Here is a 576,716-nt window from a genome sequence, read left to right as displayed (position 1 = left end):
GATTTTACAGAAAAACTCCAGAATGCATATAAATCCTATAGAAGATATAGAGTCATAGCTCGAGCAGTATAAAAACAATAGATTTTATTAAACACAAAATATAGCACAATTACACAGAGAGAGGCAGTACAATCAAAGGTGAAGACTCAAATATGAGCGTGCCAAATCCCAAAGACATTATGGACAGGTATTATGCTAGACATGAAGTGAATACTAGTCAAGTTGTATAATAAAGAGTTCACCACATACACTTGTGGGGAATACTACAAATAGACTATCATAGAAGTATATAACAGCCAAGAAGCTTATGCATTAATCCCTGTCTCTGGATGCGCACCAACAACCCAGACTCACGTTTCACGTGGGCTTCCTCAGAGGATGGTGCAGCACTGTGTGCCATCTGATCTTTATATAATCACTCTGTGCAGTGACATGAATGGAGGAAACAAATCAATATTAGCGCAAGTGATTGCGTGATAGATCTTGGCATGATGAAAGTTTTCCTCCATCTTTTACATTGCAGGGTATTAGGTCAGTGAATCACACAAAGGCAGGAGGCGTGTCAGGTCCTGATCAAGGCAGGACTTTGCAGGCCATGGTTCCCTTGAATGACCCTGCTGCCATTATTTGGGAACCACTGAGACCATCTGCGATCACCTTGTATTAATTAGAGGAGAGAGGGAGCCCCCTCCCTCTGGTAAGTAGATTCATGTTGCTGTCATTATTGATAGCGGCATCAGGGTGTTTAAATGCCCGTGACCCATGCTAGCACCAATCATGGGCGTTACTGCAAGGTGTCAACTATGTTACATAGCTGAGGCCTGCTGATGATTTCCCATTTCACCCGCTCTCCTCCCAGCAGCACCATACTTATAAGGCAGATGTCATGAACGGTTTAAACATACAGTTTGCTTTACTTGCAGCACAACTAAGTACCCCATTTGTTCACTTTCTCTACCCTGTCCAGCATCACCAACATCAGTTTCACTCTGCCAACCACATCCCCATCTTATATCTAGAATATTTCAATGTCATTTTCAGGATCATCCTGCTGCTCCTCATCCCCCTCTTCCTTCACTTTGAGGGTCCCTAACAGTCCCAGTGCAACAATAAATAAGCTGGTGAGCTTCATCCATCCTTTTGAGTGTTTTTCCAAGATAATTGTTAGGGGAATAACATTGTTGATGCTACAATTCTTCCCACTGACAAATTTAGTAGCCTCCCCAAAAGCTTCAGTAAGCGACACATGTCTCTCATCTGCTAACAATGGAGGATTTCAAAGCATGTTACTCTAAGATATTTTGCTCGATTGAGTAGTGGACATGTGCCATGTAGACAGTGTAAGGTACAATGCTTAAATTTAAGGCAGAGAAAATGTGGGCAGTGTTGTGTACGACAATGCTCATTAGTTGCTGGAGTGACATTTATTGTAGGATTTGCTGCTTGATGAATGCCAGCAACTCATCCATTGCATGGGTTTTGCTGTCCATGTTCTGACGTGTCTTGCCTTGAATAAATGAAAAGAATGAGGGCGCTGTTGAAAGCAATGCTGTGGTCTTGCTATTGGAGATTGGGTCATGTTATCACCTGTCAGTGTTAGGCCCGTTTCACACGTCAGTGAAAAACACTAACGTTTTTCACTGGCGTGTAAAACACACACACGTCCCTCCGTGTGCCGTGAATCACGGCACACGTAGGTTGTCTAAGTGCAATACGGGCTCCGTTCTCCGTGGCCGGTGATTGCACTTAGAGATTAACTCACCTGTGCGCGCTCCCGCTCTCCATGGTGCTGAACGCTCCCGCGGGGCAGCATCCGGCCGGCGCTGACCCCCGTAGCAGCTGCTTCCGGGACGGCTGTGTCGTGCATCATGAATATGCATGACAGTAATGAGCCGGCTCAGAAGCAGCAGGGAGGACGGGCTGCAGAGGACATCGCTGGAGCCGGGTGAGTAAAAAGGATTTTTATTTTAAAAGCACTTTTTTTTCTGGCACGTGTTTCACGGACCACTCCACTGCGTGGTCCGTGGGACATCAGTGATGCCAGAAAAAAAATGGACATGTCTCCGTGCGGCAATCACGGACACGCGGGTACGCCGCACGGAGACATGTGCAGTGAAAAATCACTGATGTGTGAGCAGACCCATTCATTATAATGGGTCTGCGTATGTCAGTGATTCTGGTACGTTTAAAAAAAAGCACAAACGTACCAGAATCACTGACGTGTGAAAGGGGCCTTAGCAGAAATAGCTCACAGCTGTGGAGCCTTTACCATCTGTTTTGGTTTTCATGGTACATTGCTGCTCTTCAAAACATTCAACCAGTGGCTTTAAAAGACAGGTACTGTCCCTGGCCATAGTTTCTGCTCCAGGTCTCTATAGAGCAGTGTACTTTGAAGCTCAAAGAACTTTCACACCCAAGATGTTTGCATTTAAGAATTGCCACCACCACGACCACTGCTAGACCTTTCAGGTGTGGTTGAGCCTCCTCCACCAACACCACGTGCAGCATTGCCTGCTCCAGAACTTATCGTAGAAGAAGCAAAGCTTGCCTTGGCAAATCATTTGGTTGCAAAATGCCTCTGATGTTTTTTTAATAGCCAGACATCCTCATCCTCTGATATCACCTGTTTGGCACCTCAACTTAGTTCTCAGATCTTGTCCATCACAGAATAATCATCATAATTGTCATCATCATCACTGACTTGATTGACAGTTACTCCTACTTTGACTAAGAGTACCACTGCCAGTGCACCTGTGTCGCCCTGGGCAAGCCAGGGGACACAGGTCACAACTAGAGTTGAGCGCGGTTCGCGGTTCGAGGTTCTCCAGTTCTAAGCTCGAGTGATTTTTGGGGCTGTTCGAGATCGAACTAGAACTCGAGCTTTTTGCAAAAGCTCGATAGTTCTAGATACGTTCGAGAACGGTTCTAGCAGCAAAAAGCAGGGCTTTTTACAGCTGCAGTGTGCAGGAGCCATCGCTGGCAGCCTGCCACAAGCTGGTAACCAAGATAAACATCGGGTATCCAAGCAAAGCGCTTTGGTTAGTAACCCGATGTTTATCTTAGTTACGTGCAGGAAGCCCACACTTCCCGCTCAGCTCGCTCCGCCCCCTCCTGCCCGCGGCATGTATACATACATATACACACACGCACACACACACACACACTCTCACACACACACACACACACTCTCACACACACACCCCCCCCGCTCGGCTTACCTGCGGTGATGAAGTCCCGCCATCCCGACCTCAGCGCTGTCACTTTCCTCCATGGCCGCCGCTTGTCACATCACCTATCGCTTCCGACCCGAGACTGACACTGGCGGTGACGTCACCTCTCGCGATACTTGATGTGAAGGCGCCGGTCATTGACCTCAGTGACAGGGGCTGTCGGCAGTGCTGGAGATCAGCGCAGGTAATGTACCTCGCTGACAGCAGCACTTGTCACCCCCCTGCAGTGACCTGGGCTGACCCATTGATGTTAGCTCAGGTCACTGCATTGCTCTCCCAGCCAATGGGGAACATCCTGCTCTTCATTGACTGGGACAGTGTGGATCGTCATGGCAACCCCTTGGATTACACCAGACCTGGATTTGTTTTTCAATCTAATAAATTGGTTAAAGAGGGAATGTTTTGGGGAGTGTTTTTTCAAATAAAAATGTGTTTGTCGTCTATTTTTTTTTTATTACTGACTGGGTTGGTGATGTCGGGTATCTGATAGACGCCTGACCTCACCAACCCCAGGGCTTGATGCCAGGTGACATTACACATCTGGTATTAACCCCATATATTACCCCGTTTGCCACCGCACCAGGGCGCGGGATGAGCTGGGGCGAAGCACCAGGATTGGCGCATCTAATGGATGCGCCACTTCTGGGGCGGCTGCGGCCTGCTCTTTTTAGGCTGGGGAGATTCCAATAACCATGGACCTCCCTAGTCTGAGAATATCAGGCCCCAGCTGTCTGCTTTACCTTGGCTGGTGATCCAATTTTGGGGGACCCCTACGTGTTTTTTTTTTTAAATTATTTATTTAATTTAAAATAACAGCGTGGGGTGCCCTCAGTTTTGGATTACCAGCCAAGGTGAGGTTGCCAGCTGTGGTCTGCAGGCTGCAGCCGTCTGCTTTACCCTAGCTGGCTACAAAACTAGGGGGAACCCTACGTCATTTTTTTTTCATTTTTTTGGCTAAATACAAAGCTAAGCACCCCTTAGTGCCACATGAAAGGTACCAAGGGGTGCTCCACTTTTTCTCCATTTTTTTCTCCACTTTTTCTCCACTTTTTTCTCCACTTTTTTCTCCACTTTTTTCTCCTCTTATGCTCCACTTTTTCTCCTCTTAATCTCCACTTTTTCTCCACTTTTTCTCCACTTTTTCTCCACTTTTTTCTCCACTTTTTCTCCTCTTATGCTCCACTTTTTCTCCTCTTTTTCTCCACTTTTTCTCCACTTTTTCTCCTCTTATGCTCCACTTTTTCTCCACTTTTTCTCCTCTTAATCTCCACTTTTTCTCCTCTTATGCTCCACTTTTTCTCCACTTTTTCTCCACTTTTTCTCCTCTTATGCTGCACTTTTTCTCCACTTTTTCTCCACTTTTTCTCCACTTTTTCTCCTCTTATGCTCCACTTTTTCTCCACTTTTTCTCCTCTTATGCTCCACTTTTTCTCCACTTTTTCTCCACTTTTTCTCCTCTTATGCTCCACTTTTTCTCCACTTTTTTCTCCACTTTTTCTCCTCTTATGCTCCACTTTTTCTCCACTTTTTCTCCACTTTTTCTCCTCTTATGCTCCACTTTTTCTCCACTTTTTCTCCTCTTAATCTCCACTTTTTCTCCACTTTTTCTCCACTTTTTCTCCACTTTTTCTCCACTTTTTCTCCATTTTTTTCTCCACTTTTTCTCCACTTTTTCTCCACTTTTTCTCCACTTTTTCTCCACTTTTTTCTCCACTTTTTTCTCCACTTTTTCTCCTCTTATGCTCCACTTTTTCTCCACTTTTTCTCCACTTTTTCTCCACTTTTTTCTCCACTTTTTCTCCTCTTATGCTCCACTTTTTCTCCACTTTTTCTCCACTTTTTCTCCTCTTATGCTCCACTTTTTCTCCACTTTTTCTCCACTTTTTTCTCCACTTTTTCTCCTCTTATGCTCCACTTTTTCTCCACTTTTTCTCCACTTTTTCTCCTCTTATGCTCCACTTTTTCTCCACTTTTTCTCCTCTTAATCTCCACTTTTTCTCCACTTTTTCTCCACTTTTTTTCCACTTTTTCTCCACTTTTTCTCCACTTTTTTCTCCACTTTTTCTCCACTTTTTTCTCCACTTTTTCTCCTCTTATGCTCCACTTTTTCTCCACTTTTTCTCCACTTTTTCTCCTCTTATGCTCCACTTTTTCTCCACTTTTTTCTCCACTTTTTCTCCTCTTATGCTCCACTTTTTCTCCACTTTTTCTCCACTTTTTCTCCTCTTATGCTCCACTTTTTCTCCACTTTTTCTCCTCTTAATCTCCACTTTTTCTCCACTTTTTCTCCACTTTTTCTCCACTTTTTTCTCCACTTTTTCTTCTCTTATGCTCCACTTTTTCTCCACTTTTTCTCCACTTTTTCTCCATTTTTTCTCCTCTTATGCTCCACTTTTTCTCCACTTTTTCTCCTCTTAATCTCCACTTTTTCTCCACTTTTTCTCCTCTTATGCTCCACTTTTTCTCCACTTTTTCTCCACTTTTTCTCCTCTTATGGTCCACTTTTTCTCCACTTTTTCTCCTCTTATGCTCCACTTTTTCTCAACTTTTTTTACACTTTTTCTCCACTTTGTCTCCACTTTTTTCTCCACTTTTTCTCCACTTTTTTCTCCACTTTTTCTCCTCTTATGCTCCACTTTTTCTCCACTTTTTCTCCACTTTTTCTCCTCTTATGCTCCACTTTTTCTCCACTTTTTCTCCTCTTAATCTCCACTTTTACTCCACTTTTTCTCCACTTTTTCTCCACTTTTTCTCCACTTTTTTCTCCACTTTTTCTTCTCTTATGCTCCACTTTTTCTCCACTTTTTCTCCACTTTTTCTCCATTTTTTCTCCTCTTATGCTCCACTTTTTCTCCACTTTTTCTCCTCTTAATCTCCACTTTTTCTCCTCTTATGCTCCACTTTTTCTCCACTTTTTCTCCTCTTAATCTCCACTTTTTCTCCTCTTATGCTCCACTTTTTCTCCACTGTTTCTCCACTTTTTCTCCTCTTATGCTCCACTTTTTCTCCACTTTTTCTCCTCTTATGCTCCACTTTTTCTCCACTTTTTCTCCTCTTATGCTCCACTTTTTCTCCACTTTTTCTCCACTTTTTCTCCTCTTATGCTCCACTTTTTCTCCACTTTTTTCTCCACTTTTTCTCCTCTTATGCTCCACTTTTTCTCCACTTTTTCTCCACTTTTTCTCCTCTTATGCTCCACTTTTTCTCCACTTTTTCTCCACTTTTTCTCCACTTTTTTCTCCACTTTTTCTCCACTTTTTTCTCCACTTTTTCTCCTCTTATGCTCCACTTTTTCTCCACTTTTTCTCCACTTTTTCTCCTCTTATGCTCCACTTTTTCTCCACTTTTTCTCCTCTTAATCTCCACTTTTTCTCCACTTTTTCTCCACTTTTTCTCCACTTTTTTCTCCACTTTTTCTCCTCTTATGCTCCACTTTTTCTCCACTTTTTCTCCACTTTTTCTCCTCTTATGCTCCACTTTTTCTCCACTTTTTCTCCACTTTTTTCTCCACTTTTTCTCCACTTTTTTCTCTACTTTTTCTCCTCTTATGCTCCACTTTTTCTCCACTTTTTCTCCTCTTATGCTCCACTTTTTCTCCACTTTTTCTCCTCTTAATCTCCACTTTTTCTCCACTTTTTCTCCACTTTTTCTCCACTTTTTTCTCCACTTTTTCTTCTCTTATGCTCCACTTTTTCTCCACTTTTTCTCCACTTTTTCTCCACTTTTTCTCCTCTTATGCTCCACTTTTTCTCCACTTTTTCTCATCTTAATCTCCACTTTTTCTCCTCTTATGCTCCACTTTTTCTCCACTTTTTCTCCTCTTAATCTCCACTTTTTCTCCTCTTATGCTCCACTTTTTCTCCACTTTTTCTCCACTTTTTCTCCTCTTATGCTCCACTTTTTCTCCACTTTTTCTCCGTTCTTTTTCTATGGTCGGTCTACCCATTAGCTCTGCCATGCATACTGTAGCTCTACACCTACTGCACATGTTACTTTATGATTGACATCTCTTTCGTACCAGAGCTGTCTAAGTCTACTCTGACCCCATATTTGTCATTACTATATTGTCCTTGTACTGTATTATGACATTTGTATCATGTGTTTCATTTCTTGCTGTGTTGCAATTTTTTTGCTGCATCCCAATTGTACCTCTACATTGTTCGAGTTTATGTTATTGTTCTCTCACTCTTATGTGATACTGATTATTGTCATTTTTCATGATTACATGCAGATAAGTCCAATCTGACGAAGGCTCAGGCCGAAACGTCATTTGTAACTTGTTTTGGACAAAAACATATATGCTTATGAAAAAAAAAATTTTCTTAATATGGACCAATAAAGAGTGATTTTGCATTACTATCCATTGTGACTTACTGACTTAGTCTGGGAGATTTAGAGTGCCGAGGTTACTCACTAATTTTATCTATTATTACCTCTGAGCACCTATATACCAGTGAGCAGAGTTTCCTCTACAGTAGTTCTCCTGATTAGGCATGCCCTTACCTCATGAGCAGGGCATTGCAGCTTTGGTAGCAACCATTACGACATGGACTCTGCTGCTGTGGACCCGGGGAGAGTGAGTGCAGATTCATTGCACCCACACTCCTCACATGAAGGGTCCGCACTCCTAGAAAATGGGGGATACGTTCCCTGAGTGTCTCCCCCCCATATTCTAGACGGTCCAGAGTCGTCGTGGGACCCCTTTATTTTTTTTCTTACAATAAATTGGTGAAAGAGGAAATGTTTTGGGGACTGTTTTTTCAAATAAATTTCTTTTGTCGATTTTTTGTTTTTGTTAGTACTGACAGTTTATGATGTTGGGTATCTAATAGACGCCATGACATCACAAACTGCTGGGCTTGATCTCAGGTGACTTTACAGCTAGTATCAACCCGATTTATTACCCCGTTTGCCACTGCACCAGGGCACGGGATGAGCTGGGGTGAAGCGCCAGGATTGGTGCATCTAGTGGATGCGCCACGTCTGGGGTGCCTGCGGCCTGCTATTTTTAGGCTGTGAAGGCCCAATAACTATGGACCTTCCCACCCTGAGAATACCAGACCACAGCTGTCCGCTTTACCTTGGCTGGTGATCCAATTTGGGGGGGACCCTACTTTTATTGTGTAATTATTAATATTTATAAAATAATTATAAAAAAGAGCCTGAGGGGACCTCCACATTGGATCCCCAACCACGGTAAAGCTGCCAGCTGTGGTTTTCAGGCTACAGCCGTCTGCTTTACCCTAGCTGGCTATCAAAAATGGGGGGACCCAACGTCATTTTTTTTTTTTAACTATTTTTTAAATAGAAAAAATTAATGGGCTTCCCTGTATTTTGATTGCCAACCAAGGTAACGGCAGGCAGATAGGGGTGGCAACCCATAGCTGTCTGCTTTATCTGCGCTGAGAATCAAAAATACCGCGGAGCGCTACGTCATTTTTTTAAAGATTTATTTTTACAGCACTGTGATGTCCAGCAATCAAAATACAGGGAAGCCCATTTTATTTTTAGTTATTTAAATAAATAATTAAAAAAAATATATATGGGCTCCCGCTGCATTTTTTGTATTGCTAGCTAAGGGTAATCCAAGCAGCTACTGGCTGCTAACCCCCACTGCTTGGTGTTACCTTCACTGGCAATGGAAAATCCAGGGAAGCATTTTTTATTTTTTTTGCCAAAAAACTACAAAAAAAGGACGTGAGCTTCGCCATATTTTTGTATGCTAGCCAGGTATAGCAGGCAGGTGCTGGAAGAGTTGGATACAGCGCCAGAAGATAGCGCTTCTATGAAAATGCCATTTTCTGAGGTGGCTGCAGACTGCAATTCGCAGCAGTGGGGCCCAGAAAGCTCAGGCCAACCTGTGGTGCGGATTCCAATCCCCAGCTGCCTAGTTGTACCTGGCTGGACACAAAAATGGGGCAAAGCCTACGTCATTTGTTTTCTAATTATTTCATGAAATTCATGAAATAATAAAAAAAGGGCTTCCCTTTATTTTTGGTTCCCAGCCGGGTACAAATAGGCAACTGTGGGTTGGGGGCAGCCGTACCTGCCTGCTGTACCTGGCTAGCATACAAAAATATGGCGAAGCCCACATAATTTTTTCAGGGGGCAAAAAACTTCTGCATACAGTCCTGGATGGAGTATGCTGAGCCTTGTAGTTCTGCAGCTGCTGTCTGTCTGTATGGAGAAGAGCAGACAGCAGCTGCAGAACTACAAGGCTCAGCATACTCCATCCAGGACTGTATGCAGAAGTTTTTTGCCCACCAAAAAAATGACGTGGGCTTCGCCATATTTTTGTATGCTAGCCAGGTACAGCTGGCAGCCACGGGCTGCCTCCAACCCCCAGTTGCCTATTTGTACCCGGCTGGGAACCAAAAATATAGGGAAGCCCGTTTTTTTTTAATTATTTCACTTATTTCATGAAATAATTAAAAAACAAATGACGTGGGCTTCGCCCCATTTTTGTGTCCAGCCGGGTACAACTAGGCAGCTGGGGATTGGAATCCACAGCACAGGTTAGCCCGAGGTTTGTGGGTGCCTCTGCTGCGGATTTCAGTCCGCAGCCGTCCCAGAAAATGGCGCTCTCATAGAAGCGCCATCATCTGGCGCTGTATCCAACTCTTCCAACAGCCCTGGAGCCGGGTGGCTTGTTGGGTAATCATGAGTTAATACTGGCTTTGTTTTACCAGCCAGTATTAAGCCAGAGATTCTTAATGTCAGGCACGTTTGACCCGGCCATTAAGAATCTCCAATAAAGGGTTAAAAAAAAGACACCACACAGAGAAAAAATACTTTAATAGAAATAAATACACAGACACATTAGAGACTCCATCTTTATTACCCCCTGTCAGCCCTCCACGATCCTGCTCTTCTGTCTTCTTTCTTTCTAGTGTAGTAGTAGTGACGATTGTAGTGAGGAAGGATGAGATTCACCAGCTCATCACTTGGGGCTGGGGAACCTCCATCCTCACTACAATGCTCACTACAATCGTGCAGCAGCGTGCAGCCTTCACTCCGTGAGTGATCACTGCTGGCTGCTAGCGGTAACGCTGACAGACGCGTTACCATAGCAACGGTGCTCTCGGAGCCGCGGTTAGCGGTGACGTCACCGCTAACTGCGTTGCTATGGCAACGGTGATCTCCGTTAATGACCGGCTGTGTCAGCCGGTCCCTAACGGAACGGGGAGTCGACCGTGTGCTAGAGCATGTCGCCGGTACACGGCGATACACATATGTGCACCGTGTACCGGAGAGATGCACTCGCAGGTCCTACATGACGTGTCATAGTCATGTGACCAGTCTGTAGCCAATGAGATAATAGCCACATGACTGGTCACATGGCTATTTTGACGTCACGATAGGTCCTGCATCTCTGCTGGCAGTGCAGGTCACCGGGAGGATTCAGCGATCATCGGATGGAATAGCGGCAGGAGACAGAGTGCAGAAGGGATCGCGAGGACCGGTAAGTGTTATGGCAATGTTTATTAACTGTTTGTGTACATTTATCATGCATTTTTATGTGTTTGTGATTGCCTCCCATTCTAGCCTATACGTTCTAGTTCGGTTCGTCGAACGTTCGACGAACCGAACTCGAACGGGACCCCCGTTCGGCGAACCGGCCTCGAGCCGAACCGGGACCAGTTCGCTCATCTCTAGTCACAACACCACCACACCCCACACTCCAGGTAGGCACATCACAGCTAACCTACAAATCCTTGTTGCCTTCCTCCAGGAGTCTGATGATGCACACCAGGGTGTGGGCCAGGCGGTTGGCTCCGCCCACCGAGGAGCTCACAACTCTGGAGGCGGGAAAAACCAGGCAGATTAGCCCAGGCAGGGCTTGAGTGCAGATAGCTCAGGGACGAGCTTGAGTAAACAACAGAGTCAGCTCAGGGAGGAGCAGGAGTGAGGAGCTAAGCAGAGGAGTTAAGAAAGTGAAAGTGAAAGTAGAAAAGTGGAGAAAGGAGGAAAGCAAGTGAAGTGACAGAAGAGAAAGAAAGCCTGAAGGGTCCAGCTTTGTGTACGGCCAGATCAGCAAGGTCAGCGACGGCGGTGACTGTCTGGAGGGGGACCGTTTGGAAGTTCCTGGAAGGACCCCGTTGGCTGTGTGCCCGGTGGTCTGGAGCAGTGGACCAAAGGACAGTCAGCACCAGGGCAGGGGCCTCTCGGACCCCGGCAAGGCTAGGAGTCGCCAGATTTGCCAAATCCGTCAGTGAGGGGGACGTAGATCCCCCAACAACCAAGTCCCGATTGAAGGCAACAGCCCAACCTGAATCGGAGAGACACCGCCACCGCCACGGCACCAGTTTCTCAGGGCCAGCGCCTGCGGGCAAAGTGTAGAGCTCCTCCGGCCCAGATTGCAGCCGGGGAGCGGGTAACCGGAGGGAATCCACCGCTACCACAAGTCAACCATAGGTGCAAGGAAGAGGGACATCACCGTCACCTACCGGGAGTGCAGGTGCAGCCGTCTGTGGGACCGTCCTACCAGCCGTTTGGTTTACCGTACAAACTGTGTCCACGTCTCAGGCTGAGTGAGTACCACAGTGCCGCAAGGCACAGCGCTGCCCCCGCGTCCCTGCGCCCACCAGGCCCTACACCTTACATCTCATCACCGGGCCCCGGGATCACCAACCCCTACCCACGGAGGGGCAACACAACACCTGGCTGCTCCGCATCACCATCCCCGGGACCCCCATACTGAGCAGCGGTGGTGCAATCACCACAACCGTGGGTGGCGTCACGAACAATAACAATCCCCACACCCAATCACAAACCCCTTTTCACTCACGGGCGAGGAGTGTCGCTCGAGAAACCCCGGGATCCGGCCCACAGCTCGAGCCACCACTGAGCAGCTGCCGGACCCGAGCAGAAGGGGTGAGCGTAGTGTGCCGACACCCTCCTCCCCGCCCGCGACAACTTGGCGTCACGAACAGGATCTTACCGCTCTGCCGTGTGGTAGAGGTGCGCCTTGTTACCGCCGGAGGTATCCGGCAGAAAAATTTCAGAAGCCGCCATCTTTGGCGCGAAAAGTTCCTGCTCGAGCGTCTTCTTGAGCAGTAGAGGCGTGAAGGCCAAAACCCCGCCCCGAGAGAGGAGGGGCCGGAAAGAGCTAAGGGGGACGCGATGGCGGCTGGCGGCATGTAGTCGCGGCTATAAAAGCAGGGACGCCAGGACCTTGCAAGAATACCGTTCCTGGAAGCAAACAGAGAAGCCACCATGTGGATGCCGTCCCGCGACACCGTAGCCCCCGCGCCTGGAACCGCAGCGTGGGTGGAGGTCCGAACCGCGCAGCTCTATAAAAGGCTGCAGGTCAGGATGCAGCTCCTCATGGAGGAGTGGGAGGCCGACATGGCGGACGTTGTAGCCACCGTGCGGAGACGCGAGGAGGAGGCGGAGAAAGGGAGGGTGAGTGACCCACGTCCCGATGCCCTTGAAGGGCCGGTCATCGCGGCTGTGGGGCCCGGTCCAAGCCCTCTCCCCCCGTTGCCTCCCTCGCCACCCGTCCCGGCGGCCGTGACCCCGCCACTAGGCCTGCTACCACCGCAACCGGTAGCAGTACCCAGCGTCCCCGCCCAGGCGGGCCGACCTGTAGCCGGAGCCTGCGGCACACCGGAGGTGTTACCGTGGAAGACGCCGAAAGTAGAACCGGAGGCATCCCTTGAAAAACCCCCCGAGCCGGAGCCGATGACTCGTTCCGAGCCGAAGGCCCGGCAGCGGAAAGCCCCTATGCCCATCCCCCACACGTCGGCTGAGGTGGCGCCGGGTTGTTGCTGCAAGGCAGCGCCCAAGGCCATGACACCGCGGGATACGCCGCCCACCTTCCTGACAGTGGGTAACGTTCTGGATGTCCTGCGGGGCCCGACCCGTGCGCCGGCGCTGGCGGCAGCGCCGTACTGGGATAGGGAGCCGGTACCGCTGGGCCTGGAGATCGAGGAGAGGGAGCGGAAAAAGGCCGAACTGGTGGCCAGAGCGATCCGGGAGAAGGAGCACCTCCGGCGGGCGACCTCCCGTGCCCGAGGACCGTTGTACGTGGGGCAGGTGAGGCGGTTTGATGTCCGCCGGGGCTACAGGTTCATCTACGAGCCGGGCCTGGAGGCCGAAGTTTTTGTAGCCCGGCGGGATGTGAATGCCCACCTGCCCGAGGAGCATCCTGGCCGTAATCTGATGCTGGGTGATATCGTCCAGTACACTCGGTTCTTTGGGGAGCGAGGGTGGTTTGCGCTGGACGCTAGATTGAAGGGCAGCCCAGAGGCCCTAGCAAGCGCCGCGCCCCTCCCTTGGAAGGAGCACTGGAGCCTGGAGGACCAGAGTAGGGCAGCGGATGCCCGTTGCACCGTCCCCGTTGGGACCACCACTGAGTTAAGTTTGTTTAAAAGTTTTGAAAAGAATGATAAGGAAAATGATACCGAACAGTTACCTGATTTGCATGTGATTGAACCAGCTGTAGCCGGCACCGTTGTCCCCATGGGGACCGTTTAAAGTTTAATTTGGCATGGGAACTATCCATGGACAAGCCCGTGAACTTGCAGGGCACCACAAACGTTAAGTGGCTTGTAAATATGTTGGGTACCGTTACCGTTTCCGCAATGCCGCCTCCGGAGAGGCAGGTTGGAGGGAGGGCCCTGAGCAGAGCAGGCCAGGGCCCAGCCACCAAAGGAACCGGTGGCCACCCTCTGGAGGGGAAGGACAGATCCCGCTCGGGTAACTGGTGCTGGACTGTGGGTCAAGGGGTGCTGCCTGGGTTTTAGGGGCAGCATCAGGGCCAGGTTGCTTGGGTGGGAGAGAGCGGAAACCGTGACCGTATACCGTTGCAACGTTTAAGTAAATGTGCCTCCCGTCTTGGGAAGAGTTATGATTAAAAATGTTATTTATGTTTTCTTAACCCTGTTACCCCTTTTACAGAAAAATAAAACCGGTGTAGGACAGCAGCCCGCGGACGGTCTGCATTTTGCTAAGGGGGAATGTGTCGCCCTGGGCAAGCCAGGGGACACAGGTCACAACACCACCACACCCCACACTCCAGGTAGGCACATCACAGCTAACCTACAAATCCTTGTTGCCTTCCTCCAGGAGTCGGATGATGCACACCAGGGGGTGGGCCAGGCGGTTGGCTCCGCCCACCGAGGAGCTCACAACTCTGGAGATGGGAAAAACCAGGCAGATTAGCCCAGGCAGGGCTTGAGTGCAGATAGCTCAGGGACGAGCTTGAGTAAACAACAGAGTCAGCTCAGGGAGGAGCAGGAGTGAGGAGCTAAGCAGAGGAGTTAAGAAAGTGAAAGTGAAAGTAGAAAAGTGGAGAAAGGAGGAAAGCAAGTAAAGTGACAGAAGAGAAAGAAAGTCTGAAGGGTCCAGCTTTGTGTAGGGCCAGATCAGCAAGGTCAGCGACGGCGGTGACTGTCTGGAGGGGGACCGTTTGGAAGTTCCTGGAAGGACCCCGTTGGCTGTGTGCCCGGTGGTCTGGAGCAGTGGACCGAAGGACAGTCAGCACCAGGGCAGGGGCCTCTCGGACCCCGGCAAGGCTAGGAGTCGCCAGATTTGCCAAATCCGTCAGTGAAGGGGACGTAGATCCCCCAACAACCAAGTCCCGATTGAAGGCAACAGCCCAACCTGAATCGGAGAGACACCGCCACCGCCACGGCACCAGTTTCTCAGGGCCAGCGCCTGCGGGCAAAGTGTAGAGCTCCTCCGGCCCAGATTGCAGCCGGGGAGCGGGTAACCGGAGGGAATCCACCGCTACCACAAGTCAACCATAGGTGCAAGGAAGAGGGACATCACCGTCACCTACCGGGAGTGCAGGTGCAGCCGTCTGTGGGACCGTCCTACCAGCCGTTTGGTTTACCGTACAAACTGTGTCCACGTCTCAGGCTGAGTGAGTACCACAGTGCCGCAAGGCACAGCGCTGCCCCCGCGTCCCTGCGCCCACCAGGCCCTACACCTTACATGTCATCACCGGGCCCCGGGATCACCAACCCCTACCCACGGAGGGGCAACACAACACCTGGCTACTCCGCATCACCATCCCCGGGACCCCCATACTGAGCAGCGGTGGTGCAATCACCACAACCGTGGGTGGCGTCACAAACAATAACAATCCCCACACCCAATCACAAACCCCTTTTCACTCACGGGCGAGGAGTGTCGCTCGAGAAACCCCGGGATCCGGCCCACAGCTCGAGCCACCACTGAGCAGCTGCCGGACCCGCGCAGAAGGGGTGAGCGTAGTGTGCCGACACCCTCCTCCCCGCCCGCGACACACCTACTTCACAAGCTGAGAGTCGTCAACACAGCTAGGCAGTGAAGCATGGGCTTATCCAATAAATGAACTAGAAGAAGTTGAAGTGCTGGGGCTTAAAGGACTTGCTGAAGCTGATTGTGTCACTGTCAGAGGTAATTTCATGCTTCTGTGACTAAGATGAGTGATGTATGATATATTCTACTACACCCTTTGCTTATTCCCAACTAATAGACTTGCGGGGCAAGAACGACTGTCCCTGCATTATGTGGTTCTAATGATGAGATGACTGGCAGTAGTATGTTGTTTTTTTCCTGTCACTCTACTCCCCCATTACTTTACTTTTTCTAATATCAAACATTTTGTACATAGGTATAATATTTCCGAAAATTTTCAACCACAGGCAAATTTGTAGATTTAGTTTAATTTTTTTTCTATTGTTTAACAAAAGAAAATCTCTTTGCCCAAAAATGCCTAAAAAAGACAGGTAGGTACATGCTCTCAGTACTGTCATGGCACATATATTGTCTTGTCAAATTGGACTGGTTGAACTGGTATGGCAAAAGTTAAACATCTATTATTTATTTATTTATTACGTTTTCAAATACTGTTACACCCTTTGTGGCCATAACTAAAAATGATATGTTGGCACAGAGAAAAAAAATCGGCAATATCCTGCAGTCATATTATGGCACGTACGGTTGTCAAACTGGACTAGTAAAATGGGTTGTTTTTTTGTTACATTTTCTATTTCTTTTTAAAACACTATTTCCCCCCGCTCTTGACAAACATGACACAATTAAACAAGCTAGCTACACACCCAGAAAGCAAAATGTGGCCACAGCCCACAGTATTGTTGTGGTGTGAATGGTTGTCATACTGGGGTAGTCAACCAGGTATGCAAAAGTTAAATGTGTAGATTGGTGTGACATATACAGATGTAATATTTGACTAATCAAATAGGTTAAAAAAATTAGTTTGTGACATGCACAATTTGTGAGGTAGACCGTTGCACTTAAATTTCTGGATTTTTAGGAATTGCTGTTTTTTGGGGTTTTTTTAAACAATGCCTTCTCCACCCACTTCTCAAACACGATTGCACAACAAATGCAAAAACTTAGTATAGTCACTTGACAAGCGGATTAGTATTAATATATTTTTTTAGTTTTTTGTAAAAACAAATATTGAGCTGAGTGGCTATCCTGCTTCTTTCTAGAACATGAAAAATTATAAAAAAAATTGTGCAATTCAAATGCAGTAGGTCAGATTATATCATATCACTCATCAATCACACAGAGTTTGGTGCTGCTACTGTCAACTCTCCTATTTCTTCACAATTGAGTCACACTTGCGTATGACTCGCACAAGTGCAATGTGAGAAAATCTTGCATTGCACTCAGCCACATGTAAGACAATGCTGCAGCTCAGATCTGTGAGTTTTTCCTCAGCCCTATATGGACTAAGGAAAAAAAATGCAGCATGCTAGTATCGTGTCACTCGCACCCATACAAGTCTATGGGAGCGAGAAAAACATTGGACTGCACTCGGATGTCATTCAAGTGCAGTGCAATATACACACAGGCTGACAATGGAAGAGATAGGAACATTAACCCCTCCCTCTCCTCCGCAGCGCCCGCTCTCTCATCCGCAACTGTGACATGATTGCAAGATCGGGTCACAGTCGCATGACACTCGGACCACACTCGCGGCAGAGCCTGAGCCGAGGGTCATTAGCATATCACATCCATTGCTCTCGCAGTATATTTATAGGGGATTAGAATAATGTTCACATGTGACGCCATTTGCGGTGTTGCGGCTATGTAGATGGAGCCGCCGCTGCACAATGTTCACTACTGTGGCTGGTGTTAATGACAGCCTGGATGTTAGGCCCACCGCAAGCAGGGCCGGGCCCCAGAGGGTAGGTGATGTGACGGGTGTCGGAAGAAGGTAGTCCACACAAGGGGTTCAGTGCAACTGGTTCTTTTACTCACTTTCTGGTGGTAACTGATCACCCGAGGCTGGCTGGTTTCACCTTCAGGTCCCCTTAGTCACAGTGCCAGTTTAACAACCTGGTGGCTTCCTCCCCTGCACCTGTCTTTTGATTGGTGGGTCGAAGTGGCATAGAGCAGCTGGGGGTCCCCTCCTGGTGGTATTCTACTGCAGTCCGTATGACGGTAGCGTGACCCCTGTCGGGTTGGAGTCTCTGGTCCTATCCTCGGTTCTCCCTTTGCTACTGAGTCCCGAACTTCAAGGTCAGTGAGGTCCGTGATGGTCCCCTCACTGTGCAGGTGTTTTCAGGTCTGCCTGGAGCTTTTGCCTGACATAGGGACCTGTACCCCGTTGGTGCGTAGTTCCGGGAGTACTCCAAGGCACTCCACCGGCAACTAACCGCCTGGGCACTCAGGTCACTGTTCCCTCCTATCAGCACGTCTGCTCACTTTCACAGTCAAACCATTTCTCTCCACTGTCTGACTCTCCACTGTCTGCCCCTCCCACCAACTTGTCTAGTGAACTGGAGTGGCTCTACCTCTAGGCAGCCATCCATTGGTCCAACCCTAGCCTTGTACCATTCTATGGGGGATTGTTGGGGAAAACTGGGATTTTCTGTAGTGTTTGTGTGTTACCAGCACTGGTCTTCTGGGTCCCTAGGGGGTAGGCACTGCATCCTGGTGGGGATGCAGTACCTTGTAACTTCCTGATGGCTTCAGCGGCGCTACAAGTGCAATGTGAAGAGAAAAAAAAGGTATTGCACTTGGACCAATGTTATTCAATGAGACAGTGCAGATCTGCGATTTTTCTCCTAACCCATATTTGGCCTGAGGAAAAATATGGAACGTCATTAAATCAGATGAGACTCACTTATTAAAGTCTAGTAAAGTGAGAGAAAAAACAGATGCCACACGGACCATTCTACTGGCATCCATTTTTAATGGATACATTATCATTTTGCGACACAGAACACTGTAAATGGTCCTGTAGATGATTGCTGAATAGTAGCTGATGAGGAAAAGCATGCATTGTATATGGATGGCATATACATGTCATACAGACGCTAGGTGAGAAAAAAAATCAAACACTCGCATAGCACTCGCATTACATATGGAATACCAAATTACTTTTCTGGATGAGAATTGGACTGATTTTTTTTACTCCAATATGAGCAAGCTCTAAATCACAGACAACTACATTCATAATTTTAGTGTTGGAGTTGTACAACAGTCTGTCTGAAGTATTTGTACAATACATTAGGTTAATTTTGAGCTCTGAGGTCCTCTCTTCAGGCTGTAAAACCGCAAAATAGCTGCTGCATTCCCTGCCTCGGCTTTTATACTGTTTCTGATAGTCCCTCTTAACAGAAAGCACAAGAGAGAGGTGTTCACAGATTGGATGTTATTTCTATTTCTGGTGGTCCTGATGAAGGGGGCAGATGCTCCAGAAACGCGTCGACCGGAATGACAATAAAGTGACACTGATCTGAACATCTTCTGAAGTGATCTATTGGCGCGGCATTGAACACCTCTCTCTTGTGCTTTCTGTTATCTACCGTTTTGGTGGCTGCAGCCCTGGATCTTTGATATATGTGATTATAGTAGTTGTGGCTTCTCACAACTACAATTGGTGAGTAGATTTACTCCCCCTCCCCACCCCTTACATATTGGGGTAAGACCCTATTGCGCTTGTTTTTCCACAGCTGTTTTCTCTGTGATAGTCCCTCTTGAAAGGTTCCTCTATATCATGTGAGAGTTTGTACATCATTAAGGGAAAGCGTGTGCAACCGCACCTGAGACATGCGAGCCTTCTATGGCTAATTCTGTCTTCTGAAGTGCAATCACTAAGTGTTTGAATTTGCTGGGACCTGCAAACTTTATAAAATTCAGCATACATTTTATTTGCACTGAATCTCTCATCGCTAATATATAGAATTGCTTAATCTGTGCTTTCTGTATAGTATTGGTCACTTCACTGTTTTAACAAATAATTTTGTTTTTTCTCCTTCTAGATAGTTGAAAAAAATGCAGATCCCGAAATTAAATTGCTTTCCTACTTAAGGAAAAATTGTATCCTTTTTTGTAATGTGATGTTAATTTGATGTAGTTGTAAAAGTATAAAAACATATCAAATGACTTTTGCACTCCTGAAACAAACAGCTGGTGAAGGGGGTGTTTATGACTCTCTTCAATGAATCCCAGAGCCATACTCAGAAATTCTTATCGCAGACTTTGAGGAAACTAAATAGCAAAGATGTCTTACAACTGGAGCAAAGCGAAAATTAACTTAAATTAAACTTCTAGGGCCCGATTCATTAGGATGTTTACACCAAAATTCTGTTTGTAAAATGTCCTAATAATTCACAATATTTGAATTGAATTACAATTTTGAAATTGTGCAAAAATATCGAGACATTTGGCATTTAAATGCCAGTGTCTGCCAGCTATGCAAACTTAGGAGTACAGTAGTATGGGCAAATTCCTGAAGAATAAAGCTATGTGCGCACATTGCTTTTTTAGACGCTGCGTTTTTGTGCGTCTTTTGCCACGTTTTGGTACATTTTTGGCTGCGTTTTGCTGTGTTTTTTATCACTGCATTTTGCTGCATTTTTCCAATGTATTGCATGGGTGGAAAACGCAGTAAAACGCAGAAAAGAATTGACATGACCATTTTTTTTTTCAGCTCAAAAACGCAGCTAAAAAAAAATCTGTGTGCGGACAGCAAAGATGAAAACTCATAGACTTTGCTGGCGAAGCAAAGTCATGCAGTATTAAGCCCAAAAATGCACAAAAACGCACCCAAAAAACGTGCAGAAACGCCACGAAAAACGCACTGTGCACACATAGCCTTACACCACTTTAGCGCTGGTCGTCTAGAAATATACTGACAACACAGAGGGTCGATGCCCAAGCCTGAATGTGACACTCAGAAGCAGCAGAGAAAACATAGTGTTCGAATTTTCCAGAGGCTTAGGCTCTGTTCACACTAGAAAAATGATTTTTGTCAAGAAGTTTCTTGAGAGTCTGAAAGATTAGCGCACTTGCGTTAATCTTAATGCACCAATAACGCACCGAAAACCGCATGCGTTTTTACCACGTTTTGTGCGTTTTTGATGTGTTTTTTCCGCAGGTTGGTCCCTGCATTTTTTTACCATTATCTATGGCAAAAAACGCAGGTACCTGCAGAAAAGAAGTAACATGCTCATTCTTTTTCTCAAGAAATTCTGCAGAAAGAATGTTCTTGAGAAAAAACCGCAGTGTGAGCACAGCTATTTTTTTTCCATAGGTTTTGCTGGGGAATGTCTTGCAGAAAGGTTACAACCATTTTCTCAAAAAATTTCTGCAGCAAAACCGCAAAAAAAACGCGGGTAAAAACTCAGTGTGTGAACAAGACCTTAGAGTCTGTAGTCTGAAGAGTAGAGTTGAGCGCGGTTCGCGGTTCGAGGTTCTCCAGTTCGCGGTTCGAGTGATTTTTGGGGGTGTTCTAGATAGAACTAGAACTCGAGCTTTTTGCTAAAGCTCGATAGTTCTAGATACGTTCGAGAACGGTTCTAGCAGCAAAAAGCAGGGCTTTTTACAGCTACAGTGTGCAGGAGCCATCGCTGGCAGCCTGCCAGAAGCTGGTAACCAAGATAAACATCGGGTATCCAAGCAAAGCGCTTTGGTTAGTAACCCGATGTTTATCCTAGTTACGTGCAGGAAGCCCACACTTCCCCGCTCAGCTCGCTCTGCCCCCTCCTGCACGCGGCATGTACACATACATACACACACACACACACACACGTCCCCAGCCATGCAGTCCACGACACTGACGTCCTCCTGTCACTCTGCACAAATGGACCTTACCTGCGGTGATGAAGTCCCGACCTCAGCGCTGTCACTGTCCTCCATGGCCGCCGCTTGTCACATCACCTTCTCTCGCTTCCGACTCGAGACTGACTAGCGGTGACGTCACGGGCCTCTCGCGATACTTGGCTGTGAAGGCGGCGGTCATTGAACTCAGTGACAGGTGCTGTCGGCAGTGCAGGAGATCAGCGCAGGTAATGTACCTCGCTGACAGCAGCACTTGTCATGCCCCGCAGTGACCTGGGCTGACCCATTGATGTTAGCTCAGGTCACTGCACTGCTCTCCCAGCCAATGGGCAACATCCTGCTCTTCATTGACTGGGACAGTGTGGATCGTCATGGCAACCCCTTGGATTACACCAGACCTGGATTTGTTTTTCTTTCTAATAAATTGGTTAAAGAGGGAATGTATTGGGGAGTGTTTTTTCAAATAAAAATGTGTTTGTCGTCTATTTTTTTTTATTACTGACTGGGTTGGTGATTAGAGTTGAGCGCGGTTCGTGGTTCGTGGTTCTCCAGTTCTAGGCTCGAGTGATTTTGGGGCGTGTTCTAGATCGAACTAGAACTCGAGCTTTTTTGCAAAAGCTCGATAGTTCTAGAAACGTTCGAGAACGGTTCTAGCAGCAAAAAACCAGCTAAATCCTAGCTTGGTTTCTGCTGTAATAGTGTAAGTCACTCTGTGAATCACACTATTATGACATTTCAGTGTATACTGTGCGGGAACAGCGCCTTCAGATCACTGCTGTTTGTATAATGGCGATCGCCATTTTTTTTTTTTTTTCTTGTCTTCCTTCCCTAAGCGCGCGCGTCTTGTGGGGCGGGCCAGCATGTCAGCCAATCCCAGACACACACACAGCTAAGTGGACTTTTAGCCAGAGAAGCAATGGCATGTGTGATAGGATGTCCATGTCACATGTCCCTGCATTATAAAAACGGACATTTTCGTCCAGGACGCCATTATCTCTTCTGCGTCTTTGGTGTCAGACATCACTGTCGCAGCTCCGTCCTCCTGAGTCCTATCGCCGATACAGCTGTATGCGCTCCATACACAGCGCTGGACAGCATAGGGATAGCACTTTCTAGCAGTCCTTTTAAGGGCTCAAACCGGCAGGGTCAGAGTTAAGGTGACAGGTCCTGAAAACAGCGCCAGCGTCTGTGTAGCCAAGGTCAGGGATTTCCTCCCTGCATTTCCCTATTAGGAGGGATAGAAAGGCAGGCTTCCATTCCTCTACCCAGAGCCCCAAAATCCTGGCACTGTACCCTCGTGTCCTCTGCATACTCCAACTCATTATAACTAAGCCATTATACTAGCAAACACTCAGTGTACCTAGTGGCATCCTATACGTGGCTATTGGACTTTGCTATAGTCCCACTAGTGCAAAGACATTTGCAGAGCGCGTCTGCCTGCATTGCACACTCCAACTCATGATAACTAAGCCATTATACTAGCAAACACTCAGTGTACCTAGTGGCATCCTATACGTGGCTATTGGACTTTGCTATAGTCCCACTAGTGCAAAGACATTTGCAGAGCGCGTCTGCCTGCATTGCACACTCCAACTCATTATAACTAAGCCATTATACTAGCAAACACTCAGTGTACCTAGTGGCATCCTATACGTGGCTATTGGACTTTGCTATAGTCCCACTAGTGCAAAGACATTTGCAGAGCGCGTCTGCCTGCATTGCACACTCCAACTCATGATAACTAAGCCATTATACTAGCAAACACTCAGTGTACCTAGTGGCATCCTATACGTGGCTATTGGACTTTGCTATAGTCCCACTAGTGCAAAGACATTTGCAGAGCGCGTCTGCCTGCATTGCACACTCCAACTCATTATAACTAAGCCATTATACTAGCAAACACTCAGTGTACCTAGTGGCATCCTATCTGTGGCTATTGGACTTTGCTATAGTCCCACTAGTGCAAAGACATTTGCAGAGCGCGTCTGCCTGCATTGCACACTCCAACTCATTATAACTAAGCCATTATACTAGCAAACACTCAGTGTACCTAGTGGCATCCTATACGTGGCTATTGGACTTTGCTATAGTCCCACTAGTGCAAAGACATTTGCAGAGCGCGTCTGCCTGCATTGCACACTCCAACTCATGATAACTAAGCCATTATACTAGCAAACACTCAGCGTACCTAGTGGCATCCTATACGTGGCTATTGGACTTTGCTATAGTCTCACTAGTGCAAAGACATTTGCAGAGCGCGTCTGCCTGCATTGCACACTCCAACTCATTATAACTAAGCCATTATACTAGCAAACACTCAGTGTACCTAGTGGCATCCTATCTGTGGCTATTGGACTTTGCTATAGTCCCACTAGTGCAAAGACATTTGCAGAGCGCGTCTGCCTGCATTGCACACTCCAACTCATTATAACTAAGCCATTATACTAGCAAACACTCAGTGTACCTAGTGGCATCCTATACGTGGCTATTGGACTTTGCTATAGTCCCACTAGTGCAAAGACATTTGCAGAGCGCGTCTGCCTGCATTGCACACTCCAACTCATTATAACTAAGCTATTATACTAGCAAACACTCAGTGTACCTAGTGGCATCCTATACGTGGCTATTGGACTTTGCTATAGTCCCACTAGTGCAAAGACATTTGCAGAGCGCGTCTGCCTGCATTGCACACTCCAACTCATTATAACTAAGCCATTATACTAGCAAACACTCAGTGTACCTAGTGGCATCCTATCTGTGGCTATTGGACTTTGCTATAGTCCCACTAGTGCAAAGACATTTGCAGAGCGCGTCTGCCTGCATTGCACACTCCAACTCATTATAACTAAGCCATTATACTAGCAATTTTTGCTGCCAGTTTAAGGGCCGTAGTTGCATTGTCAGGGATATTTATTCTTTATTATTCTGCTGTTAATAAAGCTAGACCACCACTGCAATCTTCACCACCTCTCAATTTTTACTACCACATTTTCAGTCCACAATCTTGTCGCAATCAACATGAGTGGCAAAATGACAGATGCTGGTGGAAAGGGGAAGAGGCGTGGTGGAAAAGGCAAAAAAGGTTTTGTCTGTGGGGAAGGTGGCAAAGCTCCATTATCATCTGCTGAAGATAGACCATCTACCAGCAAAAGTAAGATGTCTACTACTTACCGTGGACAATCCGATGTGCTCCCTTTTTTACGGACACGAACAACAGGAAGAAAGGTAGATGATGGGCAAAAAAGGAAAATGCTTGAATGGATCTCAAGTGGTCCAACAAGTGCCCTCTCAGCCACTTCAAGTACCGCATCCAAAAAACACCAGTCCTCTGAGTTGTCATCCCAATCACACTTGATTTCTCCCAGCTCTGAAGTCTCCATCAGCCCTGCACAGTATGGTGGAACTGAGATGGCTGAGTCTGCAGAGCTGTTCAGTCACACTATAGCCTGGGAATCAGAGGTCTGCTCCCAAGCTACAGTGAGTACAGAACAGGACATGGTCTGCAGTGATGCCCAGAACCTTTGTGAGTCTGATTCAGGCCGTGAGGACCAAGTTTCTGAGCATAATGTTGACCCTTTGTCACAAACTGTAACACCTGTGGTTATAGACAATGAGGAACATACTGATGAAGATGAGACGCAGATACCCGATTGGGATGACAACTTAAATATTCGGTCAGGGCAAGAAGAGGCTCGGTCTGAGGGGGAGGGGAGTGCAAACACAACAATTGATGATGAAGTTCTAGATCCCACCTACTGTCAACCCCCAGTCAGGCACTCGAGAAGGTCAACAGAGGCGGTGGAGGAGGATGCAACCGACGACGAAGTTACCTTGCGCCTTCCTGGACAGAGTCGGAGCACTGGTAGCACGTCTACAACTGCATCCTCAGCCACCACTCTGCCTATGAGCATTATTCGGGGTGGATCAACAGGTCGCATGGCCTCTAAGCCTTGCCTAGCCTGGTCCTTTTTTGACATAGAAAAAGATCGCCCAAATTATGTGATCTGTAAACTTTGTCATGATTCTCTTAGTAGAGGTCAAAACCTCAGCAGTTTGACAACTTCTTCCATGAATCGTCACATGAATAAATATCATAGGTCCCGGTGGGAAGCTCACCGTGCTGCAATGCGGCCTAGCGGAGCGAACCATCCACCGCCTGCCCCTTCCAGTGCATCCGCGCGCTCTTCATCTTCTAGGACTGTGGGGACAGCTGTCACACCTGTTTTTCCACGCACAACTTCCACCACTGTAACCGCAACAGGCAGTTTGCTTGGTAGGTCGTCAGTTGGTTTGGAAGGGGAAACAAGTGAGTGTGTACAGCTCTCTCAGACATCGATAGCACCAACGTTGGATGAAGGCAACATCATGTCTCCGCCTGCACTTTCCTCACAAACCTGCATTTTTCCAGGGACACCCTACTCAACACCGTCTACACACAGCAGCCAGATCTCTGTCCCTCAGATGTGGTCAAATAAAAGGCCACTTCCTGCGACCCATGACAAAGCTAAGAGGTTGACTCTATCCCTCTGTAAGCTGTTGGCTACCGAAATGCTGCCTTTCCGCCTAGTGGACACACAGGATTTTAGAGACCTTATGTCTGTCGCTGTGCCCCAGTACCAGATGCCTAGTCGCCACTACTTCTCTAAGAAAGGTGTGCCCGCGCTACACCAGCATGTCGCACACAACATCACCGCTTCCTTGAGAAACTCTGTGTGTGAACGGGTGCATTTCACCACCGATACTTGGACCAGTAAGCATGGACAGGGACGTTACATGTCGCTGACTGGGCACTGGGTAACTATGGTGATAGATTGTGAAGGGTCTGCTGCACAAGTCTTGCCGTCCCCACGACTTGTGTGTCAATCCTCTGTCTGTCCAAGTTCCGCCACTGCTTCTGCATCCTCCACCTCATCTGGGTCCTCCACCTCCGCCCCAAGCCTGCCTGGTCAGGCCACCAGCGTTCTCACTGCGCAGAAGGAATCACGCACCCCTCATTACTATGCTGGCAGCAGAGCGCAACGGCATCAGGCGGTCTTTAGCTTGACATGTCTTGGGAATAAGAGTCACACAGCTGAGGAGTTGTGGTCAGCTCTGCGGTCCGAGTTTAATAAATGGTTGTCTCCACTCAACCTGCAGCCTGGTAAGGCCGTGTGCGACAATGCTGCAAACCTGGGTGCGGCCCTTCGCCTGGGCAAGGTGACACACGTACCTTGTATGGCTCACGTGTTGAACCTTGTCGTGCAGCAATTTTTAACACACTATCCCGGCCTAGATGGCCTTCTGAACAGGGCACGAAAACTGTCTGCTCACTTCCGCCGTTCAAGCGCCGCAGCTGAGCGACTTGCATCGCTCCAGAAGTCTTTCGGCCTGCCGGTTCATCGCCTGAAATGCGATGTGGCGACACGCTGGAATTCAACTCTCCACCGGAGGATCGTAGTAGGGAGCGGCAGGACGGTGAGGTAGGTAGCTGGGTGACAGTTAGAAAGGGGGGTAAAGGGAAAAGTACTAGGAAGGCTAGTCCTGAACTGACACACCCCAATAGGTTTGCAAACTTGGCAGATGAGGGGGATGTCATTACAGGGGTAGCATTGCTGCAACAAGGCATGACCTCTGAACGCCAGAGGAGTGTCTGCTCCAGTAAGGGGGGGAAAGGGAGTGCAGGGCAGGCAAGACAGGTACTGGTAGTGGGGGACTCAATTATTAGGGGGACAGATAGGGCAATCTGTCACAAAGACAGGGATCGCCGAACAGTGTGTTGTCTTCCTGGCGCTCGAGTTCGGCACATCGCTGATCGGGTTGACAGATTACTGGGAGGGGCTGGGGAGGACTCAGCGGTCATTGTACACATTGGCACAAATGACAAAGTTAGAGGTAGGTGGAAGGTCCTTAAAGATGATTTCAGGGAATTAGGTTGTAAGCTTAAAGCATGGACCTCAAAGGTGGTATTTTCGGAAATACTACCTGTGCCACGAGCCACACCAGAGAGGCAAAGAGAGATCAGGGAGGTTAACAGGTGGCTCAGGAATTGGTGTAGGAAAGAGGGTTTTGGGTTCCTGGAGAATTGGGCCGACTTTTCAGTTGGCTACAGATTCTATGCTAGGGATGGGCTGCATCTTAATGGGGAAGGTGCAGCTCTGCTGGGGCAGAAAATGGCTAGAAGGTTGGAGGAGTGTTTAAACTAGGAATGGGGGGCGAGGGTATTCACTTTATAGAAGGGGAATGTAGTGCAGATAGTGACCAGGGCACAAGTAATGAAATTGGGGGTGGTACGGGGGGAAGGGTTAGGACAGGTAATACAGTAAGCAGGAATACAGGTACATACGTAACGTGCATGTACACTAATGCCCGAAGCCTCACAAATAAGGTGGAGGAATTAGAATTAATATTGTTGGAAGAAAATTATGATATAGTGGGGATATCAGAGACATGGCTGGATGAGAGCTATGACTGGGCTGTTAATTTACAGGGTTATAGCCTATTCAGGAATGACCGTACAAATAAGCGAGGGGGAGGTGTGTGTCTATATGTAAAATCATCCTTAAAACCCATCCTGCGTGACAACATATGTGAGGGTACTGAGAATGTAGAGTCCCTATGGGTGGAGATAAGGGGGGGGAGAATGAATAATAAAATACTGATAGGGGTGTGTTATAAGACGCCGAATATTATGGAAGAGGTAGAGAATCTCCTCATAAAGCAAATTAATAAAGCAGCGAGTCTCGGAGAGGTAATTATTATGGGGGACTTTAACTATCCTGATATAAATTGGGGAACAGAAACTTGCAGTTCCAGCAAAGGAAATAGATTTTTGATAACAATGAAAGATAATTACCTTTCACAAATGGTACAGGACCCCACAAGAGGGGGAGCACTACTAGACCTTGTACTAACCAATAGGCCAGACCGCATATCAAATATACAAGTTGGGGGTTACTTGGGGAATAGTGATCACAAAATAATAAGTTTTCATGTATTCTTTAGTAAGATGTATAGTAGAGGGGCTACAAGAACACTAAACTTCAGGAAAGCAAATTTTAAACGGTTGAGAGATGATCTTAGTGCAATAAACTGGGATGATGTACTAAGTAATAAAAGTACACAAAGCAAATGGGAGACTTTTATGAGCATCCTGAATAGGGCTTGTGCAGAAAATATACCCTATGGGAACAAACATGCTAGAAATAGGAGGAAACCCCTATGGCTAAATAGAGCTGTAAGGGAAGCAATAAAAGAAAAACAGAAAGCCTTAAAAGAATTAAAGAGGGTAGGTAGTGATGAGGCATTATATAATTATAGAAAATTAAATAAAATATGTAAAAAGCAAATTAAGTTAGCTAAGTTTGAGACAGAGAGACTCATTGCGAGAGAAAGTAAAAATAATCCTAAAATATTCTTTAACTACATAAACAGTAAAAAACTGAAAAGCGATAGTGTTGGCCCCCTTAAAAATAGTCTTGGTGAAATGGTGGAAGGAGATGAGGGTAAAGCCAACCTGCTGAATGACTTTTTTTCTACGGTTTTTATACAAGAAAATGCCATGGCAGATGACATGACCAGTGATATCATAAATTCACCCTTGAATATTACCTGCTTAACCCAGCAGGAAGTACGCCGCCGCCTCGAAATCACTAAGGTTGACAAATCTCCGGGCCCGGATGGCATACACCCCAGAGTACTACAGGAATTGAGTTCTGTGATAGATAGACCATTATTTTTAATCTTCTCAGATTCCTTAATAACAGGGTCGGTACCGCAGGACTGGCGCATAGCAAATGTGGTGCCAATATTCAAAAAGGGGACAAAAACTGAGCCGGGAAATTATAGGCCGGTAAGTTTAACCTCTACGGTTGGTAAAATCCTTGAGGGTTTCTTGAGAGATGCTATACTGGAGTATCTCAAGAAAAATAACCTTATGACAGAGTATCAACATGGGTTTATGAGGGATCGATCCTGTCAAACTAATTTGATCAGCTTCTATGAAGAGGTAAGTTCAAGTCTGGACCAGGGAAATGCAGTGGATGTTGTGTATATGGACTTTTCAAAAGCTTTTGATACGGTGCCACACAAAAGGTTGGTACATAAAATGAGAATAATGGGGATAGGGGAAAATATGTGTAACTGGGTTAAAAACTGGCTCAGTGATAGGAAACAAAGGGTGGTTATTAACCCTTTCACGACCGGCCGATTTTTCGCTTTCCGTTTTTTTTTTTCGCCATTCTTTTTCTGAGAGACGTAACTTTTTTATTTTTCAGTCAATATGGTCATGTGAGGGCTCATTTTTTGCGGAACGAGCTGTACTTTTAAATGAAACCATCAGTTTTACCATATTGTGTACTAGAAAATGGCAAAAAAATTCCAAATGCTGAAAAATTGCAAAAAAAGTGCGATAGCACTATGGTTTTTGAGATATTTTATTCACTGTGTTCACTATATGGTAAAACTGATGTGTGGGTGTGATGCCTCAGGTCAGTGCGAGTTCGTAGACACCAAACATGTATAGGTTTACTTTTATATAAGGGGTTAAAAAAAAATCGGAAGTTTGTCCGAAAAAAGTGGCGCACGTTTTACGCCATATTCCGTGACCCGTAGCGTTCTCATTTTTCGGGATCTTAGGCTCAATGACGGCTTATTTTTTGCGTCTCGAGCTGACGTTTTTAACGGTACCATTTTTGCGCAGATGCTACGTTTTGATCGCCTCTTATTGCATTTTGCGCAAAAGTTGTGGCGACAAAAAAACGTCGTTTTGGCGTTTGGAATTTTTTTGCCGCTACGCCGTTTACTGATCAGATTAATTGATTTTATATTTTGATAGATCGGGCGTTTCTGAACGCGGCGATACCAAATGTGTGTATATTTTTTATTTTTTTAACCCTTTAATTTTCAATGGGGCGAATGGGGGGTGATTTGAACTTTTAGGTTTTTTTGTTTTTTTTTAATTTTTTAAAACTTATTTTTTTACTTTTTTTTTTTATTTTACTAGTCCCCCTAGGGGGCTATTGCGATCAGCATTCCGATCGCTCTGCAGTATCTGCTGATCACAGCTGGAAGGCTGTAAACAGCAGATACGCTGTCTTTCTCTTTTGCTGTGCCCCGGGCACAGCGAAAGTGAAACCAATTCATGTGTAGTACAGGAGTCATCACATGACCCTGTACTACCATGACAACTATCGGGAGTCACGTGATCGCGTCACGTGACTTCCGGTTTCGGCGGTAAGTAAAACTTTACCGCGATTGCGCTTATAATGGCGCTGTCATGTATTGACAGCGCCATATAAGGGGTTAATCGGCACGAGCAGATAACGATTCTGCTCGTGCCTAGCAGGCACACATCTCAGCTGTGAAAATCAGCTGAGATGTGCGCCGATCGCGGCATGCTGCCGCCGGAGGACCGCGGGCAGTAAGATTATGTCATTTAGGACGTAATTTTACGGCCCGCGGTCGTTAAGGGGTTAATGGTACGTACTCGGACTGGGTCTCAGTTCATAGTGGGGTACCACAGGGGTCAGTATTGGGCCCGCTTCTTTTCAACATATTTATAAATGACCTTGTTGGGGGCATGCAGAGTAGAATTTCAATATTTGCAGATGATACTAAACTCTGCAGGGTAATCAATATAGAGGAGGATAATTTTATATTACAGGGAGATTTATGTAAATTGGAGGATTGGGCTGAGAAGTGGCAATTGAAGTTTAATGTAGATAAATGTAAGGTCATGCACTTGGGTAGAGGAAATAACATTTATGATTATGTACTTAATTGTAGAACACTGGGTAAAACAGACACAGAAAAAGACTTGGGTGTATGGGTGGATGGTAAACTTCACTTTAGTGGACAGTGTCAGGCAGCTGCTGCCAGGGCTAATAAAATAATGGGATGTATTAAAAGAGGTATAAGTGTTCATGAAAAAAATATAGTTCTACCTCTGTACAAGTCACTAGTGCGACCACACTTAGAATACTGTGTACAATTCTGGTCACCGATATATAAGAAGGACATAGCTGAACTGGAGAGGGTGCAGAGAAGAGCGACCAAGATTATTAGAGGAATGGGTGGGCTGCAATACCAAGACAGGTTATTAAACTTGGGGTTATTTAGTTTGGAAAAACGAAGGCTTAGGGGGGATCTAATCACAATGTATAAATATATGAGGGGACAGTACAGAGACCTTTCCAAAGATCTTTTTACACCTAGGCCTGCGACTGGAACACGGGGGCATCCGCTACGTCTTGAGGAAAGAAGGTTTAATCATAATCACAGACGAGGATTATTTACTGTACGAGCAGTGAGACTATGGAACTCTCTGCCGCATGATGTTGTAATGAGTGATTCACTACTAACATTTAAGCAGAGCCTGGATGCCTTTCTTGAAAAATTTAATATTACCAGTTATGTATATTAGATTTTATGACAGGGTATTGATCCAGGGAACTAGTCTGATTGCCGGATGTGGAGTCAGGAAGGAAATTTTTTCCCCATTGGAACTTGTTTGCCACATTGGGGTTTTTTTTGCCTTCCTCTGGATCAACATGTTAGGCTACAGGTTGAACTAGATGGACTTAGAGTCTCCCTTCAACCTTAAAAACTATGATACTATGATACTATGATACATGTTACAGCGACTGTGGCAGCACCGCCGTGCCCTGGTGCAATATGTCATGACGTATAGCCTGGGCCAACGAGATGCAGAGGTAGGGCAGATCACCCTGATGGAGTGGTCTCAGATCAAGGACCTATGCACCCTTCTGCACAGTTTCGACATGGCGACGAATATGTTTAGCTCTGACAATGCCATTATCAGCATGACGATTCCAGTCATTTACATGCTGGAGCACACGCTAAACACTATTCGGAGTCAGGGGGTGGGACAACATGAAGGGGAGGAACTACAGGAGGATTCATATGCGCAAGGGACAACAACATCACCAAGGTCCAGACGTTCATCATCACCAACGCAGCAGGCATGGGACCATGGGGGACAGGGATCGACAAGGGCGCATAGTAGCAGGCGAAATGTTGAGCAAGGTGCAGGAGAACATGAAGAAATGGAGGACGAACTGTCCATGGACATGGAAGACTCAGCGGATGAGGGAGACCTTGGTCAAATTTCAGTTGAAAGAGGTTGGGGGGAGATGTCAGAGGAAGAAAGAACGGGTAGCACCTCTATGCCACAAACACAGCGTGGACTTGGTCCGCATGGCTGCGCAAGACACATGAGTGCCTTTTTGTTGCACTACCTCCAACATGACAGTCGTATTGTCAAAATTAGAAGTGATGATGACTACTGGATTGCCACACTATTAGATCCCCGGTACAAGTCCAAATTTTGTGACATAATTCCAGCCATAGAAAGGGACGCACGTATGCAGGAGTATCAGCAGAAGCTGTTACTCGATCTTAGCTCGGCTTTTCCACCAAACAACCGTGCAGGTGCAGGGAGGGAATCTCCCAGTTGTAACTTGACAAACATGGGACGGTCTCGTCATCTTCAACAGTCTACCCGTACCAGTAGGACCGTATCTGGTGCTGGTAACAGCAATTTTATGGAATCTTTTCATAATTTTTTTAGACCCTCTTTTGCAAGGCCACCAGAGACAACAAGTCTGACACATAGTCAACGGCTGGAGAGGATGATACAGGAGTATCTCCAAATGAACATCGATGCCATGACTTTGCAAATGGAGCCTTGCTCCTTTTGGGCTTCAAATCTAGAAAAATGGCCAGAGCTCTCCAGTTACGCCTTGGAGATTTTGTCGTGTCCAGCTGCCAGCGTTGTCTCTGAACGTGTCTTCAGTGCTGCTGGGTGTGTGCTCACAGATAAGCGCACGCGTCTGTCCAGTGACAATGTGGACAGACTGACGTTCATCAAAATGAACAAGTCATGGATCCACAAGGAATTTACTACCCCTGTGTCATCCTGGGGAGAGTAAATGCTTGTGGATTTGGAATGTGCTTGATGCAAATCAAAACATCCTGTTTGCAACTAGGGCCCAAGTGCTGCCACTGATGGGGTGGGTGTCTGTGTGGCCCAATTTTTGGAAAAAAGGGAGACTCCGCTTGGAGTAACCCTTGCTTGCTGTGTTTTTAAAAGAAGCCAAGATGAACAGAGCTGGGATCAGGAAAGACTTTGCTACCTACCCCGGTGTCATCCTGGGGACGGATAAGAATGGCGTATTTTTGAATGTGCTTGATGCAAATCTAGCTGTGAAGTGTACAACTGGGGCACAACTGCTGCCACTGAAGGGGTGAGTGTCAGTGTGGCCCAATTTTTGGAAAAAAGGGAGACTCCGCTTGGAGTAACCCTTGCTTACATTGTTTTTAAAAGAAGCCAAGATGAACAAGTCATGGGTCAGCAAAGACTTTATCTACCTACCCCGGTGTCATGCTGGGGACGGTTAATTATGGCGTATTTTTGAATGTGCTTGATGCAAATCTAGCTGTGAATTGTACAACTGGGGCACAACTGCTGCCACTGAAGGGGTGGGTGTGTGTGGGGCCCAATTTTTGGAAAAAAGGGAGACTCCGCTTGGAGTAACCCTTGCTTGCTGTGTTTTTAAAAGAAGCCAAGATGAACAGAGCTGGGATCAGGAAAGACTTTGCTACCTACCCCGGTGTCATCCTGGGGACGGATAAGAATGGCGTATTTTTGAATGTGCTTGATGCAAATCAAAACATCCTGTTTTCAACTAGGGCCCAAGTGCTGCCACTGATGGGGTGGGTGTCTGTGTGGCCCAATTTTTGGAAAAAAGGGAGACTCCGCTTGGAGTAACCCTTGCTTGCTGTGTTTTTAAAAGAAGCCAAGATGAACAGAGCTGGGATCAGGAAAGACTTTGCTACCTACCCCGGTGTCATCCTGGGGACGGATAAGAATGGCGTATTTTTGAATGTGCTTGATGCAAATCAAAACATCCTGTTTTCAACTAGGGCCCAAGTGCTGCCACTGATGGGGTGGGTGTCTGTGTGGCCCAATTTTTGGAAAAAAGGGAGACTCCGCTTGGAGTAACCCTTGCTTGCTGTGTTTTTAAAAGAAGCCAAGATGAACAGAGCTGGGATCAGGAAAGACTTTGCTACCTACCCCGGTGTCATCCTGGGGACGGATAAGAATGGCGTATTTTTGAATGTGCTTGATGCAAATCTAGCTGTGAAGTGTACAACTGGGGCACAACTGCTGCCACTGAAGGGGTGGGTGTGTGTGGGGCCCAATTTTTGGAAAAAAGGGAGACTCCGCTTGGAGTCACCTTGCGGTGTTTTACATGACTTTAGAAGGGCGTGCCATGCCTATATCTGTGTGTCCTCCTCTTTTTCCTTGTCCAGCTGTTTTGTTTTCGCATGAGTATATGTCCTTGTCACTTTCCCATGTGTTTGAGTTGTTTGTCACCTTTTGGACACCTTTGAGGGTGTTTTCTAGGTGTTTTTCTGTGTTTGTGATTGCCTGCCATTGTTTCCTATGCAGTTCGAGTTTGGTTCGTCGAACGTTCGACGAGCCGAACTCAAACGGGACCCCCGTTCGGCGAACCGGCCTCGAGCCGAACCGGGACCGGTTCGCTCATCTCTATTGGTGATGTCGGGTATCTGATAGACGCCTGACCTCACCAACCCCAGGGCTTGATGCCAGGTGACATTACACATCTGGTATTAACCCCATATATTACCCCGTTTGCCACCGCACCAGGGCGCGGGATGAGCTGGGGCGAAGCACCAGGATTGGCACATCTAATGGATGCGCCACTTCTGAGGCAGCTGCGGCCTGCTATTTTTAGGCTGGGGAGAGTCCAATAACCATGGACCTCCCTAGTCTGAGAATATCAGACCACAGCTGTCTGCTTTACCTTGGCTGGTGATCCAATTTTGGAGGGACCCCTACGTGAATTTTTTTTAAATTATTTATTTAATTTAAAATAACAGTGTGGTGTGCCCTCAGTTTTGGATTACCAGCCAAGGTGAGGTTGCCAGCTGTGGTCTGCAGGCTGCAGCCGTCTGCTTTACCCTAGCTGGCTACAAAAATAGGGGGAACCCTACGTCATTTTTTTTTTCATTTTTTTGGCAAAGGGTGCAAAATTACAAAATGCAGGAGAGTGGGACATTATGTGTCTTTCTTCCATTATAATGACAGAAAAGACTGATATGAAGTGCACAAGCACAAGAAAATCACCAGAGCGCTCTACGCTGTGAAAAGCAGTAGGAAATGGCACTGGAGTGAACATGTGACCGCCTCATGTAGGATGAAGCTATGGATCCTGGGTAAATTTATGCATTTACCCTCCTTCAGTTTTTTTGCAGTACACAAAAAAAAAACGGAAGGCACACGGATGACAAACAGATGACATACGGACCGTCTACGGAACGGAAACAGATGCCACACGGATGCACCCGTGAAAAAAAACGGACTGTTTTTTGCAGACCGCAAAAATGGATCGGTCGTGTTAATGTAGCCTTATTCTGATCTGCCGTTTATAAACAGCAGGCAGAAATAAGTGAATAACGCCCCTCGGCGTCAGAAAATCTCCGGGGTTTCAGGGGTAGCTGAGACCCTGGAGATCATGATTCAGGATGGTTTTTCCGGTCCCCGCTCACGTGATCACTGGTATACACCGTACACCGATGATCACGTTACAGTAAATGACAGCGCCGGTAAAAAATTATTTATCTCCCATCTGGCATGAACAAACATTATAAATCTCCTCCCCGGTCCCCCGGTGTCGCCAAAGTGCCCCCCCTGATGCCCTCCCAGAAATCCAAGATGGCCGCGCGCACAGCAGCGCGCCGGCCGCATTCACCCTACTCCTCTGATTTCTGTCGCATGTGCCATGACACATGTGACAGAAAACTCCTCCCCAGGCCCTGCCAGGTCACCCCCTATCCCCGGTGTCCCACGGTACCTGTGCAGCGTTGATCCCCCCACGGCCCTCTCCTTCAGAATAGACGCTGCCGCATGCACAGAGCGGCTGTCAGCTCAGCTTCCTGTATTCAGACACAGTGAGTGGTGGTTATGCATCTGTAAGTTAAATGGGCGGCACGGTGGCTCAGTGGTTAGCACTGCAGTCTTGCAGCGCTGAGGTCCTGAGTTCAATTCTCACCAAGGACACCATCTACAAGGAGTTTGTATGTGCTCCCCGTGTTTGGATGGGTTTCCTCCGGGTACTCCGGCTTCCTCCCACACTCCAAAGACATACAGCGCTATGGAATTAATAACGCTATATAAATGAATAAATTATTATTATTACTGCAATGCCCTGCTCATGAGGTAAGGAACATAATTGATCAGGAGAGCTATATACTACATTTCCAAATGGAGGGATTTGCTTTTATAGTTTCCCTGCTGAACGACTACCAAACATGAGAGTCCATTATACGCCACAAGAAAACACATCTAAGGCTGTGTGCACACGTTGCGTTTTTTACCGCGGAAACGCTGCTTTTAGAACCGCAGCGTTTCAGTGGCAAATTGCATGCTTTCAGCTTTCCCAGCAAAGTGTATGAGAAAGCCGAAAAATCAGTGCACACGCTGCGTTTCTAAACGCAGCCTTTTGGATGGCAAAAATCGGTGCGGAAAGAAAAGCAGCATGTCACTTCTTTTGTGCGGTGTGGCTGCGTTCTCTCCCCCATTGAATCAATGATGTGGGGTCAGAACGCAGCTACACCGCAGTGAGCTGCTTTTTTGTTGCGGTCCGCGGCCTTTGTCGGCACGCCAGAACGCAGGCATTTACCTGGAAGTGAGGTCAAGAGGTTTCCTGTTGACCTCACTTCCTGGCAAAGTCCAGGAAAGCCCCCGGTGTCTCCAAAGTGCCCGCCCCGACCCCCGCCCCCTCCCGAAAATCCAACATGGCCGCGCGCACAGTAACGCACCGGCCGCCCTGCTCCTATGATTTCTGTCGCATGTGCAATAACACATGCGACAGAAAAATGCCCCCCAGGCCCTGCCCGGTCACCCCCTATTCCCCCGGTATTCCCCCTTAACTGTCCGGTCGCAGCGCTGATCCCCCGCGGTCCCCTCCTCCTTCACAGTGCACGCTGGCCGGTCACATGTGCCGAGCAGCTGACAGCCAGCACTGTGTTCAGTGTGAGCTGTGCTGGCTGCACGGCACTCTGCAGCTGTGACCCGGAGAGAGTGGGTGCAGATTTTTGGCACCCACTCTCCTCAAATGGAGGGTCTGCCCTCCTAGAAAATGGGGGATACGTTCCCTGAACGTGCCCCCATTTTCTAGAAGGTCCAGAGCCGACGTGGAACGTCCATATGGATTTCTGCGGACCCATTTTTTTCAAATTTTTTGATTAAATTGGAGAACAAGGGAATGATTTGGGGAGTGTTTTTTCTAATAAAATTTTTTTTGTCATTTTTTTTTGCTTTTGTTTACTGTCAATTAGTTATGTCGGGTATCTAATAGACGCCGTGACATCACTAATTGCTGGGCTTGATGCCAGGTGACATTACACATCTGGTATCAACCCCATTTATTACCCCGTTTGCCAACGCACCAGGGCGCGGGATGAGTTGGGGCGAAGCGCCAGGATTGGCGCATCTAATGGATGCGCCACTTCTGGGGCGGCTGCAGCCTGCTATTTTTAGGCTGGGAAGAGTCCAATAACCATGGCTCTTCCCACCCTGAGAATACCAGACCCCAGCTGTCAGCTTCACCTTGGCTGGTGATCTAATTTGGGGGGACCCCACGTTATTTTTTTTTTAATTCTTTATTTATAAATAAAAAAAAAAAGCCTGGGGAGCCCTCCAAATTGATCACCAGCCAAGATGAAGCTGCCAGCTGTGGTTTGCAGGCTACAGCTGTCTGCTTTACCCTGACTGGCTATCAAAAATAGGGGGGACCCCACGCCATTTTTTTCATTTCAGCTGCGTTCTCCCGTGGACAACACTCACATCTCTGCAGGAAGGCTGACACTGTGTACTAGACGCCGTGTCGCTGGATCATGGCCACATAGCCTTAGGCCTCTTTCACACGTCAGTGATTCTGGTACGTTTGTGCTTTTTTTTAAACGTACCAGGATCACTGACATACGCAGACCCATTATAATGAATGGGTCTGCTCACACGTCAGTGATTTTTCACTGCACGTGTCTCCGTGCGGCGTACCCGCGTGTGCGTGATTGCCGCACGGAGACATGTCCATTTTTTTCTGGCATCACTGATGTTCCACGGACCACGCAGTGGTGTGGTCCGTGAAACACGTGCCAGAAAAAAATGTGCTTTTAAAAAAAAAATCATTTTAACTCACCCGGCGTCCAGCGATGTCCTCTGCAGCCCGTTCTTCCTGCTGCTTCTGAGCAGGCTCATTATTGTCGCGCATATTCATGATGTGCGACACAGCCGACCCGGAAGCAGCTGCTGCGGGGGTCAGCGCCAGCCGGATGCTGCACCGCGGGAGCGATCAGCACCATGGAGAGCGGGAGCGTGCACAGGTGAGTTAATCTCTAAGTGCAATCACGGGCCACGGAGAACGGAGCCCGGATTGCACTTAGACAACCCATGTGTGCCGTGATTCACGGCACACGGAGGGACATGTTCGTGTTTTACACGCCAGTGAAAAACGTCAGTGTTTTTCACTGACGTGTGAAACGGGCCTAAAAGTGAGAATATTGTTGCTACAGCAACATTTTGGGTGAAGTAGCTGTGGATTCAAAATGCTTAATATACTCCTGAATAAAATCCTTGAGGGGTGCAGATTCTAAAATGGGGTCACTTGTGGGGGTTTTCTGACGTATAGGTACCCAAGGGGCTCTGCTAATGTGACATGGTGCGCGAAATTTATTTCAACTTTTCCAAAATTCAAATGGTGCTCCTTCCATTCCAAGCCCTCCCATTTATCCAAACAGAATGTGGAGAAGGAAATGACATCACAGGTTTTTTTTTCCAAAGGTCTGTGTTCAACCAACTTTATTAACACTGACAAGTCTTAAAAAACGCACCTAAAAAAACGCATGAAAAACGCATGAAAACCGCATGAAAAACGCATGAAAAACGCATGCGTTTTCGATGCCCTTTTCTCAAAAAGCACTGTTTACAATTCTCCCCTCTGCCAGAGGGTGCGTTTTTTTCCGCGCTGAAAAAAAAGCAACGTGTGCACATAGCCTAAATAGCGAGCTCTGTTGTTAAGTATTCATTCAGCTGGATAACTGGACTTAAAGGGGTATTCCATCTCCAAGATCCTATCCCCAATATATAGTAGGTGGAATAGCAATAATATCAGCAAATACCAATATTTGGAAATGTAGAATAGTTCTCCTGATTAGGTGAAGTGACTAGCCAGGGAGGCCTCTGGCTGTGTAGTCGTGGCAGCTCTGTATTCAAGGCACATCCCTGGCTTCATCACTTCTTCAATGCTGGGACAGTGTGTGTCAGTATCTTCATCGGCCGATGCACAAAGAGTCTTCAGGCAAAAGTTGAGATGCATAAAAACTGACATTTATTCACACATAAAAACACTCCGGTCAGCAGATTCCGGCAATATTGGTGGAGCTGGGGACAACCTGCCCAAACGCGCCCTCTGGTGGGGATATGCCCTAGATACTCCTCTTCTCTGAGCTCCCACTCTCCGGTCAAGCACTCACTGGACCCACACCAGCGGAATAGACCCTGAGGTTGCGTCCACCTCCTTATCTCCGGTGTCCCCTGGTGTTCCGCTCACACTCTCACACTTGCCGCTGCAGGTGTTCCCTGTCTGCTGTCCCGGATCCTTCTTTCCACACACACACAATCTCTCCCTAGATATCCGGCCGACTCCTCCTCCCCGGTGGCAACAGCCGTCCCACCCGACCACTAGGGGGTGCCCTAATACACAAAATGACATACAGTAATAAAATTCAACATTTTTAATAATAACAGTGCCGGGTAACTATGCTGAACTAGTAGGGGGTAGGCCCACCCACTACATGCCTCCCCTCTTAAAATCCGAGCCTCCCGGCAAGGCTCTTAACTATAAACATATTAAGACCATAAAACCTTTTAGGTCAGTCCACAACAACGACTCCAGTTCAGCGGCGCTCCCGGTCTGTAGGGGCGCTTAGTGGAGCAGCAGCGCTCCCGGTCTCTACGTAGCGCCCGGAGGCTCAACAGCGCTCCCGGTCTTAGATGGGCGCCCGGAGGCTCAGCAGCGCTCCCGGTCTTTGCTGGAGGGCAACAGGCCCGTAAAACTTTTAACAGAACTTTTGCCGGTTAACAGCACCGGACTTAAACATCAGATGAGCAGTAGGCACTTACTCTTGGGGCCAGGCTCTCTTCCACTCCTCCGCTTGTGCCTGGATGTAGGCCCCCAAAGATTGTCCCGGCTGGCGGCGGATTCTTCTAAAGGACACAGGGGCGAAAGGCGGCTCCACGGCCTCAGCTGCTGCAGCTCCTCGCGGGGGTGATGGCGTCTCTGCCCGAGACGGTGGTGGCGCGGATGGCGACGCGTCTAGCATGATGACCGGCCTGTTGGTAACATTTTGTGTTACCGCTACCACGGATGGAATCCTCTCCGGGTCAAGGGTCGGTTCAGTCGCTGTTTCCGGGGCAGCAGCAACCGTGATGCGCCGGTGGTGAGAGGGGTCGGACGGGACCGGCCTGGCATGGCTCCGGCGCCGCTCTTGTTGTTCCTCCCAGTCAATCTCCTGTTGCCACTGCTCCGCTTCCCGGGTGGTTGGCATGCGAGAGACACAAACGGCAAACAGGCCGCGGCTACCTGCGTCCGGCAGGAACTGAACCCTCTCGCCCGGCCACAGGGTATGGAGTCGCTTGGGCAGCCCTTCCACGTCCAGATGAACTCTGTTGTAAAAATAGTCATCCCCGGTCTCTGCTTCTCGGATGAATCCATACCCCTCCTGCTGGTTGAACTTAACAACCACTCCGGTAACAAACTGCTGGGCCAGTTCTTCACCGCCAGGACCGGACAGCATCTCCCGGACAAGGGTCTCGGCCAGGAGACGTTCCTGAACAGGGTCAGGCTTCGGGGACGGAGCTCTGGGATACGGTACCGTGGGCGAAACAACGACAGGGTCCCACACAAAGCCCCGGTGATCTTTCTCCAGTATCGGGGCAGCCACTTCACTCGGCTCCGGTACATGACTAGGCGACGGGGCGGCGACATCAAGCTGTGGAACCTCCCACGGGAAGACTGCAACTCCCGGACGGCTTGGCATTGGTGGCGTGGCATAAGTCGCCTTCACTTCCGTGATGGTTCTCCCGGTCAGTGCGTCCCAGGAGGTCTTCCAGGAGACTTTATCCGGGCGTGTAGAACCTCCCGGTCCGATAGGAAGGTCCACCAACGCTGCCTCACCGGCAGGAGCGAACCTGGGTCGGCCCCGGCCTAGGCTGATTAAAGCCATCGTGGTAGCCAACTCCTCTGGTTGTCCAAAGGTTTCCATCGCTGTCTCTGACAATCTCACTTGTAACGGCGGTGATGTCAATGCTGAGACTGGGAAGAGTGGAGGCGGGCCTTCGTTTCCCGCTCTTAAACGGACTCCACCCCCAGCCTCACGCATCATCTTGACTCCTCCGCTGAGGTACTTCTTTTTCTTCTTCTTCAATGCCCTGGAGCTGGCGCCTCCCCTCTTTGGGCGGAGTACTCTGTACTTTTTCTTCGGCGCCGGCCAGCCCCAGGCTCTTCTTTTGGCGCCAACTTTTCGCGCCTTTTCTTCTTCCTTACAGATAACGGCCTCCTTGCCGCCATCTTGTACCCGGTCCAACGCTACGGGCACTGTGTTCACTTCCCACCATGGGACTGGAAATCTGGCATCATGGTCCGGATCCTGTGCTCCGGGCACAACCTGATCTCCCGCTTCTTGGGTCCCCGGCAGGGGACTCGGATCCTGCCGACTACGCCACATGAAGTGACTAGCCAGGGAGGCCTCTGGCTGTGTAGTCGTGGCAGCTCTGTATTCAAGGCACATCCCTGGCTTCATCACTTCTTCAATGCTGGGACAGTGTGTGTCAGTATCTTCATCGGCCGATGCACAAAGAGTCTTCAGGCAAAAGTTGAGATGCATAAAAACTGACATTTATTCACACATAAAAACACTCCGGTCAGCAGATTCCGGCAATATTGGTGGAGCTGGGGACAACCTGCCCAAACGCGCCCTCTGGTGGGGATATGCCCTAGATACTCCTCTTCTCTGAGCTCCCACTCTCCGGTCAAGCACTCACTGGACCCACACCAGCGGAATAGACCCTGAGGTTGCGTCCACCTCCTTATCTCCGGTGTCCCCTGGTGTTCCGCTCACACTCTCACACTTGCCGCTGCAGGTGTTCCCTGTCTGCTGTCCCGGATCCTTCTTTCCACACACACACAATCTCTCCCTAGATATCCGGCCGACTCCTCCTCCCCGGTGGCAACAGCCGTCCCACCCGACCACTAGGGGGTGCCCTAATACACAAAATGACATACAGTAATAAAATTCAACATTTTTAATAATAACAGTGCCGGGTAACTATGCTGAACTAGTAGGGGGTAGGCCCACCCACTACATAGGCATGCCCTTACCTCATGAGCAGGGCATTGCAGCTTTGGTAGCAACCATTACGACATGGACTCTGCTGCTGTGGACCCGGGGAGAGTGAGTGCAGATTCATTGCACCCACACTCCTCACATGAAGGGTCTGCACTCCTAGAAAATGGGGGATACATTCCCTGAGTGTCTCCCCCCCATATTCTAGACGGTCCAGAGTCGTCGTGGGACCCCTTTATTTTTTTTCTTACAAATAATTGGTGAAAGAGGAAATGTTTTGGGGACTGTTTTTTCAAATAAATTTCTTTTGTCGATTTTTTTTTTTTTGTTAGTACTGACAGTTTATGATGTTGGGTATCTAATAGACGCCATGACATCACAAACTGCTGGGCTTAATCTCAGGTGACTTTACAGCTAGTATCAACCCGATTTATTACCCCGTTTGCCACTGCACCAGGGCACGGGATGAGCTGGGGTGAAGCGCCAGGATTGGCGCATCTAGTGGATGCGCCACGTCTGCAGTGCCTGCGGCCTGCTATTTTTAGGCTGTGAAGGCCCAATAACTATGGACCTTCCCACCCTGAGAATACCAGACTACAGCTGTCCGCTTTACCTTGGCTGGTGATCCAATTTGGGGGGGACCCTACTTTTATTGTGTAATTATTAATATTTATAAAATAATTATAAAAAAAGAGCCTGAGGGGACCTCCACATTGGATCCCCAACCACGGTAAAGCTGCCAGCTGTGGTTTTCAGGCTACAGCCGTCTGCTTTACCCTAGCTGGCTATCAAAAATGGGGGGACCCAACGTCATTTTTTTTTTTAACTATTTTTTAAAAAAAAAAAATTAATGGGCTTCCCTGTATTTTGATAAATAAATAATTAAAAAAAATATATATGGGCTCCCGCTGCATTTTTTGTATTGCTAACTAAGGGTAATCCAAGCAGCTACTGGCTGCTAACCCCCACTGCTTGGTGTTACCTTCACTGGCAATGTAAAATCCAGGGAAGCATTTTTTATTTTTTTTACCAAAAAACTACAAAAAAAGGACGTGAGCTTCGCCATATTTTTGTATGCTAGCCAGGTATAGCAGGCAGGTGCTGGAAGAGTTGGATACAGCGCCAGAAGATGGCGCTTCTATGAAAATGCCATTTTCTGAGGCGGCTGCAGACTGCAATTCGCAGCAGTGGGGCCCAGAAAGCTCAGGCCAACCTGTGCTGCGGATTCCAATCCCCAGCTGCCTAGTTGTACCTGGCTGGACACAAAAATGGGGCGAAACCTACGTCATTTGTTTTCTAATTATTTCATGAAATTCATGAAATAATAAAAAAAGGGCTTCCCTTTATTTTTGGTTCCCAGCCGGGTACAAATAGGCAACTGGGGGTTGGGGGCAGCTGTACCTGCCTGCTCTACCTGGCTAGCATACAAAAATATGGCGAAGCCCACATAATTTTTTCAGGGGGCAAAAAACTTCTGCATACAGTCCTGGATGGAGTATGCTGAGCCTTGTAGTTCTGCAGCTGCTGTCTGTCTGTATGGAGAAGAGCAGACAGCAGCTGCAGAACTACAAGGCTCAGCATACTCCATCCAGGACTGTATGCAGAAGTTTTTTGCCCACCAAAAAAATGACGTGGGCTTCGCCATATTTTTGTATGCTAGCCAGGTACAGCAGGCAGCCACGGGCTGCCTCCAACCCCCAGTTGCCTATTTGTACCCGGCTGGGAACCAAAAATATAGGGAAGCCCGTTTTTTTTAATTATTTCACTTATTTCATGAAATAATTAAAAAACAAATGACGTGGGCTTCGCCCCATTTTTGTGTCCAGCCAGGTACAACTAGGCAGCTGAGGATTGGAATCCACAGCAAAGGTTAGCCCGAGGTTTCTGGGCGCCTCTGCTGCGAATTTCAGTCCGCAGCCGTCCCAGAAAATGGATCTCTCATAGAAGCGCCATCATCTGGCGCTGTATCCAACTCTTCCAACAGCCCCGGAGCCGGGTGGCTTGTTGGGTAATCATGAGTTAATACTGGCTTTGTTTTACTAGCCAGTATTAAGCCAGAGATTCTTAATGTCAGGCACGTTTGACCCGGCCATTAAGAATCTCCAATAAAGGGTTAAGAAAAAGACACCACACAGAGAAAAAATACTTTAATAGAAATAAATACACAGACACATTAGAGACTCCATCTTTATAACCCCCTGTGAGCCCTCCACGATCCATGGTCTTCTGTCTTTCTCGTTCAACAAATGCAACTCTGCTACATCACTGCTGCATGGGGGAAGACGCTGCTTCCCGTGGAGCCTTCACTCCGTGAAGGCTCCACGGGAAGCAGCGTGCAGCCTTCACTCCGTGAGAGATCAGTGCTGCTAGCGGTAACAGCGGTAACGCTGACAGACGCGTTACCATAGCAACGGTGCTCCCGGAGCCGCGGATAGCGGTGACGTCACCGCTAGCTGCGTTGCTATGGCAACGGTGATCTCCGTTAATGACCGGCTGTGTCAGCCGGTCCCTAACGGAACGGGGAGTCGACTGTGTGCTAGAGCATGTCGCCGGTACACGGCGATACACAAATGTGCACCGTGTACCGGAGAGATGCACTCGCAGGTCCTACATGACGCGTCATAGTCATGTGACCAGTCTGTAGCCAATGAGATTATAGCCACGTGACTGGTCACATGGCTATTTTGACGTCACGATAGGTCCTGCATCACTCCTGGCAGTGCTGGTCACTGGGAGGATTCAGCGATCATCGGATGGAATAGCGGCAGGAGACAGAGTGCAGGAGGGATCGCGGGGACCGGTAAGTGTTATGGCAATGTTTATTAACTGTATGTGTACATTTATAATGCATTTTTATGTGTTTGTGATTGCCTCCCATTATATCCTATAGGTTCGAGTTTGGTTCGTCGAACGCTCGACGAACCGAACTCGAACGGGACCTCCGTTCGACGAACCGAACTCGAGCCGAACCACGGCCGGTTCGCTCATCTCTACTGAAGAGCATCTGATGCCGCCATGACACTCAGTGAGTTAGGAGCAATACACCATGTGACACTGTGTCACTGCAGGCAATGGAGCAATCAGTTAAGCAGGAAGAAGTGGCATTAAGTGCAGAATAGAGCTAGAGTGACAGAAGCTTCAGATCTACAGTCTCATTTACATATCATTTAAATGCTGATTTATCAGTAGTGGAGGCGCAGACTGGCCATGTAAGGCCTAAGCCACACGGCATGAAAATCGGTGTGAGTGGAATGCGATAAAACATCGCATTCCACTCGGACCAATATTAGCCCACGTGTCAGCACCCACGAGCGATTATTTTCTCGGCTCCAATCGGACCGAGAAAACAATCGCAGCATGCTGCGATTGTAATGCGAGACTCTTTCTTTCGCACCCATTTAAGTCTCTGGGGTGAGAGAAATATCGCACTGCACTCGCAGTAAACCAGTATCTTTCCCTCTCCTCCTTCATGCCGGCCTGCCCCTCCTCAGCACTGGCCCGCCCGTCTCCAGAGCCGGCCTGCCCCATGCAGCGGAGGTTTGATCGCATGATCGGACCTCAGTCGCAGTGACACTCGCATGACACTCGCTTCCCGCTGTGCTGCCAGCGTGAGCCGAGTGTCATGCGAGGATTGCATTAGTCCTCGTGTGGCCCCAGCCTAAAGGTATTGTTGGACCTCTGTCTGAAGGAACTACATGCGCATGCAAATAGTTTAGGTTGCAAATAGTTTGGGTTGTTAAATCCTTTTGACAGATTCCGTTTTAAGGCTATGTGTAGAGTTGAGCGCGGTTCGTGGTTCGTGGTTCTCCAGTTCGCGGCTCGAGTGATTTTGGGGCATGTTCTAGATCGAACTAGAACTCGAGCTTTTTGCAAAAGCTCGGTAGTTCTAGAAACGTTCGAGAACGGTTCTAGCAGCCAAAAAACAGCTAAATCATAGCTTGGTTTCTGCTGTAATAGTGTAAGTCACTCTGTGAATCAAACTATTATCACATTTCAGTGTATAGTGTGCGTGAACAGCGCCTTCAGATCACTGCTGTTTCTATAATGGCGATCGCCATTTTTTTTTTTTTTTTTTCTTGTCTTCCTTCCCTAAGCGCGCGCGTCTTGTGGGGCGGGCCAGCATGTCAGCCAATCCCAGACACACACACAGCTAAGTGGACTTTGAGCCAGAGAAGCAACGGCATGTGTGATAGGATCTGCATGTCACATGTCCCTGCATTATAAAACCGGACATTTTCTTCACGGACGCCATTATCTGCCTTCTGCGTCTTTGGTGTCAGACATCACTGTCGCAGCTCCGTCTTCCTGAGTCCTATAGCCGATACAGCTGTATGCGCTGCATACACAGCGTTAGACAGCTTAGGGAGAGCACTTTATAGCAGTCCTTTTAAGGGCTCCAACCGGCAGGGTCAGAGAGCCATAGGTGACAGGTCCTGCAAACAGCAACAGCGTCTGTGTAGCCCAGGTCAGGGATTTCCTACCTGCATTTCACCATTAGGAGGGAATAGAAAGGCAGGCTTCCATTCCTCTACCCAGAGCACCACAATCCTGCCACTGTACCCTCTTGTCCTCTGCACACTCCAACTGATAACTAAGCCATTATACTAGCAAACACTCAGTGTACCTAGTGGCATCCTATACGTGGCTATTGGACTTTGCTATAGTCCCACTAGTGCAAAGACATTTGCAGAGCGCGTCTGCCTGCATTGCACACTACAACTCATTCTAACCAAGCCATTATACTAGCAAACACTCAGTGTACCTAGTGGCATCCTATACGTGGCTATTGGACTTTGCTATAGTCCCACTAGTGCAAAGACATTTGCAGAGCGCGTCTGCCTGCATTGCACACTCCAACTCATTAAAACCAAGCCATTATACTAGCAAACACTCAGTGTACCTAGTGGCATCCTATACGTGGCTATTGGACTTTGCTATAGTCCCACTAGTGCAAAGACATTTGCATAGCGCGTCTGCCTGCATTGCACACTCAAACTCATTTTAACTAAGCCATTATACTAGCAAACACTCAGTGTACCTAGTGGCATCCTATACGTGGCTATTGGACTTTGCTATAGTCCCACTAGTGCAAAGATATTAGCAGAGCACATCTGCCTGCATTGCACACTCCAACTTTTTTAAACTAAGCAATTTTACTAGCAAACACTCAGTGTACCTAGTGGCATCCTAAACGTGGCTATTGGACTTTGCTATAGTCCCACTAGTGCAAAGACATTTGCAGAGCACGTCTGCCTGCATTGCACACTACAACTCATTGTTACTAAGCCATTATACTAGCAAACACTCAGTGTACCTAGTTGTATCCTAAACGTGGCTATTGTACTTTTGTCTATTCACAGTATTGGAACGATATTTGCAGCACGTCTGCCTGCATTGCACACTCTAACTTTTTTAAACTCAGCCATTATACTAGCAAACACTCAGTGTACCTAGTTGTATCCTAAACGTGGCTATTGTACTTTTGTCAATTCACAGTATTGGAACGTTATTTGCAGCACGTCTGCCTGCATTGCACACTCAAACTTTTTTAAACTCAGCCATTTATAGTAGCAAACACTCAGTGTACCTAGTTGTATCCTAAACGTGGCTATTGTACTTTTGTCTATTCACAGTATTGGAACGTTATTTGCAGCACGTCTGCCTGCATTGCACACTCTAACTTTTTTAAACTCAGCCATTATACTAGCAAACACTCAGTGTACCTAGTTGTATCCTAAACGTGGCTATTTTACTTTTGTCTATTCACAGTATTGGAACGATATTTGCAGCACGTCTGCCTGCATTGCACACTCTAACTTTTTTAAACTCAGCCATTATACTAGCAAACACTCACTGTACCTAGTTGTATCCTAAACGTGGCTATTGTACTTTTGTCAATTCACAGTATTGGAACGTTATTTGCAGCACGTCTGCCTGCATTGCACACTCAAACTTTTTTAAACTCAGCCATTTATAGTAGCAAACACTCAGTGTACCTAGTTGTATCCTAAACGTGGCTATTGTACTTTTGTCAATTCACAGTATTGGAACGTTATTTGCAGCACGTCTGCCTGCATTGCACACTCAAACTTTTTTAAACTCAGCCATTTATAGTAGCAAACACTCAGTGTACCTAGTTGTATCCTAAACGTGGCTATTGTACTTTTGTCAATTCACAGTATTGGAACGTTATTTGCAGCACGTCTGCCTGCATTGCACACTCTAACTTTTTTAAACTCAGCCATTATACTAGCAAACACTCACTGTACCTAGTTGTATCCTAAACGTGGCTATTGTACTTTTGTCAATTCACAGTATTGGAACGTTATTTGCAGCACGTCTGCCTGCATTGCACACTCTAACTTTTTTAAACTCAGCCATTATACTAGCAAACACTCACTGTACCTAGTTGTATCCTAAACGTGGCTATTGTACTTTTGTCAATTCACAGTATTGGAACGTTATTTGCAGCACGTCTGCCTGCATTGCACACTCAAACTTTTTTAAACTCAGCCATTATACTAGCAAACACTCACTGTACCTAGTTGTATCCTAAACGTGGCTATTGTACTTTTGTCAATTCACAGTATTGGAACGTTATTTGCAGCACGTCTGCCTGCATTGCACACTCAAACTTTTTTAAACTCAGCCATTTATAGTAGCAAACACTCAGTGTACCTAGTTGTATCCTAAACGTGGCTATTGTACTTTTGTCTATTCACAGTATTGGAACGTTATTTGCAGCACGTCTGCCTGCATTGCACACTCAAACTTTTTTAAACTCAGCCATTATACTAGCAAACACTCACTGTACCTAGTTGTATCCTAAACGTGGCTATTGTACTTTTGTCAATTCACAGTATTGGAACGATATTTGCAGGACATCTGCCTGCATTGCACACTCAAACTTTTTTAAACTCAGCCATTATACTAGCAAACACTCACTGTACCTAGTTGTATCCTAAACGTGGCTATTGTACTTTTGTCTATTCACACTACTGCAAATCTATGTGCAGCACCTCTGCATGACAACCTCGTGCTCTGTTTTTAATAAGCTATAATGATAGCACAAAATACTGCCATTTTGTGGCATCATAGAACTGGCTGTTGTATTCCATTAGTGCCCCACTGGTGACAAGCTATTTCTAGCACCTCTACATCACACCCTCATGCACATTTAGCTACGCTAATGTTATAGCAAACTCATGGAATTCATTGCTGCATTTCATAATTCGGAGGGATAGAAAGTCAGGCTTCCTTTAGCTTTTCCTTCTGTTCATAGACAGCATCTCCAAGACAAATTTCCCCTCCACGTCTAAGTGTGGAGAGGCAGCTAGTGCGCATGCGTGTGCCGATGTACCCCAGCTGCAGCATAATTACAGTGTTTCGCCTAGTGAGTATGCTCAGCCTGACTGTGCCATTCCTGACGCTAAGTCTTCATTTCGGGATACAGCGCATGCTCCCACACTAAGTGTGAAAAGCCTCTTTGCACAGGTGCTTGCATTCTGTGCCGGGTCTAAGTCCTGTTTTGTGCCTAGACACCATGCTAAAGCTGATAGTCTTTTTTCAGAGACTGTATTTCATGCTACTGAGCATGCTCAGGCACTTCCTGCATCAGAGACTAGGTCCGGTAATGAACTCTTTGGCCCTGGCCCTGATGTGGGGGTCCCATATAGACCACAGGGCATCAGGTGTCCTCCCAAATGGCTTGCAGAGGCCCACACCTATGACTTGTCACCGCATTATTGATGGTCAGACGATGACTGGTGAGGTGTTTGGGTCATGGCAGCCATGAGGTCATCATTGAAGTTGCGTTTCCAAATAGGACGCTAGTTATGCCACTCATGACGTGTCACTCTGCTTTTGTCTCCAGGAGGTGCATTGTGGTTCACCCTGGTTTGGGGCGGACCCAGGTTATAAAAGGGGCTGGAGCCAACAAGGAGGTGCGCAGTCTTCTATTATGCTCCGAAAGAGCACACCTCCATGTGTTGAACCCATTGCGGCTTTAGGCCAGAGGTAGGCAGGGATAGGGTGGTGGATGCAGGCCACCACCACAGTTGGTAACGCAGAACGGTTAAGACCAGCTCCTGTCCTAACAGTCCTGCTTGTGCAGCCCAGTGGCATTAACAGGCCTGCTGCTGCTGATGCGCCTGCTGTCCACAGGTGTGGCCCCTACGCACACGGTCAGCGTACTCAATGGCCCCTGTGTTGTTAACAGGGAGTTCCTGGGCTGGGTGGGCATGTGGACCCTGTGACGCTAACAGGGCTCACAGTCTCCAGATCCGAATGGCGTCTAACTCGGTTCAGGCTACTATTAGTTTCATAGCCACACAGCTCTGTATCCTCCACCAAACCTTCAAGTTGCCAACCTCTCCTTTTCCAACTGGGAGCACGGTGGACACTGACTGCTGAAGGTGATATATACCTTTCTCTTTCTTTTCTTATTAATTTTTGTTATATAGCGGTCACAGATTATATACCACTTTATCCAAATCTGCCAGTCCTACCGTAACAGATGTTGTTTCTTCAGCAAATGTTACAGTTGTTTAACCACCAAATCCACGGACCAAAATTTTTTTCCCCTTTCCAACACACCTGTTCCCCTTTCCAACAGCATCTGTCCTTTTTCAACTCATTTTGGGATATGACCAAAAGTGCAACTGTGCAGGGACACCGTACTCAACGCCATCTCAGCACAGCAGCCATCCCTCGGTCCCTCCGATGTGGACAAGTAAAAGACCATTTCCTCCTATCCATGACAAAGTGTTGAGATTCACTCTGTGCAGCACTGGTGTTTAGTGGAAAAGTAGATCTAAGATTGCGTACCACATTCTGCAGATACTCCTGTATACGTGCGTCTATTTCTATGGCAGGAATTAGTTCGCCAAATTTTGTCTTGTACCGGGGATCTAACAGTGTGGCAACCCAGTATTCAGGATTACTTCAAATTCATACAATCCGAGGGTCATGTAGGTAGTGCAGCAAGAAGGCGCTCATGTGTCTTGTGCATCCAGGAGGACCAAGTCCTTGGTGTGTTGGTGGCAGAGAGGTGAGAATCGTGCATCCTTCCTCTGCCCTCTACCCACAACCTCGCACAACCGAAATGTGAGCAAGCTCTCACTCATCTGCTGAGTCTTCCATGCCCATCGCCAGTTCGTCCTCCATTTCTTCATGGGCTCCTGCACTTTCATCAACACTTTTTGCTGATACTATGCGCCCTTGTTAATCCCTCTCCCTCACCATGACTGCCGCATAGGTGCCGCTGACCATCTGGACCTCGTAGATCTTGTTATCCCTTCCGCATATGACTCCTCCTGTACTTCCTCCCCTTCCTCTTGTCCCAACACCTGACTCCGAATAATAATTACAGTGTGCTCCATCATGTAGATGACCAGAATTGTCACGCTGAGAATGACATTGCCAGTGCTAAACATCTTCGTCGACATTTCAAAACTGTGTAGCAGGGTGCATAGGTCCTTGATCTGACACCACTCCAGCAGCGTGATCTGCACCACCTCTGGATCAACTTATCCCAGGCTATATGTCTTACCGTATTTCAGCAGGGCTCTGCGGTGCTGCCACACACGCTGCAACATGTGCAGATTCCAATTCCTGCGTGTCGGAACATCGCATTTCCGGCGTTTAACTGCCAGACCCTAAGACTTCCGGAGTGATGAAAGTTGTTGAGCTGCTGTGTGCGCACGATGGAAGTGAGCACATAGCGAGCGTGCCCGCTGCACAAGGCCATGTAGGCCGTGATGGTGTTTTAAAAATTGCTGGAGAATTCGGATCAACACGTGAGCCATAAAAGGCACGTGTGTCACATTGCCCTGAGGATGGCCCGCAGCCAGGTTTGCATCATTGCCGCACACGGCTGTTAAGTCACCAACGGAGTCCGCTCCGTCAATTTGTACTCCGGTCGCCAGGTGACAACGTGTTCCTTTCATGAATAGTGCTGATGATGGGAGAGTAGTCGATGCCAGCGGCGCAGGTGGACGCAGGTTATGCTCACCCACTGGGCTGCATTACCTTGACAGATGCAGAATCTCTGGCTGAATGTAGCTGGTGGGTATCTCACAGATGAAATACCATCATTCAGCTACAACCAATGGGAAGACACCACACCCTTTTTTATGCCCATCCTGTCTGCAGACCACTGCCAGACATAGCTATGAACCTCTGGTTAATTTTACCCCCAGTTCAGTTTTATGATTTTGTGTGCTTGTTACCTGACTACTTTTCCTGCTTGCTGTTTATGTACCTTGTTGGCCGATACGCATTTCACCTCTGCTTGTTTTCTGATTAAGTCCTGGCCGTCCCATTCTGTTCCTGTTCCTCAATTAATGTTTTGACCCTGCCTGACTACTATTCTCTGTAATAGCGGTGTGACTCACATTTCCCATACATTTCAAAGTAAAACTTTGACCGCCTGATGGCATTGAGCTCTGCTGCCAGCATAGTAAGGAGGTGTGTGGTAGTCCTTGTGCGCAGTTGCAAGGAAGGGTGGCCTGACCACACAGGGTTTGCGCAAAGGTAGAGGACCCACACGAGGTTGAAGAGGCAGAAGCAGTGTATTAACTTCTACATACAGAACAAGGATTGAAACAACTCGTGGGGACGGCAAGACTTGTACAGCAGACCCTTCTCCATCTCTCACCATAGTTTGCCAGTGCCCAGTCAGTGACATGTAATGACCCTGTCTATGCTTACTGGTCCAAGTATCTGTGTTGAAATGCACCCTGTCGCACACAGATTTTCTCAAGGAAGTGGTGATGTTGTGTGCGACATGCCGGTGTAGCGCGGGCATGCTTTTCTTGGAGAAGCAGTGGTGATTGGGCATCTGGTACTGGGGCACAGCGACAGACATAAGGTCTGTAAAATCCTGTGTGTCCACTACGCGTAAAGGCAGCATTTCGGTAGCCAACAGCTTACAGAGGGATAGAGTCAACCACTTAGCTTTGTCATGGGTCGCAGTAAGTGGCCTTTTATTTGACCACATCTGAGGGACAGAGATCTGGCTGCTGTCTGTAGACGGTGTTGAGTAGGGTGTCCCTGGAAAAATGCAGGTTTGTGAGAAAAGTGCAGGCGGAGACATGATGTTGGCTTCATCTTGCCTTCAGATCTGTTCATCTTGTATCATTTTTAAAAAACACAGCAAGCAAGGGTTACTCCAAGCGGAGTCTCCCTTTTTTTCCAAAAATTGGGCCCCACACAGACACCTTATCAGTGGCAGCACTTGTGCCCTAGTTGCAAACAGGATGTTTTGATTTGCATCAAGCACATTCCAAATCCACAAGCATTTACTCTCCCCAGGATGACACAGGGGTAGTAAATTCCTTCTGGATCCATGACTTGTTCATTTTGATGAACGTCAGTCTGTCCACATTGTCACTGGACAGACGCGTGCGCTTATCTGTCAGCACACACCCAGCAGCACTGAAGACACGTTCAGAGACAACGCTGGCAGCTGGACACGACAAAATCTTCGAGGCGTAACTGGAGAGCTCTTGACATTTTTCTAGATTTGAAGCACAAAAGGAGCAAGGCTCCATTTGCAAAGTCATTGCATCGATGTTCATTTGGAGATACTCCTGTATCATCCTCTCCATCCGTTGACTATGTGTCAGACTTGTTGTCTCTGGTGGCCTTGCAAAGGAGGGTCTAAAAAAATTATGAAAAGATTCCATAAAATTGCTGTTACCAGCACCAGATACGGTCCTACTGGTACGGGTAGACTGTTGAAGATGACGAGGCCGTCCCATGTTTGTCAAGTTACAACTGGGAGAATCACTCCCTTCACCTGCACGGTTGTTTGGTGGAAAAGCCGAGCTAAGATCGAGTAACAGCTTCTGCTGATACTCCTGCATACGTGCGTCCCTTTCTATGGGTGGAATTATGTCACAAAATTTGGACTTGTCCCGGGGATCTAATAGTGTGGCAAGCCAGTAGTCATCATCACTTCTAATTTTGACAATACGAGGGTCATGTTGGAGGTAGTGCAACAAGAAGGCACTCATGTGTCTTGCGCAGCCATGCGCACCAAGTCCACGCTGTGTTTGTGGCATAGAGGTGCTAACCGTTCTTTCTTCCTCTGTCATCTCCCCCCAACCTCTTTCAACTGAAATTTGACCAAGGTCCCCCTCATCTGCTGAGTCTTCCATGTCCATGGACAGTTCGTCCTCCATATCTTCATGTCCTCCTGCACCTTCCTCAACATCTCACCTGCTACCATGCGCCCTTGTTGATCCCTGTCCCCCATGGTCCCATGCCTGCCGCGTTGGTGATGATGAACGTCTGGACCTTGGTGATGTTGTTGTGTCTTGCGCATATGAATCCTCCTGTAGTTCCTCCCCTTCCTGTTGTCCCACCCCCTGACTACGAATAGTGTTTAGCGTGTGCTCCAGCATGTAAATGACTGTAATCGTCATGCTGATAATGGCATTGTCAGCGCTAAACATATTCGTCGCCATGTCGAAACTGTGCAGAAGGGTGCATAGGTCCTTGATCTGAGATCACTCCATCAGGGTGATCTGCCCCACTTCTGCATCTCGTTGGCCCAGGCTATACATCATGACGTATTGCACCAGGGCTCGCCGGTGCTGCCACAGTCGCTGTAACATGTGGAGAGTTGAATTCCAGCGTGTCGCCACATCGCATTTCAGGCGATGAACCGGCAGGCCGAAAGACTTCTGGAGCGATGCAAGTCGCTCAGGTGCGGCGGTTGAACGGCGGAAGTGAGCACTGCAGACAGTTTCCGTGCCCTGGTCAGAAGGCCATCTAGGCCGGGATAGTGTGTTAAAAATTGCTGGACAACAAGGTTAAACACGTGAGCCATACAAGGCACGTGTGTCACCTTGCCCAGGCGAAGGGCCGCACCCAGGTTTGCAGCATTGTCGCACACGGCCTTACCAGGCTGCAGGTTGAGTGGAGACAACCATTTATCAAAATCAGTCTCCAGAGCTGCCCACAACTCAGTCGCTGTGTGACTCCTATTTCAAAGACATGTCAAGCTAAAGACCGCCTGATGCCGTTGCGCTCTGCTACCAGCATAGTAATGAGGGGTGCGTGATTCCTTCTGCGCAGTGAGAACGCTGGTGGCCTGACCAGGCAGGCTTGGGGCGGAGGTGGAGGACCCAGATGAGGTGGAGGATGCAGAAGCAGTGGCGGAACTTGGACAGACAGAGGATTGACACACAAGTCGTGGGGACGGCAAGACTTGTGCAGCAGACCCTTCACCATCTATCACCATAGTTACCCAGTGGCCAGTCAGCGACATGTAACGTCCCTGTCCATGCTTACTGGTCCAAGTATCGGTGGTGAAATGCACCCGTTCACACACAGAGTTTCTCAAGGAAGCGGTGATGTTGTGTGCGACATGCTGGTGTAGCGCGGGCACACCTTTCTTAGAGAAGTAGTGGCGACTAGGCATCTGGTACTGGGGCACAGCGACAGACATAAGGTCTCTAAAATCCTGTGTGTCCACTAGGCGGAAAGGCAGCATTTCTGTAGTCAACAGCTTACAGAGGGATAGAGTCAACCTCTTCGCTTTGTCATGGGTCGCAGGAAGTGGCCTTTTATTTGACCACATCTGAGGGACAGAGATCTGGCTGCTGTGTGTAGACGGTGTTGAGTCGGGTGTCCCTGGAAAAATGCAGCTTTGTGAGGAAAGTGCAGGCGGAGACATGATGTTGCCTTCATCCAAAGTTGGTGCTATCGATGTCTGAGAGAGCTGTACACACTCACTTGTTTCCCCTTCCAAACCAACTGACGACCTACCAAGCAAACTGCCTGTTGCGGTTACAGTGGTGGAAGTTGTGGGTGGAAAAACAGGTGTGACAGCTGTCCCCACAGTCCTAGAAGATGACGAGCGCGCGGATGCACTGGAAGGGGCAGGCGGTGGATGGTTCGCTCCGCTAGGCCGCATTGCAGCACGGTGAGCTTCCCATCGGGCCATATGATATTTATTCATGTGACGATTCATGGAAGAAGTTGTCAAACTGCTGAGGTTTTGACCTCTACTAAGAGAACCATGACAAATTTTACAGATCACATAATTTGGGCGATCTTTTTCTATGTCAAAAAAGGACCTGGCTAGGCAAGGCTTAGAGGCCATGCGACCTGTTGATCCACCCCGAATAATGCTCAGAGGCAGAGTGGTGGCTGAGGATGCAGTTGTAGACGTGCTACCAGTGCTCCGACTGTGTCCAGGAAGGCGCCAGGTTACTTCGACGTCGGTTGCATCCTCCTCCACCGCCTCTGTTGACCTCCTCGAGTGTCTGACTGTGGGTTGACAGTAGGTGTGATCTAGAACTTAATCATCAATTGTTGTGTTTGCACTCCCCTACCCCTCAGACCGAGTTTCTTCTTGCCCTGACCGAATATTTAAGTTGTCATCCCAATCGGGTATCTGCGTCTCATCTTCATCAGTATGTTCCTCATTGCCTATAACCACAGTTGTTGGAAAGGCAGCATTTTGGTAGCCAACAGTTTGCATATGATGAAAGTCAACCTCCAAGCCATTTCATGCCCTTCTAAAAGCATGTAAAACACAGCGAGGGGACTCCAACCACAGTCTCCCTCGTTGCCACTAACTGGGCCACACACACCCCACTTGACTGGCATCGGTTGAGCCCCCTTTTGAAAAAGAAAAAGATGCTTTGCATGAAGCACTCTCAAAAATACGCGTGCCTTTCCCGTCCCCTGGCTGACCCAGGGGAAGAAAAGTCCTCTGAGAGCCATGACTTGTTCATCTTGGTTCTTTTAGAGACACAGCGAGGGGACTCCAACCACAGTCTCCCTCGTTGCCACTAACTGGGCCACACACACCCCACTTGACTGGCATCGGTTGACCCCCCCTTTTGACAAAGAAAAAGATGCTTTTCATGAAGCACTCTCAAAAATACGCGTGCCTTTCCCGTCCCCTGGCTGACCCAGGGGAAGAAAAGTCCTCTGAGAGCCATGACTTGTTCATCTTGGTTCTTTTAGAGACACAGCGAGGGGACTCCAACCACAGTCTCCCTCGTTGCCACTAACTGGGCCACACACACCCCACTTGACTGGCATCGGTTGAGCCCCCTTTTGAAAAAGAAAAAGATGCTTTGCATGAAGCACTCTCAAAAATACGCGTGCCTTTCCCGTCCCCTGGCTGACCCAGGGGAAGAAAAGTCCTCTGAGAGCCATGACTTGTTCATCTTGGTTCTTTTAGAGACACAGCGAGGGGACTCCAACCACAGTCTCCCTCGTTGCCACTAACTGGGCCACACACACCCCACTTGACTGGCATCGGTTGACCCCCCCTTTTGACAAAGAAAAAGATGCTTTTCATGAAGCACTCTCAAAAATACGCGTGCCTTTCCCGTCCCCTGGCTGACCCAGGGGAAGAAAAGTCCTCTGAGAGCCATGACTTGTTCATCTTGGTTCTTTTAGAGACACAGCGAGGCGACTCCAACCACAGTCTCCCTCGTTGCCACTAACTGGGCCACACACACCCCACTTGACTGGCATCGGTTGACCCCCCCTTTTGACAAAGAAAAAGATGCTTTGCATGAAGCACTCTCAAAAATACGCGTGCCTTTCCCGTCCCCTGGCTGACCCAGGGGAAGAAAAGTCCTCTGAGAGCCATGACTTGTTCATCTTGGTTCTTTTAGAGACACAGCGAGGGGACTCCAACCACAGTCTCCCTCGTTGCCACTAACTGGGCCACACACACCCCACTTGACTGGCATCGGTTGAGCCCCCTTTTGAAAAAGAAAAAGATGCTTTGCATGAAGCACTCTCAAAAATACGCGTGCCTTTCCCGTCCCCTGGCTGACCCAGGGGAAGAAAAGTCCTCTGAGAGCCATGACTTGTTCATCTTGGTTCTTTTAGAGACACAGCGAGGGGACTCCAACCACAGTCTCCCTCGTTGCCACTAACTGGGCCACACACACCCCACTTGACTGGCATCGGTTGAGCCCCCCTTTTGACAAAGAAAAAGATGCTTTGCATGAAGCACTCTCAAAAATACGCGTGCCTTTCCCGTCCCCTGGCTGACCCAGGGGAAGAAAAGTCCTCTGAGAGCCATGACTTGTTCATCTTGGTTCTTTTAGAGACACAGCGAGGGGACTCCAACCACAGTCTCCCTCGTTGCCACTAACTGGGCCACACACACCCCACTTGACTGGCATCGGTTGACCCCCCCTTTTGACAAAGAAAAAGATGCTTTTCATGAAGCACTCTCAAAAATACGCGTGCCTTTCCCGTCCCCTGGCTGACCCAGGGGAAGAAAAGTCCTCTGAGAGCCATGACTTGTTCATCTTGGTTCTTTTAGAGACACAGCGAGGGGACTCCAACCACAGTCTCCCTCGTTGCCACTAACTGGGCCACACACACCCCACTTGACTGGCATCGGTTGAGCCCCCTTTTGAAAAAGAAAAAGATGCTTTGCATGAAGCACTCTCAAAAATACGCGTGCCTTTCCCGTCCCCTGGCTGACCCAGGGGAAGAAAAGTCCTCTGAGAGCCATGACTTGTTCATCTTGGTTCTTTTAGAGACACAGCGAGGGGACTCCAACCACAGTCTCCCTCGTTGCCACTAACTGGGCCACACACACCCCACTTGACTGGCATCGGTTGACCCCCCCTTTTGACAAAGAAAAAGATGCTTTGCATGAAGCACTCTCAAAAATACGCGTGCCTTTCCCGTCCCCTGGCTGACCCAGGGGAAGAAAAGTCCTCTGAGAGCCATGACTTGTTCATCTTGGTTCTTTTAGAGACACAGCGAGGGGACTCCAACCACAGTCTCCCTCGTTGCCACTAACTGGGCCACACACACCCCACTTGACTGGCATCGGTTGACCCCCCCTTTTGACAAAGAAAAAGATGCTTTGCATGAAGCACTCTCAAAAATACGCGTGCCTTTCGCCTCCCCTGGCTGACCCAGGGGAAGAAAAGTCCTCTGAGAGCCAGGTCCACATTGTCAGTGGACAGACACGTGTGCTTATCTGCCAGCAGACCCCCAGCAGCACTGAAGACAGGTTCCGAGAGAACGCTGGCTGCAGGACACGACAAGATCCTCAAGGCGTACGTGGCGAGCTCAGGCAATTTATCCAGATTGGAAGCCTAAAATGAGCAGGGCTCAAGTTGCACAATAATGGAATCGATGTTTCTTTGCATATACTCATATATCTGTGTGTCTCCCTCTTTTTCCTTGTCCAGCTGTTTTGTTTTCACATGAGTATATGTCCTTGTCACTTTCCCATGTGTTTGTGTTATGTTGTGAGTTGTTTGTCACCTTTTGGACACCTTTCAGGGTGTTTTCTAGGTGTTTTACTGTGTTTGTGATTGCCTGCCATTGTTTCCTATGGGCTCGAGTTCGGTTCGTCGAACGTTCGACGAGCCGAACTCGAGCCAGACCCCCCGTTCGGCGAACCGCCTCGAGCCGAACCGGGACCGGTTCGCTCATCTCTAGCTATGTGTCCACGTTGCTTTTTACCTGCTTTTTTGCTGCTTATTCAACTGTAACATTTAATGCCAAAATGGATGTGTTCTGCTTTTCAAGCATAGTCTATGGGAATTTGGGTTTCTTGTCCGCACTATGCTGTTCAAAAAGGTGCCTTTTTGTGGCAGAAACTTGGGCAAAAACTCTGCTTTTCAGTTCAAAACGCAAATGGCAAAAACAATTGACATGTTGCTTCTTTGAAAAGCAGAGTTTTTGCCCACATTTCTGCCACAAAAAGGCACCTTTTTGAACTGCATAGTGTGCACAAGAAACCCAAATTCCCATAGACTATGCTTGAAAAGCAGAACACATCCATTTTGGCATTAAACTTTGCAGTTGAAAAAGCAGCAAAAAAGCAGGTAAAAAGCAACGTGGACACATAGCCTAAATGGGTGTGACGTGTTTTAGAGGCAATTTTAAGGTTATTTTGTTAAATTGTTTTTCCAACTATTTTAGTAAAGACAAATTCCTGAAATATGTTATATCTTCGGTATAGTACATTTTAATAAAAGCACAACTGAGCAGAAAATAGGCAGTACTAGAATACTACATATCAAAACACTATATATACTGTATATATATATATATATATATATATATACATATACATACATACATACATACATACATATATATATATATATATATATATATATATACATTGTTACATATTTTGCTACAAATTTCAATAATCCAGATACACTGGTTAAGGCAAAAAACGTCACTACACACCATGCAAATGCCACACAATGTTCTGTTAGGCCCCTTTCACATTCCGTTTTACCTTCCGCTCAGAGGTCCCGTCGGAGCATCCGTCCGAACCACCCCTCCCCCACTCTGCCAAGCATGTTCCAGTAGTCTACGTTCGGGTGTCCGTCTGCAGAAACGTATATGTGCACAAAATGGCACAAAACAGAGCACACGCTAACGCAGTGCGCTCCATAACAGTGAATGGCCCTGTCGGGCGCATGCGTCTGGAACACGCTTGGCAGAGTGGGGGAGGGGTGGTTCGGATGGATGCTCCGACGGGACCTCTGAGCGGAAGGTAAAACGGAATGTGAAAGGGGCCTTAATCTTTCCATGTTGTATTATGAAAATAATTAGCAGGAAGCTTGGGAACTAATTATGCAACTTGTTTATTTATTGTCATAAGAGGATTATTGAATCTCACTTACAAAACAGGTTCTTACATGGGTTGTCCAAAAAAAAGCCTAATCTAATCATTCTATAATAAAAGTTTAGCAATTTTCTAATTTGTGAAAACTCTCATTAATCTGTACAACTTTCACATAGTTGCAGTTTGTTGCAATATATCAGATTAGATCCGGGCAAGAGTCTGTCCACAGTTTCAGGCTGTCTGAACTATAAACAGCATGAAATCCAGACTGAAGTCCCTCATTACAAGCATTTCAAGGGAATACTTCAGTAGGATTTGGTGTTTAACAGGGAGAACTGCAAAGTCCTACATGTGAGTGAAAGAAATGTAAAAAGCATATACAGTATGGTAAGAATAGCACTAGGTAATAGCACTGGAAAAGGACTTGGGCATAATAGTAGATCACAAATTAAACATGAGCCCACAGTGTGGTGCTGCAGCTAAAAATGGAGAACAAAGCACAGTGGAACCTTGGTTTACGAGTAACTTGGTGTTACGAGCAAAGCTTGCTGTAAATTTGTAACTTGGTTTACGAGCAATGCTTTGCTGTACGAGCAAATACTCACTGCATACACTTTCGGTTCTGTACTTTCACCACATTCTGACCCGCTTTTACAGTCCGCACAAAAAGGTACACACACACATATTTTGCTCACCTACCTTCTGTTCCCTCAGCGGCCTCATTCCTGTTTTTTGTAGTCTGTAGGTATGTGGATCCGGTAACCATCACGACCGATGCAGGGGCTGCCGCTGTCAGTGATTCCCAAAGGCAGCACGTTGACCAATCAGAGGCAAGCGGCTCATGCCTTTGACGTCAGCACACTAGTCAATGAGAGGTAAGTGGCTCACGCTTTTGACGTCAACTGCTGAAGCGCTGACAGCGGCAGGTCCTGCATCGGTCGTAATGGTTACTGGATACACATACCTGCGGACTAGAAGAACCAGGGAAGAGGTCAGTGAGGGAACGGAGGATAGGTGAGAATAATATGTGTGTGTGTGTGTGTGTGTGTGTTTGTGTGTGTGTGTGTTTGTGTGTGTTTGTGCATGTGTGAAATGGCACCATAGGGGACCAGGATGGGACATTGCTACAAGTTGTGGAACGAATTGTCTGAGTTTCCATTATTTCCTATGGGAAATTTTGCTTTGCTAGACGAGTAACTTGGTTTATGAGCACACTCCCAGAACGGATTGTTCTCGTAAACCAAGGTCCCACTGTACAGGAATGTATCAAAACAAGCATTGAATCTAGATCAAGAGAGGTAATTATTCCCCTATACTCTGCCCTGGTCAGGTTCCACCTAGAATACTGTGCACAGTTCTCCTCCAATTCAAGAAAGATATTGATATATTGGAGCCAGTCCAGAGAAGAGCAACCAATAAGGTAGAAGGTCTGCAAGCCATGTCCTATGAATACTAACTAAAATAACTAGGTATATTTAGTTTCCAAAATAAAAGGCTGATAGGAGAAGTAATAGCGATCTAAAAATATTTGAAAGGTAGTCACAAGGAAGTAGTTGGGATGAAACTAAAAGGAACAAGATACAGATTAGACATTAGGAAAAGCTTTCTGACAGTGAGGGCAGTCAGAGAGTCAGAGAGGGGAACAGGCTGCCACAGGAGGTAGTAATTCTCCATCAAAGGAAATCTGCAAGCGGAAACTGGATAAACTGGATAAACATATAGCTGGGATGATTTAAGAAAATTTGCACTCGCAGGGGGTTGGACCCGCTGGCCCTTAAAGTCCCTTCGAACTCTACCACTCTATGATTCTAAAAATAGTTATGGGTAGCAGAGTCCACCGAGTGGTTTCCTCCACCTTTAGCCAGGCTTTACACGCTGCGATCTCGCTAGCGAGATCGCAAGCGATCGTACCCGCCCCCGTCGGTTGTGCGACACGGGCAAATTGCTGTCCGCCGCGCACAACCTCGCTTACCCCCGTCACATGGACTTACCTGTTCTGCGACATCGCTCTGGCCGGCGATCTGCCTCCTTTCTAAGAGAGCGGGTCGTGCGGCGTCATAGCGACGTCACACGGCAGCCATCCAATAGAAGCAGAGGGGCGGAGATGAGTGGGACGTAAACATTCCGCCCACCTCCCTCCTTCCTCATTGCCGGTGGACGCAGGTAAGTCGATGTTCGTCGCTCCTGCGGTGTCACACACAACGATGTGTGCTGCCGCAGGAACGAGGAACAACATCGCTAATTAGAAGAAAATGATTTTTTGTTTTAGGACGACACCGCCGCGGTAAACGATTTTTGCCACTTTTGCGATCGTTTTAGGTCGCACATAAGTGTCACACACTGCGATATCGTTAATGACGCCGGATGTGCATCACAAACAACGTGACCCCGACAATAATTCATTAACAATATCGTAGCGTGTAAAGCCCGCTTAACTCTGCCAGATTCAGTGTCTCTCACTGCGTATAAAAAGAAATTGGTTATATATAGGGAGTAATTTAGGGAACCCTTCTTCCCACACTCAGGTCATTTTGTAACCTGTTTTCTCTGAAACACCTCGCTCTATGAAAAAACTTGTCACTAGTGATGCGTGGATCTGGACTGTAAAAATCCGGATCCACACGGTTTCAAAGGTACCCAGGTACTGGGCCCGGGCCCAGGATTCTGGGAGTTTGATCCAGATCCAGCACTTGATAAATTAAAAAATAAAAAAGGAAAAATAAAGATTATAATAATGAAGCAAGCGCTTCATACTTACGGAGGCTCTCTCATGGTGGCACACTGCTTTCAGGTTGCGTATTCACTTGGCACGCATTAGGCTCATTGCATTTGCACTGCTCTCCCTGCTTTCCCAGCCCTGCGCTTATCTTGGCTGTGTAGCAAAATAAGAGGAACGATTCACAGCTCAGTCTCTGTCTGCAGTCACAGCAGGCAGTCATGCTCTATGGCTGCTCATTGTGACTTACATGTAGCAGAGCTGAATTGTCGTGGGACCTCGTGTGGATTACGTCGGACCTGCAGGGGTGTTTTAGGGTTAATAACGTTGTAAAAGAGGGGTTTTTTTGTTATTTATTCCAAGTAAAGGATTTTTTGGGTGTTTGTGTTCATTTACTTTCACTTACAGATTAGTGATGGTGGTGTCTCATAGACGCCTGCCATTACTAATCTAGAACTTATTGGCTGCTGTGGGCTGCCATTAACTTCCTCATTACCCCTATTGCCACCGCACCAGGGCAATCGGGAAGAGCCGGGCAAAGCGCTGGGCTTGTCGCATCTAATAGATGCGACAATATTAGGTGGCTGCAGGTGGCTACTTTTAGGCTGGGTGGCAGTCCTATAAGCATGGACCTCCCCAGTCTGAGAATACCAGCCCCCAGCTATCAAACATTTTCTTGGCTGGGTATCAAAATGGGGGGGGGGGGGGGGACCGCACATCATTTTTTAAATTTTTTTTTAAATCATTTAAATAAACACACGCGGTTCCTCTTATTTTTATACACCATCAAGATAAGCGCAGAGCTAGAGCCTGCAGCCTGTAGCCATGGACTTTATCTGTTCTGGGTATCATGTGACACCCTGGCAAAACCAGGTAGTCACACAGTAGGCCCCTGCATAACACCATCCCTCACCTAGGAAACATACAGCCGACCTGAAACCCTAGTCACCCCCCTCAGGGCAAGACAGGCACACCGGTGGGCGGGACCAGGTGTTTAGGGAATGCCCACCTAGGGGTCTAGACAGTCCGGGGCGGGAAAACAAGCAGTTAAGTTGATCAAGTTTGGAGTTCAAGTTGAGAGGAGTGGAGGCTGGGGCTAGGCATAGCTCCAGCAGAGGAGAAGCTCAAGTTGAACGGTGCCAGGGTCGGAGCCCTGGTGCCTTGGCTAGGTGGCAGACGGTGGTATCCGTCAGAAGGAGACGGGAAGACGGCTCGGCAGATCCGAGGTGGACCGGGACAGGGTTGGAGCCCGCCGGTACCGACACCGGAGACCCGACCGGAAACCGTGCACAGAGGGGGTACTCTGACCCTGAAGCCAGGATTGGAACGAACAGCCTAGCTAATGAACCGATTGAGGGCAGGATTTTAGGTCCTGTCCCAACCTAAGTCCCGAAAAGTAGACAACCACCCACAGAGAGGGATAGGGCCACCGCTAGGGCCTGTAGATCCCACGGGTCAGCGTCAGACGGCCACGGCTCCTTAGGTACACAAAAGGCCAGGAGCGGACTCCCGTGTTCCATACCGGGAAGTCCAAACAAACAACAACAATAGTGCAAGGAAAAGACGATGACCACCAGCCCGGGTGGGGGACCAGAGTACAACCGGCCACGGCGGCCGGCCACCAGCACCTTGGTTTACCAAAAGACTCATGTGATTCATTTAATTGTGAGTAACCAAACACCCCCTGGTACATACCCTGCACAGAGACACTGGGTCCCGGGGCAACCATCTCTACCCACGGAGGGGTTAACATTTAGCTGCCCCTACATCTCCCCTGGGTGTCCCACAACAGCAGCGGTGGTGTCCCACTTCACCACACACCGTGGGTGGCGTCACAAACCGAATACGGCCAAGCCCGTACAACTACGTCCCCCTTTTTATTTGGCTTGTCCACGTGACCCCCGGGTCCGGAGGATTCCTCAAGCCACACAGCGGGTCCGGATCCGAGCAGCCCGGCTGCTACAGGCGTGGCGGCAGCACAACAATATAGGGGCATCCTATGTGAATTGTTTTATTTGTTTATTTTTATACAACGATACTGACCCACAGACAGCGCCTGTGAGTGGTTACAGTCATACGCTGTCACACAGGCTGGAGGTGTGTCTGACTGCAACCAATCACAGAAGCCAGGACGGCCGATGGGTGGGGAAAGTAGGGAAAACAGTGCATATGCGATGAGCCTAATGTGTGGCACCGGAAGTGAATGGGCAACCTGGAAGCAGTGTGCCGCAATGAGGGATCCTCTGTGATACAGCACATGCAATCCTGTCCCCCATCCCTTCTACCAAAATTTTTACTCTCTGGATTCTAGTCTCCATAGACTTATATGGGGACCAGATTCCGGACCGGAACCGGATTTAAAAAAATGATAACAGGGACCCGCCGATCCAGGTTATCAGAGAATTGGCTCATCTCTGCTTGTCACTATTTAAAGAAAGAGCACCACCATTTAGTTTACAAGTCCCAAGCGAATGATATTTCTTAAATCCAGTCCAAAGGAAAAAAAAGTTCCAGGGCGGCACTCAGGGATGAACGGTGCTCAGGTCTATGGAAGGCATCCACAATCAAAATTGAAGAAAAAGACCGGCACTCTTCTTTATGAATGTAGATTATTTTTATTGTACAATTCCATGTACAGGCATCAAATATTATAACGCGTTTCGGCGAAAGCCTTTCTCAAACAAAAGATGATTACTGCATCACAATTCCCACTCTAAATAATAAAGGTTCATGGATCTGGTAGGAGTAAACACCCTATTCATTTGCATAGTCAATCAATTAACTCAAATCCCAAGATCCAATTCAAGTTAACAAAAAAAAAAAACACCAAGAAAAAAAGAGATATACTTTTATAACTGCAGAGCATATGAGGGAAAAAGGGGGAAACATCAATAATAATTAATGTGAACCATCAAAAATAAAATAAACTCTTGTTCATATAAATTACTGCAAAAAAAAATTTTGCCATTTTTTTACTATTATAATTTTTTATAATTTTTATTCTTAAGGATTCACATAGCATCATGAAATTTAAACTAGAGAAACATAGGTTATATTATAGCAACCAAACAAATAAGCTTCCAAAAGCATTTGTTTACAAAATTACATGATGGGGTTACATTTATATCACAGAAAAATACACAGAGAATTTAATCAGCGAGTCATTCATTACAAGAAACCACTAATATCATAGTCTCTATTCAGACCAAGCGGCTGCAGAGATTGCAGCCTGAATATCCAATAGGTCTCTCTCCTCTTTAACATTGTGGTGCGATCCCCCCCCTCGTCTGGAGCTGGACCTGCTCCAAGATCTGGAAACGTAGTTGGGAGACATTATGCCTAAATTCAGCAAAATGCTGGGATACAGGTAAGGTTAGATTTTTTTGCCTTATTGTATACTTGTGATTAGATAGTCTCTCTTTTAATTTTTCAGTGGTTTCACCTACATAAATTAAACCACAAGGGCATTTCAACATATACACCACAAAGCTACTATCACAGGTATAATATCCATTTATTCTAAAAGATTCCCCTGTACGAGGATGCTGAAATGTGGATCCCTTAATCACACCTGAGCAGTGGACACAGTTCAGACACGGGAATGTGCCTGTCACAGGTTTAGAAAGAAATCTCTGAACTAGTTTACTTTCACTGCCCAGGTCCGCTCTCACTACTTTATCCTTAATATTCAGGGACCTACGATGAGACATAAGGGGAGGTCAGTGAAAATCTTTAATACTGAGGTAGGAGTTAGATAAAACATTCCAATGTTTCCTCAAGACTTTATGGATGAATACAGACCATGGGTGATATGTGTTTGAAAAAAAAATAAACAACAATAAAAAGAATCTACATTCATAAAGAAGAGTGCTGGTCTTTTTCTTCAATTTTAAATCCAGTCCAGTAATCTGCAGAAGGTGTTTGGACAGTGCCAAGCCTAATTCCTACCAAACTGGGCAAGCGTATTAGAAACTTTTCTTTTTACAATAAGCAGTCTTTGCATAAGACTTTTTAATCCTATTTGTGTTTGGAAAATAATGCCAAGTCTCAATTTACGGAGGACATTTTCTAAGGGCATATTTGGTATTTTATGCAGTAGCTTGTTTTGGCTTCAGTATGCCTCATCACATATTTAATTAGTTTTAACATGTACAATTTTAATGATTAAACTTTCCTTTGCAAATAGACATTTAGGAAACAAACAACCTCCTCTAGTCTCAAATATTCCATCACTGCCACATATATTTGCTGCTGTGTGTCCTGAATTACTGTTTTTCACTTGATTAAAAGGCATTGGTTCTAGGGAGAGTGTCTATTAGCTTTCACATATTTGGGGTAAAGCTGAAATCCCCCAAAATTTCTGTAAAACTCCTATTTTGGATAAGAGGCCAGGACAGTAAGTAAATAATCAGAATGATGTAATGTGAACAAAATACAATAACTGTGGAGAACTTTATCTATCTATCTATCTATCTATCTATCCATCTATCTATCCATCTATCTATCTCTCTAGCTATCTATGATTCTATCTATCTATCTATCTCTCTAGCTATCTATGATTCTATCTATCTATCTATCTCTCTATCTATCTATGATTCTATCTATCTATCTATCTATCTATCCAGGGGACAACTTGTGCTCGGGCCCACGAGGTAATGGAGCCCACTATCACCTCCAAAGCAGGTTGAATTGTGCTTTATGATGATTTATTGGACTGCAGAGGGCCCATATTCTTCTTTGTACAGGGGCCTCTTCTTTCTGTATCCGCTTCTGTATCCATCTTTTATTAAGTTTTTGATGTATAATCCAGAATCCATCATTACAGAGCATTTAAGGTGTGTGTGTGTGTGTGTGTGCGTGCGTGCGTGCGTGCGTGTGTGTGTGTGTGTGTCTGTGTATATATAGTGTACTGTAAATATAATATGTATATTTATTATAAAGAGAGCTATTTTATATACTCATTAATTTATAAGCTTTTTCAAATTTGCCTTAACTGTATCTAAATCAGTGCGTCTTACTGGCACAAAATATGGCTGTGGGGGAGGAGGCTGCGGTGCCTGTACAGTGATGGTGTCAACCATGCATCCTGTAACTGGAAAAATCCTGTATCCTTTTACAACGTCTTAAGCGAAGACCATCAATCAAGTTGATTTTGTTCTTAGTTTTTGTTTTCTGAAACAACAATTGGGCTTTTTCCACACTAAACTCAAAATGCAAATGCAGTTTGTCTTCTGTTAGATGTTAATACTAGAAATACAGTAAGTGGATCATTTGAAATTCAAATGCACCAGCTTTACTGAATTTTCACCCCCAAAAATTTGATACACTGCGAATAAATTTGAGCTGATCTCAATATTGGAAAGGAGAGATGCTTTTTGTACAGTCCTGCGCTCGGCTGTGTTCCACTGGGAACCGCTGATCTCCGATGACCCAGTGACTGGCCATTACTGTACAAGCTATGATAATCTACTTAATAAACTGGGATGTGATGTCATAGCTGCTGGGCATTATGGTGAAGCCTGCTCTCTGATGCTTCAGCAGGTTTTGTTTTTGCAAATTGATTCTCAAAATATTCATATTCGTATGCAACTGTGAATTTTGAGAAATTCAACCCTCCACGGATCAAATCGCTCATCGCTAGTTAATACTTTATTTCTGGAAATGTTCTTTATACACAGATTTTATCAAAATGAATTGGTTCTAACACTGAACTAAGCTTATATAAGAGCTCAAAGATCTTTTCCAGGGGTATAGAAATTTTTAAAGGAGGAAAAAAAATTATTAATCGGAACCTGTCACCGGTTTTTGACAATATGAACAAATGCCAACACCTTTAGTTGCTCCTTTGCTGTCTTCCACAAACTTGATTGTGCCTGACTTCCCCTGTATGCCCCCGAAAATACCATTTGATATGCTCCTGAGCTGTATATATATGAGTTAGGACTGGTCCAATGAGCATCCTCACTGCGCTGTCTGTCCCTCCTCTCTGCTCCTAGTCATGTCCACCTACTTTGATTGACGTGGACGACACGTTCTGTGTCAGCCACATAGTGAACCAAGATCTTGCGCTTGCGCAGTAGCATCACAGAACCATGCAAGTGCACTCTACTTTGCCTTACTGCAAGCAGAAGATAGAACATCACTGTGCAAGCACCGAAATCAGGATGACATCGCAATTACATCATTCGACGCTGGCACAGTGATCTATAATCTGCCCACCATAGGGCACAGCAGAGTGCGCCTGTGAGGCTACTGCTACGTGAATGAAACAGTATGTGTTATCCATATTAGTCAAAGAAAGGGGACTCAATTAGGAGCAGAGAGGATAGACATAAGCCGCAGCGAGCACGCCCATCAGACCGGTCCACCCTAATCTACATACAATGCGGGATCATATCAAATGGTGAGCTGTGAGGGTGACCATAACTAAATTTACATATTACTCCCTTTTTTTTAATTCTCTGGACAACCTTCTTAAAGGTGTCGTCTCAAGTTCATAAACTGATAAATTGCAAAGTTTTTGTAAAAATATGCAACTTTACAATTTACTTATTAAAAATCCTCTTTGTTCTCAATAATGGAGATATTTTAATCTTATAGTGTAAGGCTTGTTGCCCTGGTTACCAGCAACACTGTAGGTGAGGAACACATAACATGATCTCTCACCACTCTCAAGTTGGATGGTCACCAGAATCCGACCAGCCTCATTCTACCTCTGCTTTTTCGATCCTGAAGAGGCCAGGAGCCAGGAATGATACACTTCTGAGGTTGCATCTTGAGATCAGCCCTTTAACACCGATGCTGGCCATACAAATGAGATAACTGACTCTGCCATACATATGAGCACTAGGTTGGCCTGAGCATTTATGTATTTTCAAACGTGTGAACAATATACCCGCGATCTTATCAGCCTCCGTACACAACAGATGGTTTTGCTGAAATCGGTGTCTTCGGCTGACTTTCATCTAATGTATATGGGAGCCTTACGAATGGAATTATTTATATACCTCAACATCTATAAATGCCTTGATTCTTACTGGACAGACCTTGATTTCCTGGTTTATTGCATGGCAATAGTTTTGGAAGTGATATGAAAACTATAAAGTGTTTTGTATAATGTGTTGTGGATGTCACTTGTAAATGACTTATTGATGGAGGGGCTGAAGTGAATCAACACCAGTGCTATACACTGGGGATAGTGAATCATTTTGCCTGGGCTGGAAGCCTTTATTTCTAAATATAAAACTGTGTCGTGTTACACTATAGAATGGATGCTAATCACATGGCATGGACTAAACTGCCTCATTGTGGTCAGCTACAGTAGGTGCACACATGAATATCAGAACTTTTAATGGAGAATAATGACAGCCTAAGCTCTATATATTCCTATTACACACATTACTGTCAAACAAGAGTTTTTTAATATCCTTTATCTCAGAAATGATTTACTCTTATAACATGTCTTCCGTCTTCTTTACCAGCGCCCCGAGCAATTACCTTTCAATTAGCTTCTTTCTTTTAATACACTGCTGACGCTGATCCGCAGCATTCCTTTATATTGGCTGTGTGCCCTTACATCGCATACAGAACATTTTTAAGTCAAGGATAAAATGTAACATATGGGGAAGGGCATAGAAGGACACAATTGTATATGAAAAATCACCATGCTCTTTGCAGTTCACAAGACGTTTCATTATTCAAATAATTTCATTAAAAAAATATTTGGAATATTTCTGCACAAGTTTTGTGTTTTATAATTAATTCAAGTCATTATTTATATATTATTTACACACACAGCGGGTGAAATGACTATTGAAAACGTCACCAGTTTTCTAAGTAAAATATATTTCTAAAGTGGCTATGGATAACAATTTCTCACCAGATGTCAGTAACAACCCATCCAATCCACACAGGCAAAGAAATCAAGCCATAGATGTCTATAAATTTAATGATGTATAATAATGTGAGGTGGATTCATAAAGCCGCAGGTCAGGGTGGACATACAAAACCAGGCCGTTGTCACTGCAGGCTGAAAGGCACGTGGAACAGTACAGACCTGGACTACAGGCTATAGTGAACAGAAAACATGCAAACGAGGCAAGACACGCCACAGGCCACAAAATCAGGTGGGCAGTTAAAGTGCAAAATGGCAGGACTTAGGGTATGTGCGCACGTTGCTTTTTACCTGCTTTTTACCTGCTTTTTTGCTGCTTTTTCTTCTGCGCTGTTTAATGCCAAAATGGATGTGTTCTTCTATTCAAGCAAAGTCTATGGGAATTTGGGTTTCTTGTTCACACTATGTTGTTCAAAATGCTGCCTTTTTGTGGCAGAACTTTGGTCAAAAACTCAGCTTTTCAAAGAAGCAACATGTCAATTGTTTTTGCCATTTGGGTTTTGCACTGCAAAGCTGAGTTTTTGACCAAAGTTCTGCCACAAAAAGGCAGCATTTTGAACAACATAGTGTGCACAAGAAACCCAAATTCCCATAGACTTTGCTTGAATAGAAGAACACATCCATTTTGGCATTAAACAGCGCAGAAGAAAAAGCAGCAAAAAAGCAGGTAAAAAGCAGGTAAAAAGCAACGTGCGCACATACCCTAAAGCAGCACACAAATGTTGGCAGCAGAATTCAAAGCAGATTGCAGTGTAATGTGAAGTCAAAAGGTTTTCAGCTCACCCAGTAAGAACGACTGTCCCAGGACTTTGGCTGGAGTGCTTGCGGTCCATTGGACAGGCCAGTCCAGAAATAGAACTTGAGGCAAATAGGAAGGGAAGGACCCCGCACCAATTCACTTAAAAAAAAAATCCAAGACTTTATTAGATCATCTTAAAAACAGTAATCATCCAAGAGGCTCCATAATATACGCCCAAGCATAAGAACTTAACGCGTTTCGGACTGAAAAGTACTTTTTAGTCCAAAAGGCGTCAAGTTCTTATGCTTGGGCGTATATTATGGAGCCTCCTGGATGATTATTGTTTTTAAGATGACCTAATAAAGCCTTGGATTTTATTTTTAAGTGAATTGGTGTTGGATCCTTCCCTTCCTATTTGCTTGACTGCAGTGTAATGTGAACAGACTCCAATACCGTAACAGTTTGAGATGCTGAAAGCAAACGATGGAAAACCAGCAAGTAGCAGGTCTGAGAGTTTGAGAAATTACAGAAGTTATATCTATATGAATTTATAATAGTGAATAGTCTCTAAACATCAGTGCATAATGCTTTCTGCTAATGATGAGTTATCCAACAGGTCTGAGAAACAGAAGGTGTTAATTGCAGAAATCAGAGGAGTCTGAGGAGATAATATCACAGAAGACAATGATTGGTGGCAATCACCAAACAAATAAAAACTGAACACATACAGTCTAAGGCCTGTGCCACACATCCGTGCCTCCGGCACGTGTTTGTCATTTTTTACACGTACCGGCGGCACGGAGACATGTACAGCAATGCTACCCTATGGTAGCAGGCACACACACGTAAAACCACACGGAACGTGTGTCCGTGTGCGTTTGTACGTGTGTGCGATTTTCAAAGCGCTGACATGTCAGTGTTTTCTCCGGCAGCACGGGTGTTACACGGCCCGCACCCGTACCACACGGGTGTAGTGTGGATGCGGTCCCGTGTGACACGCGCCGGAGTAAACACACATGTCAGGGAAAAAAATAAAAAACATTAACTCACCTTCTCCAGCCCTCCTGTCTCTGCCGCTGCTGCCTCTTGCTGCCGACCGCCGCTCATTAATCTCATAGAATATTCACTTCACTGCCTGGCAGCAGCAGCAGCGGGGAGACGGGAGGGCTGGAGCCCAAGGATCAGCACCACGGACAGCAGCGCGGACATCAGGAAGGACCAGGTGAGTATAATAATTACTGATTCTACGTGTGCTATCGCGGATAGCGCACGTAGAACACACGTGTCCCGCACGTACCAGAGACACGTACTTACCTGCACACAACACGCAGGGAAAATACGTGTCTCTCGGCACGTGCGTGAAATTCACGTGAGTGTGGCAGAGGCCTAAAGCTGGTGTCACACTAAGCGACAGCGACAACGACGTCGCTGTTACGTCACCATTTTCGGTGACGTAACAGCGACCTTGTAAGTCGCTGTTATGATCGCTGCTTAGCTGTCAAACAGCAGAAGCAGCGATCATAACGTCGCTGTGCTACATGTGCAGAGAGCAGGGAGCCGCGCTTAGCGCTGGCTCCTTGCTCTCCTAGGTACAGTACACATCGGGTTAATTAACCCGATGTGTGCTGCAGCTACATGTCACAGTGCAGAGAGCAAGGAGCCGCGCGCACTGCTTAGCGCTGGCTCCTTGCTCTCCTTGCTACAGTATACATCGGGTTAATTACCCGATGCATACTGCAGCCACATGTCACAGTGCAGGAGCCGGCACTGGCAGCAAGAGCGGAGGCTGGTAACCAGCGTAAACATCGGGTAACTAGGGAAAGGTCTTCCCTTGGTTACCCGATGTTTACGCTGGTTACAGCTTACCGCAGCTGCCAGTGCCGGCTCCTGATCGCTTCATTTTGTCGCTCTCTCGCTGTCACACACAGCGATGTGTGTGTCACAGCGGGAGAGTGACGACCAAAAAATGAAGCTGGACATTCAGCAACGACCGGCGACCTCACAGCAGGGGCCAGGTCGTTGCTGGATGTCACACACAGCGGCAGTGATGGGAAGTCGCTGCAACGTCACAGAAAATGGTGATGTAGCAGCGACGTCGTTGTCGTTGTCGCTGTGTGTGACACCAGCTTAAGGCCTCTTTCACACATACGTGTATGGTCCGTTTCCTCACGTACCGGAGACACGTACACACGTAGACCTATGACTTCCTATGGTGTCAGACACACGTATATATTTTCGCACGGAACGTGTGTCCGTTTCATACATACGTGTGTCCGTTTGTTTCTCATGCCGACATGTCCGTTTTATCTCCGGCATCACAGGTGTCACACGGAATGCAATCGGGTCATACGTAACACACACAGACCACACGGATGTGTTCCGTGTGACACTCACCGGAGAAAAGACATGTGTCTGCTAGAAAAAACCCCCAAACATTACTCACCTTCTCCTGCCCTCCTGTCTCTGCCGCTGCTCTCACTTGCTGCCGACCGCCGCTCATTATGCTCATTGAATATTCACTTCACTGCAGCCGGAAGCAGCAGCAGCGGGGAGTCGGCAGGACCGGAGACCGAAGATCATCACCACGGACAGCGACGCCAGGGACAGGTGAGCAGAAAGTTCCCGTTCTCCATGTGTTATCACAGATAACACACGGAGAACACACGTAGGCCATGCACACAGCACACCGAGGGCAAAACGCACCTTTGACACGTCCGTAAAACAGGTGCGTGATTTTCACGGACGTGTAAAAGAGGCCTTAATATGCAGAGACAGAGGTGTCTCCAAGTGAAGCTTAAAAGACCTTTTATAATGATGTAACTGAGAAATGCCAGTCCACTTGTAAGCCTTGACGCGGAGTACAAAAAATGGCAGAAGCAATAGGGGAAAGTAGCAGAGCTTGGTTCTGAAGATAAGACAGGTTTGTAACTACTATACAGATATTGTCATCACTTTTTCAATCACAATCACAATGTTTTTATATGTAAAAAGTGCACTATTGACAATTATTTGAGGCTAATTTATTCAGCAGAATGTATTTGGAGGGAAACCATTCAGCCACAACACTCTATATTTTTTAAACTACAGACAATACTAGAAAAACAATGTGTACATGCAGAATTATAACAAACCAAATGGCATGAAATATCTCAAATAAAACAATTGAACTATATGCAGCAAAGGCAAAGTAAAATAATCACACTACTTTAAGGCTATGCCCGCACTTTGCGTCGCCCTACATGCAGTTTAGAACGCACGTTTTGTCATTAATTGTTTTTGCCAAAGTTGTCTTTTCTTGAATTTTAACGCTAAAAACGCATGCGTATTTACCGCGTTTTTGATGCGTTTTATGCGCATTTTGCATGCGTTTTGAACTGCATGAATCCATATGCGTTTTCCAACTATACGCAAAGCTAAATAAAGTTTTGCTATTCAAATACAAAGATGTATGTCCTTTGAAAAAAAAGAAGTAGAGTTCTACTGATGTAATTTCCTCATGAGATGATAACATCAATGTCATTAACCCAAAATTAAAAATTTTCTAATTTAAAACAAAATAAAATCATGGAAAGTTGCATAATGTTTTCAAAAGCTCTTTTTATGTTTGTACATGTTGAATTACAGTCTTTAAACATTTTTAACAAAAATAATGATACATTTTTAACAAAATACACAATGTCAAATTTAATGTTAATAATGCACAAAAAATATTAACCCCTTCAGCCCCCAGCCTGTTTTCACCTTAAAGACCTGGCCATTTTTTACATTTCTGACCAGTGTCACTTTGACAGGTTATAACTCTGGAACGCTTCAACGGATCCTGGCAATTCTGAGATTGTTTTTTCATGACATATTGTACTTCATGTCAATGGTAAATTTAGGCCGATATTTTTTGCGTTTATTTGTGAAAATTTTGGAAATTTGGCGAAAATTTTGCAATTTTCAAAATTTGAAATTTTATGCCCATAAATCTGTGAGATATGTCACACAAAATAGTTACTATATAACATTTCCCACTTGTCTACTTTACACCAGCGCAATTTTCGAAACAAATTTTTTTTCCGTTAGGAAGTTAGAGGGGTTCAAAGTTCATCAGCAATTTTTCATTTTTCCAACAAAATTTACAAAAAAAATTTTTTAGGTACCACATCACATTTGGAGTGACTTTGAGAGACCTAGGTGACAGAAAATACCCAAAAGTGACCCCATTCTAAAATCTGCACCCCTCACACTGCTCAAAACTACATCCAAAAAGTTTATTAACCCTTTAGGAGCTTTACAGCAACCAAAGCAATGTGGAAGGAAAAAAATGAAAATTTTACTTTTTTACACAAAAATGTTACTTTAGCCATAAAATTTAGCATTCTCACAAGGGTATCAGGAAAAATGCACCATAAAATTAATTGTGCAATTTCTCCTGAGTACACCGATATCTCATATGTGGGGGAAATCAATTGTTTGGGCGCACGGCAAGGCTCGGAAGAGAAGGAGCATCATTTGAATTTTTGAAAGCAAAATTGTCTGGAATAATTAGCAGATGCGATGTTGCGTTTGGAGACCCCCTGAGGTGCCTAAACAATAGAGCTCCCCCACAAGTGACCCCATTTTGGAAACTAGACCCCCTCATGGAATTTATCTAGATGTTTATTGAGCACTTTGAACCTCTGGGGGCTTCACAAAAGTTAATAACTTTGAGCCGTGAAAATAAAAAAATTACCACGAAATTGTTACTTCAACCAGGTAGCTTTTTTTTCCACAAGCGTATCAGGAAAAATTGCAACATAAAATGTATTGTGCATTTTCTCCTGAGTACACAGATACCTCATATGTGGTGGAAATCAAATGTTTGGGCGCACAGCAGGGCTCGGAAGGCAAGGAGCGACATTTGACTTTTCAAACGCAAAATTGTCTGGAATCGTTAGTGGATGCCATGTTGTGTTTGGAGACCCCCTGAGGTGCTTAAACATTAAAGCTCCCCCACAAGTGGCCTCATTTTGGAAACTAGACCCCTCATTGAATTTATCTAGATGTTTACTGAACACTTTGAACCCCTGGAGGCTTCACAAAAGTTTAGAATGTTCAGCCGTGAAAACATATATATATTTTTTTTACCATGAAATTGTTATTTCAACCAGGTAGCTTTTTTTTCCACAAGGGTATCAGAAAAAATGCACCATAAAATGTATTGTGCAATTTCTCCTGAGTACACAGATACCTCATATGTGGTGGAAAGTAATTGTCTGGGCGCACAGCAGGGCTTGGAAGGCAAGGAGCGCCATTTCACATCAAAATTGGTTGGAATTATTAGCGTACGCCATGTTGCGTATGGAGACCCGCTGAGGTGCCTAAACAATGGAGCTCCCCTACAAGTGACCTCATTTTGGAAACTAGACCCCCATGGCATAAATCTACATGGGTAATGAGCACTTTGAACCCTCACGTGCTTCATACATTGAGGCATAAAAACAAAAAAGTATTTTTTCTTTCCACAAAAATGTTATTTTAGGCTCAATTTTTTAATTTTTACAGGGGTATCAGGATAAAATGGACCACAAAATTTGTTGGGCAATTTGTTCTGAGTACGCTGATACCTCATATGTGGCAGAAAACCACTGTTTGGGCGCACGGCAGAGCTCCAGAGGGAAGGAGCGTCATTTGACTTTTTAAATGGAAAATTAGCTGGAATTGTTAGCCGCACCGTGTTGCGTTTGGAGATCCCCCTGATGTGCCCAAACAGTGGAGCTCCCCCACATGTGACCCCCATGTTGGAAACTAGACCCCCCCCATACAAAGAAATATTAGTTTGGCAAAATAAAAAATACAGACGTCAGTAAAAAAAAAAAAAAAAATATATATATATATATATATATATATATATATATATATATATATATAATGAGCGCCTGCAACTGACACTAAAGCAAGTGCCACACGTGAGAGCAATGCACAAATCTCGCATCGCATCACCCGACACAGCCGCACACTCCTGTCTGGAAGAGAGCGACCGTGCCGGATGATGCGGAGTGAGGCTTGTGCATCGCTCTCACATGTGGCACTGGGCTGACCCTTACAATATTCAGTAAAAAATACTGTAGTTGACGATTTCTACAGTATAATTTTACTTGCCCTACACTAAGTTTATTTGTATTTCTTTCTTAGTTTACATAAAAAAAATTAGGATGAATGCACGGATGTGCTGCAAAAAGGGGGGGGACTAGGTGGGATGGAAAAAAGATGGATGGAGGATAGAAGAGGGCGCAACGGATGCAGGAGCAGCGGAGGATGGGATAGGGGGCGCAGCGGAGGATGGGAGAGGGCGCGGCGGAGGATGGGAGAGGGGGCGGCGGAAGATGGGAGAGGGGGCGCGGTGGAGGATGGGAGAGGGCACGGCGGATGGAGGAGCGGCAGAGGAAGGGGGGGCGAGGGGAAGGGTGGAATGGGAGTGGGAGGTGAGATTGGGGATAGCTACCTTACAGAATGGATCTAGGCAGCAGGATTGCAGCAGATCCGGGAGGGGGGAGAGGGGGCACAGGATTAAGGGGATGGCAGAGAGCAGGCAGCAGATCAGGGAGGGGGCAGAGGCTGATGGGGGAGTGAGGTGGCAGATGCAGGGGCGACGAGGCTGATGGGGGAGTGAGGTGTCAGATGCAGGGGCGCAGAGGCTGATGGGGGAGTGAGGTGGCAGATGCAGGGGCGACAAGGCTGATGGGGGAGTGAGGTGTCAGATGCAGGGGCGCAGAGGCTGATGGGGGAGTGAGGTGGCAGATGCAGGGGCGAAGCGGCAGATGCAGGGGCGCAGCGGCAGATGGGGAGAGTGCGGCGGCTGATGCAGGGGCGGTGGAGCGCCTGATGGGGAGAGTGCAGTGGCTGATGGGGAGAGTACATTGGCAGATGCAGGGGCGGTGGAGCGGCTGATGGGGAGGGTGCAGCGGCAGATGCAGGGGCGGTGGAGCGGCTGATGGGGAGAGTGCGGCGGCTGATGGGGAGAGTGCGGCGGCGCGGCTGATGGGGAGAGTGCAGCGGCTGATGGGGAGAGTGCAGCGGCTGATGGGGAGAGTGCGGCGACTGATGGGGAGAGTGCGGCGGCTGATGGGGAGAGTGCGGCGGCTGATGGGGAGAGTGCGGCGGCTGATGGGGAGAGTGCGGCGACTGATGGGGAGAGTGCAGTGGCTAATGGGGAGAGTGCAGCGGCAGATGCAGGGGCGGTGGAGCGGCTGATGGGGAGAGTGCAGTGGCTGATGGGGAGAGTGCAGTGGCTGATGGGGAGAGTGCAGTGGCTGATGGGGAGAGTGCAGCGGCAGATGCAGGGGCGGTGGAGCGACTGATGGAGAGAGTGCAGTAGCTGATGGGGACAGTGCAGCGGCAGATGCAGGGGCGGTGGAGCGGCAGATGCAGGGCAGTGGAGCAGCAGATACAAGCAGGCAGCAGAAAGAAAGCAGTGGCGTCAGATGCAGGGGGGGGCGCAGCGTGAGAGCAGTGGCGTCAGATGCCTCCATGCATCTGACGCCGCTGCGCCCCCCTGCATCTGACGCCACTGCTTTCTTACTGCTGAGTAGCGGCGTAACATGCAGGGGCGCAGCCGGAAAGTAGCGGCGTCACATGCAGGGGGACAGTAGCGGCGTCAGATGCAGGGGCGCAGCGGGAGAGCAGGGGCGAAGCACATGGAGCAGGGCAGCGGTGGATCGGGGGCTGTGACTCACAGATGGGCGCCCGCAGGGATCGCTCTCCTCAGATTCCACGGAGGGAGAAGCTAAGGAGAGCGATCTCCTACAGCGAGCTCACCCGGTCCCAGATGCACGGTACTGCTTGGAGAGATGGGTCACAAGGCCGATCTCTCCAATCAGAGCTGGGGGCGGGTGCAGTAAAGCACACTGAGCTCCAGCCAATGGCCAGTCCTGCAGCTGCACTGACATAGCTGGATTTCAATGCTTCAGCCATTTTCAATGGCTGAAACATAACACTGGCTGTGATTGGCTGAGCGGCGTTCGTCAGCCAATCACAGCTTCCATAGGTCCGGGAAGGAGACACCACCCCTCCTGAGGTCAGGTACAAGTCCTCTCCTTCCCGAATCTACAGTTTTTTAAAACCGATGGCGGTGCCCGGTGCTCTGGTGCCGCGATTCCGCCATGACAGATGTATCCGTCATGGGTCTTTAAGTACCAGGGCACCATGATGGCTAGATCCGTCAAAGGTCGTGAAGGGGTTAAACATTTAACTTAACAAAGAAAATGTACATTATTAATGTTCAGAATAAAGCTGTTGAGTAAAATAACCCTGACTTTGGTCATTTTGCCTCAAATGAACATTTGGATTAGTGGCTAAATTTAATTGGGGATGTTGGACATACTCATTTTGATTTGGTTTAGTGTAATATTTGTGTTGGAAAGGGGGTATATATTGATTTGGGAAATCAGTATAGTGTGCTGGTCTAGATATATTTTGACTTTTTGTTGGTTGTTCTTGAATTTCTTTGTGTGGGGTTTTTTTCTCAGAAAATTTTAACTCTAAAAAATGTAATATTTCACCACCAGATGGGAAAGGACCCTCCTCCTCATAGCAATTCAATAAGTCACATATGGCAGTCATACATGTATTTTTTTTTTTTTTGAATCATTAATTTTTCTGAGACGACCAGCTATACTCTGTCAGTTGTCAAATTCATCATCCTCTGTAGCCGATTTCAGAATATTTAAAGTTTGATGTGTTAATTGGTCTTCTTCTAGATTTTTGTATTTTGTATTTTTTTTTGTTTTTTGGTTTATTGTAAGTAGGTCTCACAGAGGACTGATGAGCCGATGAAGAAGCACTGGTTTCTCCAGTAACAGAAGCCTCACCACCCTCCTCAATTTCAAATAATTGTTGTAGGCTGGTGGGTCTTTCTTCATCATTATCTTGGACACTTTGTATTTCTGTTTCTTGACTTTCTGCAGGTGGTTCTTCTTGAGAAGGAATATTTCCAGAAGTTCTAAAATGGAAAAAACATAAAAAGGAATTTCGTTTTATTTAGATTATCCAAAATATGGAACATCATGGTTAGTGTTCTAAGAATTGTTAAGGCAACAAGTTTATAATTTTAAAATTCAATTAGACGATTTTTATGTTTAGATGTTATAGATATTCAAAAACTTACTGACGTAAGGCACGGCTCGTACAAAGAAACTTCAGATCCTCATAATAAATAAAATTTGTTTTTTTAGGTGAGGAACCACTTTTAGAACCCTCCAATCTAATTTTATTGAACCGATCTTTCACCGACCGCCATCGTTTCCGTACATCTTGTTCTTTAATTTTAGAAATGAAAATTTTTATAAATTCTTTTTTTTAGAAAATGTACAAAATAAAATTTCTAAAAAAAAAAACCTTATTACATACCAATTTTATGTTGCAACGCCTGATCAGCCTCATGCCATTGAGGAAATAATTCAGTGCATATGGTAACCCAACAGTCAGCACGCTTCAATTTCTGCATGTATTCAAGTGACGTTGCGTCCTCCAAACATGGCAAAGTTTCCACCTAACTGAACATGATACATTACATTAATGTAATGTATTTGATTTGTTCCACAATAAAACTAAATATCATGTTTTATTAAAATATTTACGCATACCTAAATATTTTTAAAATAAAATTTTTAAATTATAAATCAAAGATGTGTTTAAAAAAACCCCAAAAAAACCAAATAATTATCCAAATTAAAAAACACTATAACAAATACTAAAGGTTTTCATTGAATAAAAACATTAATATAGAAATTTTTTATCATAAATTTTAAAAATTTAAAAATTAAAAAAAATATGATTCCAAACTGCAGTTAAACATTTAAAAATAATATATTAAAAATAAATGTTTATTTTCAAAAATAGATATTAATTTTTTTTATAGTTAGCAGAATCATTTAATAAGCTACATTAATTATGTTTTTAACAAATTTAAGTTTATAAAAATATTTATATCTTAACTTAAATATTTAAAAATATTAAAACTTACCATATTTATCAATTTTGAGACATCAATTTTCAGTCGCTTATACCAAGCCATTGAAGAAAGCTTAGTTTGGCCACAATTATATTCGTTTTTGCAAAGAATTTTGAGGCCAAATAGAGCTTGCACTTGTCTCCTTTTATTTCTAAACGGATGTGATGTAGGTGATGATGTTTGAGATTTCATTCCCTTCCTCCTAAACCTGCGTTTTTGACGTGCAAAACGCAGTTAAAAAGCAGGTAAAAAGCACTTTAAACGCATATTTTGCAAAATAACATTTGTTTTGACATTTCACATAGGATCTAATGTTGTCAAAACGCTGCAGAAATGGCAAAAACAATTGACATGCTGCTTCTTTGGTTTTTGCCACAAATTATGCAAATTAAACGCAGCGTTTTAAAACGCAAAGTGCGGACAGGAATTCAACATTTTCCATAGACTATCATGGAAAACCAAAACGCATGCCTTTTGGCATGAAAACGCTGCAGCTCAAAACGCTGCGGAAACGCAGGTAAAAACGCAAAGTGCGGACATAGCCTAACACTTAAATTCTAATGAAATCTTGAAAAAGTACAAACTATAGTTAATGGCATTATAAAAAAATGTCTTGTTAGTGAATACTATTTGCTAATTTAATCATCATTTTTTATAGCTAGAATTGTGTTTTTATGATACAGAAGTCCACATTCCCTATATTGATGTAGTGATAACAAATAACACAATCAACACTACTAAAGAAGACAATCAGCACAGACTGAGTAGGTAATATTGTTATTGATGTACTGTCTATACTATTATTGTCCATTGTCTACAAATAACCAAAAATTTACAAAAAATAAAAACATCATCAAAGTGAAAAGTATATAGGAAAAGTTATCCATTGAATCATGTGACTTACTCCAATTTCTTATTTAATTATTCATCCGAAGTTGGCCTAAATTATTTTTAAGGTCCCCTAAGATGTACTATGAAGTTGGAACAAAATGTTCTATGCTATTCTTTTTTTCCTCCTCCATACAAATCTTGATAATAAATTGATTCCACTGGACAGACCATCAGCAGATTTGGCTTCCAGTACCATCTCTATGCTGATGACACACAACTATACACCTCATCCCCTGAGCTCACCCCCGCTGTACTACAGAACACCAGGGACTGCCTGACTGCAGTTTGCAACACCATGTCTGCTCTCTATCTGAAACTTAACCTTTCCAAAACTGAACTTCTGCTTTTCCCTCCATCTCCCAACCTTCCTAAACCTGACATCTCCCTCTCTGTGTGTGGCACAACGATAAGTCCTAGGCAGCAAGCCCGCTGCCTGGGGGTTATACTTGACACTGATCTCTCCTTCACCTCCCACATACAATCTCTTGCCCGCACCTGCCGCTTGCACCTCAAGAACATCGCTAGAATCCGCCCCTTTCTCACAATGGAAACGACAAAAACCCTCACCGTGGCCCTGATCCACTCTCGCCTTGACTACTGTAACTCTCTATTAATTGGTCTCCCCCTAACTAGACTCTCCCCTCTACAGTCCATCCTTAATGCAGCAGCCAGGGTCACCTATCTGGCCAACCGCTACTCGGATGCCTCTGCTCTGTGCCAGTCATTGCACTGGCTGCCCATATATCACAGGATCCAATTCAAACTGCTTGTTCTCACCCACAAAGCTCTCCACAGTGCAGCACCCTCCTACATCTCCACCCTCCTCTCTGTCTATCATCCCACCCGTTCTCTACGCTCTGCAAATGACTTTCGACTAACATCCACACTAATTCGAACCTCCCACTCCCGAATCCAAGACTTCTTCCGAGCTGCACCAAACCTCTGGAACGCTCTACCCCAAGAAGTTAGGACAAATCACAACTTACTCAGCTTCAGACGCTCCCTAAAAACGCATCTTTTTAGGGTGGCCTATCACACTCCCTAGCCAAACTAATTTCACCTAATCCCTCTACAACTTCTCAGAACATAACCCCACGTCAAACTCCATGGCACCCAAATGCATCTCAAGGCTCTGGCTAACTGGTCCAGGAAGCCATCATCTATCCCCCATGAGCTGGCTGGATTGTCATTTTAAATAAACACTTGTACCTTGCCCCTCCCCCCATCTCATTGTAGATTGTAAGCTCTCCCGAGCAGGGTTGCCATTTTTCCTTTTAAATATTGTATCCTCTATAATTGTTACTTGTCTGTATATGTTTATGTATATGATATGTATATGTTCCTCCTGAATTGTAAAGCGCTGCGGAATATGTTGGCGCTATAGAAATAAAGATTATTATTATTATTATTATTATTAAGAGACTTTTACTCGCTTGCGTCTCTTTATTGGTAATCGCATCGCATCCCACTGATCACCCCCATAGAATGTTTCAACTGTGCTATTAATTCCAGGAGAGGGGGGGTAGCAGATTCCAGACAGCAAGGCCTTGTGCCCACATGGTGTTTTTTTTGCATTTTTTTTCTTGCGTTTTTCTTTGTTTTTTAAATCAATAAAAATCTTTCCAGCAAAGTCTATGAGAATCGTGTGCCCACGTTGCTTCTTTTTCCATTGCTTTTTTTGGTTGCTGAAAAAGAAGCAACATGTTAATTGTTTCTACATTTTTTCCTGCTTTTTTTCCACAATTGACTTCAATGGAGTCAATGAAAAATGCAGGAAAAAACACATGTGTAATGCCCACGTTACTTTCTTTTGTGCTTTTTTATGGGCTTTTTTGACATCACTGGGTTTCCCTGCAATAGAGATGAGCGATCCTGGCCGGATCGGACATCTCATCATTTACCACAAAAGATCTTTCCAAGTATTGGTAAATGATCGGATGGCAAAAACCATCCTCTCAATGCCCATCACAGCCATGTCAGGTATTGGTATGGCTAAGATTGGCCACTGTTAAATAAAAAAAAAAAAAAGAAAAGAAAAAAGGAAGAAAAAGGGTTAAAGAAGTACATACTTACAGAGTCCCTGCAACTGCAGTGTTCCTTCTGGGCCCGACAGCTGTTTTTAATGAATATTCACTGCTTTCGCCACCCACTGGCATGTCTGATTGGCTGCAGTCAGACCCCGCTGCCAGACAGTGTGTCGCCCCAGGGATGTCGCTCCAGCTTCAGGGACGCCACAAGGTTTCTTCAATCTGGCAACAGGTACTGTTAGTTTTTGTAAATGTGTCGTGACGCCACTCACGGCTTGCGGTCAGGGATATGGATGACTGCCACTGCAGATTTTATGAGCGTCTGGGGCTGATGGGGTCTGCAGTCAGATGTTGTGGCCTCCCGTGAGTGAGGCAGGCACCAGGGTCTCAGGTGTGTAAGGTAGCAGGTCTCGGATTAACACAGGCAGAGTCCAAGAGTCTTTTACCTGTTTTTTACTCACTCAGATGTTGCTCTGAGCTGACCCGGGCGTTGCTGTGATGAACCAGGTAGGACCAGGGGCTCCTTCGGGCCAGTGTGAGGGTGACCTGTTAGTTCGCCTACCTAGCACTTAGTGTTCGGATAACCCCCTGACTTGAAGTACCATGGGGGTCTATCCAGGGAGTCGCAACTGCCTTTTCTCCCCTGTTTTTGGACCGTTTGCCGGCAGCGTGGACCAGGTGAGATGGCTTCAGGCTCTGTCTCCTTATGGGTCCCTGCGTTGCTGCTGAGGCTCGGACTCTGTGGTTGGTGAGGTACTTGTAGTTCCCCTCACCGGCAGGTTTAGCAGATAGTTAAACTGGAGTCTGCTCTAGGGACCTGTACCCCGTACGTGCCTAGTCACCAGGAGCACCTCTTCTTCTGACTGCTCAGTGACCGTTCTCCCCCGCCAACTGTCACTACACAGCAAAGGGTCTGACTAGTGTGAGCGCGCAGATCCGCCTCGCGACCGCCGCGTTCCACTACCAGACTGGCTCTCCTTCCTTTCCTTACAACCTCTGCACTTTAGCTCTCAGCTACTCCGCTGCACCCATTAATAAGATTTGAAGGCTAGCCCCCCCCCTCTGGAGACTACCCAAGGGTCCCATCTAATGGTGTGGGAGAACTGGTTGCTATGTGTCTGTGCGTACACACCTCATTCTGGCCTTTAGGATTACCTGGAAGTACTGTCCCAGCATGCGTGCAGTACTCAGTGGTGCCTGACCAGGTCAGAGGCGCCACAACAGCGTCTGATGAGTGGTTGAAATCACAGTTGCTGCTTCAGGGTCTATATTATGGTATTAAAGTAAATAAATAAAACAATTGGCGTAGGGTCCCCCTGTATTGATACCAGCACAGATAAAGCTGGCTGCAGCCCCCAGCCGTGTACTTGTCTTGGCTGTGTATCAAAATAAGAGGATAATTTAAAAAAAAAAAAACAGCGTGCGATCCCCCTAATTTTGATACCCAGCCATGATAAAGCCTGACAGCTGAGGGCTGGTATTCTCAGCCTGGGGAGTCCCCAGCCCCCCCAGGCTAAGAGTAGCAACCTGCAGCCACCCGGGATTGTCCCATCCATTAGATGGGACAAGCCTGGAATTTTACCTGGCTCTTCCCGATTGCCTTGGTGCGGTGGCAATTGGATGTCATCCGAGTGTAGTCCGATTTATGCCGGCACAGACAAAGGTGAAGATATAGAAATTAAATTCTTCATCTTATCCTCACCTGTGCTCTGATTATCGCATGCAAGAGAATCGGATCACAGTAAACTGACACTCATGTCAAACTCAATGTTTAAGCTGAGTGTCATTAGCATAATTGGCCCAATTCTCCTACATGACAGAATCTATGGCTATGTGACCCAAACCTTAAGTTCATCCTAACTAGAGAGACACCAATGAGGAGCGAAAGAGCATTGTCTCTGTCAAACAGGTTCTACAGTGACTATTATTGTGGAATTCCAGCTGTATTGTACAGCTGACACCTGGTAGAGATAGCACAAGGAAAGCTTCTATGCCCACATCATCACTGTGATCATAGGGTAATTCAGCATTCACATTTATGGTGTTGCGTAAAAGGACTCTCACTAATAACATAATGATGGGTTGTGTAACAGTTTATAGTAGGCTGATAGGCTTCTCTGCCGGCTGCCGAAGAAAGAGAGACAGCAGACACCAAAATTATAATATTTCTACTCTAATGCAAAATTGCATAGATATTATTATTATTTATTATTATAGTACCATTAATTCCATGGAGCTTTACATGTGAAAAGGGGTATACATAATAGGGACAAGTACAATAATCAGGAACAATACAAGGCACAAACAGGTACAGGAGGAGAGAGGATCCTGCCCATAAGGACTCACAGTCTACAAGGGATGGATGAGGTCACAGTAGGTGAGGGTAGAGCTGGTCATGCATTGGTATAGTGGACTGAAGGTTACTGGAGGTTGTAGGCTTGTCGGGAGAAATGGGTCTTCAGGTTCCTTTTGAAGCTTTCAAAGGTAGGTGAGAGTCTGATCTATTGAGGCAGAGAGTTCCAGAGTATGGGGGATGCGCGGGAGAAATCTTGTATGCGACTGTGGGACTACGAGATAAGATGGGAGTAAAGAAGGAGATCTTGTGAGGATCAGAGGTTACATGCAGGTAATTACCAGGAGACTATATCTTATATGATCAAAATTGGTTTGCTGTGATTATGTGACGCCCCTGACTCTATCAGGGTTACATAGTTACATAGTTACTTAGGTTGAAAAAAGACCTAGGTCCATCTAGTTCAACCTTCCTCCACCAGTTCTAAGGGACAGGGAACTGCACCCCTGTCTCATGGTGCGGAACCCACCCTCCATGGTTCTGGGTTCCTACACACTGGTATTGCTTACATCAGCACTCAAATCCTAACCACACCTCACACCACACCCTGTCAGGCACACCAGTGGGTGGTCTAGCTGGAACAGGGCAACCCGCCTAGGGGTCAGGCAGACTGGTGGGAGTGACATAGTGACAGTAGTAGCCCTCAAAGAGTGAGGTGCTGAGGGAGTTGTAGCTCCCTGTGTGACCTTGGTTAGGTCGCAGAATGTGGTCTGGTACCAGAGGAGTCGGAGACCCGGTCGCAGGGTATTGGAAAAGGGTGTACTGACTTAGTTTTGGAGAACGGTTGGCACCAGAAAATCCAGTATCTGGACCGAGCACGGCGGGGTACCGAACCCTAGATCAGGGAGTAGCTTCACACAACCTGATAATTCACCTGTGGAGGATAGTCTCTTTATGAACTTTCCCCAAGAGCTCAGAGATCGAAGGCATCAACACAATGAGGGGGATAGGGCTTTCCAGCTTATGCAGCCCACTGAATTCCCAAGTGTCAGCCATCGAGAGCACAGCTCCACTATTTCAATATAGGGAGCGGGACCCTGACAGCTTCAGGTCGATGGGACACTTAGGAACTTCTACACTTGTGCAAGGAGGCAGGCTCTGAACCACTAAGCAATACCAGTGGGTTTGGACACTCGGACTGGCTCCCCAGAGTGGCAGCGGCACCCAGATACTTGGTTTACTCCTGTGTCAGAGTCTGCTTAATGATTGTACCAATGTGCCGCCCCCGGCCAGCAGCCAGCGCTGCTCGGATCCGGGCCTGCTGGGGTGGTGGCTCGAGGGTCTCCGGACCCAGGGGTCTTGCGGGCATGCCGAATAAATGGGGGGACGTAGATGTACGGGCTAGGCCGTGTTAAGTTCGTGACACTACCCACGGTGTGTGGTGAGTTGGGACACCACCGCTGCTGTTATGGGGCACCCGGGGGAGATGAGGTGGCAGCTGGATGTTAACCCCTCCGTGGGTAGGGATGGTTGCCCCTGGACCCAGTGTCTGATGCAGGGTATAGCGACGGCAAGGGGATGCTTGATAACTCACAGTCAGTAAATCACACGAGTTTCTGGTAAACCAAGGTGCTGGTGGCCGGTGCGGCGGCCGGTTGCATTTGGATCCCCCACCCGGGCTGGTGGTCTCTATCCTTTTCCTCTGCACTGACATTGTGTAAGGGGGACTTCCTAGTCTGGAACTCAGGAGTCCGCTCCTGGCTGGATGTGGCCTAAGGAGCCGTGCCTGCAGACGCTGGCCCGTGGGATCTATGGGCCCTGGCAGTGACCTCTTATTCCTATCGGTGGGCTGTTGTCTTCTATGAGGGACTTTGGGTGGGACAGAACCTCTAGTCCTGGCCTCAATCGGTTAATTAACCAGGCCGCTTGTTTCCGGTCCTGGTTTCAGGGTCCGAGTACCCCCCTTTGTGCTCCGGTTTCCGGATCGGTTCCCCGTGTCGGTACCGGCGGGCTACAACCCTATCCCGGTCCACCTCGGTTCTGCTGAGACGTCTTCCCGTCTCCTGCTGACGGAGACCACCATCTGCCTCCTAGCCAAGGTACCAGGGCTCCTACCCTGGCACTGTTCAACTTGAACTTTCTCTGCTGGAGCTACACTTAGCTCCAGCCCACACTCCTCTCAACTTGAACTCTAGATTAGACTAGCTACTGTTTTCCCGCCCTGGGCTGTCTAGACCCCTGGGTGGGTGTGACCAACCGCCTGGTCACGCACACTGGTGTGTCTATCTTTCCCTAAGGGGGGGTGACTAGGGTTTCAGGTCGGCTGTGTGTTTCCTAAGTGGGGGAAGGTGTTGTGTAGGGGCCTATCTGTGACTACCTGGTTTTGCCAGGGCATCACATTCCCCCTTGGTTTAATACAGACCATCCGCGGGCTGTCCGACCACCAACATTTATTGAACTGGAAAAGATGAAAGGGGTAAAACAGATTACAAGTATACTAACATATTTACATTCAAGCATATTTGGTTTATTGCCTTACCGGAGACATTTTTCTTAAACGTTTCACATATACAAACCGGGACGGGACGGACTGGATCCTTCTCACCTCACCCACGCAAAACAACCTAGCCATGATGCCACCTCTAAAACACAGTTTGGCACCCCTTGCCAAAGTCCATGGTAGGTCCGGGTGTTGCCCAAACGGGCCGGGTAAAAAGTTCCTTACCCGGCAGTCCTTTTTCAAGGGCCCCACATCTAGGGGACCCCTGACCCGGAGGGTAGTCACCGGTTTTGCTGGTGACAGGGCCTCGGCCGACTCTACCGCAGGCCCTTCCTCCAATCAGCCTCTCCAGAGACTGCGGCAGGTGATAAGGTTGGTCAGGGACTATTTACAAGGCCCAATAGTTTATGGGTTGGCCTGCAAGTTCACGGCCATTGTCTTTTTTTAACTGCCAACGGGAACTGTAAAAGCACAGACGGTCCCAACGGGGACTTTAAACTGGAGGTAGCTGGGAACCACTACCTAACATTCTAATTTAGTGACGACCTCAGTTGATTGGCATTCATTCATATTCATATTTACACAACGAACAGACACCACTCACTAGATTGCAGTCTCCCTGTACCTGAGCGGTGGCTGACCCAAGTTAGGGCGTGTGGACCTTCTGAGCCCTCTAGGATGGGACAGGTGGGGGAGAGGGCAGTACAGACCCCTCTTCCCCAATGTCAGGTATGGCTGGCAGAGACCTACGGGGGTGGGGTGTAGGTGCATCCCTGGGCGCTGGTGTTGGTGTATTGCTGATAGGCTCTTCTGGCTCTCTATCTTCCACGGGTTGTGGGAACATGATAACGGGAACAATCACCGCTCCATTCTGCATAGGCCAATCAGCCGGAAAATCACCCATTAGAGTGTGGATCACCTCTTTCTTCTGCTCCACGTTTGGCGTAGGAGGGGAGACCTCTTCCACCATCTTCAGGGGCCCTGGGCATTTCTTCAGGTGGTCCCTGGAAACAGTGGCCGTAGTCTTTCCCTGATCACGACTGACAAGGTATGTTTTCTGGTCTTCCCATCCAGTGGGTTGGATAACATAAGGGGTCCTTTCCCACTGGTCGTCTAGTTTATGCGTCCTTCTTTTCCTCTTCAGCACTATATCTTCGGGTCCAAAGAGGGCAGCCCGGGCTCGTTTGTTAAAACGCTGCTCTTGCCTCTCCCTGCTCTGGCACAGGTTCTTTTCTACATATTCCTGGATCTGCCAGTACTGCTTCTGGCACTTGGCGTCCCAATTGGCAGTGGGGGAGATGGTCTCAGGTACCTCAACGTCCAATTCTAGATCCACCGGCAGCTTCCCAGGCCGGGTCCTCATCAGGTACGCAGGCGTGCGTTTAGTGGAGCCGCAGGGGATATTATTGTACATTTTTGTACAGGGTTTTGAGAAGGTTAAGGACCAAGTGATTAATTTTCTCACACATCCAGTTAGTCTGGGCATGGTAGGCCGTGGTCCGGATCTTCTTGCACCCGTACAAGTTGCAGAATTCTTGAAAACCCTCTGCCTCGAAGGCCGGGCCCCGGTCTGTAAGCACCTTCTCAGAGTAACCATGCGACCGGCAGAAGTACGCCTGGAAGACCTTTGCTGCAGTGCGGCCTGTTAAGTCCTTGACGGGGACCACCACCATGAACCTGGAATAGTGGTCTACGATGGTTAAGGCGTACGTATATCCGCTCCGGCTAGGCGTGAGCTTGACATGGTCCAAGGCGACCAGCTCCAACGGCTGGCGGGTGACAATTGGCTGCAGCGGGGCCTTTTGCCTGGTTTCGTCCCGTCTTCTCAGCGTACAGGGACCACACTCTCTGTGCCAGGCCTCTACGGACTCTCTCATCCCGCCCCAGTAGAAGCGCTCCCTCAGCAGCATTTCCATCTTCTTCCAGCCAAAATGTCCGGCCCCGTGGTGATAAGCCTTCAGGACTATGGGTACACATGCCTGTGGCACCACAAGCTGGCGGACTTTCTCGTGCATCTTCGGATTGATTAACCCCCTGTACAGCTTATCCTGTTACAAGTTGAGGTGGTCCCTTTCTTTCCATAACCACTGCGCTTCTGAGGGGGCAGTAGACTCTAACCTGGAAGCCTCTTGGGAAATCATCATTTTGACTAGCCGGACCGCGGGTTCCTGATCTTGAGCTTCTCGCCACCCATGACGTGGTAACGGGTCAAAGTTCGCCTGCTGCTGGCTAACATAATGCTTTTCATCCCTTGGCTGATGGAACGCGGGCAGCTCGATTTCCTCCAGGCCATCTTCATCCACCCCTTCATCGGATAAGTGCGGCATCCGTAACAAGGCATCTGCGTTGGTGTTCTTGCGGCCGACCCTGTACTTAATGGTGAAGTCATAATTGGCTAGCCGGGCTACCCAGCGCTGTTCCAGGGCCCCCAGTTTTGCCGTGTCCAGGTGTGTCAAAGGGTTGTTGTCTGTATAGGTGGTGAACTTTGCCGATGCCAGGTAATGCTTGAACCTTTCCGTTATCGCCCAGGCGAGTGCCAAGAACTCCAACTTGAAAGAGCTGTAATTCTCGGGGTTTCTCTCCGTCAGACGGAGCTTCCTGCTTGCATAGGCAATCACCTTCTCCCTGCCATCTTGCATCTGGGACAGGACAGCACCCAAGCCCACATTTCTGGCGTCCGTGTAGAGAATGAACGGGAGACCGTAGTCAGGATAGGCCAGAATTTCTTCTCCAGTCAGGGCCGACTTCAGTTGCTGGAAGAATTCTTCGTGCTTCTCACCCCAGACAAACGGGGGCCCGGGAGTTCTGTCATTCTTGGTCTGCCCCACGAGGAGGTCCTGCATGGGGCGGCCATATTGGTGTACCCTTTGATGAAGCGACGGTAGTAGCCCACCAGGCCCAGGAACTGCTGCACCTCTTTAACCATGGTAGGCTGCGGCCAACTCTGGATTGCAGTGATTTTCTCAGGATACCGGGCCACACCTTCGGCACTCACCACATGCCCGAGGTACTGCACTCTGGGCTTCAGCAGATGGCACTTAGAGGGCTTCAATTTCATCCTGTATTTGGAGAGGGCTTCAAACACTTCCGCGAGGTATTCTAGATGGGCTTCATAAGTCTTGGAGTAGACGATAACGTCATCCAGGTACAACAGGACCGTCTCAAAGTTGCGATGTCCCAAGCAGCACTCCATGAGCCTCTGGAAGGTTCCTGGGGCGTTACACAACCCAAAATGCTTGCTGTTGAACTTGCAGAGCCCCATCGGGGTGGTGAACGCAGTCTTCTCGCGGTCCTCTTCCGCAACCGACACATGCCAGTAGCCATTAGTGAGGTCAAGGGTAGAGAAATAATTAGCAGTCTTCAGCGCGGCCAATGATTCTTCAATGCGAGATAGAGGATATGCATATTTATGCATTATCTGATTAATCTTCCGGTAATCCACACACATTCTCATGGTGCCATCCTTCTTCTTTACCACCAACGGAGCTGTCCAGGGACTACAACTATCATGGATGACCCCTGCCTCTTTCATGTTCCTCAACATATCTTTGGCACACTGGTAGTGTGCAGGTGGAATCGGCCTATACCTCTCTTTAATAGGTGAATGTGTGCCGGTGGGAATATGGTGCTGAACCCCCTTAATCCTCCCGAAATCTAACGGGTGTTTACTGAATACCTGCTCGTACTCTTGCACTATCCGGTCCACCCCTTCCTTGTGATGTGCGGGTGTGGATTCGGTGCCGACCTGTAGCTCACGGCACCACTCTTCTAACTGTTCGGATGTGGTATCACTGCCTGGCTGTGATGCGGTGATAGTGGAGGTTGCTACGTGGATGGCGTCTGCGTCTACAGTGAATTATTTAGCAATGGTGGCGTAGCGGGGTAACCTAACCTCTTCCTCTCTGCAGTTCACTCTCACGGGCACTCGTCCTTTCTTGACGTCAATCACCCCTCTGGCTGCCATTACTGTGGACCAATGCTCGGAAAGCAGAGGCTCCACCACTGTCGGGTAATCCTGTCCATGGGGACCCACTGCTACTCTGCACCAAATCATCATTTCACTCCGCGGGGGCACCACTAGAGGTGCCACATCCATCACTCACACGCCACCAATCTCTCCACCTGACATGCTCACCTGTTGCCACTGCAGGAGAACCTGGATTTCACGTTGCAGAGCCTCCTCCTGCTGTGACAGACCGTTGTTGCAATAGGTGCAGCACTTCCCCCATGCAGTTTTCAATCACGTTGGTCCCCAGGACCATTTTTGGGTTATGGTCACTGGGGTCATTCTGTACTACAATTAGCCCTTGATGTTTCAGCTCCACCCGCCCCACCTTCAAGGTCACCTCCTTAAACCCCACCTGGGTCAGAGGGAGTCCATTAGCTGCAATGATGGTCAAACTGGAGTCCAGGGGGGTGAGCTCACTGTCAGACCAGTATTGCTTGTACAGTATATAAGGAATAGACGTTACCTGCGAACCGGTGTCAAGAAGGGCGTGCATCGGGATACCGTCCACAGCAAGGGATATGATGGGGCGACCTCCAACGTATCGATTACGCCAGTCAGCTGGGCCTTGAGTATCTATTCCTGGGGATTGGCCCTTGGCCTCAGGGGTTGCTCATTTAAAGGACACCGGTGGGAGTAGTGACCAGTCTTGTTGCACTTGTAGCAGATGGGTGGTCCATACCGGCTGTCGTTGTTCCTCCTCTGCTACATCCACGGGACATCCTCCGGGCTGTCTTCGAGTTGTATCTTCCCTGCTGGCTTAGCTTTCAGCGGCAGCTGCAAGGCGGCGAGGATCCTGGCAACGTCATCACTCAGACGCTGGACTTGCGACGACAGGTCCTTCGGATTCTCGGCCGAGGCAGCGGGAGCCGGCAGGGCCAACAAAGGGGAGGCTACCGAGACGGGAGCGGTGTCAGCCGGCCAAGATGGCGGATTGGGGGCACCAGCATCGTCCAGCTGTAGCGCTTTAATGGCCCGGTCTTTCAGGACTGCAAAGCTCAAGTCCGAGTGCTCTAGAGAAAACAGCCGTAGTTGCTTACAGTCTTTGGCGGACCCCAGCCCCTGCAGGAACTGTTCCACCAGCATTTTGTTGCTCTCAGCCTCATTAATAGGGTCCACCTGCTTCAGTGTGCCTAGGGCCGTTTGCAGCCTTAAGGCGTAATCTCGAATACTGTCCTGCGGGCGCTGTTGGCAGTTATTAAAGTGCATCCGCAGCTCCGCTTTGGTACGGGTGTCAAAAGCAACCTGCAGTATGTCAAAAATGGCGGTTACTGAGACCCGGTCGGCGTCTGCCCAAGTCTCCACCTCCTGCTCGGCGGCGCCGGTCAGCTGCCCGAGTACCATAGATGCACGCTGCTTGCCAGTCATGGCATACAAATCGAGGATGGTACAGATTTTCTTCCTGAACATCTGCAGGGCATCAGGCTTCCCATCATACTGGGGTAGCCAGGCAGCACCGGGCACGTAGGGCAAGGAGATCGGCATTACCTTGGTGACTGCCGGGGCTACAGCTCCTCCCGTTCCTGCGACCGGAGCGGGAGCCGCCACATTTCCGGCATCTGCCACATCTGCGGGCGCCGCCGCTCCAGCGGCCGGCGCCACTCTGCCATCAGGGTTAGGCACATACATCTTCCCACTGCTCCCCCTTGGTCTTTTGGCACTCCTTTATGCGGCCTGTTAGTTTCATTTTACGACCTCGGGGTTCACCTTCCGGCCTTGTTCCCAGGGGGGCGGGGCTTCGGCTTTCACGCCCTTTTCTCGGGGAATAAGACGCTGGGCTGTAGTTTTCGCGCCCAAAGATGGTGGTAAAAATGGCGACTTCTGAAAATTTAGCAACGGATCACAGCTGACTGTCCAATACAAGGCGCACCTCCACAAGGTAAGTGGATGGGTAAGTATCCTGTTCGTGACGCCAAGTTTCGGGGTTTGCCGCCCCGTGCCAGCAGCTGGCGCTGCTCGGATCCGGGCCTGCTGGGGTGGTGGCTCGAGGGTCTCTGGACCTGGGGGTCTCGCGGACACGCCGAATAAATGGGGGGACGTAGATGTACGGACTAGGCCATATTAAGTTTGTGACGCCACCCACGGTGTGTGGTGAGTCGGGACACCACCGCTGCTGTTATGGGGCCCCCGGGGAGATGTAGTGGCAGCTGGATGTTAACCCCTCCGTGGGTAGGGATGGTTGCCCCGGAACCCAGTGTCTGGTGCAGGGTATAGCGACAGCAAGGGGATGCTTGATAACTCACAGTCAATAAATCGCACGAGTCTCTGGTAAACCAAGGTGCTGGTGGCTGGTGCCGTGGCCGGTTGCATTCGGATCCCCCACCCGGGCTGGTGGTCTCTATCCTTTTCCTCTGCACTGACTTTGTGTAAGGTGGACTTCCTAGTCTGGAACTCGGGAATCCCGGCTGGATGTGGACTAAGGAGCTGTGCCCGCAGACGCTGGCCCGTGAGATCTATGGGCCCTGGCGGTGACCTCTTATCCCTATCGGTGGGCTGTGGTCTTCTATGAGGGACTTTGGGTGGGACAAAACCTCTAGTCCTGGCCTCAATCGGTTAATTAACCAGGCCGCTTGTTTCCGGTCCTGGTTTCAGGGTCCGAGTACCCCCTTTTGTGCTCCGTTTTCTGGGTCGGTTCCCCCTGTCGGTACCGGCGGGCTACAACCCTGTCTCACTCCACCTCGGTTCTGCCGAGCTGTCTTCCCGTCTCCTGCTAACGGAGACCACCGTCTGCCTCCTAGCCAAGGTACCAGGGCTCCTACCCTGGCACCGTTCAACTTGAACTTTCTCTGCTGGAGCTACACTTAGCTCCAGCCCACACTCCTCTCAACTTGAACTCTAGATTAGACTAGCTACTGTTTTCCCGCCCTGGGTTGTCTAGACCCCTGGGTGGGTGTGTCCAACCGCCTGGTCACGCCCACTGGTGTGCCTATCTTTCCCTAAGGGGGGGTGACTAGGGTTTCAGGTCGGCTGTGTGTTTCCTAAGTGGGGGAAAGTGTTGTGTAGGGGCCAATCTGTGACTACCTGGTTTTGCCAGGGCGTCACACCAACATCTTCACAGCCTGAGTGAGTACACTGCCCTCCCTGCTTCCTGCCTGCCTGCATAGCCTGCACAACACTATCCGCCACTTACCTCCAGGGTCCCGGGGGCCTCCCCTACCCATGGAGGGATCACCATCTGACTGACCTACTTCATCTCCTCTCGGTGCTCACATCGGCAGCGGCGGTACTCCCCTTACCGTGAACCACAGGTGGCGTCACAAACTCTCCCTTGTAAATTTTTCCCCTTTTTAATTGAGTGGCCTCTGAGCCCCGGGTCCGGGGATCCTCGATCCAAAGCAAACCCCGGATCCGAGCAGTTCGCCTGCTCCACGGGACGGCACGATTACACATTTGCAATGTTTTCTTTTCTACGAATAAATGCATGTGCAGTGGGTGAGCAGACCCCTGCAAAAGGGAACATAGTTAACCCGGAAATGTTATTAATAAAAATGTTTTATTTGTATGTGCATGTGTATTGTGTTAGGGTACCCCTAGTGGCCGGGTGGGACGGCTGTCACCACAGTGGGGAGGAGGAGCCGGCAGAGACAAGGGGAGGAGAGAGCAAGGGTGTGAGGAAAAGATTAGATCAAGGGAGTCGTCGTCTCGGGGACAGGAGCGGAGCAGCAGAGCCGGGGCAGAGTGTGGGAGCTGGAAATCAGGGAAGCCGGTGAGAAAAGGAGCGGGCGGAACCTCATAGTGTGAAGCAGTCCGGTGTGGGTCCGGGCTGTGGGTAGCCAGAAGTGGGAGCCGGGCGAAGTGGAGTAGCCAGGCACATCCCCACTGGAGGGGACGCAAGGACAGGCTTCCCCCAGCTAAGAAAGCGTATCATCACCTTTATTGCTTTGTTTGGGACTTTGTGAAGAATAAAAGAATGTTTGTTCATTGCATTGAACCCTGCCTGAAGAGTGTTTGTGCGCCGGATAACATCTGCATCACCACCACACTCTGCCCCACCAAGTCATCTCCTGTCCCCATAGTGACGGTGGAGCCAGGGGTAAGCCTGATTGCAAGGGCCACGACTACAAGGCCAGAGGCACCCCTGGCACCCCGTTACATGTGGCGTAGTCGGCAGGATCCGAGTCCCCTGCCGGGGACCCAGGAGGCTGGAGATCGGGTCGTGCCTGAAGCACAGGATCCGGACCGTGATACAGGATTTCCAGTCCCGTGGTGGGAAGAGAACCTAGTACCCGTAGCGTTGGACCGGGTACAAGATGGCGGCAAGGAGGCCGTTATCTGTGAGGAAGAAAAGGCGCGGAAAATTGGCGCCGAAAGAAGAGCCTGGGGCTGGCCGGTGCCGAAGAGAAAGCATGGAGTACTCCGCCCAAAGAGGGGAGGCGCCAGCTCCAGGGCATTGAAGAAGAAAAAGAAGTACCTCAGCGGAGGAGTCAAGATGATGCGTGAGGCTGGGGGTGGAGTCCGTTTAAGAGCGGGAAACGAAGACCCGCCTCCACTCTTCCCAGTCTCAGCGTCGACACCACCGCCATCTCGGGCAGAGACGCCATCACCCCCAAGAGGAGCTGCAGCAGCTGTGCCGGTGGAGCCGCCTTTCGCCCCTGTGTCTTTCAGGCGAATCCGCCGCCAGCCGGGACAATCTCTGGGGGCCTATATCCAGGCTCAAGCAGAGGAGGAGAACTGGGCACACTGGTGGCCGTCCAGAGGAGGAGAACTGGGCACACTGGTGGCCGTCCAGAGGAGGAGAGCTGTGCACACTGGTGGCCGTCCAGAGGAGGAGAACTGGGCACACTGGTGGCCGTCCAGGGAATGGAAGAGGGTCTGGCCCCCAGAGTAAGTCACCACTGCTGATCTGTTGTTTAAGTCCGGCGCCGTTTAGCCGGCAGAAGTTCTTTTAAAGTTTTACGGGCCGTTGCCCCATTCTGTGTGTTTGTACGGGCAGTCGCCCCATCTAAGACCGGGAGCGCTGTTGAGCCTCCGGGCGCAAGTTGAAAGAAGGACCGGGAGCGCTGCAGAAACCGCCGGGCGCGGGACTGGTGCCCTCTGTGTGGGTGCTGCGCCTATTGTGGACGGTATTGCAGACTTTACGTGCTTCTGTGTGTTTTAAGTAAGAGCCGTGCCGGGAGGCTCGGGTTTTAAGAGGGGAGGTATGCAGTGGGTGAGCAGACCCCTGCAAAAGGGAACATAGTTAACCCGGAAATGTTATTAATAAAAATGTTTTATTTGTATGTGCATGTGTATTGTGTTAGGGTACCCCTAGTGGCCGGGTGGGACGGCTGTCACCACAGTGGGGAGGAGGAGCCGGCAGAGACAAGGGGAGGAGAGAGCAAGGGTGTGAGGAAAAGATTAGATCAAGGGAGTCGTCGTCTCGGGGACAGGAGCGGAGCAGCAGAGCCGGGGCAGAGTGTGGGAGCTGGAAATCAGGGAAGCCGGTGAGAAAAGGAGCGGGCGGAACCTCATAGTGTGAAGCAGTCCGGTGTGGGTCCGGGCTGTGGGTAGCCAGAAGTGGGAGCCGGGCGAAGTGGAGTAGCCAGGCACATCCCCACTGGAGGGGACGCAAGGACAGGCTTCCCCCAGCTAAGAAAGCGTATCATCACCTTTATTGCTTTGTTTGGGACTTTGTGAAGAATAAAAGAATGTTTGTTCATTGCATTGAACCCTGCCTGAAGAGTGTTTGTGCGCCGGATAACATCTGCATCACCACCACACTCTGCCCCACCAAGTCATCTCCTGTCCCCATAGTGACGGTGGAGCCAGGGGTAAGCCTGATTGCAAGGGCCACGACTACAAGGCCAGAGGCACCCCTGGCACCCCGTTACACATGATAATTTGCCATCTATCTTTATTTATTTAGGGTAAATATTTTTTTATTTCATAATCCTTTACCAACCTGTAGACATTACCCAGCAACAGCGTGCCTGCTTCCCATTTGCTCCTTGCATGGAATGGCAATCACCACAACAGAAGGAATAGGGAATTCATCTACCAGGCTGCACCCAGTTCAGGTAAATGTGATCATTGTTATTGTTGGGTTCATCTGGTTAGGTGAATCCATGAAGGCTCAGATCTGGGTGGGCACAGACAGGCATTGGTGCAGCAAGTCGGAAGACATGGGGGAAGCGAGAACGTGGCACACTGGAGTTTACAGGAGGAGAGATTAATAGTATGGCTTAGTTAATGGTATGAACAAAATCCAATATAGTCTGTGAGGTCATGCAACTGAGGTAATCCAGGAGATGGCTTTCAGTAGGTAGCTGGCAAATCCGAAAATGTGCTGCAACACAGAGGTCTTGCAGGATTAGATCACTGAAAGCACAAGGGTTGACGTACACTAGACACAGGGCTAGGAGTCTTAATCCTAAAGCACAGTTCTGTGTCTTAATGGGCCTTAAGAGACCCAAGGAGACTATGCCATTGAGCCACACTGGGCAACTTGCAAAACTTCGGGGGAGGAAGTAGAGCTTGGGATACCGGGGACAATATCACCAAAAATTCAGATTTGACAGAATCCAAATTATTGGTGACTCAATTCACTTGAATCTAGCAAAATGGTGGCCATCATTTTTCTGGTTTCTTTTTAGGGCCTGTTAGGGGTTAAGAAATAAAAAAGATATACTCACCCCACACTTCACCTCCCCATCTTATTCTCCCTCTGGTCAGGCTTTCTTGTCTCAGTCTTCACTCTTTGATGCCTCTCATGCTTACAAGGTCTCACGTAGCTTCATGACATCAAGCACACATCATGATGTCACGTGAGGTGTAGTCAGTGATTAGGCCTCAAGGCACATCTCAGTGTGGAGAGGAGAAGATCTGTGAGGAGCTGCAATGGCAGGACAGTGCAAGGGTGGAGGTCAGAATATCTTTATTTTTTAAATTCGCAATAAATACATCACATTTTACAATTTAATTATTTATTTACATCCGTCCCAAATATAGTTCACAATCTAATTTCCTACAATTACTATAGGGCCAATTAACCAATATGCTTTTGGGATACAGAACAAAGTTCAAAGAAGCATATGCAGATTTTGTTTTAAGTCAGATGGCTTGTGGACACCAGCGCTGAAAAGTAACAGAACAAGCCACAGAGTCCCGGAGTTACCTAATCTATCTAAGTCTTGCTTATAACTGATGCTATGTTCACCTCATGATTGTGAATTATGTTTGGAGTATGTGCCTGGAAAGTATCCTGCTCAAATTCTGTGCCAAAGGTAATTATGAGGCCAAAATCACGTACTATGTGCCAAATGAGTATCTTTTTTGGCATACTTCAGGCCACTATGTATTGCATCACTATATCTTTTCATTTTATTCTTTTTTTTTTTTTGCTGCTGTATGGAACAGTGTAGCTGACTGACCTTTTCCAATACAGAAGACAATTTTTACCAATTTTTTACATTGTTGACTGGAAAAGCTGAGCCTGTAGGTTTTCTAGCTTTTGAATGCAAGGCTAATCTGATCCTGTGCTTAATTCTGATTATAATAAATATGATTATTAATAGCCCATTACATTGCATGCCAGTGCTGCCACTAATGCTTGGTTTTTATGTCCATTCTTTTAGGAGAGATTAGCTAAAGCTCATGGTTCACAGTGTGGGTTCTGTAGTCCTGGCATGGTGATGTCCATGTACTCTTTACTGAGAAATAACCCAGAGCCCACCATTGAAGAGATCATGACTTACTTATCTGGTAGGTAGTCAGTCATTGCATCTAAAATAACCACTTTCCTAGTATTAAATACCATAGTGTTCATGTAATGTAGCTACAGTGAATGCACATTCAATGGTGAATAAGCATTGTGAAGTCTTGTGATTAGAGATGAGCGAACCCGAGGTTCAGTGTTTGGTGTTTATATGTAACACAGACTTTCCAAAAAAACATGGTTCGGAATTCTTGTGCATTTTGTATGCAAACCACTCGCACGAGTATCGCTGTGCTCGGGTACACTCGGTGCTCAGCCTTGTGCAAGCTGCTTGTGTGCCGCCCCTGCAGCGGACAGAACCGCTCGGATCCCAGGGTGCTGATTACTTATGGCTCGAGGGTCTCCGGACCCAGGGGCTAGGGGCCACACTCAAATATAGAAGGGGGGTTATTTACAGGGGATTGGTGTAGTTCGTGACGCCACCCGTGGTGTACGGTAATTGGGAGTACCGCCGCTGCCGTTGGGAGTACCCAGGGTGATGGAGTGGGGCAGCAAGATGACATTACTCTCCATGGGTAGGGGTAGGCCCCGGGACTCTGGATGGTGATGCGGGGATGCAGTGCAGGGGTCAGTCGGGTACTCACTCAGCAATGAAGCAGACGCTGACAACAGAGTAAACCAAGTTTCTGACTGCCGTTGCCTCTTGAGGGGAGCTCATCCGGGTCCCGTCCCCTGCAGCACTGCCTGGTGGTCCGTAACCTGCATCCTGGCACAAAATGTAGATTGTCCGTTGTGGCCCGGTAGCTTGGAGATTTCCGGGCCCCGCTCCCCACTGTGGCTAAGTGAAGGAGCCTGCTCTCAGGAGCTCACGCTTGGGATTTCAGTAGACCGCTTGCTAGGAAAGCCCTATCCCCCTCGTTGCGCTAGTGCCCCCGATCTCTGAGCTTGGTGGGAACAGTCCATAAAGGCCCTGTCCTCCGCAGGTTGGTCCGTGTACCTCAACCTGTCTTTGGTCCTGGACCGGTGACAGGACCAGGCTGCTAATCGTCCTCCTTGACGGGTTCCAGGCACCTAGCCTCAATCCCCTGCGACTGGGGGTCCGACTCCTCTAGGTCCAGACCACCGTCTGCGACCTAGTTTACTTCTCCCCTGGGAGCTCCAACTCCCAGCTTCCTCAGAGCTTCTCACAGCTCAAGGGCTACCACTGAACTGACTTGACACCTCCCACCTCTCCGTCTGACCCCTAGATGGGCGGCTCTATTCCTTCTTAAGCAGCCCCCTGGTGTGCCCGACAGGTGTGGTGCAAAGTGTATCCAGGATTTGTGAATGCTGATGGAGGCAGCACTGCAGGATAGTGTGGCGCCCCTGAGGCTTCCGTCGCCACAGAGACATTGCACCTCAGCCAGAGGTGTGATGTCCCATCCTGGGTAAGGACGAGAGTAAATGCCGGTTCACAGGCAAATTCACACTACATCCATTGTTAGGCATATTTTGGGACCAGGGATAGTGGCAGCTACCCCCATGCTGCATGCTGGGGGGCCATAAGACCCATCTCTTCTCCCATAGGGTGGGGCCTAGCAACTGGGAAAGTGGGAGGAGCCAACAGCAAGAAAGAGCAGATACAGGAAGTTCAAGTTCAGTTAGTTGAAAGGAGTTAGTCAGTAGAGTGAGTTGAGAGGAGTGAGAAGTGAGGAGTTAGACAGAGAGAGAGGTTAATACCTCAGAAAAGCAACAGAAAGTGAAGCTTCCTGGTGGAGACCCTGGGGCCCAGCTAGGCCCAGGTGACACCACAGACTGAAAAGAAAGGATTACAGGGCGACAGAAGGCTTTCAAGCTCGTGGCTTGTTCCACTAGGACATCGGGTGGAGGGATCAGGCTGCATACAGGGACGGTCCCTAGAAGCCAAGGAAAGAGAGACATTTCCAAAGTAAATACCGAAGGCCCAGGGTGGTTGCAAGCACCCAGGGCCACATCCCACCATAGCTCCCCTGGGAAGAGGGCAAGATTCCATCCAGGCAAGCCTTCTTGTCCAGAATCTACAGTGGAGGCCGAGACAGGTTTATCCAAAGAGGTCACGGCTTGAAGACAGCTGAGGAAAGAGACACAACAACAGGGTGCACCGGCATTTGCTTCCAGAACTACCCGGGATCGGCGGAGATCCCTGACAGGAGATTCCAACACACCAGAGGGCAACCAGTTTGCTGCAGCCTGGAACAGTGAGTAAAACCTTGAAACTGCTCCCCCTGGTGTTGCCTCCTTTATTTCGCCCTGCACTGCACCATCCACAAACGCACCATAGACTTTAATAAGCACCAACGGTTGCCCCGGGATACCGCTCCACCTGTGGGGAGCAGAACCATCCCAGCTGCTAGTCCATCAGCCCCGGAGGTCCCATCCAGCAGCGGCGGCTCCATAGCCACAATCCACAGGTGACGTCACGAATAACCTACAAACTTTATTATGGAGTACCCTCACCACCACTGACATATTAGTTGACCTCGCCAGGGTCATGGAGCCGGACCCTGCCACCACTGACTACCCCCGGACTAGTCCGGCCCGGCACCGGGTGTCCCAAAGCCCTGGGGTGGGTGAGTCAATAGAGATTCAGAACCATGGGGTGTTGAATCCTGCACTAAGAAAAAGAGCGAGCAGAATCCTGTGACGACCCAAATAGTTCAGGGCGTTACACTTGCAGTGTTTGATCGGTTCACACTGCGGGTAACAACAGCATTATCAATCAGATATAGTGTGCACCAAAAAAAAAGTGGAAAACCCCCGCCCACTTGCCTTCGGAAGTGTTTTGTTTATGGCTAGCTGCATGTGAGCGGAGACGCAAACTGCTCATTTAGTGACTTCCATTGGGGTTCAGGTCAAGGCCGGATCCCAAACCGACTTTACCTAAAGTCCGGTTGAACCTGCTAAACCGAACTTCCATGGGTTCTCTCATCTCTACTTGTGATAATGAGGTGTTACATTTCAGAATCTAATATATTTAAAATTAAGTTTTTATATATTGTGAACTTACTATACAGTATTACTTTATGCTACTTTTCTATACTTTTTTTTTACACCTTTTGAATTAATTGATCTCACATGTGAACATTAAAAGATGGCCTGCCATTATTTTTCATACACTAGGAAACCTATGCAGATGCACAGGTTACAGACCCATTTTGGATGGTTTTAAGACATTTGATAAGGTTAGTAAAATCAAGTTATTTTTTTTTTATCTCACCCTATCTCGGCCTAATGACTGTTTAATTACTTTCAGAATTGCTGTTTAAACAAAACCGATGAAATAAATATGCTGCCAGATATAACGGTATAGTATCGAGCTTTATTGGTGGGGGTTGTTGGTTGGCATGCACCATCTTTTGAGTAGATATCTCCAAAATAACGTGCATTTTTTAGATGCATATTATCTTTTTTTTAAAAGGTAACATACAAACAAAAATATATATAAATTAATACTAATTTATATTTAATATTTATCTAAACAGTCACCGAAACTCTTTAATGAAGAAGATTTTTTACCTTTGGACTCAACACAAGAACTTATATTCCCACCTGAGCTGATGGTAAGTCAAAACAATGAAACCTGGCAGATTTGTAGCTTTGTTGTAACTGCAGAAGAAGCAGACAGCACTTTCCTGCTTAGAAACTGTTACAAGTCATAAAAAGAATTCATTGCATATACAGAGTTGGGTTATAGACCCAATGGCATCATGTCTTCTAGTGGGCTGGTAATGGGGGTCATTATGACTCCAAATGGGCATACATCATTATAATGGTTGCTGCACCATTCTTTTGATACAAAGAGCTAAATCTCCTCCATAAGGGTGTGTGCGCACGTTGCTTTTTACCTGCTTTTTACCTGCTTTTTTGCTGCTTTTTCTTCTGCGCTGTTTAATGCCAAAATGGATGTGTTCTTCCATTCAAGCAAAGTCTATGGGAATTTGGGTTTCTTGTTCACACTATGTTGTTCAAAATGCTGCCTTTTTGAGGCAGAACTTTGGTCAAAAACTCAGCTTTTCAAAGAAGCAACATGTCAATTGTTTTTGCCATTTGGGTTTTGCACTGCAAAGCTGAGTTTTTGACCAAAGTTCGGCCACAAAAAGGCAGCATTTTGAACAACATAGTGTGAACAAGAAACCCAAATTCCCATAGACTTTGCTTGAATAGAACAACACATCCATTTTGGCATTAAACAGCGCAGAAGAAAAAGCAGCAAAAAAGCAGGTAAAAAGCAACGTGCGCACATACCCTAAGTTTATTTAGAGGCAAGGTGTCACTATGACTTTAAATTTTAACGTTTTGGTCTCAAGAACCTTCATCAGATGCTCACAAGTTGTGTATCTATAAGAGAAGGGTCACGATGCAGCACACAGATGAGGAAGACGAAGTGCTGACTCAACTCTATTTATTATTATACCAACAGGGGTTGGGAAGAAAAGGCAGGGGAAGGTTATCACAAGGGAAAAATAGTTCAGCTTCTCCTTACACTAGAAATTAACAAAACAGCAGCTCATAAGGACTAAAGGGGGCTTTACACGCTACGACATCGCTAATGCGAAGTCGTTGGGGTCACGGAATTGGTGACGCACATCCGGCCGCATTAGCGATGCCGTTGCATGTGACACCTATGAGCGATTTTGCATCGTCGCAAAAACGTGCAAAATCGCTCATCGGTGACATGGGGGTCTATTCTCAAATATCGTTACTGCAGCAGTAACGAAGTTGTTCCTCGTTCCTACGGCAGCACACATCACTCCGTGTGACACCGCAGGAATGAGGAACCTCTCCTTACCTGCCTCCTGGCCGCTATGCGGAAGGAAGGAGGTGGGCGGGATGTTACGTCCCGCTCATCTCCGCCCCTCTGCTTCTATTGGGCGGCGGTTCAGTGACGCAGCTGTGACGTCGCTGTGACGCTGAACGAACCGCCCCCTTAGAAAGGAGGCGGTTCGCCGGTCACAGCGACGTCGCCGGGCAGGTAACTATGTGTGACATGTCTGGGCGATGTTGTGCGGTACGGCCAGCGATTTGCCCGTGTCGCACAACAGATGGGGGCGAGTACCCACGCTAGCGATATCGGTACCGATATCGCAGCATGTAAAGCATACCTCCCAACCGTCCCGGATTCTGCGGGACTTGCACGATTTATCAGGGCTGTCCCGCACTCCCGCGGCTCACAGCTGATGTCCCGGCTCCTCCCCTCAGTGGAGTGAATAAATTAAATTAAATTATCATCGGCTCTGGATTTTCGGGGCGGCCGGGACTCGAACTCGTGGAGCTGTGAGTCATTGTTTCAAAGGCAGCAGCTTTACCACTGAGCTTCTGCCTCTATTGAAACCAATAGGAAGATTTTGTTATCTTGACCTATATACTGCAGGTCAGACACCAGAAGCAGGTTATTCAGCTGCAAAGATGGATGGAGGGATGAATGGAGGGATAGAGGGAGGGATAGAGGGAGGGATAGAGGGAGGGATAGAGGGAGGGATAGAGGGAGGGATGGATGGATGATAGAGGGATGAATGGAGGGATACAGGGAGGGATGAATGGAGGGATAGAGGCAGGGATGGATGATAGAGGGATGAATGGAGGGATAGAGGGAGGGATGAATGGAGGGATAGAGGCAGGGATAGATGGATGATAGAGGGATGAATGGAGGAATGAATGGAGGGATAGAGGGAGGGATGGATGGATGATAGAGGGATGAATGGAGGGATAGAAGGATGGAGGGATAGAGGGATGAATGGAGGGATAGAGGGATGAATGGAGGGATAGAGGCAGGGATGGATGGATGATAGAGGGATGAATTGAGGGATGAATGGAGGGATAGAGGGAGGGATGGATGGATGATAGAGGGATGAATGGAGGGATGAATGGAGGGATAGAAGGAGGGATGAATGGAGGGATAGAGGGATGAAAGGAGGGATAGAGGGAGGGATGAATGGATGATAGAGGGATGAATGAAGGGATGAATGGAGGGATAGAGGGAGGGATGGATGGATGATAGAGGGATGAATGGAGGGATGAATGGAGGGATAGAAGGAGGGATGAATGGAGGGATAGAGGGATGAATGGAGGGATAGAGGGAGGGATGAATGGAGGGATAGAGGGATGAAAGGAGGGATAGAGGGAGGGATGAATGGATGATAGAGGGATGAATGAAGGGATGAATGGAGGGATAGAGGGAGGGATGGATGGATGATAGAGGGATGAATGGAGGGATGAATGGAGGGATAGAAGGAGGGATGAATGGAGGGATAGAGGGATGAAAGGAGGGATAGAGGGAGGGATGGATGGATGATAGAGGGATGAATGGAGGGATGAATGGAGGGATAGAGGGAGGGATGGATGCATGGATGATAGAGGGATGAATGGAGGGATAGAGGGATGGATGGATGATAGAGGGATGAATGGAGGGATAGAGGGAGGGATAGAGGGAGGGATGGATGGATGATAGAGGGATGAATGGAGGGATAGAGGGAGGGATGAATGGAGGGATAGAGGGAGGGATGGATGGATGATAGAGGGATGAATGGAGGGATGAATGGAGGGATAGAGGGAGGGATGGATGGATGAATGGAGGGATGAATGGAGGGATAGAGGGAGGGATAGAGGGATGAATGGAGGGATGAATGGAGGGATGAATGGAGAGATAGAGGGAGGGATAGAGGGAGGGATGGATGATAGTGGGATGGATGGATGATAGAGGGATGGATGATAGAGGGATATATAGATACACGACAGATAATAGATAGATAGAGATAGAATCATAGATAGATAGAGGGATAGAATCATAGATAGCTAGATAGATAGATAGATAGAGAGATAGAATCATAGATAGATAGAGAGATAGAATCATAGATAGATAGATAGATAGAATCATAGATAGATAGATATAGAGATAGATAGATAGATAGATAGATAGATAGATAGATAGATAGATAGATAGAGGGATAGAGATAGATAGATAGATAGATAAATACTGTATCTCAATGTTGGTGAAAGAGTCAGATTCATTTGTTCCCATAAAACTACTATAAAGAAATGAGGAAAAAAATACAAATACAATTTTTTTTTTTTTTTTTATCTTCACCACCTTGGATTCAAACCAGCAACGTTCAAAACTTGTGTCCAGCAACCTCCTGGCTTTCCTAGCTGCTCTAGCTGTTGAGCCACTATGATTGATGATGTCAGAGGGAGGATTTCACATAAATGAACCTACAATGCAGCCTCTTACACAGCAGATTATACAGGACACAGCTACATTGTACAGAGCAGCATCTCTATCTCCTGTATTCTGGAGGGAGAGGAAAAGAGGATTTTTTTTTCTTCTAATAAAGTTACTAAAAATAATAAAAAAAAATAGAATAATGTAATTTTATTGCACTTTTTTTATAAAATAATAAACATCACAAATCAGCAAATAACATGGACATATTTGGTGTCCCTGTAATCGTAATGACCTGAACAACACAGCGATCAGGTTATTTATGGGGATCGGTAAATGGCGGGAAAAAAAAGGCGCAATTTATTATTTTTCTTTATTAAAACCCATAAAAAATGTAATAAAAATGGATCACTGAGGCCGTGTTCACACATAGCGTAAATGCGGCATTTTTTCTGCAGGTGTCCGCGCCACGAGTGCAATAACAATGTTCTCTGATTATTGCGTGTTTGCGGTATTTTTTATGCATTGTTCCCCTTATTTGATACATGTTTGTTGCTGATGTGAATCCTGAAGCTTATAAAGAAAGAAACACCAAATCCGCACAGTTCAGCGGCGTCTTTCCACGCACCAGGGGCTAAGATTTCAGGACGTCTCATCCACTTTGCTTGGACAATTAGTCCATATTCACATGTAGTGTAAATGCTGCATTTTTTTCTGCTGTTTCTTTGCACATTTATTCTGCTGTGTGTAATTGTCCAAGTAAAGTGGATGTGATTCCATGAAAAGACGCTGCTGAATTCTGCGGTTTTCGGGGGGGGGGGGGGGTGTTTCTCTGGAGGTTTCTATGTGGAGCTTAAAAAATGCAGGAAAAAGCTTCTCTGTACGATAAAAACACTTAAAAACGCAGATTCACATCTGAACCAAAAAAACAGAGAAGATTGTTATTGTGTAGTTTGGTGCAGACAGAAACAAAAAGAAACAGAATTTATGCAACGTGTGAACACGGATTGATAGGCACAAATAAGCAACATGTCATATAGTGACACATAGAAATATAAAACAATTCTGACTGCTATAAATATGAATGAACAGTCCGGGGCATCTGCTGAATGACCCTTACTGCTAAATGGGTGTGGCTAGGGGTGTGGCTAGGGGCGTGGCCAAAATTTGCGCGCGCCGCATACTTTCTCCCTCTTTCCTTTTTTGAAAAGTTGGGAGGTATGTGTAAAGCCCGCTTAAGTCTAACAGAGGCAAGGGACAAACATGTTAATTCTTGTAGGAAAAAGTACAGATATGTCAGGGGCCTCCATCTGTAGTCCCCAGATCCTATACCCTCCTTTTCTATGCGTTACGGTCACTGAATTTCTCAATACACTAAGCCTAAACCACTATTAACACAGTCACCCATAACAAGTACCGCACGGCCGGGCTGGAAGCAACAGCCCGACGGATTTGCGTTAACCACACATGGCTATTTTGAGTGACTACTTCTGCAGCTTGACCACATAGTCCGGTCTGGGAGTCATGAGGGTCTTGAAAGGCAAAGTCACAGTTTTGACAGGTGTAGTGGGGGTCTTGACAGGCGAAGTCAGGGTTTTGACAGGCATAGCATGGGTCTTAGGGGGCTTTACTGGCACAGACAGGGTTTTGACAGGCATAGCGAGGGTCTTGACAGGTGCACTCAGGGTTTTGATGGGTGTAGCGGGGGTCTTGGGGTTCTTGCAGGCCGTCTTCTGGGGCTTGGTGGCCGGTCAGGAACTTGGACCAGGCAGGCTGTCTTCAGGGGCTTGCTGGACAGTGCAGCGGCTCGGGACTTGTTTCAGTCTGCTTCGGAGCTGTCTCTCTGCCGCTTCAATCTCCTGCAGGGGAGGCTTCCTTCTTGCCCCCAGCCTGCCCGTCTTTTTGCTGCTTCTACTTTGCGCCAGAACTCTCCTTCTGCTTGTTTCCTTGGTGTTTCAATCTCCTTCCTTTCTCCTTACCTCTGACTAGGTAACATGTAAATCCCAGTTGACAGAGGGATCTCTGCTGACATCATGTCCATGTGGCCCAGAAGAGGCGGGACCTCTACCAACATAACTGATACCAGGAAGCAACATTATTTTTATAAGTCCATGTAGGCATGGAGTTGATTATAATAGAAGCGGGAGTATGGAGGTAAGACTTCCACATGGGGAGTGCAGGGGGGGCTTAAAGCCCCCTATTGCATGATTATAGTGGACAGGAGGAAACCTCACAACGCCTACCAACGATGCTGGCTAAGCCCACTATCCAAGCCGGCCACGCTCAAGGTCCTTCTAGCCACTGGAATTTAGGCACAACCCCTCTGGCTGACCCGGTCCCCCTCTCAAAAGCCTCCCCCAGGAACAAAAACATTGTTTTTTGCTTCCTAGGTAATTTCTAGTCCTGTGGCCAGCAGAGGGCACTGTCCCCTCACTAATCCTGCAAGGTTGCACAGACTGGGTACAGATTCCTACATATGAACCCTGGTGTGGACTGGAACAGGTCAGTTAGCCTGTGATATAGCATAAGCGAAAAAGGCTCGTGGTAAATGCCTCTGCTGTAGCCTGATGAAATGAGCTAAAGCGTGTGACGCGGCACAGCGGCGCCGTTTACCACAAGCCTTTTTCCTATATGCTATACCACAGGCTAACTGATCTGTACCAGTCCACACCCGGGTTGATATGCAACTTGTGCACATCTGATGAAGGTCTTTGAGACAGAAATGTTAAAATTTAATTTGACACCGACACCTTGTCTATAAATAAACTTTCACGGAATTCATCTTGTTTTGAGCGCCGGATTAATTTTTCACATTGAATTAACGGGGTTGGTCCCTATCTGAGCACAAGTCTATATGATTGAGAGTGCCGAACTTCTATGATAAATGAATCTCCTGCATAGACATGGAGTAAAATGATAATGAAAAAGCAGCAACAGTCCATACGTCTATGCAGGGTATTTTCAATTCTGTTTGAGAAACACAAATCCACCTCTCATTTCCCCACTCAAGGATCAGGCTTAATTTCACCATGACATCTGGAAAAATCTTTTTTTTTTCTCCTCATTTTCATGCCTGCACAATTTATTTGTTTGTATTTGAAATAACTGCATGAGGATTTTTCGTTTTTTAAAAGACCAGATGTACTTTAAATAGAAGCCATTTTTATTGGTACATAAATAATGGAGTTTTATCTATATTCATTTTTCATTTAACATCGGGCTGAGTGCTGTCTGACAAAACATTGCATAGCATGTGTCTGCTACAGTGGGGAAAAAAAGTATTTAGTCAGCCACCAATTGTGCAAGTTCTCCCACTTTAAAAGATGAGCGAGGCCTGTAATTGACATCATAGGTGACCACAACTATGAGAGACAAAATGAGAACACAAATCCAGAAAATCACCTTATCTGATTTGGCAAGATTTGTATTGCAAATTATGATGGAAAATAAGTATTTGGTCAATAACAAAAGTTCATCTCAATAATTTGTTATACATCCTTTGTTGGCAATGACTAAGGTCAAATGTTTTCTGTAAGTCTTCATAAGGTTGGCACCTACTGTTGGTGGTATGTTGGCCCATTCCTCCATGCAGATCTTCTCTAGAGCAGTGATGTTTTGGGCCTGTCGCTGGGCAACATGGACTTTCAACTACCTCCAAAGGTTTTCAATGAGGTTGAGATCTGGAGACTGGCTAGGCCACTCCAGGACCTTCATATGCTTCTTACAAAGCCACTCCTTCATTGCCCTGGTGGTGTGCTTGGGATCATTATCATGCTGAAAGACCTAGCCACGTTTCATCTTCAATGCCCTTGCTGATGGAAATAGGATTGCATTCAAAATCTGACGATACATGGCCCCATTCATTCTTTCATGTACACGGATCAGTCGTCCTGGTCCCTTTGCAGAGAAACAGCCCCAAAGCATGATATTGCCACCCCCATGCTTCACAGACGGTATGGTGTTCTTTGGATGCAACTCAGCATTCTGTCTCCTCCAAACACAAAGAGTTGTGTTTCTATCAAACAGTTCTACTTTGGTTTCATCAGACCATATGACATTCTCCTAATAGTCTTCAAGATAATCCAAATGCTCTCTAGCAAACTTCAGATGGGCCCAGGCATGTACTGGCTTAAGCAGGAGAACATGTCTGGCACTGCAGGATCTGAATCCCTGGCAGCGTAGTGCGTTACTGATGGTAACCTTTGTTACAATGGTCCCAGCTCTATGCAGGTCATTCACTAGGTCTTCCCTTGTTGTTCTGGGATTTTTGTTCACTGTTCTTGTGATTATTTTGACCCCATAAGGTGAGATCTTGCGTGGAGCACCAGATTGACGGAGATTATCAGTGGTCTTGTATATCTTCCATTTTCTTATTATTGCTCCCACAGTTGATTTCATCACACCAAGCTGCTTGCCTATTGCAGATTCAGTCTTCCCAGCCTGTTGCAGGGATACAATTTTATTTCTGGTGTCCTTCGACAGCTCTTTCGTCTTCCCCATAGTGAAGTTTGGAATGTGACTGTTTAAGGTTGTGGACAGGAGTCTTTTATACTGATATTAAGTTCAAACAGGTGCCAGTACTACAGGTAATGAGTGGAGGACAGAGGAGCGTCTTAAAGAAGACGTTACAGGTCTGTGAGAGCCAGAAATCTTGCATGTTTTTAGATGACTAAATACTTATTTTCCACCATAATTTGCAAAAAAATATCTTGCCAAATCAGACAAGGTGATTTTTTGGATTTGTTTTCTTATTTTGTCTCTCATAGTTGTGGTCTACCTATTATGTCAATTACAGGTCTCTCTCATCTTTTTAAGTGGGAGAACTTTTACAATTGGTGGCTGACTAAATAACTTTTTTCCCCACTGTATATACACTCGTGAGCGCAGTCTTAGGATTCTGCACTGCTTGCTGGTTTATTCAGTCGTTATCTGATTGCTCATATTTGCATTGCATACTTGTGGTCATATGTCTACTAATTTTATCTCTTTGTCCTCCTCTCAATTCAGAGAAGCAGGAGAATTAGATAGTCAGCGCATGACCACAAGTATGCAAATCACAAGTGTTCAGGTGATGACTATTCAAACTGGCAAGCAGTCAAATCCTAACATTGTGTGTGTTATGACAATATTGTAAGATACAGCGCCTGATGAAAATTAGTTATGGTCCAGAAAAAATGTTTAAAGGGATTCTGTCACCAGGTTTTTGATATGTAATCTAAAAGTAGTATATGTAGGAGCTGGAACTCTGATTCCGGCAGTGTCACTTACTGGGTGGTGTTTTGCTGTTTAACTACAGTGTTTTATCAGCAGATGATTATCACTACAGGGCAAGCTGCTCTTTTGCCTTCTAGCTCAGCTACACCCCCATCCCTGATTAGCAGCTCACTGTCAATATACAGTGTACACAGAAAGCTGCTAATGAGTGGTGTGGGTAGGGTTATACGGCTTAGGGGTACTTTGCACACTACGACATCGCAGGTGCGATGTCGGTGGGGTCAAATTGAAAATGACGCACTTCCGGCATAGCATGCGACATCGTAGTGTGTAAAGGCTCGATGATACGATTAACGAGCGCAAAAGCGTCGTAATCGTATCATCGGTGCAGCGTCAGCGTAATCCATGATTACGCTGACGCGACAGTCCGTTGTGGTTCCTCGCTCCTGCGGCAGCACACATCGCTGTGTGTGAAGCCGCAGGAGCGAGGAACATCTCCTACCGGCGTCACTGCGGCTTCCGTAGGATATGCGGAAGGAAGGAGATGGGCGGGATGTTTACATCCCACTCATCTCCGCCCCTCCGCTCCGATTGGCCGCCTGGCGTGTGACGTCGCTATGACGCCGCACGACCCGCCCCCTTAACAAGGAGGCGGGTCGCCGGCCAGAGCGACGGTCGCAGGACAGGTGAGTCCATGTGAAGCTGCTGTAGCGATAATGTTCGCTACGGCAGCTATCACAAGGATATCGCCGCTGCGATGGGGCGGGGACTATCGCGCTCGGCTTCGCAGCATCGTCCTGCAATGTCGCAGCGTGCAAAGTGCCCCTTAGGCTAGTTTCACACATCCGGCTTTTTGCCAGTGTGCCGGATTCGGCGCACGCCAGTACAGTGCATACAGTACAGTGGCAGTGCGACAGGCTCCGGTCTCATGCTGTCATGTGACCGGAGCATGTGACCCAGAAGTTACAGCGCTGCCACTGTACTGTATACATTGTACTGGCGTGCGCCGAATACAGCAAACCGGCGAAAAGCCGGATGTGTGAAACTAGCCTTAACAATCAGAGCACTGCTAGAGCAGTAGAGAAAACTGATTTTTATCACAACTACTGCACGTAGTAAACTAAATAACACATCACTCAAATCAGGATCTCTATAGCTATACTTCCTACTGCTCTCAGATTACATAGGAAAAACTTGATTCCAGATTCCCTTTAATGATAATGCATTGGTTTAGTATAAATAAAATTTGAACCCTTAGGGCGGCTTTGCACACTACGACATCGCAGGTGCGATGTCGGTGGGGTCAAATCGAAAGTGACGCACATCTGGCGTCACTTGCGATGTCGTAGTGTGTAAATCCTAGATGATACGATGAACGAGCGCAAAAGCGTCGTTATCGTATCATCGGTGTAGTCTCCGACATTTCCATAATGCCGCTGCAGCGACAGGTACGATGTTGTTCCTCGCTCCTGCGGTAACACACATCGCTGTGTATGAAGCCGCAGGAGCGAGGAACATCTCCTTACCTGCCGCCGGCCACAATGCGGAAGGAAGGAGGTGGGCGGGATGTTTACATCCTGCTCATCTCCACCCCTCCGCCGCTATTGGCCGCCTGCCGTGTGACGTCGCTATGACGCCGCACGACCCGCCCCCTTAGGAAGGAGGCGGGTCGTCGGCCAGAGCGACGGTCGCAGGGCAGGTGAGTGCATGTGAAGCTGGCGTAGCGATAATTTTCGCTACGCCAGCTATCACACGATATCGTACCTGCGACGGAGGCGGGGACTATCGCGTGCGACATCGCAGCATCGGCTTGCGATGCCGCAACGTGCAAAGCCCGCCTAAGGGGCACTTTGCACGCTGCGACATCGCAGGCCGATGCTGCGATGCCAAGCGCGATAGTCCCCGCCCCGTCACAGCGGCGATATCCTTGTGATAGCTGCCGTAGTGAACATTATCGCTACAGCAGCTTCACATGGACTCACCTGTCCTGCGACCGTCGCTCTGGCCGGCGACCCGCCGCCTTGTTAAGGGGGCGGGTCGTGCGGCGTCATAGCGACGTCACACACCAGGCGGCCAATCGGAGCGGAGGGGCGGAGATGAGTGGGATGTAAACATCCCGCCCATCTCCTTCCTTCCGCATATCCTACGGAAGCCGCAGTGACGCCGGTAGGAGATGTTCCTCGCTCCTGCGGCTTCACACACAGCGATGTGTGCTGCCGCAGGAGCGAGGAACAACATCGGACTGTCGCGTCAGCGTAATCATGGATTACGCCGACGCTGCACCGATGATACGATTACGACGCTTTTGCGCTCATTAATCGTATCATCGAGCCTTTACACACTACGATGTCGCATGCGATGCCGGAAGTGTGTCATTTTCAATTTGACCCCACCAACATCGCACCTGCGATGTCGTAGTGTGCAAAGTACCCCTTAGGGTACGTGCCCAAGATCAGTGTTTGCAGCGTTTTGGACGCAGCATGCTTCAACTGCGTACAAATCGCTGCGTTGTACAGTACAAGCACAGTGGACACAATTTCTAAAAATCCCGTGCCCATTGTGCTTCTTTTTTCCACAGCAAACACTGACCTGCAGTGCGTCTTTCCAGACTGCAGCATGTCAATTGTTTGCTGTGGATTTGCATGTGTCCTCCGTAGGGAGAACACAAGTGAGAGAACGCAGTACACTGACCCCTGATCGTGGGTACAAGCAGCTGCAGTCTCCTGCAGAGGAGACTCATGGACCTGCTGCGTTCTGAACGCAGCAAGTCCTCATTGTGGGCACATACCACTAAAATGAAGTCCTCTGGTGGGCCCAATTTTCCCCTGTCTGACTCTAACGGAGTTGCTTTACTTTAATTGACACCTTCAGGGTTACTTCTAGGAGTATAATATTGTATTTGGCTCATATTTCGCTTTCCCGCAAAAATGAATTCAGTGCATACCACACCATTTGTAGAGAAGCTCGCTGGTCTGATTAAACCAGAAATTCTTTAATGTAAACTTTTCATGAGACCTTAACAAGCATTGTGACTGCTGAATAATAAAAGCCTAGATGTATTTTTTCCCCGACATATTTTTTAAATTACTTTATTTGATGAAACATAATCCGAATTCAGAAACACCCAAAACTACACAGAACAGGGAGTGCTTCAATGCTCTGATCTGGTTTGACAACTTTGATAACAAGTCAGGACCAAAAATTGTAACCAAGGATAGAGTGTGGCACCTCAAAGCAAGAAACAAGAAAAAACTCTACAATCTTTACAAGAACCAAAAGTAATTACAAATGAATATACAGTAGTATATTTTTTTTAAATCTAAAATAAAAACTCTATAATAGACACAAGCACATATTGGTTAATGAACGGACAGTTGCACTAATCATAAAATTAAACAAAAATACCAGGAACTATATAAAAATGTGAACAACCAAGGGAAGTGATAAATTGATACCTACATTTTCAGATATACATAGTATGCTGTTTCAATTAAAGTGCCAATAAGATAATAATACCCTGAGAAGAAGATTATAATAGAGTACACCGCTCACACGACGCACGTTTCACAAATGCTTCATCACGGACTTATAAAATAACATTTTCAACAGACACATGTGTTGACAACAACTTGGAAAATTGTATATGGATGTAAATATACAGTATATAAGATTTCTAATACCGAGAATAGTAATAAAACACATTAACATTATTTACCGTGATAGTAAATTTAGATACTTAAAGTACTGTTTAGCAGTGTAGCTGCAGGGGATGCAGAAATAGGAATCACACCCCGGCCTTGGTGTCTGACTGAACCCCTATGCCCCTCTTTACATGAGAAGACAGACAACAGTATTCTAAATGGCTCATGGTATTTGGGGAGCCATGTCATATTTTTTGCAGTGAGTCCCACGAATGTCACTCTAGTTTTCTGATCACAATGCAGAAGTATCACTATTTTATAAGACAAAAAAATCATAGCTACCATAGAATACTAAAAAAAAAACTAATGTAGTAAAAATCATTATCTAAAATGTGTATTTTGTGGAATGCATACCTATAAACAGTAATTTAACATCACAGTCTTGGTGTAACCTCAATGGCTGCTTTATTTTAGTATACAAAGACTGTAGTACTTTTCTTTTACTGGAACAACTTGAATAACTGGAGGCTGCACTACTTTAAGGGAATCTGTCACCAGGTTTTTGCCAAGAAAATCTGAGAACAACATAATGTAGGGGCAGAGATCCTGATTCTAGTGATGTGTCACTTACTGTGCTGCTTAGTGTAGTTTTGATAAAATCACGGATTAATCAGCAGTAGATTATCATTAGAGGACTACTTGGTGTGCTGCAGTTAGTCCAGCATATTCATGAGCTCTGTATAACTGCTAGATCTACAGCAGAGAAAACATTGATTTTATCAAAATGACAGCAAATAGCTCAGTAAGTGACATCGCTGGAATCAGGGTCTCTGTCTCTACTTTATGCTCTCAGAAGAGGGAGCAAAAACCAGGTAGGTCAAAAGTGGCCAGTTTTTATCGTTATTTTCTTCCCATTGCTCTCTTAAGTCTGTTAGTTTTTAGGGGTTTTTTTGTCAAATCTGCCAGTTTTAAAGATATGGGACTTTTTATTTAGTGAAAATTTTTATGGTATTTACAAGGGGGTTTTATTCTACTGTCAGGTGCACGAATGGAGTAACGAGTATAATAGATGTCAATAGGAAACTCAAGCATTTTTCCCAGAAGACCCTCCCAGGAGTTCTGGGGGGCAGGAAAATTGCTGAACAGGATGGTACCAGTGCTCAAATGGAATGGGGAAAGCATGGGGAATATGTCTACATGCATCTCTGACACCCAGGTCACTGCTGGGAACAATGTTGTCAGAGTATTACTTCACTTTTATGGGTTCACAATAAAACAAAACAGAGATAAAATGGATTTTACAGGACAAAAATGTTAGGAAATATTCCTTCCTGTACGATGACTTGTATACAGTATAAGGCAAAATAAAAGACAAAGTGAGGGGCTTGCCCCCCCCCCCCTCCCCCGTGCTCTCAGGGTGAGGACTCCTCTAAGAGTGCTGCTCTAATAGTTGGGGTGCAGCTGTGGGACCCTATTTTCAGAGATGATGTCCTCCACCCAACTTTCTAAAAGCTGTAAGGGTCTTCAGTAGAGAGGGGTAGTCGGGCTGCATTATCAGATGGTCGCCTCTGTAGCTGAAGTGTCATCTTTCCTTTGGTTCCAATGTGTGAACAATAAAAGTGCACGTTTGTGATTACCACATCCGTAAGGACCTAAGGTATATCACTGTACCATAACCCGTACAATGAATGCCATCTAACAAAAATAAAAGAATAAAAAAATGTAAAACAAATATCAAACAGGTGTATTGAAAAAAAATATGGTATCAATGAAAATGTCACTTTGTCCTTCATTTGTTTTCTCTCTCCTTCCCATATACGCAGCAGTTTGATACCCTTGCTTTAGGCTATGTTCACACCTGGCATTCTTTCAAAAACCCATCAGTTTTACATTTTAATACAAACAAGAAATGCCATATTTAAATAGTAAAATGACCAGTGCAAATACCGAATATACAAAACTATAATACCAGGACACAAAAGACTATACACCATCCAAACATAAATACTATTATATTAAGTGAATACAAATGTAAAAATGATGTATATAGACCAAAGTAACTAGTGCTTGTGCAAAAAATACCCAATGTAATAAATAATACCTGCAATAATTATTTCAACCTGTATTCTATATTATGTCCACAAGATGGCAGCAAAGTATAACAAATCAAATGTCAATACCACGATTCCTTATTATTATCAAAGCAAGTAAGCTTCATTACCATGCATGGCACCAAGGCCAAATACATCAAGGAATAAATAAAGACAGCATAAATCTAAGCCAAATAAATACCTCAGTGGTGATAACGAAAAAGCTGAACAGTCCCTCACCCCAACGTGACATCTGTTTTGTTAAAAGGGTTAACAAAACGGACGTCACGGTAAGCTACCGTTCAGCATTTTACTATTTAAATATGGCATTTATATATTATTATACTGGTATATGCTATTATTTTCAATACCTAACAAATTTTTTTGTATCAGGTTATAATTATTCTATTTATGCTGTTTGATCTATGCTTTGCCCGATATACTACAGCTACACAGTCTCCCATATACTGTGTTTTTCCAAACATAAGCCCTCCCCCAAAAATAAGCCCTAGCAGGGATTTTCAGCATTTTCGGAGCAAGGCTTAAATATAAGCCCTCCCCCGAAAATAAACCCTAGCCCCGGATCAAGAATGAAGTGTCCGTGCAGCTAAAAAAGGTTACAAATACTGCAGAACACTTCATTATAGACAGCGGCACCCGGCAATTACACTCACCCGACACTGAGCGGCAGGACCTGCAGTGATCACACACCCGCACACATCAGCTCTCACACACACACACATCAGCTCTCACACACACACACACACACACAATCAGATCTCACTCACACACCAGATCTCACACACAAACATCGGATCGCACACACAGTCAGATCGCACAAATAATCAGATCGCACACACAAACATCTGATCACACGCAAACATCAAATCACACACACACACACAAACATCAGATCGCACACACAAACATCGGATCGCACACACAGTCAGATCGCACAAATAATCAGATCGCACACACAAACATCGGATCACACACAAACATCAAATCACACACACAAACATCGGATCGCACACATAATCAGATCTCACACACAAACATCAAATCACACGCACACATCAAATCACACACAGAAACATCGGATCGCACACACATCGGATCGCACACACACTCACCTCATCCAGCGACACCGATGTCTTCTCACCGGCAGAATCCTGAGAGGCTGTGCAGTGGAGTGCAACGAACAGGACCTGCGGCCGGACACGTGACTTGCTCTCATCATTCCCTGCGGCCGTAAGCGCTGGATGTGATGTGATGCGATGTGTGCGATCGGCTGTGTGATGTGTGCGATCGGCTGTGTGTGTCTGTGATCTGCTGTGTGTATCTGTGATCGGCTGTGTGTCTGTGATCTGCTGTTTGTATCTGTGATCGGCTGTGTGTCTGTGATCTGCTGTGTGTGTCTGGGATCGGCTGTGTGTGTGTCTGCGATCGGCTGTGTTTTTCTGCGATCGGCTGTGTGTGCCCGTGATCGGCTGTGTGTGCCTGCGATTGGCTGTGTGTGTATGCGATCGGCTGTGTGTGTCTGCGATTGACTGTGTGTGTCTGCAATCGGCTGTGTGTGCCTGCGATTGGCTGTGTGTGTCTGCTATCTGCTGTGTGTGTCTGCGATCGGCTGTGTGTGTCTGCGATTGACTGTGTGTGTCTGCAATCGGCTGTGTGTGTATGCGATCGGCTGTGTGTGTCTGCGATTGACTGTGTGTGTCTGCAATCGGCTGTGTGTGCCTGCGATTGGCTGTGTGTGTCTGCTATCTGCTGTGTGTGTCTGCGATCGGCTGTGTGTGTCTGCGATCGGCTGTGTGTGTCTGCGATCGGCTGTGTGTGCCTGCGATCGGCTGTGTGTCGGGCGATCGATGCCTGCGATCGGGCAGCATGGTGGCTCAATGGTTAGCACTGCAGACTTGCAGCACTGGGATCCTAGGTTCAAATCCCACCAAGGACTCCATCTGCAAGGAGTTTGTATGTTCTCCCCATGTTTGTGTGGGTTTCCTCCAGGTACTTCGGTTTCCTCCCACACTTCAAAAGACATACAGATAGGGACTTTAGATTGTGAGCCCCAATGGGGACAGTGTTCCTGATATATGTAAAGCACTGTGGAATATGTTAGCGCTATATAAAAATAAAGATTTGATTTGATTTTGATTTGTGTGTGCCTGCGATCAGCTGTGTGTCTGTGATCGGCTGTGTGTGTGTGATCTGCTGTGTGTGTGTCTGCTATCTGCTGTGTGTGTCTGCGATTGGGCTGTGTGTGTCTGTGTTTTAGCTAGCAGCAGGGGAGAACGGCATGCAGCACCGACCGGAGATCACAGGGAGGACCTGGGAGCCACGCACACGTCCGGGTCTGGTGAGTATGAGTCTCCTGGGAAGTGGGGGGGTCTGCTTTTTTGGGGGGTAAACTTACCCCCAACCGTGTTTCTCCAAGAATAAGACCTCCTCCAAAAATAAGCCCTAGTGCTTTTTTGGGGGGCAAAAAAAATATAAGACAGTGTCTTATTTTTGGAAAAACACGGTATGATTTCTGTACATTCTCTCTTTTTAATGTTATCCTTGCTTTTGCTCCTATATGTGTGTATCTATTTTAATCTACCATTGGTGTTATTATTGAGTTTGGGGAGCTCTGAGGCACAGGGGGGAATTTCTTTCCCCTATATTGATTACATGACCATCTCTTGTTTGTATTAAAATATAAAACTAATGTGTTTTTGAAAGAACGCTAGGTGTCAACATAGCCTAAAGCAGGGGTATCAAACTCTGCTGCGTATATGGGAAGTAGAGAGAAAAAAATTGAAGGACAAAGTGACATTTTCATTAATACCATATTTTTTTTCAATACACTTGTTTGATATTTGTCTTACATTTTTGTTTTTTTATTTTTTTAGATGGCATTCATTGTACGGGTTATGGTACAGTTTTATACCTTAGGTCCTGACAGATGTGGCAATCATAAATGTGCACTAGCTGGCTGTATTGCAATTTTTCCTTGTAATTTTAGCTAGGCCTCACAGAGTGGTTTTCCCAGTTTCCAAGTCCTAATATTTTTAACATTGTAGTAGAATGGAATCGCTTTGAGTGCTCTCCCAGTTTTGCAGTCAGAATGTTTTTAAAATTGTACCAAAATGGAATCACATTTCCCTCTCTACATCTCTTCCAGGGTAAAAAGAGCCAGCACGATCTGAAATTGGCATGCATCATATAAAAAGTGCAAATTCACAGATTTATTCCAACTGTACTACAATAAAAAAATGAGATTTTTAGCAAATAATTGATCAATTCTTTGAGCCACCCCTGCCAACGTCACGGCAAATCTCAATAGCCTCCTAGGTCAAGTTAAAAGCAGAACCATAATGGAGCACACATACCTCCATTATGGTTCTGCTTTTAACTTTATCTAGGAGGCCGCATGGCACATGAAATACATAATATAGTGTAGGACCCCCCTATTGAGATTTGCCGTGATATTGGCAGGGGTGGCTCAAAGCATTGATCAATTATTTGCTAAAAATCTCAATTTATATTATAGCACAGTTGGAATAAATCTGTGAATTTGCACTTTTTATATGACGCATGACATTTTCAGATCGTGCTGGCTACCCTCTTTCTCTTCCAGGGTGTACTGCACTGTCTCTTTCTAATTTTAACTAGCCCTCTCTCCGAGTGCATAGGCTTTCTAGTTTTGTAGTCAGAATGTTTTTATTATTGTACCAGTATTGAATCACAGTTCTCCCTCTATGTCTCTTCCAGGGTGTACTGCAATGCCTCTTTGTAATTTTAGCTAGGCCTCGCACTGAGTGCATAGGTTTTCCCAGTTTCTGAGTCAGGATTTTTTAAAAATTGAACCATAATTGAATCACAGTCCCCCCCCCCTCTACATTTCTTGCTGGCTGGCTGTATTGCAAAGCCTCTTTCTAATTTTAGTTAGGCTTCGCACTAACACTGAGTGCATAGGCTTTCCCAGTTTGGGAGTCAGAATGCTTTTAAAATTGTACCAGAACTGTAATAGAGTCTCTCCTCTACGTGTCTCCCAGAGGTATTCTTTCTAATTTTTGGCATTTGGCAGACCTTCCACTCAGCGCATAGGCTTTATGGATGTAGAGGTCCCGCTACCTAACATTTTTAACAGTCTCCTTTATGTCTCATACATATCTGAGTACCTCTTCCTTCTAAATATTGCAGTATTTGCATTGAACGCATAGGCTTTGTGAGTTTATGAGTCCCTCCTTCATAAATTAAACAGGAGGTGTCTGACCATGTCACACACACCACATGCCCAGATAACGTAGAAAAATGTTAAAATTATATTTACCGGTGAATGTTTTTTTCACCATTTACAGCAATGAGAAAGGGCAAAAATGCAGCAAAATCACTACGTGTGAACATAGCCTAAGGGGTGGAGGAGGTGGTTTTTCTCTCTTTTTAAAATTTCCTTATATACAAGTCATTCTACAGGAAGGAATATTTCCTAAAAAGAATTTCCTGTAAAATCCATGTTATCTTTGGTTTGGTATATTTTATTATTATTCCGCAAAAGTGGCGTAATACTCTGACAACATTGTTGCCAACAGCAACCTGGGAGTCAGAGATGTGTCCAGTCATTTTCCCAATGCTGTTCCCATTCCATTTCAGCATTTTTCCATCCATTTCCCTGATTTTACTGACCCCCAGACCTCCCATTGACTTCCATTATTCTCGTTTCTACAGGTGAGCACCCTAGGAATCGGATTTGCTCAATTCGAGTACCAAGCATCTGAGCATTTTAGTGTTCACTCATCACTATAGGGCATCAATATCAGATTGGAGAGAGTCTGACTGTAATGCTTGATTGGAGCCACAGACGCAGACTGACTGTAAGGGGAGTCTAGAGAAAAGCCACTCACAAAGCAGGACCCCAAGAACTCTGCAACCCTTTAACCCCTATACAGGGATTTGGAATTACACAGAGCCCCAGAGATCACTACCTGTGGTAGGCTGTAGTCCGTGGTCGTCAGGCAGGGTCAAAAACCAGGAGATGCTAAACAGGAACAGAATCGGCAGGCAAAGGCGAAGTGAGGAGACAAAGCAGAGGTCAAATCCGGAACTGGCAGCAAGGTACAAAAACGACAGGCAGGAAGGTAGTCAAACAACAAGCAAAGGTCAGCGCACAGGCATCAACATACAAACAGCACATGAGCCAGGAGTACAGAACTATCTCTGGCAGTGGTCATGTGACAGCAGGGGGAATAAGAAGGGTGGGGTGTCTTCCCATTGGCTGCAGGTGAATGTTGGCAACTTCAGCTGGAAGACACACACGCCACCTACAGTCAGCCAGTGGTACTGCATGTTCCAGGGAAACCCAGCCTAGTGGATGAGCGGAGCCTGTGCTCTGCAGAGCCACGGGCACCGACTCCTCTCCCATCACCAGCACTATCCATGGAGGGAACATGGCGTCGTCTGGCGATCGGAGCAGAAGTCGCAGGAGTGGACTCTGGTGGGGACGTGACAGTGACTCCCTACAACTCCACTGATCAAGTGACTGAAGGGGCTGCAGGACCTCAGAGCGCAAATGGTCTCCTTCATAACTCACTAGGTATTGCTTGGAACTATCATTCCAGCCAGTGATACTGAATGTACCGTGGTGCGTACCCTTTGTCATCTGATTATGGGCTTGCCATAGGATAAGCCATCAATATCAGTCCCAGATAAAGTACTAGAAAAAAAAAACCTTGAAATATGGATAACCATTATCAAAAATGGTCTTAGGTAGTAATACTATGTAATATCTCGGAAGGGCTAGTATGCTTTAGACCTCCAAGGATTTATTCACCATTGAACAGAGTTTTATACCAGCTTCCATTCTTTAATTCAGCAATGCTTAACAATAATCACATTCACATTGATTGAATTCTCTCTTTATTTTAATCAGTTGATGCTCCAAAATCCAAAGAAAATGACAACTTTTCATGGAGAAAGAATAATCTGGTATTCTCCTTCCAATGTTGAAGAACTTCTAGAAGTGAAGAGCAAATTTCCCAAAGCTCCTCTCGTAGTTGGTAACACCAATATTGGTAAGCAGAATGAGTAATGAGTGTAACTGAAGTCTATGTCCACACGGAAAATATCTGCAACAAGAAACATGTGTAATAAAATCAGTGTCCAAAATAGTTTGTTTGCAAAATTTGCTTGTATAAGGGCTCATTCAGAAACAGGTTTTCAAGTACAAGTTCTATCCGATTTTTTTTTCAGGAATATAACTTTCATTTAGTCTACTGGGCTGTTCACAAGTCCATGTTTCCATAATTTTTTGCGGATCATTCAATCTGTGAAAATACCCAAACCATTTTGATAGAAATCTCAGCTCAATCACACCAATGCAAGTCTAAAGGCTGCTTTACATGCAGCGACATTGTTAGCGATGTCGCTCATGAAAGCACCCGCCCCCATTGTTTGTGCATCACAGGCAAAACGCTGCCCGTGGCGCACAATATCGCTAGGATACGTCACACATACTTACCTTCCTATTGACATCGCTGTGGCCGGCGAACAACCTCTTTTTTAAGGGGGAAGTTTCTGCGCCGTCACAGCGTCGTCACACAGCGGCCCACCAATAGAAGTGGGGGGGCGGAGACCAGCCGCATTAACGACACGCCCACCTCGTTGCCGTCAGGACGCAGGTACGTTGTTGTTCGTCGTTCCCGGGGTGTCACAAATAGCGATATGTGCTGCCTTAGGAACGACGAACAACCTGCGTCCTGCACCAACAACGATATTTGGGAAATGAACGACGTGTCAACGACCAACGATGAGGTGAGTATTTTTGATCGTTAGCGGACGCTCGTACGTGTCACACGCAACGACGTCGCTAACGAGGCCGGATGTGCGTCAGGAATTCCGTGACCCCAACGATATCTCATTAGCGATGTTGTTGCGTGTAACGGGGCATTTAGGGTCCATCTATGCACAACCCATATTTCATGCACTGTTTGATATGAGAATGCTGAGAAACTGTCATCAGTTTTTCGGGGGTTTTTTTCATCCGAGAAAAATTGATAAAACTCTAATGGGTGAAAACTGACACATTGACTAAACTCTGATAAAAAAAAACCTTCTGAAACTCAGACCATTTTTTATGTACTCAGTGAATATTTTTCATCCTTTTTTGAAAGTGAAATTCACAGTGCAAAAAAAATATTTCACAAATTAACATCCACAAGATTTACAATCAATTTAGTGGCAAATTCTGTACACAATTTTTCTGCACCATGTGAGTTAGATTTGGTCACCACCAGGATTTTCCCTTATGAGCTGCGGCCACCACCAGTGAGCCCTTATATAGCACATTCTAGAATACTGCATATAAGAGCCCAGGCTGTTCTGTATAATGTAAAAAAACACCTTTATTATATTCACCTAGGGGGTGGTCCGGTCCAATTGGTGTCGATGGTCGCTGGTCACTTCTTTTCTGCTGCGATTGCTGTCCTCCTTCTTCCCAGCCTGTGTGGATGACGCCACCTGCGTCACCCACAGAAGCCGACATTGCGGCCCTGCACAGGCGCACTTCTTTCCGCCCTGCTGAGGCCAGATCAAAGTACTGTAATGGGCATATGCAAGGAAAGGTCAAATACCGCCTGCGCATGCACACATGCTTTCATCTGCCCCCAGCAGGGGAGATCAAAGTGCGCCTGCGCAGGCGTGCAATGCCTGCCTGTGGGGATGACATAAGATGTGTCATCCACATTGTGCTGGGAAAAAGGTGACTGGGATTGCAGCAGAGAGGAGACGCTGGACCTGCGACCAGTGACACCCATCAGATTGGACCGCCCCCTAGGTGAGTATCATAAAGGTCTTTTTTACGTTATACAGCATGGCCTAGCATCTTATATACAGTATTCTAGAATGCATTATACTGTATAAAAGCCCACTGGTGGTGGCTGCATCTCACAAGGGAAAATCAAGGTGACAGGTTCCCTTTAAATGGTAAAATCGCATCCACATTGCTACTACTGGAATATGCTTTGTTTAAATTTTAGTTAATGTGCAAAAACTGCTCCAAACTAATGGAGTAATTTCAATTGTAAAAATTGATGATGATGCCATATCTGTTACAGAATTCATCCAAATTAACTTGATATACTCTAATACTCTGTTTTGTTTTCCAGGCATACAGATGAAGTTAGAGAACATTATTTATCCTGTTATAATCTCACCACTCAGGGTCAAAGAGCTACATATTGTTTCTAATAATGATCAAGGTGATTAAATTAATATTTTAGTTATTGGTATTTAATTATAATTCTAAAACATTCTAGTGTGGGCATTTAAAGTAAAAAATAAAAATCATGTTGGTGTTTGTCATTTTGAGGGCAATGGTAGTAGCATTAAAATTTTACCTCTAAAAGTCAAATGGTGCAAAACAATTTAAATGATCACAATTGCAATACTAATTGGACCCAAAATATATGTATTTAGGTAAAAAAAAAAATACACCCAAAGGGGTTGGTATCTTTTAAGCCCCTTTCCTTACATATGACATACTATTACATCCTAAGTCAGGTCTTTCATCCCAATAGGTGGCAGATGATGGCTGTGTTATTCAGGCATCATCTGCCTCCAACAGCAGCGAGTGAAGCAGAGCTCATTAAATGGTGTTGTCATCTCTGATGGTCCCCATGATGACGGTCGCGGGATGCCGATGGGTTGCCATGACAGTCTGCTGAAGAGTGAAGACCCATGTGTCTCCGTTGACAAACTTCTATGAAAACCAGACTTAGTGCAATACTGTTACAATATTATTGCAGTACATAGTATAAATATTCAGATGATCACAGGTTCACAAAATTAAGCTAGAAAGTAAAAAAGGGTTAAAAAAAAGTTTGAATCATCCACCCCCTTTTCCCTTTCCCTCCAAAAGTGCAATAAGTTATAAAAATGATGTATTTACCCCATAAAAGTATCAATAATAATGGCAGCTCAAGGTGCAAAAAACTAAGCCTCCACAGAGTTCCATCAACTGAAAAATTAAAATGGGTCTCGAAACATAGTGACATAAGCATATATTTTTTTTTTTTTAGGAATTTTCAGGATTTTTTGCATTTAAATTACAATATAATTATATAATTTTGGTATTGGCATAATCCTATTGACCTGCAACATTATATTGCTTAACGCTGTAAAAAGAAAATCCAAAAGCAATTGTACAATTGCAATTTGTTTGCAAAATTTCACTGCACTTGGAACTTTTTTGCTATTTTCCAGTACACTGAATGGTATAGTGATTGGTGGGATTCAAAACTAAAACTCATCCTACCTAATAATAAGGCTTCTTATGACTATGCAGATAGAAGAATAAAACAATTATGGCCCTTGGAAGAAGCTGAGAAAAAACTAAAACAATAAAAAAGTGGCCAGTCAGTAAGGGGTTAAGTAGTTTGTCATGGGATTCATTTAAAAAGAGAAAAAAATGTTTAAAAGAACTGAGAATCCTCAGTGGTTGATACCTTTTCATGGCTAACTGAAAAGATGGTAATACATAGCAAGCTTTCGAGACTACTCAGGTCTCTTCATTATGCTCAGTATCTAATGAAGAGACCTGAGTAGTCTCGACAGCTTGCTACAGTCATATGAAAAAGTTTGGGCACCCTATTAATGTTAACCTTTTTTCTTTATAACAATTTGGGTTTTTGCAGTTTCATATATCTAATAACTGATGGACTCAGTAATATTTCTGGATTGAAATGAGGTTTATTGAACAGAAAATGTGCAATCCGCATTTAAACAAAATTGGACCGGTGCAAAAGTATGGGCACCTCAACATAAAAGTGACATTAATATTTTGTAAATCCTTCTTTTGCAAAAATAACAGCCTCTAGTCGCTTCCTGTAGCTTTTAATGAGTTCCTGGACCCTGGTTGAAGGTATATTTGACCATTCCTGTTTACAAAACAATTCCAGTTCAGTTAAGTTTGATGGTCGCCGAGCATGGACAGCCCGCTTCAAATCATCCCACAGATTTTCAATGATATTCAGGTCTGGGGACTGGGATGGCCATTCCAGAACATTGTAATTGTTCCTCTGCATGAATGCCTGAGTAGATTTGGAGCGATGTTTTGGATCATTGTCTTGCTGAAACATCCATCCCCTGCGTAACTTGAACTTCGTCACTGATTCTTGCACATTATTGTCAAGAATCTGCAGATACTGAGTTGAATCCATGCGACCCTCAACTTTAACAAGATTCCCTGTGCCGGCATTGGCCACACAGCCCCAAAGCATGATGGAACCTCCACCAAATTTTACTGTGGGTAGCAAGTGCTTTTCTTGGAATGCCGTGTTTTTTTGCCTCTATGCATAACGCTTTTTTGTATGACCAAACAACTTAATCTTTGTTTCATCAGTCCACAGGACCTTCTTCCAAAATGTAACTGTCTTGTCCAAATGTGCTTTTGCATACCTCAGGCAACTTTGTTTGTGGCGTGCTTGCAGAAACGGCTTCTTTCACATCACTCTCCCATACAGCTTCTCCTTGTGCAACGTGTGCTGTATTGTTGACTGATGCACATTGACACCATCTGCAGCAAGATGATGCTGCAGGTCTTTGGAGCTGGTCTGTGGATTGTCCTTGACTGTTCTCACCATTCTTCTTCTCTGCCTTTCTGATATTTTTCTTGGCCTGCCACTTCTGGGCTTAACAAGAACTGTACCTGTGTTCTTCCCTTTCCTTACTATGTTCCTCACAGTGGAAACTGACAGTTTAAATCTCTGAGACAACATTTTGTATCCTTCCCCTGAACAACTGTGTTGAATAATCTTTGTTTTCAGATCATTTGAGAGTTGTTTTGAGGGGCCCATAATGCCACTCTTCATAGGAGATTCAAATAGGACAACAACTTGCAAGTGGCCACCTTAAATACCTTTTCTCATGATTGGATACACCTGCCTATGAAGCTCAAAGCTCAATGAGGTTACAAAACCAATTTAGTGCTTTAGTAAGTCAGTAAAAAGTAGTTAGGAGTGTCCAAATCAAGAAATTGATAAGGGTGCCCATACTTTTGCACCGTTCAAATTTTGATAAAATGCGGATTGCACATTTTCTGTTAGTACAATAAACCTCATTTCAATCCAGAAATATTACTGAGTCCATCAGTTATTAGATATATGAAACTGAAATAGCTGTTGCAAAAACCCAACTTGTTATAAAGAAAAAAGGTTAACATTAATAGGGGTGCCCAAACTTTTTCATATGACTGTATATATTACCATCTTTTCAGTTAGGCCGGAGTCACACCTGCGTATGACTCGCACAAGTGCAATGTGAGAAAATCTTGCTTTGCACTTGGCCCCATTTAAGACAACTCTGCAGCTCAGCTCTACAAGTTTTAACTCAGCCCTAAAGGGACTGAGGAAAAAATCGCAGCATGCTCTGATTGTCTGCGAGAGCCATGTCACTCGCACCCATACAAGTCTATGGTGTGAGAAAAACATCGGACTGCACTCGGATGTCATTCAAGTGCAGTATGATACACGCACAGGCTGACAATGGAGGAGATGGGAAGATTAATCCCTCCCTCTCCTCCGCAGCGCTGGCCCTCTCCTCCACAGCTGTGACCCGATCGCAACATCGGGTCACAGTTACATGACACTCGACTCATGCTCCAGCAGAGCCTGAGCTGAGAGACATTAGCATATCGCATCCCTTTCTCTCGCATCAGAAGTGATGACCCCGGCCTTAGCCATTAAAAAGTATCAACTACTGAGGACACTCAGTTCTTTTAAAAAAAAAAATGTATCTCTACTGGCTAACACCGTACAAAGATATGTTTTACCTGTTTAAAAAGTAACATGAATACACATTAATTTCAGGACTCACGATTGGAGCAGCAATTAGCTTGTCTCAAGTTAAACAGATCTTACTGAAGAAAGTTTCTAAGTCACCACAAGATAAAACCAAGATATTTAAAGCATTACTACAACCGCTAAGCACATTGGCTGGAGAGCAGATCAGAAGCATGGCGGTACGTAGAGGAACAAAGCTGTCATAATAGTCATTATTATTATGTTATGGCCCGCTCTACAGCTTCACTAATCCTCCACATGGGGTTGGTTGGAACTATTTAAATAGGATCTGTCACCTGTTCAAAAAAAAATAGCTAAATACCTTGTAAAAATTCCTGAACTCTACTGATTCTGTATTTTTTTTTCCATTTTGTACTTTGTCACTCCATTACCGAGATAATCTACATTTGTTGTTGTTTTTGTGCTCAGTATGTGAAATCTCTGCTTGTAGCTGCGAGTCTTCTTTGAGGACATGCACTTTCACTCCTTCCTCCCAGATGCTGCCAATCACAGTCCAGCAGTGCCTGAAACTGCTAGATTGGCTCCTGAGCTGTGATTGTCAGCATCTGGAAGAGAGGAGTGAAAGGGCATGCCCTCATAGAAGACTCTGATGAAATGTCCACTTGAACTGCAACCAGAGATTTCACATACTGCGCTCCAAAAGCATGTGAATATCTCTTCAATGGAGCGATATTGCGCAAAATGAAAAAGAGCAGCAGAATTGAAGAATACTGAGATTTTATTCCCATTGAACACTATATTAAATCTTTATGTGTTAAACTATGCCTTATTGTAGTTGCAGGCATCTAGAATTTTGTCTCTTAGCTGTGTGTGATGCATGTAACTTACTATGTTTAGAAAAGTTATAAAGAAAAACACAAACCGTATTGCTACACATTAATTGTATTTCTTTAGCTGGAAATAAACATATGTATCTTGACATCAATGCAGGTAGCTAACAAAAATAATGGTCTTGTTTAGTCTCTAGGGGGACATGTCATGTGTAAGGGTGCAACAAGTGACCTAAATCCTGTTCTTGCTGCAGGGGGCGCAACGCTAAACTTAGCATCTAAAGGTAAGTGGTGTGACAATTGGGGATAAAACATCTCTTGCCTTAATTTGCATTTTGTAGTATTTAGAGGTCCTGAGTTATAAACCTGAATGAGGCATTCAGACTTCTTTTTTCTCATACATGAAAATGTCCTGTGGCTTGGTTTGGTTTTTTTTCACAGTGCTGGACCCATTTTTGGTTCATGTCATATATTTTATATATAATCCTTGTTGCATCCATTTTTTTCATATGAAAAAAAGATTTGCAGCTTTTCCTACCCATTTCTTTCACGGGGTTATTGACTTGATGATCTTGATCTGCAGCACGGACAGAAATATGTCATGTCTCCAAGTCTCCAAATGTACATGTGAAAAGGTACATTCAGTAAAATAGAAGGAAAAAATCTGGGCACTGCTTACCATATCCTCCAAAGAATGTCAGCGGCGTCTTCTCAGACCAATCCGTCCCGCATATGGCAGCCGCATGCATTCATTCGGTCCTGCACCAGGAACTTTTTGAATCTTCACCCGAAAAACACAGCTTTAGGAGGGCTGACCGCAACCGAGGTGCTGGCGCCAAAGTAATGAAAGTCTACCAAAAAATAGATCAGCAGCACTCTGCAGTGTGAGGAGTTTAATTTTGTTTCATGCAAACAGGTGAGACAGCAGAGGGGAGGTGAGGGGAAGGAGCACAGAGAACGAGTCGTCCTACGTGCTCCTTCCCCTTACCTCCCCTCTGCTGTCTCACCTGTTTGCATGAAACAAAATTAAACTCCTCACACCGCAGAGTGCTGCTGATCTCTTTTTTGGAAAGGTACATTCAGTGTAAGGCCCCCTTCACACGTCCGTGAAAATCATGCACGTGTTTCACGGACGTGTCAAAGGTGCGTTTTCCCCTCCGTGTGCCGTGTTTATGACACTTCGTGTGTTCTCCGTGTGTTATCCGTGATAACACACGGAGAACGAGAACTTTCAACTCACCTGTCCCTGGCGTCGCTGTCTGTGGTGCTGATCTTCGGTCTCCAGCCCTGCCGACTCCCCGCTGCTGACGCTTCCGCCGCAGTGAAGTGAATATTAAATGAGCATAATGAGCGTCGGTCGGCAGCAAGTGACAGCAGCGGCAGGGACAGGAGGGCTGGAGAAGGTGAGTAAAGTTTTGTTATTTTTTTCTCTGACACGTGAGTTTTCTCCGGCGCGTGTCACACGGGACCGCATCCACACTACATCCGTGTGGTACGTGTGCGGGCCGTGTGACACCCGTGCTGCCAGAGAAAACTGGACATGCATCCGTGTGGAGCACACGGGCTCACGTCTGCTCCACACGGAGGCACGGGCCAATGGCTAAACACGTGGGTGCACATAAACCCATTGATTTTAATGGGTTTACGTGTGCCCGTGTCTCCGGTACATGCGGGCACAGACCTAGCACGTACCGGAGACACGTGCGTGTGAAGGGGGCCTAAAACATAGAAATAATAATCCTGAAAATTAAAGTAAAATTCAAAAGTTAAAAGATTAGGGTTGTGAAAATTAAATGTGCAGAAGTGGGCACAGTGTGTTCAATGGTGCCTTATGCACATTTGATTTTATTACTTTCTCATACACCTAATTTTTCAATTTTTTATTTTACTTTTATTTTCATGATTATTATGTTTTCTATGTATTAAGTACAGTGTTTTATTGCGACCGTGATCGTTACGCCCTGTGTCGGAATGTGTCATAGATTCAATCATATAGTTGCTTCCATTCAGAATATGACATGGGCCAGCTGCTCTGAGATTTGAAATAAGTGTTTTTCATACAAATTTGTAGGGAAAAAATGTCTTTTTTATCTCATTAGAATGTCTGTATTAAACAACATGCGTATGAAAATTCTTTGTAATTCTTTCTAATTTGATACAGTTCCCAAATCGTTACTACTATCAGGGTGCGCTCACACCAGTGTGCAGCCCAATGTTATACCATGGAGCAGCAATTTTTTTCTCATGTTGAAATTGGCAGTATATCTCAGCTTATGCTCACCCATACAAGTCTATTGGTGCGTGTGAAACATTGGACTGCACTCAGATGTCATCCGAATACAGTGTAAGGCTATGTGCGCACTAGGCGTTTTTACCCGCGGTTTTACCCGCGGTTTTGCTACGGAAATTTCTTGAGAAATGTTTGAAATCTTTCTGCAGACATTTCCCAGCAAAACCTATGGGAAAAAAAATAGCTGTGCGCACACTGCGATTTTTTTCTCAAGAAAATTCTTTGTGAAGATTTTCTTGAGAAAATTTCTTGAGAAAATATGCATCTCACTTCTTTTCCGCAGGTACTTGCGGTATACCCCCAGAATTTCACTCCATTCACTGTAATGTAATCGCGAAATACCGAGAGTATACCGCAGGTAGTAAATGCATACCTCCCAACCGTCCAGGATACAGCAGGACTATCACAATTTGCAGAGTTTGTCCCGTTGCCCCGGGCGGGAGGTCTGTATCCCGTGACTCCCCCACCCACTCTCTCCCCGCCTCGCTGCTTTTCCCTCCTACCATCCTAACACGTGACGTGAGCATTACAGAGCAGAGCGCGCTATCCGAAATTAGTCTCTGTTTGTGCTGCTGCTAAGGTAATGAATCTCCCCAGCGCTGATTCCCCTCCCCCCCCCGGCCTGGAGCCTGTGCTCCTCTAGCTGTTTCTCTGACTCCCATGTGTTTGTGTCCTGATCTATCGTGTGTGCAGTGTTTGCTTCTCAATGCTGCAGGCACACGGTAGATCAGGACATTGGGGAGAAGACAGTGTGTACTTACCACTTGTGTCCTCTCCTGCAGGTGCACAGCACTGGCCGGTAATATGCAAAGATAGAAGCATTGCCAATGCTTCTATCAGCTACCGACCACATGATCTCCTGCCTGGCAGAGCTGGTGCATCTTAGTCTACTTTCACAGCTCCGGTTTTGCAGAGCCGGCCAATCCAGCTCTAAAACCTGTGCAACAGATGCGGCGACAAAACTGCATCCCTTGCATACGTTTTTTGCCCATCCGGTTTTTGCCACTTACGGCAGGCTACTGAGCATGCGCAGTGGAAAAAAACGCATGCGGCGTCCATAGGCATGCATTGCAAATCGCGCCACATCGGCCGGATGCGGCGCGATGCGTTTTTTTTTTTGCTAGACAAAAAAACGTGCCAGGCACCGTTCCATCCGGCCGCCACATCGGCTAAATCTGCCGCATGCAGCAAAAACCGGACCGAATGCAAGCCCATGCGGCACAATACGGCACTAATGTAAGTCTATGCAGGAAAAACCGCAACCGGCGGCAAAAAAAAAACGGTTGCGTTTTTCCTGCAGAGCGCCGCATTGTGCCTCACGGCAAAAAACGGATGTGTGAAAGCAGCCTTAGGCTAAGTTCACACATCAGTTTCTTCCAATCAGGCATAATCCGGTTTGTGCCTGATGCAACGGATCCGTCTGAGATTGTGAAAAAAATGATTTGAAAAATTCGTTTTTTGTTTTTTTTTTTGTTTTTTTTTTGTTATGCTGAGAAAGAGAGACTGAGACACCACCATCACTGCACAAACACCGGCACTACCTCACACGCATCATCACCGCACACGCCAGCACTACCCAGCATGCATCATCACCGCACACCCCTGCACTACCTCACACACATCATCACCGCACACGCCAGCACTACCCAGCACGCATCATCACCGCACAGACAGGCACTACCTCACACGCATCATCACCGCACACGCCAGCACTACCGAGCATGCATCATCACCGCACAGGCAGGCACTACCTCACATGCATCATCACCGCACACGCCAGCACTACCCAGCATGTATCATCACCGCACAGGCAGGCACTACCTCACACGCATCATCACCGCACACGCCAGCACTAGCCAGCACGCATCATCACCGCACAGGCAGGCACTACCCCACACGCATCATCACCGCACACGCCAGCACTACCCAGCATGCATCATCACCGCACAGGCAGGCACTACCTCACACGCATCATCACCGCACACGTCAGCACTACTCAGCACACATCATCACCGCACAGGCAGGCACTACCTCACACGCATCATCACCGCACACGCCGACACTACCCAGCACGCATCATCACCGCACACACCGGCACTACCCAGCACGCATCATCACCGCACACGCAGGCACTACCTCACACGCATCATCACCGCACACGCCGGGACTACCCAGCACACATCATCACCGCACACGCAGGCACTACTCCGCACGCATCATCACCGCACACGCAGGCACTACCCTGCACGCATCATCACCGCACACCCCTGCACTACCGCACGCATCATCATCGCACACGCCGGCACTACCCAGCACGCACCATCACCGCACACGCCGGCACTTCTCAGCACGCATCATTACCGCACAGGCAGGCACTACCTCACTCGCATCATCACCGCACACGCCGGCACTACCCCGCATGCATCATCACCGCACACCCCTGCACTACCGCACGCATTATCACCGCACACGCTGGCACTACCCTGCACACATCTTCACCGCACACAACCCAGCATTACCTCAGTGACGTCACCGCTGACAGCGCGACTCCCTTCAGTTGCTGCGTGGAGCTGATAGAGAGAGGCGGTGTTCTACTGCCGTTCCTGTCAACTTCATGTAGTAGAGTGGAGAGCGTCGCGGGACCTCTGTGGATTACGTCGGACCTGGAGGGGTATTTGGGGATTTTAATAAAATGGTGAAAGAGGGTGTTTTTTTGTCTTTTATTCAAAATAAAGGATTTTGTTGGGTGTATGTGTTTATTTACTTTCACTTACAGGTTAATCATTGGGGGTGTCTCATAGACGCCTGCCATAATTAACCCCTTATTACCCCGATTGCCACCGCACCAGGGCAATTCGGGAAGAGCCGGGTAGAGTCCTGGGACTGTCGCATCTAATGGATGCGGCAATTCCGGGCGGCTGCTGGCTGATACTTTTAGGCTGGGGGGCTCCCCATAACGTAGAGCTCCCCATCCTGAGAATACCAGCCTTCAGCCGTGTGGCTTTATCTTGGCTGGTATCAAAATTGGGGGGAAACTGCACGCCGTTTTTCTTTTAATTATTTATTTATTTTACTGCACAATATAGACCCGCCCACCGGCGGCTGTGATTGGTTGCAGTGAGACAGCTGTCACTCAGCGTGGGGGCGTGTCTGACTGCAGCTTATCATAGGCGCCGGTGTGCAGTGAAAGCAGTGAATACGAGATTGAATAATGGGCGGCCGGCATTTTCAAATCAGGAGAAGCCGCCGGAGCAGTGTGACAGCCGTGCAGCCCCGAGCCGGTGATCGGTGAGTGGGTGAGAGTTAGTGAATGAGTCAGTGAGTCAGTGAGTGAGAGAGTTTGAGAGAGAGTGAGTGATTGATTGATTTTCTGACAAGCAATGAATTTATATCACTTCTTGGCATGCTCAGAAGTAAAAACCGGATTTGGTACATGCTTCCGGCGTTTGAAGCATGACACCGTATCCGGCTCGCATAGACTTTCATCATGCACCATGCCGCACAGCACCGCACCCGGCGCTATGCATTTTTTTGCCGCTGGCAAAAAACATTCCTCTCTGCGTCCTGTGCGGCCGCAGGAGTGACGATTTTTGCCGCATCCGGCAAAAACCGGATCAAACGCAAGTACATGCGGCACAATCCGGCGCTAATAAAAGTCTATGGGGAAAAACCGCACCCGGCGGCAAAAAAAACCCAGATGCGTTTTTCCCGCCAAGCGCCGGATTGTGCCGCACAGCGAAAACCTGATGTGTGAACATAGCCTTAGCTGCACACCCTGTTCAGCTCTCCTCCTAGGTCCTAGCTGCCTGCACACCCTGTTCAGCTCTCCTCCTGGGTCCTAGCTGCCTGCACACCCTGTTCAGCTCTTCTCCTGGGTCCTAGCTGCCTGCACACCCTGTTCAGCTCTTCTCCTGGTTCCTAGCTGCCTGCACACCCTGTTTAGCTCTCTTCCTGGGTCCTAGCTGCCTGCACACCCTGTTCATCTCTCCTCCTGGGTCCTAGCTGCCGGCACACCCTGTTCAGCCCTCCTCCTGGGTCCTAGCTGCTTGCACACCCTGTTTAGCTCTCCTCCTGGGCCCTAGCTGCCTGCACACCCTGTTCAGCTCTCCTCCTGGGTCCTGGCTGCCTGCACACCCTGTTCAGCTCTCCTACTGGGTCCTAGCTGCCTGCACACCCTTTCAGCTCTTCTCCTGGGTCCTAGCTGCCTGCACACCCTGTTCAGCCCTCCTCCTGGGTCCTAGCTGCTTGCACACCCTGTTTAGCTCTCCTCCTAGGCCCTAGCTGCCTGCACACCCTGTTCAGCTCTTATCCTGGGTCCTAGCTGCCTGCACACCCTGTTTAGCTCCCCCTCTGGGTCGTAGCTGCCTGCACACCCTGTTCAGCTCTCCTCCTGGGTCTTAGCTTCCTGCACACCCTGTTCAGCTATTCTCCTGGGTCCTAGCCGCCTGCACACCCTGTTCAGCTCTTCTCCTGGGTCCTAGCTGCCTGCACACCCTGTTCAGCTCTCCTCCTGGGTCCTAGCTGCCTGCACACCCTGTTCAGCTCTCCTCCTGGGTCCTAGCCGCCTGCACACCCTGTAGTTAACTCCCTGCCTGCTCTGCACATTGCTGATCTGTGGCGGCTCAGAGCGATCACGGACAGCTTCTGCAGTTTCAGTTTGCTGGATGGGTGTAGATGGGGAGTGGATATGGGTGTGGCCGTTTGTAAAATGGGTCTGGTTAGGGGACGTGGCCTAAAAATTGCCGCGGCGCGCAATGTCCCTCTTTCCCTTCTTTTAAAGTTGGGTGGTATGCAAATGATGTGCGGTATACCCTTGGTATAGCCACGATTTAACTGCGGTAATGTACATCGCTGCCTGCGGTTTTGCAGGAAGTGATGTCATTATGGCAGAAGAGGAAGCGGAGCACAGTAAACACAGATGTCACACTCCATGGACGTCGCACAGAAGCACTTCCATGTGACCTCCAGGTGCCCGTGCAGTCTGTGTCCCGCTCCAGCCCCGCCGCTGCCAGCACTGCTGTGTGTCAGTGTCTGCCCACAGTATCAGCAGCTTGTCACGCTGCAGCGCAGGCAGACACTGAGACACAGCAGTGCGTGCAGCCGCGGGGATGACGGGCGCTGCTGTCAGGAGGTGAGATGAGATCATTACCTGCTGTGACGATCTCCTGCCTCCTGACGTCACTGCTGTCACTGCCGTCTATGCCCGCGGCCCAAGACTGTCACTGGCGGTGACGTCACGGGCTCTCGCGATACTGCTGACAACGCGGCGGGCATAGAAGGCAGTAACAGCACTGATGGCAGGACTGCAGGAGATCATCACACCAGGTAATGATCTCATCTAACCTCCTCATGGCAGCGCTCGGCATCTCCTGCAGTGACCTGGGCTGACCTATTGATGTTAGCTCAGGTCACTGCATTACTCTCCCAGCCAATGGGGAACCTTCTGTTCTTCATTGACTGGGACAGTAACTATGGTATGGATCGTCGTGGGACCCCCCCCCCTTATTGGATTATGCCGGACCCGGATTTGATTGTTCTTGTCAATAAATTGGTGAAAGAGGGAATGTGGGGAGTGTTTTTTCAAACAAAACTTTTTTTGTTGCCTATTTTTTATTTCTTACTGACTGGGTTGGTGAGGTTGGGTATCTGATAACGCGTGACATCACTAACCCCAGGGCTTGATGCCAGGTGACATTACACATCTGGCATCAACCCCATATATTACCCCGTTTGCCACCGCACCAGGGCAACGGAATGAGTTGGGGTGAAGCACCAGGATTGGCACGTCTAATGGATGCGCCACTTCTGGGGCAGCTGCAGCCTGCTATTTTTAGGCTGGGGAGTGTCCAATAACAGTGGACCTCCCTAGTCTGAGAATATCAGACCCCAGCTGTCCGCTTTACCTTGGCTGGTGATCCAATTTGGGGGGGACTCCACGTTTTTTGTTTTAAATTATTTATTTAATGTAAAATAACAGCGTGGGGTGCCTTCTGTTTTGGATTACCAGCCAAGGTGAAGCTGCCAGCTGTGGTCTGCAGGCTGCAGCCGTCTGCTTTACCCTAGCTGGCTACAAAAGATGGGGGGACCTCACGTCATTTTTTTTAAATTATTTATTTATTTTTTGGCTAAATACAAGGCTAGGCACCCTTTAGTGCCACATGAAAGTCACTAAAGGGTGCCAGCTTAGAAAATGCAGGGAGGTAGGACATTATATAGGTATTTCTCATCTGTCTATCTATTCATCTATCCATCTTTCCCTCTATCCATTATCTGTCTATCTATTGATTATCTATCTATTATCTATATTATTTATTGCAGTTCAGCATGAAAAAAACGCAGGGACCAACCTGCGGAAAAACGCATGCGTTTTCCCGCGGTTTTGGTGCGTTTTTTTTACCGCAGGTGCGGTAATCTTCAACTCCCAGAAGTTTCTCAAGAAATTTTAATGAGAAAAATAACTTTTCTAGTGCGCACATAGCCTAATACACAGAGACAGGAAACGGAGAAAATGGAAAGATTAATCTCTTCTTCTCCGCACCTGTGCTCTGATTCTGGCATGCAAAAGAATCTGATCACAGTATAATGACACTCGGTCACGCTCACAGCAGAATTTGAGCCGAGTGTCATTAGTATATCGCATCGGATGCTATACACTAGTTTGATCGCACCCTAATAGTAATTTTCCTTTGTTTCTTGTTATTTTTTACAGGAGGCACAAGGACAATCCCATTGAATGCTGCATTTTTCACAAGTTCATGCGCTTTAAAGCCTGGAGAGGTCTTGCTCTCTGTTTCTATCCCATATTCTACAAAGGTCAGTTATTTTTAATGATGATATTCGAGTTACAGAATAAAGACAAATCCAAGTATATCAAACATATATACTATCCATTATTGCAGGTAAAACTACTGTGGTTCTGAGTGAACAATACAATAATGAACCAACTGTTATATATTAATATATAGTATTGGGTATGTCACTATAACTTTGACAGCAGAGGTCTAGAATAGTCTCCTGCTCTCCTATATGCTCTCTTTACATGCCAGATTTAATAGATTCTAGAAACGCGTGAATCTTGTAATGCTCAAATTCACCTTTTTTTAATTTGATTAGCAGAGAATTGCAATTATTCCAAATATCCAGAAAAGACCTGCATAACACTATGACTAAATCCAGGCTCTTTTAACTAAAATGTGAAAGTGAATTTGTTAAAATATCTTGGCTCTACAAATATCTCCATAACATTTGCCATTAGAGCTTATTTTACATGAAATGGGCATTACCAGTGAGACATGTAATGACTGACAGGCTGTTAGTTGTAATCACACACAACTCTAGTGAGATCAGGATAGCACAGTACTGCAGAGCTGAGCTTTGGCTTATTACAAACACATCAGCAATTCTTTTTAGGATGTTCGGTTACACCTATCCATCGTATATATGATTATTTTCTTAGCAATGTATCACACTTCTTGTTCTTTGTGTTTTTACGTAGGAGCAATTTATTTCAGCATTCAGACAAGCCCAGAGAGAAGAAAATGCTTTTGCTATTGTCAACGCTGGAATGCAAGTGCGATTTAAGAAAGGCACAGATGTAATCAAGCAAATTTCCATTTACTATGGTGGTATTGGCCTTTCCACTGTATCTGCAGAGAAGACATGCCAGGTTCTGATAGGAAGGTAGGACCCAAACACATACACATGCAACTCTGGGGGCCACTGTTTAGTTAAATGTGTAACACAAACACCAAGACTGCAGCACTCAGTAAAGATGACTGTGAGGAAATAGGGGTATATTCTGAGCTATCAAGCCATATTCCTATAGCCGCCATCTTGTCAGGGTACGACCATATCTCTTGTGTGTGACTGGGCCTTAAGGCCTAAGGAGGCTTAAATCATTATGCTAATTAACTTGAGGAAATTGTCTGTGTGACCAAAAGGCAATCTCCTATGATATGGAAATTAAGTGAGCTGTTTAGGCCTTGAGAACACAAAGGGGAAGGAAGACCCCCCTCTGTGACGCTGTAGAAGAAGTCACAGACTGATTACAGGCATCCTGTACTCCTGAGACAGACAGGCACCAGGAATGAATGTTTAATATCTCGTGAGCCGTGCTTCCTATAAACATGTCAAGCAGAAATATCGCATCCCGGCATGCTGACGATCCCAGCACATATTTTATATAGGTGTGTCACCTCTGTAGGTATCCCAAACTGGATATTGGCCAGTGGGGCACCAGCAGTCTAACCATGTGTCCCATCATTGTGAAGGTAAAATCATAACTGTAAAAATGAAAGCATTGGCGTCCGCCTACGATGTTCCCAGGCAAAGTTATGGCCAATAATCACTTTGGGATATTATTTTAGACTCAAGCCAGGGGTGGGGCAGTCCTCCCCTGTGAAGTCACTAGGTAGGAGAGGACATGGATTGGAGCCAGTTTGATAAAGGCAATGTGGCCATGTTTTGGCTTGTCTTTACTCGGGGGCCTTGAGTCTGATACACATGTGAGGAAGTCCATGAAACCCTGATCGAACAGTGCCCCCCCTGTAGCCAGACGGATAAGGTAACTGCTTGATCTTTATGCCTGCTTGTGATCCATAACTTACCTGTAAATGTACTCTGACCTATATATATATATATATTCTGTACATTTCATATTGTATATATTGTAGTTTCTAGTGTGCCTTAGGTCGATTAAAATATATAATTTAATCTTGGGCTGTTCTGTTATCTCGATCCTGAATTCCACGTCTGTGTGCTTGGCGTAATAGTTATAATAGTAGTAATAGTAATAATAATAGTAATCGATTGGTGGCAGCGAGCTTATGCCAAGGATCATTGTGGGGCAACCAGTGAGATCTGAGGGAGGTTTTTAATTATATTCCGTCCGCAGAGGTCGGAATATATACCTTACTCTCACCTGGAGCCCTTCAATCATCGGCATAGTAGAATAGCGGCCTCCTTGCTTATTGTCGGGCAATTGGCCTGACTAGAAGAGGGGCGCTAGAGAGAGCGCGTCACGTGCTCGGTCTGTCGGGTGGTGGAAAGGGGGCTGTAACTTCCACTTCATGACAATGACTCAATAGTAACTTCAAGGGGTTTTTATTAGGGAACAGGGAATGAGAGATGGTTGGGTAAACAACACACAGAGGAGCAACACAAAGCAAATGGAATTAAACATTTGGAACTTTTCATAATTACACTCGACTGATTAAATATGTACTAGCACTGAGGAATATTGCTTCCTTGGCACCATTTTTTTAAATTCCATGTGCTACTTAAGCAGTCGAACTGACACTGTATTGTAACTTGGTGGCACTCCTGATGAAGAAGTGAGCAGCACTTCAAAACACACTGAATAAACCACCTTTATACGGTTTTTACGCATTGGCTACTTCATCATCTACAGCAGCACAGAGGCAACCACATCACCATTCTGGTTCCTTTTGGATTTCTATATAATAATAGCACAGGTGTGGAAAGTTTGGGTTTATGATTTTTTTTTTAAAATCCAATGACTGATTCTGTTGCTTCCTTATTCCCTGATTTAAAAAACACTTCTATTTTTAACCATCACAAATGGATTTTGCACAAATGATCGTGAAATTATGTACAAGCAAGATGAATAAAAAAAATCTTTATTGTAGCCAAAAATGTACACAATATTATATACGGTATATAAATTTATTGAACATTCATTCATTCTGCAACTTTATTGGAAATTAATTCTTGCTCCTTTTCCTTTTCTCTTCAAAGCTCCTCTTGATCTCTTTTCTCTCTAGAAGGTCTGCGGATCTTCTCTGTGAAGCGTCCTGCAGTTGACTCGCTCACCCCAGGGCCTTAGGTGACTCGGTGTCAGGCCGGACTAGTACGGGGTAGTCAGCAGTGGCGGGGCCCGACTCCGTGACCCTGGTGGAGTCAATTAAAATGGCGGTATGGGGAGATGATGATAAAGTTTATATATGATTCGTGACGCCACCTGTGGTAATTTGCAGCTATGGAGCCACAGCTGCTGGAAGGGACTTCCGGGGCTGATGTTATGGCAGCTGAGGTGTTTCATGCTCTCCACAGGTAGAGTGGGTACCCCGGGGCAACCTTTGGTGCTTGGTAAAGTCTGTGGTGTTTGTGGTTGGGGTGCAGAATTAAGCAGACGACACGGGGCTTGCAGTTAAGATGTTTACTCACTGTTAGTCTCACAGTTGCGCGGACCGGTTACTCGCAGTATGTCAGGATCCGCTGTTGTGGGCCTTCACCGATCCCGGATAGGTCAAGGGTCAGTACCGGTGCACCCCTCTATGTGTCCTTTCTCTGACTGTCTCTCAGCAACTGTTTTGGATTGTCTTGCGCCTCCACCACAGGGCCTGTACAAAGGTGGCTGACCTCAGTCGTATCTTGCTCGCCTTTACCCGTGATCTGTGGCGGGTTGTGGCCCTGGGCGCCTGCAACGATCTCCCAAGCCTTCGGTTTTACTTTAAGGAAATGTCTTTCTTCCCTCAGTCTAGGGACCGTCCCTGATTTTGCAGCCGGATCCCTCCACCCGATCTTCTAGTGGAACAGGTCACGGGACAATTGCCCTTCCGTAACACTGGAATCTCTTCTTTCGGTGTCACCTGGGCCTAGCAAGACCCCAGGATCTCCACCAGGAACCTCCTCCTTTCCTTTCCTTCTGTAACTGACTGAGTTGTTCCTCTACTCACTCTCTCTGACTCCGCTCACACTCCCCCTGGCTAGGCTCCACCCACACCGTTGGGACCAATGAATGGGACTTACGGCCCTATGACCAGACCGTCTATGGGGGTTACTGCCACTATCCCTGACCCAGTGTATGCCTACCAATTAGTGTGTGCAAGTTTTGTCTGTGAACCGGTAGATAACCGCATTCTTACCCGGGATGAGATACCACACCTCTGGATGAGGTGCAATATCTCTGTGGCGATGGAAGCCTCAGGGGCTCCACACAGTCACCCCCTATCATGTTCACGTTCCATCTATATTGGTATTGTCACTTTATCTCCTTGATATCTTCATGAAATCTTTCTCCTTACTCTTTGTTAACAGCACCAAGATTTTCAGGAAAGTAGTCTAAATGGCAATGTAAAAAGTAAAAAATGTTACTTCAAATTTATTAAACAACCCAAGGCTTTCAAACTTTTCAGCATGTTCTCTGCACAAAAATTGGGACTCACAAAAATGTCTTCATTTATAGATCAAACAGTCCCTAATAGTTGGTACACAGGTACTTAAAATCCTCTCCTTTGGGTAGAGTATTCACAGACTGTTTCATCAGTCCAAGCGTAATGTGGAGTGATGGCAGGAGAATTTTAGTGGAATCAGCCAAACTTTGCACAACTATGTTCTTCAGACCAGGTTACTAAAGGCCCCGTTACATGCAACGACATCGCTAACGAGATGTCACTGGGGTCACGGAATTCGTGACGCACATACGGCCTCGTTAGCGACATTGTTGCGTGTGACACTTACGAGCGACCGCTAACGATCCCAAATACTCACCAAATCGTTGATTGTTGACACTTCGTTCATTTTTTAAAATATCGTTGCTCGTTCTAGACACAGGTTGTTCGTTGTTCCTGAGGCAGCACACATCGCTACGTGTGACACCCCGGGAATGACGAACAACAGCGTTCCTGCGTCCTCCAGCAACGAGGTGGGAGTGTTGTTCATGCAGCTGCTCTCCACCCCTCCACTTCTATTGGTGGCCTGCTGTGTCACGTCGCTGTGACGCCGCACAAACTGCCCCCTTAAAAAAGAGGTTGTTCGCCGGCCACAGCAACGTCATTAGGAAGGTAAATTTGTGCGACGTTTACCTGCAATATTGTTCACCACGGGCAGCGATTTGCCCATGACGCACAAACGACGGGGGCGGGTGCTATCGTTAGCGACATCGCTAGCAATGTCGCAGCATGTAAAGCGGCCTTAAGATTTTCTCATTGGCCAACTTTTTGGCTGCAGTCCTATCCCAGCTGTCTCATTCACACAAAAAGCTCCAAAAAGTGAGGTGGTGTCCAAAGCATCCATTTGGAAAATATAAATAATTTTGGTTCCTAATTGACCTAAAATTGGAAAGGTTTATTCTTATTTCATGTCAGATAATGAGAAACACATGCATATGTGTCTTTTTAGATAGTGCATGTAAACTTCTGGTTTCAAATGAAATAATTTACTTGTAAATCGCCATGCAATAAATGGTGCTATAATAATAATAATAATAATAATAATAAATAATAATTCTGGCCTACATCTTGTAGTAATGTCCCCATCACTGTCCCCATCTTGTAGTAATGTCCCCATCTTGTAGCATAGTCCCCAACCTGATCACCATCTTATACCAATGCTCGCATATTGGCCCTCATCTTCTAGCAATGTCCCCATATTGGTCCCCATCTTGCACTAATAACTCCCATCCTTGTTCCCTTCTTATGGTAATGTCCCCTATACTGGTACCCATCTTGTAGCAATGTATCATCGTCATCCTCGTAGTAATGTCTTCTATCATGGTCCCAATCTTGTAGTACTGTCCTCCATTGTTTGCCACCTTTGTATTGTTGAGCCCATCTTTCAGCAATGTTCCCTAATCCTGATCACCATCTTGTAGCAATGTCCCCAAATTGGTCCCCATCTTGTAGTAATGTGCCTTATCCCATTCCCCATCTTGCAGTAATGTCTTCCATCCTGGGCTCCATCTTGCAGTACTGTCCTTTATTCTGGTCCCAATCATCTTATAGTAATGTCCAAATCCTGGTCTCCATCTTATAGTAATGTTCCTATACTGGTCTCCATCTGGCACTTTTCACATATGCACAAAAAAAAATCTTCTCATCTGTCCTTTGCTCCCTTGGAAAACAGCGTCCTCTTCTCTTCCATAACCAGGGTGGTGCATAGCAGTGATGTCATACACCGGCACAACAGAGTTGGTCTCTGTGCTGCAATATACAGTATTTTATTTGAATGTGCATACAAGGATGCAAATTCAGATGAAACAAAGCACTGGTGTCGGTGTCTCCTGGATGGAGCCGTGATCATCCCTGGAGCTTTGTTGCATGCGGGCCGCATGACGCAGCCTCAAGGGCCACAAGACAAATGGTTTGCGGGACACAATTTTGAATCACCTGGTATACACTTATCAAAATCATTCACTGCGTTTAAAAAGAAACAATAAAGCTATGTTTCCTTCATGAGTATTTGGTGAGTTTTTGATGTTGCAGACTTTCTGCTTAATTTCTACACCATTCAGCTAAACGCGGCTCCTTGCAATTTTTCATTGTATTTTTAGAGCAATTTTTACATGCGTTCTATTGCATTTTTTTTTTCAATTGCAATTTTATCTCCTTTTGGTATGTCATGTTTTAAATAAAACTGCTTTTTATACTTCCTGTTACTTAGCTTTGATAAAACTTTATTGAGGCAGGCATGTGCGGAAACAAAGTATAAATACATATTCATTTTTTACCTGCAGATTTTCCTCATCTTATGTAAGTCTATGTAGAAAATTCACATATAAAAGACATATTTACTGCTATAGGAATTGACATATTGCAGATTTCAAACACAGATCCCTGGTCAGTTTACATATAAAAAAAAATGTGAATCCCATTCACTTTGCTGGAACAATAATACACAGCATCAAAAACTCACTGTGGGTACTTAACCTCAAAGACAATAATAGCAAGCAAAGTTTATTTTATGGGCTAAAATATAGTAAAGTAATAGTCACCCTTTAATGCATTTTGTATTTTTTTAATCTAAATAAGTTAAAATGTCCTCTTTTGACCAAGTTCCTAAGTTGTAATGTTAACGTTCCAAAGTTTTCTGATACAAATCTCCATATACAGTTAGGTCCAGAAATATTTGGACAGTGACACAATTTTCGCGAGTTGGGCTCTGCATGCCACCACATTGGATTTGAAATGAAACCTCTACAACAGAATTCAAGTGCAGATTGTAACGTTTAATTTGAAGGTTTGAACAAAAATATCTGATAGAAATTGTAGGAATTGTACACATTTCTTTACAAACACTCCACATTTTAGGAGGCCAAAAGTAATTGGACAAATAAACCAAACCCAAACAAAATATTTTTATTTTCAATATTTTGTTGCGAATCCTTTGGAGGCAATCACTGCCTTAAGTCTGGAACCCATGGACATCACCAAACACTGGGTTTCCTCCTTCTTAATGCTTTGCCAGGCCTTTACAGCCGCAGCCTTCAGGTCTTGCTTGTTTGTGGGTCTTTCCGTCTTAGTCTGGATTTGAGCAAGTGAAATGCATGCTCAATTGGGTTAAGATCTGGTGATTGACTTGGCCATTGCAGAATGTTCCACTTTTTTGCACTCATGAACTCCTGGGTAGCTTTGGCTGTATGCTTGGGGTCATTGTCCATCTGTACTATGAAGCGCCGTCCGATCAACTTTGCGGCATTTGGCTGAATCTGGGCTGAAAGTATATCCCTGTACACTTCAGAATTCATCCGGCTACTCTTGTCTGCTGTTATGTCATCAATAAACACAAGTGACCCAGTGCCATTGAAAGCCATGCATGCCCATGCCATCACGTTGCCTCCACCATGTTTTACAGAGGATGTGGTGTGCCTTGGATCATGTGCCATTCCCTTTCTTCTCCAAACTTTTTTCTTCCCATCATTCTGGTACAGGTTGATCTTGGTCTCATCTGTCCATAGAATACTTTTCCAGAACTGAGCTGGCTTCATGAGGTGTTTTTCAGCAAATTTAACTCTGGCCTGTCTATTTTTGGAATTGATGAATGGTTTGCATCTAGATGTGAACCCTTTGTATTTACTTTCATGGAGTCTTCTCTTTACTGTTGACTTATACACCTACTTCACTGAGAGTGTTCTGGACTTCAGTTGATGTTGTGAACGGGTTCTTCTTCACCAAAGAAAGTATGCGGCGATCATCCACCACTGTTGTCATCCGTGGACGCCCAGGCCTTTTTGAGTTCCCAAGCTCACCAGTCAATTCCTTTTTTCTCAGAATGTACCCGACTGTTGATTTTGCTACTCCAAGCATGTCTGCTATCTCTCTGATGGATTTTTTCTTTTTTTTCAGCCTCAGGATGTTCTGTTTCACCTCAATTGAGAGTTCCTTAGACCGCATGTTGTCTGGTCACAGCAACAGCTTCCAAATGCAAAACCACACACCTGTAATCAACCCAAGACCTTTTAACTACTTCATTGATTACAGGTTAACGAGGGAGATGCCTTCAGAGTTAATTGCAGCCCTTAGAGTCCCTTGTCCAATTACTTTTGGTCCCTTGAAAAAGAGGAGGCTATGCATTACAGAGCTATGATTCCTAAACCCTTTCTCCGATTTGGATGTGAAAACTCTCATATTGCAGCTGGGAGTGTGCACTTTCAGCCCATATTATATATATAATTGTATTTCTGAACATGTTTTTGTAAACAGCTAAAATAACAAAACTTGTGTCACTGTCCAAATATTTCTGGACCTAACTGTATATATAAACCTAGGTTTAAGGAGAAACAGTCACTTGACTTATGCAGCACAAACTACGGACAGCATGAATCCGAGTCTGGCTGCACCGCATTTCAGAGAAATGTCCAAAAATGTTCAGAGACCAGACTAATCCGGTTGAACCTCTGGCCGACTTCTCCCCACATCGCTCTAAGGCTATGTGCACACGTTGCTTTTTTTCAGCGCGGAAAAAAACGCACCCTCTGGCAGAGGGGAGAATTGTAAACAATGCTTTTTGAGAAAAACGCATCGAAAACGCATGCGTTTTTCATGCGTTTTTTAGGTGCGTTTTTTTAAGACTTGTCAGTGTTAATAAAGTTGGTTGAACACAGACCTTTGGAAAAAAAAACCTGTGATGTCATTTCCTTCTCCACATTCTGTTTGATAAATGGGAGGGCTTGGAATGGAAGAAGCACCATTTGAATTTTGGAAAAGTTGAAATAAACTTCGCGCACCATGTCACATTAGCAGGGCCCCTTGGGTACCTATACGTCAGAAAACCCCCACAAGTGACCCCATTTTGGAATCTGCACCCCTCAAGGATTTTATTCAGGAGTATATTAAGCATTTTGAATCCACAGCTACTTCCCCCAAAATGTTGCTGTAGCAACAATATTCTCACTTTTAGGCCCGTTTCACACGTCAGTGAAAAACACTGACGTTTTTCACTGGCGTGTAAAACACGCACATGTCCCTCCGTGTGCCGTGAATCACGGCACACGTGGGTTGTCTAAGTGCAATCCGGGCTCCGTTCTCCGTGGCCCATGATTGCACTTAGTAATCATCTCACCTGCGCCCGTTCCCGCTCTCCATGGTGCTGATCGCTCCCGCGGTGCAGCATCCGGCTGGTGCTGACCCCCGCAGCAGCTGCTTCCGGGTCGGCTGTGTCGCGCATCATGAATATGCGCGACAATAATGAGCCGGCTCAGAAGCAGCAAGCTGCACGGGCTGCAGAGGACATCGCTGGACGCCGGGTGAGTTAAAATGATTTTTATTTTAAAAGCACGTTTTTTTCTGGCACGAGTTTCACGGACCACACCACTGCGTGGTCCGTGGAACATCAGTGATGCCAGAAAAAAATGGACATGTCTCCGTGCGGCAATCACGCACACGTGGGTACGCCGCACGGAGACACGTGCAGTGAAAAATTACTGACGTGTGAGCAGACCCATTCATTATAATGGGTCTGCGTATGTCAGTGATTCTGATATGTTTAAAAAAAAGCACAAACGTACCAGAATCACTGACGTGTGAAAGAGGCCTAAGGCTATGTGGCCATGATCCAGCGACACGGCGTCTAGTACACAGTGTCAGCCTTCCTGCAGCTGCCCATGCCCACGATTTGGGTTCAGGCTGCTGTGGAGCTCTATGCTACCTGCAGAGAACACTCTCGTCTCCGCAGCATAAATTGACATGCTGAGGCTCGGGAAGCCACGCCACCGGTCAGTTTATGCTGCGGAGAAAAGAAGCACAGTGGGCATGGTATCTCCAAAAATCCTTCCACTGTGCTTCTACTGCACAACGCAGCGTTATGGACGCAGGGAAAACACTCAGCGCCCATAACGCTGCAAACCCTGATTGTAAGCACACAGCCTAAAAAGCGTCAATGGATGAATGGATGTCAAATATATATAACGTCCCACCCCCACCTGCATATTCTAAGCTGGCACCTTTAGTACCTTTCATGTGGCACTAAAGGGTGCCTAGCTTAGTATTTATCAAAAAAAAAAAACCAATGAAAAAAATGGCGTGGGGTCCCCCCTATTTTTGATAGCCAGTCAGGGTAAAGCAGACAGCTGTAGCCTGCAAACCACAGCTGGCAGCTTCATCTTGGCTGGTGATCAATTTGGAGGGCTCCCCAGGCTTTTTTTTTTTATTTATAAATAAAGAATTAAAAAAAAAATAACATGGGGTCCCCCCAAATTAGATCACCAGCCAAGGTGAAGCTGACAGCTGGGGTCTGGTATTCTCAGGGTGGGAAGAGCCATGGTTATTGGACTCTTCCCAGCCTAAAAATAGCAGGCCGCAGCCGCCCCAGAAGTGGCGCATCCATTAGATGCGCCAATCCTGGCGCTTCGCCCCAACTCATCCCGTGCCCTGGTGCGTTGGCAAACGGGGTAATAAATGGGGTTGATACCAGATGTGTAATGTCACCTGGCATCAAGCCCAGCAATTAGTGATGTCACGGCGTCTATCAGATACCAGACATAACTAATTGGCAGTAAGCAAAAGCAAAAAAAAATGACAAAAAATTTTTTATTAGAAAAAACACTCCCCAAATCATTCCCTTGTTCTCCAATTTAATCAAAAAATTTGAAAAAAATGGGTCCGCAGAAATCCATTTGGACGTCCCACGTCGCCTCTGGACCTTCTAGAATATAGGGGCACGTTCAGGGAACGTATCCCCCATTTTCTAGGAGGGCAGACCCTCCATTTGAGGAGAGTGGGTGCCAAAAATCTGCACCCACTCTCCCCGGGTCACAGCTGCAGAGTGCGAGCAGCCAGCACAGCTCACACTGAACACAGTGCTGGCTGTCAGCTGCTCTGCACATGTGACCGGCCAGCGTGCACTGTGAAGGAGGAGGGGGCCGCGGGGGATCAGCGCTGCGACCGGACAGGTAAGGGGGAATACCGGGGGTGACCTGGCAGGGCCTGGGGGGCATTTTTCTGTCGCATGTCTCAAGGCACATGCGACAGAAATCATAGGAGCAGGGCGGCCGGTGCGCTACTGTGCGCGCGGCCATGTTGGATTTTCGGGAGGGGGGTCGAGGGTCGGGGCGGGCACTTTGGAGACACCGGGGGCTTTCCAGGACTTTGCCAGGAAGTGAGGTCAACAGGAAACCTCTTGACCTCACTTCCAGGTAAATGCCTGCGTTCTGGCATGCCGACAAAGCCCGCGGACCGCAACAAAAAAGCAGCTCACTGCGGTGTAGCTGCGTTCTGACCCCACATCATTGATTTAATGGGGGAGAGAATGCAGCCACAACGCACAAAAGAAGTGACATGCTGCTTTTCTTTCCGCACCGATTTTTGGCATCCAAAACGCTGCGTTTAGAAACGCAGCGTGTGCACTGATTTTTCGGCTTTCTCATACACTTTGCTGAGAAAGCTGAAAGCATGCAATTTGCCACTGAAACACTGCGGTTCTAAACGCAGCGTTTCCGCGGTAAAAAACGCAACGTGTGTACACAGCCTAAGTGATTGACAGGTCTCTGCCATAGTGAGAGTCCGATCAGTCAACTAGAGAACTGCTGGGAAAAGTCGTAATATTTCAGAGACAATATACCTGTGGTTTAGGCAGCATAAATCAAGTGACAGGTTGCCTTTAAAATCCGATATGCTGTCTACCTGCTGCTACCACTAGATTGAACTTACTGACTAATAAATCACTATTGCAGCCATGTCTGTTTCGAAAACACTAACCGGTGTAGTCTGCATAAAAAACTCTGTACTCCAAATACATAGTAATGGGCTACGGATGTAGCACAACAATAAAAAAAAATGCAAGATGGAGGTTACTTTGATTATAATTTTTTTTTAATCTTTAAAATTTGTATTGAAATTTTCAATTTACATACAGAAAGTAAAAAAGTGAAAGTCACAATTCTTGAAACACATGTCACAAAAGGAGATAAATGTCATGTGTAAAGTCGCAATACCTACTGATAGTAGTAGTAGTACTGATGAGTTACCCCAAGCCGTAGGGTGAAGCCTTCTGCGACCTGAGGGACACCTTACTAATGGTAACAATTACCAATGAATGCCAAATTGTATCAACAAACTTCAAAACTAGACAGACAATGACAAGACAAGTAAGAGGGGTTAAGAGGGAAAGGCAAGGTAGCGGAGAGGAAGAGGAGAATTCAAGAGTCCAGACAGTTTCCATAGGGCCCATGGGCCTAAAGGCCCTGTCACACACAGAGATAAATCTTTGGCAGATCTGTGGTTGCAATGAAATCATGGACATATTGTTTCATTTGTACACAGCCACAAACCTGGCACTGATTGTCCACAATTTCACTGCAACCACAAATCTGCCGCAGATTTATCTGTGTGTGTGACAGGGCCTTTAGTCTTACAGATCCTCACACCCCGCAAAGTAGTCCCATGGTGACCACACCGCCTGGAAGTGTTCCACTGTGTCATTCAATAGTGCCGTAAGGTGTTCCATGCGTCTAACATCCAATAATCTATATTTGAGGTTTTGGATTTAGGGGTTCCCTGGCTGCCTCCAATTCCTTGCAATTAGGCACCTGGCCACCATAAGGATGTGGGACATAAGCCTAGAGGCCGATTTTTCCATACCCCCAATGCCGAGGCCCAGAACATAGATCAAGGGATCAAGATCTACCTCTATTTACACAGAATATGTGTAAAATAGTGCCCGTGCTCCCCCTGCATCTCCAGCAACAAGCCGGTATTGAGGGGTCTAAGCCATGAAGGAAGTCTGGAGTGTGGTACCAAAACAACAACATTTTATAGATATTTTCTTTATATAATGTGCATATTGATGTCTTGGCGGCATTACCCCATATTGCTGCCCAATCCTGAGGAAGAACCTGCCTTCCCAATAGAGACTCCCATTTCCGCATATATGGAAATATCCCTTCACTCCCATCCAGGTTCAGAAAGCAATATGTACATTTCAGAAATCAGTCCCTTGATGTCAGTACCCCTTCTACAAATTTTCTCAAAATCTGTGGGAACCGAAACCCCCGCTCTACCAAACAAGAAGCCAGCCAAGTCTCTGATCTGCAGATATTGGAAAAACTCTCGATTAGAGAGGGAAAATTTATCTCTGAGAAACTCAAAGGAATGGATCTGCATTGTACTTCCATCTATAACATCTGTGTATCTGAATAGACCTGCCTTGAGCCAGGGGTGCACCATGTCCGACTCCAGACTACTTGGAAGCAGGGGTTGATATATAAAGGACACCAAAGGGGAGCAGGGGGACGCCAGAGGAAATCTTCTAATACAAAATGCCCAGAAGTCCTTAGTGAACTGCATCGGTCCAAGGAGAGGGGGGAGTGAGTCAACACCTCCCTGGCTACCCTATGGCGTTTATTACACCAAATGAATCTAAGGATAGCTGCTTGAAGGGCCTTTAGTTCCTTCATTGGCACCTTAACCGCAAGGGTTTAAAAAAATATAATAGTTTGGGAAGCAAGCTCATTTTTACCGCCGCAATGCGTCCCATCCATGAAAAGGGTAGGGGCATCCACTTACTCAAAAGGGCCCTCAGGTCTCGGAAAAGGGGGGGAAAGTTAAGGTTATAGAGGGAGTCATAAGAAGATGTCAAGTTGACCCCTAGGTACCTGACCGCATCTATCTTCCATCGGAATTTAAAATTCAAACGCAGATAATCCAGGGCCACCGGGTCAAGGTTCAATGGCATTGCCTCCGTTTTACTAGAATTGATCTTATACCCTGAAAGGCTCCCATCACACCCAAAGTGCGTATTAAATTTGGTAGGGAAACGTGTATGTTATTAAGTGTAATGAGAATGTCGTCGGCAAAAAGCGAGATTTTAAACGATTTACTCCCAACCAGGACCCCCGAGATGTCCGGATTGCTCCTGACCGAGGACACGAGGGGCTCTATGCATAGCGCAAAGAGAAGGGGAGACAGAGGACACCCTTGCCTGGTGCCGTTGGAGATGGTGAAAGGCCTGGAGATGTGGAGGGAGAGTTTAATAGAAGCATGAGGGGCACTATATAGAGATTTTAAAGTACGCATGAAGCCACCCGAGATCCCAAAGACCTCCAATGTCTTGAAGAGAAAAGGCCACGCTAGGCGCTCAAAAGCCTTTTCCGCATCAAGACTCAACACCAGCGTTTGTTATTTCCTCTGATTCGCCACATCCACCAAATCTATGACCTTCCTGGTGTTGTCCCCCCCCTGACGGGAAGGGACAAAACCCACCTGGTCTTTGTGCACGAGTTGGGGCAACAAACGATTGAGCCTGGCTGCCAAAAGCTTGGTGAATATCTTCAGATCGGAGTTCAAAAGGGCTATTGGTCTATAATTAGCACAATCCAAGGGATCCCTAGGTGGCTTGGGCAGGAGGATCAAGTGGGAGTGTAGCATAGATGGTGGGATAGGGTTACCTTGCAGAAAGGAATTAAACAAGGTGGCCATGTGTGGGAGAAGCTCCACCGCAAACACCTTATAATAAATATAAGTTAAGCCATCCGGGCCTGGCGACTTCCCATGGGGCAGGGTCTCCAGAACTTGCTCCAGTTCTTCTATGGTAATCGCCTCATTCAAAGCAGCGGCTGCTCCACTAGGCAATGAAGGGAGCTCAAGGGCAGAAAAATAGTCCCCCAGTGCCCCAGCCCAACGCGAAGCCATGCCCGAGGGGACCAGAAGGTTATAAAGCTTATTATAATAATTGAAAAAAATGTCAGCTATTGAAGCGGGGTGGTAGTGGATAGTGCCCTTTTCGTCGCGCAAAGCCTGGGGACATGAGGACGTAGCCCCCTCAAGTTGCCGAGCAAGTAAGGTGTGAGCCCTGTTACCCCTTTCGTAGTATCTTTGTTTAGAAAAGGTTAGTAATTTTTCTGCTCTGCCAATTGCCAAGTCTCTCAACTTTTCCCTAAGGCTAACGACTCTCCGAAGAACAGTCAGTGAGGGGACAGCCGCCAATTTCCTCTCCTGTAGCTTAAGTTGAGGCGTTATAGAGTCCCGCTCACTTGTGGCTCTCCTCTTGGCCCTGGCTCTCTCCCTGATGCAAAGCCCCCTCATCACCGCCTTGTGGGCCTCCCAGAGCATTGCCAGAGACGAGACCGAGCCCGTGTTCAACTGGAAGAATTCGACCAGCTGCTTATTTAAAGAAGCCTTAATGTCGGGATCATTGAGCAGAGATTCATTAAGGCGCCAGTGGTGGGGCCTAGATCGAGGACCATCCTTCCTAAAATCCACTATGAGAGGGGAATGATCTGACCATGTGATAGAGCCCATTTTCACCCTCTCGAGACGTCCTAGCAGCTGTGAGTCTATGAAAAAATGGTCAATTCTGGTGTGCATCTGATGTGGATATGAATAAAAGGAAAAGGCCCTCTCTCCCGGGTGGTCCACCCTTCAAGCGTCGTACAAAGCCCCTGATCTAAAGAACCTGCTAAAGTCCCGGGACAGATTTCTCAGGGCACCCTATGGGGGATGTCCACCCGCAGAAAGCCTATCGGCTAACTCTGAAAAAGGGATGTTAAAGTCGCCACCCAACACTGTCGAGGCCGGTGCTAATCCACCTATCAGTGCAAGAATTTTCTTAAGAAAGCATGTCTGCCCTTCGTTAGGTGCGTATATATTGGCCAGTAGGCCCTCCAAGATCACATATATACCCTCTGTATCACAAAGAGAACCCGTAACTTGTAAAGGACAGCTAGAGGATATTAATATAGCAACTCCCCCCCTCTTGGTGCCCGAGTGAGCCGAGAAGTGAGTGGGAAAGTGCTGGGACGCAAATTTAAACGTGTTTGATTCTATGAAATGTGTTTCTTGGATAAAGGCTAAGTCCGCACCCGATGTTTTCAGTTCCCGTAACAGCAATTTCCTCTTGCGGGGTGAGTTCAGACCCTTTACGTTAAGAGAAATAATGCGGGCCATATCTGAGACATAGAAGGGAGAGAAAGCTAGTGAAACACCCATACCAGTGAGGGCATGGCCACCCTTGTGTAGCAGGCCAGAGAGGAGGGTCCAAACGGCAAAGGGCCACAGCTCCCAGGGACTCTAGTATAGGCAAGACCTGAAAGAACACATAAGGGAAAAACATCGGGGAGAGGGAAAAACAAGGACAAACATAGAAAAAAAACAACAATTGAGAACATTGACCAAAATATGTGAACCTTAGTCATAGATTCCCGGGGGTTCAACCTGGAAAGGAGAGACCTAGAGGAGAGCTCCTCAACCCGTCAGGGCCAAGAGAGCCACCCACCTCGCTCCCCAGTAGCCCGCCCAGTGGGGGCAGTCCAGTGGACACGGGCCCTTGCCAAAAGGAGAGGAGAAAAAAAAACACAAAAAGGAGAAAAACCTCTACCATTATCTCCAACTAGGGGATCGAACCTCCGCCGACCCCCCTGCCCCACACGGCATTATTGTGATGACCTCCCTCCGCAGACGCAGCCCAAAAGACCCTGAGAACCACAATTGGCAAAATGTATAGTCAGAGGCCTGCAGTAAAGATAGTCACAATGTCACGTATCGTACTCTGCCACTGAATCTGAGGGCAAAAGGCACAGGCACCAACCAGGCTAGAGGATATCCTCAGTGGTGACCCGGGGAGGGGAGCGACCCTCAGCCCCTACCTACTCTCCCCTCTGGAGCCCCCCGACCTCCACCCCCCACCTTGGACCACATGGGGGGGCGGGCCCTCAAACCTTTGCAGCTAGCTTATGGAAATGTCGCACATGCGCACCGCTCATTTCAGCTGTGTCAGTGCACCTTTGAAGCAGTGTATATGCTTTTCAGTTTCATTAGGCACACTACGCATGACCAGAAGTTCAGAAGACGTGAACGTACACCTCTTCTGAACTTACAGTCATGCGCAGTGTGGCGTGATAACATGGAAAGAGGAACGAATAATCCTGGAAAACAATGTCCCTTTGATTAGTCAAGGCATTAATTAGCGTAGAAACAGCGCAGTTTCTAAGTAGTTTTTTTAAGCATTCATATTAGTAACTAGCGTTATACAGGGCTGGTTAGGCAGGGAATTTGGGCATACAGGTATGAATGCCGCTGAGATGGAGGGAACCTGACGTGAAAAAGTGCTATTAACCTGCAGACATTGCATTAATGTGCAGGTTAATAGAAGCTATGAGGTTTCGGCACTGAAAGCCAGTGACTGACAGCCAGCTCAGCACTAAATCAATGTGTAACCAGCAGTCAGTCTGTGCCGGGGCGTGATTACTGAGTGGTGACTAAGGGCGCATTGGCCGCACTTCCATGACTGAAAGCCCGAGACTGACCGGAGACATAAAGTTAATTTCCTCCTAGTAGTCGGTCCTTTATCCATATCTGTAGGTTCATTTCTTCAAAAGACAGGTTCCCTTTAAAGATGTACGTATTCAACTTTAGTGCAATAAAAAAAAATTGGCACAGAGTCCTGCATTTTGTGACTTAATTTACTTTACATTTTCTTGGCATACTTTTAACCAAATATATTAAAAATTTGCTTAATTCAAAGAAAAAATATAGAATAGCCTGTAATAAAATCTTAAAAATACTGTACATCAAAAGTAAGTGAAATATTTTAAGTTTGTTTCTATGGTTGGGTCCAAATGGATTGGATTTAACAGAATATTTCTCCAGCAAATCTTCCAAAATCCGCAGACTAATATGTAACAATAACAAGTTGTACAACTTTAACTACTGTTGTACAGCTTCAAATTAAAAAAAGAAAACCTCACTTTTTGCTTCCTTTGTGATGAAGCTTCCCTAGCCCCCATTGATCTCTGTTCTCCCGGCTCCAGAGACCATCCAGGGGTCTACAGAAGCTTCAATATAGGAGCATCAAAAGATTGGTAAAGTATGTAGATTGATTTTTTTTAAAATTTTTTACACAGATAGCCACATCTGCAGATTTTGCTGTTGCGAATGCGATTAAACTATATACATCACTAGTCAGTTTCGGTGCTTGAAAATATATTTCAATGCAATGTAATATGTTATATAGTTTTAGAAATTATTGTACAATAATAAATTTGTATCAATTATTTTCTACTTGGCAGGCATTGGGATGATGAGATGTTCTCTGAAAGCTCCAGGCAGGTCCTTACTGAGATATCTATTCCACCTTCTGCCCCTGATGGAAGGGTAGAATACAAGAGGTCTCTGACAATGAGTTTTCTTTTTAAATTCTACCTTCAAGTTCTGCAAAACCTGGAGAAACCTGTAAGTTATGTTGTATTTATGGGACTAGAGATTAAACTATTTTAAAAGGATATAAGGCACACAATCACAGATATCTGAATGTAATTATGAAAAGATGGGAATGCCTGCTCCTCAAGATAAAAATACTCTTTCAGCTACGTGGTCGAACTAGTGTCACGCCCTGGCCTATCAGGTTGTCACAAGGTACTGTGCAATCTGCCTTTCTGCACAGTATCCACCTCCTCCTTGGTTACGGGTCCCTGACCTTTGGTGTTGCCAAGAACAAGCTAATCAAAATCCTAGGAACACTCTGCACCACACCCACCAGACACACCAGTGGCTGACCTGAAGGGAATAGGGTCGCCCATTTGAGGGGTTTGTTAAGGGGAAGTCAGGAGTGTTAGGAGCAGAACAGTGTAGTGTTGGAGGTGAAAGTGAGTGGAGGTCAGGAGCTGGGCTCCTTGTTACTACTAGGTGGCAGACGTTGGTCTGGGCCTGGTAGGAGCTGGACCCCGGTCGCAAGGGATCGCGACAAGGGGCACGGACTGTCGAGGAGGATAGCCGGCGGCCTTGTGCCATCACCGGGCAGGGGCCAGGGCATGACGGGGTACGTGGTCCCTATGCCAGAAAGTAGCTTCCGGGGTCCTGGTAATTTACCCAACTATGACGGAGCCTTCAAGATCCGTTCTCCACCCGCTCCAAAATCGGGGTACTAGCGCAACGAGGGGGATAGGACTTTCCCAATACATAGTCCAGAAAATCCCAAGCGTGAACCCTGAGAGCAAGCTCAGCGAGTTAGCCACACTGGTGAGCGGGACCCGACTAGTTTTATGCTAAAGGGACCATTTAGAAGAAAAGGTGACAAGGAAAAGGTCACAGACTAACAGGCAACACCAACGGGCACGGGATCCAGGCGTGCTCCCTCCAAGCGGTAGCGGTGTCAAGAACTTTGGTTTACCACGGTTGTCGGTGTCAGCGTTATTGGACTGAGTGAGTACAAAAGTGACCCTTACCGTCCCAATGGCACCTCACCGTCACCATTACTGAGTCCCGGGGCATTCCCCCTACTCATGGAGGGGTTAAACACCAGGCTGCCCCCACCGTCGCCACCGGGTACTCCACACTGTAGCGGTGGTACTCCACCTTACCACACACCACGGGTGGCGTCACGAACTTTCCACATCCTCTCTTAGAAATATTCCCCTTTTTATTCCGAGTGGCCGCGCAACCCCGGCACCCGGGTCCAGAGACCCCTCGAGCCACCGCGGATCCAGATCCAAGTAGCAGCGGCAGGCTGCTGATGCGGGGGTGGCACACCCTGGAAACTTTGGCGTCACAAACAGGATTCAAGCAGGACCCACTTACCTGGGTGACATGCGCCTAAGAGCTGAAAACCGCGAATCAAAATTCCTTTTCCCGCTAATTCTGCCATTTTCCGTCATCTTTTCGCGCCAAAATGCCATCTTCCCCGTGAGAGCACGCAAAGAAGAAGCCCTGCCCTTCGTCCTGAGTGTGAGGCCGGAACCGGAAGTTCCCAGAGGGGCACAACGCTCGAAAGAGTGCTGAGTGAAAACCGAGGGGGCATGCTGGAATGTAACTACAGCGGAAGAGAAGCAGGGACGCCAGGACTCTGCCATAACGTTCCTGGATGACGCAGAGGAAAGATGGCGGAGCGAGACTGGTCACTGGACCGTGCTGTTCCTGGGACCGCGACTTGGATAGAGGAAGAGACAGAGCAGGTGTGCAGGAGAATGCGAAGCAGTTTCTGTTTATCTTAAACCACTGGAGGTAAGAGATGAGGAGCCTGGCGATGGCGGTGCGAGCCCGTGAGATGGAAGTCCCACGAGAAGAGTGGGTAAACGGTTATCCAGTTCCTACTGATTGCCTAAATATGGACACAGCGGCTGAGGGATCCGGACCACCCCCGCTCGCGGCAAACCCTTCAACATCACCTACCCCGTCCTCGGCGGATGCCGAGCTGCCCACGCCAATCCCGGCAGCGGAACCTTCGGTGCCTTTAAACAAAGCTCCAGCTGCAGAAACCACGGTGCTGTCCCTCATCTCTGTCATGACAGCGGTCATCCAGACCCTGGCCAGACCAGACCCGGCCGCATCCCCGGGCCCGTCCTCAGAAGTGGAGCACCCGGACCCTGCAACCCCGGCTGCGGAGCAGTCGGTCTTTCCATCTGCATATGCGGAAGTGGAACCTAAAGATCCACCGGTTCCACTGCCGCGCGGCATCCCGACGGCTGTTGGGGCCGCAAGAGTCCACATGAAACCAGAGTCAGCTAGGGAGCTGAGGCCGGATGCTGACGCCCCCTACTGGTAACAACATCACCAACAGTTGCAAGCAGAAATAGCAACACGAAACCGGTGACGGTGGGAGCTTGCCACCTGCAACAGAGCAGAAAAAGAGCAGGTGAGGAGCGCTGCTTCACGAGTAAGAGGGCCACGGTGCCGTGGTCTCGTGAATCGGTTTGACCCCGAGCAAGAGTTGAGTTTCATCCGAGAAGCAGGCCTCACAGCTGGGGTGTTTGTGTCCCGTCGGGACGTAGCACCGCACCTTCCCTGGGGGCACCCCGAGCGCAATCTCCAACCCGAAGAATTGGTCACCTACACCTGGCATTGCGGAGAGCGGAGCTGGTATGCCCTGGAGGTGACCAAGCATGCGATGCCCGAAGAGGAGTTTGTGCTGGCGTTGGTAGCACGTAGTCGCAAGGAAGCATGGCTACGGCACCCGGTAATTTGAAAAATGCTAAAAAGTACCAGTAATTAACGATGCCATAGAATTGTTAAGTATCGGTGTTTTTGTTTGTTATTTTCCATAGTTTGTTATTTTCCATATAGAAAACGTTAATAAATAAGTGCTTAATTAACCAGTTTTACTGAACAGAGTGAAGTTACCAGATTTGCTAGAAGATATTAAAAATGGACCACAGTCACAGGACTGGCGTGACCAACACGAACTTGTGTTTTGTATATAGTTGCACCTCCTGTGCCCACCAGAGTCGTCTAAAACAACGCCTAGGACCTTGACCTGGTCACGGACCCACCATGGGTATACAGCGGGTCAGGTTGTTTTGGTGGCGGGTTGATGGGATCCGGGACATTGGGACTGGACTGTCGTTGGGTGGAGGCTGCAGTGGAGCGGGTTGAGTCTCTGCTGCCACTGAAACCGGTAGCGTCCCACCATTGAGGAAATTAACTCTTTAAAGATTTAGTGACGTTTGGGTGACGGGCCTCCCCTGCGTGGGATGAAAATGCAAATTGAAGTGTTAACCTTTTCTTACCTTTTTCTGCAGTTTAAAAAAATAAAAAAATAAACCTCTGATGTCCTGTAGCTCGGGGACAAGCTGCGTTTAGCCAAGAGGGAATGTGATGCCTTGGCCTATCAGGTCGTCACAGGGTACTGTGTAATCTGCCTTTCTGCACAGTATCCACCTCCTCCTTGGTTACGGGTCGCTGACCTTTGGTGTTGCCAAGAACAAGCTAATCAAAATCCTAGGAACACTCTGCACCACACCCACCAGACACACCAGTGGCTGACCTGAAGGGAATAGGGTCGCCCACTTGGGGTGTTTGTTAAGGGGACGTCTGGAGTGTTAGGAGCAGAACAGTGTAGTATTGGAGGCGAAAGTGAGTGGAGGTCAGGAGCTGGGCTCCTTGTTACTACTAGGTAGCAGACGTTGGTCTGGGCCTGGTAGGAGCTGGACCCCGGTCGCAAGGGATCGTGACAAGGGGCACGGATTGTCGAGGAGGACAGCCGGCGGTCTTGTGCCATCACTGTGCAGGGGCCAGGGCACGACGGGGTACGTGGTCCCTAGGCCAGGAAGTAGCTTCCGGGGTCCTGGTAATTTACCCGACAAGGACGGAGCCTTCAAGATCCGTTCTCCACCCGCTCCAAAATCGGGGTACAAGGAAAAGGTCACAGGCTAACAGGCAACACCAACGGGAACGGGATCCAGGCATGCTCCCTCCAAGCGGCAGCGGTATCAAGAACTTTGGTTTACCACGGTTGTCGGTGTCAGCGTTATTGGACTGAGTGAGTACAAAAGTGACCCTTACCATCCCAATGGCACCTCCCCGTCACCATCACTGAGTCCCGGGGCATTCCCCCTACCCGTGGAGGGGTTAAACACTAGGCTGCCCCCACCATCGCAACTGGGTACTCCCAACTGCAGCGGTGGTACTCCACCTTACCACATGGGTGGCGTCACCAACTTTCCACATCCTCCCTTGTAAATATTCCCCTTTTTATTCCAAGTGGCCGCGCTACCACGGCCCCAGGGTCCAGAGACCCCTCGAGCCCCCGCGGATCCGAACAGCAGCGGCAGGCTGCTGACACGGGGGCGGCACACTAGTTTTGTGGTTAGTAGAGATGAACGAACCCAAAGTTCGGTGTTAGGAGCAAACCAGACTTCACAAAGTAAAAAACAGTACAGGTTCGGAGTTAAGGTGCTTTACGAATGCAAACCGAACATTATCGAAAGTCCGGCTGAACCCGCTCCCTGCAGGAGTGGTTGGTGGGCATTGGCCCTTGATAAGTGTATAATACAGAACAGTGCAGCATGGTGAGTTACCACCAGGGAACAATGTGGCTCAGCGACCGCTTTCCTGACACTCATTTATGTAGAAAGGAGTTAACGGCAGGGGGCGGTAGAGAGTTTAAAAAGGGCAGGATATAGGAGGAGAATAGGAGAGTCCCCAGGAAGGAGAAATGAATAGTACCTATGGCTGCAGTAGGCCTAACAAGATAGAAGTCCCCAAACGTTGATTAGAAAAGACCCTAAGGGTTATCCTCAGACACTGGACACACAGACTCTGCTCTCGGGAGGACTGGTGATAACAGCGTCCCTGAAAAAGGGTTGAGTCCAGACGATCGGGGTGGCGTCCGTTTTCCTGAAAGGAATACCCAAGGAATCCTCTTGCAAGACAGAAGGTCAGTGGGCTCTTAAAGGGGAAGAGTAGGTCCTGGCCAGAAGCACGGACGGAGGAGTGTTGTCTGCAGAGGCCCCTTCAATAGCACAAGCTAAATCCCTGTGGGTGGGACGGAGTGGGCTGGAAGGACTTTTTGAATCCAACAGTGAAGTATGACATCAGACAAGAGTATGAGGGGACTAGAAGCAGTCGAAGAAGCTCAGGTGCCAGGAAAACAGTCGGCCAGTAAATTGAATTGTGAATCGAAGTGTAAAGGGAACCCCGTTGGGGTCAGAACCGGCAACTTGAAGATATCTATATGTTGGTTACAAGCAAAGTTCCACTTTTAGAAAGAAACATATCAGTGTCGAATTTATTGTCTCAGTGGATGAATGAACTGTTGCAAAAGCATGTCTGCAATGGAGTGGTGACCGCGACGCAAGGCGTTACAGACCGCCTGCGCTGCGGCCTGGAAGCCAATGCGAACGTGACTATGACTGCCTCCCCTATTCACCCCAACAGCTCCACTCAGCTCTAATGGTTAGTAGTAATACAAAAAATAATACAATAGAAATGATCCACTTGCAAATAAAACAGTAGAAATGTATTTCTATATTCAATCTCTGAGGTGAATTAGAGTTTAGAAAATAAATTCAGTTTCTTCTTGGAAAGGAGCTTTATTACATTACCAAGCCCCCAATCTCATAGGGGAAACTTATGTACCCATTTCTCTCCCCATACCACAGATATATAGAACATGTCACTATTTTGCACCACAACATTATTAAACATTGCAATCTGGCATATAGCTGGAGGCTTACACAAATAATTACACTTTACCTCATGACCTGGGCGATGCCTGCAGCCAGCTTCACAATCACGCCCGCACTTAACTCCAGTTGGACCACATTTATATCTGGCTAATAATTGTATAGGCAGCAATGGAGGAACAAATTATGTGACGCCCTGGACTAGCCAGGTAGTCACAGGTAGAACCCCTGCACAAATACTAGCCCTTAAAAAGGTGTAACCAGCCAACCTAAAAAACCCTGAGTCACCCCTCTCAGGTCTTGACGTTCACACCCGGGGGCAGTGCCAGGCGGTTGGCCACGCCCTCCGAGGAGTTCGGAAAGCCTGAGGCGGGAAGGCGGGAAAAACACTAGTAGATAAAGTTAGGGAGGAGAGGGGAGTAGTAGCAGTGTGTCAACGTCTGTCAGGGATCTGGGTAGGAGCCCAGATTCCCTATGACCAGGAGGCAGACGGTGGTTGCCGCCTGCAGGAGCCGGGAAGATGGCTGGTGGAACCGTAAGGGACCGGGACAGGGTAGTGGCCCGCCGGTACCGAACCGGGGAGCCAACTGGAAACCGGAGCACCAGGAGGGGTACTAAGACCCAGAACGAGGTCCCGAAGCCACTGGACCACGTTGAATTCACTGATTGAGGTCTGGACCTTAGATCCTTTCCCGTCCCAAGACCCGAAAGACAGCAACAGCCCACCAAAGGGGATAGAAGGCCACCGCACAGGTAGAGAGATCCCACGGGCCAGCGCCTGCGGGCAAATGGGTTCCCCGACACGCCTAAAGCCGGGGAGTGGACTACCGTTGCTGAAGCATAGGCAGTCAAGTTCTACCACAGAGGTGCAGGAGAAAGGCGGGAGCCACCAACCTGAGAAAGGGGCAAAGCGCAGCCGGCTGCGGGCACCGACCACCATCATTTTTGGTTTACCAGAGACTCCGGTGTTTCTGTCATAGTGAGTACAACAGTGCCGTTGGGCCACGCACCGCACCGCACCACACTGCCCGCACCTCGCAACCACGGGCCGCGGGACCATCACCCCATGCCCACGGAGGGGTCAACACCAGGCTGTATAACACCGTCCCCAGAAGCCTAGTTAACGGCAGCAGTGGTGTCCATATTCACCACAACCCGTGGGTGGCGTCACAAACTTACACCCCTAAACTCCACGGCTTCGGCCGTGAACCTTCCCCACCAAAATCCCTACACATAGCGCCAGCTTTTCTTCAGAGCGACGTGACCCCCGGGTCCGGGAGGAGCTCGAGCCACACACCTACGAGCACGGATCCGAGCAGCTCGGCAGCCGGCCGAGCCCCGGGGCGGTACAATTACACAGCTAAACCCTGTCCCGCTTTAGATCGGTGCTGTACTGACTGTGTGCCCCTTAACATTACTGTAACTCTGAGTGAAGTCCTGCAATTTATGTCTTACACCACTGAATTCTACCCTCACCCATTCTCTTCAACAGGGTGGATTAAACAAGATGGAATCTAACGCCTCTCTTTTTGGTCACTTGTCTATTATTCACCAGCACATTCCACAAAGGTTTATAGATTTAGTGGTGCCCACAGTCTAAATTCCCCATCAGTACATCCTTGGAATGTGGGATGATAGTGGGTACCCAGAGGAAACCCACACAAACACAGAGAACGCATACAAACTCTAAGCTGAGCTGGGTATTTATATACTGTATCCCTTGGATTATTCCAGCACAGCAAAGCGAAAGCTACAACTGATCCACCATGCTAACCTTTAATATGCTTTTTTTATCCCAAAGTAGCCAGGTCCTTAAGTGTAGGCTGGAGAAACAAGTACAATTCCATCACATAACACATTTTATTTTTGGTGTTCTTTGAATTTCTGTTTCATGTCCTACCCTTTTAATCATATTGATGTAGTCAAAATGCAATGCGGTTTTGGTGTGGTATTAATGTGATTATTTTGCCAGCAGATATAGATTTTTTGCTGGAATTTGGAGTATAAATTCCAACACCAAATCTGCATCTCTTGGCAAAAAACATGGTTTTCTGCCAGAAGATGCAGGTCTGATTGATCTCAGTACAACTGAGGTGAGTTTACCTGTGGTCACAGTTGGGATACCATGGGAAGCGTGACTGCAAATAAACTGACAGTGATGTCACCGCTCACAGCTGCGGCTTAGTTATTGTCTGCGGAAGCCACAGCGTGTGTTATAATAATAATCTTTAGTTCTATAGCGCCAACATATTCCGTAGCGCTTTACAATTCAGGAGGCTCATATACATATACATATCATTTACATAAACATATACAAACAAGTAACAATTATAGAAGATACAATATTTAAAGGGAAAAAAGGCAACCCTGCTCGTGAGAGCTTACAATCTACAATGAGATGGGGGGAGAGGGGCAAGGTACAAGTGCTTATTTACAATAACAATCCAGCCATCTCAAGGAAATGGGGGATAGATAATGGCTTCCTGGACCAGTTGGCCAGATCCGTGAGATGCATTTGGGTGCCATGGAGTTTGACGTGGGGTTATGTTCTGAGAAGTTGTAGAGGGATTAGGTGAAATGAGTTTGGCTAGGGAGTGTGATAGGCCGCCCTAAAAAGATGCGTTTTTAGGGAGCGTCTGAAGCTAAGTTGTGATTTGTCCAAACTTCTTGGGGTAGAGCATTCCAGAGGTTTGGTGCAGCTCGGAAGAAGTCTTGGATTCGGGAGTGGGAGGTTCGAATTAGTGTGGATGTTAGTCGAAAGTCATTTGCAGAGCGTAGAGAATGGGTGGGATGATAGATAGAGAGGAGGGTGGAGATGTATGGGGGTGCCGCACTGTGAAGAGCTTTGTGGGTGAGAACAAGCAGTTTGAATTGGATCCTGTGATATATGGGCAGCCAGTGCAATGACTGGAACAGAGCAGAGGCATCCGAGTAGCGGTTGGCAGATAGGTGACCCTGGCTGCTGCATTAAGGATGGACTGTAGAGGAGAGAGTCTAGATAGGGGTAGACCAATTAATAGAGAGTTACAGTAGTCAAGGCGAGAGTGGATCAGGGCCACGGTGAGGGTTTTTGTCATTTCCATTGTGAGAAAGGGGCGGATTCTAGAGATGTTCTTGAGGTGCATGCGGCAGGAGCGGGCAAGAGATTGTATATGGGAGGTGAAGGAGAGATCAGTGTCAAGTATAACCCCCAGGCAGCGGGCTTGCTGCCTAGGACTTATCGTTGTGCCACACACAGAGAGGGAGATGTCAGGTTTAGGAAGTTTGGGAGATGGAGGGAAAAGCAGAAGTTCAGTTTTGGAAAGGTTAAGTTTCAGATAGAGAGCAGACATTATGTTGCAAACTGCAGTCAGGCAGTCACTTGTGTTCTGTAGTACAGCGGGGGTGAGCTCAGGGGATGAGGTGTATAGCTGGGTGTCGTCAGCATAAAGATGGTACTGGAAGCCAAATCTGCTGATGGTCATTCCAATTGGGGCAGTGTAGAGGGAGAAAAGAAGAGGGCCTAGGACTGAACCTTGAGGGACCCCAACAGTGAGAGGAAGAGGAGATAATGTGGAGCCAGCAAATGATATGCTGAATGAGCGGCCAGAAAGATAGGAAGGGAACCAGGAAAGAACAGTGATCTTTAGGCCTATAGAATGGAGCATAGAGAGAAGGAGATGGTGGTCAACAGTGTCGAAGGCGGCAGAAAGGTCAAGAAGAATAAGCAGAGAGTGGTCACCGTTACGTTTTGCTGTCAATAGGTCATTGGTCACTTTGACAAGGGCAGTTTCTGTTGAGTGTAAAGGGCGGAAGCCAGACTGTAAAGGATCTAGAAGACAGTGAGTGGAAAGGTAGTGGGTGAGACGAGAGTAGACCAGGCGCTCCAAGAGTTTAGAGATGAAGGAGAGATTGGAGACTGGTCTGTAGTTGCTGGTGCGGGATCAAGGGAAGGTTTTTTCAATAATGGAGTAATGGAGTAAAGTAATTTCAATAATGGAGCTACAGGACAATGATAACCGGCTCAGACTGCCAGGAGGCCAAGGTTTAACCCCTTAACAACCACCAAATCCCAAGCGTGAACCCTGAGAGCAAACTCACTCCGTTAGCCATACGGGTGAGCGGGACCCAATTAGTTCCAGACTATAGGGTCCAACAAGTGAGATGGTGCCACGGAAAAGGCCACAAGCTAACAAGCAACGCCAAGGGCACGGATCCAAGCGTGCTCCCTCCTTGCTACAGCGGTGCTCAGAACTTTGGTTTACAAGCTGTCTTTGTCAGTATTCTTGTTCTATTCACAGTATGTGCTCACGTTTTCTAATGTTCCCTTGTTCCGTCCCCGTGTCAGCGGCCGAGCTGCTCGGATCCGGAACCGCGGTGGCTTAAGGGGTTCACACGGTCACTCGAGTTTCAAAAGGGGAGTATATACAGGGGAGTTAGAAGTTCGTGACGCCACCCACGATGCCTGGTAAGATGGAGTACCACCGCTGCTGTTGGTGGGGGGAGCCCGGTGGCGGTGGCATGGCACCAAGGTGTTTAACCCCTCTGTGGGTAGGGGGGTAGTGCCCCGGGGCCCGGTGGTGGTGCAGGGGGTGCCATTGGGAAAAGGAAGGGTCTCTGCGTACTCACTCAGTCCAAGAATACTGACAAAGACAGCTTGTAAACCAAAGTTCTGAGCACCACTGTAGCAAGGAGGGAGCACGCTTGGATCCGTGCCCTTGGCGTTGCTTGTTAGCTTGTGGCCTTTTCCGTGGCACCTTCTCACTTGTTGGACCTTATAGTCTGGAACTAATCAGGCCCCGCTCACCCGTATGGCTAACGGAGTGAGCTTGCTCTCAGGGTTCACGCTTGGGATTTGGTGGTCGTTAAGGGGTTAAACCTTGGCCTCCTGGCAGTCTGAGCTGGTTATCATTGTCCTGTAGCTCACCAGCCTTTTCATCTTGCTTCTGACCACATCTACCCCAGATAAGTGCTTGATTCTTTCTTATGTGGTTTTTGTTCTTTTGTTCTTATCTGGGTTGTCAATTATTGTGGTTATTGTCAGTTTATTTGCATGCAGGAATCTTCCCTCTCTGTGGCTTAGCTGGGAAGCTCCCTTCAGCTATGTTTGGCGTTTTGCTCCTATAAGTCCATGTGTTTGTTGCTTCTTGAATTTGTAATTGTTCCTGTTTTCTGTTCATTGGTTTGACAAGAGCGCCTGATATAGGACAGAGTGCAGATCGTGCGATCTGAGGACCTTTTTGTACTATCAGATATTTGGGATTTTGTAGGGTTTTTCTCTGGCCACCATCAGCCCCTTTCCTATCCTTTCCTATTTAGTCAGTGGGGCCTCACCTTTGCTAATCCTGTCATCCATCTGTGTATTGTATTTTCCTATATCACTGTAGTCTTTAAATGTGGGGGGCTTGCTATACCTTTTGCGGTCTATTTCTGAAGCAGAGAGTTATTCATCTTTCCTTCCTTTAGGATAGCTAGTTCTCCGGCTGGGTTCGCGGTGCGTAGGATGTTAGTTCACCCCTCAGCTACTTCTAGTGTTGATGGTTAGTAAGAGGATGGCGGCCAGATTAGTTACCAATGCTCTTGTCACCTTTTTGCCTATGATCTATTGTGATCTTCCATGGTTCCGGATCATATCAAACCCTGTTACAAGCGAGTCTAAAAAGATGAGATACAGCAGTCTGTTGATTACGGAGTTCAATTCCCTCAATATTCGTGGATGAATGCCATCTGGCCCGGGGGATTTGTCAATGTTTAATTTACCCAAACGTAGGCGTACTTCTTCTTGTGTTAAATTAATCATATCGGGTGGTGAACTTTGAGTTTGACTTGTTGAATACAGTCAGTTTCTTGGTGAACACAGATGAGAAATGCCTATTTAATATCTCAGTCTTTTGTTTGTCCTCTATAACTAACTTGTTATTATATTTTAAGGGACCGATACTATCCTTTCTTTTCCTTTTGGCATTAATGTATTTATAAAAGATTTGGGATTTATTTTAATGTCATTGGCGATTTTTGTTTCAGTGGCTAATTTTGCTTGCTTGATTTGTTTTTTACATTTCCTATTGAAATCTTTATACTTCTGAAATGCTTTTTCTGTATTATCAACCTTCAAGATTTTAAACGCCCTTTGTTTTTGTTTTATTATACTTTGTACAGTCTTATTTATCCATAGTGGTTTCTTTTTATTCCGGGACATTTTATTACCAGAGGGTATAGGTTTTTTACATTACTCTAGTAGTATATCCTTAAACTTACCCCATTTATGTTCGGTATCCCCAGTTACCATGACTTTGTCCCAATCTACACATTTAAAGCCTGCTTTACACGTTGCAATTTCGCATACAATATCGTATGCGATTTGCAACGCCCCCATCGTATGTGCGGCACGTTCAATTTGTTGAATGTGCCGCACAGACGATTCACCCCCGTCACACGTACTTACCTACCATACGACCTCGATGTGGGCGGCGGCGAACGTCCACTTCCTGGAGTGGGAGGGACGTTTGGCGTCACATCGACGTCACGCGGCAGCCGGCCAATAGAAGCAGAGGGACAGAGATGAGCGGGACGTAAACATCCCGCCCACCTACTTCCTTCCGCATTGTCGGCGGAAGCCGCGGACGGAGGTAAGCTGTCGTTCAATGTTCCCGGGTTGTCACACACTGCGATGTGTGCTGCCTCGGGAACATTGCACAACCTCACGTTCATTTTTTGAGGAATGAACGACGTGCATGCAATGAACGGATTTTCGTTCAATCGTAATTGCACGGAGGTTTTACATGCTACAATCATACTTACGATGCCGGATGTGCGTCCCTTACGACGTGACCCCGCCGACACATCGTAAGATTTATTGTAGCGTGTAAAGCGAGCTTAAGATCTGAAATTGTATCCGGTCTATTTGACAGGACCAGATCTAGCAAATTATCTCCCCTCGTCGGTTCATCTACCATCTGAGAGAGGAAATTGTCTTGAATAGTAGATAAGAACTTACAGCTTTTAGCACAACCAGAAGATTCTATGTCCCACTGTATGTCTGGATAGATGAAATCCCCCATAATAAGAAACCGATGTTTATTATTATGAGTTGCCTTTTCAATTTGTTGCAGCATTTCACCCTCTACCTGTTCAGGTATGATAGGAGGCTTATAGCACACTCCAACTAGCATTTTTCCATTATTCCCCTCCCCATGTACATTTACCCATACTGACTCTACATTGTTGCAGTTCCCCCAAATGTCATCATTCAACACAGGTTTTAGGTTAGATTTGATAAATATACACACCCCACCACCTTTTTTTGTCTTTCCTGTCCTTCCTGAATGTAGTATAACCCTGTATGTTTGTCACCCAGTCATGGCTTTCATCCAGCCAGGTTTCCGTAATGCCCAACACATCATAATCCATGGTTGACATAAGAGTCTCCAATTCATTCATTTTGTTTGCAAGACTTTTTTCATTTGCCAGTATACATTTAATACTATTAACACATTTATTACTCCTAGCCTCCCTACGTTCCTTGCATGTCCCATCCCCACCTAATCCTTCATTGACCCCTACCGTCTCACTATCTCTATCTTCTCTATCTATTCCCTTATTTGCTCCACTACCCTCCCTCCCCCCAGATCCTAGTTTAAAAGCTCCTCCATCCGTCTGACCATTTTCTCCCCCAGCACAGCTGCACTCTCCCCATTGATGTGCAGCCCGTGCCTACCGTAGAGCCTGTAGCCCAGCTGTCGGCTTTATCATAGCTATGCATCAAAGCTCGGGGGAAGGCATGCTGTTTTTTTAAAAATGTTTAAACAATTTAAAAAAAAAAAAAAAAAAAAAAAGCTGCATAAAGTCCCTCTTATTTTGATACACAGCCAAGATAAGCGCATGGCTGGGGGCTGCAGTCTGCAGCCATCTGCTTTATCTGTGCTGGATATCACAATATGGATGGGCCATATGCCAATTTATTTATTTTTACATCACTATAGGGATGCAGACCGCGTGTGTGATTCCAACCAATCACATACCCGGTCACACAGGGTGGGGCGTGGTCTGACTGCAAACAATCATAGATACCGGGACTGACGGAGGACTGGGGAAGCAGTGTTACAGTTGCGGGAAAGGTCAATACAGTGAAGGAAATAATTATTTGATCTCTTGCTGATTTTGTAAGTTTGCCTACTGACAAAGACATGGACAGTCTATAATTTTAAGGGTAAGTTAACTTTAACAGTGAGGGAATAGGTAAAAAAAAATCCAGAAAAATCACATTGCCTAAATTTATATAAATTTATTTGCATTTTGCAGCGTGAAAAAAGTATTTGACCCCTCTGGCAAACAAGATTTAATACTTGGTGGTAAAACCCTTAGCAAGCACAGGATTCAGACATTATTTGTAGTTGATGATGAGGTTTGTGCACATGTCAGGAGGAATTTTGGTCCACTCCTCTTTGTAGATCATCTCTAAATCATTAAGATTTTGAGGCTGTCGCTTGGCAACTCGGAGCCTCAGCTCCCTCCAGAGGTTTTCTAATGGATTAAGGTCTGGAGACTGGCTAGGCCACTCCATGACCCTAATGTGCTTCTTTTTGAGCCACTCGTTTGTTACCTTAGCTGTATGTTTTGGGTCATTGTCGTGCTGGAAGACCCAGCCATGACCCATTTTTAATATCCTGGTGGAGAGAAGGAGGTTGTCACTCAGTATTTTACAGTACATAGCTCCATCCATTGTCCCATTGATGGGGTGAAGTAGTCCTGTGCCCTTAGCAGAGCAACAACCCCAAAACATAGTGTTTCCACCTCAATGCTTGACAGTGGGGATGGTGTTCTTTGGGTCATAGGCAGCATTTCTTTTTCTCCAAACACAGTGAGTTAAGGCCAAAGAGCTAAATTTTTGTCTCATTTGACCACAGTACCTTCTCCCAGTCACTCTCAGAAATATCCAGGTGTTTATTGGCAAACTTCAGATGGGCCTGCAGATGTGCCTTCTTGAGCAGTGGAACTTTGTGGGCACTGCAGGATTTTAAACCATTACAGCATAATGTGTTACCAATGGTTTTCTTGGTGACAGTGGTCCCAGCTGCCTTGAGATCATTAATAAGTTCCCCCGTGTAGTTTTAGGCTGATCTCTCACCTTCCTCATGATCCTGCATACTCCACGAGGTGAGATTTTGCATGATGCTCCAGATCAATTTCGATTGACACTCATTTTGTATTTCTTCCATTTTCTTACTATTCCACCAACAGATGTCTCTTTCTCACCTAGCGTCTTATTTATGGTTTTGTAGCCCATTCCAGCCTTCTATAGGTCTATGATCTTGTCCCTGACATCCTTAGAATGTTCTTTGGTCTTGCCCATGTTGTAGAGGTTAGAGTCTGACTGATTAACTGAGCTTGTGGATAGGCATCTTTTATACAGGTGACAATTTAAGACAGCTGTCTTTAATGCAGGCAACAAGTTGATTACAAGTGTCAAAGGGGTACTTTACACACTGCGACATCGCTGCCGATATATCGTCGGGGTCACGTCGTTAGTGACGCACATCAGGCGCCGGTAGCAACATCGCAGTGTGTGACACAAATGAGCGACGATCAACGAGCGCAAAAACGTGCAAAATCGTTGCTCGTTGACACGTCGTTCATTTCCATAATATCGTTGCTGCTGCAGGTACGATGTTGTTTGTCGTTCCTGTGACAGCACACATCGCTGTGTGTGAGGCCGTTGGAAAGACAAACATCCCCTTACCTGCGTCCACCGGAAAAGGAGGAAGGAAGGAGGTGGGCGGCATGTTCCGGCCGCTCATCTCCTCCCCTCCTTTTTTATTGGGCGGCGGTAAAGTGACGCTGCTGTGACGTCGCTGTGACACTGAACTAACTGCCCCCTTAGAAAGGAGGCGGTTCACCGGTCACAGCGACGTCGCAGAGCAGGTATGTGCGTGTGATGCTGCCGTAGCGATATTGTTCGCGATGGGGCGGGTGCTATCGCATGCGACATCACTAGCAATTGCTAGCGATGTCGCAGCGTGTAAAGCCCGCCTTAGTGGTCTGAAGGAGCCAGAACTCTTAATGGTCAGTAAGGGATCAAATACTTATTTCTCTTTGCAAAATGCAAACAAATTTATATAATCTATACAATGTGATTTTCTGGATTTTATTTTGGATATTCTATCTCTCACTGTTAAAATTAACCTACCCATAAAATTATAGACTGTTCATGTCTTTGTCAGTGGGCAAACTTACAAAATCAGTAAGGGATCAAATAATTAATTCATTCATTGTAAGTATAACTGGTCTGCTTTCTTACTTATTTTCTTTCTTTTTCCTTTATTTTTTTTAAATTATCCGGGTGGCCGAACCCAAACAGTAAAGGATATCGCTGAGAAGTTCTTGTTCGGAGTCTGTGCACAGGCATTAGCTATTCGGTACGGCCCCATAACTTTACATCAATATTCCCTACATTTCTTATGACTTCTGTCCATTCAAGCAGCTGTCAGACCTTCGAAACCTGTGTATTCTACCATGGTGGCCTCAGTTAGTGCATGAAAAGGAAAAAAATGTCACTAAGAATTTTATTGTGTTTCTATTGAGTTTTACATAATGGAAAATTTAAGTCTGAGTTTGGTTTGCATGTATAATGTTTATTATCTGTCAGTCACTCCTGATATTTCATTTCTAGATCACATCTTCTATGAAGGCATCAGAATATCTCAGTGCTATCAAATCTTTTGAGACAAAAGTACCACAAACATTACAGATTTTCCAGGTAATATCTTAGAGAATCAGGTTCAGTATTTTATAACAAAATACATAAAGTGAACCTGCCAGGTGAGTTGTGCTGCCTGAATCACAGGCAGATTGAATCACAGACAGGTCCCTAATTGCAGGCCTCTAGGTTTTAAGACCCTATACACATTAGACTAAAGTTGTCTGAACCCCTCAATGTCAAAGGGTTCGCCCGACAGTCTAATGTATTTGTGGGCCCAGGATGGATGATTGTTGGAGTAGATAAAGATCCTATTCGATTAATTAACTAGAAAATCTCTCCTTTTTTCTTGTCATGCTAAATACAGATAAAGCTGTATCAAAGGTGTTGTCTGGGCTAATGAGGATAAGTTATCAATATCAGATCAGTGAGGGTCAGATCAGTGAGGGTCAGATCAGTGAGGGTCAGATCAGTGAAGATCAAATCCATGGGGGTCAGGTCAGAGGGGGTCAGATCAGTGGGGTCAAATCAGTGTGGGTCAGATCAGTGTGGGTCAGATTAGTGCGGGTCAAATCAGTGTGGGTCAGATCAGTAGGGGTCAGATCAGTGGGGGTCAGATCAGTGGGGTCAAATCAGTGTGGGTCAGATCAGTAGGGGTCAGATCAGTGGGGGTCAGATCAGTGGGGTCAAATCAGCGTGGGTCAAATCAGTGGGGGTCAGATCAGTGGGGTCAAATCAGTGTGGGTCAGATCAGTGTGGGTCAGATCAGTGCGGGTCAGATCAGTGGAATCAAATCAGTGTGGGTCAGATCAGTGTGGGTCAGATCAGTGTGGGTCAGATCAGTGTGAGTCAGATCAGTAGCGTCAAATCAGTGGGGGTCAGATAGTGGGGGTCAGATAGTGGGGGTCAGATCAGCTCTGACAGCTGCTCTTGGCAGTGGTGACTACACGATGTAGAAAGCAGTACTGTTCATCTGATTACATCCGCGTGCCAATACAGTTGATAACTGCTAATCTGAGGTGGTGCTGGGTGTCATACCTCCACCGATCTGATATTCATGACTTATTTTAAGCACAGATCATCAAAATCATTAGTCCACAAAAGCCCTTTAAGACTATAAACCCATAATGAGTTTTTGGTTCATTTTTGACAGTGCATATTTTTGATGCATCAAAAACGCAGCATAAGATATTTCTAGCAAAGTGGATGGGACTTATAGAAATGTCACACCAAATTTGCTTTACTCAGCGTAAACTCACATGTTGCGGATTTGAAACACGCACTGCATGTCAATTTCTCTTGCGGTCACACTAAGTACTAAGGCTCACACACAACACTATATAGCACAGACGATTGCTATGCTATCTATTTGCTTACTCAAATGTTATACTATGGGGCAGTGGCCATCAGCGTTTTTTTCTCATGCTGGTTTGGCATGGGGAAAAATTTGCTGCATGCTGCTATTGGCAGCTTATCTCAGATCACGTGCACCCATACAAGTCTATGGGTGTGTGTGAAACATCGGATTGCACTAGGATATCCTAATATACAGTATGCAGAAGACAGGTAATGGAGAAAATGGAGAAATTAATCTCTCCATTTTCTCCACACCTGTGATATGATTCTCGCATGCAAGAGAATCAGAACTCAGCTAATGACACTTGGTCATGCTCGCTGCACAGTGTGAGCCGAGCGTCATTAGCATATCTCATCAGATTAGGCATTTAGCAGGAGGCTTTAATGACATTGGGACCTCTAAATCTCGGATGTGATGTATGATTGCAAGATCCACAGCAAGATGTCATTACACATAAGACCACTATCACGTCATGGACTCCCAGCTTATTTTAAAACATGTCAGATAGAAATTGATGGCTGCAATGAGGGAGCCTGTTCCTGATTCCTTTAAAATAAAATAATACACTTCAATATGGTTACATTTTTATTGCTATATTACCACTATTGTACTTTTCTGTGCATTATATAGGAAGTTAACTCTAACCAACCAGGTAAAGATCCTGTGGGTCGTCCAGTAGTACATCAGTCTGGAATTAAGCAGGCCACTGGAGAAGCAGTTTACGTGGATGACATGCCACCAGTGGATGAAGAACTTTTCATAGCCTTTACTACCAGCACAAAAGCCCATGCAAAAATTGTGTAAGTAAATTATATTTGAAATTCTAAAGCAAGGTAACAGCTAACAAAGTACCTATGGTTTTAGGTCGCTCTGCAATATATGTTGTGGTGTGTATCTGAAGAATAGCTTAATGTTATTATTTTTATTATTAGTATTATTATTAGATACCTAGAATAATATTGTTATATAGCGCCAACATATTTCTCAGCACAAGTCTGCTGTCTCTAATTAAACTATTCCAACAATACCAAACAGGCATACACTAAACCTAGTAGATGTAGAAACTTGGCACTCAAGCTAAATGTGGTCTTTTACTGAGAAGAACTTGTAGGACCAGCACAAGCACAGATGTTTCGGTCAAAGACCTTCATCAGGCCCACAACACACATCCGTACCTCCGGTACATGTTTGGTACGTTTTTGGACGTACCGGAGACACGGAGACCCATGTTATTCTATGGGTGATGGCACACATGCGTAAAATCAAACGGAACATGTGTCCATGTGATAAGTACATGTGTGCGTTTTCCCGCACGGACAACTGTGAAGATGTAATTTACCCTCTCACTGTATATGCTGTGATACTATGTCATGATATGTATATTTCCCTGTCATTTATTTTGTATAATATGTCATGTAACTTTTCCCTGGTTGTATTAGTTGTAATTCATGTATTTCCTTGGGGGAGCTACTGGTCTCAATGTGTCTCTCTCATACAATTGCAGTCTTGGCATCTAATGTGATTATGTAAATAGCCTGTCCTCTTCTATCCAGAGTTGTGTATCTAGTTTGTAATTGCATTGGCCAGTGAAGGAATAGTCATTGTTCTGCACAGCAGGGGATCCCTTCATCTACTGTGGCTGGCAGACATATTGGAGCCCTGTGATGGACCAAACCATTGATGATAGGATGTGTGACCCCTACCCCCTGAACATGGTGGGCTGATCAAGGAGCACAGACAATGCATTTCCCTTTTTGTAACTTCAGAGTGAGCTGAAACTTGGAAGAAGATGGAGCTCCCAGCCTGGGTGGCTGTGGACACGGATGGAGCTAGGCCTGTGTGGCGGCCCGTGGGATTGTGTGGAACTCTTTGGACTACTGTAAGGACGATTGCTTTGTTATCCGGTCCGAGGATTGTCGGGAAGGGCCCCCAAATCTGTTTTACTTGGACTTATCGTGTGCTGTTCCAGTGTTCTTGTGAATAAACCTGTTGGATCGTCCCTCGGCCTCGTCCATCCTTTGCTCTGTTGTACACCCCCGTCACAACAACATGTCCGTTTTTGGCGGTCACCACGCAGGCACGGACCCGCTAAAGTCAATGGGTCCGTGCCTGCACACGGACGGCACACGGAGCATGTCCGTGTTCAGCACGTTTCGTCCGTGTGCGTTTTTAGACGAGCGATCTATTTTTTTTTTTTGTTATTAAAGTCAGTCTACTTACCTTTTTTTCTGCTGTTCTCAGTCATTCTTACATTGGCGCTCGGTCTTTTTCTTCACCTGGCTCATACTTACCAATCCCTGATCACCAGCGCGGCGAGGAAGAGCTGTGACGAAAATACGCGGTTTCAATTCATTTGAAAATGCCGGCCGCTCATTAATCAATCTCGTATTCCCTGCTTCCCCCGCCCACAGTCGCCTATGATTGGTTGCAGTCAAACATGCCCCCACGCTGAGTGACAGCTGTCTCACTGCACCCAATCACAGCAGCCGGTGGGCGGGTCTATACTGGGCAGTGAAATAAATAAATAATTAATTTAAAAAAACGGTGTGCGGTCCCCCCCCAATTTTGATACCAGCCAAGATAAAGCCATACGGCTGAAGGCTGGTATTCTCAGGATGGGGAGCCCCCCAGCCTAACAATATCAGCCAGCAGCCGCCCGGAATTGCCGCATACAATAGATGTGACAGTTCTGGGACTCAACCCGGCTCTTCCCGATATGCCCTGGTGCGTTGGCAATTGGGGTAATAAGGAGTTATTGGCAGCCCACAGCTGCCAATAAGTCCAAGATTAATCATTGCAGGCATCTATGAGACACCCCCAATGATTAACCTGCAAGTTAAAGTAAATAAACACACACAGTGAAAAAATCCTTTATTTGAAATAAAAAACAATAACAAATTCCCTCGTTCTCCAATTTATTATGCCCCAAATACCCATCCATGTCTGGCATAATCCACGGAGGTCCAGCATCGCTTCCAGCTCTGCTACATGAAGGTGACAGGAGCTGCAGAAGAACACCGCCGCTCCTGTCACCTCCACGCAGCAACTGAGGTGAGTAGCGCGATCAGCTGAGCTGTCTCTTAGGTTACTCGCGGCCACCGCTGGATCCTCCAACTGTGACAGCAAGTCGCCCAAGTGACAGCGATGAAGTCACAGGTGAGTTGCGGTCTTGAGTGGAGGATCCAGCTAGCCACGGGTAACCTGAGTGACGGCAGCGCTAAGCGAGCTGCTCACTTCAGTCACTCAGGGGATTAGTGGTCACCGGTGAGTCCTTCACGGGTGACCGCTAATCAGTACGCGACACAGACAGAGCCGCGATATGAGGATGAAGTTGGGTGAAGTTCACCTGAATTTATTCTCATCGCGCAACTCTGTCTGCTGTCAGCCGACATGTATCAAACGACATTTTACCACACACATGGACATTTCACACGGACATTTCACGTACACATATACCGACATTCCACACGCACACACTGATAGCATACGCAATCACACGGATGTCATACGTACCGTAGAAACGCCCAAAAAAAACGGAACACGGACCCGAAAAATGGACCGTGTCCCACGAACGTTTTTTATGCGGAAGTGTGTTTTGGCCTCAGTGTGCGTGCAGGGGATCCTCCGAAGGTGTAGCAACTGGCGTAGTCAGGTATGACGTGGTGTCCACCGCTATCTAAGTGGCAATGTCTGTGCTTGTGCTTTTTCCTATAAGATCTTCTCAATAAAAGACCACTATTCATATTTATCTTGAATGCCAAGTTTCTACATCTACTTGAGAAGGTTTTGGACCCTACTTGAGCACCACCCCAGAAGTGCCGTGTGTATCAACTCATACAGTAAACGTAGACTGGGCTCAAATCAGCACCCAGGGGTGTTACAACCACTGGGCCCAGCAAGGTTAGGTGCCCGGCTCCCCTCTGCAGAGAAACAGCCGTCTCTTGTCAGTGAGAGAGGAGCTGCGCTGTTCCTGCACTTTCAAGAGAAGATGTCGGGAAGCGCTGAGCTCCGCCCCCTCCAGCCTCTGCCTGTGACGTTGGTTTCCCTAGCTCTGCGTGCGGTGCACTGTACAGTATTCTGCTGGCCTTTGCAGAAATCAAATGAGGGCAGCAATGGCAGTCTGACGGGCCCATAGTTTGTGAGGCAGCACTTGTATGCCTTGAGCACAAGCATGGCTGTATATTTACTCTGCCTCCTTCCCTCTCGCTCTGTTCAGTCACCGACAGCGTCTGTTCATTTATTTAGTTATGTGCAATCATGCGACCATGTGGAGAAGGAGTAAGCTGTATTGCAGGAAAGTGCATCTGACCTTTTCTGTGTTACATCTTATCTTAATTCTGCTTTGAACACTTTGGAATCTGGGGGTGGGGAGGACATGAGGAAGACGAGGGACTGAGGCTGATAGATAAGGTGATTGGGGTCGCCAACCCCAGAATCAGTCACAATGTGGGCGGTGGGGGAAGTATTTGGAGCAGTTTGTTGAAGGCTGCCAGGTCCTGTATCTAAAAAAAGTACAGCTAAATTACTGTGCTCTGCTAAGCTAAATACACAGAAGGCCTTGTGCACACGTTGCTTTTTTTTAATCAACAAAAGTAAGGAAAAATCATCCCAGCAAAGTCTGTGAGAATCCTGACTTGCTGTGCACACACTGCTTCTTTTTTTTCTTGCAGTTTTTGTTGCTCAAAAAAAAGCAGCATGTCAATTGTTTGTGTTTTTTCCTGCTTTTTTCACCATTTGACTTCAATGGAGTCATTGAAAAACGCCGGAAAAAAACGCATGTGTAATGCCCATGTTGATTTTTTTGTGCGTTTTTATGTGCTTTTTTGATGTCACTGGGGTTCCCTGCAGCCATTTCCTCATTTTGCGGTCCTTACCGCAGGACCTTGGTGCAGGGAAGTAAGGTGCCATTACATGGTGATTCGAGTTCATGTCGGTGGATGACTGGTGTTTCCTGCAGATCCTCCAACATGAACTCAGCTCATTTTGTGATGTCACCGGGTTCCCTGCATCTTGGCTTTGCGTCCTTACCGCAAGACTTTGCTGCAGGGAACTCCGGTGATGTAGGTGCCCTGGTCTGTGACGCGATCTGTACCTAAGTAACCCAGGGTCGTCATCTTGATAACCCAGATTTACCATGGGAGAGATCGAGTCCCTGTGATTGCATTATAGGAACCCAACCACCAGAGAGAGGTAAGCAATTCCTCTTCCTGCCTCCTGAATACTGCGATCCCACTGATCTCAGCATTTAGAGGGTTAAACTGCCGGGAGCAACATGGGCACTGCACCTGGCAGCAAGAGCCAGGTCTCGGCTATAAGATCAGGCGACTTCAGGGGTGCAGCGCCTAAACTCCCGCAATCGCTGTGACTAAACAACGCACAAAAAGAAGCATGGAAAAAAGCATGTTAAAAAACGTGCAAACGCAATAAAAAATGTGGGTTTTTTCCTGCCAAAGCATGCGTTTTTATGTGCAGATTTTCTGCACATAAAAACGCAATGTGGGCACATAGCCTAACGTAGATGCAGTTTGTCCTGGGAGGGGGTTTTATCTTTAGAATTCATTACCTGACTTGAGCAACCAATAGTTAGTGGATGGGGTGAAGAGAGGAGAGCAGGCAGGGGTGTAATAATCACAGATGCAGAGATCGTTACTGGGTCCGAAGGTACAGGGGACCCCAGCTCCTAGTTCAGCTGGATGTGCGTCCCTGCACTGCGATACATGCTGCATGCCAAATAGTAGCTGGCAGCTGACGACCATACCGTGACTGGGAGCAGCGCATGATAGTGCTGTCATGCACCATGGAACGCACTCCGATGTCAGCTGCAGGAAAATCTGCGCTAGCTAAAGAGGACACTGGGAGATGTGGGAGTGGAGGGAAGATGAGTAGAATTTGCACCAGGATGGGGACCATGTATACCAGGATGGGCCCAGGATGAGGAACATATATAACAGGATGGGAGACGTATTTACTAGGATGGGCCCAGGATTAGCGACATTTTTACCAGGATAGGCCCAGGATTTGTTAAATATATACCAGGATGGGGACCATGTATACCAGGATGGGGGACATATATACCAGAATGGGTGGACATATGTACCAGGATTGGGGAAATTACTGCATAATGAGGGGGGGAAGGGGCAATTAATATGTATTCATAGGATTTGGAGTGCTATAGGTGCCCATACATCTGACCAATGTCCGAAGAGGGGCCCAGGTCCAAATTTTGCATTGGGGCTTATTGAACTCTAGTTACGCCACTGTCAGTACCCAACAAAAAATCCTGGAGGCCAAATCGAAATATATTCAGGCCAATATCGATGAGATGGGAACATTCAGGAGTCATCAACTGTCTATTTTATTCTTCAAACTGAAGGTGTCTCACTACTGCTACTGAGTGTAAATGAAGAAAGCGGGCCATATAGGCATTGATAGTTTGACACAACCTCTCAACCAACTGTGCGTCTCTAGCTCCTTGCCTGATGACCCCCAGAATTGTCTCTGACAAAACAATTTTCATCTCAGAGAAGAAACTAAGAAAGCGATCCAGGTCAGATCACATAAGTGCGAAAAGCAACACCAGCTTTTAGAAGTCGCAAGTGGTTCCCACCACTATGAGTAAAATGATAAGACCGAGGATTGACGACTTCTGTCAAAGACCATTGGAAAGGCCTGTACCCATCTAAAACCTCTGATACCCCTTTCTGAAAATTCCAGTCTGTAGAAGCTTAAGCTGTTGACTCATGGTGGACCATTTGCCCTTTTTGACACCTAAAACACAAAAAATATAAGAATTTTAAGTACATTTCTTTAATACACCATGTACTACGGTGAAGGAAATATAGTTTACATTGAAATACTTTTACTATGAAATTGTAATTATTCTTTTAGGTCTATAGATGTGTCTGATGCTCTGAAAAGTCCTGGTGTGGTTGATGTAATAAGAGCAAAGGATGTCCCTGGACCGAATGACATCTCTGGTCTAGGTCCATTATTTTCAGAGGAGGAGGTAAATAATAGCCCCCAATTAATGTAGATGTGAAAGACATCTGGTGTCTAAAGTGTATTTTCTAAATATTGATCCTTACACTCTATTCATTTTTGCAATAAGCTTTATGACCCGTTACCTTATACTTCTCCCAATCTAGAGAACCCCATATTACTCCGATTGCCATTGCACCACCCGAGTTTTGGGATTGTCACATTTAATTGATGCAACAATCCTGGGTGGCTGCAGGCTGCTATTTTTAGGCTGGGGGGCCAATTACATAGCCCACAACTATCGGCTTTATCATGGCTGGGTATTAAAATTGGGAGGACCACAACCGATTTTTAAAATTATTTATTTAAAAAGTTAAAAAAAATGCCACATGCGGTCCCTCTTATATTAATACACAGTTAAGATAAGCACAGAGCTGGGGGCTGCAGCCTGTAGCCATATGCTTAATCTGTGCTGGGTATCATAATATAGCAGACCCTACGCCAATTTTATATTTATTTATTTTTACATAAATATAGACATGCAAACAGCGTCTGTGATTGGTGGCAGTCAGACATGCTGTCACATAGGGTGGGGGCATTGCCTGATGGCAACCAATCACAAACACCAGAACTGCAAGTGGGCAGAGGAAGCAGTGCATATGTATGAAGGATAATGATTACAGCCACACAGGAGACTGGTAAGTATAACGTGCCTGCTTTTCTCTTTTTTTCCTTTATTTTTCCTTTTACGTTTTGTTTAATTATCTGAATTGCTGGATATGGATAATTACTGAGAACTCCAGGCCCGAGGTCGGTGCATGGGTATTTTTTTTAAACAATAAAGTTTTTAGTAGATTTTTCAATAACAGGGTAAACATTTACATTTAAAACATGACAAGATATCAAGTAATAGCCGCAGTAGTTACACATTTTACACAATCAAGATATCAGGTCATAACAGCAAAATGGGGGAGGAAAAGGTGGAAGAGGGTGAAGGGGCAGAGGGGGAAGAGAGGGAGGGGGAGGGGGGAAGTAGGGGTAATGCCTCTCGGAAACAGCCTTAGGCTCCTTTCACATTGCGTTTTTCTCTACGTCCACAGGTCTCGTCGGAGGATCCGTCCGAACCGCCCCTCCCCCACTCTGCAAAGTGTGTTCCAGACGCATGCGCCCGACAGGGCCTTTCACTGTTATGGAGTGCACTGCGTTAGCGTGTGCTCTGTTTTGTTCCATTTTTTGCACATATACGTTTCTGCAGACGGACACCCGAACGTAGTGGACTATGTTTGGGTGTCCGTCTGCAGAAACGTATATGTGCAAAAAATGGAACAAAACAGAGCACACGCTAACGCAGTGCGCTCCATAACAGTGAATGGCCCTGTCGGGCACATGCGTCTGCAACACGCTTTGCAAAGTGTTGGAGGGGCGGTTCGGACGGATCCTCCGACGGGACCTGTGGACGTAGAGAAAAACGCAATGTGAAAGGAGCCTTAGGGCGGTTTTGCACACTACGACATCGCAGGTGCGATGTTGGTGGGGTCAAATCGAAAGTGACGCACATTCAGCGTCACTTGCGATGTCGTAGTGTGTAAATCCTAGATGATACGATGAACGAGCGCAAAAGCGTTGTTATCGTATCATCAGTGCAGGCTCCGACATTTCCATAATGGCGGTGCCGCGACAGGTACGATGTAGTTCCTCGTTCCTGCGGCAGCACACATCGCTGTGTGTGAAGCCGCAGGAACGAGGAACATCTCTTTACCTGCCGCGAGCGGCTATACGGAAGGAAGGAGGTGGCATGTTTACATCCTACTCATCTTCGCCCCTCCGCCGCCATTGGCCGCCAGCCGTGTGACGTCGCTGTGATGCCGCATGACCCGCCCCCTTAGGAAGGAGGTGGGTCGCCGGCCAGAGCGACGGTCGCAGGGTAGGTGAGTGCATGTGAAGCTGGCGTAGCGATAATTATCACTACGCCAGCTATCACAAGATATTGTACCTGCGACAGTGGCGGGGACTATCGCGTGCGACATCGCAGCATTGGCTTGCGATGTCGCAACGTGCAAAGCCCGCCTTAGGAACCACATAAAGCCTTAAGAAGTGTTACTATCACAGGAGGGGGCCAGATTAAACCTTAGGTTGGAAGCTAGGTCTCAGGGAGGAAGGGAAGCATAGGGTAAAGACAACCACAGAGCCCAGCGCTCCTCCAGAGTGGTACGTCTCTGAGGGTTATAAGAGAGGGTGAATTCATATAACTTTGAAGTGTTAACTCTATCTATGACTTCCCATAGGGATGGGATCGTGGGTTGATTCCACGAAGCAGTAATGCTTTGCCTAAATGCAATAAAAATAAATGAGCAGATCATTCTAATCTCTTTTGGTAGGTCTGAGATTCCAATATTAAGCAACGCCATGGCCGGGTCTGGGGGAAGCTGAACCATCGTACATTTAGTTATAAGGGAGAAAACTTGGTTCTAAAAAGAGGTGATTTTTGGGCAAGTCCACCAGACGTGGAAGAGCGTGCCCATATTCCTACATTTTTTTCCAGCAGAGGGGAGAGTAGGAAGGATAAACATGCAATAGCCTTTTGGGGGAAAGAAACCATCTTAATTGTATTTTCTTATTAAGCTCTAAGTGGTTGACACATAAGGAGCAACCCGAGGACCACACCAAAGCCTTTGACCACTGTTCTAATGGCTAAGACACACCCAAGTCCTGTTCCCATTTCAACATAAATGATAATTTCTCTTGAACCGGCGGGGAGTTAAATATATTATATGCAGTTGACAGGCCTTTAGTTGGGCCTTTTTTACCCGTTATAAATCTTTGAAGTATATGACACGCCCCAGGGCTTGGGGTACTCGTTCCCGGGCGTGTGCGACACTCAGGGGGATAGTCGTAGTCGTGGCCGGTGCCCGGGCCTGGACCCTGGGGGGGTTGCTCAGAAAATAAAAGTGGAATGAAAATAAAAAGGGGATTTGTAGTGACTACACCACTTGCGGTTTGCAGCCAGATTTGGGGGTCGCCGCTGCAGAGTTCTGCTGGTGCTGATGGAATATGCAGCTCTAATGATTTGGGCCCTCCGCAACTAGGGCTTGGCCCTGGCAGGCGATGATGGTGGTAGTAGTGTTTGGAGCTGGTGTTGTGGTGCAGTGTGCCGGAAATTATTCAGTCCCCACAAGTGCTGCGGTTGATGTCACTTTACTCACGGTAAAAGGTGCAGCCGCCTGGTACTGTCTTCTACCAAGGTGGACTCCAGGGAATCCCTTCTTCTCAGACTCCCGTGCCAGTACAGTGTCAGATGAACCCTTCATGCACCTTTAGTTTCACCAGCGGTTAACAGACAGAACCTGGGCTGAGCTCAGTTACGAGCCCCAGGCTACACACAGGTACTCAAGCAGCTTCGGCTCCTGCCAGCTCTGGGGCTGCCGCGCCACCAGACCGACTGGCCTCTCTGGCCCCTCACTGCTCTTGTCCTCTGCTCCTCTCTGCCCGCTCCTCTGGTCCACCCAACACCGGTGGCCAGGCCGGACCCCAGTCCTCACATCGCTCAGACTGCGGGTTCCCCAGAACTCTCCCTTCAACCTCTTGTTCTTCTCACACCTCACTCCAGACTGGCTTTCCTCCTTCCTGTGCTGTGTACTGACACTCCTAGCTCCTCTTGGCTTTTACCAGCACAGAAGTCCTTAGAATCCAGGATGGGTATCACACCTCAAGGAGATGCATTATCCTGTGGCAACCTGGTGTCTCAGGGGCGCCACATATAGTTGGGGACCTATGTGTCTTGGTTGCCAGAAAGGACATCAGGAAGCTCCTGACCTGCAAATATTGATAAAAAACAATGCTTCGGGAGACAAAATCTCTTTTTTAAATTCTCAACTGAACACATAATAGTCCCTTCAAACAAATTGCCCAAGTTCTCAACCCCTGAGAAACTCCACTGCGAAAGAGAAATATCAGGAATCAAGTGTTCGAGACTCTTCAGGGAGATCAAGTCGAGTGGGATGTTGAGGTGATCTCTCCCTATCTCTCTGCACAACATCAGAGAATTATGCATAACAGGAATACTCTTGTCACAGGGAGAGGGTCTGAGGTAATCAGCCTCTAGAAGTCTTCTGGTGGAGTGAGATTTTGTAAACTCCTTCTCTATTATCACCCATCCACGGACTTAGCTTGTGTCCTACCAACACCTAAGAGAATCCACTAAACATGCCTTATAATACATTGAAAGGCTGGGGACTCCCAATCCACCATCCTGACACTTAGGGGTACTTTGCACACTACGACATCGCAGCTGCGATGTCGGTGGGGTCAAATCGAAAGTGACGCACATCCGGCGTTGCTAACGATATCGTAGTGTGTAAATCATTTGTGATACGATTAATGAGCGCAAAAGCGTCGTAATCGTATCACATCGCTGTGTGAGAAGCCGCAGGAGCGAGGAACATCAGCTTACCTGCGTCACCGCGGCTCACGCCGGCTATGCGGAAGGACCTGCTATGCGGTTGCCTCCGCTTCTATTGGCCGCCTGCCGTGTGACAGAGCAACGTCGCAGGGTAGGTGAGTGCATGTGAAGCTGCTGTAGCGATAATGTTCGCTACGGCAGCGATCACAAGATATCGCTGCTGTGACAGGGGCGGGTACTATCGCGCTCGGCATCGCAAGCATCGGCTTGCGATGTCGTAGTGAACAAAGTACCCCTTATAGTGAAGAATGTGCCTGGCAACTCTTGGGGTTTTATTAGTTCATATGAATTTGAATAGCATAGATTGAAGTAAGGATAGCTTAGACTTGGTTATATAAAGATTCTATAAGGACTATTCTATCCATATCAGGTTTAATTGGTGATATGAGGTCTTTAATATTTTCCTCAACTAGGTTAAAGGAGGGAGAGCATAGGCTGATACCTAAATATTTAACTTATTATTAGTCCAAGTAAAAGGTAGAGCGTCTCTCACTCGGGAGATTAGTTGGGAAGGAAGATAGGGTGTTAAGAAGAACCAGGGGGAGGGGAAGGGATCTCTCCGGGTCCACACACGAGATAAGTACGTCATCTGCATAAAGTCCTATAACATGAGAAGTCTCTCCCGCCCTAATGCCTTGGATCTCAGATAATGTAGAAATGGCCTCTGCCAGGGGCTCCATAACAAGAGCAAAGATTCCGGGCAACAGGGGACATCCCTGGCGGGTGCCGTTCGAGATTAAGAATGGAGTCGAGAGATAGACCGCGGCCAGTACTTTGGCACTTGGTTTAGTATATGGGCCATAATTGCCCTCCCCATTGGACCCACAATCCCGAATTTCACCAGAGAAGCCTCCAGGTATTCCCAATGCACTCTGTCGAAAGCTTTCTCAGCATCAAGTGACAGTGACAAGAGCGCACTGGGGACCCCCGACCGCTCAGCAATGTGAAGTAAGTAAATTATTCTCCTAGTTCCGTCTCTGGCCTTTCGACCCGGAACAAATCCCACCTGATCAGGAAAAATCAGAGAAGGGAGAATTGTATTTAGCCTACTAGCAAGAAGTTTAGAGTAAAGTTTAAGATCACAGTTTAAAAGGGTAATAGGACGAACATTTTCTGGCTTGGTGAGGAGTTTACCAGGTTTGGGGATCGTGGAGATGATGGCCTCCAGGAAAGACGGGGCAATTTCCCCTTTATCTTTCCAAAGGAAGAAGAGTCTAAGCAAATAAGGTGCCAGGGAGGGGCCAAAGGACCTATAATATTCATTAGGTAAACCATCGGGGCCTGGAGCAGATTGAGTTTTGTTGGATCTAATTATAGACTGCACTTCTTCAATAGTGAAAGGTAGATTAATAAGGACTTCAAGATCCGAAACTGAGAGAGCAGGAAGATTAACCAAATCTAAAAAGTTTTGGATAGTTTGAGAGGAGGGTTGGGGGACTGTAACTAGAGTTGAGCGTGGTTTGTGGTTCTCCAGTTCGCGGTTCGAGTGATTTTGGGGGCTGTTCTAGATCGAACTAGAACTCGAGCTTTTTGCTTAAGCTCGATAGTTCTAGTTCCGTTTGAGAACGGTTCTAACAGCAAAAAGTCAAGCTAATTACTAGCTGGCTTTCCGCTGTAATAGTGTAAGTCCCTCTGTGACTCACACTATTATGAAATTTCAGCGTATAGTGTGCGGGAACAGCGCGTTCAGATCACTGCTGCTGGGATAATGGCGATCGCCATTTTTTTTTTCTGTTCTTCCTTCCCTCCCTAAGCGCGCGTGTAGTGGGGCGGGCCAGCATGTCAGCCAATCCCAGACACACACACAGCTAAGTGGACTTTTAGCCAGAGAAGCAACGGCATGTGTGATAGGATGTCCATGTCACATGTCCCTGCATTATAAATACGGGCATCTGCCCGTCTGGACGCCATTATCTGCCTTCTGCGTCTGGGTGTCAGTCACCGCAGGTGCAGCTCCTGTCTCCGATACTGCTCTGTGTACGCTCTACACACAGTGCTATACAGAATAGGGATAGAAGTTTCTTTCAGCCCTTCTAAGGGCTAATTACAGCAGGCTCAGAGCCATAGGTGACAGTCAGGTCAGTGGAAAGAGTTTTTAACAGCTACAGATAAGAGCATCTGTGTAGCTAAGGTCAGGGAGTTCCTTGCTGCATTTCACCATTAGGAGGGATAGAAAGTGAGGCTTCCTTTCCTCTACACTGACCGACAACCCGGCCACTGTACCCTCCTGCCCTTTGCACACTCAAGCTCATTGATACTAAGCCATTATACTAGCAAACACTGAGGAAACTTGGTGGCATCCTAAAAGTGGCTGTGGACTTCCATTAGTGTCCCACTAGTGCAAATCTATTTGCAGCACCTCTGCATTGCACACTCAAGCTCATTGTTACAAAGCCATTATAATAACAAACACTGAGGAAACAGTGGCATCCTAAAAGTGTCTGTTGGACTTCATTAGTGTCCCACTAGTGCAAAGATATTTGCAGCACCTCTGCATTGCACACTCAAGCTCATTGTTACAAGGCCATGTAAGGATGCAATGTGGTAGATGGCCGGTATGTGTCACAGAGGGGGAAATCCTCTGTGATCTGAACCTGGAATGTTTCTCTGGGACTTGTAGTTCCATGAGGATTGTTGTACACATTCAGGGCTGGGTTCATGGGATGGTCAGAAGTGATGGGCGGGACTGACCATCCACATACCTCCCATACGTAGGTGTGTCTCATGGGATTTAATGGAGCTGTCGTTTGTCACATGATCTCCGTGTGCTGGTGGGAGCCATCTTGGTTGGAGCACATGAGCAGGAGATCCTGTGCATACAGAGCTAGTGAGGGCTCTGAAATGTCAGGGAGCTGCAGAATCCACTGAGGCTTTGAGGAATTGGATCGTGTCCATGGGCCAGGATGGTGAGCCCAGTGTGAGAGTCTCCCTGGACTGGATGGAGGCAGACTGACAGCCTGCAAACCTACTGGCAGGTAACACCCCAGAAAGGGGACTATACTGGCTGATGCCAGAGAACGAACTGTATGAGCATTCGGCAGTTTAAACAGACAGTGAGACGTGGTCCTGCGGGAGAGTGGCTGTGACCCATTACACTGCGTGGTTTATGAGGATGTGAATAAATCACCGAGATTCTTTAAGTGACAAAGTGCTTGTGTGTGTCTTGATCCCGCTGCCAGACGTGTGCCCCAAGACGTTCAGGGCCCAGGTCGTCACAGCCATTAGAATACCGAACACTGAGGAAACTTAGTGGCATCCTAAAAGTGTCTGTTGGACTTCATTAGTGTCCCACTAGTGCAAAGATATTTGCAGCACCTCTGCATTGCACACTCAAGCTCATTGTTACAAAGCCATTATAATACCAAACACTGAGGAAACTTAGTGGCATCCTAAAAGTGGCTGTTGGACTTCCATTAGTGTCCCACTGGTGCAAATCTATTTGCAGCACCTCTGCATTGCACACTCAAACTCATTTTTACTAAGCTATTATACTAGCAAACTGTGCTGCCATTTTAAGGGCCATAGTTTCATTGTCCGGGATAGTTATTGTTGTTTATTCTGCTGTCAATAAAGGTAGACCACCGCTGCAATCTACACCACCTCTCAATTTTTACTACCACATTTTAAGTGGACATTCTTGTCGCTAGCAAAATGAGTGGCAAAATGACAGATGCTGGTGGAAAGGGGAACAGGCGTGTTGGAAAAGGAAAAAAAGGTTTTGTCCGTGGGGAAGGTGGCAAAGCTCCATTAACATCTGCTGAAGATAGGCCATCTTCCAGCAAAAGTAAGATGTCTACTACTTTCCGTGGACAATCGGATGTGCTCCCTTTTTTACAAACACGAACAACTGGAACAAAGGTAGATGTTGCCCAAAAAAAGAAAATGCTTGAATGGATCTCAAGTGGTCCAACAAGTGCCCTCTCCTCCACCTCAACTACCGCATCCAAAAAACACCAGTCCTCTGAGTTGTCATCCCAATCACACTTGCTTTCTCCCAGCTCTCAAGTCTCCATCCGCCCTGCACAGTATGGTGGAACAGAGATGGCTGAGTCTGCAGAGCTGTTCAGTCACACTATAGCCTGGGAATCAGAGGTCTGCTCCCAAGCTACAGTGAGTACAGACCAGGAAATGGTCTGCAGTGATGCCCAGAACCTTTGTGACTCAGATTCAGGCCGTGATGACCAAGTTTCTGAGCATAATGTTGAACCTTATTCACAAACTGAAACACCTGTTGTAATAGACAATGAGGAACATACTGATGACGATGAGACGCAGATACCAAATTGGGATGACAACTTAAATATTTGTTCGGGGCAGGAAGAGGCTCGGTCTGAGGGTGAGGGGAGTGCAAACACAACGCTTGATGAGGAACTTCTAGATCCCACCTACTGTCAACCCACAGTCAGGCACTCGAGGAGGTCAACAGAGGCGGTGGAACAGGATGCTACTGATGACGAAGTTACCTTGCGCCTTCCTGGACAGAGTCGGAGTACTGGTAGCACGTCTACAACTGCATCCTCAGCCACCACTCTGCCTCTGAGCACTAGTCGGGGTGGCTCAGCAGGTCACATGCCCTCTAAGCCTTGCCTAGCCTGGTCCTTTTTTGACATAGCAAAAGATCGCCCAAATCATGTGATATGTAAAATTTATCGTGATTCTGTTAGTAGAGGGCAAAACCTCCGCAGTTTGACAACTTCTTCCATGAATCGTCACATGAATAAATATCATATGTCCCAGTGGGAAGCTCACCGTGCTGCAATGCGACCATCCACCGCCGGCCCCTTCCAGTGCATCCGCGCGCTCTTCATCTTCTAGGACTGTGGGGACAGCTGTCACACCTGGTTTTCCATGCACAACTTCCACCACTGTAACCGCAACAGGCAGTTTGCTTGGTAGGTCGTCAGTTGGTTTGGAAGGAAAAACAAGTGCGTGTGTACATCTCTCTCAGACATCGATAGCACCAACGTTGGATGAAGGCAACATCATGTCTACGCCTGGACTTTACTCACAAACCTGCTTTTTTCCAGGGACACCCTACTCACCACCGTCTCCACACAGCAGCCAGATCTCTGGCCCTCAGATGTGGACAAATAAAAGGCCATTTCCTGCGACCCATGACAAAGCTAAGAGGTTGACTTTATCCCTCTGTAAGCTCTTGGTTACTGAAATGCTGCCTTTCCGCCTGGTGGACACACAGGATTTTAGAGACTTATGTTTGTCGCTGTGCCCCAGTACCAGATGCACAGTCGCCACTACTTCTCTAAGAAAGGTGTGCCTGCCCTACACCAGCATATCGCACACAACATCACCGCTTCCTTGAGAAACTCTGTGTGAACGGGTGCATTTCACCACAGATACTTGGACCAGTAAGCATGGACAGGGACGTTACATGTCGCTGACTGGGCACTGGGTAACTATGGTGATAGATGGTGAAGGGTCTGCTGCACAAGTCTTGCCGTCCCCACGACTTGTGTGTCAATCCTCTGTCTGTCCAAGTTCCTCCACTGCTTCTGCCTCCTCAACCTCGTCTGGGTCCTCCACCTCCGCCCCAAGCCTGCCTGGTTAGGCCACCAGCTTTGTAACTGCGCAGAAGGAATCACGCACCCCTCATTACTATGCTGGCAGCAGAGCGCAATGGCATCAGGCGGTCTTTGTCTTGAAATGTCTTGGAACTAAGAGTCACACAGGGGCTGAGTTGTGGGCAGCTCTGGAGACTGAGTTTGGTAAATGGTTGTCTCCACTCAACTTGCAGCCTGGTAAGGCCGTGTGCGACAATGCTGCAAACCTGGGTGCGGCCCTTCGCCTGGGCAAGGTGACACACGTGCCTTGTATGGCTCACGTGTTGAACCTTGTTGTCCAGCAATTTTTAACACACTATCCCGGCCTAGATGGCCTTCTGAACAGGGCACGAAAACTGTCTGCTCACTTCCGCCATTCAACCGTCACAGCTGAGCGACTTGCATCGCTCCAGAAGTCTTTCGGCCTGCCCGTTCATCGCCTGAAATGCGATGTGCCGACACGCTGGAATTCGACTCTCCACATATTACAGCGACTGTGGCAGCACCGCCGAGCCCTGGTGCAATACGTCATGACGTATAGCCTGGGCCAACGAGATGCAGAGGTGGGGCAGATCACCCTGATGGAGTGGTCTCAGATCAAGGACCTATGCACCCTTCTGCACAGTTTCGACATGGTGACGAATATGTTTAGCGCTGACAATGCCATTATCAGCATGACAATTCCAGTCATTTACATGCTGGAGCACACGCTAAACACTATTCGGATTCAGGGGGTGGGACAACAGGAAGGGGAGGAACTACAGGAGGATTCATATGCGCAAGAGACAACAACATCACCAAGGTCCAGACGTTCATCATCACCAAGGCGGCAGGCATGGGACCATGGGGGACAGGGATCAACAAGGGCGCATGGTAGCAGGCGAAATGTTGAGGAAGGTGCAGGAGAACATGAAGAAATGGAGGACGAACTGTCCATGGACATGGAAGACTCAGCGGATGAGGGAGACCTTGGTCAAATTTCAGTTGAAAGAGGTTGGGGGGATATGTCAGAGGAAGAAAGAATGGTTAGCACCTCTATGCCACAAACACAGCGTGGACTTGGTCTGCATGGCCGCGCCAGACACATGAGCACCTTCTTGCTGCACTACCTCCAACATGACCCTCGTATTGTTTGTCAAAATTAGAAGTGATGATGAGTACTGGCTTGCCACACTATTAGATCCCCGGTACAAGTCCAAATTTTGTGACATAATTCCAGCCATAGAAAGGGACGCTTGTATGCAGGAGTATCAGCAAAAGCTGTTACTCGATCTTAACTTGGCTTTTCCACAAAACATCCGTTGTGCACGGAGTGAATCTCCCAGTTGTAACTCGACAAACATGGGACGGTCTCGTCAGCTTCAACAGTCTAACCGTACCAGCAGCACCGTATCTGGTGCTGGTAACAGCAATTTTATTGAATCTTTTCATAATTTTTTTAGACCATCCTTTGCAAGGCCACCAGAGACAACAAGTCTGACACATAGTCAATGGCTGGAGAGGATGATACAGGAGTATCTCCAAATGAACATCAATACCATGACTTTGCAACTGGAGCCTTGCTCATTTTGGGCTTCAAATCTTGAAAAATGGCCAGAGCTCTCCACTTACGCCTTGGAGATCTTGTCATGTCCAGCTGCCAGCGTTGTCTCTGAACGTGTCTTCAGTGCTGCTGGGTGTGTGCTGACAGATAAGCGCACGCGTCTGTCCAGTGACAATGTGGACAGACTAACGTTCATCAAAATGAACAAGTCATCCACAAGGAATTTACTACCCCTGTGTCATCCTGGGGAGAGTAAATGCTTGTGTATTTTGAATGTGGTTGATGCAAATCTACCTGTGAAGTGTACAACTGGGGCACAAGTGCTGCCACTGAAGGGGTGGGTCTCTGTGTGGCCCAATTTTTGGAAAAAAGGGAGACTCCGCTTGGAGTAACCCTTGCTTTTTGTGTTTCTAAAAATGATCCAAGATGAACAGATCTGGGATCAGTAAAGACTTTGCTACCTACCCCGGTGCCATCCTGGGGAAGGTTAAGGATGGCGTATTTTTAAATGTGCTTGATGCAAATCTACCTGTGAAGTGTACAACTGGGGCACAAGTGCTGCCACTGAAGGGGTGGGTGTCTGTGTGGCCCAATTTTTGGAAAAAAGGGAGACTCCGCTTGGAGTAACCCTTGCTTGCTGTGTTTCTAAAAATGATCCAAGATGAACAGATCTGGGATCAGTAAAGACTTTGCTACCTACCCTGGTGTCATCCTGGGGACAGTTAAGGATGGCGTATTTTTTAATGTGCTTGATGCAAATCAACCTGTGAAGTGTACAACTGGGGCACAAGTGCTGCCACTGAAGGGGTGGGTGTCTGTGTGGCCCAATTTTTGGAAAAAAGGGAGACTCCGCTTGGAGTAACCCTTGCTTGCTGTGTTTCTAAAAATGATCCAAGATGAACAGATCTGGGATCAGTAAAGACTTTGCTACCTACCCTGGTGCAATCCTGGGGACGGTTAAGGATGGCGTATTTTTGAATGTGCTTGATGCAAATCTACCTGTGAAGTGTACAACTGGGGCACAAGTGCTGCCACTGAAGGGGTGGGTGTCTGTGTTGCCCAATTTTTGGAAAAAAGGGAGACTCCGCTTGGAGTTACCCTTGCTTGCAGTGTTTTTAAAAAAGGAGCCAAGATGAACAAGTCATAGTTCAGCAAAGACTTTGCTACCTACCCCGGTGTCATCCTGGGGACAGTTAAGGATGGCGTATTTTTGAATGTGCTTGATGCAAATCTACCTGTGAAGTGTACAACTGGGGCAAAAGTGCTGCCACTGAAGGGGTGGGTGTCTGTGTGGCCCAATTTTTGGAAAAAAGGGAGACTCTGCTTGGAGTAACCCTTGCTTGCTGTGTTTTTAAAAAGGAGCCAAGATGAACAAGTCATGTTTCAGCAAAAACTTTGCTACCTACCCCGGTGCCATCCTGGGGTCGGTTAAGGATGGTGTATTTTTGAACGTGCTTGATGCAAATCTACCTGTGAAGTGTACGACTGGGGCACAAGTGCTTCCACTGAAGGGGTGGGTGTCTGTGTGGCCCAATTTTTGGAAAAAAAGGGAGACTCTGCTTGGAGTCACCTTGCGGTGTTTTAGATGATTTTAGAAGGGCATGCCATGCCTATATCTGTGTCTCGTCCTCTTTTTCCTCGTAATGCTGTTTTGTTTTCGCATGAGAATTTGTTCATGTCACTTTCCCATGTGTTTGTGTTGTGTTGTGAGTTGTTTGTCACCTTTTGGACACCTTTGTGGGTGTTTTCTAGGTGTTTTTATGTGTTTGTGATTGCCTCCCATTGTTTCCTATGCGGTTCGAGCGGTGCGCCGAACCGAACTCGAACAAGACCTCCGTTCGGCGAACCGAACTCGAGCCGAACCACGACCGGTTCGTTCATCTCTAACTGTGACATCTAAGGAGAGGTTATATAGTTTTGAATAATAAGCTTCATATGCGTTAGCAATTTCAATTGGGTAATTATTTTATGACCAGAGCGGGTCTCTAAGCATTCAATTCTGGATTTCACAGAGGATTTTTTAACCCTGCATGCCAAGAGGGCACTCACTCTATCCCCTAAGGAGTAATATTTAGCTTTACATTTTGAGAGGTTCTTCTCATACGTGTATAGCATGGCGGCTCGAAGGTCATTTCTTAGTTTTTTTAGTTTTAGGGATTGTGATTAGATTTATTAACTCTTTCCAATTGTGATATATTAAGCATAAGATAGTGCATGGGTATTTTTGATCCCGCACGAATCCGAAATTTTACAATCCATGTCTGCCCATAAATAATCATGGAGGTTTTTTTTTTACTGAGGCATCTTTTTATTTTACATCATTGTATGTATGTTAAGAAAAAATAAGACTCAAGATTCAATCAGCACATGCAGCAGATGAACTAGTCTAATTGTTGTTCCAGGAATTTGACCAATTAGTTGGCCCTAGGTCCTATGCAGACTAGGTTGATTGTTGTGTTCTGGCCATTTCTGTGCCTTTAAAATGTTTTTAATCGTGTCTTTGTGGCTTGTAAAAGAAATAAAATATTTTATAGTTATTCCCTTCAGTCTACAAACCTTTTTTTTCTCTCTCCTTTTGTACAGGGGGTAGCACTTGTGTCACTCACTGCTCCTAGCAAGGTCCTCAAACGAATCATGATCAGCCACAGCTTCCTTTGATGTCATATTGGATTTGCTTGCTTTTTTCTCTGCCTACTACTTATGGCCATCTTTGACTGTGCTTGGTCTTGAATATATGTTATGGTAAAAAGTATAGTCAACCCACTCATCTTGTGTGTTACGGACACTATTTATATGTGGCTGTGACGATAACTCCTTTTAGTTCACAAGTGTCATATGTGTCAATGGAATTAGACAAGTGGTGGACAACACCTTTTAAGCTTTTGTTATTTCCTTTAATCTTCTAAATCTGTACCTACAGCTTAATAATCTTTCCCAATTATATTCACACCTTATGCTGTATGCTCCTTTTTAGGTTGTGTGTGTGGGACAAATAATATGTGCAGTAGTCGCGGACACTCCTGAACATGCAAGAAGAGCAGCAAAAAATGTGAAGATATGCTATAAAAATCAGGAACCACTTATTCTCACAATCGAGGTACCGAAATGTATTCATTTTATTAATTTTAGCAAATTGCACAATTGCACATTACATACCACAATGACATTATCTTAAAGGAGTTAGCCACTAGATTTTTTACTCATGGCCTATCCTTAGAATAAGCCATTAATATCAGTGTGCAACACCTGACATCCCCAGCAATCAGCTGTTAATGACGCCAGTGGTGGCCTGAAGTTCTCAGAAGTTTCGGAACACAGAAGCTTTGTCAAAACTACAGTGTCCAGAGCCAGGTACTACAGGTCCACCTCTTATTTCTTATTCACCTATTGATTTAAATAGGGTGTAGTTCTGCAGTACATGGCCGTGTTCACTATAGAAATGATGCAACTGCTGGGTTCTGACAGCATCCAAGAACTTCCATCCATCACAGATAACAGCTGATCAGTGGGGGTCCTGGGTGCCGGGTGTTAGACTCCTATTGATCAGGTATTGATGGTCTATCATAGGGATAGGCCATCAATAAAAAAGTAGTGGCCAACCCCTTTAAAGTTTTTCCTTATAAGGCCCTATGATGAAATGCAAAACTTATAGAGCAATGATATTAGTTATATAGATACTGTGCATGTAATCTATATTTTATAGTCTAATGCTAGCTTTTGCACATCTTTAATTGGAAACTGTATAAAATTTGAACATTATAATAAGAGTAGATATAATGCCCTATTTTATTATATACAATTGCATGTCAATAAATTAGAATATCATCAAAAAGTTAATTTATTTCAGTAAGTCAATGCAAAAAGGCAAATGTATATATTATATAGGGTCATTACAAACAGAGGGATATATTTCAAGTGTTTATTTCTGTTTAATGTTGATGATTATGGCTTACAGTCAATGAACACCCAAACCCAAAAGTCATTATCTCAGAAAATTAGAATAATTACCACAAAACACTTGCAGAGACTTCCTAAACATTTAAAATGTGCCCTTAGTCTGGTTCAGTAGGCTACACAATCATGGGGAAGACTGCTGACTTGACAGATGTCCATAAGGCAGTCACACTCCACAAGGAGGGTAAGCCACAAAAGGTCATTACTAAAGAAGCTGGCTGTTCACAGAGTGCTGCATCCAAGCATATTAATGGAAAGTTGAGTGGAAGGAAAAAGAGTGGTAGAAAAAGGTACACAAGCAACTGGGATACCCGCAGCCTTGATAGGATTGTTAGGAAAAGGCCATTCAAAAATGTTTGGGGAGATTCACAAGGAGTGGACTGCTGCTGGAGTCATTGCTTCAAGAGCCACCACACACGTATCCAGGACATGGGCTACAACTGTTACATTCCTTGTTTCAAGCCACTCATGACCAATAGACACCAGAAGCATATTACCTGGGCCAAGGAGAAAAAGAACTGGACTGTTGTTCAGTGGTCCAAGGTGTTGTTTTCAGATAAAAGTAAATTTTGCATTTCATTTGGAAATCGCAGTCCTAGAGTCTGGAGGAAGAGTGGAGAGGCCACAATCCAAGCTGCTTGATGTCTAGTGTGAAGCTTCCACAATCAGTGATGGTTTGGGGAGCCATGTCATCTGCTGGTGTAGGTCCACTGTGTTTTATCAAGACCAAAGTCAGCGCAGCCGTCTACCAGGAAATTTTAGAGCATTTCATGCTCCCCTCTGCCAACAAGCTTTTTGAAGATGGAAATTTCTTTTTCCAGCAGGACTTGGCACCTGTCCACACTGCCAAAAGTTCCAACACCTGGTTTAATAACCACAGCATCACTCTGCTTGATTGGCCAGTAAACTCGTCTGACCTAAACCCCATAGAGAATCTATGGGGTATTGTCAAGAGGAAGATGAGAGACACCAGACCCAACAATGCAGATGAGCTGAAGGCTGCTATCAAAGTAACATGGGCCTCCACGATACCTCAGTAGTGCCACAGGCTGATCGCCTCCATGCCAGGCCGCGTTGATGCAGTAATTCATGCAAAAGGAGGCTTGACCATATATTGAGGGCATTTACTGTACAGACTTTTCAGTAGGCGTCAACATTTCTGAGTGTAAAATCATTTTTTTCAGCTGGTCTTATATAATATTCTAATTTTCTGAGATAATGACTTTTGGGTTTTCCTTGGCTGTAAGCCATAATCATCAACATCAACAGAAATAAAAACCTGAAATAGATCCCTCTGTAATGACTCTATATAATATATGCATTTCCCTTTTTGTATTGAATTACTGAAATAAATGAACTTTTTGATGATATTCTAATTTATTGAGATGCACTTGTATGTCATCCTTTCTGGAAGAGTTTTGAAGCTACCGTACATGTTATACTTGCACAAAAAAAATGGGGGTATTCTGCAGACTGACCTAGTTCGTGAATCATGAGCTTCTCTAATAGGTTCATATCCAGAAACACAGTAGGCCTCCTAGCTGAGCTCTAAAGGGAAAAGATAGCCCCATGTGAGTTTATAGTAATTACGGAGAAAATCTAGTGCTCCTAAGGTTTATTTCTTGTGCATTGATGTCATATCTTTGTACAATCTTATTGATGTGTGTATAGAAAAGATTCCAATTAAATAAGTGTATTTATTGCTGGAAAGTGGGGCCTCATTATTATTTACATTGCTGGGACTAAGTAATCCGGTCTGGCTCTGCTTGTGCTCAAAAAAATGAAAACACTTGATACTTATGACATAAGTGACCCTGGAAGCTGACTTCTCTACTTGTCACAGTGTAAAATTGTCTATTTATAGGATGCTATCAAGCACAATTCCTTCTTTGAACCATCAAAACAAATTTTGCATGGAAATGTAGAGGAAGCTTTTAAAATGGCTGACCAAATACTCGAAGGTAAGGTGTCTGTATTTACGTATGTCCACAATACAGTAAATACTAAATCTGTCTGCAGCTGACACTAGATGGAGATTAGGAGTTTACTATATAGTGCACAGAGGGTGGTAACATCTGCTTTAGAGGCTCCATCTCTATTTTCGCCACTTATAAGCACTATTATTTTATGGTGATGGGACCAGATCCTTATACACTAAACTGAATATAAACCAGTATTCAGTAAGTCCCTAAGCTACACCTAAAGATGGCTTTGGGCAGACAAAATTGTATTTAAATCAATAGTACACATTGGAAATGTAATGCGCTGTTCTTTATTTCTAGGGGAAATTCATATTGGAGGACAGGAACATTTTTATATGGAAACCAATTCTGTCCTTGTTGTGCCAAAGGGAGAGGATAATGAGTTTGATATATACATCTCTACACAGGATCCAACCACTGCACAGGTAAGTAAACATCTACGTTTTATGTGCCCTACATAAAACAGTTCTTTCTGAAGGTCCAGGCTTATCTAACACAGTAAAAGTTTCTTATTAAAGATAGTTACATAGTTAATTAGGTTGAAAAAAAGACCTGGGTCCATCTAGTTCAACCTTCCTCCACCAATTCTACATTTTGTCCCTAAAGGTGGCTTTACATGCTATGACATCGGTAAAGCGATGTCGCTGGGGTCACGGATTTTGTGACGCACATCCGTTAGCGATGTCGTTGCGTGTGACACCTATTAGCGATTTTGAATTGTTGCAAAAACATTCAAAATCGATAATCAGTGACATCCCCCCCAATCCCAATTATCGTTGCTGCTGCAGTAACGATGTTGTTCCTCGTTTCTGCGGCAGCACACATCGCTATGTGTAACACCGCAGGAACGATGAACCTCACCTTACCTGCGTCCCGCCAGCAAAGAGGAAGGAGGTGGGCGGGATGTTCGTCCCGCTCATCTCCGCCCCTCCGCTTTGACTGGGCAGCCGCTTAGTGACGACGCTGTGACCAGTCACAGCGACGTCGCAGAGCAGGTATGTGCGTGTGACGCTGTCGTAGCAATAATGTTCGCTATGGCAGCGATCACCACATATCGTTACAACGACGGGGGCGGGTGCTAACGCGTTTGACATCGCTAGCAATTGCTAGCGATGTCGTAGTGTGTAAAGCCCGCCTAAGTCATTTATAACCAACAATGTTTTGTGTACTGAGGAAATCATCCAGCCCTTTTTTAAAAGCTGTTATAGTATCTGCCATTACTACCTCTTGTGGTAGGGCATTCCACAGTCTGACTGCTCTAACTGTCAAGAACCCTTTCCTATTTAGCTGCCAGAATCGCTTTTCTTCCACTCGCAGTGAGTGCCCCCTGGTCCTTAGTAATGTCTTTGGAAGAAATAAGTCATGTGCCAGTCCTTTATATTGACCACACATGTATTTATACATAGAAATGAGATCTCCTCTGAGACGTCTTTTTCCTAAGCTAAACATATCTAACTTTTTCAACCTCTCATCATATGGGAGGCCTTCCATTACTTGTAGTAGTCTAGTTGCCGCCTTTGAACTGACTCTAACTTCTGAATATCCTTTTTAAAATGTGGAGCCCAAAACTGGACCCCATATTCCAGATGTGGCCTTACAAGTGATTTAAAGATAACTTTTATCTGTGTTTGGGTTTTTTATGTAAACTAAATTGCAACTGTTCCACCAAGTTTGAAACAGTTTTTCTTTGTATTTTGTGTTCTTCCGTTGCGGTTATGCCCCTGAAAATGAAGAAGAATATTTTCCCTTCAAACAACTGAGCATATTCAGAGAACTTCTCTGTGGGAGTTTTCTTTTTCTTTTCTAATGTCAGCCAAACAAAATACGGCACTGCCCACACAGTTCTGTGGAACACAACAAATCGGTATAACTGTGGAACGAAAGTCTGCAGAAGAAAAAAAACTGTTCTAAAATCATTGGGGTACAACAGCAATTGGAAGAGCTACTCCATTTAAATTTAAAAAAAAAATCTAGTGAAAAGTCATCTTTAATCACTCCACACAGGCTAATTGACATGGATCTTTATATAGGGTGTGAACAGAAGGGACAATGTTATGTATGGCTCCCTTAACAACTATAAATTAGCAATTATCATGACTCCTGGTACTAAGGGAATAGATATCCCATCCTTGTTTAGTAGCATCACTTATTTCAGTATGAACAACTGAAGACCTGTTGAGAGACTCTTTAAAAGGGTATTCTCATGGTGCTAAATTGCTTTAGTAAGTTGGACAATATGAATATAATCAATTTTGCAATTGCCCTTTTTCTATTTACTGTCTTTCTCCTGCTGTGAGAGCTTTTATCTTACATATTGTAGAACTGGATTTCAAGGAGCTTGGCCACCAGAGTATGGTGGCCAAGAGTACACAGTTGTTACATTCCAAGAGAGGATAACTCCTAACATACCAGACAGCTATCTAGCCCATTGATTTCTAATCAGCAGCATAGGCTCATCTCCCTTGCCCTTCTTCTCATCTCCTAATAAGATGCTGTTATAAATCTTGCAAAATCACTATCGGCAGCTTTCAGAACTAGTCTCCTAATTACAGCTCAACAAAGCTGTCTGCTTGTTCTAATGCTCGGTTATCTTTATGTTTAAATATTTAAATATAGTGATAACAGTGTAGACTCCAAAACAAACCACTGATGTGTTACAGTTTAACTTGCACTAAGATTTATAGTTGTACTAATACTACAGCTCTGCTACTCACCAGAACTGTCACTAAAGGAGTAAGGAGACTGCAGAGATCTGAGCTACTCAAGAGATAACTACTTGAACATACCCCTTTTAACTTTTCATCAATGCCAAAAACAAATGAAATAGCTCTGTTTGAATTTTGTGTGTGTGTATATATATATATATATATATATATATATATACATACGTTTTCATTTAAGCAAAAGAGAATGTAATTTGGAGTAAATGTTTTGTCCATAAATTTATTTGCAGCTTTCAGTGGCCTCCATTCTTGATGTTCCGTCTAACAGGATCGTGTCTCATGTAAAAAGAGTTGGTGGAGCATTTGGAGGCAAGATTACCAAGCCTGGCATTTTTGCATGTGCGGCAGCTGTGGCTGCTCAAAAGTAAGTCTTGGTGGAACTAACATGAGCAAACATTTGTCTGTTTACAACTTTCTGTGTGTCTTTATATCTAGCCTACTTGATTAGCTGCGAGTTTACAAGCATCATTACCACACAGATTTCCATGGGTTCAAAGTACCCCACATTATCTGAACAATAATCAGTCACGTCTCCCTTTATCATGCACTCGATTCCTAGGACTGCCTACAGTCACCGGCCATGGTAAACTTGGCCCTTCAATTTTCTCCACAAGTGCATTTGATACCACACATTAATCCGGGATTTTTTTTTTATCTTTGTGCTCTTATTGTTCCACTTTTCCTATCCTAGTATTCGATTAATATATTTACATTTATTTATAATTTGTTTCAGAAACAAAAGACCCATTAGGTGTGTTCTGGAGCGCAATGAAGATATGTTAATGACTGCTGGTCGCCATCCTTTCAAAGGAATATACAAAGTGAGTTATGCCTGATATATGGAACCTAGGAATTTTCCTGCATTATGTCACCTATAAATAATTAGAGTTCATAAGCACCAATGATAAAAAAATAATAAGTCTTTATTCAATCATCATGATAAAATAAAAAGGTAATTGAAAACAAAGCCACAGTAGAAGATTAAATAACAACAGGGAACAATGGAGGAATTTAAAAATATTTTTCCTACAGAAAGTCAATGATTAGTGATGGGCGAACCCGAACTGTAAACCCCAAACAAGGACTTCTCAGGTACGTCAGTGTTATGGTTTTGGTTCAGCCAGCTGGATGAAACAAAAAACAAAATGGGGATTATAGCAGAATAATTATACTTACCAAGTTTCTGCGTGGATGTCACACTGCTTCTCGGTCCACTCATTAAAGCTTATGAATATTCACGTCTTCCCCCGCCCACCCTCTCTGACAGCATCTCAATTGGTTGCCCTCACACCAGCTGTCTGGGTCCTGAAGTGGAGTGTAAAAATAAATAAATAATTTGAAAAAATAACTTAGGGTCCCCATATTTCAATAAATCAAATACAGCAGACAGCTGGAGACTTCAGCTTCCAGCTGTGTGCATTATCTTGGCTGTGTATCAACATATAAAGGACTCCATGTAGCTTTTTAGAAATTATTTAAATAAATGATTTCAAAAACAGCATGGGTTCCCCCCAATTATGATACCCAGCCAAGAAAATGCAGACAGCTGGGGGCTGGTATTCTCAGGCTTTTGAGGCACATGGTTATTGGGCCCTCCACAACCTAAAAATAGCAGCCTGCAGCTGCCTTACAATTGGCGCATTCATTAGACGTGCCAATCCTGGCGCTTTACCTGCTTCATTCAAATTGCCCTGGTGTGGTGGCAATTGGGGTAATATATGGGGTTAATGACAGCCATGATTTCTCAAAAGATCACAGCTGTCATCAAGCCCGACATTAGTAATAAGTAGGTAGCCATGAGACCCCGCCCATTACTAATCAGCTAATAATAAACACAAAACACAGAGATAATCCTTTTTCTAAAAAACTAACAAAAAACATCCTCTTTGTCTAATTTATTAACCCCAAAACACCCTTGCAGGTCTGACGTAATCCAAATCACAACATCCCACAACAATCTCTGTAGCTCTGCTACATATGAGGTCGCAGTGCATGGTTCACATTAGAAAAAGTGACTGATCACTTCAGCCTGCGAGACATACTGAAGAAAGCTGTGAAAGCGGTGATGTCAGTGAGTTGATGAACTCTCAGGTGAACTCCATGAACTCACGGGAGTTGAACTCAATGACCTCAATGCCGGATTACCCGCTTTTGCTATGTGTGCATGTTGAGCATTTTGTTGCAGAAATGTGCATCTCCTGGCAGAAAAAGGCAACAAAAATGTGATACGGTCTTGATGCGTTTTCTGCCAAGATATGCAGATTTGGTGCAGAAATGTTTTGCAGAAATCTGCACCAAATCTGCATCTCCTGGCTGAGAAATGCACCAAAATGTGCAATGAGGTTTTGATGCACTTTTCTGCTAGGAGATGCAGATTTGTTGCAGAAATTTACACCAAATCTGCATCTCCTGGCAGAAAAATGCACAAAAAAGACAATGCGGTTTTGATCCAGTTTTGACCCATTTTTCTGCCAGGAATTTGCTGCAGAAATCTGTTGTAGAAACTTCTGCACCAAATCTGCATCTCCTGGTAGAAGAACGCAGCACAAAAGCGCTGTGGCTTTGACACCTTTTTTTGTCAGGAAATGCAGAAATCTGCACCAAACCTAGATCTTTTGGGAGAAAAACACACCAAAATTGAGATACGGTTTTGATACGTTTGTGGGGGGTGTTTCTGCCAGGAGATACAGATTTGGTGGTGAACTTTCTGCAACCAAATACTCACCATGCACACATAGCCTAAGCTGATAACTTGGCATTAAGTTCACCTCAAGTAAGTTCATAGAGTTCACCTGAGGTGAGTTCAATGAGTTCATTGAGTTCACCTGAGGTGAGCTCACTGAGTTTACCTGAGGTGAGCTCACTGAATTCACCTAAGGAGAGTTTACCTGAGGTTTCAGCTGGGACACTGTGGGAACCAACAGCTGTGACCTCAGGTGAACTCACTGATGTCAGAGTTCTCATAGCTGCAGCTCTATCAGTGTCTTGCAAGCTACAGTGATCGGTTATGTTTTCTAATGACTAATTGCACTGCAACCTCAGATGTAGCAGAGCCAGGATCGTCATGGGACATCATGTCCGTTGATTAAGTCAGACCTGCAGGGGTGTTTTGGGGGTTAATGAATTGGAGTAAGAGAGTGTTTTTTGTTTTTTGTTGTGTTTTGTGTTTATTTCTTTTTTCTTACACAACTAGTAATAGGGGTCTGGTAGACCCCTACTAATTACTATCCTTGGACATGATGACAGCTGTCATTTTTTGACAAATTACAGCTGTCATTAACCCCTTATATTACATTGATTGCCACCGCACCAGGGCAATATGGATGAGCCAGGTAAAGCATCAGGATTGGCATATCTAATGGATGCACCAATTGTGGGGTGGTTCCAGGCTGCTACTTTTAGGCTGAGGAGGGCCCAATAACCATGGGCTTCCCCAGACTGAGAATACCAACCCCCAGCTGTCTGCTTTTTTTGGCTGGGCGTTTTTTTTAAATTATTTAAACATTTTTTAAAAAGCCACATGAGGTCCCTTGTAATTTGATTAACAGCCAAGATAATGTACACAGCTATGTCATTTTTTTCCAATTATTTATTTATTTTTACACTCTACTTTGGGAACCCAGACAGCTAGTGTCAGGGCAACCAATCACAGATGTTGGCAAACTAGCAGTCTGACTGTAACCAATCACAGACACTATTAGAGAGGGTGAGCAGCAGTACCAGAGAATATTCATAAGCTTTAATAAGCGGACCCAGAAGCAGTGTGACAGCCACAGAAACTCAGTAAGCATAACTGTCCTGCTTTAATCCCCATTTTGCTTCCTTTTGCAGCCCCCTAGTCCATATTAACACCATTTTATAACATTTAAGTTTGGATACCTTAGACTTATATGAGGTTTGGAATCTGGGGTCAAGTTTGGGTCAAGTCCGGTCAGGAACTGGACTTTTTTTATGTCTGGCTGAAACCGCCAAACCCAAACACCTGTGGGTTCACCCTTCTCTATAAATGATCAATTTGGAAGATAATAGTGATAAAAAGTATCGAATATGTAAGCATGAAAAGAGGAACCATGGCAGAGTACAATAAGCATAAATAAAAAATGAATAATATTCATGCTGTATTATGACAAGTGTTAGAAAAGGCAAAGTACTTAAATAAATCAATTTGTCATGTAAAAAGTATTAATATGTAAAGCGCACAGTACTAACGTGAAATCACAGGACATAATCCATATCAAATGAGCACTCAACGGCCTCTGTGATAACATCGGCCCCTGATCTTGGCTACCGCCATCAAAGGACCGTGGAGAGTTAATTTGGTATGGATTTCTAATCAGAATCTGGGTTATGTCCTTACACATCAGCACTTTGCACTTTACATGTTAAAATATTTTATATGATAAATAGATTTATTTAAAGGCACATGCATGTTGCCCTTTCTGATACTTATCATATAATACAGCACTATTTATTTATGCATTATTATACATTTTTTTTCCATATTTCTTTTACTGAGCCATAGTGCCTCTTATCATACACCCATATTCAATACTTTTTTTTATCCCTATTATCTTCCAAATTGGCCAATGACATTCTGTAAGAAAAATGTCTTCATGTTCCATCATCGGTCCCTGTTGATGTTTCATCATCCACTGTGACTTTGTTTTTAATTACCATTTTATTATGTGATGATTAAATAAAGACATGACTTTTTTAACCCCTTCATCCCCGGGGCACTTTCCGTTTTTGCGTTTTTGTTTTTTGCTCCCCTTCTTCCGAGAGCCGTAACTTTTTTATTTTTCCGTCATTCTTGCCATATGAGGGCTTGTTTTTTGCGGGACAAGTTGTACTTTTAAATGAAACCATAAGTTTTACCATATGGTGTACTGGAAAGCAGCAAAAAAATTCCAAGTGTGGAAAAATTGCAAAAAAAGTGTGATGGCACAATAGTTTTTGCGATCTTTTATTCACGGTGTTCACTATATGGTAAAACTGATGTATGGGTATGATGCCTGAGGTCGGTGCGAGTTTGTAGACACAAAACATGTATAGGTTTACTTGTATCTAAGGGGTTAAAAAAAATTCACAAGCTTGTCCAATAAAAGTGGCGTACGTTTTGCGCCATTTTCCGAAACCCGTAGAGTTCTCATTTTTTGGGATCTATGGCTCAGTGATGGCTTATTTTTTGCGTCTCGAGCTGATGTTTCTAATGGTAGCATTTTTGCGCAGATGCTACGTTTTGATCGCCTGTTATTGCATTTTGCGTAAAACTTGCGGCGACCAAAAAATGTAATTTTGGCGTTTGGAATTTTTTTGCCACTACGCCGTTTACCAATCAGATTAATTGATTTTATATTTTGATAGATCGGGCATTTCTGAATGCGGCGATACCAAATATGTGTATATTTATTTTTTTTTTTACCCTTTAATTTTCAATGGGGGGAAAGGGGGGTGATTTGAACTTTTAGGTTGCTTTTTTTTAAATTTTTTAAAACTTTTTTTTACTTTTTTTATTTTATTTTACTAGTCTCCCTAGGGGGCTATAGCGATCAGCAATCCGATCGCTGATCGCTTTCTGCTGATCACAGCTATACCGCTGTAAACAGCAGAAATAGTCACTTTCTTTTTTCCTCTGCTCCGTGCCGAGGAAAAAGGAAAGTGAAACTTCGTAGCAGCTGGCATCATCACATGACCCTGTGCTACGATGGCAACCACAGAACGTCACGTGATCACTCACGTGACTTCTGATGGGGGCGGCGATAAGTAGAAAACATGGCTGTGCGCATATAGATCTCGCTGCCAGACTTTGGCAGCGAGATCTAAGGGGTTAATGTTCCGGGTGGAATGCGATTCCACTCGGAACATGTAGGCACACATGTCAGCTGTTGAAAACAGCTGATATGTGTGCCGATCCACGCCACCTGCCCGCGGCAGGGGGTGGGGCTTACCGGGACACGATCCATGACGGAAAGATCCGTCCATGGTCGTGAAGGGGTTAACATTGGTGGTTATGAACGCTAATTATTTATAGATAGTATTTATATACGGTATTTAAGTTAACGGTGCTTTACACGCTGCGACATTGCTAACGATATATCGTCGGGGTCATGTCGTTAGTGATGCACATCCGGTGCCGTTAGCGACATCGCAGCGTGTGACACCAATGAGTGACGATCAACGAGCACAAAAACGTGAAACATCGTTGCTCGTTGACACGTCATTCATTTCCTTAATATCGTTGCTGCTGCAGGTATGATGTTGTTCGTCGTTCCTGCGGCAGCACACATCTCTATGTGTCACACTGCAGGAACGACGAACATCTCCTTACCTGCGTCCACCGGTAATGAGGAAGGAAGGAGGTGGGCGGCATGTTCTGGCCGCTCATCTCCGCCCCTCCTTTGCTATTGGATGACTGCTGTGTGACGTCGCTGTGACGCCGCACAAACCGCCCCCTTAGAAAGGAGGCGGATCACCGGCCACAGCGACATCGCTAGGCAGGTAAGTCCGTGTGACGTGTGTTAGCGATGTTGTGAGCCACAGGCAGCGATTTGCCCGTGTCGCACAACCAACGGGGGCGGGTACGCTCGCTAGCTATATCGGTACCGATATCGCAGCGTGTAAAGTACCCTTTAGTGTATTGTGCTATCCATGTGCAATAATGATGTAATCCTGCTCTTACAACATATTTGTAGTTTTGTGAACATTCTTTGTTCTGTAGTGTAGTTTATTTTTCTGCTATCCAGCAACAAATTTCCGATGGCTATTTTTTGTTGCAGGTTGGATTTATGAATGATGGAAAAATTGTAGGTGCTGATGTCACTTTCTATACCAATGCTGGATGCAGCCCCGATGAATCTATTCTGGTAACCATAGTATATTTATTTTACAATAACTGATGCTTCTGTTTAGACAGTTCTTATTATAAATAAATGTAATGACTCTTCTCCAGCTAGACCCATCTGAATCTGTAATGTACATGGACTATGTTTTACCAAGTCGTATTAATATTGTTGTACTGTTTAGCGTCCCCTGCCGGTATGAGTCACTGTACATAGATGGGTGCAGATTGACTTAAAGGGAATCAGTCAGCAGGTTTTTGCTATTTATTCTGAGAGCAACTTGATCTCAGGGCACAAGTGATGTGTCACTTACTGGGCAGCTTGCTGTAGTTTCAATAAAATAAGTATTTTATTAGGAGTAGGTTATCATTAGAGGACTATTTCTCTCATGCCATTTAGTCCTCCTGCTCTGTGTAACCCCGCCCCCAACATTGATTAGCAGCTTTCTCGCAATCAGTGGTGTCGGCGGGTTATACAGAGCTCTTCAAAAAAGGTCAAAAAGATATTTTAGAAATCCTGCAGATTCATTGATAACTTGTTTTGCAGTCTTCTATGTAAGGGCTCCAAACCACGAACGTGTGATACGGGCCGTTTTTCGGGTCCGTTTTCCGTTTTTTAGGTCCGTTTTTATGGTATGTGTGGCCTGCGTGTGTATCCCGTATGCTAGCCGTATGTGCATGTGGAATGTCTGTGTGTGCGTGAGGGAAATAACTGACATGTGTGTGTGTTGTCCGTGTGAAATGTACGTGTGTGATGCAAAATGTCGTTACTACATGTTGGAAGACAGAGTAGCGGGATGAGAATGAACTCGGGTGAACTTCACCCGACTTCATTGTCATGCCGCGGCTCTGTCTGTGTGCCGTGTACTGATTAGCGGTCACCTGTGAAGGATTCACCGGTGACCGCTAATCCCCCGAGTGACTGAAGTGTACCCCCCTCTCTCATACTCACCGATCCCCGATCACCGGCGCTGCACGGCATTCACACTGCTCCGGCGGCTTTTTCTAATTTGAAAAAGCCGGCCGCTCATTAAACAATCCCGTATTCCCTGCTTTCTCCCCCATGCAGCTAATGAGATGCGGCCACCGCTGGATCCACCGCTAGATCCAGGTAACCTCAGTGACAGCTCAGCTGATCGCGCTACTCACCGCCGCTCCGGTCAGCTCCACGCAGCAACTGAGGTGAGTAGCGTGATCAGCTGAGCTGTCACTGAGGTTACCCGCGGCCACCGCTGGATCCAGCGGTGGCCGCGAGTTACCTGACTGACAGCAGCTGATTGCGCTACTCATCTCATTAGCTGCGTGGAGCTGACAGGAGCGGCGGTGCCTTCTGCTGCTCCTGTCACCTGCATGCAGCAAAGCTGGATGTGACGCTGGAGGTCCGTGGATTACGCCAGACATGGAGGGCTTTGTCGGGGTTAATAAATTGGTAATGAGGGAATTTGTTTGTGTTTTTTATTTCTAATAAATGATTTTTTCAGGTGTGTGTGTGTTTTTTAACTGTCACTTACAGATTAATCATGGAAGGAATCTCGGGGAGACGCCTGACATGATTAATCTAGGACTTATTGGCAGCTATGGGCTGCCAATAACTCCTTATTACCCCAAATTGCCAAAGCACCAGGGCAAATCGGGAAGAGCCGGGTACAGTCCCAGAACTGTCGCATATAATGTATGCGGCAATTCTGGGCGGCTGCTGACTGATATTGTTAGGGTGGGGGGCTCCCCATAACGTGGAGCTCCCCATCCTGAGAATACCAGCCTTCAGCCGTATGGCTTTATCTGGCTGGTATTAAAATGGGGGGGGACCGCACGCCGTTTTTTTTAATTATTTATTTATTTCACTGCACAGTATAGACACGCCCACCGGCTGCTGTGATTGGGTGCAGTGAGACAGCTGTCACTCAGCGTGGTGGGCGTGTCTGACTGCAACCAATCACAAGCGCCGGTGGGCGGGTAAAGCAGGGAATACGAGATTGATTAATGGGCGGCCAGCTTTTTCAAAATAGTAAAAGCCGCCGAAGTTTTTATAACAGCCGTGCAGCGCCGCACAGGAGATCGGGGAACGGTAAGTATGAGAGAGGGGGGGAACTGACCGACAGACAGCGAGAGGGACAGATAAGACAGAGAGATCGACCGACAGACATAGAGACCGACCGACGGACTGAGGCAGAGAACGAAACAGAATAAGAAAAAAGACCGACATCACATGAAAAAAGCACAAAACGTACAGGGAACAAACAGAGATGCGTCCGTGTCACTCGGACGTGCGCACAGACCCATTGACTTTCATTGGGTCCGTGCTGCGTGTTGCGTGCAGAAAACGGACATGCTGCCGTGCAAAACGCACACAGGTACGGATCACGGACACGGACATGCATCAAAAACGCACATGGAGCTTTGATCATACAATAACATTGGTGCACGTTTGGCCGTGTCTCCAGTATACACGGAAACGGACTAAACACGCATGTGTTTCACGGATGTGTGTTTCAGGCCTAATACACAGAGGTTAAACATTTTCAATGACATTCTAATACAATAGATTATTTCTTTTTTTGGGGGGGCCAAAACCGCATACCTTAAAGCTTGCTGGTAATTAAAACAAATAGGACATTAATCGTGGTCTGTAGAGGAAAATCTTCTTTAATTGTGGATAGAAGAACACAGCCACAGTAGTATTTTAACAAAACTCCATGAAATATCATGTGAAGGCAACTGTCTACATCTAAATGCTTACTTGTAGGGTTGCGGTAAATTAGTAATCGACTTTGGTATAGTCGAGTCCCGGTGACCCCCCACACATACCATTTTCACCCGAACCCCTTAACTTAACGGCTAAGAAATAGACACAGACAACCAAGTTGGATTGAAATAGCCACAGCAGCCTATATTTAACATATACAGTATATACATAAGATAAACATTGATAGGGGTGGGGTCCTCGAAGCTCAAAAATCTGGTGATTGAGTAGTAACCTTACTAACATTACCTTCCTCCTGAACCAAACTTACTCCCAGCCACAACCACCACCTCGGGAGCAGCAATGTAAAAGGGGGAGGGGGGAAGAGGTAAATACCAAAACCCAGGATCTAACATTCCATTGCCGGTGGTCCCCCAAAATCACCAGACCGCCAACACAAACCAATAAATTAAAGGGGATCCACATCTCCATGAACCCCCCAATAACAATTTACACCAACTTCGAGGACCTAGCCCAACTGCCAAATGCCACTATGACCCCAAATGCCACTATGCAAATAGGGAGGGAGGGTGGGCCAATTCCCAGGTGATTGCAGGCCAAAGAGATCTCCCCACTCCCAAACTGCCCATATATACTTCAATGGTTCCCTAGTCCCCTACTCCCTCGTATGGGTCACCTCCCCCCTAACAAAAGTCATGCCGGCCTCCACCTACCCCGGGGGAGGTTCCGGCCGTTTACTGTATATTAAGGAAATATAACAACTTGGAAGTTGCATTGCTGGATCGCTGTCTTAATTCTAATTTCAGGTGATAATAGTGGCACTTCTTAAGATGGACAATGCATACAGCTTCCCCAACCTTAACTGCTGTGGAAAGGCTTGTAAGACAAACCTGCCCTCTAATACAGCCTTCCGAGGATTTGGCTTTCCCCAAACTGGTTTTATCACCGAGACCATTATGGATGCAGTGGCTACAAAGTGCGACTTGTCTCCTGACCAGGTAAACTTGGTTTCGACATTCATTGGAGCATCTTATTGATATAACTCTTTATTTTAGAAGTAGAATAGCTCATCTTGAAGTCTTTCATATAGGATTGTCCAGTTTCCAAAACTTGAAGCAATTAAAAAAGTAGCACATACTGAACATGTGAACGGCAATGATTTCTTTTTACATTGCTATGCGCTATTTACATTTTTTGCAGCATTTTTTTTGCACTATTTCAGTCAGATTCCAGGCGGCATCTGCCGGAAAAAGATGTGTGTAAATACCCAAAAATGAATAAATACTAAATAAATTAGGATGTTGGAGTAAAATCAGATTTTCTGAACTAGGGTTCATCAGTGGTTATCAAAGGTGAGGCCCATTAAAAGTCATAAGTTTAATAGGTCAGAAATTCCTTGTTACTTTTACAGTAACTTCAGTTTATGATGTTTTCAGGTCCGTGAGAAGAACATGTATACAGGCATTGCTCGGACACATTATAAGCAGGAGTTTGACTCCACCAATCTGATGCGTTGCTGGAATGAATGCTTGGCGAAATCTTCTTATGCCAAGAGAAGATCCGACATCCAAAAATTCAATAAGGAAAACTACTGGAAGAAGAAAGGCATTGCTATTATACCCCTGAAATTTACAGTCGGATTTGTGGAAAAAATGTATCACCAGGTCAGTGTATACAAGAAATATTAAAAATCATACCCGCTGCTCCTCTTCTGATGCTGCCGGATCCCCTGCCAGTCTCCATGGTTCCTCTTTCTCTTGGGCATGTAACTGCTGCAGCCAGTCACTGAAAGCTGATAATGGATGATTTCGCACTGTATTTGGAAAATATGCTAGTCTTGAAGACAAGGATGTAATGTCATTGAACAGAGTTTCACAACACTTTTATTTCACATGGCCACTAATATATCAGGCTTGCAACACCACTTTGATTCAGGCCAGGTCATCAGTGTACCTATAGCAAATCAGCCAGGGACAGTCCACGTATCACACTGCTTCTCTGCAACAATAAGGCTATGTGCCTATGTTATGTTTTTATGTGCAGAAAATCTGCACCTAAAACGCATGATTTGGCAGGAAAAAACGCAGCTGAAAAAGACAAGCGGTTTTTATTGCGCTTGCACGTTTTTTTCACATGCTTTTTTCCTGCTTTTATGTGCGTTTTTTAATAATGGCAATCGTGGGGGTTCACACACTGTACCCCTACAATCACTGTCGGGTCACCATTTGATCTTACAGCTGGGACTCGGCTCTTTGCTCGGAGTAGTGCCCACTCCGCTCCGCTCCCTGCAGTTAACCCCCTAAATGCTGCGATCAGTGCGATCACAGCATTCAGGAGGCAGGGAGAGGAATACCTTACTTCTCCATGGCTATTTGGTGTGAGGGCCGGGGAGGACTGGTAGGCCCAGGAGGTGGATCCACTGGACCGAGCACCCCACCTGGAAGGCAGGGTACACGGTAGCTAGAGCACTAGCGTGTACCTAGGAGTGTTCAAATCAAGAAATTGATAAGGGTGCCCATACTTTTGCACTGGTCAAATTTTGTTTAAATGCGGATTGCACATTTTCTGTTAGTACAATAAACCTCATTTCAAGCCAGAAATATTACTGACTCCATCAGTTATTAGATATATGAAACTGAAATAGCTGTTGCAAAAACCCAAATTGTTATAAAGAAAAAAGGTTAACATTAATAGGGATGCCCAAACGTTTTCATATGACTGTAAAAATTCTCAAAAAAAAGCAACATGGGCATTACACAGATTCCTGCGTTTTTCCTTGACTCCTTTGAAGTCAATTGGTGAAAAAAGCAGGAAAAAGTGCAGAAACAATTGACATGCTGCTTCTTTTTTCAGCAACAGAAACTGCAAGGAAAAAATAAGCAACATGGGCACAACAAGTCAGGATTCTCATAGAGTTTGTTGGTCTTTTCCTTACTTTAATTGATTAAACGAAGCAAGGAAAAAAATCATGAAAAAAGCAATGTGGGCACAAGGCCTGACCCATAACAAAGCTTGCTTTTAACACTTCCTCCATAACACAAACAAACTTGCAAGTGTGCCAGCATTAACCTACCAGCCTACAATGGTTGTGCATGATATTTACTGGTTTCTTTAGGCTGGTGTCCATCACACCGCTGCCGGTACTCATCATAGACAAAGTAATAAAACATGCAACCCCAGAGTTGACAACTAAACTTGTTCAGTTTATTCTTCACACCATTATGACAAATGTGACATCCTTGGACTATCAGGTCGTCACAGGGTACTGTACGCTCTTTCCCCTTAGTGCAGTATTCAGCTCCCTCATGGTTCTGGGTCCCCATCTTATAGTGCTGCCTCCAACAGCAACTCAAATCCTAGGAACACCCTGCACCATACCCACCAGACACACCAGTGGGCGGCTTAAGCGGAATAGGGTCGCCCACCTAGTGGTCAAGAAGGGGAATGTCAGTAGAGTGTCAGTGAACAGAGTGGAGTAGAGTGGAGTGGAGGAAGCAGGGAGTGGTGGCTCCCAAGAGTAGCTGTCTAGGTTACAGACGGTGGTCTGGACCTAGAGGAGTCAGACTCCTGGTCGCAGGGGATTGAGGCAAGGTGCCTGGACCTGTTAAAGTGAACGGTCGGCAGCCTGGTCCTATCACCAGTCCGGGACAGAAGGCACGGCGGGGTACACAGACCCTTGGTCGGGTGAGAAGCTTCAGGCAACCCGGCAATTAACCTGCGGAGAGCGGAGCCTTTATGGACTGTTCCCACTAGCTCCAAAATCGGGGCACTAGCACAACGAGGGGGATAGTGCCTTCCATATATGCAGCCCACGAAAATCCCAAGCGTGAGCCCTGAGAGCAGGCTCCCACACTAAGCCACAATGGGAAGCAGGGCCCGGCAAGTTCCAGTCTACCGGACCACTACTTTGAATCTAAACTTTGTGCCAGGAGGCAGGTCACGGATCACAAGGCAGCACTGCAGGGGACGGGACCCAGACGAGCTCCCCTTGAGAGGCAGCGGCATCCAGAGACTTGGTTTACCCGGTTGTCAGCGTCTGCTTACTGACAGAGTGAGTACATGAGTGATCTCCCCGTCACGGCACCCAGTATCATCTTCCAGAGCCCCGGGGCATACCCCTACCCGTGGAGGGTAACGATATCTTGCTGCCCCATTCCATCACCCCGGGTACTCCCAACAGCAGCGGCGGTACTCCCAATTACCGCAAACCACGGGTGGCGTCACGAACTATAACTCCCCTGTAAATATCCCCTTTTACTTTAGAGTGTGGCCCCTAAGCCCCCGGGTCCGGAGACGCTCGAGCCACGAACGGACACTGTCCACGGATCCGAGCAGTTTGATCCGCTGCTGGGGTGGCACACAAACATGGCCTCAACCTTTCCTGGTTCTGTTCCTACTATTTCTGAGGTACTCTTTCTCAACCTGTCCCCCCTTATCATGGACCTCATCCTCAAACTGCCAGGTCTGTGTCTCCGCATCCCCTCTTTCTTACACCTGCGTCTGTTTCTGGGCCCTGATGGCTCTCTAGTCTCTCAACTCCCTAAGCTCGCTGGAGTGAGCTGTAGGCTCCGGACCTCTCAAGGTTACCTCAGGGTTCCCTGACTGGTTCTGACACTGTGGCCACATCTTCTCTTACTTGAACCCTATCCAGAACTGGCACCCACGAGGTCCATGTTACTAGCCAACACTCTTGCCACCTGTCACTTCCCCTCTACCTTGATTTAACCCTGTCCTATCTGATATCTAATTTACCACTGATCGAGCCCGACCGCTAGGTGGCAGGTGGTGCCTGCAGGTAAACAACCCTACATCGAGAGTCAACATGTCACTAGCTGCATTTACATGTGAACACACAATTCTAACAATCAACACCATATACAATATGCTTAATATAAACACACTGTTGGCAGCAAACTTAGAGGACATATAGCATAAAACAGTGTAGGAACACGTCCACCTATTACAAATATATAGCCCTTTGCCACCAATGATAACCCCTAGGGTATATGTGGAATTTGTTGAGAAACTACACCAGGTGCAGAATTATTAGGCTATGTGTCCACGGTAGAATGTACCTGCGGACTTTTCTGCCTGAAAATCCGCGACTTTCGCGGCAAATCCGCACCCGCGGATTTGCCGCGGATTTACCGCGGATTTTGATGCGGGTTTTTTTTTTTTTTTTTCCCCATTCAAAACCAAAAATCCGCACCAAATCTGCACCAAACAATTGACATGCTGCAGATTTTTCCGGATCAAAATCCGCGGCAAATCCGCAGCGGAAAAATCCGCAGCATAGGCACAGCATTTCCAAAATGCCATTGAAAGGGCTTGGAAGTGCTGCTGCTGCAGATTTTCGGCAAATCCGCGGTAAATCCGCGGCAAATCCGCGGCAAAATCCGCGGTAAATCCGCAGCGTGAGCACATAGCCTTAGGCAAGTTGTATTTTAGAAGATTTTTTTAATTATTGATCAACAACTATGTTCTCAATCAACCCAAAAGACTCAAATATCAAAGCTGAATATTTTTGGAAGTTGGAGTGGGGTTTTTATTAGATTTGGCTATCTTAGGAGGATATTTTTATTATTATATTGTTTGTGCAGGTAACTATTACTGTGCAGAATTATTAGGCAACCTAATAAAAAACAAATATATTCCCAGCTCACTTGTTTATTTTCACCTGGTAAACCAATATATTGCACAAAATTTAGAAATAAACATTTCTGACATGCAAAAACAAAACCCCAAAAAATTAGTGACCAATATAGCCACCTTTCTTTATTATGACACTCAACAGCCTACCATCCATAGATTCTCAGTAGCTTGATCTGTTTACGATCAACATTGCGTGCTGCAGCCACCACAGCCTCCCAGACACTGTTCCGAGAGGTGTACTGTTTTCCCTCCCTGTAGATCTCACATTTTATGAGGGACCACACGTTTTCTATGGGGTTCAGATCAGGTGAACAAGGGGGCCATGTCATTATTTTTTCATCTTTTAGACCTTTACTGGCCAGCCACGCTGTGGAGTAGTTGGATGCATGTGATGGAGCATTGTCCTGCATGAAAATCATGTTTTTCTTGAACGATACCGACTTCTTCCTGTACCACTGCTTGAAGAAGTTGTCTTCCAGAAACTGGCAGTAGGTCTGGGAGTTGAGCTTCACTTTATCCTCAACCCAAAAAGGTCCCACAAGTTCATCTTTGATGATACCAGCCCATACCAGTACCCCACCTCCACCTTGCTGGCATCGGAGTGGAGCTCTCTGCCCTTTACTGATCCAGCCTCTGGCCCATCCCTGTGGCCCATCAAGCGTCACTCTCATTTCATCAGTCCATAAAACCTTTGAAAAATCAGTCTTAAGATATTTCTTGGCCCAGTCTTGACATTTTATCTTATGTTTCTTGTTCAAAGGTGGTTATTTTTCAGCCTTCCTTACCTTGGCCATGTCCCTGAGTATGGCACACCTTGTGCTTTTTGATAGTCCATTAACATTGCAGCTGCAGTAACATCCAAACTGGTGGCAAATGACATCTTGGCAGCTTCACACTTGATTTTCCTCAATTCATGAGCAGTTATTTTGCGCCTTATTTGCCCAACACGCTTATTGCGACCCTGTTCACTATTTGCCATGAAACGCTTGATTGTTCAGTGATCACGCTTCAAACGTTTGGCAATTTCAAGACTGCTGCATCCCTCTGCAAGACATCTCACAATCTTGAACTTTTCAGAGCCCGTCAAATCTCTCTTCTGACCCATTTTGCCAAAGGAAAGGAAGTTGCCTAATAATTAAGCACACCTTATATAGGGTGTTGATGTCATTACACCACACCCCTCCTCATTACAGAGATGCACATCACCTGATTTACTTAATTGGTAGTTGGTTGTCAGCCTATACAGCTTGGAGAAGGACAACATGTATAAAAAATATCATGTGATCAAAATACTCATTTGCCTAAAAATTCTGCACACAGTGTAATGATAATTAGGCGTTAAAGTAATTTTGCTTTTTTTCCCTTCTTATATTATAATATTATTTGCACAGAGTAAATTGGGAGATATTTATAGGAAAGGAGAATGTGAACTGCTATATTTCTCCAAGATTCCTCTCATTTGTGCCCTAGACCAAGGACTGACTACCAACACTCTTCACTAAAATTAGACAAATGATACATGTCACTCACAATTTAGATACATGATGCACATATACCTCTCCTAAAATAAACATGTCACACATACAATCACACATTAGACACATACATCAATCACACATTAGACAAAAATCAAACACACTTGTCACATGAGACACATGATGCACATGTCACTCACACATTAGATACATGATACGCACATCATTAAACAGGTTGGCAACTACTTTAACATTGATGGCTTATTCTTAGATAGGTCATGAATGTCTGATCTAATCCGCCTCCTATTGATTAGAATGGGAGACGGATATGCAGTACCTGGTCGCGGCCACTATGAGAAGACGGTGCAGCGCTGGAACTGAGCATTTACAGCTGCCTCCTACCGCAGCTGGGACCAACAGCAACTGATAGGCAGGTGTGCGGCGTGTCGGACCCTGGCCGATCAGACATTGATGACCTATCCTATGGATAAGCCATCAATGTCAAAGTAGTGGATAACCTTTTTAACACGTTATATACATCATCCATACAGGGAGTATGGAAAGTATTCAGACCCCTTTAAATTTTTCACTCTTTGTTTCTTTGCAGCCATTTGGTAAATTCAAAAAAGTTCATTTTTTTTCTCATTAATGTACACTCTGCACCCCATCTTAACAGAAAAACACAGAAATGTAGAAATCTTCGCAAATTTATTAAACAAGAAAAACTGAAATATCACTTGGTCATAAGTATTCAGACCTTTGCTGAGACACTCATATTTAAGTCACAAGCTGTCCATTTCCTTGTGATCCTCCTTGAAATAGTTCTACTCCTTCATTGGAGTCCAGTTGTGTTTAATTAAACTGATAGGACTTGATTTGGAAAGGCACAAACCTGTCTATATAAGACCTCACAGCTCACAGTGCATGTCAGACCAAATGAGAATCAAGAGGTCAAAGGAACTGCCCAAGGAGCTCAGAGACTGAATTGTGGCAACGCACAGATCTGGCCAAGGTTCCAAAATAATTTCTGCAGTACTCAAGGTTCCTAAGAGCACAGTGGCCTCCATAATACTTAAATGTAATATGTTTGGGACCACCAGAACTCTTCCTAGACCTGGTTGTCCAGCCAAACTGAGCAATCGTGGGAGAAGAGCCTTGGTGAGAGAGGTAAAGAAGAACCCCAAGATCACTGTGGCTGAGCTTGGGGGGTGCAGGACGGAGATGGGAGAAAGTTCCACAAAGTAAACTATCACTGCAGCCTTCTACGAGTTGGGCCTTTATGGCAGAGTGGCTCAATGGAAGTCTCTCCTGAGTGCAAGTCATATGAAAGCCCACATAGAGTTTGCAAACAAACACATGAAGGACTCTCAGAGTATGAGAAATAAGGTACTGTCTCCTCCCCAAAATACTATAGAATGTAAACCCGCAAGGGCAGGGCCCTCTTCCCTCTGTATTAGTCTGTCTATTGTAATTTGTATATGTATTCTGTAAGTAACCCCTTCTCATGTACAGAACCATGGAATAAATGGTGCCCTATAAATAAATATTATTAATAATAATAATCTCATCTGGTCTGATGAGATGAAGATAGAACTTTTTGGTGATAATTCTTAGCGGTATGTGTGGAGAAAACCAGACACTGCTGAGCACACTAAAGTCTAGTCTACAAAATTCTAATTAATAAGAATTCAACCACAGGTAAATCTAAATAGATAGGTGTTCAACTGACAGTTACCTATAAAAGATCATTAATTAACATGAAATGTGAAGAAGGTTTACTTTGTTGGTAATGCACCATATGGAAGAGAAATGTTGCAAGACCAGCAAAAGAAAATTATTTTTTTAAAGGTGAAGGCTGAAGATCAGCAAAGTTTTGCTTAACAGTCAGAATACTGTAGCAAAAGTGATACGAAATGTTACCAAAGATGGAACTGCAACCATCTCACAGAGACATCCAGGCCGACCATGGAAGTCAACACCTAAACAGAGGCATCTTCTGATGAGAAGGGTTGAAGAATATTGACATGCAAGTTCACTACCGTTAGCTAAAGAAGTAGAAATCCTAACAGGGGTGTGTGTTCCCCAGACGCAATACAGCATACGCTGAAGAGGAATGACATGCATGGATGTCGTTTCGGGTACTTTTACACTTGCGTTCAGCACAGTCCGTCACTATGGAGAATAGCGCAGTTTGTTAACGCAGTGCACTATTCTCCATAGACTTGTATGGACAACGCACTATAACGCAAGTGTCAGTGTTGCATCCGCTGGACGACGCAGCGTCGTTATTTTGGCGCTGCGGAGGGAACGCAGCATGTAATGTTTTTTAGAGCGGCAGAAACTTTTATTTTTCACTGCGCATGTTCTTTTTTTATTTATTTATATCACAGAAACTTTATTTTGTTTTTCGGTGGCCGAACGTTCAGCTGAGCGCCCGCCCGCTGGCATGTGAGAGTGCTCAGCTGAGCGCCCGGCCGCCGGCATGTGAGAGCTCTCAGCTGAGCGCCCGGCCGCCGGCATGTGAGAGTGCTCAGCGGGGCACCCGACCGCCGGCATGTGACAGCTCTCAGCTGAGCGCCCGGCCGCCGGCATGTGAGAGCGCTCAGCTGAGCGCCAGGCCGCCGGCATGTGAGAGCGCTCAGCTGAGCCCCCGGCCGCCGGCATGTGACAACTCTCAGCTGAGCGCCAGGCCGCCGACATGTGACAGCTCTCAGCTGAGCACCCAGCCACCGGCATGTGAGAGCGCTCAGCTGAGCGCCCGGCCGCCGGCTATTGAGAGCAATCAGCTGAGCGCCCGGCCACCGGCTATTGAGAGCGATCAGCTGAGCGCCCGACCGCCGGGTGATCAGCTGATCATTCACAATAGCCTGCTGCCGGTAAAACTGTAAAGAAGAAAAAAAAAATTAAAAAATAAATAAAAAAAAAAAGCTTTCTGTTGTTTTGTACGCATCCGTTGCATCCGTCACACAACGCAATGCAACGGATGCCATTCAAGTGTGAAACTAGCCTTACAGAGGAACTCTCCTAAAGCCAGTGTGCATGGTGTCTACATTGAAACATGGTTCCAGCAGTGTCCTTATTTGGGGCTGCATGAGAGTTGCTGATATCGGGAGCTACATTTATTTAATGGTATCATGAATTCACAGATGTACTGCTCCAAACTGACAGAGAACATGCTGCTATCATTATGTGTCTTTGGAGACATACCAATGATCCAAAATACACATCTAATGCCACTGCTGCATTTCTGAAGAACAGAGTGAAAGTTATTCAGTAGCCAAGAATGTCTCCTGATCTGAACCCATTATAAGGCTATGTGCCCACGTAGCGTATTTGCATGCAGTTATGCTGCGTATTGCACTGCAGCGTAACTGCATGCGTCCTGCGTCCCCAGCACAATCTATGAAGATTGTGCATAATCCATGCTCACGTTGCATTTTAGAACGCAGCGATTTGCATGCTGCCAAATCGCTGCGTTCTAAAATGCAACATGTCACTTATTCCATGCGCTTTGGATGCAGGTCCCGCTGTGTCTATGGTGGGGGCTGCATCCAGAGCGCATGAAATCGGCTTTTCCACTGCATTCATTACGCTGTCTTTCTGCAGCGATTTGAAGCAAACATGTGCTGTTCAAATCACTGCAGAAATTTCTGCAGGGACAGACCGCAACGTGGGCACATAGCCTAACAGCTATGAGGAATTCTGAAGAGACAAGTTGAGCATCACTCTCCATTCAGCACCCAGGCTGTAAGATGTTTTTCTTGAGGAATGGGAAAAGATTATTGTTGCAAAATGTCACCAACTGGTAAATTCCATGCCTTGAAGACTTGGCGCTGTCCTTAAAAGGAACCTGTCAGGTTCAATATGCACCCAGAACCACAAGCAATTCTGGGTGCATATTGCTAATCCCTGCCTAATCATCCCTGTATACACTAGCATAGATACAGAGATTTTTAGAAACAGTATTTCTAACAATCTTTTACCGTATGCTAATGAGCGAGGGCACTAGTCCCATGGGCGTTAGTTCCCCGGCCAGTTGCCCCCTTTAGCATGTTAGCATGCCCACAGGGGCATACTAACATGCTAACATGCTAATAAATACGCAGCGTCACAGGATGATCTCACTCACCTCTCCGCCGCCATTGCGTCCGACGCTGGATTTAGGCTTATGCGCACTACTTCAGTTTGAAGCCAGGACATGTACACCCGGCTTCATAGTGTGCAAGACCCAAACGCCGGGGTCCTGCGCACTGAGCTGAAATCCCGCGTCGGACGCGATAGCGGTGGAGAGGTGAGTGAGATCATCCTGTGACGCTGCATATTCATTTGCATGATAGCACAGCCACAGGGACGTACTAACATGCTAATAGAGGCGACTGGCAAGGGGAACTAACGCCCAGTGGACTAGGCCCCTTGCTCATTGTTATACGGTAAAAGATCTTTAGAAATACAGTTTCTAAAGATGCCTTTATCTATGCTAGTGTAAATGTGACGCCCCTGGACTAGTCCAGGGTGTCACAGGGAACTGCACTATTCTCTATCCTTGGTGCAGGGCCCACCCTCCTTGGTTCCGGGGTCCGCAACAGTGATTCTGTACTAACAGCACAAATCCTAGTCACCCAAACACTACACTTGTCAGGCACACCAGGGGCGTGGTTCCAGCTGGGAAAGGAACCGCCCACCTATGAGTCAGACAGGCTGGTGGGAGGAGTCAGTTAGACAGTTGGTAGTAACTGAAAAAGAGAGAGGACCTGGGGATTAAGAGCTCCCTGAGGAGAGCCTGGCTGGGTCGCAGACAGTGGCCTGTACTTGACGGCTCAGAGATTAGCGGCGTCAGCACAGCGGAGGGATAGGACTTCCCACACAGAGCAGTCACAGAAAATCCCACGTGCCAGCTGCTAAGAGCAGGTCCCAATTAAAAAGAGGGACGGGACCCGAAGGTTTCAAGCCAACGGGGCCAGGGACACACACAGTATACAGTGTATGGAGGAAGGCTCCAGTCCACCACAGAATCACTGAAAGGGACCACCGCACGTGCAGTCACCGAGTGCAGCAGTACCAAGAGACTTTGTTTACCTCAGAGTCTGTGTCCACTGAATGCGTCATCACACCTGAGTGAGTACCCTGGCTCCCCAGCGCCCTGCCGGCCCTATATCAATATAGGCTGTTCCTACCTATTCCCTACCCTGAGTCCCGGGGCCCCTACCTGCGGAGGGAATCACCACCAGGCTGCCCCAACACCATCAGCCCCGGCACTCCCATACAGCAGCGGCGGTATTCCTTATTACCGCACACCGCAGGTGGCGTCACAAATATTCTCCCCCGTAAAAAACCTTTTTGTTTTTCATCAAAGTGTCTGCCGAGCAGTCCGACTGCTGCTAGGGCGTCACATATACAGGGACGGTTAGGCAGGGATTAGCAATATGTACTGGAACTGTTCGTGGTCCTGGGTGCATATTGCACCTGACAGGTTCCCTTTAAAAATCATGCAGGTCACACAAAACACTAGATGTAGCAGTTTTTGATGTGAGGTGTATTCATTTTTGCATCAACTAATTTGAGTAGTTCTATTATTAACCTTACTTTCATGCTATGGATTTAAAAAATGTTCCATTAAACCCAATCTTAAAAAAAAAAAATCCAATTTTTTTTTGTGTTCAATGAGATAATAAAATCTTGCTTTTCAAAAGGGTGTACTTAGTTATGCTGAGCACTGCATACACTGCCCACAATATGTGTTTCTCACCCATTGTTTCCATATCCACAGGCTTCAGCTTTGGTTCATATCTACAGAGATGGAAAAGTCCTTGTAAGTCATGGAGGGGTGGAATTAGGGCAAGGCCTCAACACAAAGATTATGCAGGTATAGTTATAAGTTTCTAAGTATGTTAGTTCTACTTACAATGTGTGTATTATGTACTTGTATAGCATTTAAAGGAATTGTCCACTACTTGGAAAAAATCAAAAAGAACTCCAGCTTCACAAACTTGTGCTCTCCTTTATTTGTTAAAATTCTTGCAATAACAGGATTACCCACGTTTCAGTAGTTAATTATACATGCAGCATCCTTAGCCATGATAACATCTAAAAGTAATGGCAGTCAGTGGATTATTGTACACATCCGGGCTGCAACGTCTCTGTGCTCCAACTGCTTCCTGGTAATACTAATGGTGAGTTGGACTTTTTTCCTTTGCTGTACTGTGGCGCCCTGGCCTAGCCAGGTTGTCACAGATAACACACAAACACCCCCACCCCCATTAGACAGGGACACCAGCCAAACACAAAACCCTTGTTGCCTCCCTCCAGTGTCTGATGTCCACACCAGGTGGGGCGGAGCTAAGCGGTTGGCTCCACCCACCGAGGAGTTCACAGGCCTGTAGGTTGGAAAAGTGACAGATAGAGTTTGGAGTTTAAGGAGTGAGGAGTGAACACTTGGGTGTCTGGGTTTGTGGCCCAGGCACTGACAGCAAGGTTGGCAGACGGTGGTGGCCGTCTGCAGGAGTGGTGGAGCGTCGCGGAACCGTAGGACCGGGGATGGGCGACGGCCCGCCGGTACCGACCGGGGAGCGAAGTGAAGCCAGCACACACAGGCAGGGCCATCGGACCCCGACCGGGCTTGGAGCCGCCGACAATAGTCAGATCCGAATGTGACTGGAACCCCAGGGGTTTCACAACAGCAAAAGTCCCGATTGAAGGCAACAGCCCACACCGTGAGGGTACACAGCTACCGCCTAAGGCTTGAGACCCAAGGGCTAGTGTCTGCGGGCAAACGGGCCCTCCGGTACCCATACACCAGGGAGCGGACTACCGTTGGGAATCCATAGTAGTCAGAAAGAAGAACATCAAGGTGCAGGGAAAGACAGCCGACATCACCTGTCCGGGGAGAGACATTGCAGCCGTCTGCGGGACCCGTCCATCCAGCCGTTTGGTTTACAGAGGACTTTGTACCTTTCTTGCTGAGTGAGTACACCCATGCCATCCGGCACCGCGCTGCACTGTCCCTGCGATCCTGCACCTCACCAACCCTGCCTCCTCGTTACAACATCCCCGGGCCCCGGGACCACTGACCCCTACCCACGGAGGGGGAAAACAACATCTCAGCTGCTCCCTACAATCGCTCCCGGGATCCCCGTCACCAGCAGCGGTGGTGCCCATCTTCACCACGACCCGTGGGTGGCGTCACGGACTAAATTCCCCAAACCAACCACCCCTTTTACTCACGGGCGAGGAGCGCCGCTCGAGTCCCCGGATCCGGCCCACCGCTCGAGCCACCGAGCAGCCGCAGCAGCGCCGGACCCGAGCGTTAGCGAGAGCACAGCAGCGACGGCGTCCTCCCCACCCGCGACAGTACTACTTGACAAACCCCATTTAATTCTCCATGTTCAACCCCCATAAAAATAAAAAAGCTTATACTCACCTCTGCTGCCTGACACGGTTCCAATGGAGTCAAAACTCGCATTCGTAGGGCTCATGTGACATTATGACACCTGAGCCTTGCACCCAATTAGCGCTGTCTTCTCTATCCCTGCCTTCCTACATGCTCAGGTGTCAATGTCATGTGAGCTCCAAGAACGCGAGCTACGACACTGCTGGAACTGTACCGGCAGCAGAAGGGAGTATACATTTTTTATTTTTATGATAACAGACATGGAAAATGAGGAGGAGTTATCCCAGTAGTGGACACCCCCTTTAACATTACTGGTAACGTCTTAGTTTTAGATACAATTTATTATGTTATCTTTAAGCACGCAGAGAACTCATGATTGTTAGCTGAGACCTTTCTAAATAATGCACTGTAAGCTGAATTCCAGATCTTATGATAGTGAGCGATCTATTATTTTTCTTGGAAAACGTTTAGCATTTAAGAAATCATTATACGAAAAAACCTTAGAAGTGATACAACGTCTTTATCACACTGATACTGGGACGTCACATGAAGCATTTGAACCTCCACATGCTCTAAATTTATTGAATCCACTTAACAAACCATGAAAGTGGAGATGCTAAGGTTCAGACTGTGCTATCTGCATGCTCTAATTGAAAGTCATTTGATGTCATTTTTTTTTCTTTCTAATATTTTTCTTAATGTGGTTAGCAAATATTCGAGCTTCTGTATTCCAGTTACTAAAAGACAAATTTATTTGTAATATGTTAAGTTTAGCACCATGACTTCACCATTCCATATCATCTAATAGTATGTTTACCGGTATACCAGATTGCGAGCAGAGAACTTAAGATACCATTGTCGTACATTTACATCTCCGGGACCAGCACAGCGTCTGTTCCAAATTCTATTCCAACTGGCGGCACCATCGGCACAGATATTTACGGCCTGGCTGTTAAGGTAATTGATTTAGAATAAATAAAATGTTTATGTATATGTACAATAATTTATTAACCACATACCCACATTGGACATACTGGTATATCGAATGCTGGCTACCTGTCTATGGATCAGGCTCAAGAGCTGAGCCCGAACCTTACATCGCACATCCTGTCTATGTTTCACTGTTGACCTTTGCCTGTAACAACATCAAACAGAGCTAAACTCCAATTGCTGTTATTCAACCTTTAAGTGCTCTTTTAAAATCTTCTGTTCCATGGATCCATTGGTGAAAACCCCTCCATTCAGTCGATGCAATCATTGTGTGCTAAAGGGTTGCCATTGCAATTGGGGCCTGCTAACGGTTCCCTTGCTTACCATGACAGTACCCCTACTTCGTAAGACACCTGATTTTCACTGCACACTGCAATATTGTGATGTTGCAATATACAGTGTGTCCACCCATATCCTGTCCACCTCATTTAACTTGAGAACGGCGGAAGCTATAGGCATAGAAGTGGCGTCTAGGTATAGTATAGTAGCCATACGCTACGCAATGAAACCACCTATAGCTCCACCTGGTGGATAACAACGGAGTTAGCATTTTTATCTCGAAAACGGAACAAGATAGAGAAACAAAGTGAATTAAAAAATTGTAGGGTATCATCAATTCAATACGAATCAACACCTTGCATACAGATATGCTATGATATGAAACCCATGACCCCCACAAATCTTTGAATGCTGGTCACGCATATGGCACTCATTTAACTTTGATGCTCAAAGTGGCCACCATCAGCTGCAATGCACATCTGGACTCTGGACAGCACACTGTATCTTGCTGCACGTTGTGCAATATGGTAGGTGACACGTTTGCACAAGCATCTGTGATATATCGTCGTAGGTCCTGCAATGTTGGAGGGGTCGCATACAACTGCTGTTTGATGTGACCTCACAGAAAGAAGTCCAGTGGGATCAGGTCAGGTGAGCATGGAGGCCACTCCACGCAGCCACCATACCCAATGACTTGTAGGAAGGTCTCCATGAGGTATCGCTTCACGTCCTCAGCTTTGTGAGTTTTACACGTTCTAATCATAGCATTTCTGTATGTAAGGTGTCGATTCGTATTTAATTGATGATGCCCTACAACTTTGTAATTCAATTTTTTTTCTCTATCTCATTCCATTTTTCAGATAAAAATGCTAACTCCGTTGTTTTCCAGCAGGTGGCGCTATAGGTGGTTTCATTGCGTAGCGCAGGGCTACTTTACTATACCTAGACACCACTTCTATGCCTATAGCTGCCGCCATTCTCACGTTAATGGCGGTGGACAGGATATGGGTGGGCACACTGTTTACAGTATATATATTTAAACTTTTTTCCTTTATTATCTTTTACAAATAAAGAATTAAAAATAAATGTATTTTGTATCGCTCTGTCCTTAAAAGTCCAACTATTAACATATCACATTAATTAACTTAATTTATATTAAAGCACCACTCTAGGATTTCATTTTTTTGCCACCACTGGATTGGTGCTTTTAATCTAAGGTCCCTGCACCTGCATATAGCATATAGCAGGTTCCTACTTGCCCATACACAGGAGGTTTTTGACCCAGAGAGAGGCTTCAGCATAGTGTAGGTACCCAGTTACGAGATATGCCGTGAAGTGGCAACTGGGCAGATATACAAATGGCCATTTATATATGCTAAATATCTCATTTTTCCTGGATTTTCCTTAGCAGTAATGCAGGTCCATGTTCACACATTCCTGGTTTCCATACTTTAGCATTATCAGAGTGCAAACTGTCTTTTTTTGTATTTTATGTCATGTTCTGTTTTGCACCTGTTCACACCTCAGTTTGGTGAGTGCAGTCAGTCTTTTTGTCTGTATTTGCTGACAGGCTGGATCTCAGAAGTTAGATCACAAGCTCTCAATGCAAGTTTATGACAGCCAGAATGAGGCCAGAACGATGCTCTCATAGACTTATATTGAAGAGTGACCTCTGGCTCGCTTCATGAAACACTGGAGCAATCCGGCAGGAAACAAACTGCCAGAAATCGATTGAAGCAGAGACAATAGAAGGAGAAGATGGCGGCCGGTGAGTTTATGAGTAGGGACAAGGAACTTAGATTAAAACACCACTTCAGTAGTAAAAAAAATAAAAAAGTTGAGTAGTGATTTAAAAGCTGGAAAGAGAAAAAAAGTTGAAGCTTCAGAATGATGCCGTTTGGCTCCTTAACTACAACAAAGTGCAAGAAGGAGCAATGATCAGATTCCCACTAATAAAACAATCTCTCACACAGCTCCATCAACGAAAACATGAAATTGGATGGGTCTCAAAAATCGGCAATAGAAACCATATTTTTTTGCTTTAACAAATTTCAATTTTTCAACTAACTTCAATAAAAACAAAAAAAAAAAGACTTTAAAACTTTGGTACCAATGTAGTAATACTGATTGCACAAGGAACAAAATCCCCCCAAAAATGGAGGAAGAGCGATTTATTTTTCTATGACATTTGATTCCCATTTTCCACTACATTGAATGGTAAAACAAATGATGTCATCCCTCAAAAACATGCTCCATACGGCTATATGTCAATGCAAAAATTAGAATGTTCTACTTCTTAAAAGAGGGAAAGCAAAAAATATACATGCACAAACTAAAAATCACCTGATTGGTAAGAAGGTAAACAGGAAATGTGCCTCTAACAGGCACCTGCGGCTGTTAGAGGCACATGATGATTATCACAGCCATCATCTGCTGGCAAAGACGTGAGCTCGGCTTGTGAGCCTACAACAATGTCAAGGAGCTGGCATATGAAATACCAGTATGTCATATGTAGGTAAGGGGTTACATTATGTTGTCCATACTGGCACTATTACTTTTGGTCCACTCTGATCACATAAGGTTTCATCAGTAAGTACAGTGTATCGTTTTGCAAAGCAAGACGGAAGACTGACAGGTAACAAGGAAAGCAGCAAAATGATTGTTTAAGTCCCTTAACATTTAATAACCGGTCTCATTACATTTTAGAGCCCCTTTTCTGACCTTACAATAATTTATTTATTGTTATGAATTTTAAAATATTTGTACAAAATGAAGTTGTATACCACTGCTCGATGTATGCAGTGGATAAGGGACTAGTCTAGTGAGATGTTTACTAATCAAGGGAGTTTGTCTCCAGTAGCTGCAATCCCACTGCCCATGGGTGTTCCCTGTATTGCCGTCTCTTCTTCTCTGTCCTAGAAAATCCCCTGTTAAATAGAGCATGTGGCAATGCAGGGACTGTCAATCACACCCGGGTGGGCACCACTACACCTACTGAGCCCAAACTAGTTTCATCAAACTACTCTGGCTACATTTGCAATGGTTTATTATAACTTCTCTTTGCAAAAAATATGTGCTCACGTAAGTCATCCTAAACTCATTATTGTAATATCAGAATGAGACAGTTATCCAATTTAATAGCGTTTGGAGACTTGACAGTTTCCTTTTTTAAAATTGTTTGTCTTTTCTTTTGTTTTTGTTTGTTTTTCTTTCTTTTAACTATTTCAAAGTTTGATTGATGAAACACAAAATATTTTCAAGTGTGAAAAGCCTAATCTGTCTACTTTTATTTCTTTTAAATAAAGTATGCCTGTGAGACTCTCTGGGGAAGATTAGAACCTTTTGTCAAAAACAATCCGGATGGTAAATGGGAAGACTGGGTGAGCTAAATTTACATTTATTTATAATTACATCCAAATACTTGTATGTCTTATTTTATGTCATTAATTCTGAGATTTACATAGTTACATAGGTGGAAAAAAGACCTAGGTGCATCTAATTCAACCTTTCTCCACCAATTGTACTTTTTTTTCCACTAAATTAAATATAACCTAAAATGTTCTGTGTACTGAGGAAATCATCCAGCCCTCAATACTCGCAGTAATTTTTGTGGTAAAGTGTCACACGGTGTTTGTCTCTAAACTCGAGGAGTGTGATGGCTGCATCAGACACTGTTCAGACTAAAGACTCTGACACTCCACACTATGCTTACTTTGGTGCTTCTGAGTTGCGCATACAGGCTTGGGCTTCGACCAGCTGTGTGCTCATTAGTGATCGGACTAGCAGGAGTTAATTTTTGCAAGCCTGCTGGTTACCTTTTGGATCACATGTTACGGGAGACCTATCACAAGTACTGCCCGACATTTTAAGATGGAGAAATCTGTGTTCCCGTGCCAACTATACCTTTTGCTAACACCGTCCGTGTGCTGTATTGTTCCTGTTGCTGGTGATTTACTGTGTGCTACGCAAATCCTCTCATCATCTTGTTATTTCCTCCCTGCTCTTTATTTCCTCCTGATCACATACAGTTCAAACCAGAAGTTTACGTACACTATCTGAAAAGACACATCCAGTGGGGGAATAAGTGTTTGATCCCTTGCTGATTTTGTAAGTTTGCCCACTGACAAAATCAAGGAGTAAGGCCAGGCTCAACTGCAAATAAGGGGATGCTATAGGGAAACTAAAGACTACAATTTTTAGATAAATCCCTAGAACTCAATGGAACAAGAGACTGCAGTACTGCAAAAAATGTGTTTTATTCATAGAATATCTGCAAAAGAAAAAAAAACACCTCAACCAGAATTTAAGCAAAGCCAACGTTTCAGCCAGACTTGGCCTTTGTCAAGGTTTTGCCTAGATGGAGAAAAAGAAAGAATATTTACACACCCAATTTGTGGTATTATGTACAATAATTTACATATATACAGGCAGAGTATGCACGTACGTATCATAGAGTTGGGGGAAAAAGATGAACTGGACGTCAAAAGAGACCGTATCTCAGAGGAGGCGTAAAGTGACCACGAGAACTAACGCCTCCTCTGACATAAGGTCTCTTTTGACGTCCAGTTCGTCTTTTTCCCCCAACTCTATGATACGTACGTGCATACTCTGCTTGTATATATGTAAAATTTTGTATATTATATCACAAATTGGGTGTGTAAATATTCTTTCTTTTTCTCCATCTAGACAAAACCTTGACAAAGGCAAAGTCTGGCCAAAACATTGGCTTTGCTTAAATTCTGGTTGAGGTGTTGTTTTTTCCTTTTGCACATATTCTATGAATAAAACACATTTTTTGCATTACTGCAGTCTCTTGTTCCATTGAGTGCTAGGGATTTATCTAAAAATTTCCCACTGACAAGGACATGAACAGTCTATAATTTTAAGGGTAGGTTAATTTTAACAGTGAGCGATAGAATATCCAATATATCCAATATCCAGTATTTGACAGCGCAATCTAAGTAGTAAGCAGGTGCGGGTGGATCTCGGTGCAGAACAGCAGACATGTGTGGAGTAATCCATGAGCTCGCCACCGAAGCCCTCGGTTACCAGGGGGCCATGACCAAAGAAGTATATATACATCCAAGGTTGTGAAGGGTTTAATGTTTGCACATGCACACAGGAACAAAGACCTTAACTTTTGGAGAAATGTCCTGTGGTCTGACGAAACTAAAATTGAACTGTTTGGCCATATATTATCCATCGTTACGTTTGGAGGAAAAAGGAAGAAGCTTTGAAGCCTAAGTACACTATCCCAACTGTAAAACACAGGGGTGGCAGCATCATGTTGTTAGGTTGTTTTCCTGCAGAAGGGATTGGTGCATTTCACAAAATAAATGGCATCATGATGAAAGATTATGTGGTAATACTGACACAACATCTCAAGACATCAGACAGGAACTTAAAGCTTGAGCGGAAATGGGTCTTCCAAATGGACAATGACCCAAAGCATACTGTCAAACTGATTACAAAGTGGCTTAAGGATAACAAAGTCAATGTTTTGGAGTGGCCATCACAAGCCCTGATCTCAATTCCATTGAAAATGTATAGACAAGGCTAAAAACGCAAGTGCGAGCAAGGCGACCTACACACATGGCTCAGTTACACCAGTTCTGTCAGGAGGAATAGGCCCAAATTCCTACCAACTATAGCAAGAAGCTTGTGGAAGGATATCCAAAATGTTTGACCCAAGTCATACAGTTTAAGGGGAATGGTACCAAATACTAATCAAATGTATGTAAACATTTCACTTTGCAGAAAGTAATAAAAATACCTTAAACATTCTCTCTGTCTCTCTCTCTCTCTCTCTCTCATTATTCTGGCATTTGGCAAATATAAATAACTTTGGTTCCTAATTGACCTAAAATGGGAAAGGTTTATTCTGACTTCATGTCAGATAGTGAGAAAAATATGCAGATGTGTCTTTTAGACAATGTATATAAACTTCTGGTTTCAACTCTACTGTATTATCTCCGTGTGTGTGCTAGCTGTCTGATTTTTGGCTTCCCCCGTTTGTCCATATCTGTATGTACACCACGCCTGTCCTGGTCTTCCCCTGGGGTGGGAGAGAGGGAGTATTGGATCAGGGCTGGCCAGAAGCAGGGTAAGGAAGGTGGCCCAGACATCATCACAATTAGACGTATCTCTGGGAGTAGGTACAACTTGGGCCCCCTTTCCTGAGAGACAGTCTAGGAGCCCCGATCCCCTGTTATTCCCTCTCACCCCATGACAGAAAGATTATTATTCTGAATGTGACAAAGAAACTTTTATGATAATCTTTATAGTTAGGCTGTTTATTTTGTACAGCTTCTAATGTATCACAGAGGCTACTACTACAATCATAAATTAATGACCCTCACTTCTAACATATCTCAAAAATTTGAGTTGTCTGGAAAACTCTTTAGTGCCTGTTAATCATGGGTGTTATTAGTAAACATTTGTCTATAATGCTCTCACTATGTAAGATAATGCCTGACAAATTGTTCATCCTGAGGATGCGTGCCCACTATCAGTGTTTGAAGCGTTTTGGATGCAGTGTGTTTTTGCTCCTTCCAAAACATTGCGTTGTACATTACAAGCACAGTGGATGCATTTTATAGAGATCCCATGCCCACTGTGCGTGTACGGCCTGCAGCAAACACTGACCTGCGGTGCAGCGTTCCGAGCCACAGCATGTCAATTCTTTGCTGCAGAGTCGAAAGCATTCTCCATAGGGAGAACACAGCGCCCCGAATCCTGATCTTTGACACAAGCAGCTGCGATCTCCTGTGGAGAAGACTCACGGCCCCGCAGGTCAGGACCTGCCACATCCAGGACACAGCAGGTCCTGATCATGGGCGCTTACCCTTATATTCTAGAATAAATGGTGTATTGTTTCATGGTGTTTATTAGGAAATGAACTGTGACTTTTGAGAACCAAATGTGACTTTAGTCTAAAGGGTGCCTTACACGCTGCAATATCGCTAACGATATATCGTCGGGGTCACGGTGTTTGTGACGCACATCCGGCGCCGTTAGCGACATCGCAGCATGTGACACATACGAGCGACCTTCAACGATCGCAAAAGTGATAAAAATCGTTGGTGTTGGAGAGGTCGACCAAATACCAAAGATCGTTGTCTGGTGAGTAGCAATGTTGTTTGTCGTTCCTGCAGCAGCACACATCGCTATGTGTGTGTATGACGTCGCAGGAACGACGAACATCTCCTTACCTGCATCCACCGGCAATGCGGAAGGAAGGAGGTGGGCGGGATGTTACGTCCCGCTCATCTCCGCCCCTCCGCTTCTATTGGCCGGCCGCTTAGTGACGCCGCAATGACGTTGCTATGATGCCGAACGCACCTCCCCCTTGAGAGAGGGATTGTTCGGCGGTCACATCGACGTCGCTCTAAAGGTATGTGCGTGTGACGCTGCCGTAGCGATACTGTTCGCTACCGCAGCGATTACCAAATGTAGCACCAACGACGGGGGCATGTCGCAGCATGTAAAGCGGCCTTTACAGTAGATATCCGTAAGTAAAGGAGATCCTGACAGTTTATGTTGTGTAGATTAAAACAGGGCTAAATAATCTTTTGAATGTTAAATAGAACATCTAATGTGTGGAATAAATAAAGTGGAATCTTATATTTCATCAAATGGTAGGATATTTGCAATTGTTTAAAGTTATATTCACACATTGCAGTTTTGCTGCTTTTTTTATTTTTGTTTCTTTTGCAGCATTTTTTCATGAGTTTTATGCAAATTAAAAGCTGCTTTTTAGATTACCAACAAAACCTATGAGATTCCAGAAATCTCATGCACACAATTGTTTTTTTTTCCTGCCTGAAATGGAAAACTGCTGCGTTTTTGAAAGAGGCAGCATTTCAATTCTTTCAGCAATTTTTTTTTAGCACTGAAAGCAATATGAAAAACCAAAAACTCTGCAAAAAAACCCCCAACAAATTACTGCATTTTTGCTGCTTTTGTGGTGAATAAAACTAGTTTTATGAAACATGCACTGTAGACAAATGACCAAAAACACAGCCAAAAAACACAGAAAAATGTAGCAAACCTTTTTCTAAGTAGCTTTTTTATTGCCAAAATAGCAGGTTTTGACTGCAGAAAAAACACACCAAAAATGCAATGTGTGAACATAGCCTAAAAATGTGTTTTATTCCTTTATAGCTTCTCATAAGCCAGATCAGATACCCACACTTTTCACTGACGAGGGGCAATCACCCCGAAACACCGTATCTGCAAATTGAGATTCTGATCTGGCAATATATCCTAAGTCTTATGAAAAGGCTTGTTTAAAAAGCCACTTTTGACTTTTAGGATTGCTACTTCTAATAGGTGGCGCTAAAGTTTGTCTCCTTCCTCACTGGAGGCTCAATTTGAATAATTCCCAGAGGGGCATTGCAGCTATAAGTCCCCTTACTGACAGCCAGACTGGTTTGTCAGGTCTCCATAAGGAAAATAGTCTTCCCCATTATTCCTTTAGTAAACATTTATAGTTATTATTGATGATTAATGACGCATGAATAACCCCTTGTCATCACAGCCAGTCGGTGCAATTATTGAAATACTAAGTTTATATAGTTTTTATTTGTTTTATTAATTTTACCAAACAAAACCTTAGAATATGGAGACACAATCCTTTTTGTTTTTAGTTCCATACCTAGGAATAAGCTGTTTTCTAGTCTATCAGTGTCAGAAATATACAGTGTGTCCACCCATATCCTGTCCACCACCATTAATTTGGGAACAGCGGCAGCTATAGGCATAGAAGTGGTGTCTAGGTATAGTAAAGTAGCCATGTGCTACGCAATGAAATCACCTATAGTGCCACCTGGTGGAAAACAATGGAGTTAGCATTTTTATCTCGAAAACGGAACAAGATAGAGAAAAAAAGTGAATTACAAAGTTGTAGGGCATCATCAATTCAATACGAATCAACACCTTGCATACAGAAATGCTATGATTAGAACGTGTAAAATTCACAAGGCTGCGGACATGAAGCGATACCTCATGGAGATCTTCCTACAAGTCATTGGGTATTGTGGCTGCGTGGAGTGGTTCCACGTTCACCTGACCTGACCCCATTGGACTTCTTTCTGTGAGCTTACATCAAACAGCAGGTGTATGCGACTCCACCAACATTGCAGGACCTACGACAACGTATTACAGATGCTTGTGCAAATGTGTCACCTACCATATTGCATTGCAGCTGAATGAATGCCATATGCGTGACCAGCATTAAATATTTTGGGGGGGGTTATGGGTTTCATATCATAGCATTTCTGTACGCAAGATGTCGATTCGTATTGAATTGATGATGCCCTACAATTTTTTAATTCACTTTTATTCTCTATCTCGTTCCGTTTTCAAGATAAAAATGCTAACTCCGTTGTTTTTCACCGGATGACGCTATAGGTTGTTTCATTGCGTAGCTCATGGCTACTTTACTATACCTAGACACCACTTCTATGCCTATAGCTGCCGCCGTTCTCAAGTTAATGGCGATGGACAGGAAATGGGTGGACACACTGTATATTGCAAGAAGCTACTGTAAGAAGCCTCATGCGTTACATTTCTGATACATTTTGCAGCAAAATATAGTAAAATATAAATAATAATGTATTAATAAGCCTCTTACATGGCGGTATTCCCCGTGGTTGCTGGTTTTGACTTTTCCTCTTATATGGCTGTTTGTCTTGTATAAGTAATTTTATCTCCATTCTTAGATAAGTGGACTGAGTCTGCTAATACTGCACTTATTTCTAATAAAAGGTAATAAAGTAATTGTTCAGCTCACCACTCCATGTGTTGTTCAGGCGTAAATGCACATGTATCCATGTTTTAAATGGTTGGAATAAATAGGATTTTTTTAGTTCGGTGCTGGATTTTTTTTCTCCCCTCCTCCTTCCTTGGATTGAATTTGCACTTATTTCTAATGGCAACAAATGATAGATCAGTGACTTATATCTGTTGTTCTCTACTCACCAGAGTCTCAGTGATGCAGCTTCAGCCTGTCTCCTTGACTTCTGCTTGGGATCGGTTTCTTCCTGTTAGCACCAAGTAGGAGAAACAGGTTGAAACTGCATCTCGTAGGAAACACTGGAGATTCTGAGAAAGTTAAAAATGTGTATATACAATTGAACTAGGATGAAATTACTTTTGCTGCAGGAATGTGCTGTTGAATTATCATATGTGCAAATACATTTCTGAATTAATGTGATATTTGTTTTCTAGGTTATTGCAGCTTTTAGTGAGAGACAAAGCCTTTCAGCTATTGAACATTACAGGTAGATATTGCATCTTTTCCCATTTTAATGTTGAAAAGTTTAATTCTCCAGTTTGCATTGTCAAACAAATATTCATCACAATCCAGAATAATGTGATATCACTTATAGTCAATTGAGCAGTGACATTAAGTGACTGGATTAGTTTTCTTTGCTAGCAAATTTCCTTAATTTTTTAGAATCATTGTTTATACTTACATACCCAACAACATAAAGTAAATTCCCCTGACTTACCTGCTGACCTAACACATTACAGGCTAATATAAATGACTGCATGTAATCTGCTCTGTTATAAGTTGAGATCAATGCTGAATAATTATTGTAAAAGATGAATATGAATGGATTTCTGTAATGATAGATTTAATCCTGACTCATAATTTTTTTTTATAATTAAAGGAAACTTGTCACCTGATTCAAGCTAAGCTACCCAAATTGTGGCTGCACAATTGCTTTCTAGTTTCAGTGGATATAATCTTTAAACATCCAGCTGCAGACCGCAACCAGCTGCTAGAGCTGATTGATAGGTCTCATATGTACGTATAAGCTGTACCGTTCCTCCCATAGTGGAGTGAGGAACTAGTCACTGAGTGGTGCAGTAACAGGTAGTAAGCTAGGTGGCGCTGAGGACACCAGAGATGGAGGGAAGTCAGTCAGGCCAGGGTCAAACCCGAGAGGACGTGTGGCGCCCTGGACAAGCCAGGGGCCACAGAGCACAACACCCACTCACCCCACACTCCCAGCAGGCACACCAAAGTCAGACACAAAACCCTTGTTGCCTTCCTCCAGGGGCTGATGATCACACCAGGGGGTGGGCCAGGCGGTTGGTCCTGCCCACCGAGGAGTTCACAGTCCTGGAGGCGGGAAAACAGACAGTCTAGTTTGGACAGTGAAAGTGGAAGGAGGAAAGTGTGGTAGTGGAGCAACTGACTGAGAGCGTCCGGGTGTGTGGCCCGGGCGGAACAGCAAGGTTGGCAGACGGTGGTGACCGTCTGCAGGAGTGGCCTATCCGAGTTACCGTAAGGACCGTGGACGGGCGGTGGCCCGGCGGTACCGGACCGGTACACAAAGAGAAGCCAGCACCATCTGGCAGGGGCTTTTCAGACCCCGGCAAGGCTAGGAGTCGCCGTGAACTTGCCGAATCCATTAGTGAAGGGGACCTCCTGGGTTTCCAAACAGTCAAGTCCGGACAGAAGGCAACAGTCCAACCAACAGAGGGAGACACCGCCACCGCCAAGGCAACCGTTTCTCAGGGCCAGCGCCTGCGGGCAAAGAGGGGCTCCTCCAGCCCATATCCAAGCTGGGGAGCGGGTTACCGGTGGGAACCCATCGGAACTATCAACCGTACTTAGGTGCAGGGAAAGGCAGTCACCATCAACCTGCCAGGAGAAACAACACCGCAGCCGTCTGTGGGACCCATCCATCCAGCCGAGCGTTTTACCGAGAACTGTGTCTTCATCATTGGGCCGAGTGAGTACCACCATGCCGTGCGGCACAGCGCTGCCCCTGCGACCCTGCACCTCGTCAGGCCCCGTAACCCGCCTGCCATCCATCCCTACCCCATCACCGGGCCCCAAGACAACCAACCCCCTACCCACGGAGGGGAAAACTAACAACAAAGCTGCTCCCTGTCACCGCTCCCAGGATCCCCGTCCAGAGCAGCGGTGGTGTCACCATTATCACCACAGCCGTGGGTGGCGTCACGGACAATAAATCCCCACAATCAATCCAAACCCCCTTTTCACTCACGGGCGAGGAGCGCCGCTCAAGTCCCCAGGATCCAGCCCACCGCTCGAGCCACCACCGAGCAGCAGCACCAGCGGCCGGACCCGAGCAGTGGGAGAGCGCAGCGTCCCCTCCTCCGCCCGCGACAGACGCAACGAGACTCAGGGAAGTAAGACAGAAGCGAGGTCGTAAAACAAGTTGGGGTTCAGGTAACCAGGAGAGTACATGCAAACACAAGGGACAAGCAAAGGCGTAGTCAGGAGGGGAGCCAAAGTTAGGAACCAGGTGGGAACGAAAAAGTCTGGGGGAAGAAGGCAGAGACAAGTCAGAGTTCAGTTCGGGGTCGAGAACCAATATCAAATCGCTGAACAACCAGGAGCCATGAGCTTACCACAACTAATCAGAGAATGCAACTAGAGCCGCTCTAGGCACGAACACTCCCAAATAAGGGAAGAGCAATAACCCGTAAGCGGTGTGTGAGTGAGCCCCTTCCACAACCAGCAAACGGCCAAGTGCAGGGAATGGCCCGTTACAGGGCAAGGAATAATATTAATACAGCACGCAAGACGTAGCACAAATGCGGATATAGGCTCCTCAGAAGGACACAACATAAGGCCCTGGCACAGAAGCCGCACCACAAGTTAGGACCGTGACATAGGCAAGTCAGAGACCTGTCAATCACCTGCAGCAGTGCTAGAAAAAGTTGGCTGGAGACAGTGCTGGACTAGTGTCATTACCATCTAAGGTCCTCGTCTGGATCTTTAAGGTTTACTTGCTCTAAAATCAACAATCATGCAGCCGGTATGTGATTCATGCTGCCCGCAGGTTTGGGCGCCATGGGAATCAGATGATAGGTTCCAAGCGGCTAAAACAGACATTCCTGGGGGGTTCCCTTTAGATTGCTATTAAAATACTCATTTCTTTTAGGGGATACGACACAGAAATGGACTGGGATAAAGGAGAAGGAAACATTGCCCCATATTACATCTATGGTGCAGCCACTTCTGAGATTGAGCTAGACAGTCTAACTGGAGCTCATAAGGTAAGGGGCACTGTCCATGCTTTTATAAAGGATGAAGTATCCATGAAAATGAGAATGAACCTCACATGGTGTATGTGCTGCAGGCTTCTAAATAAGTAAACTCAATTAGGTAATTGAATCTTCAGCCACATACTGGCACAAAGTAATTCCCTGCATAAATTCATGTTTATGATATCTTTATGGAAGAAGGGTTAATAAACTATCTTATTACTCCCGCATCTGTTATTTAATAAGTGACATGGTTTCTGATTTCTTTATGAAAAGGGTTAATTATTCAGGAAGAATCTATCACTATAACTATTGTTTCATATAAAAAGCTAATGAATATCAGTGTGAGAAGGTGAGGAATAGGGTCTTGATATTAGTGTTGTTTAAAATAAAGGGAATTTGGTATTGAAAACTGACACTTTCACGAAATTCAGTTTTTTACCAAACTGTTTATTTTTCTTACTTTGAGTTTTATTTTTTCCATGTTCCTATCCTATGAAAAAAAAAATTCTAAACTCTTGCAATGTTCACAGTGACCACTAAGTTTAAGGGGGTTGTCCAGCCTTGTGGAGTGATGCGCTGTCAGGATTCTCCGGTGCTGGGAGCAGGTGATCATGTGACTGTAACTATGCATTTTGCTTACTTCTGGCTACATTCTGATTAGACCTCTTTCACACGTCAGTGATTCTGGTACGTATGTTACTGTTTTTTCACGTATCAGAATCACGGACATACACAGATCCATTAAAATCAATGGGTCTGTGCACATATCAGTGATTTTTCACTGACCGTGTCTCCATGCGGTGTACATGCGTGTCCATGTTTCCACACGGAGACAAGTCCATTTTTTTTGTGGCATCACTGATGTCCCACGGACCACACTATGGTGTGATCCGTGAAACACGTACCAGAAAAAAAACGTATGTAAAAAGAAAGAAAATTCAGCTCATCCCTCTTCAATCCCAGATCCACCGCCAGTGCTCGGAAACACCCTTGCCCGGGTGGGAAACAATAAGTCAGAAAAGAGAAAAAAATCCATCGTCTCGTGGAGAACAGGAGATAATTAAAAATTGTAAATTTTTATTAAATGCAGTAAAAAAAAGTACAACACACAGAGGGTAGACAAAAAATGAGGACAAAGAGAGGACTATCCTACGGGTTTCAACCTTATAGTCTTAGTCATGGATTGTCAAATCCAAAAAACGCATCTTTGCAATAGAAAGCTTGTTATACTCACCTGCTCCAGCGATACTGTGTTCGGCCACTGCTGCCTGCTGCTTCCTAGCTGGCTAATAACTCTCATGAATATGCACTGCACTGCCAACCCGGAAGTAGCAGCAGCAGTGACACAGCAGCAGACTGACACAGCAGAGCCGGAGATTCAGCACCACGGAGAGCAGGAACAGGGACAGGTGAGTTTGGAATACCTGATCTCCATGTCCTGTCACGGATCATGGATAGCACATGGAGAACACATGTGTGCCATGAATCACGGCACATGGAGGACATATGCGTTTTTAACACGTCAGTGAAAAATGGCTGTTTTTCACTGGCGTGAAACAGATCTTAGATGTATCCGGCCTTGCTCAAATCACTTGTATTGAGCTAGGTTTCGGACATATAGTCAGCACATGACCTCAAGCATGCAAATCACTTACTTATTGTAATCCGACCACCAGATCCCGGCTCCGGCACCGAAGAATCTTGACAGTGCCCACCGCCAACCTCAAAGTTATGTCCAAGTAAATGGCATTTATAGTGCATTTTTATGTCTATAGCAATCCTCAAAAAATAAAATACAAGCACTTAGCTGAACTTATCTTGTTTGCTTAAGACCCGCAACACACATCCGTTTAATTTGTACGTGTGCGGTACGTAGTTGCACATACCGGAGACACGTACACACGGAGACCCATGTTGTTCTATGGTAGATGGCACACACGCGTAAAATCACACAGAACGTGTGTCCGTGTGGTAAGTACGTGTGTACGCTTTTCTACACAGACAACAAGTCCGTTTTTGGCCGGCAGCACGCAGGCACGGACCCGCTTCAGTCTATGGGTCCGTGCCTGCACGTACCGCACATGGAGTATGTCCGTGTTCAGCACGTTTCGTGCGTGTGCGTTTTTACACTAGCGATCTTATTTTTTTTTTTTAATTAAATTCAGTATACTTACCTTTTTTTCTGCTGTTCTGAGTCATACTTACATTGGCGCTCGTTTTTTTCCTTCCCCCGGCTCATACCGCTCCCCGATCACCAGCGCGGCGAGGAACAGCTGTGCAGAGAATGCGCGGCAACAATTACTTTGAATATGCCGGCCGCTCATTAATCAATCTCGTATTCCCTGCTTTCCCCACCCACAGACTCCTGTGATTGGTTGCAGTCAGACACGCCCCCCACGCTGAGTGACAGCTGTCTCACTGCACCCAATCACAGCAGCCGGTGGGCGTGTCTATACTGTGCAGTAAAATAAATAAATAAATAATTAAAAAAAACGGCGTGCGGTCCCCCCCCATTTTAATACCAGCCAGATAAAGCCATACGACTGAAGGCTGGTATTCTCAGGATGGGGAGCCCCACGTTATGGGGAGCCCCCCAGCCTAACAATATCAGTCAGCAGCCACCCAGAATTGCCGCATACATTATATGTGACAGTTCTGGGACTGTACCAGGCTCTTTCCGATTTGCCCTGGTGCATTGGCAAATCGGGGTAATAAGGAGTTATCGGCAGCCCGTAGCTGCCAATAAGTCCTAGATTAATCATGTCAGGCGTCTCCCCGAGATACCTTCCATGATTAATCTGTAAGTGACAGTAAATAAACACACACACACGAAAAATCATTTATTAGAAATAAAAAACACAAACATATACCCTGGTTCACCACTTTAATAAGCCCGAAAAAGCCCTCCATGTCCGGCGTAATCCAGGATGCTCCAGCGTCGCTCTGCTGCATGGAGGTGACTGGAGCTGCAGAAGACACCGCTGCTCCTGTCACCTCCACGCAGCTAATGAAGGCAATAGCGAGATCAGCTGTATTCAGCGTTGGCCGCGAGTAACCTCAGTGACAGCTCAGCTGATCTCGCTATTGCCTTCATTAGCTGCGTGGAGGTGACGCTGGAGCATCCTGGATTACGCCGGACATGGAGGGCTTTTTCGGGCTTATTAAAGTGGTGAACCAGGGTATATGTTTGTGTTTTATATTTCTAATAAAGGATTTTTTTTGGGTGTGTGTGTTTATTTACTGTCACTTACAGATTAATCATGTAAGGTATCTCGGGGAGACGCTGACATGATTAATCTAGGACTTATTGGCAGCTATGGGCTGCCAAAAACTCCTTATTACCCCGATTTGCCAACGCAGCAGGGCAAATTGGGAAGAGCCGGGTACAGTCCCAGAACTGTCGCATATAATGTATGCGGCAATTCTGGGCGGTTGCTGACTGATATTGTTAGGCTGGGGGGCTCCCCATAACGTGGGGCTCCCCATCCTGAGAATACCAGCCTTCAGCCGTATGGCTTTATCTGGCTGGTATTAAAATGGGGGGGAACCGCACGCCGTTTTTTTAAATTATTTATTTATTTTACTGCACAGTATAGACCCGCCCACCGGCTGCTGTGATTGAGTACAGTGAGACAGCTGTCGCTCAGCGTGGGGGGCGTGTCTGACTGCAACCAATCACAGGCGTCTGTGGGAAAGCAGGGAATACGAGATTGATTAATGAGCGGCCGGCATATTCAAAGTAATTGTTGCCGCGTATTCTCTGCACAGCTGTTCCTCGCCGCGCTGGTGATCAGGGAGCGGTAAGTATGAGAGAGGGCTGCTCACTTCAGTCACTCGGGGGATTAGCAGTCACTGGTGAATCCTTCACAGGTGACCGCTAATCAGTGCGCGGCACACAGACAGAGCCGCGGCATGACAATGAAGTTGGGTGAAGTTCACCCGAGTTCATTCTCATCGCGCAACTCTGTCTGCTGTCAGCCGACATGTATCAACGACATTGTGCAACACACAAACGGACATTCCACACGGACATTCCACGTACACATACATGGGCATTTTACACACAAACACGGACATTTTACACGTACACACGGCTCGCATACGCCATCACACGGATGCCACACGTACCGGAGAAACGCCCCAAAAAACGGAACACGGACCCGAAAAACGTACCGTGTCACACGCACGTTTTTTTTGCAGAAGTGTGTTTTAGGCCTAAAGGAGTATTTGTTTTTACATTATAGATGTCACTAGAATATGCCATAGTATTTTAGGCAGTGGAGTCCTACTCATGGACTCCCACCAATCCCTAAAGCAAATGGATATATGTCCACTAGTAGTATGTGCAGACCTATTAAAGATGCTTTTTTAATTAAAATATAATTCTCCTCAACAGAATCTCCGCACTGATATTGTTATGGATGTTGGAGAAAGTATAAACCCCGGCATAGACATCGGTCAGGTATGTGAACTTTACAGCTATATTATCTCCCTACAGGATTTCTGTGTACGAAAATTAGAAACATAATTTCTGTTGTCCTCTACATATTGCTCTATACTCTATGTATCTGGAGCCCTAGGGGCAAATGTACAAATTATATATGTGCTGATGATTTGCCGCAGAGATTAGTCAAAAATCCACAGTGTAATAAAGTACAAACAATGTAGATCAGACTTAAAGGGAATATTTCAGTAGGTTTAAGCCCCCTATGCTGTCCATATTGGCATGTAGGCCAAAAAAAATTGAATAAAAGGATACATTGATGTCTGCGCTCTGATATCTTCCCATGAAATCCATATTTTTCTTATATATAAATGATTTAGTTGTTCAGAACACAGATCTCCCTGAGAATCTGCTTCCAGAGCCTATTTGAAATTAAAGGGGACATTACCAGTGTGAGACATGTAATGACTGACAGTCTGCTCTCCTAATCACACGTAGTTCTACAGTGAGATCAGAACTGTACAGCAGAAGTGAACTTTGTCTCATTACACACATTTGCAGCAGCACTTGTCCTTTCATAGTACTGGTAGCTCTGCTGCGGAGCTGTGCATGATGATAACCAACACAGTGCAGCAGAGTTGAATCTTGTATCATTACAAACACATTTACAGTGCTGTCAGCTTTGCTGTACTTCCCCTCCCCCCACACTGGCTGCCTGTCAGATGGAAGCCGATGCACCATGAGAGGACACCTGGAGTGAAAATGTATGAGGACAACAGACGTGAACTTTGTTTCATTACTTTGTTAGCTCTGCTTTATTAGTTCTGATCTCACTGTAGAGCTGACACATGAGAGCAAAGTTTCATTCATTACATGTCTCACACTGGTAATGCCTCGTTTCACTTTAAATCACCTATTGAAGCAGATTCTCAGGGAGATCAGTGACCAACCCACAGTTGTTAAATGTAATCTGTCACCAGCTTTTTGCCCCCTAATCTGAGAGCAGCATAACATAGCGGCAGAGATCCTGATTCCAGGGGTGTTTTATTTACTGGGCTGCTTAGTGTAGTTTTGATAAAGTCACTGTTTAATCAGCAGTAGATTATCATTAGAGGACTATTTGGCGTGCTGTCAGGTAGTCCAGCATATTCATGAGCTCTGTATAACTGCCAGATTTGCAGGAAAGAAAACAGTTATTTTATCAAAATGACAGCAAACAGGTCAGTAAGTGACACATCGCTGGAATCAGGGTTTCGGTCTCTACATTATGTTGCTCTTAGATGGGGGAGCAAAAACCTGGTGACAGATTCCCTTTACAGCTCATTTACATAATAAAAATAATGGATGACTCTGGAATAAGACATCATAGTATCATTTTACTCAACTTTCTACATATAAATCAGTATGATTTTTTTTCAAATTCCTTTTTGTGGAATTCTACATTCACTTCACCCTTGTAAGCCTCATTCAGACATCATGTTTTTATTCTACGTGAAAAAACTGGAATGATTTTCTTTGTGTTTGAAAAGAGGGTCAGTTTTTGCCATCAGTGGTTCATCAGTTATTCTTGTATGTGAAAAAATTGAAGGAAGTACCATATTTTTTCGGATTATAAGACGCACCCCAAATTTAGAAACGAAAATAGGAAAAAATCATTTTTAATGTTAAAATGAGTGTCCGTCTTATAATCCCAGTGTGTCTTAATCCTAATGCTACCAGAGGGAGCAGCGGTGGTGGAGCAGCTCAGAAAGGTAACAGGAGGCAGGCTCAGCGATGCTGCAGGCTCAGAGGAGGGGGTGTTGCGTCTCAGGAGGGTCAGTGGACAGAGGGTTAGCGGTACTGTGGCTTTGGTGTCACGGGGGTGTCACGGTGGCGGGCGCCATTGATCTGCCGGCATGCTGTGGGGTGTCACTGCAGTGGAGCGACTCAGGAGGGTCACAGGATGGGGTGTCGCTGCGGCGGTGATCTGACTGCGGGCTCCACTGAATTGCTCATGGTTGATGAGATGGACTTCAAGAAAATGGCCATAGAGGCAGTGCGTGCGCAAAAAGGCCTCCGCGGCCATTTTCTTGAAATCCATCACGTCAATCTGCGCACGCGCCGCCTCATCGTATCAACCGCAGGCGATTCAATAGACCCCGCAGTCAAATCACGCACCCGCCGCCACGACACTGCAGTGACACCCTCAGTATCACCAACCCTGCTTCCTTTGACCCCGCTCCACCACCGCCGCCCTATTAAGCCCTATCCGCATTGTAAGACGCACCCTCATTTTACCCCTAGTTCTTGGGGAAGAAAAAGTGCATCTTACAATCCAGAAAATACGGTATCTCCAGCGTCTCCTATCAAACAAACATGAAAAACAGCCGGCACTAAGATGAAACTAAGATGGCATCAATGTGCTGCAGCGTTAAGGATAGAACATGTATGTGTAAAACAGACGTCTGAATGAGGCCTATGTGAATACATAGGGTGAATTCAATGGCAATTCAGGACAAAATCTGCTGAAAAAAGAAATTGGCTATTTGCTATGAATGAACAGTATATTTGCCATAAAAAAAGCTGTACAGAAAAAAAGATTTATATTGCTATATAATGTGGCAGAACTGGAAAAAAAATAATAAGCTTATAGCACAGTAAATGAGAGGTATACGGTTTATTATGTATACTGCTCAAAAAAATAAAGGGAACACTAAAATACCATTTTGTTGTTTAAGTGTTCCCTTTATTTTTTGAGCAGTATATACTGTATACCTAATCATCTACATTTGTAGAATTGACTACAACTCCAATGTGTATCTAATATTTTTCATATATTTTTCTGTTTTCTCTATATACTTTCTACTAGCTTGAAGGTGCCTTTATACAGGGAATTGGTCTGTACACAACAGAAGAACTCTCGTATTCTCCACAAGGGGACATGCATACATTAGGACCTGATACGTATAAGATACCGGCTGTGTCTGACGTTCCCACTGAATTTAATGTCTCCCTTCTGGGATCATCCAAGAATCCATATACCATATACTCCTCTAAGGTGAGATGTCATGTCACTCAGTTATCCTTTAGAAACTCCAATACGTTATATTTACAAAGCATCCCTATTAAATTGTTGATTTTTTTCACATGCCATCTATAGACAGCAATCAGTACAAGTAGTTTATTGCATATACAACTATACAGTGGATTGGTGATATAAAAACAAACTTAGTTACCGTATATAAGCACCTACGAACACCCACCTGGATCCAGAGCAGGCCTCTTTGTGGTGTGCGGAGGGACAGGAAGAGGGGATGTCATCATTACAGAAAGCAGCAGCACTGCTGCGGTCTGTTTTTGGCTACAATGGTCAGTTATCTTGAGCAGCATGTCATATGAAACATGCATGCTCAAGTCGCCTGACCACTGCAGCCAAATACAGACCGCTGTAGTCCTGCTCCTGCTGGAACCGTGACATCTCCTCTTACTGTGTTAGCACAGACCACAGGGTAGCCTCAGATGGATACAGGTGGGTGTTATAAGGTGAGTATGGCATGATTTTTAATTTTACAGCTCCTTGACCCTTAGGAACCATTCTTTTTGCACTGACAACCCCTATAATTATCACTTAACTTATTTCCTTATCAATACAATAACCTTGCCCATAGTGGCAACTATTGACAGTCTAAGTTGTATCTTGCAATTTGACAACTGTGAAAGGAAGTTTAGAGCTTAGGCTAATGACACACAGCAAGAAAAACAGAGCGAGCAGAATGCAATAAAAAATCCCATTCCACTCGGACCAGTGTTACTCTATGGGGCCGCTCCCATGAGTGATTTTTTTTCTCAACCCTAGTCGGACTGAGTAAACAATGGCAGCATGCTGCAGGTGGAATCCAATTAATTTTCACTCGCACCCATGCAAGTCTATGGGTGCAAGAGAAATATTGCACTGCATTCGCATTACACTTTAGTGCAGTGCAATACACGCATCAGCTGACAATGGAAGAGATAGGGAGATTAATCCCTCCCTCTCCTCCGCAGCGCACGCCCTCTCCTCTCCGGCTGTGCTGTGATCGCAGGATCGCATCATAGTGGCATGACACTTGGCTTACACTCGCAGCAGAGTGGGAGCCGAGTGTCATGCAATGCACTCGCAGTAGTGCTCGTGTGGCCCCAGCCTGAAATATATTGGCAGCTCATGAATAAAGGTTGTGATGTTTCTGTAAATAAAGAGACCCCTTTTTTCTTTAATTCATCAATGTTTAGGATGGTAAAGGATAAACAGAGAAAGTCAGAGTCAAAAATGAAAAATAAATTTTGGGGTGTTATGGCCTCAACTGGTAAGTTGGATTCTTGAAGCTATAGATCAAGGTAAGTAGCACGGACTGGCAGCAATGATGCAGCAGGACTGAGTTACGAGTGTGATTAATATAGGAATAACAGGGAGAAATATTACTACGTACTTGCAGATACAAAGATGTGAACAGTACCTGATAGCGGAAACAAAGTGTAACCACACCAGTATTAGCAGAAATGAACTTGATTTTGGGTACATTTGTGTCGCCCTGGGCAGGCCAGGGGACACGGGTCACAACACCACCACACCCCACACTCCAGGTAGGCACATCACAGCTAACCTACAAATCCTTGTTGCCTTCCTCCAGGAGTCTGATGATGCACACCAGGGGGTGGGCCAGGCAGTTGGCTCCGCCCACCAAGGAGCTCACAGCTCTGGAGGCAGGAAGAAACCAGGCAGTTAAGCCCAGGCAGGGCAAGTGTGAGGAGCTAAGTAGAGGAGTTAAGAAAGTGAAAGTGAAAGTAGTAAAGGAGGAAAGCAAGTGAAGTAACAGAAGAGAAGGACAGCCTGAAGGGTCCAGCTTTGTGGAGGGCCAGAACAGCAAGGTCAGCAACGGCGGTGACTGTCTGGAGGGGGACCGTTTGGAAGTTCCTGGAAGGACCCCGTTGGCTGTGTGCCCGGTGGTCTGGAGCAGTGTTCCGAAGGACAGTCAGCACCAGGGCAGGGGCCTCTCGGACCCCGGCAAGGCTAGGAGTCGCCAGATTTGCCAAATCCGTCAGTGACGGGGACGCAGATCCCTCAACAACCAAGTCCCGATTGAAGGCAACAGCCCAACCTGAAGCAGAGAGACACCGCCACCGCCACGGCACCAGTTTCTCAGGGCCAGCGCCTGCGGGCAAAGTGTAGAGCTCCTCCGGCTCAGATTGCAGTCGGGGAGCGGGTAACCGGAGGGAATCCACCGCTACCACAAGTCAAACAAAGGTGCAAGGAAGAGGGACATCACCGTCACCTACCGGGAGTGCAGGTGCAGCCGTCTGTGGGACCGTCCTACCAGCCGTTTGGTTTACCGTACAAACTGTGTCCGTGTCTCAGGCTGAGTGAGTACCACAGTGCCGCAAGGCACAGCGCTGCCCCCGCGTCCCTGCGCCCATCAGGCCCTGCACCCACTTCTCCATCACAGGGCCCCGGGATCACCACCCCTACCCACGGAGGGGCAACACAACACCTGGCTGCTCCGCATCACCATCCCCGGGAGCCCCGTACAGAGCAGCGGTGGTGAAATCACCACAACCGTGGGTGGCGTCACGAACTATAACAATCCCCACACCCAACAAACACCCCCCTTTCACTCACGGGCGAGGAGTGTCGCTCGAGAAACCCCGGGATCCGGCCCACAGCTCGAGCCACCACTGAGCAGCTGCCGGACCCGAGCAGAAGGGGTGAGCGCGGTGTGCTGACACCCTCCTCCCCGCCCGCGACAACTTGGCGTCACGAACAGGATATTACCGCTCTGCCGTCTGGTAGAGGTGCGCCTTGTTACCGCCGGAGGTATCCGGCAGAAAAATTTCAGAAGCCGCCATCTTTGGCGCGAAAAGTTCCCGCTCGAGCGTCTTCTCGAGCAGTAGAGGCGCGAAGGCCAAAACCCCGCCCCGAGAGAGGAGGGGCCGAAAAGAGCGAAGGGGGACGCGATGGCGGCTGGCTGCATGTAACAACGCAGCTAAAGAAAGACGGGGACACGAATGGAGAAATGGCAGCGTCCTCGAATTGGAGTGCGGGAATACCCGCCACCGGAGTACCCAAGCTCTGGGGGAAACGAGGCGGAGTAGCATTTGAGGACTGCGGCCCGGGTGAGCTCCCCGCCGGGACCGCTGCGTGGCTGGAGCGGGAGTTGGGCCGATTCTGCGTGAAGGTGAGGGCGCAGAGCCTGCAGCAGTTGATGGATTGGAAAGCAGAGATGCGAAGGATGGTTGCCGTAGTAGGGGCCCGTGAGCAAGGGGCCGCTGCTCCCGTGCCGCGTCGCGATCATTCCACCCAAACCCCAGAACCGGCCCTGATTGAGTGGGAGACAGACATCAGCACCGCGGCTGGAGGTCCGAAGGGGATGTCGTTGATGGAGGAAGAGGTCCCAAGTATGCCGCCTCCACCGCCATTCCTAACGGCTGTCAGCGGTGCGGGGTTGAACTGCCAGTGGGAGGAAAATCCCATGTACCGCTCGGTCTCGGAGTGGGCCGACACCCTGCGGTGGTAGCCGCCTCAAGGGCAGCGGATGCCCGCTGCACCGTCCCCGTTGGGACCACCAGTGAGTTCAAGTTTGTTTAAAAGTTTTTTAAAAAATGAGGAAAATGAAAATGCCTGAAGTTTACCTGATTTGCTGATGTGATTTGAACCGGCAGGAGCCGGCACCGTTGTCCCCGTGGGGACCGTTTAAGTTTTGCATGGGAACTATCCATTGACAAGCCCGTGAACTTGCAGGGCACCACAAACGTTAAGTGGCTTGTAAATATGTTGGGTACCGTTACCGTTTCCGCAATACCGCCTCCGGAGAGGCAGGTTGGAGGGAGGGCCCTGAGCAGAGCAGGCCAGGGCCCAGCCACCAAAGGAACCGATGGCCACCCTCTGGAGGGGAAGGACAGATCCCGCTCGGGTAACTTGTGCTGGACTGTGGGTCAAGGGGTGCTGCCTGGGTTTTAGGGGCAGCATCAGGGCCAGGTTGCTTGGGTGGGAGAGAGCGGAAGCCGTGACCGTAAACCGTTGCAACGTTTAAGTAAATGTGCCTCCCGTCTTGGGAAGAGTTTTGATTAAAAATGTTATTTATGTTTTCTTAACCCTGTTACCCCCTTTTACAGAAAAATAAAACCGGTGTAGGACGGCAGCCCGCGGACGGTCTGCATTTTGCTAAGGGGGAATGTGTCGCCCTGGGCAAGCCAGGGGACACGGGTCACAACACCACCACACCCCACACTCCAGGTAGGCACATCACAGCTAACCTACAAATCCTTGTTGCCTTCCTCCAGGAGTCTGATGATGCACACCAGGGGGTGGGCCAGGCGGTTGGCTCCGCCCACCAAGGAGCTCACAGCTCTGGAGGCAGGAAGAAACCAGGCAGTTAAGCCCAGGCAGGGCAAGTGTGAGGAGCTAAGTAGAGGAGTTAAGAAAGTGAAAGTGAAAGTAGTAAAGGAGGAAAGCAAGTGAAGTAACAGAAGAGAAGGACAGCCTGAAGGGTCCAGCTTTGTGGAGGGCCAGAACAGCAAGGTCAGCAACGGCGGTGACTGTCTGGAGGGGGACCGTTTGGAAGTTCCTGGAAGGACCCCGTTGGCTGTGTGCCCGGTGGTCTGGAGCAGTGTTCCGAAGGACAGTCAGCACCAGGGCAGGGGCCTCTCGGACCCCGGCAAGGCTAGGAGTCGCCAGATTTGCCAAATCCGTCAGTGACGGGGACGCAGATCCCCCAACAACCAAGTCCCGATTGAAGGCAACAGCCCAACCTGAAGCAGAGAGACACCGCCACCGCCACGGCACCAGTTTCTCAGGGCCAGCGCCTGCGGGCAAAGTGTAGAGCTCCTCCGGCTCAGATTGCAGTCGGGGAGCGGGTAACCGGAGGGAATCCACCGCTACCACAAGTCAAACAAAGGTGCAAGGAAGAGGGACATCACCGTCACCTACCGGGAGTGCAGGTGCAGCCGTCTGTGGGACCGTCCTACCAGCCGTTTGGTTTACCGTACAAACTGTGTCCGTGTCTCAGGCTGAGTGAGTACCACAGTGCCGCAAGGCACAGCGCTGCCCCCGCGTCCCTGCGCCCATCAGGCCCCGCACCCACTTCTCCATCACAGGGCCCCGGGATCACCACCCCTACCCACGGAGGGGCAACACAACACCTGGCTGCTCCGCATCACCATCCCCGGGAGCCCCGTACAGAGCAGCGGTGGTGAAATCACCACAACCGTGGGTGGCGTCACGAACTATAACAATCCCCACACCCAACAAACACCCCCCTTTCACTCACGGGCGAGGAGTGTCGCTCGAGAAACCCCGGGATCCGGCCCACAGCTCGAGCCACCACTGAGCAGCTGCCGGACCCGAGCAGAAGGGGTGAGCGCGGTGTGCTGACACCCTCCTCCCCGCCCGCGACACATTCTTGTAGCACATTTGCAGAGATGAATATGTAATAAGGTAGCTATCACAGCCGAGCTGAGAGTGCAGTAGTACCTGTGTTAAATTAAGCAATAAAGTAGAATGTTGGTAAGCAGACAGGAGTTGTTGCGAGGATTACCCAGCTGACTGGACCAAAGACTGGGGGAAGATGAAACAAATTGCTAAAGCATGTGGTAGTAAGGTGCTGGCAGCTGCCTTAGCTGGCTTTAAAAGGCCGTAGGTGATGATATCACAGATGTTTGCTGGTTACCAGAGTAACCTTGCATAAGTACAGAGGGTCCAGCCATAAGAGAAGGGAGCAAGATCTAAGGCTGGAACTGGGACAAATGAGTAGCAGGTATGGATGGAGTGGGGCAAGTATAATGTTAGGTTCCTACAAGAAATGGACCCCATTGACCATAATACACAATAGTGTTAAAAATATCAGCTAATAAAAGTTGTGTCATGAGAAACTTATTCCTCGTACATGTTGGACATTAGCAGATTTGGCAAAGCTAGAATTTGTGTGTTTGCGTGAATTTAAAAGGGAAATTTCATTTACAAAGAAGTTATTCTCTGAAAATATTATGTCCCTCATAATAAAGCATAATACATGAAACATACACAAATAAAATCTAAAAATACTTAGACTTACTTTGCATCTGAAGCTGCTCCCTGCCAACTGTCCTGTACCAACGTCCCGGTGTTCTCTCCGGATTCGTGCTTGTGACGGCAATACGACTCTGGATTTAACTACACATACAAAGTGATCTCTGGGCCCTGCACTTTGAAGTCACGGCTCACTGTCCACTCTAGGTCGGGGACTTGCAGCTGCAAGTAGGCCCCGGTGCATGCAAAGTTAACTCTGGACCCTGCTTGCAGCCAGAAACCCTGGCCTAGAGAGAACTTCAAACTGGAGAGGTGACACAACAAAAGCATGGAAGACAGGGAACAGCAGGGGCAGTTGGTGAGATATGTTTTACTTTCTTTTTAACCTTTTGCCTGTCCTTTACTGTTCAACAAGATGACGGCGGCAGCTGACTACTTTTTCACTGAATTTGCGATGAGTGAATTACAAAAAAAGTTAATTTTCTCTAGAATATGGATTTTGGTGGAGTAGAATTCAATTCCAGTCATATAAATGTGCCCATCTTTGTCCTTGTGACTGAAACAAAGTGGTAGCAGTTTCTCATGCAGAAGATACATGACTATTGTTTGTGACCTAACACTATTCATATCCAATATTGTTTTCTAGGGTGTGGGTGAACCTGCCCTGTTTTTGGGGAGTTCAGTACATTTTGCCATAAAAGATGCTGTAGACTCTGCTCGGAAGGAACGTGGCGCACCTAAGATATTCACACTCAACAGCCCAGTGACTCCTGAGAAAATTAGAATGACCTGTGAAGATGATCTAACAAAGATGGTACGTTTCTGCAGCTTATATTATTTAAAAATGAGCTACAAACCAACTATTTGACATCATGAAACAATATTGAGCCATACAATGTTTATGACCTATTACAAATGTACAGCAAAGTAACAGGCACATTGTCATCATACTGCACATAACCTTGATATCATGGCTATGCTAGCCTTATCAATGGGAAATATCTGGAGCTCCTGCCAATGGCACACTATTGAATTTCCTACTTTATTCTTGCAATGTCAATTATTTTTTTTAAATAACCAAATTTTGTGTAATTTATATAAAACATTTTCCTAGGCCACTTTCACACATCTGTTTAATAAAATGTACATCTGGCACATTCCATTTTTACCATCCGTGTATATGTGTGTGCAATCCATGTGACATCACTGTGCTGTCCATATGCATGTGTGTGTCATCCGTGTGCCGTCCATATGTAAGTGTGTGCTGTCCGTGTGACATATATGTGACACGTACCGGAAAAAAACTATTTACACTGAAATTAATGATTTTTTTTTTTATGTGTCAAAGATGTGCAAAGATAGATAGATAGATAGATAGATAGATAGATACTTGGATAGATTTTACAGCTATTAACCAAATAAATAACTAAATGAAAAAAAAACTACATGGTTACCAGCAAAGGCAGTAAAGCGGACAGCTGGGTGCTGATATTATCAGGCTGGGAAGGTCCATGGTTATTAGGCCCTTGCCAGCCTTAAGCCACCCCAAAAGTGGCACATCACATTAGATACGCCAATTCTGACTCTTCGCCTCAGCTATTCCTGATTGGTCTGGTGAGTTGGCAATCGGTGTAATGGGTAATGATAGCTGGGGTTGATGTCAGATGTGTAGTGTCAGCTGGTATCAAGCCTTGTTGTTAGTAGTGGAGAGGTGTCTATCAGACACCCCTATTGCTAGTCCAGTAAGTAAAAAGAAAAATCACACACAAAAAAATTCAATAAACACTCCCCAAAACTTTCCCTACTTTACCATTTTATTAAATTTTTCTTTTTTTTAAACAAACATGTTTTTCAACAACAAAATGTGCCCAACGACTGTTGGTTTCCTAAAAGGGTTAATACCACTCTGTTCACAAACTGTTCATGCTTTAAAGGCTAAAAATTTTCATAAGTACAAAGTTGATTTTTAACTCACAAAGTACAACATTTTTAACTCAATCTGAAATGGATAATGTTCAATGTTGCCATCAGACAGGATAACTTATAAAAATAAGATACTTTTTTCCTGGATTTGTAACAATAATTGATGTTGTTCCAGACATGCTGCACATTCCTTAAAGGGAACATGTCAGGTACCTTGTTCAAAGCATCATTCCAGCGTTATTTTGTCAGCTCTGGAGTGGTGCTTTAATCCCAAGTCCCCTGTTTCAAGTCTTATACTTAGGGGTGCTTCACACACAGCGAGCTCACTGCCGAGATCGCTGCTGAGTCACGCTTTTTGTGACGCAGCAGTGACCTCATTAGCGATCTCGCTGTGTGTGACACTGAGCAGCGATCTGGCCCCTGCTGCGAGATCGCTGCTCGTTACACACAGCCCTGGTTCGTTTTCTTCAAAGCCGCTCTCCTGCTGTGACACACAGATCGCTGTGTGTGACAGCAAGAGAGCGACAAATGAAGCGAGCAGGGAGCAGGAGCCGGCGTCTGACAGCTGAGGTAAGCTGTATCCAAGATAAACATCGGGTAACCAAGGTGGTTACCCGATATTTACCTTAGTTACCAGCCTCTGCAGCTCTCACGCTGCCTGTGCTGCCGGCTCCGGCTCTCTGCACATGTAGCTGCATTACACATCGGGTTAATTAACCCGATGTGTACTGTAGCTAGGAGAGCAAGGAGCCAGCGCTCAGTGTGCGCGGCTCCCTGCTCCCTGCTCACACTGGTAACTAATGTAAACATCGGGTAACCATACCCGATGTTTACCTTAGTTACCAGTCTCCGCAGCTTCCAGACGGCGGCTCCGTGCAAGCGCAGCGTCGCTTGCACGTCGCTGCTGGCTGGGGGCTGTTCACTGGTCGCTGGTGAGATCTGCCTGTTTGACAGCTCACCAGCGACCATGTAGCGATAGAGCAGCGATCCTGACCAGGTCAGATCGCTGGTCGGATCGCTGCTGCATCGCTAAGTGTGAAGGTACCCTTACCCTTCAGCGTTTTTATCTCTTTTTGTCATTGCTTCAGTCCCACGGCACCATATTGTGACTGTAGCTTCTGTCTGGAGGTCAGAGGCTATGTCACAAGCTCTCAATGCAAGTCTGAGAGCGACAACAAGCCTCTCATAGATTTGTATGGATTTGTGACCTTTAGTACACTCCATGAAACACTGGAGCTTCTGGCAGGTCACAAAGTGCCATAGACCAATAGGAGCGACCACTGGCGCACACTGACAGAAAAGGGTCCCTGTACAAGAACAATGCACAATTTCACCTTTTTTAGAAGTGGAAATGACCCCTCGCTTACATCATGGGCCCATGTGTGGCTGCACAAGTTGCATCAATGATATGTCCGCCCCTGGGAGTGACGCTGAAAACATATGAAGACGCCGGAGGGTGAGCGTAAGACAGGGGGCAGGGGGCTTAGATTTAAAGCACCAATCCAGTGGTGAAATAAAAAAAAATGCTGGAGTGGTCACTAGTATATATAATACATTACTTTTTTAATATAATAGCAAATGCTATAGCACATAGTACTCATATTTCTTATTGTTTTTCAGATACCAAGAGACAAGGCTGGAACGTTTATCCCCTGGTCCATTGATGTCACTGAATGAACAAGAAAACTGCACTTTTTTGACAGTACTCAATCATAGAAAGAGTACTGCAAAGCAAATTTCCATCTTTTGATTAATCTCTTAATAAAAAAAATTGTGGTGGAGAAGTAAATGAAAAATTCTAACTCTTTTTCTCAGAAAGTCAAGTTAAGTTAATAAAAAAAGCACTTTTCTAATCTATCAGGACCTTCACCAAGAAATTCTTTCTATTGATATTTTCCTAGAGTTAAAAAGCTTTTGACAATAGTAAATTGAATAAAGGATATGCAAAGCACAAAAATTATTTTTAAAGGGATCAGATTGGTTTAAGAGATAAAAATACCTATTTTGAAATGTTCTGTCATTTTAAAACAAGAGCTGGAAGCTAAATGCGAGATTTCTGGCTGCAGAGAAGATAAATGGGTATTTGTTTCCAGAACTCTTTGGGAGATACGTATCTCACTTCCACCCATGTGCTCTTTCTTCACTCCTCCTTCCAAAATTTAATAAGAAACCATTACTTTTACCCTGTGCTAGTGTTGAGATCTGCTTGGGTCTATAGCTCCAGCAGCATGAGACCTGAGACCATGATTGTAGGTGCTGTATCTGATCAGCTTATCTTTTATGTTAATGGAAGGAAGGTAAGTGGACGGAAATATCCTACAGATTTATTTTTTTGGGGGGGAGGGGGGGAATGAATTTTATATGATGCCTTTGAGCCATGAACCTCTGAAATAGATGTTTGATTATGGGAATAGCATTATTCTATATGCAACTTATGTCTCCCTGGCCAACTATACAATCTTTTTATTGATTTTGGATATATCCATCCATGCTGATAAGATGCCAATGTATGTGAAGCGCTGTGGAATTAATAGCGCTATATAAATGAATAAAATTATTATTATTATTATTATTATAAGATTACCTTTACACTATTTTTTATTCCAAGCTTAAACAAAAACAATTTTTTGTATGTTTCAATGTTGAGAATCCTCCTGAGTCCCATCCATTATCATTCACTTTGTTAATACCCCTCTATAGTGAGGGACCCCACATTCAAGCTTCTTTTAATGCTGCTTCTTAGCTCGTCTTTATCCAATATTCGTCTAATGCTTGCTCTGGTATTCCTAGCTTGTATTCAATTTAGTTGATAGACCATGCAATGTAATCTAGGTGTATATAAGTTAGCAACCTTACACTTGTTTTTTTATTTAAAATGAACCTGAGAGCTGATACATGTTGGCCGAACCACAGGCAGTATGATTTCAGCCAACTATGTTTTACTGTGACCGTGACGCTCAAGTGACTAGTTCAAAAACCCAGTCCCTGTATTCTTTGCTCTGCCTGCTCCCCTTTAAAGTGTTTATATAGGAAGAGACCTGTCACTCAAGAGAAGCTAATGGGGGAAGCCGCCAGGAACTTGCCTTTTGGACTAAGTACCCATGCAGCATGTGACCCAATCATCTTTAAATGTATTTTTTTCTCTAAAACACTGCAGTGGTTCAGAGTAATACTGGCTGAAATTATACAACTATTGTTTGATATACTGAATGTTGTACATGTTTTAGGCAGAATGTTTCAGTTGTCAGGGTGCCTTTAAAGAGGACCAACCAGCAGGATTTTCCTATATGAGGTAAATGCAGTGCCATATTTGCACTAAGATGCTGAATGCAGGCATACCTGTTACAGAAAGATGTGATGCTTGGTTGATTAAATACATTTCATCCAAGTTGCAGAAAAGCACTCCAGTTTAATTGATGTGTGCAACATGGGCAGGTCTTTGTGGTCAGGTCCTCATGTTTATTCCTCCTCCAGTGTACTCCTGGCTTGGCCCCTTTTCTTTATTTGGATATTGTGCCATGCCACTATTGCTGTTGTTGGTGGCGCTTGCACATTGCCACAGTGCTCAGATCTTCATTAAAATAGCGCCGGTGGGGGGCGTGGCCTGGCCATGGAGGAGACAAGACGTGTGTAAGCACAGCTCCTGGCCCGAGCCAAGAACTAACAGTGAAACAGAGCAGCAAACCAGCCCAAAACCGGCCCATGGGAATCAAGAAGAAACGGGGACCGAAGGCAGCACTTGTGGGACAATCTGCAACAGTAACTGGAGGCATAACTCGGTATTTCACAGGCCCCAGGCAAGCAGTCATGGAGGACAGAGCAGTGGACACAGCAACCATCCATCAGCGCATATCTCTGAGGAGTGCTGTGAACCGACAGGCGGCAGAAGTGACACCCAGCACAGCTCCCCATACCTCTGACCGAGTGACTCCAGAGATGCAGGAAACCCCAGCGGGCGGTGAGTCAGTGTCCATGTGGAAGCAAGATGGTGCAGTGAGCTCAGGAACAGCACAGCTTGCAGCGTCATGGTCACCAAATGAATGTGAGTCCCTGTCAGGGGAGATACAGGAGCCGACCAAGCTGTGCAGCAGCAGCAGGGGGCAGACGGAGCGGCCACAAACACTGACTCTAAATAACAATGCAGCAGGCACATGCCAGACAGGGATCAATTCAGAGCAGGAGATAACCACCAGGAGCACGTTCCTGATGGGGGAGGGGGGGAATGGTGGAGCAGCTATCAGAACACACAGCTCCTTCCAGCAAAGTTCCCCATTGCATCTCAAATTACCTAACACAGAAGCTCACTATAAGGTGGGGCAGAAGTCTGCAGGCACAACAATGCTAAACACCAGTACAGCACCAAGTAGTGAGCTCACATCTCAATGCCAAAACACAGAGACTGACACAGACAACAATGGGGGGTTTCAAGGGGGACTCACGCTGGCCATGGATATTCAAAGCCTTGCTGCCCATATTAGGAACATCCCAACTAAACAGGACATGGAGCAGTATGTGGAAAGATTAGAGAAATCCTATAAAGCTGAATTGACAGTGTTGAAAGATGAGGTCCAGCACTTGGATGCAAGAGTAACAGCAGTCGAGGCAACCACAACCACATTGTCTGCCCAAATCATAACACAAAAAGAAGACATGTCCGATCACTATTTTCAACTTCACTACCTGGCAGATATGATAGATGATGCCGAGAACAGAGGAAGAAGAAACAATATAAGAATTAGAGGGCTCCCAGAATCTGTGTCCCCAGGCGAGCTGCATACAACACTTCAAGAAATGTTTAACCCCTTGCTCGGCTCCCCCAGAGATCCTATCTGGAACTGGATAGAGCCCATAGAGCCTTGGGCCCTAAACCTGTGGACCCAAACTACCCACGGGAAGCAATCTGCAGGGTCCACAGATACCAAGTGAAAGACTCAATAATGACACAAGCCCGGGCGGCGGGAGATATTTCCTTCCAGGGATCCCGCTTGCAGATTCTCCCAGATTTGTCGAGATGGACCCTACAGAAAAGAAAAGCCTTGAGGCCATTACTAGATATCCTGAGAGAGCGTAACATACCCTACACATGGGGCTTCCCCTTCCGTCTGAGAGTACATCGAGAGGGCCGGATGCACATGCTTACTCATCCCAGAGGCCTCCAGGACTTTACAGCAGCGTTGAATCTTCCGCAGGTCCAGATAACGGAGTGGCCGGAGCTACCATCAGGACTACAGGAGAATGGTCCAAATCGCCCGCAACCTCAATGGCGCAGAGAACCAAGGAGAAGACCGAGACGGGAGGAAATGGAGCCGTAATGACCAAGGTTCTGAGTGGTTGGACTTTAATACAGTTATAATGTAAATATGTCCTGCTGATAGTCAGGTTACGGGGGCCGGTCACGTGCGTCCTGAGTCAACTTAGATTTGAATACCTGCTAAGGTTTGGAGGTAGTTACCTCGGAGAACGGACCCACGGTGACCGGTCACCCTAGATCAATACTCGAGAATAACACGGGGGAGCGAAAGGGCAAGTGGGGCGGGGTCACCGTCTCCTCCTAACGGAAGATGTATATAAGTATATGTACCGAAATGAGGCCCACACAGAAAGCATAACAGAAAGAACCCGGTACCGTTACACAGCATTGGCACATTTATAGGGCATTTGTTCAAACGTTTGCAACAATATACCGTTAAGTTTACATGTCTTGAAAATTCTTGGCTCGGGGGGAGGCTCTCCCCTTGGAAAGCACAACCCCCATAGAGGGTACCAATCCTCACGTTGCGAGGATTAGTTAAATATTGTTACCCTTTTCTCTGGTTGTCGAGGGTAAGAGGGGGGGGAACTTAAAGTTATCTAATTTTGTTTTTTCCCCCTTCCCTCCTCACACACCCTTGGAGGAGAGATAGGGAGGTAAAGGTCAGCTTGAGGTCAGCTTCTTCGTCTTTCTCCTTTTCCTTTTTCATTCTTCTTCCTCCTAAAGGATTTTTAGTTTCCTCTCCACTTACACCTCTATACTTCTTCCGCCCCCCCCTCCCTTCGTCAAACCCCCTACTGCCCGTAGTGTTCTTTCCCTTAGGAGGTAGCGCTGCACTGGGACAGAATGGCGGGGCTCAAAATAGGCTCACTAAATGTTAGGGGATTCAACGTGTCTCAAAAGAGGTCACATATCCTATACGAGATGCACAAACAAAGAACCCAGATTCTTATCATTCAGGAACCGCACTTTAAAACGGACCATATACCAAATCTACACAATAGATACTTTACACATTGGTACCACAGCACGAACAATGAATCAAGATCTAAAGGGGTCTCAATCGCAATACACAAAAACCTGGTTCACACGATTTTGGACTCCAAGACAGATGAGGCAGGCAGATACGCACTGCTAAAAATCAAAATAGGCTCTGTGGTTTATACAATTGCAGGTTGGTACGGACCAAATATTAACCAAACTAACGCATGCCGCTCTTTTTTAAAGGTTCTAGCAGAATTCGCTGAGGGGGAGGTGCTGCTAGGAGGCGACTTTAACTTTGCTTTAAATCCCACAATGGACATGTCGACGGGGAGGAGCGCCATACCTCTGAGACGACTGAATGCCCTGAAACGTGAGTTAGCCAATCTCCACTTGGTTGATGCTTGGAGAATTATGCACCCCACAGACAGGGACTATACATTTTTCTCCAATCCCCACCAGACTTACAGTCGCATCGATTTTATCCTGGTCAGCCAGAGAGTTCTTTCGTGGCACCCGATTGCTACCATAGGGAATGTGGTCTGGTCTGATCATGCCCCAGTATTCTTGGAAATTTCTCCGCCGGATTATCCAAACCGAGCATGGACGTGGAGGCTTAACGACTCCTTATTGAGAGACAAACAATGTGTAATAGACTTGAGGGAGTCTATAGAATTCTTCATAGCCACCCACGCAGCGGACTCCACACCCCTACCGTTTCAGTGGGAGGCATTTAAATGTGTGATAAGGGGGACCCTAATAAAGCATGGGACACGGATCAAAAAAGAGAGAGCCCAGGAGGTAGCCCAGCTTCTCCAAAAGATCACTACACTAGAGACAACACACAAATCTAATCCCTCCCCGGATGTATTAGGGTACCTTCACACTTAGCGATGCAGCAGCGATCCGACCAGCGATCTGACCTGGTCAGGATCGCTGCTGCAGCGCTACATGGTCGCTGGTGAGCTGTCAAACAGGCAGATCTCACAAGCGACCAGTGAACAGCCCCCAGCCAGCAGCGACGTGCAAGCGACGCTGCGCTTGCACGGAGCCGCCGTCTGGAAGCTGCGGAGACTGGTAACTAAGGTAAACATCGGGTATGGTTACCCGATGTTTACATTAGTTACCAGCGCACACCGCTTAGCTGTGTGTGCAGGGAGCAGGGAGCCGCGCACACTGAGCGCTGGCTCCTTGCTCTTCTAGCTACAGTACACATCGGGTTAATTAACCCGATGTGTACAGCAGCTACATGTGCAGAGAGCCGGAGCCGGCAGCACAGGCAGCGTGAGAGCTGCAGAGGCTGGTAACTAAGGTAAATATCGGGTAACCACCTTGGTTACCCGATGTTTATCTTGGTTACAGCTTACCTCAGCTGTCAGACGCCGGCTCCTGCTCCCTGCTCGCTTCATTTGTCGCTCTCTCGCTGTCACACACAGCGATCTGTGTGTCACAGTGGGAGAGTGCCTTTGAAGAAAACGAACCAGGGCTGTGTGTAACGAGCAGCGATCTCGCAGCAGGGGCCAGATCGCTGCTCAGTGTCACACACAGCGAGATCGCTAATGAGGTCACTGCTGCGTCACAAAAAGCGTGACTCAGCAGCGATCTCGGCAGTGAGCTCGCTGTGTGTGAAGCACCCCTTAGCCAACCTCACAACAGCAAGAGATAAATTAAAGAAGCTTTTGGATTGTAGGCTTCTTAGGTTCCACAATCAATTTAAAAGACTACTATACAGCCACTCAGACAAAAGCGGGCGACAACTCTCGCGCCTATTACACCCGCGTAACCAAGCCTTGCATGTTACTAAAATAAAGACCCAGGGAAACATAGACACGCAAGACCCCGTAAAAATCTTAAACCATTTTAAAGAATATTATACAGATCTATACAATATTCGGGGTAAATTCTCCGAAATGGCTCCGCGGGATCTACAGACCCGAATGGATTCATATATTACAGAGACAGCCCTACCCACATTAGACCAGGAAGACGCCAGGGGTTTGGACGCGGCATTTGGAGAGGGGGAGGTGGCCAGGGCAATAGAAGACTCTCCAAGCAGCAAAAGCCCGGGACCAGACGGGTTCTCCCCCGCGTTTTATAAACTTTTCAAAACTCAAATTACTCCATTCCTCACAAAAGTATATAACTCAGTATCCGAGTCGTCCCCATTTACTCCACAGTCACTAGAAGCCCATATCACGGTCTTACCTAAACCTGAAAAAGATCAAACACTGGTGGCCAACTACCGCCCGATCTCACTAATAAATATTGACGTAAAAGTCTTCGCGAAAGTATTGGCCAACCGGTTGGCGCCTCTATTGCCATCCATTATACACACAGATCAGGTTGGGTTCGTGCAGGGTAGGGAGGCCCGAGACAATGTGAACAAGACAATACACCTAATAGCCAGAGCGACGTCGAGAGGAGAGCCCCTAGGGCTTCTTTCAATAGACGCAGAAAAGGCTTTCGACCGAGTACACTGGGGATTCATGACATGAACTAACATAGCCGCTTTCTAGTATGGTATAACATATAGATCGATGGGCTTAGCTATGCAAGAGATCGAGCAGAAACTAGCAAACCCTAAATAAAAGTATATATTGGTCTGAAAGTGTATTATGAGGGCTATATATGTACCGAGGGCAGTGGCCCACCTAGGCAAACTGTAGTGGCAAATCCTCTCTTCTCTTTTCTGTATGCATGTTATATATTCTTCTCTTGAAAAATTTCAATAAAAACGGATTGGTTAAAAAAAATAGCGCCGGTGTCCGCACATGTGCTTACCACGATCTCCGGCACCATTTTATTGAACACACTGCGGTAAAGACTGAGAAGCATCGGTAAGTGCACAGATATAAAAAAGAAAAAAAAATCTGCATACGCACCGATGCTTCTCATGGTCTTCACCGCAGTGTGTTCAATAAATTGGTGCCAGAGATTGAGGTACACGCATGCGCAGACTGCGGCGCCATTTTATTGAAGACCTGAGTACCTTGGCAATGCGCACGCGCTGCCAACAACACCAATTGTGGAGCAGCGTGATATTCAGATAAAGAAAATGGGGCAAGCCAGGAAGACGACACAGGAGGCATAAATGTGAAGACCAAACCCACAAAGACCCGCCCCCGTTGCACACATCAATCAAAGTGTAGTGCATTTCTGCAACTTTGATTAAAGCTATATAGTTAATCAAGCTTCACATCTTTCTATAACAGGTATGCCTGCAATCAGCATCTTAGTGCTTTAAGTGCTCAGAATGCAATTGTTGAAGCCTATCTGCAATATGATACTATCATTTTGTGCCATCTGATAGTACAGTAGCCTTGCTGAGAAATTATATCAAACGCTTTTTGCAAAATAGAAAATATATCAAATCAATAACAGGTGAATTGTGTAACTTTGTTAGTCTCCTGATTATATTATATGCAGGCTGTTGGTGTTTTTCATAGTTTAAAAGCAAGAAAATTGGAATAAATGTATTAAATACTCACTTGATTACATCATTTTTATTCATCAGTTTTATTGTCCCATAAACATAAACCTTGAAAAACATGGAAATTCTCATTTCTTGATATTGGTCACATCAGAGGTGTATCTATGCTTTCCTGCACCCAGGGCAAGAATTCTGTTTGGTGCCCCCTCCTCCCGCGGTATGCCTAGTCGTTATGTGACCGCTCATGATTTGCACACTAAAGCGGGATTTACACGCTACGAGATCGCTACAGCGATCTCGTTGGGGGTCACGGATTTTGTGATGCACATCCGGCCGCTGTAGCGATCTCGTTGTGTGTGACTCCTAGGAGCGATTTTGGATCGTTGCAAAAACGTCCAAAATCGCTCCTCGTTGACATGGGGGTCCATTCTCAATTATCGCTGCTGTTGCGTGGGCGAAGTTGATCCTCGTCCCTGCGGCAGCACACATCGCTACGTGTGACGCCGCAGGAACGAGGAACCTCCCCTTACCTGCCACACGCCAGCAATGAGGAAGGAAGGAGGTGGGCAGGATGTTTGTCCAGCTCATCTCCGCCCCTCCGCTTTGATTGGCCGGCCGCTTAGTGACGTCGCGGTGACATCGCTGTGATGCCAAACGTCCCTCCACCTTGAGGGAGGGATTGTTTGGCAGTCACAGCGACGCCGCTGACCAGGTAAGTGCGTGTGACGCTGCCGTAGCGATAATGTTCGCTGCGGCAGTGATCACCAAATATTGGCATACCGATGGGGGCAGGTGCTATCACGCTCGCCATCGCTAGCATCGGCTAGCGATGTCGCAGCGTGTAAAGCCCGCTTTAGTCACGTGCAGACGAGCTGCTCTTCCTAACTCTCTCAATGTTCAATGAAAAACAGAGAAGTAGAAAGAGAAGATAATTGTCACATGGCTAAATATGAAAATTGCATATGAGTGGAGTGGCCATGTGATGACTGCTGGGACCAGCAAGGAGAGCTGAATCCTGATAGGGAGTATATTACAGGCTTTTTAGGATTGGGCTGCACTGCCTAATTTTATAATTAAAAGGGTTGTCGAGGTTTATGATGAAAGTCTGCAGTCACTCTAAGTGACTGCAGACTTCTGAATTCTCTCAACGCGCCCTGCACACTCTTTGGATTCTTCCATGCCATTGGCGAGAGTGGACGATCATGTGAGCACAAGTATGCCGAGTACTGCACATCCACCTCATTGATTTGAATAGGAGGAGATGTGCAGTACCAAGCCGCAGGCACTATCAGAAGACGGAGCAGACCAGGAATTTAGCACTTCTGCCATCTGCTATCGCCAATTGGTAGGGGGGCTGGAACCCGTCCAATAAGACATTGATGACCTATCATAAGGATAAGTCATCAATGTTAAAGTAGTGCACAACCTTTTTAATATAGCCATGTATAACATAATCTAACAAGTAATGAACTGTTACTTGTGTACAGGATCATAACTAATAACAGCACAGGAATACAATTACCAGAACCATCAGAGGTACAAAATACATAATTAGAACCCCCATCAGAACAAAAACACAGCCTCACAACCACAAGCAGTAAAGAAATACCTCACCAGAACCACCAGCAGTACAGAAATTCCTCACCAGAACCACCAACAGTACACAGATTCCTCACCAGAACCTCCAGGAGTACAGAAATACATCCATATAACCCCATCAGTACAGAAACACAGCATCACAACCACCAGCACTACAGAAATTCATTACCAGAACCACCATCATTATATGGTACATCAACTGTAATGTCAGGTCAGACCCATATACATTTGCATGAACCTACAACTTTTAGTACATCCTTAACAATGATAAGGAGATACTGGGAGTTATCAGTCATTATCAGACTGCAAGTATATAAGAAAAAAAACCTCGCATCACCTCATGTAGGTGCTCAGGAGGAAATTAAGGCAAAAACATAGAGTAACTTCGGCACACTAACTCTTTCCCATAGAGACTGAAGAAAACACAGTAAAACTGATGTCAAAATCCTTCTCTTTTATTTTGTTGGTGCAAAAAGTGGAACAAAAGAGAGAGAACAGCAGGGTATGGAGATGGGTAGGTATATGGAATACAAACACGTTGGCTTGACCATATGCTAATTCAAGAAATTAATGGTGATGTATAGGACAACCTATGTGGGAATACACTGTAGGTGATAGGTAACTCTGTCATCAAAGGAACAGATCAGGTCCAATGTTCCTATGCGGGCTGCAATGTAGTGACTCCAGGTCATGCACAGGAGGTATAGGTTTCACCAGGATTTATGCATATGGCAAGACCTAAATCATCACCAGTGTAAAGGTTGGTCTCTAGCGTAATCTGGTATATAGGGATCCTGGAGGTCCAGGAAGGATATAACTGGGATGTTGTATAAAGACCAAGGGCTATGGGCCAAAATATGCAAATAAAGAGAAAGAAGACTGTACACAGGGCTTATGAAAAGGTATATAAATTTATTTAATCCAGAAAGTACAAAAACAGTAAAAAAGGGTTAATAAAAGGACTTTAGTGAGAGGACCAGCAGGTGGCGTACTCACACCACAACTCAGTGATCAGAATCAGTAAGGATGAAGAATGGCTGCATTAACAGCACCATACAGAAATGCCCGCCAACCACTGCTCATATAATTATATGTAAATAGCTGCCATAAGGCATGCTCTGAGGACCAAATGTCCATGCAACAACAAAATTAAGCAGTGCCAGAGGACATATCAATAGGCGCAAGTGAATGAGCTAAAAAGCCCCTCAGCACACTAATAAAAAGTCATGTACCTGAGTTGTGGAATGAGGATCCAAGAAACCCCGACCTATAGGTTTCGATCTTAATGCCTTCTTCCGGGGGGATGCGCGGTTTACCCCTATAGCACCACAGGCTCATGCCAGTAGTTAAAAACAAAACAACAAAAAACAAAAAACAAAAAAGTGAGCCGTAGTATGAAATGGTATACATGGAACTTGTGAGACCATGTTCACACTGGCCATTAGACAAAGAGAAACCAAGGGAAAAATTGTGAAAACATACCCTGCTGTAACTAAATAAAAGCATAGTGCATATAAACATAGGGTACTTAGTAAACACTGTTTTTGATCAAAAAAAGCAAGCTCACAAGCTCCATGTATACCATCTCATACTCCGGCTCACTTTTTTGTTTTTATGTAGTTTTTTTGTATTCAGTACAAATGGGGTGTGGCCCTCCCTCTTGGTGAGCTGGACATTTAATTCTGTGAATCCCCCTGACTGTGTGTGTCCTGTTGGGACCCGGTCGCTCTCAGCCCTTAGCCACATTGAGGCCTATTTTAGACCCATGGTAAGGTTTTAATATTAGAGAGTGTAGGTACTATCCCAACTGGGTACACCTTGACGTTTGGTGGGATAGCTTTATGCCTTTTTTGATCAAAAACAGTGTTTACTAAGTACCCTATGTTTATATGCACTATGCTTTTATTTAGCTACAGCAGGGTATGTTTTCACAATTTTTCCCTTGGTTTCTTCATGCCAGTAGTTACCTGGACTTCTACTACCATAGCCCATGGATCCTTTCCCAGGCTAGACCACTGAAGTCATTGTCAGGCAACTACCCTGTTTGGTATCTATCTGCCATATTATCCGCTATATCCTCAGACCATATTGTGGCCCATAGCCCTTGGTCTTTATTCAACATCCCAGTTATATCCTTCCTGGACCTCCAGGATCCCTATATACCAGATTACGCTAGAGACCAACCTTTACACTGGTGATGATTTAGGTCTTGCCATATGCATAAATCCTGGCGAAACCTATACCTCCTGTGCATGACCTGGAGTCACTACATTGCAGCCCGCATAGGAACATTGGACCTGATCTGTTCCTTTGATGACAGAGTTACCTATCACCTACAGTGTATTCCCACATAGGTTGTCCTATACATCACCAATAATTTCTTGAATTAGCATATGGTCAAGCCCACGTGTTTGTATTCCATATACCTACCCATCTCCATACCCTGCTGTTCTCTAGCACCTTTTGTTCCACTTTTTGCACCAACAAAATAAAAGAGAAGGATTTTGACATCAATTTTACTGTGTTTTCTTCAGTCTCTATGGGAAAGAGTTAGTGTGCCGGAGTTACTCTATATTTTTATCATCAGACTGCAGACCATACAGGAATCTCAGTACTGATGAGAATTAGTATCACAAATAATCATTTACAACCAGGTACCTTATAGATGACGTTATTTCTGATCCAAGTCATCTCTTTCTTTTCTTCATCTTGTCCAGACACCATGATGATTTTTCACATCCACATCTCGCCTATGCAGAGTTCCATCTTCTCTGCACTGCTGCACCATATTCTGGCACAATACCCTTAAAAATAGCAGAAGGATTATAGTACTGCTATATAAAAATTTCTGCCCTACACTGTGCCCCTGAATAAAGAATAGCCCTTCACTGTGTTCTCTGCACAAAATATGACCCACACATTGTCCCTCTAATGGTACATGCCCTCTAGACTGCCTACTGTTTTCCATACTGAGCCCTGTTTTCTAACTGTCCTCTACACTGTGCCACCAATATACTGCCCAGTCTTTATACTGTGCCACCTCATCACACACCCCTCTTCACTTTGACCTCACACTGTCCACCCCATGCTGCCCCCTCTCCATTCCCCCACTAGTCAGTCTCTATTTTGCGCCTCCTCGCATTTTTTTCATCCCATACTGTTTCCTCACTACCTCCACAATCATTCCCCCTCACTTTCCATACTGTGTCCACAAACATTTCTTTCTCGCTCCCCATTCTGCTCGCTTGTTTCCCATACCGTTTATTCAAAATTCCCCGTTTGCTCACATATAATTCTGAAATTCCCCATACTGTATCGTTAAAATTTCTTTCCCCCATTTGCTCATATTATGTTTGTATGCACTCTCCCCCCTCACTCCCCATACTATGTTTGTATACATTCCCCCTTCACCCTCTCTCCCCAAACTGTCTCCATAGATACATACTCTTCCTGACCCTCTCTCCTCATATTGTGTGGATATATATACTTTCCCCTTTCTTACCCTCTCTCCCATACTGTGTGGCCATAGATACTTTCCCCTCCCCACACTGGGTGGCCATATATACTTCCCCTCTCCACACTTTGGGCATATATACATTCTTCCTCCCAATACTGTGGCCATATATATATGAGAAGGGGGAATAGGAATACACCAGAAAAAAAAGCAACATTAAAATTGCCTTTATCTTCCACTACTGTCATCCAGTGGGGTTGAGAATTTTGGAGTAATCCAGGCCTTATTCATTTTGATAAGAGTCAGTATGTCAGTATTTTCATTTGACAGGTGGATGCACCTATTAGTTATGACCTCGGCGGCACTAAAAACCCGCTCTGACAAAACTTTAGCATCAGAGCACGTCAGCACCTTCAAGGTATAGAGGGACAGTTCATGCCACGTGTCCAGCTTGGATACTCAATAGTTGTACAGCACAGAGGAATCATAGAGGATGTCATGGTGAAGAACCAGTAATCAGTGTTGGCCAAAATGCGTATAACGCGATGCCAGACTCCAAACAGGTCAGACTTCCCTGTACCCACCAGGAGGACGACATTCCATGTCCTCCTCCCTCTCCTCCTTGTCGTCAGCCCATCCAAGAGGAAAAGACAAATACAGCTAATGTGAGTAGAACTCTCTATAGCACAGGCAATCATCTCCTGTTCTCCCTGCTCTTCAGCCTCCTCCTCCTCCTCATTATCACCCAATCTGCACTAAGAAGCTGAGATGAGGCTGGGTTGGGTAGTAAAAACCTGTGTACTTTCTTCCTTCATCTCCCCACCTGGTCCACATGCAAAGCTTCCGCTTTCATTGTGAGCAGCAAATGTTTGAGTAGACACAGAAGTGGAATGATTATGCCAATTATGGCGCCATCACCGCTCACCATCTTGGTTAATTCCTCAAAGTTTTGTAGAACTTTACAGATGTGAGAAATAGCTACGTACATCCCTCAAAAAATACGCCTAAAAATTAACTTTTAATAAATATATTTAATAAAAAAAACAACATACAAACAACCATATGCAGAATGCGCCACAGGTATTTATGGTGTCATCCTTCATGTGGCCCCTTTTTTTGTATTATAGGGCAATTCAAAACACAGAACACCACCAGTAGAACAAACCGCAGCAAACCTTACACGGGTTGGATAATTATCCCATATAAGTGTGGGGCCTGGCTGCAGCGGTCACCCTAGAGACATCACTCCGCCTTCAGGGACGCCACAGGGTCCCCACCTTGGTTATTTCTGGCAACAGTTATGTCGGATTTATATGTATATAGGAGTCGTGACGCCACTCACGGTTTACGGTCAGGGTTATGGGTGACCGCCACTGCAGGTTTAATGAGCGTCTGGGGCTGATGGAGTCTGCAGTCGGATGGTGTGGCCTCCCGTGAGTGAGGCTGGCCCCAGTGGCTCGGGTGTGTAGAACTACAGGTCCCAGAATAACTCAGTCTCAGTCCGGAAAGTCTTTCAACTTGTTTTTACTAACTTTTAGATGGTCTGTGAGGTACCCGGGCGATGCTGAGATTAAACCAGGTGGAACTAGATATCCTTTAGGCCGGTCTAAGGGTAACCGTTAACTCGCCTTCCTAGCACTTCTTGTTTCGGATAACCCCTGACTTGGAGTATCGTGGGATTCATCCAGGGAAGTCGCTACTGCCTTTTCTCCCCTTTTTGGCCCATTTGCCGGCAGCGTGGACCAGGTGAGATGGCTTCTGGCTCTATCTCCTTATGGGTCCCCTTGTTGCTGCTGAGGCTCGAACTCTAGATGATTGGTGAGGAACTTCTAGTCCCCTCACCGGCAGGTTTATCAGATCAGTAAATGGACGTCTGCTCTAGGGACCTGTTCCCCGTGCGTGCCTAGTCACCAACAGTCCCCATACTCGACTGCCTCTCTTCAGGTGTCTTTCAGAGTGACTAGCAGGTCACCGTTCTCCCCCGCTAACAGCTACTACACGTGCAGGGTCTGACTCCTGTGTGCACATCTGCTTCTCTTTCAGCAATTGTGCTCACCGTCCTCAGACTGGCTTGCTCCTCCTTCTTTTCCTGACAGCCTCTGCAACCTAGCTTCCAGCCCCTCCCTACACCCCTTGACAATAATTGAAGGCTAGCCTCTTTTAGAGGCTACCCAAGGGTCCCATCTAATGGTGTGGGAGACCTGGTTGCTATGTGTCTGTGTGTACACACCCTATTCTGGCCTTTAGGATTACCTGGAAGTACTGCCCCAGCATGGGTGCAGTACTCAGTGGTGCCTGACCAGGTCAGGGGCGCCACATTCCCCCTTAGTTATCATCAGCACGTCCTCGGGCTGCAAAGACAAGAAAGTTTTAATTACAACTTTTCCCACACAGGGGAGACACCTACATTTAAAACATACCAGGTACCATTCCACCACCACCCACCACCCACAAGTCCTGGTCTCACCCAGAAACTTCCAGGAGGCAGGTCACCGGTCCCTTTGGTGACCAGGTCTGGGCCATCTGTATCCCAGATCTTTCCTCCAATCTTCCTCTCCTGAGGATGGCGGCGTAGGGTAGGCCCCATAAACAGGCGTACCAGCTTCCATGTGTTGTAGAGCAGGCTCCATAAACAGGCGTGCTTTCTGGTGGTGCAGAGCCAGGCCCCATAAACAGGCGTGCTCTGGTGGTGCAGAGCCAGGCCCCATAAACAGGCGTGCTCTGGTGGTGCAGAGCCAGGCCCCATAAACAGGCGTGCTCTGAGGTTGCTACCACTGGGGTTAGTTTTTATACTGCGAGAGTTTGTGGCTATGCCGGTTCATAACCTGTGGTCAATTTTTAAACTGCACGTAACCAGGTGCTAACAGGAAAACTTAAACAGTTCGCGCAAAAGTCCTTGCGGGCACAATTTCTTAAACGTTACTTAACTTTAAAACAGGTTAAACGTTACTTTTCATACAGACATTTTGAACTAACTTCTTTCTAAACTGCATTTTCTCTATACCGTATTGGGAGCTGACCAAGGTTGCTGCGGCTTGACCTATGCGGTACTATGCTGTCACCTTTCTGAGGTTGTGCCCTCCCACCCGGTGTATGTGTCTCAATGTGAATGATGGGTGTACTAGGTGCTGATACCTGTGTATAGTCTTCTGGTTCAGCTTCACCCGGCTCTTCTGGGTTCTGAACATGTTCTTCTGGTCCTCTAGCTTCTTCTCTGGGTTGAGGAAAGGTGATCACTGGGATTACAACAACTCCATTGTATTGAGGCCAACTTGCAGGGAAATCACCCAGCACAGTGTGGATTATCTTCTTCTTTTGTTCTTCGGCTGGTGAAGAGTTGGGGACTTCCTCAGGGATCCTTAGTTGTTCAGGGCACCTCTTAAGGTGGTCTCTGGAAACCACAGCTGTTGTCCTTCCTCCATCTTTGCTGATGAGGCATGTCTTCTCCCGGTTAAGCGTTGAAGGTAACACGGTGTAGGGTTCTGCTTCCCAGTGGTTATCGAGTTTGTGATTTCTCCTCTTTCTCTTGAGAACCACTTCTCCAGGTGTCAAAGGAGCAGCAGGTGCATTTTGCTTGTAGGCTTTTTCTTGTCTCTCCCGCTGCTGAGTCAAGTTTCGCTCCACACACTCTTGTACTCTCTTGTACTGGGCCTGGCGGGTGGAATCCCAGTCGGAACCTTGTAGAGGGTCTTCAGGGGTCTCAATTCCCATTTCCAGATCCACTGGCAGTCTTCCAGGTCTGGCCCTCATCAGGTATGCCGGTGTGCAGTTCGTGGAACTCACAGGGATATTGTTATACATGTCCACCAAGTCAGGCAGCTTCTCTATCCACTGGCACCTCTCTTTTAGTGGTAGAGTTTTCAGGAGGTTGAGAATAATGTGATTCATCTTCTCGCACATGCCATTGGTTTGAGGATGGTAAGGTGTGGTACGGATTTTCTTGCAGCCATAAAGGTTACAAAACTCACTGAACACCTCAGCTTCAAAGGCTGGGCCTTGGTCAGTGAGCACTTGGTCTGGATAGCCATGGGGTCTACAGAAATAGGCTTGGAAAGCTCTGGCTGCAGTCTGACCTGTCAAGTCCTTGACTGGTACTACCACCAGGAACCTGGAGTAATGATCAACCATAGTAAGGGCATAGTTGTAGCCCTGTCTGCTGGGCGCCATCTTTACATGGTTCAGGGCCACTATTTCCAGGGGTTGTTTGGTTTTCGATCGGCTGGAGCAGTGCTCTCTGGCTGTGGTGGTCTTTTCTTCTGAGATTGCAGGGGCCGCAGTCTCGACACCACTTCTCCAGGGCAGATCTCATGCCCACCCAGTAGAATCTTTCTTTAAGGTGTGCCTCCAGTTTCACCCAACCAAAGTGGCCAGCGCCATTGTGATAGGCTTCCAGCACCATCCGATCATCCTTCTGTGGCGCAATCACCTGTCACACCTTCTCATGCGTCTTCGGGTCAATGATGCTCCTGTAGAGTTTGCCTTGGTGGATGAATAATCGACCCCTGTCTCTCCACAGGTGCTGTGCCTCAGGTGGGGCTTCTGAATCAAGGCTGGTGCCAGGTTGAGTGATCAGTTTCTTTACCAAGCCAACCGCTGGATCATTCTCCTGAGCCTCCCTCCAATTGTAGTGAGGTAGCGGATTCTGGATCACTTCTTGGTGGCTGGTGTGTGACTGCTGGCACTGGTTAGCTTCATGGCGATGGAACGCTGGGAGCTCGATCTCTTCAAGGTCATCAACATATTCACCCTCGTCGGCTAAGTGAGGCATCCTTGACAGAGCATCTGCATTGCCAGTCTTGCGGCCGGCTCGATACTTGACAGTGAAATCATAGTTTGCTAGCCGGGCTACCCAACGTTGCTCCATGGCACCCAATTTAGCAGTGTCCAAGTGGGTTAGGGGGCTGTTGTCTGTGAAGACGGTAAATTTAGTGGCTGCCAGGTAGTGCTTTAACCGCTTTGTGATAGCCCAGACCATGGCCAGGAACTCTAACTTGAATGAGCTGTAATTTTCTGGGTTCCTTTCAGTAGGCCAGAGCTTCCTGCTGGCATAAGCGATCACACGTTCCTTGCCTTTCTGCACCTGTGAAAGCACTGCTCCCAGCCCCACATTACTGGCATCGGTATACAGTACAAATGGTAGACTGTAATCAGGGTAGGCTAGAATCTCTTCACCCGTCAAGGCCCCTTTCATTTGTCTGAAGGATTGTTCTTCTACTTCTCCCCAGTTGAACGGTGGGCCGGAGGTCTTTCCCTTCTTTGCTTGGCCTACCAGGAGCTCTTGCAAAGGTGCCGCCATATTCGTATAGCCCTTGATGAACCTTCTATAGTAGCCCACCAGGCAAAGGAACTGCTGTACCTCTCGGACGGTGGTGGGTTTGGGCCATTTCTGGATGACTGTGACCTTTACTGGGTCCGGTGCTACTCCTTCTGCACTGACCACATGACCTAAATATTGGACCTTTGGCTTTAGTAAATGGCACTTGGATGGCTTCAGGTTCATCCCATATCGGGATAGTGCTTCAAAGACTTCAGCCAGGTGTTTCAGGTGGTCCTCATAGGTCTTGGAGTACACAATGACGTCATCCAGGTAGAGCAGGACGGTCTCAAAGTTGAGGTGTCCCAGGCAGCACTCCATCAACCTCTGGAAGGTCCCGGGGCATTGCAAAGTCCAAATGGCATGCTGTTGAACTCACAGAGGCCCATGGGGGTGGTGAAGGCCGTCTTCTCCCGATCTTCTTCTGCTACAGAAACTTGCCAGTAGCCACTAGTGAGATCTAGGGTAGAAAAGTAGTTAAAAGCTTTTAAGGCAGCGAGGGATTCTTCTATCCGTGGCAAAGGGTAGGCATCCTTGTGTGTTATCTGATTTATCCGTCTATAGTCTACACACATCCTCATTGTGCCATCCTTCTTCTTCACCAGGACCAGGGGAGCTGCCCAAGGGCTGCAACTGTCCCTAATGACTCCTGCCTCTTTCATGTTTTTCAGCATATCCTTGGCGCTCTGGTAATGGGCTGGTGGTATAGGCCTATGTCTTTCTTTAATGGGAGGATGACTGCCTGTGGGTATGTGATGTTGCACCCCTTTGATCCTACCAAAGTCCAGTGGGTTCTTACTAAAAACCTGCTCATATTCCTGCACGACCCGATGAACCCCTTGTTTCTGGTAGGTGGGGGTAGAGTCAGTTCCCACATGGAGTTTTTGGCACCAGTCCTCTAACTGCTTTTGGGAGGTCTCGTCCTCTTTTGAGTCAGCTTGTGTCAGGGGACCTACAGGTTGTATAGCGTCGTTTGTGCAAGTAAACAGTTTGGCTATGGTAGCGTATCTTGGTAGTCTAGCTTCCTCCTCCCCACAGTTCAGCACTCGTGCAGGTACCCTTCCCTTGTGTACGTCAACTACCCCTCTGGCTGTCAGGATTGTGGGCCAGTGTTCTGAATGAGTGGGTTCTGGTTTACTTGTTGCTTCCTCAAGATGACTCGGATCTCCTTTTGCAGGGCTCTCCGTTGTCTGCCCTCAACACCCTCAGCAATCTGGTGAAGCAACAACAACACTTCTCCTAGACAATTCTCAATGACATTAGTGCCTAAAATGATTTGTGGGTTCCTTTCCTTATCCTAACATCATTATCTACAACAATCAATCCTTGTCCCTTTATTTCCTGCCTTCCCACTTTTATGGTTACCTCTTTGATTCCAACCTGGTCTATAGGTTGTCCTTTAGTGGCATAGATGGTAACGTCAGGGTCCGGTCGTCGGAGATCTTCGTCCGACCAAAACCTGCGATAAAGGACGTACGGGATTGTCGTTACCTGGGAGCCGGTGTCCAATAATGCCAAGGTTGGGATCCCGTCCAGGGTGATGGACAGGACCGGTCGTCCACCCACATACTGATCACGGCAGTCAGCTGGGCCAGGTGTTCCTATTCCTGGGGACTGGCCCTTGGCCCCAGGTTTGACCCGTTTAAAGGACAGGCCCTTGCATAGTGGCCTGCTTCATTGCAACGGCGGATGATGGGTTGTCCGGACGAGTCATAGAGATTGCTGCTCCTCCCTCGGGATTAGGGACCTCTTCTCCCCCGCATCCAGGGGACGTCCTCTGGGCTGACAGCTAGCAGGATCCCATGAGGGGTTTTGGATTCTGGTGGAAGATGCATTGCTTTCAGGATCCGGGCGACGTCCTTACTGAGTTGCTGTACCTGGGAGGACAGGGTATCTGTGACTCCGGCCAAGGTGATGAGTCCTTTTGTACCTCCCAGGGCCTGCGAGGAGGACTCTGCTCCGACAGTCGGGGTGCTGGTAGACCATGCTGGTTGGATGGGGTCCGTGTCAATGGGGGGGTTGAAGTTCTTTCACGCCCCTGTCTTTCAGAATGGCAAAGTCCACATTACTGTGCTCCAGGGACCACACTGTTGTGAATGTCAGTTATGCTTTGGCTGCTGTGAGGCTCCCTCTTGTGGCCAGGAATGGTTTGGACAGAGACCAGGTGTGTTGAGCAATGGGCGTTTCCATTGCTAACTCTCTCTTATTTAAACCCTGTATATCAACAAAAGAATGGTCAACCTGTATAAGGACACTCCCGCAACAGTATGTAATTCATCATGAAAAAATTACCGATATATTTTTTCAAAAAGGAGAATATACAATCCAATTCAAATCAAGAATATTTTATTTGTGAAATAAAGATCAAAACAATAACACCAACACCAATAAAATGAGATGTATGCAGAATATTAATGTAGAAATAGGACTAGCAGTATCCCAAAATTGCACATGATAAAATTCATAACCAATCATATAAAGTGACAAGTGCCTCAAGCTTAATCAGAGCTACTAAAAAACAGAACATGCCATTTCATGAATCCAAAGTGCAAAGTGCAATTGTACATATCCCTTTAGACAAGGCAAAAACCTGCTCTGACAACTGCAGCTGTGTAAGCAACGGGCCCGCCACTACAGATGGTATGCGAAAACACGTGCTGCCACCCGGTATCAAAGATCACACCACAGTGTGGTAACCGATGTTAACTTGTGCTGACTGCAAAGCACAGCATGAGCGCAGTGTAACGATGAAAGTATAAATGCGCTTCCGCAGTAAGCACAATCAAAGTATTGGATAGTGGATTACCTGGGTGGAGAAGTATCCACGTGCTGCTGTCCTATACAATCTTCCCTCTCAGTTGCTTAGCTGGAAAGCTCCCTGCAGCTATGTTTGGAGTATTGCTCCTATAAGTCCATGTGTTTGTTGCTTCTTGAATTTGTAATGGTTCCTGCTTTCTGTTCATTGGTATGACAAGAGCGCCTGGTATAGGATGGAGTTCAGATCTAGCGATCTGAGAGCTTTTTTGTACTATCAAGTTGTTGGATTTTTGCAGGGTTTTTCTCTGGCCACCATCAGTCCCTTTCCTGTCCTGTCCTATTTAGTCAGTAGGGCCTCACCTTTTGCTAATCCTATCATCTATCTGTGTATTGTGTTTTCCTATATCACCGCAGTCTTTGAATGTGGGGGCCTTGCTATTCTTTATCTATTTTCTGAGGCAGAGAGTTATTCATCTTTTCTTCCTTTAGGATAGCTAGTTCTCCGTCTGGGTTCGCGGTGCACAGGATGTTAGTTCACCCCTCAGCTACTTCTAGTTGTGATGGTTAGTAAGGGGATGGCGGCCAGATTAGTTGCCAATGCTCTTGTCACCTTTTACCAATGATTTATGGTTGTCTTCCATGGTTCCAGATCATAACACCACAGCCTCATTTGTTTTCTATCCTCAGAGGAGTGCAGGCCCTGCAAGAACTGTTTTGTCATCATCCTGTTTCCTTCCTGATCAATGACAGGATCCACGAGCTTGAGAGCCCGCAGTGTGGCTTGCAGCCTGAGGGCATAGTCTCTTATGCTATCTTGGGGCTTCTGGCGGCAGTTATAGAAGCCCATTCTTAGCTCTGCCTCTGTGCGGTTTTCAAAGGCAGCTTTCAATTTGGCAAAAATGGTTTCTACAGAGCCCTGGTTGTCACTGGTCCAGGCCTCAGCCTCTAATTCTGCTGCTCCAGTCAGTTGCCTCAGCGCCACTGCGGCCCTCTGCTTGCCGGTCGTTGCATACATGTACAGCAGGGTGCTGATCTTCTTTTTGAATCCGGTCAGGGTATCCGCCTTGCCAGCGTATTGGGGCAGCCAGGTTGCTCCTAGGACGTATGGCAGGGAGATCGGTATAATTGGGGAGACTTCGGCCGGCGCAGCTGCGACCGCCGCACCAGAACTAGGCGCCGATGCATTCACCGCGCTGGAGCCAGGCATCGCTTGGGCTGCAACGCCCTGGCTGGGGTTATTAGTACTCACGGCATCTATCTTCCCTCCGAGTTCCCTTTCAGATCACCACCTCCTCTCGCGGGGTGAGAGCGCTCCGGGGATTCTGGGACAGCCACACCTCTTCGTGGGCGGGTACTTTTCTTCTGCGCGGGCTGTAGCTTCTGAAATTGCGCGCTTTTAACAGTGTCAAAATGACGGCGGTTCAAATTTTTCATTCGGACCGCTGAGGCGCACTGTCACCTGTCTAAACAGGTCTAGTCCTTGATCCTGTTTGTGATGCCAGATGTGGGGCCTGGCTGCAGCGGTCACCCTAGGGACATCGCTCTGCCTTCAGGGACGCCACCTTGGTTATTTCTGGCAACAAGTATGTTGGATTTATATGTATATAGGAGTCGTGACGCCACTCACGGTTTGCGGTCAGGGTTATGGGTGACCGCCACTGCAGGTTTAACAAGCGTCTGGGGCTGATGGAGTCTGCAGTGGGATGGTGTGGCCTCCCGTGAGTAAGGCTGGCCCCATGGGCTCGGGTGTGTAGAACAACAGGTCCCAGAATAACTCAGTCTCAGTCCGGAAAGTCTTTCAATTTGTTTTTACTCACTTTTAGATGGTCTGTGGGGTACCCGGGCGATGCTGAGATTAAACCAGGTGGAACCAGATGTCCTTTAGGCCGGTCTAAGGGTAACCGTTAACTCGCCTTCCTAGCACTTCTTGTTTCGGATAACCCCTGACTTGGAGTATCGTGGGATTCATCCAGGGAAGTCGCTACTGCCTTTTCTCCCCGTTTTGGCCCATTTGCCGGCAGCGTGGACCAGGTGAGAAGGCTTCTGACTCTATCTTCTTATGGGTCCCCTTGTTGCTGCTGAGGCTCGAACTCTAGATGGTTGGTGAGGAACCTCTAGTCCCTTCACCGGCAGGTTTAGCAGATCAGTAAATGGACGTCTGCTCTAGGGACCTGTTCCCCGTGCGTGCCTAGTGACCAGCAGTCCCCGTACTCGACTGCCTCTCTTCAGGTGTCTTTCAGAGTGACTAGCAGGTCACCGTTCTCCCCCGCTAACAGCTACTACACGTGCAGGGTCTGACTCCTGTGTGCACGTCTGCTTCTCTTTCAGCAACTATGGTCACCGCCCTCAGACTGGCTTGCTCCTCCTTCTTTTCCTGACAGCCTCTTCAACCTAGCTTCCAGCCCCTCACTACACCCCTTGACAAGATTTGAAGGCTAGCCTCTTTCAGAGGTTACCCAAGGGTCCCATCTAATGGTGTGGGAGACCTGGTTACTATGTGTCTGTGTGTACACACCCTATTCCAGCCTTTAGGATTACCTGGAAGTACTGCCCCAGCATGGGTGCAGTACTCAGTGGTGCCTGACCGGGTCAGGTGTGCCACATAAGCAAAAAAATGGAACAGTCTCACCAGTCTTTGATGGACGTGATATTGTGTCCCTTTTTAAGTTGCTAAGCAGGTTGACATTTGCGAGATCCCTCGGTCCTCCCAAGTATTGATTAAGGATATAGTATATTTGCCATCTGTTAAATTAGCATCTGAACTCCACTCTCAATGCATTTCCTCATCTTCAGGAGAACGATTAACGGTATGTCTAAGCATACATTTATTGTCCACAACAGGACCGGCATATGCCGCTGTGAATATTAAACAAACCAATTCTTACTATCATCATTTAAGTTAAAACCGCGGTCAGTAACTAAAGGCAATGTACTCACTGAGATCCCGACATCAGGCGCTCATACATGCTGCACATTCAAGCCACCGATCAACAGAGCTTTTTAAAGTTTAAAACTGCCGCGATAGCGTGTGACATCATATCCGCCCATCAGTCTCCTGCCCCATTTCCGGGCCGCCTGCCGATGGTACGCATATCTCATTAAGGAGCTGTGGAACGCACCAGCCTGCGCGTGCGCAGAGTCAAATTATCGCTCCTGCAAACATCAGTACAACGGTAATAACCTGACACAATAAAAGTGCTCCATGATGTATACAACGGGTACTAGAGACCCGATTTTTGCCCCAATGTAAATTGCAAATGAGCAGGTCCCTGCCGCATAAGCAATAATCCAGATAGGATTAAGTGCATATATTTTTTGGACAGGAAAAATCAAGAAGTATTAGACATAACTCAGAGGAACAGAAAGATCCCCAGCCGGTAAAACAACCCTAGCAGATTTAGTCTTATGTAAAATACACAGAAAATTAGTATAGCTGTTTTTTATAATAATAACTGAATACATTTTTTAGAATTTTTTAGAACTATATGGGGAATACTTATTTGGAAACAAAATGGACATTTTTACAGGGCCTAGGAGAGATGAAAGGAAAAAGACCCAACACTATCCTATCCTATATCCTAAGGCTATAACTTCAGAGTATTTCCCTACCTAACATGTGGGGGTCGGCACCCTAAAAGAACGATGGATGGTGCCCCCACTCGGCCGTCGAATATCCCTCCTATCTAATCCTAACAGGAATCTACACAAAGGGTACAAAAGAGAAGAGTCCCTTATCCCGGTGGAAAAGATCATTTTATTGTGTCGATACATTGATGATGTATTTTTGCTGTGGAGAGGTACGGAGGTGGAACTCTCGGAGATGGTGGAAAGTCTGAATACCAATCCATTGGGTTTAAAATTCATGTATGAGGTCAACAAGAGGAGGCTGCCATTTCTGGATGTACTTATTGACAAAAATGAGACAGGTGACATTATCACTAGTACATACCGGAAACCCACCGCCACCAACTCATTATTGAGGTGGGAAAGTGGCCAACCCATGAGTCTTAAGAGAGGGATCCCAAAGGGACAATTTCTTAGACCTAAAAGGAATTGTTCCGTGGACAGGCTCTTTTTGAGACAAGCTGAGGATTTGAACGATCGGCTGAAGAATAGGGGTTAATCAGAGAGGGTGATTAACCAGGCTTTTTCAGAAGCAAAATCAAAACAGGACAGCCCTTTTGAATGCTCCCTTACAGGAGGGTAAAAATGAGGAGATTGTATGCTTTATTACCACCTTTAACAACGGTGCAGAGGAGGTTCGCAGGATATTGGGGAGACATTGGTCCATTCTAAGAATGGACGAGGATATTGCCCCTTCATTACCAATATTACCTGCTATTACTTATAAGAAGGCACGATCTCTAAAAGACAGATTGGTACATAGTCACTTTACACCCTCTAATAAAACATGGCTTTCCAGCAATATTAGGGGATGTTTCAGATGCAGTGGATGTATAGCATGTGGTTCCATCAAAATAGGAAAGTAATTTATCTCTAATGTGACTGGTAAGCAATATGAGATAAAGGTGTTTATCAATTGCAGAACCAAGGGGGTTATATATAAGTCCACATGTACATGTCAAAAGGCATATGTTGGTAAAACAAAAAGGGAACTCAGGAGAAGAGTGGGAGAACACCTTTGTGACATCAAATTAAAACTTGATACCCCTCTGGCACGACATATCAATGAGAGACATGGAGGAGACCCTAATGCAGTGTATTTCCAGGGTATTGATGTGGTACCACCACCTGTGAGAGGAGGAGACTGGGATAATAGAATACTTAGACAGGAAACAAAATGGATTTTTTTGGCTTAAAACAGTAAAACCCTTGGGCCTGAATGAAACACCCTCTTTTGCACCCTTTGTGTAGATTCCTGTTAGGACTAGATAGGAGGGATATTCGAGGCCGAGTGGGGGCACCATCCACCGTTCTTTTAGGGTGCCGACCCCCACATGTTAGGTAGGGAAATACTCTGAAGTTATAGCATTAAGATATAGGATAGGATGGTGTTGGGTCTTTTTCCTTTCATCTCTCCTAGGCCCTGTAAAAATGTCCATTTTGTTTCCAAATAAGTATTCCCCATATAGTTCTAAAAAATTCTAAAAAACTAAAAAAAATTAATTCAGTTATTCTTATTAAAAATAGTTATACTAATTTTCTGTGTATTTTACATCAGACTAAATCTGGTAGGGTTGTTTTACCGGCTGGGGATCTTTCTGTTCCTCTGAGTTATGTCTAATACTTCTTGATTTTTCCTGTCAAAAAAATATATGCACTTAATCCTATCTGGATTATTGCTTATGCGGCAGAGATCTACTCATTTGCAATTTACATTGGGGCAAAAATCGTGTCTCTAGTACCCGTTGAATACATCATGGAGCACTTTTATTGTGTCAGGTTATTACCGTTGTATTGCGGTGCTGATGTTTGCAGGAGTGATTATCAGACTCTGCGCACGCGCAGGCTGGTGCATTCCACAGCCCCTTAATGACATATGCGTACCATCGGCAGGCGGCCCGAAAATGGGGCGGGAGACTGATGGGCGGATATGACGTTACACGCTATCGCGGCATTTTTAAACTTTAAAAAAGCTCTGTTTATCGGCGGCACGAGTGTGCAGTATGTATGAGCGCCTGATGTCGGGATATCAGTGTGTACATTGCCTTTAGCTACTGACAGCGGTTTTAACTTATATGATGATAGTAAGAATTGGTTTGTTTAATATTCACAGCGGCATGTGTCAGTCCTGTTGTGGACAATAAATGTATGCTTAGACACACTGTTAATCGCTCTCCTGAAGATGAGGAAACGCGTTGAGAGTGGAGTCCAGATGCTAATTTAACAGGTGGCAAATATACCAGATCCTTAATAAATACCTGGGAGGACCGAGGGATCTGGCGAATGTCAGCCTACTAAGCAACCTAAAAAGGGACACAATATCACGTCCATCAAAGACTGGTGAGACTGTTCCGTTTTTTTGCTTATATGGGATAATTATCTAACCCATGTAAGGTTTGCTACGGTTTGCTCTACTGGTGGTGTTCTGTGTTTTGAATTGCCCTATAATACAAAAAAAAGGGGCCACATGAAGGATAAACACCATAAATACTTGTGGCGCATGCTGCATATGGTTGTTTGTATGTTAGTTTTTTATAAAATATATTTATTAAAAGTTAATTTTAGGCGTATTTTTTGAGGGGTGTACTATTTCTCACCAATATATTTGTATACCTTATCCAGTGGCTAATTTGCTTCTTCTCAGAACTTTACAGATGTCAGACATCATGGCCACTCGTCGGTTCTTAAGGCCCCGTCACACTAAGCAACATCGCTAGCAACATCGCTGCTAACGAACAACTTTTGTGACGTATCAGCGATGTTGCTAGCGATGTTGCTGTGTGTGACATCCAGCAACAACCTGGCCCCTGCTGTGAGGTCATTGGTTGATGCTGAATGTCCTGGGCCATTTTTTAGTTGTTGCTGTCCCGCTGTGAAGGACAGATCGCTGTGTGTGACAGCGAGACAGCAACAACTGAATGTGCAGGCAGCAGGAGCCGGCTTCTGCGGAGGCTGGTAACCACGGTAAACATCGGGTAACCAAGAAGCCCTGTCCTTGGTTACCCGATATTTACCTTTGTTATCAGCCTCCGCCGCTCTCACTGTCAGTGCCGGCTCCTGCTCTGTGCACATGTAGCTGCAGGACACATCGGGTTAATTAACCCGATGTGTGCTGTAGCTAGGAGAGCAGGAGCCGGCACTAAGCATTGTGCGCTGCTCCCTGCTCTGTGCACATGGAGCTACAGCACACATCGGGTAATTAACCCGATGTGTGCTGTAACTAGGAGAGCAGGGAGCCAGCGCTCAGTGTGCGCTGCTCCCTGCTCTCTGCACGTGTAGCTGCGTGCGCTGGTAACCAAGGTAAATATCGGGTTTGTTACCCGATATTTACCTTAGTTACCAAGCGCAGCATCTTCCACGCGGCGCTGGGGGCTGGTCACTGGTTGCTGGTGAGCTCACCAGCAACTCGTGTAGCGACGCTCCAGCGATCCCTGCCAGGTCAGGTTGCTGGTGGGATCGCTGGAGCGTCGCAGTGTGACATCTCACCAGCAACCTCCTAGCAACTTACCAGCGATCCCTATCGTTGTTGGGATCGCTGGTAAGTTGCTTAGTGTTACTGGACCTTTATGTGCCGATGCTCACCAGAATACCGACAGGCAAGTTGGAGCTGGTATTTGACTACTGCTTTCTGCTGCTCACAAAGCCTTGCCAACATGTGTAATGTGGAGATTCAGCACCTGGGCACTTTGTATACCAGTGGGTGAACTGGCACTTGCAAGAAACTGCGGCAGCTGTAGCTTAGCTGACTCGTGGAAATTAGTGTATAAGCAGCATACCTTCACAAGTAGCTCAGGCAAATCTGAGTAGGTTTTCAGAAACTGCTGAACAACTAAGTTGAGCATGTGGGCCAGGCATGGTACGTGTGCAAGCTTGCCAAGCTTCAGAGCGGCCACAAGGTTAAAGCTATTATCACACACGACCATGCTTGGATGTAGGTTAAGCAGTGAGAGCCACAAAGCTGTGTGGTCTGTTATAGCTTTCAAGAACTCTGTGGCAATGTGATGTTTGTCACCTAACAAAATTAGTTTCAGTAGAGCCCATTGCTGTTTCACTGAAGCACTGCTGCAGTGCTTCTGTGACGCCCTGGGCAAGCCAGGGGTCACAGGTCATAACACTACCACACCCTACACCCCAGTTAGGAACACCAAGGCTAACCAAAAATCCTTGTTGCCTTCCTCCAGGGGCTGATGTCCACACCAGGAGGTGGGCCAGGCGGTTGGCTCCGCCCACCGAGGAGTTCACAGCCCTGGAGGCGGGAGAACCAGGCAGATAAGAAAAGTTAGAGGAAGTAGAAGGAGGTGAAGTGGTAGAGGAGCTTGAAAGAAGGAGTAAAAAGTGACAGTTAGTAAAGCCTGAAGCTGGTCCGGGTGTGTGCCCCGGACTGAGACAGCAAGGTCAGCAGACGGCGGTGACTGTCCGCAGGAGCGGCTGACCGGAGGTTGCCGAAAGGACCGCGGACGGGTGGTGGCCCAGCGGTACCGGAGCGGTATACAAAGTGAAGCCAGCACCAGTGGCAGGGGCCTTTCAGATCCCGGCAAGGCTAGGAGTCGCCGTGAATTTGCCAAATCCGTTAGTGAAGGGGACCTCTGGGTCTCCCAACAACCAAGTCCCGATTGAAGGCAACAGTCCAACCGTTGGAGAGAGACACCGCCACCGCCAGGGCACCAGTTTCTCAGGGCCAGCGCCTGCGGGCAAAGTAGGGCTCCTCCGGCCCATATCCAAGCCGGGGAGCGGGTTACCGGTGGGAACCCATCGTTACCATCATCATCTCAGGTGCAGGAAAAGGGACCGTTACTGTCAACTACTGGGGAAAAGCAAGTGCAGCCGTCCGTGGGAACCGTCTTTCCAGCCGTGTGTTTTACCGAGAACTGTGTCATCGTCTCAGGCTGAGTGAGTACCACAGTGCCGTGAGGCACAGCACTGCACCCACGTCCCTGCACCCCACCAAGCCCTGCATCACCCACTTCATCACTGGGCCCCGGGACAACAAACCCCCCTACCCACGGAGGGGAGGACTAACATCTAGCTGCTCCATACCATCACTCCCGGGATCCCCATACAGAGCAGCGGTGGTGTCAACAAATCACCACAACCGTGGGTGTCGTCACGGACAATAAACTATCCCAAAAACCAATCCCCTTTCACTCACGGGCGAGGAGCGCCGCTCGAGTCCCCGGGATCCGGCCCATCGCTCGAGCCACCGAGCAGCGGCAGGCCGCAGCAGCTGCGGCAGCCGGACCCGAGCAGTGGGAGAGCGCGGCGTCCCCTCCTCCGCCCGCGACAACTTGGCGTCACGAACAGGATCTTACCGCTCTGCCGTCTGGTAGAGGTGCGCCTTGTTACCGCTGGAGGTGTCCGGCCAGAAAATTGCAGAAGTCGCCATCTTTGGCGCGAAGAGTTCCCGCTCGAGCGTCTTCTCGAGTAGTGGAGGCGCGAAGGCCAAAACCCGCCCCGATAGAGGAGGGGCCAGAAAGAGGCTAAGGGAAACGGAATGGCGGCTAGCTGCATGTGAGCGCGGCTGTAAAAGCAAGGATGCCAGGACCCTGCAGCGATCTTGTTCTTGGGAGAAGCCGCCAGCAACATGTGGATGCTGTCCCGCAGCACCGTAGCCCCCGCGCCTGGAACCGTGGCGTGGGTGGAAATCCGGACTGCGCAACTCTACCAGAGGCTGCAGGTCAAGATGCAGCTCCTCATGGAGGAGTGGGAGACCGACATGGCGGATGTCATAGTGACCGTGCGGAGACGCGAGGAGGAAGCGGAGGAAGGGAGGGTGAGTGACCCACGCCCCGATGCCCTTGAAGGGCCGGTCATTGCGGCTGCGGGACCCGGTCCAAACCCTCTCGCTCTGCTGTCTCCCTCGCCACCCGTCTCGGAAGCCGTGACCCCGCCACTAAGCCCGCTACCACCGCAACCGGTAGCGATACCCAGCATGTCCGCCCAGGCGGACCGACCTGCAGCCGGAGCCCGTAGTCGACCGGAGGTGCTGCCATGGAAAGCCCCGAAAACAGAACCGGAGGCGTCCCCCGAGAAAGTCCCCGAGCCGTAGCCGATAGCCCGCTCCGTGCCGAAGGCCCAGCTGCGGAAAGCCGGAGAGCGCGGCGTCCCCTCCTCCGCCCGCGACACTTCCAGCTTGTGACTAAGGATAGGTTCACATTTCCGTTGTTTTGCATCAGTTACATGCGTTGCTTGACGCTTGTGACTGATGCGTTGTACAACGGAAGACAATAATTGGAATTAGAAAGCGGATTCCGTTGTAAAACGAGAGAGAGAACGATCAGTTAATCGTTCACAATAGCCGGCCGCAAGCTTTTGAGAGCGATCAGATGATCTCTCGGCGGCCGGCTAATGAGAGCTATAAGCTGATCATTCACCATAGCCGGCCGCCGGCTTTTGAGAGTGACCAGATGATCTCCCAGCGTCCGGCTGTTGTGAACGATCAGCTGATCGCTCTCATTAAACGGCCTCCGGGAGATCAGCTGATCGCTCTCAAAAGCCGGTGGCCGGGAGATCAGCTGATCGCTCACAGAAGCTCGCCGCCGGATGATCAGCTGATTACTCACAGAAGGCATCTGCCTGGCGATCAGCTGATCCTTCGGCCGCCGAGAGAGAGCATGCGCAGCGAAATCATAAGGATTCCACTGCTCAAAAAAAGTTACAAGCTGCGTTCCAGCCGCCCGATGGTCAGTCGTTCCACGGCTGATCAGTCGGGCGGAGGATGCAACGCAAGGGCATCAGTCACAATCTGCCGCTCATATAAGTCTATGGGAAACAATAGAATCCGCCAACCATATTGCGTTGTTTATCAGAGCGGCAGATTGTGACTGATGCAAAACAACGGAAATGTGAGCCTAGCTTAATATGGACGGCTATTCAGAGATGGATGAGGGGGACATAAACTGGTGGAGGAGGTGAAAAACACTGATGAAACAAGGATCTGCAATCCTATAGTTGGTAGCTCGTGTGCCATTCCTAAGTCCGACTCGGTCCCAGCCTCCACAAGGTTCACCCAGTGTGCTGTCTGGGGAAATGTAGCATCTCTGGCCACAAGCACCTGTCCACATGTCAGTTGCTAAGTGGACCTTTTCAGTAACTGCATTGGTTAGGGCATGGATGATGTTATGAGACACGTGCATGTATAATGTGGTGACAGTATACAAGGAGAAATAGTGGAGACTGGGGACCAAGTAATAAGATGTTGCAGAAAGCCTCCGTGTCCACAAGCCTAAACGGCTACATTTCCAGGGTGAGTTGTTTGGAAATGTGCTTGCTTAGTGTTTTGGCCTATGCGTGGGTGGCTGAGTATTTCCTTTTGCGTTCCAAGGCCTGGGGTAAGGACAGCTGAATGCTGCACTGGGACAAGGAAGTGGACGTGGTTGCTGATGGTGGTTGCAAATGTGCAATGACAAGAGCAGGGAGGGTAGCATCCACACCTTTGCCCTGGACAGGGGGATTGGCAAGCATGTAGCACAGAGGATGAGACAGGGGTGTCACCATACCTCCCAACTTTTGAAGAAAGGAAAGAGGGACAAAGTATGCGGCAAATTTTGACCACGCCCCTAGCCACACCCCTAGCCACACCCATTTGGAAGTAAGGCTCATTCAGCAGATGCCGTGGACTGTTCATTCATATTTATAGCTGTCAGAATATTTTTATATTTCTGTGTCACTATATGACATGTTGCTTATTTGTGCCTATCAATCCGTGTTCACACGTTGCATAATTTCTGTTTCTTTTTGTTTCTGTCTGCACCAAACTAGACAATAACAATCTTCTCTGTTTTTTCCACTTTTGCTGCATTTTTTCTGCCTTTTCTCCATTATTTAATGCGTTATTGGTTCAGATGTGAATCTGCGTTTTTAAGTGTTTTTATTGTACAGAGAAGCTTTTTCCTGCATTTTTTAAGCTCCACATAGAAACCTCCAGAGAACCCCCCCCCCCCCGAAAACCGCAGAATTCAGCAGCGTCTTTTCATGGAATCACATCCACTTTACTTGGACAATTAAACACAGCAGAATAAATGTGCAAAAAAACAGCAGAAAAATATGCAGCATTTACACTACATGTGAATATGGACTAATTGTCCAAGCAAAGTGGATGAGACGTCCTGAAATCTCCGCTCCTGGTGCGTGGAAAGACGTCGCTGAACTGTGCGGATTTGGTGTTTCTTTCTTTATAAGCTTCAGGATTCACATCAGCAACAAACATGTATCAAATAAGGGGGACAATGTATAAAAAATACCGCAAACACGCAATAATCAGAGAACATTGTTATTGCACTCGCGGACACCTGCAGAAAAAATGCAGCATTTACGCTCTGTGTGAACACGGCCTCAGTGATCCATTTTTATTACATTTTTTATGGGTTTTAATAAAGAAAAATAATAAATTGCGCCTTTTTTTTCCCGCCATTTACCGATCCCCATAAATAATCTGATCACTGTGTTGTTCAGGTCATTACGATTACAGGGACACCAAATATGTCCATGTTATTTGCTGATTTGTGATGTTTAAAAAAGTGCAATAAAATTACATTATTCTATTTTTTTTTATTATTTTTAGTAACTTTATTAGAAGAAAAAAAATCCTCTTTTCCTCTCCCTCTAGAATACAGGACATAGAGATGCTGCTCTGTACAATGTAGCTGTGTCCTGTGTAATCTGCTGTGTAAGAGGCTGCATTGTAGGTTCATTTATGTGAAATCCTCCCTCTGACATCATCAATCCTAGTGGCTCAACAGCTAGAGCAGCTAGGAAAGCAGGGAGGCTGCTGGACACAAGTTTTGAACGTTGCTGGTTTGAATCCAAGGTGGTGAAGATTAAAAAAAAAAAAAAAAAAAAATTGTATTTGTATTTTTTTCCTCATTTCTTTATAGTAGTTTTATGGGAACAAATGAATCTGACTCTTTCACCAACATTGAGATACAGTATTTATCTATCTATCTATCTATCTATCTATCTATCTCTATCCCTCTATCTAGCTATCTATGATTCTATCTCTCTATGATTCTATCTATCTATGATTCTATCTCTATCTATCTATTATCTGTCATGTATCTATATATCCCTCTATCATCCATCCCTCTATCATCCATCCATCCCACTATCATCTATCCCTCCCTCTATCTCTCCATTCATCCCTCCATTCATCCCTCTATCCCTCCCTCTATCCCTCCATTCATCCCTCCATTCATCCACCCATCCCTCCCTCTATCCCTCCATTCATCCCTCCATTCATCCCTCTATCATCCATCCATCCCTCCCTCTATCCCTCCATTCATCCCTCCCTCTATCCCTCTATTCATCCCTCTATCATCCATCCATCCCTGCCTCTATCCCTCCATTCATCCCTCCCTCTATCCCTCCATTCATCCCTCTATCATCCATCCATCCCTCCCTCTATCCCTCCATTCATCCCTCTATCATCCATCCATCCCTCCCTCTATCCCTCCATTCATCCCTCTATCATCCATCCATCCATCCCTCTATCCCTCCATTCATCCCTCTATCATCCATGCATCCATCCCTCCCTCTATCCCTCCATTCATCCCTCCATTCATCCCTCTATCATCCATCCATCCCTCCCTCTATCCCTCCTTTCATCCCTCTATCCCTCCATTCATCCCTCCTTCTATCCCTCCATTCATCCCTCCATTCATCCCTCTATCATCCATCCATCCCTGCCTCTATCCCTCCATTCATCCCTCCCTCTATCCCTCCATTTATCCCTCTATCATCCATCCATCCCTCCATTCATCCCTCTATCATCCATCCATCCCTCTATCCCTCCTTTCATCCCTCTATCCCTCCATTCATCCCTCCTTCTATCCCTCCATTCATCCCTCTATCATCCATCCATCCCTCTATCCCTCCATTCATCCCTCTATCATCCATCCCTCCCTCTATCCCTCCATTTATCCCTCTATCATCCATCCCTCTATCCCTCCATTCAGCCCTCTATCATCCATCCCTCCCTCTATCCCTCCATTCAACCCTCTATCATCCATCCATCCCTGCCTCTATTCCTCCATTCATCCCACTATCATCCATCCCTCTATCCCTCCATTCATCCCTCTATCATTCATCCCTCCCTCTATCCCTCCATTCATCCCTCTATCATCCATCCATCCCTGCCTCTATCCCTCCATTCATCCCTCCCTCTATCCCTCCATTCATCCCTCTATCATCCATCCATCCCTCCCTCTATCCCTCCATTCATCCCTCTATCATCCATCCATCCCTCCCTCTATCCCTCCATTCATCCCTCTATCATCCATCCATCCATCCCTCTATCCCTCCATTCATCCCTCTATCATCCATGCATCCATCACTCCATCTATCCCTCCATTCATCCCTCCATTCATCCCTCTATCCTCCATCCATCCCTCCCTCTATCCCTCCTTTCATCCCTCTATCCCTCCTTCTATCCCTCCATTCATCCCTCCATTCATCCCTCTATCATCCATCCATCCCTCCCTCTATCCCTCCATTCATCCCTCTATCATCCATCCATCCCTCCCTCTATCCCTACTTTCATCCCTCTATCCCTCCATTCATCCCTCCTTCTATCCCTCCATTCACCCCTCTATCATCCATCCATCCCTGCCTCTATCCCTCCATTCATCCCTCCATTCATCCCTCTATCATCCATCCATCCCTCCCTCTATCCCTCCATTCATCCCTCTATCATCCATCCATCTCTCCCTCTATCCCTACTTCCATCCCTCTATCCCTCTATCATCCATCCATCCCTCCCTCTATCCCTACTTTCATCCCTCTATCCCTCCATTCATCCCTCCTTCTATCCCTCCATTCACCCCTCTATCATCCATCCATCCCTGCCTCTATCCCTCCATTCATCCCTCCCTCTATCCCTCCATTCATCCCTCTATCATCCATGCATCCATCCCTCCCTCTATCCCTCCATTCATCCCTCTATTCATCCCTCTATCATCCATCCATCCCTCTATCCCTCCTTTCATCCCTCTATCCCTCCATTCATCCCTCCTTCTATCCCTCCATTCATCCCTCTATCATCCATCCATCCCTCTATCCCTCCATTCATCCCTCTATCATCCATCCCTCCCTCTATCCCTCCATTCATCCCTCTATCATCCATGCATCCATCCCTCCCTCTATCCCTCCATTCATCCCTCTATTCATCCCTCTATCATCCATCCATCCCTCTATCCCTCCTTTCATCCCTCTATCCCTCCATTCATCCCTCCTTCTATCCCTCCATTCATCCCTCTATCATCCATCCATCCCTCTATCCCTCCATTCATCCCTCTATCATCCATCCCTCCCTCCCTCTATCCCTACTTTCATCCCTCTATCCCTCCATTCATCCCTCCTTCTATCCCTCCATTCACCCCTCTATCATCCATCCATCCCTGCCTCTATCCCTCCATTCATCCCTCCATTCATCCCTCTATCATCCATCCATCCCTCCCTCTATCCCTCCATTCATCCCTCTATCATCCATCCATCTCTCCCTCTATCCCTACTTCCATCCCTCTATCCCTCTATCATCCATCCATCCCTCCCTCTATCCCTACTTTCATCCCTCTATCCCTCCATTCATCCCTCCTTCTATCCCTCCATTCACCCCTCTATCATCCATCCATCCCTGCCTCTATCCCTCCATTCATCCCTCCCTCTATCCCTCCATTCATCCCTCTATCATCCATGCATCCATCCCTCCCTCTATCCCTCCATTCATCCCTCTATTCATCCCTCTATCATCCATCCATCCCTCTATCCCTCCATTCATCCCTCCTTCTATCCCTCCATTCATCCCTCTATCATCCATCCATCCCTCTATCCCTCCATTCATCCCTCTATCATCCATCCCTCCCTCTATCCCTCCATTCATCCCTCTATCATCCATGCATCCATCCCTCCCTCTATCCCTCCATTCATCCCTCTATTCATCCCTCTATCATCCATCCATCCCTCTATCCCTCCTTTCATCCCTCTATCCCTCCATTCATCCCTCCTTCTATCCCTCCATTCATCCCTCTATCATCCATCCATCCCTCTATCCCTCCATTCATCCCTCTATCATCCATCCCTCCCTCTATCCCTCCATTCATCCCTCTATCATCCATCCATCCCTCCCTCTATCCCTCCTTTCATCCCTCTATCCCTCCATTCATCCCTCCTTCTATCCCTCCATTCATCCCTCTATCATCCATCCATCCCTCCCTCTATCCCTCCTTTCATCCCTCTATCCTTCCATTCATCCCTCTATCCCTCCATTCATCCATCCCTCCATCCATCTTTGCAGCTGAATTCCCTGCTTCTGGTGTCTCACCTGCAGTATAGAGGTCAAGATAACAAAATCTTCCAATAGAGGCAGTAGCTCAGTGGTAAAGCTGCTGCCTTTGAAACAATGAGCTCACAGCTCCACGAGTTCGAGTCCCGGCCGCCCCGAAAATCCAGAGCCGATGATAATTTAATTGAATTTATTCACTCCACTGAGGGGAGGAGCCGGGACATCAGCTGTGAGCCGCGGGAGTGCGGGACAGCCCTGATAAATCGTGCAAGTCCCGCAGAATCCGGGATGGTTGGGAGGTATGGTGTCACCCATAGACACTGATTGTGGACACAGGTGTTTGACCCACCAAGTAGGTGCTTTGATAACATGCCTAAGCATTCTGGTGGTGTTCAGGCTGGTAATGGTCAGGCCCCTGCTGATGTTGGTATGGCACAAGATTGCAAATTACTGTGTTTTACATCCACACTTTCATTAAAAAACGTACCAGACTGGGGAATACCTAACCCTTGGCCTGGGAATGTGTTGGTGCTCTAGAACACAGTTGCCCACTTTCTCCATGTGGTCACAGCGCTGCCTCTTCCTGCTTATTAAGGTGCTGCAGATCCCTCTTCCTCTGTGCTACTGTCCTCGCCCTGCTTGACACCTTCCAAGGTTAGGTCAGTGATTTCATCATCCACCGCCACATTTTTTACTTGTGCACTTTGTTCCTCCTCCTGACTTGCTGAAGTAGCAACATCACTTGTTGACAACTGTATCTCATCATCTTCCTCTTGAGACATTAATTGCTGTTCCCCACCGTCATCTTCTTCTGACACCGTGGATGCTCAAATATTTGGACATAACTACACACAATCTCCTCGTGTCCCTCTTGAAAAGTGCAATTCGTGAGGCCATATTCAATAAATGGAAATGTAAAGAGTTCTTTAAAGAGTCTGTGTGTGGGGTCATTTATCTTCTCGGAATCAACATAGCGGGAGGAAGGGCGATAAGGGTGAGGATTATGTAGTACAAACTCTTGCCTATGGAGACCAGACCATTTGGAAGACAGGGTGGTGCTGGTAAACATACTGGAAGCATTAATTGTCATCCAACTGACCAACAGTTCCCACTCTTCTGGCTTCAAGAGTGGTATCCCGCACCCACCTGCAAAGTGGGACAGGAAGATAGGTTTTGTGGATGAGTGAGTTTCTTGTCCCCTGCTGAAGGTGAAGTATCAACTGCCTCATGGCCTCTGCCTCTGTGTGCACCATCAGTACATCCACTTGTCATATTAAATTAGGTAGATTATATATGCCTGCAAACTTTAAGAATATAATAGGGAATATAATAGATGTAGCCCTGAAGAAGGACTTTTTGTTTTAGGTTGTAGCCGCAAGGACTGTAAGGCTATAATTCTTACCTTTATATTCCTGTATTCCAAACCTGCCCTCTTCCAGCAGCTATCCCTACACTGAATGCAGCAAACAGAGCTATTAATAGGGACTGGAAGAGATGTAGCCCTGAAAATGAATTTTGGTTTTAGGATGCAGCAGCAAGGACTATAAGCTATAAATTTTGCCTATATGTCTGTAATCTAAACCTATGCCTCCTCCAGCAGCTATCCCTACACTGAATGCAGCAAACAGCAGTATTAATAGGAAATAGAATAGATATATGCGTAGCCCTCAAAAGGCATTTTGGTTTTAGAGTGCAGCAGTAAGAACTGTAAGTTATCATCTTTGCCTATTTGCCTCTAATCCAAACCTATCCCTCCTCCAGCAGCTATCCCTACACTCTTTCCAGGGTAGAGTGTGACGTGCATCTCATCGCTGGGTCTTATATAAACCTGATGATGTGATTCGGCCTGCGGCAGCAGGGATACTGAGAACCGCAAACAAACAGATTAAATCCTGAAGAACATTGATAGGCAGCAGGATTACTAGAACCTGCAGGCAGATAGGAGACTGTGGAATTGGAAAGTGCACACAGGGACAGTAAGCAGAAAAAAACTTCGCAGTAACAAGAAAGTATAAAACCATGGAAGCCGCACACTGTCAGTAAGACATCCTGAAAACCAAGGGTGGACACGTAGAAGAGGTCCTAGAAGACCAGGGACAGGTAGCAGACAGAACTCTTGAGAAACTAGAAAGTCTGAATACCATGGAACTCGCAGACAGCCAGGAAGACGTCTGGGAAACTGCAGACAGGTTGCGGTACTGGATATCGCAGACAAGTAGGTAACGAAACTAGAAACCTCAGGCAGGAAGATACTTATAGAAGTGGAAGCCACAGACGGCCAGGAAGATGTCATGAAAACCACAGGCAGTCATGTAGAAAAGTTCTAGAATATGGGGAAAAGGTAGCAGACAGGACTCTAGAGAAACTAGAAATTCTAAATACCATGGAAACCACAGACAGCTAGGAAGACATCCAGCTTGCAATACTGAAAACTGCAGGTAATTAGGTAGCAATACTGGTAAACACAGGAAGCTAGGTAGCAATATTGACCACCTTAGACAAGTTACAGTTACTGAAGACAGCAGACAAGTAACTCAAGGACTGGAAACCACAGGCAGCCAGGAACTGTAGACAAGAGCTGTACACAGACAAACTAAAAGAGTTTCGAGAAATTCCTAATACCAAGACCAAGGTGTGAGTCTTGGGAAGTCTTATATACAGTAGGCTTAGGAAGTTCAACACATGGGAACATGCCGCGCAACTTGCAAAGCCCAAAATGGAGCACAAAAAAATCAAGTTTATCGGACTGCTGAGAGCAGAGTCCTTACCCAGGACAGGTGTGTAAATTGCCTGGAATCATTAGCGGATGCCATGCCACATCTGGAGAGCCCCTGATCACAGCATGTTGCATGTGGCCGCATATATCGTCCAAGACTCACCAATGCAAGTCTATGAGTGCGAGATGTGTGAGGTCTGATTTTTACTGACACATCTCAAAGGAAAAAAATATATAACGCTATTGATCAATGACAGAAAGATATTAGATAGTGTGAGGCAGCGGCTTCTTAGAGCCAACAAATGAGGCAGTGACTCAGATTCTTGTTCACACCATAATCTTTATTCAAACGACAGTGTTACAGACTTGTACACCCGGAACATAGCCAGGTCACGTAATATGCAGTCCAAAATAAAATGTCCAGATAATTCAGGGCTGGCCTGTGTTCGCTCCACACAGGCAACATACATAGCACATGCTAGTTCACCAGTGTGGATCCCAAACTGAGACACACTCTGCTGTGCTATGCAGAATTAAATGTATTCCCCGGACATTGGCTTTTTGTAAAACCCAGACTGGAGGGAGAGTTCCATCCCACTAAAAAAGCCTACAGAACTCTCCAAAAATAAAAGCCCTAATTGATTTAATTAAACAAAATACTTGGTCAAATATCTTGACCAAGTCCCATACTCTTTTATTTGGTGTTGCACTCACAGCGGTGACTGTGACTACAACACACTCTAGCTGGTTTCACAGGGTCTCCAAGCACATTCTGGAGGAAATATAGCGACCTTCATAAATGACATCTGTCACTGACTCACAATAGGTTACGTAAAATAGATAGATATCTTGCAGCTCTAGGATATCACAACCGCCACCTACATGTTATAAACTTGCACCCTTGAGTGCCTTTCCTGTGACTCTAAAGGGTGTTTTGCTTGGTTTACCTAATAAATAATTTTAAAATGTGACATTGCCCCCCCCCCTATTTTTTATAACCATTAAAGATAAAGCAGACAGCTGAGAGCAGACATTATCAGGCTGGGAAGGTCCATGGTTATTGGGTCCTTCCCAGCCTAGAAAATACCAGCCTGCAGCTATCCCAGACGTGGTGCATCACATGAGATGCATCAATTGCAGCGCTTCACCTCTTCCCAATTGTCCTGGTGCATTGGCAATCAGGATAATGGTTTATGGGGTTGATGTCAGGATTGTAGTGTCAGCTGACATCAAGCCCATGGGTTAGTAGTAGGGAGGTATATATCAAACACTCCTATTACTAACCCAGTAAGTAACAAGAAAAAAACAAACACACAGAAATAGTTTATTTGAAAAAACACTCCCCAACCCTTTCATTAGTTAAAAAACTCTATTTAAAAAAACTTGCAGGTTTTTTATGTTGACATAGTCCAGGGATTGCAACATAGTCCAAGGAAACTGACGTAGTCCACAAATGGAAACCTGAAAGTCATAAAAATAAGAACAAAACACTGTCCCTCGTTCACCAATTTATTAGAGAGCAACGTTCCCAGGTCTGACATAGTCCAGCAGTTCCCACAATGTTCCTCGGTTACATAGATCAAAGGCTGTGGAGCCTCAGAAAGAGGCTCCATAGATTTTGAGTAGCAGCTACTCTGATGCGCAGCTATATCAGGTGCGTCACTGCTCATCACTCTGATGAGCGGTAACTTTCCAGACGTCACCACTCACCACAGTCGCTGGGTCTCATCTATTTTTGTGTGTGTGTGGTTTTCTTCTTTTTACTTACTGGATTAGTAATTGGGGTGTTTGATAGACACATATCAACTACTAACACCAGGGTTTGATGCCAGTTTCCACTACACAGCTGGCATCAAACCTAACTACCATTTCCCTGATTATCAAGGCAACAGGGCATCAGTAAGAGCTGAAGCAAAGCACCAGAATTGGTGCGTCTATTGTGACGCTCCACTTCTTGGGCAGCTTTGGGCTGCTGTTTTAAGGCTGAGAAGGTGTCACGATGAGCAGGGAGGTTAGGGAGAGCTAGACTGGTCCTCAGATTAAGTGGACCCTAGCTATCCCTTATCTAAGAGTTACCACAGATGGTGAGGATGTCTGAGCCGTCTTTCTGACCCTGCTCCTGACCTGCCCTGATCTTATACCCCTACCCCAAGGAAGGACTGGAACAGGAGTGTGTTTCCCCTCTCTTCCTACTGGACCCCTGACACGGCGTTTGCACTGGCACTTTAATATGGGTAAGCGATTGTTCCAACTTTTACATAGGATATGAATGATTGTCCTGATGCATGCCTTGTGGGACTATCTTCATTAATGACTCTGTACTATGCAATATCCTTGTAATCTTGGGACTATCCTGTTATTATATGATGCCTTTGAGGTCCTTGTATGGGATATCTCTGTTTTCTATATAGTCCAGCCACTGTTATAATTTTAACAATCCATCCTTGTGACAGTGCCCCTATTTTGTATGACATTGTGAAAATAAAATATTTATATATATTTATGGGTACATTGTATATTTTTCTCTTAATTATGTATGGCCATATAAAACTCAGTCTCTTTTTCCTTTGCATTATTATATTGAGTGGCCCTTTACATATTTATGAATTTCCATCTGTTGCCTTTTTTCATTCATTAAAGATGGAACTACAGCTGTACATTGCCTAGGCCAAAAACTACTACTCCAGCAGGATACAGCTAAGCCCCCACTAGGTGGAGGCATCACAGGTGCAGGAGGAGTAAATCACACACATGCTTCCACAACATGGAGGGGGTGATTGCTGGATGGTAAAGCTGCAAAAGCTGCACACTGGTGGCTTGCATAGAGCGCTGTTCACACTTGCAGATGCACAGTCACAAACCCGCAGCCTATTAGGCGACGCCCATACTATTAGATCAGGCGGGCTGCCAAGCCGTACTCAAACTGCGCATCATACAGGGACAGGAACTCTAATATGCAAGGCCTAACAAAAAAGGGCCTGGCTGTATCCTGTATAAAAAAATATGAGGTTTTTAGTTGGTGTTATGGCCATAAGATGGAAGCCTACAACCATCGTCACAAGAACATCATGCTTGTATGTCCCTACACTATATATAATATAAAAAAGCAACAAAAAAGAGGAATAAATATCATTACTTACAGCAAAGATGGAACTGCAGCTGTACATTGCCTAGGCCAAAAACTAGTACCCCAGCAGGATACAGCTAAGCCCCCACTAGGTCGAGGCATCACAGGTGCAGGAGGAGCAAATCACACACACGCTTCCAAAAACATGGAGGGGGCGATGCACAGTAAAAATGTGCACACAGAGTTATTTATATATAAACATGGTTTTTATTGATATAAAACATATAAGGCTGACAAAAACAAAAGTTAAAAACATGACTGACAAGAGAAAAAGAATGAATGAAATAAGGGGTTGGACATAATAATCCCATACTTATCCCCAGTGAAGTATCAGGGCACTGATTATAGAATGCACAATAAGTATATAAACAAGGCACTGTTCTCAGATAAATAATATAGTTCTAAAACACACAGTACCCGGCTGTAGAGCATCATCTTGAAGTTAATGTGGCAGTAAGTCAAGAGGGTATGTTTTCAAACTATGTTTTTGTCAGCCTTACATGTTTTGTATCAATAAAAGCCAAGTATTTATATATATATATATATATATATATATATATATATATATATATATATATACGGTATATATATATATATATATATATATATATATATATATATATATATTTGTACATATATGTATATATATATACTGTATATATATATATATATGTATATCCCTCCTGGTATATATCCCCATCCTGGGCCCCTCCTGGTATATATCCCCATCCTGGGCCCCTCCTGGTAATATGTCCTCCTATTGGTATATACAGTTGAAACCAAAAGTTTAAATACACATCTGAAAAGACATATATGCATGATTTTCTCGCTGTCTGACATAAATTCAGAATAAACCTTTCCCGTTTTAGGTCAATTAAAATTATTAAAATTATTTATATTTTCCAAATAGCAGAATAGAGAAAGAGAGATAATGTTTTAAGGCATTTTTATTACTTTGAACATGCAGATATGTCTTTTTATATACTGTATGTCAACTTCTGATTTCAACTGTATGCCCCCATCCTGGTATATATGTACTCTTCCTGGTATATATGTCCACATCATGGGCTCTTCCTGGTATATATGTCCCCATCCTTGTTCAATTGTTCCTTTCCTGGTATATATGTCCTCTTCCTGGTATATCTGGCTGTAGAGCCTCACCTTAAAGGTACAAGGTAATGCGGCAGTAAGTCAATAGAGGGTGGGTTTTCAACCTATGTTTTTGTCATACTTATATGTTATATATCAAGAACAGCCAAGTTTATGTTTATGTCCCCCTCCTGGTATATATCCCCCCTCCTTGGCCCCTCCTGATATATATGTCTCCATCCTGGTTTATTTGTCCCCCTCCTGGTATATATACCGTGTTTTTTCCAAAAATAAGACACTGTCTTATATTTTTTTTGCCCCCCAAAAAAGCACTAGGGCTTATTTTTGGAGGAGGTCTTATTCATGGAGGAATACGGTTCGGGGTAAAATTACCCCCCAAAAAAGCAGACCCCCCCACTTCCCAGGAGACTCATACTCACCAGACCATGACTTCTGCGTGGCTTCCAGGTCCTACCTGTGATCTCCGGTCGGTGCTGCACGCCATCCTACCCTGCTGCTAGCTGACACACACAGCAGATCGCAGGCACACACAGCAGATCACACACACACAGATCACACACACACACAGCAGATCACATACACACAGCAGATCACACACACAGCAGATCACACACACAGCAGATCACATATACAGCAGAATACACACACACACACAGCATGTCAGACTTCCGGGATTTCCAGTTCTCTTTTGAATGAGCTTGCCCTCTGTTAACATGGAGTTTGCTGTTCTGTTGCCCTACTTCCTGTCCACCTGTTTAAAAGGCCGCCCCTAAGCTTAGTCCAGTGCCTGAGTATACTGCTTGCTGTGTACTCCTGCTTTGCTGCTCTTGGTTCCTGATTGACATTTTGGATCCTCCTGAAAAACAACCGACACCGACTCTGGACTTCACCTGGTCTCATCAAGCTGTGCCCGGACTCCGTCTGCCGTCTTTAGTCAGCACTTCTGCCCGGTTCCTTCCGGTTCGTAACCACTCTGGACTCTCATCTCGTGCGGACATTTTTGGACTATACCTATTGCCCTTTGTGTCCCGGCTGCTGCGCATTTAGGCCTTCTGGGGTGATTGCCAGACAGTCCCTGTATAGGGGTTCGCTCTTGGTGGTCTCCCTGGGGGAGTCCGGTGCGTGGCCCCGGGAATTCCCTTCGCTCCGATCCTGGAAGGTATTTCCTGTGTTTATTGTTCTACTGTGTTTTGTTCCGTTTATGTACATATCGTTAGTTACATATTATAAACATCTCTGCACCAAGAACTCGTCTCTGGTTGTCATTGCCCTAACGCTATCGAAATCCTCAGTACATACAATAGTATTACATTATACTCAGGCCATAAAAGGATTTCGCTGGGGCAATGACTGAGACACGAGTAGATCAGCTTTTCTCCATGATTAACTCATTGCAGCAGGAGATGGAGGCAGTGCAAACTAAGCTTAGAGATGTGGAGGCACAGCTGGGCCATGATCACCAGGTACTGGGTCCGGCTATTCAGGATTTGCAAACCAGAGTGGAGGCTCAGGAGGCCGTCCCCACTACGTCCGTATCAGCTGCCGGTATGCCTAGGTTACCCCCATTTAGTTTCAGTGGTGATCGTAGTCAGTTTCGTGGATTTGTTAACCAGTGTATACTGTTTTTTGATGTACATGCTGATTATTACCGTTCTGACCGGTCAAAAGTGTTATGTATAATCATGTTGTTAACCTCACGAGCACTGGCTTGGGCTAATCCTATGATAGAGAATCGGGATATCCGTTTAAATCACCTGGATGACTTTCTGACCGCAATGGCGCAAATGTTTGATGATCCGAATCGCCGTGCTACCGCTGAATCGGCTCTCCTTTCCTTACGTCAGGGAAAGCGGTCTGTCGTTGAATACGCCACTGAGTTCAAGAGGTTAGTGGTAGACACCGACTGGGGAAACAATGCGTTATTGTCAGTTTTCAGAAAAGGTTTGTCCGGTACCATCAAGGACGAGTTAGCTCGTTCCGAATCTCCAGGAGATTTTGAACTGTTTCTCCAACACTGTGTGCGTATTGATACCCGCTTGACGGAACGTAGACAAGAAAAATGGGCAGCTGTAAACCGGGTAACCAACTTTGCGTTTCCTTCCAGAGAACCCGCTCTCAGGACGCCACGGGAGGCCGAGGATGTTCCTATGCAAGTGGACTCTCTGCAAAAGCGAGAGACCAACGAACGTCGTGAACACCGGCTCCGTGAGCGTTTGTGTTTCTATTGCGGTCAATCGGACCATTTCCTGATTGACTGCCCAAGACGTCCAAATCGCCCAAATAAGGTATTGGCAGCCATGGCAGAGTGTGACAACACGGACGCAGAGTCCGATATCTCTGAGGCAAGTGGACACCTGGATGCGGTATTTCCCTTGACTGTCATGTCAACATCACCTAAGGACTCAGAAGGGAAATACACCCATTGCTCGCTTCCCATTCAGATACGGTGGGAGGGACAGTTAATACCTACATCTGCTATGATAGACTCTGGGGCAGGGGGAAATTTCATGGACTCTTCTTTTGCCAGGAAACACGGTATCCGGACTCAACAAAGATCCTCACCGGTTACCATGGAGATGGTAGACGGATCTCCGTTAGTTTCTGGACCAGTTGATCGGGAAACAGTACCCCTAGAATGTGTGATGAAGCCAGGTCAGCAGGAGACCCTTGTTTTCATGTTGATTTCTTCTCCCCATTTTCCGATTATTTTAGGAATTCCGTGGCTACGGTCTACAAATCCAGTCATCGATTGGGAGACTAAGGAAATATCCTTCCCACCGCAGAGTGGTCCGACCATTAGTCCAACTGTACCGGTTCCAGTAACACCGAATGCGGAGGGCACTGTACAGGTACCTGTTCTACCCCCGGTTTATCATGACTTCGCTGATATATGCGACAAAAGAAAAGCAGATCGGCTTCCCCCGCATAGACCGTATGATTGTCCCATAGACTTACTCCCAGGGGCGGAGATCCCATTTGGTCATGTCTACCCGTTGGCGGCACCTGAGTTAGAAGCACTAAAGGATTACATCGATGAAAGTCTGGCCAAGGGATTTATTCGCCCTTCTACCTCACCAGCAGGGGCACCCATCTTTTTCGTGAAAAAGAAAGAGGGGACTCTGAGACCTTGTATTGACTACCGGGAACTAAATAAGATAACCAACCGGAACCGGTATCCGTTACCGTTGATTCCTGAGCTATTGGAGAGAGTCCAACAGGCAAAGATATTCACTAAATTGGATCTCCGTGGGGCATATAATCTACTTCGCATACGTCCCGGAGACGAGTGGAAGACAGCGTTCAGATGCCGGTATGGACATTATGAGTATCTAGTGATGCCTTTTGGACTTTGTAATGCTCCTGCGGCTTTCCAACACCTAGTCAACGATATTTTTAGGGATATAATGGACCAATTCATGGTGATTTACCTGGATGATATCTTGATCTTTTCTGATTCCCTACAGGAACACCAGGAGCACGTCAAGACAGTACTTACCCGTCTGAGGGATAACCACCTGTATATTAAACTGGAGAAGTGCGAATTCCATTGCTCACAAATACAATTTTTAGGATATGTCATCTCTCCTCAGGGACTGAATATGGAGTCTGGCAAGATACAAGCAATTCTAGACTGGCCGGAACCGGGAAACATCAAGGAGGTACAACGCTTTGTCGGTTTTGCCAACTTTTACAGACGCTTTATCCGTAACTTTTCAGAGATCGTCCGTCCTATCACTCTGTTAACCAAGAAAGGACAGAAGTTTGTGTGGTCCGCCCAGGCCCAGGAAGCTTTCAATCGTCTCAAGGTTTGTTTTACCTCAGCGCCAATACTAATACACCCGAATCCTGCTCTTCCCTTTATTGTGGAAGTCGACGCTTCCGATTATGCATTAGGGGCTATCCTTTCCCAAAGGACTGGGGACAAGAGTCTCTTGCATCCGTGTGCTTTCTTTTCTCGCCGGTTGTCCCCTGCAGAAAAGAACTATGACATTGCGGACAAGGAATTGTTGGCGATTATTTCAGCTTTTAAGGAATGGAGACACCACTTACAGGGAGCTGCGCAGCAAGTGATAGTACTCACAGATCATCGTAACCTGGAATTTCTTAAGTCTGCCAGGTGCCTGTCTCCATGGCAAGCCCGTTGGAGCTTATTCCTTAACCAGTTAAATTTTATCGTTACATACCGTCCAGGTTCACGTAATGGGAAAGCCGATGCCTTGTCCCGAATCCACGCCATGGACTCCGTGCCTGGAACCCCGTCTCAGACCGTGTTATCAGATGCCAATTTCGTTGGAGTAATCCAGGACCAGGACTTGTGGAAGGACATCAAGCTGGCCTATGATGGTGACGTATTTCTTGCTGCCCCCCCGAATGATGTGACTCTTGTTCTTCGGAATGGTGTGTGGTTGAGAGAGCGACGTATTTATGTCCCGGAGGCCGTAAGACTTCGGGTTCTCAAGTTGGTCCATGACTCCGTGTTGGCTGGTCATAGGGGGGTACAGAAGACGCAGGAATTTCTGAGTCGTTTTTTCTGGTGGCCTACCTGTTTAAAGGATGTAAAAGACTATGTCCACTCATGTGTGGTTTGTGCCCGGTGCAAGGTCCCTCGTGTGGCTCCTACGGGACTCCTTCAACCGTTACCCGTTCCATCTCGCCCTTGGGGATCCATCTCAATGGATTTTATTGTGGAGTTGCCAGTCTCAGGCGGTCACAATACCATTTTAGTGGTGGTGGATCGGTTGACAAAAGCTGCTCACTTTATTCCGTGTACCGGTCTTCCCTCAGCCGCAGAGACAGTGGATTTGGTTATCCAGAATATATTCCGATTGCATGGGGTCCCAGATGAGATCATCTCTGACCGGGGCGTGCAGTTCACGTCTAAGTTCTGGAAGGGGTTTTGTTCGGCACTCCAGATTGATGTCTGTTTGTCTTCTGCATACCATCCTCAGACAAATGGGCAAACCGAACGGACTAATCAAACCCTGGAACAGTACCTCCGATGTTATGTCAGCCATCTGCAGGACGATTGCTTGAAGATGCTTCCTTTGGCGGAGTTCTCGTATAACAACACTCAGAGCAGCTCCACTAAGGTAACGCCCTTTTTCGCTAACTTGGGTTACCATCCGAATGTTTTGCCTAGGTCACCGGTTGCGGTTTCGGTGCCAGCAGTGGAGGACAGATTGACGGAGCTACGACAGAATCTGGAGCTTTTAAAGGACACTGTGGCTTCGGCTCAGGAGCGTTACAAGAAGTCGGCAGACACTCACCGGAAACAGGCACCCATGTATACGGTAGGGGACTCGGTGTGGTTATCCACCAAAAACCTGAGATTGGGTGTTCCTTCGCAGAAGCTGGGACAGAAATTCATCGGTCCGTTTAAGATCACCGGGATCGTGAGCCCTGTGGCTTGTCGGCTGAGGTTGCCGCACCATTTAAAGGTACACCCGTTCTTTCATGTCTCTCTACTCAAACCCGTTTCCCCTAATCCGTTTCATGGTCGTATCGTGCCTCCTCCTCCGCCTGTGATGGTTGACGGCGAGGAGCAGTTCGTGGTTGAGGACATTATTGACTCCCGGCTCCATCGGCATCGGCTTCAGTATCTGGTACGTTGGCAGGGGTACTCCCCCGAGGACGATTCCTGGGAACCTGTGGGTAACATTCGGGCGCCCCGGAAGGTTGCTCAGTTTCATCGGCGGTACCCGGACAAGCCAGGCCCTGATCCGTCCTGAGGCCGTTTCTGGGGGGGGAGTACTGTCGGACTTCCGGGATTTCCAGTTCTCTTTTGAATGAGCTTGCCCTCTGTTAACATGGAGTTTGCTGTTCTGTTGCCCTACTTCCTGTCCACCTGTTTAAAAGGCCGCCCCTAAGCTTAGTCCAGTGCCTGAGTATACTGCTTGCTGTGTACTCCTGCTTTGCTGCTCTTGGTTCCTGATTGACATTTTGGATCCTCCTGAAAAACAACCGACACCGACTCTGGACTTCACCCGGTCTCATCAAGCTGTGCCCGGACTCCGTCTGCCGTCTTTGGTCAGCACTTCTGCCCGGTTCCTTCCGGTTCGTAACCACTCTGGACTCTCATCTCGTGCGGACATTTTTGGACTATACCTATTGCCCTTTGTGTCCCGGCTGCTGCGCATTTAGGCCTTCTGGGGTGATTGCCAGACAGTCCCTGTATAGGGGTTCGCTCTTGGTGGTCTCCCTGGGGGAGTCCGGTGCGTGGCCCCGGGAATTCCCTTCGCTCCGATCCTGGAAGGTATTTCCTGTGTTTATTGTTCTACTGTGTTTTGTTCCGTTTATGTACATATCGTTAGTTACATATTATAAACATCTCTGCACCAAGAACTCGTCTCTGGTTGTCATTGCCCTAACGCTATCGAAATCCTCAGTACATACAATAGTATTACACAGCAGATCACACACACACGGCAGATCACACACACAGCAGATCACACACACACAGCAGATCACACACACACAGCAGATCGCAGGCACACGCAGGAGATCACACACAGCAGATCACACATACGCAGATCACACACACAGCAGATCACTCACACACACACACATACAGTAGATCGCACGCACACAGCAGATCACACACACACAGCAGATCACACACACACAGCAGATCACACACACAGCAGATCACACACACACACAGCAGATCACACACACACAGATCACACACACACACAGCAGATCGCAGGCACACACAGCAGATCACACATACACAGCAGATCACACACACACACACACACATAGCCGATCGCAGGCACACACAGCCGATCACAGGCACAAACAGCTGATCACAGGCACACACAGCCGATCGCAGGCACACACAGCCGAACGCAGACTCACACAGCCGATCGCAGAAAACACAGCCGATCGCACACACACACAGCCGATCGCAGATACACACAGCGAACGCAGACACACACAGCCAATCGCAGAAAACACAGTCGATCGCAGACATACACAGCAGATCACACACACACACACACTCACACAGCTGATCGCGCGCGCGCACACATCACATCACATCCAGCGCTTACGGCCGCATGGAATGAGAGCAAGTCACGTGTCCCGCCGCAGGTCCTGTTCATTGCGATCCACTGCACAGCCTCTCAGGATTCTGCAGGCGAGAAGAGATCGGTGTCGCTGGATGAGGTGAGTGTGTATGCGATCCGATGTGTGTGCGATCCGATGTTTGTGTGTGCGATCTGGTGTGTGTGTGTGTGTGTGTGTGTGATCTGATTGTGTGTTTGTGTGTGTGAGAGCTGATGTGTGTGGGTGTGCAATAGCTACAGGCCCTGCCGCTCAGTGTCGGGTGAGTGTAATTGCCGGGTGCCGCTGTCTATAATGAAGTGTCCTGCAGTATCTGTAACCTTATTTAGCTGCACAGACACTTCATTATTGATCCGCGACTAGGGCTTATTTTCGGGGGAGGGCTTATATTTAAGCCTTGCTCCGAAAATGCTGAAAATCCCTGCTAGGGCTTATTTTTGGGGGAGGTCTTATTTTTGGAAAAACACGGTGTATATATACCCATCCTGGGCCCCTTCTGGTATATATGTGAAGCCCATCTGCAGCAGTCGCCAAGGGACATCCCTCCACCTTCAGGGATTCCACAGGGTCTTCTTTTGGGTATATATAGCAACAAGTATGTCGGTTTTGTGTATATATATATATATATATATATATATATATATATATATATATATATATATATATATATATATGAGTCGTGACGCCACTCACGGTTTGCAGTCAGGGATATGGGTGACCCCGCCACTGCAGGTTTAATGAGCGTCTGGGGCTGATGGAGTCTGCAGTCGGATGGTGTGGCCTCCCGTGAGTGAGGCTGGCCCCAAGGCCTCGGGTGTGTAGAACAACAGGTCCCAGAATAACTCAGACTCAATCCGGAGAGTCTTTCAACTTGTTTTTACTCACTTTTGCTGTATTCATGAGGTAACCTTGGCGATGCTGAGACAAACCAGGTAGAACCAGGAACTCCTTCAGGCCGATCTGAGGGTAACCATTAACTCACCTTCCTAGCACTTCTTTTTTTCGGATAACCCCTGACTTGAAGTACCGTGGGGTCTTTCCAGGGAAGTCGCTACTGCCTTTTCTCCCCTTTTATATATATATTCCCCTCCTGGGCACATTCTGGTATATATGTCCCCATCCTGGTTTCTTTACCCTTCCGTGGTATATATCCCCTCCTTTCTGAGCCGTGATGGATTTCAGGTGGATGTTCTTTCTCTGACGTACATCCAGCTGAAGTCAGGGACTGGGGTCGGCAGAGTCCCCACCACCACACTGTTCATCCTGTTCCTGTCTTCAGCTCACATAGTGCTTACCTTTCCTTGCTGGCTGCTGCGTCCTTGCCACCTGTGCGGCTCTCTAATGTCTGCAGAAGTGTGATGAGGTCACAGAATGATGACCCCATCACGCTGCTGAACACTGGTCTGTGGGATGATACGCCAGTGCCCCACTGACCTTGCCTACTTTGCATGCGATGCCCCTGAAGCACTTTGCATACAAATTAGCCATGTGTAATGGCAGTGATTGGGCCCCTTTGAAGAGGTGGGGCCTGGCCAGGGACCGGGGCTTAAAAAAGGTAAGTATATACCTGTTGTATGTTGCTAGATTGCTGGAGCTTTAATGCAGCAATTAAAAGACAACTGCAGACTAGGCACCTTCACCAAAAGCCAGTAACATATGGTGGGCTGTTATTGAACAGAATCTGTCAGGAGGTTTTTGCTACTTCATCTGAGAGTAGTATGATGTAGGAAAAGAAATCCTAAATCCAACGATGTACTGTATCACTTAGATTATTGGCTGCAGCCATTCTGACACAATCAGAATTTTTAGCTTTAGCCATGTAGTAGCGCTAAGAGAGTTGCCCCTGCCCACATCAGGCTCTCTATAGAGATTGAGCATTGACAGTGAGGTGTCAGAGGTGGGTGCATGCCGGACTGCCCTGCTTGTAATGTAGCACCCATGGGACAAGAGGTTAACTGTTACTCGTCACCGGGTCCGTGATGTCACGGGTGGCCCTGCCCGGCTTCTTGGCCCCGAGGTGTACAATTGTAGCGCCAGATCCCGAGGGGGGCGCTCTCTCTCACATCTGCCCAGCCCCAGCATGGCCCCCACGCGCACTCCCGGTCCCAGCCTCCTGCAGCGACGTCCTTCCTCTTACCGGTCCCATGGCTCTGCAGGCTCTGCTCCTGGTTCGGGTCCTGCTGTGCGTCCTGCTCACTCCAGGGTCGTCCTGCTCCAGGGGCTGCTGCAACCTCTTCCTGTCTCCCGGGCACACACAGATCTGCAGTAAGTGATTCTAGGCTGCGCACAAGGCCACGCCCCCTTTCTTAATGTGGTAGCGCCCCATTAGCTGGAAGTGACCTCAGAGGTCACCTGTTACCATATGGGTATTTAAGTTCGCCTCCCCTGGCAGTAGGCGCCCGAGCAACGCTCCTACTAGTGCATTGCTAGTGTTCAGGCCCTTGAGAACTATCCTTTGTATCCATGCATCTTCTACCTGTTGCTAATCCTCTGTCTCGCTGTAGTGCCATCTGTACCATTCCCGCTGTGGACGTCACCGTGCCATACCTACAGTGGACGTCACCGTGCCATACCTACAGTGGACGTCACCGTGCCATACCTGCCGTGGACGCCATCAGTGCCGTACCTACTGTGGACGCCACCTGCAGTGAACATCTCTGGTGCCATAACCATGTACTGCCGGCTGCGGACGTCACACCCTTGTTACACCTGGCCTTACAGAGACTTCTACTACCGGTTCCTGGCCACCGTGCATCTAGGCCCTTTGAGGAGGAACCACACAGTCCCTGTATAGGGGTTCGCTGCTGGTCGTCTTCTCAGGGGAGTCCGGTGCACGGTCCAGTGGGTCCACCTCCGGACGCTCGCCGCTCCTCGGGGACTGTAACAACAATAAAAGGGAAAGGATGATGGTGGATGAGATGATGGGGATAGTTTGTCTCGTGATGCCACCTGTGGTACGCGGCCAGGGTTTAGCAACCACTGCGGTCGCTGTCCTTTGGGGCTGATGGTGTTGCAGCAAGAGATGTTTCTGCTCCGCACAGGTAGAGCGGTCCCTGGGGAGGATGATGAGGGCAGAAGTAGTGACTGACGCCGAAGTATGGGGCGAAGGCGTTGGCAATGAGAGGCTGAGTCAGCTGCTGTGAGTCCAGGTATTTTTACTCACAGTTCCAATGCAGCCTCAGGATACCGGTCTCTGCCATGATGGGCCCAAGCCAATCCCGAGTAGTTTGGAGGTAACCGCTGTTGTTCCTACTGTGTGTCCTTTCTGGTCGGGGTCCCACCAATCCCGTGGATGGAATGTGTAACGGGCTGCAGGTGTTTCCTGCACTCGCTGCAGACCCTAGAAACCCCGGTAGCTGTAGAGAACCTGGGCTGTGCAGCCTGCTCCAAGCCACGGGTCTTGTAGTGCTCCCAGAAGTGAAGGTAGAGAGAATGTGCCTGGACCGAAATGACGACTGTGCTCCTCACCCCAAGCTATGCCCGGGGCTAACTGACTATGTGTGGAGATGCTCCTTCCTTTTCCCCAAGTGGTGCCCGCCCCCAGGTGGTTGTCTTAGTGACTGGGAAAATCCCATGTCTTGTGATGGCTACTCCCCATCTAACCCAGGTCAACCCCTGGTGGGAAAGCACCTAACTGTGTGTGATTTGTGAATATGAGAAACACCAGCAATTAACCTCTTCCTTACCCAGGATGAGCACTGCACCTTAAGTGAGGTGAGAAACACAGGAGAACAGGAGTAAAGTGCAAATATAAATTACTTTATTGAGGACATACACAACAAGGTGATTAAAAGTAAAATGGTACACTACCATAACAATAGGGACAAATAAATACCAGTCCTGATGAATGACTTTAATAACAGCCCACTATAGTATATCAAAAATGATTGCTACACTGAGTCTGTGTAAATAGTGGCTGGAAAATAAACAAAGATTTTACTCAGGACCGAGTATAGAGCGGAGGTTATTTGGGACAGGGACTGCGGTTGAGGAAGCAGCACAAAAATCAATCATGGATTCTCCACCATATAGTGGGGAGAAATCATGGTGATAATAAATGAGACACCACAGGAAAGTTGAGGCTAATCCTATGATAGTAAAACTGAGAGGTAAGCAATCAGAGAATTAGCAGTATACATAATTACATACCTAAAGTGCTTAGTGCAGTGGAAAAGTACAGCAGTGTACTCAAAGTGCCAGCAGCCGAAAGCGCAGTCCCACGTCAGATGAAGACCCTAGAAGATGCCCAGAATCTCCATCCGACGCGCGTTTCGTGAGGTGTATGTAGCTTCATCAAGGAGGGGAGTCTAAGACTTAGACTTTAGGTATGTAATTATGTATACTGCTAATTCTCTGATTGCTTACCTCTCAGTTTTCCGGTTGAGGAAACAGCACAAAAATCAATCATGGATTCTCCACCATATAGTGGGGAGAAATCATGGTGATAATAAATGAGACACCACAGGAAAGAATGAGGCTAATCCTATGATAGTAAAACTGAGAGGTAAGCAATCAGAGAATTAGCAGTATGCATAATTACATACCTAAAGTCTAAGTTTTAGACTCCCCTCCTTGATGAAGAAGCTACATACCCCTCGCGAAACGTGCGTCGGATGGAGATTCTGGGCATCTTCTAGATTCCTCATCTGACGTGGGACTGTGCTTTCGGCTGCTGGCACTTTGAGTACACTGCTGTACTTTTCCACTGCACTAAGCACTTTAGGTATGTAATTATGTATACTGCTAATTCTCTGATTGCTTACCTCTCAGTTTTACTATCATAGGATTAGCCTCAACTTTCCTGTGGTGTCTCATTTATTATCACCATGATTTCTCCCCACTATATTGTGGAGAATCCATGATTGATTTTTGTGCTGCTTCCTCAACCGCAGTCCCTGTCCCAAATAACCTCCACTCTATACTCGGTCCTGAGTAAAATCTTTGTTTATTTTCCAGCCACTATTTACAAAAACTCAGTGTAGCGATCATTTTTGATATACTATAGTGGGCTGTTATTAAAGTCATTCATCAGGACTGGTATTTATTTGTCCCTATTGCTATGGTAGTGTACCATTTTACTTATAATCACCTTGTTGTGTATGTCCTCAATAAAATAATTTATATTTGCACTTTACTCCTGTTCTCCTGTGTTTCTCTACTATCATGAGTAGTGCTGGCATCTCTCCTACCTCACCTTGGTTGGTTTTGTGTCCATTGTGATGGCTCGTATTATGAGATGTGTTACGTTAAGTGAGGTGCAGTACTCTGAAGCAACTGAAGCCTCAGTGGCGCCACAGTAACATTGTAGTGAGAGCAATGAGAAGTCCTGTTATTTGAACAAACATAGCAAATAAACAATAGATTGTACCTTGATAAGACAGGAATCCCTAAATTCAGTGTTTTAAACCTTGCAAAATGCTGTCTTCAGATTACATAACAAAAACCTGCTGACAGATTCTTTTTAAAGGGCTAAAGTTTCTTTTCAATGACTGGAAGAAAATAATGAAACTCATGAGAACTTGATATAGACATAACAGTAAGAAAAATGTACAAGTTTAACTATATAAAGAATAACATTTATTTGCTGAAATCAAATGTTCATAAATATTTCTATGTTTTTACAATACACATAAGAGCTAGTATAGAAAAAAGAGAAATGGAAAGCCGCACCGATAGTCAATTCCCTAGAGTCTCCATATACTTGTGTTGTATGTAGTGCATGCTATACTACTAAAGGATAACTGAAGTGAGCACCAATATGTATATATGTATACAGAGTGCAAGCCAAAAAATACATAATCAATAAAGATGAAGGCTGCACATGCAATAATATGATAATTGTATAATGCTACAAGCATGCTGACAATTATAATGAAAAATGCAATTTGCTAACTGGAAAGTGAACATGTGAATCATGAAATGCATACCTGCGAAGACTAATAGGAAAAAAGAGATATTTAGCAATCGCATTGATCAATGTAACTGAGCCCCAATACCTCGCCAAGGATTGCTAAATATCTCCTTTTTCCTATTAGTCTTGGCAGGTATGCATTTCATGAATCACATGTTCACTTTCCAGTTAGCAAATTGCATTTTTCATTATAATTGTCAGCATGCTTGTAGCATTATACCATTATCATATTATTGGATGTGCAGCCTATACTGACATATTTGAGTTATTGATTATCTTTGTGTGACTTTTTCAATTGAACCAACTTTAAGGGTTTTTTTCACTATAGATAATTGAACAGACGGCAGATCCAGAGCAAATGCTGCTACCGTACCTCAGAAGAAAATGTATCCTTTATCTGCATTGGGGCTTCCGTGCTGAACAGACAAACATCACGGAAGCCAAGGACTGACCCTGCACATGACACTGACGGTTCTCAATGGACCCCATTGACTACACACACAATTTGAAGTAAAGCCTCGTTCACTTCTAGGTTTCTGCATTGCTATTCCAAGAGTTTCCAAAAACACAGAAAGCACATGACTTAAGAATGTGATTATACATTATCACATTTTACTATATTACATTCAGCTGATTTCCTCTTGGCAGGAGCCTTGCCGCTGGCACATAGTAATAACACAATGCACTATATTGTTATACTATAATCCACTTCTGTTTTTGGGTTGTTTTAGTTAATCATTTGCACTACCATAACTGAACTCCTAATAGTAGTAGTGATAGCAGTAAAACTATTACTATTAGAGCTAGTACAATATTTACAGAATAAGGACAATAATAAAACTGTGTGACGTCAAGTCAAAGATTGACAGAAGAGGGATTTCACATAACAGTGAGATGGGTTTCCAATAGGTGAAGGTGTCGCGGGCGGAGGAGGGGATGCTGCGCTCTCCCACTGCTCGGTGGTGGCTTGAGCGGTGGGCCGGATCCCGGGGACTTGAGAGGCGCTCCTCGCCCGTGAGTGAAAAGGGTGGGGATTGGATTGTGGGGATTTGGTTATTGTCTGTGACGCCACCCACGGTTGTGGTGAAGTTGTGACACCACCGCTGCTCTGGACGAGGATCCCGGGAGCGGTGACAGGGAGCAGCTTTGATGTTAGTTCTCCCCTCCATGGGTAGGGGGTTGGTTGTCCCGGGGCCCGGTGATGTGGTAGGGAAGGATGGCAGGCGGGTTACGGGGCCTGGTGAGGTGCAGGGTCGCGGGGGCAGCGCTGTGCCGTACGGCACGGTGGTACTCACTCAGCCAATGATGAGGACACAGTTCTCGGTAAAACACATGGCTGCGGTGTTGTTTCTCCCGGCAGGTTGATGGTGACTGCCTTTCCCTGCACCTATGTAGTGTAACGGTTCCAATGGGTTCCCACCGGTAACCCGCTCCCCAGCTTGGATATGGGTTGAAGGAGCCCCTTTTGCCCGCAGGCTCTGGCCCTGGGAACTTTAGCCTTGGCGGTGACTGTGTTTCCCTCTCTCGGTTGGACGGTTGCCTTCTGTCGGGACTTGGCTGCTGGGAAACCCAGGAGGTTCCCTTCGCTAACGGATTTGGCAAATTCACGGCAACTCCTAGCCTTGCCGGGGTCCGTAAGCCCCTGCCGGTTGGTGCTGGCTTCTCTTTGCGTACCGGTCCGGTACCGCCGGGCCACCGCCCGTCCACGGTCCTTACGGTAAACTCCAATAGGCCACTCCTGCAGACGGTCACCACCGTCTGCCAACCTTGCTGATCCGTCCAGGCCACACACCTGGACCAACTTCAGGCTGCTTAACTGCCACTTTCCTCCTTCCACTTTTTCTTCTAACTCTAATCTCTCTCCACTCCTCAACTCATCTCAACTGAACTGCCTGCTTTTCCCGCCTCCAGGACTGTGAACTCCTCGGTGGGCGGGGCCAACTGCCTGGCCCACCCCTTGGTGTGAACATCAGCCCCTGGAGGAAGGCAACAAGGGTTTTGTGTCTGACTTTCGTGTGCCTGACCGGGAGTGTGGGGTGTGTTGGTGTTGTTCTCTGTGGCCCCTGGCTTGTCCAGGGCGCCACATTCCCCTTTAGTTAAATGCAGACCGTCCGCGGGCTGCCCGTCCATCACTGGTTTTATTTTTTTACAAACTGAAAAATATGAAAAATGGTAAACACATTACAAATATAATAACATCTTCCCACATCGGGAGGTACTCTTACTTAAACGTTGCAAACAGTTACGGCTTCCACTCTCTCCCACCCAAGCAACCTGGCCCTGATGCTGCCCCTAAGCAAACGGGCAGCACCCCTTGACTCCAGTCCAGCACAAGTTGCCCGAGCGGGTTCTGTCCTTTTCAGGGGACCCACGTCCATGGGGAACCCCTGAAACCCCCAGAGGATCGCCACCGGTTCCGGTGGTGGCTGGGCCCCAGCCTGCTCCACTGCGGGCCCTTCCTCCAATTTGCCTCTCCGGAGGCGGTAACGGTGAAAACCCTGGTGTGAACATCAGCCCCTGGAGGAAGGCAACAAGGGTTTGGTGTCTGACTTTGGTGTGCCTGACCGGGAGTGTGGGGTGTGTTGGTGTTGTTCTCTGTGGCCCCTGGCTTGTCCAGGGCGCCACAAAGGCACATTGATTAATACTAAACAGAAGTGGTACTGTGTTGACATAGAAGTCAGTGTTACAATCCTGATTACAATGCCTAGTGCCTGTATTGTGCCTGATATATGGCGCTGGGTGAAGGGACAAGTGAAATGGTTCTTATCCAAATATGGATGAGACTTTGGAGCTGATGATTCAAAGCAATTTCACTAGAATTCTGGAGTCATTTGTTATGAAAAGTCACAAACGTTTTGTGCAACTTGGAGAAAATTTAGATACTTTTGCCATTTTCACCCCAGTTTCTCCCAGATCTTCCAAAATGCTGGAAGATAAGGCTCGGCAGAGGCGTGATACCACAGCTTGTCTAAGGGGTACTTCTCACATAGTGAGATCGCCGCTGAGTCATAGGTTTTGTGACGTACCAGTGACCTCATCAGCGATCTTGCTGTGTGTGACACTAAGCAGCGACCTGGCCCCTGCTGTGAAATCGCTGATCGTTACACACTATTCTGGTTCATTTTTTGCTCGTTGGTCTCCCGCTGTGCAGCACACATCGGCGTGTTTGACTGCAGGAGACCAACGAGCACCGACTCTGTGTAAGCAGCGTACGCTGGTAACCAAGGTAAATATCGGGTAATTAAGCAAAGCACTTTGCTTTGTAACCCGATATTTACCCTGGTTACCAGCGTACACCGCTTAGCACTGGCTCCCTGCACACATAAACAGGGTACACATCGGGTTACTAAGCAAAGCGCTTTGCTTAGTTACCCGATATTTACCCTGGTTACCAGCATACATGCTTATAGGCTGCCAGCGCTGGCTCCCTGCACACGTAACCAGGGTAAATATCAGGTAACTAAGCAAACCGCTTTGCTTAGTAAACCGATGTGTAACTTCGTTACCAAGCGCCGAGTCGCTGGTGGCTGGTGGCTGGTCGCTAGTGAGATCTGCCTGATTGACAGCTCACCAGCGACCATGTAGCGACGCACCAGCGATCCTGACCAGGTCAAATCATGGTCGGAATCGCTGGTACGTCGCTTAGTGAGACGGTACCCTAATTAATGACGAGATATGGCATTACTTAAGCCAGTCGCTGACTGGAGAAAGGTTTGTGTCGAGGCACAAGGAGGCAAATGGTGCACATCAGACACTCCTGATTCATTAAGAAAATCGAGTCTTGATGATAGGGGCCTTTGATGTCAAACCCAACAGAAATCTTCTACAGAAACAAATGTGCATATTCCAGGCAATGTACAGTAGATAAAAGTATCTTCACTGTTTTATTCTAGTATCATTTTTAAAATCAGTCTAAAAGTGTAAACCACATAGAAAATATTACAAAGAGAGATTACTGCATTAACCAACATGTTTCCTAAACACACTTATACTCACGTACATGTTTAAGGACAAGTACATGTCTGATGCATGTGGGTTAATGCAGTGATTCATTTGTGTAACATTTTCTCTATGGATTTTGTCTTCTGATTTTTAAAAATATGACTAAAATAAAACGGTGAAGAAGTTTTTTTCTGTATTGGCCGGACTATCCAATGTGTGTCTACTGTTTACACTTGCAGGGAAGCACTGCATCCGTAATAGCTGATTGTTTCTGAAATTCCTTTTTGCTATCTTGGTGTTATTATGTCCTAACACTGTCGTCATAATTTACATAGTGACCTATGATGAAAATATACGGTAAGTCATAAGATGTAAAAGTGAATCAGTCACCAGGTTTTGTCTCCGAATCTAAGAGCAGCATAATGTAGAGACAGAGAGCCTGATTCCAGCGATATGTCACTTACTGGGCTGCTTGCTGTAGTTTTGATAAAAATCACTGTTTTCTCTGCAGGAGATTATCACAAGAGGACAAGTAAACCTGCTGCCAGGTAGTCAAGCATGTTCATGAGTTCTGTATAACTCGCCCTCCACCACTGATTGGTAGCTTTCTGTGGACACTGTATATGGGCAGAAAGTTGCCAATTAGTGAGAGCTCAGCATTCAGATACAGTAACTGCAAACGCTGCAGCAGATAAAACAGGGATTTTATCAAAGTCGCATATTGTCACTAGAATCAGGGTCTCTGCCTCTACATTATGCTGCTCTCAGAATCGGTAGCAAAACCTGGTGACAGACTCCCTGTGAGAAGTTAATGTGTGGCGCCCTGGCGTAGCCAGGTCGTCACAAATAACATACAAACACCCCCCACCCCCATCAGACAGGGACATCAGCCAAACAAAAACCCTTGTTGCCTCCCTACAGTGTCTGATGTCCACACCAGGTGGGGCGGAGCTAAGCGGTTGGCTCCACCCACTGAGGAGTTCACAGGCCTGGAGGCGGGAAAAGTGACAGAGTGTAGGAGTGTGAAGTGAGAGGAGTAAACACTTGGGTGTCTGGGTTTGTGGCCCAGGCACTAACAGCAAGGTTGGGAGACGGTGGTGGTCGTCTGCAGGAGTGGTGGCGCAATGTGGAACCGTAGGACCAGGGACGGGCGACGGCCTGCCGGTACCGACCGGGGAGCAAAGTGAAGCCAGCACACACAGGCAAGGCCATCGGACCCCGACCAGGCTTGGAGCCGCCGACAATAGTCAGATCAGAATGTGACTGGAACCCCAGGGGTTTCACAACAGCAAAAGTCCCGATTGAAGGCAACAGTCCACACCGTGAGTGTATACAGCTACCGCCTAAGGCTAGAGACCCAAGGGCCAGCGTCTGCGGGCAAACGGGCTCCTCCGGTACCCATACACCGGGGAGCGGACTACCGTTGGGAATCCATAGTAGTCAGAAAGAAAACATCAAGGTGCAGGGAAAGACAGCCGCCATCACCTGTCCGGGGAAAAGCACTGCAGCCAGCTGCGGGACCCGTCCATCCAGCCGTTTGGTTTACCGAGGACTTTGTACCTTTCTTGCTGAGTGAGTACACCCGTGCCATCCGGCACCGCGCCGCGCTGTCCCTGCAACCCTGCACCTCACCAACCCTGCCTCCCCGTCACAACATCACCGGGCCCCGGGACCACCGACCCCTACCCACGGAGGGGGAAAACAACATCCCAGCTGCTCCCTACCATCGCTCCCGGGATCCCCGTCACCAGCAGCGGTGGTGCCTATCTTCACCACGACCCGTGGGTAGCGTCACGGACTAAATCCCCCAAACCAACCACCCCTTACACTCACGGGCGAGGAGCGCCGCTCGAGTCCCCGGATCCGGCCCACCGCTTGAGCCACCGAGCAGCAGCAGCAGCCGCAGCAGCGCCGGACCCGAGCGTTAACGAGAGCGCAGCAGCGACGGCGTCCTCCCCGCCCATGAAAACTTGGCGTCACAAACAGGATTGAACCCCTCTACTTACCAGTAGAAGTGCTCCTTGTGATCTCCACCGGCGGCGTCCGGCCGAAAATTTTGAAGTGCCGCTATCTTGGCGCGAAAATCTCCCGCTCGAGCATCTTCTCCGAGCAGGGAAGGCGCGAAAGCGAAGCCCCGCCCCCAACAAACAGAAGTGCTGAAGAGTACCAAGGGGGCGCGAGAGTGTGTCTGCCTGATGTAGCCGAGGCTATAAAAGCGGAGACGCCAGGACTTGGTTCCTGGAATACGGCCACGCATGATGTCCCGTCCGTCCGGCACCACGGAAATCCCCGAGCCCACGCCAGGAACAGCAGCGTGGGTGGAAGCCCGGACCGCATAGATGTGCTGCCGCCTTCAAGCCCAGGTCCGGTTTTTGATGGAGCGCTGGGTGGCTGAGATGGAGGAAGTGGCGGCGGCCGTGCGGAGACGCGAGGTGGAGACAGAGTTGGAGGAGCGGGTAAGTGTGTCGCCCGTGGATAAGGGGTACTGAGATCCGGGCCACGAGGTCACTTCTGTGGGTATCACGGTGGCGTGACCCGGTCTGTGATACCAGGCTCCACAGTAAAAAGGGGGTTAGGTAAGGGAGATTGTCCGTGACGCCACCCACGGTTGTGTTGAGGTTGTGACACCACCGCTGCTCTGGACGGGGATCCCGGGAGCGATGACAGGGAGCAGCGTAGTTGTTATGTCCCCTCTGTGGGTAGGGGGGTTGATGGTCCCGGGGCCCGTGGAGAGTTTTGGAGCTGGCAGGCGGTCGTAGCCGATGTGGGTGCGGTCCAGCGGGGCCCGACCCGGGTGCGTGGGTCTGCCAACGCCCCATACTGGGACAGGGAGCTAAACCCGTTGGGCCGGGAGATTGCCGCTAGAAAGCAGCAGAGGGCCGAAGTGCTGGCGTGGGTGATCCGAGAAAAAGTTGCACTCCGTCATGCCACCTTTCGGGTGCGGGGCCCAGTGTACGAGGGTCAAGTCCGGCAGTTTGACCAAAGAAGGGGGTTTGGCTTCATCTATGAGCCGGGCCTGGAGACTGAAGTATTCGTGGCCCGCCGTGATGTCAATTCACACCTCCCCACGGGCCACCCAGGTCGTGATCTACTGCTGGGCGACCTAGTGACTTACACCCGCCACTGCAGAGAGAGGGGCTGGTTCGCCCTGGATGTAAAACAGAGGAAGAGCCACAGTGAGCAGACGCGGCCCCAGCCCCCTCCTCCACCAAGCCGTCCAGATGTGGATCTGTAGGAGGTCTCAGAGGAGTATGACCTCAAGTAGTGGCAGCGGTCCTCCGTTGCAAGCAGTTGTCCCCCGTTGGGACCCTCAGCAGTGTGATTGAATGACTCTAATGAACCGTAACATTTACCTGATTATCTGTGTGATTATTCCGGCCGTTGCCGGCAAGTTGTCCTCGGAGGGACCGTGTGTTTACAACCTGCATGAGAGACTACTCATGGACATGGCCAAGAACTGGCAGGCCACCCACGAACTTGTGGGCCTGTAAATAAGTTGAGGGTTGATTTTCCGTGGAGCCGCCTCTGGAGAGGCAGATTGGAGGAAGGGCCCGCAGCAGAGCAGGCTGGGGCCCGGCCACCACCAGGACCGGTGGCCATCCTCCGGGGGCCAGGGGTCCCCCAAGGACGTGGGGTCCCCTGAAGTGACAGCCGGGTGCGAGTAACCGTACCCGTTCCCGCTCGGGCAGCCTGAACCTGGACTGGGGTCAAGGGGTGCTGCCCACTTCTTAGGGGCAGCATCAGGGCTAGGTTGCTTGGGTGGGAGAGCGGAAGACATCCGTCCGTCATTATTAAAAATGTTTATATGTGCAACGTTCAAGTGTCCTTACAAGAAATGCTTATGTTTGAAAATGTTTTACATGTTTATTCATCTTTTTACAGTTGAAAAATAAAACCGGTGATGGACGGGCAGCCCGCGGACGGTCTGCATTTCACCAAGGGGCAATGTGGCGCCCTGGCCTAGCCAGGTCGTCACAAATAACATACAAACACCCCCCACCCCCATCAGACAGGGACATCAGCCAAACAAAAACCCTTGTTGCCTCCCTCCAGTGTCTGATGTCCACACCAAGTGGGGCGGAGCTAAGCGGTTGGCTCCACCCACTGAGGAGTTCACAGGCCTGGAGGCGGGAAAAGTGACAGTTGAGTGTAGGAGTGTGAAGTGAGAGGAGTAAACACTTGGGTGTCTGGGTTTGTGGCCCAGGCACTAACAGCAAGGTTGGGAGACGGTGGTGGTCGTTTGCAGGAGTGGTGGAGCAACGTGGAACCGTAGGACCAGGGACGGGCGACGGCCCGCCGGTACCGACCGGGGAGCAAAGTGAAGCCAGCACACACAGGCAAGGCCATCGGACCCCGACCAGGCTTGGAGCCGCCGACAATAGTCAGATCAGAATGTGACTGGAACCCCAGGGGTTTCACAACAGCAAAAGTCCCGATTGAACGCTACCCGCCCACACCGTGAGGGTATACAGCTACCGCCTAAGGCTAGAGACCCAAGGGCCAGCGTCTGCGGGCAAACGGGCTCCTCCGGTACCCATACACCGGGGAGCGGACTACCGTTGGGAATCCATAGTAGTCAGAAAGAGAACATCAAGGTGCAGGGAAAGACAGCCACCATCACCTGTCCGGGGAGAAGCACTGCAGCCGGCTGCGGGACCCGTTCTTCCAGCCGTTTGGTTTACCGAGGACTTTGTACCTTTCTTGCTGAGTGAGTACACCCGTGCCATCCGGCACCGCGCCGCGCTGTACCTGCAACCCTACACCTCACCAACCCTGCCTCCCCGTCACAACATCACCGGGCCCCGGGACCACCGACCCCTACCCACGGAGGGGGAAAACAACATCCCAGCTGCTCCCTACAATCGCTCCCGGGATCCCCGTCACCAGCAGCGGTGGTGCCTATCTTCACCACGACCCGTGGGTGGCGTCACGGACTAAATCCCCCAAATCAACCACCCCTTTCACTCACGGGCGTGGAGCGCCGCTCGAGTCCCCGGATCCGGCCCACCGCTCGAGCCACCGAGCAGCAGCAGCAGCCGCGCCGGACCCGAGCGTTAGCGAGAGCGCAGCAGCGACGGCATCCTCCCCGCCCGCGACAAATGCACAAAGTAGAAGCAGGTGTCAGTAGCAAAGAGTCACATGCAAGAGGCTCCAGAGTTACACAGGGATTCCTAAGACCAGTTTCAGACGTCCGCATTTCAGGTACGTGTGACATACATTTTTAACATGGATACCACACATACCCATGTTATTCTCTGAAGTTACACATACGTCTGTGTTTTCACACGGACAGTGTGACCCCGCGTGGCCCCGCACATTCACACGGATACATGTCCGTTTTTTCTCCGGCATCAGGGGTTTCACACAGATCGAATACTGATGTGATCCATGAGACATCAGTGTGACATGTACCAGAGAAAACACGTGTCTTTGAAATAAATAGATTTTCTATATTCCCCTGTATCCAGCGCTGCTGTCTTCGGCTCTGCTGTCACTTGCTTCCAACCACCGCAAATTATGCTCATTGAATATTTACTGCACCTTGGACCTGGAAGCCAGAGCATCTGGGACAGCATTGCCAGTGACAGGTGAGTATCCAGCAAGCAGTGTGTGTGCGGTGACGTCCAGGAGGTCAACCGAGCTCCCGATGAACTCTGATGAACCTGTGAAATCATTATCGTCACACCCGCTGTAGCGCAGGTGTCGCAGGGGTATCATCAGGATGTCATCAGAGTTCACTGGGAACTCCAATGATCTCCTGGATGTCCCTGCACACACACTGCTTGCTGGATACTGCTTCCAGGTCCGAGGTGCAGTGCATATTCAATGAGCATAATTAGGGGGGGTTGGAAGTGACAGAAGAGACAAAGACAGCAGCGCTGGATACAGGTGAATATAGAAAATCTTTTTATTAAAAAGGCACGTGTTTTCTCTGGTACGTGTCCCACTGACGTCACACGTATGCAAACACAGATGTCACATATGTAAGACACACGTATGACACAAGTATGACCATACCCATGCCATGCGTGTGGCTTGTACCTGATTAAACATGGATGATTGAAACTGGCCTAAGACTAAAGGTGTCTTTACACACTACGAGATTGCTAAAGCGATCTCGTTGGCGTCACGGAATTTGTGACGCACATCCGGCCGCTTTAGCGATGTCGTTGCGTGTGACACCTATGAGCGATTTTGAATCGTCGCAAAAACGTTCAAAATCGCTCATCTGTGACATGCCCCCCTCTTCCCAATTATCGTTGCTGCTGCAGTAACGATGTTGTTTGTCATTTCTGCGGCACCACACATCGCTACGTGTGGCACCGCAGGAACGACAAACATCTCCTTACCAGCATCCACCGGAAAAGGAGGAAGGAAGGAGGTGGGCGGCATGTTCCGGCCGCTCATCTCCTCCCCTCCTTTTCTATTGGGCGGTGGTTCAGTGACGCTGCTGAGACGTCGCTGTAACGCTGAACGAACCACCCCCTTAGAAAGGAGGCAGTTCGCCGGTCACAGCGACGTCGCAGGGCAGGTATGTGCGTGTGACGCTGCCGTAGCTATAATGTTCGCTACAGCAGCGATCACCACATATTGTGCCACCGACGGGGGCGGGTGCTATCGCTCGCGACATCGCTAGCCGATGCTAGCGATGTCGCAGCGTGTAAAACGGCCTTTAGTTTCCATGGTGAATATATACTGCGTCTCATAGGCTGCATTATTTGCTGGAAGTGTAATTAATACAGCCATTGTTCTGCATGCATAGTGAATGAGCTTTATCCAAATCTCTTGCCCACTGTACGGAAATCGACCTGCAGTACAATTTTGGAATCCACAGCATGTCAGTTTCTATTGTTGGAATTACAGGTTTAATTTATGGATTTTCTTCTTAGATTTGAATTGGCTATGAAAATTCTGTAGATATAAAATATATACTCTTTTTTATTGTGTTTCTGCTGCAGAACTGTAGTAAAAACACAATCCGCACTTGAGTTTATCAATAAGGCTATAAAGGCTAGGTAGGTAACGCAGCAAACAGGGAATCAAAACTAATCTTATTTAAAACTTGACCTGCCAAGAAAGCAATAAAAATGCAAGTAACCTAAATCAGTAAATTGACGCAGAATTTCTGCTGCAAATTCACAACATCAAAAACGCCCCAAATTTACACAGTGGGAGTTTAGACTAACACTGCCCGATATCTATGTATTGTGCGCCCAATCTGACATGTATTATCTTCTTCTAGATGCCGATATTTTACATGCTACTCTATAGTTACACCTGCATTTTTAGTGGGATATAATCTTTGATGTAGAAAACTCAGTGAATGTTATTCCTTGACATTTTTTTGCCAGTGAGGTTGACAGGAACCAAATATGGCTGTGGAGAAGGAGGCTGCGGGTCCTGCACTGTGATGGTATCTCATATCCACCCTGTTTCCAAGAAGATCCAGTATCCAATTTACTGATTAATAAATTATACTATGAATTCCATCTAGTTATACTATATTTTCTCTTCAAGTTATAGTAAGTTAGAGACACCTAGTGGTCGTATTCCAAAAAGCAGAGGTGCTACCCATGAGGCTGCAGATGGTGATACAGTATGGAGCCACATGATTGTTATATAGTGTAGTCCTATAGATGTTTGTTATATAGTGTGGTCCTATAGACTTTTGTTATATACTGTAGTCCTATAGATGTTTGCTATATAGTTTGGTCCTATAGATGTTTGTGTTATAGTGTGGTCCTATAGACATTTGTTATATAGTCTAGTCCTATAGATGTTTGTTATATAGTGGGGTCCTATAGACATTTGTTATATAGTGTAGTCCTATAGATGTTTGCTATATAGTGTGGTCCTATAGATGTTTGCGTTATAGTGTGGTCCTGTAGACATTTGTTATATAGTGTGGTCCTATACATGTTTGCTATATAGTGTGGTCTTATAGACATTTGTTATATAGTGTGGTCCTATACATGTTTGCTATATAGTGTGGTCCTATAGATGTTTGCTGTATAGTGTAGTCCTATAGACATTTGTTATATAGTGTGGTCTTTTAGATGTTTGCTGTATAGTGTAGTCCTATAGACATTTGTTATATAGTGTGGTCCTACAAATGTTTGCTATATGGTGTGGTCCTACAGATGTTTGCTGTAGAGTGTAGTCCTATAGACGTTTGTTATATAGTGTAGTCCTATAGATGTTTGTTATATAATGTGGTCCTATAGACGTTTGTTATATAGTGTGGTCCTATACATGTTTGTTATATAGTGTGGTCCTATACATGTTTGCTATATAGTGTGGTCCTATACATGTTTGCTATATAGTGTGGTACTACAGAGATGTTTAAAACCTTAACAACATCTAGTCACTATTCAGCCAATGCCTGTTTATTGCCCATCTGCTCTCTATATGGTGCAGCAATTACTACAGTGGAGGGGATTGGAAGCACAGCAAGCAGGTTGCATCCAGTACAGGTAACACCGTTTAGTTTGATTTAGTTCTATGTATAAATATTATAGATTATATTACACTGTCACAATATATGTATACACTAGCTGTAGTACCTGGGCGTTGCCCGGGATAGTAACTGTCTCTCTGTCTCTCTCCCAGTCTCTGTCTGTGTCTTTCTTTGTCTGTTTCTATCTCTCTGTCTGTATTTGTCTCTGTCTGTCTGTTTCTATCTCTCTGTCTGTATTTGTATCTGTCTGTCTCTCGCTATCTCTCTGTCTGTATTTGTATCTGTCTGTCTCTATCTCTCTGTCTGTATTTGTATCTGTCTGTCTTACATTATTTGAACTTCAGGAGCATCATGTGCACATGGCTCGAGTACACTGATGGTAGTTCATTTATATGAATAGTGGTGTATTATATTTATAACATTAAATCTACTTGTATGCTTAAAGGTTTACAGCGTGTGTGCTATATGCACCTTGGCAGAGCGCAATATCGACGCGGTGCCTTTATAGATACAAAAAAAGTATTTTTTTCGATGTACTGCTATTTGTGCCTCTGACCATGTGCATGTTATGGTACTTAATTTGCAAATGACCAAAACAACTTGGACGCATGTTGAAGTGATAGATTAACTATTGCAGTATACATATTTGTCTACATGTCCTAGAGGAAATTCCCATATAGTCATCATCACATTGCTGACAGTCCTTCATTGTGTCAAATTTCAACGATATGGTTGCATCAATAATCTAAAATAAAATTGAATGACACATATTAGACATTACATGAATATAAATACAAACGGCTAAAATCACCCACCCATAAAAAATACCTCACAGGCGACAGGAGCAAAATGAACTTAAACTATACTATTCTTTGCCCCATCTGTCTCTTTCCAGGGCTGTTTCTTTGCCCGAGCTGTCTCTTTGCCCGGGCTGTCTCTTTGCCCGTCTGTCTCTTTCCCCGTCTGTCTCTTTCCAGGTCTGTCTCTTTCCAGGTCTGTCTCTTTCCAGGTCTGTCTCTTTGCCTGGGCTGTCTCTTTGCCTGGGCTGTCTCTTTTCCGGTCTGTCTGTTTTTCCGGTCTGTCTCTTTTCAGGTCTGTCTCTTTCCAGGTCTGTCTCTTTCCAGGTCTGTCTCTTTCCCAGTCTGTCGGGGGTTATTGGGAGATTTATGGGGTAATAAACGGGGTTATTGGGAGATTTTCCGCCTAAACCGGCCGTCCGGTGCGGGTATCTCCAACCATCTCTACCAACCCCTTCCGCTAAGGAGCACCAAAGCCCTAGCAAGCTGCGATCCCCCCAAAAATCTAAATTCCCTGAGCCACCTTCTCACACCTTCCTGCTAAACGATAACCGAAACGGTAGCGTTTTAGATGTACCCATCCAAGCGTAAGGAAAGCCAAGTTATTACCTTCCTACTGGCGATGCCAGACCAACACCCAATATTTTTTTTTTTTTATTCAGGATCAACTTAGGTAGGTGCAGGCTGAGCGTGCGCCAAGACAGCTCCCTAACACATCCTTCCCTAGCTCTGTGTCCCATGAGCTGAAGGGTCCCCACAGCCTGAACCATCTTAAACCTGGAAAAGAAGCAGGGAAATTTGTACATATCTGACCAGATGAGGGCAAGGGGCACAGCTAGACGGCAGGGGACTAGATCTTTGTCGCCCACATGGATCACCAAGATGACCGGAAAATAGATGGCTCACTCAATCCTGATCACTTCTCGTAGCACCCGCGGCCATGCCAGGCACCGGCAATCTCTCTAATTTATATCCACAGCAAAGAAAATGAAGAACCGACCGCCAGGTGGGGGATCAGCTCTCCGTGGAGACCAAAATATGTAGGAGGCCCAAAATATGTAGGAGTGGCCAGGAGCCAAACACTAGTGCGGCTTACATCTGTAAAGAAAACACTGTCATTAAAGGGAATTCTCGAAATAAGCAGACACCTCTTCTCCCTGGGGTGGCTCTGCTATAAACCCCATGTAAATTTCTTTTTTTAAAAACTCAAAATCCGAATCTGAAACATCTGTACTATAAAGCCAGCACTGTACACCGGTCCGTAGCCTCTTGTGTGTCTATCAAAAACACGTTTTCAAAACAACTCAGTCCTAATGTTCCTCATAATGCATTTTGCTTGCCATCTCTCAACCCGCTCATGCATACTTGCCCGTGAAGCCTCGGGAGAAGCCTAATTCTGAAAGGGTACGTCCCGGGTTCCGCCTCTGGCAAACCCAAAGAAACCAGAAAAAACGCCACATTACCAATGGAAACTGCCCAATAAAATGGGGGACCGTCTACGTAGGTAAAAATTGGTCCGAGTAACCCCTGCTCGCCTAAGGGCCAAGACCGATGCCTTCGGGCATACCAGCCGGGGGTGGAGAAAATGATCCCAAAACCGCTAAAAAAGGAGTAGATTTTCGATGGAAGTAACAACCCAACCCGGTACCTTTCTTAGGTCAGCCAATGACTAGAAAGAAATCGGCCCCGTTATCCACCTGCGTACCGCTAATCCTCCTACCCTTCAATACCTTGTGCCCCACTAGGCCATGGTCACGTTAGTGCAGAACCGCAAATTAAAATGGCAAGCGAACCCCATAACCGCTTGCTCGTAACAGAAACCGACACCCGTTGATAGTTTAGATCCGCTAAATACTGAAGGGCGTGTATTACTAAGGAATCCCCCGTGAAATCATCATGCACTTTACCCACTTGTTCACGCCACTCGCTGCATACCTTACCATAGGTCCGCCATGTCGGTGTGGCAACGGAGGACCGGATCATTGGCCCCCATTCATCGTGACATCCCACAACCAAGCTGGGAACTCTAAGCCTTGATCCTGGGACGGATGGAGTTACCAGAACACCTGAAATTGAAATAACAATAGCACGTGAGCCAAGATATTACAGCAACCGGGCATCTGTTTTGCCTTCAACCTTGCGTTACCTGATAGGCATTCTAAGGCGGGCTTTGCACGTTGCGACATCGCAAGTCGATGCTGCGATGTCACACACAATAGTCCCCGCCCCCATCGCAGCAGCGATATCTTGTGATTCCTGGCGTTGCAAACATTATCGCTACGCCAGCTTCACATGCACTCACCTGGCCTGTGACGTCTCTGTGGCCGGCGTCCCGCCTCCTTCCTAAGGGGGCGGGTCGAACAACGTCACAGCGACGTCACACGGCAGGCGGCCAATCAAAGCGGAGGGGCGGAGATGAGCAGGATGTAAACATCCCGCCCACCTTCTTCCTTCCGGCGGCAGGTAAGGTGATGTTCGTCGCTCCTGCGGCTTCACACACAGCGATGTGTGCTGCCGCAGGAACGAGGAACAACATCATACCTGTCGCGGCAACGTAATTATGAAAAAGTCGGCGCCTACACCGATGATACGAGAACGACGCTTTTGCGCTCGTTAATCATATCATCTAGGTTTTACACACTACGATGTCGAAAGTGACGTCGGATGTGCGTCACTTTCGATTTGACCCCACCGACATCGCACGTGCGATGTTGAAACGTGCAAAGCCGCCCTAAAACCAAGGTCTAATCAGCCTAATTACAGAAGGGGGAAGTTGTACGCCTTGTCAAAACAACCGGTTATACACCTTTTTCAAAGTCTCCCCCCTTCTGCAACTGAACCGAAATGGAGGAAAGGCGCGATCATAGTAAGGTTGCTCAGCCATGGCTGCCGGGCCAAGCGGCAGAACTTTTTATTTTTTTTTTGGGAACACCATTGTATTGAAACAACCCCAAAACCAGCTGGCCCTTCCTTGCCGGGAGATATTCCATCTACGAATTTGTCTATTCCATCTCTTAAAACAAGTATGGCCATTGAAAACTCAATAAGAAATTCCACTACACCATTAGGTCCTCATTTAGAGGTGCCGGTATCCTGATTCCATGTTGTGGAAAAATCAAGTTTAAACTTTACACTATTGGGGTTGGACCCATGTACCAAAATCCAAGTACCACAACCTGCCACTGAGTCATACTCTGGGGACGTAAGCTGCGCCCCCCCCCCCCGGTAGCCTGGGAAAGGCGCTTCTTAAAAATGACTGCCATGGAAATGACCTTCCACGCAAAGTTGAGGCATACCTGTGGGCCCTTTGGGCCGAAGGATAATAAGCGTCCAGATAATGGGTAATAGTGGATAAAAACTGCTTCCATGCAGCACAACATTCCAGAAGGAACAAAACTGAATGGGGGCTTTTTTTCTTTTTTTTTTTACTCCTTATGGATGCTTTTCCGAATATAGGTATAAAGGGAACTACATTGTTAATGCCTCATCTGTCTCTACTGCCAGCTTTGGGAGCCTCTTTAAAAGATTTTAGCAGGTGCCAAGCAGTCTTCAACTGCTGCAACATGGCAAATAGCAAAGTTTTCAAATCTCAATTTGCCTGGTAAAAGGTATGGTTGGTAACTACCTCACCGTATAGGTGCCTCAATTAATAGAGCTAGTCTACACCTTCTATAGTATAATATTGGAGTGATTGCTGTCTGATCAAACATTGGATAGCCTTTTCCATTTCATGCCCGTGTAAATGTGAAGCCCCGCAAGTATTGTGTCGGTGCATTACCTTCAGGGACTCCACTCGGCTGGATCTCGTCACAGGTAGGGAATCTTCTATTTGTCGTGACGCCACTCTCAGTATTGCGGTCAGTGGGGACCGCCACTGCAGGTTAAGGGACGCCTGGGGCTGATGGTGAGTGCAGTTAGTTGGAATAGCCTCCTGAGAGTGAGGCAAGCCCCAGGGCCCTGTGTAGGTGCGTAGTACCACAAGGCGCAGAATAACTCCACACACGCAGGATGTCTTTCAGGGGTTTTACTCACTTCAGGTGGCAGGGTGAGTAACCCGGGCGTAGTTGGGATGAACCAGGCGGGAACCAGGTATCCTTCAGGCTGACTTCTGATGGTGACTACCAACTCGCCTTCCTTAGCCCTTGGTGGTTTGGGGTAACCCCGACTTTTAGTCCCTATGGGGGTCACCCAGGGAAGTTGCTGAAGCCTCTCTCCCCTTCGTTTGCCGTTTGCTTGTTGCCTGGGCCAGATCACTCCAGCTGCTTGCCTCCTGTGAACTATGGGCCCTAACTGTGGCTACGTGGCTGCGGCTTTTAGGTGTTGTGGTGTGGGCTTTGAGGGCCCCACACCGGCAGGTTTAGCAGGGAAAGGTGGATCTATCCCCGCTCCGGGATCTGCTGCCCGTTTGGGCCTGGTACTCCCTAGCAGTCTCTTTACTTCCCACTCTGTGCTCTCTCTCTAGCTGGAGATGGGTTTCGGGTAGCACTCCTAGGTGACCGTTCTCCCCCGTCAGTAGCCACTGCGCGGGCGCTGTCAGACTGAAACAGCCCCAGGGGTAGGGGTCAGCTCCACACGGAGCTCCCTGGACTCTGCACTGAACCGGCTCACTGCTCCTCCTCTCCTGTTCTTGCCTACGCCACCTAGCAACCAGGCTCTCTTACCACACCCCTTGAGAGGAGATGGAGGCTTTTGGCCCCCTCCACTATTCCAGTGGAGGTGAAGGCTTTTCCCCCTCCTGATATCCCCAGGGGTCCTCTCATAGGTACATGTGTGAGACCTGATCACTATGCGCCTGTGTAGTCACACCTCGGTCAGCCTTCTGGATTACCTGTATTGTACTATCCCCAGCATGGGTGCAGTACTCAGTGGTGCCTGACCAGGTCAGGGGCGCCACATTCCCCCTTAGTTATCACCAGCACGTCCTCGGGCTGCAAGACAACATTTTAAAATGCATAAAACAGTAAAAACATGGTAAAACATTTTAAAACCACCAGGTACCATACATCACCACCCTCCACCCACAAGTCCGTTAACCCACCCAAAACCCTCTCACGTTGGCCGCGCCTTCAGCCACTTCTGGCAGGATGTAGAGGCGGCTTTCATGGGCTGGTGGTTTCAGGGTATACCTGGCCTGGTGGAGCCGCGCCTTCAGCCTCTTCTGGCAGGATGTAGAGGCGGCCTCCACAGTTGGTGCTGACCAGGTACCCTCTTTGTGGTGGAGAGCCAGGCCCCATAAACAGGCATGCTCTCTGGTTGCAGGCAAGCCAAGGCCCTATATACGGACGTGCTCCCTGGTTGCAGACGAGCCAAGCCCCTAAACAGGCTGACTCTGGTGGTGGTGGTGCCCTCTGGTGTAACTATTTACACTGCGAGAGTTTGTGGCTATAGCCAGTTCATAGCCTTAAGGTTCATTTCTCACATTAGTTTATGTGGGCACATACTTAAACATCAACGTTGCAAACTTGTCAAACTTGTCAAACTGGGAACTTCTATGCTTCTTTCTGTACTTTATGTGGATTCCTCCTCACCAGGGCTTGGGCCTGTAGGGCTGTGGCACCTGTTGGTTTCTCGATCTCTTTCTTCTTCCGTGTCTGTTTCTTTTTCTTTAGGACATGGTGTTACATCTAGCGCATACCAGCCTCTTTCGCCTTGATGCATGGTAAACTGCACTGTGTCTCCCATCCTTAGGTTTCTTCCAGGATGTCCTCTGGGCAAATGAGCTCTAACGTCTCTTCTATTGACAAAAATGCCTTCTTTCATACCAGGTGCTACGATGAAGCCGTATCCTGATTTTAGGCTGAAATCTTCTACTACTCCTCGACAAAGGGGTCCTCTGACCTGGGCTTTGGCTCTTCTCAGGAACCGTTTCTCCTCTAGGTCTCTGGCCGTTATTTCATCTCTCTGCTCTGGGGACTGCGGTGCAGGGAAAGACTGGGTTCTGTTACGGCGCCGTGTCTTGCGGGCTGGATTCTGCGAGGTACAGCTTACAAGCTCCCAGGTGAGGCTTTGGGGCAGATCTTCTTCAGCAGACGGTGTTAGGTCTTCCTCATCCCAGCGGGAATATGGCAACATCTCCGGCTCTGGGTATGGATCCACTGCTGGTGGCTCCTGAGTCAGCTCCTCAGCTTCCTGGCCTCCCCTCCCCCTTAGTTCTGCTGAGCACTCCGGTGGTGGCAGTGCTGGGGATGGGTGCTCTTCAGCCGGCCCAGGCGGGGATCTCTTTGGCATGGTTGCTGCAGGAGTCGTCTTGGGGGTATGCGGAGGGAGCATGTACCGGTCCACCATCTCCTGTGGGAACTTGGCCTCCAGGTCAGCTTTCAGCTGCCAGTATGCAGGGTCCTCACCTACCAGGGACTTCCTAGCAGGGACTTCCTTAGACTGGGGAGCGGTGTCTGCTCTGGCCTTGCAGGCCGGGGTAAACAATGGTACGTCTGTCTTTTCTTGGCGGGCCGCGCCCGGTATGGCGGCGGCCTGGTCTTGGCGGGCCGCGCCTGACATGGCGGCGGCCTGGATGGGCGTTTCTGGCGCAGCTTGGATCGGCGTCGCAGCTGCGATAGGGTCTTTGCAGGCTGGGCTGGGCGTCGCTGCAGCGATCTGGGCTTGGCGGGCCGCACCTGGCGTGGCTGCGGCCTGGTTCAGCACCTCACTTGCGGCGCGGACGAGCGTTGCGGCTGCGGTAGGGTCTCGGCGGGCCGGGCCTAGCATGGCGGCGGCCTGGGTCAGCGTCACACCTGCGGCGCGGATGAGGGTCGCGGTGGCAGCCGGTTCTCTGCGGGCCGGACTGGGCGTTGCTGCAGGGACCGGGTCTTGGTGGGCCGAGCAGGGCATCGCTGCGGCGGCCTGAGCTTGGCGGGCTGCACCTGGCGTGGCTGCGGCCTGCTTTAGCGTCGCCGCGCCGGACACCTCTTCAGGGACCGCGGACGTGGCAGCAGGGGTCGGGGCACTCGCGCTGGCAGGGGCATCACTGGACTGACCCATCGGTGGCAGCATCGGGGTCTGAGTCGTCACCGCCCGGTCTGGCACTCGGCGCGCGGCTCTCCCTTCATAGGCCTGAACCGCCGCGGTCATTCCCAGGAACTCCGCACGTCCCTCTCTGATCAGCCTTCCGACCCTGGCCTCCAGTTGATCGCAGAACTCGGCGAGCTCCCGACACCACCAGGCAGCGGAGCCTGGCTCTGGGTCTCTGCATTCAGACGCCATTTTCTCTAACAACAAGCTGCTGACTTCTTTTCCGTTCCGCCGTCTCTGGACGCTTCCGCTCTCTTCACTGGCGAGGTCAAGACTCTGCAGGGGATCTCTGGGTAGCCACACCTCTTCGTGGGCGGTAACTTCTCCCAGCGCGGGCTGCTGTTGTTTTTCAGCGCGCTTTTCATGGTGGCAATATGGCGGCGCTTCCAATTTTTCAAGCGGACCGCCCAGGCACATGGTCACCTGTCTGAACAGGTCTAGTCCTTATCCTGTTCGTGACGCCAGATGTGAAGCCCCGCAAGTATTGTGTCGGTGCATTACCTTCAGGGACTCCACTCGGCTGGATCTCGTCACAGGTAGGGAATCTTCTATTTGTCGTGACGCCACTCTAAGTATTGCGGTCAGTGGGGACCGCCACTGCAGGTTAAGGGACGCCTGGGGCTGATGGTGAGTGCAGTTAGTTGGAATAGCCTCCTGAGAGTGAGGCAAGCCCCAGGGCCCTGTGTAGGTGCGTAGTACCACAAGGCGCAGAATAACTCCACACACGCAGGATGTCTTTCAGGGGTTTTACTCACTTCAGGTGGCAGGGTGAGTAACCCGGGCGTAGCTGGGATGAACCAGGCGGGAACCAGGTATCCTTCAGGCTGACTTCTGATGGTGACTACCAACTCGCCTTCCTTAGCCCTTGGTGGTTTGGGGTAACCCCGACTTTTAGTCCCTATGGGGGTCACCCAGGGAAGTTGCTGAAGCCTCTCTCCCCTTCGTTTGCCGTTTGCTTGTTGCCTGGGCCAGATCACTCCAGCTGCTTGCCTCCTGTGAACTATGGGCCCTAACTGTGGCTACGTGGCTGCGGCTTTTAGGTGTTGTGGTGTGGGCTTTGAGGGCCCCACACCGGCAGGTTTAGCAGGGAAAGGTGGATCTATCCCCGCTCCGGGATCTGCCGCCCGTTTGGGCCTGGTACTCCCTAGCAGTCTCTTTACTTCCCACTCTGTGCTCTCTCTCTAGCTGGAGATGGGTTTCGGGTAGCACTCCTAGGTGACCGTTCTCCCCCGTCGGTAGCCACTGCGCGGGCGCTGTCAGACTGCAACAGCCCCAGGGGTAGGGGTCAGCTCCACACGGAGCTCCCTGGACTCTGCACTGAACCGGCTCACTGCTCCTCCTCTCCTGTTCTTGCCTACGCCACCTAGCAACCAGGCTCTCTTACCACACCCCTTGAGAGGAGATGGAGGCTTTTGGCCCCCTCCACTATTCCAGTGGAGGTGAAGGCTTTTCCCCCTCCTGGGATCCCCAGGGGTCCTCTCATAGGTACATGTGTGAGACCTGATCACTATGCGCCTGTGTAGTCACACCTCGGTCAGCCTTCTGGATTACCTGTATTGTACTGTCCCCAGCATGGGTGCAGTACTCAGTGGTGCCTGACCAGGTCAGGGGCGCCACATAAACAAAACCTAAAAGTGGATTTATACTTTTTTATGAGAATATAAATGTGGACACATTCTGAACGACACGATGTCATTCAGAAATATCAGTGGACATAATTATGCAGATAAATAAAATGCCAATTTTCCCTTCTCACTTGTTTATTTTCCTGTCCTACAGTGAGGAAAACAATCGAGCAATGCAAATGTACGGAAATACACTTCTGACATTTCAATAAATTATCAAAGACCAATACAGGTCCGATCTTTTCAATTTACAGCACTAAATTAGGGTGTATAAAAAGGGGCATTCGATCCCGTGATCCCCGCGTATTGTTACCCCTCTACAAAGCATCTGCAAAGCCACACCTGGCACACGGGATTCAGTTTTGGGCTCTACATCTCAAAAAGAACATACAAAAGCCAGAGTTAGCTCAAAGGCGGACAACTACACTATTACAAGGAATGGAGTCCGCCCGTATGAGGAGGGTTGGAAAAATTAGATATGTTTAACTTAGAAAAAAGGCGTCTCAGAGGAGATCTCATTTGTATAACTACATGTTCGGTCAATATAAAGAACTGGCACTAGGCTCCGAAATAGGGAAGGATTCTTTACAGTTAGAGCAGTCCCCTAAGGGGTACGAAAAACAGATACTATCACGGCTTTTAACAAAAGCTTTCCTCAGTACCAACAACGTTGTTTGTTATAAATAACTTAGTGACAGAATGTAGAGCTGGGCGGAAATGCTGTTACCTGGAAACATCACGGTACCCTCCCCAGGGACCTTAACCCACCCCGCACTCCCACATCAGGGTACTCACCAGGTGATGCAGGAAATGGCGGACCTGACTCTGTAGGTTGCTCGCCAGATGCCAACCCTGCTGTCCGGACAGACGCACCCACAGATGCTCTTCGTCCCCCTACAGGACCTCACCGGAGCTTAGTCTGAAAAAGAGGGAGAATGCCAAAGCAACGACCACGAACACTCTCCGCAACAACTGGATCTAGCTCTACCTATGTGGCGCCTGCTACAACGACGCTCACGACGCCCGGAGCTCCAACGCTCATGCCGGTCCTCAGGTGAAGATGATGGACTCCGGTCACGACGGCTACCCGCGCCATAGACTGCAACTGTGGCCGGGGTCCCTGCACATGACAGCACAGCGAGATGGTCAGCACCGCCCCCCACAGCCGCCATAACATGATGAAACCCACTGTACGACAACGAAGGGGGGTTGTTAATGTTCCCCATTGCATGCGGTGTCAAATGGGAGGGGGTTTAGGTGCTTTTACTTGCGGCCTAATGCTGGCCCCTAAAGTGGCCAAAAAACACCTGAACGCTGACTACTGAAAGGGGCTAGGGTATCAGCAGGGGGAGGGGGTACACCGCCAGCAGACTACCTGCTCCCTGCATAGTGCAAGTGCTCACCTCCCACCCCCCTCATCCTGCACAATTAAAGTGGGGCCTGACATTACACCTATCCCACCAGCTCCTGAAGGACCCATCTGCCCCTGGCTCTTCCCTGGCTAGCACTCCTGGCGTTCTGGGGCATACAGCCGGAGGGGGATGGGGGAGTGGGGCTAGGTGCTAGAAGGTAGAAACAGAGCCGTAAAGCTCTGGTCAGGCAGCCACGGACAACCATTGTGGATGCTGGACCGGGGCGGGGGAGGGTTAGGGTCTCAATGCGTGCAGGTTGGTGACCAAGATAATCACTGCAGCCTTGCCAGAAAATGTACTGGCCCACAGCCTGTTCCCGTACGCTGCTGCTCCCCTGGGCTGGCTGTGACAGGGCGGCGGGGGGGGGTTGTGACATAGGCAAAAGTTTGAAAAAGAGCACGAAGAACGTTACTTCGCGCTCTTATTCAAACTTACGGCGGGTACAAACAACCGGCGGTGGGTAGTTCCCTCAGAACGCCGCACGTCGGCACACATAGCTTGTGCCTCAGCAGGGAGGTAGCCGCTCACAGCTAAAAAACGCCGTGGCAGATTGCTTCCCTCCCTGCTGATGGGGGGTGACTGACAATAAGCATAAGCGGACCAGCGGGCGGGTAGTTCCCTCAGAACACCGCACGCCGGCACGCATATGTGGCGCCCTGGACTAGCCAGGGGCCACAGGTAACAACACACACACACACCCACCCCCAGCAGGTCACAGCAGTCATCTCCAGTGAGACCTGATTTCCTCCCTCGGGTTCAGACAGACACACCAGGTGGGCGGAGTCAGGCAGATGGACATGCCCACCGAGGAGTCTAGCTGGTCTGAGGCAGGAAACAACAGAGACAAGTCCAGGCAGAGGAAGAGAGAAGAGGTGTGCAGAGTGGCAGAAGCAGACAGGGGCCTAGGTTGGAGCCTAGGACCCTCTTGTAGTCAGTCAGGCAGACGGTAATGGCCGTCTGCAGGGGCAGGGAAGACAGTCCTGGTGGAACCGTAGGTAGCCGAGACAGGGTGGTGGCCCGTCCGGTACCGAACCGGGGAGCCAGCTGGAAACCGGAGCACAGGAGGAGCATATAAAGAAAGTGCAGGGAGGGACGCACACTATTAGCCTGGAGTCAGGGGAGAAACTACAGCAGCCGGCTGCGGGACCCGTCCATCCAGCCGTTTGTTTTACAAGAGACTCCGTATACCAGGGGTCCCCAAACTTTTTACACAGGGGGCCAGTTCACTGTCCCTCAGACCGTTGGAGGGCCGGACTATAAGAAAAACTATGAAAATCCCTATGCACACTACACGTATCTCATTTTAAAGTAAAACAAAAAGGGAACAAATACAACATTCAAAATAAAGAAATAGTAAATATAACACTTACATAAACTGTACCCCCCAAATACAGCACAGTGCACCTCTGAAATGTGCTTCTCTCTCCCCCATATAGGTCCAGCACTCTGTCCCCATATAGGTCCAGCACTCTGTCCCCATATAGGTCCAGCACTCTGTCCCCATATAAGTCCAGCACTCTCTCCCCATATAAGTCCAGCACTCTGCCCCCATATAAGTCCAGCACTCTGCCTCCATATAGGTCCAGCTCTCTCCCCCCATATAGGTCCAGCACTCTGTCCCCATATAAGTCCAGCACTCTGTCCCCATATAAGTCCAGCACTCTGCCCCATATAAGTCCAGCACTCTGTCCCCATATAAGTCCAGCACTCTGCCCCCTTATAAGTCCAGCACTCTGCCCCCATATAGGTCCAGCACTCTGCCCCCATATAGGTCCAGCTCTCTCCCCCCATATAGGTCCAGCACTCTGTCCCCATATAAGTCCAGCACTCTGTCCCCATATAAGTCCAGCATTCTGTCCCCATATAAGTCCAGCACTCTGCCCCCATATAAGTCCAGCACTCTGCCCCCATATAAGTCCAGCACTCTGCCTCCATATAAGTCCAGCACTCTGCCCCCATATAAGTCCAGCACTCTGCCTCCATATAAGTCCAGCACTCTGCCCCCATATAAGTCCAGCACTCTGCCTCCATATAAGTCCAGCACTCTGCCCCCATATAAGTCCAGCACTCTGCCCCCATATAAGTCCAGCACTCTGCCCCCATATAAGTCCAGCACTCTGCCTCCATATAAGTCCAGCACTCTGCCCCCATATAAGTCCAGCACTCTGCCCCATATAAGTCCAGCACTCTTCCCCCATATAAGTCCAGCACTCTGCCCCCATATAAGTCCAGCACTCTGCCCCCATATAAGTCCAGCACTCTGCCCCCATATAAGTCCAGCACTCTGCCTCCATATAAGTCCAGCTCTCTCTCCCCATATAAGTCCAGCACTCTGCCCCCATATAAGTCCAGCACTCTGCCCCCATATAAGTCCAGCACTCTGTCCCCATATAAGTCCAGCACTCTGCCTCCATATAAGTCCAGCTCTCTCTCCCCATATAAGTCCAGCTCTCTCTCCCCATATAAGTCCAGCTCTCTCTCCCCATATAAGTCCAGCTCTCTCTCCCCATATAAGTCCAGCTCTCTCTCCCCATATAAGTCCAGCTCTCTCCCCCATATAGGTCCCATCAATCCCCCATATAGATCCAGCTCTCTGATTCTCCTCCATGCCCAGTAAAAAAAAAGTGAAATTATGCTTTACCTTCCACTGCAGCCGCTCCCGCGCTGTGGTCCCGGCTGTAAGGCCTAGATGAGCACATCGTGCGTCATGACGTAATCATTCTAGGTCCGGACAACGAGTGCCGAGCGTCTACACAGGAACGAGACTTCCCATGTAGCGCTCGGCGGGTTATTTCAATTGTAAGCGCCTGTGCGCTTGCAATTGAAATAACACAAGGAAATTGTGAGGCGGGCCAGGTAAATGGCCTCCAGGGGCCGGATGCGGCCCGCGGGCCGTAGTTTGGGGACCCCTGCCGTATATGTTATTGGCTGAGTGAGTACCACCGTGCCGTCTGGCACTGCGCTGACCCCCGCGACCCTGCACCTCGCCAAACCCCGTCATCCACTTTCCAGTCGCCATCACCGGGCCCCGGGACCACCAAAACCCCCTACCCACGGAGGGGAGAGAAACATCTCGGCTGCTCCCTGTCATCGCTCCCGGGATCCCTGTCCAGAGCAGCGGTGGTGTCCCAACCTCACCACAACCGTGGGTGGCGTCACGGACTGACTTCCCAAACCCCAAAAACTATTCCCCTTTCACTCACAGGCGAGGAGCGCCGCTCGAGTCCCCGGATCCGGCCCACCGCTCGAGCCACCGAGCAGCAGTAGCAGCAGCGCCGGACCCGAGCGTGGTGAGCGCAGTGTCCCATCCCCACCCGCGACACATAGCTTGTGCCTCAGCAGGGAGGGAGCCGCTCACAGCTAAAAGCGCCGTGAGCAGGTCGCTTCCCTCCCTGCTGATACTCTCTTCCCGCCTCCAGGAGCGGGTCCGTGCCACCGGCTGCCCAAACAGGTCCGGGTCCTTCAAGAGAGTCCGTGGGCGGGGCAGCTCGGTGACCTATAAACCGGGGGGTGGGGTCAGCGCGTGTCACAAACCGCATCACCAGGAGAGGAAGGGGGGAACTTTTTAAAGAGAACATCTCTTTTTTACCACTAACAGGGGCCGGCAGTCAGGGGGCAGCATTTCAAAATTGGCTGCAGTGCCCCAAATTATCAAGAATTAAATATAACAAAGGTGCTTCAAAGAATATCAGTATAACATTAGCGACTAGTGGACATATACAACGGACAGAATACACTTATTGTAGCAAAGTTACAAATGAATAAGTGGCTATACAGATCCTGTATTGAAACACATATTAAGGCCTCTGTCACACGTTCGTGCCTCCGGTACGTGTTTGGCAGTTTTCTCACATACTGGAGACACGTGCGTACTGGAGACACGTGCATACGTGGACCTATGTATTCCTAATGGTTTGGACACACGTAAGTATTTTGGAACGGAACGTGTGTCCGTTCCGTACTTGTGTGTCCGTGTGTTTCTCACACAGACATGTCCGTTTTTCTCCGGCATCACGAGTGTCACACGGCCCGCACCCGTACCACACGAATGTAGTGTGGATGCGGTCCCGTGTGACACGCGCCGGAGAAACACGTGTCATTATTTTAAAATAAAAAAACACATACTCACCTCCATAAGCCTAGCAGAATCTTCCACTGCAAACAGATGCTGCCGACCGCCACACATTATGCGCGTGTTAAGGAGGTGGGCGTGCTGTCACGGGAGCTAATCTCCATCCCTCCGCTCGGCCGGAAGCAGCATCAGCGGGGAGTGGGCGGGGCTGGAGCCAAAGATCAGAACTCTGGACAGCAGCGAGGACCACGTGAGTATACGAATTACCGGTTCTACGTGTGTTATCGCGGATAGCACACGTAGAACACATGTGGCCCACACGTACCGGAGACACGTACTTACCACACGCAACACGCAGGGAAAATACGTGTCTCGCGGCACGTGCGTGACTTTCACGTACATGTGACAGAGGCCTAAAGCATAGACCAATGCATGTATATGAAAAATATAAACCAATTGGTTTTAGTCTGGGATTGAAAATCGACACCTAGAGGGGAGAGGGAGGCACATGCCCCTGATGTAGGTCATCCATATAATTGATAAACACCTGTGGTGAAAGGAATTTATTTGTCTATGAATAAGGCGACTACATCATAATAACCGCTCTCCAAATATCATCCCACAATGTATGACAATGCCTATGCCGAATCTCAAGCCCAGACCAATTACAGGGTGCATATACAGTATATCAATATTAGGTATAATATAACCAAGAGAAATAATACCAGAATATAATATATGATTAAATATACCCCAGGTTGGAAAAATATAAAAGCCTCAAAGCATAGAAGGAATGGCTAAAAGGCAGGTGGTGAATCCCAAAATAAAAAAAATAAAAATAGGTGTATTAGTAAATTCCCAATTATAAGACAGACAAAAATATCAAAAATGCTCTACTATGGAGAACTAATAGTCAGTGGATGATGGTATAAAAGTAAAATAACCATGGGCTCAATATTACAAAGTACCACCTAAATGCCTCAAGGTCAACACCTAACAATGCTAAAAAGTGCAACAATAATGGCTGTTATAAAGTACCTGAAAAGTGTATTGTGCAAAGCTACATCCATGTACCCAGAAACCCCGACACGTGTTTCGCCCTTAAGCGTCCTCAGGGGATAATGTTTATCATTATTCTAAGAGCAGCAAGATGTAGGATGTATTTTATAAACAGGAGATTATCACTATAGGACTAGTTCTCTCCTTCCATGTAGTCCTCCTGTTCTGTGTAACCCTGCCTCTAGCACTGATTGGCAGCTTTCTGCCTATTCAGAGGCTAATAATAATATTTATTCCCTTATACAGTGCTTTACATACATCCACAACACTGTCCCCATTGGGGCTCACAATCTAAATTCCCTATCTGTATGTCTTTGGAGTGTGGGAAGAAACCGGAGAACCAGGAGGAAACTCACACAAACATGGGGAAAACATACAAACTCCTTGCAGATTTTGTCCTCGGTGGGATTTGAACCCAGGACCCCAGCGCTACAAAACTGCAGTGCTAACCACAGAGTGTCCATGGTACACAGAAAGCTGCCAATCAGTGGTGTTGGAGGGGTTGTACAGAGCTCAGTAATCAGAGAACTACTACTTCTGCAGCAGATAAAACAGTTATTTTATCAAAACAGCAGCAAGCAGCCGAGTAAGTGACACATTGCTGGGATCAGGGACCCTGCCTCTACGTTATGCTGCTCTCAGATGAGTTAGAAAAAATAACAGTTGACAGATTCCCTTTAACCTGGTATTCTGCAAGTAACTAGCATTTTCAACATGTTTGGCTGGCTTACTGGACAAGCAGCACCATGTAAAAAATACAATTCTCTTCTCTCTGCAGCTGCTGCCTTCCAGTCATCGAGCAGGGCTGGGAGATGCAACAGTAACTGCTCACTGTAGTCATTCCCTGCTCTGCACATATCTGCAGAACGTGCTGTCAGTCCAGGTGCAGGGGGAGTGATTATAGCACACTCACTGTGTAGCTAACAAATTGTGATGTTTACATTTACAGGAAAGAATAGCAAAAGCTCATGGTTCTCAGTGTGGATTCTGTAGTCCTGGAATGGTGATGTCCATATATTCTCTGCTGAGAAATCATCCAGAACCAACTATGGAGCAGATATACGAAGCTCTAGGAGGTATGATTTATAAATACAATTTACCATATAGCTAAAGCTTCAAAAGGCTGCTTTACACCTTTCAATTACACATACGATCTCGTATGCGATGTGACCCGCCCCCATCATATGTGCGGCATGTTCAATTTGTTGCCCGTGTCGCACAAACGATTAAATCCCGTAACACATACTTAACTTCCATACGACCTCGATGTGGGCGGCGAACATACTCTTCCTGTAGTGGGAGGGACGTTCGGCGTCACAGCGACGTCACACGGCAGCCGGCCAATAGAAGCAGAGGGGCGGAGATGAGCGGGACGTAAACATCCCACCCACCTCCTTCCTTCCGCATTGCCGGTGGCCGCAGGACGCAGGAAAGCTGAGTTCATCGTTCCCGGGGTGTAACACACAGCGATATGTGCTGCCTCGGGAACATTGAACAATCGGACGTTCAATTTTTAGAAATTGAACGACGTGTATGCGATCAACGGTTTTTCGTTCAATCGCAATCGCACGTAGGTTTCACACACTACAATATCACTAACGATGCCGGATGTGCGTCACTTACGACGTGACCCCGCCAACACATCGTTAGATATATTGTAGCATGTAAAGCCCGCTAAAGGCTTCAATCACAGAATCAATTCTGTTGTCCGCACCAAATAGTTAGATCATATCTTCCAGTTTATAGCAGTTGTACCCTACTTGGACAATCCCTACTGAATCTGAGTGCTTGTTAGTGTTAAAATAAAAACACTTACACACCTCTCCAGCAGTGTTGTTACGTCACGTGAGCCCCACACCCAATCACCTCCGGCTTCACTGTCCCTGCCTTAAAACTAATTGAATATCAAGAGGAAATGAGATGTGGCTGGTCACTCGGATACCTGCCAAAAGGTGCGCATAGTAAAGACAGCGTTGATTAGGCACAGGGCTTGAGTGACATAATAACTTAAAGGGAGCCCCAAAAAGTGTGAGTGCCAACTGTGACACTAGTCACTTACTAACAGGCAAGCCTGAAGGCAGGGTAGGTGAAAGATCTGGGGTCAGATACTAGAGAGAGCCCGTTGTGGATACAAGGAGTAAACTGAGATGTAGTCAGGTAACAGTCCGGGGTCAGAATTCCAGGAACGTTCATCAAATATACAGGGAGTAAACTGAGGCATAGTCAGGTCACAGTCCAGGGTCAGAAAACCCAGAAGGCATGTTTTGAGTGTGTAGCACCCAGGGGGCAGGGGGAATCAGGCACAGGGTCTCGTACCTGAGTTACTCGTCACCGGGCCGGTGTGGTGATCTGGATTGTCGTGGTGGCCTGCCCGGCTTCATGTCCCGAGGTGTACACCAATAAGGAGGGAGGATGATGGGGATAGTAGTAGGAAGATTGTTGTGACGCCACCTTTGGTACGTGGCCAGGGATTAGCCACAACTGCTGTCGCTGTCCTTAGGTGCGGATGCTAATAGCAGAAGAGATGGTGTCACTCCCCACAGGTGGAGCGGGCCCCGGGGATGATGATGAGGGAAGTAGTGATGGCAATGACCTTTGGCGCTGAGAGGCGGGGCGGCGGCACTGGTAATAAGAGTCTGAGTCAGATGCTGCGGTTCCAGGTGTCTTTACTCACTCTTTGTGCCGCTCGCGCGGGTAGTACTGGTCACTCGCTGTGATGGGCCCCGTCGAACCCGGATTACTTTGGAGGTCAGTCTGGTGTGATGCTTGGTGGGCCCCTTCCTCCTAGAGCCCTGTGTGTTGTATCCCCATGGCATAAAGCTACTTGGGGACCCCAGTGCAGAGTACTCGAGTAGTACTCTTGTCCCTATTTGCAGGTACCACAGGTCCGCAATGGGGCCTGGTGCTATCCAAGGCCCGGATCCTATCTGACATTGTACTTTCGGGCTCTTTGTGGCCAGGGAAGCTTGAAACCTCCCCGTCCTGGCAGATTCTGGAAAACCAACTTGAAGTGTGATCTTCCCGAGGGTCCTGCACCCTGCGTGGCACCGGTTCCGAGGGAGCAACTAAGCTCACACCTCGCCAACCGCATGAACAACTCCGGTATCCCACCGGAGCACCGGTAAGACTCCATTTTTCCTCTCCTGCTGGAGAACTCCTAACTGTCGTGTTGGCCCCTGACTCGCCCTGGTGGCTGCTCCTCCCCCGGGTCCCTGTCACTAGTGGGTGGTGCCCCCCATGTTTTCAGGCTACCTTAAGACCCAGTCCTCAGTGGGTGGGTAACCTATTGGTGTATTTGAGTGTGTAAGTGGTGAAACCGGTATCGACCTCCTCCGGAACCGGGTTAAGCACTACACCTTAAATCAGGTGCAGTACTCTCTGGCGACTGAAGCCTCAGGGGCACCACAAGTGCTGGGAGCAAACAGAGGAATAGTCTGGCAATGGTCCAGAGTCAGATAACAATAAACAGAACTACAAGAGCACCGGTAAGCAGGCCAACAGCACCACTCTAGCAGAAAGCTTTGACTCACAGGGTTCTAAGAGAAACTGCTCAGCTAAGTAGCTGGACAATCACTGTGAAAGTGGAACACCTGAACAACCCAGCACTTCCCACAACCAGAGTGGATGACTGCGCTGTCATTCAACTCACTGACAACTCCGTACATCCAGATTTCATAGTATCCACATACAGTACTCATTGTGTTCTTGTCATGAGGTGGAGGAGGATAACAGAGGACTGAGGCTCCTAAACTGGCCCTCAGGCTAGGGGGGCCCTAGCTGTCCCAAATCCCAGAGATACATCTGAAGGTTTTGATGTCTGGGCCGTCTCCCTACCTCTGCTCCTGACTAGCCCTGATCTAGTACCCCCTCCCTCCCTACCCCATGGGGAGAGAGACAGGAGCTTGTAAACACCAACAGTGATAGATACACAGGGGAAATCAAAATTCTATCACATAGCATGCTCACACAGTAATCAGACAACAAGGGATAAGGAAGAAAACTAAAGCAGGCAGGAAATTACCAGACGACAAAAGGAATCCACTGCATACCAAGCAACATGCAGTAAATCTCCAGACTGGAAAATAACACATGGACTGGTGTTGCAGAAAGCTATAGTCGGCATGAGAAGACAAATTCCCCCAACTTAAAAAGGTGGGGAATACCTGTGATAGGTCTCCCACAATGTGATCCAAAAGATAACCAGCAGGCTAGCAGAAATTAACTCCTGCTAGTCCAATCACCAATGAGCACACAACTGATCAACACCCAAGCCTGCCTGTGCAACTCAAAAGCACCAAAGAAAGTATAGTGAGGAGTGTCAGAGTCTGTGGTCTGAACAGCATCTGATACCACTATGACAATTGGCGAGTTTAGAGTAATACACCGTGTGACAGTCCTAGACGCACTGCACAGAAGAATCGTGACACCAACACTGCTAGAACAGTGCCGGCACCAGAGGTAAGGATAAGTGTTCTTATTTTAATGGGGCAAACGCTCAGATTTAAAAGTGGACAACCCCTTTATATTACAGCAGTAAAATGTACTTTTTGGCTTCAACTGGCAACAGACATTGATTTTCTGACATAATGTAGATAGTGAAGACTATTAGGTCAATTTCTACATAAAGAAAACTGAATATGCATTTGTCACTCCTATCTGTATAATCACATATTATGCATTTTACAACCAATCTTGTTATTTTCACTAGGAAATCTTTGCCGCTGCACAGGTTACAGAGCAATACTTGATGGATGCAAAACGTTTTGTAAGGTAATCTGGGTTTTTATCAAAGCAAGTTAAAAACATAGATGAGTAAATTGGTCACATCTACAGGATAAAGGTATGGGGATATACAGTAGAGAAATCTGTGCTGAGCCAGGCTGATTTTAGTGGGACTGACCAATCATCTAAAGCCCCATGAATACATCTGACATTTATGCATGTGTGCTACTCAGTTTTCTTAATGCATAGCATTCGGACACATTGTAGTCTATAGCCCTTCACATGTCTATTTTTTTTGAAAACCTATGCTCTATACAACAAAAAGTGATGTTACCCATTCAAGTGAATAAATTCAAAACCACACAAAAAAACAGACAGCACACAGGCGCCATTCAAATTACATCCATGTGCTGTCAGAAAGACGGGAACAGAGACCAAAAATGTGGTTTTACTCTTAAATTTTAGAAAGTTACCCACCTAATATATGCGGGGGGCGTGTATATGTATGTAAAAATATCCCATTTTAAATATAAATCCTATCAGCCCTTACTCAGAAATAGCCATGGGTATACTGGTTCAAGGTATCAAATACAAGACCAATTCACAAAAATTGAACCAAACAAAACATAATAAAATATATAATCTTTATTATGAAATAGAAAGTTATTAAAAACATTTGAGGCATAATAACAAAAAAAGTGCACTATATGGCGTACTATTACAGCAGGATACCAGAAAAAGTAAATTGAGTACAATGCAGTGCCAATGAAGAAAATAATTGAACACCATCCTAATAGCAAGACCATAACAGCAAGTGCAACAAGGCTATAAAAAACAGACATGTATCAGATTAAAGGCAGTAAATATTTAGGGTATTAACTGTCCTGGTGACACTGAATCCTGCTGGAATGGCGCCAAGTCCCTACGTACGTTTCAGCAATAGCCTTCGTCAGGATGGCGTCTTACAAAGGCTATTGCTGAAACGTATGTAGGGACTTGGCGCCATTCCAGTAGGATCCTTTTTTATAGCCTTGTTGCACTTGCTGTCATGGTCTTGCTATTAGGACGATGTTTAATTATATTCCTCATTGGCAATGTATTGTACTCAATTTATTTTTTCTGGTATCCTGTCTCCTGCTGTAATGGTACACCATCTAGTGCACTTTTTTTGTTATTACACCTCAAAAAAAGTTTTAAAACTTTCTATTTCATAACAAAGATTATATATTTTATTATGTTTTGTTTGGTTCAAGTTTTGTGAATTGGTTTTGTCTAATATACAGTGAATAGATGCAAACTTGGCAAGAAAATACAAATTTCTGACTGAAATGTTTACTGAACCAGACCCTATATGCAAACAAAATTGTTATGGGCTCACCCCGTGAGGTGGATTTGTAGGTCAGGATGTGCAGCACGGACAAGAAACAGTCATGCAGAGTAGCTGGAGTAAGGTTCGCTTGGTACTTCCCCGTACCTAGCACGACACCCCGTTTTCAGTTAGACAGGTTTCGGAGTCTGGTGCCTAGGGCAGACGAAATGGGAACAGAGTGTTCCAGTTGGATGTGGAGCTTCATAATTATGTATTTTTAGATTAAGCATTAAATTGGTGAAAGAGGCTCCTTGGTTCTAATGTAGGAAGATTTGGTAGGGATTATGAGCTTTTAGGTAGTGAAGCCAGTATGTTGCCTTCTTATAAGAATAGGTTGTTTTGCCACTGTCTTTGGTGGAGAACAATTTTGGGGCTTACATATGAGTGTAAGTGGGTCACAGAAGTTGGCAGTGTTAGCATTTTTGTTCAAATTACAAGGTCTTAGGGCATTGTTTGTTTTCAACCACTTTTGTTTTGCCATTTTATGGCATTTTTTATATTAGTGAAATAGCTCTTCAAAGCAGGTAGAAGGAGGCTTGTTGTTGAACAGTGTTGTTTGGATGGCGGACAGATGTTTTTGAGGCATTCAAAAATGGACTAAATTGTGCGGGGTAAATTAGTGGTTTTATATCCAGTCCCAGGGCACAATAACTTCCCTATTACAGGGTTTAAACACTTTATGGGTATTAGGGGTAGTTATTGAAGTTTGTTCTTGCAACATTGGGATGATTATTCACTTTCTAGAGATCGGTTTATTGCAGTTCTGAAGGAATTTTTGTCGTGTTTGGGGGTAAAGCCAAAGGAGTTTGGTTCACACACTTTCCTTATTGGAGCGGTGATATAGGCATCTCAGTGGGGTTTGGTGGATAAACTGATACACCATAATGGGTGTTGGGAGTCTGCGCGTTTTTATTTTACATTTGCCCTAATTTGGTACAGTTTAAGGGACTGTATGGTTTAGCGTTATTTGGTGGGTCATAAAGAAGCAGTATGTGTTCTAATGTTGTGCTGGTTGTCTTTTACTATAGGCATGTGACTAGTTTGGATCCTTGGGCACTCACGTTCCAGGGGGAGTTGCGATTTGACAATTGTCCTGATAGGATGGCAGGATAGGTTCCTGGCACAGATCAAGTGGACTGTAATCCAAGGAATGATATGGGGTCTGGTGTTACCAGAGTTCTTATACTATTGCATAGTGGACCGACCACTGAATGTGCTTGTTTTACAAAAGATTTGATAAAAGATTCATTGATGATTTGTTTTATATTCGGTCCGGTACACTGCATGAAGCTGAAATATTTGTGGGGAAAACCCAATACTAACTCTTGGCGTTTAAAATTTACATTTTCTTTTTATTATCGATTATTGAATTTCTGGACCTATTAATCACTACAAGTGACAATAGGAGTTTTTGTACATTGACATATTTTAAAAATGTGGATGTAAATAGCTATATCGAGTTCTCCAGTGGCCATTTACCAAGGAGAATTAGGAAACTTCCCCGTATGGGCAATATCTGCATATAAGGAAAAACTGTATGTACGATTCTGATTTTGTAAAGAACTCGAAATTTCTCAGAAAAAGATTTTTGGACAGGGGTTACCTCAGGGAATTAGTTCAAGATGCATTTAATAAAACAAAAGAGCTAAAACAGAGTGCTTGTAAAAAATGAATCGTGGAGTTCCCCCAGAACAAAAAAGAACAAAATTAATCCCATGAATAACAAATATAAATATAGCTTTATTACGACATTTAATAACTCCTATACCAAAAAAAGAGAAGTTTTTTTGAAATGTTGGTTTATTTTGATAGATGACCCCATTCTTTCAGGTTTGATTCCTAAATATCCTACAGTGATCTAGAGGAAAAATAGAAACTTGAGAGATCTTATAGCTCCCAGCAGGATTGGGATCAATTGTAAATTGGGACCTGACATAAGGCAGTTAGGTTTATTTAGAAATTTAGTGGGGAATTTTCAGTGTGGGGATCTAAATGCATGCTGAATGGTGACCCATGGCAAAAAGACAGTTGAATTTTCTATTCCAGTACAAACTTTTCTCCTAATAGGACCTTTTTGAACTGTAATAGCTCATTTCTAATCTATTTTCTTGAATATGAGTGCAAAATACAGTATGTAGGGCGGACTACGTTACCGGTACAGTTTAGGATGAATAAACACAGGTCGAACATCCATAATAGTATTTTAAGCGGAACCTGTCACCAGATTTGTTCCCTATAACCTGCTGCCAACACCAGTGAGCTCTTATATACAGCATTATAGAATACTGTATATAAGAGCCCTGGCCGCTCTATATAACATAGAAAACATCTTTTATTATACTCACCTACAGGGCGTTGCTGGTCTCGGGACCAGCACCTTCTCCCCTCCTTCCATCGCCTCCCTCAGTCCCAGCTCCGTATGGATGATGCATCCTACATCATCCACACAGAGGCCTCCATTGCACTCCTGCGCACGTGCACTTTTCTCCGGCCTCCTGAGAGCAGAGCAAAGTACTGTAATGCTCATGCGTGGGGAAAGGTCAAAGACTAACAGCACATGCGCACTACAGTACTTTGCTCTGCCCTCAGTAGGGCACAGCAAAGTACGCATGCGGAGCTGGGCAGGAGGACAGCGATGGAAGGAAGATAGGAGTTGCTGTACTGAGACCAGTGATACCCATCGGACCCAACCGCCAACAGGCTACTATAATAAAAGCTGTTTTTATGTTATACAGAGCGGCCTGGGCACTTATATACAGTATTCTAGAATACTGTATATAAGGGCTCACTGGTGCTGGCCGCAGCTTATAAGGCACACATCTGGTGACAGGTTGACTTTAAATCATAGTTTGCCCAAACATTTTTTTTTCTGAGACATCGAAAAAATACTGAATGTTTACATTGACAATCTTGCAACAGATACCCAGTAAATGTTATAACAGATTCAGAATCTGATAAATAGGGAGTGCTATTGAATATTCACACTACTCATCCTTGTCACCAGAAAATCTGAATGAATTTTTAGAGATTATGAGATAAAAAGAACCCTCAGTCTTATCTTGTAAATGTAGAGTACTTTTCTTTTTCATACATTATATATATATATATATATATATATATATATATATATACTGTAAATGTGTATATATATATATATATATACTGTATATATGTATATATATATATATATATATATTTGTCACTGTTATACTCAAACAGTTTTTATGTGTTATTGTTTGTATTGGAATGATGTTCTATTGTACAGTTTGGATCTAATTGTGTTTTGTTTTAAATTAATCATTTTGGGTAAGATGTGGTTAACGTTTAATTGACAATCATGTGTGTCATGTACTATATAAAGTGATTAAGTTTTTCAATATATAATACCTGATGAAGAGGATGAATAGTTCTTGAAGCATATTGTAATAAAGAAAAATCAAATAAAAATCTGGAGTCATGTGACAGCACTTGTAGAGATCGTAAAACCATTTTTCACTTCATATGTATTATATTTGGGATGGGGGGTAATGACATTGGTGTTAAGTCTTTCCAGGAATTAATTCAGGATATTAAATTTGATTTATTGTGCTTGCGGTCTACTTACCAGGGAAATATTATTATCTGGTCAGATATTGTAGAGCGTTTGTCTTGGAGATACTTGAAGTCAGTGGATAAACAGAACAAACAAGGATTAAGGTGAATAAGGCCATTGCCCGTTTTGTAGCCATTAATGGCGGGATGGTGGTGCGTCATAAGGAATTAGAAGCGCCTTTGAGGGATTATTTCCAGTTTGATGGTATCCATCTTAATGCCATTAGCACTGATTTCAGAATGTTGGGTTTCAGAGACCGCATTGAGCAAGTCTTGGAGGTGTGGTGGGTACAGACCGTTGATATCTGTGAGATAGGTCTGCTTCAGAGGCTGGTAAATTGGTCATGTCCTTCGGTGGGAAGGCACGATTGGGGAATAGTGTTTTTTGTACAGTAATGTACTTAGCAGGCGTAAGTCTTGCAAAGTTTTAGGGTATGTGCGCACGTTGCTTTTTACCTGCTTTTTACCTGCTTTTTTGCTGCTTTTTCTTCTGCGCTGTTTAATGCCAAAATGGATGTGTTCTTCTATTCAAGCAAAGTCTATGGGAATTTGGTTTCTTGTTCACACTATGTTGTTCAAAATGCTGCCTTTTTGTGGCAGAACTTTGGTCAAAAACTCAGCTTTGCAGTGCAAAACCCAAATGGCAAAAACAATTGACATGTTGCTTCTTTGAAAAGCTGAGTTTTTGACCAAAGTTCTGGTACAAAAAGGCAGCATTTTGAACAACATAGTGTGAACAAGAAACCCAAATTCCCATAGACTTTGCTTGAATAGAAGAACACAACCATTTTGGCATTAAACAGCGCAGAAGAAAAAGCAGCAAAAAAGCAGGTAAAAAGCAGGTAAAAAGCAACGTGCGCACATACCCTAAGGGTATTAATTATGGAATTTTAATACCTCTCTCTCGGGGTTGGTGTGGTGTGGCCAGGGAGATTTGTAAGGTTGTTGTGGGGTTTGCCTCTGGACTAGATCTATTAACTGTTTAAAGCCTTTTTATATTTACATTGTTTATATTGTTGTGGGGTCGCCATTTTTGTGGGCACCTCAGGTTTTGTGTGAAATGTCTAATAAAAGGCTGCTGTGGCCAGTTTACTAAATTCATGGCAGTCATATGTTTATTTTGCATACACCAAAGGCAATAGGTGATACGATGGGTAATAGGCAGGAAACTACAATGATTCCCTCTTAAATTGTCAATATGGACTCCCAAAGGATATGTGTGCATGCTGCATAAAATTTCTGCACCTAAAAATGCACCTTGTGGCAGAAAAATGCACCAAAAAACGCATGCATTTTTGGTGCGTTTTTGTGCCATGCATTTTTTTTTTTCGTAAAATCAATGGTTGCAAGAGCTAAAAAAAAGTAGGAAAAAAACACACCAACAATAAATTGCAAGGAAAAAAAGAAACAACGTGCGCACAGCACTTCAGAATTCTTCTTGAGTTTGCTGGTGTAAGGATTGACATGCAGAGCTGGACAAAAAACTGCATGATAAACTGCATCAAATCTGCAACAAAAAACTCAGCATGCGCACGCAGCCAAAATTACCAATAAAACTACAGTTCACCTAGCAAAAGAAAACCCTCAAACAATGCTATCGACTGAAAAATATAAAATATATGATTGTCCGTACATGGAGACAGAATTTTAGACCAGTTGAAACTAAAACATTTAAAAACAGGTAGGGAAATGTTTTACCTCACAGAAAAATAAAACAAAAAAACAGCTGTGATCCCATGGTGTAATGTCTGTACACCTTTTGTTTTTCTTCTTTCCCTGCCCAGGAGCTGTAGTAGGATCAGAACATGTCCCTGTACGGTCAGACACGGCCATTACACAGTACATAGCAGGGGCACATATATAAGATTATCTCAGCACAGGAACATTTTTTTAAATACATCCTATATTGGAAATTATTATTATTCCAAATCTATTGATTCAAATGTACGTTGTGGGATAGCCCCTTTAAGTTGTAAGGCAAATAGAAAAATTATGCAAATTTGATATCACCTTAACCATACCGACCCATAGAACAAAGTTACCAGGTCAATTTTTCAATGAAATTGAATGGTTAGTTTAATAAGTTGCTAAATAATTGTTTGGATTTTTTTCAATTTCACCTCACTTCAAATGTTTTCCCCAGTTTTAAGTAAACTGTTAAAATCAATTGACTCTAATAATAATAATAACAATAATAATAAAATAGTAATCAATAATAATAATAAACTACAAATTATCTTGCAAAAATTCTTCATAGACCTAAATTAAAAATTAAGAAAATTATTGCCCTTGGAAGGCAGGAAACAAAGACCAAAGATGAAAATAGCAACGTCTTCCAGGGGGCCTACCATTCTTTTGGTGAATGTACATCTAGATATGTGTTTTGGTTCACCTTGTAGTAGGACCCATATTTTTGTTAACGGAAACATTGTTCTACTTTGGATCATCATTTGACTTTATAGTGCTCTGATAATTTTGCAGCCAATTACATACATGTTGTTTTAAATGTTCTAAAAAAAAATTATGAAAAAACAAGCATGCTTCAGCATGCAAGCTTTCCTCAAGTAGGATGGTGTTGTATAGGAAGGTCTGCGTTTCTACTTTAAATTGGTAGAGCCTTGGACGTTTGCCAATACAAGACTTAAAATAATTGACATAATGTGGCTAAAAGCAGTCAACATTGCCATACATCTTGATTTTTCACCTCTTGTTGTCTATCTAGGAATCCAACTGTTGTAGACTTGAACAGAATGGTCAACCAGACCATGACCAAAGGGACAATGTAAGTGCTTCATCAGTGACACAATTATTTCAAAGTATCTGACAACAGATAGATAGCCTCTTCAGAGTCGAAAAGGATTTGAACTGTAGTGTTACCTATTGGATGCAATAATTGTAAAAGTAAATATGGACTCTTTAACAAGCCAAGCCGCATGAACCCAAACCAGACACTTGATTTGAGGACACGGGTTTTGGGGAGTATTCCCCTTATCAGTGCAAGCAGGAGATTCGATATGGCTGAGATAGAAACCACTGACAGGGAGTCAAGGGCAAACGTTTCTCCTTGCTGAGAGTGACAATTCCGAAAGGATCCATGTATGATCTATAAGTCTCCTTACTCAGGTTTGACACTCTCCACAAGGAGAAGCGTTCCCTGCTACAGCCCTTTAGGATAGCATTACCTGACCATAGATAATAGACTATTATATTGCTAATTTAACTATGATATGATAACTGCTTCATTCTTTTGGTAAACAAAAAATACTATTATCTTCAGATAATATGAAACCCCAATTACAAAAAAGTTGGAACACTGTGTAAAATGTGAAGAAAACAAGAATATAATGATTTGGAAATCTTTTATAGCCATTTTTTATTGACAACAGAACATATAAGAAGTTGAAAGCTCAGCATTTTCCATGCATGTGTGAAAAATTATCTAATTTGAAAATTGTTGGCAGCAACACATCTCAAAATGTTGGGGCAGAGTCATGCTTATCATTGGGTATCCTCTTCATTTTGCAACTGTCTGTAAATGTTGAGGAGACCACGTTCTGAAGTTTTGGGAAAGCAATTTTGACCCATTCTTGTCTGAGGAAGGATTCTAGCTCCTTAATCGTCCAGGGTCTTCTTTGCCTGATTTTTGACTCATATTGCACCAAATGTTTCCCATTGGTGAAAGGTCTGGAGTGCAAGCGGCCAGTTCATCACCTGAACTTTTCTTCTGCAAAACCATGCTGATGTGATGGCTAGTGTGGTTTAGTATCATATTTTTCCAAAAATAAGCCCTGCCCCAAAAATTCGCTATAGCAGGGATTTTCAGCATTTTCGGAGCAAGGCTTAAATATAAATCCTAACCCGAAAATAAGCCCTAGTCGCGGTTCAATAATGAAGTGCCCGTGAAGCTAAAAAAGTTAAAGAATACTGCAGGACACTTCATTATAGACAGGGGACACCCCGCAATCACACTCACCAGACACTGAGCAGAGGACCTGTAGTGATCGCACATCCACACACATCAGATCGCACACACACACACATCAGATGGCTCACACAATCACACATCAGATCACACACTCACACTCACCACATCCAGTGATACCAATTTCTTCTGGCAGGCAGAAAATCCTGAGATGCGGTATGGTGGATTGCATAGGACCTGCAGTAGAACGAATCGATGCGTTCCACCACCGGGTCTTCCATGTGTTCCACTGCACTGCGTCTCATCTTTCCCTGCTGGCTGGAAGCAATCGGTATTGCTGTATGTGGTGAGTGTATGTGCGCAATCTGATGTGTGATTGTATGAGCAATTTGATGTGTGATTGTGTGTGTGTATGAGTGTGTGTGCGCAATCTGATGTATATTAGTGTGGGCCAGAAGCAGGGGATGCCGCATGAAGCATACCAGCTGGGAACATACACCAACGATCACAGGAGGACCTGGGATTCACGCAGACGCCTGGGATCTGGTAGGTATGAGTCTCCTGGTAAGGGGGGGGGTCTTTTTGGGGGGGTAAACTTACCTCAACCATGCTTCTCTAAGAATAAGATCTACTCCAAATATAAGCCCTAGTGCTTTATTCGGGTCAAAAAAAACTATAATACAGTGTCTTATTTTGGATAAACACAGTATGCAAGGTCTTCTTGGAAATAGAGAAACTTAAATTTTTATTCATTTGACCACAGAAAAGTTTTCCATTTTGTCTCAGTCCATTTTAAGTAGAGATGAGCGAGGTTCGAGGTTCGCCAATTTGATGTTCGAGTGATTTTGGGGGGGGGGGGTGTTCGAGTCGTTCGACGAACTCGAATGATTTGCTAAAAGTTCGGCAGTTCGAGTTACGTTCGAGAACGGTTCGATCACCAAAAGCATGGCTTTTTACAGCTATGCCATCGCTGGCAGCCTGCGGTAAGCTGGTAACCAGGGTAAATATCGGGTATCCAAGCAAAGCGCTTTTCTTAGTAATCCGATGTTTACCCTGGCTACGTGTGCAAAAATCCCCGAAAGCCACACAGAAGCACTTCCTTGTGACTTCCGTTGGATGCCGCTGCAGTCTGTGTCCCTTTCCAGCCCCAGCCCCAGCCCCGCGGCTGCCCGCTCAGCAGTGTCCACAGCTGCTCGCACTGTACGATGTCCGCAGCTGTCCACACTGCAGTGACAGCAGCCGCAGGGATGACAAGCGCTGCCGTCAGGAGGTTAGTGAAGTTCCTTACCTGCGGTGATGAAGTCCTGCCCTCCTGACATTAGCGCTGTTACTGTCTTCCATGGCCGCCGCTTGTCACATCTCCTCTTGCTGCCGACCCGAGACTGTCACTAGCGGTGACTTCACAGGCACCCACGATACTTGGTTGTGAAGGCGGTAGTCATTGAACTCAGTGACAGCTCTGCTATCAGGAGTGCAGCGATCACCGCAGGTAATGTACCTCGCTATCCTCCTGACAGCAGCGCTCGTCATCCCCTGCAGTGACCTGGGCTGACCTATTGATGTTAGCTCAGGTCACTGCATTGCTCTCCCAGCCAATATGGAACATTCTGTTCTTCATTGACTGGGGCATTGACTATGGTATTGATTGTCATGGGACCGCCTTGGATTACACCAGACCTGGATTTGTTTTTCTTTCTAATAAATTGGTGAAAGAGGGAATGTTTTGGATAGTGTTTTTTCAAATAAAAATGTGTTTGTCGTCTATTTTTTTTTTTATTACTGACTGGGTTGGTGATGTCGGGTATCTGATAGACGCCTGACATAACGAACCCCAGGGCTTGATGCCAGCTGACATTACACATCTGGTATTAACCCCATATATTACCCCGTTTGCCACCGCACCAGGGCAACGGGATGAGCTGGAGCGAAGCACCAGGATTGGCGCATTTAATGGATGCGCCACTTCTGGGGCGGCTGCGGCCTGATATTTTTAGGCTGGGGAGAGTCCAATAACCATGGACCTCCCTAGTCTGAGAATATCAAACCCCAGCTGTCCGCTTTACCATGGCTGGTGATCCGATTTTGGGGAGACCCCCACGTTTTTTTAATTATTTATTTAATTTAAAATAACAGCGTGGGGTGCCCTCAGTTTTGGATTACCAGCCAAGGTGAAGCTGCCAGCTGTGGTCTGCAGGCTGTAGCCGTCTGCTTTACCCTAGCTGGCTATCAAAAATAGGGGGAACCCCACGTCATTTTTTTTTTTTAAATGTAGTTATTTTTTTGGCTAAATACAAAGCTAAGCACCCCTTAGTGCCACATAAAAGGCACCAAAGGGTGCAAAATTACAAAATGCAGGAGAGTGGGACATTATGTGTCTTTCTGCCATTATAATAACAGAAAAGACTGATATGAAGTGTACAAGCACAGGAAAATCACCAGAGCGCTCTACGCTGTAAAAAGCAGTAGAAAATGGCACTGGAGTAAACATGTGACCGCCTCATGTAGGTTGAAGCTATGGATCCTGGGTAAATTTATGTATTTTCCCTCCTTCAGTTTTTTTGCAGAACGCAAAAAAATGGAAGGCACACGGATGACAAACGGATGACATATGGACCGTATACGGAACGGAAACGGATGCCACACTGATGCATCCGTGAAAAAAACTGACTTTTTTTTGCGGACCGCAAAAACGGATCGGTCGTGTGAATGTAGCCTTATTCTGATCTGCCGTCAGAAATAAGTGAATAGCGCCCCCAGGCGTCAGAAAATCTCCGTGGTTTCAGGGGGTAGCTGAGACCCTGAAAATCATGATTCAGACCGTTTTTTCCGGTCCCTGCTCACGTGATCACCGGTATACACCGTATACCGATGATCACGTTACAGTAAATGACAGCGCCGGTAAAAAATTATTTATCTCCCATCAGCCTTCAGGCGTGAACAAACATGTCAGATGGGAGATAAATCTCCTCCCCGGTCCCCCAGTGTCGCCAAAGTGCCCCCCCCGACCCCCTTCCGGAAATCCAAAATGGCCGCGCGTACAGCAGCGCGCCGGCCGAATTCACCCTACTCCTCTGATTTCTGTCGCATGTGCCATGACACATGCGACAGAAAACTCCTCCCCAGGCGCTGCCAGGTCACCCCTATAACCCCACCGGTGTTCCCCAGTGTCCCACGGTACCTGTGCAGCGTTGATCCCCCGCGGCCCCCTCCTTCACAATAGACCTGCCGCATGCACAGAGCGGCTGTCAGCTCAGCTTCCTATATTCAGACACAGTGAGTGGCGTTAACCATGCATCTGTAAGCTACTGCAATGCCCTGCTCATGAGGTAAGGAACATAGTTGATCAGGAGAGCTATTCTACATTTCCAAATGGAGGTATTTGATTTTATAGTTGCCCTGCTGAACGACTACCAAACATGAGAGTCCGTTATACGCCACAAGAAAACATGTCTAAATAGCGAGCTCTATTGTTTAGTATTCATTCAAGTGGATAACTGGACTTAAAGGGGTTATTCCATCTCCAAGATCCTATCCCCAATATATAGTAGGTGGAATAGCAATAAGATCAGCAAATACCAATATTTGGAAATGTATTGTATGTATGTATTGTATTGTATGTATGTAAATTCATTGCACCCACACTCCTCACATGGAGGGTCTGCACTCCTAGAAAATGGGGGATACGTTCCCTGAGCGTGCCCCCCATAATGTAGATGGTCCAGAGTCGTCGTGGGACCCCCTTATTTTTTTTTCCTTACAATAAATTGATGAAAGAGGGAATGTTTTGGGGAGTGTTTTTTCAAATACATTTTTTTTCTCTTTTTTTTGTTAGTACTGACAGTTTGTGATGTCGGGTATCTTATAGACACCATGACATCGCAAACTGCTGGGCTTGATGTTAGGTGACCTTACAGCTGGTATCAACCCCATTTATTACCCCGTTTGCCACTGCACTAGGGCACGGGATAAGCTGGGGTGAAGCGCCAGGATTGGCGCATCTAGTGGATGCGCCACTTCTGGGGCGCCTGTGGCCTGCTATTTATAGGCTGTGAAGGGCCAATAACTATGACCCTTCCCACCCTGAGAATACCAGACCACAGCCGTCCGCTTTACCTTGGCTGGTGATCCAATTTGGGGGGACCCTACTTTTTTTTTGTAATTATTATTATTTATAAAATAAAAAAGAGCCTGGGGTGACCTCCACATTGGATCACCAACCACGGTAAAGCTGCCAGCTGTGGTTTTTCAGGCTACAGCCGTCTGCTTTACCCTAGCTGGCTATCAAAAGTGGGGGGACCCCACGTCATTTTTTTTTTAAAACTATTTTTTTAAATAAAAAAAAATTAATGGGCTTCCCTGTATTTTGATTGCCAGCCAAGGTAACGCCAGTCAGATGGGGGTGGCAACCCGTAGCTCTCTGCTTTATCTGCGCTGAGAATCAAAAATACAGCGGAGCGCTACGTCATTTTTTTAATGATTTATTTTTAAAGTACTGTGATGTCAGGCAATCAAAATACAGGGAAGCCCATTTTTTTTAGTTATTTAAATAAATAAAAAAAAAAATATATGGGCTCCCGCTGCATTTTTTGTATTGCTAGCTAAGGGTAATCCAAGCAGCTACTGGCTGCTAACACCCACTGCTTGGTGTTACCTTCACTGGCAATGGAAAATCCAGGGAAGCATTTTTTTTTTTTGCCAAAAAACTAAAAAAAAATGACGTGAGCTTCGCCATATTTTTGTATGCTAGCCAGGTACAGCAGGCAGGTACGGCTGCACCCAACCCCCAGCTGCCTATTTGTACCCGGCTGGGAACTAAAAATATAGGGAAGCCCTTTTTTTTAATTATTTCATGAATTTCATGAAATAATTAAAAAAAAAATGATGTGGGCTTCGCCCCATTTTTGTATGCAGCCAGGTACAACTAGGCAGCTGGGGATTGGAATCCGCAGCACAGGTTAGCCCGAGCTTTCTGGGCCCTTCTGCTGTGAATTGCAGTCCGCACCCACCCCAGAAAATGGTGCTTTCATAGAAGCGCCATAATCTGGCGCTGTATCCAACTCTTCCAGCAGCCCTGAAGCCGGGTGGCTTTCTGGGTAATAATGAGTTAATACTAGCTTTGTTTTACTAGCTAGTATTAAGCCAGAGATTCTTAATGTCAGGCAAGTTTGACCCGGCCATTAAGAATCTCCAATAAAGGGTTAAAAAAAAGACACCGCACAGAGAAAAAATACTTTAATAGAAATAAATACACAGACACACTTAGAGACTCCATGTTTATTACTCCATGTCACCCCTCCACTATCCTGGTCTTCTGTCTTCTTTCTCCTTCAACCCATGCAGCTCTGCTACATTAGGCAGCACACCATAGGAGGAAGAACGCTGCTGCTCCCGTGCAGTCTATTCACTCAGTGAGTGAGCAGAAGTTGCGTGCTGTAAGCGGTGACGTCACCGCTGACAGGCGGGTTACCATAGCAACGGTGCTCCGATCACGTGATTCCCGGTGCCGCTATTTACCGGCTGTGACAGCTAGTCCCTGCATGTGGGCTGACTCTGTAAAGAGCGCACACATGCAGGAACGGGGAGTCGACCATGTGCCAGAGCATTTCGCCGGTACACGGAGATGCTTGAACGATCACCGAGTACCGGAGAGATGTACTGACAGGACCTAGCAATGACATCTAGCCATGTGACCAGTCTGTAGCCAATGAGATAATAGACACGTGACTGGTCACATGCTATTTTGTCGTCACGATAGGTCCTTTCATCAGTGCTGGTTACTGGGAGGACGCTGCGATTATTGGAAGGAAAAGCAGCGGGAGACAGAGAGCAGGACGCGTCGCAGGGACCTGTAAGTGTTATGGCAATGTTTATTAACTATATGTGTACATGCATAATGTGTTTCTATGTGTTTGTTTTTGCCTTCCATTGTTTTCAATGGGGTTCGAGTGGTTCGTCGAATGGTTCGTCGAACGTTCGTCGAACGGGGCCTCCGTTCGACGAACCGAACTGAACTCGAACGCCAGAGGGGTGGCTCATCTCTAATTTTAAGTGAGCTTAGAACCAGGGAAAACACCAGCATTTCTGGAGTGTGATGATACAGTTTGTGAGTTCTTCTTTGCATGATTGGGCTTTAACTTGCATTTGTGGATTGCTTGGTGAACTGAATTTACAGACATTGATTTATGGAAGTATTCTGGAGCCCATGCAGTGAGTTGCACAATCGAATCATGTCTGCGTAAAATGCAGTGCCTCCTGAGGGCCTGGAGATCATAAGCATCCAATATTGATCGTCACCATTGTCTTCTATCACACTGATTTCTCCAGAATGTCTGAATCTTTTGATGACATTATATACTTTAAATGGTGGAATATTCAATATTTTTGAAATTTAACATTGAGAAACATTTTTCTGAAATTGTTCTGCTATTTTAGAAGTAGTTGGTCACAAATTTGCCAACCTCTGACCATCTTTGCTTCTGATAAACTTTGCCTCTCTGACAAGCTCTTTTTTACCCAGTTCCCCAATATAGAGACACAAAAACAGATTGACAAATTGATAATCTTTATTACACATAAACATGAACATTACATTGATAAAATATACAGAGAAAGGATAAAAATACCAAATTCCCAGGCAGACAAAATTATCAAAACTTTATTATAAATAAACGGGATAGTTCATACAATAATTTATATTGGTAAAAATATCCAAAACCACTAAGATATTAATTAATCAGATTGCAAATATCTAATTTTTTAGTTGGTCTCGTGAATCATTCAGTAAATACCACTGATAGCATTTAATTGAATCAATTTAGATAAACCTATATTCTGTTATTTGTCTGCCAAGAAAAATACACAAAATCCAATCATTTCTATCAATATACTAAAGGACAAGTGCTTGTTAGAAAAATGTCTTCATCTAAAACAAATGCAAAAATAAATGCATATAAATAAATTTCAGCTAGTGCTTAATGCATTATAATTTTTTTTTAACATAAAAGACCAATGCAAAAAAATAGTATACAAAGAATTTAACCAGGGACCATATAAATAAATAACAATCAAGATTAGAAAATTCTAGCGTGGAATGAGGATACCAATAATTAAGTTGACCATCATATTCCAAAAGCCCGCTATACGATATATTCCACAGAGACACTCCCAAAGTTAAAGGGTCTCTAAAGTACATATGAGTGATAACACTAGCAGCAAAAAAGGGCAGATAAACCAGAATTTCACTAAAGGGTTAAATTCCCTATTCACATTGTTATGTGAAAAGTCACAGAGAATCATTAACAAGTGGATATAGGGTATATCTTACATGCCTGCCACAGGATCCCCTTGACATACGTTTCATGTGTTCCCTTCTGAGGAAGTAGGACACACAAAACGAACGTCAAGGGGGTCCCATGGCAGACATGTAAGGAAAACTCTGGTTTATCTTCCCCTTTTTGCTGCTAGTGGTATCTCTCATAAGCACTTTAGAGGCCATTTAACTTTGGGAGTGTTTCTGTGGAATATTGTATAGTTGATTTTTGTAAAATGATTGTCAACTAATTTATTGATATCTTCATTCCACACAAGAATTTTCGAATCCTTGATTGTTATTTATTTATATGGTCCCTGGTTAAAATTCTTTGTATACTAATTTTTTTGTATTGGTCTTTTTTGATAAAAAAAAATATAAGACATTAAGCACTAGCTAAAATTCCTTTCTATGCATTTATTTTTGTATTGGATTTAGATAAAAAAAAAATGTCCAACTTCCACCTTCTGTTCCGCAAGCTCACACCCTTTGAAACTCTTTGCTTAGCGAATAACCCTCCGGAACATGTCATCTCATTACTTTATAAAATCTTTTTGGAGGGATGATATGTGCAGGCTGATCCTCCTAGCTTCTTTCCCAAGTGGGAGGTAGATTTGGACGGGTCTCTGTCTGCGGCGGACAGGTTAAAGGTTCTCCTTTTCACTCAAACAGCATCCATGAGTTCCTTGCCTCAGGAGAGGGGCTTTAAGATTTTATATAGGTGTACAGATTCCCCACAACTGTACATACTATGTTTCCCTCGACCCCAGACACTTACTGGAGGTGCTTAAATGATAGAGGATCATACATGCATATCTGATGGGCATGTGAAGCTATCAGGGGATTTTGGAAGGCGGTGTTCAACCTAATTAATCTACTCTCCACACGCAAAGTCACTTCTTCTCCCGAACTTGCCGTATTGTCATTATGTGACTGGTCTATATCTTGTTTTAAAAACAGTTTATTATTATGTCACGTCCTGGTGGCAGTGAGATGTCTGAACCCCAGATACTGGAAACAGACACAGGTTCCCTCTGTGGCAGAATTGTTACAGGAGGTGAACACAGTATTTAGAATGGTAGAATTGGTAGGACAAATAACTGACACTTTGACCAAGGTATTAGATCTTTGGTCTCCATGGATCCTTTTTAGAGACTACTCAGACAATTAGCTGCTGGGTGTGGCCTGAGTGGAGTTTGTGCTGGCTGATGGGAGGTGGGGGGGTGGTGGCTGGGTGGATCAGGTCATTCAATCCCCAAAGCTTTCCTTGTGTTTTTACCTCTCTTCTCTTTCTTTCTATACTTCCCCAAGCTTTCTTAACCCTCCGTCACATACAATATCGGTTCTAACGAGTTCACATACAATGTGACTGTCAGGCGCAGGCTAGAAAAATACCTATAATATCTAATGTTTGCAATTTCAGTGCTCTAAAAGTGATCAGTGACCTTCATAGGGATGTAATAAAAGAGACTACACATAATCAGGTGCAAAAAAAACCCATTTACTTAACATAAAACTAATAAGTCTGAAATACAAACATTTCAAAACTCCCGCCAAATAGTCCCCAGTTCAACTCTGTCAAAAAACTCTACAAAGAAAATTTATGGAAACAAACTTAATTTTAAGGTACCTTAAGTACTATTAAACACATATTCAATCAGAATTAGATCCTGAAGTTTCCCCAGAAAAATTACACTTGCAGAGCATGTGATGAATAAAAACATAAAATACCAAGCTTATTGAGTGTGACGTGTTCACATACAATGAGCCTGAGAGATTAGCGCAGTTATATCTGTCCTCCTGAAGCTCTGCAATCCAACTGTGGTATGAGGTTTCACAGAGCTGCTAGAGACAGGAGACTACCTGGAGGGAGGGGATTTCCTCACAATCTGGTGAGGAAGGAGAAATGAAAGTAAAAGAGATGTGCCTGTCAGGCCTATTGTATGTGACGGAGGGTTAAACTCTCCTCTCATATCCCAACCACCCCCTCTCTGGTAGCTTCCCCTCTACTTCTTACATTCTTAAGTCTTGTTTCTTAATTTCTTGACTCAGATTTTATTATTGATGCAGAGTTAATTAAGAAAGTCATTATATAACTGATAATATTTTGATATAGTATCTCTGTATTTCGTTTTGTGAGCGTATTTTGTTTTGAATTGTTTTCTATGCAAAGCGAAATGTTATTCATATGATATCAATAAACTTCAATGTGAACTAACTTCCACCTTCTGATTTGGGTTCTACATTCTGTTGTGAATAAAATATGGCTATGGCCTCCTTCACACGTCCGTGAAAAACACGCACGTGTGTTACGGGCCATTTTTCGGGTCCGTGTCCCGTTTTTGTGTCCGTTTTTATGGTCCGTGTGACATCTGTGTGAATTGCGTATGCTAGCCGTGTTTGTGTGTAGAATGAACGTGTATGTGTACGTGGAATTTCCGTGTGGAATGTCCGTGTGTGTGATGCACAATGTCGTTTATAAATGTCGGCTGACAGCCGACAGAGTTGCGCGATGAGAATGAACTCGGGTGAACTTCACCCGACTTCATCCTCATACCGCGGCTCTGTCTGTGTCGAGTACTGATTAGCGGTCACCTGTGAAGGATTCACCAGTGACCGCTAATCCCCCGAGTGACTGAAGTTTCCCCCCTCTCTCATACTCACCAATCCCCGATCACCGGCGCGGCGCTGCATGGCAATTCACACTGCTGCGGCGGCTTTTACTATTTTGAAAAAGCCGGCCGCTCATTAAACAATCTCGTATTCCCTGCTTTCCCCACCCACCGGCGCCTATGATTGGTTGCAGTGAGACATGCCCCCACGCTGAGTGACAGGGGTCTCACTGCACCCAATCACAGCAGTCGGTGGGCGTGTCTATACTGGGCAGTAAAATAAATAAATAATTTAAAAAAACGGCGTGCGGTCCCCCCCAATTTTAATGCCAGCCAGATAAAGCCATACGGCTGAAGGCTGGTATTCTCAGGATGGGGAGCTCCACGTTATGGGGAGCCCCCCACCCTAACAATATCAGTCAGCAGCCGCCCAGAATTGCCGCATACATTAGATGCAACAGTTCTGGGACTGTACCCGGCTCTTCCCGATTTGTCCCCGTGCTTTGGAAAATCGGGATAATAAGGAGTTAATGGCAGCCCATAGCTGCCAATAAGTCCTAGATTAATCATGTCAGGCGTCTCCCCGAGATTCCTTTCATGATTAATCTGTAAGTGTCAGTAAATAAACACACACAGCCGAAAAAATCCTTTATTAGAAATAAAAAACACAAACATATACCCTGGTTCAACAATTTAATGAGCCCGAAAAAGCCCTCCATGTCCGGCGTCATCCAGGATGGTCCAGCGTCGCTTCCAGCTCAGCTGCATGGAGGTGAAATGAGCTGCAGAAGACACCGCCGCTCCTGACAGCTCCACGCGGCAAATGAAGAGTGCTGCGCGATCAGCTGAGCTGTCACTGAGGTTACCCGCGGCAACCGCTGGATCCAGTGACAGCGGTTAACCTCAGTGACAGCTCAGCTGATTGCGCGGCTGTCTTCAGTTGCTGCATGGAGGTGACAGGAGCGGCGGTGTCTTCTGCAGCTCCAGTCACCTCCATGCAGCAGAGCTGGAAGCGACGCTGGACCATCCTGGATGACGCCGGACATGGAGGGCTTTTTCGGGCTGATTAAATTGTTGAACCAGGTTATATGTTTGTGTTTTTTATTTCTAATAAAGGATTTTTTCGGCTGTGTGTGTTTATTTACTATAACTTACAGATTAATCATGAAAGGAATCTCGGGGAGACGCCTGACATGATTAATCTAGGATTTAGTGGCAGCTATGGGCTGCCATTAACTCCTTATTACCCCGATTTGCCAATGCACCAGGGCAAATTGGGAAGAGCCGGGTACAGTCCCAGAACTGTCGCATCTAATGTATGCGGCAATTCTGGGCGGCTGGTGACTGATATTGTTAGGGTGGGGGGGCTCCCCATAACGTGGAGCTCCCCATCCTGAGAATACCAGCCTTCAGCCGTATGGCTTTATCTGGCTGGCATTAAAAATGGGGGGACCGCACGCCGTTTTTTTTAATTATTTATTTATTTATTTTACTGCACAGTACACGCCCACCGGCTGCTGTGATTGGGTGCAGTGAGACCCCTGTCACTCAGCATGGGGGCGTGTCTCACTGCACCCAATCATAGGCGCCGGTGGGCGGGGAAAGCAGGGAATACGAGATTGTTTAATGAGCGGCCGGCTTTTTCAAAATAGTAAAAGCCGCCGCAGCATTGTGAATGCCGTGCAGCGCCGCGCCGGTGATCGGGGATCGGTGAGTATGAGAGAGGGGGTAAGAGGGATAGACTGACATGGACAGAGAGAGAGGGACAGACATAGTGACCGACTGACAGAGATTAGTGAATGACAGACATTGTGAGGCGCTTCAGAACGCAGCTTTTCAGCTGCGCTCTGAAGCGGACCTTTTTTAAGCTGCGGTGCAGAGCGCACACCTGCGCACATAGCCTCAGACATCAAAATCGTATGAGGGATGTCACACGTTTCAATTGACGAGGTTCGTGCAACAAAACGTTCAATTCTAGACAAAAATACGATCTGTTTGCGATCAACGGTTTTGCGTTCAATCCTGATCGCACGTAGGTGTCACACGCAGATACCTCACAAACGATGCCGGATGTGCGTCACTTACAACTTGACCCCAACGACGGATTGTGAGATATATTGAAGCGTGTAAAGCGGGCTTAAGTCTTGTTTCTTAATTTCTTGACTCAGATTTTATTATTGATGCAGAGTGAATTAAGAAAGTCATTATATAACTGATAATATTTTGATGTAGTATGCTCTGTATTTCGTTTTCTGAGCGTATTTTGTTTTGAATTGTTTTCTCTGCAAAGCGAAATGTTATTTATATGATATCAATAGACTTCAATTTGAACTAACTTCCACCTTCTGATTTGGGTTCTACATTCTGTTGTGAATTAAATATGGTTAGAAGAGATTTACAAATCATGGCATTCTTGCCTGCACGTTTTAACTTTTTTTTAAATTTGTGTTATACCTATTGTTGTGATATTATTTAGGCTTTCTATGAACATTATATAAATAATGTGTTGTTGAGATTGTCTAATTACGTTGTTTCTATAGATAACTACATTATTTTTAAATAAAGAAGAGCTTTTACCATTGGACCCAACACAGGAATTAATATTTCCTCCTGAACTTATGGTAAAAAATACTTAAATGTTTTTCAGTCTTTACAATTTGAAGATATGTTTACAATTTATGTTTTTAACTCCTTTTAGACTTGACGATTTTCTGCACTGAACAAAAATATTCAAGTAACACTTTTGGTTTTGCTCCCATTTTTCATGAGCTGGATGCAAATATCTAAGACCTTTTTCTATATACTATATACACGTATAAACACGAAAGGCCTTTTTCTCTCCAATATTGTTCACAAATTTGTCTAAATCTGTGTTAGTGAGCACTTCTTTGCTTTTATTGCACAGGCGTGCCATAGGCTGGCCACATTAAAAGGCCACTGTAAAATGTGCAGTTTTATCACACAGCACAATGCCACAGATATTGCAAGTTTTGAGGGAGCGTGCAATTGGCTGCTGACTTCAGAATTGCCCACAAGAGCTGTTGCCGGGGAATTGAATGTTCATGTCTCACCAATAAGCTGTCTCCAAAGGCTTATGGTAAAGAATATTAATCAAACAATTAATTAATTTTCATCTGGGTCACATAAGACCATATCTCACAATTTGACAGCCCTTACAAAGTAATTTTCTTCCTAATGAAGCCCCTTTTCATTGTACCCATAGAGTATGATGCCAACAAAAGTGCCCCACAAACACTGTATGATACTCCTACAGTGAATTCCTCCGCAGTGCCCTCCACATGCACAGTATGATTACTCTACTGTACCCACCCTAAACTACCTTGGCATATCATGGTGACCACAACACAGCATGATCCCGAAATGTGACCACCACACATCTCCCCCATGCAAGTATAAGGGGCCTACATAGAGTATAATGGCTCCCACACCTATTTACAATGTATAATGCCCCCACTAGCCTTCCAACAGTATAATGGCTGCCACACAGCCCTTCGCACAGCATGATGGACCCCGCACAAACCATCACACTTATTATTGATTGCATACAGTAAAATGGCCCTCAAATAGACGTCTATAAAGTAAAGGCTCCTTAGTAGCCCTCCAAAAATAGTATATTGGCCTCCACATAGCCCTCCAAATATTATAATGGCCCCCACTTAGGCTTCCATATAGTATAATTGATCCCACATAGTCCTCCATATAATATTATGAACCCCTATAATCCAACAAAGTATTATGCACCCCCCATCCTCCATATAGCATAATGCACCCCATAATCTTCCATATAGTATAATGCCCACCATAGTCTTCCATGTAGTATAATGCCCACCATAGTCCTCCATATATTATAATGCACCCCCCATAATCCTGTATATATTATAATGCATCCCCCATAGTCCAACATATATTATAATTCCCCCTCATAATCCTATATATATTATAATGCACACCCCATAGTCTTTCATATATTATAATGCACACCCTATAGTTCTCCACATAGTATAATGCACCCCATAGTCCTCCATATATTATAATGCACCCCCCATATTCCTGTATATATTACAGTATAATGCATCCCCCATAGTCTTACATATATTATAATGCACCTACTTAGTCCTCCGTATATTATAATGTACCCCCATAGTCATCCATATATTATAATACGCCCCATAGTCCTCCATAATTTATAATGCACCAACAGAGTCCTCCTTATAGTATAGTGCACCTCCATATATAAGAATGCACCCCCATAGTCTTCCATAGATTATAATGCACACCCATAGTCCTCCAAATGATATAATGCATACCTCATAGTCATCCCTATAGTATTAACGCCTTTGGCCACTGCTGAACTCACTAACTTAAAAACATAAAAATAATAATAATCAACTCTTCTCTTTCCCCCACTGCTCCGGTCTCTGGAGTCGCAAGTGCTCTGCACCCAGCGCCGGAGTTAGTATAATGCACACCCCACAGCTCTCTATATGTTATAATGCACACCCCATAGACCTCCGTATATTACAATGTACATCCTATAATCATCTATATGGTATTATGCATCCCGTAGTCCTTCATATAGTATAATGAACTCCATAGTACTTCATATATTATAATAGAGCTCCATAAATTCTAATGCACTCCTATAGTCCTCCATATATTATAATGCACCCTCATAGTCCCCCATATATTGTTATGCACCGCCATAGTCTTCTATATATTAGAATGCACCCCCATAGTGTTGGGGTCTGTGAAGACTGGAGTTTGGGTACTGCTAATATGTCTGTGAATGACAGGAGCATGAGCAGATTCATGGCAGACACAGGTCATTGATCAAAATCTGGGACCTGACATTGGAGATACTAGTAAAAACAATGCTCATTAAATTAATTTAGCCATCACAGGCACTGGTTCATCTCACCAGAAAATGATGTAGTCAACTATACATTTTTAAAATGTATTCTTGTCTGTAATATATGCATTGACCCAGTTCACCAAAGTGAGATCCCCTGGTTGTTAGCAGCTATCTGCCTCATGGTGAAGGGTCCCAGGTATGGGGATTCACACTATTCCATCCATGTGCCCATATACATAAGCATATAATGTTGGTTTTTAGCCTATATTCCTTCTGTAAATTTGCCGCCTAATACTACAATGGATTCCAGCAGGTAAAGTAAGAAAAACATTAGTTAAATTGGTTGTCCGGTCTAAAATGATAAATCTGCAGTCGCTCCATGTGACTGCAGACCTATGCATCCTCACAGAACATACTGTGCACTGCAAGGTTTTGCCGGTTTCTGAGCTGATAACGGCAGACACGTGACCGCAATTGAGCAATATGCATGTTCCCGGCCAGAAGCTGACTAGTGGGTATGTGACGCCCTGAGCAAGCCAGGGGTCACAGGTCACAACACCACACGCACCCCACATTCCCTGCAGGAACACCAAGGTCAAAACACAAATCCTTGTTGCCCTCCTCCAGGGGCTGATGGTCACACCAGGGGGGTGGGCCAGGTGATTGGCACCACCCACCGAGGAGTTCACAGTCCTGGAGGCGGGAAAACCAGGCAGTCGAGTCTAGTTGAAGATAGAGTTTGGGGGTAGAAGGAAGTGGAAGAGGGAAAAAGTGACAGTTTGAAAGCCTGAAGTTGGTCCGGGTGTGTGCCCCGGACTGAGACAGCAAGGTTGGCAGACGGCGGTGACCGTCTGCAGGAGAGGCTGATCGGAGGTTGCCGAAAGGACCGTGGATGGGTGGTGGTCCGGCGGTACCGGAGCGGTATACAAAGAGAAGCCAGCACCAGTGGCAGGGACCTTTCGGATCCCGGCAAGGCTAGGAGTTGCCATAATTTGCCAAATCCGTCAGTGAAGGGGACCTCCGGGTCTCCCAGCAGCAAAGTCCCGATTGAAGGCAACAGTCCGACCGTGAAGGGGAGACACCGCCACCGCCAAGGCACCAGTTTCCCAGGGCCAGCGCCTGCGGGCAAGAGAGGGGCTCCTCCGGCTCATATCCAAGTCGGGGAGCGGGTTACCGGTGGGAATCCATCGCTACCATCAACCGTTTCTAGGTGCAGGGAAGAGACAGTCACCGCTAACTTGCAGGGAACATCTACACCGCAGCCGTCCGAGGGACCCGTCCAACCAGCCGTTTGTTTACCGTGAACTGTGTCATCATCCTTGGGCTGAGTGAGTACCTCCGTGCCGTGCGGCACAGCGCTGCCCCTGCATCACTGCACCTCCACAGGCCCCATAACCCGCCTTTCCACCATCCTAACTCCCCATCACATTGGGCCCCGGGACCACCAAACCCCCTACCCACGGAGGGGCAAACCAACATCTACAGTCAGGGCCAGAAATATTTGGACAGTGACACAAGTTTTGTTATTTTAGCTGTTTACAAAAACATGTTCAGAAATACAATTATATATATAATATGGGCTGAAAGTGCACACTCCCAGCTGCAATATGAGAGTTTTCACATCCAAATCGGAGAAAGGGTTTAGGAATCATAGCTCTGTAATGCATAGCCTCCTCTTTTTCAAGGGACCAAAAGTAATTGGACAAGGGACTCTAAGGGCTGCAATTAACTCTGAAGGCGTCTCCCTCGTTAACCTGTAATCAATGAACTAGTTAAAAGGTCTGGGGTTGATTACAGGTGTGAGGTTTTGCATTTGGAAGCTGTTGCTGTGACCAGACAACATGCGGTCTAAGGAACTTTCAATTGAGGTGAAGCAGAACATCCTGAGGCTGAAAAAAAAGAAAAAATCCATCAGAGAGATAGCAGACATGCTTGGAGTAGCAAAATCAACAGTCATGTACATTCTGAGAAAAAAGGAATTGACTGGTGAGCTTGGGAACTCAAAAAGGCCTGGGCGTCCACGGATGACAACAGTGGTGGATGATCGCCGCATACTTTCTTTGGTGAAGAAGAACCCGTTCACAACATCAACTGAAGTCCAGAACACTCTCAGTGAAGTAGGTGTATCTGTCTCTAAGTCAACAGTAAAGAGAAGACTCCATGAAAGTAAATACAAAGGGTTCACATCTAGATGCAAACCATTCATCAATTCCAAAAATAGACAGGCCAGAGTTAAATTTGCTGAAAACCACCTCATGAAGCCAGCTCAGTTCTGGAAAAGTATTCTATCGACAGATGAGACAAAGATCAACCTGTACCAGAATGATGGGAAGAAAAAAGTTTGGAGAAGAAAGGGAACGGCACATGATCCAAGGCACACCACATCCTCTGTAAAACATGGTGGAGGCAACGTGATGGCATGGGCATGCATGGCTTTCAATGGCACTGGGTCACTTGTGTTTATTGATGACATAACAGCAGACAAGAGTAGCCGGATGAATTCTGAAGTGTACCGGGATATACTTTCAGCCCAGATTCAGCCAAATGCCGCAAAGTTGATCGGACGGCGCTTCATAGTACAGATGGACAATAGTAGTAAGGGGGCCATATGTCTCGTCAAATCTGACAGGTGCCCCGCCCCTATCAAACCCTATCAAAGTGTATTAAACACACCCCCTCCCCTCTCCTGACAGGCCCTATATTTTATAGGCTTTTGATTAGGCTTTTGATTAGGGATTTGATAGTGCAACTACACAGGTCCTATATTTTATAGGCTTTTGATTAGGCTTTTGATTAGGGATTTGATAGTGCAATCCTGATAGTGTAAATGCTTAGGATCCCACTATTTTATTTTGATTAGGCTTTTGATTAGGGATTTGATAGTGCAATTCTGATAGTGTAAATGCTTAGGATCCCACTATTTTATTCACTGATTATGAGAAATCTGATTTAGTGTAATTGTTTGGAATCATACCATTTTATTCAGTGTGGTTTTGTTGCAGAATTCATTCTGCTAGTGTAATTTGATTGGGCATATTATGTATATGGCCAAATTTATTTTATAGGCGTTTGATACAGAATTCATTCTGATAGTGTAATATGGTTGGGCATATTATGTATATGGCCAATTATACTATTACGCGTCTTATGCTATATAGCATTTCTTATAGCACCCATTCTGATAGTGTAATTTGGTTGGGCATATTATGTATATGGCCAATTATACTATTACGCATCTTTTATAGCACCCATGTAGAAAGTTTGTGTTTTATACTGTTTGTATAAATGAAAGACAGACACACTATCAAAATTTAAAAAGTTTATTGCTCAGAAATTACGCGTCTTATGCTATATAGCATTTCTTATAGCACCCATTCTGATAGTGTAATTTGGTTGGGCATATTATGTATATGGCCAATTATACTATTACGCATCTCTTATAGCACCCATGTAGAAAGTTTGTGTTTTATACTGTTTGTATAAATGAAAGACAGACACACTATCAAAATTTAAAAAGTTTATTGCTCAGAATTTAATTACATTCAGTTGCACATCAATTCAGTAGGAATGCAAAACGTCATATACATTACACTTGTAAAACAGTACAATATAAAATTATAATCACTGGCATAATACACTATTTAATAATACACATATGTTACGTCTCTTACATAATTATTTAGAGCATCACAATTCATCAGTCCAGCTGTTACATTGTGAGCCACATTGATTGCAGTATCGGGAAAGTCCTTTTTTTAGGCAGCAAACTTGCTTGTGTCAAACCTAATGGAGAATGTAAAGATTGAATTGGACGGCGTGGTGTCGATAGAGTCTGAGGTTTAGATATGCCACTAGCTTCATTGATGGGCATTTTTAAGCTGTCTAAAAGCGCTCTAGTAGTGGGATTACCCACTATGGTAGACGGTATATTTAACTCGGCCATTGCCTGCATAAACGTATTCCATCCCTGGGGTAAATTTCTGTTAGTCAAGGCATGGCTCTGTGTTGTATTACGTACTAAATCCAACATGTTCGATCCCGGTATTACAGAACCTCTGAAAATAAACTCGTTTTTATCATTCCACGATGTAATATTTTTGTTCTGCAGCAGTCTGTTTAGTAAAAATTCTGCATTCTTTTTATATCGCTGGTTTACATGACTTACAATTTCAATGGCTGTTTTGTTTTCATTAGGGTCTGAATTTGACAATTGCTGATGATCAGACTCGGGAGTGTTAATGATCTTTAAAGTTGATAATTCCATCGCATCGTGTTTAGCATGAACCAAGTATCTCTGTAGTACATCGCTATATTTTTTAATTTTCACATCGTCTGGTATGTCACGACGTTGTAAAATTTCGCTAATTTCATCATCAAGGCGGCGAATAACATTCTGTCGTATGTTGCCGCTAACTGGAGGGTTTAGTTTGATTAGTTCTTGTTTGGGGACTAGATACATTTTCTCTGTATGTTGCATTATTTGCCCGTGAGTAGACTTGTTATTATCGGGATTGCAAAGCCTAAAAGAGGACCTATAAACCCGCCGGTCTGCTTTAGTAGACGTTTCTTTTTCTTTATGGGCTGTGATTTATCACTCAGGGTTCTTATAGCTTTACACCACTTCTTTAGTATATTTTTTTGCCGCTTTTTCAGAGGAATTCGCCCTTTCAAGATGTTTAATGCAATCTCTGCAATGGCTGTAATTAAATCACGGCTCGCATTGCATAAAATAGTTTTTCTGACAGCAGGAGTTGCCTTCACCAGCGTTTTTAAGAGAGCCCAGTTACGCCGGATTCTCTCAGACATCTTTACAACACTGCGTGCACAGCATAGAATGTCTGATTTAGTGTAAAATTCAGTTTTTAGAAGTAATTTTCTTTTGGATATATACAGCTGGCATAGCTGGTGGAAACAACCCCGTCCTTAAACGAAGATCCTCAGGGGTATTGGCTCTCAAGTCTACCAGCAAATACCCATAAGGCTCCCGTGTGGCATCCTCAAAAGCTTCTAAGAAGAAGCGCGTTTTTCCGGGGTACATTTGGCGTGCTAACGTAACAATTTGTAATTTATCTCGAGGATTATTAAAAAGTACCATGTACTTTGTGTTCAAATTTATCGTGCGACTTTTCTTACCCTGACAAAATATGTTTTGTACCAGGTAGAAAATGCTGAGGTTTCTGTGGTGTACATACTTGGTAAATGCTTTTTCTATCTCGCAGTTATCACTAGCACTCTCCATTAGGTCATCAACAATAGTCAAATTTACCTTGTCAGGCGGGAATAAGTCATCATCTACGAATGTATGCGGCAGACCCTCCACAAATCTGATGTTGGGAAAAGAGAGAGAAACTTCATCATACAGTTTTTGCCAGCATGAATAAAACCAAACAATATTATCGGGTTTGTGCGAAAAATGGGTTTCAATATTATGTAATAACTGTTTTACGAAATAACTTTTTCCAGAATTAGATGGCCCTGCTAGAATACAGGAGAATGGGTGCTGCAGTCTCGGGTCCATCATGATCCGCAACTAATAGCCGAATGGAAGGGTGGTAAAATCGTCTAACAGCCGGCGCTTTGTGTAAACACACTTTTGTGTTTTGCGTAATGGCCTTGTTTCGATATCCCAGTACTTTTTATTTCTCACAATACCCGATTGTTCAATGATAATACGTCTCTGGGTTTCTGCGTCACAATTACGCGGATAGTCCAGTACTAAATCTTTTAGACTGTTGAAATTAATAGATTGTGTGTTAGCAACATTGAGTGTTATACCCTTCACTTTTAAAACAGTTTTGCCATTATTGAGTTTGTATCCGTAGGTTTTTGGGCCCGCAGATACAAATTCGGTGATGTAAGTGTCCTCGGGTATCTCACTGGTCAATTCCCCCAGGTAATCACCTAAAGTCGGGTTCCACTCACCATCTCTCTGCACAAAAATAACTGAATCTGTGTCGTGATAAAGACACCTTTCCTGCAACCGGTCCAGCAGAGAATAAAGCTCTAGTCTGGCATACGCCGTTGTAAAACAGGCAATAAAAATGTTTTAAAAGTGAAGGGTATAACACTCAATGTTGCTAACACACAATCTATTAATTTCAACAGTCTAAAAGATTTAGTACTGGACTATCCGCGTAATTGTGACGCAGAAACCCAGAGACGTATTATCATTGAACAATCGGGTATTGTGAGAAATAAAAAGTACTGGGATATCGAAACAAGGCCATTACGCAAAACACAAAAGTGTGTTTACACAAAGCGCCGGCTGTTAGACGATTTTACCACCCTTCCATTCGGCTATTAGTTGCGGATCATGATGGACCCGAGACTGCAGCACCCATTCTCCTGTATTCTAGCAGGGCCATCTAATTCTGGAAAAAGTTATTTCGTAAAACAGTTATTACATAATATTGAAACCCATTTTTCGCACAAACCCGATAATATTGTTTGGTTTTATTCATGCTGGCAAAAACTGTATGATGAAGTTTCTCTCTCTTTTCCCAACATCAGATTTGTGGAGGGTCTGCCGCATACATTCGTAGATGATGACTTATTCCCGCCTGACAAGGTAAATTTGACTATTGTTGATGACCTAATGGAGAGTGCTAGTGATAACTGCGAGATAGAAAAAGCATTTACCAAGTATGTACACCACAGAAACCTCAGCATTTTCTACCTGGTACAAAACATATTTTGTCAGGGTAAGAAAAGTCGCACGATAAATTTGAACACAAAGTACATGGTACTTTTTAATAATCCTCGAGATAAATTACAAATTGTTACGTTAGCACGCCAAATGTACCCCGGAAAAACGCGCTTCTTCTTAGAAGCTTTTGAGGATGCCACACGGGAGCCTTATGGGTATTTGCTGGTAGACTTGAGAGCCAATACCCCTGAGGATCTTCGTTTAAGGACGGGGTTGTTTCCACCAGCTATGCCAGCTGTATATATCCAAAAGAAAATTACTTCTAAAAACTGAATTTTACACTAAATCAGACATTCTATGCTGTGCACGCAGTGTTGTAAAGATGTCTGAGAGAATCCGGCGTAACTGGGCTCTCTTAAAACCGCTGGTGAAGGCAACTCCTGCTGTCAGAAAAACTATTTTATGCAATGCGAGCCGTGATTTAATTACAGCCATTGCAGAGATTGCATTAAACATCTTGAAAGGGCGAATTCCTCTGAAAAAGCGGCAAAAAAATATACTAAAGAAGTGGCGTAAAGCTATAAGAACCCTGAGTGATAAATCACAGCCCATAAAGAAAAAGAAACGTCTACTAAAGCAGACCGGCGGGTTTATAGGTCCTCTTTTAGGCTTTGCAATCCCGATAATAACAAGTCTACTCACGGGCAAATAATGCAACATACAGAGAAAATGTATCTAGTCCCCAAACAAGAACTAATCAAACTAAACCCTCCAGTTAGCGGCAACATACGACAGAATGTTATTCGCCGCCTTGATGATGAAATTAGCGAAATTTTACAACGTCGTGACATACCAGACGATGTGAAAATTAAAAAATATAGCGATGTACTACAGAGATACTTGGTTCATGCTAAACACGATGCGATGGAATTATCAACTTTAAAGATCATTAACACTCCCGAGTCTGATCATCAGCAATTGTCAAATTCAGACCCTAATGAAAACAAAACAGCCATTGAAATTGTAAGTCATGTAAACCAGCGATATAAAAAGAATGCAGAATTTTTACTAAACAGACTGCTGCAGAACAAAAATATTACATCGTGGAATGATAAAAACGAGTTTATTTTCAGAGGTTCTGTAATACCGGGATCGAACATGTTGGATTTAGTACGTAATACAACACAGAGCCATGCCTTGACTAACAGAAATTTACCCCAGGGATGGAATACGTTTATGCAGGCAATGGCCGAGTTAAATATACCGTCTACCATAGTGGGTAATCCCACTACTAGAGCGCTTTTAGACAGCTTAAAAATGCCCATCAATGAAGCTAGTGGCATATCTAAACCTCAGACTCTATCGACACCACGCCGTCCAATTCAATCTTTACATTCTCCATTAGGTTTGACACAAGCAAGTTTGCTGCCTAAAAAAAGGACTTTCCCGATACTGCAATCAATGTGGCTCACAATGTAACAGCTGGACTGATGAATTGTGATGCTCTAAATAATTATGTAAGAGACGTAACATATGTGTATTATTAAATAGTGTATTATGCCAGTGATTATAATTTTATATTGTACTGTTTTACAAGTGTAATGTATATGACGTTTTGCATTCCTACTGAATTGATGTGCAACTGAATGTAATTAAATTCTGAGCAATAAACTTTTTAAATTTTGATAGTGTGTCTGTCTTTCATTTATACAAACAGTATAAAACACAAACTTTCTACATGGGTGCTATAAGAGATGCGTAATAGTATAATTGGCCATATACATAATATGCCCAACCAAATTACACTATCAGAATGGGTGCTATAAGAAATGCTATATAGCATAAGACGCGTAATTTCTGAGCAATAAACTTTTTAAATTTTGATAGTGTGTCTGTCTTTCATTTATACAAACAGTATAAAACACAAACTTTCTACATGGGTGCTATAAGAGATGCGTAATAGTATAATTGGCCATATACATAATATGCCCAACCAAATTACACTATCAGAATGGGTGCTATAAGAAATGCTATATAGCATAAGACGCGTAATAGTATAATTGGCCATATACATAATATGCCCAACCATATTACACTATCAGAATGAATTCTGTATCAAACGCCTATAAAATAAATTTGGCCATATACATAATATGCCCAATCAAATTACACTAGCAGAATGAATTCTGCAACAAAACCACACTGAATAAAATGGTATGATTCCAAACAATTACACTAAATCAGATTTCTCATAATCAGTGAATAAAATAGTGGGATCCTAAGCATTTACACTATCAGGATTGCACTATCAAATCCCTAATCAAAAGCCTAATCAAAATAAAATAGTGGGATCCTAAGCATTTACACTATCAGGATTGCACTATCAAATCCCTAATCAAAAGCCTAATCAAAAGCCTATAAAATATAGGACCTGTGTAGTTGCACTATCAAATCCCTAATCAAAAGCCTAATCAAAAGCCTATAAAATATAGGGCCTGTCAGGAGAGGGGAGGGGGTGTGTTTAATACACTTTGATAGGGTTTGATAGGGGCGGGGCACCTGTCAGATTTGACGAGACATATGGCCCCCTTACTACTGACAATGACCCCAAGCATACAGCCAAAGCTACCCAGGAGTTCATGAGTGCAAAAAAGTGGAACATTCTGCAATGGCCAAGTCAATCACCAGATCTTAACCCAATTGAGCATGCATTTCACTTGCTCAAATCCAGACTTAAGACGGAAAGACCCACAAACAAGCAAGACCTGAAGGCTGCGGCTGTAAATGCCTGGCAAAGCATTAAGAAGGAGGAAACCCAGCGTTTGGTGATGTCCATGGGTTCCAGACTTAAGGCAGTGATTGCCTCCAAAGGATTCGCAACAAAATATTGAAAATAAAAATATTTTGTTTGGGTTTGGTTTATTTGTCCAATTACTTTTGACCTCCTAAAATGTGGAGTGTTTGTAAAGAAATGTGTACAATTCCTACAATTTCTATCAGATATTTTTGTTCAAACCTTCAAATTAAACGTTACAATCTGCACTTGAATTCTGTTGTAGAGATTTCATTTCAAATCCAATGTGGTGGCATGCAGAGCCCAACTCGCGAAAATTGTGTCACTGTCCAAATATTTCTGGACCTAACTGTAGCTGCTCCATAGCCCCACTCCCGGGATCCCCAGACAGAGCAGCGGTGGTGTCCACATAATCACCACAGCCATGGGTGGCGTCACGGACATTAATCAAATCCCCCAACAACAAATCAACCCCTTTCACTCACGGGCGAGGAGCGCCGCTCGAGTCCCCGGGATCCGGCCCATCGCTCGAGTCACCGAGCAGCAGCAGCAGCCGCAGAGCAGCGGCGGCCGGACCCGAGCAGTGGGAGAGCGCAGCGTTGACGCCCTCCTTCCCGCCCGCGACAGGTATGGCCTCACTCAATTCAAGTGTATGGAGTGGGCGCGTTCGACTAGTAGGCTCATCCATCTATTGGGCGCGGCCTTGCTCAGTTCATTTGTATGGAGTGAGCCCACGCCCACTAGTCGGATTCCGGCCGGGAACCTGCATATTGCACAATTGCGGTCACGTGACGCCATTCTCAGCTCAGAAACTGGCGTATCCTTGCAATGCACAGTGTGTGAAGTAGGAGGATTCATAACTCTGCAGTCACATAGTGTGACTGCAGACCTTTTTTTCATACTGGGCAACCCCTTTAAATGTGTGGAATGAATAAGGAGGGAATATACAGACATGAAGGAAAGCTTTTTTTTATCACTGTATAGTAAATTAAACATCTTTTTTCAACATAGTTGATGACACAAAAGAAGGGTCCACAGTCTTTAGTCTTTCAAGGAGAGAAGGTGAAATGGATTTCAGTTTTTAACCTGGAAGAACTTTTAGATTTAAAAGTCAAGTATCCAGAGGCCCCACTCATGGTAGGAAACACCGCAATAGGTGAGTACAAAGCTAAACAATGTGATATATTTCAACAGTAACTTTATGTCTCAAGATTGAAGCGTCAGCACTGAACTGAGCATTGTCATCATTATGTCCCATACTCCCCTTCTCTATCTCATCTACCATTATGTTTCTGTATCCATACCATCAATAGACACACTGCTGGGCATCATAAGTTTTAGAAAGCCAATCTCAAGTGTTTGCATCTTGTTATTTTGGTGATTTATCAATTCTTCCATAGATGTGCATTTACACTGGTTGATAATTGTGAAATTAGGGCGGCTTTGCACGTTGCGACATTGCACGTGCGATATCGGTGGGGTCAAATCGAAAGTGACGCACATCCGGCGTCGCAGTCGATATCGCAACGTGTAAAACCTTTTTGATACGATGAACGAGCGCAAAAGCGTCGTTATCGTATCATCGCTGCAGCCTCCCACATTTCCATAATGCCGGTGCAGCGACAGGTGCGATGTTGTTCCTCGCTCCTGCGGCAGCACACATCGCTGTGTATGAAGCCGCTGGAGCGAGGAACATCACCTTACCTGCCGCCGGCTGCAATGAGAAGGACGGAGGTGGGCGGGATGTTTACGTCCTGCTCATCTCCGCCCCTCCACTTCAATTGGCCGCCTGCCATGTGACGTCGCTGTGACGCCGCACGACCCGCCCCCTTAGGAAGGAGGCGGGTCACCGGCCAGAGGGACGTCGCACGGCAGGTATGTGCGTGTAAAGCTGCCGTAGCGATAATAATCGCTACGACAGCTTTCACTAGATATTGCACGTGCGACGGGGGCGGGACTATCGCTGCAGCATCGGTAACACATTGTTACCGATGTCGCAGCGTGCAAAGCCCGCCTTAGTGTACCTGATTATCAGGCTTTCTAAACAAGCCACCAATTAGGCGATAAATAAGCAAAACACTAATTTGTCTAGTGAAATCATTTTTAAGCTTACTTAAAATTAAGCTTACTTAAAGAGAATCTGTCAGCAGGTTCTTGACACATCATCTGAGAGCAGCATGTTGTAGGCAAGGAGATTCTGAATCTAATGATGTATCACTTAGATTACTGGGTGCAGCCGTTCTGAAACAATCAGAATTGTTAGCTTTATTCATGTAGTTGAGCCCATGGAGCTGTTCTCGCCTACACCAGGCTCTCAATAGATATAATACATTGACAGTGAGGTGCGATTCAGAGGAGTAGGCGTGTTGGACTGCCGCACACATGAGTTTCTAGGCCTCTAATAAGGGTCCTGCTCCTTAAACAAACATAGCAAATAAACAAAAGATCGGACTGTGATAAGACAGGCATGTCTGAACCTTCTGTATAAACCACTGCAGCATGCTGGCTTCAGCATACATAGCAAAAACCTGCTGACAGATTCCCTTTCATTTTTTTCTCATTGTTTAAACAGGACATGTGCTGCTGATAACATGATATTCAATAAGCACAGAACGATCTTATTAACATTCGTTCTGTGCCCATGGCATGTGCAAGCAGGTTATTGAGTTACAACCAGTCGGCTGAAATGTAAGCAATCAGTCATTTAATGGCTGTCATGGAAGGGGCATGTGAAAGGGGAAAAAATTTGCCTACATAGGATGAGTATATTAAGGCAATACGGGAGGGACAAGTCAGGAGTGTAGGTGCTCATCCTATGGGGTTGTGCTATTGTAGGCATTGCTGGTCTATCACTGTCACTTGAGAAAGTGACCACTAGAGCCCTGAAAAGCATTGTAAATGTAGAGATGTTTCAATAAATAGTATTTGTTTTATTATCACTACAGACATCAGCTATCATTTGCACACAAGATTGTCCACTATATGGAGAAACACTGGTGTCCTAAGCTAAGTGTTATATCTTGTTGGATTTACCTGCTGTGCTTGGCCAGTGTAAATGCAGCATAAGCTTTGGAATCAATTGATTGATGTGTTCTTACCTATACAGTCATGGCCAAAAGTTTTGAGAATGCTACAAATATTAATTTTTACAAAGTCTACTGCTTAAGTTCTTCTAATGGCAATTTGCATATACTCCAGAATGTCATAAAGAGTGATCAGCTTAACAGCAATTACTTGCAAAGTCAATATTGGCTAAGAAAATGAACTTTAACCCCCAAAACACATTTCAACATCATTGCATTCCTGCCTTAAAAGGAGCAGCTAACATTGTTTTAGTCATTGTTCCATTAACACAGGTGTGGGTGTTGATGAGGACAGGGCTGGCAATCAATCAGTCATGATTAAGTAAGAATGACACCACTGGACACTTTAAAAGGAGGCTGGTGCTTGGTATCATTGTTTCTCTTCAGTTAACCATGGTTATCTCTAAAGAAACACGTGCAGCCATCATTGCTCTGCACAGAAATGGCCTAACAGGGAAGAGTATCGCAGCTACAAAGATTGCACCTCAGTCAACAATCTATCGCATCATCAAGAACTTCAAGGAGAGAGCTTCCATTGTTGCCAAAAAGGCTCCAGGGCGCCCAAGAAGGACCAGCAAACGCCAGGACCATATCTTAAAACTGTTTCAGCTGCGGGATTGGACTACCAGCAGTGCCGAGCTAGCTCAGCAATGGCAGCAGGCTGGTGTGAGTGCTTCTGCACGCACTGTGAGGCGGAGACTGCTTGAGCGAGGCCTGGTTTGAAGGAGGGCAGCAATGAAGCCACTTCTCTCCAGAAAAAACATCAGGGACCGACTGATATTCTGCAAAAGGTACAGGGAGTGGACTGCTGAGGACTGGGGTAAAGTCATTTTCTCAGATGAATCCCCTTTTCGATTGTTTGGGACATCTGGAAAACAGCTTATTAAGAGAAGAAGAGGTGAGCGCTACCACCAGTCTTGTCTCATGCCAATTGTTAAGCATCCTGAAACAATTCATGTTTGGGGTTGCTTCTCTGCCAAGGGAATCGGCTCACTCACAGTCTTGCCTAAAAACACAGCCATGAATAAAGAATGGTACCAGAATGTCCTCCAAGAGCAACTTCTCCCAACTGTCCAAGAGTAGTTTGGCGCCCAACAATGCCTATTCCAGCATGATGGAGCACCTTGCCATAAAGCAAAGGTGATCACTAAATGGCTCATGGAACAAAACAGAGATTTTGGGTCCATGGCCTGGAAACTCCCCAGATCTTAATCCCATTGAGAACTTGTGGGCAATCATCAAGAGACGGGTGGACAAACAAAAACCAACAAATTCTGGCAAAATGCAAGCATTGCTTATGCAAGAATGGACAGCTATCAGTCAGGATTTGATCCAGAAGTTGATTGAGAGCATGCCAGGGAGAATTGCAGAGGTCCTGACGAAGAAGGGTCAACACTGCAAATATTGACTTGCTGCATTAACTCATTCTAACTGTCAATAGAACCTTTTGGTACTCATAATATGATTGCAATTATATTTCTGTATGTGATGTAAACATCAGACAAACACAATTAAACACCAGAGGGCAACAGATCATGTGAAAATATCATTTTGGTGTCATTCTCAAAACGTTTGGCCATGACTGTATATCAGCTAACATATAGCCTCTAATTAGATTGCCAGTGACGATGTGAGGCAAGTGTGCAAAACAGGAACCAGAGCAGATACTCTACAGCTGACGATAAAACAGGGAACAGTTTCTTCTTAGATTTAGCTCCACTACATAGTATGCTGCGGTGCGTTACATGACTGACTTTTTATTTATAGCTCCTAGTGTGGATTGCATGATCTCTGTGTACTCGTTCTTATTGTTTAAAAATAAATAACAGCTGTTTTAAAAAAATACTTTGTGTAAAACCTCACTAATGGAAACTGATTATACCAAAAGAGAACCTGTATGCATTGATGGCATTTTTTTATTTATTCATTTTTAGTATTTATGGCTGTATATGCCCATTGTACAAAGCTCTCTAACTAAAGCAAAACCATTTATTGTTTTTTTCCAGCGCCAGAGATAAAGTCAAAAGGAGTTTTCCACCCAGTTATAATTTCAATTGGAAGAATTCCAGATCTAAATATTATAGAATACACGAAGGATGGTATGTCCAATACACATTGATTTCTTCGGTCCATGGCGCCTGCATGGTGTTAGTCTTTTCAATCCATTGTTCTTTTTTAAGATAAAAAGCCCCATGGAAATTTCACAACCTTTTCCCCTCCCTATCTACCAACTCCAATCATAACAATGTTGTTTTCCAACGTGCTCCAGTCCTGGCCTCTTAATGCAAGTTTTGAGCCAAGCATAAAACAATGCAAAGCTGCTAAGATGTAACAGATATTTGCATTTCATAAAATATCTTCAGATACTTGATGAGCCATACAAGTGCATCTCAATAAATTAGAATATCATCAAAAAATTAATTTACTTCAGTAATTAAATTCAAAAAGGGAAACACATATATTATTTAGAGTCATTACACACAGAGTGATCGATTTCAAGTGTTTATTTCTGTTAATGTTGATGATTATGGCTTATAGCCAATCAAAACCCTTTTTGTATTGAATTACTGAAATAAATAAATTTTTTGATGATATTCCAATTTATTGAGATGCACCTGTATGTAACAGTAAAAAAAACCCAAAACATTTCTATCATCTCTGACGCCCAACAGAAATGAGTGGAGTGAAATGTTATCATTTTCCAACCACTGTAAAATGTGTGTATTTTAATACCGATATTACAGCTGTAAATCTGATGCAGGTCTGATTACCTGAACTAAAGTGCTATGGATCCCTTTGATGCTTTCAGTTTTAGCTATAGAACCTTTATGATCATTAAACATGTCTAAAGTACAATATTTTATACTACTTTGTACTATATATTTCCTTTTTATGCTTTGTAATTCCTTTGAGTATGCTAGAACATGCTTGAATAACAAACCTTCAATATTGTTTTGAACCCTTGTAGGGATATCTATAGGTGCTGCATGTAGTCTGTCCATCTTGAAGGAGACGTTGGAGGAAGCAGTATCTCAACTCTCAAATGAGAAGTCTAAGATGTTTTGTGTTCTTTTACAACAGCTGAAATCCCTGGCAGGACAACAGATCAGAAATGTGGCTGTATGTTAAAATGTTGTTATTATTATACGTTTGCTATGTAGATAATGCACTGAAATATAAACTCTAGAAATATTACCTATTCAAAGCTACATAATGTATGTGGTTAGGAAAATATCACTTTAAACAGCATTTCTTAATGCCGTATGTAAGCAGGTTTTTGCTATGTAATCTGACAGCAGTATGACGATTAGGTAATATTTAAATGGTTCCTCCACAGATAAACCCTGACTCATCTACAGAAATATGTAGCATCCAGGGGGCAGGGGTTGTCAGGGACAGGGGTCTCGCACCTGAGTTACTCGTCAGCGGACCGGTGTGGTGATTTGGGATGTCGCGGTGGCCTGCTCGGCTTCGTGCCCCGAGGTGTACACCAATAAAGAGGGATGATTGTCGTGACGCCACCTGCGGTATGCGGCCAGGGAATTAGCCGCTGCTGCTGTTGCTGTCTTCCGGGGCAGATGGCAGTAGCAGCGAGAGATGGTATTGCTCCCCACAGGTGGAGCGGGCCCCGGGGAGGATGATGAGGGGTGTAGTGATGGACTTTGGCACCAAGGCATGGGGCAGTGGCGCCAGTAATAAAGAGTCCTAGTCTGCTGCTGCGGTTCCAGGTGTCTTTACTCACTCTTTAGTGCCACTTTCCGGGTAGTACCAGTCACTCGCTGTGATGTGCCCTGTCAACCTCGGATAAGTTAGGCTACTTTCACACATCAGTTTTCTGCATTCAGGCACAGTCCTTTTTTTTCCTGATCCAACGGATCCTGAAAAAAAAGTGCAAACCGTATCCACCGGATCCGTTTTTTAACGGATCCGTTATGCCGGATCCGTTAAAAAAACGGATCCGGTGGATACGGTTTGCATCCGTTTTTGCATCCTTTTCGTCCGTTTTTTGGCTGGATCCGTTTTGTTAATTACATTGGAGCATGCTCAGTTTAGAAAAACGGATCCGGCGGCCGCATCCGTTTTTTACCGCATTACGCCGGATCCGGCGTCCATAGGCTTCTATTGTAAAACACGCCGGATCGCGCCGGATCCGGCGCGATGCGGTTTTTTTGCCGGACAAAAAAACGTTGCAAGCTACGTTGCCTCCGGCCGCCGCTTTTACTAATTTTGCCGCATCCGGAAAAAAACGGATGCAACGCAAAGCCATCCGGTACAATCCGGTAACAATGCAAGTCTATGGGGAAAAAACGGATGCGGTACCGGATCCGTTTTACCCGTTTTTTTCCGGATTGAACCTGATGGCAAAAAACTGATGTGTGAAAGTAGCCTTAGGGAAAGCCACAGCTGTTTAAAAGCAGATAAAAGTCCTTTCCCAAAGTTGCCCTTTCTGCTGGTAGGAACCTGGGCTGAGCGCTCCTCTCCAAGCCGCAGGCCCTGTGAAGAGAAGAAAGTGGTGCTGGTGTCATGTCCCAGAACTGATGTCCCGGGTAGACTGACTAGTGATTGTGTGTTTGCTCCTATTTCTACCGCAAGTGGAACCCGCCCCCCAGGTGGCTGGCTTCAGTGACCGGGACATTCCCAAGCTTCGTGTTGGCCAACCCCCTACCTATCCTAGTCCAGCTCCCCAGAGAGAAGGCTCCTAAGCTTTATGTAAGGTGTCAATGTGGAACACCGGTGATTAACCCCCTCCTTACCCAAGGCGAATATCGCACATAAAATAAGGTGCAATCATCTGTGGCGACTGGAGCCTCAGGGGCGCCACAAAGACATTTAAAGCAAATTTATCCTCAGATTTTTGCTTTCTTATCTGAGAGCAACATAATGTAGGAAAAGATGTGAGGTGGTGGTGGTAAAGAGCTCCTGCACCCATTCTGAAGACCCCTGTGTTTTATTGTTGTGTAAAATGTGACTCACTGCATGCTCTATCTTCCTGTAGGCTGCAATTTCTGTTAGTCAGGTAGTACAGGGTTAATTGTAGGGCCCTTGGTGGGGGAGAAGTGTTAGAGGGAAGAGTAAGGTCCTCTAAGCATGGTGGAAAGGGAGTTGTTGCTGAGCAATCAAGCAATAAGAACACCCTCTGAGGAAGAAGAACTTTAGGGATGTGTGACAAGGGCAAAGGAGCAAGAGTCAGCAAGGAATCTACAGTGGCGACAATTCTCTGAACCAGTTGATTGGGGGCACTTTAGTACTGGGCAAGCTGTAATGCAGCATTAATGTACTCAGTTCTGGAGGATAGCCATCGAGTGATGATGAATTTGGCCAGACTAGTGGTAAATCTAGTAAGGTGGTAGCTAATAAGAGTGCCCTTACGTTAGTTCCTAGGAGTATGGAGTCACCCCTATTGCCATGCTGTTCATCTGTAATCTTTATTGCAAAAATTGTGTCACTGTCTGTAACCGTTGGGAAGGTGCCTGTATATTACACCGAAGAAAATGACAAACTCATGTCCTGTTACTATCTGTAAGTTTGGTTATAAGTAATGAGGACTTTGGTTGCAAAAGCTGGTGTGGTTTCCTCTTTGTCGACTTGAAGGGCGCCGGCGCCAAGCAAAGCATGGCAGAAGTGATAGAAGTGAATATCCTCACACACACACCAAGGACCCCCATATATCTGTAGTGTGCTGGAGAGCAAGAGATCCTCACCTCACCAATGGCTAGCACCTAGATGAATGCTACAGTTGGAATAGTCGGCAGGATTCAGCAAGCTCCATGGAACGCGGAGGGAAACAATCCCCTAGTGCGATTGACCCTGGCCCAGATATCAAACCCAATTGCCTCAGCCTTGGTTCAAGCAGGGTATCTTCCAGCAGGAGCGCTATAGCATAATTTGCCAAAATAAGAATATAAAACATGACATTGCAGGACTGGACAGAAATGGTGCAGAGTGTTGTTAAAATGTGCAACTTGATCCCAGAGTGCTCTAGAGGACGATGCTAGATGGACATTATTAATACAACCAGAGTCTGAAATTGACACCGTAGAAAAAATACTTGCCCTGTTGGAAGGAGTCTACGGATTGCGTGCCAAAGTGACCTAATTGCGAAGCCTCTTCTTTAACCGGCTGCAGCGAGAAGGCAACACCTTACTGCAATACTCAAATTCCTTGCAGGAGACTGAATGAAGTACAACGCTGAGATCTAGAGGCCATGAGGGCCTTCCAGAAGGTGGATAGGCTGTTGCGAGAGCAGCTCATATCAGGGTGAGCTGACTAGCACTTTCAGAACAAGTTGCAAGAAATTACCTGGGCGATGGATGACCTGATGTTTTTCAGTGTGCCACAATAGAGAGGGAGGAGGCGTTCACGCCTGTGGCTGAGAAAGCAGAGCGTAGAACCCAGGTGATGGGAAGCCGGCCTGGGTCCAAAGACTCAGAGTCTTTAAAGGATGTGGTTCCGACTGTGTGAGCAGAACTGGAAGACCTTTGGTTGGAAGTGCCCTAGTTGCAAAAGAGAAGACCGCGAACACTGGAGACAGCCAAGGTTCCCTATGCCCCTCACAAAGAGACCCTGATGTATCACTTAATTTACTGAGTGCAGCAGTCATGATAGAGTCATAGTTTTCTCTGCTGAAGATGTAGCAGAGCTCACTTGTTGAGCTCTGTGTAACCATACCCACGCCACAATTTCTGTGTACATTGTATAATGACAGAGAGCTGCTAATCAGTCCTCAGGGTGTGGTGGGAGTAGGAGGCACAAAGCCAGTTGTCCTGTAGTAGAATCTCTTGATGATAAAACATTGATTGTATTGAAAGAGTAAAACACTGTCCATCAAGTGACCACTGAAATCAGTGTCTCTGTCAATATGTCATGGTGTTTTTAGATTACTTAGCAAAAAACTGTTGACAGATTCCCTTTGAGGCTAGATGACAAATAGTCATAGTCAGTTTCTTTTTTATGATTATGCTTCATCTTGCAATTATTATTACTTTATAAAGACTTTAATAACAATGACTAACTTTATCTCAGTGAATTTACAAAACTTTGTTGCAGTCATTAGGTGGACACATAATTAGCCGGAATCCAAATTCTGATCTGAACCCCATACTAGCCTGTGGAAATGCTTGCCTCAATGTTCTGTCTAAAGGTAAATTATAGAAAATAACACTGCTCAACAAGGTTTTAGTTTCCTGCATAAAATTCTGGCATTGTATTTGGAATCCCAGTTCTTTTTTCTCTAAGGGTAGATAAGCCGCCATACTTTTACTTCCTATCGCCATTGGCCAAGCGGATCATTCATGTATGTAGCGGAGTTGGAAGAGGTGACTATTTGGCGGACATCACATGTGAATGGGCTTCCTTAACCCCTTTACACCATGTTTTTTTATTTTTTTGCTTTTGACCCCCTACACACTTCTTTTTTAAAGTCTATAGCTTTTCCTTTCAACTTAGCCATGTGAAGCACGAGTTGTAGTTTTAACACTAGAACTACTGGACTCGTGACACCTAATAGCACTACATAGTGCGAAGTAGTCAAAATGACTACCTCAGTAGTTCTAGTGTTAATACCAACCTTGTATGGTTTTTTATTATTTTAGTGGATAAAAAAATTCTGAACTTTGTGGGTAAAAAATGCTTTTTGCTGCAAAAACTTTTTTTTATTTTCCCTCTGATTGAGGTGTTTGAAAAATTATTTTTTTTTTTAAATCTGATGTTTATTGATACCATTTTGGTGTCCATATGACATCTTGATCGCTGTTTGTTGCATTTTTTGAGAATGGTCTGTCAACTGAAAAACATTTTTGCGTTACAATTTTCTTTTTCTCTTTTCCGGGTTTACCATAAATGTTAATTACTTTAAGAGATGCTGCAATATTAAATATGTCTATTTTTTATTTTCAAATTGTTAAACTGAGTAAAGGGGGTGATTTAATTTTTTTTTTAGATTTTTAAAAACATTTAGTTTTTTTTATTTTTTAGTCCTTACAATTATTTGCTTTCTTGTTCTATATACTGCTACATAATTAGCCGGAATCCAAATTCTGATCTGAACCCCATACTAGTCTGTGGAAATGTTTGCCTCAATGTTCTGTCAAAAGGTAAATTATAGAAAATTACACTGATCAACAAGGTGTTTGTTTCCTGCATAAAATTGTAAAGCGCTGCGGAATATGTTGGCGCTATAGAAATAAAGATTATTATTATTATTATTATTAAAATTGGGTGGATCGTATTGGAATTTTCATGCTGAGTTCAGAAAGAACTTCAAAATTTCACTTTCTTGTAAGATTTTTGACAAAAATGCATTTATATGTATGCATTGAATACTGTCAAATTCGTAGTGGCGTGTCAATAAATGTTAACTTTTTTTCTATTTCCTGTTTTAAGCTTTGTTGTCTCCATGTATTTTGAGGTGTTGATTTCAGAAATGTAATCAGAATTTCTGTAGCACGTGCCATTTCTGAGATATTTTCTTTTCACGATTATAATGATAAGTACTGTACATAGTGCATAATAAACTGACACTTAAGGTGGTGTCACACACAGCGATGACGACAACGACGTCGCTGCTACGTCACCATTTTCTGTGACGTTGCAGCGACGTCCCGTCGCTGTCGCTGTGTGTGACATCTAGCAACGAGCTGGCCCCTGCTGTGAGGTCGTTGCTGAATGTCCCGCTGTGAAGCACACATCGCTGTGTGTGACAGCGAGAGAGCAACGAAATGAAGCGAGCAGGGAGCAGGAGCCGGCGTCTGGCAGCTGCGGAAAGCTGTAACCACTGTAAACATCGGGTAACCAAGGGAAGACGATTCCCTGGTTACCCGATATTTACCTTCGTTACCAGCCTCTGCCGCTCTTGCTGTTAGTGCCGGCTCCTGCTCTGTGCACATGTAGCTGCAGTACACATCGGGTTAATTAACCCGATGTGTACTGTAGCTAGGAGAGCAGGGAGCCAGCGCTAAGCAGTGTGTGCGGCTCCCTGCTCTCTGCACTGTGACATGTAGCTGCAGTACACATCGGGTTAATTAACCCGATGTGTACTGTAGCTAGGAGAGCAAGGAGCCAGCGCTAAGCAGTGTGCGCAGCTCCCTGATCTCTGCACATGTAGCGACGTTATGATCGCTGCTGCTTCGCTGTGTTTGACAGCTAAGCAGCGATCATAACAGCGACTTACAAGGTCGCTATTACGTCACAGAAAATGGTGACGTAACAGCGATGTCGTTGTCGTTGTCGTTATGTGTGACACCAGCTTTATATTAATCTTTTTGTTTCAGAAGTGCATTTATACAGCACTTAAGCCCTATCTAATCATGCATTGCATTAGTTGTGCCCTGTTAGACATGCCCAGACCGCTGGGATACACTAAAGGGTACTTTACACGCTGCGATATCGGTACCGATATCGCTAGTGAGCGTACCCGTCCCCATTGGTCGTGCGACACGGGCAAATTGCTGCCCATGGCACACAACATCGCTAACACCCGTCTCCAGGACTTACCTTCCCTGCGACGTTGCTCTGGCCGGCGATCCGCCTCCTTTCTAAGGGGGGCGGTTCGTGCGGCGTCACAGCGACGTCACATGGCAGCCATCCAATAGCAGAGAACATGCCGCCCACCTCCTTCCTTCCTCATTGCCGGTGGACGCAGGTAAGGAGATGTTCGTCGTTCCTGCGGTGTCACACATAGAAATGAAATGACGTGAAATGAACGACGTGTCAACGAGCAACGATTTTTCACGTTTTTGCGCTCGTTGATTGTCGCTCATTGATGTTACACGCTGCGATGTCGCTAACGGCGCCGGATGTGCGTCACTAATGTCGCGACCTTGACGATATATGGTTAACGATGTCGCAGCGTGTAAAGCACCCTTAAGTATTGTTGTTTCCCTTGCGAATGGGACTGTCGCAGAAGAGATTCGCATTATATCAAGAAGGATTGATTCCAGGGCAGAAGAATGTTAAACATGAACCATTGGTAGTTAAAATTTGTTGACCAGTGTAATTATGGAAGTATTCTAAATAGGTAATAGGGTGCATTAAGACTTCTTGGGGTCTGTAGATTCTTCATATACTGTGGGTGAAGTAAATATTGAACACGTTACCAATTTTCAAAGTAAATACAGTATATTTCGAAAGGTGCTATTGACAAAAATTTCTCACCAGATGTTGGTAATAACCCATCCAATCCATACAGTCAAAGAAATCAAGCCATAGATGTCCATATATTATGTGTAGTTATGATAATGAGAAATGACACAGGGACAAAGGATTGAACACATTTAAAAACAGAGGTATAAAAATCCATGGAAAATTATAACTTTAGCTGAAATATATTAGTAAATAGAAATCAGTCCTGCCATTTAGTGAAAAATAATTTCAGCTGGTTCAATTGATGGCCTATAAAAAAAGGTTTCTCATTACCTAGATGCCACACAAGAAATATCTTAGAATGGGTAAAACCAGTGAGCTGTCTCAAGACCTTCAGACTCTAAGTTCTCCTGAGTACCCGTCTTCTGTATAGGGAACTCGTCTCCAGTACCGTATTCTTTATGCGTCCACAGATTTAAGTTCCTGATAGGCTAGGGCGCTGTGCTGTCCAAGGCAATGCACCTGCCTAAAGAGGTGCAAGTCTTCAGAGATTCTACAATTGGCTTCAGGTCAGTTTGTTTCCATACAGCCCGCTGGAGCCAGATTAGAGTTCTCCTACGTGTTGCTGACGATGTGTACTGGCTTAGCTCTAACTGTACGCTAACGTTACTGAAGCCTCTTGTACCCAAAATTCCACCCAGCAAGTCTAAATAAATTAAATGTTTTCTCTAATGCAATTCAATTAATTAATTAAATCATCATGTGCTTGATCTCTACTTTACACACATATGTTGTACCGATCTTGTGAGGTACAAAAAAATGTGCAAAGCACATAATAAATCTAGCGCATGCAAAGCACATAATAAATCTAGCGCATGCAAAGCACATAATAAATCTAGCGCATGCAAAGCACATAATAAATCTAGCGCATGCAAAGCACATAATAAATCTAGCACATGCAATGTATGCCAGTTTTTTGCCACCATACAAGATATAATTCTGTAGCACTTCCCCCAATGCTGCTTTTGTTTGACACAGTAAATGACTTACTCTAATTAAGTCAATTTTAGTTGTTTTTTTCCCTGTATTTTATATTTTCTAAATAATGGTGTTAATTGGTCATAGGAAAAACTCGTCAGATCATTTGCAATGATGACTTCTTCAGATGTAAGGAATCCTCATCCTGTCTCCTACCAGAAGAAGTTCTTGTGTCTGTGTTCATTCCTTTTACTCAAAAGGTACATTTTGTGTTTTAGCTACTGTTAGGCTCTGTTCACACGTTCAGTTGTATCTGTTTGTAATTGACCCTTTGTTAAAGAAACTGAATCCCTTACAAATGGAGTACAAACAGATACATACTCTAATTTATGTTTATATACCATGTTTTTTTGTCATTTTCAAGGGATCCATTTGAGTTACGGATGACATATCAAATTACCATTGGTTAGGATCTGTTTCCCATAAACTTCAGTGTTGAAAAAAAATGGAACCAGTTGCTATCTATTTTTCTTTGGCTGGACCAAAAAATTGTACAGACTATATCTTTTGATCCAGATGAAAACTATATATACCAGCTGGATTGCAGTAAAGCAGAAGACATTTGGGCAAAAACTCTGCTTTGCAGTTCTAAACGCAAATGGCAAAAACAATTGACATGTTAATTGTTTTTGCCAATTGCGTTTAGAACTGCAAAGCAGAGTTTTTGCCCAAATTTCTGCCACAAAAAGGCTGCAGTTTGAACTGCATAGTGGGGTTAAGGCTATGTGTCCACGTTGCTTTTCCCTACTTGCAATTCTAAATGCACGTTTTGTCCTTAATTGAATTAGCCAAAGTTGCCTTTTGCAGAACTTTAGCGCTGAAAACGCATGCGTATTTGCCGCGTATTTGATGCGTTTTTAGCGCTTTTTGAATGTTTTTTCAAATGCTTTTTGACACATGCGTTTTGAACATCAAGACACTGATAAATAAAGTTACAACAGTCAAACCAAATGAAAAAAGAGAAAAAAAAGGGGCACATAAATATTTGTATGAAAAAAAAGAAAATAGCAAGATTTAATAGAATTATAGCGGCTATTTAATAAAAAAAGGAAATATAACAATAAAATGATAATTTTCTTTAAATAAATTGTCGGACTATGTGTGTGTGTAAAGGGACATATGAAATCATTATTTTGATGTGAAAAAGCATGCGTTTTAGTAGTCCAAAACGCATGTTTTCTGCACCTAAAAAGCAGGTAAAACATTGGAATTTTGATGTTTCTTGGTTACTCCCTGTTTCTCATTGACTTCTATGTTATCTAAACGCACCTCAAATGGCAAAAACAATTGACATGCTGCTTTTTAAAACGCATGGTTTTTGTCAAAAAATATGCAAATTTGACGCAGCGTTTTCAAATGCATGGTGGGCACAGGAAAACCCTATTTCCCATAGACTTTGCTTGGAAATCAAAACACAGCCATTTGGGCACTAAAAAGGTGCAGTTGAAAACGCTGCAGAAAAGCATGAAAAAACGCACCGCGGGCACATAGCCTAAGGCTATGTGCGCACGTTGCGTCGGAGTACCTGCAGTTTATTCTGCACGTTTTCCTTCCCTTGGTTTTTGACCAAATGGCTTTTGACCATTTTTTAGCGCTAAAAACGCACGCGTTTTTAGTGCGTTTTTAGCGCTTTTTACCTGCGTTTCTGCAGATGCGTTTTTGAGATCAAGACACTGAGAAATAAAGTTGAATTAGTCAAAAAGAATGAAAAAAGAGAAAAAAAGTATAAAATTAACTTTTAATAAAACTATATGGGAAATTATCAATTTTAATGAAAAAATAGTGGTTATGCACATTTTATCAGAAAAATAGGTGAAGTTTCTAATTTTTTAACATTTATATTTTCGGTTATTGTGTGTGTGTAAAGGAACATTAGAACCCATTAATTTTTGGCCAGAAAAGCATGCGTTTTTGGAGCCAAAAACGCAGTGGAAAAGCAGGTAAAAAGCATGTAAAACGCAGGAATTGTGATTTTGGTTGCGTTTTGCCATTTCTCATTGACTCCAATGTTAAGGAAACGCTGCAGAAATGGCAAAAACAACTGACATGCTGCTTCTTTTTCAGCATGGTTTTTGACCACAAATATGCAAATTAAACGCTGCAGAAAAAAAAGCAAAGTGCAGACAGGATTTCTGCTTTTCCCATAGACTTTGCTGGCAATCAAAAACGCATGCGTTTTAGCACAAAAACGCTGCTGCTAAAAACGCTGCAGAAACGCGGAAAAAAACGCAACGTGCGAACATAGCCTAAGAAACCCAAATTCCCATAGACTAAGCTTGAAAAGCAGAACACATCCATTTTGGCATTAAATGCTGCAGTTGAAAAAGCAGCAAAAAAGCAGGTAAAAAGCAAAGTGGGGCCCTAGCCTTAGGGCAGAGAAGGACGGGGCGCAACTGTAGCCACACGTCCTTAGGAAGCTGTAGAAATTAAATGCCTATTCAGCACATTCAACCAGCGCTTCACATAACTTGCAATGCTTCACATAACTTGTCTTATTTACTGCCCCATTCTATGTCCTGTTGTGTATAAATATGTGACTTTTTAGATTTTGTGTTATACTGAGCCTGATGAAGAGACCTGAGTAGTCTGGAAAGCTTGCTACTGTATTATTACCATCTTTTCAGTTAGCCATTAAAAGGTATCAACCACTGAGGACTCTCAGTTCTTTTAAACTTTTTTTTTATCTCTACTGGCTAACACGGTACAAAGATATATTTTACCTGTAGCAATATGGTGGAGTTGGAAGAGGTGACCTCACATGTGAATGGGCTTCCTTAACCCCTTGACACCATGTTTTTTTTTTATTTTTTTGCTTTTGACCCCCTACACACTCCTTTTTTAAGGGCTATAACTTTTTGATTTTCCTATCGACGTAGCCATATGAAACATGAGTTGTAGTTTTAATACCAATCTTGTATAGTTTTTTATTATTTTAGAGGATAAAAAAATTCTGGGAAAAATGTTTTTGTTCCAAAACCTTTTTTTATTGTTTGAAAAATTATTTTTTTGTTTGGAAATCTGATGTTTATTGATACCATTTTGGTGTCCATATGACATCTTGATCGCTGTTTGTTGTATTTTTTGAGAATGGTCCGTCAACTGAAAAACATTTTGGTATTACAATTTTCTTTTCTTTTCCAGGTTTACCATAAATGTTAATTACTTTAAGAGATGCAGCAATATTAAATATGTCTATTTATTATTTTCATATTGTCAAACTGAGTAAAGGAGGTGTTTTAAATTATTTTTTTTAGATTTTTAAAAACACTTTTTTACTTTTTAGTCTTTACAATTATTTGATTGCTTGTTCTATATACTGCTACATTGCTGAATTTAGTGAAAATGATGGCCTCCTAAGAAGCCCAGCCTGTGGCTGTGCTTCACAAGAGTACCAAGATGACAATCAATGGGCAATTCAGTGGGCCCAAAGTTGCCATGGTAATTCATCAGTTACCCACAATTTTGTTCCAACAGACCGATGGAAACTAGTGTGTGTGTACAAGCGATCACTTTGTTTAAATGTTACTGTCAATGATTGATAGCATCATCTAAATGGAAAACAGCAGCAATTGGAGCTAGCTCTGTTCACTGATATTACAGGTAGATGACTGCTGGGCAACAAAACCAGCATCTGTCGCTGTAAAGTATTTAAAACACCTGAATAACAACTTCACGTAACTATATGTACATACTGGGGTTTTGTTGCCCGGCAGTCATCTACCTGTAATAACAGTGAATAGAGCTAGCTATATATATATATATATATATATATACAGTGTGTCCACCCAAGCTGGCATTATTGATTCCATTTTGGGATAGAATTGATGAAAAACCTGCAACTTTGGAGTCTTTTTTTTTTTTTTTTGATCAGACTTTTATGACACGACATACAGTGTGTCCACCCATATCCTGTCCACCGCCATTAACTTGAGAACAGCAGCAGCTAAAGGCATAGAAATGGTGTCTAGGTATGGTAAAGTAACCATGCGCTACGCAATGAAACCCCCTATAGCGCCACCTGGTGGAAAACAATGGAGTTAGCATTTTTATCTCGAAAACGGAACGTGATAGAGAAAAACAGTGAAATACAAAGTTGTAGGGCATCATCAATTCAATTCAAATCGACACCTAGGTTTGATGCCTTGAATGTGAATCTACAATTTTCAGAGTCATACAAATAACGAAAACTCTTTGAATGATAAGGTGTGTCCAAACGTTTGGTCTGTACTGTATATATATATTATCGTAAAGTATCTATGAAGATGGCTGTGATTTGTAGTGCCATATTCTAGTGAATGATGAAACATCTCATACAATGATCTTGTTATGATATGATGCTGGCTAAAGCCCTTTTAATGCCATTATGAAAGCAGTGACTTTGTACATTAACTCCTACGTGTACATAATTTCCACGTTTTTTTTCACTTTATTGCCTTCTGTCCACAGTGGGAAGTTATTTCTGCCTTCAGACAGGCACAGAGGAAGGTGAACTCCATAGCTATACTGGTTTCAGGAATGAGAGTCCTATTCCGAGATCAATCAGACATCATTGAAGACCTGAATATTTACTTTGGTGGTATTGGCACTAGCATGGTTCAAGCGAAAAAGGCGAGAGAAGCAGTCGTTGGAAGGTTTGCGGCAATATTCTGTACTTATACTGCCTTAAGTCAAGTGGGTCAAGTGGGTCATAGTCTAATATATCCCTTTTATCTAACCAGGAAATGGAATGAGGAGACACTGGGTGAAGCTTGTAGATTTATTTTGGATGAAATTTCCCTTACACCCTCTGCTCCGGGAGGGAAGGTGGAATACAGAAGAACATTGACTGTTAGTTTTCTTTTCAAATTCTACCAAGAAGTGTTCCACGCCCTGACCTCAGAGGTGGGTTATATTGTGTTGACCATATACTGCATCTGAAGAATTAACAACTAAAGGAAAACTCATTTTGATCAATAATTTAGAAATCCCAAAGGTAAAACCTATATGAACTGTTTAGTAACTTTACAGAACCTTTTCTTATTCTGCACTACTTCCTAATACCATATAGCAATTGAGATATTTATGCACTATACGCACATATAAATTTGAGTTTGTGCAACTCAATTCAAATGTCCCAGTCCATTGAGCACTACAATGGTCTGTGGCCAAATGACAAGAGCGGCCACGGCTCTACTTTTAGGCGGCTTGTCATGATGTCACATGCGCATCAATCGGCAACTATAACGTCACGCCAGGCTGGCTAATCAAAAGAAGAACCAGGGATGACTGCAGATACAAGGCGGTTCTCCTGATCACATCCAGCTGCCTCAGGCCACTGTCACTGCTGATGGGCTGTAAAGTGCAAATCAATTTACACCATATCTAATAATATACAGATATTTACGAGAATTTTCCACGGCCTATTGTACTGTGTCAATGGTGCTTATAATGCACCATTAATTAATTTGACTAATAATATAAACCTCACAGTGATTCTTCCTTGTAATTATCAGTTCATTCAGAAGTCAAAATTTTGGTACTACTTTTTCATGTCTTTCTAGTAATTACAGCATACCTACCGAGCCACAATTTAATAGCATCCAATTGTACAAGTAATAAGTTTTGATTAATAAAATTCTGGCTGCCCGTATGTGTTACTTGGGGACACTTATTGCATATATATATATATATATATATATATATATATATATATATATATATATATATATAGTATATATTATATATATATATATATATATATATGTCCTCTTGGCGTTACAATGGTTATATCATGAAGACAACCACCGTTCATATACTCTATTGGGTTAAACAGGCGGCAGAAGTGTCCAACACTTGGGTACCTCACTTGATTTTAAGTGCCAGAATGGAGAACATCTCAATAACAGCAGATCTTGTTCTTGAGGACTTGAACCATTTGAAGGGAAAACTAGCAAAATCAGCTGTGTGCTGGGAATGTGACCCTAAGGCTAGGGCCCCACTTTGCATTCACCTACTTGCAGTTCAGAACACACGTTTTGGGCTTAATTGATTTGACCAAAGTTGCCTTTTTTCAGAAATTTAGCGCTGAAAACGCATGCGTATTTACCGCGTTTTAGATGCGTTTTCAGCGACTTTTACATGCTTTTCCACCTGCGTTTTGATAGATGCGTTTTGAACATCTAGACACCGATAAATAAAGTTTAAATAGTCAAACTCAATGAAAAAATTGGAAAAAAAAATCTATATTTTTGTGAAAAATAATGGAAATAAATTATTTTAATGAAATTATAGCAGTAATATGATATTTAATGGAAAAATAGCACTAATTTCATAAATTTCTTATTTTTAATTGTCAGACTATGTTTGTGTGTAAAGGGACAAATTAAATCATTATTTTGATGTTCAAAAAGCATGCGTTTTGGTAGTCCAAAACGCATGTTTTCTGACTGAAAAAGCAGGTAAAACGCTGGAATTTGTAGGAATCTTGGTTTTTGCCTTTTCTCATTGACTTCAATGTTAGCAAAACGCACCCAAAATGGCAAAAATAATTGACATGCTGCTTCTTTGAACGCATGGTTTTTGCCACAAAATATGCAAATTAAACGCAGTGTTTAGAAACGCAAAGTGGTGTCAGGAAATCCACTTTTTCCATAGACTTTGCTGGTAAATCAAAACGCATGCCTTTTGGCATGAAAAAGGTGCTTCCCAAAACGGACCAAAAAAGCACCTAAAACGCAGGTGTAAACGCAAAGTGGGGCCCTAGCCTTAAAGATCTGCTGATCACCCCTGCACCCTTATTGTAAGAAGGTTTGCCTCCGATGAGACAAATCCTCCGAAAGTGTTATATATGTATGTAACGTTGCTCACGGAGGATACCTATCTGGTGACATCTATTTACAGTGTAAGGACATACGGTATACAGTATATGGGGGTAATATTTTAATTTTTTTACAGAAGTTTTAATGTTCTGTTGTACATTTTCCTTTAGTACAGTCTGAATGGGCACATCTTTCCTGTAGACATAACACAGAGAAACAATATAAAAAGGGCTGTAATCCAGAATACAACACTGAAGAGTATGCAGAAATATCAGGTAAGTTTTCAATTAGGTATGCATTGTAGGAGCTGATAATTTGTATGTTCAGAAGATATTCAGTTAGGAAAGGTTTATGCCAGTAGATATAGCTTATGGTTATTGTATCTGTAGTCTGCATATAAACCCATCAACATTGATATAGCGTTATGGAATAATGGAAATCATAAGTTGATTAGGCGTGATAATGAAATGGAAATGATGAAAACATGGAATGAAAATGTTCAAATATCTCGATTTATTTGAGTTGTTATTATTATTAAAAATGTTTGTCTGAGGAATGCTCTGCCACACTGAATGCACTTGGGAACACAAATATCAAGATTCACTGCTGGCAGCTCCTTTAGTAAATTGTTGACCAATGACATCTTAGATGTACTCAATGGGAGTCAAGTTAAGAGACGCTGCAGACCATAGAAGCAAGTTTAGGACACTTTGAAGAAATGGTCATACTACTGGTTCCACAGCCAAATCAACGCAATTCCAAGGTGGTAGTGTATCTGGAAGTCTATTGTCTTCAGCGATGAGTCTCACTTTTGTCAAAAATGCAATGTTAGCTGGAGATTGGTTTGGAGACTATGTGGGTGTCGCGGGCGGGGAGGAGGGTGTCAGCACACTGCGCTCACCCCTTCTGCTCGGGTCCGGCGGCTGCTGCTCAGTGGTGGCTCGAGCGGTGGGCCGGATCCCGGGGGTTTCTCGAGCGGCGCTCCTCGCCCGTGAGTGAAAGGGGGTTGTTGGGTGTGGGAATTGTTTATTGTCCGTGACGCCACCCACGGTTGTGGTGATTTCACCACCGCTGCTCAATATGGGGATCCCGGGGATGGTGATGCGGAGCAGCCAGGTGTTGTGTTGCCCCTCCGTGGGTAGGGGTTGGTGATCCCGGGGCCCGATGATGGTTTGGGAGGTGCAGGGCCTGGTGGGCGCAGGGACGCGGGGGCAGCGCTGTGCCTTGCGGCACTGTGGTACTCACTCAGCCTGAGACGTTGACACAGTTGTTACGGTAAACCAAACGGCTGGTAAGACGGTCCCACGGACGGCTGCACTTGCTCTCCCAGTAGGTGACGGTGATGTCCCTCTTCCTTGCACCTGTGTTTACTTGTTGGTTGCGATGGGTCCCCACCGGTAACCCGCTCCCCGGCTTCAAGCTGGACCGGAGGAGCTCTACTCTTTGCCCGCAGGCGCTGGCCCTGAGAAACTGGTGCCTTGGCGGTGGCGGTGTCTCTCCTACTCTGGTTGGGCTGTTGCCTTCAATCGGGACTTGGTTGTTGGGGGATCTACGTCCCCTTCACTGACGGATTCGGCAAATTATGGCGACTCCTAGCCTTGCCGGGGTCCGAGAGGCCCCTGCCCTGGTGCTGACTGTCCTTGGGAACACTGCTCCAGACCGCCGGGCACACAGCCTCCGGGGTCCTTCCAGGAACTTCCAAACGGTCCCCCTCCAGACAGTCACCGCCGTTGCTGACCTTGCTGACCTGTCCTGCACACAGCTGGACTACTTCAGGCTTTCTCTCTGTCACCACTCTTGCTTTCCTCCTTTACCACTTCACTTCACTTCTACTTTCACTTCCTTAGCTCATCTTAGCTGTTTACTCCTTCACTCCCCTAACTGAACTCCACTTCACTCGAGCCCTGCCTGGGCTAATCTGCCTGGTTTCTCCTGCCTCCAGAGCTGTGTCCTCCTCGGTGGGCGGAGCCAACCGCCTGGCCCACCCCCTGGTGTGAATCATCAGCCTCTGGAGGAAGGCAACAAGGATTTTTGGGTTAGCTGTGGTGTTCCTAACTGGGATGTAGGGTGTGGGGGTGTGTGACCTGTGTCCCCTGGCTTGCCCAGGGCGACACATGGGCAACACCGTGAAGAGTACTTCATGGGGGAATGTCACACCTGTCGTATTCCCCGGGGTTATTGTGTAGAGTGGCATACTATATAGTATCCGGGCCCCTATAGTCTTTATTCTAGGTATACAAACACCTCAGAATTACACTAATTTGGATGTGGAACTAGTGGTATAACTATTTCTTCAAACTGATCCAGGAGGCGTTTTTCAACATGTCAACACCAGGCTGCATGTTTGTTCTGCTACATTCAGCAGCCTGCATAGCCTAAACTAGCTACCATGGTCGGCAGCATCTTGAGACTTGTCTCCTATAAATCCCATCTGGGACATCATTGGTCAGCATATGCAAAGGGAACTGCCAGTAGGGCATCCTGATGATTTATGTGTCCACATACTTTCGGTGAGGCAGAACATTCCTCAGACAACCATTAATAACCTCACTGATGGCAGCCACAGTCTGTAAGTGTGGCGCCCTAGGACCTGGTCGCCACAACGGCATTGCCCTCCTGAGGGTTAATGCTGAGCCTGGAGGTAATGGGGAAATCTACTGGCCAGTAAGTTAACATCCACCGCAGTTTCTCCCTCAGGCCAGTAGGGGGAGCTCTGAACCTGAAGTTTCAGGGAGCTTCCTTAAGCCTGACCTGTGGGAGGAGTTAGAGAGTCTGTAGGGAGCAGCAGAAGTGAACAGACACAGAGTGAGCTGTCCTGTGAATCTGGGGTCTAGAGCTGGAGCAGTTTGGCCCAGAGAAGCAGGAGTAGCTGAGAGGCAGCAGAGAGACTCGGACATCGGAGTCTGTGGTTGCCAGGGTATAAAATCCGTCCCTGGTAGCCGAATCCGAAGGGCAGGGGAGCTGCAAGCCCCTGGCCCAGACACATCCAAGGTACAGCTGCAGCATCAGGGCCCGGTGTGGACCCTAGCGGAGAAGCACCAGAGAGTGGGCCTGCGCAGCCACCTACAGAGGGAAGGGACGTGCTATTGGTCCCAGCAGCGAAGAGGGCCATTGCTGGATTCAGAGAAGCAGGGTCCTATCATCACCAAGAAAGGTACAGGAGTAGGCCTCATACTCAGCTGGCCAGAAAGATCACCCCAAGTACTTCCAGGCCGACCGGATCCCCATCACCACCTGTAACGGTCTCCCAGGACTGGACTGTTCCCAGAGTAAAAGAGGAAAAGGTAAAGAGACTGTTGTTTGTGCCTGGTTCTTTCCTTGCCTGTCGGCCCTGCACCGTGTTAGTCACACAGCACCATAGACTTTCACAAGCACCAACTGTGCCCCGGGCATTGCTCCACCTGTGGGGAGCAGTACTACCATAGCTGCTATATCATCATCCCGGAGGCCTCACACAGCAGCGGTGGCTTAATAGCCGCATGCCACAGGTGGCGTCACGAACACAACCATTAACAAGCAAGCCACATATTCAACTGACACCCACCAGGGCCACGGAGCCGGGCCCAGCCACCACTGACTACCACCGGACTAGTCCGGCCCGGCACCGGGTGTCCCATAGCCCTGGGGTGGGCGAGTCAAATTTGGCGTCACGAACAGGATTTCGTGCCCGGTCCCACCGGGTACTGTGCGCCTGCCGGAATTGTGCTTAAAAGACTGTGTACTGGCTGCAGACCACCGCCGCCATTAGCCTCGCCGAGCGCAGGAAGAAGGGGGGCGTGCCTGACAAAGAGCGCGAAGGGAGCGCGCCATCAGAGCAGAGCGCTGTTAACCCCGCGCGACCCGGAAGAAAATTTGAAAAGTGAACGGAGCCTGGTAAGGTTCACTAAGGGGGAGGAAGATGTCCGACTCAGAGGGAGGGCAGGTGGCTGCCATAGCCCGAGACGCCGCAGCACCAGCAGAAGCAATCCCAGTCGCCGTCGCCCCGGCCCCCACTGTAGCGCCGGTAATGCCGATCACCATGCCATACATACCGGGAGCAGAATGGCTGCCGCAATACTCCGGGGAGTCCCATACCTTGAGTGACTTCAGAGAAAGCCTGCACAGCTTATTCCGGGTGTATCCGCTGACTGAGAGCCAGAAGGTGGGCATATTAATGGGACAGCTAGCCGGCGCAGCCCAGCGTGAAGCGAAGTCATGGCCTGATACAGATAAAGGGACAGCAGCCCAGATACTGGCCAAGCTAAAGAGTACGTTTGACACTCGCACCGCAGCAGAGATAAAGATGAGATTCTTTGGGTGCAAGCAGCGGGCCACAGACAGCATAAGGGACTATGCCCTAAACCTGCAAGAGGCCCTGAAAGCAGTTAAACAGGTGGACCCAGAGAGTGTACGTGAAGAAGACAAACTCCTAACTGAGCAGTTCATAGAGGGGCTCCTGTCAGATGCCCACAGGACCCAGCTGCGTATCCTGGTCCTGCAGAACCCTGCTCTGGACTTTGCCAAGTTTAAGGACCAGGCCATCAGGGTACTGAGAGAATCTACGCCGAATGACCCAGTACCCCTCCGGCCTCCTGCTATCACGTACCCCGGGGTGGTGCCTGCAACACGAGCCACTGCAGGGGCTGAGGCGCAGTCCCTGGATAAGGATCCCACTGCGGAGCTCAGACAACAGGTCCAGGAGCTGACCAAGACTGTGGCTGCCCTTGCCAAGACCGTGCAGTCTCTACAAATGACCCCCTCGCCTGCGAAAATCGAGTTGGCCTCCAGCCCAGAGGACGTCCCATGGATGCGACAGAGAAGGATTCCGCCGACCCGAGGCAGAGACACAGACCGGTACGATTCAACAGGACAACCGATCTGCCGCAACTGCAACCAGGCGGGCCACATTGCACGACGCTGTCCTTTAAATGGGCCGAGCCTGGGGCCAGGAGCCGACCCCCAGGTGTAAGGAAGCCCGGCTCAACCCCCAGCCGCAGCAAGTATGTGGGAGGACGACCGGTCCTTCCTATTGTGCTGGATGGGATCCCTTTGAATGCCCTCCTGGATACGGGGTCCCAGGTAACAACCATCCCCCACAAACTGTACAAAAGATATTGGGCCGATTCAGACATTGACCATGGCCCAGATGATGATTTAACAATTGTGGCCAGTAATGGTCAGCCCTTACCTCAGATTGGGTACAAAGAAGTAACCATTAAAGTGGGGCGGGTGGAATTGCCATGTCAGGGGATGATAATTGTAGATATTGATCGCAAAGAATCTGACCCACTGCTAACTCTTGGTACAAATGTGATAGAAAATTGTATTGCCGAAGTGATAATTTTGTTACAACAGGCGTCTGAAACTGCCAGCTCCGGGCAGCAGCGTGTCCTACAGAGGGAGATCAGAGCCCTGATGAGGAGGCAGCAGGTAGAGCTGGCCGGAGGAGAAATTGGCAGTGTGAGGGTAAGTGACCCCCTCCCCATTGTAATACCCCCAAGAAGTGAAATGTTGATATGGTGTCGGGCAGCAATAGGCCTCAAGGGTCAGGATTACCATGCCTTGGTAGAACCAATCTATTCAGACAGTAGGCCTGGAGTCCTGATAGCCAGAGGGGTAGCGGACGTCCGCAAGGGGAGAGTGCCCGTCCGTGTCCTGAATTGTGGGGAGGAGGAGGCCAAATTGCCCCGGTATGCCACTGTGGCAAAATTGTACACTGTCAGCAACAATACCATTAAAGCAGTGGAACCCTTGATCCCGTCCGACCAGGCGGAAGACAATGGCTCCAAGGGGCAGCCGGAAGACTGGTGCCAAAAATTACATGTGGGCACCGACTCCACCCCCTCCCACCAAAAGCATGGGGTTTACCGGGTGGTACAGGAGTACGAGCGGGTCTTCAGCAAACACCCCCTAGATTTTGGGCAGGTGAAAGGGGTTCAACATCAAATCCCCACGGGTGATCATCATCCCATTAAAGAAAGATACCGCCCTGTACCCCCCGCACAGTATCAGTGTGCCAAGGAAATGTTACGGGAAATGAAGGAGGCTGGGGTTATCAGAGATAGTTGTAGCCCCTGGGCAGCTCCACTAGTGCTCGTAAAGAAAAAAGATGGTACAATGAGAATGTGTGTAGATTACAGGCAAATTAACCGCATTACACATAAAGATGCCTATCCACTACCCAGAATAGAGGAGTCACTAACAGCCTTAAAGTCAGCTAACTATTTCTCCACCTTGGATCTCACCAGTGGGTATTGGCAGGTTCCCGTGGCAGAGGCGGACAAGGAGAAGACTGCATTCACGACACCAATGGGTCTCTGTGAGTTCAATTGTATGCCATTCGGGCTCTGCAACGCCCCAGGGACATTCCAAAGGTTGATGGAGTGCTGCTTGGGCCACCACAACTTCGAAACCGTGCTGCTGTACCTGGATGACGTAATAGTCTACTCCAAGACTTATGAGGACCACCTGAAGCACTTAGCAGAAGTGTTTGAGTCCTTGTCGAAATATGGCCTGAAGATCAAGCCGTCCAAATGTCACCTCTTGAAGCCAAAGGTACAGTACCTGGGTCATGTGGTCAGCGCAGAAGGCGTGGCACCTGATCCGGAGAAAGTCACGGTAATCAAGGACTGGCCAAGACCCACCACGGTGAAGGAGGTGCGGCAGTTCCTTGGACTGGTGGGCTACTACCGAAGGTTCATTGATGGGTTCACCAAGTTAGCAGCGCCCCTTCAAGATCTCCTGGTGGGCCAGCCGAAGCAGGCTAAGAAGCAGAGCCCTCCATTTGAATGGAGCAGCCAACTGGAAACATCCTTTGTCCGGCTGAAAGGGGCTCTCACGGGAGAAGAAATTCTGGCCTACCCTGACTACAGCCAACCGTTTATACTGTACACAGACGCCAGCAACGTGGGACTGGGAGCAGTTCTGTCCCAGGTACAGGGAGGCAGAGAGAGGGTAATAGCGTACGCCAGTAGGAAGCTTCGGCCCACGGAAAGGAATCCAGAAAACTACAGTTCCTTCAAGCTGGAGTTCCTCGCTATTGTGTGGGCAGTGACTGAACGCTTCAAGCACTATCTGGCATCGGTCAAGTTTACCATCTTCACGGACAACAATCCATTGACACACCTGGCAACAGCCAAGTTAGGTGCGATGGAACAGCGATGGATGGCCCGGCTGTCTAACTTTGACTTTACCATCAAGTATCGGGCTGGCAAGAAGAATAACAATGCTGATGCGCTGTCCAGAATGCCTCACTTACCCGAGTCTGGAGAAGACCTGGATGAACTCGAAGAGATAGAGTTACCGGCTTTCCATCACCAGGGTGTTTCACAGTGTGAGCATGCTGTGGGAGTGAAGCGCTTAAACCAGCACGAGGTCTCGGTCAATCCATTACTCCACCATAATTGGGAAGAAACACAGAATGGTGACCCGGCCGTGCGATTGGTCAAAGAGAAGCTAGCGCAAGCTGAGACCCATCTTGGCCCAGACGCTCCAGAGGAAGCCCAGCAGCTGTGGAAGGAGAGGGGACGACTGTTCACCTACCAGGGCAAGCTCTGCAAGAGATATGTCAACTATCGAACAAATGAACTTGTCTGGCAGATAGTGGTTCCGCAGAGGGATGCTCCAATGGTCCTAGCAGCGTATCATGATAACGCAGGGCACTTCGGGTGGAAGAAGTTGGAGGCCTTACTCCGTGATCGGTTCTACTGGGTGCACATGAGAAAGATGATCGAGAAATGGTGCCGAGACTGTGGCCCGTGTAACTTGAGGCGGAAGGATGATGCCAGCCAAAGGTCTCCCCTACAGCCAATTGTCACGAAGCAGCCCCTGGAGTTGGTGGCCCTGGACCACGTGAAGTTAACACCAAGCCGGTCAGGCTATGTGTACGCCCTCACCATTGTGGACCATTACTCTCGTTTCCTGGTAGTAGTGCCTGTGAAGGACCAGACAGCCAGGACGGCAGCTAGAGCGTTCCAGGCATCCTTTTGTCGACCGCACGGCTATCCGGAAAGGGTACTGACGGATCAGGGTCCTGCATTCGAGGCTGAAGTGTTCCAAGAGTTCTGTAACATGTACGGTTGTAAGAAAATTCGAACCACACCGTACCACCCCCAGACCAATGGACTGTGCGAGAAAATGAACCATGTGGTTATTGATATGCTGAAGACCCTACCGCTGGAAGAGAGGAACCAATGGCCAGAAAAGTTGCCAGATCTGGTAGACTTGTACAACCACATCCCAGTGAATTCGACCAACTGCAGCCCCGCTTACCTGATGCGAGCCAGACCAGGCAAGTTGCCTGTAGACTTTGAGATGGGGACTGTGTCGCCTGAGGCGGTTCAAGAAATAGAGGATTGGGATGCAGAACGGCAGCAGCGGTACCGTAAGGTCCAGGAGTGCGTGGAAAGGAGCCTGTCTCAAGCAAGAACGAGACAAGAACAGCATTACAATCAAACAGCCCCAGCAACTCCCTTAGCACCTGGAGAACAAGTCCTCAAGAAGAAGCGGAAGACGCATAAGTTGGATGATCAGTGGGAAAACGAGCCCTACACCATTATCCCCTCCAACTTTGACAATAGTAAGGTATGCCTCATAAGCAAAGATGAAGGCAAGACCTGTCAAGCAATTTCCCGAGACCGCCTGAAAGCGTGCCCTGAACGGTGCCGAATCCAAAGAGAAATGGAAGGAGTACAAGGAAGTCCCCAAAGTCAAGAGAAAGAAGGGGAGATGATTCAAACCATCCTTGGGAAGTTCCCCAAAACTTGGACCCGAATCAACAATGCCATAGTGGTACCAGTTTTGGCGTTTCCGCAGTTGGTCGAGCCAGAAACAGAAAAGGTTCCGGATCCACCTAAAGAATCGTCCGCTCCAGCACGAGATGACACGCCAGCAGTGGAACAGGAGGATCAACCCCCTGTCAGTGGTGAACCTGTCATACCCTTGGCGACTCCTAGACCACAAAGGCAACCATCACGCTTACCTATTGGGGTTAGGCCCACCTGTAGTGCTGAGATAGAAGACGCACCACGTAGTCAGGGGCAAACACCAGAGCTACGTAGGTCCCAGCGCAGCACTCGGGGACAACCCCCTCTAAGGTATAGGGAGTCTACTGTATAAAGTAAAGAGTACTTATTAGAGTGTAAATAGTTATGCAAAATGTCTGTCATGTTGTGCACAAAATGTTTTCTTTTTCTTTGATTGCGAAAATGGACAATTGGGCCACTGGACTATGGGTGGCCAACACCTAAATTGTTCATAGTTAGCACCAGTGTGCTCAAACACCCCTGAAGAAAAACCCGTCCGGCGTGCATAGAGTGGGGTCATCAATGCTCTGACGCACGCCCAGAGCCTACGTTGGGGGTTTGATCGCGGCGGGTCCCCCATGGAGCAGTGTAATGGACACCCGGCAGGGAGCCACACTGGACTCTTATAGAAATGTTTAAGATTGTAACGTTAAAGAGAATGTGCCTCCCATATTGGGATGAAATGTATGACATGTTATGTTTTGTTTCTACAGTCCGGGAGTACTGAATTTAACTAAGGGGGAGTGTGGCGCCCTAGGACCTGGTCGCCACAACGGCATTGCCCTCCTGAGGGTTAATGCTGAGCCTGGAGGTAATGGGGAAATCTACTGGCCAGTAAGTTAACATCCACCGCAGTTTCTCCCTCAGGCCAGTAGGGGGAGCTCTGAACCTGAAGTTTCAGGGAGCTTCCTTAAGCCTGACCTGTGGGAGGAGTTAGAGAGTCTGTAGGGAGCAGCAGAAGTGAACAGACACAGAGTGAGCTGTCCTGTGAATCTGGGGTCTAGAGCTGGAGCAGTTTGGCCCAGAGAAGCAGGAGTAGCTGAGAGGCAGCAGAGAGACTCGGACATCGGAGTCTGTGGTTGCCAGGGTATAAAATCCGTCCCTGGTAGCCGAATCCGAAGGGCAGGGGAGCTGCAAGCCCCTGGCCCAGACACATCCAAGGTACAGCTGCAGCATCAGGGCCCGGTGTGGACCCTAGCGGAGAAGCACCAGAGAGTGGGCCTGCGCAGCCACCTACAGAGGGAAGGGACGTGCTATTGGTCCCAGCAGCGAAGAGGGCCATTGCTGGATTCAGAGAAGCAGGGTCCTATCATCACCAAGAAAGGTACAGGAGTAGGCCTCATACTCAGCTGGCCAGAAAGATCACCCCAAGTACTTCCAGGCCGACCGGATCCCCATCACCACCTGTAACGGTCTCCCAGGACTGGACTGTTCCCAGAGTAAAAGAGGAAAAGGTAAAGAGACTGTTGTTTGTGCCTGGTTCTTTCCTTGCCTGTCGGCCCTGCACCGTGTTAGTCACACAGCACCATAGACTTTCACAAGCACCAACTGTGCCCCGGGCATTGCTCCACCTGTGGGGAGCAGTACTACCATAGCTGCTATATCATCATCCCGGAGGCCTCACACAGCAGCGGTGGCTTAATAGCCGCATGCCACAGGTGGCGTCACGAACACAACCATTAACAAGCAAGCCACATATTCAACTGACACCCACCAGGGCCACGGAGCCGGGCCCAGCCACCACTGACTACCACCGGACTAGTCCGGCCCGGCACCGGGTGTCCCATAGCCCTGGGGTGGGCGAGTCATAAGTTCATGTATTTCTGTGTGTCGCAATCATACTCAATGTGGAATAAATTGGGAAGTTTTGAAAATTTTGTTTCTATTTTTTCATCATAGTAACCAATTGACAAAAGCAGGTGGTAAAGACAATACATTGAACTTATATTTCAGCATCAGAAGTGCTATATTGCTTTACCTGATGAAATCATTGAGAAAGGTATAGTAGTGATCAGTGGTGTAATTAGAGTTTGGTGGGCTCCAATGCAAAGTTTGGACCTGGGCCCCACCCACCGTGCACCAATACTCAGGGTATAGGATAATGACACTGACATTAAGGATACGGGATAGTGACACTGACACTTGGCTATTTCCTTCACCACCCAGGTTTCCCATGATCTGAAAGCCCTCTTTTTATCAGTACCCAGCTTCCCCATGCTCTGCTATACATCTTTCCCTCAGCACACAAACCTTCACACTGCATAATTGCTTGAGAACAGTATAATGGCCTTCCAAAAAGTATAAAGGCTCCCTCATAGCTCTCCAAATACTATAATGGCCGCCACATAGACTTCCATACAGTATAATGGGTCCCACATAACCCTTCATATATTAGAATGCACCCCCTTAGTTCACCATGTATTATAATGCACATCCCATAGTTTTCCATGTATAAGGCAGCCCTCATAGTCCTCCAGTTATTATAATGCACCTCCCATAGACTTTCATGTTTTATAATTCACCCCATAGTCCTCTATATACAGCACCCCATAGTCCTCCATATATTACACTGCACCCCATAGTCCTCCATGTATTATAATGCAGCCCCCATAGTCCTGCATGTATAGTGCAGCCCCCATAGTCCTGCATGTATAATGCAGCCCCCATAGTAGTCCATATATTATAATGCAGTCCCCATAGCTCTCATTGTATTATAATGCAGCCCCTATAGTCCTCCATGAATAATAATGCAGCCCCCATAGTCCTGCATGTATTATAATGCACCTCCATAGTCCTCCATGTATTACTGTATAATGCACTCCCCATCGTCTTCCATATATTATAATGCAGCCCCCATACTCCTTCATTTATTATAATGCAGCCTTCATAGTACTCCATGTATTATAATTCACCCATAGTCCTCCATGTATTACTGTATAATGGACTCCCCATAGTCCTCATATATTATAACGCTGCCCCATAGTCCTCCAAATATTATACTTCACCCCATAGTCCTCCATATATTATACTACACCCCATAGTTCTCCACATATTATAATGCACCCCATAGTCCTCTATATATTATACCGCATCTCATAGTCCTCCATATATTATATATATATATTATAATGAACCCCCATATTCCATGTATAAGGTAACCCCATTAGTCCTCCATATAATACAATGCAGCCCCCATAGTCCTGCATGTAATTATAATGTCCCCCATAGTTCTATATGTATTATAATGTAGCCCCCATAGCTCTGCATGTATTATAATACAGCCCCCATAGTCCTTCATATTGTATTATGCAGCACCCATACCATTTAATGCACCCCCATTGTCCTCCATATATTATAATGCACCCCCATAGTCCATGTATAAGGTATCACCATAGTCCTTCATATTGTATTAGGCAGCCCACATAACATTTAATGCATCCCCATAGACCTCGGGTGATTGTGTACTCACTGATTAAGAAAAAAATAAACAAGTACCCACCTCTCCTCGTTCCCCCGCTGCTCCGGTCAGAGCATCCTCAATGTCTCAGCACAGAGGCGCGCAGTAGTGACGTCACCGCTCTCCGCTGTGCTGAGATATAGAGCACATGCACAGTGGGAGAATAATGAAGGATGGAGCGTACCGCTCCGCTACCGTTCTTATCACTGCACTGTGCGAAGACGGGCAAGGGTCTACGGGTGAGGGGGACTTCTTTTACTCATTTTAGTAGAATGTCTAGATATCATTTTCTTATATAATTCTTAGGACATTACAACTCATCAACCTACTCAGGATGCTGTTGGGCGTCCAGTTGTTCACCATACAGCCATGATGCAAGTGTCTGGGGAAGCAGTATACTGTGATGACATGCCTGCCATAGAGGGAGAGCTGTTTTTGGCTTTGGTCACAAGTTCAAAAGCTCATGCGAAAATCATGTGAGTATACCTAATAGTAATAAGGTCACACTGTTCTTCTTTTTGATTATTTTCATATACAGTATCGTATAGAACTGATTTTGATATTACGAGCAGCTGGTCTGTCAAAAGCTTGGATTATAGATAAGAAAATTAGAATTCTGGCATAAATTACCATATTTTTCAGATGCACTTTTTTTCCTCCAAATTCGACAATAAATGGGGCTGCATCTTGTTGCCAGAATGTGGCTTACCTTGTTCGCTGTGGGGGTAGGGGGCAGTGGTGGTGGAGCAATGTTTCGCCCCCTGGGCTGGGAAGAGGAGGTGTCCCGGCAGCGCAAAGTGAGCGACGCTGGCATCAGTAATAGTAGATCCAAAATGAATATTCACTTCTCCCCTCACCGATAATACCACCCCCCTCTTGGCACAGAGGTCAGTGATCGTAAATGAGTTTGAAGATTTTTACTATCACTGACACCAATGCAGAGCGGTGGGTGGGATTATGGATGTGGGGAGAAGTGAATATTCATTTTGGATGAACATCTGCTTGACTAGTCAGCGTGTGACACTGAATTTTTCAGAGCTTATAGCTAGAAAACCGTAGAAGATAGAGCAATAAAAGTTACATATCCTGAAAGGGCTGCCCAAGCCCTATTTCAGGATACCATTTGTATGGTAGTAAAAAAAAAAAAATCACCTGATGAGATTCCCTTTAACATAGGCAAATTCCACTGCAGGGCCACAGTGCCACACAGCTGTTGCAGAACTACAACTCCCATCATGTTTGGACAGGAAGCTGTAGTTTGGCAACAGCTTCAGACCACACAGGTTGTGCAAAACTATTATCCCCACACAAGAGTATTGCACAACCTGTGGCTCTCCTCCATACCAGTGTCAGCAGACCATGCCCATAACAGTGCATCAGCAGCAGATCTCCTCCATAACAGTGTCAGCATTATACTTCCAATAGGTGGCGCTAGAGTTTGTCTCCTTCGTCCCTGAAGTAACAATTTGAATATTACCCAGAGGAGCATTGCAGCTATAAGACTCCTCACAACTGACAGCCAGATTGGTTTGTCAGTCTCCGCAAGGAAAAAAAAATTCCTCTTAGACCCCAGTAGAACTTCTCATACAGCCAGATCAGATCTCATACTTTACACTGACGAGGGACAAGCATCCCAAAACACCGTGTCTGCAAATTGAGGTTCTGAGCTGGCATAAATCCTAGCTCATATGAAAAGGCTTGTTAAAGAGCAACTTTGGACTTTTAGGATTGCTACTTCCAATAGGTGGCGCTAGAGCTTATCTCCTTCCTCCCTGAAGAGACAATTTAATTATTTTACAACATTTTTCCATCCTTTTTTCACTATTTGATCCTTTGTATTTCTATGTGTCTGTCATAGATCTTTAGATGTAACAGAAGCGCTGAGCATGCCAGGAGTGTGTGACGTCATCACTGCCAAAGATGTTCCTGGAACAAATAACTTTTCTTATTATGACTGGCCTGACCAGTTATTGGCAGACGACAAGGTATGTCATATAGTGTAATTATCACAAGTGTGGCATGGATGACAGACAGTCATGTGGTTTCTGGCGATAGAAGGTCACAGTATTTGGCTGGCCAGAATGCTTCCTGACTTTCCATTGCTCCTGCTGTCAGTATTCATGTGTATAGGTAGCTTTCCTGCTGGATTCATCTCTTCCCCTTTCGGACCCAGCAGGAGCTCGCCTTCCACCCAGCTGCTGTTCATCAGCATTATCTTGATTCTTAAATACTCCCTTCCTTCCCTGGACTGGGGCTAGTGATATTTTCAGTTCATGCAAGCCTTGGTTGCAAGAAGGTGGCTTGTACTCCTCTGTGGTATCTTAGCTGAATACTTTACTGAACTTCTACCTGTGTCAACCGTAGATGAGTAGTTCATGCATTTTCCCCCTGTGTGTCCTCCTTGTGTCTTTTCTATAGTGTTTAGTGGGGTTGATGAAGAGCTCATCCCATCCGTTCCCTATTTAGGATTCAGCACTAGAGATACTTAGGATCAAGCATCCAGCTCGGCGCATTAGTGCAGAACCTATCTAGAGTGGTGAGGGACCCCAGCGACCAGCAGTAGGTTTGGTCAGGGGTCACCATCTTTCCTTTCCCTAGACACAGGGTTTCCCTTCCCTTTTGCCATTCACTTGGTACTTCCCCGTGCCTAGTGTGCCAGTAATCTCCCAGAACCTGAATCAGACAATATTCTTTAATAGCTATGCTCAAGTTTGGAAGTTATCCCTTATCGCTGGGACAGGGAATAACTTCCACTAGTGGGGGCCCTAGCGAATCTGAAAACCAGGGCTTTGAGGAGCCCCGTGTGAATGGAGCACAATCATGTGCAATGCTGCTCCATTCATTCTTATTTGACCAACGGAAATAGTTTAGCTCTCCACTCTGCTGGTCTTCGGCACATATAAGAATGTACATGATTGACTACCGCTCCATTCACACAGGTTCTTGGATTGCTGGGGGCCCAAGTGTTCAGACATCTGGCAACTGGTAGGTTATCCCCTATCCTATGGGGAGTTATTCCCTATCCTGATGGCAGTGATAGAAGCTATGTGGTGGCATTGCTGTCGCCCACACTGCTTTTGTCTCTGCCCCCTGATGACATTTTGTCTCACAGTTAGGAGCTGCAGTGGTAGGGACAGAAGTAGGGTGCCAGCGCTGCACTCGCCTCTCCCACAGTTTCTATCACTAGCATAGAACCAGGATATCTTAGAGAGTGGCAATGAAACTGAAGTAAATAACTGCACCTGAGTCCCATGATGACATCCTGTTTCAGGAGGAGTGTTACCATCTGATGGGAAGTGAGTGAAGCTCCAGCCTCCTAATGACACTTTGAGTCTCCTCTCAAATGAAACATCACAGAGAGTTAAGTCGACAAATCATATTTAGGAATTAGCACAATTGGGAGAAATGTAGGGCACTTTATAGTAAAGCTAATTACAAAATTGGTTAGAGTGTAAAGATAGATATTTCAAAAGGACATTTTAATGACAGGATAAACCTCACTGGAATCCCAGTAAAAATACATAATAGGGAAATTTAAATAAATAAATAGGTTAAATTGCTTCTACATGACAGCCATAATGGATCATCTTACATTGCTGCCCATGGTCTTATACTCACCTGTTGCCATCTTCATCTGTTTCCAGCATTGCTCTCATCAGGCTCCGGCGATTTGTGACCTACTAGCAACTCCACTGTTTCATGGAGCGCACTGGGGGCCACAACTCAGTGTTAGTCTATCAGAGCCTTATTCTGGCTCTCATAGATTTGTACTGAGAGTTTGTGAAGTAACTTCTGACTTCCGACCAGTCAGAAGTTATGGGCAGAAGATTGCACTGTGGGACCGGAGCGGTGCTGAAAAACAATGAAGGCATCGGAGGGTAAGTGTAAGAATGGGGGCAGAGGACTTAGATTTAAAGCACTACTACAGGGCTGAAAAAACTCCCGCTGGAATAATGATTTAAGAAGGGGACCATAACATAGTGTGAAGAAGCAACCATTTATTTTAAAATTAAAATGGACCTCACAAGGGAAGTTACAATAGTATCTTTAAGTGAATCTGTCACCAGGTGTTTCCTATGTTATTCAAGAGCAGCTTGATGTAGGGGCAGAGACCCTGATTTCAGCGATGTGTCATCTACTGGGCAATTTGCTGCAATTTAGCTATAATCATGGTTTTCTCTGTTGCAGATCTATCAATTCTATAAAGACTGAGGCCTGTATAACCCCTACCCACACCAATGATTGTCAGATATCTGTATACACTGTACATTTGCAGAAATCTGCAAATCAGTGGTGGGGGCGGGGTTATACAGAGCAGGAGGACTACATCGTACGAGACAACTAGTCCTAATATCCTTTTGATAAAACAATGATTTAATAGAAACCACAGTGTACAGCACAGACAGTGACACATTGATAGAATCATGATATCTGAGACTACATCATTCTGCTCTCGGATTAAAGAGCAGAAACCCGATGACAAACTCCCTTTAAGAATTATCCATTAAAACAATGAACAGCACTATGCTATACTGTATCTGTGAGCACTTATGCATACTATATCAGTATCTGTGAGCACTCAGACATACTATATCTGTACATGTGAGCACTCACACATACTCTGTATCTGTGAGCACTCAGACATATTATATCTTTACATGTGAGCACTTAGACATACGATATCTGTACATGTGAGCACTTAGACATACTCTATCTGTATCTGTGAGCACTCAGACATATTATATCTTTACATGTGAGCACTTAGACATACGATATCTGTTGATGTGAGCTCTTAGACATATTCTATCTGTATCTGTGAGCACTCAGACATATTATATCTTTACATGTGAGCACTTAGACATATGATATCTGTACATGTGAGCACTTAGACATACTCTATCTGTATCTGTGAGCACTCAGACATATTATATCTTTACATGTGAGCACTTAGACATACGATATCTGTTGATGTGAGCTCTTAGACATACTCTATCTGTATCTGTGAGCACTCAGACATATTATATCTTTACATGTGAGCACTTAGACATATGATATCTGTACATGTGAGCACTTAGACATACTCTATCTGTATCTGTGAGCACTCAGACATATTATATCTTTACATGTGAGCACTTAGACATATGATATCTGTACATGTGAGCACTTAGACATACTCTATCTGTATCTGTGAGCACTCAGACATATTATATCTTTACATGTGAGCACTTAGACATATGATATCTGTACATGTGAGCACTTAGACATACTCTATCTGTATCTGTGAGCACTCAGACATATTATATCTTTACATGTGAGCACTTAGACATACGATATCTGTTGATGTGAGCTCTTAGACATACTCTATCTGTATCTGTGAGCACTCAGACATATTATATCTTTACATGTGAGCGCTTAGACATACGATATCTGTTGATGTGAGCTCTTAGACATATTCTATCTGTATCTGTGAGCACTCAGACATATTATATCTTTACATGTGAGCGCTTAGACATACGATATCTGTACATGTGAGCACTCAGGCATATGATATCTGTACATGTGAGCACTCAGACATACTATATCTGTATCTGTGAGCACTCAGACATACTATATCTGTATCTGTGAGCACTCAGACATACTATATCTGTTTCTGTGAGCACTCAGAAATACTATATCTGTATCTGTGAGCACTCAGACATACTACTGTATATCTGTATTTGTGAGCACTCTGACATACTATATCTGTATCTGTGAGCTCTTAGACATAAAAGGTGTATCTGTATCTGTGAGCTCTCTGACATACTATATCTGTATCTGTGAGTTCTCAGACATACTACTGTATATCTGTATCTGTGGGCACTCAGACATACCATAGCTATCTGTGAGCACTCAGACATACTATATCTATGTGAGCACTCAGACGTACCATATATATATATATATATATATACATATATATCAGTACAGACCAAAAGTTTGGACACACCTTCTCATTCAATGAGTTTTCTTTATTTTCATGACTCTGAAAATTGTAGATTCACATTGAAGGCATCAAAACTATGAATTAAAACATGTGGAATGAAATACTTAAAAAAGTGTGAAACAACTGAAAATATGTCATATATTCTAGGTTCTTTAAAGTAGCCATCTTTTGCTTTCATTACTGCTTTGCACACTCTTGGCATTCTCTTGATGAGTTTCAAGAGGTAGTCACCGGAAATGGTTTTGAAGGAGTTCCTTCTCAGAGATGCTTAGCACTTGTTGGCCCTTTTGCCTTCACTCTGCGGTCCAGCTCACCCCAAACCATCTCGATTGAGTTCAGGTCTGGTGACAGTGGAGACCAGGTCATCTGGCGTAGCACCCTATCACTCTCCTTCTTAGTCAAATAGCCCTTACACAGCCTGGAGGTGTATTTGGGGTCATTGTCCTGTTGAAAAATAAATGATGGTCCAACTAAACGCAAACTGGATGGAATAGTACGCCGCTGCAAGATGCTGTGGTAGGCATGCTGGTTCTGTATGCCTTAAATTTTGAAAAAATCCCCAACAGTGTCACCAAGAAAGCACCCCCACACCATCACACCTCCTCCTCCATGCTTCACGGTGGGAACCAGCCATGTAGAGTCCATCCGTTCACCTTTTCTACAAAGACACGGTGGTTGTGTGGCGCCCTGGCCTAGCCAGGTTGTCACAGATAACACACAAACACCCCACCCCCATTAGACAGGGACACCAGCCAAACACAAAACCCTTGTTGCCTCCCTCCAGTGTCTGATGTCCACACCAGGTGGGGCGGAGCCAAGCAGTTGGCCCCACCCACCGAGGAGTTCACAGGTCTGGAGGCGGGAAAAGTGACAGACAGAGTTTGGAGTTTGAAGTGAGAGGAGTAAACACTTGGGTGTCTGGGTTTGTGGCCCGGGCACTGACAGCAAGGTTGGCAGACGGTGGTGGCCGTCTGCAGGAGTGGTGGAGCAACGCGGAACCGTAGGACCGGGGTCGGCCGCCGGCCCGCCGGTACCGACCGGGGAGCGAAGTGAAGCCAGCACACACAGGCAGGGTCATCGGACCCCGACCAGGCTTGGAGCCGCCGACAATAGTCAGATCCGAATGTGACTGGAACCCCAGGGGTTTCATAACAGCAAAAGTCCCGATTAAAGGCAACCGCCCACACCGTGAGGGTATGCAGCTACCGCCTAAAGCTAGAGACCCAAGGGCCAGCACCTGCGGGCAAACGGGCTCCTCCGGTACCCATACACCGGGGAGCGGACTACCATTGGGGATCCACAGTAGTCAAAGGAGTACATCAAGGTGCAGGGAAAAACAGCCGCCATCACCTGTCCGGGGAAAAACACTGCAGCCGGCTGCGGGACCCGTCCATCCAGCCGTTTGGTTTACCGAGGACTTTGTACCGTTCTTGCTGAGTGAGCACACCCGTGCCATCTGGCACTGCGCTGCGCTGTCCCTGCAACCCTGCACCTCGCCAACCCTGCCTCCCCGTCACATCATCGGGCCCCGGGACCACCGACCCCTACCCACGGAGGGGGAAAACAACATCCCAGCTGCTCCCTACCATCGCTCCCAGGATCCCCGTCACCAGCAGTGGTGGTACCCATCTTCACCACGACCCGTCGGTGGCGTCACAAACTAAATCCCCCAAACCAACCACCCCTTTCACTCACGGGCGAGGAGCGCCGCTCGAGTCCCCAGATCCGGCCCACCGCTCGAGCCACCGAGCAGCAGCCGCAGAAGCGCTGGACCCGAGCGTTAGCGAGAGCGCAGCAGCGACGGCGTCCTCCCCGCCCGCGACAGTTGGATCCAAAAATCTCAAATTTGGACTCATCAGACCAAAGCACAGATTTCCACTGGTCTAATGTCCATCCTTGTGTTCTTTAGCCCAAACAAGTCTCTTCTGCTTGTTGCCTGTCCTTAGCAGTGGTTTCCTAGCAGCTATTTTACCATGAAGGCCTGCAGCACAAAGTCTCCTCTTAACAGTTGTTCTAGAGATGAGAGGGTGTGTCCAAACTTTTGGTCTGTACAGTATGTGCCGGCCCAGCGACAGCCGACGGGCTGCTCGGATCCAGATCCACAGTGGCTCGAGGGGTCTCCGGATCCGAGGCGGAGTCGCGCGGCCGCTCGAAGTGAAAAGGGGGAAAAGATATTTACAAAAGGGGTGGAAAAATTGAGTAATGTTTGTGACGCTACCCACGGGTCGTGATAAAAGTGGGATACCACCGCTGCTGCATTTGGGAGAGAGCGCCCGGGAGCGATGGGATAGCAGCTTGTGATGTTAACCACTCCGTGGGCAGCGGGAAGGTGTCCCGGGGCTCGGTGTTGGAAGGCTGGGGAACCGTCGGGAGTAAAGGGGCACAACGTACTCACACAGTCCAGAGATGCTGACACCGACAACGGGTAAACCAAAGTCCTGAATGCCCTGTAGCCTTTGTCTGAACACGCTGGGTCCGTGCCCTTTTGGCGTTGCTGGTTGGTCTGAAACCTTTTTCCCTTGGCACTGTGTTTACTCTTTGTGGATCCCTTTCGCCTGAAACTACTTGGGTCCCGCTCACCCGTGTGGCTAGCGGAGAGAGCTTGCTCTCAGAGTTCACGCTTGGGATTTTCTGAACGGTTTTGGAAAGTCCTATCCCCCTCGTTGCGCTAGTGAAGATTCCGTCCTCGTCAGGTGAATTACTGTGCTGTATAAAGCTACTTCCCAGCCTAGGGTCCGCGTACCCCGTCGTGCCCTGGCCCCTGCCCGGTTGCAGCACAAGGCAGCCGAACTGCCCTCCGTGGCAGTACCGTGCCCCCTGTCACTACCCCCTCTGACCGGGTTTTCAGCTCCTTCCAGGCCAGGCCAACGTCTGGCACCTGGGACGGGTACAGGAGCCCAGCTTTGCAGCGTGACCTTTTCCTGTCACGGCTCACTCAGACTCTCTGACTACTGCCTGACACTTCTGTCCCTCCTTCTACCATCCCTCCATATGAGCGGCCCTATTCCCCTCAGGCTGCCCAATGGGTGCCTGGTGGGTGTGGTGCAGAGTGATCCTAAGGATTTGTGTATACCTGTTCTTAGCAACACCAAAGGGACAGGACCCATAACCAAGGAGGAGCAGGTACCATGCAGAAGGGCAGATTGCACGTTTATGTTTATGTTTGAACAGCCACTGGCACTTAAGGAATATTATCCATAAAAAGTTGAGAATTGTTTGTGCTGGGTCCTGTATTGTATTAGAAACACAGCAAATGAACCGTATGAAAGATTGTGCTGCTTTGTGGCCTACTCCCTCCACTACTGTACAACAAAACAAGTGAAAAACCTTTAAATAGTAAACCAAAGGAAAAATTGATGGAGTAGGTCAATGGGAGAAGAAAAACAACCAGTATGCCCAGCAAAATTCTGATTTCAAATTTTATATTAAATTAGCTGTAGTACCCGGTGTTGTGCGGGATAGTAACTATCTCTCTCTCCCTCTCTCCCAGTCTCTGTCTGTCTGTCTCTCTCTATCTTTCTGTCTGTCTCTATTTGTCTGTCTCTGTCTGTCTCTCTCTGTCTGTCTCTGTATCTCTTTGTCTGTCTGTCTCTCTCTATCTGTCTATTTCTGCCTGTCTCTTTCCCTGTCTGTCTCTGTATTTTTTTTTCTGTCTATCTGCCTCTCTCTGTCTGCCTCTCTGTCTGTCTATTTCTTGGTCTGTCTCTGTCTGTCTATCTGTGTGCCTGTCTGTCTGTGTGTGTGTGTCTGTCTTTGTCTGTCTCTGTCTGTCTCTACCTCTCTGTCTCTCTGGTCTGTTTGTCTCTGTGTGTCCGTTTGTCTCTGTGCCTCTTTCTGTCTCTGTGTCTGTATCTTTCCATGTCTGTCTTTTTGTCTGTCTGTTTGTCTGTATATTTCCCTGTCTGTCACTTTCCCTGTCTGTATCTTTCCGCATCTATCTGTCTCTTTCCTTGTTTGCCTCTGTCTGTCTGTCTCTGTCTGTCTTCTTTTTTCCCTGTCTGTCTGTCTGCCTCTTTCCCTGTTTGTCTATGTCTCTTTCCCTGTCTGTCGCTTTCCCTGTCTGCCTCCGTCTGTCTCTTTCCTTGTCTGCCTCTGTCTATCTCTTTCCCTGTCTGTCTCTTTCCCTCTCTGTGTCTTCCCTGTCTTTCTGTCTCTGTCTCTTTCTCTGTCTGTGCCTATGTCTGTCTGCCTGTCTGTGTCTATATCTGTCAGTCTCTCTGTCTGCCTATGTCTGTCTGTGCCTATGTCTGTCTGTCTCCGTCTGTGTCTGTCTCTCCACAGAAATCATATTACCTCACACATAAGCTTCTTATACTAAGAATGTCCTTTGTTCCTATAGCAACCAATCAGAGCTGCTATTAATGACCCAGCTCCATTGACTTTAATGGAGGCAGGTTATTTGGACAGTAACTGTAAAGCACGGGGTGAAATTTTCCTGTCAAAATATAGACTATGATGTTCCCTGAGTCACATGGGGTGTCTGTGCAAAATTTTGTGATTGTAAATGTGACGGTGCGGATTCCTTTAGCGGACATACATACACACACACATACACTCAGCTTTATATATCAGATTCCATTGTACCTGTCAGTTTCATATATTGCTAAGGCTTTTTCAAAATAACAGCAAATTTCATGGTTCTTATGACGAATAACAAAACTCCGTTCTATATGTATTTGTGAAGGTGCTGTGTGTCGGGTACATTATCTGTGCTGTTGTGGCTGACAAACCAGAGCATGCAAAACAAGCCGCCAAAAAGGTGAAAATCATCTATGAAGATATAAAACCAGCGATTTTCACTATTGAGGTAAGAACAATGTTTATTATATTTTCTTTCCAAAGTATCCAAATGGCTATTAAAATATGCAGCATATAGAGACCTTTCTCACTTTACTCCATCAGTTCTTAGACCTGCAATATTTATCTCTTTGGGGCCTCATTCAGACATCCTATTTTTGTGTCTGAGTGATATCCTTGGATTTCACGGTTTCCAGGTAGAATCTATGGTACCATTCACATGTCTGTAATTTTTCGTGGACTGGATGGTGAGTGAAATAACCCAAAGATCTGTCTGATTTTGATCCAAATGATGGATCAAAATCAGCAATGCAAGAGTATAGGAAAAAATCGGACAGCAGTCGGATGACATCCATCAGTGTGTGGGCTGAATTTTTTTTATTCTCAATGTATAAGAAAAACTGAGGACATTCAATCAACACTCCAATCAAACTTTGATCAAAATTTGATCCGAAAAAAAAATCGGTCCATTTGTCTTGTACACAGAAAAATCGGACGTCTGGATGAGGCCTTATTCTACTCGTAGTGCGACCGCAGGGTGCTGGTGTACTCACTATTAGAAAACACACGAGTCTCTGTTAAACCAAGGTGTTGGTGGTCGGTGCCCGCAGCCGGCTGAGCTCTGGTTCCCCCACCCAGCTGGTGGTCTCTGTCTTTCTCCTGCACCTGTTTAGAATGGTGGACTGCCTGCGCTTGCAACTTCAGGAGCTCGCTCCCGGCTTGTGGTTGCCTAAGGAGCCCTTTGCCCGCAGACGCTGGCCCGTGGGATCTCTGAGCCGTGGCCTTTTGACTCGCCCACCCCAGGGCTATGGGACACCCGGTGCCGGGCCGGACTAGTCCGGTGGTAGTCAGTGGTGGCTGGGCCCGGCTCCGTGGCCCTGGTGGGTGTCAGTAGAATATGTGGCTGATGACTTTAAGTTTGTGTTCGTGACGCCACCTGTGGTATGCGGCTATTAAGCCGCCGCTGCTGTGTAAGGCCTCCGGGGTGATGAAGTGGCAGCAATGGTGGTACTGCTCCCCACAGGTGGAGCGGTGCCCCGGGACACAGTTGGTGCTTGTGGAAGTCTATGGTGTTGTGTGACTAACTCGGTGCAGGGCCGACAAGCAATGAAAGAAACAGGCACAAACAGTAGTCTCTTTACCTTCTCCTCTTTTACTCGGCAGAAGTTTAGTCCAGGGAGACCGTCACAGATGGTAAAGATGGTCCGGCCGGCCTGGAAGTGCCTGGGGTGATCTTTGGCCAGTTGAGTATGAGGCCTACTCCCTAATCTTTATTTGCTGTTTTAGGACACTGCACTTTGGGTTAGCAATTGCCCTCTTGCTGCTGGGACTGGTGGTTCGTCCCTTTTTCTGTGTGGTAGACTGCGCAGGCCCTCTCTGGTGCTTCTCTGCTGGAGTCCACACCGGGCCCTTGGGATGCAGCTGTACCTTCAGATTGCTTCTGGGCCAGGGGGCTTGCAGCTCTCCTGCCCTCCGGATTCAGCTACCAGGGATGGATTTTATGCCCTGGCAACCACAGACTCCGATGTCCGAGTCTCTTCTGTGCCTCTCTGCACCTCTTGCTTCACTGGGCCAAGCTATCCCAGCTCTAGGCCCCAGTTCTACAAGGCAGCACTACTCTCCGTCTGTCCTCTTTCACTCCTGTCTACAGACTAACCACTACTTCCTCCCTCCAGCCAGACTTAAGGAATCCTCCCTGAAATTCCAGGTTCAGAGCTCCCTCTGCTGGCCGGAGGGAGAACTGCGTTGGGTGTTAAACTTACTGGCCAATAGATCTCCCAATTACCTCCAGGCTCAGCATTAACCCTTTGGGAGGGCAATGCTGTTGTGGCGACCAGGTCCTGGGGCGCCACACTCCCCCTTAGTTAAATTCAGTACTCCCGGACTGTAGAAACAAACATGACATGTTAGAACATTTCATCCCATTATGGGAGGCGCATTACTTGAACGTTACAAACTTAAACATTACTATAAGAGTCCAGTGTGGCTCCCTGCCGGGTGTCCATTATACTGCTCCATGGGGGACCCGCCGCGATCAAACCCCCAACGTAGGCTCTGGGCGTGCGTCAGAGCATTGATGACCCCACTCTATGCACGCCGGACGGGTTTTTCTTCAGGGGTGTTGAGCACACTGGTGCTAACTATGAACAATTTAGGTGTTGGCCACCCATAGTCCAGTGGCCCAATTGTCCATTTACTTAATCACCTAAGACAAAAAGCATTTTATACACAACATGACAGACATTTCACATAACTATTTACATTCTGTTAGATATTTTACTTTCTATGTTCTATACCTTGGAGGGGGCTGTCCCCGAGTGCTACGTTGGGACCGGCGTAGCTCTGGGGTTTGTCCCTGACTACTTAGAGTGTCTGCCCCCCCCGTGTGATTGGTAGGCCTAACCCTGACAGGGATACATGTCGGTTGCCTATGGGATCTCAAATTCGCCAAGGGTACGGCAGGTTCACCACTGGCAGGGGGTTGAACCTCCTGTTCCACTGCTGGCGTGTCACCTCGTGTTGGAGCGTCCGGTTCTTTAGGTGGATCTGGAACCCCGTCTGTTTCTGGCTCGACCAACTGCGGGAACGTCAAGACTGGTACCACTATGGCATTGTTAATTCGGGTCCAAGTTTTGGGGAATTTTCCAAGGATTGTTTGGATCATCTCTTCCTCTTTTTCTTGACTTTGGGGACTTTCTTGTACTTCTTCTACTTCTTTTTGGGTTCTGCACCGTTCAGGGCACGCTTTCAGGCGGTCTCGAGAAATTGCTTGATAGGTCTTGCCTTCATCCTTGCTTATGAGGCATACCTTACTATTGTCAAAGTTGGAGGGGATAATGGTGTAGGGCTCGTTTTCCCACTGATCATCCAATTTATGCGTCCTCCGCTTCTTCTTGAGGACTTGTTCTCCAGGTGCTAAGGGAGTTGCTGGGGCTGTTTGATTGTAATGCTGCTCTTGTCTCGTTCTTGCTTGAGACAGGCTCCTCTCTACGCATTCCTGGACCTTACGGTACCGCTGCTGCCGCTCTGTATCCCAATCCTCTATTTCCTGAACCGCCTCAGGTGACACAGTCCCCATCTCAAAGTCTACGGGTAACTTGCCAGGTCTGGCTCGCATCAGGTAAGCAGGGCTGCAGTTGGTCGAATTCACCGGGATATGGTTGTACAAGTCTACCAGATCTGGTAACTTTTCTGGCCATTGGTTTCTTTCTTCCAAAGGTAGAGTCTTGAGCATGTCAATAACCACATGGTTCATCTTCTCGCACAATCCATTGGTTTGGGGGTGGTACGGTGTGGTTCTGATTTTCTTACAACCGTACATGTTACAGAACTCTTGGAACACTTCTGCCTCGAATGCAGGACCCTGATCAGTCAGTACCCTTTCAGGGTAACTGTGAGGTCGACAAAAGTAGGCCTGAAATGCTCTCGCTGCTGTTCTGGCTGTCTGGTCCTTCACGGGCACTACTACCAGGAAACGAGAGTAATGGTCCACAATGGTGAGGGCGTACACATAACCTGACCGGCTTGGTGTTAACTTCACGTGGTCCAGAGCCACCAACTCCAGGGGCTGCTTCGTGACAATTGGCTGTAGGGGAGACCTCTGGCTAGCATCATCTTTCCGCCTCAGGTTACACGGACCACAGTCTCGGCACCACTTCTCGACTGTCTTTCTCATGTGCACCCAGTAGAACCGATCACGGAGTAGGGTCTCCAACTTCTTCCACCCAAAGTGTCCTGCATTATCATGATAAGCTGCTAGGACCATTGGAGCATCCCTCTGCGGAACCACTATCTGCCAGACGAGTTCATTCGTTCGCCAGTTGACATATCTCTTACAGAGCTTGCCTTGATAGGTGAACAGTCGTCCCCTCTCCTTCCACAACTGCTGGGCTTCTTCTGGAGCATCTGGGCCAAGATGAGTCTCAGCTTGTGCTAGCTTTTCTTTGACCAATCGCACGGCCGGGTCACCGTTCTGTGTCTCTTCCCAATTATGGTGGAGTAATGGGTTGACCGAGACTTCGTGCTGGCTCGAGCGCTTCACTCCTACAGCATGCTCACACTGGGAAACACCTTGGTGATGGAAAGCCGGTAACTCTATCTCTTCGAGTTCATCCAGGTCTTCTCCAGACTCGGGTAAGTGAGGCATTCTGGACAGCGCATCAGTATTGTTATTCTTCTTGCCAGCCCGATACTTGATGGTAAAGTCAAAGTTAGACAGCCGGGCCATCCATCGCTGTTCCAACGCACCTAACTTGGCTGTTGCCAGGTGTGTCAACGGATTGTTGTCCGTGAAGATGGTGAACTTGGCCGATGCCAGATAGTGCTTGAAGCGTTCAGTCACTGCCCAAACAATAGCGAGGAACTCCAGCTTGAAGGAACTGTAGTTTTCTGGATTCCTTTCTGTGGGCCGTAGCTTCCTACTGGCGTACGCTATCACCCTCTCTCTGCCTCCCTGCACCTGGGACAGAACTGCTCCCAGTCCCACGTTGCTGGCGTCTGTATACAGTACAAACGGCTGGCTGTAGTCAGGGTAGGCCAGAATCTCTTCTCCCGTGAGAGCCCCTTTCAGCCGGACAAAGGATGTTTCTAGTTGGCTGCTCCATTCAAATGGAGGGCTCTGCTTCTTAGCCTGCTTTGGTTGGCCCACCAGGAGATCTTGAAGGGGCGCTGCTATCTTGGTGAAACCATCAATGAACCTTCGGTAGTAGCCCACCAGCCCAAGGAACTGCCGCACCTCCTTTACCGTGGTGGGTCTTGGCCAGTCCTTGATGACGGTGACTTTCTCCGGATCAGGTGCCACACCTTCCGCGCTGACCACATGACCCAGGTACTGTACCTTTGGCTTCAAGAGGTGACATTTGGACGGCTTTATCTTCAGGCCATATTTCGACAAGGACTCAAACACTTCTGCTAAGTGCCTCAGGTGGTCTTCATAAGTCTTGGAGTAGACTATGACGTCATCCAGGTACAACAGCATGGTTTCAAAGTTGTGGTGGCCCAAGCAGCACTCCATCAGCCTTTGGAATGTCCCTGGAGCGGTGCAGAGCCCGAATGGCATACAGTTGAACTCACAGAGGCCCATTGGTGTCGTGAATGCAGTCTTCTCCTTGTCCGCCTCTGCCACGGGAACCTACCAATACCCACTGGTGAGATCCAAGGTGGAGAAATAGTTAGCTGACTTTAAGGCTGTTAGTGACTCCTCTATTCTGGGCAGTGGATAAGCATCTTTATGTGTAATGCGGTTAATTTGCCTGTAATCTACACACATTCTCATTGTACCATCTTTTTTCTTTACGAGCACTAGTGGAGCTGCCCAGGGGCTACAACTATCTCTGATAACCCCAGCCTCCTTCATTTCCCGCAACATTTCTTTGGCACGCTGATACTGTGCGGGGGGTACAGGGCGGTATCTCTCTTTAATGGGATGATGATCACCCGTGGGGATTTGATGTTTAACCCCTTTCACCTGCCCAAAATCTAGGGGGTGTTTGCTGAAGACCCGCTCGTACTCCTGTACCACCCGGTAAACCCCATGCTTTTGGTGTGAGGGGGTGGAGTCGGTGCCCACATGTAATTTTTGGCACCAGTCTTCCAGCTGCCCCTTGGAGCCATTGTCTTCCGCCTGGTCGGACGGGATCAAGGGTTCCACTGCTTTGATGGTATTGTTGCTGACAGTGTACAGTTTTGCTACCGTGGCGTACCGGGGCAATTTGGCCTCCTCCTCCCCACAATTCAGGACACGGACGGGCACTCTCCCCTTGCGGACGTCTGCTACCCCTCTGGCTACCAGGACTCCAGGCCTACTGTCTGAATACACCGGTTCTACCAAGGCATGGTAATCCTGACCCTTGAGGCCTATTGCTGCCCGACACCATATCAACATTTCACTTCTTGGGGGTATTGCAATGGGGAGGGGGTCACTTACCCTCACACTGCCAATTTCTCCTCCGGCCAGCTCTACCTGCTGCCTCCTCATCAGGGCTCTGATCTCCCTCTGTAGGGCACGCTGCTGCCCGGAGCTGGCGGTTTCAGACGCCTGTTGCAACAAAATTATCACTTCGGCAATACAATTTTCTATCACATTTGTACCAATGGTTAGCAGTGGGTCAGATTCTTTGCGATCTATATCTACAATTATCATCCCCTGATATGGCAATTCTACCCGCCCCACTTTAATGGTTACTTCTTTGTACCCAATTTGAGGTAAGGGCTGACCATTACTGGCCACAATTGTTAAATCATCATCTGGGCCATGGTCAATGTCTGAATCAGCCCAATATCTTTTGTAAAGTTTGTAGGGGATGGTTGTTACCTGGGACCCCGTATCCAGGAGGGCATTCAAAGGGATCCCATCCAGCACAATAGGAAGGACCGGTCGTCCTCCCACATACTTGCTGCGGCTGGGGTTTGAGCCGGACTTCCTTACACCTGGGGGTTGGCTCCTGGCCCCAGGCTCGGCCCATTTAAAGGACAGCGTCGTGCAATGTGGCCCGCCTGGCTGCAGCGGCGGCAGATCGGTTGTCCTGTTGAATAATACCGGTCTGTGTCTTTTCCTCGGGTCGGCGGAATCCTCCTCTGTCGCATCCATGGGACGTCATCTGGGCTGGAGGCCAACTCGATTCTTGCAGGCGATGGGGTCACTTGTAGAGACTGCACGGTCTTGGCAAGGGCAGCTACAGTCTTGGTCAGCTCCTGGACCTGCTGTCTGAGCTCTGCAGTGGGATCCTTATCCAGGGACTGCGCCTCAGCCCCTGCAGCAGCTCGTGTTGCAGGCACCACCCCGGGGTACGTGATAGCAAGAGGCCGGAGGGGTACCGGGTCATTCGGTGTAGATTCTCTCAGTACCCGGATGGCCTGGTCCTTAAACTTTGCAAAGTCCAGAGCAGGGTTCTGCAGGACCATGATACGCAGCTGGGTCCTGTGGGCATCTGACCGGAGCCCCTCTATGAACTGCTCAGTTAGGAGTTTGTGTTCTTCACGTACACTCTCTGGGTCCACCTGTTTAACTGCTTTCAGGGCCTCCTGCAAGTTTAAGGCATAGTCCCTTATGCTGTCTGTGGCCCGCTGCTTGCACCCAAAGAATTTCATCTTTATCTCTGCTGCGGTGCGGGTGTCAAAAGTACTCTTTAGCTTGGCCAATATCTGGGTTACTGTCCCTTTATCTGTATCAGGCCAGGACTTCACTTCACGCTGGGCTGCGCCGGCTAGCTGTCCCATTAATATGCTTACCTTCTGGCTCTCAGTCAGAGGATACACCCGGAACAAGCTGTGCAGGCTTTCTCTGAAGTCGCTCAAGGTATGGGACTCCCCGGAGTACTGCGGCAGCCATTCTGCTCCCGGGATGTACGGCATTGTGATCGGCATTACCGGCGCTACAGCGGGGGCTGGGGCGACGGCGACTGGGATTGCTTCGGCCGGTGCTGCGGCGCCTCGGGCGATGGCAGCCACCTGCTCTCCCTCTGAGTCGGACATCTTCCTCCCCCTTAGTGAACCTTACCAGGCTCCGTTCACTTTTCAAATTTCCTTCTGGGTCGCGCGGGGTTAACAGCGCTCTGCTCTGATGGCGCGCTCCCTTCGCGCTCTTTGTCAGGCACGCCCCCCTTCTTCCTGCGCTCGGCGAGGCTAATGGCGGCAGCAGTTTGCAGACAGTACACAGTCTTTTAAGCACAATTCCTGCAGGCGCACAGTACCCGGTGTGACCGGGCACGAAATCCTGTTCGTGACGCCAAAATTGACTCGCCCACCCCAGGGCAATGGGACACCCGGTGCCGGGCCGGACTAGTCCGGTGGTAGTCAGTGGTGGCTGGGCCCGGCTCCGTGGCCCTGGTGGGTGTCAGTAGAATATGTAGCTGATGACTTTAAGTTTGTGTTCGTGACGCCACCTGTGGTATGCGGCTATTAAGCCGCCGCTGCTGTGTAAGGCCTCCGGGGTGATGAAGTGGCAGCAATGGTGGTACTGCTCCCCACAGGTGGAGCGGTGCCCCGGGACACAGTTGGTGCTTGTGGAAGTCTATGGTGTTGTGTGACTAACACGGTGCAGGGCCGACAAGCAATGAAAGAAACAGGCACAAACAGTAGTCTCTTTACCTTCTCCTCTTTTACTCGGCAGAAGTTTAGTCCAGGGAGACCGTCACAGATGGTAAAGATGGTCCGGCCAGCCTGGAAGTGCCTGGGGTGATCTTTGGACAGTTGAGTATGAGGCCTACTCCCTAATCTTTCTTTGCTGTTTTAGGACACTGCACTTTGGGTTAGCAATTGCCCTCTTGCTGCTGGGACTGGTGGTTCGTCCCTTTTTCTGTGTGGTAGACTGCGCAGGCCCTCTCTGGTGCTTCTCTGCTGGAGTCAACACCGGGCCCTTGGGATGCAGCTGTACCTTCAGATTGCTTCTGGGCCAGGGGGCTTGCAGCTCTCCTGCCCTCCGGATTCAGCTACCAGGGATGGATTTTATGCCCTGGCAACCACAGACTCCGATGTCCGAGTCTCTTCTGTGCCTCTCTGCACCTCTTGCTTCACTGGGCCAAGCTATCCCAGCTCTAGGCCCCAGTTCTACAAGGCAGCACTACTCTCCGTCTGTCCTCTTTCACTCCTGTCTACAGACTAACCACTACTTCCTCCCTCCAGCCAGACTTAAGGAATCCTCCCTGAAATTCCAGGTTCAGAGCTCCCTCTGCTGGCCGGAGGGAGAACTGCGTTGGGTGTTAAACTTACTGGCCAATAGATCTCCCAATTACCTCCAGGCTCAGCATTAACCCTTTGGGAGGGCAATGCTGTTGTGGCGACCAGGTCCTGGGGCGCCACACTTTTATCCCCCTCGGTGGGCTGTTGCCTTCAGTCGGGAGTTTGGATGGGACAGGACCTTTAGTCCTGGCTGCAATCAGTTAATTAGCTAGCCCTCAGTCGCTTCTGGACCTAGCTTCAGGGTCTGAGTACCCCCCTTTGTGCTCGGTTTCCGAGTCGGTTCCCCGGGTCGGTACCGGCGGGCCACTACCCTGTCCCGGTCCACCTCGCTTCCACCGAGCCGTCTTCCCGGCTCCTGCAGCTGGAGACCGCCGTCTGCCTCCTAGCCAAAGACAAATTAGCTGGACCAGAAGTGCAAAAGAAAGACAAGCTTAAAATGTAACTTTTACTAAATATGCGGATAAAAGTGAACCGTAGCTCACAGGTTAAAAACCTAGGTGGCACAAATCCACCCAATGTGAACAAACAATGGGCTGTGAACACATGAGCCCAGAACAAACTGCCTCAGTAGGTAAACACCAATGGAGGATAAATCACACAGATTATGATATAATGGCCCTAACTGAGGCACAGACACACAAGAATATTCCTGTCACAACCCCATCCAGGGGAGGATATGAACTTGTGTGTCTCAGGCAGAAACTCCTAAACCCATAGCAACCGTACAAATAATGAATCCCACACAAGGTGGGAACGGTCTTACCGGGTCCAGAGATCATACACGGGCATAAACATAGGTTGTCGGTTCATACAGGGGGCTGTTTAAACAGCATATCCAGATCCCTCAGACACCTAAACCCAGTCAGGCATATAGTTGCAGTACCCACTCCCAACGTTTCAAAAAGCGGATCATCAGGGGAGTTCCAATGGGAAAAAGACGCTGTCAAACGGTATCTTCACCGGATGACAATCAACAGATGCTCAGGTCACTAAAAAGAAGCAGACACAGAAGGTAAGCCCAAGGGCTGCCTGTCAGGCCATATGTGTTATGCCCATTGGTTCTAAACACTCACCGCATCATGGCGCACATCAGGACCCAATTCATAAAATGCCGCGCTTGGCGTCCGGCTGGACACTCCATATATAGCCCGGCGCATGCGCAGACAGGTCCGTCACCGGTGACGTTCACTCCCAGAATACCTTCGGGCCGGAAGTGACACGTCATCGATCGCCGCGTCGCTAGGAAAGCGTCACAGCCACTACCCGATGTATCCACATCCGGGTAGATGGAACGCAGGCTAATCCATCACATACAACAGCACAGGGCGTAACCATAGTGATATGGGCGCCCTGTGTATTAGCCGCGAGTAATCAAATAATAGAAGGCACGTAGGTACAAGTCCATAAGCGTGCCGGTATACAAATGCAGTGTCGATGGTCAAACTAATAAAACGGATGATAGAAAAGGCTGGACCTAGGTCAGTCATAGGAGGTATCCAGGTTCATTGGGAAGGCATTTCTGCAAGAGGAGTGTAGGGAAAATGGGGAGGGGGGTGGGGGAGGGGACTTTAGGTAGTACCAAAGGGGGTGATCTCAGTATCAGGGGATGGGGCAGCCACCCCATACATCCCCCGGGGTTGTCTAAGGGCAACAAAACAGAAAACAAACCGGGGGGTAACCAGAAGGGGGCGCACAAGGGGATCATCCCTGCCCAGAGGGCTAGCACTGTAGGGGGATAGTCATGGTCAGGACGGAAAGGGAACTAGAGTGCAGACTAACCACTGGCCCTACCGCAGAGGAAGCCCTACCTATCATGTGGGGGTCGGCACCCTAGTAATCCCACGCCTGTGGTGCCCCCACTCGGGCGTCGGCTATCCCTCCTCATAACCACCCTAATTCTAGGGTGCTCCTAAGAAGGGGGTGAAGGACAGGGATTTGTTCAGTCCTGTTGGTACCATCGTGTCCAAACTGTAAATCCAGAAGCACTCCTTCTGGAGAATGATCTTGTCCCAATTGCCGCCCCTCTGAGGGGGGGGAATCAAGTCGATGCCCATTACTCTAAAGCTTCCTAGGTCACCGTTGTGGAAGGTGTTAAAGTGTCTCGCCACCGGTGTATCATTCTTCTTAAGGATGTCACCCTTGTGTCCCCCTATTCTGCGTCTCAGTTCCCTGATCGTCTTGCCCACATACAATTTGCCACAACCACAGGTCACCTTTATCATCCGTTTTATTAGTTTGACCATCGACACTGCATTTGTATACCGGCACGCTTATGGACTTGTACCTACGTGCCTTCTATTATTTGATTACTCGCGGCTAATACACAGGGCGCCCATATCACTATGGTTACGCCCTGTGCTGTTGTATGTGATGGATTAGCCTGCGTTCCATCTACCCGGATGTGGATACATCGGGTAGTGGCTGTGACGCTTTCCTAGCGACGCGGCGATCGATGACGTGTCACTTCCGGCCCGAAGGTATTCTGGGAGTGAACGTCACCGGTGACGGACCTGTCTGCGCATGCGCCGGGCTATATATGGAGTGTCCAGCCGGACGCCAAGCGCGGCATTTTGTGAATTGGGTCCTGATGTGCGCCATGATGCGGTGAGTGTTTAGAACCAATGGGCATAACACATATGGCCTGACAGGCAGCCCTTGGGCTTACCTTCTGTGTCTGCTTCTTTTTAGTGACCTGAGCATCTGTTGATTGTCATCCGGTGAAGATATCGTTTGACAGCGTCTTTTTCCCATTGGAACTTCCCTGATGATCTGCTTTTTGAAACGGTGGGAGTGGGTACTGCAACTATATGCCTGACTGGGTTTAGGTGTCTGAGGGATCTGGATATGCTGTTTAAACAGCCCCCTGTATGAACCGACAACCTATGTTTATGCCCGTGTATGATCTCTGGACCCGGTAAGACCGTTCCCACCTTGTGTGGGATTCATTATTTGTACGGTTTCTATGGGTTTAGGAGTTTCTGCCTGAGACACACAAGTTCATATCCTCCCCTGGATGGGGTTGTGACAGGAATATTCTTGTGTGTCTGTGCCTCAGTTAGGGCCATTATATCATAATCTGTGTGATTTATCCTCCATTGGTGTTTACCTACTGAGGCAGTTTGTTCTGGGCTCATGTGTTCACACCCCATTGTTTGTTCACATTGGGTGGATTTGTGCCACCTAGGTTTTTAACCTGTGAGCTACGGTTCACTTTTATCCGCATATTTAGTAAAACTTACATTTTAAGCTTGTCTTTCTTTTGCACTTCTGGTCCAGCTAATTTGTCTAATTACTGTGGATCTACTTGTTTTGGTATACTGCTATCACCCCTCCTAGCCAAAGGCACCAGGGCTCCCACCCTGGTACCTGTCAGTTTGTCTCAGGCCCAGACACAGGCCTGACCTCCACTCTCACTGAACTCTCAAACTGATCTCATTTGTTTTAACTTTTCTCTGACTTTTCTCTGACTTTTCCCCACCCCAGGCTGTCTAAAACTCCTAGGTGGGCATCGTCCAACCGCCTGGTTCCGCCCCCTGGTGTGTCTATCAAGCCCTGAGGGGGTAACTAGGGTTTTGTGGTTGGCTGTGTGTTACCTATGAGGGAAGGTGTAATGCGGGGCCCTATTTGTGACTACCTGGCCCGGCCAGGGCGTCACACTCGCGCCCCCGGACGTACCAGCGGATGATTCGTTACTCACACTTAAATGAATCACACGAGTCTTTTGGTAAACCAAGGTGCTGGTGGCCGGCCGCCGCGGCCGGTTGTACTCTGCTCCCCCACCCGGGCTGGTGGTCGCCGTCTTTTCCCTCTGCACTGTGCTTGCTTGCGTTGGACCTCCCGGTATGGAACACGGGAGTCCGCTCCCGGCTTGTTGTATGCCTGAGGAGCCGTGCCCATCTGACGCTGACCCGTGGGATCTACAGGCCCTGTTGCTGGACCTATCCCTCTCTGTGGGTGGTTGTCTACTTTTCGGGACTTAGGTTGGGACAGGACCTATAATCCGGCCCTCAATCGGTTAATTAGCTAGGCCATTGGTCCCGGTCCTGGCTTCAGGGTCCGAGTACCCCCTCTGTGCATGGTTTCCACGTCCGGTCTCTGGTATCGGTACCAGCGGGCTCCAACCCTGTCCCGGTCCACCTCGGATCTCCGGCTGCCGTCTTCCCATCTCCTGCTGACGAAGACCACCGTCTGCCACCTAGCCAAGGTACTAGGGCCCCGACCCTGGCACTGTTCAACTTGAAATACTACACCTAGCCCCAGCCCACACTCCTCTCAACCTGAACTACCAAACTTCACTGCTTGCTTTCCCGCCCCGGGCTGTATAGACCCCTAGGTGGGCATTCCCTAACCGCCTGGTCCCGCCGACTAGTGTGCCAGTCTTGCCCTGAGGGGGGTGACTAGGGTTTCAGGTCGGCTGTGCGTCACAAATGTTCCCCGTTTTCCCTACACCTGTGTCCGCTTCTGGGTCATGATGGTATGACGCCCCTGACCTTATCAGGGTGTCACAGGGAACTGCACCTCTTTCTCTTATGGTGCAGAACTCATCCTCCATGGTTCTGGGATCCTAACTCTGGTATTGATTTTGGAGAACGGTCGGCACCGGAAAGTCCAGTAACCGGACCGGTACCGAGCACAGCAGGGTACAGGACCCTAGATCAGGGAGTAGTTTCACGCAATCTGGTAATTCACCTGTGGAGGATAGTCTCTTTATGAACTTTCCCCAAGAGCTTAGAGATCGAACGCACCAACACAACGAGGGGGATAGGGCTTTCCAGCTTATGCGGCCTACAGAAATCCCAAGTGTCAGCCATCGAGAGCACAGCTCCCCTATTTAAATATAGGGAGCGGGACTCCAACAGCTTCAGGCCAGAGGGTCACTCAGAAACATCTATCTACATGTGCATGGAGGCAGGCTCCAGACCACTAACAATACCAGCGGGGATGGATTCCCAGACGAGCTTCCCAGAGTGGCAGCAGCACCCAGAGACTTGGTTTACTTCTGTGTCAGAGTCTGCTTAATGGTTGTACCAACATCGACACAGCTCAAGTAAGTACACTGCTGCCCCTGCGTTCTGCCTGTCCCACAGCCCGCACCGCTCCATCCTCTCACCTATCCTCTAGAGTCCTGGGGTCTCCCCTACCCGTGGAGGGAACATCACCTGTGTTACGGGGGGCTGTCTGATAATAAAACCTAAAGGAATATCAGACAGTCAGGGTCCACCGTGCAAAGACTCTGCTGCAGACTATGGCAGAGGATAAGGGGAATATAAGTGTGCCACTGTAAATAATAATAGCACAAGTGCAGAGTGCAATACCTCTGTTAAACCCACAGAGGAATATAATTAGAAAATAAAGCAATTCCTCCCTTACTTGGAGGGTGTGTAGAATGATCTCTGTTAATGATCACAGAGACAAAAGCAGTGAGTGTGAAATGGCACCTACCTAGGTCCGTTCCTCTAGTGGTGCCAGGAGACGGATAGCAGCGTAAGCCGCACAAAGCTCCTACCTGCTTTCGCTCCACTAGTGTGCGAGGACACGAACCACTAGATATGGCACCTGCCTAGGTCCGCTCTTCTAGTGGTGCAAAAGAGACGGACAGCAGCATAAGCCACACAAAGCTCCTACCTCTGTTCGCTCCCCTAGTGTGCGAGGATACGAACAACTGCCAGACGCAGTAAAAGAAACGTTACCCTAGCGGCAACGCCCACCTACGAGTAGAATCACAAGGCCCAGCCAGACCATGTGCCTCAGGCACCTGCCTATGTCCGCTCCACTAAGAGGTAAGGATACGGACTGCAGCCAAAGCTGTAAGGTATAAGAACGCTACCCTGCCGGTAGCGCTCACCTAACATAGACAGAGAGATGCCTAGAGGAACGTGCACAGAGCGTCTACTCTCATGCATGAACCAAGAGGACTGAGCGCCGGGCGGCGTGCGTCAGGATCTTATATAGACTCTGTGCCCAAGATGGAGGACACCAGAGCCAATCCACTGCCAGAATGACAGCAATGACGTCACGCTGGCCTATCACCGAGCAAAGCGTCACAAGCACATGACCAGCGACCAATCGGCATAGAAGGTGTCAGAGACATGTGACCACGTGTCACAAGCACATGACCAGCGGCCAATCAGCTTAGAAGGTGTCAGAGACATGTGACCTCGTGTCAGCGATGATGTCACCTGCACATGTGCAATGGCTCCAAGATAAGACTTAGTCTCCAGCGCTTGCACATGTGCAGTAGCAAGAAATCCGGACATAGTCTCCAGAGCCACAGCAACTGTAACAGTACCTCCCCCTCAAGGGCCCCCCTCCCGGCGATGCAGGTAATCGGCAACTAAGTTGGGAGCATGGACAGCCTCCTCAGGCTCCCAAGAGCGATGTTCCGGGCCGTAGCCCTCCCAATCTATCAAGACGAACCTGCGCCCTCTAACCATCTTAGAACCAACTATGGCTCGTACCTCATAGCTAGAGCGAGAGGAATCAGAGGCAGGAGAGTGCACTTCACGAGCGTGAGGTAAAATAGCCGGCTTTAACAGTGAGACATGGAATTTGTCATGAATCCTAAGATGGACGGGTAACTTCAATTGGTAGACTACAGGATTTACCTGTCGAAGAACCTCATAAGGACCCAGGAAGCGAGGAGCAAATTTGACAGAGCTCACTCTAAGTTTCACGTGTTTTCCAGAGAGCCACACGAAGTCCCCTGGAGAAAAGACAGGAGCCGGGCAACGAAACCGATCGGACACCGTCTTCATACGGACCTTAGCTGCTTGGATCGACTCTTGAGTCCGATCCCAAACCTCTCTGGCATTAGTTGCCCAGTCGGCCACAAGAGGAGAAGGTGCAGCAGTGGGAAACGGTACCGGTACCCTAGGGTGTTGCCCATTATTGAGTACGAATGGTGTCTGCCCAGTGGCCTCAGCCAGCGAATTGTTAAGGGCAAATTCTGCCCAGGGTAAGAGGGAGGACCAGTTATCGTGGTTCTCAGCAACAAAGTGTCGAAGGTATATAATCATGGATTGATTGGTACGCTCAACCAAACCATTGGTCTCCGGATGGTATGCCAAAGAGAGATTCAACTCAATTTGCAGAAGGCTACAAAGATCTCGCCAGAAACGGGAAGTAAATTGCGGGCCTCTATCACAAATGATACGATCTGGCATCCCGTGAAGCCTAAAGACATGTTTGAGGAATAGTTTGGCTAGTTCCCTGGAAGACGGGATTCTCGATAACTGTACGAGATGAACCATCCAGGAGAAATGGTCCGTAATGACCCACACAAATCTATGTCCCTGTGAACACGGAAGATCACCCACAAAGTCCATGCCTACCACCTCCCATGGTCTATCTGGCACTGGTAAAGGATACAAGAGCCCAGCCGGTCTCTGCTGTAATGGACGGTTGCGAGCACACGAGTAGCAGGAACCGACATATCTCTTGACGTGGCTGGCTAAGTGTGGCCACAAATACCACCTCTCGAGTAACTCTCGTGTCCGCCTAATACCAAAATGCCCACCCACCTTTGAGGTGTGGACCCACGACAGTATATCATTCTGTCGATCAGGCGGAACAAAGGTCTTGTCCGGTGGGATTTGGTCTAAAGTCACAGGGGAGAGCGTATGAAAAACCCTGGAGGGAAGGATAAGACGAGGTTCGGCAATCTCTTCCTGGGTAGAAACCATAGAGCGAGACAGGGCGTCTGCCTTGTTATTCTTACTCCCAGACAGATAGTTGATGGAGAAGTGAAAGCGGGAGAAAAACAAGGACCAGCGGGCTTGGCGAGGATTCAGACGTTGAGCGGTTTGTAAGTACGTCAGATTCTTATGGTCTGTATAGACCTGGAAAGGATGTTTCGCTCCTTCCAGCAAGTGACGCCACTCCTCCAAGGCTAATCTCAGGGCGAGCAGTTCCCTATCCCCAATGGTATAGTTTCTCTCTGCCGGTGAAAAGGATTTAGCAAAGAAGAAACACGGCCTTTTTCTACCTGCACCGTTCTTTTGATACAAGACCGCACCAGCACCCACTGAAGAGGCAATAAACCTCGAAGAGGAAGGGTTTATTCTCATCGGGTCTTTGAAGAACGGGAGCAGTTGAAAAGTGTCTTTTTACTGCCTCAAAAGCCTGAGATGTCTCAGTAGACCAGACTTTTGGATTAGCACCTTTCTTAGTCAAGGCCACCAAAGGGGCTACCAAAGTAGAGAAATGGGGTATGAACTGCCTGTAATAATTTATGAATCCTAAGAAGCGTTGCACCGCCTTCAAGGAATGAGGTTCGGACCATTCCAGGACAGCAGAGAGCTTCGCAGGATCCATAGCCAGGCCCTCTTGTGAGATAATGTAGCCCAAAAAAGGCAAGGATGACTGCTCGAATACACATTTTTCGAGTTTAGCAAACAATGAGTGATCCCTTAAACGGGAAAGGACACGAACGACATCCTGATGATGAGTCTCCAGATCAGGAGAAAAAATCAGGATGTCGTCCAGGTACACCACGACGGAGGATAACAGTAAATCCCTGAACACATCGTTTACGAAGTCCTGAAATACTGCGGGTGCATTACATAAACCAAAAGGCATGACATGTGTACACCAGCAGCGGAATCTCCAGCCCCAGCGGAAAACAAGCAGGCCGCCACGCCACCGGCCTCACCATCGGCTAGACTAGACCAGGCCGCAAAGCCTCCAGTTTCATCATTGGCCCAATCAGACCCAGCCGCATCACCGGGCCCGTACCTTGGTACGGAGCACCCGGACTTTGCTATCCCGGCTGTGGAACAGCCTGTTCTCTTACCCACCAAAGCGGATGAGGAGCCTGTTGAGATGCCGGTTCCACTGCCGTGCGGCCTCCCGCTGGCCACCGGTGCCGCAGGAGTCTATCTACAGCCGGTTCCCCTGGAGGAGACGGAACTTGAGATCAGTGCCCACGATTGGCAAAGGCATTGGCGGCAGCTGATGCAGCTGCGTGCAAAGGTGCTTACTGGAGAGCAGCGCCGGAGGGTCCGAGGGCCGCAGTACCGTGGCCCGGTGCAGCGTTTCACTCTGGTGAGAAAGTTGGTACTGGTCGCTCAGGCCACCCCAGATTGCCTGCTGCAATAATGGTAGCTGAACCCGGTTACTCTAATGTTTAAAGTTATGTTATATGTTAATGTGAACTGTGGAAAAATGCTGATTAATTGCCAATTACTTGAATACCTCACCTGATTTTAGAAGTTTACAATGTTTGCACTTGGTGCATGGACCCTGTTTTACCCCCCCCCCATAGTATTAAAAATGGACCATGGCTGCAGCAGCCAGCACGAACTTGTGCCTCTTGTATATAGTTGCACCTCATGCGCCTACCAGAGACGTCTTTTACACCTCCAAGACTTCAACGCTGTTGCTGGGGACTGCCAAGGTGCCTGGAAAAGGGGTGCCCACCAGGATTAGAGGTGGCACCAGGCATCCAGGTAGTTTGGGGGGTGGGTTGAAGGGAGAGGGACAATGGAAATGGACTTTCGCAGGAAGGGGCTGCAGCAGAGTAGGCTGAGCCACCAACTACCGCTACAACCGGTAGCGGTCCCTGTTGTTCTAGTAAATGAACTCTGAGAGTTTAAGTAACGTTAAGAGTATTGCCTCCCCTATGAGGGATGAATATTTATGTGTAGCCTGTTATTCTTTTTAAGTTAAAGCAAAAATAAATCCGCTGGGTGTCCTGTAGCTCGGGGACAAGCTACGTTTAACCAAGGGGGAATGTGACGCTCCTGACCTTATCAGGGTTTCACAGGGAACTGCACCCCTTTCTCTTATGGTGCAAAACTTATCCTCCATGGTTCTGGGATCCTAACTCTGGTATTGTTCCCATCAGCACTCAAATCCAAACCACACCTCACACTACACCCTGTCAGGCACACCAATGGGTGGTCTAGCTGGAAAAGGGCCACCCACCTAGGGGTCAGGCAGACTGGTGGGAGGGACTAAGTGAGTTCAGCAGTAGCTCCCAAAGAGTGAGGAGCTGGGAGTAGCAGCTCCCTGGAGTCGAGAAGTAGACCTCAGAGAGTGAGCAGCTGAGGGAGTTGTAGCTCCCAGGGAGACTTTGGTTAAGTCGCAGATGGTAGTCTGGGACCGGAAGAGTCGGAGACGCGGTCGCAGGGTATTGAAGAAGGGTGCCCAGACTTAGTTTTGGAGAACGGTCCGCACCAGAAAGTCAAGTAACCGGACCGGTACCGAGCACGCCAGGGTACAGGACCCTAGATCAGGGAGTAGCTTCACCTGTGGAGGATAGTCTCTTTATGAACTTTCTGCAAGAGCTCAGAGATCGAATGCACCAACACAACAAGGGGCATAGGGCTTTCCAGCTTATGCGGCCTACAGAAATCCCAAGTGTCAACCATCAAGAGCACAGCTCCCCTATTTAAATATAGGGAGCAGGTCCCCGACAGCTTCAGACCGAGGGGTCACTCAGAAACATCTATCTACATGTGCATGGAGGCAGGCTCCAGACCACTAATAATACCAGCGGGGACGGATTCCCAGACAAGCTCCCCAGAGTTATTATATGGAGATAAGGTATGCACACCAGTGACTATGCAAGGGGAATACATGTAATAGCAGAAACTGCTGTGTGAATACTGACATGAAGACATTTTTCATGTCAGTATTCACACAGCAGTTTCTGCTATTACATGTATTCCCCTTGCATAGTCACTGGTGTGCATACCTTATCTCCATATAGTGATGTTTATTTAGGTTTTTTGCACCCAGTTCCGACTTAGAATGGAGTTCCAAATGTTATTCCTTATTTGTTAGTAGTTTTTCGTTTGTGAACCTACCCCACTCACACCTATTGCCAATCCACATGATACGTATATATAGTCTAGGTCTCAGCTTCCCATACACGGTAGGTTTTTTAACTGCATGAGAGGACACACACAAGCTAGGGACCCCAACGTAGAGAAATACTTTGGCGTAGTGTTGGGGCTCTATTGCATTGGTCAATTCAGTAGCTAAATTTCTCTTTATTCATATGTTCATGGCAGTAATGCAGGTTCCATTTTTCACATTTCATTCTTACATATAGCTATTGAATTTTTCATGTCAAGCTCCCCAGAGTGGCAGCGGCACCCAGAGACTTGGTTTACTTCTGTGTCAGAGTCTGCTTAATGGTCGTACCAACATCGACACAGCTCGAGTGAGTACACTGCTGCCCCTGCGTTCTACCTGCCCCACAGCCCGCACCACTCCATCCTCTCACCTATCCTCTATAGTCCCGGAGTCTCCCCTACCCATGGAGGAAACAACACCTGGCTGCCTCGCTCCATCTTGCCTGGGTACTCCTATCAGCAGCGCCGGTACTCCCCTTACCACGAACCATGGGTGGCATCACGAATTCTCCCTTGTAAATATCCCCCCTTTTACACTTTAAAGTGGCCGCAAGCCCCCAGGTCCGGAGACCCTCGAGCCACAGCAACCCCAGATCTGAGCAGTTCAACTGCTGCAGGGGCGGTACAATGGCTCTTTTGGTTGCTAAGCCCGCCAGGGAGACAGCCATGGATCCCCCCCTGGGGAGGAGGGGCGACATGACCAAGGGGGAGTTAGGGAGTGATGGGGTTAATAGGGACAGTTTGGTAGGCAGGCCTAATATGGTATTAAGGGGTGGTTTTAGCTTGGGAGGAAGAGCAGGAGTAGGGAAAGGGTTAGTCTGGGAGAGGAGGGGGTAACCTCCTCTTCTTCTTCCGGACGCCAAGAGATCAGCAGCACGAGGACCACCATGGCTGATCTCCAGGAACTTCAGCGCTTGATTGCAGCAGCCATTGCAGCGCACGGGCCCCTGGCAGTGCAGACCCACATCAGGGCTGCCGGGGTTAACCCGTCGGCGCTTGCCCCTCGCTCCCCCAGCCGTGGTGTGCGCCAGTCGCGGCCCCCCCGCAGGTATTCCCCGGGTGCGGGGGGGGCGAGGAGGAGATGCCAGAGCCCCTCCAGGGACCCTCCGCAGCGGGCCGAGCAGCAGCGGAGTCTGGCTGCTGCTCCCAGCAGCAGCGGGAGGAATCTGCGTTCCAGCCGCGGTGGTCGGGAGGTGGGAGTGGCCAGCACGGGGCCTACTTCCGGTCCCGGCCTCCGGGCTGGATTTACAGTGACAGCAGCGGCTCCAGGTCGGGAGCGCGCTCGGCGAGGGATGGAGGCCAGCAGTTCCCCCTGAAGTCGGCGGGGGGGACCGAGGGACTGCAGGCGGCGGTAGGTCCAGCGCCAGGGGGAGGTCTGTGGTGCCTGACCCTGGCGCGGCAGTGAGCAGGGGTGACGCCGTGAGCCATGCGGCGACCGCCCGGTCACTCAGGACCGCTGTGCAGCCCCCGGATGTGGCGGTGTCCCATGGGAGCGGGAGGACCCAGCAGCAGGAGGCCTGCAGCGGCCCAGGAGGGCCAGAGGCGGCGACGGCTGGGATCCAGAGTCGGGCGTCCATCAGTCCGCGTCCAGAGTCCCCTGGCAGACGGCGAGGGGGTGGGCGCGGGCGCAAGAGGTCGAGGCCTGGGGTGCCGGCGCGGGGGACAGGACGGTCTCCTGGGCTGTCGCCCCAGGGCAAGAGACGGAGCGGGGACGGCTCTGCCCACGCAGCGGCCCGGTTTGGCGGCCGTGGTGGGGGGGTGCCGCGGCGGCGCCCCCCGGATGTCGGATGGAAGAAGATGTCAGCGGCGAGGATGAGGAGGTCGTGCTGTCGGAATAGTCGGATGGTCGGCAGACGGAGGACAGCGAGGCGGCGGTATCGGGGGACGCTGAGCCGCGGTTGGGTGAGACGGCAGCGGAGGCGGCAGGGGCTGCGCTGGCGGGGAGTGTCGGGGGCGGGAGGGCGGCTGTGGACACGGCAGCGCCCGGCGGAGTAGCAGTGTGGAGCCAGTTGTTGGGGCTGTTGCAGGGGTTGGCAGCGGTTGCCGGGGCTGGGGGGGGCGGCGCCGGCGGCGGCGTGGGTGGGGACGACAGGTCGGGGGGCGGCGGCGGTGGGAGGCGGGGACGGAGCGGGCGCGGTGGAAGGTGGGGGTGCAGGGGGGAGTGCGGCGGAGGGGGCAAAGGAAAAAGAAAAGGAGAAGGAGGATGAGGTGGTGCGCCTAGATGATAGGGCTAAAAGCGAAGTTTATGTTTGTTTTGAGGGCCCGCTGGGGGCTCATTTAAAGAAGGAGGTGCGGGAAAAAATTTGGAAAGGGGAATATGTGGAGATTTTTTCTCTGCTTCCCCTGGAGAAATTGAATTTGGATAGGGTTAAGCCGAGCGACTCCGAAAAGGAGAAGGACGAGGAGGAAAAGCGCCGTTATAGGCTTATTCCTCGGACTTTTGCAAACTGGTTGCAAGCGTTTGCGATTTTGGCGAGCGTGGTCGGGGAAAAGGAGTCGGAGCATTGTTCGGCCTTGTTTGGTTACATGGATGCGATAGGGGAGGCTTATCGGGTTTATGGCGGGCTGGCGTGGCTGCGTTACGACGAGCAATTCCGGCAGCGGAAGGCGTTGCGGCCGGATATGCGATGGGACCATAAGGATATTTCCTTATGGATGCGACTGATGTCGGCACCGACTCATCCCTTTCGGGGGGGTGCCGGGGGACCGGGGGCCGGGTCCCCGGCAAGTCAGAAAAAAGGTTTCTGTTGGCAATATAATGAGGGGCAGTGCAGGTTTGGAGCGGCATGCCGCTTTAAGCATGAATGCTCAGGTTGTGGGGGAGGACATAGCCTGTCCAAGTGTTTTAAAAAGGGGAAAGGAAAAGCGGGTGACGGGGTTGGAAAAAGGGATGACGCCGGTGAAGGTAGAAGCGATGGCCCCCTTTTTAAATAGGTATCCGGACGGCGAGGGAGCGGCGTTGTTATGGTTTGGTTTTTCTGACGGTTTCCGTATCCCGTCGGCTGTTAGTCCATCGCCCCCGCCGTACCGTAATTTACGTTCTGCTCGGGATCATGCGGATGTGGTGGATGAGAAGCTGAGAAAGGAGGTGGTTTTGGGCAGAATGGGCGGTCCTTATGACGCCCCGCCGTGTTCGAAGCTGGTGGTTTCGCCGTTGGGGGTTGTGCCGAAGAAAGAGCTGAACAAATTTCGGCTTATTCATCATTTGTCTTACCCAGAGGGGTTATCGGTGAATGATGGCATTGCACCGGAGTTAGCGGCGGTATATTATGTGTCGTTCGACAAGGCGTTGGACCTGGTCAGGGCAGCGGGTCGGGGGGCGTTGATGGCAAAGGCTGATGTGGAAGCGGCATTTCGGTTGTTACCGGTTCATCCAGATAGTCAGTATTTGTTAGGTTGCTGGTGGGATGGCAGTTATTATGTTGATCGCTGTTTGCCAATGGGTTGTTCAATTTTGTGTTCGTATTTTGAGGCGTTTAGTTCGTTTGTAGAGTGGGTGGTTCGGGATGTGTCTGGGCTTACGTCCATTATTCACTATTTGGACGATTTTCTTTGTGTTGGGCCGGCGGGTTCAATGGTTTGTGCGGGGTTGTTATTTGCGTTGCAGAAAGTCGCGGGCAGCTTCGGAATTCCCTTGGCTCCCGATAAGACGGAAGGCCCGGCGCCTGTGATGCGTTTTTTGGGGATTGAGATTGATTCTATTGCCATGGAATGTAGGTTGCCGGAGGAGAAGGTTCGTGATTTGAGGGCCGCGGTGGCAGGGGTGAAGGCGGCAAAGAAGGTGCGGCTTAAGGTGGTGCAGTCCTTGCTTGGGAAATTGAATTTCGCTTGCAGGATTATGCCGATGGGGAGAGTTTTTGCGAGACGTTTGGCGACGGCGACGGCAGGTGTGCGGTCGCCGACACTTTTCGTGCGAATCACGAAGGCGATCAAGGACGATCTTTTGGTATGGGATCAATTTTTGCAGTGTTTCAATGGCCGGGCCCTGGTGATGGAGAAGGTGGCGTCTAACGGGGAGTTACAGCTGTTCACCGATGTGGCTGGGTCGGCAGGGTTTGGGGCCGTGTTTCGAGGTCACTGGTGTGTGGGTCGGTGGCCACAGGCGTGGCGGGAGAGCGGTTTGGTCAGGAATTTGGCTCTGTTGGAGCTATTTCCTATCGTGGTAGCAGTGGAGCTGTGGGGGTCGCGTTTTGCCGGGAGGAAGGTTTGCTTCCATTGTGATAACCAGGCGGTGGTGTTTGCTATTAACAACTTGTCTGCTAAGTCGGAGCCAGTGGTGGTGTTTTTGCGGCATTTAGTGTTGAGATGTCTGCAGCTGAATGTACAGGTGGTGGCAAAGCACGTTCCGGGAGTTGACAATGGTGTGGCTGACGCTTTGTCTCGTTTTCAGTTCAGCAGGTTTCGGGCGCTACTGCCTTGGGCGGACGAAGTCGGAGTGGAGTGTCCCGTGGATTTATGGAATCTGGTGAGGCGGTGATCTCAGAATTGATTCGGAATTCGGTGACTGAGGTGACTTGGTGCCGATATGCTAAGGTGTGGGCTGAATGGGAGGAGTTGCTGGGTCGGATGTTTGATGGGGTAAGCGTGGATTACTTGGTGGCATTACTGGCGTTGGTGAGTGTGGATTTCTCGGCCGGGCGATCGGCGTCGGCCGTGGCGCATCGGGTGGCGGCGGTGGCGTTTTGGTTAAAAATGAGAGGGGAACAAGATGTTTCGCAGGATTTTCGGGTTCGACGTGCCTTGCGGGGGTTCCGCCGCGGTGTGCGGGAGAGGGACAAGAGGCGTCCCGTATCGTTTGGTTTGTTGAGGCGGTTGGGGGGGGCCTGAGCGGCATTTGTGAGTCGGTTTACGAGACTGTTTTGTTTACAACGGCTTTCGGTCTTGCTTTTTATGGGGCTTTCCGGATTGGTGAGTTGGTAAGCCCGTCCAGGGTGACAGGCGGCGGGTTGCTGCTTGAGGATGTGCGAGTGGGCGGTGATCAGGTGGAGTGCCGGATTAGTCGGTCGAAAACGGATCAGCTGGGCCGTGGTAGGTTGGTGGTGTTATACGCGGTCCCGGGGGAGGAGTTGTGCCCAGTACGTTTGGTGGAGCAATCCATGGCCGTGAGGGGGGGGTTACCGGGCACGTGGATGGGTCCTTTTTTATCAAGGTTCCAGTTTGTAGCGGTTCTGCGGCGAGGTTTGCGGAACGTGGGGGAGCGCCCGGAGGATTTCGGGTCGCATTCCTTTCGGATAGGGGCAGCTACGGAGGCCGCTCGTTGGGGGCTTGGAGATGAGGTGGTAAAGCGTATTGGTAGATGGGAATCTTCTTGTTTTCGGCGGTACGTGAGGCCGCAGCTGTTGTAGCATTATGGTAACTTTGGTCTAGGTACAGGTGGTCTGGCGGTTTGGAAGTGGTTTATATATGTAAAAAAAAAAAAAAAAAAGAGGGGGTAATGTACAAGTGTTAGAGGACGGAGGTAGAATGGGTTTTCTGAGAGGCGTTGATGGTGGTGATGTTATTGGTTTTAATTTCTGTTTTCGTTTTGTCTTTCTTTGTTGTAGGGATGTGCCTAATCTGGATTCTGGGGCATTCCTTCGTGTTCTGGGGTGCTCGGCGGGCGGCGGTTCGCCCGAATGGTCGGCAGCTAGGGCTGGATCGTGGGCAGGCGACTGTTCGGTGGATCGGTGTTCGGGGCATGGAGTGGGGCAGGGTGGTCCCAGAATTTGGTCGTTATTGTAAGGTTGACCGGCCTCCGGATGTGCTGGTATTACACGTGGGAGGTAATGATCTGGGAGTCCGGGCGTCACGGGATCTGATCCGGGATATAAAGATCGACTTACTGCGGTTGTGGAAGCAGTACCCGGGTTTGATTGTCGTGTGGTCAGACATAGTGACCAGGTTGTCGTGGAGGGGGGCTCGGTCGGTGGAAAAGGTCAATAAGGCCAGGGCCCAGGTGAATCGGGTGGTTGCCAGGTTTGTGATCAGGAACGGTGGGATTGTGGTGAGGCACAGGGAGTTGGAGCCGGCAGATTGGCGGTTTCGGAGGGGTGACGGAGTGCACCTCAACGACATTGGAGTGGATTTATGGGCATTGGGCCTGCAGGATGGTGTTGAGTGAGCTTTTGGTGTGTGGCGGGTCCAGGCCACGTAAGGTGTCACGTGGTCTGTCCTGTGGCGGGGGGTAGGTCTGGTCCAGAGGTTAGAAGTGATTGGTAACTGGACCGGGAGTCATTGTCTCGGTATGGTGGCTCTCGGTTCCGGGATGTGGCAGGCACGGGGTTCTGCCAAAGTGTGGGGGTGTCAATCCGTGGGTGATTGGCACCTCGTCTCTGGGTCGGTGTGTTGCAGCCAGGGGCAAGGGGAGTAGTAGTTTTGGACTGGGCCTGCCCCCGGGAGGGTCATGTAATTGGCATTGTCTATTGTTATCTGTGTGTTGTTCTGGGTCGCCCGTTGGACGGCGTCCCTAAGGTGCTTAGTTTGTGAACAATAGGCAATAAAAGGCTGCTGTGGCCATTTTGAACCAAGTCGCATGCAGTCCGTGTGTTTATTTGTAGGATAAGGGTTTTGGTTACACAAACATCACGACCGGAGAATACTCCCTCAGCTGGTCAAGACAGCCATGGATCCCCCCCTGGGGAGGAGGGGCGACATGACCAAGGGGGAGTTAGGGAGTGATGGGGTTAATAGGGACAGTTTGGTAGGCAGGCCTAATATGGCATTAAGGGGTGGTTTTAGCTTGGGAGGAAGAGGAGGAGTAGGGAAAGGGTTAGTCTGGGAGAGGAGGGGGTTACCTCCTCTTCTTCTTCCGGACGCCAAGAGATCCCCGCCCACCCTCCCTTTTTGTGTTGTCATCTGGGGGACGTGGTTTGTGATGTTGGGATGCTATTTGTCACAGCGGCGGGGGGGTAGGTCTGGTCCAGAGGTTGGAAGTGACTGGTAACTGGACCGGGAGTCATTGTCTCGGTATGGTGGCTCTCGGTTCCGGGATGTGGCAGGCACGGGGTTCTGCCAAAGTGTGGGGGTGTCAATCCTTGGGTGATTGGCACCTCGTCTCTGGGTCGGTGTGTTGCGGCCAGGGGCAAGGGGAGTAGTAGTTATGGACTGGGCCTGCCCCCGGGAGGGTCATGTAATTGGCATTGTCTATTGTTATCTGTGTGTTGTTCTGGGTCGCCGGTTGGACGGCATCCCTAAGGTGCTTAGTTTGTGAACAATAGGCAATAAAAGGCTGCTGTGGCCATTTTGAACCAAGTCGCATGCAGTCCGTGTGTTTATTTTTAGGATAAGGGTTTTGGTTACACAAACATCACGACCAGAGAATACTCCCTCAGCTGGTCATGAGCTGTACGTTTCGGACGTCATGAGGTTAACTCAGGGTTCCCTGACTGGCCCTGACACCGTAGCCACGTCTTCTCTTATTCGAACCCTATTCAGGGCTGACATCCCATGAGGCCTGCACTACTAGCCAATCCTGATAACTAAACTGCCGCTGTTCCAGCCCGCTCTCTAGGTAGCACCCCCTGGCAAATGGACCCAGCTCTGTTACATCAAGAACTAGCAGCATTTACATGTTAATACACATTTATAACAATCAATACCATGTACAATATGTTTAGTATAAAACACCTTTCACAGTACAGGTAGACAATATGTAGCATAAAACAGTGTAGGGACTCAACCACCTCTACACTTGCTCAGTAGTGCCCTTTATAAGCCAGAGCCCCTAAAAGACTCTGAATGCCAATGTCTATCCATATATTACATGTTTAAGTCATTAATTGGAATAGTCAGCATGTAATACTTGATTGCTCTGGAATATGTGTAGGAATATGGGCACGAAGATCTATGCAGCCTTGTGAAATTAATGATTTGCCATTGCTCTCTGCTGGCCAAAGAACTAATAGCTGCCAAAAGACAAATAGCAGCCTAGGAATTGAAAACTGGAGGACTGGATCCTGGGGGGAAGCCTTAGAGAGAGGGACCAGTTCTGGAAGAGACAAAGGAGAAGGAGGTGGAAAGAGATAGAGGGGGAACAGGAGGAGGAGCAGGGGCACAAAGCAGAGTAGCAGAGCAGGAACGGGCAGACAGAGGGGAAGAAGGAAGCCTCCCCTACAAGAGACTGGTGCAGCAGCGGGCCGGTTCCGGAGCTGGCTGGAGCAGGCAGTAACTAACACCCTTCAGGCCCCCGCACCATCCAGTGAGACCCCAGCTACACTGGGCAAGACCCTCCAGGCCCCCGCACCATCTAGCGAGATCCCAGCTACGCCGGTCAAGACCCTCCAGACCCCCCCGCGCCATCCAGCGAGACCCCCGCTACGCCACCCAAGACCCCCGCCGCCACGCCAGTCAGGACCCAAACCCCCACTACACCGGTCAAGACCCCCAGTCCAGACTACGTTGGAAAGCTGAAGAGTTCACCAGGCTAGATAGCCATCCGTGGGTGACTCGCATGCCCCGGACTGCTGCCTTCTGCTCAGCCGTGGGGTACTTAATGCGGGGATGTTGCTGATAGTAATTTGAGCTTAGCATCACATGGCTACAACTCCTGGGGACGCAGACTGCAAATCAGCTTTAACGTGTATACAAAGACAAATACAGCATTAACCCTGGAGGGTCTAGGAGCACAAACTCATTCTATGAGCCCACTCATAAGACACATGCATTATTCACTTTAAGGATCTTCCTGCACTTCTATACAGGCGATTAATTTTCCCTAACTGCCCAGGAAGGACAAGATATTCCTAACCTGAACTCCACTGTGGAGGGAACAGGAAAGACCTCACCGTATTGCCATTTTTTTTGGATTTCTGCGACTAATGTGATCAAGGTCCTGGAAGACCGAAACGTTATTGTCGCAAAATTATCGCAAGTGTCACATGTTTTTCAATTGTTGCTATCTTGCCTTTTGTATTAAAAATCTATTAGCATTGAGAAAAAGAGTTATATCTTTATTCATTCTTGCACATTGAGAGTGCAGTGTTATATTTATATATGATTTATCAGGGATTTTTGATCCTCTTACACTAGCATCTCCCCCTTACTTCTAATTCTAAGTGTGTGCACACTATTTTATTATATTTATTATTAGTGATTTGAGCTTAGCATCAAGTGCAACTCAGTGACAGTAAGCCACAGAGACGTAGGGTTAGTGGCTAAGGACTACGAATGTAGGCCCTGACTGGTCCAGATCCTTTCCCATAGTGGTTAACATGGGCCCTGTGTTAGTAGAAGGAGTGTTCCTTACTTGAAGTTGGTAGACTGAAAGTTTATTGATTGTTGTGTGATGAGAACTAAAGATTGCAATTCTTCAAATTGTGATAACTTTCTCCAGTATTTCGCCACCCCTGCCTGTGCACTAATATATTTTGTTGCGTCACCACTCTGTCTTCCTTCTCTGTGCGCTGCATCTGGGTCTTGCTCTCATTACACATGTGTTGCTTGATGTGGTTTTCTCAATTGATGATGTTGCCCCCCTGATGCTTCAGTTGCCATAGGGTACTGCACCTCACTTAAGGTGCAGTATTCATCTTAGGTGAGGAGGGTATTAACCACCGGTGTTTCCACATTCACCTTACATACAGCTTAGGTGCCTTCTCACTGGGGACTGGACTAGGGTAGACAGGGGGGTTGCCACCACGAAGCATGGACTTTCCCGGTCACTAGGACAACCATCTGGGGGGCAGGCACCACTTGGAGTAGAAGTAGAAGTAACCTGGACACAACCTTTAGTCAAGTCGGGACTTCAGTTCTGGCAGCACGACACCATTTTCTTCCTTCTTTTTCTTCCTGGAGCCTGAGACTTGGAGCGGGAAGCTCAGCCAGGGTTCCTCACTTCTGGGCATCCCTTAGGAAAGGACACTTTCAAATACCGGTGGCTACCTCCGACTTATCCGAGATCGGCTGGTGCCCATCACGGCAGAGACCGGTACCCCCGGGCAACCAAAGGACAGTGAGTAAAGACCTGGAACCACAACTGCCATGTCTCTCCTTCATTGCCTGCACTTTCGCCCTGTGCTTCAGCACCAACAGCCACTACTCCCTCCATTATCATCTCTGGGGCCTAGCTTCGCCTGCGGGAAGCTGAACTAGCCTAGCTGCGACACCATCCGCCCCAGAGGACTGCGACCGTAGCGGTGGCTAATCCCTGGCCGCATACTGCAGGTGGCGTCACGAGACAACTTCCATCATCCCAATCATTTTCCATCCTCCTCTCTTTTATTGTATGCCTTGGGGCCAGGAAACTGGGCAAGGTCCACCCGTGACATCCCAGACCCGACATCACTGGCCCGGCGATGAGTAAGTTTAACCCCTGCCCCATGGATGCTACAATGACACCTGATCTCCAGAGAAACCAGGAACCCGACTGGCGAAAATTACCTGATTCCAAGGATAGTGGTCCTAGGACAAGGGGTTGTCTTCTTGATACATCCATTAAATGAGTCATTACCACAGGTTTCTAAAGTTACCCTCAGACGAATCTTCCAAATCCTTTCAGCTGTAAAATCACAGTTGTCTTCTCTTCAAGGTCAGCAGCCGTAGTTTTACAAACTTGCATCAAAAATGTAATTCTAAAAACCTGCAGCAGCAATTATACGATTTTACCATGATTTCAGAAAAACCCTCCGAGGCTGCTATGTGCCACGATGTGTGAATGCAGCTGTGATTTGATAATTCTACTTGCTTCTGTCATAGGTAATGAACATTTAGGTTTTTTGAATCACAAAAAAGTGTTTCAGAAAAACTGGCAACCCTGGATACATTATACTCACGAGAGCATATAGTTTGTATATTAAAGATTGAAGAAATTCAGGGCTCATTCAGATGAGATGTCCGTAAGTAGGAAAAAATTCCTTTTAGGAATTATAAGTAAATTATTACCTATAGATTCTGCTTATGGTGGTTATTCAAATGAATGGGTCCATGAAAATATATGGATAGTATGTGGATGCTATAAGGTAGTCATCTATATGCTGGCCATTTTTCACTGGGCAGTTAGTAGAAACTTTGAAAAACTTCTAGAATTATTGTTTTCATATGAGTAAAACAGATCAAACATGGATTGTAAAATCTGAGACATGGACCGAGATAGATCCTTCACACTGAAAAAAATAATCCCTTTTTCACCAGAAAAAAAAGATGTCTGAGATAGATCTAAGACAGTATGTAAAGTATCTAATCTCATCTGTTTCTGCCCTTTATTAAAGGATGCAATTAAACATGATTCCTTTTTTGAACCGGATTTGAAATTACACCACGGTAATGTTGACGAGGCTTTCAAAACAGCAGACCACATACTTGAAGGTATGATGATAAATTAGGTCTTATAACATTTCTCCACATTTGTATCATATCTTGGGTTGTGATTTTTAACTTTTATATAACATATACTGTATAAAAGTAAACAATGCACTGTATAGAAAAGTAACTTGTCTGCATATCTGGGATGATAATAACTAAAAAAAATACATAAACCAATACTCACTATTAGTGATGAGCGAGCATGCTTGGCACTGCTCAGTACTCGAGATGCTTGGGCGCCGTGCTCGAGTCCCTGCCCCACATAATTTGCGTCTGTTTTTCAGCCACCAAACATTTGGGGATTGCCTGCCAATCTCAGTAATGCCATAGACATGTTGGCTATATAAGACTTGGTGATGCCATTCTCGGCGCACTGTACCCTGGAAATAGTGTAGGTAGAGTTGCTGGTGAATGGGTGATTATTGCCTTACATTCCTTGCTGCTGCTATGTTAACCCAAAACTCCTTTTCTGGGCTGATTCAAATATATTCTATTCTCTAATAATACTGTTTTAGCTGCAATTAGTATAGGGAGAGCTGCTGGAAAAAAGATAGTGTATTTGAGGCATCTAGGATGGGATTATGGCCTTAAATTCCTTGCTACTGCTATGTTAACCCAAAAGTCATTTTCATGGCTAATTCAAATATTTTCTATTGTAATAATACCGCTATTAGCTGCAATTAGTGTTGAGAGTGCTGCTGGGATCTAGAAAGGGATTATTGCTGTACATTCATTGCTGCTGCTTCATTAAACCAAAAGTCCTATTCAGAATTAATTTAATTATATTGTACTCTCTAATAATATCGCTCTTAGCTGCAATTAGTGTAGGGAGAGCTGCTGGAGGAGGGATAGTTTTGGATTAGAAGCATGTAGGCAGCATTTATAGCATTAGGGCTAAGCCACACGGCGAGAAAATCGGTGCGAGTGGAGTGCGATAAAACATCGCATTCCCCTCGGACCAATTCTAGCCTGTGTGTCAGCACACATGGGCGATTATTTTCTCAGCCCTAATCGGACTGAGAAAACAATCGCAGCATGCTGCGATAGTAAGCTGAGTCTCTTTCTCTCGCACCCATTCAAGTGAATGGGGCGAGAGAAAAATCGCACTGCACTCGCGGTACATCGGTGTACTGCTAGTGCAGTGCGAGAATGGCAATACCCGGCTACACAGGAGAGAGGGAGAGAAATCCCTCCCTCCTCTCCTGAGTGCCGGCCCGCCCCCCGCAGCTGAGGTCTGCTCGCACGAACGGACCTCAGTTGCAAGGACACAGGCATGACACTCGGCTCTGCTGTACTGCCAGCACGAGCCGAGTCTCATGCAAGTGGATCGCAGTAGTGCCCGTGTGGCCCCAGCCTTATAGTCATTCTATAGCAGAGGTCCCCAACCTTTCTGACCTTGAGAGCCACATTCAGCTATGAAAGAGGGTCACGAGCCACATTCAGCTCCTGCCCCACTCACAGTAGTGACACCCAAAACCCCCATTACTGGTATAATGACAACCAAACCTTTTCCACTGAAATCACACCAAGGCAGTATGCCAAGCTCTAGGCTTTCCTATATTACCCCCATTCATATCTGCTCTTCTGTGCAGGGCTATATACAAAAGTCACCATCTAGAGATCTGCTTTTAATAGCTGTACTCCTTGGTGCTAATGCAACAAGCTGGCAGACAGCCACGAGCCACACATCATAAGCCCAGGAGCCACATGTGGCTTTCAAGCTACAGTTTGGGGACCCCTGCTCTAAAGATTTTGAGCAAGGGCTGCCTGTTTACCCTCTAAAGATTTTGATTGAGGGCCACTTATTGACCCTCTAAAAATTTATAGCGAGGGTGCATGATAACCCTGTTGATATCGTGGTTGAGGAGGACAAGAAAAAGATGAAACTATGAACCGTGCCCCCCAATTTGGGGTGAGAAGAGGTGCATGGGAATACACAAAAAAAAAGGAATACCTAACCTTTGACCTGGGAATTTGCTGCATGTGGGTGCTCTGTGGAACAGTTGCCCATCTTCTCCCTCTGGGCACCCCACTGCCTCTTCCTTCCTGTTGCGTGCTGCAGATCCCTCTCACTCAATTGCTGTCCTCGCTCTGCATGGCACCTTCCTAGGTTGGGTGAGTGACTTCATCATCCACCACCTCGTCTTCCACTTCCGCACTCTAATCCTCCTGACTTGTTGCCTTAACATCACTTTTTAGCCTAAATAAGAGTAAGTGGTAATCCAGCTCCCGTAGTCTAGTCTTCAGTGAAAATTAAAACATCCTTTATTCACAAAACATGTTAAAAACATACATGTTTAAAATCAGAACTGCATGTTTAAAATCAGTGGCCCACTGGCTATGGCTATGTACTCCTTTTCACTTGGAATTTGCTATCACTTTTTAGCAACTGTCTCATCACCTACCTCTTGAGACAATAATTGATGTTCCCCACCATCTTTTTCTTCTGTCTGTGGCTGCTCAAATATTTGGGCATCTCTACACATTATCTCCGTATGTCCCTCTTGAAATGTGCAGGGCGAGCGGCCAGAATCAATACATGGACATGTAATGAGCTCCTCAAAGTGTCAGGGTATGGGATCACTTGTCTCCAAGGACTTACCATAGAAGGAAGCAGGATCAAGGGGAGGATTGTATAGTGCAGACTCTTGGCCATTGAGACTGGACCGTATGGAAGACAAGATGATGATTGGAAACAGACTGGAAGCATTATCTGCCATCCAACTAACCACCTGTTTGCACTGTTCTGGCTTCAAGAGTGGTGTTATGTGCCCCTCTGCAAAGTAGGACAGGAAGCTAGATCTAATGAATGAACAGGTTTGTTGTGCTCCCGCAACAGGCTCAGTTTCACTTGGCCTACCGCCTCTGGCTCTGTGTGACCATCAGTACCACATCTACTTCCCCATTGTTAAGTACCCACCGGAGTCCGCTCCAGCGACTTCTACTTCGATCACCAGGCAACATTGTGTTCCTGCCGTGGATACTGCTGTGATGGGAGAGGAGTCAATTCCAGCGGCGCTGGTGGGCGCAGGCTCTGCTCATCCACTGGGCTGGGTTTCCTTGGAATATGCAGTACCACTGGCTGACTGTAGGTGGCGCGTGTCTTCCACATGAAGTTACCATCATTCAGCTACAACCAATGGGAAGACACCACACCCTTCTTATTTCACCTCCTGTTTGTAATACTTATATATGTTCTGAGGATTTCGATAGCGTAGGGCAATGACAATCAGAGACGAGTTCCTGGTACAAGATGTTTTATAATATGTAACCACGGTAGATACACAACGGAAAACACAGCAGTACAAATACACAAAATACCTTTCCGAAACGGAGCGAAGGGAATTCCCGGGGCCACGCACCGGACTCCCCCAGGGAGACCACCAGAGCGAACCCCTATACAGGGACTGTCCGGCAATCACCCCGGAAGGCCTAAATGCGCCGCAGCCAGGACACAAGGGGCAAGCGGTAAAAGTCCAGGAGTGTCCGTACGGAATGATTGTCCAGAGTGGTTACGAACCAGAGAGAACCGGGCAGAGTGCTGACCGAAGATGGCAGACGGAATCCGGGCACAGCTTAGAGAAACCGGGTAAGGTCCAGAGTCGGTCGGTCGGTAGTCTTTAGGAGGATCCAAAGGCAATCAGGATTAGCAGCAGCAAAGCAGGAGCACACAGCAAGCAGTATACTCAGGCACTGGACTAGGCTTAGAGGCGGCCTTTTAAGCAGCTGGACAGGAAGTAGGGCAACAGAACAGTAAACTCCATGTTAACCGAGGGCAAGCTCATTCAAAAGAGAACTGGAAAACCTGGAAACCTGACATTACTCCCCCCCCCAGAGACGGCCTCAGGACGGATCAGGGCCTGGCTTGTCCGGGAAACGTCGATGAAACTGGGCAATCTTCCGGGGTGCCCGAATGTTACCCACCGGTTCCCAGGAATCGTCCTCGGGGGCGTACCCCTGCCAACGTACCAGATACTGGAGCCGACGACGATGGAGCCGGGAGTCAATAATGTCCTCAACCACGAACTGCTCCTCGCCGTCGACCATCACAGGCGGAGGAGGGGGCACAACACGACCATGAAACGTATTAGGGGAAACGGGTTTGAGGAGAGACACATGAAAGACCGGGTGTACCTGTAGATGGTGCGGTAACCGTAGCCGACAGGCCACAGGGCTCACGATCCCGGTGATCTTGAACGGACCGATGAATTTTTGACCCAGCTTCCGCGAAGGAACACCCAATCTCAGGTTTTTGGTGGATAACCATACAGAGTCCCCTACCTTGTACATGGGTGCCGGTTTCCGGTGAGTGTCTGCCGACCTCTTGTAACGCTCCTGGGCCATAGCCACAGTGTCCTTTAGAACCTCCAGATTTTGTCGTAGTTCTGTCAATCTGTCCTCCACCGCTGGCACCGAAACCGCAACCGGCGACCTAGGCAAAACAGTCGGATGGTAACCCAGGTTAGCGAAAAAGGGCGTTACCTTAGTGGAGCTGCTCTGAGTGTTGTTATATGAGAACTCCGCCAACGGAAGCATCTTCAACCAATCGTCTTGGAGATGGCTGACATAACATCGAAGGTATTGTTCCAGGGTTTGATTCGTCCGTTCGGTTTGCCCATTTGTCTGAGGATGGTATGCAGAAGACAAACAGACATCAATCTGGAGTGCCGTACAAAACCCCTTCCAGAATCTAGACGTGAACTGCACGCCCCGGTCAGAGATGATCTCGTCTGGTACCCCATGCAATCGGAATACGTTCTGGATAACCAAATCCACTGTCTCTGCGGCTGAGGGAAGACCGGTACACGGAATGAAGTGAGCAGCTTTAGTCAATCGATCCACCACCACTAAAATGGTATTGTGCCCGCCTGAGACTGGCAACTCCACAATAAAATCCATGGAGATAGACCCCCAAGGGCGAGATGGCACGGGTAACGGTTGGAGGAGTCCCGTAGGAGCCACACGAGGGACCTTGCACCGGGCACAAACCACACATGAGTGGACATAGTCCTTCACATCCTTTAAACAGGTAGGCCACCAGAAAAAACGGCTCAGAAAGTCCTGCGTCTTCTGTACCCCCCTATGACCAGCCAACACGGAGTCATGGACCAACTTGAGAACCCGAAGTCTTACGGCCTCCGGGACATAAATGCGTCGCTCTCTCAACCACACACCATTCCGAAGAACAAGTGTTACATCATTCGGGGGGGCAGCAAGAAATATGTCACCATCATAGGCCAGCTTGATGTCCTTCCACAAGTCCTGGTCCTGGATTACTCCAACGAAATTGGCATCCGATAACACGGTCTGAGACGGGGTTCCAGGTACGGAGTCCACGGCGTGGATTCGGGACAAGGCATCGGCTTTCCCATTACGTGAACCTGGACGGTATGTAACGATAAAATTGAATTGGTTAAGAAATAGGCTCCAACGGGCTTGCCGTGGAGACAGGCACCTGGCAGTCTTAAGAAATTCCAGATTACGATGATCTGTGAGTACTATCACTTGCTGCGCGGCTCCCTGTAAGTGGTGTCTCCATTCCTTGAAAGCGGAAATAATCGCCAATAATTCCTTGTCCGCAATGTCATAGTTCCTTTCTGCAGGGGACAACCGGCGGGAAAAGAAGGCAAACGGATGCAAGAGACTCTTGTCCCCGGTCCTTTGAGAAAGAATGGCCCCTAATGCATAGTCGGAAGCGTCGACCTCCACGATAAAGGGAAGTGCGGGATTCGGATGTACTAATATTGGCGCTGAGGTAAAACATACCTTGAGACGATGGAATGCTTCCTGGGCCTGGGCGGACCACACAAACTTCTGTCCTTTCTTGGTCAACAGAGTGATGGGACGAACAATCTCTGAAAAGTTACGGATAAAGCGTCGGTAAAAGTTGGCAAAACCGACAAAGCGTTGTACCTCTTTGATGTTTCCCGGTTCCGGCCAGTCTAGAATGGCTTGTATCTTGCTAGATTCCATGTTCAGTCCCTGAGGAGAGATGACATAACCTAAGAATTGTATTTGTGAGCAGTGGAACTCGCATTTCTCCAGTTTAATGTATAGGCGGTGTTCCCTCAGACGGGTAAGTACGGTCTTGACGTGCTCCTGGTGGTCCTGTAGAGAATCAGAAAAGATTAGGATATCGTCCAGATAGATCACCATGAATTGGTCCATGATATCCCTAAAAATATCGTTAACTAGATGTTGAAATGCCGCGGGAGCGTTACAAAGTCCAAAAGGCATCACTAGGTACTCAAAATGTCCGTACCGACATCGGAACGCGGTCTTCCACTCGTCTCCGGGACGTACACGAAGCAGATTATATGCCCCACGGAGGTCTAATTTGGTGAATATTTTTACCTGTTGGACCCTCTCCAATAGCTCAGGAATCAACGGTAACGGATACCGGTTCCGGATGGTTATCTTATTCAGTTCCCGGTAGTCAATACAGGGTCTTAGAGTCCCCTCCTTCTTTTTCACGAAAAAGATGGGTGCCCCTGCGGGTGAGGTAGACGGACGAATAAATCCCTTGGCTAGGCTTTCATCAATATACTCTTTTAGTGCTTCTAGCTCAGGTGCCGCCAACGGGTAGACATGACCAAACGGAATCTCCGCCCCTGGGAGTAAGTCTATGGGGCAATCATACGGTCTATGCGGGGGAAGCTGATCGGCTTTTCTTTTGTCGCATATATCAGCGAAGTCACGGTAAACCGGGGGTAAAACAGGTACCTGTACAGTGCCCTCCGTATTTGGTGTTACTGGAACCGGAACGGCTGGACAAATGGTCGGACCACTCTGCGGTGGGAAGGATATTTCCTTAGTCTCCCAATCGATGACCGGATTTGTAGACCGTAGCCACGGAATACCTAAAATAATCGGAAAATGAGGGGAAGAAATTATCATGAAAACAAGGGTCCCCTGCTGACCTGGCTTCATCACGCATTCGAGCGGTACTGTTTCCCGATCCACTGGTCCAGAGATTAATGGAGATCCGTCTACCGTCTCCATGGTAACCGGTGAGGATCTTTGCTGAGTCCGGATACCGTGTTTTCTGGCAAAGGAAGAGTCCATGAAATTTCCCCCTGCCCCGGAGTCTATCATTGCAGAGGTAGGAATTAGCTGTCCCTCCCAACGGATCTGAATGGGGAGTAAGCAATGGGTATATTTCCCCTCTGAGTCCTTCGGTGAGGTAGACATTACAGTCAAGGGAAATACCGCATCCAAGTGTCCACTTGCCTCAGAGATATCGGACTCTGCATCCGTGTTGTCACACTCTGCCATGGCTGCCAATACCTTATTTGGGCGATTTGGACGTTTCGGGCAGTCGATCAAGAAATGGTCCGATTGACCGCAATAGAAACACAAACGCTCACGGAGCCGGTGTTCACGACGTTCGTTGGTCTCTCGTTTTTGCAAAGAGTCCACTTGCATAGGTACGTCCTCGGCCTCCCGTGGCGTCCTGAGAGCGGGTTCTCTGGAAGGAAACGCAATATTGTTTACACGGTTTACAGCTGCCCATTTTTCCTGTCTACGTTCCGTCAAACGAGTATCAATGCGCATACAGTGCTGGAGAAACAGTTCAAAATCCCCTGGAGATTCGGAACGGGCTAACTCGTCCTTGATGGTACTGGACAAACCTTTTCTGAAAACGGATAATAATGCATTGTTTCCCCAGTCGGTGTCTACCACTAACCTCTTGAACTCAGTGGCGTATTCAACGACAGAACGCTTTCCCTGACGTAAGGAAAGGAGAGCCGATTCAGCGGTAGCACGGCGATTCGGATCATCAAACATTTGCGCCATTGCGGTCAGAAAGTCATCCAGGTGGTTCAAACGGATGTCCCGATTCTCTATCATGGGATTAGCCCAAGCCAGTGCTCGTGAGGTTAATAACATGATGATACATAACACCTTTGACCGATCAGAACGGTAATAATCAGAATGTACATCGAAAAACAGTATACATTGGTTAACAAATCCACGGAACTGACTACGATCACCATTGAAACGGAATGGGGGTAACCTAGGCATACCGGCAGCTGATACGGACGTAGTGGGGACGGCTTCCTGAGCCTCCACTCTGACTTGCAAATCCTGTATAGCCGGCCCCAGTACCTGGTGATCATGGCCCAGCTGTGCCTCCACATCTCTAAGTTTATTCTGCACCGCCTCCATCTCCTGCTGCAGGGAGTTAATCATGGAGAAGAGCTGATCTACTCGTGTCTCAGTCATTGCCCCAGCGAAATCCTCCTATGGCCTGAGTATAATGTAATACTTATATATGTTCTGAGGATTTCGATAGCGTAGGGCAATGACAATCAGAGACGAGTTCCTGGTACAAGATGTTTTATAATATGTAATCACGGTAGATACACAACGGAAAACACAGCAGTACAAATACACAAAATACCTTTCCGAAACGGAGCGAAGGGAATTCCCGGGGCCACGCACGGGACTCCCCCAGGGAGACCACCAGAGCGAACCCCTATACAGGGACTGTCCGGCAATCACCCCGGAAGGCCTAAATGCGCCGCAGCCGGGACACAAGGGGCAAGCGGTAAAAGTCCAGGAGTGTCCGTACGGAATGATTGTCCAGAGTGGTTACGAACCAGAGAGAACCAGGCAGAGTGCTGACCGAAGATGGCAGACGGAATCCGGGCACAGCTTAGAGAAACCGGGTAAGGTCCAGAGTCGGTCGGTCGGTAGTCTTTAGGAGGATCCAAAGGCAATCAGGATTAGCAGCAGCAAAGCAGGAGCACACAGCAAGCAGTATACTCAGGCACTGGACTAGGCTTAGAGGCGGCCTTTTAAGCAGCTGGACAGGAAGTAGGGCAACAGAACAGTAAACTCCATGTTAACCGAGGGCAAGCTCATTCAAAAGAGAACTGGAAAACCTGGAAACCTGACACTGTTTCCTGATCACTGCCAGAGATAGTTTTGTATTCCAGGTTCCTGCCCCGCCCTGGTTTGTTTAGTGATTCTGGTGTTCTGACTTCTGCATGTTTCCTGACTACTCCCCTTACCCCCCTGCCTGCTGTTTATGTACCTCGCTGCCCGATCCAGATTTGACCTCTGCTTTGTTTTCTGATTACGTCCTTGCCTGCCGATTCTGTCCCTGTTTTGCATTTCCCAGTTCAACCCTGCCTGACTACTACTCTTATCGGACTGCAGCCTTCCACAGATAGTGATCACCTTGAGCCCTGTGTAATTCAAAATCCCTGTATAAGGGTTAAAGGGTTTCAGGTTTCTAGGGGTCCTGCTTGGTGAGTGGCTTCCCTCTAGCCTGTTCATTACAGCCCGTTTGAGGCTGTGGATCCAGGCAGGCATTACACCATTCCTTACCATACGACTTGTGCTTTTTAAATGACTAATATAATATATGCCTGCAAACTTTCTGGTATTAATAGGGAAAAGAAAATATGTATGCCTGAAAAGAAATTTTGAGGTGGGGCCAGCTGATGCACTCCAAATTTTATGAGTGAAGGTTGGCTAATAGCCCTCCAAAATTTAAGATTGAGGGCCTCCTGATAGCCCTCCAAAATCTATGAGTGAGGGCTCACTGATGGCCCTCCAAAACGTATGAGTGAGGGCTGTCTGAGATTATCGACATGATATGCATTTGGGCTTTTCATCCACTCGATGAGTGCATTTCTATTTACCACAGAGTTGATCAAAAGAGTCCGTGGAGCCTCTGTTAGGAGTCTCGACACAGAAACTAGCCAGATATCCCTCCGGGAAGGACCTAGCCAAGGAGTGGCTCATTTTAGGAGACCACCATAACCACCATATTAAGTGGCCCTTTTAGTCAGTATCCAACTTTTTGACAAGTTTAAAAATATGACAAGGGAAATACCAAGGCCAGGTATCCATCCACAGACAGCTGTTTTGGGGTATTGCCCCTCATCAGTCTGGAGTAGGATTCTGGCCAGGTGGGAGCAATGCCTATTAGACCAACAAGACACAGAGTTGAGCCAAATCTGAGGTTTGCAGGCTGCAGCCATGGCTCCCTCCTTCGTTAAGTTGATTTTGTGGGAAACCTGGGCTCAGATGAGGGGAAGATGTCAGACCCACAGATTGCTGTCCCCGGCTATTCACCTTTTTGGACCTCCGCTCCATCATTATGAAGCTCTGCTCACTCCCCATCATCTCTGAAGTCTTCTCCCAAAATGGCAGCATCCCGTTCACCCCTTGGCAGCCAGTTGCACAGCTCCACCTTAGATAAGGTTGTTTTTCTTCCAGCTGGCCACCCAGTTTCTTCCTGGCTTCTGCCCGTTTCTCGCTGTTACATTGCAATAGCTGAACCTTTTCTCTCCACTTTGCTCTATGGGGGCATCAACTCTGCAACATGGGTTGGCATTTCCCGATGTTGCACTCCCTCCTATAGGTGTAATCTATTGAGGGATGGACAGATCTTCACGCCCTTTTCCTTCGCTGCCACCCATGATGGGTAGGGTCTTGTGTTAGAGATGAACCAACATTCGCCATTTAAAATCCCTTGCTCAGTGCCATTTCTGACAACACAACAGTCATCATCATCATCAATGTAGCCTGTGCCTTCCGCAAATCTCTCTGATCTTCTTACGGCAAGGCTTAATCCTACAAACTTCGCCATAGTGATCATGCGTTCCTCCCTCAAAATGTTCAGAGGGTCATCATGCAGCCCAATTTAGGAATACGACTTTTTTAATAATGGGCAAATAATGTTTTCTGAGGCCCTCCTCTGCATTTCTTCCAGGGTGTATTGGAAGGCCTTCTAATTTTTGGAAGCCCTTGCACATAGTACATACTTTTTACTTTGCAGGCCCTCTTACTCTTGGGCCCTTGCATTTATTGAATGCATGAAAAGGCCAAAAATGCATCTCTTTTGCCTCAGGATGGGTTGAAGAAGTTTCCCCCACAGGTTCAGGAGTAGACTTTTCATTTGCAAATGTTTTCCAGGACATAAATGAAGATATATTTAAACCTCTCCTTCAGTCTATTTAAAGCCTTGGGGCGATTTTATGCCCTGAGGTGGCACAGAAGGAACTGCTGCCAACCCTAGCTGGAAAATTACTAAAAAAAATTCCCCTCTGCCAACACCGGCAGCAGAGGTCATAGTTCCTTGGACAACCAAACAGCAAAGACAGGGGACACACTCACCAAGTCCAGCAGAGGCAATGGAAGACTATCAAACATCTGAGACAGTTTCATTAGATCCTACCAGTGCCTAAGCCCTGGTGCGCAGCCTACTCTGACAAGGATGGCATAGTTTTAGAAGATGTTGAAGGAGTACCTAGGCAACCATTCCGGCATCCTCGGTAATTTCTCTGTGCCGAACAACTATTGGGTATCCACGCTAGACATGGGGCATGAACAGTCTCTCTACACCTTGGAGGTGCTGGCTTGCCCTGACGCGGGTTTTTAGTGCCACAGGGGGAATAATAACTGATAGGTGTATTCTCCTGTCAACGAAAAATTCTGATAGGCTGACTATTATCAAAATGAACAAAGCCTGAATTGGGCCAGACTTCTCAAACCCACTGAATAACAGTAGCGGAACACAAAGGCAATTAAAATGTATTTTTCTATGAAATCCCATGCACCCCTTGCTACCCAACCAAGGTTATACGGTTCTTGTTTTCTTTTTGTGTCCTCCTCCTTTTCCTCCTCCGCCATGGAACTGAACATTTCCTGCTGCCTCCACCAGCACTGAAAACAGCTGATTGGCGGGGTTTCTGGGTGTCAGCCCCCAGCCAATCAGACATTGATAACCTATTGTAACGATAACCCATCAGTTTTACAGTAGTGGACAACCTCTTTAATATTTCAGATTTCCACTTTTGAACAAATAACATATCTAGGTGCATATTATGTAAAGTGCATTGTGACGTCAGTCAATAAATGGACAAGTAATGAGGCCGGGTAATTAAATGTTCCGAGGTCAGATACCAAAAGAGCACAATAAGAAATAAGGGAATAAATAAAGGCATTTTCAGGTCACAGTCACAATACCTGAAGGATAGCGGATAAGAGCAAAGGGACAAGGCAAACGAAAGGTCAAATGAGGTCAAAGGTCTGGCAGCAATAGATCAGAACTCAGCATCAGAACTCAACCTTAACTAGGTCAACAAACCCAACTGAGCAGAATGCTGTCAGCGTACTGGAATTAACTGTTCAGCTAAGTAGCTGGGCAATAACAGGGAACAGGCAATACCTGAAGAAAGCCAGCACCTCGCAATATCAGATTGGACAACTGAGCTGTCATTGACAAAACTGACAGCTCAGCACACCCTGATTCCATAGGACAGCAAACAGTTACTCATTACATCCAAGATGCACAGAGCGGGGGAATCATGATATGTATATTCCCAGGGATAAATAAATAATTCTGATGCATGAATAACAGAAACCAATAACATTGAAAATAAACCAGCCACATATCTATTGATAGATACCATATATATATAGCGAGTGAATATATTTAAACACAAAATAGAAACCTAATTCCTTGTTGATTTGGTATTTGTATAGGAGAGATTTATATAGGAGGACAGGAACATTTTTACATGGAGACCCAAAGCATCCGAGTTATCCCCACCAAAGAAGGCCAGGAAATAGAAATCTACGCAGCAACACAAGATCCTACATACATGCAGGTAAGTAAACAGAGGACATCCCTCCCATGATTTAAAGGGGTTGTCCATTACTTTACTCTTATATTTTTGTGACCTAGCTATACTATAATGTAAGGACTGATGGGTGTCTGATACTCGGCACCCTCACTGATCCTGCTATCATCACTTCCAGAAGAGGCTAGATGTAAGCAATGAATAAAGACAGTTGTTAAAAAAAGAAGTTTCAGTCTCAGCAATATCGCTTTTGAAGGAAAATGAATGACTCACTGATCCATGCTCAATCTGGTATGTCTCCTATGAAGTGTGGCGGTGCTGTGCCGAGATATCCTAGGAGGAGTAACCAGTTCAAGCACAGAGAAACAGCAGCACTCACCCAAGGTAAAAACCCATGCTTTATTCAAATCTCCATAAAAAATAATCTCATGCCTGAGATCGCAGCTGGGGGGAGAGGGTGAAACAGAGCAAGTGCAAAAAAGCTCAGACGACTGCCGGATGGTGCTATTCCGCGCTTCTATGGGTCTATGCTTCTAGGGGTCTACCATGTAGACCTGTAGAAGCACGGAATTGCATGAAACGGCCATCATTTGAGCTTTTTTGCACCTACTATGTTTCACCCTCTCCCCCCAGCTACGATCTCAGGGATGAGATTGTTTTTTATGAATATTTGAATAAAGCATTTGTTTTTACCTTTGGGCGAGTGCTGCTTTTTCTCTGAGCCTGAAATGAATAAAGCCAGAACAGCACAGCTCTGCACACTGTTGAGTGGCTTATATTTTTTCTTCAATAGGAGCTGATTTGCAGGATTTGCAGCAGACACATTACTGTTCTGCTCCATATACTTTTTACATCTATCACCGGCGGTAATAGCTGATCGGTGAAGATGCCACATGTCTTAAAGGCCACAATATTTTTTGCCAGTTTGAGTGAAACGCTTTAAAAAACTTCACAAAAAATGTTGTGCAAAGGAAGTTGTGCAAAAATATTCCAACTTTTGAAATTCACGCCAGTTTTGGGGAGGTCCACCAAAAAGGGGGAAGCTGGGGAGGAGTCGAGGCAAGATGGGGCGCGCCTACACCTTCTCTTCAAATTCTTCAAAAGTGGCTGCGTTTCTTACACCAGAAAAGTTACTGTCTTGAATAACATTTCTGTTGAGGTGCATGTAGGTGCACGCCACTGATAAGACGCACCACATTCATTTAGTGGCCTGCCCCTCTTAATGAATTTGACACATCTTATTCCAGCACCCCTGTATGAAATGCCAGTCTTAACACTTTCTAATCCAACATCTGACCTTGTCTGAAATTATGATTTTCCAGCTGTAATGTCAGAAGACAACTGACACGTTTTTTTTGTTGCATTTGTTCCGATTAGTACCGACTTTAGCCAGCAGACAGCACAGGTGTGTTGTTCTTTTTTTTTGCAGTCCATGTATTTGGAAAGATCTGAAAAAAATTGTATTTGAAAGGGTTAATGAGGTGGCGGCATATTATTTAAACTGAAACGTGATCATTATTGATTAATGATATGGAATGATCAACAATTAAATATATGTTCTAACAAATATTTTCAGACATTTAAAAGTTCCACATAATCATACAATGGATTCAAGAAAGTACCACACATTTTTTTGTAATTGTAATATCATTCTTTGTCTAACTTTAATACTTTATGCTAAAAAGGGCCTAGTTGCAAGATCCCTTGGAATACCTTTTAACCGCGTAAACTGCCATGTGAAGAGAATAGGAGGGGCATTCGGTGGCAAAATTATAAAGACGGCTTATTTAGCAGCAATTAGCGCTGTGGCAGCTCAAAAGTAAGTTTCATTTTTAGAACTACGTTGTACAAAAGTAAACAATGAAATCTGCACTCCAAAAAAGATTGGATTTGAAGATGGTTTATTCACTGGCAGATACAGACGGAAGAGGGCCCCTGTGCAAGAACAGTAATTGGGCTCTTTACAGTCCAATAGCTAATTATAATGCACAATTATAACTACTTTAGAGGTGGAAATGGGCCACGTCACTCTTGCACCAATGATATGTTCGCCTCTGGGTTATTGCTTTCTAAACCCAAAATAGCTGAAGAAGAGCAACTAACATGTTTCCATGTTTTGTTATGCACATGTTTATTTCCTTTGTGTGTATTGGAACAACTCCAAAAATACATAGAAAAAAGATAAATTGGACATAATTTCACACAAAAGCCCAAAATTGCTGTGAAAAAATTGTTGCCACTTTTCCAAAATTGTGGGTAAACAACTTTGTTTCATGTGATGCTTATTTAAACTAACCTGTGGCAAGTAACAGGAGTGGGCAATATGAAAATCACACCTGACACCAGATAAACAGGGGAGAAGTTGACTCAGTCTTTGCATTATGTGTCTGTGTGTGCACGACTAAACATAGAGAACAGAAAGAGAAGGGAACTTTTTGAGCACTTTAGAGCCAGAATTGTTGAAAAATATCAGCAATCTCAAGGTTAGAAGTCCATCTCTAGAGATCTTGATGTTCCTTTGTCCACGGTGCACAATATTATCAAGAACTTTACAACCCATGGCACTGTAGCTAATCTCCCTGAATGAGGATGGGAGAGAAAAACTGATGACAAGTTGCAACGCAGGATAGTTTGGATGGTGGATAAGCAGCCCCAATCAAGTTCCAAGCAAGTTCAAGCTGTCTTGCAGGCTCAAGGTGCATCAGCGTCAGTGGAAACTATTAATTGACAATTGAATTAAATGAATTGCTATGGCAGGAGACCTAGAAGGACAACAATGAAGACACAGAAAAATAAAAAAAAACTAGACTACAGTTTGGCAAAATGTACGTGAGTAAGCCAAAATCCTTCTTTGGAAAATGTCTTATGGACAGATGAGACCAAGACAGAGCTTTTTGGTAAAGAGCATCATTCTTCTGTTTACCCAAAATGGAGTAAGGCCACAAAGGAAAGAACACTACCTACAGTCAAATATGGTGGAGGGTAAAACATGTTTTAGGATTGTTTTGCTGCCTGCTTTTGACTGTGTGCAAGGCCACATGAAATCTGAAAGTTACTAAAGGATTTTGGGTCACAATGTAGTGTCCAGTGTCATTTAAGCTGGGTTTGTATCCAAGGTCATGGATCTTCAAGGGAGGACAATGATGCCACACATATTTCATGAAGCAAAATAAAAAAACTCACAGCACTTCCTAACAGATAATTGTGAACAAGTGAAAACTGAACATGAAATATACTATAACAAATAAACAGATGCCCTCTGAGGTGCTAACGTATGCAAACATTAAGGCATGCTTTACTGCTAAGGAAATACATTCAAAAACTGAGACACAGTGCATAAAAAAGGCAAGTTTTATGTGAGCCATGCTACCAGCGTCAAGGCGTATCTCTTTTTTGAGTCGCTTCCTAAACCCAGGCTAAAAAGCCGGTAATTTTTTATAGATGGGCAGGAACCTGCAAAAAGAAAATAAAAAAATCACCTGAAGCTAGTGGGAAGGAGTGCTCAATCAGAAGGCATGACCCTATAATCTAAAATTAGAAAAGTTGTGGCACTTCCTAACATACAAATGTGCAAAGTGAACACAAAATAATTTAAAATGTGCAAAGTGAATATGAAATAAACTGTAACAAATAGCTGCACTCTGAAACGCTAATATATGCAAACATTGAATAGAGGAATTTGGACATGCATTACTGCTAAGGAAATACAATAAAACCCATAAAATTGTAGGCTTTTCAACCTGGGTAGAGGCATTTAGGTAGGGACCCAGCAACAAGATACTCCTTGATTGCTGGCTGCTGGGCTCACATAAAACTGGCCTCTTTATGCGCTGTCTAAATTTTGAAATGCATTTCCTTAGCAGTAATGCACGTCCAAATTCCGATATTCAATGTTTGCATACCTTAGCATTTCAGAGTGCAACTGCTTATTTGTTAGAGTATATTTCATGTTCAGTTTGCACTTGTTTTAATTTGCCTGTTAGGAAATGCCATTAGTTTTCTCATTTTAGATTATTGGGTGATGCCTTCTGACTGAGCCCTCCTTTCCACCAGCTTAAGGTGATTTTTAATTTTCTATAAGTAGGTTCCTGCCTACCTATAAAATTGTCAGCTTTTCACCTGGGTAGAAGCATTTAGGTAAGGACCCAGCTAAGAAATACGCCTTGACACTGGCTTCTAGGTTCACATAAAACTGGCCTTTTCTATTCACTGTGTCTGAATTATAAATGTACAGTATTTCCTTAGCAGAAATGTAAGTCCAAATTCCTATATTCAATGTTTGCATGCTTTAGCGTTTCAGAGTGCAGTTGTTTATTTGTTAGGGTTTACTTCAAGAAACACCCATAAATGGATGGAAACAAAGCACTGGAGAATTCTGATGTGGCCAGCAATGAGTCGAGATTTAAATCCTATTGAACACCTGTGATGAGATCCTAAAATTGCTGTTGGGGGAAGGGACTCTTCAAATATGAGAGACCTGGAACAGTTTCCAAAAGAAGACTGGTCTAAAATTCCAGTTCAGAGGTGTAAGAAGCTGGTTGATGGTTATAGGAAATGACTCAATGCAGTTATTTATTCCAAAGTGTGTGCAACCAAATATTAAGTTCAAGGTGCCAACATTTTGTCTGGCCCATTTTTGGGGTTTTGTGTGAAATTTTGTCCAATTTGCCTTTTTCTCTCTGATTTTTTTGTGTTGTTCCAATACACACAAATGAAATAAGCATGTGTATAACAAAATGTGTCATTGCAATAATTTTCTGGAACAATTTCAAGGGTGCCAACACTTCTGGCCATGACTGTATATTGCCATGGTAGTAGACTGAGGATGCCAATGATTGCTTGCACTTAGTTTTGCTTAAGAATGGAGTTTCTAATTACATTAACTTAATGGCAATTATACTTCTATTTTATGATACTCATCAATCTTTATCACTATATTGACATTTATTATGTGTTATACACTTTACATGTGATGGAACAGTATGAGAATATTTTATATAGGATATTTTGACTGTATACTATTGTATTTTTTAGATAATTAATACATTAAGCACTGCTGAGGAAATGTGGGTATATTAAGTCGCAATACATGTAATCAGCTTAACAATGGCTGAAACTTTGTGGCCTGCATCACCTATTTGGGCTCAGACACAATAAACTTTTCTTATATCTTTTGTGAAGTGCTGCTTTCATTTTCCACTTTTATGGCTCATTTTTGTAATTGGATTTAACCCATTGGAGATATGCACGCGTCCCTGTTTAATTTACCTTATTGTGCTGTTCTCTTACTTGAATGAATTTTCTCATATTGTCCATTAGATATGTTATGTATGATCAATATACGGTATATCAATCTATGCAATAAATTAATTACATTTTTACGTACGTATGGATATTTGAAGGAATTCTCTAAATGGGGCACCCCCTGTACATGTACCGCCCCGGGCTCGGCTGCAACCGAGCAGCTCGGATCCGGGCTTGCTGGTGGGTGGCTCGAGCTCCTCCGGACCCGGGGGCCCCGTGGTCCACTTCGATCTGAAAGGAGGGGCTGGTGCTTTTAGGGGGATGTAGGTGTACGGCCGGAGCCGTGTTTGAGTTTGTGACACCACCCACGGGATGTGGTGAAGGTAGGCACCACCGCTGCAGTTACGGGGCACCCGAGGGAGATGGTATGCAGCAAGTTGTTAACCCCTCTGTGGGCAGGGATGGTGGCCCCGGGACCCGTTGGGGGAGCTTTGGCGGTGCAGGGAGATGGGCGACCGGAGGGCACTGGTGTACTCACTATTGGAATGAAACACTCGAGTCTCTGGTAAACCAAGATGATGGTGGTCGGTGCCCGCAGCCAGCCGCAGTCTGGTCCCCCACCCGGTTGGTGGTCTTTGCCTTTTTCCTGCACCGTGTTGTGTATCTGTGGACTGCCTGCGCTTCAGCGACAGGAGTCCGCTCCCCGGCTTCGTGGATGTCGGGAGAGCCCTTTTGCCCACAGATGCTGGCCCATGGGATCTCTCTGCCTGTGCGGTGGCTTTATATCCTCCTCGTTGGGCTGTTGTCTTCAGTCGGGACTTTGGGTGGGAAAGGACCTATAGTCCAGACCGCAATCAGTTAATTAAGTCAGTCCAGTGGTTTCTGGACCAAGTTTCAGGGTTTGAGTACCCCCCTTTGTGCTCCGGTTTCCGAGTCGGTTCCCCGGGTCGGTACCGGCGGGCCACTACCCTGTCCCGGTCCACCACGGTTCCACCGAGCCGTTTTCCCGGCTCCTGCAGGCTGAGGCAACCGCTTGCCTCCTAGCCAAAGGTGCCCGGGCTCCAACCCCGGCACCTGTCAGACTGCTGCAGACCTGGGCACAGGTCTGCTTCCACTCTCCTTCACTCCTGTCAACTCATCAGACTAGACTCAACTGAACCACTTTTTCCTACCTCAGGCTCTCTGAACTCCTCGGTGGGTGTGGCCAACTGCCTGGCTCCGCCCCCCTGGTGTGTCCATCAGGCACACAGAGAGGTGACTAGGGTTTAATGGTTGGCTGATGACACCTTTTTAGGGGACTGGTGTTGTACGGGGCGCTATCTGTGACTACCTAGCTAGTCCAGGGCGTCACATACATATTTCTTATTTGGCGCCAAGTATTCATTCAAGTCACTGAATTAAACTTCAACTTCTGCTGCTTGAGAAATTACTTTTGGACAATCAGACTTTTGCTTGAGCCTGGGGACAGCTGATCAGTTTTGCAGTTTGTAGATTAGAGGGGTTATATATAAAAATACATTAGATAAACTAGTATTAAAACCTGCTGCGCTGAGAATAATTGTATGGGGGTAGTAGGGGGTAGATAACTATAGGGCTATGAATAGATAGAATAATGCAATAATGGAAGGATAATCATTTTTTAAATACCTGTAATGTTGATGTGGTCTTTAAGTCCAAATTTTCACTTGTACGGGAAGGGGTAAAGATGAAGCTATACAAGTGTAAATGGAATAATAAAATTATGCACTGAAATAGGGGAAAAGTGGAAGTAAAAAGATAATAATGATTGACACTGGGGTTTAATACTGACCTTGCCTTTGAGTACCTAGGAGATGTGGTATATGGCAATAGGTACAGGAGGAGCAGCAGGGTGTATGGATAATTGATGAATGCCTGTTGGTAAGTAAAGTGAGAGGGAAGGTGGGAAGGGGGGAGGGGGGCAATCATCAATTATCCATACACCCTGCTGCTCCTCCTGTACCTATTGCCATATACCACATCTCCTAGGTACTCAAAGGCAAGGTCAGTATTAAACCCCAGTGTCAATCATTATTATCTTTTTACTTCCACTTTTCCCCTATTTCAGTGTATAATTTTATTATTCCATTTACACTTGTATAGCTTCATCTTTAACCGTTCCCTGACTTTAAATAAAGACCACATCAACATTACAGGTACTTAAATAAGTATTATCCTTCCATTATTGCATTATTCTATCTATTCATAGCCCTATAGTATTCCACCCCCTACTACCCCCATACAATTATTTTAAGTGCAGCAAGTTTTAATACTATTTTTTCATTTCTCTTGGCAGGGTACGCGGTCCCTTCCCACTGCTTGCAGCTTTATCCCTGTGAGACATAATACCTTCTACATACTCTGTTATTGAAGCTATTACTGTCTCCTCTTTTTCTCTGAGCGCCAGTGGTTCCCTATTAAAACATTACATAAACTAATATTTTGGAGCATATTTATACAGTGATATTGCATATTTTGGAGTAAATATCACATGAATGATGAGCATTATAAGAAACTGTCTGCATTCCAATTTTACAAAACAAAAACTTTATATTTATTTTGATTAAATTTGTCAAAAAACCCAGTAAATTTATTAAGATTTTCCACTAATAATAACCTAAAATTTCTAAAGCTTTTTATTTGTTAAAATCCAATTGAATATAATGGAACTTCTGGCTGCTAAGTTGAAATATCACAGCAAAAACTGGTAGTGAAAATAATCCCTAAGGGAATTCATCAGCTACCGATGCATCTCAATAAATTAGAATATCTGTCACGCTCCCGGTGTCCCAGCAGCCCTCCTTACCCACTGAGCCGGTTCCTGCATCGCACCACCGCTCCATACCCACTGATCCAGTCGTACCTGCATTGCACCACCGCTCCGTACCCACTGATCCAGTCGCACCTGCATCGCACCACCGCTCCGTACCCACTGATCCAGTCGCACCTGCATCGCACCACCGCTCCGTACCCACTGATCCGGCCTCACCGTCATTGCACTGCTCCTTACCCACTGATCCACTCCACGTGTCCACCGGTCATGGCTGCCGCTCCCGCTCGTGCTCTCCTGTGTCCTGCTCCTGGTCTCATGAGTCTGACTCTGAGTATTAGCCTCATGCCTCTGTATAGGACCAGGCCGCGCCCACTCTCCTGGTTTTATGGACCCAGCACACCTGAAGCAGGATGTGACATACGGCTGTGCTGGATATATAAGACTGGCCTTTCCATAGGGGCGTTGCCTGATCAACGTGTCTGGAAGCTTTGTCTTTTGAGCTAGGTGCTCAGGCCCCCTGGTGCCGTGTCCTATAGACTCCTTGTCTTTGCTCCCTGGTACCTGTGCCGCCTGTTTCCTTACCGTCCTGAAGAACTCTGTGACTCTGCTGACCTGGTTATACCTGTCCCTGCCACGCCAGTGCTCCGGCTGCCGTGTACCCTGCCCCCGGTGGGATACTCGGTCCAGTGGATCCACCTCCTGGGCCCATCAGTCCTCCCGGTCCTGACAATAGCATCAAAAATTGAATTTATTTCAGTAATTAAGTACAAAAAGGGAAATGCATATATTTTATATAGAGTCATTACACACAGAGTGAGCTATTGCAATGTTGATGATTATGGCTTACAGCCAATGAAAACCCAAAAGTCATAATCTCAGAAAATTAGAATATTATATTAGACCAACTGAAAAAATGATTTTAAACTCAGAAATGTTGGCGCCTACTAAAAAGTCTGTACAGTAAATTCACTCAATACTTGGTCGTGGCTCCTTTTGCATGAATTACTGCATCAATGCGGCGTGGCATGGAGGCGATCAGCCTGTGGCACTGCTGAGGTGTTATGAAAGCCCAGGTTGCTTTGATAGCAGCCTTCAGCTCGTCTGCATTGTTGGGTCTGGTGTCTCTCATCTTCCTATTGACAATACCCCATAGATTCTTTATGATGTTTAGGTCTGGCGAGTTTGCTGGCCAATCAAGCACAGTGATACTGTGGTTATTAAACCAGGTATTGGTACTTTTGGCAGTGTGGACAGGTGCCAAGTCCTCCTGGAAAATGAAATTTCCATCTCCAAAAAGCTTGTCAGCAGAGGGAAGCATAAAGTGCTCTAAAATTTCCTGGCAGATGACTGCACTGACTTTGGTCTTGATAAAACACAGTGGACCTACACCAGCAGATGACATGGCTCCCCAAACCATCACAGATTGTGGAAACTTCACACTAGACCTCAAGCAGCTTGGATTGTGGCCTCACCACTCTTCCTCCAGACTCTGGGACCGCGATTTCCAGATGAAGTGCGAAATTTACTTTCATCTGAAAACAACACCTTGGACCAATGAGCAAGAGTCCAGTTCTTTTTCTCCTTGGCCCAGGTAAGACACTCTGGTGTTGTCTATTTGTCAAGAGTGGCTTGACACAAGGAATGCGACTGTTGTAGCCATGTCCTGATTACGTCTGTGTGTGGTGGCTCTTGAAGCACTGACTCCAGCAGCAGTCCACTCCTTGCGAATCTCCGCCAAATTTTTGAATGGCCTTTTTTTAACAATCCTATCAAGGCTGCTGTTATCCCGGTTGCTTGTGCAACTTTTTCTACCACACTTTTTCCTTCCACTCAACTTTCCATTAATATGCTTGGACACTGCACTCTGTGAACAGCCAGCTTATTTAACAACGACCTTTTGTGGCTTACCCTCCTCGTGGAGTGTGTCAATGACTGCCTTCTGGACATCTGTCAAGTCAGCAGTCTTCCCCATGATTGTGCAGCCGACTGAACCAGACTAAAGGCCCAGTCACACTAAACAACATCGCTAGCAACATCGCTGCTAACGAACAACTTTTGTGATGTTGCTAATGATCTTGCTGTGTGTGACATCCAGCAACAACCCGGCCCCTGCTGTGAGGTCGTTGGTTGTTGCTGAATGTCCTGGGCCATTTTTTAGTTGTTGCTCTCCCGCTGTGAAGCACACATCGCTGTGTGTGTCAGCGACAGAGCAACAACTAAATGTGCAGGCAGCAGGAGCCGGCTTTTGCGGACTCTGGTAACCACAGTAAACATCGGGTAACCAAGAAGCCCTTACCTTGGTTACCCGATATTTACCTTCGTTACCAGCCTCCGCCGCTCTCACGCTGTCAGTGCCGGCTGCCTGCTCTCTGCACATGTAGCTGCAGTACACATCGGGTATTTAACCCCATGTGTACTGTAGCTAGGAGTGCAGGGAGCCAGCGCTAAGCGGTGTGCGCTGGTAACCAAGGTAAATATCGGGTTGGTTACGCGATATTTACCTTAGTTACCAAGCGCAGCATCTTCCACGCGGCGCTGGGGGCTGGTCACTGGTTGCTGGTGAGCTCACCAGCAACTCGTGTAGCCACGCTCCAGCGATCCCTGCCAGGTCAGGTTGCTGGTGGGATCGCTGGAGCGTCGCAGTGTGACATCTCACCAGCAACCTCCTAGCAACTTACCAGTGATCCCTATCAGGTTGGATCATTGTTGGGATCGCTGGTAAGTTGTTTAGTGTGACTGGGCCTTAAGGGACCATTTTAAACACTTAGCAAGCCTTTTCAGGTGTTTTGTGGTAATTATTCTAATTTTTTGAGATAATGACTTTTGGTTTTTCATTGGCTGTAAGCCATAATCATAAACATTAACAGAAATAAACACTTGAAATAGATCACTGTTTATAATTACTCTATATAATATATGCTGAACTTTCAGAGTCTCCCACTGTCATACCATTTCCTCATGTCGCCCCCTATCTGTCGGTGTCCCCCAAGGTTCATTTTTAGGACCTGTTCTCCATCTACACGGCTTTCAGTATCACCTCTAAGCTGATGATACGCAGATCTACCTCTCTGGACCTGTCACGCTTCCTGGTCCCCGTGCCACGCTCCCTGGTCCCCGTGCCACGCTCCCCGGTCCCCGTGTCTCGCCCTCCGGTTCCCGACGGTGCTCCCTGCTCACCGCTCCGGTTCCCGGTCCTCTCCTCCACGGCCGTCCTGCTCTCTCTCCCTCGCCTGCGTCCTCCATGTGTCCTGCTCCCCGCTCCCGGCGCTCCTCTGCGACGCAGGACACTCTGCCGGTCACTCCTACCTCCTCTGCACCGCTTCCTGCACTGGCTTCTGGCACACGGGCCTTGCGCATGCGCATTAGGGCGCGCGCGCGGTCATTGACCCTTTCTTAAAGGGCCAGCGTCAGGAAACAGGATATTACCTATGCAGGTACAGGGTATAAGAGGATTCTCCTTCCAGGTGGGCGGGGCCTGTTCTACGTGTTTAGTAAGCTAGGAGTTCAGGTCCCCCTTTTGCCTTGTCCAGTACTAACCCTGTCTGTCTCGCAGAGCCTGTCCTGCCACGCCAACCGGTCCTAACCACGACTGCCCCAGAACGCCTGTCAGTGACTGTCGGCTGATATTCCACTACCTCTTCAGTCCCACCAGTCTCCGATCCCTGGCTCCATTTGGTGACCTGCCATCTCGCTCAGCTGGTTCCGGATTCTGCCTGACATCTCTACCCGGCCTCTGACCCTGAGCCTCGTCACCCGGACTACCTTCTGGAATTCTGTGATCCCAGGGACATCTACTTCCCAGTTCTCTGTACGGACTGTCTTGCTACCAGGAGTGCTTCGGCTGCCGTGCATCAAGGCCCTCTGGCGGGGTGACTGGCCTGGTTGCCTCACCTGGGGACTCCGGTGTACGGTCCAGTGTTTCCACCACCAGGACCTAACAGGACTTGACATCACCTCCTTATTAACCAGAATTCCACAGTGTCTGTCTGCTATTTCATCCTTTTTCTCTGCTCGATTTCTAAAAATCCATGTCAATGGCTGCTCACTTTCCCCAGTCCTACGTGCTCACTGCCTGGGACTAACTCTAGACTTTGCTCTCTCTTTCAAGCCACACATCCAAGCCCTCTTCACCTCCCGCCACCTCCAACTCAAAAATATTTCCTGGATTCGTACATTCCTTTCCCAAGAAGCTGCAAAAACCCTAGTGCATGCCCTTATTTCCCATCTGGACTATTGCAACCTTCTGCTCTGTGGCCTCCCTTTTAACAGTCTCGCACCCCTACAATCTATTTAAAACTATGCTGCCCGACTAATCCACCTGTCCCCCCACGACTTCCCAACCTCTCCTCTCTACCAAGCCCTTCACTGGCTTCCCATTGCCGAATGACTCAGTTCAAAACCCTAACCATGACCTACAACGCCATCCACAACCTGTTTCCTTCCTAAATCTGTGACCTAGGCTCCCGGTAATTACCTGCACATAAACTTCGATCCTCACAAGATCTCCTTCTCTACTCCACTCTCATCTCCTCTTTCCACCATCGCATCCAAGATTTCTCTTGTGCATCCCCCATACTCTGGAATGCTCTGCCATAACATATTAGACTCTCGCCTACCTTGACAAGCTTCAAAAGGAACCTGAAAACCCACCTCTTCCGACAAGCCTACATCGTGCAGTAACCCTCAGTCTGATATAGCCCCGCACGACCATCTCTACCCTCAGCTACTGTATCCGCACTCTTCCCTTGTAGACTGTGGGCCCTCGCGGACAGGGTCCTCTCTTCTCCTGTGCTTTGTTTTGTTTATGATTATTGTACTCGGCCCTACTATGTGTACCCCTTTTCACATGTAAAGCACCATGAAATAAATGGCGTTATAATAATAATAAATAATAATAACATGCTTTTCCCTTTTTGTATTAAATTACTTAAGTAAATTTAACTTTTTGATGATGTTCTAATTTATTAAGATGAACCTGTATGTGATGTCAGTGAATTGTCTGTGCAGCTTCTCAGTACATTTTAAATTGTTCCAAGTTGGAAGATTATGGGTACAGTAAAACTTTTACGAACTTGATAATAGCTAAAGGCATGTATAATAGAGAGATGCTTAGGTACGTTCAGTGTAATTCCAGTGTTTTCTTGTCATGCAGAACAAAAAGTCCTATTCGCTGTGTTTTACAACGAGATGAAGACATGCTAATAAAGGGTGGCAGACATCCATACCTTGGGAGATACAAAGTAAGTTTTAATAAAAGAATATAAAATTCTACTGATGTATTCACATTGCATATATAACAATTACATATTTTTAGATGAAAAAGTCATATTGTAAAGGGGTTGTCCACGCTTACCACCACATTAATGGTCTATTGTGATGATTCACTTACTTCACATGATGAGGTTACTCACTTTGCTTGCTTCTTAAGGTAACAACAGGAACACTTCATTTAAAAGTTCAAACTGATGTATTCACAACACATACAGTATACCACACTGTTGCAAATATAACCCCTGCCTTCCTTCTTGTTTACAGGAAACAAAAACACGGTTTTCAAGTTTGTTTAACTGGTGGGACACCCGCTAAGGTCCAGATACACTCCTCCAGTATCCTAGTGAAGCTATATCAGGCTCCTGTCCCTAACCCCGGTCAGATGAAGCGAACCCTCATTTCCATGAGAGGGTTCCTTTCAGAGGCGTCAAACCTCTACACGCATGGTCTTGGCCATTCACGCAGCCTTCTTATCCGGTCGATTTCACAAGCGCACTGCGCATGATCATAAGACTCCTGCAGGTCCGTCCATGCGCAGAGCATGTTTAAAGCTGGCAAGCAAACACCCGGTTAAGAAGGCTGCGTGAGTGAGAAGTGCACACGAGCAGGAGGTGATGGTGACGTCGCTCATGTAAATCGATGGTATCATGCTCACAAAGGCATTATACCACGGAAAGCATGTAAACGCCCACGGGGCGAAGCAACACCCAGGGGACTAGACCCTCTGCTTATATACATAGGGAACACGTAAGCTATATAACCTTTTTTTATAAATTCATATTACGCAATATTACAACACAGGGATGGGTAGGAAGGGGGTTTCTAGGCCACACATCACCCTGTTTGTAGGTTAGGTTCCTTTTAAGGGGATAGGTGATCATAACTTCTTTTAACTGGACAACTCCTTTAATATCTAATGTTTCTTGTAAAAAAAAATTCTTGATTTGTTAAAGAAAATTATGGAAGTAACTTTCAACTCTGCACAATGAGTACTGATGACTAATTGTGTTTCATGCCTGGTCCTGGAAAAAGACACATAGAAATAACTGAAGTATATGCTTTGTGTATTTTAAGGTTGGATACATGAAAGATGGCAGAATCGTAGCAGCGGATATCAATATGTACAGTAATGGCGGATATGCTGGGACAGAATCTGTGTTTGTAAGTCCTATAGAGTCTTCCCACACGTCTCACATCATTGCAAAGTCTGGGGCTATGTGCTATACTTTATGGTGGCATTTTTCTAGTAATCTTCACAAAACGTTAACTAAACATGTTTCAAACATATCTGCCACCAAAACATTTTAATTAAAGAGGTTGTTCACTATTTTTACATTGATGGTCTATCCTTAGGATAGGTAATCAATGTCTGATCGGTCGGGGTCCGACACCTGGAATCCCCACTGATCAGCTGTTTCTCGGTGCCGGTGGTGGCATCAGGCAGCCAGAAATGCTCAGTTCCTGATCTGCTCTGTCTTCTGATAGCGGCCATTCAGATCAATAGGAGGCGAATATACAGTACCCAACTATGGCCGCTATCAGTTGAAAGGGCAGCTCCGGAACACATGGTGCTGCTGGAACCAAGAACAGCTGATCAGGGGGATGCCAGGTGTTGGATGCCGGCCTATCAGACATTGAAGATCTAGCCTAAGGATAGGACATCAATGTCAAAATAGTGGACAACCCCTTTAAATATAAATATGAAGAGCTTAATGCACCAATATTTGCAACAGTATAATGGCTGTAATTGAGATATAGGAGATATATACACTCCCACATGACGCCTTTTTAGATCTCAATGATCTTTAATCAAAACGTAGTATTGATGAGTTTCAGATCAAATCAGTTTTAAATCGCAATGTTAAGTCAAGCCAATAAAAGTAGTATATGTTCAGGTAACATATCCTCTGACTACACAACAAACTAAACTTCAATGTCGAAATAGAATTTTAGTATGTTCATGTCAATGAGAAGGAAAAGCCCAATTTTTCAAATTCTTGTAGTGTAAAAAGAAAGTTTGTTGAATGCCTGGCTTTAGTACATTTCCATCTAATTTTGCAGAAGGGAAACGGGGAAATTAACCCAGCAATTATGATAGATATAGATATATATATATCTATATATATATATATATATATATATATATATATATATATATATATACTTTTAGCTGATATCAGTACATGAGCCTGAGATAATGTGTAATGAGTTTTCAGTGCTAAATTTTAAAACAAAAAGTGTCCATGTAATAATCTAATCCAAGCCCAGCTGTCAGGAGGATCTGTCGAATGTTTGATCAGTCTTCCTGCAGTCTGAGTTTTTTTCCCCAATTAAAGTATCAAAACGATCCTTGTTAGGGCTCATTCAGACGTCCGTTTTTTACATACAAGATTTATCCGTGATTTTCACAGATTGAATTTGAACCTAGTCTAGTCTGAGTTTGTTGACATATCTGATTTTTTTGTCGGACTGAGTGAATCACACAAAATTGTGGAGACGTCCAATATTGTTCCAAATGTCAGATCAAAATAGTCAATGCAAGTCTATACGTCCATGAAAAAAAGTGGGCAGCATTGGGATGCCATCCGAGAGCTGACTTCTTCACGGACTGATAGGACAATCTGGGGAAACTTATTTCTCATTCATGAAAAACTGATGAAATTTTGACCAAACTTTGTTGACACTCTGCTGAAACTTGCATCAAAACCACTGATGAACTCAGTCCGATTTCTCATCATTAAAAAAAAAATGGAAGTCTGAATGAGGCCATATAGCCAATGGAGTCTGTCGGCTGCCGTTTGTACTCATTATAGGACGAACCCATTTCTTTAAGGATTTTCATTACTCTAATCCTAAAATGTAACAGAAAAACAGAACGCCAGTGTGAACCCAGCCTTTTATATTCTGTTACTTGTCATAGATAATGGAGATTTCGGTGCTGCAGACAGATGCTTCTTACCATATTCCTAATCTGAGCTGTCAGGGAAGAGTTTGCAAAACAAACCTTCCATCAAACATTTCGTTTCGAGGTTTTGGCTTTCCTCAGTCTGCATTGATTACAGAAGTGTGGATAGATGAAGTAGCAGCTAAGTGCAATTTGCCTCCTCATCAGGTTAGTAATGCCTTCAAATTTCTGATTCTATCATATTTTCTTTTATTTTCAGGGACTCAACAAAAACTGCAATAAAAATATCTAATAGCTGTGTAATTTGTATGACACTATCTGTTTACCCCTACTATAGACATTACATTTTTTCCGCAAATAACGACAATTTTAAAGTAAACTTCTTTAGAGCTTGTATTGGATGTAGGAAAATTAAGGATTGAAAATGTCGTCTGTTTCTTATGTTTTGTTTCACATGGAGATATGCAGCATTAGAGGAGGCCGACAGCCACTTATCTCCCTGCTCCATTAATAATACAGGCACATTTCACCAGGTCCATAGCACTAAATTTACACTATCTGCTGAACCACAAATATGAAATGTCTGTAGCTGGCTACCTTACGGCCACAGATCTGCCATATACCCTAATGTTTTGTGCCCCACTATTGAGTTATATCCAGCCCATCGCCCTGGATCTGCCCACAATACATTGGGTCTTTGGTAACAGTAGATTGTCTCTCATCGGAAATTAAAATGTTTAAAGCTACACTTTAAGGTTAGATATTGTAAAGTAAAATCAAAGTAAAATCAATAAACGTTATTTCCCTAGGGATATCGTGGTCTGATTGAAGGTACCATGAGAAAGAGAATAACTTAGCAATGTAATATTCAATCTGCTTTGTGCAGCAAATGTTGTCATGATTCATGACCAATTGAGATATTTATTCACTTATATAGCACCATTAATTTTATAACTCTTTATATATATCATCATCACTGTCCTCATTGGGACTCCCAATTAAAATTCCCTATCAGTATGTCTTTCTAGTGTCGGAGGAAACTCACATAAACACCTTGCAGATGTTGTCCTTGGTGGAATTTGAACCCAAGACCTCAGTGCTGCAAAGGTACATTGCTAACCACTGAGCCACCGTGCTGCCCATAGCTAGCATCTGTCACTCACATTATTGCAGTGATGTAGCATGAGGTTGCCAGGGCCTGGACAAGGCAAGTACAACACCTCTTCTTTCAATTATAATGTTTTCTAAGTGCCCCTTTAATAAAAAGCTAGGCCCCCAGATGACCACCTTTACAAAGTATTAATGCTCATTTAAAATGTAATAATGTAATGATGAGCCAGGGAAGCCTCCGGCCTTGTAGTCGTGGTGGTAGTTTTCAGGCTTGTCCCTGGCTTCACCACTACCTCAAGGTCGGGAACTGACTTGGTGGGGCAGAGTGTGATAGTGCATTCGCCGGACAATGTACAAACGATCTTCAGACAAAGGGTGCTGGTTACAAACGACATCCTTTATTGTACAACACGATCCGGCAGTAAAATCAGGCACTTTCGGTGGAGCTGGGGGCAGCCTGCCCTAACGCACCCTCTGGTGGGGATGTGCCCGGGGTACTCCACTTCGCCGGGCTCCCACTCTTTGGTTTGATGCACACCGGACCCACACCAGTTGCTTCACACCCTGAGGTTTCGTTCCACTCCTTACTCTCCGGCGCCCCCTGCTGGTCCCGCTCACACACTCTGCCCCTCGATGTTCACACTCTTCCGTCCCGGATCCAACTCCTCACACACACACAACTATTCCCCTATCATTCAGCCGGCTCCTCCTCCCCGGTGGCGACAGCCGTCCCACCCGGCCACTAGAGGTGCCCTATCACAATATACAATAATAAAAGTCAAACATTTTTATTAATTACAATTCCGGGTTATCTCAGCTCCCTCCTGTAGGGGGTATGCTCACCCACTACACGCCTCCCCTCTTAAAATCCGAGCCTCCCGGCAAGGCTCTATCTATAAACACATAAACTGTAAAAACAAACATATCATGGTGATAACCTTCAGCCCAGTCCACAACAGGCGGCCCGTACAAGGAAAAGGGGCACCAGTCCAGCGCCCGGTCTTCAGCGGCGCTCCCGGTCTTTGCTGGCGCCCAGAGGCTTTACCGCGCTCCCGGTCTTTGCTGGCGCCCGGAGGCTTAGCAGCGCTCCCGGTCTTAGATGGCGCCCGGAGGCTTAACAGCGCTCCCGGTCTTTGGTGGCGAGCAACAGGCATGTAAAACTTGTAACATCTGCAAACTCTTCGCCCTGCGGAGGAGTCCCTGACTCAGTCTGACAGCGAACTCTCTCCGGGCTTTAGCAACTGGAACACAAACTTCTGCCGGTCAATCAACAATACCGGTCTTCATACAAGCCGTCTGAGGTGATCTACTCCGGAGGCCAGGACCGCTTCCATTCGGCGGTTTGAGCCTGGATGTAATCACCCAGGGTCTGCCCAGGTTGTCGGCGTACCCTCCGGAAAGATACAGGAGCGAAAGGGGGCTCCGGTAACGTGGCCTCTTCGGTTCCCGGCGGGGGTGATGGAGTCGCTACCCGGGGTGGTTGAGGCACGGGTTGCGGCACGTCCAGGACAATTACCGGACGATTGGTAACGCTTTGATTAACCGCCACCACCGGGATACCCTTTTCCGGGTCAGCGGTCAGGCCAGACTGCACCTCCGGTGTGACCGCCAAGGTGCGCCTGGACTGGGAGGCATCGGTCGACATCGGTTTTGGCGGGTTCCGTCGCCGTTCCTGGTGCTCCTTCCATTCCAGCTCCTGTTGCCATTGGGCCGCTTCCCGGGCGGTCGGCATCCGGGTCACTCCAACCGCTAAAAGGCCGCGGCTTCCCGCCTCGGGTAAAAACTGCACTTTCTCACCCGGATAAAGTGTGTGAAGCCGCTTCGGTAGACCCTCCACGTCCAGGTGCACCCGATTATAAAAATAGTCATCTCTGGTACTCGCTTCCCGGATAAACCCATAGCCCTCCTGCTGGTTGAATTTCACCACTATACCAGTGGTGAATTGCAGGGCCAGCTCCTCACCGCCGGGACCGGACATCATTTCCCGGACGATGGTCTCCGCAAGCAGCCGCTCTTGGACGGGGTCTGGTACCGGAGACGGAGCCCTTGGGTGCGATATGGGAGACGGGGTCACAGGGTCCCAAAAGAAGCCCCGGTGGTCTTGTTCCAGCCTCTCAGCAATCACTTCAGCCGGCTCCCGCACGGGGACAGATGGTGCTGCGGCTGTGGCGACGGGCTGAGGTGTCTCCAAGGGGGAATAAGTAATCCCCAGGGGCCGGTTCCCCACCGGTAGCTGGGTGGCATAAGTTGCCCGTACCTCCGTGGTAGTGGCTCCGGTTGTCGCGTTCTAGGTGGTCAGCCAGGTCACTTTCTCCGGACGTGCTGGGCCTCCTGGCACGGTCGGGATATCAAGTAAGGGCGCTTCTGCTGCGGCAGCGTGCTTGGGACGCTCCCGGCCTAGGCTAGTCAGGGCCATGGCGGTGGCGAGTTCCTGTTGTTGGCCGGAGGTCTCCATCTCTTTGTCTTGCAATGTCGCTAGTAATGGCGGCGGAGTCGATGCTGAGACTGGAGGAAGTGGAGGCGGGCCTATGTTTCCCGCTCTTGGGCATGCTCCACCCCCAGCCTCACACATCATCTTGACTCCTCCGCGGCGGTTCTCCTTTTTCTTCAAAACACCGCCCACTTCATGTTTCTTTCTTCGTGCCCTGGGACTGGCGCCTCCCCTCTTTGGGCGGAGTACTCTGTGCTTCTTCTTCGGCACCGGCCAGCCCCAGGCTCTTCTTTTGGCGCCAATTTTTCGCGCCCTTTCTTCCTCAGCTTCACAGACGGCGGCCATCTTGCCGCCATCTTGTGCCCGGTCCAACGCCTTGGGCACTTCTTCCTCCCACCATGGGACTGGAAATCTTCTCTCATAGCCCGGATCCGGTGCACTCGGCACCACTTGATCTCCGGCTTCTTGGGTTCCTGGCAGGGAATTCGCATCCTGCCGACTACGCCACATGTAATGATGAGCCAGGGAAGCCTCCGGCCTTGTAGTCGTGGCGGTAGTTTTCAGGCTTGTCCCTGGCTTCACCACTACCTCAAGGTCGGGAACTGACTTGGTGGGGCAGAGTGTGATAGTGCATTCGCCGGACGATGTACAAACGATCTTCAGACAAAGGGTGCTGGTTACAAACGACATCCTTTATTGTACAACACGATCCGGCAGTAAAATCAGGCACTTTCGGTGGAGCTGGGGGCAGCCTGCCCTAACGCACCCTCTGGTGGGGATGTGCCCGGGGTACTCCACTTCGCCGGGCTCCCACTCTTTGGTTTCATGCACACCGGACCCACACCAGTTGCTTCACACCCTGAGGTTTCGTTCCACTCCTTACTCTCCGGCGCCCCCTGCTGGTCCCGCTCACACACTTTGCCCCTCGATGTTCACACTCTTCCGTCCCGGATCCAACTCCTCACACACACACAACTATTCCCCTATCATTCAGCCGGCTCCTCCTCCCCGGTGGCGACAGCCGTCCCACCCGGCCACTAGGGGTGCCCTATCACAATATACAATAATAAAAGTCAAACATTTTTATTAATTACAATTCCAGGTTATCTCAGCTCCCTCCTGTAGGGGGTATGCTCACCCACTACAATAATACTCCCTACATGCCCCATCCAAAAGTAACAATGACAAGTAACAACGCCCCCCACACACACACAATATAAAGTTTATACTCACATAACCCAAGTGACAAAGTCTTCTTTTGTCCCACACACAAAGCAGGCTCTCACTGGTGGCACAGTGCAACAAAGACATTGTAGAACCTGTGCCTGGGCTGACGCTTAGTAGAGACTGGTGCTATACCACAAGAAAGCAACTATATTAGTGATCTGTGGCATCCCGCCAAAAGACCAAGGTATGTGCAGTGTTGCGGGCGGGGGCTGCTGCCGCTTCTGGGGCCGCTCGGATCCGGGTACGCTGCTGCGGCTCGAGTGGTGACCGGACCCCGGCTCGCACGACCGTCCGTCCTCACAACTGTCGGAAAGGGGTATTTACAGGGGATCGATGTGTCGGTGACACCACCCGTGGTTTGCAGTGAGGGATGGTGGCACCACCACTGCCCGGTGATGGGGCGCCCAGGGCTGTTGGAGCGGGGGAAGCAAGGTGGAATCCCCTCCATGGGTAGGTGAGGGGTAGTCCCGGGGTCTTTTTTGGTACACGGAAGTAATAGCTGCTGGAGGGGGCGCGCTGGGTCAGACCGGGGATTGATGGTGTACTCAATGTCAAAGAATCTCACACCAGTCCAGTAGTAAACCAAGTTGCCAGTGACCGGTCGTCATTGGCGAGTGTATTTGGGTCCCACACCCAGTGTAGTGAACAGGTGTCCCTTCCTCCTGCACTCTGTTTGTCTTCTCAGGGACGACTCTGTATGGAACGGAGACGTCCACTCCCGGTACTGTATGTGTGTTGGGAGTTGTGGCCCGCGAAATCTGACCCTTGGGATCTCAGTGGGTTCTGACGGACACCCTATCCCCCTCTTTGGGCTTCCGTTTTACTCTCTGGGCCTGAAACCTTGTCCTCTGCTGGTTCATTAACAAAGGGCATGCAACCTTCCTCATCCTAGGGTCCAGGCACCCCATCTGTGTATGGCCTCCGGACCAGATTCCCACTGTCAGCACCGGCGGGCTACAACCCTTCCCCGGTCCTCTTAAGGTCTCCCGCGACCGGATCTCCGTCGCCTGTGGCCCTGTTCACTGTCTGCCACCTAACCAGGTATTCCAGGGGCCCCTACCCCTGACTACACTGCACAGCCTCACTCCTCCACTGTCAACTGTCAACTCTCAACTGACAACTCCTTCTCTGACTCAGACTCACACTCCGACTGTCTTGTTCCCTCCCCTGACACCTCAGGACCCCTAGGTGAGCGTTCTCATCCACCTGATCCCGCCCACTGGTGTGTCCTTATTGTCATGAGGGGGTGGTTAGGCTTTACCGGCTGTGTGTTGTACCTGGGTGTGGATTTTGGTGGTAACAAGGAGGGTGGACTACTTCTGTGACTACCTGGTTTTGCCAGGGTGTCACATGCAGTGCCCCAGATTTTAGTGATAAGAACACTGCTACTTTTTTTTAAAGGAAACCTGTCAGGTGCAATATGCAGTGAGAACCACGAGCAGTTCTGGGTGTATATTGCTAATCCTTGCCTAGCTGTCCCTGTATACACTAGCATAGATAAAAGATCTTTAGAAATACTTTTTCTAAAGATCCCTTTACAGTATGTAATGAGCGAGAGGACTAGTCCCTGGGCATTAGTTCCCCTTGCTATTCGGCCCCATTAGCATGTTAGTATGCCCCTGTGGGTGTGCTAATGTCGCGGGCGGAGGAGGGGACGCTACGCTCACCCACTGCTCGGGTCCGGCTGCTGCTGCTTCTGCTCGGTGGTGGCTCGAGCGGTGGGCCGGATCCCGGGGACTCGAACGGCGTTCCTCGCCCGTGAGTGAAAGGGGGTGGTTTGGGTTTAGGGATATTGTCCGTGACACCACCCACGGTTGTGGTGAGATTGGTGACACCACCGCTGCTCTGGACGGGGGATCCTGGGAGTGATGACAGGGAGCAGCTTGGATGTTGGTTCTCCCCTCCGTGGGTAGGTGGGTTGGTTGTCCCGGGGCCCGGTGAGGGGTTAGGTAGGAATGGCAGCCGGGTTACGGGGCCCGGTGAGGTGCAGGGTCGCGGGGGCAGCGCTGTGCCGCACGGCACGGTGGTACACACTCAGCCAATGATGAATGCAAAGTCTCCGGTAAAACAAACAGCTGGATGGACGGGTCCCACAGATGGCTGCAGTGTTTCTCCTCCCGGCAGGTTGATGGTGACTGCCTTTCCCTGCACCTGTGTTGTGTGACGGTTCCAATGGCTTCCCACCGGTAACCCGCTCCCCAGCTTGGGTGGATGCTGAGGGAGCCCCTTTTGCCCGCAGGCTCTGGCCCTGGGAACTGTAGCCTTGGCGGTGACTGTGTTTCCCTTTTCGGTTTGAGCTGTTGCCTTCAGTCGGGACTTGAGTGCTGGGAAACCCCGGAGGTTCCCTTCGTTAACGGATTTGACAAATTCCATGGCGACTCCTAGCCTTGTCGGGGTCCGTAAGCCCTGCCGGATGGTGCTGGCTTCTCTTTGCTCGCCGATCCGGTACCGCCGGGCCACCGCCCGTCCACGGTCCTTACGGTTTGCTCCAATAGGCCTCTCCTGCAGATGGTCACCACCGTCTGCCAAACTTGCTGTTCCGTCCGGGCCACACACCCGGATCACCTTCAGACTGCTCCACTCTCACTTTACGTCCTCTCACTTTCACTACTCAACTCTCAACTCTCTCCTTTTCCCGCCTCCAGGACTGTGAACTCCTCGGTGGGCGGGACCAACCACCTGGCCCACCCCCTGGTGTGGACATCAGCCCCTGGAGGAAGGCAACAAGGATTTTGTGTTTGACTTCGGTGTGCCTGACCGGGGTGTGGGGTGTGTTGGTGTAGTTCTGTGATGACCTGGCTTGTCCAGGGCGCCACACTAACATGCTAATGAATGTGCAGTGTCACAAGATGATCTCACTCACCTCTTCGCCCAATGCTGGATTTTGGCTCAGTGAGCATGACCCCGGAGTTTGGGTCATGCGCACTATGAACCCTGGTGTACGCGTCCAGGTTTCAAACTGAAGTAGTGCGTATGACTGGAAGTCCAGAATCATGCGCACTAACTCCAGCGTCGGGCGGTGATGGCAGTGGAGAGGTGAGTGAGATCATCCTGTGATTCTGCACATTCAGTAGCATGATAGCACACCCACAGGGGTGTACTAACATGCTAATGGAGCTGACTAACCAGGGGAACTAACGCCCAGGGAACTAGTCCCAGCGCTCATTAGCATAGGAATAGCTAATTTTTTAATCATAAGAATTTTGCTCCCTGGCCAGCTTCTGTAGCCCCTCAGTGATAAACTACTGCTCTGTTGTGGTACCGGTGAAACGTTTGGACAAACCTGTTCATGCAATGGTTTTCCTTCTTTTTATTGGAATGTGCACTTTGTAGATTAAGACTGAAAGCAGCAAATCCACTGAGGGACACATATGAAAACCAAGGAGTAAAAACCAAATTAAAATATGTTAACCTTAGTCTCCTCAGAGTTCACCCCTTTATTATTTATTTTACTCGCTGATATAGCATCACTAATTCTGCAGCACTTTACAGACATCATCATCACTATCTAAATAGTGAGTATCAGAATGTCTTTAGAGTGTGGGAGGAAACCTAAATATTGGGAGGAAACCTACACAAACATAGGGAAAACTTAGAAACTCATTGCAGCTGTTGTGCTTGGTAGGATTTGAATCCAGCGCTGCAAAGGAACAGTGCTAAACACTCTGACCACTGAGCCCCTGTGCGACTCTTTTACTCTGAATACAGTTTTGGAATTCTTTCAAGTAGATTCAGCAGGAAGTCACCTGAATGGCTAAAAATGTATAAACATGCATCATCAAGACTCATGAAAGAAACACTAAGGCTATGTGCCCACGGGGGAAAGTGTCCTGCGGTTATATCCGCAGGACATTCCGCAGGAGCTCCCAGAAAACCGCAGCACAACTTTGTCTGTTTCCATGCTGCGGTTTATTTGCAAAACGTCCTGCGGATATGGTGCGGGCATTCTGCATTGAGGATACAGTACCATGGCTTCGGCACTGCATCCTCAATGCAGAACAAGTGCTGAGTGATCGGGGGTTCATACTTACCTCCATCACGCAGCACTTCTCTCCCGTCTCCGGCCGTGTTTACACTGTGAAGGAGAAGGTGGGAGGGCCTGAACTTGCTCCGACCGCCCACCTCCTCCTTCCTGCTCCTGTGTACCGAGGGAAAATGACCGGGTGTCTGCTCTCAAGGCAGGTAAGTATGGACCAAAGCAGGGGATTTCCGCAGGTAATGCCGCATGAATAATTGACATGCAGTTATGTGCGGCTGCGGGATATCCGCAGTATATTCCGCAACCGCACATTCCGCAACATGGACACAGCACTCCCCATGTCCCATAGGATAACATGGGGAGTGTCTGTACATGCTGAAATCTGCGGATTTATCTGGAAAATCCAGATAAATCTGCAGGTTTTCCGCGGCAAAATCCGCAGAAGCAAGCTCCCGTGGGCACAGGGCCTAAGAATTACTTTAAGATAAGTTCATCAGAGTTACTAGTCTAGAAACTGCAATTGACAGCACCTCAGATAATGCCTTAAAAATGATGCACAGATGTCAAGTAGCATACACATCTCAACATCAAATGTCCTGAAGAGACTACTGAAAAGAACAAAAAAAAGACATGCCATCCCATCTGATTTGCTCTTAGTGAGACCATCATTTGTGTTGAAACAAGATAAAGACCCAAAACACACCTCCAGACTTTGTAAGGACTAACTGACCAAGCAGGAGAGGGATAGAGTGTTGTGTCAGAATCATCTGACCTCAACCCAATTGAAATAGTTTGGAATGAATTTGGAGTGAAGACAAAGTAATTTCAAAGTGCTTAGCTCCTCAGAACTACCTCAAGACTGTTAGAAAGCCATTCCACATAACTACCTGATGAAACTATCTGAAGGGATACCAAGGGTGAACAAAGCTGTCAAAGAAAAAGTGGAGTGCGTTGAAGAATAAGGATAGGAGAGATATTTGAGCTACATTGGGGGTCTATCTTTTAACATGAATTTGTTGCGCCAAAGACTAATTTAACCCATTCACTACTTACAGACTTTACTCTACTGGAATCCTTTATAATACACTATACTCATGTATATAACAATCTCTGAGGAAAACAATACATTTTGTAGATTGTGAGCCCTCGCGGGCAGGGACCTCTCTCCTCCTGTACCAGTCTGTGCCTTGTATTGTTTATGATTATTGTACTTGTCCCTATTATGTACACCCCTTTCACATATAAAGTGCCATGGAATTGATGGCGCTATAATAATAAATAATAATAATAATAATAATTTTGGGTCAGATTTACAATTGTGTGTGAGCCTCAACATCAAAGTATTGTCTTAAAGGGGACCTGTCACCAGGTCATAAGTGGTGTTTAGCAACCCCCCTAGTGTTCGAGTTTGGTTCAGTTCGTCGAACGGCGGCTCAGTTCGGTGAACGTTCGACGAACGTTTGACGAACACCTTCGAACCCCATTGAAAACAATGGGAGGCAAACACAAACACATACAAACACATAGAAAACACCTTCTAAGGTGTCCAAAAGGTGACAAACAACTCACAAGACACCACAAACACATGGAAAAGTGACAAGTACATATCCTCATGTGAAAACAAAAGAGCTGGATGAGTAAAAGGAGGAGGAGACACAGATATAGGCATGTTATGCCCTTCTAAAATCATGTAAAACAGAGCAAGGGTTGTCCAAGCAGAGTCTCCTTTTTTTCCAAAAATTGGGCCACAGCCACCACTTCAGTGGCAGCACTTGTGCCCCAGTTGCAAACTTGACCAGTTGATTTGCATCAAGCACATTCAAAAATACGCCAGCCTTTACTATCCCCATGATGACCCCGGGGTAGCAAAGTCCTTGCTGAACCATGACTTGTTCATCTTGGAACATTTTTAAAAAAAACAGCAAGGGGACTCCAAGCAGAGTCTCCTTTTTTTCCAAAAATTGGGCCACAGACACCACTTCAGTGGCACCACTTGTCCCCCAGTTGCAAACTTGACCTGTTGATTTGCATCAAGCACATTCAAAAATACGCCAGCCTTTACTCTCCCCAGGATGACACAGGGGTAGAATAGTCTTGTGGATCCATGACTTGTTCATCTTGATGAACATTAGTCTGTCCACATTGTCACTGGACAGACGCGTGCGCTTATCTGTCAGCACACACCCAGCAGCACTGAAGACACATTCCAAGAGAACGCTGGCTGCGGGACACGACAAGATCTCCAGGCATAAGTGGCGAACTCAGGCCATTTTTCCAGATTGGAAGCCCAAAATGAACAAGGCTCCAGTTGCAAAGTCATGGCATCTATATTCACTTGGAGATACTCCTGTATCATCCTCTCCAGCCATTGACTATGTGTCAGACTTCTTGTCTCTTGTGGCCTTGCAAAGGATGGTCTAAAAAAATCATGAAACGATTCCATAATATTGCTGTTACCACCACATACGGTGTTGCCGGTACGGTTTGACTGATGATGACTCAAAAGTCCCATGGTTGGCAAGTTACAACTGTGAGATTGACTCCCTGCACCACTGGTGTTTAGTGGAAAAGCCGAGCTAAGATTGCATAACAGCTTCTGCTGATACTCCTGCATACGTGCGTCCCTTTCTATGGCTGGAATTACTTCGGAAAATTTTGACTTGTATCGGGGATCTAAGAGTGTGACAACCCAGTAGTCAGCGTTAATTCTAATCCGAGGGTCATGTTGTAGGTAGTGCATCAAGAAGGCGCTCATGTGTCTTGCACATCCCGGAGGAACAAGTCCTTGCTGTGTTTGTGTCGGCGAGGTGATAACTGTGCTTCCTTCCTCTGACATCTCCCCCCAACCTCGAACAACCGAAATTTTACCAAGGTCTCCCTCCCTCAGAGTCTTTCATGCCCATCGCCAGTTCGTCCTCCATTTCTTCCTGGGCTCCTGCACCTTCCTCAACAGTTTGGCTGCTACCATGCGCCCTTGTTAATCCCTCTCCCCCACTGTCCCATGCCTGCCGCCTTGGTGATGCTGAACGTCTGGACCTTGTAGATCTTGGTATCCCTTCCGCAAATGAATCCTCCTGTACTTCCTCCCCTTCCTGTTGTCCCACCACCTGACACCGAATACTGTTTAGAGTGTGCTCCAGCATGTAAATGACTGGAATTGTCATGCTGATAATGGCATTGTCAGCGCTCAACATATTCGTCGCCATGTCAAAACTGTGCAGAAGGGTGCATAGGTCCTTGATCTGAGACCACTCCATCAGCGTGATCTGCCCCACCTCTGCATCTCCTTGGTCCAGGCTATATGTCATAACATATTGCACCAGGGCTCTGCAGTGCTGCCACAGTTGCTGCAACATGTGGAGAGTCGAATTCCAGCGTGTTGACACATCGCATTTCAGGCGGTGAACCGGCAGGTCGAAAGACTTCTGAAGTGATGCAAGTCAGTCAGCTGCACTGTTTGAACGGCGGAAGTGAGCGGATAGTGACCGTGCCCTGTGCAGAAGCCCATCTAGGCTGGGATAGTGGGTTAAAAATTGCTGGATAACAAGGTTCAACACATGAGCCATACAAGGCCGCACCCAGGTTTGCAGCATTGTTGCACACGGCCTTCCCTGGCTGCAGATTGAGTGGAGACAACCATTTACGAAACTCGGTCTCCAGAGCTGACCACAACTGGTCAGCTGTGGGACTCTTATTTCCAAGACATTTCAAGGTAAAGACCGCCTGATGCCGTTGAAATCTGCTGCCAGCATAGTAAGGAGGTATGCGGGATTCCTTGTGCACAGAATCAACACGGGTGGCCTGACCAGACAGGCTTTGGGCGGAGGTGGAGGACCCAGACGAGGTTGAGTAGGCAGAAGCAGTGGAGGAACTTCTACATACAGAGGATTGACGCACAATTCGTGGGGATGGCAAGACTTGTACAGCAGACCCTTCTACATCTCTCACCATAGTTACCCAGTGCCCAGTCAGTGACATGTAACGCCCCTGTCCATGCTTACTGGTCCAAGTATCAGTGGTGAAATGCACCCTGTCACACACAGAGTTTATCAAGGAAGCGGTGATATTGTGTGCGACATGCTGGTGTAGCGCTTGCACAACTTTCTTGGAGAAGTAGTGGCGACTGGGCATCTGGTACTGGGTCTCTGCGACGGACATAAGGTCTCGAAAATCCTGTGTGTCCACCAGGTGGAAAGGCAGCATTTCTGTAGCCAACAGCTTGCAGAGGGTGAAAGTCAACCTCTTAGATTTGTCATTGCTAGGAGGAAATGGCCTTTTACTTGTCCACATCTGAGGGACCGAGGGCTGCCTGCTGTGCTGAGATGGCATTGAGTAGGGTGTCCCATGAAAACTGCTCATCTGTGAGGAAAGTGCAGGCGTAGACATAATGTTGCCTTCATCCAAAGGTGGTACTCTCGATGTCTGAGAGAGCTCTACACCAGCAGCTGTTTCCCCTTCCAAAACAACTGACGACCTGCCAATCACACTGCCTGTTGTGGTTAAAGAGGTGGAAGGTCTGCGTCGCAAAGCATGTGTGACTGCTGTCCCCACAGTCATAGAGGATGAAGAGCGCGCGGATGCACTAGAAGGGGAAGACGGTGGTTGGCCTGCTCCACTATGCCGCATTGTAGCACAGTGAGCTTCCCACTGGGACTTATGCTTGTTATCCATGTGACGGTTCATGGACGAAGTAGTCAAACTAGTGAGTTTTTGGCCTCTACTTATAGATTGTCGACAAATCTTACAGATGACATGAGTTAGGAGATCCTATTGATGTCAAAAAAGGACCAGGCTAGGCAAGGCTTAGAGCCCATGCGACCTGCAGAGCCACCACGACTTGTGTTCAGAGGCAGAGTTGTGGCTGAGGATGCAGTTGTTGACGTGCTTCCAGTACTCCATTTCTGTCCAGGAAGGCGCAAGCTAACCTCGTCGTCAGTCACATCCTCCTGCACCGCCTCTGCTGACCTCCTCGAGTGCCTGACTGGGCTGACAGTAAGTTGGATCTACAACCTCATCATCAACATGTGTGTTTGCACTCCCCTCGTCCTCAGACCTAACCTCTTCCTGCCCTGAATGAATAGTTAAGTTGTCATTCCAATCAGGTATCTGAGTCTCATCGTCATCAGTATGTTCCTCATTGCCTCCACCAAGAGGAGTTACAGTTTGGGAATGAGGGTCTACATTATGCTCAGAAACGTCTTCATCAAGGCCTGAATCTGACTCACAAAGCTTCTGGGCATCACTGCAGATCATTTCCTGGTCTGGACTCACTGTAGCTTTGGAGCAGACCTCTGATTCCCAGGCTATAGTGTGACTGAACAGCTCTGCAGACTCACCCATCTCTGTTACCCCATACTCTGCAGGGCGGGTGGAGACTTGAGAGCTGGTAGAAAGCAAGTGCGATTGGAGTGATAACTCAGAGGACTGTAGTTGTTTGGATGTTGAAGTTGAGGTGGAGGAGAGGCCCCTTGATGGAGCACTTGAGATCCATTCAAGCATGTGCTTTTTTTGTGCCTCATCTACCTTTGGTAGAGTTGTTCGGTTCCGTAAAAAAGGGATCACATCAGATTGTCCACGGAAAGTAGTAGACATCTTACTTATGCTGGAAGATGGCCTTTCTTCAGCAGATGTTACTGCAGCTTTACCATCTACCCCACGGACACAAACTCTTTTTCCCTTTCTAACACGCCTCTTCCCCTTTCTACCAGCATCAGTCCTATTGCCACACATTTTGTTTGTGACCAAATTGGACACTTAAAATCTCGTAGTAAAAATGGACAGGTGGTGTAGATTGCAGAGGTGGTCTAGGTTTATTGACAGCTGAAGAATCAACACTGACTATCCCAAACAATGAAAATATGGCCCTAAAAATGACAGCACTTTTTGCAATTAAAATTGCGTAGCTAAAATGGACAGGTGTGTAGAATGCACAGTTGGTGTACCTTGCTTGACAGCAGAGGAACCCTAAGTTAGTATCCCAGACAATTTTAGTATGCCCCTAAAAGTGGCAGCACTTTTTGCAATTAAAATTGCGTAGCTAAAATGGACAGGTGTGTAGAATGCACAGTTGGTGTATCTTGCTTGACAGCAGAGGAACCCTAAGTTAGTATCCAAGACAATTTTAGTATGCCTCTAAAAGTGGCAGCACTTTTGCAATTAAAATTGCAAAGCAAAAATGGAGAGGTGTGTAGAATGGACAGGTGCTGTAGCTAGCTTGTCAGCAGAGGAAGCCTCACTTTTTATCCCTGCCAATGAAACAATGCCCCAAGGAATTGCATGAGCTGATGTAGCCAGACGCTGTGATATAAACCCCTGCACAGCGCTGGCACAGACCTGCCTAGCAAAAATGGCTATGAACGGCTGTAATGTAGCCCTGAAAAGGGCTGAAATTACAAGTAGTCCCTAATTCCTAAAGCGATGTGTAGATTGCACTGTATGTCTATAGCACACACAGCAGCAGCAGCGGGAGCGGGAGCAGTGACTGTCACCCACCCGCAGCAGAGAGATAATGGCGGCGACAGGGAAAATGGCCGGGTCTTATAGGGCAAAGACATGTGATATACACAGCCTATGACACATGCCCTTGCTTGTTTGGCAAAAATCCACTTTGCTGTGTGTGTGTCTGTGATGGATGACAGCCTGGCCCGCCCCACTGTACGCACGGTTAGGAAAAAATAAAAAATAAAAATGTCGATCGCCATTCTTTCAGCACTCAGCAGCAGCACTGATCTAAACCCCGTCTCCCCCACACACACTATACGCTGAATTTTGAAAATATGATGATTCACAGTGACTCACAGTATTATAGTGAAAAGCCAGCTAGTACCTAGCTACGCTTTTTGGTGATCGAACCGTTATCGAACGTAATTCGAACTACCGAACTTTAAGCAAATCGTTCGAGTTCATCGAACGACTCGAACACCCCCCAAAATCACTTGAATTTGAAATTGGCGAACCTCAAACCTAGAACATCGCTCAACTCTAGTCATAAGTGGCCAGTTTCTGCTCTTATTTATATTGCCGCTGCCCCTCTGATTTTCTGTATTTTTTATTTTTGTTGTTTTAAATCATATTCAATACTAAGTAAGTCTAAATGTTTAGAAAATTTGGTTTCCACGTTTTCATCTGATTAACATGGCTATTGATCCTGTTATTTGCATTAGGTCAGAGAGATCAACATGTATAGAAACATCATTATGACCCCTTACAAGCAGGAGTTTGATACAACTAATCTGAGAAGATGTTGGGAGGATTGTATGGAGAGCTCTGCCTATCATGCCAGGATGGAAGCAGTGAAACAATTTAATAAAGAGAACCACTGGAAGAAAAGGGGCATAGCACTGATCCCCCTAAAGTTTCCTGTCACCTTTATTGTGGCTTTTCAGAATCAAGTAAACATTATAAATTTAGCATTTCATTTCATTTAATAAGCAAATTACTTGACCTAAATCTGGGTAGATTTTTTTTTAGCAGTCATACAACCACTTTAGGCCACAGCTACACAGCGACACTAGCCACAACTGATCGCATGGTCAGTGATCACTATGTATAGCACACTACAAATTAATGGGGTCGCATCGTGAACCTTGAGTAACCTCCAAGAGCAAGTCTAAGAAAATCCAAATGAGGCGGATTTTTTGCAACTTGCTGGTCACATTTGCGCTTCCCTCGGAGTCGCAATATGACCCACTCACTTGTATTGCTTTGTGATGTAGCAGCTACACATAATAATCTTTGACTGTGTGACCTGTGTTGTGGCCACAGTCACCATATTGTCCAAGCCTTAATGGAAATCTGTCAGCAAGTTATTGCTATAGAATCTGAGAGCACCATGATATAGGGGCAGAAATCCTGATTCCAGTCCAGACATGCATCACTTACTGGGCTACTTGTAGATATAATCCCTGTTTTTGCTGCTGCAGATGTAGCAGATCCAAGACTTCTGAGTTCTGTATAACCCCAGCCACACCCCAGTTAGCACCTTCCTTGTCCATTGTGCATTGTCAGAAAACTGCTAATCAGTAGTGGGGATGGGATTAGCCTTGATGGCTAAGGGTACCGTCTCACTAAACGACATACCAACAATTCCGACCACGAAACCGACCTGGTCAGGATCGCTGGTGCGTCGCAACATGGTCGCTGATCAGCTGTCAATCAGGCAGATCTCACCAGCGACCAGACACCAGCCACCAGCGACTCGTATAACGAAGCTGCGCTTGGTAATCAGGGTAAATATCGGGTAACTAAGCAAAGCGCTTTGCTTGGTTACCCGATATTTACCCTGGCTACGTGTGCAGGGAGCCAGTGCTAAGAGGTGTACACTGGAAACCAGGGTAAATATCGGGGTAACCAAGCAAAGTGCTTTGCTTAGTTACCCGATATTTACCTTGGTTACCAGCGTACGCTGCTTACACAGAGTCGGTGCTCGTTGGTCTCCCGTCGTCAAACACGCCGATGTGTGCTGCACAGCAGGAGACCAACGAGCAAAAAATGAACCAAAACAGTGTGTAACGATCAGCGATTTCACAGCAGGGGCCAGGTCGCTGCTTAGTGTCACACACAGCGAGATCGCTGATGAGGTCACTGGTACGTCACAACACCTGTGACTCAGCAGCAATCTCACTAGCGATCTCGCTATGTGAGAAGTACCCCTTACACATGACACCTAGTCTTCTAGTGATAATCTCCTGCTGATAAAACACTGATTGTATTCAAACTACAGAACAAAGCCTAATGAGTGACACATTTCTGGAATCAGGGATCTCTACCCTCATGTTATGCTGTTGTTATATGCACTAAAGTGCACACGTGGTAAATAATAAAAAGAAAAAACATGGTATTACTTAAAACTACTGCATCTGACCCGCCTGGGTCTTGTACAGACTAAAGGTCCCAGCTGCGAAGTCTCTATAGGCCCCTGCACAGACTGAAACAACCCTAGCCTCATAATTTAGATGACCACTCTAAACTTTTGCTTCCTAAGCAGCCATCGAGGGTTCCACGTACCTCCTTAAAGGGAATCTGTCACCAGGTTTTTGCCACCTAATCTGAAAGCAGCAAAACGTAAGGTCAGGGATCCTGATTCAAGTGGCATTTCACTTACTGAGCGGCTTAGTGTAGTTTTGATAAAATCACTGTTTAATCAGCAGTAGATTATCATTAGAGGACTTCTTGGCATGCTACCAGGTAGTCAAGCATATTCATGAGCTCTGTGTAACTGCTGTATCTGCAACAGAGAAAACATTGACTTTATCAAAATGACAGCAAACAGCTCAGTAAGTGACACATCGCTGGAATCAGGATCTCTGTCTCTACATTATGCTGTTCTCAGATGGGGGACCAAAAACCTGATGACAGATTCCCTTTAAGAATCCGGGAAAAGGTCCAGAGTAAAATAAGGTAAACCAAAGTTATAATCTGCAAGGAAAAACACAAAACAAACAAGATCTAGTTCCAAGCAGGGTCCACTTCAGAAATATCACCAGTGGAAAATGAAAGCCCAGGGAAGCTTCAAATAGACTGTGTGCAGAATTGTTAGGCAAATGAGTATTTTGATCAGATGATAATTTTTATACATGTTGTCCTACTCCAAGCTGTATAGGCCTGAGAGCCAACTACCAATTAAGTAAATCAGGTGATGCATCTCTGTAATGAGGAGGGGTGTGGTGTAATGACATCAACAACCTATATAAGGTGTGCTTAATTATTAGGCAACTTCCTTTCCTTTGGCAAAATGGGTCAGAAGATAGATTTGACGGGCTCTGAAAAGTCCAAGATTGTGAGATGTCTTGCAGAGGGATGCAGCAGTCTTGAAATTGCCAAACTTTTGAAGCGTGATCACCGAACAATCAGGCGTTTCATGGCAAATAGCAAACAGGGTCGCAAGAAGCGTGTTGGGCAAAAAAAGCACAAAATAACTGCCCATGATTTGAGGAAAATCAAGCGTGAAGCTGCCAAGATGCCATTTGCCACCTGTTTGGCCATATTTCAGAGCTGCAACGTTACTGGAGTATCAAAAAGCACAAGGTGTGCCATACTCAGGGACATGGCCAAGGTAAGGAAGGCTGAAAAACAACCATCTTTGAACAACAAAAATAAGATAAAATGTCAAGACTGGGCCAAGAAATCTCTTAAGAATGATTTTTCAAAGGTTTTATGGACTGATGAAATGAAAGTGACTCTTGATGGGCCAGATGGATGGTCCAGAGGCTGGATCAGTAAAGGGCAGAGAGCTCCAGCAAGGTGGAGGTGGGGTACTGGTATGGGCTGGTATCATCAAAGATGAACTTGTGGGACCTTTTTGGGTTGAGGATGGAGTGAAGCTCAACTCCCTGACCTACTGCCAGTTTCTGGAAGACAACTTCTTTAAGCAGAGGTACAGGAAGAAGTCGGTATCGTTCAAGAAAAACATGATTTTCATGCAAAACAATGCTCCATCACATGCATCCAACTACTCCACAGCGTGGCTGGCCAGTAAAGGTCTAAAAGATGAAAAAATAATAACATGGCCCCCTTGTTCACCTGATCTGAACCCCATAGAGAACCTGTGGGCCCTCATAAAATGTAAGATCTACAGGGAGGGAAAACAGTACACCTCTCGGAACAGTGTCTGGAGGCTGTGGTGGCTGCTGCACGCAATGTTGATCATAAACAGATCAAGCAACTGACAGAATCTATGGATGGTAGGCTGTTGAGTGTCATCATAAAGAAAGGGGGCTATATTGGTCACTAATTTTTGGGGTTTTGTTTTTGCATGTCAGAAATGTTTATTTCTAAATTTTGTGCAGTTATATTGGTTTACCTGGTGAAAATAAACAAGTGAGATGGGAATATATTTGTTTTTTTTAAGTTGCCTAATAATTCTGCACAGTAATAGTTACCTGCACAGATATCCTCCTAAGATAGCCAAATCTAAAAATAAAAACCACTCCAACTTCCAAAAATATTAAGCTTTGATATTTATGAGTCTTTTGGCTTGATTGAGAACATAAAAGTTGAACAATAATAAAAAAAATCCTCTAAAATACAACTTGCCTAATAATTCTGCACGTGGTGTAGTTACACCCAACAGGTGATATGGCAGACTAAATTACATAATAGGAAACACTTGTGGGCAGAAAGTTAATGAACACACAAAGTGTCCACGCAGAGACAAAGTTTCAGATCCCATACAGCGACTGAATCTGACCGTGGATCAAAATTGAGGCATGACGGCTGTTCTCACTTTAAACAGCAAAAACCTGCTGACAGATTCCTTGCATGCTTATTCTTCTGTTTCTAAATGGTAGTTTAAAGGTAATTTATTGTATATGGTCACTTACAAAAAGCGTAACATAAGATCCTTTTTTACATTGATGCATTTAGGCTGCTGCACTGGTTCACATATATTGTGATGGCTCAGTGCTAGTGTCACATGGAGGGACCGAAATGGGACAAGGCATTCATACCAAAATTATTCAGGTGAATCCCATTATTGACTGTCTGTTTTACAAGCTGTTATCATACATTATCATTTTTACAGATGTCACACCTAATATATTTCTGAATGATACCTGTCATAACTTTCAGCTGAATGCTCAAAAAAAGAAAATTAATCTAGTATGAAATCCTAAAACTATAAGAAATGTACAACAATCTCATATATTTTCTTCATTTAAACTACAGATTGCCAGTCGAGAGTTGGGGATACCCATGTCCTACATCCACATTTGTGAAACCAGCACTGGCTCAGTGCCCAATACCATTGCCACAGCTGCCACAGTTGGAGCAGATGTAAATGGCATGGCAGTGAAGGTATTTATAACTCAGATTATACTACCGTGTTTACCCCAAAAAAGAGACCTACCCTGAATTTAGTCCTACCAGGATTTTTAAGCCTTTTTGGAGTATGCTTAAAATATAAGCCCAACTCCAAAAATAAGTCCTAGTTTCAGATCATCGTACTAATAGTATCCTGAAATATGGTTTGGCCAGCCCTTTCAGTATATGTAACATTTCTTGGTGTACATTGCTGTGAACCCCAGATGTTTATAGTCACATGCCAGACTAGAAAAAATTGCCGGCACTTCCTAATCTCATAGTCTGAACATGGCATACAATATTCAAAAATAGCAGTTGTACTCAAGTAAAGGGAAGGTGAAAAAACAAGAATGTAGATGGTGAATATCGCAATGTGAATACGCATTACTGCTAAGAAAACATGAAAAAAAATATTTGAAAAATATGAGTTACTTAGGAAATAAAGGTGGCCAAATTTACTTGTGCCCAGATACCAACCTCAAGGTGTAACTCTCATCTTGGTCCTACTCTAAATGCTATGCCTCTCTTGTCCAAACTGAACTATTATATGGGCTAGAATAGAACCTGCAAAAGGTTCTCCTTCCCTTTACTTGAGTGCACTGCTATTTTTGAATATTGTATGTCATGTTCAGTATGCACCAGTTCACACTATGAGATTAGGAGGTGTCGGGAATTTTTTCTAGTTTGTATTATGGAGTCATGTCCTTCGTCTGTGCACTCCTCCCAGTTATTTCAGGTGTTTTTAATTTTCCTTTTGCAGGTTCTATTCTAGCCCATACAATAGTTCAGTTTGGACAAGAGAGACATCACATTTAGAGGAGGACCCAGATGATGGTTACACCTTGACGTGCTGTCTAGGCACAAGTAAATTTGGCCACCTTTATTTGCTGCGTAACTCATATTTTTAAAAATAAAATGTTCATGTTTTCTTAGCAGTAATACGTATTCACATTCCATTATTCACCATCTACATTCTTGTTTTTTCTCCTTCCCTTTTCTTGAGTGTAACAGTTATTTTTGGATATTGTATGTCATGTTCAGTATGCACCAGTTCAGATTATGAGATTAGGAAGTGCCGGCAATTTTTTGTAGTTTTGTAGTTTGTATTATGGAGTCATGTCCTTTGTCTGCACACTCCTCCCAGTTATTTCAGGTGTTTTTAATTTTCCTTTTGCAGGTTCTATTGTAGCCCATATAATAGTTCAATTTGGATAAGAGAGGCATAGCATTTAGAGTAGGATCTATATGGTCACATGAAAGCTAGTTAATGGATTGAATATTCACCCATCTTCCAGCCCCATAATCATGCCCACCCCTCTGCCAGCATTATTAATTAAAATTTTTGTTAATTAAATAATGAATATTCACGACCCTCCCCTCCTACCTCTTTGTTGGGGTCATTGATTGGAACTTGTGTTAATGAAGTAATGATGCTCTGGCTAGTAGAGTATTGCTCTCCAATCCTTCGATGACAGTCAGAGTAAATCACTGACACCTGACACAGAGGAGTGGGTGGGTAAGGGTATGTGAGCACTAGGCGTTTTTTTGTAGCATCAAAAAACGCTGCATTTCTGGCCGCTAAAAAACGCACAAAAACGCAAAACGCATTAAAAAAATGCATGAGCTCAGGTGACCGCATCAGCTGATCACCGGCAGGTCCTGCAGCGATCGGATGTGCCCCGCAGTCTGCAGACAGGTGAGTATGAGATTTTTTTTTCTACTGTTCACTTTTGATTTCGCAGCTGCTTCCACCTCCTGTCCGGACATGGTGCAGGACGGGAGCGGACATGGCGCCGGACGGGGGGTGGAACCAGGGGTGGCGGTACTGGGAGGATTCACGCTGTTGTGTTTACCAACAGAAGGAATCCTTTTCCTGTACACGTCACTGTACTACCCACCCCTTGCGTTTATAGCTGCATTTTTAGTCATAGAAACGCAGCTATATTTGCTATTTGCGTTTTTCATTGTGTTTTTTAACATCTCATTGAACTCAATGGGTGAAAAACGCAGTGAAAAACACAGGAATAATTGACATGCTGCGTTTTTGTGGTTACCACAAAAACGCACCTAAAAAAAAACGTTGAGTGCAGACAGCAAAAATAAAAACTCCCAGACTTTGCTGGTGAAACAAAGTCATGGAGGAAAGAGGTGGGTGTCCCTTGAGAGAGACATGTCAACAGTTTCTTTAACTTCACTACCTTGGATCTCCAAAAAAACTCGTCAAAGTATCTCACTTACTGTTTTTTTGACTCGGGATGTGATTAAGACTTGGGATACCGTGAACAAAAAACAGACCTTATCATACGTACCGGGGCCATGACGCCATTATTTGACAATCCTGACTTTCCTCCAGGGATGAACGTGAACTCATTTTTAGTATGGCCATCAACCCATGGTGTTAGACTGGGTCAAGTTGTGTCGGCTTCCCAGCCCTTTCCTACCCTCTCAAACTTAAGGGAGAACTTTCCGGACCAATCAGTACCTTGGTTTGCTTACCTTCAGCTTCAGTCATTTGTAGCTGCCCTTCAGATGACGAGGTTGATGAACGCCGAATTGACCCAATTTGACTCTCTTTTGCTCCAGGACACCCCTCCTAAGTATACCATATATCAGGTGTACTCAAATATTACTCAGCATCAGGATGATGGGGAGCCTTGGTTTAAAAAAGAATGGGAAAGGGAACTGGGGGAGGCAATACCAAGAGATCAGTGGGAGAGAGCTTTCTTTTGTGCACACAAACCCCCAATGGCGTGTAAAGCACAGGAACAGAACTATAAAATTATTGCTAGATGGTATAAATGCCCAGAGGATTTACATAAAATCTATCCTTCCATTTCGCAAGCATGTTGGAGATGCGGTGCGGCCTCTAGCAGTATGCTACACATCTGGTGGGAGTGTCCGCCAATCCAGCAACTGTGGTCCAAGATTCTGGAGGTCTACGCCCAGGTCACTGGAGTGAAGGTGCACAAAACCCCCTAATTGTGCCTGCTGTCTATGATTCCAGGCTCAATTAAGGCAATTAAGGCTAGTTTCACACTTGCGTTCAGCGCATTCCGTCACTATGGAGAATAGCGCAGTCCGTTAATGGACTGCGCTATTCTCCATAGAGTTGTATGGACGACGCACTGTAACGCAAGTGTCTGCGTTGCATCCGCTGGACGACGCAGCGTCGTTATTTTGACACTGCGTCGGGCGGATGGAACGCTGCATGTAGCGTTTTTCTGCGCTTGGCAGAGTGTCAAAAAAACGCAACCTGCAGGAATCCGTTAGGCAACCGTTGTTTTTATAATGGACGCCTATGGTGGCGGATTCCATTAGATTGCGTCATTTGACGGATTCCGTTAACGCAGCTGTCTTTACACAACTGCGCATGCTCAGATGTGTAAAGTCAAGAAAAAAAAACTATAACGGTTTGCGTTATTTTGTACGATCTGTAGCATGCGTTGTGCCACTATATGCAACGCATCCGTTGCATGCGTCACACAACGCAATGCTACGGATCCCGTCCAACGCAAGTGTGAAAGTAGCCTTAGCAAGGTCTATTAAAACATTGTGTAACAGCAGCTCATGCTATTATCCCTAGAAAGTGGAGATCATCTATTGCCCCCACTCTGAAGGACTGGGTTACAGAAATGGACGCTCTGAGTAGAATGGAGCGGCTCACTCCCTACAGTCAATTGTACATGGATAGATATTATTTGGTTTGTCAAAGCTGGATTATGTTCCGAGATTCACCTGGTTTCCTGCGGCTGGCCTAGTTTTACCTATTATAAAGAGGTTGGTCACCTTAGAATGGATTAAATGACATAGTATGAGATATATAAGCACCCCTATTCCCTCCCACTCCCTCCCCAAGGCCTCCCTTAATTTGTCTTTGTTTGTCTTTTTGTTTCCCCCTTTTGTTATTATCTCAATCTTAAGGTACCGTCACACTAAGCAACATCGCTAGCAACATCGCTGCTGAGGCACAACTTGCTAGCGATGTTGCTTACTGTGACATCCAGCAACAACCTGGCCCCTGCTGTGAGGTCGCTGGTTGTTGCTGAATGTCCTGGACCATTTTTTAGTTGTTGCTCTCCCGCTGTGAAGCACAGATCGCTGTGTGTGACAGCGACAGAGCAACAACTAAATGTGCAGGCAGCAGGAGCCGGGTTCTGCGGATGCTGGTAACCACGGTAAACAGCAGGTAACCAAGAAGCCCTTTCCTTGGTTACCCGATATTTACCTTTGTTACCAGCGTCCGCCGCTCTCAGCTGTCAGTGCCGGCTCCCTGCTCTCTGCACACGTAGCCGGAGTACACATCGGGTAATTAACCCGATGTGTACTGTGGCTATGTGTGCAGGGAACAGGGAGCCGGCACTGGCAGTGTGAGAGCGACGGACACTGGTAACGAAGGTAAATATCGGGTAACCAAGGGAAGGGCTTCTTGGTTACCCGATGTTTACCGTGGTTACCAGCGTCCACAGAAGTCGGCTCCCTGCTGCCTGCACACGTAGCAGAGTACACATCGGGTAATTAACACGATGTGTACTGTGGCTAGGAGTGCAGGGAGCCAGCGCTAAGCGGTGCGCGCTGGTAACCAAGGTAAATATTGGGTTGGTTACCCGATATTTACCTTAGTTACCAAGCGCAGCATGCTTCCACGTGTAGCTACGCTCCAGCGATCCCTGCCAGGTCAGGTTGCTGGTGGGATCGCTGGAGCGTCGTTTAGTGTGGCATCTCACCAGCGACCTCCTAGAAACTTACCAGCGATCCCTATCAGGTTGTATCGTTGTTGGGATCGCTGGTAAGTTGTTTAGTGTGTCTGGGCCTTAAGTCTCTCTTTTTCTCTGTTTTTCCTTTCTTCTTTCTCTTAATTTTGATTTTTTTTTTTATTTTTTTTTTCTCTTTCCTACAAGAAATTCTTGGTTTAAAGATCCTGTTATGGGATTAATAATATAACTTGAGGATTGTGTTTTTCATGTGATGTACTCGATGTTTTATCATATGCTCGATATCCTTTTGGATATGATTCGCAATGAGTCTATTTACAAATGTTTTGGGTTTTTTGATACATGTGTTGATTTACATTCTAATGTAACTGGCATTTCAAATTTCAATAAAATTTGTTTATGGAAAAAAAAACAAAAAACAAAGTCATGCAGTTTTCTGAACAAAAACGCACCAAAAAAACACCGCGAAAAACGCCTAGTGCGCACATAGCCATAGACTTTGCTGGTGAAGCAAAGTCATGCAGTTTTCTGAACCAAAACCGCCCCGAAAAACGCACAAAAACGGCTAGTGTGCATATACCCTAAGGAGGTGAACATTCAATATTTCATTAAAGTTCCAATCTCTGATGCTGCAGAGCGGTGGGCAGGAAATAGGATAAAAATTCCAAAACAAGCAGACATGTGACTGTAAACTTCCCAGGTTTACAGTAGCAAATATACTATGTGCAGGGGAAGGGGTGAATATTAATTTTTCATTTATGAGCGACCCAATCACTGACACCCATACAAAATATAAGACATAGTGTGAAAATAAGCCCTAGTGCATCCTTTAGAGATAAAATTAATATCAGACGCTGTTATTTTTGGGACTACATGGAAAGTTACAACAGGTATATATAACTACAACAACACATTACCAGTTGTTCTAATAGTGGCTGTTGCCAGTCAAATAATTTCATTGCCTTACTACACAGAATGCTTGTGAGAAACTTCGGACACGACTTGAACCAATTGTGAGCAAAAACCCTGAAGGCACTTGGGAAAGTTGGGTAAGTTGATTTCACACAACTTTGGTATAATGCTGGTTATGTAGTATAAGTCATTTGGAAGAAATTGTGACACTGCTGCACAATCCAAAGCACATTAGCCTGTACTTTTCTTCCACAGAGAGATAGTATAAATAGTATATATTTATATAAAAGGAATGCAAAGCGGTGGGAAAGTTTATTACAGTAGCCCTTTCAGAGTGAGCACTGCATAAAACGCAAATGTGAACCGTATGGAAGAATACAAGTAGATAAATTGAAAGAATGTAAATAGTAAAGCAGAAGATATTGCAAACAATCCGAGAGGAAAAAGGAGATTATTATTATACTACTAATCTGCTATGAAAAGCAAGCAGGTAATTTAAAACAGAGCCGCCATCAAGTTATTACTACTGTGACTGGTGTACCGGGCCCGGTGAAGAGAGGGGGCCCAGACAGGCCCGGGGTATTTACTTATCTTTGTTAAGCCCCGGGCAGGCCAGGCCCCCATCTTCACCGGACCCCAGTGACAGCCACAGCAAAGGGGCTCGGCCGTGTCGTTTCAGCCACTACACACGGCTAAATTGCAAGCAAAGCCCTTCTAGGGCATCGCATGCAAATTAGCCATGTGGCCGGAAGCAAGGCGAGTGGAGCAGGGAGGCGGCACATCATCCCGCAGCCCAATGTGATGAGGTCATCACTCTGTGCCTCATTGCAGTGCTGTGGACAACGCGGAGGTGGCGAGAACGCGGCATCTGGCAGGGAAAGGTAGGCGCTCGGTGAGATGAAGTTCACCGTGGGTGTTGGGGAGTGCCACTGCCTTGCTTTAACTCAATGGTTGGGACTGCGCGCCTGCGATGTGTTTTTTTTGCGGCCCCCGGGCAGATTCCCGGGGGCATCTGTGCTTGGGTGCTTACACTTACAAATGTGGTCAGGACCTGCTGTTTGCCTGGAGTTCACCCTCTAACATCTAGCTGCTCCATACCATCACTCCCGGGATCCCCGTCCAGAGCAGCGGTGGTGTTCCAATCTCACCACAACCGTGGGTGGCGTCACGGACAATCTCCCTTACCAAACCCCCTTTTACTGTGGAGCCTGGGATCATAGACCGGGTCACGCCACCGTGATACCCACAGAAGTGACCCCGTGGCCCGAATCTGAGTACCCCTGGTCCCCGGGCGACACATTTGGTGTCACGAACAGGATCCTACCGCTCTGCCGTTTGGTAGAGGTGCGCCTTGTTACCGCCGGAAGTGTCCGGACGAAAATTTTGCAAAGCCGCCATCTTGGGCGCGAAAAATTTCCCGCTCGAGCGTCTTTCTCGAGCAGGAAAGGCGCGAAAGTGGAGCCCCGCCCCTGAAGAAGGAAGTGTTAAAAAGAGACTAAGGGGGACGGGATGGCGTCCGGCCGCATGTGAACCACGGCTGTGGAAGCAGGGACGCCAGGACTCTGCAAGTGTTTTGTTCCTGGAACACCGCTGCGCGAGATGTCCCGTCCGTCCAGCACCGCTGATGACAACGGCCCCGGCAGTCCGCCCGGCCGCGACGGAGATGACGACGGCTCCGGCAGTCCGCCCGGCCGCAACGGCAGCGAAGCACCCATCCCGTTAACTATCTGGGCAGCCTGGTTCTGGACTGGGGTCAAGGGGTGCTGCCCATTTGCTTAGGGGCAGCATCAGGGCCAGGTTGTTTGGGTGGGTGACTAAAGGACCCGTTCCGTTGCCATTATTAAAAGTGTTTATTGTTGTTGCAACGTTAAAGTAATGTGCATCCCGTGATGGGAAGTTAAAAAGTAATGCTTGTGTTTTAATGTTTGATATGCCTTTCTACTTTTTGCAGTTAAAAGAAAAATAAAACCGGTGATGGACGGGCAGCCCGCGGACGGTCTGCATTTTGCTAAGGGGGAATGTGGCGCCCTGGACAAGCCAGGGGCCACAGGTAACAACACACACACACCCCCACCCCCAGCAGTTCCCAGCAGACATCCCCAAAGTGACCTGCTTTCTTCCTCGGGCTCAGACAGACACACCAGGTGGGCGGAGTCAGGAGATGGAGACGCCCACCCAGGAGTTTAGCTGGCCTGAGGCAGGAAGCGAGCCCAGTGAAGTTCAGGCAGAGGAAGAGAGAAGGTCTGCAGAGAGGCAGACATAGCCAGGGGCCTAGGTTGGAGCCTAGGGCCTCGTACAGAAAGTCAGGCAGACGGTAGTGGACGTCTGCAGGGAGCCGGGAAGACAGTTGGTGGAACCGTAGGTAGCCGGGGCTGGGCGGTGACCCACCGGTACTGAACCGGGGAGGCAGCTGGAAGCCGGAACGCAGGAGGAGTGTGCACGGAGGTGAAAGACAGGACTTACACCACCAAACTGGGTCAGGGGAGAAACAACAACCGCAGCCGTCTGTGGGACCCGTCCATCCAGCCGTGTGTTTACTGAGAACTGTGTCATCATCATTACCGGCTGAGTGAGTACCACCGTGCCGTACGGCACCGCGCTGCCCCCGCGACCCTGCACCTCACCGGGCCCCGTAACCCGCCTGCTACCCATCCACCTACCTCACCGGGCCCCGGGACAACCAACCCCCCTACCCACGGAGGGGAGAACTAACATCTAGCTGCTCCATACCATCACTCCCGGGATCCCCGTCCAGAGCAGCGGTGGTGTTCCAATCTCACCACAACCGTGGGTGGCGTCACGGACAATCTCCCTTACCAAACCCCCTTTTACTGTGGAGCCTGGGATCATAGACCGGGTCACGCCACCGTGATACCCACAGAAGTGACCCCGTGGCCCGGATCTGAGTACCCCTGGTCCCCGGGCGACACATGTGTACCCCCTAGTGCTGTCTGTGCACCCTCCTAGTGATGTAGAAAGGAAAAAAGTTTTCAGCTCACCTGGCACCCGGAGCCGCAAAAAAATCCTGGGGATGCACGTGGTCCGCTGGCAAGTCCAAGCCAGCCGGCAGACAACACTTGGAGAAGGGAAAATGGACCAAGCACCGATTCCAAATATGTTAAAAATAAAAGTTGTTCTTTATTAATGCATAGTTAAAAATTTATGAAGACCATGATGAAAAAAAGTAATACATAGCACTTAACGCGTTTCGGACTCCATAAAATTAAAAGCAAAAAAGCTAGTCCTTAATCATAAGTATTAATTATTAATTATTATGATTAAGGACTAGCTTTTTTGCTTTCAATTTTATGGAGTCCGAAACGCGTTAAGTGCTATGTATTACTTTTTTTCATCATGGTCTTCATAAATTTTTAACTATGCTTTAATAAAGAAAAACTTTTATTTTTAACTTATTTGGAATCGGTGCTGGGTCCATTTTCCCTTCTCCAAGTACCCTCCTATTGATGTGTGTGCACCCCTCAGTGATGTCTGTAATGTAATCTTTTGAGGGAAATACTTCTTCTGGAACAACTTCAACGATTCTAACACTTTTGGCAGTGTGTGTTTCTGTTATATATATATATATATATATATATATATATATATATATAAAATGTGTGTGTGTGTGTGTGTGTGTGTATGTCTTTCCCTGTCTATCTCTTTATTTTGTGTCTGTCTCTGTGTGTCTGTCTTTTTCCCTATCTGTCTCTTTTCCTGTTTGTCCCTGTCTGTCTCTTTCCCTGTGTGTCTGTCTGTGTCTGTCTCTGTCTCTGTCTGCCTCTTTCCCTGTCTGCCTCTTTCCTTGTCTGCCTCTTTCCCTGTCTGTCTTTTTCTGTCTGTCTCTTTCTGTCTGTCTCTTTTTGTTTGTCTCTTTTCCTGTCTGTCTGGCTGTCTCTGTCTCTCTCCTTGTCTGTCTCTGTCTCTTTCCCTGTCTGTCTCTTTCCCTGTGTGTCTGTCTCTGTGTAGAAAACAGGAATGACAGCGTCCACTTGTGTAAAAAATCTTCCTTCTTTTTATTCCATCAGAGTGCAAAAAACAGTGCAACGTTTCGACTTAGAATGTCTTTGTCATGCTTGACAAAGACATTCTATGTCTAAACGTTGCACTGTTTTTTGCACTCTGATGGAATAAAAAGAAGGAAGATTTTTCACTCAAGTGGACGCTGTCATTCCTGTTTTCTGCATGGTATGTGAAACCAAGTGATCCCTTGGTACTGGACGAGCATCCCAATACCGCCAGTTTGTGTGTTCACACAAGCGATTAGTGACTTTAGGTGCTGCAGTTGTTTGGTATTTTCATGTCTGTCTCTGTGTGTCTGTCTCTGTGTCTGTCTCTGTCTGCCTATTTCCCTGTCTGCCTCTTTCCCTGTCTTCCTTTTTCTGTCTGTCTTTTTCTGTCTGTCTTTTTCTGTTGTCTCTTTCTGTCTGTCTCTTTCTGTTTGTCTCTTTTCCTGTCTATCTGGCTGTCTGTATCTGTCTCTCTCCCTGTCTGTCTCTGTCTCTTTCCCTGTTTTTCCCTGTCTGCCTCTTTCCCTGTCTATCTGTCTCATTTCATGTCTGTCTCTGTCTCTTTCCCTGTCTGTCCCTGTCTCTTTCCTTGTCTCTGTCTCTTTCCCTAAACAATTAAGATCCGGCACTCAAACTTGTAGAATTTGCAAAAAGATTTTTTTTTTATTATTTTTTTATTATTTTTTTGACAGGCGTAGTATTCTGTGTGACAATCAATATTCAATAACGTTTCGGTCCTTCTCCCCCACACGATGACAGGCTCTTTAGACACATTTTCTATTAACCATTTATCTTCTATTTTGAATGTAGGACATTTGTTTCTGTGGTCAGACGTCAGTTAATTTTCATGCAGGATATAGTATATACAGTATTAGTGGTACTATATTACATTTTTTCTACTATACATTGATTGTTATATATGCTATTGTTTTTTTATAGGAATCCGTACTTTTCCTTATCTGAAAATCAAATATACCACTATATATGGACTTTATGTTCCCTTTTTATTTAGTCGGTTCCTGTTTTGATGTCTTGATGTCTTCCACCCTGATGAGATATATGTTTTCATTATGCATGCGTTTAATAAGTGAAAACATTTTTTTCTACAAAATGATGTGAATTTTGTTTGTTTTTTGTTTATCATGTTTACAGTGTGAAATGATGTGAAAAAGGTCATATATGCCTGAAACGTTATTGAATATTGATTGTCACACAGAATACTACGCCTGTCAAAAAAATAATAAAAAAATAATAAAAAAAAATTCTTTTTGCAAATTCTACAAGTTTGAGTGCCGGATCTTACTTAATTGTTTATGGAGTTGGACCCTATCTGAGCACCAACAAGGTTTATAAGGAGTGCCGTATTTGTAACCAAAATCTGTCTCTTTCCCTGTCTGTCTCTGTCTGTCTGCCTCTTTCTCTCTCTCTGTCTCTAGCTCTCTCTCTCTCGCTATCTGTCTCTCCACCAATATCATTTTACCTCACACATAAGCTTCTTATATTAAGAATGTCCTTCATTGCCTTTAGCAATCAATCACAGCTCCTATTAATAACTTGTAGCTCCCAGCTCCTTTGACTTTAATGGAGGCAGGTTTTTTGGAGAGTAACTGTAAAGCATGGGGTTAAATCTTCCCCTCAAAACATAGTCTATGATGTTCCCTGAGTCACATGAGGTGTCTAAGCAAATTTTCGTGATTGTAAATGTGATGGTGCGGATTACTTTAGCGGACATACACATACATACATTGGACACACCTTCCAATTCAAAGAGTTTTCTTTATTTTCATGACTCTGAAAATTGTAGATTCACATTGAAGGCATCAAAACTATGAATTAACACATGTGGAATGAAATACGTAACAAAAATGTGTGAAACAACTGAAAATATGTCTTATATTCTAGGCTCTTCAAAGTAGCCACCTTTTGCTTTGATTACTACTTTGCACACTCTTGGCATTCTCTTGATGAGCTTCAAGAGGTAGTCACCGGAAACGGTTTTCCAACAGTCTTGAAGGAGTTCCCAGAGATGCTTAGCACTTGTTGGCCCTTTTGCCTTCACTCTGTGGTCCAGCTCACTCGATTGGGTTCAGGTCTGGTGACTGTGGAGGCCAGGTCATCTGGCGTAGCACCCCATCACTCTCCTTCTTAGTCAAATAGCCCGTACACAGCCTGGAGGTATGTTTGGGGTCATTGTCCTGTTGAAAAATAAATGATGGTCCAAATAAACGGAAACCGGATGGAATAGCATGCCTCTGCAAGATGCTGTGGTAGCCATGCTGGTTCAGTATGCCTTCGATTTTGAATAAATCCCCAACAGTGTCACCAGCAAAGCACCCCCACACCATCACACCTCCTCCTCCATGCTTCACGGTGGGAACCAGGCATGTAGAGTCTCAAAGACACAGTGGTTGGATCCAAAAATCTCAAATTTGGACTCATCAGAGCAAAGCACCGATTTCCACTGGTCTAATGTCCATTCCTTGTGTTCTTTAGCCCAAACAAGTCTCTTCTGCTTGTTGCCTATCCTTAGCAGTGGTTTCCTAGCAGCTATTTTACCTTGAAGGCCTGCTGCACAAAGTCTCCTCTTAAACACCACAGAGAAAGAACGATCAAAAGCCCATGTATTAATTTGCAGAAATTTTTATTGTATTTACAAAGACAACATGTAAAAGGTGGAGCGAAATAGTGCAGGAACTTAAAAGCCCCAGAAAAGGTCACAGATCCCTCATTTTATACTACCTATAATTGGTAAAAATAACATTCACCCAGGTATATGCTTATCAATTCCACCAGATGTCGCTCTACATCAAATAATATGACCCATGTGCACGCATAGGATTAGGCAGTTAGGATACATCACCAATATATGAAAAAGATCCAACTTATCATACTTACATGGATGCCAACAGGTCAATTAGTGGATGCCAGGAGAGGAGGGGATCCCGTGACCCACCCGATGGCCGTTTCGGTAACACGAGGTTACCTTCGTCAGGGGGTGTAGTTGTATGGGCCAGAATGTGCGGTTTATAATGAACGATATAACCAATCACAGGGTGTGCCTCCATGACGCATGCAACCATGCAGCTGGAAGCTCCACCCCAGGCCGGCAGCCGCGTCACCAACCACATGATCTCTGGTGTAAACACCCGCAACCACATGATCAGATCAGATGCGGCCGACGGCCAGGCAGCGGATCACCACACAGCGCACGCGTATCAGCACACCCGGAGATTGGGAGGATAAGAAGAGCAGGTCCATGGGAGAACCATCTGACAGCGATTAGCACAGCGATTATATCGCAGTCAGGCACCCACAACGAGACCAAACTCACAGGATCTCGTCCCATATTTCCATGCATAAATATAACATGCATATACACACACATATTATAATTTAGGACATAATATCCAATAGAAAATGGCACATACCACGAAAATGCATAAACATGTGCATATAATTACATGAACATACACATATACAGTGCTGGCCAAAAGTATTGGCACCCCTGCAATTCTGTCAGATCATACTCAGTTTCTTCTTGAAAATGATTGCAATCACAAATTCTTTGGTATTATTAGCTTCATTTAATTTGTCTTCAATGAAAAAAAAAAAATTGTCATGAAGCCAAATTGGATATAATTCCACACCAAACATAAAAAGGGGGTGGACAAAAGTATTGGCACTGTTTGAAAAATCATGTGATGCTTCTTTAATTTGTGTAATTAACAGCACCTGTAACTTATCTGTGGCACCTTGCAGCCAGTTGACATGGATTAAAGTCGACTCAACCTCTGTCCTGTGTCCTTGTGTGTATATAACCCATAAATCACATATTAACCAAAAAGAACATATTTTGATACACATAATATACTCATATACATATGTATGCACAATTGTATATATGTACACATACTCAAAGGGGTGAGGAGGGGGGGGAAGGAAGACACCTATTTGTGGACAACAATTTCAACAAATTCTTGTAATTATAATTGGTTCACAAGGATGGTTAACCAAAGAGGATTCAAGTTGCCAGAAGACGTATCAGGACATAAGGAAGGGTCAGAGACTCCAGACTTTCAGCAAACACAACTGGCCCAATACTAGTGAAAAATAAAATTAAAATTAAAAACATATAACCACACATAAACTAAAATTAAAACAAAGTATCTGCACAGGGAATCCATCAAGCATATTGACATTCCTTACAGAAAGGACGAGAAACTCAGATTTCTCATTTAGGCCAGAGGGATATACAGTATTCAACCTGTATATCCATCTGGCCTCCTACTCACCTCGCCACCCCTGATACCGAGATCAATCTGGTCAATCCCCAAGACCCTAAATTGGGCGCTGTTAGACTCATGGTGAACCAAAAAATGCTTAGGGATAGTTTTTAAAGTGGCCCTATCCAACTGGCTCGGTGCCGCCTCAATCCCCAACACATGTTCGCGTACCCTAACCTGTAACTGATGAGTAGTTAATCCTACGTATATCATCGGGCAGGGGCAAGTTGCATAATAAATTACCGCCCTGAAAGAACAGGTAATAAATTTGCTAATACGGTAACTCCTCCTGCCCTAGGAGTCAGCAAAGGTATTTCCGCGACATATGTTGGGGCAGGCGACACATCCGTCACACGGAGAGCAGCCACTCCGGCTACACGGTGGTTGGATCCAAAGATCTCAAATTTGGACTCATCAAACCAAAGCACAGATTTCACAGGTCTAATGTCCATTCCTTGTGTTCTTTAGCCCAAACAAGTCTCTTCTGCTTGTTGCCTGTCCTTAGCAGTGGTTTCCTAGCAGCTATTTTACCATGAAGGCCTGCTGCACTAAGTCTCCTCTTAACAGTTGTTCTAGAGATGTGTCTGCTGCTAGAACTCTCCAATTTTTCGGACTGACTGACCTTAATTTCTTAAAGTAATGATGGCCACTCGTTTTTCTTTACTTAGCTGCTTTTTTCTTGCCATAATACAAATTCTAACAATCTATTCAGTAGGACTATCAGCTGTGTATGCACCTTCTGCACAACACAACTGATGGTCCCAACCCCATTTATAAGGGAAGAAATCCCACTTATTAAACCTGACAGGGCACACCTGTGAAGTGAAAACCATTTGCGGTGACTACCTCTTGAAGCTCATCAAGAGAATGGCAAGAGTGTGCAAAGCAGTAATCAAAGAAAAAGGTGTCTACTTTGAAGAACCTAGAATATAAGACATATTTTAGTTGTTTCGCACTTTTTTGTTAAGTATTTCATTCTACATGTGTTAATTCATAGTTTTGATGCCTTCAATGTGAAGCTACAATTTTCAAAGTCATGAAAATAAAGAAAACTCTTTGAATGAGAAGTTGTGTCCAAACATTTGGTCTGTAACATATATACACACACGCACACACACACATTTTTCCAAGCATGGCTTTGAGAGTGTGGAAGGTTTGAGGGGTGGAGGTGGAGCTGGGGTGGAGCGTGGGTGGAGTCTCAGTGGGGCCCAAAAGTTTTGCCAGTATGGGGCCCTGAAATTCCTAGTGGTGGCCCTGATTTAAAATAATGAATGAATGAATTAAGCAAACTGTCAGGTTCGGTGCAAGGAGGGGGATCCACGGGACCGCGCACCGGACTCCCCCAAGGAGACCACCAGGAGCGAACCCCTATACAGGAGCTGTCTGGCAATCACCCCAGAAGGCCTAGATGCGCAGCAGCCGGGAAACGGGAGCGTTGTGGGATAGCGTCCGAAGATGTCCACACAGGATATGGAGGCTGGTCGAAGGATAGACGTGGACTGAGAAGAACTGGGTACAGGTGCCGACTGGAGATGGCAAATGGAATCCGGGGCCAGCGAGGGTTCAGTCAGGCGATACCGGGCGGAGTCCAGGATCGGTGACGAGTACAGGCTAGAGGAAAATGACGGGATCCACAACAATCTGATTCTCCTGGAAAGCCAGAGGACCAGATACGCACAGGCAGCAGTCGGGATCTGCGGGCAGAGACAGGGTTAATCCTGGGCACAAGACACAGGGGACCTGAACACTAGCACAAGAGACACGGCTACCAGTACACGTTAAACAGGCACCGCCTGCATGGAAAAGGAAGTCTTATATACCCTGTACCTGTATTCAGCCATTTCCTGTTTCAAAGACGCTGGCCCTTTAAGAGAAGGGGAGAGAGCGCGTCCGCGCCCTAGTGCACATATGCGAGACCCGGGAGCTGGAGAACAGTGCAGGATGCAGGGGAGATGAGGCAGGAGGGCTGGAGCAGAGTCCCGGGACACAGCGAGGACGCACAGGGGAAGCTGAGGGAGGAGAGTGGGAGCGGCGGCCGTGGTCGGGGTGCACGGGTGTGACGGGAGTGTACAACAGAGCAAAGGATGGACGAGGCCGAGGGACGATCCAACAGGTTTATTCACAAGAACACTGGAACAGCACACGATAAATCCACGTAAAACAGATTCGGGGGCCCTTCCCGACAATCCTCGGACCAGATAAAGCAATCGTCCTTACAGTAGTCCAAAGAGTTCCACACAATCCCACGGGCCGCCACACAGGCCTAGCTCCGTTCGTGTCCACAGCCACCCATGCTGGGAGCTCCTTCTTCTTCTTAGAGGACAGGCTATTTACATAATCACATTAGATGCCAAGACTACAATTGTATGAGAGAGACACATTGAGACCAGTAGCTCCCCCAAGGAAATACATGAATTACAACTAATACAACCAGGGAAATATACATATCATGACATAGTATCACAGCATATACAGTGAGAGGGTAAATTACATCTTCACAATCCCTCCCCCTCCCAACTTGTGTACGTACTAGGGACCTCTACAGGTCACTGGTTAAGTACACACAGGCAGAGCGTTACTTACATGTGGCTTCATGCAGCCACGAATTGGCATCGTAGCTCTCCCACATCATTGCCCAGGAGAACAGCTGCAGGCAGACCACCCATCACCCCAACCACACATCGCCTGACCCCAAAACCAAAGTTCAGATCCACAGTGGCTGTGGGAATAGTCCTCCATTGTCCACCAGCCAGTTCAATAACAATCCCAGGTCCTCTATGGATTGCCTCAGGCCGAACCACTCGGGGATCAGCCAGTGTGAGGAAAGCACCCGAGTCACAAAATCCAACAAGTCTCTGTCCATCCAGCACAACCTCCTGCAAGTGCTTACCTCGATGAGCAGAAGTCGTCATAACTGCGGGTCGCACCCCGTAAACTCCTGGTGGTGCAACATGGGGGGCTGAGTCAAGGAGGCCAGTCCTCACATAACGGTGCCACATCTTCCTCCATGGCACTGGGCTGTAAATAATTAACAATCCGATTGGGTGCAGGATCAGTCCTCATTTGAACAGCTGGGCAGGAGACTTGCCGATGCCCTGGCTGTCCACATTGATAGCATCTGAGCTGGGTCTCCCTCCATCCAAGGCGTCCTCTTGGGTAAGGGGTAGGGGAACTTGGAGGCCGGCTCCCACCTGAAGGTGCTGTAGGGGTTTGAGGATGATTCCTCCATGGCCTGGCTGGGCATGAGGCCTGCAAATGCTCGGGATGCCTACAAACATAACACCTGCGCTCTGTTACTTCCTCTCCCCGGCGTATTCCAGAAAGTGCAGTAGAAGCAACTGGAGGCACATTAACACGGGTATCAACATGTGGTGGCTTAGAGGAACGGGGAACAATGGGTACAGAATAACTGGGGGCATCCGGTGTTGTGGAGCTGTTAGGCGTCTCTCCATCCTCCAACAGAACCCTCCACTGAGGCTTGATGGTGAGAGCCTCATCAGCGAGAGCAGCAGCTTCCTCCACTGTCGCTGGTTTTCTCTCACGCACCCATTCCCGGATCTCAGCGGGGCACTGGGCAAAGAATTGTTCTTTTAGGATGACCTGCAGGAAGGTCTCCCAAGATAAGGCCTCCTCTGCCTCCAGCCAGCGATTACATATTTGTTTGAGTCTATGAGCATATATCTTAAAAGACACTTCCCCATCACAGGCTAAAGCACGGAACTGAGTCCTGTAAGTGTCTGGGGTCACAGCATAATGTTCTAGAATAGTCTGTTTAATATCCGCATACTCACAGTTCCACCGAGGGTCCATAGCTCTATAGGCTTCAGCAGCTCCCCCCTCTAGGAGCCCAACCAGATGCCGGACACGCTCCCTGTCCGGGACTTCCATTAATCGACACTGATGCTCAAAGTCCTGGAAGAAGCCCTCAATGTCGCCTGCAGCCTCATTAAACGGCTTAAAGTCTTTGCGGGACACCCTGGGAAGTTCCCTCATGATGGGTGCTGGGGTTACGGTCTGTCTGGAACCTCTCGCGGCTTCCACAGCGAGCTCCTTATCCAGCAGTGCCATCTCCTCCATCCTGCGCTCCTTCTCTTTAGCTCCACGCATGGCCTCCCTCTTATCTTCTATGGTGGCCTCATCTCCAAGCAGTGCCATCTCCTCCTTGTACCACACAACCCATTGACTTTTTTGGGTATTCACCTCCGGCTGCCGTCTTTCTTCCGTTTGCTGTGAGGATCCTTCCTCCACGTCATTTTGCGAACAGACTCCTTCTAGCGCCTCAATCAGCTGCTCCTTGGAGAGTCCTTTGAAACAAACTCCTACTTCACGGGCCTTTGATTGCAGGCTCCCCAAAGTCCAGGTCTTGTACTCTGCAGTGCTGGTTCCTGATGTTGAGCCATTGTCCTCCATTCCTTCTGCTCTGATCCCAGCGCTGCCAACCAGTTTGTGACAGAGTGTACAACAGAGCAAAGGATGGACGAGGCCGAGGGACGATCCAACAGGTTTATTCACAAGAACACTGGAACAGCACACGATAAGTCCACGTAAAACAGATTCGGGGGCCCTTCCCGACAATCCTCGGACCAGATAAAGCAATCGTCCTTACAGTAGTCCAAAGAGTTCCACACAATCCCACGGGCCGCCACACAGGCCTAGCTCCGTTCGTGTCCACAGCCACCCATGCTGGGAGCTCCTTCTTCTTCTTAGTTCCAGCTCACTCTGAAGTTACAAAAGGGAAATGCATTGTCTGTGCTCCTTGACCAGCCCACCATGTTCAGGGGGTGGGGGTTACACATCCTATCATCAATGGTTTTGTCCATCACAGGGCTCCAGTATGTCTGCCAGCCACAGTAGATGAAGGGATCCCCTGCTGTGCAGAACAATGACTATTCCTTCACTGGCCAATGCAATTACAGATTAGATACACAACTCTGGAAAGAAGAGGACAGGCTATTTACATAATCACATTAGATGCCAAGACTACAATTGTATGAGAGAGACACATTGAGACCAGTAGCTCCCCCAAGGAAATACATGAATTACAACTAATACAACCAGGGAAATATACATATCATGACATAGTATCACAGCATATACAGTGAGAGGGTAAATTACATCTTCACAACGGGGACCGGGCCGGTAAGTGATGAGCGGCGCCGAGATAAGTGGCGCAGTGACGAGCGGCGCTGCAGCCCCGGGAGCGCAACACAAACAATCAATGAATGAATGAATGACAGAGACAATCAGACAGATCCAGGGAAAAAGGTCAGCAGCTTTCCCATTGTGTGCTATGTAGTGACTTTGCAGCCAGGTGCTGTAATATTCAGCACCAGTAATGTCTGTGCGCCCTCCTAGGGATGTCTGAGCACCCTCCTAGTGATGTCTGTGTGCCCCCTAGTGATGTCTGCACACCCTTCCCCCCCCTAGTGATGTCTGTGCGGCACCCTAGTGATGTCTGTAATGTAATTTTTTCAGGATAATACTTCTTCTGGAACAACTTCAAGGGTGCTAACACTTTTGGCCATGTGTGTTTGTGTTTATATGTACGGTATATATATATATATGTATGTGTGTGTGTGTGTGTGTGTGTGTGTGTGTGTATATATATATACATATATATATATATATATATATATATATATATATATATACAGTGCCTACAAGTAGTATTCAACCCCCTGCAGATTTAGCAGGTTTGATAAGATGCAAATAAGTTAGAGCCTGCAAACTTCAAACAAGAGCAGGATTTATTAACAGATGCATAAATCTTACAAACCAACAAGTTATGTTGCTCAGTTAAATTTTAATACATTTTTAACATAAAAGTGTGGGTCAATTATTATTCAACACCTAGGTTTAATATTTTGTGGAATAACCCTTGTTTGCAATTACAGCTAATAATCGTCTTTTATAAGACCTGATCAGGCCGGCACAGGTCTCTGGAGTTATCTTGGCCCACTCCTCCATGCAGATCTTCTCCAAGTTATCTAGGTTCTTTGGGTGTCTCATGTGGACTTTAATCTTGAGCTCCTTCCACAAGTTTTCAATTGGGTTAAGGTCAGGAGACTGACTAGGCCACTGCAACACCTTGATTTTTTCCCTCTTGAACCAGGCCTTGGTTTTCTTGGCTGTGTGCTTTGGGTCGTTGTCTTGTTGGAAGATGAAATGACGACCCATCTTAAGATCCTTGATGGAGGAGCGGAGGTTCTTGGCCAAAATCTCCAGGTAGGCCGTGCTATCCATCTTCCCATGGATGCGGACCAGAAGGCCAGGCCCCTTGGCTGAGAAACAGCCCCACAGCATGATGCTGCCACCACCATGCTTGACTGTAGGGATGGTATTCTTGGGGTCGTATGCAGTGCCATCCAGTCTCCAAACATCACGTGTGTGGTTGGCACCAAAGATCTCGATCTTGGTCTCATCAGACCAGAGAACCTTGAACCAGTCTGTCTCAGAGTCCTCCAAGTGATCATGAGCAAACTGTAGACGAGCCTTGACATGACGCTTTGAAAGTAAACGTACCTTACGGGCTCGTCTGGAACGGAGACCATTGCGGTGGAGTACGTTACTTATGGTATTGACTGAAACCAATGTCCCCACTGCCATGAGATCTTCCCGGAACTCCTTCCTTGTTGTCCTTGGGTTAGCCTTGACTCTTCGGACAAGCCTGGCCTCGGCACGGGTGGAAACTTTCAAAGGCTATACAGGCTGTGGAAGGCTAACAGTAGTTCAAAAAGCCTTCCACTTCCGGATGATGCTCCCAACAGTGGAGGCAGGTAGGCCCAACTCCTTGGAAAGGGTTTTGTACCCCTTGCCAGCCTTGTGACCCTCCACGATCGTGTCTCTGATGGCCTTGGAATGCTCCTTTGTCTTTCCCATGTTGATCAAGTATGAGTGCTGTTCACAAGTTCGGGGAGGGTCTTAAGTAGTCAGAAAAGGCTGGAAAAAGAGATATTTAATCCAAACATGTGAAGCTCATTGTTCTTTGTGCCTGAAATACTTCTTAATACTTTAGGGGAACCAAACAGAATTCTGGTGGTTTGAGGGATTAAATAAATGACCCTCTGAATAAACTTTTCACAATTTAGAAAAAAAATAAAAAAAGAAATAACATTCTTTTTTGCTGCAGTGCATTTCACACTTCCAGGCTGATCTACAGTCCAAATGTCACAATGCCAAGTTAATTTCGAATGTGTAAACCTGCTAAATCTGCAGGGGGTTGAATACTACTTGTAGGCACTGTATATATATATATATATATATATATATATATATATATATATATATATACTAGCTGTAATACCCAGTGTTGCCCGGGTAGTAACTGAGTCTCTGTCTCTCTCCCACTGTCCCTCTCTCCCAGCCTCCATCTGTCTCCCTCTCTGTCTGTCTGGCTCTTTCCCTGTCTTTCTATTCATTTATATTCCCTTTGTGTCTGTCTCTGTGTGTCTGTCTCTGTGTATCTGTCTTTTTCCCTGTCTGTCTTTTTTCCTGTTTGTCCCTGTCTTTCTCTTTCCCTGTGTGTCTGTCTCTTTGTGTCTGTTTCTGGGTCTGTCTGTCTGCCTCTTTCCCTGTCTGCCTCTTTCCCTGTCTGCCTCTTTCCCTGTCTGCCACTTTCCCTGTCTGCCACTTTACCTGTCTGCCTCTTTCCCTGTCTGCCTCTTTCCCTGTCTGCCTCTTTCCCTGTCTGTCTCTTTTCCTGTCTGGCTGTCTGTCTGTCTCTGTCTCTCTCCTTGTCTGTCTCTGTCTGTTTCCCTGTCTTTCTCTGTCTCTTTCCCTGTCTGCCTCTTTCCCTGTCTGTCTCTTTCCCTGTCTGTCTCTTTTCCTGTCTGGCTGTCTGTCTGTCTCTGTCTCTCTCCTTGTCTGTCTCTGTCTGTTTCCCTGTCTTTCTCTGTCTCTTTCCCTGTCTGCCTCTTTCCCTGTCTGTCTCTTTCCCTGTCTGTCTCTTTCCCTCTATGTCTGTCTCTTTCCCTGTCTGTCTGTCTCTTTCACTGTCTGTCTGTCTCTTTCACTGTCTTTCTCTTTCCCTGCCTTTCTCTTTCCCTGTCTGTCTGTGTCTTTCTCTGTATGTCTGTCTGTCTCTTTCTGTCTGTGTCTCTTTTCCTGTCTGTCTCTCTCCCTGTCTGTGTCTCTTTCTCTGTCTCTTTTCCTGGCTGGCTGTCTCTGTTTCTCTCCCTGACTGTTTCTGAATCTTTCCCTGTCTGTCTCTGTCTCTTTTCCTGTCTGTCTCTTTCCCTGTATGTCTGTCTCTTTCCCTGTCTGTCTCTTTCCCTGCCTGTCTCTTTCCCTGTCTGTCTGTGTCTTTCTCTGTATGTCTGTCTCTTTCTGTGTCTCTTTTTCTGTCTGTCTGTCTGTCTCTCTCCCTGTCTGTGTCTCTTTCTCTGTCTGTCTCTTTTCCTGGCTGTCTGTCTCTGTTTCTCTCCCTGACTGTTTCTGTGTCTTTCCCTGTCTGTCTCTGTCTCTTTCCCTGTCTGTCTCTGTCTGTGTGCCTTTTTCTCTCTCTCTGTCTCAATCTCTCTTTTTCTCTCGCTATCTGTCTCTCCACCAATATCATTTCACCTCACACATAAGCTTCTTATACTAAGAATGTCCTTCAGTGCCTATAACAATCAATCACAGCTCCTATTAATAACCTGTAGCTCCCAGCTCCATTGACCTTAATGGAGGCAGGTTTTTTGGAGAGTAACTGTAAAGCGTGGGGTTAAATTTTCCCCTCAAAACATAGTCTATGATGTTCCCTGAGTCACATGAGGTGTCTGTGCAAAATTTTGTGATTGTAAATGTGACGGTGCGGATTGATTTAGCGGACAAACACATACATACACACACACATATATAGATTATATATATATATATATATACACATATATATATATATATATAGATATAAAACATACATACACACACACACACTCAGCTTTATATATTATATGTATATATATATATTTATTTTTATATATATATATATATATATATATATACATACACACACACGTTTTTCAAAGCATGGCATTGAGAGTGTGGAAGGTTTGAGGGGTGGAGGCAGAGCTGGGGTGGAGCCTGGCTAGAATTTCAAGGGGGCCCAAAAATGTTGCCATTTTGGGGCCCTAAAATTCATAGTGGCGGCCCTGATTTCAAATAATGAATGAATTAATCAGTCAATTAATTAATCAATGAATGAACGAATTAATGAATGACAGAGACATTCTGACAGATCCAGGGAAAAAGTGCAGCAGCTTTCCTACTGTGTGCTGTGTAGTGACTCTACAGCCAGGTGCTGTTTTATGTGTAAAGGCTGCTTTACATGCTTCAATTAATTGTGCGATTGCATTTGCGATCGCACCCGCCCCCTTCGTTTGTGCGGCACAGGCAATTTCTTGCCCGTGTCGCACAATGCTGTAACCTCTGCGTCACACGTACTTACCTTCCAAACGACCTTGCTGTGGGCGGCGAACATCCACTTCCTGAAGGGGGAGGGACGTTCAGCGTCACAGCGATGTCACACAGCGGCCGGCCAATAGAAGCGGAGGGGTGGAGATGAGCGGGACGTAAACATCCCGCCCACCTCCTTCCTTCAGCATTGCCGGCAGGACACAGGTAAGCTGCAGTTCATTGTTCCCGGGGTGTCACACGGAGCAATGTGTGCTGCCCCGGGTACGATGAACAACAGGACGTGCAATTTTTAGAAAATGAGCGACGTATCAGCGATGAACGAGAAGGTGAGTATTTCTGCTCGTTCATAGCTGTCACACGCTACTCACTGCCGAATGTGCGTCACTTACGACGTCACCCCTCCGACATCTCGTTAGATATATTGTAGCGTGTAAAGCCCGATTAAGAGCAGGACCATCATCAGAATTGTAAGGACTCTCCAACTTCCTGCAATTGGTCCTACTTGTCCTACTTTCTTCATGATTAGCGCTTAGTTATAAACCTTTTAATGATGGAAGCAGAAGCAAGCATTGGCAGAATATGATGCATGGTCATACTGGCCTAGGTGACAGCAGATTGTCAGTCCACAACCAACCATAGGGTCCTGATTCACCAAGACCTGCATTCTTCACATCAGTCTTGATGAGGGCGCATGCTCGTGTCAGACACATCTGAGAAGTGGCAAGTGTCTCCATGTGCCTTGTCACAAATCTTCCTCCAGTCAGGACAGGAGTAAGATTTGTGGCAGAATGCAAGCTTTCAAACCGATTTACACCAGAATAGTGACGCTATCATTTTGATGAATCGAGGCCAAGGTGTCCACTCATTCAAATAGTAAAAGCAGTCAGCTTGCAGTCGGCATGGTCACCTATTTTAACAACCAAAGGGATTTTCAATAATTTATAAAACAACACTTCAATATTGCTGGGTTGCAATAGCACATACAGTACATAGAATATTTCTTCAAGAAAGCAGACATGTTTTCTTAATACTGGACAACCCCTTTAATAGGCATATTATAAATAACATTATTTGAAGATGTACTGTCCCATAATTAATTTCTTGCCAGATTGTATATCTCCATATACATTTTTCTTATTATACAGTATCTATTTATTGTTACATTGATCTGGGGAACAGTGTTATGGAAAATCATTTGTAATGCACTGTATTAATATTCCCTGCCAGCTGTAATTTTTTTTTTCATGGTAATGATATCCTTTTAACAGGTAACAGAAGCTTTTTATGAGAGAATAAGCCTTTCAGCCACAGGATTTTTCAGGTAGGACCCATTGTTTCATGATTGTTCTTTAGGGGACAAGCACTCCCAGCGTTCCCATCTCCCAGCCTGTCGAAAAAGAGTGACATTTTGGGCCAGTGGCATGATTGCACTGCTGGTCTACACTGTGCGCTCTCCCCGCATGCAAGAAGAGGCAGCTTTACATGTGCAGAATCAGACAAGGCCAGGGGGTCTAAAGCTTTCCATATCCAGTCTTCTGGGCAGCTTCAGAACATCATTTGCGGTCTATAAAGCAAAGAGTTTGCAAGTATCATGTTTCCCCGAAATTAAGACTTATCTTTAAAATAAATCCTAGCATGATTTTATAGGATTTTTGGAGTATGCTTGAGATATAAAACCTACTCCAAAAATAAGCCCTAGCTACAGTCATGGCTGACATTAGGGAGAAAAACTTGGCAATTTCTTAGGGCCTCCTCTTTCCTAAGGGCCCCCAGCATCTCTATTCCAAGGACAAGACTGCTTTAAGGACCTATTGTGACATACCATCCTATGACCATGATGTCACCAAAGGTCTTTTAAATGCAGAAGTCTAGAGCTGAAGAATAGACACTCTGGTATGTATATGCAGTGTGTTTGTGTGTATATATACACATATATGTATGTGCAGTGTGTGTATACATGTGTATGTGCAGTTTGTGGGTGTATGTGTTTGTGTGTGTATATATAAATATATAGTACAGACCAAAAGTTTGGACACACCTTCTCATTCAAAGAGTTTTCTTTATTTTCATGACTCTGAAAATTGTAGATTCACATTGAAGGCATCTGTTACGTATCAGTCCAGGAGTGGACCCACTGGGCCGTGCACCGGACTCCCCCAGGGAGGCCACCAGGAGCGAACCCCTATACAGGGACTGTCTGGCAACCACCCCAGTAGGCCTTGATGCACCGTGGCCGGAACACAGGCGGGGTACCGGGAGCGTCCTCGGAAGGAGGGAATCGGAACGGATGACCGGAGTCGGGTGAGAGCCGCAGGCGGAGTCCGGGACCAGTGACGAGGGCGGACTGGAGACTTCATATGAAATCCAGAACCGGTGACGAAGTGAAGCAGGGGGACGATGGACAGATCCACTGCAAACGGACACCGGGGAATCTCCAGGGAGCCGGACCAGCTGAGGCAAACTGGGCGTCAGGTTCTGAGGACAGAGACAGGGTTAATGACCCAACACAAAGGGCTTGAACACTATCACAAGATACTAGCTGATAGAACTTGTTGAACAAGCACCGCCCGTAAGTAACAGGAAGTCTTTTATACCCTGCACCTGCAATCAGCCACATCCTGTTCCAGGGATGCTGGCCCTATAAGACAAGGTGACTGAGCGTGTCCGCGCCTTAACGCGCATGCGTGAAGCCCGGGAGCCAGAGGGAAGCACAGGAGGCCGTGGACAAGGCGCAGAGGAACCGGAGGCAAAGTCTCGAGTCGCAGTAAGCCGGAGGGACCGCCGAGCATGGAGCACAGGGGACGCAGGGGAGCCGGAGCGGGAGCAGCGGCTGCGATCGGTGAGCACGTGGACTGGATCAGTGGGTACGGAGCGGCGCTGTGACACAGAGACCGGATCAGTGGGTACAGAGTGATGCCGGGACACCGAGACCGGATCAGTGGGTATGGAGCGGTTCCGGGACACCAAGACCGGATCAGTGGGTACGGAGCGGCGCCGTGACACAGAGACCGGATCAGTGGGTATGGAGCGGTGCCGGGACACCGAGACCAGATCAGTGGGTATGGAGCGGTGCCGGGACACTGAGACCGGATCAGTGGGTACGGAGCGGTGCCAGGACACCGGGAGAGTGACAGCATCAAAACTATGAACTAGCACATGTGGAATAAAATACTTAACAAAAAAGTGTGAAACAACTGAAAATATGTCTTATATTCTAGGTTCTTCAAAGTAGTCACCTTTTGCTTTGATTACTGCTTTGCACACTCTTGGCATTCTCTTGATGAGCTTCAAGAGGTAGTCACCGGAAATGGTCTTCCAACAGTCTTGAAGGAGTTCCCAGAGATGCTTAGCACATGTTGGCCCTTTTGCCTTCACTCTGCGGTCCAGCTCACCCCAAACCATCTCGATTGGGTTCAGGTCTGGTGACTGTGGAGGCCAGGTCATCTGGAGTAGCACCCAATCACTCTCCTTCTTAGTCAAATAGCCCTTACATAGCCTGGAGGTGTGTTTGGGGTCATTGTCCTGTTGAAAAATAAATGATGGTCCAACTAAACTCAAACCGGATGGAATAGCATGCCGCTGCAAGATGCTGTGGTAGTCATGCTGGTTCAGTATGCCTTCAATTTTGAATAAATACCCAACAGTGTCACCAGCAAAGCATCCCAACACCATCACACCTCCTCCTCCATGCTTCACGGTGAGAACCAGGCATGTAGAGTCCATCCGTTAACCGTCGCACAAAGACACTGTGGTTGGATCCAAAGATCTCAAATTTGGACTCATCAGACAAAAGCACAGATTTCCACTGGTCTAATGTCCATTCCAAACAAGTCTCTTCTGCTTGTTGCCTGTCCTTAGCAGTGGTTTCCTAGCAGCTATTTTACCATGAAGGCCTGCTGCACAAAGTCTCCTCTTAACAGTTGTTCTAGTTATGTGTCTGCTGCTAGAACTCTGTGTGGCATTGACCTGGTCTCTAATCTGAGCTACTGTTAACCTCCGATTTCTGAGGCTGGTGACTCGGATACACTTACAGTCATATGAAAAAGTTTGGGCACCCCTATTAATGTTAACCTTTTTTCTTTATAATAATTTGGGTTTTTGCAACAACTATTTCAGTTTCATATATCTAATAACTGATGGACTGAGTAATATTTCTGGATTGAAATGAGGTTTATTGTACTAACAGAAAATGTGCAATCCACATTTAAACAAAATTTGACCGGTTCAAAAGTATGGGCACCTCAACATAAAAGTGACATTAATATTTTGTAGATCCTCCTTTTGCAAAAATAACAGCCTCTAGTCGCTTCCTGTAGCTTTTAATGAGTTCCTGGATCCTGGATGAAGGTATATTTGACCATTCCTGTTTACAAAACAATTCCAGTTCAGTTAAGTTTGATGGTCGCCGAGCATGGACAGCACGCTTCAAATCATCCCACAGATTTTCAATGATATTCAGGTCTGGGGACTGGGATGGCCATTCCAGAACATTGTAATTGTTCCTCTGCATGAATGCCTGAGTAGATTTGGAGCGGTGTTTTGGATCATTGTCTTGCTGAAAAATCCATCCCCTGCGTAACTTCAACTTCGTCACTGATTCTTGCACATTACTGTTCAAGAATCTGCTGATACTGAGTTGAATCCATGCGACCCTCAACTTTAACAAGATTCCCGGTGCCGGCATTGGCCACACAGCCCCAAAGCATGATGGAACTCTCCACCAAATTTTACTGTGGGTAGCAAGTGCTTTTCTTGGAATGGCGTGTTTTTTAGCCTCCATGCATAACGCCTTTTTGTATGACCAAACAACTTAATCTTTGTTTCATCAGTCCACAGGACCTTCTTCCAAAATATAACTGGCTTGTCCAAATGTGCTTTTGCATACCTCAGGCGACTCTGTTTGTGGCGTGCTTGCAGAAACGGCTACGTTCGCATCACTCTCCCATACAGCTTCTCCTTGTGCAGCGTGCGCTGTATTGTTGACTGATGCACATTGACACCATCTGCGGCAAGATGATGCTGCAGGTCTTTGGAGGTGGTCTGTGGATTGTCCTTGACTGTTCTCACCATTCTTCTTCTCTGCCTTTCTGATATTTTTCTTAGCCTGCCATTTCTGGGCTTAACAAGAACTGTACCTGTGTTCTTCCATTTCCTTAATATGTTCCTCACAGAGGAAACTGACAGTTTAAATCTCTGCGACAATTTTTTGTATCCTTCCCCTTAACAACTATGTTGAATAATCTTTGTTTTCAGATCATTTGAGTGTTGTTTTGAGGAGCCCATGATGCCACTCTTCATAGGTGATTCAAATAGGAGAACAACTTGCAAGTGGCCACCTTAAATACCTTTTCTCCTGATTGGATACACCTGCCTATGAAGTTAAAACCTCAATGAGGTTACAAAACCAATTTAGTGCTTTAGTAAGTCAGTAAAAAGTAGTTAGGAGTGTTCAAATCAAGAAATTGATAAGGGTGCCCATACTTTTGCACCGGTCAAATTTTGTTTAAATGTGGATTTCACATTTTCTGTTAGTACAATAAACCTCATTTCAATCCAGAAATATTACTCAGTCCATCAGTTATTAGATATATGAAACTGAAATAGCTGTTGCAAAAACCCAAATTGTTATAAAGAAAAAAGGTTAACATTAATAGGGGTGCCCAAACTTTTTCATATGACCGTATCCTCTGCAGCAGAGGTGACTCTTGGTTTTTCTTTCCTGGGGCAGTCCTTATGTGAGCCAGTTTCTTTGTAGCGTTTGATGATTTTTGCCACTGCATTTGAGGACACTTTCAAAGTTTTCCCAATTTTTCGGACTGACTGACCTTCATTTCTAAAAGTGATGGCCACTCGTTTGTTTTACTTAGCTGCTTTTTTCTTGCCATAAAACAAATTCTAACGATCTATTCAGTGGGACTATCAGCTGTGTATGCACCAGACCTCTGCACAACACAACTGATGGTCCCAACCCCATTTTTAAGGCAAGAAATCCCACTTATTAAACCTGACAGGGCACACCTGTGAAGTGAAAACCATTTCCGGTGACTACCTCTTGAAGCTCATCAAGAGAATGTCAAGAGTGTGCAAAGCAGTAATCAAAGCAAAAGGTGGCTACTTTGAAGAACCTAGAATATAAGACATATTTTCAGTTGTTTCACACCTTTTTGTTAAGTATTTCATTCCACATGTGTTAATTCATAGTTTTGATGCCTTCAATGTGAATCTACAATTTTCAGAGTCATGAAAATAAAGAAAACTCTTTAAATGAGGTGTGTCCAAACATTTGGTCTGCACTGTATACCCACATGTTACATACAGGGATTGGAGAGTTGTGTTGATGTTCGAGAATGTGATAAAACTATCCTATATATATTTTAAACTATATATTTGAATAAATAGAAATACAAAAGTATCCATGGGAGTGATAACGGGGTAATAATCATAAGTATAATATGCTAGTAAGCATTATAAACATCATATGGAAGGCCTGTGTGGGCTACCATAAACAATAAGGATGCAAACCACTGGAATTCAATGCATAAAAAACAAGAGGACACAAAAGTGGTTGAAATGCAACAATATGTATCAAAATTTAATAATACATGCAATTATAGTAGTGCACAATAAGTACAGTAAGGATAAAAAGAGACAGAGGTTGCACAAGGCACTGAAAAATGGAGATTGTCACATGGCATAAATGAATTTATACAAATAGAAAGCTGTGGACCATGTGATTGTCCAAAATATTCGCTGGTGAAACAGAAGTTGGCATACAGCAAAAGCTAATGTGCAATATACAGTGCAATACCTTGCAAAACCGTACCAGGGCTATATCACAAAATATACAAGGCATCAGCTACGTAACATGGCGTTAATCAGCCTATATAGACCATACGGTTGTCCAGGGTGATCACTGGTAACACAAGAGTTAACATACAGCAATTGCCGATATAAAGCAGTATATACTACAACCACATCATTAGTGGAAAGACATACCAAAGCAGTATCAAAGTAGAAAAAGAGTCAGCAGCATAGCTTTAAGGTAGCTTTAAAGTGCCGAGTGCAAGGCAACAGGACCGAAGGTCCCCCCCAGGGTGGTAACGCGCGTTTCACGTGTTAGATAGACGCTTCATCAGACCAAAACCATAGTTTTGATGCCTTCAATGTGAATCTACAATTTTCAGAGTCATGAAAATAAAGAAAACTCTTTAAATGAGGTGTGTCCAAACTTTTGGTCTGCACTGTATACCCACATGTTACATACAGGGATTGGAGAGTTGTGTTGATGTTCGAGAATGTGATAAAACTATCCTATATATATTTTAAACTATATATTTGAATAAATGTTGGTTTGTTCAAGAATAAATATGGATTGTTGTTCATGGAAAAAAAAATCAAGCATAACCTGAAATAAGTCCTAGCCCATCTGTTGTAGCAAAAAATAATATATGACGCTATTTTATTTTTGGAGAAACATGGTACATGCTCCTTGCCTAGAATACCTGCCACTTCTGATACACTGAGCCCTACACAACTACACTGTTATTTATTTATTTTTTTTTATGCCCTTCAGCTTGATTTCGAGCAATGGCGACTGGATGGATGAACACTCTGTATGAAGAGCAATGTTGTGCAAGGCTAGATAGGCTCGCCAGGGTCTGCTCTGCCGTTTTCTTGATTGTATCAAGCCATTGGGTTGCTGGTCTTCCTCTTTGCCTTGTTCCACTATAATATTTAAAATTGATTTTTCCATGTGAATGGAAAGGATTTTTAATAACAGCAAAGTGACAAGTAAAAGTAAAGTGCAAAGTTGCTTGTTTTACCCATTTAAAAAGAATAGAATAACAGTTTAATTTCTATGTACTGAAAGAAAAATAAGCTCTTATGTCACTTACTTTGGTCTTTGCTATGGCACTGTATTAAGATCAGAAAATAGTAACTTAGGGTAAGTTCACACAGTGCGTTTTTCGCAGCGTTTTTGCGCAGTTTTCTGGTGCGTTTTTGCTCAGAAAACTGCATGAATTTGCTTCCCCAGCAAAGTCCATGAGTTTTCATTTTTGCTGTCTGCACACAGCGTTTTTTTTTAGCTGCGTTTTTGTGGGCACCACAAAAATGCAGCATGTCAATTATTTTTGCGTTTTCCACGCATTGAGTTCAATGAGATGTTAAAAAACGCAATGAAAACCGCAAATTGCAAATATAGCTGCATTTTAGTGCGTTTTTATGACTAAAAACTCAGCTATAAACGCAAGGGGTGGGTAGTAAAGTGACATGTACAGGAAGAGGATTCCTTCTGTCAGTAAACAGAAGCATAAATCCTCCCGGTACCGTCACCGCTGCTTCCATTTCCCGCCCGGTGCCATGTCTGCTCCCGTGCAGGAGGTGGAAGCGGCTGCTAAATCAAAAGTAAACAGTAGAAAAATGTCATACTCACCTGTCTGCAGATTCCCGGTGCCATGTCCGCTCCCAGCCCCTCTTCCTGGTACCGCTCTGGCTGTGCGCCGGCTCCCAGGCACGTACGATAGCTGCAGGACCTGGCGGTGATCACCTGATGCGGTCACCTGATGCATCATCTGATCGTAAGTCTCGTGGTGACGCCGGATTTTACCGCCCGGCCGGCTATCAGCTGATGCCGTCAGGAGACTTCATCACTGATTACCGGCAGCTCCTGCATCGGTCGGACGGGAGTGTGTACGGATGTGTGTAGTTGTTTTTATTTTTATTTTTTTTTTGCGCTGCTGCATCAGCCTAGACTGTACAGCGAGCGAGCGCTGAGTGACTGATTCCCCGGCGATTGCAGTCAGTTCATGACAGCTGCAGACAGGCCGGGGTGATCTCCGGAGTTCAGGTGAAAGCACCGGAGATTAGCCCGGGATGTCTGCAGCTGTCATGAACTGAACCGCAAGTGCCGGGGAATCAGTCACTCGGCGCTCCCTCGCTGTACAGTCTCGGCTGCACGTCGGAGCTCAGGTGAGAGCTCCGGAGTTCAGTGCAGGTACCTGAATCCAGGCCTGGTATTACTGGAAATTCCTCCGGTAGCCAGTCCGACGCTGCACAGACGTGTGTAGTTTTTGTTTTTTTTGGGGTTTTTTGCACTGATGCATCAGCTGATTGTATAAAAGCCGTTTATACAATCAGCTGATGTGTCATGTGATTCAGGCCTTGAACCTGACACATCATCTGATCGCGTTGCCTTCCAGCAAACCGATCAGATGATATTGGATCCGGATTGGACGGCGCAAAACCCTTGACCCAGGATTACTGCGGAGGGGGGTTCTTTATTTCAATAAAGATGGAGTCAATAATTGTGTTGTGTTTTATTTCTAATAAAAATATTTTTCTGTGTGTTGTGTTTTTTTTTTATCTTTACTAGAAATTCATGGTGGCCATGTCTAATATTGGCGTGACACCATGAATTTTGGGCTTAGGGCCAGCTGATAATACACAGCTAGCCCTAACCCCATTATTACCCAGCGAGTCACCCGGCATCAGGGCAGCTGGAAGAGTTGGATAGCGCCAGATGGGGTGGCTGCAGACTGTAATTCACAACGTGGGTGCCCAGAAAGCTTGGGCACCTTGCGTTGCAGATTACAATCCCCAGCTGCCCAGTTGAACCTGGCTGGACACAAAAATTGGGTGAAGCCCACTTCATTTTTTTTTTTAAATTATTTCATGAAATTCATGAAATAATTAAAAAAAAAGGGCTCACCTATATTTTTGGTTCCCAGCCGGGTACAAATAGGCAGCTGGGGGTTGGGGGCAGCCCGTAGCTGCCTGCTGTACCCGGCTAGCCTACAAAAATATGGCGAAGCCCACGTCATTTTTTTGGGGGGCAAAGAAATGCTGCATACAGTCCTGGAAGGGGTATGCTGAGCCTTGTAGTTCGGCACCTGCTGTCTGCTCTCCTCCATACACTATTGGATGGAGGATGCTGAGACTTGTAGTTCTGCAGCTGCTGTCTACTCTCCTGCATCCACTAGTGGATGGAGTATGCTGTGTAGGTCTGCTCTTTTAACAATCTTTAATGGCAATGTTCACTGATAAAAAACGCATAAAAAAGCAGTGAGCAAAAACGCAGTGAAACGCAGCAAAAAACGCACAAAACGCGGTATAAACGCATGCGTTTTTGCCACGTTTTTTGCTGCGGGTGCGTTTTTGTGCGTTTTTTTGCGGCAAAAGACGCACAAAAACGCATCATCAAAACAACGCAGTGTGTGAACTTAGCCTTAAAAGGTTGATCTGTTTTTCCAGAACAGGTCTGCTATCAGAAATAGGAAGGTGTAAGCACACATCTATTTGCATATACCGTAATAGATTAAAGCAATTATATGCATGTCTGAGCAACTTTGTTGAATGTATGATTTTTATCCTTCTTATAATCAGAGGCTACAACACTCATATGGACTGGGAGAAAGGAGAAGGCCATCCATTCCAATACTGTGTTTTTGGGGCTGCCTGTTCAGAGGTGGAAGTTGATTGCCTTACAGGAGATTATAAGGTAACGCAAATGTTCAGATTCATCGCGTTCTGCTGGACATTAAAAAAAGTCCAGTTTGGAACCAGACTTTACACCGAATTTGAGCTCGGACGCCAAACCTAATATAAGTCTTAGGGACCAGAATTTAAGTACTATAAAATGGATGCAACAATCCTGGGTCGCTGCAGGCTGCTATTTTTAGGTTGGGGGCCTATAACCATGGGCCTCCCCAACCTCAGAATAGCAGCTCCTAGCTGTCGGCTTTATCTTTGCTGGGTATCAAAATTGGGGGGAGACCACACTCTGTTTTTTTACATTTATTTATTTAAATACATTTTTAAAAAAACAGCATTCGGTTCCTCTTATTTAGATACACAGCCAAGATATGCGCACAGCTGGGGGCTGCAGCCTATAGCTGTAGGCATTGTCTGTGCTGGTGTCAATATATGGGGGGACCCTATGCCAATTTATTCATTTATTTTACACCAGTATAATGCTGTCAGAGAGGGTGGGGGTGTGGTCTGACTGCAACCAATCAGAGACACCGGTGGGTAGGGAGAGCAGTGAATATGTATGAGGGATAACAAGCGGGCCTTGAAGTAGTGTGGCAGCCACGGGAAGACTCGGTAAGTATGTCCTACTTTATTCCTTCCTTATTTTCTTTTTCTTTTGCAGCGCCCCTACACCATTTGCAACCCCCTACACCATTTTATCATACATAAGTTTTGCCTACCTTTGAATTCAGTGGGCTCCACCAGGATCAGCGATCTGAGCTGCAAACCCAGGCGGGTTTGGCAATCCCGACCTGATCCGTTCCTCGGCAAGATGACTCATCTCTGTTAGTAAGGGCTAGGGGTTGCAAAAGGAAGCAAAATGAGGATTAAAGCAAGACAATTTTACTTACCAAGCTTCTGTGCGGCTGTCACACTGCATCATGGTCCGCTCATTAAAGGTTATGAATATTCTCTGCTTCCCCCGCCTACCCTTTTGTGACAGTGTCTGTCATTGGTTGCAGTCATACTGCTGGCGTGCTGGCATCTGTGATTGGTTACCCTCACAGTAGCTGTCTGGGTCGCTGAAGGGGAGAGTAAAAATAAATTAATAATTGGAAAAAATTGCGTAGGGTCCACCATATTTTGATATTCAATGCAGATAAAGCTGACAGCTGGAGGCTGCAGTCCCCAACTGTGTGCGTTGTCTTGGCTGTGTCTCAAAATATGAATGACCCCATAAGGCTTTTTTAAATTATTTTGATAAATATTTTAAAAAACTGTGTGCGAATCCCCACAATTTTGATACCTAGTAAAGATAAAGCAGACATCTGGGAGCTGGTATTCTCACGCTGGGGAGACCCATGGTTATTTGGCCCTCCCCGGCCTAAAAATAGCAGCCTGTAGCTGGGTCAGAATTGGCGCATCCATTAGATGGTGACAATCGGGGTAATATAAGGGTTCATTGACAGCTGTGATTTGTCAAAAAAATCACAGCTGCCACTAAACCTAGGATTAGTAATGGATAGGGGCTATGAGAACCACACCCCATTTCTAATTGTGTAAGTAAAAAGACATAAACACAAAGCACACATAAGAATCCTTTATTTAAAAAGAAAAAAACACCCTATTTGTCCAATTTATTAACCCCCCAAAACACCACTGAAGGTACAAAGTAATCCACAGACACAACATCCCTCGTGCATGGTCACATTAGAAAACAGATCACTGCAGGCTGTGGGACACACTGACGGAGCCGCAGCTGTGAGAGCAGGGACGTTAGTGAGTTCATCTGAGGTCACAGCTGTCGATTCCCACAGTACCTCAGCTGTGACCTCAGGTGAACTCTATGAACTCACCTGAAGTGAACACATTGAACTCAGTGATTGATTACCGGCTTAGGCTATGTGCGCATGTTGAGTATTTGGTTGCAAAAAGTCTGCATCTCCTCTCAGAAAAATGCACCAAAAACGAGATGTGGTTTTGATGCATTCTTTATGCTTTTTTTTCTGCTAGGAGATGAGTATTTGGTTGCAGAAATTTCTGCACAAAATCTGCAACGTGCGCACATCGCCTAAGCCAAAGTTTAATGAGTTCACCTGAGGTGACTTCACTAAGTTCAATAAGTTGAATCCCAGCTGTGACTTCAAGTGAACTGATTGAACTTAATGCTGGACATTTTTTTAGCAAAATTGCATCTCCTTGCAGAAAATGCACCAAAAATGCAAGGAGATTTTTACACATTTTTTATTTGTTTTTTTTCTGACAGGAGATGCAGAGTTGGTGTAAAAAATGTTTGCAGAAATTTGTTGCAGAAATCTGCATCTCCTTGCAGAAAAACGCACCATAAAACGCAGTGCAGTTTTGACAGGTTTTTCTACCAGGAGATACAGATTTGGTGAAGAAATTTGTTGCAGACATTTATGCACTGCATGAGGGTAATCGGGATCAGAAGGGTACGCTCCAGGTTTGGTGCATCTACTGGATGCGCAAATTCTGAGGCAGCTGCGGGCTGCTATTTTTAGGCTGGGGAGGACCCAATAACCAAGAGTCAACCCACTCTGAGAATTCCAGCTCCAGATCTCTGCTTTATCTTTACTAGGTATCAAAATTGTGGGGATTCATACACAGTTTTTTTAAATATTTATTAAATTAATTTAAAAAAAAGCTGCATGGGGTCAAACGTATTTTGATACACAGCCAAGAGAAAGTACACAGCTGAAGGCTGCAGCCTCCAGCTGTCTGCTTTATCTGCGCTGAGTATCAAAATACAGGGGACCCTACCTTTACAGTTCGGGTTTGCCTATCACTAGTAACTCATTAACATTTTTTCCAATTAAAAATGTAGTGCTTGTTTGAGCTTCAGCTCTATGTTCCAGCAGTATATGTCATCTTATTTTATCTACAGAAATCTCTCATTTGTATGCAAAGTTTAAAAATGTCATATGTTGTAGCTCTTTAAAAATACTTTGGCTCTGTCAAGGTCCTCCTCCTGATTGCCGAAAAGACTGTGCAGAAGCCATCTGCTCAGCAGCTGAGCTCCTGCATGAGAGCGTACAGTGGCGTATGGACCTATAGATTTTCTACTGTGCCTATACACCAATGTGTGCACACTCGTGCAAGTGTTGAGAGCTTCTGCAAGGTTTTTTCAAAAAGCCCCCACCAATCTTCAGGATGTGTAAGGGGCTACAACATACAGTATAAAACAATTTTTGAAAAGTTTAGTTACATTTGAAATACAATTTCATCACATCAGAATTAATTTATATTAATTTTCTCCCCAAATCTTCTTTTATTGAAAGAACATCAGGGCAGATATCATCATGGATACTGGCTGCAGCATTAATCCAGCTGTGGATGTGGGACAGGTACTGTGTATTGCCAATGAACATGTATTTTCCAGCTAAGTATAATGGCTCATGGGTAACATGGCACGGGGAGGTAGCTACGGGTGAGGTAGTTGTCTCTTATGGCCCGGTGCATTGCATGAAGATAAGTGTCTCTCTGGTTGCTATAGATCCACTGTGCTATGGGACCGGGCTCACCCTGGAGTGACATGACTAAGCAGTTACCTCGTCTTCACTAGAGCCAGTGATGGTGAGGTTAGACTTGTGCTGGAAGGTAGCTACCAGGTGGGGAACACTCTGTACGATAGCAGCTGACACTAGGGGTTAGAGATAAAGGGTTGGACTCAAGTACAGGCAGGGCGGCCGGTGCAGACTGGGACAGCTGGTGCAGACTGGGACGGCTGGTGCAGACTGGGACGGCTGGTGCAGACTGGGACAGCGGGCCTGAACTGGATAGCTGGTACAGAGTAGACTGCTGGAACAGACTGGGTGGGTGGTGCAGACAAGCAGGCACATACAGGCAGCAGGCTGATACTGATAGGCAGGTACTGTCAGGCAGGCTGGTTCTGGCAGGCAGGTAGATACTGACATGTACTGGAAAACAGGTACAGGTTAGCAGGCACAGGATACGGGACCTGACAACTAGCAAACATGTATCTAACTGAATGACCAAGTTGATTAGGGACCTCTCTAAGGGGGAGGCTGCCTTAAGTACTTAGTGCCGCTCAATCATAGACTGCGAGAGTGCGCTGGCCTTTAAGAGGCACAGAGTGCGCGCACTTGTGCCCTTAGTTTGCTGATCTGTGGGCCCTGGGAGTAGAGAGACATGGCAGAGACCGGAGCAGAGACAGCTGGACGCCCGAGGCTGTGAGTGCATTGGCGTCCCTGCACCATGGATGGCAAAGGACGCCAGCATTACAATAACCTGCTCCTTACTCATGTCCAATAAGGATTTCTTCTGAAAAAGAGATGTCGGAATATTCCCCATAGAGAGACTGTTGGCTGCAGGAACACCAGAAGTGATAGACACAGGCAGGAAAATGTTAGACTAATGCTTAGGAGTCCTGTTCTGAGCACTTGTAGAACAGGCAGAGATGAACTCTAGAATGTCCCTCGGCATGGACAGCCACCAGAACTGTCGATAGACAAGCATTGTTACCAGAAGAGTGCCTGCACAACCTGACCTGTCTCTTATCAGACTTCAACAAGAAAGTTTTTCCAGGAGGCAGCTGAGACATGTTCACCATAACAAGAGACACCATTCTAGTTGGTTCTATGGAACCATCTCATGGCCTGTGTGAAGGCGACCTCTTGACTTCCTTCTTATCAAGGGCATCAGTGCTTGTCTGGAAAGAAGAACTGAGCCTCGGAAAGTAGACTGAATCCCAGGCACCTAGGGTGGTCAAGACAAGTTGAGACTTCATTCATAACACGACCGACCCAAGCGGAGCACTTCAATGGATCTCCAGTCTAGAATGGGTTTGTGAGTACAGAGTCAAGGCAGTCCCAGAAGGAAAGGATGTGACAGGTTTGGAAGTACCAGAAAGGAGATCTCTGTATGAGAACCTCCAACCCATAGCTCCACCTGCTCAGTAACAAAGTGTACGGACTCGGATAGTGACCTTCCATCAACGGACTATATCGACAGAGGACTTTGTCTAGCCGGAAAGAACTTTGTCGAACCAGAATCTGATACCTATCCCCCATGGGTTACTGCAGAAAATTTCCTGCCACCCCAGAGTCCAAGAAGGCCAACAGAGAAAACCGGGTATCTCCACACAGATAAAGTCGGTGGTGGAGAGGGGTTATCTTCACCCAGGACCACCTCTCCAATAAGCCCTAGGTTTGAGAATACTCTCAACCTAAAAAAAAACTACAATTTTGGTCACCACTCAAAAGGCTGAGAAAAAAAAAACAATCATGAAGAAAAATTAGTAGTCCATCAGTGACAATTATATAGACCTATAAAAACTACTCAGAAATTGATACATAAATAAAATCTTTATTGGAAAATACCAAAATCGTTAAATTCATTAAAAAAAATACCTACAAAACAATGCATAACAATGGGGAATGACATGAAAGGAAATAGAGCAAGTCTGGGTAGAATTATTAGTATACAGACTGATATGGCTAAAGATATAAAATCAGATATAGTAGTAGATATCAGGGTACACAAAACATCCCTTCACAAGAAAAGGGTATATAAAAATGTAATAAGATAAAATAACATAATAATCACTCTTAGTGAAAAATGATGCCGGAAATGGCAATCATATAATAATACGGTGATTAAAAATTGAAGCAATGATGAGTGCATCCAGATAAGCAGCTTAAACAATATAATTGCCATGTATAGTATAATCAATAAGAAACCTGGTCACATGCTGAGGAACGTTACCAAATAAACACCTTATTTAGTAAGGTTCCTCAGCATGTGACTGGGTTTCTTATTAATTATACTGTATATGGCAATTTATTTTGTTTCACAAGTTTGGAAAATATCCCCCATCTATTGCATAGGATATACAGTAATTTCAGCCTCGACCCCCACAAGTCCCGAGAATCAGGGCTCAAGCACAAAGGTCTTGGATTTATAATGCAATTTGAACTTTTTCCTACATCCCAATTTAAATTTGGCCTATATCTATTAGGTAACTGATGTTGGCGGAAACTAGTGTTAAAATTATTCCAAATCTGTGACATTCTCACTTTAAGAAAAAAAAAACCTAAGAGAAATGGAAGAAGACAAGCTTTAAAATGATTTTGAGGCCGGATTCAGACTGTCTATTTTGTACAGTGGGTACTGAAAGTATTCAGACCTTTTTAAATTTTTCACTCTTTGTTTCATTGCAGCCATTTGGTAAATTCAAAAAAGGTCATTTTTTTCTCATTAATGTACACTCTGCACCTCAGCTTGTCAGAAAAAAAACAAATGTAGAAATGTTTGCAAATTTATTAAACAAGAAAAACTGAAATATTACATGGTCATAAGTATTCAGACCCTTTATTCAGTATTCAGTAGAAGCACCCTTTTAAGCTAGTACAGCCATGAGTCTTCTTGGGAATGATGCAACAAGTCTTTCACACCTGGATTTGGGGATCCTCTGCCATTCTTCCTTGCAGATCCTCTCCAGTTCTGTCAGGTTGGATGGTGAATGTTGGTGGACAGCCATTTTCAGGTCTCTCCAGAGATGCTCAATTGGGTTTAGGGCTGTGGCTGGGCCAGTCAAGAATGGTCACAAAGTTGTTCTGAAGCCACTCCTTTGTTATTTTAGCTGTGTGCTTAGGGTCATTGTCTTGTTGGAAGGTGAACCTTTGGCCAAGTCTGAGGTCCAGAGCACCCTGGAGGAGATTTTCTTCCAAGATATCTCTGTACTTGGCCGCATTCATCTTGCCTTCAATTGCAACCAGTCACCCTGTCCCTGCAGCTGAAAACACCCCCATAGCATGATGCTGCCACCACCATGTTTCACTGTTGGGATTGTATTGGGCAGGTGATGAGCCGTGCCAGGTTTTCTCCACACATACCACTTAGAATTATCACCAAAAAGTTCTATCTTTGTCTCATCAGTCCAGAAAATCTTATTTCTCATAGTCTGGGAGTCCTTCATGTGTTTTTTGCAAACTCTATGCGGGTTTTCATATGTCTTGCACTGAGGAGAGGTTTCCCTCAGGCGGTGAAGGGCTGCAGTGATAGTTATCTTTGTAGAACTTTCTACCATCTCCCCACTGCATCTCTGGAGCTCAGCCACAGTGATTTTGGGGTTCTTCTTTACCTCTCTCACTAAGGCTCTTCTCTCACGATTGCTCAGTTTGGCTGGATCGCCAAGTAGACTTCTGGTGGTCCCAATGTGACGCCCTGGGCAAGCCAGGGGTCACAGGTCATCACACCACCACACCCTACACCCCAGTTAGGAACACCCAAGCTAACCAAAATCCTTGTTGCCTTCCTCCAGGGGCTGATGTTCACACCAGGGGGTGGGCCAGGCGGTTGGCTCCGCCCACCGAGGAGTTCACAGCCCTGGAGGCGGGAAGAACCAGGCAGTTTAGCTCAGGCAGAGCTTAAGTGAGGAAGTGAAAGTAGAAGTGAAGTAGTAGTGAAGCTAAAGAGAGAAGCTGAAGTGACAGTAGAAAAGCCTGAAGTTGGTTCGGGTGTGTGCCCCAGACTGTGACAGCAAGGTCAGCAGACAGCGGTGATAGTCCGCAGGGGTGGAGGTTGCTGGAAGGACCGCGGACGGGTAGTGGCCCGGCGGTCTGGAGCAGTATACGAAGAAAAGTCAGCACCAGGGCAGGGGCCTTTCGGATCCCAACAAGGCTAGGAGTCGCCATAATTTGCCAAATCCGTCAGCGAAGGGGACGTCTGTCTCCAAACAACCAAGTCCCGATTGAAGGCAACAGTCCAACCGTTACGTAGAGACACCGCCACCGCCAGGGCACCAGTTTCTCAGGGCCAGCGCCTGCGGGCAAAGTAGGGCTCCTCCGGCCCATATCCAAGCCGGGGAGCGGGTTACCGGTGGGAACCCATCGCAACCATCATCAACTTAGGTGCAGGACAGAGGGACCGTCACCGTCACCTACTGGGGAAAGCAAGTGCAGCCGTCCGTGGGAACCGTCTTTCCAGCCGTGTGTTTTACCGAAAACTGTGTCAACGTCTCAGGCTGAGTGAATACCACAGTGCCGCAAGGCACAGCGCTGCCCCCGCGTCCCTGCACCCCACCAAGCCCTGCATCACCCACCTAATCACTGGGCCCCGGGATCACCAACCCCTACCCACGGAGGGGCAACACAACAACTGGCTGCTCCATACCATCCTTCCCGGGATCCCCATACAGAGCAGCGGTGGTGTCAACAAATCACCACAACCGTGGGTGGATTCACGGACAATAACCAATCCCCACACCCAAATCCCCTTTCACTCACGGTCGAGGAGCGTCGCTAGTGTCCCCGGGATCCGGCCCATCGCTCGAGCCACCGAACAGCAGCAGGCCGCAGCAGCCGCGTCAGCCGGACCCGAGCAGTGGGAGAGCGCGGCGTCCCCTCCTCCATTCTGGTTCTGGGTCTGGTGGGGTACTACCGGCGCTTTATCAAAGGGTACACGAAGATGGCTGCCCCCATGCAAGATCTCCTCGTGGGACAGACCAAAGGTGGTAGACCCATCGGAGCCCCACTGGTGTGGGAAGAAAAGCATGAGGAATCCTTCTGCCAGCTGAAAGCGGCCTTGACCGGAGAAGAGGTCCTAGCGTATCCTGACTATGGCTGCCCATTCATCCTCTACACAGACGCCAGCAATGTGGGACTAGGAGCAGTCCTGTCCCAGGTCCAGGATGGGAAGGAGAAAGTGATTGCTTATGCTAGCCGGAAGCTTCGGCCAACTGAAAGGAACCCTGAGAACTACAGCTCCTTCAAGCTCGAGCTCCTGGCATTGGTATGGGCTATCACAGAGAGGTTCCGCCACTACTTGGCTGCAGCAAAATTCACCGCTTTCACGGACAACAATCCGTTGACTCACCTGGACACGGCCAAGTTGGGCGCGTTGGAGCAGTGGTGGGTGGCCCGGCTAGCCAACTATGACTTCACCATCAAGTACCGTGCTGGTCGTGTCAACATTAATGCTGATGCACTCTCCCGAATGCCCCATTTGTCAGAGGAAGGGTGCGAGGATGACGACCTCGAGGAGATCGAGTTGCCTGCATTTCACCAGCCACCAACTGAGAAGGTACAGGTACATCAACAACGGGTGGACCTGGACCCACGGCCCAGTCAAGAGTGGCAGGAAGCTCAAAACCAGGCGCCGGCTGTCTGCCTCGTCAAGACCCTGGTGGAACAAGGTGCTGTTGGAATGGACCCTGCCGCCCCAGCTGAAGCCCGGCGCTTGTGGAAGGAACGGAAACGGCTGTATCTACATCAAGGGAAGCTGTACCGTGAGCTGATCAACCCGAAGACTCATGAGAAAATCTGCCAGTTGGTTATTCCCCAAGCTGATGTGGCTACCGTTTTGCGGGCATACCATGATTGTGCTGGACACTTCGGGTGGAAAAAGCTGGAGATGCTGTTGAGAGAGCGGTTCTACTGGAGTGGGATGCGGGAGTCGGTAGAAGCCTGGTGCCGAGAGTGTGGTCCTTGCACGCTGAGGAGGAAGGACGAGACCAGCCAGAGGGCGCCCCTACACCCAATCATCACACATCAGCCACTGGAACTGGTCGCCCTAGACCATGTCAAGCTCACCCCCAGCCGAAGTGGGTACGCCTACGCGTTGACCATCGTCGTCCACTATTCAAGATTCATGGTGGTTGTCCCCGTCAAGGACCTAACTGGTCGAACTGCCGCTCGAGCGTTCCAGGCTTATTTCTGCCGACCACATGGATATCCAGAAAAGGTGCTTACTGACCAAGGCCCGGCTTTTGAAGCAGAGGTGTTCCACGAGTTCTGCCAGTTGTACGGCTGTAAGAAGATCCGGACCACCCCATACCATGCCCAGACCAACGGCATGTGTGAGAAGATGAACCACTTGGTCCTGGGACTCCTCAAGACGTTACCGCTGGAAGAGCGGAACCTGTGGCCGGAAAAGCTACCCGACTTGGTCGATATGTACAACAATATCCCGTCCAGCTCAACAAAGTGCACCCCAGCATATCTGATGAGGGCTCGCCCCGGCCGCCTGCCGGTGGACCTGGAAATGGGGTTGGAGGCCCCAGAAGCACTCCCTTCGACAGCTGAATGGGAAACTCGGCGTAGAGCACAATACCGGCAGATTCAAGAATATGTCGAGAAGAACTTAAGTCGGAGTCGGGAACTGCAGGAGCAGCGCTTTAATCAAAAGGCATCTGCTGGCCCTTTTCAGCCCGGAGACGTCGTACTGAAGCGGAAGAGGAGAACCCACAAGCTGGATGATCAATGGGAACAGAACCCATACGTCATACAGCCCACAGGCTGGGAAGATGGGAAGGCCTACCAAATCAGCCGTGATCAAGGAGGCACTTTGGCTACAGTTTCCCGGGACCATCTGAAAAGGTGCCCACCAGCCTTAAGAGCGGCGGCAGAAGTACCGGTTCCCCTACCAGCGGATAAGGCGAAAGAGGTGATCCACACTGCGATGGGAGACTTCCCAGCAGACTGGCCTACACAGAACGGCGCGGTGATTCTTCCAGTGATACTGTTCCCACAACCTGTGGATGAAGAAGTGGTGGAAGCGGTCAACCGTGAGCCAGAACCAGTGCCAGTGCCCAGGGATGAATCTGTGCCCAGCTCCCCTATGCCTCCGCCTGCCCCACACGATAGCCGGGAGGAGGAACAGATTGTTCCCTCTGCCCCACTGCCTAGCCACACTGACACCGGACCCCGGAGGTCCACCCGTCCCAACCTAGGTAGGCCCCCACTTAGGTACAGGGAAACCGTTCTTTAAAGGGGGAGGGGAAAGAAAACAGGGTGTTAAGTGTGTTTGTTTGAAAGTTTAAAGTGATGATAAGCAAAATGATTACCGTGAAAGTCATCTGATTAACTGTGATTGTGAGAAAACCGGACGTTGCCGGCACCGTTGTCCCCGTGGGGACCGTTTAAAAAGTTTGGCATGGAGGACTTTCCATGGACAAGCCCGTGAACTTGCAGGGCAACCACAGACGTTAGTGGCTTGTAAATCAGTTGTTTTACCGTTACCGTTTCCGCAGTTGCCACCTCCGGAGAGGCAGGTTGGAGGGAGGGCCCTCAGCAGAGCAGGCTGGGGCCCAGCCACCACAGGAACCGGTGGCTACCCTCTGGAGGGGAAGGACAGATCCCGCTCGGGTAACTTGTGCTGGACTTGGGTCAAGGGCTGCTGCCTGGGTTTTAGGGGCAGCATCAGGGCCAGGTTGCTTGGGTGGGAGAGAGCGGAGACCGTAACCGTAAACCGTTTGCAACGTTTAAGAAATGTGCCTCCCGTTGTGGGATGATGTTATAATTTATATTATGTTACCGTTTTACCTTTTTATATATTTTACAGAAAATAAAACCGGTGTTGGACGGGCAGCCCGCGGACGGTCTGCATTTTGCTAAGGGGGAATGTGACGCCCTGGGCAAGCCAGGGATCACAGGTCATCACACCACCACACCCTACACCCCAGTTAGGAACACCCAAGCTAACCAAAATCCTTGTTGCCTTCCTCCAGGGGCTGATGTTCACACCAGGGGGTGGGCCAGGCGGTTGGCTCCACCCACCGAGGAGTTCACAGCCCTGGAGGCGGGAAGAACCAGGCAGTTTAGCTCAGGCAGAGCTTAAGTGAGGAAGTGAAAGTAGAAGTGAAGTAGTAGTGAAGCTAAAGAGAGAAGCTGAAGTGACAGTAGAAAAGCCTGAAGTTGGTCCGGGTGTGTGCCCCGGACTGTGACAGCAAGGTCAGCAGACGGCGGTGATAGTCCGCAGGGGTGACTGCTCGGAGGTTGCTGGAAGGACCGCGGACGGGTAGTGGCCCGGCGGTCTGGAGCAGTATACGAAGAACAGTCAGCACCAGGGCAGGGGCCTTTCAGATCCCGGAAAGGCTAGGAGTCGCCAAAATTTGCCAAATCCGTCAGCGAAGGGGACGTCTGTCTCCAAACAACCAAGTCCCGATTGAAGGCAACAGTCCGACCGTTACGGAGAGACACCGCCACCGCCAGGGCACCAGTTTCTCAGGGCCACCGCCTGCGGGCAAAGTAGGGCTCCTCCGGCCCATATCCAAGCCGGGGAGCGGGTTACCGGTGGGAACCCATTGCAACCATCATCAACTTAGGTGCAGGACAGAGGGACCGTCACCGTCACCTACTGGGGAAAGCAAGTGCAGCCGTCCGTGGGAACCGTCTTTCCAGCCGTGTGTTTTACCGAAAACTGTGTCAACGTCTCAGGCTGAGTGAGTACCACAGTGCCGCAAGGCACAGCGCTGCCCCCGCGTCCCAGCACCCCACCAAGCCCTGCATCACCCACCTAATCACTGGGCCCCGGGATCACCAACCCCCTACCCACGGAGGGGCAACACAACAACTGGCTGCTCCATACCATCCTTCCCGGGATCCCCATACAGAGCAGCGGTGGTGTCAACAAATCACCACAACCGTGGGTGGCGTCACGGACAATAACCAATCCCCACACCCAAATCCCCTTTCACTCACGGGCGAGGAGCGTCGCTAGAGTCCCCGGGATCCTGCCCATCGCTCGAGCCACCGAGCAGCAGCAGGCCGCAGCAGCCGCGGCAGCCGGACCCGAGCAGTGGGAGAGAGCGGCGTCCCCTCCTCCACCCGCGACACCAAACGTCTTCCATTTAACGATTATGGAGGCCACTGTGCCATTAGGAACCTTGAGTACTGCAGAAATTCTTTTGTAACTTTGGCCAGATCTGTGCCTTGCCACAATTCTGTCTCTGAGGTCCTTGGGCAGTTCCTTTGACCTCATGATTCTCATTTGGTCTGACATGCACTGTGAGCTGTTATGTGTGATATAGACAGGTGTGTGCCTTTCCAAATAAAGTCCTATCAGTTTAATTAAACACAGCATGACTCGAATGAAAGAGTAGAAGGATCACAAGGATCAAGGAGGATCACAAGGAAATGGACAGCAGGTGACTTAAATATGAGTGTCTGAGCAAAGGGTCTGAATACTTATGACCATCTGATACCTCACTTTTTCTTGTTTAATAAATTTGAAAAAGTTTCTACATTTGTTTTTTCTGTCATGAAGGGGTGCAGAGTGTACATTAACGAGAAAAAAAGGAACTTTTTTGAATCAACCAAATGGCTGCAATGAAACAAAGAGTGAAAAATTTAAAGGGGTCTGAATACTTCCCATATCCACTGTATATAGATCTCAATGCAGCAAAAATGGAACACAGGCTGTAAGTTTAAGGCCCGTTTCACACATCAGTGAAAAATACTGACGTTCTTCACTGACATGTAAAACACGCACATGTCCCTCCGTGTTCTGTGATTCACGGCACACGTGGGTTGTTCATATGCAATCCGTGATTGCATATGGACATTACTCACCTGCCTTCACTACTGCTGTCCATGGTGCTGAATTCCTCGGGTCTGCAGCGTCCGCCCACCGCTCTCAGCAGCTACTTCCGGGTCGGCTGTTCCTGCTCTCATGAATATTCATGAGCCAGGCAGGAGCTGCTGAGAGCGGAGGCTCCAGAGCGAATCGCAGGCAAGGTAAGTTAAAAATATTTAATATTTAATATGTCCGTGATTTTCTGGTACGTGTTTCACAGATCACACACGGATCACACCATAGTGTGGTCCGTGGGTGATCAGTAATGCCAGAAAAAAACTCACTTGTTTTCTTGCAGAAACACGGCCACGGTTGTACGCTGCACGGCGACACATTTAGTGAAAAATCACTAATGTGTGAGCAGACCCATTGATTATAATGGGTATGCGTATGTCAGTGATTCTGGTACGTTTAAAAAAAAGCAAATATGTACCAGAATCACTGACGTGTGAAGGGGGCCTAAGGCAGTAGATCTGTAGCATGTTAGCATGGCCACGGGGGCGTGCTTACATGGTAAGGGGGCTGACTAGCCAAGGGAAGTAACGCCCTTCTGACTAGTAACAGGCCTCATTAGCATGTTAATGATACCTGTTACTAGTCGGAAGCTTTTAAACAATGTACTGTATATATCATAGATGTAATACCAAAATACCATAGCTAAGAACTGGCAAGATGCATTCCAGTGAAGATGTGTTTTTTTTCTGTGTGGATATTCTTAGATTGAAGGTGCTTTTGTTCAAGGAATTGGGCTTTATACAACAGAAGAGCTGCAGTATTCTCCAGCTGGTGCATTGCTAACAAATGGGACAGGAGCTTACAAGATCCCATCAGTTTATGATATTCCAAGGGAGTTTAATGTATCACTGCTTCCTTTTTCACAAAACCCTTATGCTATTTATTCTTCCAAGGTAAGCAGTATTTAAAGCAATCTGCGACTTGAAAAATGTACATTGTATACTTAAAAGGAATCTGTCAGTAGGTTTTGCTTCTTCATCTGACAGCAGCATGTTTCTAAGCAAATAGACTATGAATCCAAATATGAACCACTTAGATTACTGGGTGCAAATTTTTAGATTAAGTCATGTAGCAGAGCCTAGAGGGCTGTCCTGCCCAAAACAGGCTCTCTATAAAGATTGTACATTGACAGTGAGGTGTCAATAACAGGAGGGTGTATGCTGGACTGCCATATGTATGACATTGTAGTCCAGTAATGGTACTCAACAAGTGATAAAGCCTTTTGTTTAAGTAAACAACAGCACACAGCCTGATAAGAGAGGCATAGTTGATCTTTGTATTTAACCCTTACAGCATGCTGTCCTCAGCTTACATAGCAAAAACCTGCTGACAGATTCCCTTTAAGATATTGAGTTCCCTCATTTAAAATGTTCTGTTATTGTTCTGTGGTTAATTGTATCCCCTGTTTCCTCTTAATTTCTGTAAAATGCCTGACAACTTCTCAGGTTGGTCCATCCAAGAGCAGGGATGATTGTCTTTGATTACCAAAGTACCTTGTGCATAAAGTGTATAGAAAACAAAAAGGGATTTCCTGAAACAAGCAATAGGATCAATGCATGTTATATGTATTCCACATATTTAGCATTTTCTTTAGCACCCAAAACCGCAAAATATTGGTGTATCATGCATGGATCACTCATTTTGTTTTTAAAGGCTGTGGTTTATTATAAACGTTTATATGGTACATGTGTAATGTTCTTGTTTACCTATTTGGAATGGATTTACAATAGATTTTTGTTAAGATTTTATCATTATTAACTGTTTCCCTAGGGTATTGGTGAGGCAGCCGTATTTTTGGGATCAGTTGTATACTTTGCAATAAAGGATGCTGTGTCGTCTGCTCGGAAGGAAAGGGGCTTGTCTAATACTTTTAAATTGAACAGTCCGGCAACCCCGGAAAAGATACGTATGGCATGTGAAGACAAATTCACTGAGATGGTAACTACTCATACTCTGTATACCCTTTATATGTGCTATGTATTTGGCGGCACGGTGGCTCAGTGGATAGCACTACAGTCTTGCAGCGCTGGGGTCCTGGGTTCAAATCCCACTAAGGACACCATCTGCAAGAAGTTTGTATGTTCTCCCTGTGTTTGTGTGGGTTTCCTACCACACTCCAAAGACATGCTGATAGGGACTCTAGATTGCAAGCCCCAATGGGGACAGTGTTGCCAATGTATGTAAAGCGCTGTGGAATTAATAGCGCTATATAAATGAATAAAATTATTATTATGTATAGTAAAGCTGCTATACTATGACAGTTACATAGTAGGTGCAGGAATATCATTAACCCGTTGTCAACAAGCTGTACATCCCATGTCTGGTGCAGGTGTATCAAGCTGGTTAAGGAGCAAAGCCCACTCCATATATTGAAGGTGCCTGGGTCTAAAATCAGTGACGAGAGTTGATCTGTGATCGCTGCTGTTTAAAGTGAACCTGTCAGGTGCAATATGCACCCAGAACCACGAGCAGTTCTGGGTGCATATTGCTAATCCCTGCCTAACCGTCCCTGTATCTAGTAGCATAGGTAAAGGGATCTTTAGAAAAAGTATTTCTAAAGATCTTTTAACTTATGCTAATTGGTGCAGGGACTAGTCCCAAGGGCATTATCCCCCAACTAGTCCACCCTGTACTAACATGCTGTGCAATGCAGCATCACCAGCAGTGCCGCGCGTACTTGTGTTCACTGTGACTGCGCTTCTGAATGCCGGGCACATCCGGTCATGTGCAGTATGAAGCCAGGTGTATGCGTCCCGGCTTCAGAGGTCTACTGCACATGACTGGAAGTGACGGGCATTCAGAAGAGCGTTGATAGCGAACCCAGGTACGTGCGGCACTGTTGGTGATGCTGCATTGAATAGTATGTTAGTACACCCCTGTGGGCATGCTAACATGCTAAGAGGGCGGCTAGTCGGGGGATATAACGCCCTTGGGACTAGTCCCTGTGCTCATTAGCATACGATAAAAGATCTTTAGAAATACTTTTTCTAAAGATCCCTTTATCTATGCTAATGTATACAGGGACAGTTAGGCAGGGATTAGCAATATGCACTCAGAACTGCTCGTGGCTCTGGGTGCATATTGCACCTGACAGGTTCACTTTAACCACATTAATGCTGCTGTCAAGTCATAACAGTAGCATTTAAGTGGTGTTACTCACGAGGTTCATCCGTTCTGGCACCTATTTTATCTCAATGTGATCACAGAGTACAAATGAGTTGCTATGGCATCTGGTGGGTCTACTGAAGGCCATTTCATCACCATGTTTTGTACTCCCATGCTTCATAAGAGAAACTGATTTTACTTTATACAGCAATACTTAACGTATATTAGTAGGTATAATAATAATAATATTAGCAAATACCTCCAATTAGAAACGTAGTAAAGTTCCTCTGATTCACTTTGTCACTTACCTCATGTTCAGGGCATTGCAGGACCTTAGATATCCATGGTTATGACCACTAGCAAATAACTAACTAACTGTGACTATATGTGTGGTCATAACTGTGGATACCAAAAGGTCCTGTAATGTCCTGATCACGAGGTAAGCGACATAGTGAATCAGAAGAACTATACTACATTTCTAAATGGAGGTATTTGCTAATATTATTACACCTAGTACATATTAGGATAGGAGCTTGGAGATGGGAATACCCCTACAAGTATTGTACTATACGATGATCACCAATTTAAGTCCCCTATGAGGTGACATCCTATTTACAACATGTGATCACCGCAGCCAATCACCGAGCTCAGCTGTAATGTAATGATAGACAATTCAAGACCATTGAATCCAGCAATTCTTGGCAACATAGAGAAAATGCATTACATGGGAAACCTACACATTACACCTAAAAGAGTGTTTAAGACATCCCATTCTAAATCCATAGGCATTAATATGAAATTGGTTCCCTGACCACTCTTGTCGGAAGGCATTCTACATGAATTTGGAGGTTGTTTGTGGGAAATGTACTCTTTTATCCAGAGGAGCATTTCAAATGTCAGGCACTGATTTTGGACAATATAGTCTGGCTTAGAATCTCTTTAACTTTATCCTTAAAGGGGTATTCCCATCTCCAGGATCCTATCCCAAAATTTAGTAAGTGTAAAAAAATTAAGATTAGCAAATACCTCCAATTAGAAATGCAATATAGTTTTCCTGATATAGCCATGTCTCTTACCTCATGTGCAGGGCATTGCAGCTTAGGTATCCATGGTTATGTCCACTTGTATAGTTAGTTAGTAAGTAAATTAGTTAGTTGCTCATGGTCGCAATCATGGATACCTAAGCTACATTGCCTTGCACATGAGGTAATAGACATGCCTATATTAGGAAAACTATACTACAATTCTAATTGGAGGTATTTTCTAATATTATTATTACACCTACTACCTATTGGAATAGGATCTTGGAGATGTAAATACCCCTTTAAGTTATTAGATGGAGTGGAGGTCAGGGCTCTATGCGCTCCAGACAAGTTTTTCTACAGTACAGAATACTCACTTTACTAGAACTTGCTTTGGGCACTGTTGCACAGTCATGCTGGAATAGAAAAGAGTCTTCCCAAAATACCTTAGGTCCCATAAAGTTGGAAGCTGCAATTTTCTAAAATGTCTTGATATGCTGAAACATTAAGATTTCCTTTAACTGAAGCTTAGAGGCCTATGCCCATCCCTGAATACAAGTCCATGGCATGATCCCTCTTCTACCAAATATTAAAGTTGGCACAATCCAGTCTGGCGGGTAATGTTCTCCAGGCATTTGGCAAACCGAGACTCGTACATCAGACTGCCAGATAGAGAAGCATCACTCATAACCACACAGAACATGATTCCACTAATCCAAATACTGCATGCTTTACAACACTCTAGCCACTCCTTTTGCATACCTCCCAACCGTCCCGGATTCAGCGGGACTGTCCCTATTTGAGGGCTCACTCCTGCAGTCCCACTGTTCACTGCTTTTATTCCGGCTCCTCCTCTCAGTCCAGTGACTAAATTAACTCAAGAATAGCAGTGCATAAATTAATTTCTTATTTACTCTGGTTTGCCACAATAGGACTAGAACTTGTGCGCTCTTTGTCCATAAGCAGCAGCTCTACCATTTAGCCACTGCCTGTACTCAGGGGTGCATAGGAGGATTTGACTTGTATTGCAGGCAGAGAAGCCAGAAGCAGATTATTCAGTTACATAGTGAAATAGATAGATACAAGTCCTTCTCAACAAATTAGAATATCATCAAAAAGTTAATTTATTTCAGTTGTTCAATACAAAAAGTGAAACACATATATAGAGTCATTACAAACAGAATGATCTATTTCAAGTGTTTATTTCTGTTTATGTTGATGATTATGACTTACAGCCATTGAAAACTAAAAAGTCATTATCTCAGAAAATTAGAATAATTAACACACCTACAAAGGCTTCCTAAGCGTTTAAAATGGTCCCTTAGTCTAGTTCAGTAGGCTACACAATGATGGGGAAGACTGCTGACTTGAGAGATGTTCAAAAGGCAGTCACCGACACACACCACAAGGAGGGAGCTGCACAAGCAACCGGGATAACCACGGCCATGAAATGAATATTAAGAAAAAGCAATTAAAAATTTTGGGGGAGATTCACAAGAAGTGGACTGCTGCTGGAGTCAGTGCTTCAAGAGCCATGAGACACAGACGTATCCAGGACCTGAGCTACAACTGTCGCATTCCTTATGTCAAGCCACTCATGACCAATAGACAACGCCAGAAGTGTCTTACCTGCGCCAAGGAGAAAAAGAACTAGACTGTTGCTCAGTGGTCCCAGGTGTTGTTTTCAGATGAATGTAAAGTTTTCATTTCATTTGGAAATCGCGGTCCCAGAGTCTGGAGGGAAGAGTGGAGAGGCCACAATCCAAGCTGCTTGAGGTCTAGTGTGAAGTTACCAGGAAATGTTAGAGAACTTCATGCTTCCCTCTGCTAACAAGCTTTTTGGAGATGGAAATTTCATTTTCCAGCAGGACTTGGCACCTGTCCACACTGACAAAAGTTCCAGTACCTGGTTTAACCCCTTAGTGACGGAGCTAATTTTCACCTTAATGACCAGACCAAATTTTGCAATTCTGACCAGTGTCACTTCATGAGGTTATAACTCTGGAACGCTTCAACGGATCCCAGTGATTTTGAGATTGTTTTTTCGTCACATATTGGACTTCGTGTTAGTACCAAATTTAGGACAATATTTTTTGCGTTTATTTATGAAAAAAATTTAATTTTGGCAAAAATGTTGAAAATTTAGCAATTTTCAACTTTTGAATTTTTTATACCGTTAAACCAGAGATTTCTGTGAAACAAAATAGTTAATAAATAACATTTCCCACTTGTCTATTTTACATCAGCACAATTTTGGAAACAAATTTTTTTTTTGTTAGGAAGTTAGAGGGGTTCAAAGTTTATCAGCGATTTCTCATTTTTACATCAAAATTTACAAAACCATTTTTTTAGGGACCACATCACATTTGAAGTGACTTCAATAGGCCTAGATGACAGAAAATACCCAAAAGTGACACCATTCTAAAAACTGCACCCCTCAAAGTACTCAAAACCACATTCAAGAAGTTTATTAACCCTTCAGGTGCTTCACATGAACAAAAGCAATGTGGAATGAAAAAAAGCAAAAATTAAATTTTACCTAAAAATGTTGCGGTAACCCAAATTTATTCACTTTTTGAAGTAATAACACAACAAAATGGACCCTAAAATGTGTTCCCCACTTTCTTATGAGCGCGCCGATACCCCACATGTGGTCAGAAACCTCTGTTTGGACAAATGGGAGGGCTTCGAACAGAAGGAGCAATATTTGAATTTTGGAAAGCAAATTTGGCTGAAATAGATTGCGGGCACCATGTTGCATTTACAGGTCCGCTAAGGTACCTAAACAGAAGAAACCCCTCACAAGTGACGCCATTTTGGAAACTAGACCCCTCAAGGCTTCTATCTAGGGGTATAGTGAGCATTTTGTATCCACAGGTACTTCACAGATTTTGTTAACGTTACGTTGTCATATTGAAAATTTTAATAATTTTCTCAAAAATGTTGCTTTAGCATCAATTTTGGGGAAAGACAGACAGTGGGATGGCACCACCCACGGGGATCTCCTAGGTACACTGCGTTACGTGGCAAGAACAAGAAAAAGACGTACCTAAAAAAATGGGATCACCACTTATTCTTATTATTAAGAATCATCAATGTTTTATTGTCAATAGAACACACATAAAACACATATTGAAAGTGAAAAAATACCGATAAACGAATACACACAGACAAATACGGACATCTAAAATCAATTAAAAGCACTAATGCACTTGAGAGATACCCACATTGAAAAATGTATATTCTTGGTCCAATGCCAATAGGCTGTAGTCAATATTGAACAAACCCTGAAATACCCCTATATTTGTGCCACAAGAAGAGGACTTTCCACAAAATAGAATAGCAGCTTATGCAGAGGATCCCACAGGTGCTCAAATGAAATTAACTGGCTGGCCCATGGCAAAGTGAGCAGCAGAAAATAAATGCATAAGCTGCTATTCTATTTTGTGGAAAGTCCTCTTCTTGTGGCACAAATATAGGGGTATTTCAGGGTTTGTTCAATATTGACTACAGCCTATTGGCATTGGACCAAGAATATACATTTTTCAATGTGGGTATCTCTCAAGTGCATTAGTGCTTTTAATTGATTTTAGATGTCCGTATTTGTCTGTGTGTATTCGTTTATCGGTATTTTTTCACTTTCACTATGTGTTTTATGTGTGTTCTATTGACAATAAAACATTGATGATTCTTAATAATACTTCATAAGTGGTGATCCCATTTTTTTAGGTACGTTTTTAGCATCAATTTTCTCACTTTTTCAAGAGGTAATTCCAAAAATTTGACCCCAATGTTTGTTACCCACTTTTTTATGAGCGCGGTGATACCTCACATGTGGTCTGAAACCTTTGTTTGGACAAATGGGAGGGCTTGGAGCGAAAGGAGCAATATCTGAATTTTGGAAAGGAAATTTGGCTGAAAAAGATTGCGGGCACCATGTCGCATTTGGAGGTCCCCTAAGGTACCTAAACAGCAGCAACCCCGGACAAGTGACCCCATTTTGGAAACTAGGCCCCTCAAGGAATTTATCTAGATGTTTGGTGAGTACCCTGAACCCCCAGGTGCTTCACAGAATTTTATAACGTTGAGCCATGAAAATAAAAAAATAAAATTTTACCACAAAATTGTTATTTCAGCCAGGTAGCTTTTTTTTCACAAGGGTAACAGAAAAAAAATCACCATGAAATTTATTGTGCAATTTCTCCTGAGTTTGGCGATACCTTATATGTGGTGGAAATCAACTGTTTGGGCGCATGACAGGGCTCGGAAGGGAAGGAGTGCCATTTGACTGCAAAATTGGCTGGAATCAATAGCGGACGCTATGTTGCATTAGGAGAGCCCCTGAGGTGTCTATACAGTGAAGCTCCCCAACATGTGGCCCCATTTTGGAAAATAGACCCCACAAGGAATTTATCTAGATGTTTGGTGAGTACCCTGAACCCCCAGGTGCTTCACAGAAGTTTATAATGTTGAGCTGTGAAAATAAAAAAATACATTTTTACCACAAAATTGTTACTTCAACCAGGTAGCTTTTTTTTTTTACAAGTGTACAAGTGTAAAAGGAAAAAATTCAGCATAAAATTTATTGTGCAGTTTCTCCTGAGTATGCTGATACCTTATGTGTGATGAAAATCAACTGTTTGGGTGCACAGCAGGGCTCGGAAGGGAAGGAGCGCCATTTGACTGCACAATTGGCTGGAATCATTAGCGGACGCTATGTTGCATTTGGAAAGCCCCTAAGGTGCCTAAACAGTGGAGGTTTCCCACAAGTGACCCCATTCTGGAAACAAGACACCTCAAGGCTTTTATCTAGGTGTATATTGAGCAGTTTGAATCCAAGAGTACTTCACAGAATTTGATAAGCTTAGGTTGCCATATTGAAAATTTTCCTTTTTTTCACAAAAATGTTGCTTTAGCATCATATTTCTTACTTTTTCAAGAGGCAACAACAAACCGTGGACCCCACAGGTTGTTATCCAATGTCTTATGAGCACAGGGATACCCCATATGTGGCCAAAAACCTCTGTTTGGATAAATGGGAGGGCTTGGAATGGAAGGAGCACCATTTGAATTCTGGAAAAGTTGAAATAAATTGCGGGCACCATGTCACATTTGCAGGGCCCCTTGGGTACCTATACAGAAGAAACCCCCCACAAGTGACCCCATTTTGGAAACTGCATTTTATTCAGGAGTATAGTAAGCATTTTGAATCCACAGGTACTTCACAAAAATGTTGCTGTAGCAACAAATTTCTCACTTTTAGGCTATGTGGCCATGATCCAGCGACACGGCGTCTAGTACACAGTGCCAGCCTTCCTGCAGAGATGTGAGTGTTGTCCACGGGAGAACGCAGCTGCCCATGCCCAGGATTTGGGTTCAGGCTGCTGTGGAGCTCTATGCTACCTGCAGAGAACACTCTTGTCTCCGCAGCATAAATTGACATGCTGAGGCTCGGAAAGATGCACCACAGGTCAGTGTATGCTGCGGAGAAAAGAAGCACAGTGGGCACGGGATTTCTAAAAATCCTTCCACTGTGCTTTTACTGCACAACGCAGCGTTATGGACGCAGGGAAAACACTCTGCACCCAAAACGCTGCAAACCCTGATTGTGGGCACACAGCCTAAAATGCTACAATGGATGAATGGATAGATGTCAAACATATATAACGTCCCACCCACTGCATATGCTAAGCTGGCGCCCTTTAGTGCCTTTCATGTGGCACTAAAGGGTGCCTAGCCTTGTATTTAGCCCCCCAAAAAATTAATAATTAAAATAAACGACGTGGGGTCCCCCCTATTTTTGATAGCCAGCTAGGGTAAAGCAGACAGCTGTAGCCTGCAAACCACAGCTGACAGCTTCACCTTGGCTGGTGATCAATTTGGAGGGCTCCCCAGGCGTTTTTTTAAAAAAAAAAAAACAAAAAACAAACAAACGTGGGGTTCCCCCCAAATTAGATCACCAGCTGGGGTCTGGTATTCTCAGGGTGGGAAGAGCCATGGTTATTGGACTCTTCCCAGCATAAAAATAGCAGGCCGCAGCCGCCCCAGAAGTGGCGCATCCATTAGATGCGCCAATCCTGGCGCTTTGCCCCAGCTCATCCCGCGCCCTGGTGCGGTGGCAAACGGGGTAATATACGGGGTTGATACCAGCTGTAATGTCACCTGGCATCAAGCCCTGGGGTTAGTGATGTCACGGCATCTAAACAGATACCCGACATCACTAACCCAGTCAGTAATAGAAAAAATGAAGACAAAAAAAAATTTATTTGAAAAAAAAACTCCCCGAAACATTCCTTTTTCATCAATTTATTGAAAATAAATAAATTTCGGTCGCTGTAATCCATTTTGGAGGTCCCTCGGCGACTCTGGACCTTCTAGAATATGGGGGGCACGTTCAGGGAACGTATCCCCCATTTTCTGGAAGAGCAAGCTCTCCATGAGCAGTGTGGGTGCAGTAATCTGAGAATACTGCACTCACACTGCCCCGGTCCAACCTAGGGCAGAGTGACCTTCAGTAACCTCATTCCAGAATATGAGGGGCACGCTCACAGAACGTACCCCCCATTTTCTAGAACAGCAGGCTCTCCATGTGAGGAGTGTGGCTGCAGATTACTGCACTCACTCTCCCCCGGTCCACAGTGCAGCAGCGAGGTCAGCGTCCCTGCTTGCAAGGATCCAGCTGACAGCTGCTGTCTGCGCATGTGCCGCCAGCTTTCTAGGAGGCGGAGTGATCACGGGGACGGATCAGAAGCTAGGTAACGGGGCCTGACCGGGGCCTGACCGGGGGCTGACCGGGGGCTGACCGGGGGCTGACGGGGGGCTGACGGCGGGACCTGGGGACGACTTTTCTGTCGCATGTGACGTGTCACATGTGGCAGAAAGAGCAGGATGAATGTGGCCGCGCACTACTGTGCGCTGCGCGCCGCCATCTTGCATGCTCCGGAGGGGGGAAGAGGGAGCGCTCTAGAGAACCGGAGGGGCTTCGGTGGACCAGAGGGCTCCGGTGGACCGGAGGAGGGGTCAGGGGGAGGACATTTCCCTCCAATCTGAAATGTTTGATCATTTCAGATCGGAGGGAAATGAATGCAGAGCCGGCGGCGGCGACACTTTTCTGTGCGCTTCGGCGCCATTTTGACTGTTCCGGAGTTGGGGTAGGGGTGGGGGGGGGCTCTCTGGTACCGGGGGCTTTGGGGGCACTAGGGGTTTAGATTTCTTTCTCATCTGACATGTTTGATCATGTCAGATGAAAAAGAAATCAGTTTTACCGGTCATTTCTTTTTTTTTCATGTGTTCGTCGGTATACGGTGTATACCGGTGATCACATTATCGGGGTCCAAAAAAAACACCCCGATTCATAATCTGGGGGGGTCTCAGCTACCCCCGGTAGCTGAAACCCCCGAGATTTTCGGTCGCTGGGGGGCGCTACAGGGTTTTTTCGGGCCGCCGCTTTAAAGCGGCGGAACAGAATAAGTACCCTGTTTTGCCGCCGCTTTAAGTCGTACGGCCATCGTTATGAGGTTAATAACCACAGTATCACTGTGATTGATTGGCCAGCAAACTTGCCAACCTAACCCCCATAGAGAATCCATGGGGTGTGTTAGGGCCAGGTGGACGTGCAGACCCAGGAGGTGGATCCACTGGGCCGAACTCCTTGATGTTGGTAAGGGGTCCGGTAGCTGGAGCACTATAGGCAGCAGAACAGTCCGTGCACAAGAGTATAACGGAGAAGTCCCTGGGACCACGGAGTCACTGATGGTAGTCCGGGTGACGGAGCTCAGGTTCGAAAGCCGAGAAGATGTCAGGCGGGGTCCGGAACCTTTGGAGCGAGATGACGGGTCACCGCAGGGATCCGGGATGGTACGGACTGTCAGGATGGCAGATAGGCAGCGTTCGGGGTTCGGGATTCGGCAGGACCGGATGGCGAGGCAGGCTCGGCTCTAGAAGAGAGAGAGGTGAGTATCTCACAGGAACACAAGGAGACCTGACTCCTAGCTTGAGAAACACGAAGATCAGGCCCCGCCCACTTGGACATTAAACCCCTTTATACCCTGTACCTGTGTGCATCATTTCCTGTTAATGGACGCTGGCCCTTTAAGAAAGGGTCAATGACCGCGCGCGCGCCCTAATGCGCATGCGCGCGGCCCGAGTGCCAGAAGCCAGAGCAGGAAGCTGAGAGGAGGAAGCAGCAGAGCCGGGCTGGGGCTGAGAAGCCGACGGGCGCTGGGAGCGGGGACCAGGACGCCGGGGACGCGCCGGCAATGGATGCTGGAGAGCGGGGAGCGGCGGTGACCGGACCGAGGAACCGGGAAGCGAGGCAGGGGAGCCGGAGAGCGTGACAGGTGAGCCGGGGAGCAGCGCAGGGGACCCGGGGAGCATGACAGTACCCCCCCCCCACGCCCCCCTCCCCGCAACCGGGACAGGAAGGCACGGATCAGCGGAGTACCCACATTCTCCCGGGGCTCCCAGGACCTATCCTCAGGACCATACCCTGCCCAGTCCACCAGGAAGAACTGTCGACCCCGTACGGTTTTCATGGCCACGATATCTCTTACCGCATAGACGTCGTCATCGGCAATAGGAGGAGGAGCCGAACTGGCAGCAGCGGAGAAGGGACCAAGGACAACCGGCTTGAGCAGGGAGACGTGGAATGAGTTGGGTATCCTCATCGTGGCCGGGAGCTGTAGCTTGTAGGAGACCTCATTGATCTTGTTGAGGACTTTAAACGGCCCGATGTAGCGAGGACCCAGTTTGTAGGATGGTATCTTCAATCGGACGTACTTGGAAGCAAGCCAGACTAGATCTCCAGGAGAGAAACACGGAGGGTCCAGACGTCTCTTGTCGGCGTGTCTCTTCATCCGCAGGGAAGCACGCCCAAGGGACGCCTTGACAGAGTCCCAAATGGTTGCAAAGTCACGGGCTACAGTATCAGCAGCAGGGACATCCGAAGAAGGGGATACAGGCAATGGGACGGAGGGCTGAAGTCCGTAAACGACATGGAAGGGAGAGCTGGAGGACGACTCACTGATGTGGTGGTTATGGGAGAATTCAGCCCAAGGAAGAAGCGTGGACCAGTCGTCGTGATGGGCGTTGACGTAGTGACGTAAGAAGGAGGTCAAGATTTGATTGACCCTTTCCACTTGGCCGTTAGACTGAGGATGGTAGGCAGAAGAAAAGTCCAGAGTCACTCCCAGATGTTTGCAGAGAGCCCTCCAGAAGCGGGAGCTGAACTGAGTTCCTCTGTCGGATACGATGTGTGATGGAAAGCCATGCAAGCGGAAGATGTGATGTATATAGGCGTCCGCGAGTTCCTGAGCAGAGGGCAGTCCTGCCATAGGGACGTAATGAGCCATTTTAGAGAACCGATCCACCACGACCCATATGACTGTGTGTCCGGAGGACAGTGGCAAGTCCGTAATAAAGTCCATCGCTATGTGTTGCCACGGAACTGAGGGTATCGGCAGAGGCAGAAGATGGCCATATGGCAGGTGTTTGGGCGTCTTGTTCCTGGCACAAGAGGAGCAGGCAGAGACAAAAGCAGCGACGTCCGTGCGAAGGGATGGCCACCAGTAATGACGTACAATCGCACCCCATGTTCTCTTCTGACCAGCATGACCGGCTGTTTTCGAGGCATGTCCCCAGTGTAACACTTTTTGCCTGTCAGTCTCAGAGACATAGGTCTTCCCGGGCGGTATCTGGGCCAGGGTGACAGGGGCCACCGGAATGATTTTGCTAGGACAGATGATGGGTTGGGTAGTCTCCTCCTCCTGCTCCATGGGCATGAAAGACCTGGACAAGGCATCAGCGCGTACGTTCTTGTCCGCGGGTCGGAAATGGAGCTGGAAATCAAACCTGGCAAAGAATAAGGACCACCTGGCTTGCCGTGGGTTCAGTCGCTGAGCGGACCGCAGGTATTCCAGATTCTTGTGGTCCGTGTAAATGATCACGGGGTACACTGCTCCTTCCAGAAGGTAGCGCCATTCCTCCAGAGCCAGTTTGACTGCCAATAACTCTCGGTCACCGATGGTGTAGTTGCGTTCAGGCGCTGAGAAGCTCTTGGAGAAGAATCCGCAAGTCACCATCTTCCCGGAGGAGGACTTCTGCATGAGCACTGCTCCGGCTCCCGAGGAGGAGGCATCCACCTCCAAGGTGAACTGGCGGTTTAACTCCGGACGGTGGAGCACAGGAGAGGAGGCAAATGCCCGCTTCAGAGAGCCAAACGCGGCGTCGGCCGCAGGTGACCAGTCCTTTGTATTAGCCTCCTTCTTGGTCAAGGCGGAGAGAGGAGCAGTCAGAGCAGAGAAGTGAGGGATGAACTGGCGGTAGTAGTTGGCGAACCCCAGGAAGCGTTGGATTGCCTTCAGTCCAGAAGGAGGAGGCCAGTTGAGGATGGAGGAGACCTTCTTTGGATCCATCTGCAGTCCGGTATCGGAGATGATGTAACCCAGAAAGGGGAGAGAAGACTGCTCAAAGACACACTTCTCGTACTTGGCGTACAGACGATTCTCTCTCAGTCTTTGTAGAACCAGCTGCACGTTCTCTCTGTGGGTCTGGAGGTCCGGAGAGAAGACAAGGATATCATCCAGATACACCACCACACAGACGTAGAGAAGGTCCCGGAAAACGTCGTTCACCAATTCTTGAAAGACTGCTGGTGCGTTACACAGGCCGAAGGGCATCACGCAGTATTCATAGTGTCCATCGCGAGTATTGAACGCGGTCTTCCACTCGTCCCCAGAGCGGATGCGGACTAGGTTGTAGGCACCCCGTAGATCCAACTTGGTGAACACACGAGCTCCTCTAAGCCGGTCAAACAATTCGGGGATGAGCGGCAGAGGGTACTTGTTTTTCACGGTGATTTGGTTCAATCCCCGGTAGTCTATACATGGGCGTAAGTCGCCTTCTTTCTTCTTCACGAAGAAGAAGCCTGCTCCAGCAGGAGAGGAAGATCTCAGAATGAATCCCCTTGCCAGGCTCTCTGTGATGTAGGTAGACATGGCCCTTGTTTCGGCTGGAGACAATGGATATATCCGTCCTCGAGGTGGTGTTGTTCCCGGGAGCAGGTCAATGGTACAATCGTAAGGACGATGTGGCGGAAGAACCTCAGATTCCTTCTTATCAAAGACGTCCGTGAAGGACCAATAGGCCGAGGGCAGTCCCGGTAGGTTCTCTGGAACCGGAGGTCGTCGGATGGGTTGTATGGTCTTCAGACATTTATCATGGCACGAAGAGCCCCATCGGGTGATTTCACCAGTGCCCCAGCTGACTGATGGTTCGTGTGTCCGTAACCAGGGAAGTCCCAGCAAGATTTGATGGGACATGTGTGGGAGGACGTAGAGAGCGATGTTCTCGGTGTGCAGGGCACCGATACGCAGTTCAACCAGCCTGGTGATCCAGGAGATGGTGTCAGAGAGGGGTCTCCCATCCACAGAGGCAATCACCAGGGGCTTGTCGAGTGGAGTAACCGGCACCTGGTACTTGTCCACCGTGGCCTGCTGGATGAAATTGCCTGCGGCCCCAGAATCGAGGTACGCCTCAGCCGTGAACCGCGTCTCTCCCGTTGTCACTTGCACAGTCCACGTAACCGGGTCTGAGAGAGTCCCAGCACCTAGGGTGGCCTCTCCTACCAACCCTAGGCTTTGGAGTTTCCCGGCCTCTCTGGACAGGAGCGTAGCAGGTGTGTGCCCTCTCCGCAGTAAAAGCAGAGGCCCTTGGCGAGCCGCTCGGCTCGACGTTGTTCAGACTGCCGCACTCGGTCGATCTGCATGGGCTCGTGGACGGGGACCCCAGATGCCGATGACTGAAGTACGGAGGGCTTCTACGGAGGAGAGGAATGCCGTACCGGACGTCTCTCACGGGACACTTCCTTGGATCGCTCCTGAAAGCGAATGTCCACTCGAGTCGCTAGGGCAATCAGGGCATCCAGGGTGGACGGTACGTCACGACCCGCCAGCTCATCTTTAATTCGCCCCGAGAGTCCTTCCCAGAAGGCGGCGGTTAGGGCCTCGTTGTTCCACCCGAGTTCCGAAGCCAAGGTGCGAAACCGAATTGCGTATTGACCCACCGTCAGAGTCCCCTGACGTAACCGGAGAAGAGATGAAGCAGACGCGGAGGCGCGTCCGGGCTCGTCAAAGGTGCCACGGAATGCCTGCAGGAACTCCTGGATGTTCGTGGTCACAGGATCCCCCTTCTCCCACAAGGGGTTCATCCACGCCAGTGCCTCACCCTCTAGATGGGACATGATGAAGGCGACCTTGGCTTGGTCGGAGGCAAACAAATGCGGCAGCTGCGTGAAATGGAGGGAGCATTGGTTTAAGAATCCCCTGCAGGTCTTGGGGTCTCCGGCGTACCGGGGTGGTGAGGCCAAACGAAGTCTGGAAGCATCCGAAGAAGTCGCCACGGGAGCTGGAACCGTGGATTGACTAGTGGAAGCCCGGGATGCTGAAGACGTAACTGCCGCTTGTAGCGTGTTCAGGCGGGCGTCCACAGAAGACATGAATTGCAGCATGCGGGTCTGAGTCTCACGCTGGCGTTGGAGTTCCTCCTGTACGGCTGCTAGTGCTGCAGCGGGATCCATGGCCTGACCTTACTGTTAGGGCCAGGTGGACGGGCAGACCCAGGAGGTGGATCCCCTGGGCCGAACTCCTTGATGTTGGTAAGGGGTCCGGTAGCTGGAGCACTATAGGCAGCAGAACAGTCCGTGCACAAGAGTATAACGGAGAAGTCCCTGGGACCACGGAGTCACTGATGGTAGTCCGGGTGACGGAGCTCAGGTTCGGAAGCCGAGAAGATGTCAGGCGGGGTCCGGAACCTTTGGAGCGAGATGACGGGTCACCGCAGGGATCCAGGATGGTACGGACTGTCAGGATGGCAGATAGGCAGCGTTCGGGGTTCGGGATTCGGCAGGACCGGATGGCGAGGCAGGCTCGGCTCTAGAAGAGAGAGAGGTGAGTATCTCACAGGAACACAAGGAGACCTGACTCCTAGCTTGAGAAACACGAAGATCAGGCCCCGCCCACTTGGACATTAAACCCCTTTATACCCTGTACCTGTGTGCATCATTTCCTGTTAATGGACGCTGGCCCTTTAAGAAAGGGTCAATGACCGCGCGCGCGCCCTAATGCGCATGCGCGCGGCCCGAGTGCCAGAAGCCAGAGCAGGAAGCTGAGAGGAGGAAGCAGCAGAGCCGGGCTGGGGCTGAGAAGCCGACGGGCGCCGGGAGCGGGGACCAGGACGCCGGGGACGCGCCGGCAATGGATGCTGGAGAGCGGGGAGCGGCGGTGACCGGACCGAGGAACCGGGAAGCGAGGCAGGGGAGCCGGGGAGCGTGACAGGTGAGCCGGGGAGCAGCGCAGGGGACCCGGGGAGCGTGACAGGGTGTTGTCAAGAGGAAGATGAGAGACACCAGATCCAACAATGCAGATGAGCTGAAGGCTGCTATCAAAGCAACCTGGGCTTCTATAACACCTCAGCAGTGCCACGGTCTGATCGCCTCCATGCCACGCCGCATTGATGCAGTAATTCATGCAAAAGGAGCCCTGACCATATATTGAGTGCATTTACTGTACAGACTTCTCAGTAGGCGCCAACATTTCTGAGTTAAAAATCATTTTTTTCAGTTGTTCTTATAAATATTCTAATTTTCTGAGATAATGACTTTTGGGTTTTCATTGGCTGTAAGCCATAATCATCAACATTAACAGAAATAAACACGTGAAATAGATCACTCTGTGTGTAATGACTCTATATAATAAATGTGTTTCCCTTTTTGTATTGAATTACTGAAATAAATTAACTTTTTGATGATATTCTAATTTATTGAGATGCACTTGTATATACTGCATCTCTATGGAGGTGAAGGAAAAAGTCTTTTTTTGTTCCTATAAAACTATAGGATGGGCTATAAGTATGGATACACCCTGATAAAATGGAAGTGGTTGCTGATATCACCTTACAGTTTGTGGCATATTAGTACATGGGAGGGGCCATCTGCAAGCCGCCATTTTGAATTCAACTTTAATTTTTTCGATAGGAAGGGGGTCATGTAACACATCAAACACATAGAGAATTGCACAGGAAAAACAATGGGATGCTCATTTTTAACATAGCTTTATTCATTATTGAGAAGTTTGTGACATGGAACAATGACAGTAACCCACTAAAGGATGTGCTCAAAGTGCTGCACATTGTATTGAATTGTCAACACAATTCTCTTCTCCCACTCTTGACACACCGAGAGCAATACCACAGATCCAGGATCCAGGATGTGGGGCACCTGAAACAATGGATACAAGAGGCCTGTGGTAGCATTTCTTCTGCGGTATTATTGATGGTCTCCATGGTAACCCTGGGCTGAATAATGGCTATGGGATCACCCAGGTACGGGGCAATTTTTGTGTTTGGATTTGTTTTCTCACCACGCCGATAAATCTGATTAATTGATTTGATATTTTGATAAATCGTGCATTTCTGAACTTGTCGATACCAAAAATGTGTATGTTTTTTAACTTTTAGTTGCAATGGGGCAAAAAGGGGGGGATTTGACCCTTTAGGGGCTTTTTTTAATTTTTTCATATTTGTAAAAAACTTTATTTATTTTACTAGTCCCCTAGGGGATTTTACCACTACACAGTCCGATCGATCGCCTGTTGATTTCTGCTGATCAGAGCAGCATCACTCTCATCAGCAGAATTGCAGTGTTCCTGTGAGTGCGGGCGCCCTGTTAGCTCTCACAGGAAGTTTGTGATTGTGAAGTTTATGGTAGCATCAAGGGTCATTAGAGGGTTTAAGGGCATATAGTAAAAATTTTGAAAATTGCAACATTTTTGTAAAATTTTTCATAGTTTTTGGCAAGGGAAGTGAATGAAAAACTTTAATCCAGTGATTGAGAGATGTGTCACAATACTTTTGACCATATAGTGTACCATTGTTTTACAGTTTCCAATGATGTCTTGTTGTTTTTTTATCTTTTTGAAATCATCAGTAGCGTGGTTTAATTAATGAAACTTAACAGCTTCCGTTTATTGTCAAATATAGCCTTAGCTCCGCCTAATAGATTGTCCTTATTAAAAATTAATTTAAAAAGGGGTTGTATAAAATAGTCAAGTGTGCCAATGTAATTCTTTTTTTTCTTCTTCTTTTTAGATTCAAAAAGATGACCCTGTATCTTTCATCCCATGGTCTATTGATGTGTGACATACATGATGACCTACAGTACTTGACCAAAGGGATTGTCTCCCGACTATACAGGAGCCCAAAATCTTTTCCTTGAATTGCTTATCTTACAAAAATGGAATATGATAGAATATTGCATGCTGAACAATGATATATATCTATATCTTCAATTAGTTTGCTTTGTGTAATGCTTGAAAAAACCTGTGATGTACTGTATGCTTCAAGAAAATATATTCCTAGGCTATATCAGACTTCAAGATTTTTTTTGTGTAACTTTCTCATTACGTTTACTGTCATTAGACCCCCCCCCTAATAGGAAACATGATTATACAAAACTAATTCAATTCTAATGAACATATTATACTGTGTGTAAGGCTAATTAAATCTAAAGATTACCAAAATATTTTGAGTCACAATGTAGTGCCCAGTGTCAGAGAGCTGGGTTTGCATCATAGATCATGGGTTTTCCATCAGAAGAATGACCCCAAACCTACTTTAAGAAGCCCCCAGAAAGGTATAGAAATAAAGCACTGGAGGGTCCTGAAGAGGCCAGCAATGGGTCCAGGTCTAAATCCCATTGAACACCGGTGGAGAGATCTTACAATTGCTGTTGGGAGAAGGTGGCCTTCAAATATGAGAGACCTGGAGCAGTCTGCAAAAAGAGTGGTCCAAAATTCCAGTTGAGAAGTGTAAGAAGCTTGTTGATAGTTATAGGAAGTGATTGATTGCACTTATTTATTCCAAAGGGTGTGAACCAAATATTAAATTGAGGGTGCAAATAATTTTGTCAAGCACATTTTTGGGTTGTGGTGCAAAATTATGTCGAATTTGCCGGGGTTTTTTGTGTTCTTCGAATACATGCCAAGGAAATAAATGTATGTGTAATTGCAAAAAATTTCTGGGAGAATTTTCATGGAAAGATTTCAAGGGTTCCAACATTTTTGGCCATGACTGTAGGCTTACCCTGACATAGGAGGGGCTTTACTGAGCGCTACCAGGTAGATGCCAGGTGCCAACCTTAGGTTAGTGTCTGGGACTGTGGCAGCTGAGCGGAGCTGGGTGACAGCAGGACCCTGGTCAGGTTATGGACTGGACAGGCATAGGCAGGACAAACAAGGCAGAAACAGGAACACAGACTGGACGGGAACAAGAGCACAGATGCAGGTAAGTACAGAACGTCTGGCACAGGACATCAGGATAGACTCTGCATATCAGATACAGGTAATCAGGCTGGTAACAGGACTCAGGCGCACAGACAAGATGGGTGCAGGGACATGGACAGGATAGATACAGCAGACTCAGTGCTGGTTACATGCAGGACTGCTGCTGGATACTGACAAAAAAACTGGTGCACTCTAAAATGCTAAAGCATGCAAACCATGAATGTAAGAATATAGACATGCATTACTGCTTTAAGAAATATAAGAAAAATTGAGATATTTAGCATACAAAAATGGGCATTTCTATATCTTCCCAGTAGCCACGTCACGGCATATCTCATTACTGGTTCCTACACTCAGCTAAAGCCTCTGTCACTCTAGGTACAGGGAAGTAAGAGAAAGGGAAGGGAAACCCTGTGTCTAGGGAAGGGGGAGAAGGTGACCACTGATCAAATCTACCACTGGTCCTTGGGGTCCCTCACCATTCTAGATAGGTTCTGCACCAAGCTGGATACCTGACCCTTGGTATCCACAGTTCTGGACCCTAAATAGGGAAGGGTAGGATGAGCTCTTTGTCAACCCCGCTAAACACTAGAGAAGACACAAGGACACACAAGGGGAAAATACATGAACTACTTATCCACAGATAACTCAGGTAGAAGTTCAGCAAAGTTTCAGAATGATACTATAGATGACTACAAGCTACCTGCTTGCAGAGTTTGAATGAACTGAATAATATCACCAGCACAAGTCCAGGGAAGATGGGAATACTGATAATCAGCAACTGGATGGAAAGCGGGCTCCCCTGGGTTCTACAGAGGAAGAGATGAAAACCCAGCTGGAAAGTTACCTACTACAACGAATACTAACAGCAGGAACAATAGAAAGTCAAGGAGCATTTTGCGCAGCCAAATGTGACCTTTTATAGCCAGAAAGCACATGACTGCCTGTCACCTGTGACAGTACCCACCTTCTACGAGTGGTCTCCGGACACTCAGGACCAGGCCTATCTGGATGGGCAGCATGTAATCAATGAACCAATCTTGTGGCATTCAGATCTGATGCTGGGACTCACATCCTCTCCAATGGTCCT

The 576,716-nt window shown here is 46.5% G+C and overlaps 2 protein-coding genes across 3 annotated transcripts; both read left to right on the top strand.

Moving 5' to 3' along the window:
• Positions 1–100,214: 100,214 nt before the first annotated feature.
• Positions 100,215–260,916, top strand: LOC142246636 (aldehyde oxidase 1-like; the record flags this gene model as incomplete). The annotated part of the gene is made up of 32 exons (XM_075319703.1): positions 100,215–100,325; positions 101,883–102,009; positions 105,101–105,162; positions 105,234–105,284; positions 105,463–105,540; positions 125,999–126,140; positions 128,232–128,324; positions 131,931–132,082; positions 132,885–132,978; positions 141,694–141,797; positions 142,480–142,664; positions 160,222–160,384; positions 176,699–176,785; positions 178,713–178,882; positions 184,971–185,088; positions 199,595–199,717; positions 202,439–202,535; positions 202,857–202,981; positions 205,510–205,643; positions 206,013–206,100; positions 212,056–212,142; positions 215,628–215,819; positions 216,258–216,485; positions 227,716–227,811; positions 230,164–230,292; positions 233,910–233,984; positions 240,835–240,887; positions 243,534–243,648; positions 248,036–248,101; positions 250,932–251,120; positions 257,746–257,913; positions 260,643–260,916. Coding segments are annotated over 32 exons (3,759 nt in total), but the record flags the coding sequence as incomplete, so codon positions are not given.
• A 111-nt stretch (positions 260,917–261,027) lies between these two features.
• Positions 261,028–575,251, top strand: LOC142245186 (aldehyde oxidase-like). Of its 2 annotated transcripts, XM_075317641.1 has the most exons (35): positions 261,028–261,319; positions 317,964–318,021; positions 328,930–329,026; positions 329,943–330,051; positions 346,958–347,084; positions 350,717–350,778; positions 358,413–358,472; positions 372,074–372,154; positions 384,858–385,002; positions 388,936–389,028; positions 389,898–390,049; positions 393,977–394,070; positions 398,135–398,247; positions 402,494–402,678; positions 402,766–402,928; positions 405,015–405,119; positions 417,391–417,560; positions 418,943–419,069; positions 427,752–427,874; positions 458,586–458,682; positions 471,184–471,308; positions 472,967–473,100; positions 484,469–484,556; positions 485,662–485,748; positions 487,508–487,699; positions 503,403–503,630; positions 507,604–507,699; positions 507,904–508,032; positions 513,725–513,799; positions 532,614–532,666; positions 541,729–541,843; positions 545,115–545,180; positions 555,870–556,058; positions 556,936–557,103; positions 574,434–575,251. In XM_075317641.1, exons 1-35 carry the CDS (start codon positions 261,098–261,100, stop codon positions 574,482–574,484), a joined length of 4,179 nt encoding a protein of 1,392 aa, XP_075173756.1. In that variant the 5' UTR covers positions 261,028–261,097; the 3' UTR covers positions 574,485–575,251. The 2 variants fall into 2 exon arrangements, with proteins under 2 accessions (XP_075173756.1, XP_075173757.1); XM_075317642.1 differs by lacking the exon at positions 328,930–329,026.
• Positions 575,252–576,716: the final 1,465 nt, after the last annotated feature.

This window comes from Anomaloglossus baeobatrachus, chromosome 7 (genome assembly GCF_048569485.1).
Source record: "Anomaloglossus baeobatrachus isolate aAnoBae1 chromosome 7, aAnoBae1.hap1, whole genome shotgun sequence".
NCBI classification, from domain to species: domain Eukaryota; kingdom Metazoa; phylum Chordata; class Amphibia; order Anura; family Aromobatidae; genus Anomaloglossus; species Anomaloglossus baeobatrachus.
The sequence above is the reverse complement of the archived record's forward strand: the minus strand, read 5'-3'. Positions and strand labels throughout refer to the sequence as shown.

Bases quoted from the DNA above. Each gene is read 5' to 3' on its own strand.
- LOC142245186 (XM_075317641.1), top strand. From the start codon at position 261,098: ATGGGTATTTGTTTCCAGAACTCTTTGGGAGATACGTATCTCACTTCC. The intron at 261,320-317,963 runs GTAAGTGGACGG...TTTTCACTATAG, and splicing joins TTTATGTTAATGGAAGGAAG to ATAATTGAACAGACGGCAGA. The intron at 532,667-541,728 runs GTAGGACCCATT...TCTTATAATCAG, and splicing joins TCAGCCACAGGATTTTTCAG to AGGCTACAACACTCATATGG.